The following is a 576,716-nucleotide window of genomic DNA, read 5'->3' as shown; positions in this document are numbered from 1 at the left end:
TTAGTAACTTTCAACTTACACGATGTCCTTCCTCTTTCGATGTGTAATTTCAAATCCTTTTTTCCCCTCTGATTTTAGGCAAGTTTTCTTGGATCATACTCCCTAGTATTTATTTTCCTCCTTGCTTGGTTTGAGTCTAAAGGTCTTCTATTACCCATATATTTGTCTTCATTGTTATCTTTAACTTTTGTTACTTTCTCCCAAATACTTTTTAATCCCTTCTTCCTTTCTTCATTTGAAAACTTTTTCTTTTTTTCAACTACTTTTTTTTTTTTTGCCAACTACTCTTCACTACTATTCCCATATTCTTTCCACTTTACTCTTCACTTCTGAAATGTTTTTCTTTTATTTTGAATTATTTCTTAATGATGTATGTCACCTTATTTCTAAAGTTTTTATACTTCTGGATGTATTTCCATGTCTTTTATTGTTTTCTGAAAATATTTAGCTTGTTTTGAAATAGGAGATTATGCTTTTATCTTGTGGGCATGCTTTTTTGTGTGTTTGTAATGTTTTTGTTCCTTTTTATTTTTAAACCCCAGCTTTGTAGAGATTTTTACTTCAGTGGCTTTTCTATTGCTACATTTTGGGTGAAATTCACTTTCCTGAGTTTAAAATGAAGCAGGGTGCCTTAGAATGAATGTCTGTGTCACCCCCCCTCCAAGTTTTGTGGGTTGAAATCCTAACCTCCAATGTGGTGGGGACTTTGGAGAATTAGGTCATGAGGCTTCTGCCCCCACAAATGAGATCAGTGGTCTTAGAAAAGACACCCCAGAGATCTCCCTCACCCCTTCTGCTGTTTGAGGAAATCTTCTGCTGGAGGAAGTCAGCAGTCTACTGGCGTCCTGCTCTGCAGAGCAGTGAGAAATAAATTTCTGTTTGTTATAAGCCACCCAGTTGATGGAATTTTGTTATAGCTAAGACACAGGGTTTGGGAAAAAATTTCAACATCATAAAGCCCCCTCTTCGGTTGTTTTTCTGTGATGTCAAACATCAGATGGCTTGCATTCTAAGATTTCCTGTCCCAGGTCCCCTCTCCTATTTCCATTCTGGACCTTCTCTTTTCCTCATCTATGTTGTCCTTACCTGGCTCAATTCCCCTCTGAGCACTTTCCCCTAGGTCTGGAGTGATGTCCTAGAAGAAAGCCCTGGAGGGCCAGTTTTAAGAGTTCAGGACTCTTGTACTTGCCCAGTAATGGCTCCTCCTACTTCAACTGCTGCCTTCAGTTGGCTTTCTGGGCGAAATCCTAGGTTGGCAGCCATTTTGTTTCTCCAGTTGAAGGTGTCATTCACCTTTTAAAAAAAATGTTTTCCAAAATTTATTTATTTATGAGAGAGAGAGAGAGATGGAGAGAGTTGGGGGGAAGGCCTGAGAGAGAGGGAGAGAATCTCGAGACTCCGTGGAACGTAGAGCCCGACATGGGCCTCCATCTCACGACCCTGAGATCATGACCTGAGCCGAAACCAAGAGTCGAACACTGAGAGGACTGAACCACCCAGGTGCTCCCAGTGTCACTCAACTATCATGCCTTCCCCTGTCACAGTTGATAAGCCAGCTCTGAGTCTGTGACCCCAGGCTATCTTTTTACTGTGGCTTCTTTTATAACTTTTTATTTGTTTTTCCTGTGTTGCAGTTTCACTAGGATGTATTCAGGCTTGCGTTTCTTTTATGCTTGAAATTCATCATTGACCTCATTATGGAATGATTCATTATTGAAATCTCAGCCATTCTGTGGTCAAATACCTGTCTCTAGTCTCTCCTTCAGGGACTCTGCTTAAAGGGATAATAGACTTTTTCAGTTTATCTTCCATATCTTGTAACCTCTATTCTGTATTTTCCATCTTTTTGTCTCTTGGGCTATATTCTGGAAAATGTCCTCAAACATATCTTAATTTAATTTAAAGAATTAAATTCTTTATTTGGCTATGTATACTCTGTTGTTACATGTATCCACTGAGTTCTTCATTTCAAATCTTATACTTTTCATTTGTAAAAACTTTATCTGGTTCTTTTTCAAATTTTCTCTGTCACTTTTTATAGTTTCCTGTTCCATATATGTGTATATGTATATGTGTGTATACCTATGTGTGTGTGTGTGTGTGTGTGTGTATACATATATATATATAAAATATATGTCCTTAATCTTTAAATATAGGAAGGATACTTGCTTTATGATCGGTGTTTGACAATGCCAATGTAGGAAGTCTTTGGATGTTTCCATTATATGTTGTTTCTGATTGTTCTCCTTCGCAGTGACTATTTTCCTACGTGCTAGATTATTTTTAGTTGGATGCTGCTTTTTGAGAGTCATTAAAAATTATTTGTAGGTGGGGCGCCTGGGTGGCTCTGTGGGTTAAGCCTCTGCCTTTGGCTCAGGTCATGATCTCAGGGTCCTGGGATCAAGCCCCACATGGGGCTCTCTGCTCAGCAGGGAGCCTGCTTCTCCCTCTCTGCCTGCCTCTCTGCCTACTTGTGATCTCTGTCTGTCAAATAAATAAATAAAATCTTTTAAAAAATTATTTGTAGGAATAATTTGAAATCTGGACAAAAGGGGCATTCCTTAGAAGAATATTTGCATTTGTTTCCACTGAGTACCTCAAAGCACTGTCATGTGAGGTTCTTTCAAATGAAATTCACAGCTATCAGGATTCCAGTCCTCCCACATGATGTTACTTTGGGCTGCAAATCCACACAAGGGTGGTTCTCTCCGGATCATGTATAACTTGAGAGAGCAACACTTTGGGGTCCCAATTTACTTGAGGAAGGGTCTACAATGGCTTGATTTCTGGTCTTCATGGCCCAAAGGACTAAAATCTAATACATCTTATGTGCCTAGATGAGCAAACACCCTAGGAACAAAGATTTTCAGGCTTCCGACTTTTCCATCAATTTTCAATTACCTTATAATTCCTAATTTTGCTGCCAATTCCTTGATATTTTAAGGAGGTTGTTTTAAAATCTATTTTTATCTAGCATTTTTAGGTGTGAAAATGACAGTAAAGAGCATTAGTCCAAATAGCTTATCACTAACACATCCAGAAGACCCCCTTGTCCTTTTTGACAGAATTAGTTTACCAACAACTAGGTACTGTCATGTGTCACACCACTTAATCTGGTAGTTGGAGGGCAGTCTGTTAGGATGGGGCTTCCCTCTCATCCCCCCGAAGTCCTGGTACTCTACACACTCAGAATATCTGGCCAAGAGAGAACAGTAGTGCTGTCCACTTATTAGATACTCATAAAAGTTAATTTATCCCTTACTTTTAAAAAAAGATTTATTTATTTCTCTGCAGGCAGGAGGGGCAAAGGGAGAGGGAGAGAGAGAATCCCAAGTAGGCACCATGCTCAGTGCACAGAGCCCAACAATCTCATGACCTCAAGAACACGACCTAAGCAGAAATCAAGAGTCACCCAGGTGCCCCTATTCCTCATTTTTAACATAAAAATAAAAGCAAAACATCACAATTTTTTCTATATCCCAAAAGATTGTATGATGCATCCCTTTCTGAATTTGGTTTCTGCCTATCCAGGGGTCCTATGATTCCTTCAAAACCCGTAAACAGATGTATAGTCAGAATCTTCAGTCCTGCCAACTCCCAGTCTTCCCATGGCTACAAGAGATCTTGGCTGGCACGCGTCCCCTTGCTTTCCTCCATGTCTGCACTTCTGCAGCTGGACTTTACTGGGGACAACCATGTCACTTCCATGTGCATAGAAAGCCCCTTATTTGTTGTGACATGAAGCAAAACCTTTACTCCTGATCTTCATGGGATTTGAATGTGTTCTTTGGGGGGCTTTGGCATGGAGATTTCTGAAAATCTTTCTCATGACCCCACTGGACATTTTTTGCAATGAGGCAGATGAAGGCTAACCCCGTATGCCACCATTTTTAGCCCCTTTTCCATTCTCACAGTGCGAACAAATTTCCCATCTTAAATTTTCTAAAATGCCAACCTGTGGTCTCAGGTCCCATTGAGTGGGCTTTTCAGTGAACCTGTGGGTAGTTTTCTTCTTCTGTGTTACAAGGGGGTAAGCAGGTCTTCCCCAAGGTAGGAAATGTGGGTTCTGCCCCACCACTCTGTCCCCAGCCAGCTGCTAACCTCCAGTGAGTTGTTCAACCTCTTTGAATGCAGTTTCTACATCTGTAAAGTGAAGGGATTGATTTGGCTTAATACTCTTTTAGATTCTAGCCCTAAAACAATGATATGATATGCTCCATATTCTAGGATTCTCTCCTATATTTGATTTCCTGCAATGATTTCTGTAATGACTTAAATATGTTAGACCTGGAAATTCTAGCAATTCTGCTAGAGTGGTTTAATTGGTACTAAGTGTTACCTGGTCAGCAACAAAATTGTCACTGAGGCTGAACGAGTCTCTGTCAGGACGAAGGTAATGTAGACATTACGTCTCAAGTTCAATAAAAGGGGAGAGAATGTGGCATAGTGTCTTGGATTATATCCCACAAATATTGCTCCCATTTATTTAAAAAAATCTGAAATCATTTGGCAGAAAAGCAAGTATATACACCTTACCAAGGTATGACTTAAACCCATCATTTTCCCTCAACCCCCAACCCTCCCCCAAAAGACATTCTTCGCTTAGATTTCTTTCTCTTATCCTATCAAGGAAACAGCAGAAAAAACCTCCTTGCTAGCTCTTCAGTGCTAAAGTGCAGATAATAGGTTTGTAGTAAGTTGTCCTCTCTCACGGGAAAAGTAGGCGCGCCATCTTGCCTTGCTCTCTCTTTCCTTCTCTTCACGTTTTCTCTGATCCAGTTTTTACAAGCTAAGCTTCCATGTAGAACCTGGATGAAATTCTGTTCTTTTAAGGCAAGCGTACACATTTGGAATGGTTCACTCCAGCTCGACTTCAGAATCTTTGGGGGAAGGAGTATCCCCTGGGAAGAGGCTTGGTCGGGATGCTATTTGAGCTCAGCCCCCTGACTGTAGCAGTAGGGTCCCATCTTGGAAAGAGAGAGAGCAGGCCCTCCCCTCTGCTCCCCTCACCCCAGCTCCCAAGCTCTCAAACTCCTGGCTTATGGCAGAGTGCGCCCCTCCAACACACCAGGCAGCATGGTCTCCTCTTGGGCTCATCCACTCCAGTCATTTTTCTCTCTACACCACATTTTTTTTTTTGGGTCCCTTTTTCTCTTTTTCATACCTCAGTGGATAGACTGGTGGGTTTCCAGGATTCCTGAGAAAGGTGTCAGCCACCATCTGTTCGACTGCTTTTCAACTCAGGAACATGAGAACTTAGCCTCTCATTGAGACTGAGGCGGGGCTCACGCACGGAGAGAGATGTTCACATCCTCTCTGGGAGCTGATTTCAACAGCAGTGAAATACCAGAGCGGGGCCTAATTGTTTTGTGCCGGGGCTCCTTTTGGGGAAATCGAAACTGCATAGAAATCCTGGAAAATAATGAAAAGCAGGCCTTCATTTCCTCTGCGGCGGATTCTCAAAGTTCATCGTTTCCTGCAAATCTGTCCTACCCTTTCCCATCACTTCCTCTCTTGCTCCAGGACCCCTTAGCCTAGAAGAGTGAAATGAGGTGGTCTTCTTCTCTGTCTGTTCCCGTGGATTCAGCACCTCAGCACCAATGGTCAGGGGTGCTTCAGGGAGTAGGGACAGAGCCCCTAGAGCTGGATGGTGTGGGCCTGGTGTACAAAAAGGCCAGATGCGGTCTGCAGTCGGCCCTGTGCCCTAGTCGCTGGGATGGCGTGTCCTCCGACAGGGGCCCTATCCTCCCCGAAATGTGCTACCGGTGGTATAGGGGTGGGGAATGTGATGTTTAATTTTATGTTTCAACTTGATCAGGTCATGGGGTGCCCAGACATTTGGTCAAGCATTATGCTGGGTCTTCCAGGGTGTTTCTGGGTAAGATGAACATTTGAATTGGTAAGGCCATAAAGCGCAGCACCTCCCTAAAGTGGGTGAGTCCCACCCACTTCAGTCCATTGAAGGCCTGAAGACAACGAAAAGGCTGACACTCCAGGAGCAAGAGGGACTTCCTCCTGCCCCACCGCCAGGAGCTGGGACAGTGGTGCTTTCCTCACTTCAGGCTCCAACTAAAACATCAGCTCTCACTGAGTCTTGAACCTGGCTGGCCTTCGGATTGGAGGTTACACCGTGGGCTCTCCTGGGCCTGCAACCTGCCAACTGTACCTCTCCATGATCACATGCCCCCCTTCCTTATTTTACATATGTTTTGAAAATACAAAAACACTGAAATATATTGGTATATTTATTTGTATGAGTATAGGTAGATATGTAAAAGAATTAAGTTACGCACACACGTATGTCCTATTGGTTCTGAAGAACACTGAGTAATGTAGGGGGCAAAAATTATTGCATATTTTAATGGTTTGCAACCCCTCCCCCAAAGGGCCACAGTACATCAACATATTTGCGATACACTTGTGGTATTAAAAGTTCACGGAGGTGCAAGCATTCAGGAAAATTTGCTTTAAAAGTCTCCTCAGGGGGCACCTGGGTGGCTCAGTTGGTTAAGCGACTGCCTTCGGCTCAGGTCATGATCCCAGGGTCCTGGGATTGAGTCCCGCATCAGGCTCCCTGCTCCATGGGGAGTCTGCTTCTCCCTCTGACCTTCTCCCCTCTCATGCTCTCTCTCAAATAAATAAATAAAATCTTGAAGAAAAAAAAAGTCTCCTCAGGGGTGGCAATGATTTTTTTTTTTAAGACTCAGAATCAGGGCACCTGGGTGGCTCTGTGGGTTAAGCCTCTGCCTTTGGCTCAGGTCATGGTCTCAGGGTCCTGGGATCGAGCCCTGCATTGGGCTCTCTGCTCAGCGGGGAGTCTGCTTCCCTCTCTCTCTCTCTCTGCCTGCCTCTCTGCCTACTTGTGATCTCTCTCTCTGTGTCAGATAAATAAATAATCTTAAAAAAATAAAGACTCAGAATCACTAGGTTGTATCCTAATTTTTCATGTGCCCCAGATGACTTCCAACCACCAAGATGTGCATCTCTAGCCCTGAAGGTTTTCCTACCTTTTGCCGGGGTCTGCGAACCACTGGGGCTGACCGCAGCTGGTGTGTCCACGTCCCTACTCCCTCGTCCCGGGGCACATGCGTTTTTCAGTTTTCCGACAGGAATGAGCTCCAGTCGCCCTTTGTGGCTACTGCTTAAGAACATACCCCTTAGAACCTTCTTGCACTGCTGGTGGGAATGCAAACTGCTGCAGCCACTCTGGAGAACAGTATGGAGGTTCCTCAAAACAATAGAACTACCTTACAATTCAACAATCACGCTGCTAGGTATTTACTCAAAGAAGACAAAGATATTAATTTTAAGGGATACATGCCTACCAGTGTTTATAGCAGCATTATCTACAATAGCCAAATTATGGAAAGAGCCCAAGTGTCCATTGATTGGTGACTGGATAAAGAAGATGTGACGTAGATATATATATATATAGATATCTATAGATAGATAGATAAATATCTATAGATAGATAGATATAAATATCTACTAGATATTTAGATATCTAATAGATATTATAAATATCTATCTATATCTATCTATATATTTTTATATATAAACAATGAAATATTACTGAGCCAAAAAAAGAATGAAATCTTGCCGTTTGCAATAACATGGATGGAGCTGGAAAGTATTAAGCAAAGTGAAATAAGTCAGTCAGAGAAAGAAAAATACCATATGATTTCACTCATATGTGGAATTTAAGAAACAAAACAAATGAGAAAATGGGAAAAAAAGAAAAAAGAGGGAGAGAAAGAGGCAAACCAAGACACAGACTCAACCCCAGAAAGCGAACGGATGGTTAGCAGAGGGGAGGTGGGTGAGGGGATGGGTGGAATTGGGTGATGGGGATCCAGGAGGCACTTGTGATGAGCAGTGGGTATTGTCTGGAAGTGTTCAGTCACTGTACTGCACACCTGAAGCCAATGTTATGCTGTATGTTAACTACCTGGAAGGTAATTAAATACAAACCTGGGGAGGGGGGAGGGGAGAGGAGAACCTCCCAGTCTCAGGGGCTGCTTCTGTTGGATCCCAAACTAAGACTACGTGTGTGTGTGTGTGTGTGTGTGTGTGTGTATTTTAAATGATTTATAATTTTATTAACTAAATAAGGAAAAGAGGACATGTGCATGAGAGAGTGTGTCATACCAACATCATAATGAACCCGATTCTGTGTACCTGAGGTCTGTTTGAAAATATTTTTTTAGAGCCTGGACTTGGAACTGGCTGCCTGGCTCCCCTACATTCTAGCTGTGTAACCATGGGCAAGTTACCTAGCCTCTCTGTGCCTCAGTTTCCTCATCTATAAAATGGGGATGACCCTAGAGCCTCCTCACGGGGTTGTGAGCACTCAAGGAAGGTGATGGTCTGTGAAAGGTCTCCAGGCAGGGCCTGACAAGGGTTAGCCACTACCCCTGTTGTGTTGTGGCTGAGCACGTGGTTCTGTGATCACCAGACTATGGGCACGGGCACCCTTCTCGGTGAGACTGCAGGAAAGGAAAGCAGCAGTAAAAGTTTTACTGGGACTGTTTGAACTAGAAGTCACCTTTTTGTCTGAGACAGCCCAGACGTTGGGTTATCCGGGCTAACGCGTTCTTACCGTATTATTTGTCACATTATGGAGTGTCTACCCAGAGCGATCCCACACCCCCACCTTTGGGATTCAAAGATCCCCATCACCCATAAATCTGTGGCCATCACCTGCTTTACGACCCACTGGGCTACTGAATCCAAACACAGAATTGTTAAACAGGTAGGTACTGGCCCTCCTCTAATGAATCCTATTGGGCAATCATTGCCTCCAGCCTGAGAAAAATGTTCCATGTTCCTTTTCTCTCCATTTGCAGCAACAGTACAAGCCTAGGGGATGGCCTTCACCCAAAGCCTTCGAAGTGAGAGAAGCCAAGTGCTTTAACCACCACCCCCCAACCCGTTGGCAAGGCAGGGAGTGGGAATCCTTCCCTCCCATGTTTGAGTCTCCAAAGCAATGTTTCCTTCTACTGAAGTTCTGATTCTGAGGCCATTTATTTGTGAGTCAGAGATCCCATGAGTTGATAAAATGTTTAATACCTCCATAAAAACCTACATGGTAATTTCTCTTTGTACCCAAGCAGTTCCATTTCAATTTATACTCCGAAAAGACTTCTCATCAAAGAACGGAATCACAACCCACAGAGCCCTCTCTTCCCCTCTTCACGTTGGAACCCACCTCCTTATTGAAAGCTCCAATTTCCCCTGTATATACTGTTTCTTCCTCCCCCTTATCTGGGAATACATTAATTTTTCTTTCTTTCCCCACGCCATCTGGTCATCACCACACCCACGGCCTGTGGATCTTCTCTGAAATGATTGTCTCCCACATCAGCCCCCCAGGGACAGCATGAAAGCAGTGACAGGCAGTACTCGAACACACAAATGTAACCTTTTCCCAATAAAGCTTTATTTACAAAAGCAGGCAGCGGGCCAGATTTGGCTCACGGGCTGGAGGCTGTGGAGCCCCACTACCAAACATCAAAACCCAAATTAGTCATCCACCCGATCTACCCAAGACAGCATTAAAAACTGCCTGGCTTTTGCAAATAATTTCTTAATGTAATGTCATGCGCACAAGAATTTCTGTACTTCTCTCTAAGGCTGCTTTGAGACACAGCCAGCGTCGGCTTGTCACCTTCTCTATATTCATCGTACTTTGTCGATGGAAAGCAATAATTAGGGCCCTCGCATTCATGCATTCATTTCATAAAAACCACAGACTGGCCACCAAGGTTACACCCATTGGTGCATTCCTCAATGCTGCTTATTTCACTTTTCTTCTCATTACCTACAGTGTAATTTTGTTTACCACATTAGGCCCGGTAACAAGGTTTTTCTCTACTACCGACACACAATCAAAAGCAAAGGAGAATATTAACGGTGCTAACTCTGGCCGAAGACATCTGTCTGGAAACTTTAGAACAGAAAGACAATTTCTCTGGTTATTTCTTCCACTCGTCTGGGTTCAACTGGGCACAAATGACTTGTCATTGTGATGGCACAAATAAGACTCCATTAACATCACCGTTCGGATCTTGGTAAACAAGTTTATTTACACTTGAGCACTGCTGAAGAATGAAGCCATAGAAGAAAGTTCATGGTAGGTGGGCCTGCCTTTCTCATTAAGGCGGGCTTTGACAAAATCCCCAGCACCTCAGCTACACAAGCTGCTATTCAATACCCCGGGGTTCCTGCAAGTGGGGGTGGGTGCCTGTTGACAAGGGATGGGCGACAGCCCTTGTAATTGAGGCTGGTCACATTTTTTTATTTAATGATACGTGTTGTGGCTGTTCCTTGCGTGGTTTCCTAACCCCCGGTTCCTTTGCGCTCCCAGTGCCTAGAACGAGGATGGGGGAACCTATCCACCAAACTGGATTTCTGACTTATAAGCAGCAATCAAGTAGTTCCCGAAGAGGAAAATCCTGAGAACGTGGGGCTCCAGGTGCTCATTGGAGACCATGAGCACGAACATGTTTCATCGTCATACCGAGAACACAATGTGGGGCTCCAGCCCTGTTTCCTTCTCTGAAAGCAGAATGCCCATAAAGCGGAAACACCATCTGAATGTGGGACTGGGGGGTGTGAGCCCTCACACAAGGAAAAGCAGGAGGCAGTCCCAGCTCCCGATGCTGTAGATGCTTGGAACATACGCGATGATGGATGCAAATGTGAATACAAGTCGCCTGCCTTGATGACCTTGCCCGTGCCCAGAGGAAACTGCAGCAGGAAAGGAGCCTAGCCACCTATCCTGGAGCCTCCTGGTCCAACGCTGGGCCCTTCTGCTGGGAAGGCCAAGCCGGGTCCTGCTCACATGCTCCCTGGCCAGTGGATGGCATCCTACCACTCGGCTGGACCAAGAGGAAGCTGTCTGTGACAGCTCGGAGCTGGATGCCAGAGTGGTCTTTCCCGGAAGTCAGCGGGGTGAGGGCGGGCTCCAGGCACGGGTAGGGGACCAGGGCAAGGAGACCTACCATCACGGAGCATCGACTATGCTGTGGGCGTAGAGATGAGCACCACAGGTCATCTGGTGTCACTGAGATCACCTGAGACTCTGACAATGGTATTATCTGAACCCCAAGGGGGATGGTTTCCTCCCTCCTTTTCCTAGGATGTTGGCTTGAGACAGAAGAGCCAGAAACTTGTATTACATACTCACACTGAAGCCTGCAATGCAAACAGTTGATGAGAAACATTTAAGAACAGACCATTCTCTATACTTGAAATAAGATTTCTTTCTGGTAACAAAATGGACCAGGGTTACAGGCATAGCTATAGGGCTCCATCCGCTTCAGAGATGGGATGTATGGCTCAGAGGCTGAGTGGGTGGCCAAAGGTTCACCATTCTGGAGACTCATCAGATCCTGCCCTTTCCCAGCATGAACAGCCAGCCAGTGAGTCCGCAGGAAGGGACTAAGCATCCAAAGGACTAGAGTTAACAGCAAATAGGTGTGGGTGGTTGGTAGAGAGACAAGCCTTCAAGCCCCAAAGAGCTTTCAGTCCCAAAGGGGAGACAACATGAGCCAATAAGTAATCCCTTCCTATAACAATAATTTAATGGATACTTCCATGTGCCCAGCTCTGCTCTACGTGCCTCACATATTTTAACTCCCTTAATTCTCACAACACTGCTATGAGGCTGGTACTATTACTATACCCATGCTAAAGACAAGCAAACAGTTCAAAGAGATTCAATTAATCAGCCAAGTCACATGACTCATTAAGTAGCAGGACTGGGACTCTAGGGGACCCATGCTTCCAGAGGGGGGAAGGAGAATGAAGACCAACCAGCATCAATACAGTCGGAACTCTGTGGCAAGAAGACTTCCATCATTCCCCAAAATAACCATATTTACAGAGGGTTTACATTTGAGATGTCTAGTCCTCTTAAGATAGGAACATGCCCCATTTCGCAGATGAAGAAACCAAGTGTCAGGGAAATGATACAACTTGGAAAAACTCCCATATCTAGTAGCTTCACAAAGTTGAGATTTAAACCTGGGTCAGCCTGAAACCTCTTCACGAACCCCCTAGTGGCTGACCTGGAGAACAAAGGGACACTCAGAGCCCTTCCAGGGTTCCATGATGTCTGGTTTCTGGGAGGTTTCTAGAGTCATACGCATTTATTCCCACTTATGCATGAGGAAAGACTTCTCAAGGGGTAAGGTCTAAACATGGCAGCAGTCCAGAAGACGGGAGATGGTTAACAGTTGTCTCCATGGCATGAAGTGTTAACTGCAGGGTTGTATCACCACTGGAATGCTCAGTCCAAGCTACTACCACCAAGGTCCTTTCTATACTCTTGGAAGCTGGGATTTTTAAGGCCTGGATGTAATCAATACCTTGGTTCATGCCAAGTGTCCTAGTCATGCTACAATTACCAAGACCACCTTTGAGCCATCTGGAACGCTGAAGACTTGGTGAAACAGATCAGTTGGTTTTTTTTTTTTTTTCCACATGTGCCAAGTGAGTTCTAAAAAGTTGCAGAGATCAAGTTCTTACAAAATCTACTGGGAAGAGCATAAGCTGAAAGGCTGCTATCATAGATACTGAATGTAAGTCATCACCCATTTGCTAATTGAGTCACCTGTCAGGTTAGTGTGGATTTTTTCATGTCCAGGTGCCCAGCCCTTCTAGGAAGAGGGCTGGTTACCTGAAGTAACCTTGGCTGGAGGCGCCAAAAGTCATCCTTGGGGTAAGTGGTATTTTGGAGGCTCTGAATTTCAAAGTTGGCAAAAATAAAATTATTGGAAACCTCAAGGGTCACAGTCAGACACACACTAGAACAAAGCAGGGGCACAAAGTAAACATAGGGAACATTTAGAGGGACCAAGGTAATGATCACACTCCCTTACAAAAGGTTAGATTGACCTCAATTAGCATACCAGGATTACAGAAATTATAGAAATCACATCAAGTGCAAGAGTGCAGTTTGTATCTTTCTCATATAGACCTTCCCATGTGGGCTGATATGGCCAATTTGTTTCACAACGGTCTTAAAGACTATCTTAGAGTCACTACTGGCTGCAGTGACAAGCAACACCCAGATGTGAATGTCTTAACACAATGAAAATGATTTCCCTGGTGATTTAACAATCCAATGAAAGTGTTCCTGATCACCAGGCATCCTTCCTCCATGTGGGTCTAGCCTCTTGTTGGCTCTAATAAATAAATAAATAAATAAATCTATTCAAGGAATGTATTCAGAGGATCGTTGATACGGGTTCCTTCCATCTTGTGGTTCTACCGTTCCTCTGCAGATGGCCAGATGATGGAGAAAGAGCACAGAGCAGGGAGCATGGACTCTAATGGGCCACATCCAGAATTCCATTCAAATTCCATTGGTTGGAAATTACTCTTTTAAAAAAAATTATTTTTGAGGCGGTAACAGGGAGAGGGAAAGAGAGAATCTCAAGCAGACTTCCCTTTGAGCATGGAGTGCAACATGGGGCTCAATCCCACGATCCTGAGATCATGACCTGAGCCAAAATCAAGAGTTGGATGCTTAACTGACTGAGCCACCCAGGTGCCCCTGGCTGGAAGCTATTCTAAGCTACAAGGGAGGTTGAGGAATCTAGTCTAGCTGTGTGCTCAAGAAGAAGAACAAGTAACTCTGGTAAGCAGTCCCTGCCACAGTGACCCAGGATCCTTGTGGTTCCTTCCAGCTGGGTGGTACATCACTTTTAGGGTCTGGCCCTTGATCAAAAAATGACCAGCTCTGAAGAGCCAGGGAGCTAAACCCTTAGTAGAAGTCATCACTCCCTAAGTAACTAATCTCTTGGGGAAGTTTGGATTTTTTTTTTTTTCATCTATCAGTCAAAGAAAGGAACAAAGTAAAAACAGAGAAATAAGGGCATGAGTGAGATGTGCGCCTTAATTTCCTCATCCGTAAAACAGAGAGGAGGAGAACACTGACTTCATAAGATGGTGAGAAACAAGGGAGTTGATACCTGTAAAATGCTTAAAGGCTCAAACTCAGGGCTTAATAATAGAGAGCTGTGGGAAGGGGAGGGGGGGAGGGAGAAGAGGGGAAGGAAGAGAAAGAGGAGAAAGGAAGGATTCCTGAAGCAAAAGGTTCACCAAAGCATAAAATTGCCCCGGAATCTCTGCTGGTTTCCCATTGGTCGGAAATTAGTCACATGGGACAAAGCTACAAGGGAGGCTGGAAAATGTAGTTTTTATTCCAGAGGCTCAGACACCTGGGTAAAAATCAGGGACTTTACTGCTATGGAGCAAAAGGAGAATGGACATTGGGGGACAATGCTCACCAAGAGCCTGGATAAAGATCCATTTTTCACAGCCACTAAGTTTCCAGGGAGCAAAGAGAACCCCCGGGGTTTCCACGACAGCAGGGACCCGAGACAAAGTCTTAGCCAGGACTGTGGAGTGAAGTGTGGCTGGGTCCCCAGTGGGGGGCAGCCCTGAGGGCTACTCTTCCCTGGCTGGGGCTACTCCTCCCTGGCCGGAGCTCTCTCCATGCAGATGAGCACCATCTGTCCTGGAGTATGCCTGAACCCTCAAGCCACCTCCGGGACTGAGGATAGGCTCTGCCTTCATCCATGCCTCAATCACTCTCTTTTGTTTCCTTGATCCTCCAGCCCCCAAAGACCCTCCATGTTCCTTATTCCTGCCTGAGACCCCCACCCAAGGCCCTATTCATGCTTGTTTCCCCCTCTACACCTAGTGCTACTGGTTGAACTGTGTCCTCTCCTCCCAGATTCATATGTTGAAGTCTTAACCTCAGTACCTATGAATGTGACCTTAATGGGAAATAGGGTCTTTGCAGATGTAATTAGTTAAGAGGAGGTCTTATTGGAGTAGGGTCCCACCTGGTACGGTCCAAGCCTTGGACCTTGGACCTTGGACCCTACTCCAATATGACTTGTGTCCTTAGAAAAAAGGGAAATTGAGACACAGGGAGAGTGCCACGTGAACGTGAAGGCAGAGATCAGGGGGATGTGTCTACAAGCCAAGGAACACCAAAGATGGCAGGAAAACCACCAGAGTTGGGGGCGGGGGCCGAGGCCTGGAACAGATGCCCTTCAAGGCCCTTAGGAAGAACCAAACCAGCCAACACCTCAGTCTAGGACTTCTAGCCTCCAGAACCATGCAACAATAATTGTCTGTTGGTCAAGCCCCGACCCCCAGCCCCTGGGCTATGGTACTGTGTCATGGTGGGCTGAGCAAGCAAACACACCTGCTCTGTGGCTCCAGCTTACCATCAGGTCTCAAAGTCAAGCTTTGCTCCAAGCCTCCAGACCCAGCCTCCTCAGCTGGTCCCTGCCCTCAGCTCCACCCCCACCTCTACTTTCCCGGTTCCAGGCTCACCCCTACTCCCCCCGCCCCCATCTGCCCATCTGCTTCCCCCTGCGGCCCCGGCTCTCTCCCTCTGAAACCCTGGTCATTGCTGCCAACACCCCTGGCGTGGATCACACATTCGCTTGAAGAATCCTCTACCCATAAGACTGTTTACAGCCAGTGAGTGAGCATTTTAGGGGAAGCTGGAAACTCTCGCCTCCCCTTTGGCTTTATTTGTGCCATAAAATGAAATTGAGTTGAGTACTTTCTGGATAACCTGATTAACGCTGACAGTCCCACTGCATAATTGGACCATTTCTCTTTGCGGGGAGGGGTGGTATATTTGCCAGAAACAGCACCCCTCCTCTTGAGGCTGTGTGCTTATGGCTTTTGCATCAGAACCGTCTGGTTAACTCAGAACTTCTGATGTATCTGGACCATCAGTGGAAGAAGGCTCCATCCTTATTTCCAAAATATTTTCTGCTAACTGAAATAAGAGAATCTCATGAGACAGAAACTTAGGAAACTAAACAGGATGACAAGCCGTATAACTAGTCTGACCCATATCCAAAAAGGAAGTCCATTGCTGGCAGGCTCCCGGGCCACCCAAGCATGGGGCACACAGCCACCAGCCTCCCGGGACAGCCCCAGTTTCAAACATTCACTTCCCTGAGCACCCCAAGAGTTCTCATACCCATGTGTGTTAGTTGGGGTTCAGAAGACATGGTCACCACAGACCCAGGGCTCATGAAGGAAGCTCCCTACTTCCAGGGGGGAGGGGAAGGTGCAGTATTTAGGGGTGCTGACAGAGATCTGAGGAAGGCAGAGGGCAGTTATACCACCTGGGGGAAAACACAGTCAAAAGTCTCCTCCCCCAAACTGGCTGGTAAATGCTATCTCGCTAAAATGAATGGCAAAGGCAACCTTGAAATGGAAGAAGTCCCAAATGGATAACCCAAGACAGGGCCTGCAGAGGACCATGGTGGGTCCCTAACTGTCCCACTCCCTGTGCTGTAGGAGTGAGCAGCCCAGGTGTAGAGGTTTCTCTCTCAGCCTCAGCCTCCAGGGAGAATGGAGGTCAAAGGCAGCAGAAAAGTCCTGCCGGGGAGCTCTCAGCTGGCAGGGAATTATACGCAAGCCCCAAGCTTTCCTCCTGGCCTCCTTCAGGGAGCAATGAGAGGCATTCTCTCTGAGCTAGCGCCTGCACCTCCCCGGTGTGCCCCTGTCTGGGCTCCCCATGCCCCCCAAGTTCCACAGGTCCAGGGTTCACAGCGACATGGGAGTCATCCTCGGTGACTGGGATCCATGTTCAGGCATCGCTCCCATGAGAGGACGAGAGAGACTATGCCCCCCTCCTTGGCACTGGCCACAGTGTGAAACCAGGACCCCAGCCTCATTTCAGAGGAAGGGGATGGCAAGGAGCAAAGGGCAAGGGGATCCAGCCTGTGTTGCGTCAAAGTTTTGATTTGTTTTTTTGTTTTTAATTTTCAGATGAATAATTCAGTGGCTATGCCAAGGTTGAAATATTTTTCTGTTTTCAGTAAGATGTGAGAAAAGGAAATGAATTTTAATGAAATGTTTTGGTTTACTTTATCAGAGGCTTCCAGTATAGTGGGATTCCCACGCCCTAAACAGATGTCAGCTGTTTCATCCTCTTGCCTGCAAAAGGCAAAAGAGAGCCATGTGGCTGGCCTCTTTACCTGTTTACCTTGTCCTGCTCACCCTCCCGCATCCCCCCATTTCCCAGAGGGGAAGAGCTACCGTGAGCACCAGGCTGGTGGGGCTTTGAAGCCATGTGAATTTCAGAACACTGAAATTACAAGCGGTGATTATGATGTCTTCCCTGCCACAGAACATCCGGTCTCCCTAGGTGAGAGCAAAACACCTGTCCCACGTTCCTGGGGCCCGTGGATCCCTGCCCCGTCAGGCAGAAAGGCTTTGGCAGCTGGCCCAAATTCTCGGAGCCGACCACTCCCAGGAAGGACTCAAGCATCACACAATTCTGAAAACAGGATTTGAGGGGAGGTGGAGGAATGTGGCAATCTCTCTAAAGAGAAGGCATTGCCGTCAGGTGGAGGTGATGTCACAGACATCGGAGAATCTGCCAGAACATGAGCTAATTGATAGCTGCAGGCACAGGACATGTTTTTAGCAGAAGTTTCTGAACTAAGTCAGCAAGTAACAGACCACAGGGACTCTCATAAACAGGATTACTGACGGGATTCTTCCTAATTCAAGCAAATGCCTGCCTAAAATGCATTGACGTCTACAGATCAATCAAAGGAGGGACTGGTTGAGCCCTGAGCGCTCTGCTAGTTTGGGGGGTGGAGAGGTGAAGGTAACCAGCTCCTGCCTGCAAGGGCTTATGAGAATTGCTTGTCGGGGCAGTGACTATGCATGACAAATCAAAGAAAACCCAAACAAAGTCTGCAATCAAGGGCTCCTTACCTGGATTTCCAGCTGCCACCATCCCTGGGGAGTCATCTTGTCCAGAGCCTAAGCAGGTATCTAAAAAGGGAAAAAGAAGAGTAGCATCGAAAAAACAGCTATCAGAGATTCCCGTTGTCATAAGAGCCTTATAATAATTCTGGTTTCACATATTCCCCATTTAAGTTTTTCCAATCATCCTGAAATCATATAACATCATTGCTCTATTAAGAAAAGGGGGAAACATCTTTTTCCTGGTCTTACTGGTGATGTGGAGGAGACACGGGCCTTCCCAACTTCCCAGGAGCATCTTTGTTCTGTTTTCCTGATTCAGGTGGAGGGTGGGTTTAGCAGACGGAAAAATCTGTGAATTAGAACCTTCTAGTCTAAGCCAATTAGGAAGCTCCCCTTTCTCATTTTCTTTCCCCGAGTCTGACTCCCCAACAGTGGAAAGGTCCAAATGTGGCCAGCGATGGAGGGGATGCCGGGAACACAGCAGGAACAGTGCCTATGTCCACAGGCTGTGCAGATATATTGGAACAGAATATGGAGGGCGGGGGGATGGTGCTCATATAGACCTGGCTCAAGGAATGGATTTGGTCTGGAAAAAAGGATCAACAGAGCAAACAAAGAGCCTCAGTGTGTAGACAGCTGCAGTTGGGGGGAGGGGAAATGAATCAATAAAAAACCAGTAGAAATTTAATATAAGCTGAAAAAGATAACTACTCCTTTACCCTGCCATTAGACAACCTGATTCTAACATTTAGATGGGAAAAGCAAATAAGTGAGCCTGTGCAGAACGGGGTGTGCGATGAGAACGGAAACCCTCCAGATCAAACATACTGCAAAGCCTCAATAATTAAAATAGTGTGGGAATGGCCCGATAGCCAGACATACTAATGGAAGCATAGAAAATCCAGAAACAGACCCAGAGACATACAGGAATTTGGTTTCTGATAACAGTCGCGTCTCATGGCAGTGGAGGTAATGTTAAGATTTTAATAAATGGTATTAAGATAAATGGATAAGCCTCCAAAAAAAGTTGTAGCAGGGTCCATACTTCCTATTGCATAGGATAAGCTCCAAGTGGATCAAAATTTAAATGTGAAAAATGAAATCATAAAAGTCTAAGAAGAAAATTAAAAAAATTTTTTCCTTTGAAACCTTGGTGTAGAAAAGGTCTGCCTGTGATTTAAAGAACCAGAGCTGTTACAAAATTATTATATAAGTATAAAAAGCACCTGGGGAGGAAAAAAATAGCACAGCAAAGAGATAAGTAACAAATGGGGGAAAAATATCTGCAACTCATACCTCCCTCTTAGGTACAGGGGTCCTAGAGATTGAGAATATGAAAAACCAAAAATCTAATAGAAAATAAGCAAAAGATTTAAAGAGAGCTCACCATGAACATGCACACACACAGACAAAAAATGGCCCTTAAAGCATTTATGAAAGATGATTAACGAAAAGGATGCGAATGGAAACTATACGGATGTAGGAGGTTTCACCCATCAGTGTGGGAAAATCCTGCGAGTTTGAGAACCTACCCTGCTGGCGAAGCTGTGGGTAAACCAAGCTGGTGGAAATGCAAAATGGGTCAACTCATAAGGGGGGTGATCTGGTACCCAAAAGCCTATCAAAATGCCTAGTGCTCTGCCACTGCCCAGCAATCCTAGCTCTGGGAACTTCCCCACAGTGGCACATCTTGTAAGTATGGGAGAACAAGGTTCATCACTGTAACAGCGTTTGCGAGGAAAAAAAAAAGGACAAACATCTCAGGGGTCCATCAATAGCAAAGGGGTTAAACCATGGATTATCATAGAGCTATTTAAAACAAAACAAAACAAAACAAAACAAACCGGGGGCACCTGGCTAGCTGTCAGTGAAGCGTGTGACTCTCTTGACCTTGGGGTTGTAGGTTCGAGTCCCACGTTGGGTGCAGAGATGGCTTAAAAATAGACTCTTTAAAAAAAATGAAGGGCTTTTTATATTCAATTCTCCATAGTATAGTAAGTGGAGAAAGCAACTTCTGGAACAATATGCTACCTTGCTTGAAAGAAAGGGGAAAAAGAAGATTGCATATATTTGCATAAGCAAGACTGGCAGTCTACATGGGAAACTAATAAAGGTGATCGTAGGGGACACAGGATGGAATAGTTAGAAACAGGAGGACTGAGACCTTTGGTTTGGGTCTGGCTCCCTAAATGAGGTCTATCCCAGCCCTTCCAGGAGAACCAAGTGGATTTACTACATTTCTTTCTTTCTTTCTTTTTTTTTTTTTTTTTTTGGTCAGAGAGAGCACAAGCAGGCAGAGTGGCAGGCAGAGGCAGAGAGAAGCAGGCTCCTTGCTCTGCAAGGAGCCCAATGTAGGACCAGATCCCAGGACCCCGGGATCATGACCTGAGCCGAAGGCAGCTTCTTAACCGACTGAGCCACCCAGGCATCCCTAGTACATTTCAGTTGAGGGAAATTTTTTTTTTCTTTTTTCAGTCAACAGAAAGAAATTCAAATGACAAAGAGTTTGTTCTGAATCTCCACCAACCCCAAATCCTTAGTCTGACTTCCATCCTCCATGCTGTCAAACCTCAACAAGAAATTCTAACAAGTCTGGGGTTAGTGTTTCCTGAGAAGATAAATTACAGCTGATTTCCAAGTTTAGTTCAGCTGTTTGCTTCATATGAAAGTCCAAACAGATTTCTGCAAAACAAACAGGAAGATTGCACCATAACTGTGGGAGCACACCTATATGTCTCTCGTATGTCTGACTTCATGCTATAAATATTTAAAGGAAGACAATCCTTTATGATGCTTTAAAAGGTAAGAGAGATGAATTTGCTCATTCCTTCACTCGGCGTCTTCTGACCGTGCACTAGGCGGAAATGACTGTGTCAGACCTACGGTCCCCTCCCTAATTGTTGCGTTCCAGAAATGCTCTGCTCCTCTCTCCTTGCTGCTGGACAAACCGACGTCTACTCATCTGTCAGGGCTCAGCTCAAGAGCTGGTCACACAGAGCAGGTCAGTGGTTGCCAGGAGCTGGGAGAGTAGGGAACCCAGAGGGATTGCTCATGACCACGGGGTTTCTTTTAGGGTTGATGAAAATGTTCCCAAATTAGAGATGATTGTTCTGAAACTCTGTGCAAATGCTAAAACCACCAAATCATACACTTTCAAGGGTGAATTTTGTGGTTTGTAGATTATACGCAAATATATATATATATATATATATATATATATATATATATATATAAAAGATCTCTTCTTCAGTGAAATCTTTTTGGAGCAGATACCCACTACTTCTGAGGACTTGTGATACCTGTTGTGGCAGGGATCATAATTATAAGGAGTAATTATATCACTGGCTATTAAACTCAGTGGTGTGCTGAGGGCAAGGTGGTGGGAAGGGTACATTGTAGAGAATTTAAAGGCAATAATAAAACCAACTAAAAGCTGATCTTCTCTTTACAATGCCATGTCCTGGCAGTTCTAAATGATGTCAGTGATAAAATACATTCCCCCTCAACAAAAGGCTTCTGGGTCTACATTCTAAAAGAATCGTAGAGATTACTGTTGAGTTTAGAGATAATGGGTGCAAGCTTCAAACGAACACATTCCTATTCCTTTAATAAACATTATATTCTACATGGAAGTTAATTCAGAGAATTCCCAATTACAGCCCGTCCCCTGCAGATGAACTCAGCTACAAGGGTTTCTTTTGAGATAAATTTGTCATTGTAACGTAACAGTGAGACGTGGCTCAGCTGGTGTTTCCAGCCCTTTGCTACTACAAACACCTGCCTTTCAACAGTAGATTCAAAATAAACACTGATAGCACACGGATTATAAAGACGGACACGGAACTGGAGGTCCTTACTTCTGCCAGTCTGTGTAACTACTCGAGTGTTTATTTGTTTTAAAATTTAAAACTGCGGAAACAAGGAGAAGGGAAATTTTCAGTGGTGACTGCAATAGTTCGTACATGAACTATTTTACTGAATTCAGTAGTGAAATGTGTTCTTTTCCAATGGTTGTTTGTTTCAAACTCAAGAACAAATCCATAAAATAAATTATGACGACAGTGGTCCCATAAGGTACTTGCCCAAATCGGACCTTTTACAGTTTGGTTTTATTAAAATTCACTTATTAGTTACTGAATAATTATTTACCCAAAATAATATTATAGGAGATGGTGACCAAAGGATCAAAGTTTAATCTTTATAAATAGATACAAAACGAATAATAGTCAGCACAATAATATGTTTTCTTTTTCTTTTTTACTTTTTCTTCTTTTTGCAAGATTGTACAAACAAATATTCAGTGTGAGGAGACTTTTTTTTATTTACTTATGTAATCTCTACACCCAATGTGGGACTCAGACTCATGACCCCGAGATTAAGAGTTGCACACTCTTCCAACTGAGCCAGCCAGGTGCCCTAAAGAAATTTTCAATATGAGGAAAGTATCCGCATTTCCTTTCTGGCCATTTTTGTTATTTGTTTCATTATATGATTTTTGCTGAAAATAGTCTTGTAGGGGAGGGGATTATTTTCTAATATGCCTTTCTCTATTTGGTTAAATTAAATAGTAATATTTATGAAGGATATATTGATGAGCTACATATGTTCTTGAATATATTCCTAAATATTTTGAATGTAGAATAAGGATATGTATTTTTGAATAATATTCATATTCATTTAAAATATTCAGAAAAAAATACTCTTCAATCCAAGGTATTCATAAATTGCTAAATTGGGTGAATTAACTCTTTAGCGTCTTAGCCAACACTGAGATGTAGAAAATGTGAAATAATTTTTCTGTGGTCAGAGCATCTCCAGGAGGAGCTGGGATCTGAACCAGAATCTTATAACAGGAGAGCCTACTCTCGTAACCATTACCCCGTATTGCTTCCGCACACTGGTACTACTGAAACTCAAGTCGCCCACGAAATGCCACCCAACTGTAACTTCACCAGCAATGAACAGCCAAGTCTACACAGCTGTGGGTCAAACTCACACTTCAACCCAATCACCAAGGACTAGGGACCACAAACAGGCAATTCTTCAAATGCCATGGACCGGCTTCCAGGGCAATTCATTGGGTTCCTCTCCTTGGCTAGCTCCTGGACCATATTACATCATTCCTTCCTCAGGGCCTTTGCACCCACTGTTCTTTTTTTTTTTTTTTTAAAGATTTTATTTATTTGACAGACAGAAATCACAAGTAAGCAGAAAGGCAGACAGAGAGAGAGGGGAAGCAGGCTCCCTGCTGAGCAGAGAGCCCGATGTGGGGCTCCATCCCAGGACCCTGAGACCATGACCTGAGCCGAAGGCAGTGGCTCAACCCACTGAGCCACCCAGGTGCCCCCCCACTGTTCTTTTGTCTAGCTTTCCCTCCTGCTCTTGAAATAACTAATTCTCATGTTACCTCCTCAAAGAAGCTCTCCCTGACTATCATATCTAAAGTTACCCCTCCCAATCACTAACCAGTCACTAACCACTGTCCCATTTATTTTATAGCATATAGCATTGCTTTTACTCTCCATCCATCTAGTTATCTATCTATCTACATCTGTCTTAGTTTTTAAATCAAATCAGTGGCTGGCATAATAGTTTCCTAATAAGTATTTATTAAGTTATTGAAAGAACGGCTAAGTGAAAGGATCGGCAATGCTGTGCTAAGAAGGATTCTGAGGTCACATCCAGGCTCAGTGGGACAGAGGACTGTGAGAAATTAGCCACAGCTGCTGTGCACAGGGGTAGAACACCTATACGTGTGGGTCCTGGACTGCATATTATCCAAAACAGAGGGACGAGCTAGGGCTCCCCCCACATCAGTACCCATCAACCAGCACACTGGCACAGGCTGCCTCACTGATGGGATCCCTCAGCTTTCTCTCCCTGATTTCCCTCCTTGAGGAGGGAAAGCGGGGGGTGCAGCCCAAGTAGGGTACTGCTCACAGTTGACAAGCCTGATCTCGGAGTCTAGAGGGTAAAGGCTTGGATCACAATTCTCACCTTCAAGCAGGGACTAGGGACTTGACTGGTGAGCAAAGCTTCCTTGACAGGGTTCAAAACTCATAAACCAAGCCTCTACCAGCTTCCCACCACCCCAAGTCTGAAAGAAAGGCATTCTTAGAGCCCAGGCAAGAGAATGAAGCCAGCCCCAGCTGTAGAGGATTCTCTCCTTCCCCTCCCAAGTCATTAACAAAGACTGACACTGTGTAGTCTTTATCAAAAAATCTTGTTCCCTAAGTGGTGATACAGAATAATTATCTCAGCATGCAATCAGCACAGCGATCTTCTTCAAAGCAATTTGTAAAATTTGTGGCAAGGATATGCATTTTTAAAATAGATTAAATTTTCAAGAGCTCGCCTCTTAAACCTGGTCAGAATGTATTTACAACTCACCTGGTGAGATGATGTGGCTCTCCAAGCTGGAATTCTCTTTCATTAGGCCTTGCTTAATTGAATCAGGCAAAGTCAGTTTGGGATTGTCCCAAAAGAAAACCTTTTATCTCAGGGCAAATGTGTCTTAACAAGGCCCTACAGGTAAACAAAGCTAGGTTTCCCCAAACCGAACTCTCTGCTCCTCCTTTCAAAAGCCTACCTACCACCAGGCTCTGTTTGTTTTTCTTTTAAGTGAGGAAATTGCTTTTGGAGTTAACTGTTGCCAGTGAAAGCAACAAGTTGGCCTTTCCCCGACTTTGTAACTGTTAAGAAACACCTTGTCTCCTTTCTTTTCTTTTCTTCTTTTTTTTTCTCCCCTTCCTTCTTCGCAATTAAGTTGTGCCTTTGCTGGAGTGAGCATGCTTGCAAAGCAAGGACTTGCTCAAGGTATGGTCAGCAGTCTGATTGAGCCCCCAGTTGATTTCTACTGGGATGACTCTAGAATTTAGGCTTTGGGCAAATCTTGACCGGATTTTCCAAAGGTCAAAGACCATGACTCTGCATTCCCCCAAACCTGGGGGAGTAGGAGCCCACCTAGTGTTGACCTTGGGATTCACCAGTCTGCAGCCAAGACACCTGTGTTCTCCCACATTCATGGGCATAACTGGGATTCTGAAGGCCTGGGTGGGAGAGAGGCAGGGCTGGCCCCCAGGGCCACCCTCCAAACGGGAGAAACTGTGAAGGGTAATTCCCGTGATAACTACATACTTGAAACCGGAAGGAGCACACTTCACCTCTAAAAGCAAATCCCCCAAATGCGAAGCGCGGTTCAATGGCCTGTGGCCTGCCAGTCACCCGCCGACCAGTCTCCCCTCCCCCTCCCTGGCCTCCCTGCTCCCAGCCCCAGGAATCTAAGATTTGCCTAGAAAAAGGGACTTGTCTTTCCTGGCACTTTTCTCGGTAGGTTTCCTTGACTCAGCATGAACTCGGGTTCCAGCAAGAATCGGAGGCGGCTGGAGCGGCCTTTCCTCCCCTCCATCATCAGCCACCACGCTGCCCTGTCCCCGGAGCGAGCCGCTGCGCATATATCAGATGTCACTCGGGGATGACTAATCGTGGATGCAGATTAGAAGCCTTGAGCCTGCCGGTAAATGAGCCCGTGCAAACTTAGAACGAGTCATCTGATGGGTCACGTGGGCGGGGCGCGGCGGGCCCTCTCCCCGCTCCCCTCGCCCGGCTGTCCGTGACTCAGTGCGGCACCCGGTCCCCGGTGCAGGGCAGCGGTTACGTAAGCGCCAGCGGGTTCTCACCGTGCCGCGGGGAGGCCGCGCGGAGGCCGCGACCCAGACACGTCCTCTTTTAGCTCGGGGGCCCCAGATGGGGGCGGACTCCGCCTCCCCGCCCTGCCCTCCTCCGATTCCCAGGAAGGTCCGCGAGGCCGCCGACGTTTCCAGAACACAAAAGCGGGCCCCGGGGAAGATTCTCACGCAGGGCCCGGGCCCCCCCAGTGGTAAACCCAGAAGAGACCTCCTCCATCCTGGATCCCTCCCCCATCCCCAGGCCGGCAGGGGCGGGGCGGAGGCCGGGAGGCCGGGGAGACTTATTCTATTATATAAACTTGTAATTGGCTCTGGCTCCTGCGGCTGGGGCACTGCGCGATGTTTCCAACCAGATGGAGTGTGAGGCCGGGCAGCTTCCAGTCCCCCTCCTCCCACGTCCCTCACTGCTCAAGCCCCACCCTTCTGCCTCCCCAAGTCTACCAGAATTTCCCCTCCTTTCCCGTCCTCCCCAAAGGGATGGCATCCAGAAAGGCACTATTATTTGAAAATGGTATTTAATTTTTTAACTAATGTATGCCCAGCCTGCAAATCAACACGCAGGAGCATCTCACCAACTCAAGTGGAACATGAGCGATCCTAGACCAGCCACCAGGCCTCCGACTTTTCTGCATCGGAAGATCCTGGGTGGGGAGGGGTTGTCGAAACTCAGCATCTGAGCCCCACTCCCAGAGTCCTGCTCAGTAGGTCTGGAGCCGCGGGTGGACAAATTTGCATTTCTACAAATTACGAAGAGATGCCCCTGCTTGTTGAACCACTCTTACAGACAAGGGCGGGGCTACAATTTATGGGGTTTTTTTTTCCTCCATTGAAAAAGGTTCGCCAACCGGATTAACAGTGTGAACAAGATGTCAGGAAGACCAGCCTCCTCTCAAGGACTCTGGCATCTCAGAAGCGTGTATTTACAAACAACAAATATGTTCGTTGTAAATCATAACATCTGAAACAACTTTTCAGGAGCCCCACAAATTAGCAACGGGAAGTTGCCTCATTCCAAGAATTTGGAAATCAAGTGTTTTACAGCAGGAGGTGACCTCAGAGACTGGCCAGGCCAAAACCTCACCTAACAGGTGAGAACCCAAGGTCAGCAAAGTTGGTGGACTGGTGTAGAGTGCTGGGAAGGCCTGCATTCCAGGCGCAGGTGTAACTATCCTGGTATATTCAGTCCCCCAACTCCACCACTGGTTAGCTGTGCAACCGCAGTTCTTTTTCCTAATCTGTGAAGAAAAAAAAAAAAAAGGCCAATTTCACAATGGCTGCAGCATTGTGAAAATTCTATATAATGTTTAAAACTTGCATAATTCGGATCAGGCCTGCACCTGTGTTATATTATGCTATTTTTTGTGGTCAAGGCCACTGTGCTAATTAGCTAATTAGCAGGTGAGCTAGGACTCAAACTCAAGACCCCTGACTTCTAATCCAAAATAATTTTTTCACTGTGTAGGGAATGTTTCTTTCTTTTTAAAGGTTTTATTTATCTGACAGAAAGAGTGAGAGAGCACAGCAGGGGTATGGAGGGAGAGGCAGAGGGAGAAGAAGACTCCCCACTGAGCAGGGTTCTGGGGGGGGGGTGCTCGACCCCCGGACCCTGGAGTCATGACCTGAGCCCAAGGCAGATGCTTTACTGACTGAGCCACCCAGATGCTCCTGTAGGGAATGTTTCTTTAAAAAAAAAAAAAATGTGCATATGGTACTTAACCTCAATCATTCCTCTGATGCTGAAGCATTTTTTCCTAATTAGTGCAAGTGGTTCAAGTGTGTTGGACTTTCTGGTTGTACATGAGCCTGGCGGTAGTAACAGTCACAGCCCAAGAATCGGGAGGATTCAAGACACCCCTCTAGAGCTTTTGTGAAATACATACCCTGATGTGGCTTCCTCCATCTCTCCCTGCTCTTTAAAACTGATGTCTTCAATTGTCGGGGACTGGAAGCAAGTGTTAGCTAAGTGACTCTTACCATTGTCCGACCCTAGGGAAATATCCCCAAGACTAAAGAATCTTTGAACCTTAAGGCCGGAGCTTAATACTGCCCACTCTGAATTCCTGAACACGTGAGATTAGTGCCTCAATCTCTTTCCTGTATTATTAGGAGACAGGCCTGCCAGTCACACCTTTGCACCTGCTTTTACCAAGCACTGGGAGAGACCCCCTGCCGCTCACAGTCACAGATCTGAAAGGGTTGGGGGAGGGAGGAAAAGCAGTCAATCAGGGTGACTAATTGGATACACAGAGCCCAATGTGGCCCAGAGTGCCATCGTGGGTACAGAAGTATGTGGCGTTCACATTCCCTCAAGAAATGAGATGTTAAATTGCTAATAGCCTCCCTGGGGTTCGGTTCCCTGCTGCAAAGCCTTCTAGATTTTGTAGGAGTTTAGGCGCATTAAAATATCACAGTGTATGCGTACATGTGAGGCATCCACTCGTGTCCTTGACATTGAGGCTGAGATTCTGTAACGAAGAAAAACCTCTTTCCCACGTAATCCGACTGCAAGTTGGTATCAACAGGCACTTCTGACTGAGATCGCTATTACCCGTGAGCACTGCTGGGACAGCTGAGACTTCCAAAGCTTTTATAGTGACACACAGAGCAAGTTCTGAGCCGGCGATTTTAATTCTTAGAATTGGTGCTTTTCCCACATTGTTTCCTTTCCTCCACTCTCCAGACTGACTCTGATTTGGCCTTCAGTATGATGTCATCATTGCTCTTATTTTTAATTCTTCTCGCTTTCCCATCCCCAGCTTGGGTTTCCTTGGCCTTTAAGATGGTGAGTTCCCACTTCGGTTCCCATAGTTGGTTGGGTTATGAAATCAACAAGTTGTTTTAAAACTCCTGCCGGGCACACCGAGATTTGTGTGCCTAGTGTGTCTCTTCGGGTAGGTGGTGTCTGTAACTAGACAGGGATCTATTTTAAATCCATAAGCTTGTCTGAATATCCATTCTGAGTTTTCTCAAGTTATTGTCCTAAAGCGGTCACTTCTTTTCTCTTTTCATCCTGATATTTTCCTCTTTGGTCTGTAACTTTTGCAGCCTGTCCTTAGGCTCTTTGACAGAAAGATTTTGATTTATCTAACCTTTTACAAATTCAAGAGCGCAATTCATATTTCTTAATATTTGCAAGTGAAGTTTGGATTGTTTTTGGTGACAATTATTAATACGTGTGCTCTTTCCAGACCTGTCATTTATGAATGCATCCAAGAGGGTGGAGTTGATATGAAACTACAGTAATCACTCACTTGGCTCCCTTTCAAAGTTGTAGCATTGTTGTTTCTCTTGGGTTAGTTACTTAGGTGTTAATTTTTTTTTTTTAATGCAGCAAGCTTACTGAGAACCCGTATGTCAGGCCCTGTGCTCCAGGGAATCTGGCAATGGTGGAAAAATGTAAACGGATTTGATCCGTAACAGTGCCACGGTGGGAAGCAATGCCAGGGGCTCTGGAAGCCTGAGGAAGGGCATCTGACCTGCATTTGGGAGGCTGGGATGGCTTCTCAGAGGAGGTGGCACCTTGTCTGAGTGTTACTAGAAAAAGAAGAGGTTGACAGACAGAAAAATGGGTCAATCAGTTAAGATGGTGCCTGAAAGCATCTGTTATATATGTTAAGATCTTGTTTGTCTGCAAATAACAAAGATTTAAAGAAAATCGCAGTTAGAATGGGTAGAAGTTCATCTCTCACCCATAAACAAAAGCCAGAGGTGGTATGGAGGCTCCACTGTCCTCAACCCAAGGTCCTTCTATCTTATTGCTGCTTATTATTATGGTCTCTTGGTCCAGAATGGCTGCAGGAGCTCCTGCCATGGCATCTTCATTCCAGGCAACAGCAAAAAGGTGGAAGGGAAGGAAGGAAGGACTTCTCCTTGAAGAGGATCAAAGTTTATCACAGTGTTCCACATAGCTGCAAGAGATGCTAGAGAATAAGGCCTTTAATTCTATGGCAGGATGCCCAAGTGAAGTCTGAGTTGTTGGTAAGGAAGAAGGGGAGGTATTCGGAAGCAACCAGCTGCCTCTGCCAGAGTGGTAATTGTGGGTGGAGAGAAGGCTGTGTGAGCAAAGGAGGGAAAGAAAGAAAGCTTATCTTGTTTCAGGGAATAGATAAAGATAAGTAGGTCAATTTGGCTTAGAGTTTGGTTTGCCAAGAGATAAGGCTGGAGAAATAAACAGATACTAGGTCGTGGGAGGTCTTCTAAGCTGTGCCCTACTGAGAAGTTGGAGCGTGATCCTGAGGACCAGGGGGAGCTATTGAAGGAATTCATCCTTGAGGTAGAGTGTGAGATGCACTGGGAGGTAAGGACAGTGGCATCATGAAGAGCTGATAGCCTTTCAGGAGAAACTATGACAGCCTGAACTAGGCAGTGGCATCAGGGACGGGGAGACACAAGCGGATTTAAAAGATACGAGGGAGGTAGAACAGGTCCGTTGTAGGTGGTAAGAGAAGTGGCCCAAGATGGTGGACACCCAGCAACCTGGTGGATGCAACACGGGGGATGCTGGAGAAGTTGGATGGAGAAGGTGAGCTTGGTTTGGGCCCTCCGTCCCAAATATTACATCTACACATTCCATTTGGATTGGCACATTTTCTAGCAGCTTTGTGGAAGGTTAATTTATATACCTGAAAACTCACCCATTTTAAGTGTACAGCTTGATAAGTTTTAGTAAATTTATATAATTGTGCAACTATTATTCAGTTTTGGAAGACTTCCACTGTACCAGTAAGTTCCCCTGTACCCATTTATAGTCCATTCCCTCCCACCCCTAGTACCAGGGAATGACCGATTTGCTTTCCGTCAGATCCACTTTTTCAAGTGTAAGTTCAATAAAACAACAAGTGTAGCGATTTCGAGGGGCTGCGTTGGGGGTGGGAGTCATGATTCCCCAGGTGGGTATACAAAAATCATCCAGGGTTTTTTTTTTTTTTTTGACTGCTCACCAGTCTCACACCCCCTCAAGGACTGTGCTCCCTTTGCATGTCCAACCCTCCCCCGTTCTGAGCCACTATGTTCCAAATACTGGAGGAGATGGTACTCGAATGCACACTTTCTATTATGTAACATATCACTTTTCAAGACCACCCCCTGGTTTTCCCACTGAGAGTGTCTCAACGGTATTGATGTACTAACCCCAATTGCCACTCCTTGGATGAAATTTTTCAAGTGCAGATCAGCAATTTACAAACCCAAGGGGTGCCCCAGCCTCCCTTGATACAATAACCATATTTCGGGGGTGGGGCTGTGAGTAATTCCAAACGTAAAAGCAGACAGATGATTCTTTTTAGAGGCCATACAACCCCATCGAATGGTTTCAGGACACTTTGTTTTGAATGTCTTGGTTTTCCTCAGGACGACCGTTCGATCAGGAAAATCTTTTCCTAGTACTTGATTTGAAGCTTATTATAGATATCTAAAGTCTCCGAGACTCCATTTCCATTATATCTATCTTGAGTAATGTCAAGATTTCTTAATTAGTTGCGAACACCATCAAAGCTAGGAATCCTAAGACTGCTGTTTTAAAAATGAGAATTATGTAGGCACTTTTTGCTCCCTTAATTGTCTCAAAGCATTAAGGATTCAAAGTGGGTTTTGGATGGGACTGTGGCTCTAACACATTTCCATCTCTCAAAAAGGCTTTTCCACTGTTCAAACCTCCCCCAATCTTTCTGTCACTTGCATAGATAGAAACCACAAGCTTTAAAAACCCATCATATCAAATATTCTTCAAATTCAACTTTTCTTCCAGCAAAGAGCGCTGATAGAGCAGATCATTGAAATCGAGATGCAACCTCTCTGGGAAAAATGGTCGAAAGGTGCTATCATACATTCCTTCATCCCACAAACATTGTTTGAGCACCTACTGTGTGCCGTGCCCTGCCAGGCTGGACACAAGGGATTCGGCAATGGACAAGACAAGAGAGGGCTCTGCTTTCAAGTGCTGACATTCTGGTGGGGCAAAAAAAAGACCAGCGACAGGATAACTTCAAAGTAGTAAGTGAAATAAATAAAACGGGGTGATGTGCTGGTGAGTGACTTGGAGAGGGTCATCAGGGGGGACTTTTGGAGGAGGTGAAATTTATGCTGAGCCCCAGATGAAGAGACAAGGGAAGCTTTGATCAGGAGGAGAATGATCCCAGATCCCAGAGAGAATGTCCACCCAAGAGTGGACATGGACTGGCATGCTCAAAGCACATCTAGGTGGCTAGAGGTCTGCAGAAGCCTGATCCAGGCAAAGAGTGGTGTGGATCATGGTGGTGACCGGGCAGGAGGCAGATGAGCACACTGGTAGCCCATGACAAGGCATCTGGACTCTACTGTGAGAGCCATGGAAAGTCACTGGAGGGCTCTGAAGCCATCGAGTGGCATGACACCCTTTGCTCTGCAGGAAAATCCCAACGGCTGCTGAGTCAAGTCCAGACTGGGGCTGGACAAGGGAGGAGGTAGGGAGAGAGGTTGGGAAGGTGTTGCCTGATACAGGTGAGAGATGACCATGACTCTGGACTGCATGGACATGAGGGCAGGTGGCAGCAATGGGAGGAATTGGGAACATATTTTGGAGTTCGAGCTCTGGGATGCAATGATGGGTGGGGTGGGGGTGGGCAAAGAGAGGGGAGCAAACATGATGCCAGGGTTCTTGACTTGGACAGCTGGATGGAGAGGGAGAAAGAGCAGGTGTGGAGAGTGTGGGGAATTGAGAGTTCTGTTTTGAACATGTGAAGTCTGAGATACGTGTTCATACCAACTCCTTTACTCCATTCACTCACTCACTCAACGCTTCCTCGAATGTTTCCTCTGTTCCCAAGACCAAGCATTTTCCCTTGCATGATAAAGATAAGCCAGAGTCCCTGCTTTTTAGATGAACCTAGTGTAGCAGAGAAGGTGGACCTATAAGAACAGGTTGTGATGTGGATCATGGGTGACATAATAGAAGTTACTGGTGGACTGGTCATGCCTGATTGAGCGTCTGACCAGCTCTCTTTGGGGGTGGGGAGGGGAGGGCAGTTAGTGATGCTTAGGAGAGCTGGGGGCTCGGGGAATTACAGAAGCTGCTGAGTTTACTGATGAGGGGATTTTCCTGGGGCACTGGAGATGGTAGCTGTGGGAGTCAGTAATCCAGCCCCGGGAGGGAAGATTGGGAAAGTATGGGACCCTCAAGAGGGGCCATAGAACCACAGTGACTGGCATCTCTTCTGAACCTGGGCCAAACTGAGACAGTAACATGTATTGGATAGCACAGATTTTTTAAAAAAACATCATACAAACAAACATGCAATCCTATATTTTTACCCCAAATAAGAATTCTGTAAAGGAACATGTAGTCTTTTTAGTAGTATTTCTGGAAGTATCTCTCCATTTATAGGGGGAGCACAGGGAAGTGAAGGAGCTTCCCAGGGTCACTTAAGAGGTAAGTGCCCAGCAGGGATTTCATCCCAGGACACCTGGCTCCAGAGCCCAGTCTGGCCCCTGCTCCCAAATGTGCCATCACAGACAGATTAGCAAGCGAAGATGAGGACATTACGCACGGTGTGTTCAGCATGATCGTGACTCCATTTGTATTTACAGTGGGAAAAGACCCTTAACCACAAACATTTATTCTATGGATAGACTTATTCTAGGAGGATTGGATTTTTTAAAAGTGGGATTGTGTAAACTTACAATGAAAATGTTGAAGATAGATAGTCTGGGGAGGAGCATGCCAGCCTCCGTAGTCCACTCTGCTTACTGCCCATTCTACCTTTGTGGAATTTTTAGGATGCTGGGTCATATTCCCTCCAGTTGCTGCCCAAGCCCACTTTGCCATTGTCCCTGAGAACACGTGCGTAGATAAGACAGTTTCACTTTTGGAAACTCATCTTTTGAAAATTTAGTTCCTGAACCTTCTTCCCTATACTTCACACCAGTCTTTGTTGCCCTCAGCTTGGAGCATGAGGCCCAGACGGAGGTCATTGAATTCTTTCACGATTGCCCTGGGAGGAATGGTCTCTATGGTCTTGGCCCCGAAGGATTACATTACAGGTCAGAGGTGTTTTAGGGGTAAAAACCCTAGGTAACCAGAAAATCCTGGATGGCTAAGGATGACAAAAGAGTACCGATAGCCCAAACAGGGCAACTTCAGGCAGCAATAAAGAGGGAAGGAGCGATTGAAGTTCAAACATTTCTACATCACTTGCCTGACACCATCTCAGAGGAATAAATGCCTTAATCACCAATGTGGCAAATAGGTTTTACCACAAGTGCCAAATCCATTCAGTGGCTGCTTCCTGCCAGGAACACAAAACTTCGAGAAAATAATAAGCTCTGCAGAAAAAAAAAAAAAAAAAAGGGAATTAGTGATTGATTAGTGATGTCTGTCACAGGCAAGGTATATATAACAAAGGTACGGATGCCCAGGTAGCTCTTATCCCTGCTCAACTCCAATCCTGCCTTTGGCTTTTTCTTCAAAGGAGATGAGTAATTCAGATTCTCCCAGCTGATACTTATCTCATTCTTTCCACTATACGCGGAGCACTTGGTTCATACTTCTGGAACTACGCATGCCACAGCCTGCCTCGTGCCTGGATCAGTCACGTGTGTGTAGCTCTCCCCTGGCTCCCTGTTCCTGAGGGCGGTGGTCATGTCCTTGTTTCCATTCCCACTGCATGGTCATAGCATTCTGCACACAGCACACAGAGGACATTTGCAGAATTGAGGTACATGGGACTGAATTTTGGTGGGGCCCCTGAGAGAGACATGAGCAACCTGAGGAGTCATAGCAAGGGAGGGGAGAAGCTGCAAGGTGGGGGGTAGGGGGGGTGAGTCGAAACAGCAGTGCATAAGAAATACCAGCTCCATTTATGGTCCTTTGTGTGTGTTTTCTACGGTTGTGATAACAAGTCACTACAAACCTAGTGGCTTAAAACAACAGATTCATTATCTTACAAGTTTATAGGTTAGAAATGCAAGCTGGGTCTCACTGGGCAACGATCGAGGTTTGGTGGAGCTGTGTTTCTTCTGGAGACCGTAGGACTAGAGTCCTCGCTTTGCCTTCTCCGGCTTCTAGAGGCTTCTAGAGGCTACTCGCATGCCTTAGCTTGCGGCCCTCTTCGTTCCGTGGAGCCATAACCCTTCAGATCTCCTGATGGTTCTCTTCTTCTGACTGCGTCTCCCACTTTGAAGGGCACTTAGGATTACACTGAGCCCACCACCGACAGATTCCAGGACCGTGTCCCTCTCTCAAGGTCAGCTGATGGACAATCTTATTTCCATCTGCCTCCTTCTTTCTCTTTCACCAGGGAAGGTAGCCTACCCCCCAGTTCTGAGGATCGGGCTCAGGACATCTTTGCAGGGGCCCCAGGGCTGCCTACCACATTCTTTAAATAAACGTACAGACAACTTTGAAGCCTCCACTGGTGCAACTGAAGGGACATATCACCCGGCTCAGAATTGGAGCTCCCTCCTGTCACCTTACATGGACCAGCAAGACCCACAAGGCCCCAGGGGCATGGCGGGAGGGCAACTCTCCTCTTGCCCCTTGCACTGACATCGTCTTGGCGTTGCTCAAGAGGCATGTTCCCTGTGGGGTACCTTTCACTTTGGAAGCCTTGGCCAGTCTAGGAACTCAGCCAAGGAGACCCAGCTGCCCTGAGGGTCCCAAGAACCTTTCCTTGACTTCACAGACGCTCTCCTCTCTCCCCCTCCTGCTTTGGGACCTCCAGCAAAATCTGTCCAGCGAGCCAAACGTGTCTCAAGACGGGCTCCCCTTCCCCCAGACACACACGCTTTGCGTTTTTAATGGAGCAAAAATCCCTGAGGTAAGACTTCCAGAGGCCCTGATTACTCGCTTGAAAATGGGGTGGAGGGAGAAAAACACAGCGCAGGAAACATACATTAATACCTCAGAAATGTCTCGGGCCACACCTTCTGCCCGGTTTTGCCTGGGGCCCCGTCTCTGCACCATAAACGCCTCATTACAAGCCTGCCTGGGGCACTCTTCCCATTTGGATGGTGCTCTCGGCTCCTCTCTCAGCCCTGGGCAGGAGACAGCCTCCCCCACGCCACCCCCGGTGGCTGGCTGCAGTGATCATAAATGCCCAGGCCAGGCCGGGCACGTCAGAGCCTCCCCCCGGGGAGCTGGAGGGTGTTTACCCGGCTGGTAAGGAGGGTAGGTAGGATGGCCCCAGCGTGAGAAGGGGCCTGTTTGGAGTAGAACGCCCGGAAGGATTTACGGAGGGCCGGTGGCTGAAATAGAGCAGTCATTAAGGAGAGGTGGGCAGCCGTTGGAAACGGGAATATTTAGTGATGGCATGGGCACAAACATCGGACAGGGAGGGCCTTCCTAGAATGTGCTGGTTTCTATTTGCTTTGTGGAGGAGGAGAGTCTGCTGCCTTTTTTGGGAAAAGGGGGATAAAAAGATGTGAATTTAGTGCTTGTGAGAGGCAGACGAAAGACCTGGAAGCCGAAGTCCTTAACTCGGCCCCAGAGGCAAAGGTGGGCCTGGCTGTGACCCCGTGCCCTACTGTGGAGCTGAGGCTCAGGGTGGGGGGAGATAGGGAGGGGGGAGTCTGCAGGGTGGACAGCCCCCAGAGACCCAACTGCATGAATCACGCCTCCCCAGAGCCAGGGAGCGAGACTTCTGATGTCTCCATCTAGTTTTTATTCTTTCCCTTTTAGGATTTATTTTAAAATTCTGAACACTCTTGAAAGGTCTTTACCTTAGAGTCTAAGGCTTAGATGGATAGATTCTGATAGTGCTCCTTGAGTGTATTTAAGAACTCTTTCTGAAGTTTTTGTTACTTATATGAATTGACTTGACTTGACCCGAGGCATGGGTAGCTGCCTCAGAGACGATTTCCCTCATAACCTCCTGAAATTGGGAGCTCTAAGTGTTGGGGTCACGTTGTTTGCGTCTACCGGGCATCCCTTTCTCGGGGGAAGAGCCCTCCTCCCTCATCCTTATGGTCCTGCTGGCCTGTCAGTCATGGGACTCTCATTTCCCTTCAGAGAGACGGGCATGACTCAGGGCAGACCCGCAGATTGGTCGGGAGTAGACATATGGCCCAGTCTTGGCCAAGCCTAGGACCACTTAGTCCAGATACAGTGATTTGGGTGAAAACGTGACTCAAACAAGGGCAAAGAGAATTCCTTTGGGGACCGGCTACACATTAATTTGAAAAGAGGTTGGGTTTCTACCAGAACTGTTAAGCTGGGCCATCTGGGCCATCAGGGCCATCCCTCCCGGCCACAGTAGGGAGCCCGTGTGGAGGAGGAGACAAGGGAGCTATGGCACCAGAAGGGAGAATGGGGACAGGGAGGCGGAAGGATCCAAAATCACCGTTTGTGCCCAGGGATGAAGCTGAGCTTGGCGTCAGTAACAGTCCTGGACGTTTTAGTTGAGGGAAATCCCCTGTCGGTGTTTAACCTCTTTTGAGTTGGATCTCCATCACTCACAACCGAAAGTTCCTAACACATTGAGCAAATACAGTTTATAAAACAAAGATATTTTGGATCTCCAAATGAGCATTTTGAATATTGTTTTCCTCACTTGGTTTCCTCAGTCACAATGACTCAGTCCTCCCTTTGCCATGTGCTTTCCTAACTCAGGTGCTACTAACCCTTTCTTGTGTGTCCTATACCATGGACCAGTGCTGTCCCGCCCACACCCCCAGGTCCTTGCCCCAGCTCTTTTGGCCAGCATATGCAGCCGAGGACCAGCTTGGCGGAGCCCGCCTGATGCCGACAGAGGAGTGCTCAGTATGAGAAGCTAAGTCTGTGCCAATGTGCTGTGCCCCAGTGCTCCCAAAGTCGGCCCAGAAGGGTGCCAAAGAAGGGAAGTTAGGCACCAGGAGGCAGTATGGTGTAGCGGTTAAAGAAGAGCATGGGTTGCGGGGGGCAGAAAATTGGTGGTCCAGCCCCAGATTTACCAGCTGTGCAGGGCTGGCCCTGTTCCCTGTTTCCTGGTCCTCAACAACCTTATCTGTTCAGTGGGACTGATAAGACTGTCTACCCGACAGGGCTGGGCTGCAGGCTCGGTGAGTTGTTACTGTTACTCACTGAACCCCAGAGCCCAGAAGCACGAAGCCTAGCCCAGAATTGTGCCAAAAGATGACGGTCCAGTTCAGCCCTTTCCCATCTGTGTAACTTTGGCAAATCACTGAATGTCTCTCCGGGAGGTTTTCCTGCCTGAGATGGGAGGGTGGTCACACCTTCCTTACGGGAATGTGTGAGCCCAGGATGGAACCATGCCGGAAGATGGACAGGCAGGGTAAGGACTCAGGACCCAACAGCTGTCAGCTCTCAGCATGGCTCCTTCCCAACAGACTAACATTGAGCCACCCCAGCCGTCTTTGCCAAGGGCAGGCTTCTCCCCAACACCAGGAGTGGCAAGGGGAGCTCCACCTGAGACGGGGCGCCAGAAGTTCTGCCCCTGGCACAGTCCCCAACCCTTGCAGGCAGTGGCACGCACACACGCATGGGGGTGCCTGTACCCGGGGCCTCTGCCTTTTCAGGGACAAGTGATTGCTCGGATGGCTCCTTCCAACATTTCCTACCTGCTAATTACTATTTTAACTCACACAAAATATCCTGATGCCTTGCTCAGAGGCTTTCTCTCATGGATAATATCATATAATGCTCTCTCCTTTTCTAAGTTAGAGAATACATTTCCTTGAAACTTTCCTGTTCTCAACAAAGGTATCTATTTTGAAGGGTTCAATGAACTTACAGTGTAGAAATAAATCAATATAATTAATTTTTATGTAACGGGCTTAAAAACAATCACATTTTACCTTTAACCAACTGTCTTTTGATTTGATATTTATTTGCTACTGTAGATGTTGCATGGTTTTCTTTTTTTTTTTTAAGATTTTATTTATTCATTTGTCAGAGAGATTAACAGAGAGAGAACAAGCTGGGGGAGCAGCAGGCAGAGCGAGAAGCAGGCTCCCTGCTGAGCAAGGAGTCTGATGTGGGGCTCGATCCCAGGACCCTGGGATCATGACCCGAGCTGAAGGCAGAGTCTTTAACCCACTGAGCCACCCAGGCACCCCCATTGCATGGTTTTCAATGTGCTACCATTATGGTAAGATGTTTTGGCACGGGGTACTTTATTCTGTCCCTCAGAGAAATGTTGTTCCTCTGGAAATAAATGATTACATTCATACTTTTTAAAGAAAACCAATAGGTTTTTTAGTAGCCATAAAGCTTAAAAAAATTGAAATATTTGGACATGCCTGTTAATGATTTCTTTTCAAGGATGAAAACTATGATGAATTGATAAAAGTAATGGGATTTCTAAACAATGTTAGTTGAGAGGGTAGGTAATCACAGCCTAAACATAGACTTGCGAAAGGAGGAAGAGAGGACTCAGTGGAGAAGGAAGGGGGTTTACATGCAGGGCGCTGGTGCTGGCCATGGCTCCCCTTGGCACAGAGGAGCCCTTTGCAGACATGCCCTCAGACTTGACGGGCAGGCAAACCCAGGAGTGAATGAAAGTTCCATTCAAATGGCTCCTTTCATCCTGGAATCAAAAAGAACTGCTCAGAGCCCAGGTCAATGAGCCGTGGTGTAACCGCAGACAGGCAGCCACCTCTGAGACGAAACACAAACCCAGGTTCTTGCCAGAATATTCCACGAAGGGGATGGGCAGCCACCGCACACGTTTCCAAGGAGCCATGTGCTGATTTCTAATGTTTCTATACCTATGCCAGATGTTTTGACCTCTTTGTGTTTGACTTTATCCCAATCTGCCTTGTGTTTGTGACTGTTTTGTATCTTTGTTTTCTCCCCCAGCCTGGCTGGGAGGTAGGGTAGGGCACTGTGGCCTGCTTGGGTTGTACAACCAAACAGACATGTCCAAAACTCCGCTGAGTGTGTTAGACACCAAGAAGAATTTAACACATCCTAACTATCTATATGTTTGAAAATTTTGCTTTTAACGTCCTTCCTGGGCCTCAATTTCCTTACCCATAAAGTCATACTAACACCTGTCTTAGACTTTTGTTATGAGGGTTTAAATGAAATAACCCAGAGAAGGCGCCCAGCACACAGGTTGGCACCTTGTAAGTTGTTAATATATGTCAGCTATTATTTTTTTTTAAAGATTTTATTTATTTATTTAACAGACAGATCACAAGTAGGCAGAGAGGCAGGCAGAGAGAGAAGGGAGGAAGCAGGCTCCCTGCTGAGCAGAGAGCCCGATGATGCGGGCTTGATCCCAGGACGCTGGGATCATGACCTGAGCTGAAGGCAGCGGCTTTAACCCACTGAGCCACCCAGACGCCCCTATGTCAGCTATTATTATTTGTATTTTTATTGTCATAGCTGGAATACATGGGTAGCCTTCGAAGGTATTAAAGGCCCTATTTTCAAGAACAGTAGTGGCTCAGTGACAAGCTTCTTGCATAATGTGAAAAAATGAGCCTCATTAAAAAATAATTCCCAGACTCCTTGGGAAGATGGCGGAGCAGGAAGTTCCTAAGCTCACCTCATCTTGCGGATACAGCAGGATCACACCCACATCAGTATAAATAACCCAGAAAATGACCCAAAAACTGGCAGAAGACTCCACAGCTAAATGTAGAGAAGAGGCCACATTGAAGAGGGTAAGAAATGTGGAGGCCTCATTGGGAATTAAATGGATACATAGGACTATCTGTGGGAGGGAGGGATGCCTTGGGTGCAGAGAGGGGCGAGAAACAGACCCTCACACCTGGGACCCCATGACATTTGGCTTTGAAAACCAGAGAGGCCAAATTTCATCAGTTCTTACAATCAGTGGGGCTTAATACCCAGAACTTTAAAAATTAGCGGGCTCAGCTCTGGGAGAGCCTGGAGGGCAAGAGGGAACTGAGTCACCACCCTTAAAGAGACAGCACAATAAATAGCCCCACAGAGGCACAGTATAGGAACAGCAGTTTGAAAAACACCTGGGACATACGGGAGGGAGACTGCTTACTAATCTCAGAGCATGTTCTGGAGGGGCAGGGATCTTTGGGAGACTTCTCCAAGGACAAAGGAACTGGCAGATGTCATGTCCCTCCTCCACCACCCAGCCTAGAGACACAGACACCTGCAGGAACCAGCGTGGCACCAACATTCTCTACCTAACTTGCTAACAGCACAGCCCACCTCATGATCCCCTGCAGATACACTGGAGGAACCCCTCCAGCCAGGCCTCTGTGGCAGGTTCTTTCCCATAGGAGACCTACACAGTTACTGCTAACACCAGGCACTCTGCCCTCACGTTCTCCTGCAGACTTGCAGCCTCCAATATGCCCATGGTTGGAGCCCATCCAAAGCAGTGCAACAAGGCTGGAAGTGTGCAAGCAGCACCCAAGAGGGAGCCAGGACCATTACAAACTGGCTCCTGACCTGGGAAGAGGGGAAGATAACCACACATACCATCAGACTTTGACCCCAGCGGTGGGCTGGGGACAGACATCTGGTTGACCACCAACAAAAGCTTCTCAGGAGACAAAATAAGGAAAATGCCCTGCAGTTCAGTGCTACTGCATCTCTGGAAAATGTGTAGTCTGACTCAGCTCAAGCCCAAGATAGACCCACACTGACCCATTAATAAACATACAGACCAAACTCTGCCCACAACAGGCAAAGAGAGCCACTGTAGATGACGGGACTGAAAGCAAGCACAGCTCAGCCACAATCACAGGGAAAATGCAACACACATAGGAGACACCCCTGCAGTGCTAGGTTCCAGTGAACAGGGGACACTGCACTGCAGAGCCCTATAGGACCTTCTGTCTATATAACCGCCACTTTGAAAGCAGATGTAGCTGACTTTCCTAACACATAGAAAAAGACAGAGAGTGGAGAAAATGAGGAGACAGACGAATATATCCCAAATGAAAGAATAGAGCAAAATCACCAAGTGAACAGAGATCAGTAATATGCCTGATAGAGAATACAAAGTACTGATCATAAAGACACTCACTGGACTTGAGAAAAGGGTGGAGGACCTCAGTGAGACCCTTAACAAAGAAGAAACCTAAAAAAAAAGAGAGAGAGAGAGAGAGAGAGATGAAAAACTCAGTAACTGAAATTAAAAATACACTGGGGGGGGGGTGAATAGTAGACTAAAGGAAGCAGAAGAATGGATCAGCACCTGGAGAACAGAATAATGGAAAGCAATCAAGCTGAGCAGGAGAGAGAAAAAAAATAATAAAAAAATAAAGATTTAGGGAACTAGGTAACTCCACCAAGCATAATAACATTTGCATCATAGGTTTCCAAGAAGAAGAGAGCAGGCGGAGGGAGGCAGAAAATTTGTTTGAAGAAATAATAGCTGAAAACTTCCCAAATCTGGGAAAGGAGACCTAAACCCAGATCCAGGAGGCACAGGGCGCCCCCAGTAAAATCAAGCCAAGGAGGTCCACACCACGACACATAATAACTAAAATGGCAAAAAGTAGTGATAAAGAGAGAATTTTAAAAGCAGCAAGGGGGTGCCTGGCTGGCTCAGTGGAGCATGCAACTCTTGATCTCGGGGTTGTGAGTTTGAGCTGCACGTTAGATGTAAAGATTACTTAAAAACAAAAAAAAAAACTATTAAAAAATAATAAAAGCAAAATAGAAAAGAAAACAGTTTCATACAAAGGAAACCCAAGAAGGATATCAGCTGATTTTTCAGTAGAAACTTTGCAGGCCAGAAGAGAGTAGCATGAAATATTCAAAGTACTGTAAGGGAAAAACAAAACAAACAAACCCCAAAAAACAAACAAACAAAAAAAGCAAAAAATTTTAGCCAAGAATGCTCTATCCAGCAAGGTTATCATTCAGAATAGACAAAAAGAGAAACAGTCTCCCAGAAAAACAAAAGTTAAGGGAATTCATGACCACTAAACCAGGCTTCTGAGATATGTTAAAGGGGACTCTGAGTGAAAGGGGAATACCATAAATAAAGAGTAAGAAAAATAGGAAGCCCAAAAGCAATAAAAATAAGTGTATCTATAAAAGCAGCAATGGATTCACAAAAGGATGTGAATTATGACACCATAAGCCGGAAACATAGGCAAAAGAGAAGTAAAAAATGGGTCCAAACTTAAGCAACCATCAACTTAATATAGACTGCTACATGCAGAAGATGTTATATACAAACCTACTGGTAGCCATAAATCAAAAACCAGTGATAGACAGTCAAAAAATTAAGAGAAAGGAATCTAAGCATATCATGAAAGAAAGCCAACAAACCAGGAGAGAAGAGAATGCGAGAAGAAAGGAACAGAGAAGAACTACAAAAGCAGCCATAAAACAAGTAACAAAATGGCAATAAGTACGTACCTATCAGTAATCACTTTGAAGGTGGGATGCCTGGGTGGTACAGTCAATTAAACATCAGACTCTTGGTTTTGGCTCAGGTTGTACTTTCAGGGTTGTGAGATCGAGCCCGACATCAGGCTCTGTGCTGAGCACAGAGTCTGCTTAAGGTTCTCTTTCCCTCTCCCTCTGCCACTCCCTACCTCACTCTCTCTCTCAAATAAATAAATAAATAAATAAATAAATAAATAAATCTTTAAAAATAAATAAATAAAATAAAATAATCACCTTGATTGTAAATGGACGAAATGCTCCAATCAAACAACATAGGGTGACAGAATGCTAAAACTCATCTATATGCTGCCTACAAAAGACTCATTTCAGACCTAAAGACACATGCAGACTGAAAGTGAAGGAATGGAAAAACTATCATGCAAATGGAAGTGAAAAGAAAGCTGGGGCAGCAATACTTATATAGGACAAAATAGACTTTAAAACAAAGACTAACAAGAAACAAAGAAGGACATACACAATCATAAAGGGAACAATCCAACCAGAAGATAAAGCAACTGTAAATATTTTTGCACCGAACATGGGAGTACCCAGATAAATAAAACAGCTAATAACAAACAGAAAAGATGTAATCCACAGTAATACAATAATAGTAGGGGACTTTGACACCCCACTTACATCAATAGATACATCATCCAAACAAAAAACTCAGCAAGGAAAGGGTGGCTTTGAATGACACATTGGACCAGATGGATCTAACAGATATATTCAGAACATTCCATCCTAAAAAAGCAGAATACACATTCTTGTCAAGTGCACATGGAACATCCTCCAGAATAGACCACATATTAAGCCACAAAACGAGTCTCAACAAATTCAAAAAGATCGAAGTCATGCCATACATCTTTTCCAACCACCACACTATGAAACTATACATCAACCACAAGAACAAATCTGAAAAGAACATAAATACATAGAGGTTAAATAACATGCTACTAAACAACGAATGGGTCAACCAAGAAATCAAAGAGGAGATTAAAAAAAAAATCCATGGAAACCAATGAAAATGAAAACACAATGGTCCAAAATCTTTGAGGTGCAGCTCTTCTAAGAGGGAAGTTTATAGCAATAACAAGTCTACCATAAGAAACAAGAAGAATCTCAAATAAGCAACCTAACCCTATACCTAATGGAGCTAGAAAATGAACAATGCCACCAAAACCCAAACCCAGCAGAAGGAAGGAAATAATAAAGATGAGAGCAGAAATAAATAATACAGAAAACAAAACAAAAAGCCCCAGTAGAACGGGTCAATGAAACCAGGAGCTGGTTCTTTGAAAAGATCAACAAAATTGGGGTGCCTGCATGGCTCAGTGGGTTCAGCCTCAGCTCAGGTCATGATCTCAGGGTTCTGGGATCGAGCCCTATATCAGGCTTTCTGATCAGTGGGGAGCCTGCTTCCCCCTCTCTCTCTGCCTCTCTGCCTACTTGTGATCTCTCTCTCCTCTGTCAAATAAATATATAAAATCTTTTTTTAAAAAAAAGATCAACAAAATTGATAAACCAGACTCATCAAACAAAAAAGAAAGAGGACTCAAACAAAATCAGAAATGAAAAAGGAGAAGTAACTGACATTACAGAAATACAAAGGATTATAAGAGAATATTATGAAAAATTATATGCCGATAAATTGGACAACCTAGAAGTAATGGATAAATCTTAGAAACATATAACCTCCAAAAATTGGATCAGGAAGAAATAGAAAATTTGAACAGATGATTACCAGCAATGAAACTGAATCAGTAATCAAAAAACTCCCAACCAACAAAAGTCCAGGACCAGATAACTTCACAGGAGAATTCTACCATAAGGAATTAATACCTATTCCTCTCAAACTATTCCAAAACATAAAAGAGGAAGGAAAACTTCCAAATTCATTTTGAGGCCAACACTACCCCAATACTAAAACCAGATAATACCTCCGATGAACATAAATGCAAGAATCCTCAACAAAGTATTATCAAACTGAATCCAACAATATGTTAAAAATATCATTCACCGTGATCAAATGGGATTTATTCTTGGACTGCAAGAGTTGTTCAATTATTTACAAATCAATCAATGTAGTGTATCACATCAATAAGAGAGAGGATAAAAACCATATGATCTTTACAATGGATGCAGAATAAGCATTTGACAAAGTACAACATCCATGCATGATTTAAAAAACCTTCAGAAAGGTAGGTCTAGAGGGAACATACTTCAACATAACTCAGCCATATATGAGAAACTCACAGCTAGCTTCATATTCAATGGTGAAAAAACAAGAGCTTTCCCCCTAAGCTCAAGAACAAGACGAGGATGTCAACTATCACCACTTTTATTCAACATAGTACTGGAAGTCCCAGCCACAGCAACCAGACAACAAAAAGAAATAAAAGACATTCGAATTGCTAAAGAAGAAGTAAAACTTTCACTTTTTGCAGATGACATGATACTATATATGGAAAACCCTAAAGACACCTTGAAAAAATAACCTGCTAGAACTGATAAGTGAATTCAGTAAGGTCACAGGCTGCAAAATCAATATACAGAAATCTGTTGCATTTCTATACACTAATAATGAAGTAGCAGAAAGAGAAATTAAGAAAACAATACCATTTTACAATGTACCAAAAAGAATAAAATACCTAGGAATAAACTTAACCAAGGAGGTAAAAGATGTGTACTCTGAAAATTAGAAAACCCTGATGAAAGAAACTGAAGACGATATTAACAAATAGAAAGATACTCCATGCTCATGGATTGGAAGAACCTATATTGTTAAAATGTCCATACTACCCGAAGCAATCTACAGATTAAATGTGATCCTTATCCAAATAGCAACAGCATTTTTTCACAGAACTGGAACAAATGATCCTAAAATTCGAATGGAACCACAAATGACCCCAAATAGTCAAAACAATCTTGAAAAAAGAAGAACAAAACTGGAGATATCACAATCCAGTTTTCACAATATTCTACAAAGAATACAGATTTCACAATATTCTACAAAGCTGTAGTAATCAAAACAGTATGGTACTGGCACCAAAACAGACAAACAGTTCAATAGAACAGAATAGAGAGCCCAGAAATTAGCACATAATTATATGGTCAATTAATCCCCAACAAAGAAGGGAAAAGTATGCAATGGGAAAAAGACAGTCTCCTCAACAAATGGCGTTGGGAAACCTGGACAGCTCCACGCAAAAAAATGAGACTGGACCACTCTCTTACACCATTCACAAAAGCAAATTCAAAATGGATTAAGGACATAAATGTGAGACTGGAAACCATAAAAATCCTAGAATAGAACACAGGCAGTAATTTCTCTGACATTGACTGTAGCAATATTTTATTAGATATGTCTCCTGAGGCAAGGGAAACAAAAGCAAAAATAAACTTCTGGGACTATCAAAATAAAAAGTTTCTGCATAGAAAGGGAAACAACCAACAAAACTAAGACAACCTATGGAATGGGAGATGATATTTGCAAATGACATATCTGATGAAGGGTTAGTATCTAAACTATATAAAGAATTTCTACAACTCAACACCCCACATACAAATCATTCAATTAAAAAATGGGCAGAAGACATGAACAGACATTTCTCCAAGGAAGACACGCAGATGGCCAACAGATGCATGGAAAGAAGCTCAACAGCCCTCATCACCAGGGAAATGCAAATCAAAACCACAATGAAATACCACCTAATACCTGTCAGAATGGTTAAAATCAAACACACAAGAAAGAGTAAGTGTTGGTGAGGATGTGGAGAAAAAGGAACCCTCTTGTCCTGTTGGTGGGAACGTAAACTGGTGCAGTCACTGTGAAAACCAATGTGGACATTCTTCAAAAAATTAAAAATAGAATTACCATATGACCCAGTAATTCCACTACAGATATTTACTCAAAGAATACAAAAACACTAATTCAAAAGGATATTTGCATTTCAGCGCTTACGGCAACATTAATTACAGTAGCCAAGTTGTGGAAGCAGCCTCAGTACCCATCGATAAATGAATGCATAAAGAAGATGTGATGTACATATACATTACATATATGTATAATATACACACACAATGAAATATTGCTCAGTGATAAAAAAGAATAGCAATGACATGGATGGAGCTAGAGAGTATAATGTTAGGTGAAATCAGTCAGTCAGAGATGAGTATCATGATTTTGCTCATATGTAGAATTTAACAAAATTCTAGAGAATAATAATATTAGTTAATTAATGATATTAATTATATTAATATTTTTGATTAATTAATTTACACTTATTTAAATTTGAATTTAATTATCAGTTAATAATATTAATTGATTGATTGATTGATAATAAAAGAATAACAAAACAAATGAACAAAGAAAAAATAAAGACAAGCCAAAAAACAGACTCTTAACTATATAGAATAAACTGGTGGTTACCAGAATGGTGGGAGGGTGGGGGTAGAAACAGGTGATAGCAATTAAGAATACACTTATCATGATAAGCACTGAGTAATGTATAGAATTATTGAATCACTACATGGTGGACCTGAAACTAACATAAAACTATATGGTAATTATACCAGAATTTAAAAATAGTAAGTCCTACATCATTACAATTCCACACCAAGAGGAGACAAGGATTTCTTTAAGTTTGAACACAATAGGGGTAAAACAATTGAAAATGTAGAAATAAACATCTGTCTGGCACTCCTGCCTAGCAAAATGAAAAAAGGGGGAAGGGGAGCATATGTGTGAGCAATTTTATTTAAGATAAATATAATCATTCTGATCCCATGTTCTCCCCTGTGTCATATGGGTGCTGGTCAGTTTCAGAAGCCCCTAGGGAAGGAAGTTCCTTTTGATTCCTTGGTCATTCACTGGACTTCCATTACAGGTGGGTAGTTGTTGGTGCCCTGCTCGGTTTTCTCTCAAGAACCCTTCCAGATTTCCCAGTGGCTGGCCCCATAACTTTCTGCCTACCCTTTAACAATAGATAAACCTAGAGTCACTTTAAGTTACAATCGGAAGCATCCAGGCCAGGACGTTAGTCACTATTCCAGTGCTCTTTCAAAGCTGAGACTTCTCCCCTTCAGGCAGCTAAGGGAGTGACCATACTTCAGGGGTTATCTAGAACAGTCCTGGTTCATGCCTATCATCCTGGCATCCTGTCTTTTTTAGTATTTGTCCTGGATTTCCCATTTTTAACAAAGTAGTGTTAAAAATAGCTGCATTTTAAAAAGCTGATATTGCTTTGATAGATCTCCATTTGCGACTTTTCCATTCTTCCAGGGTCCCTACTAGAAGCATGCAAACTCATGCACAGTGAGCAGAATTCTCACTTCAACACGATATGAAAACTGAAAGTTGAGTGAAACTTTCCCAGCCCTTACCAGACTCAGCATTAACTAACACCATTTTTTTCAGGGACAGCATGCAGGGTGGTGGCTAATGGAATAATGTGCACACACATAAGCCTCTGGGGTCAGGAGGCTCCTTTCATTCTCAAACAGTGATGGCAAAACAGTCAATGCTGTTGGGTCAACCAGCCACTTGGTATACCAGCAAGCTATACCATGGTAGGTGCTAAGTCACAAAGCTTCCAGTCTTCCCTGGGCAGAGTCTGCATAATGTGGGAAATAATAGGCTAGGTGTGAGAGAAGAAATATGTGCAGGAAATAGAAACTGTGATCCTGTTGGAGAGCATTCAGAGAATAATCTGGAAGTTTGTGCTATGGTGGTCTTGTTCCTTATTATACTGTATACATCTATAACTATTATTAACTGATAATGCTTTTTATGTGTGATAATGCTATAATATTATACTGTATACATCTATAACTATTATTAACTGATAATGCTTTTCAACAACAATGAACTCAACAATGTAAGTGAATGTTTAATGGAATGTAAGTATTGAATTTTCATTCCTTCAGAAATTAGATGATGAATATATAACTTGCACAAAATAGTTGTCGACATTTGTCATCCACTGGAGAGCTGCAGCAATATTATTGACCACAGGAAAACCCAAAGACACCAATCTGCCGAAAAAGCACTAATATCCTTTACATTCAATGCATGCAACTGCAGGCACAATTTTATGTATCATTCTATGAAGCATGAATTTTCATTTAGATCAATCATTTTTTCTTGTAAATTAATTTTGCATATTTTTGATTCTCCATTTTCTTGTGCATGTGTAAAAAGTGAAACCATGGCTGTTAATGTGTGTTTAGGAGCAGCAGAAGTTTTGCAAACAGTCGGGGATGCCTAATTTATACCAGTGATATCAGATGCTTCAAACAGAATGCCAGTTAACTCTAATAATAATTTAATTTTTTTGTCTAACTTATGGAATCAAAGTCTGGTCTTTGATGGTATATCCTGTCAACAGTGAAAGATCTGACATTACATGGATACTTCTATAAATCTTAGTAAGAAGTTCAACACTGAAGATAAAACTATTTGTCTTTACAGTGATAACAGAGTTACAAATTTTGATAGAGCATAGAACTGGGGTGAAAACATGAGTTTGAACTTGATGGAGAAGAAATGTATTGAAAATGATTGTGGTGCCCAGATAATTTATAACTCATCTAAACAGGCTGAAACATTTTATTTTCAAAACAGAAGTGTTGGATATCTATTTATCTAGCTAGCTAGCTCTCTCTCTCTTACAAATTGAACTACAAAATTTTTGCAACTGAGATGATGGCGAGTACAAAAGCAATTCAGTATGGTAGCATGTGTTTAGGGTTTGTTTGTTTCGTTCTTGCAATAGTCATGGGTAAAATTTTAGACATGTTAGAGCCTTTGAAGTAATATTTTATAATCAACCAAACCTACAATGAAATTAAACTTTCCCAAAGATGAATCATCCAAATGTTGGTTGCATTTCAGTTGCATTTTGTTCCAAACCAACGATGCCAACAAATCAGTTGGAAATATTCAACCAAGTATTCCAGGAATGGAGGGAAAAAAAATCAGCTTTTGAAAGCTTTTTAGTCAGCTGCAATGATCAAAAACAATGCTTGAAGCAGGAAAATATTACTTTTTTCTTCCACAAAAACAAGGGAGTCAAAATGAGATGTCACATCACACCCACTAAGATGGCTATAATTGTAATAAATAAATAAATGGAAAACAGCAAGTGTCAGGGAAGATGTGGAGAAATCAGAACCTTTGTACATTGCTGGTGACTGAAACAGTAGAGTCGCTGTGGAAAACAGTTTAGCAGTTCCTCAAACAATTAAATACAGAATTATCAGTTGACTCAGAAATTCCACTTCCTAAGTAAATACACAAAAGAACTGAAAACAAGTACTCAAACAAACAGTTGTACAGAAATATTCATAGCAGCACTATTCACAATAGCCGAAAGGTAGAAACAACCCAAGTGTCCATCAACAGATGAACGGACACACGAAATGTTGTATATCCGTACGGCGGAATACTATTCAGCCATAAGGAAAGAGCGAAGTGCCTACATGCTAGAAGGATGAACCCTGAAGACATTATACTCAGTGAAAGAAGCCAGAAACAAAGCTCACATATCGTATGATTCCATTCCAATACTTCGTATTCCAGAACCGGTAAATCTGTAGAGACCAGAAGTAGATCAATGGCTGCCAGGGGCTCGGGGAAGGGGGCCATGACTGCTTAAAGAGAATGAGTGTGCCTTTTTGAGGTAATTAAAAATGTTTTAGGATTAGATAGAGGTGATGGTTGCACAACACTGTAAAAGGATTAAATGTCACTGAATTGTATATTTTTAAATGGTGAATTTTTCCCCAATTTTTAAAAATCTTTTTTTTTTTTAAAGATTTTATTTATCTGACACAGAGAGAGATCACAAGCAGACAGAGAGGCAGGCAGAGAGAGAAAGGGAAGCAGGCTCCCCGCGGAGCAGAGAGCCCGATGCGGGGCTGGATCCCAGGACCCTGAGATCATGACCTGAGCTGAAGGCAGAGACTTTAACCCACTGAGCCACCCAGGTGCCCCTTTTCCCCCAATTTTTAAAAAGCAAAGAGGAACCAAGCACATTCAACATATAGATGTTGTGCATGATTTGGGGAGGGTTCCTATTTTCTAGCAGAAGTTTAGTATTGTGTTTGGTAACCAAATGGAGTAAAATCGAAAAGACCTAAAATTTGCAGCACCTAAAGTTGATAAAGCATTAAAAACAAACGTAAGTAAAAATAATTTATTTGATTATTTTTGTCTTGTGCAAATATTTGTCAAAGAAAGTTTCTCTGGATGAATGCAAAATGACAATAACTGTGAAAATATTTTGGCTAAAGTATTCACACATTTTGAATCCTGAAAAAATAGAATGCTTTGCAGAATTTGCTCTGAGGTTACCAGTTACCTGTGGAGAGAGTGTTTTATCATTAAAATTATTATGGTCTATTAGAGGAAGCCCAATTAAAGATGACACCAATTTCAAACTTATTATTTACAATAAATGGATACTACAGTGCCTGTTTGAGGATGGCTTCAGTCAGTTTTATGAAAAAAACTATATTAAAAATACATGCTATTAGAACAAGGCTGATAAAACTGATAAAATATGTGAATATGCACCAAGATGAATTATTCTGCCTATTTTTAATGTTCAGATAGTCAACATAAAAGAGTTTTGTGTTTTTCTTTAATGTACAAATATAGATATCTAATTTTATTTTAAAGTAATGATTGTATTTAAAATAGTTTTTAATGGAACTATTTTTATAAAATAATAAAACCAATTAAGTATTGCAGTTGGGATAGTCAATCAGAAGGTCACACTAGGGAAGACTTGGAAGACAAAGGAAGGGGACCTGTTTCACCTCTGCCTGTCTTCCCATCTTCCCTCTCATATAGGCTGAACAAGGTGGAGGGAAGAGAAATGAAGGGGTAAGAGTCTTTCCTTGATTGGATGGTTTGAGCTCTCTGGGTCTAGAAGATACTTGAAGCTAACTTTCTCATGGGCATTTTCAAGGGCTTTTAAAGAGTCCCTACATTGGGAACCTCCACTGAAGATCCCAATAAGTAGGCAATGCATATTCTTTGGTAACCACTTCCCACCTGGCTGTCCACCACCTCCATTTTCTCCCTCTCTCTCTGTCTTTAGGCATGATGCTATTCTCACAGGTTGTCCTGTTTGATTTAGAGCAACATTTAAAATGGCTCCATAAACAACAAAATGTCCATCAATGGGAACTAGTCAAATAAACTATGGTACACAATGATTTCCAAATACTAAGCAGTAGTATAGAGGAATGAGGGAGATCTCTGTATAAACATATAAGGTTCCCTTTAGGATATATTGTTAAGTGAAAAAGGCAAGGAGGAGAACAGTGTTTAAGGACTATTACCTTTTGTGTAATAAATGGGTAAGGGGATAAAAATGTATGTGTAATTGCATTAAAGTTCAAGAAGAAACAATAGAAAGCTAAAGTAAAAATTAAAATGGTTTCCTGTGGAAAAAAGAGAATAAAGATGGTCAAAGTGTAACTATGAAGGCACCCTGGCAGAGTTATGACTTCAGAGTCCTGTTTTTATTTTACATAATTCAAAAACAAACTTAAATCAAGATGGCGAAAATCAACCCCACAAAATTGAAAACAAGTGGAAATGACTTGTATAACTTTATTTGTGTTGGTGGCATAACCATCTAAAGACAAAAATTGGGGCGCCTGGTTGGCTCAATCAGTTGAGCATCTGCCTTCAGCTCAGGTCATGATCCCAGAGTCCTGGGATCATGTCCCACATCAGGCTCCCTGCTCAATGGGGAGCCTACTTCTCCTGCTTCCTCTGCCTGCCACACCCTCTGCCTGTGCTATCTCTCTCTTTCTGTCAAATAAATTTTTAAAAAATCTTTTTAAAAAGACAAAAATTACTTCAAGAGCCTTTAAAACACATCATATTGACTGTGTAGCTGGTTGCACATCAGTGTGAATGTACTAAATGCCACTGATCTGTACATTTCAAAATATGATGTTAAAATGGTAAGTTCTGCATTATGTATACTTTACCTGCATTTTAAAAAAGTACATATTTCTTTCTAGAATTGTAGAAAATACAAGAAACTAAAACAGGAAAAAATAAGCCATCAACGTTCCTATTATTTAGAAGGAAAAAAAATGTGTTTGCTATTGAAAAAGTCCGGGAAGCAATGACAAGCCCAGAAAAAGAGCACCCCTAGTGCCCATACCGTGGTCTCTAAAACCATTTCTCACTAAAAGGAGCTTGGGCTCCTAAGAGAAATGGCTGATTCTAGGTCTACTGCAATACTCAAAGACTGATGCAGTCATGTGAAAAGGACACAAAAGAAACTTGAATGAATTCCTGCTGGCCAAATTTAGGACACTTTTCACATCAAAATAATAATGACTTTGGTTAATTATAACATGTTGAATGACTACATAATCATTAGTAAAGAAGTCAATGAACATGGGAAAAAAAAAGAGGAAGCTCTTCTCTCAATAAAAATGTCAGCTAATATAGAGGTGTAAAATTAGAAAATCACCGTTGTACAAACCCCAATGTAGCAACTGATTCAGGCAAGGGTCTTCAATGGCTGGTAAAACCATAGGAGAAATGTTGCAGGGGATGGAATATTTGCATGATATTAAAGCATTACTCTATGGGATACTTGTTAACTCCAAAGGAAAAAAGATATCTTCATAATGAGAGTTCTGGAGGTGAGCATCTTAATGAATAACCAAGCTTGATATCACTACCAATGGAATAACCTGACATGACATGCCTGCCCTCTGGTATGATGCAATTTGAAAAAAGCAAATGCTTAAGAGTTTCTTACCAAAAAGTAAAAAAAAAAATTAAAAATCCCTAACCTAAATATGATCAAACCTCTAGACTTAACTTCCAGATGACAGAAAATACAGTAAATAGAGAAACAATTTCAAGTTCAGTGACAGCATGAGGAAGCAATCAGACAAATCAAGAATCTGAGATATTCTATTAGGAGAAGAAGAAGAAGGAGAAGGAGAAAAAGAAGAAGAAAAGAAGAAGGAAGAGAATGAGGAGGAGAGAAGAGGAGGAGGGGAAACCTGAATGCTTGAAAAACATCAGTGTCACCCAGCACCATATTTTGGTCTCTAAATACCACTGCCCACTAAAAGGAAACAAATCATTGGAGAATTGGTCAGTTCCAGGTCTAGGGCAGGAAAGTCATCAGAAGAACCTGGAATTCGTTCCAGAGAGTAGAGAAGCCATCAAAGTCTATTAGGATCATGTTAAAAGAGCTCAGGAATCATCTTGAAGAATCTCCCACTGGCCCATGTTGGGAAAATTTGAACAATCATAAGAATAAAGCTGCAATGCATGGGAAAACACCAAATAAGTGGTAATATTTTTAAAAATCACTGATCACCACTGGATTTTGCTGGAACCCAACTTATGACTCTGAAACATGATTAAGGCAAGGAATAATGCATTTTATACTACCTTTCTTTTATAAAATTCATTTCAAAGCTACTAAGTAGTCTGTGATGGTGCCTTGTTTGCAGATGTATTCTAGCTAATATTCAGAAAGACTGGTGGAACTATCGCCATTTTGAATCCCCTAGTGAAATTGTGGATCTAGGTAATGGATCAATGGCTTCTAAATCTACAAAGAAATGCTGATGAGGAACTTTGTAATGATAGATTGAGAGGGCAGTACCTGGCCCCACTGATCAATCTTAGTATCAAAAAGAGGTAACAAGACATAAGAGATGTGACAGGAAGTACACAGGAAGTATAATTGCCACAAATAAGTAGCCATTAAAAACAACAGAGAGAAGAGGAACTTCTAGATTAAAAGAGTCTGAGGAGACTCGGGCACCTCATGCAATGTGTGGATATTGCTTGGGTCCTGATTCAGACCAGGTCACTGGGGGAAAAATAATTCAGGACATTTGAATACTGACCCATGGTAAGGATGGAGGGAGGGAGTGAGGGAGGGAGGGAGGGAGAAAGGGAGGGAGAATGGGGGAGGTTAGTAACACTTTCTTCAAACACATTCTTCTGCAGAGATGGAATATACCCAGCTGATCTCCTTGAGCTACTCAAGACATAGTTTGAAACCTCAAAGGGTCTTTGGGAAGAACATGTCTAAATGGGCTTCAAGAATACCAGGACCTATCTTAAGCACATGAGGTCCTGTCTACCTCCGTGCCCCCTCAACCAGGCAACAAGAGTCATTCCATTGCCAAACCCTACCCATTACACCTCAGTCCCCAAATCATTTCCTCAGAAAATCTAAAACAGATGCCCTAAGCTTTAGTTTCAAGAGCTGTCAGTTGCAGGAGCCCCTTTCAAAGCTCTACCTTGTGGTCACATGGTCACATTATTTCTGTAAAGTTTACAAAACAAGAGTTAAACCACCACTGGTTAAGATCCCTGCCTCTCTCCACTCTGACTCTGCCTCCCTTCCACTTTTCCTGATGTTAGCATTGGAATGGGCAGGGCAAAGCAGAGGAGGGTAGCCCTTTGGTCTGGGTTTAGTGGGACATATGTGTATATCCAGTTTTCAGTTATTTCCATGCATAGAGGAGCTACCACTAGGTACAGCAAAGGCTTCCAGAAATACTTTGACTTCCCACTCTGCTGATTGACCCTCCAGACAGAGGCTGGAAGGAACAAAGCCAGAGGTCATACATGATATAAGGGTGTCCTATAGCACCTGACGTCTGTAGGAAGTCCAAGAGGAGCAAGGTCTGAAATGCACAGAAATTCTGAAGTGCACTGGAAGCTAGTCTGTGGAAAATTCTCCCAAATCTTACAGATCATACAAAAACCTAATGGAGCTTTCCACAGATCTACCACAATCCTCACGCTGCACATGACTTCAATGAAAATGAGTTGTAAAGCTGAGGGAAACATTGCACAACTAGCAAAAATAAAAAATAAAGTTTCACCAACCACTGTTGGAGTAATGACTGCATTATCTTTCTATAGTCTACATAGGAAACGTATCACAATCTATTACCATACGAAGGGGCGATTAAAGAGTATGCAGATGAAAGATGTCACCTAGGCATGTCAGAAAGTTAATTAATGAAAATATTATGAGTTCGGGGGAAGAGGAGGTTTTGTATTGTAGTATTCGCACCTTAAAAATTTTGTAATTTGTCATCATTTTTTTTCTTTCTAAGTAAATATTCTCCTTTAAACCCAATTTCATATTTATAATTGTGTGCTTTTTTTCATGAAGACGACTCTTCCTTATACAGCTTCAAGCCCTACAGAATCTGAATCCCTCCCACGATGTCTTTCTTGAACCCTGAAACTAGATGGGGTTATCCTAGTAATGTTGTCAAAGCACCGCAGATTTTTTCTTGGCAGCTCTGACTATGGTCTGTAGTTATACATTCACCATGGTGAAAATTTGACTGACACCTACCTCCCTCCAGACCTTAAGTTCTGTGAGGATAGGGACCACTTCTGGTATTGTTCCCAGTTATAGCCCCTGTTTTCCTGTGCTCTGCACAGTGCCTGGCACATAATAAATCCTGAGTACAAATCTGTAGAATGAATTCATAAATTAATATGTAAACATGCCTGCTCTCCTTATCAACATTAAGTAATCTGTTGCTTTATTACTTGGAGTCTCTGATTATTTATGCCAGTTTCTCAAGTTCAACAGGTGACCTACATTGTGAAGCTGGTGAGGTCTTGTCTTGACATGTTTTCTAGATATTAGTTGCTTCTACATATCTCTTTTTCAAAAGATGGTTTATCAAAAAACTTCATGTCATATCCATAGTGTTACACTGCAAAGTTTTTTCTACTTCGTTACTTTAAAAGAAATAATACTTCTTTGGGACTTTATTAAAAAATATATTTTCTCTTTCATGTACTAAGCTCTTGGTTTTCATAAATTTTACTGTAAGTGTTCCTGAAATACTATATTTTCATGTGTGAAAATTAGCTACATCAAAGGAATGTTTTTAAATAACCTGAATCTTTTAGGACCCAGAGTAGTTCCAGCAGTGTGTAAACAATGGGACTGCTCACTAAGATGAGGAGAGACAAGCAACTGGGTGGTTCAATCGGTTAAATGTCTGCCTCTGCTATAAACATTGGGGTACAGATGGCCCTTCTTTTCACTCCATCTGTATCTTTGGGGTAAATACCCAGCAGTGCAATTGCAGGGTCATAGGGAAGCTCTATTTTTAATTTCCTGAGGAATCTCCACACTGTTCTCCAAAGTGGCTGCACCAGTTTGCATTCCCACCAACAGTGTAAGAGGGTTCCCCTTTCTCCACATCCTCTCCAACACACGTTGTTTCCTGTCTTGCTAATTTTGGCCATTCTAACTGGTGTAAGGTGGTATCTCAATGTGGTTTTGATTTGAATCTCCCTGATGGCTAGTGATGATGAACATTTTTTCATGTGTCTGGTAGCCATTTGTATGTCTTCATTGGAGAAGTGTCTGTTCATATCTTCTGCCCATTTTTTAATATGATTATCTGTTTTGTGTGTGTTGAGTTTGAGGAGTTCTTTATAGATCCTGGATATCAACCTTTTATCTGTACTTTCATTTGCAAATATCTTCTCCCATTCCGTGGGTTGCCTCTTTGTTTTGATGACTGTTTCTTTTGCTGTGCAGAAGCTTTTTATCTTGATGAAGTCCCAGAAGTTCATCTTTGCCTTTATTTCCTTCACCTTTGGAGACATATCTTGAAAGAAGTTGCTATGGCTGATATCAAAGAGGTTACTCCCTATGTTCTCCTCGAGGATTCTGATGGATTCCTGTCTCACGTTGAGGTCTTTTATCCATTTCGAGTTTATCTTTGTGTACGGTGTAAGAGAATGGTCAAGTTTCATTCTTCTACATATAGCTGTCCAGTTTTCCCAGCACCATTTATTGAAGAGACTGTCTTTTTTCCACTGGATATTTTTTCCTGTTTTGTCAAAGATTATTTGACCATAGAGTTGAGGGTCCATATCTGGGCTCTCTACTCTGTTCCACTGGTCCATGTGTCTGTTTTTATGCCAGTACCATGCTGTCTTGGTGATCACAGCTTTGTAGTAAAGCTTGAAATCAGGTAACGTGATGCCACCAGTTTTATTTTTGTTTTTCAACATTTCCTTAGCAATTCGGGGTCTCTTCTGATTCCATACAAATTTTAGTATTATTTGCTCCAGCTCTTTGAAAAATACTGGTGGAATTTTGATTGGAATGGCATTAAAAGTATAGATTGCTCTGGGCAGTATAGACATTTTAACGATGTTTATTCTTCCCATCCAAGAGCATGGAATGGTCTTCCATCTTTTTGTGTCTTCTTCAATTTCTTTTAGGAGTGTTCTGTAGTTCCTCGAGTACAGATCTTTAACCTCTTTGGTTAGGTTTATTCCGAGGTATCTTATGGTTTTTGGTGCTATAGTAAATGGAATCGATTCTCTAATTTGCCTTTCTGAATTTTCATTGTTAGTGTATAAGAAAGCCACTGATTTCTGGACATTGACTTTGTAGCAGCAATGGCCACGGTCGCCAAACTGTGGAAAGAACCAAGATGCCCTTCAACGGATGAATGGATAAGGAAGATGTGGTCCATATACACTATGGAGTATTATGCCTCCATCAGAAAGGACGAATACCCAACTTTTGTAGCAACATGGACAGGACTGGAAGAGATTATGCTGAGTGAAATAAGTCAAACAGAGAAAGTCAAGTATCATATGGTTTCACTTATTGGTGGAGCATATCAAATAATATAGAGGACAAGGGTAGATGGAGAGGAGAAGGGAGTTGAGGGAAATTGGAAGGGGAGGTGAACCATGAGAGACTATGGACTCTGAAAAACAACCTGAGGGTTTTGAAGGGGCGGGGTGGGAGGGTGGGGGAACCAGGTGGTGGGTATTAGGGAGGGCACAGATTGCATGGAGCACTGGGTGTGGTGAAAAAACAATGAATACTGTTACGCTGAAAATAAATAAAAAATTAAAAAAAAAAAAAAATGTCTGCCTCTGGCTCAGGTCATGATCTCAGGGTCCTGGGATCAAGCCCTGCGTAAGGCTCCCTGCTCAGCAGTGAGTCTGTTTCTCCCTCTCTCTCTGCCTGTTTGTGTGCTCTCTCTGTCAAATAATTTAAAAAATCTTTTAAAATTTTTTCAAAAAGATCAAATGGGGAGAGAAATACTTCACAGGGTCGTTATTAGGATCAGTGCAGAAAGGGAAGTGATGCTGTGTCCAAAGGTGCTTTCAAAACTATGACATTTGTTATAAATATTAGGCATTCACCGTTGCCATTGTCATCACCATCATCATTATGACATGACTATCACAGCGTTTTACAGAGGCTTTGACATTATTAAATATATAACTTACATAAACTCAAGGTAGGGACAGGAAAAACCTTGGGAAAACATACTTCTATATATTTATTACTTTTATTATAACATTTTAATGAAAATCATATTTTTGTTTAAATGTAATTTTTTTCTTCTCTAGAACAAAGATATGGTAATTTTGGTCATTAGCAGCTCAATTTTTCAAAATTTAAAATCAAGAGTTCTTAGGAATAATTTTCTAGAAGCAATAATCTTCTTTTTTTTCAATTCATAGAATCCACTGTTGGTTTATTCTTTAGTAATTTTACATGAAAAGGAGGTTTGATTTCTTCCAATACCATCCCATCTTTCAATGTCTATTGCCAACTTATGAGCTAGAATATGGAATTATTTTCTGTATAAAAAAAGCCTCTTTTGGGGGTGCCTTGGTGGCTGAGTTGGTTAAGTGTCTGACTTCAGCTCAGGTCATGATTCCAGACCCCGGATGGAGGCTCACATCAGGCTCTCTGCTCAGCAGGGAGCCTGCTTCTCCCTCTCTCTCTCCCCCTGCTTGTGCTCTTTTTTGCTCACTCACTTTCTCAAATAAATAAATAAAATCTTTTTTTTTTAAGCCTCTTTTTGTTGAAATGCTAAAAATGGGGGCACCTGGGTGACTCAGTCCATTGAGCGTCTGCCTTCGGCTCAGGTCATTATCCCAGGACCCTGGGATCGAGTCCCACATAGGTCTCCAGTCCCACATCAGGCTCCCTGCTCATGGGGAGCCTGCTTCTCTCTCTCCCTCTGCCTGCAGCTCCCCCTGCTTGTGTGCTTTCTCTCTCTCTCTCTCTGTCAAATAAATAAACAAAAATCTTTAAAAAAATTAAAAAAGGAAAATGGTAACAATGGAATTTAAATTTCAGGGTTGTCCCACTATAAATAATCATAGGGCACAATGTATGCATGAACGCATGAAAGCAAAGGCGTTCCTATTAACCTCCTCACACAATGTGAACCAGAAAGGGTTTTGAAAATGTTCCTTTTTCATATTAAAAATAAATACAAAAACACAAATTTGACCCAAAATATTTCTGTCCAGCTCAGTTTGCTTACCCATCATTATTCATAAAATCCAGCCAGGATTGAGGTCATTGACAGGCATCCAACCGCTTCCAAGTTTCCCACCTCCCTTACTGGGAACTACTGCAGAAATACAAATATTTCACAGTTACTGTATTTTTGTCTGAAATAAGGACAAGCAGAGGATGACCTGGTGCTACTCCCTATTTACCCTTGATCTCTGTAATATGGCCTGCAGGTTGATCACAATCAACTCAACATCCACAAAGGTAAATTATGTAATTGAAGAATAGTTAGGAAAAAAACCAGAAAATTACAAATTATAAAATAAACGTGACCATAACCCCACCTCCCAGAGTAGCCTACTGTGAACATGTGCACGTAGGGCTTTTCAGTCTGTTTTCTAAGCGTATAGGATGATTTTCATTTTCATGGTTGTCATCAATCGGATTCGTAAACTGCTTTTCTCAGGGGCATTATGGGTGGTATTTCATATCATTAAATATACTCTAGGGGGTGTCCGGGTGGCAGTCTGTTAAGCATCCGACTCTTGGTTTTGGCTCCAGTTATGATCTCAGGGACATGAGATCAAGCCCCACATCAGGGTCTGTGCTCAGCATGGAGTCACCTTGAAATTCTCTCTCCCTCTGCCCCTCCCATTCATGCTCCCTCTCAAATAAATAAATAAACAAATCTTTAAAAAATATATATTCTAACCGTAATATTAAAATCTACATGGTAGACAATCCAACGACTGTGTCCTAGTTTACTTAATTCAGTATTTGGTTAAATTTGTGTAAACAACTTTGAGCAAATCTTTCCATATCCTCAGGATACATCCTGAAAGAGGGATTCCTAGAACAAAAGACAGCAGGGGAACAGCAGGCAGAGGGAGAGGAAGAAGCAGGCTCCTTGCTGAGCAGGGATCCCAATGCAGGGCTTAATCGCAGGACACTGGGATCATGATCTGGGCTGAAGGCAGATGCTAAACTGACTGAGCCACCCAGGTGCCCCATGTTTTTAAAAGCTTTCAGGAAGTAATTTATAAATACTTTCTAGAAGGCTTTCAGTAATCTAAAACCCCAAAGTCTTCACCAGCATTTGATGTTATTAAAGCAACACACTTGAAGAAAAAAAAAATTGACTCTGTTATTTTAACTTGCCTATTTGATTGCTAGTGTGTTTGAATTTTTAAAATATATCTTCATTGAAAATGTGTATGTATGTGTGTGTGTTTGGGTGTGTATGTGTGTGTGTATGTGGTGTTTGGGGGAAAGAGGAGCACCTCTCCATGATTGCTGCGGCCAAAGTTGTCCTTTTTTTATTGATTTATATGAATCAGCTTAGTTTTTACAAATGGCAGCAAAAGACAAATTTCCAGGACAACAGAACTAGCTGGTTGGTGATAGATGGTTTGTTTTACTTTATGAATACCATACTGGTCTTTTTTGATAAAATATTCACTGAGCACGCATGTGCACGCACGCGCACACACACACACACACACACACACACACCAAAATCTTTGCCATGCCAACTGTAGCTAAAACATTATAACTCCACCCCAGGCATTTCATTATGAAGTGGGGTCCAACGAGTGGAGGCCAGCCCGGACCTCGTCCCAGACAGAGCCCGTGTACGGTGCCCTGAGAGCCCTAAAAGACTTTGTGTTACATGCAACATACATTAAATGTTGAATCACCATTCCAACCACACAGAGGTGACGGACTTCTTCTTACCAAGTGATAAGAAAACCTTTATATGTAGCAACGAAAACTAACTTTCCAGGACGACTTAACTAGCTGGTAGGTTCCTGACGATCGAGTTATGGATTAAGAGGCAAATAGGACCATACTCCTTTCCTGGATGATGCACTCACTGGGCACCAAAAGGAGTACTCTTCGTATTATTATTATTATTATTATTATTATTATTATTATTATTATTTGCAAGACTGCCAGGTGGGGGATAACAAGAGAGAGGGAGAGAGGACAGGAAGGGGGAAAGTGAGACTAGGAGCCAGACCGAGCACTGTTCACCCCACTCAGTAACCCACGAACAGCCCCAGTCCCCTTTGCAGAGCAGGAAAATTCCCATAAGCTTGGTCACTAAGCACACACAGCTCTCTCCTCCTGAAAAGGTACAAAAGATACGAATTCCTTATCCGCAGGGCTTTCTGCGCTTCTGCTCCTATCTGATGTTGACCCAACGTGGCAGAGCGGAAGCCACATGGAAAGCATAAATGGAACCCACATCCCCTGCCAGAATGCTCCCTGCAGCCAGACAGCTGGCCAAGATGCTGTTGTTAGTGGAGGATATGCGTGTCACTGAGGATTCCAAGGAATTTGGCTTGTTCTGGGCTCTGCCTCTCCAGCAAAATGATTTCCACTTGTTCCCTGCATTACCGCCTCTCTCGATTATGTGGAGTGGTGGTATCCCTTCCCCGCACAATTGACAACACTAATAAAAATAGATAACGTATTTTTAAAACCTACGGCAGATTGTCATGGCAATAAATAATTGTATCATGTTGCTGTCATAGCAACGAAGTCTGTGTCACAGAGACAAATCAAGCCTATATGGAATTTTTCTAAATTTAGGCGTTTGAAAAGAGTTAAAATAGCCTATAGTCGGGGAGAGGTGCGTTAAAAAAAATTCTTAACCTTCATTGGAAGGAATATTTTTAGTCATATTTTAAAACAGAATTGCTTATTGTTACATTTCCTCATTCTCTTCAAATTATAAATAAAGTTCCTTTTTTGTTCATTGTATGTGTGTATATATATATATATATATTATATATCTATTCTCAAGGGCTTTAATGAATGGTGCAAAATTAGAGAGCATATTCTCTCTCTCTCTCTCTCTCTCTCATGCTTTCCCTCTCTCTTCTTCAAAAGTAATTTACAAGGCAGCACATCATAATTCCTGTACCTCTCCCTGGCAGCTAATGACACAATATTAATGGAATAACAAGTTACATTAGCTAAACCACGCCATAGCGGATTAATAGCTAGTTTCCCTATACTTGGCTCCGTTTTTTTAAAAAACCATTTATTACTGTGTGATATCTAGTGTGTCATTAAGGACTATGGACTACCAGAGCTAACTGTGATTATTCTGACACAGTAAACTTTCCCTCCTGACTTCAACTAAACGCTACTAGAGTGACAAATTAGTGACATTGCCCAAAAAGAGGAAAGTGATATTTTTCCCCAGCTCTGGAATTATTGTGCCATTAAGAGAAATCTCGAAGTCCAAAATAATTACGTGGAAAAAAATACTGCAGTTTCCCACATGACAAAACAAGACCTCTCCCGTTTGATTTTTTTTTCTTCTTCTTTCATTTGGTTTTGATGAAATGAAAATGTGTCTTTTTTTTTTCTTCTGTAAAGATTTCTTCTGTCCAAGTCCCCGCTGGGGAGAAGCTGTTGTATCATAGAAACTGTTCCGTTTCAAGCTCAGCTACTTACACGCTGTGTGCACAGGCGACACCGTTAGTCAGTATTAAACTTTAAAAAGCCATTATTATTTTGGAAAAACTAAAACCGAAGTCACCCATTTTTAAAGATAAAATAATTAAATGAAATAGTATATGTGGCATATTTAACCGTAGTAAGTGCTCGGAAATATGTGAGCTGCTATTTTTAATTCAAATCAAGGATTGAATTATATATTTAACTTTGATAGGAGTCTAAAATGAGATCCTCAAACACCCATGATGTAGGAAAACTCCAACATAAGCATCATAGGCGATGCATTATAAATCAATGCCTCTAATGATACTATTTTTTTCTTTATTATGTCCCTGTCTATAATTTTCATGATATATATTTTTCTCAGATGAATTTTTTTCAAAAGTGACTGCCAGAAAGTGGGGAGAGTCTTAGGGAAAGGGGGAGAGAGGGTCGCCCACATTCTGGCATTCACCCCCACTGATGGCTACCAGTTCGCTTGTGTGGCTTTTGGGCGCAAGTGCGGCTTCCCAAAAGTCCGGCTGCAAACCTGATCCCTGGGCAGCCCCCCTTTCTACCCAGAGAGCCGGATGGCTAATAATAAATGTCTGTGGACAAAACCTGTGAAGGAATTAGACAGATTAGAACTTGCCCAAGAAACCAGAAAGGAGTCTATGTGAATGGATAAAGCGTGCAGGTGCCTGGGAAGGAAGGTCCTGCCTCCTTCCTGACGATGCTTCGCCGAGAGCTCGTCAGAGGTGCGCCATTCTCCCGGCTGCCATATGCATGCACAAGCATTAAAGCAACGTGTTTGCAGAGAGAAAACTTATTTTGGTGTGGCAGCTTCTTTTTTCCGTCTCGGAGGATTCCCTCTGGCCTTTACTCTCCGGGGTTTTGTTTTATTTATTTCGTTTTGTGTTGTGTTTCAGAGTCTTTAAATGCTAGCCAAGGACAGACCAACTTTTCAATAATACGTGACAAGCAAATCATGCCTTGTAAAGTTAGACACCTATGGGAAGCTCTTACAAGTGAGAAAAATTCTTCACCAAACACATAAAGATGTACGGGTTTGTCACGTTTCTCACTGCAAAACCTAACTTCATAGATTTCCCACCCCATGTGTTTAGAGCATCAATTTCAAAATACACTCCTTTTTTAAATTTAAGTTCAATTAGACCACATGTAGTATATCATTAGTTGCAGATGGAGAGGTCAGGAATTCATCAGTCTTATATGATACCCAGTGCTCATCACATCAGGTGTTCTCCTTAATGCCCATCGCCCAGTTACCCCATCCCCCACCCACCTCCCCTCCAGCAACCCTTAGTTTATTTCTTGTAGTTAAGAGTCTCTCATGGTTGGTCTCCCTTTCTATTCTGTTTTCCCTCCCTTCCCCTATGATCTTCTAGCCTGTTTCTTATATTCCACATATGAGTGAAACCATATGATAATTATCTTTCTCTGATTGACTTATTTCGCTCAGCATGATGCCCTCCATGGTTCCATCCACGTCGATATAAATGGGAAGATTTCATCCTTTCTGATGTTTGAGTAATATTCCATTATATGTGTGTGTGTGTGTGTGTGTGTGTGTGTGTGTGTGTGTATATATATTCCACATCTTTTTAATCCATTTATCTGTCAAGGGACATCTGGTCTCTTTCCATAGTTTGGCTACTGTGGACTTTGCTGTTCTAAACATCGGGGTGCAGGTGCCCCTTCCGATCACTACCTTTGTATCTTAGAGGTAAATACCCAGTAGTGCAATTGCTGGGTTGTAGGGTAGCTCTATTTTTAACTTCTTGAGGAACCTCCATATTATTTTCCAGAATGGCCGCACCAGTTTGCATTCCCACCAACAGCATAAAAGGGTTCCACTTTCTCCACATCCTTGCCAATATTTGTTGTTTCTTGTGAATTTTACCTTCTAAAGAAGGAAGGAAAAGGAAAAAGAAGTAAGTAGATGCTATATTTAAGTGATAATACCTATTTTCCTTATCTACATCTTACGCTGTTCCCACAACTAATATTTTTCATCTGAAAAAAAATGGACATTCTGTACGGGAAATTGAATTCTTCTTCATGTGTATCTATTGTCCTGACTGTAATCAAAATTAAATCAGAATGATGAGACTGGGCCAGATGAAGTCTGTGAGCCCTTCAGCTCACTGACGCTATGCACTGGCTTTCTAGAAGCATGTCTTGCCCACTGAGAAGAGCTGGCAGTATCACTCATGTCATTGCTTTCCGTGTCACATTTTGAGACATCTTCAAACTGTTTCCCAATTAGTTATTTTCTCCTGAGACCACAACTCCACCCATTCTACAGAAAAGAAGACTGAACCACCTCACACTCAGTCTTCAGAACATCTTCTCATCCTGTCTCTCTCGAGGAAATCCAAAAGTCATTCAGAGTTGACATTAACTCACAAGTGGCATGTGATGTGTGTGTGTGTGTGTGTGTGTGTGTGTGTGTTAGAGGTGGCAGCAGATTTATCTTCCTAATTACGTTTTGGTTAGGCTAACATAACAATTGGCTTGCATTTTCTGAGCATTCACCTGCTGGGAAGTAGAGAATGTTTTGTGATGAGGGGAAGCTGCCTGGAGATTCAAACTTGGCCACTTTTTAAAACAAACAAATAAACCGGGCGGGGGGGGGGGGACATTTGGAGCATGGGACCAAGCAGTGTGGCAAGAGTTAATACCGTCACTGTATAATGAGCATAGACAAATTGTTAACAGCGGCATGAATCCCCAACAGGTAAAATGGCACTACTTTATGTATTTTCTTTGACAAAGAAAAGATACATTTCTAGTCGAAAATATAGAAATGTCTGTGCAAACATTGCATTTTTGATCATCCCTCTAATAACCAAAGAAATTTGGTTTAAACCAAGTTGGAGTGGGGCACTTTCCAGAACAAACATTTCAAAATACAAAATCCGTATACTTAACTTTGGAAAGGATCCATTTCGAAAATCAACCTGTCAGTACGTATGAAGAGCCCTCAAATTGTTGCATCATTTCAGGTTTAGGGCAACAATGACATATATGGAAAACATAAGAAGACATCTGCAAAGTGTAAAAGGACTCTTAGCAGCATAGAAAAATACTCCTGATAAAGTCAGTGGGAGAAGGGAAACAAAATTGCACGTACCCTGGGATTATAATGACTTCAAAATAAATACGGGAAAATGATGGGAGAAAAGAAAAAAAACCACACCCTGAAAACTGATTGTGGGCTTTTTATTCTTTTTACTCTCTTTTTACAAATAGTGACCGTGGGGATTTTTTTTTTCTTTTTCGATTTTTGTTATTTCCATCCTTTTGTCTTCTCCACGCTTTCATGAAAAAAAAAATGGTGCCATGGACCATCCCTCTGGAACACAGAGCGTGGGGCAGCTACACCTGAAATACGATGGAAGGCAAATCAGTATCTCTCTCAGGGTTTAAAATTGTATAAATTCCAGCTGTATGAAAAACAAGGACTTGCAATGGTTTTATACAGATCGACGCCTTTTTTTCTGTGTCCTTATCATCATGACCATAGAATCTCATTCATGGTGCCTGGGTAGCTCAGTGCGTTAAACATCCGACTCTGGATTTTGGCTCAGGTCATGTTCTCAGGGTCCTGGGATTAAGACCCGAGTCAGGCTCTGTGCTCAGTGGGGAGTCTGCAAGTCCATTTAAGATTCTCTCTCCCTGGGTGCCTGGGTGGCTCAGTGGGTTAAAGCCTCTGCCTTCAGCTCAGGTCGTGATCCCGGGGTCCTGGGATCGAGTCCCACATCGGGCTCCCTGCTCAGCAGCGAGCCTGCTTCCCTTCCTCTCTATCCGCCTGCCTCTCTCCCTACCTGTGATCTCTGTCTGTCAAATTAAATAAAATCTTAAAAAAAAAAAAAGATTCTCTCTCCCTCTGCCCTGCTCATGCTCTCTCTCAAATAAATAAATCTCAAAAAGAGAGAGAGAGAGAAAGAAATACCTTTATTCAATTACCATTTAAAGATTTCCATAGAAGGAGATTCTGAGAATGATCTATTTGAACACAATTTCTCTCATAAAATGATACACAAAAATATTCTCTGGACCACCCACTCACCCTTTCGCCAATACCCAAGTGATCAACTCCTGCTTGAATTTAGTTCTAGGAAAAATTTTTTTATAGAAGTGGATTAATGTGTAAACTCTCTTCTTGAAAAAAAACAAAACACAACACAACAAAACAAAAAAACACCATTCTGTAGTCCCACAGCACGGACATGAACTCCTTTTTCTGTTATCTTGGAGTTCTCCTGGAGCTCCTAGCCAGTCATTGCCTATTTGACTATAATCAGCATTGAACATCTCAACCTTCTGTTTCCTTCAGGTTATCTGTGTCCTGTGGTTTTAATGCTTTGATGTTTCATCTTGAAGCTTTCTCAGAAGCAGGTTGGTACAGAAATGGAAAATAAACAAAGAAAGAAAAGGATTTTGTTATAAAAACAGAACACACTAATGTTTTTTAATATAGATGCAAATCATCTTAAATGAGTAGAAAATGAGAAAATCAAAGTTTCCCTCCACCCAGTTCTGTTCCCCCCGATGTAACCCAGTTTGGAGTATATTTTTTCATATCTCTAGACAAACTTATTTGTTTCTGAAAAAATTAACATTGAAACACTTGTTTTTGTTTTTGTTTTAAGATTTTACTTATTTATTTGACAGAGATCACAAGTAGGCAGAGAAGCAGGCAGAGAGAGAGGAGGAAGCAGGCTCCCCGGTGAGCAGAGAGCCCGATGTGGGGCTCGATCCCAGGACCCTGGGATCATGACCTGAGCCGAAGGCAGAGGCTTTAACCCACTGAGCCACCCAGGTGCCCCTGTTTTGTTTTTTTTTTTAACTCAGAGTTCAATGTAGTCCGGATATGTTAAACTTGAAGTTAATACTTTTTAAAAATTGACTGTGACACCCAGGAATGTGTGATTGCCAACCACTCCATACAGGTAGGGCAGACTAAGGTTCAGGTGGGTTCCCTGAAGATAGAAGAATTATGTTCTGTGTAGCAGATGAAATATTTTACGTATACATTAAGAAATTACCCACATCCAGATACTTAATCAAACTCTTCTCAAAGATTCTGAGCTGCTTTGATTTGCAAATTCAGATGAAACCCTTGCAGAAACATAAGGGGGTAGCATTCAATTGTCCCTGTGTCTGGTTGTTGTGCGTTTATGTTTTGTATTGATTTTGTCTTTTCGTCTGGGAGGATGGATTTTCTGTCCTGATATTCAGACGTGTGATGAGAAACAGTGCTTTCCAAAGGCTGCTTTGGATAAGTTTTACCATTGACCTTCTTTTCTCAACAGGAAGTTCTAATTGGCTCCTGGAAGACAGTGGACACAGCCTCTAAAAACTTAACTCCTGAACTTTCTGCTTCAAAAAACAAAAGTGATAGAATTCCTAGCAATTTTTAACTATAGAAGATATTAAGACAGCTGGAATGTATACCACATTTCACATTATGAAACAGTTCAGTCACGTTTGAAAACTTAAAGAAAAATTTTAAAATTAATCTCTGAAGAATAATAAAAGAAGTTACCAAAGGGCTATATAAAATGTTCTGAATTTTTAAGAATTCTGTCCAGAAGTATTAAGAGAAATTTAAAATCAGAATTTTATTTCCATAGCCTCTCTTTTAGATCTAGTACAAAAAATATGGTTGCAATTGTCCAAAAATGGATAATTATGTCATTTCAGATTAGTGAAAATAGGAAAACTTGAGGTAGGATTATATTATGTAAATAACTCTTGATTATTTAGAATTCTTTTTAATGAAAGGAAAGGATGTTGTGTCCATTAAAACAAATTATTTAGTTCATTTATTCCATCTGCATACAAGCTGAAAAAGCCTACACCACTTAAAAAAAGAGGTATTCTGTTTATTTAAAAAGCTATATTCTTTTAGGATAGTTATTAAGCATAATCATTTAAAACTGTTGGAAGGCTGAGTGGACACATTGCACAGGGTGACTAAAGAATTGGGATTAGGATATCCTACTTCCTGACCGGAAAGAAACCTCCAAAATCGAGAGTACATATAAAATATAAAATCTTTTCAAAGGCAAAAAAAAAAATGTTCATGTTAAGTACCCATGTGAATACTGCACAATATTCATCTGGCACAAAGACAATCTCTTTTTCACATCATATCTGATACTAGTTTTAGTTTGTGATCAGGAAGAGTACCACCCAGCCACAATTCAGAAAATCTTCCTCCAAATCATAAATCTGAAAACACACACACACACACATAAATCTTAAAAGCAAAGTTTTGTTTTAAAGATCTATTTATTTACTTTTAGAGAGAGGGAGAGACAGGGACAGAGGGAGAGCCAGGGGGTGAGGCGGCAGGGGCAGAGGGAGAAGGAGAGAGAATCACAAGCAGATTCCTCGCTGAGCGTGGAGCCCAAAGCGGGACTCATTCTCTCCACCACGAGATCACGACCTGAGCTGAAACTAAGAGCTGGATGCTCAACTGAGTTTGTCACCCAGGTGCCCCACAAAATTTTCTTTTACATTCAATTGCTCAACTTATGTATAAGTGGAATTTCAAACCAGGACATATCTATGGCATGTACTCAGAAGTAAAAAGGAAGGAACTATGGGTACATACAATAACGTGGTTGGAGCTCAAGGAAATTGCGCTTCATGGGAAAGCCAATCTCAAAAGCGTATACTTTATCTCATTCCATTCCTGTCATATTCTTGAAATGGCAAAATTATGGAGATGGAGAAGAGATGGGTAGTTCCCAGGGGTTGAGCAGAAGGGAAGGGCAGGAGAGAAATGAATACAGCTATAGGAGGGCAATTGAGAGATCCTTAGAGGGATGGAAATGTTCTGTATCTTGACTGAGGTGATGGATACTTGAACCTATGCGTGTGATAAAATTGTATAGAATTAAACACACACACGCAGGTGAGTCCAAGTAAAACGGGGGAAATCTGCACAAGATGTGTGCATTCAATCAATGTCAATATCTTGGTTGCAAATTGCACTAGAAGTTTGCAAGATGTTACCATGGGAGGAACAGGGCAAAGGGTACCTTAAATTTCTCCATACTATTTCTTGCAAATGCATATAAGTCTACAATTATTTCAAAATAAAAACTTTAATTTAAAATCGTGCCTTCTCACCTGGACGAAAACAATGTGCCGCCTCCCTGTATAAAAATATCTGCAAGATGTGGGGCGCCTGGGTGGCTCAGTCAGTAAGCGTCTGCTTTCAGCTCCGGTCATGATCCCAGGGTCCTGGGATCGAGTCCTGCATCAGGCTCCCTGCTCAGTGGGAGGCTTTCTTTTCCTCTCCCGCTCCGCCTGCTTGTGCTCTCTCGCTCTCTCTGTCTTTCTCCCCGTCAAATAAAGAAGTAAAATCGTTTTTAAAAAAATAAAATAAAATATCTGCAGGACATTTGTGCTGGGAGGATACACAATTCCCACATGTCCTGCACTTTTCATTTGTCTGGAGGACACACTTGTTGGGGTCGAATAAGCCTTTAACTTAGGGAACAGAACAAGTCCAATAAACCCAAACTCTGAAAACCTACCAAATATTCAGAAGCCTCAGGGGATGCTACACTTCCCCTGGTCCCAATCAATGTTCAGAGAAACCTTTTCAGATGCTCCAGAATGGAGTTCTCACTTTCGCATCACCACGTACAAAAAGATAAAACTTTGAAAAATACACATTATCTAAAATATTTGTCTCCCCTGTGGACTTTCCTCTCTCCACAGCAGGTGTTTTGTGTTTCGATAGGACCAGAAGAAACGTTCCCCCCGCCCTCCGTCGCATGCGTGGCGCTCTCTTCCCATCCTTGGGGGATTGTGAGTGCCGGAAATTTGTGTTCCAGCTCGGGGTCCTTCTAGTATGGTCCATGAATGGCTGTGCACTTCTGTGCCCAACTTAAGTAGCTCTTGCCTCTTGCTTTTGTCCCAAGCCGTGGAATGGGTGCAAGGGAACAATTATTTGGAAGGGCTCTGGGCAGCCTTAGCTGTGAAGCCCTTCGTTCCCTCTTGCTACGCTTTACAACAATGTTGGGATTCTCCAAGCCAGCTGTTCTCACAAGGGAAGCTGTTAACTACTGCTCTAGAAAGAAAGAACTCTTGCCGTTTCTAAACTCAAATACTTTGGCCATTAACACACGGAATAGTTCTTCTAATTCATCTCTTCTTATGCCAGAACCTGTCCTACTCTTGGCTCCGGATTGGTTTTCCCTGTCATTTACTCATGTTTGTTCCTACTTTCCCCTGCTTGGATCTCACAGAAGGCACGCCGGCTTCCCTTTATCTTTTTCCCTTCAAATCTGTTTAGCCCACGCATCTCCATAGCCACTAATGCAACAGGTTTCTTCAGGGAGGATGCCACCTCCTCTACCTTGTCAGAGATGAAGCCTAGGAAACAGGACTGCCTTTTGTTGTCGGGGATGAGCTACTGAGTGAGAGAGTCGCCACGATCCTGCGGACGGGTTGATACAAAAAATAATAATGCCCTTATCTGTTGAGAGAAGGCACTGTATACACCTTGATAGGGAGACTTAGCAGAGTGGCCCCCCCGAGAAAGCCAGGGTGAATCAGGATCTTCAAGCTACTGGATAGTTCCAGGGGGAATTGGGCACGCATTATATAAAATAACTCTGAAGCTTTCCCTTATTCGGCTTGCCTGCAATCAGAGTTTGGGGGAGGTAAAAAAGAACTGTTTAAAAGAAACTCTTCCTGGGGCACCTGGGTGGCTCAGTGGGTTAAAGCCTCTGCCTTCAGCTCAGGTCGTGATCTCAGGGTCCTGGGATCGGGCCCCGCATCGGGCTCTCTGCCCGGCGGGGAGCCTGCTTCCTCCCCACCCCTCTCTGCCTACTTGTGATCTCTCTCTCTCTCTCTGTCAGATAAAAAAATAAAATCTAAAAAAAAAGAAAAAAAGAAAAGAAAGAAACTCTTCCTGATGCTATTTAAAATGGGGTGGGGGGAGGTTCACGCTCTACTCTGTTGGTGATTCCCACCCGGCACTGCCTAGAGATCAGAGCTGAAGCCGTTTTCTATTCCCCAAGCTCTGTTACCTCCTGGCACGTTTGTAGGTCCCCAGGTTCCATGAGAAATGCGGCGGTTGGGGCGCCTGTGTGGCTCAGTGGGTTAAGCCTCTGCCTTCAGCTCAAGTCATGATCTCAGGGTTCTGGGATCAAAGCCCGCGTCAGGCTCTCTGCTCAGCAGGGATCCTGCTTCCCTCCCCTGCTGCCTGCCTCTCTGCCTACTTGTAATCTCTCTCTCTGTCAAATAAATAAATAAAATCTTGAAAAAAAAATGTGGTAGTCATTGTGGGTCAACCAGTAGTAATAGGCACACCTCACTGTGGGGCTAGACCCACCACTGGTTCCCCTATTTCGTTAAAAAGTCTCTTCCCCTTTCCCTCGCTTGCCCACCCCTCCTGTGTGTGGCAGATGCAGAGAGACGCAGGTCCAATGAGCTAGACAGCAGAGGAGTTTTCCATAACCAGCTGCATCCAGCGTGGACTTTCCAATCCAACACCAGATCAAGGCTCTGCCCTCCCCAGCCTCAGATTCCACCCCAGCCTTCTTATTGTCAGCTTCTCCTTGAAGTCACTCTGATTTGATTATCCCCCTCCTCCCCTACCCCAGGTCTCCCTGCCAACCCCCTTGAGCTTCACAAGAAAGGGGCCAGACCATTGAAAGTTATGTTTTATTTCCCCGTCCTGTTTTCAGTTCTTCATATTCACAAAATTGTGCAAGAAAACAGAACAAAGAGAGACAGAGAGAGAGAGAGAAGTTAATTCCAATAAGATTTTGGGCATTTGGGGCTAAGCATTTTGGTGACACAGAAAACACAAACATTCAGTCATCTCAGGCTGTGGAGACCTAATTAAATCCATCCATCCATGTGGAACAAAACATTGGCTTCTGGTCATGTCAATCCAGTGGTCTTGGGAAAGTGTCCCCCTCTCCAGGTCTTACTTCTTCCTTTTTGGAACATAAGGAAATTGAAACACATGATGTTCAAGGTTGCCTTCAGAGCGAACATTCTTAGAAAATATAAATGAATTCTTTGGAAGGAGGTGAAGGTGACGTTTCTGAGAAATGCAATGTCATTTTAAAAGATTTAGCAAATTTGGATATTAAAAAAACTCAGATTCAGAGATTAAGGGTCCTTCTATCTGAATATTTATATCCAAGGACTAACCGTTACAAGGTTGCACGGAGAAGTAAAAGTCGTCACAACACGGAAGACTGACTCATGAGTCAATCACTTGCAATATTTTTTCTCAATTGAACATCCTTCCAGGTGTAAGAAGAGGGCTGACCCACGCCTATCACATCAATTTTGTTTCAGGTTAGTCTCTCTGCAGCGATGACAATGCTGCAAATACCTAACAATACAAGGCACACAAAAACAAATTGGCCACGGAGTGAAAAGTATGAATTGTGAGGGGGAAGAAAATCGCATTAACCTCTCATTTTGGAACAGTGTTGGCAAACCCCAACCACTGAAAAATGATAGCTGAGTCATGTTTTGTTCTGAAAATCTGCCCTTGATTGTCAATATTACCTAGCTGATTAATCTGGGTTACATTTCGGTTCGTGTCCTTGATATTAAGTTCCAATTGAACTTGTTCCTCCCATTATTTGCTATAAAATTTGGGTCCTTTTTAAGTGGATTTATTTTAAGAAGTGTATCCCTGGCATCAGCCATCAGGCAATCAGAATTCCCTGAGCTTACCAAGGAAGACTTAGAGATAGTGGCTGGTAAGCTCAAGGAAATCTGCAAATCCAGTGAATCACCTAAAACTTCTGTAGCCTCCACATGGAAAGGGTTGAGGCCAGCACTAGGGGGGCGGAGGGAAGGGGGGGAGAGGGCTCCAGGGAATTTGTCTGAAATCCTGTTCCGATCACAATAGGTATTGTTTATTGAGGACTCATTGTAATTCACAGTCTACGAACACCACCTCTTCTAATTGTCATAATAATCTCATGAAATAGCTACAATTATAATTACCCCAATTTCACAGACCAAGAAGCCAGCACAGAGCTGTCCTAAATCTCACACATCTAGGAAGAGGCTTGGGGAAGTATAACGGAGGCAATCTTTCTCCAGAACCCTTACCTGTCTGAATCAATGGTTTGTAAACTATAAGGAGACACCAGAGCTGGGCAGGGGTCCCGGACCTTCTGAAAAGTTCCCAGGTGATACATACATGCGGCCAAGGGACAAAACTTGACTCAGAGGACCACTTCTCTGATTTTCATGGGCACATGCATGCCTGGGGGGTCTTGTTAGAATGCCAGTTCTGGTCTGGCACTGAAGATTCTGTATAAAGGTTCTAATAGACTTCCAGGAGAAGCCGATGCCGGTGGTCATGGACCACACTTTGAGGGGCAGATAAGGTGACTCTATTTGGGGATCGTTTTGAAGGGGCTGATACTGCAGGGGATCCTTGAAAATTCGCTCATAGGCAGAGTGCCATACTGGCTGCCTCCCTCCCTCGTGCATCAGGGAAAGAAAAGCAAATCTTTCATCATTTTGAGCCATGGAGATGCTAGCCCGACAGAGGTAGGAATGAAAACGAAAATCACCTCCAGACACCCTCCTTAGTCCTTCTCCATGCTGTTGGAGCGTCCATCACCAACCCAAGAGCTTGCCCAGCAGTACCCAGCACTGAAGAAACTCCGTCTTTTCTGGCACTTCAATGACAAATCTCTGTTTCCAAAAAGGAGCCCGAGGTCATTTTGTTTTCTTCTGGAGCTCCAGGATCAGTACCACTGGCAAAGGCATAGATATCCTCCACGCTGGTGCCTGGAAGACACCCAAAGCCCTTTGAGAACTGTTCCAACCTTCTTCCTTCCAGCTCCCACTGCCCTCAAATTAGTCCTGCATCCCGGAGGCACACACATTGCTGTTATTAAATAACTATTATTGTTTAACAGTAACTGAATACATTGTGTACAGAAAAGATACAGTCATTACCAGATGGACCTAAAATCTAAATGATACAAACAGACACATTGAGAAAGCCTGTGTGCCAGTGGATTACATAAGGCTGGGGTAGAGGAGGCGTGGCAGGGAACGCAAGATGTTTATCACAACGGTATCTGGGTAAAGAAGGGAGCTGTGCAATTAAACTTCAAAGAGGATGTGAAGAGCTGTGTATCTGTTTGAGGGCGAGTGAGACCCAGCTCAAATGCTGGAGAACTTGAAGTTTTTGTCTCCTGCCACTTCCAGAGGGATGCGTGTGTGTGTGTGTGTGTGTGTGCACATGCACAGGTGCAAGTGTGCATTGGGCATATCTGAAAGGGAGTTTTGATGGTGAGAGGGAGATATTTAAAGGCAATAAAGACAATACAGTATTTCTTTTCACTTTGTTGAATTCTGTCCGGAGCTGGTTCACACACTTAGGGCATTTTTTTGCCATGATGCTTGGGCTGTTAAACTTAGTAAAAGCGAACACTGACGTTTCCTTGGAATGCGTCACAGAGGGACCCCAGGACACAAGGCACTGCATACCCCTTTCGCCCCAAAACTTTCTCTAGGTCTTCAAAAAGTCCAGACCTGGGTAAGAAGGAGTCTTCCCTCTCCAGAGGTTAAGTGGTAAGTTATCTGTTTGTTCCTTTGTCTGTCTGTTGTTTCTGCTGTTTTGTTCCTGTTACTTGGAACGTTCTTGAAGTCTTTGTTGTTAGCAAGATATTAGGGATGCACCTGCTGTTTGATGCCTCTGGCACTGCTGTCACCTGGCTCATGGTCTCCTGTCCCACGTCTTTCCCCTAAGCAAACCGTCACCCCTCTTCTGGACAAGGGATCCTTCCTTTCGGGAGCTGTCAGCCCAAGTCCTGAGCCACTGTGCTTGGCTGAGGAGCCCCTTAGCCACACCCAGTTTGATCAGTTTCATTTTCTTAGCAGCCCTCATCCCCAAAAAAGTATCCTGGAGACTAGCACCCCTGACTCATGTGGACCAAGAGCCCACTGTTCTGAGCCTTCTAGGGTCAAATCATGAAGGACAGAGAGACCATAAGTGTCCAGAGAAATGCTCCAGGATGCCTTCTAGGAATCTAATGGCATCCCAAAGGAGAAGTTAGGGCCTTCTGGACTCTCTAAGAGCCATATTAAAAACCAAACAAACATTTAAAGAAAATCCTAACATCTTCTATCCCCTGCTATGTTCTACCTTCTCACAAAGATGACATTTTTCTCCAACAAGATTCCATTTGGCATTTTAAGATATTTCTTTTTAAAAACTACTTAAATATCTGATGTGTGAAAAATACTGAATTGAATTTACCATTTGTAACTGGAACTAACATTAGGCAGGATTTGTCAACAAGGTTTTTGTAGAAATGTATGGAAACATACAGGTTTTTAGCATACGTGTAAATAGTATGGTTTGGAGGAAGAGATTTATTAAAATATGCAACATCATGCCATAAAGCATGAATTTCTCAGGTAAAAGAGAAACCACACTTCAGGGTAAATTTTAGACTTTAAAAAAACTTTAGACAAGATTGGTTTTATGGGGGTGCCTGGGTGGCTCAGTGGGTTAAAGCCTCTGCCTTCGGCTCAGGTCATCATCTCAGGGTCCTGGGATTGAGCCCTGCATCAGGCCCTCTGCTCAGCAGGGAGCCTGCTTCCCTTCCTCTCCCTCTGCTTGCCTCTCTGCCTACTTATATCTCTGTCTGTCAAATAAATAAATAAATAAATCTTTAAAAAAAAAGAGATTGGTTTTATGAGAAAACATTGACTTCTGTTGCATTGCCCAGAGTCCCCTGCATGTCCCCAACATGGTTGCGCCTTCCATAATTAGTCTTTCCCACCAGAATATGAGTTCCACAGTATGAAAAGTGGGGGAGTGTGCCTGTTCTCTTCACCATTATACTCTTTTTTTTAAAAAAAGATTTATTTATTTGACAGAGAGAGATCACAAGTAGGCAGGGGCGGGGGGAATAGGCTCCCTGCTCAGCAGAAAGCCCGATCCAGGATTTGATCCCAGGACCCTGAGATCATGACCTGAGCCGAAGGCAGAGATTCAACCCACTGAGCCACCCAGGCGCCCACCATTATACTCTTTTCTTAAGATTTTAGTCATTTATTTGTTTGAGAGAGAATGAGCATGAGGGGGGAGGGGCAGAGGGAGATTGACAAGCAGACTCCCTGCTGACCAGGGAGCCAGATATAGGGCTTGATCCCAGAACCCTGGGATCATGACCTGAGCCAAAAACAGATGCTTAACTGACTGTACCACCCAGGTGTCCCTGTTCTGTTCACTATTAAATCTCCAGAATCCAGTTCAGAACTTGGAACCACAGTAGGGTTCTAGAATCATTTATTGATGCCGACTGCTGTTCCTGACTGCAGGATAAGTCCACCCATTACATTAAAAAATGTGTGTGTGTGGGGGGGGGGATTGCTTTCCAAATTGATTTATTTTATTCTGCTCCAGTAGAAGCATTCCTTTAACTTGACTTCCCAGCTATGGTTGAATATACAAATCTTAGGGATAGTGGCTAATATTAATTAAGGGCTTACTGTGCTTATTTTATTGGATCCTGGCAACCACACTTTGTGTCTTCATCATCACCATGACCATTTTACAGATGGGGACAGTGAGGTTAAATCGTTGCCCAAGGTCACAGAACCAGGAAGTAGAACCAAAGTTCAAGCCCAGCGTATCTGGTTCTACATCCCTGCAAACCCATCCCTGGGAAAGAAGACTTTGGCTTTGAATGACAAAGACAAATCATCTGCTTCCCAGAATTGTATACTTTTAATTTAAAACCAAAAGCTACTTGGCTTCTGAATCAGGATCTACTAGCTTCAAACCCCAGCTCAGAACATGTAAAGCAAATAGCTTCACTCTTTGAAAAACCACCTGCCTTCTAAAGGGGATGTGTGGAAACTCTTGGGCCGATGACAGCATTGGGCAAAGCTGGTGGCTTCTGGTAGGGCCTCTCTCTTCATCCACACTGGGAGAGGAGTACGGATTTTATGTCCATGTCATTGAGATCAAAGACATTTATAATAATAATTAATTAAAATGATTGCACTTACCAGCAGGCTATCAAGAGAAGAGTGTGAGGTACATGATTGGCGTAAATGCAGATCGCATAGACGCTGGCAAATCTTTTGTGCCTAGCAGCTAGAGCACCGTAAAACAAACCATTCCTATTTATAGCTAGGGATGGACAGCCCGCAGGCATTGCAACTGCATTTTCCTCTTGCTGCTCCGCGGGAATGGGGCTTTCCGACCAAGTCCCGAGTTTTTAATGACAATCCACACCAAGTTTTAGATTTAACATTTTGAGGGCCCCTATGTCATGAACTAAATATGTGAAGTTCAAAAAACTGGAATGGAATTTAATTTCCAGAGGGATCAGGACCTTTTACAAGTAACTGAGTACCTAGGGTGCATACAGTTCACACACATGTGCAGGAGAGAGCTTTAAGTAGGAGGGCAGAGCTGAGGCCTCCTGTTTAAAAAAAAAAAAAATGTTAAATACAATTCCGAGAACAAGCGGGGCCCTATATTCCTTGAGCTGGAAAGAACTGGGCATACAGGTATGTTTACAAAGACTAGGCTCACTGAAGAGATTTTAAAAGGCTGCAAAATTTTTTCAGTGGGGAATAACACCTCCTCTTCTTCTCTTTGCCTTCCGTTTCCTCCTCCTCTTTCTCTCCCTCTCCTCTCTCGCCCCTTTCTCTGCTCATCCGTGCGCATGCGTGCGCGCAAACACATGCACGCGCGCGCGCGCACACGCGCACCGTATCATCAAGGATTCCATCCTCAAGGCTGCTGACTTGCTCCTGTGGGTGGTCACTTCCCAAAGAATGTGCTCTTTGGGCTCCCCTGGAAGGAGGCCTCCAGTCTTCTCTCCTGGCCTCCAGCCTGCTTTCGGTTCATCGGTTAATCGTTCTCACTCTCACTTTCTCTCCATTGAAGCCCTTTCCTGATATGCCCATAGCCTGAAATCCTGCATATGGCAAGGCTCCACGGTGTGTCTACAGTAAACATATAACCCATTATTTAATTTCTTTTCAAACTGCAACAAGATTTCCTTGAAAACAATTGTCTCAGGAACATGGCTACATTTTGCAATGGGAAATAGCACAGGGGCCAAGGAAAACCTCAGTAAACACTCAGGGGAGCATACAAATTAGTCCTTTCATATATATTTTAGTTTCCTTACAAAAACCTTTGCCTTCATAACTATCACAGCAGCACACTGAAAACAGCAGACAGAAATTGCCCTGAAGTAGCAAGTGAGCCATGCAGAAATTACAGGCAGGTCTAGATAATCTGAATGGTTTCAGTCTTGTGTTTCCCTTCATTTCAAATACTGTGTTGTTAAGAAAGTTGAAAGACAGCTAACAGAATGGGAGAAAATATTTGCAAATTTGCAAATTTGCAAAATTGCAAATTTGCAAATCCTGTGTTTTCTATGGGACTGATAGCCAGAATACATAAAGAATTCTTATAACGTAATAACAAAAAGACATATCACCCAATTTTATTTATTTATATCTTATTTTATTTTTAGAGAGAGTGTACATGTGTGCCAATGAGTGATTGGGGGAGGGGCAAAGAGGGAGAGAGAATCCCAAGCTGACTCCACAGTCAGCTCGGTTCATCTCAAGACCCTAAGATTATGACCGGAGCTGAAATCAAGAGTCAGACACTTAGCTGACTGAGCCATCCAGGTGCCCTAACCCAGTTTTAAAATGGGCAGAGGATTTGAGGAGATAGTTCTGCAAAGAACCAAGGAGATGCAATGGTTGATAAGTGCGTGACAAGATGATCAACATAATTAGCTGTCAGGGAAAAGCAAATCAAAACCACCCCGAGGTACCCTGTCATATTCTCCTGGATGGCTATAATAAAAAAGACAGTAGCAACTCACAGTGAGGGGGTAGAGAAATTGGAGCAATCATACATGGATGGTGGGAGTGTAGAATGGTCCAGCCATTTTGCGAAACAGTTTGGCAATTCCTCAAAATGTCAAACACAGATCTACCAAACGACTTGGCAATTCCACTCCTAGGTATCTACTCAAGAGAGTTGAAAATGACATCCACGCAAAAAGTTTACACATGAATGTTCATGGTAGTATTATTCATAAAAGCCAAAAAAGATGTTTTACGAACTCATGAATGGATAATTAAATGCAGTATATCCATACAATGGAATATTATTCAGCCATAAAAGGAATGAAAGACTGATCTACGCTACAACATGGATAAACCTTGAAAACATTTTGCCAAGTGAAAGGAGCCATTCACAAAAGAACATTTGTTATATGATTCCATTTATATAGAATGTCTGGAACAGGCAAATCTAAAAAGATGGACAGTAGGTTAATGTATAACTAGGGCTAGGGGAAAGGATGTGGGAGTGACTGCTAAGGGGTGCAAGATGTCTTTGATGGTGATGGTCATGTTTGAAATTAGATGATGGTGTATGCTTACTCAACTCTGTCAACATGCTGACCCCATTGAAATGCACACTTAAAATGGGTGAATTTGACAGCATGTGAATTATAGTTCAAAAAATACATTTAACATATAAAATTCCATGGTCACATTCTGTAACTCTGTGCTGAACACCTTAATTTGTCATTTTGTTTATAACACATCTTAGTACACCTGTGGGCTATTTCTATCCCTATTAAAAATATATGCGTGTTTTGATGTTAACATGTGAAAGAAAATGACAATAGTTAGGAATGAAACCTTTATACTTCCCTCAATGTTAGTATCAGGAAATGCCACCATCCCACCCTGGAGCAGAAGGGTGAGCTAGCTGGGGTGGGGGAGGACCTCCTTTGATGTGCGAAAGCTTTCAAGAGGAGAATCTTTCTTCTTCCTCATTCATTCATCGCCAGAGGAAAGAATTGCTTCCTTCTGTAATTGAGGGAACTCTCTGGATTTTCAGAGTGGTGGCCTAAGGGTTTTCTCATCACCACTGAGAGAAAGTTGAATGAAGAGGTGGAGGCAGAATGAGACTGAAAACATGGGAGGCATGTCTCTGACCTCCATTCCTATGCCCTGTTTAAATCTCTTCTCCTCTAGAGACTTCCCTGACCTCTTCCCCCTCTTTGCCTTCTCTGGGATCTACCTCGGCAGAAGAGCCTGGTCCCTGACCATGGGCCTGACCTCTTGGTGCAGCCTTTGAGATGAGCACAGAATAAAAATGTGCTAGGACTTAGGGGATCCAGAGATCATCTGATCTAACCTAATTCTGTGAATGAGAAAACAGGACTCTCCCAAAGTGACCCCGATTTAACCCATGGCCTGATTCCTGCCCAATGCTCTTAGTGAGATCCTATTATGTACTGGAGAAGGTAAGATGCTAGATTGGGAAGGATTCCTACAACCACCCAAGGATCAGCTCTGGAGGCAGGAGAGCTTTGGGCCAGTCAAGTAAATTTCCAGCCCCAACATACTCATCCAAAAAAGGGACAGAAATTATTATCATTTTTTTTCCATCGCAGGGCTATGTGAAACATTCTGTTGAAGGCTTTTTGAAATATGTACACATCTTATAAATGTTAGTTATTGGTGTTATTGTTCTTATTTGTAATAAGCCCAAGGCTCTCTGAGAAGGGAGAATATATCTTATGGTTTGGCAGTGACTTTTATAAATGCTGAAAAATTATGTGGATGGGAAAGCTGAGGATATCTAGGATATTTGATTTGTAAAGACCTCCTAGGAGTGTGTCTGGTGTCACATGCACTTGGAAGTTGCCAGGTGTTGGCTGATCTGGTTGCATAAGAGCCCAAAGCAAGGATTCTGAAATATGGGGGCCACCCTGTGTGATCCAGAGCACAACCCTCTCGGCCTGGGTTCAGACTCTGCCTCGCCCAGGAGAGGAGAATGTATCCATGCCTCCACGTCTGCCCACAAGGATGTAACTTGGGGGTGTTTATATCCTCAGAGAGCATAGGACATCATTTTCCTAGGTTCTCGACTACTTGCAGAAGCGTTCCAGGAATAAATTCTACAAGCCAGGATTGCCTGCAAGAAAGTCAAGCAAGTTTAGAGTGCCTCAGAAGCCTGCACAAGTGACTCTTTCCAGGAATGTCAGGCCCTTGGGGTGAATCTTCGATCTAGTCCCGCTCTTCTCTCCAGGACAAGCACAGGCTAGGTCAAGTGTCTGGGGCTCGGGTCATTCATGTCTCCCCTTCACACCCGGTTGACCCACATTTTCTACTCTGCTGGAAAGATCACCCCTCTGTTGTCACCATGGGTGACAAACAGGTGAGCAAACAGAAGTGATTTTGAGGCCACCGCCCCAGGAGGGCTTTCTTCCCCCACCCTTCCCCCTGTTTGTAGAATATGTAAACCCACAGAACCCAGCCCCTGCCCCTTGGCGTTAGGTTTTCTATTCTCCGTCATGAATCAGCTGCATGTTATTTCCAAGTACGCATCATTTGTAAATTAAGAGGTGCAATGGTGGAGATGCATGGTGCTTTGTCTGGGTTTATCACCTATCCTTCAAGTGTTCTTACAGTTTCCTTTTTTTGACTCATTTGCTCTTTAATTTTACATCATGGAAAAAATTAGACATGACCACAGAGAATACTGGTTGTCATTTCGTCCCTCGCTCGGCATCCCACCGGCAGAACAAAAGGAGGACACTGTTCTCCATGAATCTATTTTTATATAACCATTTATAACAGTTCCCCCCACCCCCAACCCCAAAGCGCGCCTGTTCAGTTCATACGTCTACTCAGGGTAGCTTCAGCTGTGTCCACTGTGTGCCAAACACCGTTCCAGGCCCCGGGGAAGCAGCAGAGAGCTACACGGACAGAAATCCCTGCTTTTGCCGAGCTTTCATTCTAGAAGTCTCTAGATATGGAAGATAAAATTCAGGGGGGAAACGGAAACATCACCCTTAATTTCCGTCACTAATGGTTTAGAAATACCCTACTGGCACCTTTTAAAAACTGTCTTCGGTTTAAAATCTTAATTATTTAAAAAAAGCAATATGTTCCATTCTTGTTTTCTGTTTATTTGAAAATTTTAAAGATAACATTTTTTTTTTAAAATTAGGAAATATGGTCACGGTGCCCTCTCCACCTGCGTCTGCCCTCCTGAGGAAAACGGATTTCCCATCCAGTCTCCCTCCGGTTCTTCCAGACTGTATCTGTGGATGGACAAGCCTATTTCTGTGCCTCCTTGGATTCCTATCTGTGAATCTTAAGAAGTTGGGCCTCCTGGACATGACCTGACCCGTCAGCTGAGCCCCTCTCCATTCCAGATGACTTGGGGTAAGGGGGCAAGGGGGACACTTCCTCAGGGCTGGGACAGCCCCTGCTCCGTGAGAACTTAGCTCATGCCCGTGACCTGGGCTCTATCCAGCCTGAGCACCTTCTGCCCCTCTCATGCAATCTGGGCACAGAACCTCTTTGAACCCCAGTCTACTTCTTCTTTTTAAGGTTTTATTTATTTATTTATTTGAGAGATAGAGAGAGCATGAGCATGGATGGAAGGAGCAGAGGGAGAAGCAGATTCCCTGCAGAGCAGGGAGCCCGAAGCGGGGCTCGATCCCTGGACATTGAGATCACAACCCAAGCTGAAGATAGATGCCCAACCGACTGAGCCGCCCGGGTGCCCCCAGTCTTCCTATTGGCAATGGAGGCATGACACTCTCTGGTCTCACAAAGGCCAGTGGGGTCAGGTGGGTTGGGACAGTCCCACAGAGTCCTACTTGCTGTGCACAGTATGGTGAAAGGGGGTCCTAAAACAGAGGTCCTCCCTTTGGTGGCACGTTAGGATCACCTGGGGAGATAAAATAAATACATGTATATTTCCCAATGCCCAGGCACCACCTGGACCAATTAAATCAACCTCACCAGAGCAGGAGTCCAGGTGTCCCCTCTTAATAAAGCTGCCCAGCTGCCAAGAGGCCGCCAGACCGCGGGCCGGCACTCAGGAGCCCGTGGGCTTGGGCGAGTTTGCAGAATGCATCAGCACAGATGGGGGATGTCAATTAAGTCGTGGTATGCGGAGCTGTTTTTGCAATTCGGATCTAGGGGGATATGGTAGTCCTAAGGTTTGTGTTTAGGATCAGCGCTCTTTAATAAAAGGCTGCAAGGGTATCAGTCAAAGTGTTCTCAGAGGTGGGAAATCAGGCAGCCCTCCTGCGTGGGGGTGAGTATGGCTGGAAGGGGGACCAGCGCGCTGCTAGTTACCCAGGGGTGTTCAGTTTGCCGTACCCCGAGGATCTTTGCACTTTACTCCAAGTGCAATACTCGATACTCCGATGAAAGCCTTAGAAATCTCTCTCTCACACACATCGCTACAAAAAGGTTAACAGTTAAAACCTCTCAGGTGGTTACATTTTGAACACTTCAAGGTTGTTGTTTTTTTTTCTTTGCACTTTAATGCGTTGTTTGAATATTTTACTGTGAGCCAGTATCATTTTACAAAAATAAAAAGTTTTTAAAAGCAAATCAGTGGAGAAGAAAGGGCACAGCAAGAGAGAGGAAGGGGGAGAGACATTTTGTTGTTTATCAGGATAGTTCTGCGGGTATGTCATATTGATTACAGAGCAAACAGAAATTATTTGATTGTTTCTTATGGCAACTCAGTTCCCTAGCAAGGAGTCCTGCCCAGTTCCTGGTAATCTTTGTCTTCAGTGTCCCTTCCAAGTCCTGGGACCCTAAGCTCAGCTCCCAGCCTGCTCAGGCTGCTTACCTGGACCTTTTTTGAACCTGGGTGAGACCAGACCCTTGGTCCAGGCTAAGTGGAAACATAAGTATGCTCGAATGGGCCTCTCTCCAGGGGTCTCTCCAGGGCATAAGAGAGGGGCAGGGGATGTCAGGGGACATGCTCCTCTTTGCTGGACAGAGGTTTCTACTGGACGTATGCTTGAATTTCCCAAAATTCACCTGGCCGGACTCAGAAATCCAAAATTCACTTTCCCTTTCATACTTTATGCCTCTTCAAAAATTTCCCCTGCTAGACCAGGAGGTGTGGGGGAAGGAGTAAGGGCCAAAACCACACCCATTTAATCTGATAGCATGAAAAATTTAGCAATGATCCTTGAGTTATAGAGAAAGTGGCCTGAAATCACTATATTGACTACTATCATCGACTCTTTTGTTATTGATTGATTGATGAAGGAGAAAGAAAGTGTGGGAGCTTTTTATCTGTCAATATTTCCTATAGACTAAAAAAACATTTGTTTTAAGTACCCCCTTGACTGTTGCCCTGTTAACAATGACCAAGTCCCCATTTCAAGGAGAATTACTCCTAGCTGGGTCAATAGAAGTTAACATGCTCCCTGCCCACCAGTGTGACTGCCCAAGGCATCTTGAGACATGAATGGAAAAATCTCCGCTGTCCATTCTGAGAATGGCTGTGGCTCTGTCTTGACTCCTGCAGAGTCACAATCAGATCAGGGGGTCTGAGCACCCATTTTTACTGAGAACCTACTCTAAAGGTCGTACACGGTGGGCCGAGTGCAGAGCCTATAGGGTGAGATCCCCAGCTCCCACCCCAGCAAAAAGCACTTCAGGAAAATGAATTATGTGCAGAAGCGTTTTCTTTTGATGTAGGCATTTAGTTCCTGTGGCTGAGTCTCTCAATCCCACCAGGATCGTGCCATCTCTTTCCTTTTCACCAAATGCGGTGAGGATAGCACCAAATTAAAAGAGGACCCAAGTTCAGGTGCAAGTTCTGTGTAATGTGGAGCAAGCTTTGGCCTTGAGTCTTCACCTGTGAAATGGGGATAACACATAGGGGTGTAGTTTTCTCTCGGGGTCAGTGGGAGGGTTCCATGAGCTGGGACAAAATGGAAGTGCTTTGTAGCCCAGAAATGCAGAAGCTGCCGTCCCAGCTTCTGTTCTCCCTGGTTGCCACGTTCATGGTACTCCTCCTGGCTCAGGGGGATCTAGAATGAGGATTTATTGGGCTTGGGGGAGGAGGAGGAAGAAGGTGCCATATTGTTTATTTATATGGTTGCTGTTGGTCTGTCATTTTCACATGTCAGCTTCACAAAGACAGGAATTCACTGTCTGCTGCTATAACTCTGGATGGTGCCTGGACCCTTTTGCCAATATTATAAATTATCAGTATTGTATCAATATCATCACTGAGATGTATAATTGACATATTATTGGTTATAGACTATGTAAAATAATTTCAATGATATAATAGTATCAACGCCTTAAGAATATGTCAGCATGACAAGTTATAAGCCCCTCATTAAGGAGGAGCTTGCAAACGCAAGAGGAATTTACATCAGCTATGCTGAAAGGGTCGCACCCCTTTGAGACCTGTCACTGGAACATTTGGACTTCAGGCTTCAAGCTGGAATGCCACCCTTTACAGAAATCTCCATAGCACCCCAAGGAGACTTTCTTTCCTTCTTAATAAGTCTTTGATGAACTTCACAGAAACTTTTGATTCCACGTGGAATGTCCAAAGCCTTATTTTGAAAAATTCTACAGCTCTTGATCCCAGTTATGTTGTCAGATGAATTCTCCTGCTGGTGAAGCTTGTGAGGCCTGGGGGTTCCAGAAAGAATTCCTTTAGTTCAGGCTCATGAAGAAAGCGTAAACTCAGGGTTTCTTTCCTTCTTTCTTTCTTTCTTTTTTTTTTTAAAGATTTTATTTATTTATTTGACAGACAGATTACAAGTAGGCAAGAGAGGCAGGCAGGGAGAGAGAGGAGGAAGCAGGCTCTCCACGGAGCAGAGAGCCCGATGTGGGGCTCGATCCCAGGACCCTGGGATCATGACCTGAGCCGAAGGCAGAGGCTTTAACCCACTGAGCCACCCAGGCGCCCCAGGGTTTCCTTCTTTCTGTAGGAAGGTCTGGAAGCCAGGTTCGGGGCACCAGGTGTGAAACTGGGGAGTCACTTTGCCTGCCTGACACACAGTCCGTGCCAGTCACATTTTAGCGGGATGACTGAAAACACAGAAAATGAGATTTCTTCTTTCCAGAACCTGGAGTGGAGGTTCTTCTATAGGAAGACTATACAGAGTGTCAGAAACTTAAAATAGGAAAAATGAAGGTGAGGCTGGGCATGGGACAGAAAAAGCCAGGAGGCTACCTGCTGGAAATCACCAGTGACTGCAAGCATCTGGGGACAGGGCCACATGAGAGTCAATGAACTAGGGGCCAGTGCTTTGTGAACCAGCTTTTTTTGTGTCTCTTGTCTGCGCTGCCTTTGCTTTCTTTTAATTTCTAAGAAAGTTCTTTGTGAAATGCCTCCATCTTGCCCTGCTTTTCGAAGGGAAAAGACAGTTCTGGAAGCTGTCATGACCCAGAGACAAAGGAGAATGGAAACCCTGCACGAGGAGCCATGACCTTTCCATGTTCAGAAAATGCTCTTTTTCCTTGACAACACACTTGATACCCAGGCAAGGTCAGCTGGAGAGAGTTTCCAGAACTTCACCAGGGAGGGAAAATTCGGAAAGAACCCACCAGGACTGCAATCCCCTCTTTTGCAAACTCGACCAGCATTTCTCCTCAGTGGGTTCTGATGAGCAGGGTTCTCTGGGGTGTGGCAGGTGTCTCTCAAAGGGTTTCACGGTCACGGCAGAAAATCTGTTATTACCATAGGATATCTCAGAGCTGTCTGTACATGCGGTAGGCTGAATAATGCCCCCCCCCCCAAGCTATCCGATCCTAACGGCTGGAAACCTGTATAGTAAAAAGGTCTTTGTAGATGCAACTAAACCGAGGATTTTTGAAATGGGAGATTTTCTGGGTGGGTCCTAAAAGCAATCACAAGAGTCCTTAGACACAGCAGGCTGAGGGAGATGTGACACAGATGAAAGAGGAGGAAGCAATGTGACCCGGGAGGCAGGGACTGGGGGGTGCGGCCACAGGTTCAGGACGGCCAGCGGTCACCAGAAGCCGGGAGAGGCAAGGAACAGTTGCCTCCAATGAATCCCCAGAGAGAGCGCTGCCCTGTGGACATCTTGGTCGTGACCCAGAGATCCTGGCTTCAGACTCGGTGCTTCCGGAACTGTAAGAGAATACATTTTTGTTGTTTGAAGTCACCAAGTGTAGTGATTTGTGACAGCAGCCCTAGGAAACTCGTATTGTGTGTTCAATTAAGACGAAAAACTACAAGTTTCCTTAAGGTTTGGGGCTCTCTCTGATTTGTTCCCTGTTGAACGCCCAGCCCCCAACTCATGCTGTGCCTTGGTCACACTCAATGAACTTATTTACTGAAAAAACCGCTTTTTTAATGAAACATCTTTTGGTACAAAGGCCATCCGCTTGGGGCAACACCGATTTGTTTTTTGCTGAATCTTTGGGAAGATACGGAGGGAGATGTTTAGACGGTGTGTTGTGCCTTCCTGTCTTCTTAACTAGTAACCGTGTTTCCACCCAGAATATCCAGCATTTTACAAAGTATCTTACATTCAGTGGGTGATGGGAAAAGTGTGTGGCTGTTGATGCTCAGATTGTGTGGAAAAATATTTATGGGAGCGAATGGCTCTGATCACACATTTGTATTAACAAAAACGTGATGCTTTGAAATGTTTAAATGCTACACAGGCACTATTTATAGATTCTCCATTTAAAAGGAGAGGCAGTCAGAAATGTCATGCTTGCTCAGCTTTACAGTAATAACACTATTTATTGCCGGGATACAAATAGTAATGCTAGCAATATTTAGCCGTGGCATCCAGCTTCTCGTTTCCAGCGCGAGCTAACGCGGTGTTTTGTGTGTCAACTGCAAATTATCAATTACAGTTCTGAAGGGGGCCAGCTTCCTTTCTGTGTGTAAGAATGAGAGAAGCCCTTCCTCTCCATGCCTGCCCCAGCAGTTTCATCTTAGGCTTTTACAAGAAAAATGCACAAAGATAAATTACTCAGATTTGTGGGCACTCTGGGGGTTGGGGCGATGATGGGTGTGGTTCTGTAAGAGCACAAGGTAACACAAAGCGCTGGCATCTGGTGCACACGGTGTGCGTGTTAAGAGTTGACTTCAAGATGTGCTCCTGGGAAGTTTGAGCAGCTGAAGGTCAAACAGGTGAAAGGTCTGGGCAAGAGGTGGTCGTGGTGGTGGTGTTGAAGCCGTTCCAATCTCTATTTAAGAACAATCTTTCCAGGGCTACCTGTGTGGCTCAGTCGGTGAAGCGTCTACCTTTAGCTCAGGTCATGATCCCAGGGTCCTGGTGATCGAGTCCTGCCTCCGGCTTCCTGCTCAGCAGGGAGTCTGCTTCTCCCTCTGCCTGTGGCAACCTTTGCTCATGATCTCTCTCTGTCAAATGAATAAATAATATATATTTTTTAAAGAATGATCTCCCCTGCCCCCATAGAAAACATACCTGTATTGCCAAATTCCAAGAAGCTCTGTAAGAGAGGGAATTATATACCCAGATGGCAGGAGGTCGTTGAGAAGCAGGCTTGTATTTAAGCGATTAGCAATAAAAGGTCAAACTGCAGGAATCAAAAGATGTCTAAGACAAGAAAGCTTTTTAACTGTGAGATCACAGGAGTCAAAGAATGAGATAAGTTCTCATGTTTGTCTCCTTTTCCAATAGTTAAGAATAGTTAGTTCTGTTTTGTTATTAAAGCCAATTATGGTAGTGGACAGTATGTTTGTTTGTTTGTTTGTTTGTCTGTTTCACAAGGTAACTTGTATTCCCCCCCCAGGTTGTTTGGTAAAGTCAAGTCACCGGGAAAGAACGATGCTCTGAATAAATGATGGAGAGAGGGTTTCTGCAAAGTAACTCCTCTCTGTTAAGACTATGGAGATACCCATGAAAACATCAGAAATCTAGAACCTTTTTAGCGAATATGTGAAAGCTTGAGAGAGAAAGAAATGAGCCTTCTTAGAAATTACATAAAAGAGGGGCACCACGGTTGCTCAGTCGGTGAAGTGCCTGCCTTCAGGTCACGTCATGATCCCAGGGTCCTGGGATGGAGCCCTGTACCCCGCTTAGTGGGGAGCCTGCTTTTCCGTCTCCCTCTGCCCCTCTCTCCACTCCTGCTCTCTCTCTGTCAAAGAAAGAAAGAAAGAAAGAAAGAAAGTCTTTATAAAAAAAAAAAGAAGAAGAAGCTAGGTAAAAAGAAAGAAGAATAAATGTTTTTAAAAGTAAAAACCATATTCACTATACACCACTTATAGCAAGAAAACCATTAAAACTCCTGTGCCTTCTCCTAAAAAGAACAAGTCCAAGAATCAGAATTGGAATATAGATAATATTTCTCTCTCAAATAAAGAAGGATGGGAGAGAACAACCACCTAATCTGTTGCAGCTTTAAAAACAGACATCTAGTGACTTATTTTAAACAGAACAATCTAGAACAAACTAGAAGCAGGTGAGGGGGACGGGAGAGACAACACTCCAGAATCTTGAGTCCTTAAGATAAAGGATAAACTGGAAAGTCAAGTGTAAAATTAAAAAAGGAAAAAAGATTCAGTCCTCCCGGGGACTCCCCGGGAAATGAGGGTTTTCTAAAATGGACAGCGAGGCAGCTTGTGTGGCAAAAGGTCGATAAACATTAGCCATTGCTGATAGTATTCCTCCTTGGGAAAAAAATTAGTGAGTGCCCCCAGACGCTCATCTAAACTGTGAGCAAATAGAATTTCCAGAACTGATTGAAGAACTCATGCTGGAAACGGAAACAGTGCTGAGTATACACTTGATTTCATAGGTATTTAAACTATTCCACATCTCACTCCAAAAAAGAATCTCAGCTGTGTGGGGCAGTTACATAACAGAGAAGCTATAAATAAAGAAAGAATTAGTTCAATCGATATATAAATAAATGAACGGGGCTCTGGGACAACAGAGCGATCGCCAGAGAGCCAGAGCCTGGGCCCTTTGACTATCTCAGGAATCTTTAGAGCATCTCAATTTTTAGAAGATGTTGCAACTCGGGAGCAGAGCTAAATTTTGAATTCTAAACTCCACGCTCCTCCCAGCAAGGGCCCACGGAGTCTGACAAGCCCAGCAAGGCAGCCAGCTAGTGACTCGAACATTCCCCAGTCAAGAACAGAGAATGCAACCACGTTTTCTCAGTGTCCAGTGTGAGGCGGATCCAAGACACGGACGTGACTTTGTCTGTTCTATTCATGTTCTCATTTAGGATATAATGAAGAATGGTGTTTTTTCTGCTTTTAAAAAGGGCTTTAGATTAGGATCAAATGAAGCAGTTGAGACTGGAAGCCTCCCAAAGGCAGTGGAAAACTGTCTAAAGTATTCTTAAAAAGAAGGAAGAAAGAAAAAGGAGAGCCTCAGAGATGATCCACCAGATTCAATAGCAGAAAACCCTACATAAACTCCTTGAGTGAACACTTGGCTTCCAATCAGTACTTCTGGAGGTATGGCAATAAACAATCGGATCGGTGACGGAAAAATACCATAAAAAATTAGACATGATTTCTCTCAAACATACGAGCTATGAAGAATGGGAGAAGGAAAAGAGGGAGAGCAAAGGTTTTTAAAATCTAGGGCACAAAATTCTAAGTATCACATTGTTCTCAATAGTTACTACTGTATCTTTATAAAAATACAAATATTTATTTTCTGTTTCTTTTTAGGATCAAGTGAGGTAAAAGCAGTTTAAATGTGACTCCCAAGTGAAGAAACAAACAAACGATAAAGAACTATAACACAAACTGGAGAGTAATAAAAATAAAATAATGGTCACAGTGGTCTAAATATGACCATTGTAAGAGTATACACCAATGGATTTACATCTCCCCACGCAGAAAAAAAAGTTTCAGGTTGTACTTAAAAAAAAATATATTCAAGAAGATTCTCCTTAAAAGAGAAGACGAAGAAAGAGTAAAAATAATTGATTGGGTCAGAAAATATCAATCAAACATATTATGATATTAGAGCAGAAAACAAAAAGCGTGAAGCAATAAAAGTGGGTTTATAATGTGAGAATCAAAGGCAAAATGACCATTGAAACCAAAAGTGTTAGATGTATATGAACTAAAATGCATTGCAACAAAGTACATGAAAGAAATTTAGAATTATAAGAAGAAATTGGGAGAAACAAATTCTTATTCCACTACAACAATGAAATGAAGTAGGAAAAAGAAATAAGAACTTACAAAATCGCAATTAATAAAGTTGAATGAGCAATTTTATGGTGTGACTTTAAAGGGAAAACATCAACTATAGAAAGCTTTCATGGAAAAACATTAACAAAAATTTCAATAAAAATTAACAGAAAATTTCATAAAAGAAAAACAACCAAATACCAATGAAACAAAGAGTCTATCACCTCATTGGGGAAGAAATTTGAAATGTAATAACAAATCATTCTAAAATATGGAAAACAAATGAAATGCTCATCACATTCTTGAGCTTAAAGCAAAGATATGTTTCAAGAAAACTTACTGTTTCGTATGTTTTTATTAAAAAGAAAAGCAATTTTTCAAAAACTAGAATACATTTCTAGAAAAACAACTGAGAAAAACCTCCCAGAAAAAGAAAAAAATACATGCAGAATTAAACAAATAAGACAAGAAGTATTCTCTGAAATGCTAAAGCCAAGATCTCTTACTTTGAAAAGACAGAAAAACAATAAATTCGCTAGTAAATTCAGTGAAAACAATTTTTAGAAATCAGAAAAAAAATTTTAAACACTAAAAAGAGGGTAATATTCATTAGGGAATATGTTGCCCACTTATGATAATGATGCATTTGGACAGTCAAGTAAAATGAATGATTTCACCAAAGTTAAAGCATTTTAAATGTTATAATAAAAGGCTGAGAATGTGAATAGATCAATAACTAAGGACTAAATTAAGGTTAGCCAAGAAACTGCTTTTCTTGCTACAAAGACACAATGAGTTAACTGAAAAAAATTTCAAAAATTTCAAATAAAAACTAATTACAACGCATACATTTTTTTGGTTAAATATTTCTTAGTTTCTTTTAGCAGACAGAAACAAAACAAAAACAAAAACAAAAAACCGATTCTGTTCTTCAACCTGGTAACATCTACAAAGGAATTCTATTTCTAAACAAAGCTCTTATAAATGTGAGAATATCTGTAAATAGAACCTGACCCTATTTCTAGAGTAGTTTTACTAGGAACAGATAGGCTGTGTTATAGAAATATGTCTAGTTTAAAACAGTAAAGTTATGAATAAAATACACAATTTTTAAAACTTCAGGAATAAAACATATATGGCCTTAATACAAGATTAAAATATTCAATAAAATTCAATGCTCTTTTCTGGTAAAAACTTAAAAACAAAAATAGAAAATACTTCTTTAACATGACAAAACCTACCAGTCTGTAACAGAGAAACTTTTAAAGCATTCTATTTAAAAACAAAGAACAAAGATGATTTTTGTTAAAATTTTTTAGCAAATCTTTGGAGACTCTTGTCCTCCTAACGATGCTTCAAAAATGCACTAGATAATCCATATTATAAAATTTCAAAAAATATTATTATTTTAAATTGAACCTGAAGAAATTAAGGATTCCAACTAAAAGTTTAGAAATAAAAATAAAATTCATGAAAGTGTCCAGCTAAGGCTAAATCCACACTAGAAGTGCCAGAGCACTTCTAGTAAAAATCAGCAAATAGTGAGTAGTTTGAGAGAGTTCCATGTGCAATACTAACAAAAATATATAATATTCCAAAATTACTTTAATTCAGAATGTGCAAAGAAAACTAGAAAACGCTTAATATTTAAAAGGTTATGTGAAAAGATAACTGTACTACATCAGGTGATTGAATATAAAAAATGCATTTTAATTGTTGTGTCTGATTTACTTTCAATTAAAACTCTAAAAATACTTATAAAAATCTGAGAAAAATTGTTCCAATGCTGTGACTAAAAAATAAATATGTGTGAATGGTAAATATAATTGTTAGAGCTGTTTCATCATCAAAAAATACCTAATGCAAGTAAAATAAAATACATGCTTATTAAAAATTTCAGAAAACACAGAATAGTGTAAATAAGAAAATAAAGATCATTACAGTTGTGGTTAAAAAACAGAAACAAATTTAAACACAAGAGCAAATGCAGGAGTAGACCATCATATGTATGAACCTGGTAAATGAAAAATATTAACAAAACAAATGAAGAGGTAGTAATTATTTAATGAATACCTTGGGGATAATTAGAAATCAAAATGAAGAAAAAGTTAAGTTAGACCCAGACCTCAAATCTACTACCATAATAAATAGTGAGTGCATTCAATGGTAAATTAATAATAATAATTATTATTACAGGAAAAGTAGGAGAAAGCAGAATAGAATTATGTATGAAAATAATTTTGATTATTTAAGCAACCGAAAAAGTAGATTCTTTTTAAAATCTTTTTTTTTTAATTTATTTATTTGTTAGAGAGAGAGAGCGAGCGAGCACAGGCAGACAGAGTGGTAGGCAGAGGCAGAGGGAGAAGCAGGCTCCCCGCGGAGCAAGGAGCCTGATGTGGGACTCGATCCCGGGACGCTGGGATCATGACCTGAGCTGAAGGCAGCTGCTTAACCAACTGAGCCACCCAGGCATCCCAAAAAAGTAGATTCTTAAAATTCAATTTCTAAAAGTCATACGTGATGATGAAAAATATTTGAACCGAATGATAGGCAAATGCTTATTACCTAAAATAAATGTAGGATTTATATAAACTCCTTAGAACAGAACCAAATGCCAGTGCTCAAGAGACAAATGCTAAAAGGAAGTGGTCTAAACAAAATAAAACATGTGATGAACAAACCACCTATTCTAAAATTTAAAGAAATTCAAGTTGAATCAATGTGTTATCATTTCACACCCAGTAAATTAAGTGAAAGTAAAGCAAATGACAATATCCATTGCTAGCTACACTTTGGGGAGACAGAGGACATTTGTTTGTCAATGGCAATAAAAATTGGTTAGCTTCTTCTGGAAAGTAATTGGAGAAGGCACATCACAAACAAAAGAATGTTTCACTCAGAAAAATGTGCCTCCTAGAAGTTTTCCTAATACAATGAATTTTTAAAGACATTATATATGAAGATACTTACCATAGCTTTGTTTAAATTTTCAAACACTGGAGACAATTTAATTGCATAGGAAAGGGGATTGTTCATTTCAACATTTACAATCCCCTTTCCTATGCAAGCGGTTAGTCGTAGGTTAGGAGGGTATCCCACCAAACCATAAAGGATTTTCTTCGATAGGAGAATTATTTCACTAAAGAATATTTGAAGGCTATTCCTTTGCAGGAAAAAAAAAAGAAAAAAAAGAAGTGTAATGGTGACTGCTGATACATTGAGAAATGTGTAGAAGATAATGAAAAGTGAAAAAAGTGAGAGGGATGCCTGAGTGGCTCAGTGGGTTAAAGCCCCTGCCTTCAGTTCAGGTTGTGATCCCAGGGTCCTGGGATTGAGCCCCGCATTGGGCTCTCAGCCTACTTCCCCCTCTGTCTCTGCCTATCTGCCTACTTGTGATCTCTGTCAAATAAATAAATAAAATCTTTTTTTTTAAAGTGGAATATAAAAGTATATGAAAATGTATAAAACTATGAATGAAGGTGATGTGAAATCCATTAACATACAGATAAAAATCAAAGAAAAGCTTAACATAACATAAATAGTGAAATGATTTAACCGAAGAATGTGAATATTGTTTTTAAGTTGTTTCATTAATAAATAAAAGTAAAATCCAGGTGGAAATTAGAAAAGGTAAGGATGTCTCCTTAAACTCTAACTAGTGTAGGAATCATGTGCTTCTGGTATGCATTTCTCAAATCATACCTTAGCAAGACCACCTACTGAACTCAAAAGTACATTCACCCCATTTGGTGGGGGGACAGAGCAAAAGAAAATTATTTCAGATCTGGGATCTCTGCCACTTTTCTCACTCATTTCCTGAGGATCTTTTTCCCTGAGCAAGAATGCTCAAAGAAGAATTGTGGGTTATTCGAGCAATCGGAAACCAAGTCTCTTTCAACTGGTGTTTACAGTGTGCCCGTAACTCTATTGTTGCTTCTGGCATCAGTTAATATGATTTTTAGTTAAATATCTTTATGATACTTTGTTTAAGAAGTAAAACAAATGGAAGTATTTCAGTCAAAACCAGCACCATTCCTCCTTCTTTTACTGGTAGTGTGTGTGTGTGTGTGTGTGTGTGTGTGTGTGTGTGTGTTTCATTTCAGGAACACGTGGGAGAGGGTGGGGGTCTTCGGTCTGTAATTCTTGCTTGCTCAAAGGAGTTTTTGAGGAAAAAGACTGTGTGAATTTCATTTCTCTATGACGTGTTGTTCCCGTATAAACCTCTATTGATGAAAATAATCAAACCAAACAAAAATACCAAGATAACTAGAAAGCAATGGAATTAATTGCTTATTAATTAATAAGGTAAGATAAAAAATAGGGAAGATAAAAAATAAAGGAATGCATATAAATGAAGTATATGTACTCTTTAGGAAAATTTATCCTAAACCTTTGCTATTCAAATATCTCTTAAGCCATTTATTATTAAGATTGCCATTCACACTTTTCATCCAGCATCTCTGTGCTTTTTAACCCCTTACTTTCAGAAGGGGAAAACAAAGTCCTTTCTTACATTCCTTTTGAAAGGGTCATTTGAATGTACGCCCTCTTGTAGTCAGGACTTTGGAAACTTTGCAATCTGACATGACATTTTTACATTAGAAAAGTTGCAGAATGACAGAAGATGGTCATATTTTTGAAAGAGCAGCTTGGGGTGTCTTGGAGAGTGCTCAAGGCGTGGGGCCACAAGTCTTGGGTGTATGTTGCTGCTTTGTCCAGCTTTCCCGAACCTCAGAGTCGGCACATAAATAACCAGCTACGAACGATGACAGTGAATGCACTACCAATGCGACACGTTTGTTCTGAGACTCAACCCAGTTTTTAAAACTACGTAACATATGTGAAGGTTATGGTGCTACACAAATTCAAGTTATTACTTTCCCATACCCGAAGGCAATATTTCTTATATTTTAGAATCTGAGTGCTGTTCAAGAATTGAACTCTCAGTATAAAAGGTACCATGTTCCAGGCAGCGGGGTTGTCTGTCCATCCTGCCCTGCCTCTCGTGCCCCCACTCCCAAGAGAGAAGGCACAAAATGCCAACTTGCAGCAGCCCTCTCCCCCTTTGCTCCCTGCTTGCTTCCCACCCAGATCCCAGAATCCTGCCCCCTCGCGCGCCACCATTTGTTTCTGCTGGTGTTCAGTGGCATTCCCCTCAACGCCTCCTCACCACATCCTGTCTTTCTGTGGGTTGCGTTTGCTCCTATGGTTTTCCCCCTTCCTCATTCCTCAGTCTGGAGACCGTTCTACCTCTGGCCCTTGGAGGTTTGTTAGAGATGGGTCTCAAAAAATGAGTGGGTCTGTTCTCAAGGAAATGGGTGAGAGAAGTCTTTCCTGATAAAGGTAATGGCAGCAGCAAAGACAAGTAGCTAGACCCTGAGCTCCTAGGCATGATTGGAGGGGCCTGAGAAGGGGGCAGGCAGGAAGATCTAAGTCCCCGGGCGAGGAGAACCCTAAGGATGTCTCCGGCCACCTCCAAGTGGCAGAGAATGGCCAATCATTCTAATGTGCAGTCCTCTATTGGTTGCTTCCGTCCCTGTTTAATCTATAGAAATTCTACACCAATCCCACCATTACAGCCATATCATTACATTTCTATGGAAGGTATTCTCATTCATTTTGAAGAGACTTTCATTAAAATGTAGCACTCAGTGTTGGTGACCATGTGACAAAATCTTCTCCTACTTGGGCTGCGGCAGATATAAATCCCCCAAACCTCCTGCAAGGCAAGTTAAGAATACAAGTGCCATAAGGACGGTTTTTTAAAAGTGCATATTCTCGGACCCAGTCGTTGTGCTTTGAGGAATGTATCCTAAGAAATAATGAAATGTCTGCAAAAGGTAGATAGGAGGAGGCCCAGGACAAAGTTATTGAAAATTGTGAGAATATTGAAAACAGTTTAGGTATCCAACCATTGTTGATTGGTTTAGCTAGGTTAAGGTTCACAGATGAAGCTGGATTCTACCAATTGTTAGAACATTCGGTGAGAAGAGTGGGCTACCCTACAGGATGATCCTGGGTGTGTATCTGCATACTTACGGACCCATGACCAGAAAGAAAGAAAAAGCACAGCTCGTTAGTTACCTATCATCACTGCACGGTGAGATAAAGGGTGACTTTAGTTATATTTTACCTTATAGGTTTTCCGAGCCTTCATTATTAAGCATTGGTTGCTTTAGTGGGGGAAGGGCTTGAAGAAACTTCCTTTTTGAAGTTTTTTTTTTTTAAATTATGATTAAAATATGTATAACATAAATTTTGCCATTTTAACCATTTTAAGTGTATAATTCAAGGATGTCAATTACATCCACAATGTTGTGCAACCATGACCACTATTCTCAAAACTTTTTCATCTTCCCCAAACAGGAACTCAGCATCCACAAGGCAATAACTTCCCACCCCCATCTCCTCCCATCCCCTGGTTACCTCTGATTTATTTTCTGTCTCTACGAATTTGTCTATTCTAGATATTTTGTATAAGTGAAATTATACAGTATGTTTCCTTTTGTGTCTGATTTATTTCATTTAACTCAGCGTTTCCAAGGGTCATCCATATTGTAGTCCATGTCAGACTTTGTTTGCCTTTAAAGGTTAAAAATTGTATGAATATACCACATTTTGCTTATCCATTCATCTGTTGATGGACTCTTGGATTGTTTTTACCTTTTGGATGTTGATGATAGTGCTTCTATGAGTACTGGGGCACAAATATCTGTTTTAAGTCCCTGTTCTCAATTCTTTGGGTGTATATATCCAGGAATGAAGTTGCTAGGTCATTTGGTAACCCTCTGATTAATTTTTGAGGACTCTGCTGATTTTTTTTGTTGTTGTTAGAAAATAATGACATGTTTTCAACCTCGGTGTGATTCAGCTTTAAGGAATATAGAACATGAAGGGACGCTGTGATATTGATAGGGACCTGCTATAAAATTGAACACCTCTAAATGTTCCATGTTTGACATGTGCCCACACCAGCTAGAAACCTAGGCCAACTCTTAGAAAATGTCAATATAAATTTAATTTATCCAAATATCCGTAAGAGCTCCATGTATGCCAAGTATTTCGAGGCTAGAAGCTAAAAGAAACTTTGTGATCAGTAACTCTTTTTGGAATGTTTCAAGTTGCAAAATCACCCCTGAGAAAACCACATCATTTACTTTATTGCAATCTTTTGCCAACACTTAGATCTTTTCCTCACATTTCCACACACTGAATTTTCAATTCCAGGCAAACTCCCTGTATTTTTTTTTTAGGAGTTAGGTATCTTTCTTTCTTTCTTCTTTTTTTTTAATCAGAATGTCACTTTTAAAAATTTAGTCTAAAATTCAGTTCTATTTAGTTTAAGGAAAATTTTTCTTAGGTAACTTGTCAGAAAAGTGTAATTGATTGTGTATGACTTGAATATTTTGAAAAATAGAATCATGGGACTTAATAAAGCATATTGTTTTCTCATGGGCTTAAGACATCTACAAAGGATCCAATTCAAATATGAAGTTTAACCTTTCTGAGTTTTTTTCCACAAAAATCTTTTCGTATTAACCTGGCAAAAGAAAGAAATCTCACCAACAGTTTTCAGGAGAGTGGATATCTCTTCTGGTCTGCTTTGAAAACTCATTCATGCAAAGAACAGGGATAGGAGAAGGGATAAAGTATGGACAGGAAAACAAACATCTTTATAAACATTTGAGTTTCCAACATTTCCGGCTGTACAACCTGATTGTATAATCCAAAACCACAGGTACCTAGGATATATACCAGAAAAAAAATCCAATCCAGTGTATTTTATAGTGGATCAGACGTATAAAAAAGACTTATACAGAGAATGGGGACATCAGGAGCAGAACTTAAAAGTAGAAACTTAATAGGCAAAGGATTTATGTCAAGAATGCATAAAGAATTCCTGTAAATCAATAAGAAAAAGACAAACAATTTGCTTCAGAATTGACAAAGTGTTGAACTGGTAATGCCCAGAAGAGGAAACTGGGATGGTCCATAAGCAAATAAAAATATGCTCAGTTCCACTAGCAGCTGGGGGGATGCAAATGAAAACCGTGAAAAGGCATTTTACACTCATGATATCGATAAAAATAAAGTCTAACAACATCAGGTAATAATAGCGTGGAGGCAAAGAAAATAAGGACTCTCCTGACGGGAGTGTAAATTGGTGAAGCCACTTTGAAAAGTAATTTGGAAAAATCTAGAATAGTTTGAAAATGTACTGTGACCTAGCAATTCCGCTGCTAGGTTATTACTCTAGAGAAACTCTTAAACATGCACTGAAGGAAATAAATGCAAATCCCTCCAACTAAAAATAGCCAGTCTTATGGGGAAAATAGAGCTGGGAAAGATCGCTCAAAACCTGTGGAATTTTTGTCACCCAAGAAGTAACAATAGCAAAAATGTTTTTAAAATCATGACAAAAACCCAGTACAGTGAATCCACTGTTGACTTTCGACCCGAAAGCCCCAAAGGCCTATTTTTGGGGGCTCCTTCCTGGACAGGTAGATGTGGACTTTCGTATAAATTTTCATAAAATTAAAAATATGTCCCTCAGGATAGTTGTCTACTTTTCCCATTGTTTTAATACAGGGGGAAGGAATCTAATTTCTTCCTTTTCTTCATCCGCACTCTCAAGCGTTACCTGGCTATGTGTAGCCGTGGAAAGCATAATGATCTTTTAAACCATTTAAACCAGTTGCTGTTTGCTCTGAAGAAAGATGCTTTTGTAGATTTTCAGCTCAGGTTTGTATTCATTGCTAAGACTTTCTCTTTTAATTGCTTCAAAACAGTAACATATTGGGAAAAATCACACATGAGCCAAAATGACTTCCATTGTTCTTGCAACATTGTTCCCCCATCTACCAATGGTGTATTAGGCCATTTGTACAAAAAGTTACCCAGGTTGCAAAAAAGATACTCATTACAGCATTGTTTGTCATAGTGAAGAGTTGGATAGGAAGCCTCTGAAAACTTCTCACTTGGGAATGCGTAGGTAAAACACGGTATATTCAAATTATGGAATATTACATAATGAAGAAATAAACAAGATCTATAGTATCCACATGAATAGATCTCGAAAACACATATTAACTTTAACCAGTGAGGTTCAGAATATGTAAAGTTGTTAAGTCATGTCAACTAATACTAAGAAGTATGTGCAGTAAAAGTATAAAAATATAGATCGGGATATGGATACATGCCAAAATAATGATCATGGTTTTCTCTGCAGTGGGCTGGAGGCAAATGAAACCAGAGTAAAACCATCTGTAAATTTTATTTCTTTAAAGCAAACAAAGATCTAAAGCAAAAATGAGAAAATGTTATTATTTGCTGCAAACTCTGGCACAGGGATAATGTGTCTCTTCCAAACCTTTCTTCTTTCTTCTCTGGATTAAAAATGTTCCCAATTAGGGATGCCTGGGTGGCTCAGTCGGTTAAGTGTCTGCCTCCAGCTCAGGTCATGATCTCAGGGTCCTGAGATCAAGTTCTGCATCGGGCTCCCTGCTCAGTGAGGAACTGCTTCTCCCTCTACCCCTCGTCTTGCTCATGCTCTGTCTCTTTCACTCTCTCACTCTCAAATAAATTTTAAAAAAATCTTTAAATAAAAACAAAAAGGTTCCCAATGAAAAAGGTAGGAGTTTAACTCAGTTTAGCAGACATGTACTGAATGTTTCCTGTGTGCATACATACCCCTAAGTAACACTGGTTTAAAAAAAAAAAAAAAGTGACACAAACTGCCTACAAATCATTTGCAATGGCGCAGATGGCAAAGAAAGGGTGGGAGGGCATGGAGAAGGAAAAGCTGATTCCACGTCTGGGAACCAGGGCGGCTCCTTCCTGAGAAATGCAGGTTTTGTGGAGTGAATGAGCGAGTAGTGTTCAAGGCGTGGGGGTGGGGGGTGCTCCTTTAAGGTATGACATGTTGTAGATACACTAGGACTTTTACCTTTCCAGATGAAAACCCAAGAAAATGAGACAAAGGAACCCAATGGTATAATCAGATGTGGCACAGGAAGCACTCATTCCACTGATTTTAAATGTTACTTTAGTAAGACAGAATTTGAGTTCCTCTGTGGAAAAAACATTAATTCCATTTTGCTCAACAAATTCATTTTTGTAAATAGTGTATTTGGCTTTTTAAAAAAAGATGTACTTGTTTATTTATTTGAAGGGGGATGGGGAGGGGCAGAGGAAGAGAGAATTTCAAGCAGATTCCGAGATAAGCGCGGAGCCCATTGTGGGGTTCCATCTCACGACCCCCAAGATCATGACCTGAGCCAAAACCAAGAGTCAGACACTTCACTGACTTTTTTAGAGAGAAAAAGAGAGAAAGAGAAAAAGAGAGGGAGCAGGATGGGAAGAGGGGTGGGGGAGGGAGAGAGGGAAAATCTTAAGCAGGCTGTACACTCAGTGCAGAGCCCCAGGTGGGGCTTGGTCCCATGATGGTGAGACCATGACCTGAGTTGAAATCAAGAGTTGGTCACCCAGGGGTGCCTCAGTGGCTCAGTCATTAAGCGTCTGCCTTCGGCTCAGGTCAAGATCCCAGGGTCCTAGGTTTGAACCCCGCACTGGGCTCCCTGCTTGGTGGGAAGCCCGCTTCTCCCTCTCCCAGTCCCCCTGCTGGTGTTCCCTCTCTCACCGTGTCTCTCTGTGTCAAATAAATAAATAAAATCTTTAAAAAAAAGAGTTGGTCACCCAACTGACTGAGTCATCCAGGCGCCCCTGTAAGTAGTGTATTTTAAAAAATGTTCTCTGTGTCTGTATTTAAGGCAGAATTTTTAACACTTAACATTACAAGTTGTACCACATTGTCCCCTCCTTTGTCCTCTCCTTACACTTCAAGTTTCTCCAACTGTGAAAATGACCCTGAAAACTATGACTGCCTCTGTGGGTTAGGGGAAGGAATTAGTACATCAGACACAACACCCGACTAAAAGTAAGCACCCAACAAAGGTAAGTTCTTTTCTTCCTGTTCCAGAAGAATCTATATCCAAGCAATAGTTATGTTGCTTGGAACATAAAAAGAAATAAACATTGTTCGTTTGTTAACATAGCGTTTCTATTTTATTGCATTTTTTTATCCCACTACAACTTATTTCTATAATTTTGAAAATAATAAAAGGTACAGTCTAGTGTAAAGGGTCTGCATTCCAGGTACTTTGTTCTTTCTCACGATGTTCTTATAACACAAGGGTAATAAACTTGGGGTTCAAAGAATATCCATGGAGGGCCTCAGGGGTCCCTGAACCCTAGAAGTTGCAAAAGTTATATGTTTGAATAGAGGCAGATTTTTTCCAGGAGAGGGGCCACAACTTTCAACAGATGACCCCCCCAAATGGGGCTGTACCCTTATATTGTTGTGTGTCTTTTCTCTGTAATTTGGCTTTTATATTACATACAAAATTTAAAACTACCTGCCCTCCTTTATGATAATAGTGAGGTTAAGGAGGGGGTCAGGAGTGGGGGATGGGGATAAAAGAGAACAAATTAGTAAAATAAGAGAAGAGCCTGACATACATCCGTAAAAGTGAGTTGAACACAGCCCTCTGTGTCTATGCCCCGCTGAAAAGCGAAAAGCCAGCAGCAGCCCAGTGGCAGCTGATCCATGATAAGCAGGTGAATGGGATGATATTTGTAAGAATATTCAACATATCATCTTTTGTTGGAGAAATTTTTGCTACTGTCTTAGTTGTGAACCAGAGGAAATGTGCAATGAAAATTTAATACCTCTGTTGCAAATGTCAAATTTTGGAGAGCAAGGAAACATCTCTATTTTTAATGTTCCAAGTGCTGCAGATTTGGGGGAAGAGCTCTGGTTCCTTTGGGAAATGTCCAAACCCCTTTATCTTTCCTCACCCTCACACCCATCCTCCAGTGACCTCATGGCAAAGGAAAGTACCATGCACTCTTCCCTTTGGTGCCTTTGACCTTGGTGCCTTTTTCTTGGCTGTGGTCTTTGGAGATTCTTCAGGAGTTCCTCCTAGTCCCTCCTCCTGAGGTCAGGGGGAGGTGTGGTGATGTGGTGATCCTGTCACCCCAGCACCCCCTTTTTCTTCTCATAAGTGGACACTGTCCATCTTCCCATGGGCGGGGGAGGACAATTTTGAGAGATGTCTAAAATTTCTCCTACACAGGTTGTGGGACTTAGCACCTACCAGTAATTTTTTTTTTACTTCTGAAATGGGGGCCTTGGCTGCTCTGCCTTTAGGGAGACTTACAGACCCCAGGACTCCCTCAGGCTCCTACCTCCTTTGCCCTCACTCTCAGCCTCTTTGCTGTCTGCACCATACCATCTCCTATCAGGCAGTGGTTTCCAAACTTTTTTTTTTTTAAGTAGTAGAATTACTCCTTCCAAATGAACTATTGAGCCAAAATCCAATCTGCAAAACAGCTTGAAGCAGAACAGAGCTTGGATGGGGGAACTGGTCATATCTTTACCTACTTAACTTCTGCACCAGGGAGGGGCACTAGGACACTCTTCCCAAATCCCAGGAATTCTACTGAGGAACCCTCCCTGATGGAAGGAAACTTATCAGTCATTGGTCACTCACCCTGTCAAGTGTCTTGATTGCAAAAAACAAAATCCAATTCCAGGCCCACTGATCAGTGAAGGAATTCACTGGAAGGCTGCTGTGTAGCTGAGGATTATAAGGATGGCTGGGAGAACAGGCTCAAAAATGGACAAAGAACCAAGAGCATCTAGATCAGCTGAGCTCATTCGAAGAAGGAGGGCATGTATGACCATGCAGTTTTTGCTCCGCACAATTCCAAGGTGCTGATCACTAGAACTTGTGTGCAGTGTACAACTTGCACAGCCATCCATGACAATCCTAGGCAGGACCCTTGGAACTCCCTTCTAAAAGAGATGATGTTCAGATGCTGGGCTCTCCAAAGCAAAAGTGTCCTTCCTGTTCCGGAGAACCAACAGCTATAAAACCTATTTTAGTTCATTTTACCCTCTCCAAAGCCCCCAAACATCATAAAAATCATGGGGGAGCCCTTGTTAAAATGCAGATTTCTAGGCTTTCACCCCCTTAAGATTGCATGTGATAAAAAAGTTCAAGGTGGCAGCCTGGAAAGTTCTGTTTTACAAGCACCTCCCCTGATTGTGATATGAGTAGTACAAGAAATCGCTTGGCATGCCAAATTTATTATTGCCATTCTTTTTTTTTAAAGATTATTTATTTATTTGTTCATTGAGAGAAAGAAAGAACAAGGGTGCAGAGGGACAGAGGAAGAGGGAGAGAGAGAGAATCCCAAGCAGACTCCCCAGTCGGCATGGAGCATGATACGGGGCTCGAACCTACAACCCTGAGATCACGGCCCAGGCTGAAAGCAAGAGTCAGACACTCAGTCTGCACCACCCAGGAGCTCCTGTCATTGCCATTCTACAGATAGGAAAAGTTTCACTTACCTGAGATCATGGAGCTGGCAGTTGGTTTGTTGAATCCAGACCCTTTGGGCTCCAAAGCACGTGAACTTTTCATTATACTCAAGACAGCTCTCTTTGCACTTATTTTCAGGACCTCAGCTCCCTACTGTCCCAAAACATCACTTCATATATTTCTTTAACCTGATTTAAAGAAAGAAACACTTAGATGGACTTTAAAAGAAACAAGTATTTGTTATTTCCATAAATAGAAAACCAGGGTCGCTTGCTACTCGCTGTAAGTGGGAGGTAATTATAAAAGTGAGCTGGCAGCTGTCAGTGACAGATTCTGGGGCCACACCTGGAAGGCAGGAGCTTTGCCCATCCTGAAAACAGCCACCCTCTAACAGCGCAGCCTTCACCCTGAGCCTACTTGCTCCCTCCATAGCCCCCCACTGACAGACAAGCAAACAAACGACCTTGACCTTCATATTATATACACGACGTTTTCCTAACCTGCGGTCCAAGAACGGGCTTAGAGGTGAGGTTTCCCCCACCATGGGATGCTTCTTTTCATGCTGCTTGATCTATGTGAACACTTTCCCAGGTTGAGGGTCCAAGGCCCTCTTTTGAGTCTTGAAAGGGTCCAATACTCAAAGGAGATTAGGAACTGCTGTTGAGACTGAATGTTTCCAGTCTTGATTTTCTCCTTATTTTGTATCCCCTGACTCTCCTTTTTGGCTAATTTCTCCAAAAACCCCTTCAGGTGTGGTTTGGTGGTATTCATTTTTCCCATACGGGCTTCAGGAGTTATTTTGAAAGGACATTTTGCCTGTGTTTCCATGAGAGCCCCCTGGAAGGGTACAAGGTGCCAAAGGGAGGTCTGGGCTATAAATGGATCACGGCATGAAATATCCTCTCCTGGCAAACGGCTGCTCTGTGAATAGTCTGTACGTTTGGTCTGCATCATGTAATCAGTTGGAGCATTTCCCTATAGTTTCCCTTTTTCTTTAAAAAAAAATTATAAATGGCTCAATAAGTCAATGGATGGCAGATAGTGAGAGTAGGGTTTCTCACTGTTGGTGTGGGAACAAGAGGAGAAGGTTAGAATGACCCATGTGCTAATGGGTTAGAGCTGGGGGCTGGGTATGAGCCTCTGGCCTGAGTTTATATTTACTTTAATGTAGATACTGATATGTGTAAATACACATTAGTATACACACGTTTCCTTGTTCTGCCAGCTAAGAGGTCTTAGAGGCAACAAGCATGTCTAGCACCCAGATTTTGGTTTCTAATAGGATTCTCTATTAGAAGGAATGAGAGCTCTTGGGAAAATGACTGATTCTAGGGTTGGGGCAGGAGATACATAAGATAAACCTGGAATATCTTACAATGCCAGAAAATAAGGAAGACTGGGGGGAAAGACCCTTGAGAACCAAAAAAACTGAATGATGGGGATATGTCAAAGGGACCGAGGGGATATATCAAAGGAGTTCCCAACAGCCAAAGCTGGAACAAGTTGAACAAAACCAAGTAGTATCGGATTATAACCCCAAATATGAAAAACATATATGAGTCTATACTGATAGAAATAATGATTCAAGAAATAAATAAATGGGGAGAACAGACAAAGCCTCCCATGCAGTAGAACTCCCAACAACTTATGCAGATACTTCACCCTGAAGGGGGAGGGTAACTCCTTCCTCCTTAAGCATAGTGACTTTCTTTCAAAGAGGATAGTATGGAGCTAGTATCCAAAATCTATAAAGAACTTATCAAACTCAACACCCAAAGAACAAAGAATCCAATCAAGAAATGGGCAGAAGACATGAACAGACATTTCTGCAAAGAAGACATCCAGATGTCCAACAGACCCATGAAAAAGTGCTCCACATCACTGGGCATCAGGGAAATACAAATCAAAACCACAATGAGATACCTCACACCAGTCAGAATGGCTGAAATTAACAAGTCAGGAAACAACAGATGTTGGCGAGGGTGCGAAGAAAGGGGGACCCTCCTACACTGTTGGTGGGAATGCAAGCTGGTGCAGCCACTCTGGAAAACAGTATGAAGTTTCCTAAAAACGTTGAAAATAGAGCTACCCTATGACCCAGCATCACACCACTGGGTATTTATCTAAAGATACAAATATAGTGATCCAAAGGGGTACGTGCGCCCGAATATTTATAGCAGCAATCTCCACAATAGCCAAACTATGGAAAGAGCCAAGACGTCCATCGACGGATGAATGGATAAAGAAGATATGGTATATATGCAGCCACCAAAAACTGAAATCTTGCCATTTGTAATGACATGGATGGAACTGGAGGGTATTATGCTGAGCAAAATAAGTCAATCAGAGAAAGACAATTATCATATGATCTCTCTGATGTGAGGAATTTGAGAGGCAGGGCGGGGAGTTGTGGAGGGTAGGGAAGGAAAAAAAATGAAACAAGATGGGATTGGGAGGGAGACAACCAGAAGAGACTCTTAATCTTATGAAACAAATTGAGGGCTGCTGGGGCGGGGAGGGATAGGGTGGTGGGGTGATGGACATTTGGGAGGGTATGTGCTATGGTGAGTGCTGTGAAGTGTGTAAAGCCTGATGATTCACAGACCTGTACTGCTGGGGCTAATAATACATTATATGTTACTTTAAAAATATATGATGTTTTGATAATATAAAGGATGGATACATGAATAACCTGATGAAACAAGTACACTAAAAGTATTAATTGTAGAATCTAGGTTGTATATTGTTGCATGTGAGATCACTACAATTTCTTTCAACTTTTTCTATATTTGAACATTTTCATAACAAAATGTTAGAAAAAGAAAAAAACAGAGGATAGTATGGAAAGAGAGGGGGGATGTAGAAAATCTGTATTAGTAGAAAATCAGTAGAAAAATCTGATAAACATGACCACAGCCAGGTGGTCATGGTCAATATCATCAGTGATAAGTCAGTATGTATCCTTGATAAGATATGAGAACAGCTCTTTCCCTACATGGTTTTCCTCCCCAGAACACATGAGTCCAGTCTAATCATGAGAAAAAAACCACCAAATCCAGTTGAGAGACATTCTACAGAATACCTGACAGTACTTCTCAAAGCTATCAAGGTCATCAGAAACAAGGGAAGTCTAAGAAGTTATCAAGGCCAAGAGAAGTCCAAGGACATATGATACCTAAATGTGATGTGGGACCCTTGATGGAATGCCGAACAGGAAATAGACATTAGGGGAAAACTGAGAAAATCTAAATAAAGTATAGACTTCAGTGAATCATAATAATATGTCAATATTGACTCATTAATTGTGACAAATGTGTCTTATTAACATAAGACATCAATAATAGAGGAAACTGGGCTTGGGGTATACAGGAAATCTCTGTGCTATCCATTAATCTGTATATCTAAAACTGTTCTAAAAATAATTATTTTAAAAAAAGACAAAAAATTATAAAATAGCTCAAACATACAGAAAAGTACAGAAAAGAATTGAACAGACACACATGTACCCATTTTCCAAGTTGAAAAGATACTAATATTTTGCTCCATTTGTTTCAAATTTCTTTAATCTTTTCAAGAAACAAAGTATTACTAATACAGTTAAAATAATTATATTCCTTTCTTCTCCTCTCATTCTCAGAGATACTGTCTAAAGTTGTTGTTTATTAATTCCATGCATATTTTATATTTATACTCCCTATTTATATTTCTATTAACAGTGTATACTATTTTTTGTATTAATAGTTACATAAACAGTAACATGGGGTTATGTAACTTTTGTAAATTGCTCCTTTACACAATATTAGTTGTTAAATTTATCTCTGTTGATTCACTTAGTTTTAGATTATTGATCTTAACCTCTGTATAGTATCCTATTGTATGAATAATACACCATTATTCATCCTTCCACTGAGGGACAATTAGATCGTTTCTAGTTTTTTATGATTGAAAACAATGTTCCAATTAGCATTCTCATATGTGTCTTCCGGTGTAAATGTCAAGAGATTTTAGGGTCTACATCTTATCAGTAGAATTGTTGGGTTGTGGGATAGGTACATCTTTAACTTTATGGATATTGCCACATTGCTCTCCAAAATAGATTCACTAATTTATTTTCCAAGGAGCAGTGAATAAGAATCCAACTCCCCCATTCATCCCTGTGAACAGTTGGTATTGTTCAATTCTTAATTCAGCCAACCAGGTTACGGAATATATTTTTCATGCTTATTGGCTGTTCTGGTTTATTCTGTGAATTTCCTGTTTATAGCTATTGCCATTTTTGTATTGTGTTGCTTATAAGTTTCTTACTGAACACATAGTTAACTTGTTACAAAGGTAACACAAGGTTCTCAGGTATCTTAACCCAGTGATTACTGGAGCAGGATCATAGAGTCTCACAAAATCCAGGTGCACATGTCCTCCCAGCTCTGCATTCAGTGATCTCATATCTGTAGCTTAAATCAGCCAGGGGGAAAGAATTGCACAAAGAAAATTGACAAGCTCTACAAAACAGGCTCCCCCTCCCCCAGCCTTATGTCAAACATCTGACAATAGCACGCTAGCACACCACTATCTTAACCTCCTTGTGGGTCATACCTGGCTTGGCCATCTCTCACAATCTGGCTGGTTTGAAAGCAGTCCCCAACCTCCTAACTTGACTTTTCAGGGTGTTGAACCTGGGCCTTGGACCTCTTTCGGGAGCTATTGCAACAGGGTTTCTGTAATATAAGATAAATTCAGTGTCATATTAAATTATTACATCTTCAACTTTGAAGCTCAACCCTATTCATTTAAAGCAAAGCTAGGCTCCTTCAGTGGTCGTCAGACACAGTGATCCAAGCATAGAAACATAATTTAAATATCCAGAGACCTCAGAGGTCACCTGTCATCCTCATCTAGTACTTCTTCGGACAATTTCCCCAGTAGGCGTGGATCCAGTCTCTATATGAACATCTTGATAATACAGAGTTCTTTCCCATACAAGGCAGTGCTCCAAGCAGAGGGACGTTGTAAGAAAATGCTGGTTGTTTGTTTCTATTGAAAAGGAAGAAACATTCTCCAAAAGAACTGAAATCTGTTTTCCTTCCCAGTAGTCTAGGTCTGCACATTGGATTTACCTGGGTCAAGTCTAATAATCATTTTCCCATTATATAAAACCAGAAGTCATATAAGACTTCTCTTAATGTCTATATGTCTTAATCATCTCTCGTGGGATAGAGCAACTAGCCCTTTCTTACTCCTGCCCCTGTATCAGTCTTCAGGTCTATTGTTGATCAGTGGTCCTCCAAAGACAAATATAAACAACGTGATTTCTCCTGAGGTGGTCCCCACACTGCAGAGCACAGACATCTGCATAACTTTAAGATCTTACTTATTTGCAGTGTGTCCTTGAGGCCAGAAACAAGAGTTTGCTGCTAGTAAGGAGGCAGATAACATTGATGTTGCTTACAAAAACAAAAACAAAAACAAAAAAAACAACAAAAAACCAAAACACACAGATAAAAAACAGAACAACAATAACAACAACAAAACGCACCAAAACCCCCCAAACAAATGAAAAACAAAACCAAAACAAAACAAAAACCTGAAGAAATGTACAAATATATCCTATAGAATAAGGTTTCCACCGGAACTTAATATCCCAAAAAGGGCATTCTGCAGGAACATTTCCTGTTATCATCTGGGACATACTCCTTTTGTGAATCACCTGTGGCCTCTTGTACCTGCCGTGGTGATGTATCTGTCTCTCCATACCATATTCTTAGAAGAATATTTATGAGAATTTTGAAGTGCTAAAAAATGTGTTCTACTCTAAGAAACTCTAATGTGTGTGTGGGCACCTGGATGGGGCTCAGAACAGAGGACTCTTGATTTCAGCTCAGGTCATGATCTCAGGGTCCTGACATCCTTGGCACCAGGCTCTGTGCTCAGTTTATGGATTCTGCTTGAGATTCTTTCTCCCTCTGCTCCCCACTCCTCTTATAAATAAATGAATAAAATCTGTACCCCCCCAAAAGAAAGAAACTCTAATGTGTGAAGAATCTGCATTAATAAAACAAATTAGGAAGCAATTATTCCCCGAGTCTGGCTTCTCTTGCCTATGCATTGATTTATCGACTATTCATTACTTTGCAGAGAAAGCAAGGGTAGCAGACACGCAGGTAAAGTATGAGATACCATGCAGTTAAAGTAGAGTGATACCAAGACACACTCTCAATTAAAAGCCAAAGGGAGATATCATGGCACTGCAGAAGCAAAAGATCTACTCCAACATGATCATTTCACAAAGGAGAAAAAACAGAGGCTAAGCGATAGGCACAGTCACAGAGCACTAGAGAGTAGGGCCGGGCAGACAGAGAAGCTTTTCTCCTCCTGGTGTGCTACTGATAAAACATCTCAGAGCTTGTGGCATTAATCAGAAGGAGCAGAAATTTTGATGTAGTCCTACTTTTCAGGTACTTCTATGATGCGTTTCAAAACCAAAGAAGCATCTTTTATGTTCTCTGCCAGGCAGAGAGTCTTACTATTGGTATGTGTTAATTACCTGGAGGAGTAAAGATGGTGCATCCATTTCAGAGACAAATCACAGCAAATGACAGGTGAAAAAGATGGGGCCATTACAGTGCTCCTGGTGCTGCTGGAAAATATTTCCGAGACTACCACGTGGGGAATTGAACATGACTACCGTCAGCTTGGAGGTAGGTCAGTGCCAGTCTGTAGAAGGGTATGCTTGGGGTGCTGGTGCAGGGAAAGAAACCTTCCAGCCTCTACCTTGAATCTATGGTGATTCCAAGGGTGCCTATCACTCCTGGCATAGGAACTTCCCTTATTGATATTCTACCAAAATGTGTTTCTGGATGTTGTCAGAAAAAGATGTCCCAGCTGTCTCTGTCCAAATTCTCTCCAAAACCTCCAAATTGCTTTTAAAGTATCACGGAGGAGTGTAGCATTTATGGCCCTGTGAGCTGACTATCTGTGCAAATCTAAAATAGAAAACCTCAAGTTGAGTGTAGACAGATTTCAAAGGGACTGGGACTCACATTGCCTTGGCCGTGCAGGAACTCGAAGCAAGTAGAGATCATTAGTATCTTTCCTGACCCCGAATTGCTTTATGGAGACCCTTTTCTTGCCTACATAGGGACCTTACGCAGATGGACCTCTGAAAAGTGTATTTCTGTAGAGACAGCTGTGGGCATGAAGGCTGGAGATGAGCATCTCTGCTAACTCACATAATAGCAAAAATGGAAATCATTGTGCAAAATTTTTTTAGAACAGCTACAAAATTTCTAAATTATACAATATACTCCTTAGAACTTTTAAAATTCTGATATAATTGCACACAATGAAATGCAACCATCTTAAGTGTATAGTCTGGTGTCTTTTTGATGAATGCATGCTCTATCATGGCCAATACTCCAATCAAGACACAGAACATTGCCAGAACCTTCAAAAGTTCTTTATGCATCTTCCTTATCATCTGCAACCCAGCTGCCTCCCACCAAAGGCAACTACAATTCTGATTTTTTATCTCATAGATCAGTTTTGCCTGCTGTTGAACTTCATCTGAACTAATGCAGTATGTAGTTTTCTGTGCCTGGCTTATGAATTATGCTTTTGAAACTCATCCGTGTTTTTGTATGTATTAAGAATTTGTTCCTTTTTATTGTTAAGCAATATCGGATTGAATGGATGTATCATGATATGTTTATCCATTCTCCTTTGATGTACATTTGGGTTGTTTCCAGTTTGTTGCTATTATGAATAAAGCAGCCACCAACATTCCCATAGAGGTCTCTTGAGGATCTATTTTCACATCTCTTGGTTAAATAGCTAAGGGTAAAATTGCTGGATCATAAGTTAGGTGTGTGTTTAACCCTACAGGAAACTGCTGGACAGTTTACGTAATGCACTAATGCACTCTTAATTAATAAACCTAGTTACCTGTGAGTTCTTCTACATTTTTTATTTCATGACTTGTTTTGTCCTGAATTGCACTGATAGGTTATAGGTAAACATTCTTTTGAAAAATATACTTAAGGACAAGACCTTGATTAACTAGATCATTTTAATGGTTCTTTAATTCTTCTGAGTTGTTTATATAAACAACTTGGAATTTGAAAGAGTCATATTGGAAAACTGGGATGATCTCTTTTGTGACTCCTATGTTTTTACCAACTTCTTTTGTATTTTATACATACAAAAATATGTGTAATATATGTGTTAGTTATAAAGCATAAAGTGGAAATTTTTAAATTCACCACCCAACCTGAGAATGAACATAGTTCTGAGAACATTGCATGTGCCTATGAGGTTCCCCCCACTCTGTCCCAGAGGTAACCAGGATCCTATGTTTTGTGTTCTTTATTAATCCTCTTGCCAAAATAAAAGTAAAACAAAACAAAAATACTTTATTGTGTAATTATCCTCTTTAAAAAATTACCTCATGTTTTTTGTTGTCCTTTTAAGAGCTTTATCAAAATGGTGTCATGTGCTTTTTTCAAAACTTGCATTTTTTTTTTTAAATTAAAAATTGTGTTTCCAAGTTTTGCCCATGTGTGTGTGGCTGTGGTTTATACACTTTTGCTTTGAATGACTTTCCTTTCTGGAAATATACCACACTGTATTGTATACTTAGAATACTTATCAATTGTCATCTGTGCTGCTTCTCACATTTTCACTTGGTACATATTACATTTTGGGGGAATCTGGTACATTGAGCAGAATATTTTGAAATAAAACTTTTCAAGTAAACAGTTTTTAAAAAGTGAAAGTGAGCAACCAGTTTCATTTCCAAATGAAGGGAAATTTATAAGACACCTGGGGAAAATTGCATAAAACAAAATGTGTGATGCATTGTTGGTGCTATTATAAAGCAAAGACTCCAATTAATGTTTTACAACATGATTTTATTTCCAAGTTTGAAAAAATAAGTTTGACTTTGATATGTAGGATGTAATCCTTGAAGAAAACACAAATCACCTTCTTTGTCTAGGTGAGCAAGTTAGAGCTGAAAAGCAATCTAAATTTTCATTCTCTTTTCAATATTAAGCTCTATAATAGTAAGCATCTAACGTCACTGTCTAAAATAACTTAATCTTATTTATTTCCTATTACTTTAGGAAAACACAAACATTTAAAAAATTCACAAATGAAAAATCATTTTGGTTAAAAAATCTACAATATAAATAACTATACATTTCTCTTTATTCCATAAACCTCCTTATGTTCTCAGGGACAACTCAATGGGCATTTTTATTACTAACCTTGGAATATATTCTGTAGTAAAGCTGCTTATATTAGCATTCATCTTTTAAAAATCGGCTCTAAACTTTTGTCTTAATTTACAAGTATGTATTAAAAATTCTGAACACTAAATATGATGAGAATGTAATTTTGATATTCCTTTACATTTAGCTGCAGAAGGGATCTGTAGGCATCAAGATCAAGCTCATGCAGGGAACTCTCTGAAGAAATATTTTAAAAATTAGTAACCTAAATTTTAATTATTCATATAAAGTGCCTTATTTTTAAATGATACATGCTAAATTGAGTTTCTTTTCAAAGATTCTAATATGTTTCTTCCTTTGCTAATGTCCAGAAACATCTACAACTGGAACATTGTATTTGAAAATTAAGCTGAATTCCAGTTAAACACAAACAAATCCCATATGAATGACTCTCTTAACTAAAAAAGAAAAAAAAAAGATTTATTTCCCTTCTATACACTGACTCACTGAATTGAGCTAAAAATTTCCAAGGGGAAAAATGATCTAGGAAATAAATATAGGGGGGGAAAGGGCTGGGTTTCCATCGTGATAGCTTCTGACTTGTTTTCAGTTCTTAATTAAAAAAATTATTTACGAAAGATGGGATGCATAATGTAACGCGGAAATCTTTTACAATTAGAGTAAAAAAAGAAACCTACCTTTCCTTTAGAACAGTTCCCCTCTTACCAGACAGCCTGATTGTTTATGAGACAAACACTTGCACTCGATCTAGACATTCACAACTCTTTTATTAGCCATCTTCTTTTTTATTTATTATTGACATCAATTAGCCTGAGTCATGAAACCGGACCACATTACAGACGACACGTGGTCCAATCACTATTTTTAAAAGTCCACGTATTTAAAACTCCTTTCTCCAGCCATTGCTGGGCTGTTTCTCCTTTGAGAACCTGGTCTCCGCAGCATTTACTCATTAGATGGCAGTCCTAGGGCAGTCTCGCTTTGGGGAAACCGCTCCTCGGTCACATTCAAGAAAACCACCAAGGAGACCTGGAATTGGTGCTGGTTTCTAGTCACTTACGTAGCAAACGAAACTAGAGAGACGTGCTCGGGAGGACACCGGGCAGGTGCGGATGGGTTTCCGCAGTGACCACTGGTCGCGGGTGCGTGCGGCACGTTCCGGGATGCAGACACCAGCCCGCAGACCCGTACGAGACCGGGCCCCGGCCCCCCACCCAATCCTAAGGAGCCCTTCGGACACGCCCCCCCAACCCCCCCAGCCTCCCGTGCCCCGCAGCCCAGCACTGTGCACGCGCTTCGGCCGCTCCCCGCAGCCGCCCACGTGGTGGGGCCCCGAGCCTCGTGAGGCCGCGAGGAGCGCCCAGGGCGGGCCGCGGGTCGTGGAGGCCCGGCCAGAGCGACCCAGCCTGGCAAGCCCCCTGCCCGGGCCCCCACATTTCCTCTCCCGGAGGGAGGCGACACTCCGTCGGCCGGCCTTCCCCGGCGCCAGCCGCGCCCCCTGGCGGCCGCCGCGGGGACGCGCCCTGGGCACGCGGGGCAGCCTGTCTGGGCCCCCCTTCCCCGGCTCGGGGCCCGCGGCGGGCGGCGGGCGGTCTCCCCCTCGCGCCCCTGAGCCAAACCACGCGGGCCGCACCCTTCCCCTTCAGCTCCCCGCAAGCCCCAGAACTCGGGGCTCCCTGGTGGCGAGGCCGCGGCCGTCCCAGCCTTGCGTGAAAGTGCCTGCCTTAGTAGCTTGGGGGTCTCCTTTCTCCCAGGTGTGCCCCTCCCGCCACATTCGGGTTTTCCAGCACGCTGAGAAAAAAATGCCGCATGCACGCACTTATTTATTTGTTTTGCAACAGCTGCAAGAAACAATGAAGCTTTTCAAGAACCGAGGAAACGCGCTTTCCAGCCGTGCTGTTGTTTTTCAATGAACCTCTCCGGCCCCGCACTGCCCGCTCACCCCGCCCCCTCCGCCCTCACCCCCTCCTCCCCGCTCTTCCCCTCTCCTCCCCTCTCTTCCCCTCTCCTCCCCAGCCTGCCCCTCCGCCGAGCCCCGGGCCGGCGCCGGGGGCATTGTTTTTGGAGTCTTGCGGGAGGGGAGGGCGCGTGCAGGGTGGCCGGCGCAGTGCGGGTGGGGGCGAGAGCGTGTGGGCGCGCGCGCGCGTGTGCCGGCGCGGGCGGGGGGCGGGGGCGGTGCCTCGCAGCCTCGCACCCCACGCCCGGGCTCCGCTCCGCACGTCCCTGGAATCCCGGGCTCCGTCTCTTGGCGCGCGCCGGCCTGGGCCGGGCCCTCGGCGCGCCGCGGCTGCGGCTGTGGCCGCTCCAGTGTGCGCGCGGGCGCGTGTGCGCGGCTCCGAGAGCTCGCGCGCGCGCGAGCCCCCAGTGTGTGGCAGCGGCGGCGGCAGCGGCGCGGCGAGGCTGAGGCTCTTGTTTACCAGCATTAACTCTGCTGAGCGGAAAAAAAAAAAAAAAAAAAAAAAGGGAAAAAACCCGAGGAGGAGCGAGCGCACCAGGCGAACTCAAGAGAGGCGAGCGAGCGAGAGGGACGCCGCCAGCGAGCCTGCCCCCGGCGCGCCCGTGCCCGGCGCTTGCAGACCCTCGGCCCCGCTCCCCGGGCCCTCCACGCCCCTCCCGCGCGAGGGGAGCTCCACGGCGCGTTGCGCGCCTCGGCTTTGACCTTCAGCGAGCCGGAGCCCCCGCGCGCGGAGCCGGCGGCGGCGGGCGGGGGCCGGGCGGGGGCCGGCGCGGAGCCCGGGCGGCGCGGCGGGAGTGCTGAGCGCGGCGCGGCCGGCCCGCCGCTTTGTGTGTGTTCTGGATTTGGGAAGGAGCTCGCGGCGGCGGCGGCGGCGGCGGCGCTGAGGGAGGAGGCGGCGGCGAGCGGAGCCCGGAGGAGGAGGAGGGGGAGCCGCTCATTCATTTTTACTCCGCATTTCTGCCCCTGGCCGGCCTCGCCCGCGACCCGGACTTCGGGGCAATCTTGCGAACTGCGTCGCGCCCTCCGGCCGCGGAGGCTCGGGTGTCGGACAGCCTCCCCCTCTGCCTGGGGTCGCGTTTGTTTTTCTTCGCCGAGACGAATTTGGGCTTTGCCCCCTTTCTGTGCAGTTTTCCCCCCCTCCTGCCTCTCTGGGTTTGAAAATGGAGGCCGACGACGCCGACAGCCCGCCCCGGCGCGCCTCGGGTTCCCGACTCCGCCGAGCCCTGGGCCGAGGCTGCCGGCGCTGAGGGGCCGCCCCGCGCCGCCGCCCGCCTGCCCCGCGCACCCGGAGGGTCCCCGGCCGGCGCCGCCTTTGGAGTATTGTTTCCGTCGCCCTGTTTTCGGAGGGGGCGAAGACTGAGTTTGAGACTTTTTCTTTCCCGTTTTCTTTTTCTTTCTTGTTTCCTTTTTTTTTCTTTTTTCTTTTTCCTTTTTTTTTTTTTTTTTGAGAGAAAGGAATTTCGTCCCAAATAAAAGGAATGAAGTCTGGCTCCGGAGGAGGGTCCCCGACCTCGCTGTGGGGGCTCCTGTTTTTCTCCGCCGCGCTCTCGCTCTGGCCGACGAGTGGAGAAAGTGAGTATGTGCCCGCCGCCCGCGGCCACTGCGGGAACTTTTCCTCCGAGGGGCTGCGCCCTGTTTGCGAAACCCGAGTTGCCATCGCCGCAGCTGTCGGGCCCCCGGGCTCGGGAGCGGCGGGGCGGGGTGCGGAGGGGCTCGGCCGGAAGGCTGCAGCGGCCCCGGGGCTCCGGCTCGGCGCACCCTCGTGCGGGAAGGGCCCCGGGGGCTTTCTCTTTCGCTGTCCCGAAAGTCCCGGTTGTCTCGGGCAGCGCTCGTTTCCCCGCGGCCGTGCCCGCGCTGGGATCCGTCGGGGAAGTTCGCGCCGGGCCGGGCCCCGCCACCCACACCTCACCCCCCTCCCGGCGCGCGGGCCACTCCGCACAGAGAGCTGGCCCCCGCGCGGCGCGCAGACGGCGGTGACAGCTCCCGCGGCCGCGCGGGGCCCTGACTGCTGGGACAGATACGGTGCCCGGGGGCGGGGATCGGGGAGCCCACCGGCCGTGGCGTTCCAGGGCGAGGCGCCCGGGGAGAGGCCCCGTAGCCCCAGGACACGTTTCCAAACCTCCCGGCGCGGCCTCGTGTCGTCAACGCGCTTGGCCCCTCGGGCGTTTTGGGATCCTGGCCTTTCCCTTCCCGTCACTTTCGCCCGATCTTCGGCGGGTTGCCTGCCCCCCTCCACCTCCCAGCTTGGGCTTCCCGCGGCTGCTCTGCTCTGGGGTTAGGGGAGCGTTCCCGCTTAGCAGCCCCCGCCCCTGGAAAACTGCAAGGTCGGGGGCTCTACAGCAGTCAGGCTTTGCCCGGGAACGCGTCTGGGCCACTAGTTTAGAGGGTTCTGGGACTTTCTTCAACCCAGTTGCAATCCGCCTGTAGACGCCTCTCCTCCTGACGGGGCTAGGGGGTGGTCGGGCAGCGTCCGACTGTGCAGGAGTAGGTGTGTGGTCCGAGTCGACGTGCATGTCCACACACGTGCTCGCAACGCGGGCTCTAGCTGTCGCCACACGGCCGCTGGGGGACACCTAGGCGCCTGGCCCTGGCGAGAGGTGTCGTGCGCCGCGGTTTGAGGAGCGCCAGGGTCTGCGGCAGCGGGGGCGGTGGGCGGGAGGGTGTTTTGTTTTGCGAGCGCAGAGCCCTCGCCTTGGGTTTGTGGCCTGAGTTGTGTGACTCTACCTCCCCCACACCCCGCACTCCCTTTGTACAAAGTTAATAAGCAATATCGCTCCGCGCTCGCTATCGCTTGCAATCTGATAGCTTTTGTTTTGGTAGCGTCGGGTAGGGGTAGGGAAGCGCGAGGAGGGAGGGAGGGAGGATTTAGGGCCCCGCGGTGTTTGGAGGGAGGCGAGGGAGGGGGTTCACATCCTCAAAAAGCCGAAGCATGCTTTACTGGCACATTCGCGATGGTAGGATAATTTGAACACGATTAAAGTTTAAATGCAGTTGGAGAACTGGGGCTGGGAACGGTGAGGGCGTGTTGGTGAGTAATGTTTGCCGAGGGTATGCAGGTGGTGCCAATTAACTTTGAAAAAAAAAATCAGGACTGAGCCTTGAGGAGTCGGGGGGGGGGGGGAGAATCGGGAGGTGGCGCGGGGGGGGGGCGCTCTGGCCCCAGCACAGGGGCGATTCGGAAAGACTGTTTGTGTAAACAAACCCTTCTTAAGTGTCTTGTAAGAAATGAGTTCATGATGGAGTAAGAGCAGATTTTTAAAGAATTAGTGTTTACTACACGGAGTAAGTCGCAGATTGAGGCCGGACCTTCCACAAATCTGAGCTCTCCTGCTCTTTGTTTTCTAAACTTCCAGCTCACTGGATTGGACGAAAGGTTTTCGGCTCCCTTCTAAGGATTACAGATGGTATTGGGGGGGGGGGGGAACGACAGAAGAGGGTTTCCTAGCCTCCAAAAATTAAAATGTAGTTTAGAAGACACAGGAGAGCCAATCCATTTTTTATGGCATGCTACTGAAGTGTGTTATGCCTCTAGTTTTATTATTTAACGTTAGTAAGTTCTGAAATTCACCACGGCAGTGATGGCCTTGCTTCTTGAGGAAGGAGTCGGGCATTTTAAAATAGGATGGCTTGTTGTTTGGAGCGATCTTCATGAAAAATACTCTTTCTGAAAGGCAGCTCTTTCTTGAGAAAACAGGAGGAGAAGGGACATTTTTCATGATACCGAGAGACCAAAGTTTTTCTCAGGGATCCCTCCAAAATTGTTGGTTCCTGAAAAACTGACGGATGGCCAGGAGGCACCCTGACTCCTGATTTGGTTTGTGGAAGTCCTCACTCCCTGTACGCTCCTTCCCACAGCTCTGAAGTTTTCAGGAGAAAATGATAAACTCAGTGTTAACATGTGTTCTTTTTCTTTGTTAGAAAAGTGCTAGAAGACTTAATTCTGATGGAAATAAACTACTGAATCCAATCAGAGATGGGTAATTCTTTTGGCTCTCTAGTCTAGCGATAAAAATTGGGATGGGGTTGGTTCCTATCGTGTTGGCATATTTAAGGATTAGTGTTTACTCTTCGAACACTGAAACCTACAGCAGTAGGGTGATTTTCTTTTAAATCTTAGACTATTTAGAAGCTGTTGAGGCAGATGAACTCCACATGTGGTTGTATCAGTAGGTGAACAGAGCATTTAAATAAGGGGTTCATGGAAGTTATGGGTGATAGATCATCTGAGGGCTTCTCCATTCTCCTCTTCTTTTTCAAAATCCATACACACTTCAAACATACCGTGGCCATCTCATTAAAAGGACTCAGTCATCTTTCTGCCCCAGGCACAGCCATATCCTATCGTCAGAGAAATATAGGTATGTGAAAGGTTGGTGTTTAAAGAAGTTGGCGTTTTATTACCAGAGGAAGAGCCCAGAATAAGAAGTTGGGAAAGAACCTAAATAGCAAATTATAGTTTAGACTCTCTAGAGGGAACTAGCAAGTAAATGGTACTTTTGAGGAGGGATGGGGTGTGGGTCAGGATTTGAAGTTTAAAAGGTTATATGTTTGATTTGTCAGAAGGATTAGAAAAATCCAGCCTTAAGAAGTATGCTAAGGTTGACTGGAAGAACCTTAAAAACAAAGTTCTGAGTGAAAAGGAGTCAGTCACAAAAGACCACATATTGTATGATTCCATTTATACGAAGTCCAGAATAAGCAAATCCATAGAGACTGAAAGCAGATTAGTGGTTGTGAAGGGGGGTGGGGAGGAGGGAACAGGGAGTGACTGTTAATGGGTATGGGGTTTCTTTTGGGGGTAATGAAAATGTTCTAAAATTAGATTGTAGTGATGGCTGTACAACTCTGAAGGTACTAAAAACCATTGAATTGTACACTTTAAATTAGTGACTTCTATGGCATGCAAATTACATCCCAGTAAACCTGTTGTGTTTTTTGGTAAGAGCTATATGAAGGTTGACAAGAATGCATTCTGTTCCTTTGAACGTAGAGATTAGATTCAAATTAGTAAATTTGTCCGGCAGGTTGGTGTCTGTCTCTTTTTCATTTGTGGAGTTCTTCAGATCCATGCCTATAAGCAAGAAGTACAACAAATTCAAGGTTGAGGTTCTTTGTTGAGCAGCAGGGATTCAAGGTCGCAGGAGAAATGGACAAGGGAAAAAAAAAAATCTTGGTTCCACATAGCTCAAGTTAAGGATTAGGGGGTTGGATTAAAACGAAAAAACAAGAACACCAATGCTAGTGAAAGACAGATTTGTGACAGTAAAATCTTTCACTGCATCTGAAGCGAAGTTGGTTTTTCCAAGATTAAAGTTTAGGAGCCGAGTCTGGATGGCTTTTTTGTTATTTCCAGTTTTCTTACATATGTTTTCTAACAAAGAAATAATGTATGTTTTAAGGTGGGAAAGACTTTCCACTTTCTATTTTGGACATCCCAGATTAACTACTCTGGTAGTAAAGACTGAGGCTGAATGTGGTGGTTTTTTTCTTTGATGCTCATTTTTTTAAAGAGCTCTAGAATCTGAGCAGGATAACACCATCTTTGTAAGAGATAGTGGTGATTGCAGGCATACAGCAATTTTTTTAAATTTCAAATTTCTCATGGAACAAAAGGTTTACAAATACAGCAGAGGCATTTTTGTTTTTAAACTGTTATGCCTTTTTCCAGGTTTACCTTGGCCTTTTAACAGTAAAAGGCATAGAGAATAATTGTTGTTTACATTTGTTTTTGGTCTTTGTCTAAGGCTTAGTTTACTAATAAAAATGTTTCCTGTCCTTATTGTTGCAAGATCAGGGCCCTAATGAAAATCAGCTGTATCATTTTCACTTGTTGCCTTAGAGTTTTGCCAAGGGGAGACCCCAAGGGACAGTAGCTTCCTTTTAAGTCTGGCTTCATTTGTTTCGTGAGAATGTGCTGCGAGAAGCAGCCGAATCCAGCCAGCACTTATTGGGCACCTTCTGTATGAAAGCTGGACCCTGTGCTAGGCAGTGTGTAAGCAGAGAAGACTTTGCTTTTGTCCTTGGGGCATTTTATAAGCTCCTGCATGAAACGAAGTTGCTTGGATATTCAGATCTTTTTTAGACACGACACAGGATAGGCTGTTTTCAAATCAAACGGAGAGCAAACAGCATTTTAAAGGCTCTTTAAAAACATTTCTATAGACTTAAAATATGAAGTGAACCAGTGTTGCTGAATCTTCTCAAGGCCTGTATTGTACCATTTTTGCCACCTTACCATACTACCCCCTACTGCAGTGGTATAGCGGGCTGTGACACATAGGACACATTCACCCATCTTTGCTCAGCCTCTCTGCTTTTTGAGAACATTGGTTATGACAATTGTGATTAAAAGTATGGAGTGTTGCCTTTACCTTTTGCCAAAACTTTAGGAGTTATAGGTGTGTACATGAATGTTGCACAGCATGTTTTGAGTTGTAAGGAAGATGAAACTTATTTCAAAACCATTCTGGATTTACACATTGCTTAGCTTTCTGGAAATTATCAGGACACTTTCTAAATTGTAAGGCTTTATAATTTAAAAGAACTCGCTGTTTTTAAGGGTGCGAAGGGGTGAGAAGAAGATTGAGGAGGCAATTAAATCTTGAAAAAAAATTTTTTTTTAATCCTAAAAAGTAGAAGCCATGTTTCTCTCTCGGTTGTGATTTATTGCGATTTGTTTTCAAAACTTATTAAAAAAAAAAATCCACGAAGGGGTGTCTGTGCCTGCTGGCCAACTTGCTTTGAACAGCTTTTCTTAGCCAACCTGTGACTGGTGCTGAGTCCAAGAGATGCCCTCCTCTCGATTGTGCTTAATAAATAATGGTTGCGCACATGCTTGGGATATGGTTTCTAGATTTCTCTGAGATGTTTGGCAGGAAAATTTTGAACACCCTAAAGACAACAAACTAAATAATGAATGAAGCCCTCTGACCCCCCTTCCCCTGGCCAACCCTTGAAAATACGGTGTTTGGCTTCAGATTATCAAGAGGAGGTTTTCCTGTTACTTGTAAAGATATGATCTGGCTTAAACTTGAGGTGGGCGGGGTGTGGTACATGCAACAGTCCTGATGTTTGTGCACATTGAGACTTGTTGACATTTGGGGAGCATAACTAATTTTCAGTATTTGGAACGATTGAAACTCTGAGATATGTATTACCCTCCCCCTCCCACCTCCAAGGACCGCTAAAAAACTGATTTGTTCTGAGAAAAGGGCATATGTTTGGTATAAAATGATTAGTAAACAAAGGATCTTGAAAAACAAGTTAAGTTGTTATGGCGATAGATGCATATTCCCTTGGCAAGATGAAGTTTGTTTCTTTTGTTAAATTGTGATGGCCTTTTCTGGACTCAAAATAGTAACAATACCTTTGATTTTGAGACTTTTGAGCTTCCGAAGACTAGATTGTTTTCAACTTTGAAAGCGTCCGTTTTACTCATGTTGTGAAATCCCAGTTATCAGTTTTGAAGATTTCCTTACTTTTTAAATTTTTTTTCAGTTATGCCAATTTCACTTATGGCTTATGAAATTGATTCATTTCAAAATCTTAAGGAAATATTGATATTTCTTGAACTGAGAAATAGTTTTTATTTCCCTCCCTCAGCTTTTTCAGTAAAAACACACAACACTTATGGGACTCAGGTCTTTAAGTTTAGAAATTCATTCTGATACCATAAAATATTTTACCTACGCTTTTCAAGGTAGAGTCAAACCATAGAAATCACTCGCTGTGTTTATTTAGAACCCTAAAGAAACTAGTAAGCAAAACTTTCATTTGTTTTCTTTTTCTTTCTTTTTTTTTTTTTTTTTTTTTGCCCTGACTAAAAGAATTTTTAAACTTACAGGTTGCTATTCAGATCTTACTGGAACATAACAAAGTAATTTCTTTTATGATGAGGGATGGATGCCTATGATTATAGTAACTTTTAAAGTGTACTGTTGCTGTTATTTATGCCTGGGAAAAGTAAGTAGGGACGTGGGGACTGACTTTATCCTCTATCCTCTCTTTGGGTAGTGCTGGTGCTGGCTTACTGTGTAAGTGGCTGTGGATACGTCCATGGAGCTGAATGACTTTGCCCACGTAGGGTGGCTGACAGTCTTGCTGCTCTTACTTTCTTATTTGAAATAGTTTGGTGGCTTAGCCTCATGGGGATGCATGTGACTGGTGCCACCAAATACTGCTCTGAGAGCCATGCCTTCCTTAAATTGCTTACATTATAATAGTCTGGATTTTTAAAAAAAAATTTATATTTAAAGACTTTAGAAGTATTCTATTCCTGGTCCAGAGGGTTCTTGGTGGTGGCAGGGGTGGGGGGGATGGTTGAAACTTTATTCTTTTTTTTTTTTTAAAGATTTTATTTATTTATTTGACAGAGAGAGCACAAGTAGGCAGAGAGGCAGGCAGAGGGGGAGGGAGAAACAGGCCCCCTGCTGAGCAGAGAGCCCACTGCGGGCTCCATCCCAGGACCCTGAGATCATGACCTGAGCTGAAGGCAGAGGCTTAACCCACTGAGCCACCCAGGTGCCCCAAAACTTTATTCTTTTATCTCATTCCTCACTCTCTTAGCCCCCTTAACAAGACAGGTATCTACTTCAGTAATAATTATATAATAAAAATGCTGTTCAAAATTGTGTGTGTGCGTGTGTTTCCATCCATCCATTCAAATTCTGACAGCTTTAAATATGTTATTGTTTCTGTCTTGTATACTTTGTATGCCTACTATCATTTTAACCTGGCACTAACTTTCTATAAACCGGCTTTGGGATTATTTGTCAGTTTGGTAATTCAGGTGTATGCATACTGCTGTTTAAATTACTCTTGACATGGAAGCACAAATATATTTTGACAGTCTTAAAGCATAAATGTTTTATAGAGCAGAACTTTTAAATTTTCCTGAGATATTTCAGATGCATACTTTCAGCTTGTCCTCTCCTGTAAAAATACAGTCAGTGGGTGGTGTGTCTCTCTAAAACTGATCATTGGAAATACATATTTGACTAAGTAAATGAGACAGCACCAATTTGGGTTAGGCAAATTTTAGTTAATAGCTCTAGTGAATAGTTAAGGAACAGAAGTCTGATGGTAATTAGGGAGAGATGAGTTTCTGCACAACAGTTTCCCCCAAATTTGAAGTATCTGAGTGACTTTTAATAACTTCCTAGAAAAAAAGTAGGAAGCTAGAGAAAGCCAAGGTGTGAGGTCCATAAGCCACCTGGCTGTGTCAGGTGGCAAACATGTCCTAAATCATTAGCTTTATTTAGATTGTAAAATCATCAGATGGGCTCAGATTTATCTGTGTTGTCTTGAATTTATTCTCTGCCTCTTTTTTTCCTGGGTCTCATAATTGTGGGATAATACACAAGCTCACACATGCAGGATTTGAAAGAGAAGCACAGAGTGCAATGAAAACAAATGAACAAAGAGACCAGTGACAGAGGAAGAGCCGCTGTTCAGCGTTCCTTTGCTCTGCTGTCTGATTTCTGTGGATAATGAGTTCACGGCATATGTTAGGTCGCAACATGGTATCGTTTGGTTACAGGAAATTCATTTGATATCATCGCTTTACATGGTTGGGAGATAGATTTGGGATTTGCTTTCTAACATGCACCTCAGTAAGACTTCCAACAACGGATGTCGGATCGGGATGGAATGTCTAGTTAAATTTTGGTTCAACAACCCATTCTTTTCTGGGGAGACTGGTTAATTGACTGTTTCCTTTCTGCCTCACTGAGTCCCTTGAAGTCATTCAGATTTGCTCCTGATTCTGGCTCCACCCTGGTCCAGGCCAGGCCTGCGTCATCTCTCTGAGGAGATGCTCAGGGGGCCTCTGAGCTGCTTTGGCCACTTTGACTCCTGGGCTCTCTCCCTGGTTTGATGGATTGGCCAGCCTCAAATTTCTGCATGTGCCTTTTGTGGTGCTGCATTGTAGTTCAAGAATCAAGTGCAGGGCTCCTCATACTGGGCTGTGATACATCCTTAGTCAGACTCTGCTGTAGGGATCCTATGTTAATTCCCAGCACTCCCCAGCACCCACGCTTCAGCTCTGTGGTTAATGAAGAGTGCCATTCCCATCTCCGTTGTTTTGTTCCTGCTGTGTTCATGGTCTGGAATGTTTTTCCTTTTTTGCTGCTCTGCTATCCCCCCTCCTCCCCATACTGAAGAGTGGGAGGGGTGACTCTAGAGCACAGCGGAGTCACCTGGTCCTGGTTTCTCCTTTGCTGCCCGTTAGGTATTTGGCCCTGAAAAGTTATTTAAGTTTTTTCTGAGTCTCGACAGAAATGTAGACACTTAAAATAATTGGGGAGGTTTTCTCCTTTTCTCATTAAACAACAACATAAAAACATTTTCTAATACATATGGAAACCTAAAGTCAGAAAAATTGGGGGGATGGAGTTTTTTATTTTTAGAAACCTCTAGGTTTCAGATCTCTAAAGTAGGGACAGGATGGTAGCTATCTAAAGAGCTTGCGAGCATGCGGGGGGGGTGGTGTAGGGAGAGGGAGAAGCAGACTGCCCACGGAGCAGGGAGCCCAACATGGGGCTTGATCCCAGGACCCCGGGATCATGATTTGAGCTGAAGGCAGACACTTAACCAACTGAGCCACCCAGGCACCCCATGGGTGTTAGCTATCTAAAGGTGGAATTAATTTCCCCTAATACCTTTCTATGGTTTTGATAGATCTCAGATGACATCTTTTCATTTCTAACTCAGAGTCCTCTTTCATGAAGCTTTCCAGATTACTGTCACTTCTATAGACCTAATTCTCCCCTTACTCCTTTGAGTTCGTAACCACTACCGTGCTGGTTAACAGTGGCAATTTGTTTTGTCTTGTACCTGAGCTGTGGTCATTGTATGAGGCTGTAGGGAGCCGGGGAACCAATGAACCTGCATGAAATCTCAGCTCCTCAGTAGCTAAGATCCTAGGCCAATTCCTTAATTTTCCTGTGTCTCAGTTTCCTTATCTGTGAAACGTCATTTTAGTAGAACCTACTTACTTCATTTTTTATAAAAATTATAAAATTTTATAAAAATTATAAAAATTATATAAAAATTATATAAAAATTTTATAAAAATTAAGTGACCTGCGTCAAGGACTTAGAACAGAGGCTGACATGTACTCAGCCCCTCAAACTTCAGCTTGTTACTGCTTTTTTGGATGGGACATTCTTAAACACAGGTGTTGTTTGGATAGTGCCGGAAAAATAGGACACACTAGATACTGGACTGCCCTTGTCATTTATATGTGATGGATATAAAGCCTGACCTAGAGTAGGGGCTTAATAAATGTTCTACAATAAAACTTAATTTTGTTAAAGTGCTTGACAAGATGCATTTGGCTCATTAAAGCTCAGTGGTACTATTTTACCTTTTTTCAGCAAACGGTGCTAAACCGCTGTAGTTCACCTTTGACTTCAAGGATCTTTTCATTATGCTTCCCCCTCCCCCCAATTCTTCCAGTTGTCCATTTCTACCAGTGCCTTTGAAGTGTCCTGTGTGTGTTTTGCCCACCTCACTAATGCGTAGGCGACACCTAGTGGTCAGAAAGGAAATTCAGCCTGTTCGGTGACTGATTTAAGCGAGCTGGGGCCCCAAGGATGGAGATAGCAATCTCCTCCTCCCTCCAGACACCACCCCCATCCTCCCCCATCCTTTAGATTTCGCCTTCTGGCTTGGTTCCTGGGAACTGATTGCAGGAAAATGTGGGGACTGCAGGCTTCTCTAGAAACCACTGGGATCTGGTTTTGGACTAAGATTGCTGAATGGTGTCAGCTGACTCCTTTAAGAATTAGCTACAATTAGGGTCTTCCTAAGTGATGCAAACAGTTTTGGCAGAATTGTTGTATCTAGCGTATGTTTCACAATTCAGGATTGAAGACGTTTCTACAGGACTTTAATAAATAAAAAGTTCTAAAATATTTTTTTCGAGATTAGGAGGTTAAAAAAAAACCCCTACCAATGCGTTTTGAAAAATAAAGCAAGATTTACTTCCCAGTGCGCTATTGAGATGTGGTAACACATTCAAGGTAACAGGTGTTGCCTTGAGCAATTTTATGTCTGTTAGGATGTTCACCAGTCAGAATTCCTGATGGAGAACAGACACTTGGTCACTGGTGTTAGGTCTTACATCATATATAGTTTGTTAGGTATTTTTCTGTATTTGGTTTCATGCCTTTTGGGGTATTTTGAGAATCTACTTTCTCACTTCTTTTGTTGAGACGACACTTAGTGTATATGTGGTTATTCCCCTTTACACCTTGAATGTTTTAGATGTGTTTCCCCATGATTGCTTTTTATTATTTTTAATTTGGAGATCATTTCTTCAGCTCTCAGAGAGGACTGCCATGTGCCATTGACTCAGATGTTTCATGTTTCCAGCCACTCCTTCAGCTCTTTTTCAAACCGGCTGTACACATTGAGGTCTCTTCGCCTTGGCAGGTGGAATCCCCTTTGCTTGAAACAACTATGTTACCGATTTGCCCTCTGGAAAACTTTGTGAAGCACTAGCTACAATTTCACCCTCTCTGATGGCCTGGATTTTGCATGCCAGGGGGTCCCGTGAGACTGTAGCTCTGTTAGCACATGGCCCCCATACTGTTTCTCCCAGTGGCTGGGGATGGGAAAGATGGTACCTCGGTCATCTTTGAATTCCTGGAAATGGCCCAGTGCCTGGCACATAGGAAGACCTCAGATAGAAGACTTCTTAGGAGGGTAAACCCCCGTGCACCTGCCCCTCTCATTCACTTGGAAGTACCCTTTTACAACAAATTCATTGTCATCTTTTCATTATAGCTCTGCCAGCAGAAACATTTTATCGTGCTAGTTACTACTATGTAGAACTTGAAAGCAATGAAATTATCTTTAAAATCATTCTTTCAGGGCACCTGGGTGCCCTGGTGCTCAATCAGTTGAGCATCCAACTCTTGGTTTTGGCTCAGGTCATGATCTCGGGGGTGAGATCGAGCCCCACATCAGGCTCGATCTCGATCAGGCTCTGCACTCAGCACAGAGTCTGCTTGAGATTGGCTCTCCCTCTCCCTCCTGCTTGCTCACTTTCTCTCTCAAATAAAAATAACTAAATCTCAAAAAAAAAATCATTCTTTCATCAGGCTTTTTACACACTGAGGTGAACAAAAACCTTAAAACTCCTGGAAAGGCTATTTGCGAGTCCAGCCCTGTGGCAAGGCTGCCCCATCCCTGTGGAGGGAGACCTTGTTCCCTGAGTTCCCTGCACATAGGATTTAGTGAGTGAGTCACCGCCACCAGTTGCTGGTAGTGGGCCACCCTGGTGGTGCCGGGTGCCCGACTGAAGGCAGGCAGTCCAGCTGGGCTTGGCGGTGTTGTGGTCCGGGCCTGGCCTGATGTGGAGGACCTGGGTGGAGTCTTGGGCCGCCTCTGCAGCTGCTTACTCTCGCTCTCCTGAATCACAGGGCAGGCCCGGGGCAATTCTCATGACCTTTCTAGCCTTCAGATCCCAAGACACAAGGGAGAAAGAGCTGGAGGTCTTTGGAAGGTCTGGTTGGAACCAGCAGAAATACTGCGAACAGGTATTTGCTTCTGTTTCTTGCTTCGATTTCTTGGTGAGGCCAGTAAGATTTGCCTTGGATCCTGATAGGGATGGCAGCTGATCGTAAAGGCCCCTCATCCCTCGAGGGCCCCCTCTCCTTTTGGGCTTTTGGCCAAGGCCATTGATTGGCTCCACTGTGGGACCAGTGAAGGTGCAGTCAGCTCCCTGACCCCCGGCCCCGGAAGTTTCCTTGTCTAGGATGGCGTGAAGAGGACTCCTGAAACTAATTAACACCTAAGAAATTATCCTTAACAGCTTCATGCTCCTGAGGAGACTGGTGAGGCGGGATATTTCTTACGGAAAATGTAAACATAATCATTTGAACCTGGCATATTAATTTCAAGCATACCTTGTAAAAAAAAAAAAGTGTCTTGTAAAATTGCCATGTGAACGTTCAACAGGGTGAATGTGAACTCAGCAGGACAAGCTGGTACAGCGCCTGCCTTTCATCTGCCCGTGTCAGTGGGGTTTGTGTGTCCAGAGCACTGCCTTTGAAGCCCCGTCTCCTGACACACCTCTCTGCTTCGCTCTCTCTGATGCAGGGAGGCATCTGGGGAAGGGAGCTACGGGCGTCTGTCTGCCTCTGTAGCTTGGGACATTCGGGATGCTATGAGGATTAGCACTAACGTAGCTGAGATGCCCAGCAGAACCAGCAGGTTGAAAACATCCAACAAAGGCATGTTTTTATCTGTCATTTCCGTACGCCATGGCGGCCCCCGCTGGTCTTTCTCCGGGGCTCCCGAGTGCCCCAGGCACCATTACTCAAGGCCGGACCTCCTTTCCCTTCTGTCCCGTCAGTTTTTTTTTTTTTTAAGATTTTATTTATTTATTTGACAGAGAGAAACAGATTGCAAGTTGGCAGAGAGGCAGGCAGAGAGAGAAGGGGAAGCAGACTCCCTGCTGAGCAGAGAGCCCGATGCAGGGCTCGATCCCAGAACCCTAAGATCATGACCTGAGCTGAAGGCAGAGGCTTAACCCACTGAGCTACCCAGGCGCCCCCTGTGCAGTTTTTAACTCATTAAGTTTGAGCCTCAGCTCAGCCTCTGGAACCGCTAACAGGCTGCATCTCTGAGCAAGAGAAGTTGTCTTTTAAGCCAACCCAACTGACTCCCATGGATCCTTACATTCAAGGTTATGTTCCATCTAAAGAGGAGGGCGGCAGGGGGGGGAGGCGCACTGAGATGGCTCAGTGGGTTAAGCACGTGGTTCTTGGCTTCAGCTCAGGTCATGATCTCAGGGTTGTGGGACTGAGCCCTGCACTGGGCTCCACTCTCAGTGTGGACTCTGTCCCTCTCCCTCTGTTCCTCCCCCTGCACCCGCTTACGTGTGTTCTCAAATAAATCTTTAAAAAAGAAAAAATAAAGAGGAGAGGTACAAGGTGGGCTGTGGGGAGGCTACAAAGCCCTGTTTTTTTTACATCAAGGCCTCCAATGACCTCAGCTCCTCTGAGAGCATATGGAAAACATGTGTACTACTTTCTCTCTCCTCAAGGGCTTACTCTCTAGTTAGGGACCATCAGATTCTGGTGAATGGTCCCAGGCACGTATGTTCACTGCTTAATTATGGCAGCTGACGAAGGCCGTGGAGAAGTGTGTGAGCTGTTGGGGTGGGGTTGTTGAGCTGCTGAGGAACCTGAGAAGGCTTCAGGGATTCTGACTCAGGGTTCCAGGGGATAGCACCCTAGGAGGGCAGGGCCTGTGGGGGCTGTGGTGGCTGTGCATGCCGAGGGGGTGGACCCGGTCCTTAGAACCATGGGCACCTGAGAAGGGATTCAGTGATGGGTAGAGAGTGGGGAACTTTGAAACCTTTTGAGCAGTGGAGCGGACTGGTGGAAGAGTGCTGGGGAGGCTGTTCTGGCCTCTTGATGGGGTCAGGGTTGGTGGGGACCAGTGAAGGTGTAGATGAGGGAGACCCCAGGAGGAACAGCCTCCAGTGAGGGAGACCTCCGGAGGAGCAGCCTCCAGTGAGGGAGGCCCCCGGAGGAGCAGTCTCCAGTGAGGGAGACCCCCAGAGGAGCAGCCTCCAGTGAGGGAGGCCCCCGGAGGAGCAGCCTCCAGTGAGGGAGGCCCCCGGAGGAGCAGCCTCCAGTGAGGGAGGCCCCCGGAGGAGCACCCTCCAGTGAGGGAGACTCCCGGAGGAGCAGTCTCCACTGAGGGAGACCCCCGGAGGAGTAGCCTCCAGTGAGGGAGACCCCCCCCCAGGAGCATCCTCCAGTGAGGGGAGACCCCTGGAGGAGCAGCCTCCAGCAAGGGAGACCCTGAGAGGAGCAGCCTCCAGTGAGGGGAGACCCCTGGAGGAGCAGCCTCCAGCGAGGCAGCTGACACAGCTGAGCCGTTTGGAAACTGCCTCCCTGGACTTGAGAAAAGCTCCCGTGGAGGAGCCCTTACCTTCATCAGGGGCCGCAGGGGTACCTGGTAAGGTCAAGGACCAGTGCTACAACTGTGAGAGTCCTACCAGATTCCTCTCAAAGGGAAACCTTTCCAGGTTAGCCCTCTTACGTTCACCACCAAGGGCCCTGCTTTCTGACTTTCTAAGGGAAGCCAGGTGAGAGAGGGCCCTCGTCCCCATCTGTGCTGGGTCGGGTGGACCTGAGACGGGGAGGGGCCTCTACCCCCCCTTCCCCGCCCACCTGCCCTCACTCCGACCCCCCGCAGTGCTGGCAGATCTTGCGCGGCAGTTTCCAACCCCTACCGCGCAGGCTGAGAGGAATGAGGAATGATTTGTTGATATGTTTGAAGGAGGATGCCAACTTTGCGTCCAGGTCTGGGCTTTGCTACTGGTGCTTTTTAACTCCTATTGATTTATGTTTTTAACTCGACTGGGCACATTGTAGTTCTCAATGAGAAGCAATCGCCGGCCCTTAGCCCACACTTGGTGCGTGGAGATTCGTGCTGCTTGTTCTACGGCCGAAACTGTTTCTACCGGACAAATAACATGGCAAAACGCAGTAAAGCAAGAGGCTTCCTGGGAGGGTGACATCATGTGGCCTGGGGGATTATGCATTATTTTTCTGCTATCAGGATAGTGAATTCTGAATTTTAAATCATCTTCTGCCTGTTTGAGCAAGTAGAGCCAAGGATCTCAACTGGTCTGTGTTTTCTTCATCTGGAAAGCGGGCCTTCTGCCATCTCCCAGATGTTGTCTGCCCCAGTCGTGGTGGATAGTCCAGGTTCCATTTTGAGTTTTGAATTAGAGCCCGGAACCTCTCCAAAGGAGTCTACAGCTGTGCTGTTCCTGGGACACCTGGTTTGCCACCTCTGCCGCAGCTTTCTCGTCTGTAAAATGGGAGATGATAAGGACGCCCATCTCAGAGGATGGTTACAAGTGTTCATAAATGAATACACACCAGTCCCTTAGCATGGCGTGTCTACCATGACCATTAGGAGTTACTGTCATTAAGGATGGAGGATTTACACATTAGATGTTGTTTCCTCAAAATGATGCCCTCCTGGGTGTGTCGGATTTCTGTGTTTTGCTCTTACTACGTTTGCCTTTTCTGACCTTCACATTAGTTTTGTTACACCTAGAGGCGTTTCAGAAGTATGCTGTCCAGCCTCTCTGTCTCTGGGAAATGTGCCTCCCTCCCCTGAGTTTCTCTCCCTTCCTGGTACCCCTCTGCTTCTGTGGAGGGGCACGAAACATTCTCCTCCAGGAGAGGGATAATTTGGATCCCCAAAAAGCCCATGTGTTGGGCCTGATGACAGAAACGAGTCATTCACATGGTAGTGTGAATGGTGTACTTCCTAGCACTCTTCCTGCTCAGGGACAGCCAGGTAACCAGGGGGCCAGTGGCCTTCTAGGAAAGAACCAGATCTGCCTGGTCAAGGGCATGAGTAGTTGGGGCCAAGAGTGCCATCCCCAGGCAAAATTTAGGACACGGGGTCTGAAAAGCATGATTGTACATATCCAGAAAAATGAATTAAAATATTTTAGATTGAAAGTGGAGAAAATTGAGAATCCGTGTTCCTTATTGGTCAAAGGCTGCTTGCAGAGATGGGAGTCCCCAGAGTCTGGGGCTGGGGACTTCCAGAGGAAGCTTTAGTCAGGGGGTAGGAAGCAGCTGCAGAAATGGCACCTGGTGGGGCGCCTGGGTGGCTCAGTCGGTTAAGCATCTGGCTCTTGATTTCAGCTCAGGTCATAATCTCAGGGTCGTGAGATCGAGCCCTGTGACGGGCTCCATGTTGGGGATGGAGTCTGCTTAAGATTCTCTCTCTCCCTTTGCCCCTCCTCCTGCTCACTTGCTCATGTGCTATCTCTCTCTTAAAAAAAAAAAAAAAAAAAAAAAAGAAAGAAAGAAAGAAAAAAGAGAAGAAATGGCCCCCGGTTAGTAAATGTTTTGCTGGAGAACCTTCCTCTGGGACAGTGAGAAGGGACTGCCCCCTTGCTCCACAACCTTGGGTCATACAGGGTCTCCACTTCCCAGGATTGGGATTCAGGCATCGTCTTCTTTCAAGAGTTCATTAGGTGGGTGGTCTTGGGTGGTCTTGGTAGGGGGGCATCACCTAATGGTGATGTTTCCAAGGGAAATGTATTGTGAATCCAAGCCACTTAATCAACCTTTTGAACTCAAAGTAAGTGACTGTGCTTTTGTTTTGTGAGAAGAGCTCTCTGGGGAGGAGCAGTTAATTCCTTTGGTTTAAAACTTACTTCTTATAAGCGCATGAAAAGATGCTCAACATTACTCCGTCATTAGGGAAATGCAAATCAAAGCCGCAATGAGAGACCACTTCACACTCGTTAGGGCAACGATTCCCAAAAAATTGAAAATAGCAAGTGTTGGCAGGGATGTGAAGAAATGGGAACCCTTGTGCCTTGCTACTGGGCATGGAAAGGCTGTAGTCACTGGAAAACCTTATGGCGGTTCCTCAAAAAATGAAATGTGGAATTGTAGTCGTATCTAGCAACCTTACTTTAGTATATACCCCGAAGAATTGAAAGCATAGAGCTGAACAGATGGTTGCATATCCATGTTCACAGCAGCATATAACAATTTGCAGTGGCCAAAAGGTGGAAGGTACCCGAGTGTCCGTCAGTGCTTGAATGGTTAAACAGAATGTGGTGTGTACATGCAATGGAATATTATGCAGCCTGAAAAAGGAAGGAGATTCAGACACAGGCTATAGCTTGGATGAAGTTTGAGGACATCCTGCTAAGTGAAATGAGCTAGTCACGAAAAATCGAATACTATATTACTCCACTCATATGAGGTGCTTAGGGTCATGGGATTTATAGAGACAGACAGTAGAATGGCCGTTGTCAGGGACTGAGAGGGGCGGCAAATGGGAACTTCGTTTCTGATGGGTTTAGAGTTTTTTTTTTTTTAACTTTTTAAAAAAGATTATTTATTTATTTGATAAAGATCACAAGTAGGCAGAGAGGCAGGCAGAGAGAGGAGGAAGCAGGCTCCCCACTGAGCAGAGAACCCAATGCAGGGCCCGATCCCAGGACCCTGAGACCATGACCTGAGCTGAAGGCAGAGGCTTGAACCCACTGAGCCACCCAGGTACCCTGAGAGTTTTAATTTTGATAAAGAGTTCTGTGGTGGATGGGGGTGGTTGTAGTTGTCATGCAACGGTGTGAATGTACTTTTAGGCACTGACTCGTGCATTTAAAAATGGTCAAAATGGTAAATTTTATGTTGCATTTATTTTACTACAATAGAAAAAACGCCTTATTTCTTGATTGATTCAGTTGTGGGCATATACCATGTGGGACAGTGTGTTTGGGGCAGAGGGGACAGATTTGAGAAGACCAGCTCTTGCCTGGGATGGCCCTGGGGGAGGGGGCAAGCCGGGGCTGTTGCAGGTGTTATGGGGAGCACAGTGGAGGATGTGTGAGGTCAGGGAAGTCTTCATAAAAAAAAAAAAAAAAGTCTACTTGGGCTGAGTCACCGGGGATGGGTTTGTTTTTCATGATGAGAAGAGTATCGCAGATAATGTTTTCCTTTCAGGGAAAGTAAGTCAGGAGTCAGACTTTCGTGCCGTCAAGTCACAAGTGAAATTTATTGCTAATCAGCCATGTGATGCGTAATTGCTTTTCATTTCCTTATTTTTTCCAGAAGAGAGATTTGTTTAGATATTTGGTTCCCTCACTGATTACACTGGAAGTTTTTCATTTGTTTTGACAGCTCCATTTTTTAATTGGGCACTGACTCCCCCATTCCATAGGAAGCCCCCAAGAAAAGGGATTGACCTCCTTGGGCAAAAATGGGAGCATCTCAAAAGAAGAGAAGAGCCAGAGCCTTCGCCTTGCGGAGGGAGAAACTGAGGCTCCAAGGGGGTTGCTGAATGGCACAGAGCGTGTGGTGCGTGTCGAAGGTGAGGTCTGTCTGGCCGCCCGCCATTCCAGCAGATGCTCTTGGGGCTGGTTCTTTGGACTGAGTTATCACCCTCTGCTTTAACCAGGAGTCAGGGCTCAGGCCTGGACCTGCTCCATTCCAGCAAGACTGGGAGGTCGCTGAGCTTGTGTGGCTACAAGAGGAGTTCTCTCCCTCCACTCAGTGGAGCAGCCTCTTGGTCTGGGCCCTGTGGGAGGGAGGGTGCTGGCCGCCACGGCTCATCCGGGTCTGGACACTGGACTGGCATTTTCCCTGCATCTTGGAAACAAGCCTGAGAAGCCTGTGTGACCACTCTTTCCCTCAATGGGCAGTGCCTTCACATGCCGGGGTGGGGGGGTTGCCTTTACCCCAGGTTGGCGACACATCCCCCTCTAGAGCTGTGGGGAGGTCTGTATCAGCTTAAGCTGCTGTAATAAATTACCATGGACTAGATGGCTTAAAGAACAGACATTCATTTCTCCCAGGTCTGGAGGCTGGAAGTCCGAGACCAAGGTGTTGGTAGATGCTGTGTCTGATGAGGGCCCCCTTCCTGGTGTACAGATGGCTGTTTCATTGTAGTGTCATGTGGTAGAGGGGGAGAGAGGTAGAGGTGGTGGGGGGAGGGAGGTGGAAAGTTCTGGTGTCTTTCTCTTCTTCTAAGGACACTCACCTCATCATGGGGTCCCATCCGCAGGACCTCATCTAATCCTAATCACCTCACCAAGACCCCACCTTCTACTCCCATCCCATTGGGGGTTGGGGCTTTGGTATAATGGCGGAGGAATGAGCTGTGGCTGAGACTTCTCAAGACCAGGACTCTGTTTACCTATAAATTCTCGGCCAATTTTGAGCATTGGTTACAGATCAATTTTGAACAGTTCTGCGGAGTCTGGTACCTGAGAGGGCATGTTTTCGGAATGGCACTAAACACAGTAGCCTTCAGAGGCTCCGGTCAAGCGCTTGAAATGTGTGGTTTGTCTTCTGTGTAGCCTGGTGCTTTTCTTCAAGTGAATACCGCTGGAGAGGAATACAATTACTGAGAAATCTCACAGGAAATGACCCCATTTCCCCCACTTTTGGACAAAGAAGTTGCTGCTTTTAAACTCCGCAATAGCCGCACCGAGGAGAACGATACTGCAGGAGAGCTTAGCTTTGGGTTTTGGAAAGCTCCATTCCTCAGTGCGCACACGCCTGTTGGATGTATGGAATCCAGCTCAGAGGCTCTCCTCTCGACGCCCCCAGGGTCTGTGGGTTGTGGGGGGCGGGAGGGGGTCCGCGGAGGACAGTCGCCCACTTCAGCGAGCTTGGTGGGAGCTTCCTTTGGTGGCAAATGCAGAAGGCCAGGGAGGTGATTGTTAATTGTTTATAAGCATTAACTGTTTACAAGTCATACTTGCTATTTTAAATCAGACCCTGCTATTATGTTGTTTTGTTTCTGTTCACAGCTGAGTTTTAAGCTGGGTAGGATTTAATGGTGAGTCACTCCCATGACAGTAAAATCAGTATCGATCGAGCCTTCTTGTTAATCCCGCAAGCAGTTTAGAGACGGATAAAGACCGTCTTAAGGTTTCTACCCACGAGGATCCCTGCATGTGGGTTGCCGCCGACAGCTGGGTTTCCTTAGGGCGGCGTTAGCCCCTTTTACCTGCAGGCCTGGGACCTGCAAGGAGCGTTTTGAATGCGCTTCTGGGAGCCTCCTCTGCCTGAAAACGGGGCGGGATCAAGTAAAGGGGACCTAAGCCCACGGGACATTTCCCCTGCTTCTTTCCTCCCTGAACTTCACCTCCACTACCGTCTGAATATTCGGTGAACGTGTGTCAATTAACTGCGAGGAAGTCATGATCCTTTATTTACGCATTTATTTTTTTTATCGCCCTGGGCTCTGAATAGAGTGTCTGATTTGCCATCTTTTCCTAGTCTGGGTCCCCAAGTTGTTCTGAGGGTCACGTGTGCGCGGCTGGTCCTGTGGATTCTTCTCAGCTGAGAAAGTTTGAGGGGGAGGTGTGTGGGTGGAGTGTGATGGCGCCGGACAGCAGCGGGAACTCTGGGACTCCCTCCTTTTTCTTGGGTCCGGGAACTCCACCGCGACTCTCTGGAGGGCAGTGGGAAGGCTCTCACACCCACCTTTCCTCAGCCCCCTCAGCAGCCTTGCCAGGTAGGCGTGCAGATTGCAGGGGACAACCATGGGGGTGTCCGTGGCCGTGGAGGTTGGCGGCCTGGGGAGGAAGCTGCCCTGGGCAGAGAGGGGTACTCTGGATCCCGGCAGGGGTGGTGGGTCATGTCCACTGGTACTGCCCAGGGTGCCCATGGGAGCATGGGCTGATGATACCACTGGGACTCGGCTGCCATGAGCAAGAGAGGAGAAGGATTTGGTGTTGCTTGTGCCGCAGAGCAGACGAGGTAGAGGGGCAGGTCAGGGGCCCGAGGGAGGCCGAGCTGAGCTAGGTAGGGAGAATCTGGTTTTGTAGGAGCTGAAGAGAGAGACAGGTTGGAGAGCCTGGATGTTCAAGGACCTGCTTGAGGTAGCCATGGGCATACAGTGCAGCCCCGGCCTTAAAAAGAGCTGGTTTAGTTGGGAAGGTAAGGAGCGCATGCCTGCTGGGGTGAAGACCCTTTTATGAATGAGAACAGAATGAGCGCGCTGGGGAAGGGCTGTGGAAGGTGGAGAAGAGATCCCAACGCCGCCGAGGGGATCCTGGGGGCTTCACGGAAGAGGTGGTTGGAGGACCAGAAGGATTTTCCTGCCTGTGGGGGTGGGCTGAGGTCAGGACTTGAGGTCAGGGCTTGAAGAAGGCAGAAGAGGAAAAGGAAGGTTTATCGAGCTAGTAGTGGGGAAGGGGGTGGGGCTGGTAAATTGGGAGCGATTTGGGGGGTCCTCAGGGACCAGATTAAGGGATATGGTTGTTCCCTGAGGGCAAAAACAGTTTATTAAAGATTGGTTCTCTTATTGATGCTATATTAAAATCCTATAAACTGGAGCCTAGTGGTCTTCATGAAATAACCCAGAGTCTTTTTGGGGAGGTTGTGGTGAACGTCGGGTGGGGGACATGAGGGGTCCAGGGATCCTCCGTGGTCCCTTCCTGGTGTATCCGTGCAGGTCTTCATTCTGCGCTTTCCAGTTTGTATTTTCTTGCTTGATTGTGTCACGTTTACTTATGGGGATGTCTGGGAGAAAAAAAAAATAAGCCCTCCCAAATGATAGTATCTGACAGGAGTAAGTGGAAACGACTTTATTTCCTTCTTTTTTCCCCATTCCTTTCCACCTAGATGAACATTTTTAAAAACCTGTCATCTAATATAATTTGCTAGTAGAGGTGCTATGTTTGATATCTATAGAAAATAATTGGGAATATTTTACAAGCTCTGGTAGCTTTCTGCTGTTCAGATTGTTAGGACTTTGGAACAGGAATGAGTTTCTGATTGAGTTGTTATTACTTTTGGAAGGAGGACGGCGGTGCTCGCTTCTCCCTTGATCAGCATAATAAAACTCCCGCGCGGACATTCGAGGAGTGTCTCAGGTTGATGCAAATGCAGCCTTTGTAGAAAGCGAGCTCCACGCTGTTCCTCGAGCTCCCGTTAGAGACAGGTGATCTAAAACGAGAGCAGCATCCCCTCCAATCTTCAGGGCTGAACGCATTCATGTAGTTTTGTTCCATGGACCTTTGGATTTTACTGAGATGTAGCAGGATCCATCCGGTGGTGTCTCTCCCCCGAAAACAAAAGTGACCATTATTTTTAATCATCCGGCGGCTGTTTTGAGATGAGAGCCATTTACCGTCCCGAGCCTTCCAAAGGTTCACCACGGGGCAAGAATGAGGAGGCTGAAGCGTGGGGGCAGGCTCTGTCTGTGCAAAACCATGAGTCTCTCACCCCCCACCCCTTAGCAGCATCTTAAACAAAACCCCATTTATAGACAGCGCGTTCCCACTGAGCCTTTAATTATGGGGGCAAGGTATGCGTGGTGGTTGGGGCATGAAGCCAGAGGCTAGGGGCTTACTTACTGGTTAATTTTCTCTGGCATTTCTCTCTCAAGTCTCAGCTCTTTTAAGATTCAGAAAATAATGCAAAAATGCCTAAGATTTCTGAAATTCCTGGCCTTGGAGACTTGACTACATAAAAGAGCCAGGATTTTCAGACTGGCCATTTTAGCATCAACCAGTTCCCACTTCCTGATTCATAGCTTCCAGGATTTGTAATGCCTTGTAGACTTTCTCTCTCTCGGCTAAAAGCAGCCATTGAAAGAAAAAATAAATAGCAAAATCCCCATCCCAGAAGTTCTACTTCCTGTTGTTGTACTATCGAGCTCTGAAAAATAGCTTTGCAAGTTTAAGCTCTTGTTTGGGCTCTTTTCAAAAGAATTCTTGAGATCTTTTGTTTGGATAGGGCTGTATCTGTATGAAGGCGATAAGTTAAAAGAACTTCAGTTTAATCAGCACAGGAGGGCATAGGCTAAATTTTGGGTTCTTTCTTAGCTTCCTGGCATGTCTATGAATGTAATCCACGGAACAGTGACTTAGCCTGGGCCCATACACATTTTCAACAACACCGATTGTTTCCTTCACGGTAATGTTTGTTTGTTTGTTTATTTATTTATTTAAAAAACCTACTCAGGTACAGATTACATCTTGTGACTCTAAAAGAAGCGGGACCATTTAGGGTTCCTGCAACAAGGGAGAAAGATCCAAAGTCATCAAGAAAATGATGGGTTGTCAGACTTCACGTTTCCCCAACAAACCCTTCCCGTTAGATAAAAATGTAGATCAGCAAAAGTGTCTCAAGTCCAAATGCTCCTGGGCTCTGACTTTTATTCCTCCTTTGAATAAATATGAAAATTTGAAATATCTGGTCTATTTTGTCATAAACGTCAAAACATTTTCAGAAATCCAAAAACCTTTCAGCTTTAAGGGATGGTGTTTTGGCCACTGACGTGGTCCTGATTGAGTTGACTAATTCTGGTCTCAGAATCATTTCATCTGTGGTGAACAGATTCTCTCTGCCTCCCTCGGCCCCCCTCCCCAATCCAGGTGCCTAAGAAGTTGCAGCAGGACATCTAGTGATACTTGGTCTGGGGCTTCATGAGGATTAACACAAATATTTCTGGGTGGAAATCCTGATGTCCAGCTTCTACCATATAACCCAGTAGTTGATCTTTGGAGATGCTGGGCTGTGTTGTCAGCTAGGGGTGCATTAAGGCACTATTGCCTACCTTCTCCTGGGTTCTTTTTGGGTCCATTTGGAGGACACATGGTTTTACCCAGTGTGGTTCATTGATATACTGGTGGAACAGCCTGTCTTCCAGGGACCTTCTTTCTAGGAGTCATAAATAGGAAATACAGCTTTTTGTTTTGTCTTCCCTTAACTGCCCATCCAGTTGGGGAACGACAGCTCTCTTAGCTATAGTTTTGTGGGGGTTCTCTTAACAGTAAAAATTGGGGGGAACCCTCAAATTCCTGGGTGTAACTTTTTAGATTTTTTTTCTTTTCTTTCCCCTTCCTTCCTTCCTCCCTCCCTCCCTCCCTCCTCTTTTTCTTTCTTTCTCTCTCTCTCTTTCCTTCCTTCCTTCCCTCCCTCTCTCCCTCCTTCCCTCCCTCCCTTCCTTCCTTCCTTCCTAGCGGAAGGACCTTACATATCATCTTTGGGAACACCTGTGTTTGTAACAAACTAGATGGTGACCACTGGATTCTTCCAGGCAGGGTTCACGGCTCTGCAATCACAGTCGGACCCTGCTGCCCCACGTTGGGCTGTTGAAGAAATCTTTCCAATTGCTGCTGATGGTGCAGAGCACTTGGGAGCTGGGTGCTCTAAATTAGCAAATGGGCAACTGCTGTTTGAGGCCCCTGTTCATTCTGCGAAATAGGTGATGTGCACATTCCTGATAAGCACCCCCTTTGCTTCGGGCTCTGCTGATTGGTTTTGAATTTTGTGTGTTTGAAGCCACCATCTTTTCCTCTCCGGTAGTCAGCGAGCTCCCTTTTCTCCTCATGCAGTGAGTGTTCCATTGTGGTTGCCGTTCCTCCAAAAATATTTGTGGAAACTGTGGAGCATGTTTCTCTTGTCTCATGAAGGCTACCTTGGGAGCTTTGACAGGTTTAATTGGCAGAACAAGTCGGTGGTGGTCCCTGAAGTGTCAAAATATTAATGCTTTTGATAGGTTCTAGCAAGTTTGTATGTTTAAAAGTCATAATGGTAAGTTCTCAGATTTTGGGGAGAGTGGATTTTAGACACACTTTAAAAAAATTGCTGTAAAATGAAACTGATTCTTGTACTGGGAACAGAATTGGTTATCAAATCATACTCACCCATTCCAAAAGGGCAAAGCAGGGGTCGTTCTTGCTTTAATGTAAAATTTTGGAAAGGGAAGCCATAAATTCCATGACTGCAAGAGCCATGTTCCTGTAGGTCCATGGTACCTGGCACATAATGGGTTTTCTATATATGTACATTAAAGAAATGAAAGTCCAGAGAGTTTTAAGGTCTTGGTCAAGATTCCAATCCAAGCAAGGCTTTCCTGCCTCCTTCGAGTGACTATGCTCCCAGGAGAGCCTACTGCCTCCCACATATGGGTCCTCTAAGAGAGGGTTCAGGAGTTCTGAGAATTTGATTCAACTATCATGTGTCTATATGGCGATGCAACCATTTCACATTATTTGACCTGTTCAGAGATAACCTGCACTTTGATGAAAAATGAACCTTTAATTAGGGGCAAATTTGCCTGCTACCTTATCCTATAATTATTGCCCTCATTGCTTTCTTCAAATTATAATAGAAATACATGGTTATTAGGGGAAAATCTGAAACTATCTTGAGGTAAAGAGGAAAATAAAAATCATCTTTAGTCGATCAATCCAGAGGTAATCGTTAATATTTTGTTGTAATTTCCCGAAGTCTTTTACCTTAAACTTACTTGTATATCTGTATATTTTTAAAAATAAAATGGATATTATACTATATACACAGTTTTTTGTCTTCATTTTCCCCACGTTATACTTTTATCATCTGGAATATGGTCTTTAATATATAACGGCTGAATTTAAGCATTTTTACAATTTTTTTGCCATTAAAAGTGATGTGATGAAATCATTGTGTACTGTTGCTATTCTATTTCTTTGGGTTAATTTCTTAAAAGTTGAAAGTATGGAATACTAGGAATTTTTAAAGTGTGCATACGTTCGATCCTAAGTAAATATTGCCAAATCGCTTTCCAGAAAACTCCAGTTTAAGCTCCTGGCAGGAATGTCTGCCGCCCATACTCTTCACCAATGTTGGATGCTAAATTGAGTCTTGCAGATTTAGCATTTAAAAATTTTTGTCTCACTGTTTTAATTTCCTTTTTTAGAAAATTATTGATGGGCTCTTCATTTTGCTTTTTTCCCCATTTTTTTTCCCACTTGGGTTAATTATCAATGTATTTGTCTAGATTTGTGTAGACCCTTCTGTTATAAAGATGTGTGTCCCCCCGCCTCCCGCCACCCATATGCTCTTCTGTGGTGGATAGTCCCCCTGGTTTATTGTTTATTTACTTGTTGAGATGCCCAGTGTTTCGTTTTAATATGGAATAGCAGCCTCTTCATTATGGTCTTTAACCCTTTTGTTGTGATAGTTAACATTCATGTCAAAAACAGTCAGATTTAATCATGCCTATTCTACTTTATGTTCAAAAAAAAAAGAAAAATTTTTTCTTTTAATTTTTTTTTCATTTAATTGTTTAATACTTCGAGGACTTATTTTGTATTTAAATGAAGTGAACTACCTTCCCCTGTTGATTATTCAGTTTTCCCAACATTTTATTTTTTCCTCATTGGACTGTATTTTATGTTACGGGATCTGTTTTAAAGCTGTCTTTCCCCAGTAATCTGTCTGCTGGTTGTGGTCATCTTATATGTGACAGCTTAATTACACATATCTTCCAGGAAGAATACTCAGTAACTAAAAAATTTTTGAAGATGCTTTCCTCCAGATGAAGCGTTGTGTGTGTGTGTGTGTGTGTTGCTTTGTTTTGTTTTTGCAAGCATCGTCTCCACACCCTCCTAAAAAAGGAGAAATCCGTTAGATTTGGTTGTGATGATAAATCAGTTTGGGGAAAATAACATTTCCAAATATTTGGACTTCTCATTCAAGGACATTTCATGGCTCTCCATTTACTCAACTCCTATTTATAAAATTAAGAAATTATTGAAGGTCATAGAAGACTTCTACTTTTCCTTTTGGGTTATCCTAGGTAATTAACACTTTTGTTCCTAATGTGGAAGGAATCTTTTTTTTTTTTTTTTTGATTTTATTTATTTATTTGACAGACAGAGATCACAAGTAGGCAGAGAGGCAGGCAGAGAGAGAGAGAAGGAAGCAGGCTCCCTGCTGAGCAGAGAGGCCCATGTGGGGCTCGATCCCAGGACCCCGGGATCATGACCTGAACTGAAGGCAGAGGCTTTAACCCACTGAGCCATCCAGGCGCCCTGGAAGGAATCATTACTCACCGTTATACCTTTCAACTGATTAATGCTTGCGTTTGAGGAAATCTTTGCTATTTTGTATATTTATCTTGTATCTACACAATTCATTGATTGCTCTTACTAGTTATTTTTTTCAGTTAATTCTCCTGATTTTTCCATGCAGAGAATGGCTGATACCCAATGAGGATAATTTTGTTTCCATTTTCCCAGTACTTATGCCTTGTAACTCTGTTTCAGATATGAGTCCTCTAGGAATACAAATGAATGCAAATAACAGGAAACCTGCCTAATAAAAATGTAAGCAGTCAGGGCTGGACCTATTTTCCTCCAGTTCAGGAACTTTACAGGGAAGCAATTTGTGGCCATTGCAGTGTGCTCAAAGAGAGCATGGAAGACCAGACTCCTGGCTTCTGTTTCTCCATCCATCCACATGGATTTGTCTTCATGTCACAAGATGGCCCCAGTGCCTCAAGGCATCACATCCTGTTTCAGACAGGAAGAAAGAGGAAGGTGAAAGACAAAGGGCAAAGGGCCAGAATGACTTGTCAGCAAGCCCTGCTGAGCCAGCCGCCCCTCCCTCTCATGGCCAGGACTGAGTCAGCTGGTTGCCCCCTGAGGAGAAGGTGGGAGGTGGCTGGTGGGCCTGGCATGGGGCTTGGGTCAGCCAGGCAGCACTGACTGCAGGGTCCTGTTTTGGCTGGTACATCCAGAATAGTATTAAATGCTGATTAGGGGGTGTATTTGTCTGTTTTGGCTTATAGGAATGGTAATGCCTCTGATACTCCCCAATATGTATGATCTCTTCTGGTTTAAGAGAGGGTTTCATCATGTTGAAGAATTATCTGTCTGGTTTGCATGGGGGACGTCTTAGGGACGGGTGTTGCATGTCATTAGATGTCATTTTAGCATCCATTCAGGTTCAGATGTTGGTGTTATACTTAGTCATGTGATGCGGGAATAGATTACCTGGAGGTAATTCCTCAGTTTCTGGGATAGATCGTTTTTTGGTGGTTGTGGGCGACCGTTTAGATTCCTAATTATATTTGGTTTGCTAACATTACATTTAGAATTTTTCATCTCTAAATTTAAGTGAGATAATTTTATGGTTCTCTTTATATATTATCTTTTCCTGATTTTGCTATCAGGTTTATGTTAACTTGGTGAAACGAATTAATGACTTAACTTTCTTCTCTGTAACAGATTATATAGTGTGGCAATACGCTGTCTTTGAAGGTTTGAAAGAGCTCACTTGCTAAGCAGTTGGAGGCTGACGCTTTTAAAAATGGATAGTTCCGTGAGAATTAAAAAAAAAAAAATTCTCCCATGGGGATCGGCATTTCTCGGGTTTCTGGTTTTTTGAGTCAGTTTTGGGAAGTTACACGTTTCCAACAAATCACTTTCATCACATTTAAAAATTGTATCTCACTTATCTGGAGTTTTCTTGATGGTGTTATTTCCTCCTATGTTTTCCTCTTGTATTTGTTTCCTTATTTCTATTTTTAGTTGCTTTCCCCTTTTATTCTTGATTAGACCTGCCAGAATTTTCTTTGTTTTGTGCTTCCCACCTCCCTTCCCCACCAAAGAACCAGAATTAATTACTTCCTTCTTTAAGCTTTACTGGCACTTTGCTTCTGTTAGGATTCTGTCTCCTGACCCGTGGGCTTTGCTGATAGCTCAGGAGTTCCTCAAGGGCAGGTGCTGAGCCTCTCTTGTTTTCACGTACCTACCCGGCACATGAACCCAGCACATGACGCACACCCAGTTCTTTACTTTTTGCTTCTCTGCCTGTGACTTTGCACACTTAACAGAGTTACAGGGAGGTTTCCATTGATGGCAGTCTGTGCAGTGGGTATCGCATGGACTTTCAGGGCTTTGCAGAGAGGAAGATGCTTGCTGTCTTGGGTTCATCCCAAAGGGTAGCCCCTGCATCGACCTCCACGTCGAGGTAGTATTGTAATTGGCTGGCTATTTGGAGGACCCCGGAAGGTGGCTTTGGACGGCCTTTAGGGGGTTCCTGGCTGCAGAGGGGGAAGCAGAGTTGGGAGAGCTTCAGCAGGGTGATGTCCCATGGGAGGGGTAGCTTGGGTCTCCTCAAGATCTCTTGCTCCAACCTTAAGGCTCTTCTTGGAGATGCTGTGACACAGCCTTTGGCTCAGTGGAGTCTCACCCTGTGTATCGGTAAAGCTCAGACTGGCTCGGTTCAATTTGAAATTCTGTTCGTGTCTCTCTCTTTTTCTTTGTGTGTGTGTGTTCGTGTCTCTTGATTTAGACCTCTGTCAAGCCAATCCTTGAATTTAGGGTCTTTCTCTGATATCATCTGAATTAGTGGTTGGCATACGTGACCACGAGGAGATTGTCATTATTCAGCAGGAGTGGAGGGAGGGAGGAGAAATGCCACGATTTTTATTGCATCGTGTGAAATCATTTCAGAATTCTGATGGCATCCTTGTATTTTTTCCTTGGAGCTGGGTGATTTTCCACGTAAGGTGGAGAGTGACGAGGAAGGAGTTGGCTGCCCGTAAGGAGGTCCTTGGGCCCAGAGTCTTTGTCCGGGGACAGGGGGAGCCACAGGGTGGACACGGGACCAGGCCTGCACCTGGAAACCTGTGAGGCCTTGCCACTGTCATTTGGTTCTAGAAAGTGTTTGTGGTGATCTGATGTGGCATACTTTTGAGGAAACTTCATCTCCCAAATAGTAATAGTGCTAGGGCTCTTTCCTCTACAAAGGTGATCTGAACTGTTTTCTAGAAGGGACTGGGAGCATTCCAGGAGAAGTGCCTCCCTTAGGTTTGCCCAGGGTCCTCCTGTTGGGTGAGCTAGGGTTCCCTTCAGGGCCCAGAAAGACCAGCCTTCACAGTGCTCTTCATGGGGAAAAGTGTCCAATGTAATTGTAAGAGAAGTCCTTTTCTATAAACAGTTGATTCTGAGATGTCGGAAGTTTAACTGGAGACCTTGTCTACATTTTTACATTTTCCTTAGGGACACAGAAACTAATATCTTTCTCTGGATTGCTTTTAAAATTTATGTTCCATGTCTTATTTGGGTCTCAGATGGAGTAAGTGGTTATACTTAACTTTTCTTCCTATGCATTTTACTCAGAGTAGCCTCTGGGCAGCACTTCTGTCCCAAGAGCTGGTCACTCTTTCATCTTAGTGATCTCCTTACCCACCAGTATACCTAGTATGCATTGCAAGCTATACTGACCTCTTGGTACTGGGATGACTGGTTTATCTTTCTCTTCCCCCACCGTTACAGGGATCCTATATAGGGATATGTTTTCTGTCTCCCTAGAGTCTGATGAAGTACTTGGCACACAGTAGGTGTTCATTAAAACAGGTGGAATTAGGTTGACATTCCAAGGGTTTTAGGGGACATCTGACTAGTTTGGGTGCTCCAAGGAGACGAAGTGTCTTTTCAAGGCTGCACCTTGGTGATTCTTCAAGCAATCAGGCTGTTTATTTTAAGATTCAGAAAGTAAAGTGTTCATTTAGGAGACCACGCCTTTCACAATCCGATGTTACCCACTTCTGTTGACTCTCCCCCAGAGTCCCAGATTTGGGGGCTGTTCCTGCTCAGAAAGCAAAGAGATTGCTGGCAAGTCCCCTGGGCTCTGCAAAGGATGTGTCCTCGTGTGGGCACTGCCCAGCTGGGTTACAACTTGTTTACTGCCGTTGGTTTTCAAGGGATGAGGTAATCTTAGCTCAGCTTAGTTTTATACACAACAGTTTTGTTTGTGGAGGAAATCGTTGTCTCTTGAAGTTTTTAGGATGTTAGGGACGTTATGAATTGCAGTCTAGTGGGTAGCCTCATACAGAAGTGCATGTGACAAGCCCATTTCACAAGCACATTTCCTCAGTCACAGTTGGATGGCAAGGTTTATTGTTTAACGTGTGTGTGTGCGTGTGTGTGTTTAAAGTAAGGAAAGGAAGCCTCTGTGTAGACACCAAATGGTTTCAGAGGCCAAGAATGGCACGAAGGCATCGATATTTAGGAATCTGGACATAATTCCCATTTCCTCTTACTCTGTTACTTCTGATCTCTGGGACTTGAAATAGCTGTTCATTGAACTGCTTGTTCCAAATACTGAGATGTAATGAAATGCGAGTGTTGTGACCACCAGGCCGGTGTGGGTCCCTGGGACCGGTCCTGAGGCAGATGCGGCCACTCCGAGCCGCGTCTTTAGTTGTTAAATCACTTTGGATGTGTTAACAACCTTAGAAAGTCACAACTTAGGGGGAAAAATAAAAGTTCAAATTTGGGGAAAAAAAAAAGGTAAGGGAATGATCTCCTAGTGAGACAAGTTCTGCCTAAAACATAAAAGCTTTGAAGACATAAATTCTGTGTTATAAACAACTTGTAATTTTGATCATTTTCAGTTGTAACTCCAGCAGCCTCTATGATAGATCTTAAATATGTTTATCACAGCTGGAAAAATGCTTTATTGTCATCCTTGTTTATCATAATATACCACCTACTCTGGTCGTATCCACTGTAAGTCTGCTGTTTTGTTTTATGCTTTTTAATGGGGGAGAGGGGGTTGCAGATGAACATAAACGATACCTAGAAATTTAAACCGGAAAAAAAAAAAAAGATGTATTCAGCCAGTGTTCTTTCCAGGTTATAGCTAGACGTCAGCTGGCAGCCTCCAAGCTGTGGTTTATTGAATAATACTTAATACTTAGCACAGCTCTTGGTGAAGATCTTTTTATGGCCTTTTCTGAATGTTTTACAAACATAACTAAAGCTTATCCAGATGAGAGCAGGGAGCTTGCTTTCTTTTTTTTTTTTTAAAGGAGCAAAATTCGGCCCTTTGGATGCTGCATTTTAGAGAGCAGAGAGAGACTTGTGCCTATGGGGAGACCCTCTGTGTTCTGGGAGGGCTTGCATAGGGTTTGGGCTTGGTAAATCTGGGCTTGCATTTTCCCCCACATTAATATTTAGTGATCAGTTTCAGGTAAATTATGGAGTTTCCCTGGGCTTCACGATGTTTGGGAAACCTCATAAAGAGTTGGGTCCCCTCCTATACGCTCTACACTTTTTCTTCCTCTTCTTAGCCTCTACACCGGAGATTGTCCCTGCTTTCATCGTTCCTAGCTTTGATTTTGCCCTGCCACTCTGCCCATAATTGGGTGCCATTTGTTAACATAATCTGGAAATTGAAAATTCATTTTAATACTATCTTAGGCCAAGTGTAATGAGGAAAGTCAGTTATACAGTCCCAAATCATATTACAAAGTTAAAAGGAAACCAGTTTAGGTTATTTTAATTTATCTGTTTCTTTGCCATTCCATCCGATGGATACTGGACGGTCGAATTTCACTAGATTGAAAATCCGAAGATTGGTTCCTAGCCATTTCAAAATTCCATTTAACTTTGCAGTTGGAGCTCTCTGCTTTTCAGAAGAATGATGCTGTGTTTGGATTCATCGTCAACATCACTGTGATTTCTGGGAACTGAATGGAAATGGTGGATGGCGGGAATAAGAGAGCCCAACAGTGGTGTGTTGTGCTCCGCGGATCCCTGGGAACAGCCCACTGTGGGTCCTCACTGGGGCCGCAGCTTACAAGAGCACAGACCCTGTAATTCCTGCTTGGGTTGGTTAACGCAGGGGGCTGAGGCATATGGGGCACCAGCTTTGCCGGGGTTTCCCATCTGCAGCTTCCTGCAGTGTTCTCCTCCTGCATGCCCTGCTGGGAAGGTCGTCTTCTTACAGCTCTTTGCCCTTTGGCATCGTTCCAGTGGCTGCCTCTCTCCTGGACCTCCGGAGGCAGCCCTGACTGCCTCAGACCTCATGTATATTTGCCGATTGCCTGCTCGGGATCTCTGTGAGATGACTCTTGAGAGCTGAGCCCCCAAGGGATACCCTCAAATGACTGTTGAAGGTGGGAAAAGGGGGTGCAAAAGACCAGTGTGCTCCTGGTGTTGCAGATCTGGTTCGGGGCTGGCAAGCAGGGTCCCTTTCCTGTACCCTGTGCAGCCTCATCACTGAGCCTTTGGGCTATAGCTTCTTCGGATGTTGGATCAGCATTCAGTACCTGAAGCTACTTTGAACTTCGCTTGGAACAGTGTCAGACGGGAGCAAATGCACTCCCCCCATCCCCAGTTTTGATTGTGCACGTAACGTAAAATTTATATATACATAACAAAATATACATAAAATTGGCCATCGTAACTATTTTTAAGTGTACAGTTCAGAGACATTCAATATTTTCACCCTGTTGTGCACCCATCCCTGCTATTTCCAGAACTCTTTTAATATTGGAAAACTAAAACCGTCCCAGTTTAACAAACAGCATCTTCCCATCTCTGCACCCTTTTCCGGCTCCCAGTCCTTGCTAACCACCATTTGACCCTCCGTCTCTACGAATTTGACTGCTCTGGGAACCTGATAGAAGTGGGATCGAACACCATTTGTCCTTTTGTATCTGGCTCATTCACTTAGACGATGTTTGCAAGGCCCACCCACGTTGTAGCCTATGTCAGATTTTCCTTTCTTTTCAAGGCTGAGTCATATTCCGTTATTTGGATAAACAGCACTTTGTATATCCATTCATCTGTCCATGGGCACGTGGTCGCTTCCATCTTTTGGCGACTGTGCAGAATGCTGGTATGCACACCAGGGTGTGCCGGTATCTTTGTGAGTCCCTGCTCTCGGTTCTTTGGGTGCGTACCCAGATGGGGAATTGCTGTGTCATGTGGTAATTCTGTGTAGGATTTTCGAGGAACCACGATACTGTTTCCTACCACTGCGGCGCTGTTTTACGTTCCCACCAGCATTGTGCACGGGGTCCAGCTTCACCACATCCTCGTCGATGTTTGTTCTGTTTGTGCGGTGGATTGGTAGTAGCCATCCTAATGGGTATGAGAAGGGAGCTTATTTTCGATGGAGGGCATTTTAGAGTTTAAGCCAATTTCAGTGAAGTGTTGGACTTTTCATGGGCACTCGTGGACTGAAAACCTGAAGGTTTTCGGTGGAGGAAAGGAGCGAGAAGGTATGAATGACTGTTAGTAGCTGATTTGGTACCGGTCATTCATTTGCCCTGTTTTACTAGGCACCTGCTATTCTGCAGGCCTGTGCTGGGGAGGCCTTGTGAAAGACCAAAAACAGATGCAAGGCGGTCCTTGCTGCCCAGGGGCTCACAGTCCAGTAGGTTAGTTAGTGAGCGCCCAGACACAAGGGGGAAGATAAGTGCCGCCTGGTGCAGAGCAGAGAGTAGAGGATGGAGTTGGCACCAAGGTGATTTTTTTAAAGGTTTTATTTAGTTATGGGGCGGGGGGAGGGGCAGAGGGAGAGGGAAAAGCAGACTCCCCGCTGAGCAGGAGGCCTGACGCAGGGCTCAATCCCAGAACCCTGAGATCACAACCTGAGCCGAAGGCTGACTGGCATAGAGAAGATGGTGTTTTGGTAGAAGGAGCTACTGAGAAGCCTGTACGCCTGGTGTCTTAGATACTGGGAAACTAAGGTGGGTTCATACCAGAAACTGAGACTGGTGGTGTTGGCATGGGTCAGATCACAAAGGGTCTTACAGGCCATTCTAAGGAGGTTTGATTTTATCTGGAAGGTGCAGGGAGCCTTTGGAGAACTTGAAGTGAGGAGATGGGCACCATCAGATTTGTATTTTAGGAAGACTGCCTTGGAATCAGGGTAGAGAGTAGATTATAAAGGGTTAGACTTGGGGGTCGAGCCCCCAGCCAGGTGTGTGCTGTGTAGTAACCAAGGAAGAAGTGGTGGCAGTGGCAGTGAGGGCTTGGTATAGATGCCACCGCATCCCAAAGTGGCCATTGCATAATGGTTAAATTCAGACAAAGAAAAGTTCAAAGAACAGCTCTGACAGCTCTCAGTCTTGTTTGGCTTTCAGGCTTTAGCTTTGCCAACTGTGGCCTCCAGCAGAAGGTGGAAGTCACTGATCGCTCAGCTGAAAGTAAAACTCAAGACCGCCGGCCCCTGTGCAGTGACAGGAGTGTCTGTAGAGACGGATGACGCAGGGCCACCCACCTGGGGGTTTTTGCTCGTGGGACTGCTGCAGAGGCCACGTGTCCTGCAGCTTGTGGCGAGAGACAGAGGCTATTAGGGAGGGCACAGGACCCCGTGGTTGAGGGTCTCTGCCTGCCTGCTTGCTTGATATTTAAAGGAGTAGGTTGCTGCCCACCAGGCTTCTCTGGGTGTTCTCCAGCAAGCCGAACCTGGACTCGTGTTTCGGGCATGAGTGCAGGGGTTGGGCTTGCGGATTCCGGCCCTGACCTGTGTTCGTCACGACGCTCTTGCTCACTACGCACACTCACTACACACCTGGGTGCCTTAGGACCGTATTGTGCCTTCTGTGTCCCATTGTGCGGCATCGGTAAGTGTGGGAATGATGTTATCATCTCTCTGCTGGGGAAGGGGGGATCCAGGCCGACTTCTGCCGGGTGTGCTGCATATTTTGATTGACTGGTTGATTTTATTTGAAACAGAGAGAGCAGGGGGAGGGACAGAGGGAGAGGGAGAGAGAGAGAGTCTTAGTTAGACTCCACGCTGAGTGGAGAGCTCGATACAGGGCTTAACCTCATGACCCTGAGATCACAACTCGAGTCAAAATCAAGAGCTGGGTGGGTGCTTCACCGACTGAGCCACCCAGGCACTCCTGTGCGGCGTGTCTTTGGAAACATCTCTGCTCTGTAGCATGAGACCAGGGCTTCATTTCCATCCTGCTGCCAACGAGTGGGGGAATTTGGGGAAAGCTACCGACTCTCTGTAGAGTTCCGTTTATCCATCTGTAAAATGGCATTATAGAGGTTTAAGGCTCAAGAGTTCCTGATTAGTGATCTGTAACTCGGGAGGCCTGCAGATGGGGTTCAGAAGACCTCTTGCAACTGCACACAAACTCTTTGTAAGTATAGGTCTTTGGAGAAAGGGCCCAGCCTTTATCCGACCTCCTGAGAGATGCAGAGAGATGCAGATGAAAAACACTGTGATCAATGTCAGAGGCTCCACACTTGCATTAATCAGCGCGGGCATCTGGACCGCCCCTCCTGGCCTAACACTCCCCTCCCCTCCTCTGAGTGGTGGTGGCTGACTTGGTCCTGCCCAGAGGTTCCAATCGAGGAAGCAGAAACTCAGCAAGGGTTAACGAAATTAAATCATGCCGAGAAAAATCGATGTTAGTGAAATTAAGTCACTTGATCTTTAAAAGCATCATAGAATGTCAGTTTCTCATATTCATCGTGCCGTGCCCTCCCTCTAGGTAGCTTCCAGTTCTTGCCATTGGTTTGTTTTTGAGGTCCTTTTCGAGGAGAAGCAGCTTTGGGCATTAGTAGGAGGTAGTTAGATGCCCGGCTGGGGACCCAGGGGTTTGTCATAGAAAGTATTAATCCAAAGTGTGACAGGCTGCTGACTGCTGGAGGAGACCTTGCATAGTTTAAAGATGGTTCAGAAGACACATTAGGATCCTGCCGTACTTGCCTGCCATCGTGGGTATCCGTTCCCACGTTCCTGGAGCTCTGCCGGGTGCTGCAGTGGAGAGAAGCATCGGTACCCTGCAGACCCTGTTGGAGAGAAGGATTCTGTTTCCAGTGGTCTAGCGAACCTGTGAGGGGGAGGAGGAGCTGTGGGCCGGGGGCAGGGAGGGGCACATGGCCCTGGAAGCAGGAGGACAAAACGCTTGTCCGCTTCCTTTGGGTGTGGTTTAGGGCCAAGAATATGCAGCAGGGAAGGAATAAACTGCGAGCGTTTATTGTCATTTTGATGATGATTATAACAAAAATGACATGCTTTCCGTAAAACCCTTAACCAGAAGGGAAGGTGCAAGCGCCCCGAGCCCCCTCCTGCTCCTCTCTCTTCAGACTCTTGTTCCTTCCATCTGCTTCCCACAGGTGAGCTTTGCAGATACTCACCACGCACAGCAAAATGTCGTGTCCTCGGTCCTTTTAACACATCAACGTGCAATTTGTGGTTTTTCGATCTACTGTGTCTTGGACGTCTTCCTGTAGCGGAATGATCTTTGTTTTTAAAATGGCTTTGGGTGTGGAAGTAATCCATGAATATATGCTCCTTGCAAAAATGAAAATGGCACATCGCAGAGGGGAAGGTGACGACTGTAACCTGTCCGTCCTCTCCCTGCCCCCGGAGGTAACCACCCCTGACCACTCAGTGAGTGGTCCTCCAGGTGTTTTCTCCTGCGTGTGTATGTAGACACCGGTATAAACTGGGGAGGGGGTTGGTGGGTGAGAACGGGAAGCACCTGCAGAGTGATACAGACAGCTGTGGTTTTTGGGGCAAGGGGGAAGGTGCAGAGGGAGAGGGAGAGAGAGAGAATCCCAAGCAGACTCTGTGCTCAGTGTAGAGCCGGATGTGGGGCTTGATCTCACAACTTTGAGATCATGACCTGAGACGTTTAACAGACTCAGCCACCCAGGTGCCCCTAGATAATTAAAAAAAACAAAAACATAAGTATAATTCCTATTGTCCTGAGTCTTGTCCCTTTTAAATACCCTTTTCTGCTAGAATAGTTTTAGATTTACAGACGAGCTGCCGCGACAGTACGGAGTTCGTGCCTGCCCCTTCACAGCTTCCCCTCCAATGTCCCGTGTGGCCTGGTCCCCTTGCCAGCGTCACTGTGTTACTATTCATTACCTACACTCAGTACTAGACTTGGATCTCACCAGGGTTTGCCCAGTAATTCTTCTTTTGTCCCGACATCCCACACAGGATCCTGCATTGCATTTAGTCTCTGTGTCTCCATCAGCATCTCTGATCTGTGATGGTTTCTCAGACTTTCCTCGTCCTTGGTGGCTGTGACCACTCTGAGGAGCACTGGTGTATGGGGAGTGTCCCTTCATTTGGGTTTGTCCGATGGTTTTCCTGTGGTGAGACTGAGATCATGGGTTTGGGGTGGGAAGACCCTGGAAGTAAAGGGCTTTTCTGCTCCAGCCTGTCCAGGGAACACCCTGTCAGCGTGTCTGATCCCCAGGAATGTTATCTCTGACACCCTCCCCGCCCCTTGGCTGATGTGGCATTTACCGGGCTTCTCTCCTGGAAAGGGCTTTTTAAAAATCAGCTACGTATCTATACTCTCTGTTCTTTCCGCTTGCTCTGTATTGATCGATGTAAGGGGGACTTGTAGTTTCTGTGAAAGATGGACAACACAGGTTGTGTCCCAGTTTTTGATTTTATAAACAAAATTCCAGGGAATACTTTCTGTCCATTTGCCCCAGCTATGGGAGGGGTGGTCCCAAGAAGCTAGGGACTGGGTCCCAGGCTTTGGGCATTCGGATTTTTGTGTTGACATTGCCTTCCCGGAATGGTCGTAAGTGTGCCATTGACACGTTGCCTCACATCTCCCCCAAGCTTGGTGTTATTAGATTTGCAACTTTTTGCTAATCTGAGAATTTAAAAATGTTTTAGTTCACATTAATCACAGGAAGCATGTTGATGATGCCCTGGAAAACCAGAATGTCGGTGAGCACAAGGACTAGACTCCGCAGTAACATTTGGTAAGCATTTATTTAGTACAAAACTCTGAGAGGAAAAAAAATCATGATCTCTTCTCGAGGAATCAGAGCCTTCATTTAAAAATCTCTTTTCCCCACGACATCCACCTAAGATAGTCTCCTAGGGGCTCTGGGTGTTAGTTGGTTAAGCGTCTGCCTTTGGTGCAGGTCATGATTTCCAGGTCCTGGGATTGAGCCCTGTGGTGGGCTCCTGGCTCAGCAGGGAGTCTGCTTCTCCCTCTCCCTTCACCTCTCCCCCTGCTCAAGCTTTCTCTCTCTCTCTGTATGTCTCTGTCTCAAATAAATAAAATCTTTAAAAAAAAATTCTCCTTGGGCATAGGCGCCAGGATTTAAATACAGAAAGCACTCAGTAGATGCTAGCCTGGGTGGGATGCAGGGGTGGTCAAGCTGCATGGGAACCTGGGGTCCTTCATCTCCAGGGTCCTTACACTTTGCCAGGGGTTTGGCTCCTGTCTCCTTTGCCCAAGGCACTGACCTCCATAGCGAGCAGGGAGGGGCAGTGGATCATGTGCAAGCACACTCCTTCCCCTCCAGCCGTGTCGCTTGATGCCACGTGAACACCTGCTCCTTAGTGCCCCTCGATCGGCTGTCCAGCAGCAGGGCTGGGACTGGGAGCCCCATGAGGTCGGGTTCAGGAGGAACGGAAGGCAGCTGGTGTGAGAGGTGCTGGGCCTGGGCTGGAGAGCATTATCCCTGCCTGTTAGTAGTATCACCCTGCATGTGGGGGGCACAGGCTTTATCACTCTTCTGCAGGGACTTGAGGCTTTGGTTCAGATTTTTTTTCTCCTTTGCAAACAGCTCCACTGGAATAGTGTACTTGGCAGGGCCCCGGGAAGGCTGGTCTGCCCAGCTCCCGAGCGCAGCTACTGTCCAGTGGCTCTTGCCTCCACCTGCAGAACATGAAGGATGCTGCCGACCTGGTCGGGGGCCCCTCTGGGGTCGGCTTCTCCCCCCATGCACGGACTGCAGAGGCCGGCCTGTCCGAGCGCCATGCATGGTGCTGGCTCTGCCTCCCCAGGGTCTGTTTGTTCCTACAAGAATGGTCATCTGTTTTCTGTGTTTCCCGGCTGTCTGTGGTAGAAATCATAAAGGCTGCACCCCGTGTTACCCTAAAGAGGGAAGATGGGAGAAACTCTGGACTCTCTAAGGGAAGGTGCCAGGGGCGGGGCTTCTTCACCGCACCTGTCTTCTCTCCGGCTCCCATCTGAATTGTGTCTGCTACCCTGTACCGAGGAGTGCTGGCATTTACCCCGTCGCGCTGAACTGCCACACTTCTACTAGTTTAATTCTGCAAGCTAAAATTCATAATTGTTCTTGTCTCCATGGATGTACCTTTTAAGCAAATTAACCCAGTAACAGGCTGGGGTGTAAGGGTGCAGGGAAACCGAACTGGGTATCAGGGGGCTACTCAGAGGAGTGTCATTCCATGCCAGGCTCATTCATCCTCTATGACAGTCTGTCAAGTGGGCGTGTGTGTCACCCCTTCACTAATGAGAAGGAGCCTTGGGCAGGCTCCAGGGCCCTGGCTGTACCACTGGGCGGCTTCGCGAGCACCTGCCACCTTGCTGGAGTGAGTGGGGACGGCTGCATGGCTTCACCTCCTTGCCTCAGGGCCTCCGGCTACAGGGCCCTGGCCCCGGCACCCCTGAGCCTGCTTGAATGGAAGGCTGGGAGGAGAGGGGGATGCTGATGCTGATGCTGATGGAGGGAGACGTTGCCTCTCACCGCTCACTGCGTGGTTTAAAGGCAAGAGTTGCTCATGCTTGTCCAAGTTCTCCATAGAGTCGAGAGTTGCATTGTTCCCTACCTGAATGTGTAAAGAAAAAAAAAAAAAAACTTCTCAATGGCTCTGGAAGAACAGAGATTTTTTGGTTGGGCTGGTAGCTCTCTTAACGTTGTGTGGTCTGAATTTCAGCATCAAATAAAGAACGGGTGTGCTAAGGTCGAGGGGGCTGGCTTCTCTGTGACTTGCGGAGGAAAGTTTGACCCGTTTCTAAGTGGAATTGTTACAAAGAGCAATGCGTGGAAGGAAAACTATTTGAGTGTCGAGATAAAGGTGGGTCTGTGATTTCGTGGGGGCACAGAGAGCGACGAGGGGCAATTGTCTGGCCGAGTTGAAATCCCGTGTTCCAGATTTGCGAGCTCCGTCTCCATCCACTGAGGACACTATCACATGGACAGGAAGAGTTCTTGTACTTGGGTGAGATTGTGTCTTTGGTCAATTTTTTCCCCGTGGTTTGTGAACAACAACAACAAAAGAATTTGACATTCTGCAGTGGGGTTACCTTATGGTGATAGTCTATGCTTTTTGGTGGAACATGAGGTCGGAAACACGAACAGTTAACCTCCTCGGTCACCGTCATGTTCCTTGGTATGTGGATGGGGATACTTGTAAGGCTCTTTTCCTGTGACGGGTCAGAGCTTCGGGCTTGACAGGAGTGTCTACCCTGAGAGCTGTTAAAGGGGTGCCGATGATGGTCAGAGGGTCCTGGGGTGCGTGCGTGTGGAGAGGGGCTCTCCCATACCCATGCACATGGCCGTGGCGTCCTTGCCACCTCGTAGGACCTCCGAAGAGGAATTCTCTGCTCCAGGGTGGTGGGAGGAAATCAAGATTTAAGCCCCAGCTCTGTCCCGCTCCTCCCGTAACAGAGTGACCTTTGTGGGTCATTTGGTTGTTTAGTCTTGGTGTCCTCAGCTGTAAACAGGGCAGACGATACAGCTGTAGAGTTAGCGGTAAATGCAGTCAGGCTTGTGAGATCTCCATAGACCTTTATTACCTCTTTAGGCAGCCCTGCCTGACTTCGAGTAAATCCCACTGTGTGTTCTCCTGTGGAGCCCACATCTGTTCCCCTGTGGGGGTCCGAGTTCTGTGTTCCCCTCCCCCATCAGGGTCACATAGGACCCTGCAGCCAGGAGAGGGATTTCTGGTGCCTGCTCCTTCCTGGCTGTCATGCGGATATTCTCCCCTTTGGTCTCATCTCTTTTCAACTACGGAGACAGAGACCCAGTTTGGGGGAGCTCTCCTCTGGCCCCTTACTCTTGCTAAGTCTCCCTTAGTACAGTCTAAGACCACCTGACTTTTTCTTTCTTTCTTTTTTTTGGCAGCCACAACGCCCCATCATCACATGCAGAAATTATATCCAATTAAATCTCCCGAGTCTTTTTCACACCTCCTACATTTGTGCATTTCTTTTTTTTGCACCCAAGTGTCCAAATAACATTATTTCCTCTCGATTGCAATTCCAATCTGTTGATCTTTTTAGCTCTTGACTCTGTCATCCAATGTATTTGCCATCTCTCCTAGAAACTTGGCATCCTTGAATTAGATAAACATTTTATCTGTGCTGTCGTTCAAGTAATTGATAAAAATGTTGAAACATAGAGGACGCAGAAAGAGCCCTGTGACCTTCCACTAGAGACCTTCTTTGGGCCATTCATTCATCAGCACTTTGGAGGGTGAATTGCATGTTTACCCAGCTTGTCTAATGTAGCTCATCAAGGATGTGATGAGATTTTAACAAGGCACTATAGATCAAGTCTAGTGTCCCCACAATCTACCAATTAAAAAATCCTAAAGAAAAAAAAATCCAAAAAAATCACAAGTCCTTGTGGGTTAGGATGGCTTAAGGCTTATGACCCATGGCTTCGCGCTACAGCAGTGTTGTTTCTTTTATTCTGAAGTCGGTTGATAAGACTGTGGAAGTGCAGTGGGGAATGTTGCTACTGGGTCGCTTGGGTTTTGGGCTATTAGCTAGAGCAGGGTGGGATTGAGCGAGAGGTGTTTAACTGATCTTTTTCGGGGAGGTCTGGGAGGGCATAGTTCAGGATATCCTCTCCTGCCAGGACAGCGAGAGTGGCCTCAGTGGGCCACTGACCAGGCTGGTGGGTGGACGCCCCCGAGGCATGGCTGGAGAAATCCCAAATGCAGAGGGTACATGGTCTTGGTAGAAATTGCAGCATACCTCAGTGAAGGAGTCAGGGATGCATCGGCCTCCAGATGCCTGGGGAAGAACAGAGTGGAAAAAATACCTCTCTGGAGGTGTTGGAGCCGAATAATAAATGCAGATATGATAGAGGGTACAAAGACCTTCACAAGAGTGGGAGTGATAATGGGAGGGGGTGGCATGGACAGGCTGGAGTGTGATTCCCCCTTGTCATGCTTCCTCTACCGCGTCTTACAAGGCAAAGAGCTGCGTGGAGCTACAGCTGTATCTGGCCATAAGATACAATTTGCCGACACCCAGAGCTAGAAGATTGAGCAAATGGAGCAAGGAGGATTCTGCCTTTGGGTTGTATCAGATCATGAGGGTTAGCCACAGGCTCATTTGCAGAGGTGGTGACTTGCATGGGGGTTTTAGCTTCTGCCCACTCGCTAGGGAAGGGCACGCAGGCGCCCATCTGTGTGACCGCTTACACCTGCCACGCATGCTCAGAGCCCTTTTCCCTGGGGAGTCTGTGCAGGACTCTTGCTGAGACCTGCTCTTTGTGCCCCGAGGTCTGGCTGTGCTGGGTGCCACCCCACAGCCATGCCTGGCCTGGAGGCAGAGTTCTGAATGCCCCGCCTGTCGGGGAGCCTGCTTTCCTTCCTGCTGAGCTCTCCTTGGGTCTCGCTGCTCGATGGGCAGCACAGCCTGTCTTTAGCTGTCCGTTTACAGTTGTGTGACCCGCACGAGGGGCAGAATAAAATGCAGTGAAAGTTTTCCCTTCTTCTTGAAGGAAAAAAAAAGTGTGGTCAAGTACACATAACTTGAAATTCACCATCTTAACCAGTTTTTAGTATACAGTCCTATTAAGTACATTCGCATTGTGGCACAGCCAATCTCCAGAACTGTCTTCATCTGGAAAAGATGAGACCCTGCACCCGTTAACCAACAACTCCCCCTCCCTGCTTCTCACACCCTGCACGTGCCATTCTGCTTTCCATCTGTGTGAATCGGACCACTGTAGCTAGTGGAATCGTACAGTATTTGTACTTCTGTCCTGGCTAATTTCACTCAGCAGGGGGTCCTCAAGGTTCCTTTGTGCTGTAGCAGGTGTCTGAAGTTCCTTCCTTTTTAAGGCCAAATAATATTCCAGGGTATGAATAGACCACATTTTGTGTGTCCATCTGTCCATCAGTGGACACTTGAGTTGCTTCCTCCTTTCGGCCCTCGGGAATGATGCCGCTATGGACATGGGTGTGCGATCCTCTCTATTTTTGTTTAGTTACTGACCACTGCCGGGATGACCCCTCCCAAAGTCCTTATTTTTATGGTATTCATGCCCAGGCTCCTCCATGGTTGTTCTGTCCCTTTGTGAGGGCTGAGGCCGTGCATCTGTCTGGGGTTTTCCCTGTTGGTTTCTTTAGCACCTTCTGTTCCAGGCGCTGTTCCCTTTGCCCTTCTCCAGTGGCCATGCTTTGCTTCTCTTCCTGCTCTCCTCCGACCTCTCCCTCCCCTTTCTTCTCCGCTGCTTCAGTCCCTGCCGCCCCCTCCCCCAGCTCCACGTGGCCCCGGCTGCCATCAGCAGCTCCTGGTGTGTGTTCCTTTTGGTGAGACTTGCTTGTCCCAGGACAGCTGTCTCTGGGCATCAGAGATCCGGTGTCCTGTCATGTTTCGTGTGACAGCTCTTTGCTGTAGGTACGTGTTGACTCTTGGTACATGCAGCCGGGGCGGCTGAGTGTGCATCAGGCCCGTGGTGCTGGCTCCATTCGGGTGGCGGCAGGTGAACCTGGGAGTCTGCATTAGAGACACGGGGTGTGCTGGTTTTAGGGCCCCGCCAGGACAGGCTGCTCCAGGACGGCAGGAATAATATGTTGATTTTGTTCCCTGCTGACTTCCGAGCCCCGGGGAAGTATATATCTGCACGCTGTAGGTGTTTTCTCAGTATTTGTGGGAGGACTAAATAAATGTAGTCCCAAACCTGGATCTGAATTGTGGGGAAACTGAGGCACAGAACAGGGAAGCAGCTGACCTCAGGCCAAGTGGCAGGGCTTCGTCCCCTCCCCTCTGACAAAGGCCCCAAATCAACTAAAAGGCCCCAACAGTTCCAGAGACTGACCTTTCACACCAGATCCGCGAAGACGTGCAGCCTGGTGCGGGGGGAGCAGAGGAGGGGGACTCGTACCCCGGTAATGAGTTTGTGTAGATAACGGGCTAATTGCAAGAGTACAGGTCACTCGAGGTAACTGGAACATTTTATAATATTTTTGAAATGAGGATGTGAACTGGAATGATGTAACACGTTCTTTAAAAGCCGGTGAGATAGGATGGGGGCCACAGGGCTGACTTTTATTTGGAAGGTTAGCCTGGTTCTGAACAGAAAACCCAAAGTCAAGAGAGAGGGGAGAAGGCGGCAGGAGGAGCCTGTATTTTCCAGGTCAGGCGCCTGCAGCTTCTGGGCTTGCCTCCTCCTGGCTCTGTAGCTCCCCTCCTCCAGCCCCTGGGGGCCCACAGCGCCATCCGCTGGCTGCACAGATTCCCTGTTAGGTGGTTCAGGGTGCTGTCTAGCCTGCACTTGCCTGCCTGGTGGTGGTGCTCCCCTGGGAGGCCTGGCAGCGAAGCCTGATGCAGGCTCCCACTGGGCCCATGGGGGGCTGAGTGTCTGGTAGTGGGTGGGGGGTATAACCAAGGGAGTCTAGTCCTCGCGTGCCCTTTCATCAAAAAGGCAACCAGCTGGGGCGCCTGGGGGGCTCAGTTGGTTAAGCATCTGCCTTCTGCTCAGATCATGATCTCAGAGTCCTGGGATCGAGCCCCGTGTCAGGCTCCAGGCTCCCTGCTCAGCGGGTAGTCTGCTTCTCCCTCTCCCTACACCCCTTCAACCCTCCACTCTCTCTCTCTCTATCTCAAATAAATAAATATATTTTTTAAAGATTTTATTTATTTGACACAGAGAGAGAGATCACAAGCAGGTAGAGAGGCAGGCAGGGTTGGGGCCGGGAGTTGGGGGGGGGGTGGGGAAGCAGGCCCTCTGGTGAGTAGAGAGCCCGATGCGGGGCTTGATTCCAGGACCCTGAGATCATGACCTGAGCTGAAGGCAGAGGCTTAACCCTCTGAGCCACCCAGGTGCCCCTAAGTAAAATATTTTTTAAAAAGGAACCAACCATTGGGACTGGGAATAGTTTCAAAGGATTCGGGGCTCTTATAAAGATGATTTAAAATATAGGGACTTAGAATATTGGACTTTCGATATTTTAAGATCAGAAAGGAGTTTGGAATCACCATGAGAGCAGGCAAAGTTGTTTTCATGAAGACCCAGGAAAATAGGTGTTGTTCTTCCATCGGAGCAAAGACGGCTTCGTTCTGTATGCATCTCTGAAGTTCCAGATGCTTTATGTGATGGGGACACTGGGGCTTATGTTCCCTCCAGTCCTTGAAGTATTTCCCAGTGAAGTTTCCATTTCTTCATTGGAGAGGCAGGATGTAAACATCTCAGCCCACTTTATGAATTCTTTGCCACATTGTAGCGCGCTCTATTAACGCTCTGGAGCCTTCAGGGCTACATCTTACGTGTGAATGGGTTTTTAGATGATGTTTATATGTGTGATAGAGATGGCTCTTCTGCGGGCCAGTGGAGGACAATTTGCACCTTGAAAAATACACTTAATTTTTAATTTCTGTTTGGAAAGTCACCTGCACCATGCAATCCCTTGCATTCTTAGGACTGTCCTTAGCTGTGGAGCGTTTGTCAGGTGGTAGGGACTGCTTGCCTGGCTAGTAACGTATCAATTACATATACAATGTAAACACATTCTCCTTGACGCATGAAGATAAAAAAGGCTTAACATGAATTGTGTCTATTTACACTTACATAGAAAATTCTACTCTAACAAACTCTGGAATATCCATAGTGTTTGTTATCACAATATTGTCTCCCCCCCCCCCCCCATTTCTGATTTTTTGGTTCCTTGCAGGCTGGAAGGAGTGGGCAGGGACAAAGCCATGCCTCCCCTTCCCTGCATGCCCAGGGTCTAGGGGCTGGGGATCCAGCAGCCAGAGGTGGACAGCCCCTCCCTCTGCCTGACACCCTGCCTCCTTGCCTTTCCTGGCAAGACTCTGCTTGTTTTTCAGACTGTCCTCAGGGATCCCCTCATCTGAGACGGCTTCTTGACCTCCCTAGAGATGGGGAGTCATGGGCCCCTGTCTTCGTGGTCCCGCAGCCCTGCTCATCGACCTGTTAAAACTTTTACCTCACTTAATTTGGCCCTGGCTGAGGAGAGAGGTGGTTGCTCTGTCTGCTTGTCCAAAATTCACATGAATTTTGGATTCACATGAATACACATGAATCCTCTCCTAACCTCTTAAACGAGTGTGGCTTTCACAGAGTCCAGAGTTTCTAGAGTACTAACTTACTAGGTCCAAAGAATTCATTTTATGGGACGTAAAGAACTTGTATAGAGGGCCAGTGTCGGGATGGGGGTAGGGAATGGTTATGTTGTATTGAACTTTACCACCAAGAACCAGAGGTGACAACTGGTTGACTATTGTTTTACTCATTCTGCCTACAGACCTGTAGTAAAATGCTAATGATGCTTCCCGATGTCTTTTATTCCCATCTGTGAGTTAAGACTGCCCCATATTTTCAAGAAGAGTTGATTAGATTTAAAAGCATTTTTATTAGATAACTACCTCTGATCATCTTTCATGGAATTGGGTGTCAGAAGGCTAATCAACAAATTTTGTTCATTTCCCCCTTTGTTGTGTGTTGTTAATATTTAGTTTGGGGCAACGGAATGGTTGAATGTTTTTAAGGAATGTTTAATTTATGTAGTAACATTGCTTAAAGCCCAGTGCTGGCCACAGGAACACAAAAGCACGCCTCTGATCTTTAGGACAGCTTCCTTAGGGTACCTGTGTGAACAGCCCATTTTTCAGGCTTTGGAAGGGTACCTCACTTCCTAGGGGCAGGAGCCCATAAATGGCACTGAGGACTCGGACCCATCCCATTTCTCCTTCTCAGGACACAAGACTGTGTTTAGCGTGGAGCATATACTAAAGCCGTTACTGAATTCCTCCTATAGCTTTTCCATATCCTTAGATACGCAGCTTTTCTTTTGGGGGTTTTCTCAGGCAACTGCTTGTTATTAACCCTTCTCATAGTAGCAGATCTTAGGAATTTATTTCCCAAATATGTGTAGTTTGTTTATTCCATTCACTTAAGTCCCTAGAGCAGAAATTCTATCTTTTGATGTTTTAAAAAATATGTAGGAATTTATTGGAAGCAGTGTCCTTTCAACTGAAAGACTTAATTTAAAAAATCTTATTTTAGGGGCGCCTGGGTGGCTCAGGGGGTTAAAGCCTCTGCTTCGGCTCGGGACATGATCTCAGGGTCCTGGGATCGAGCCCTGCATTGGGCTCTCTGCTCGGCAGGGAGCGGCCTTCCCCCTCTCTCTCTGCCTGCCTCTCTGCCTACTTGTGGTCTCTGTCTGTCAAATAAATTTAAAAAATCTTTAAAAAAAAATCTTATTTTGGGGCAAGTGATTTCTACTTCCCAGGCCCTCACCTGCCTGCCTGCCTGCCTCCAAGGGGGCCTGGCTTGGGTACCAGGCCACCCTGCGCCTCCCATCCTCACCCCTTCCCGGGCCCTCTGCTCCCGCACTGGCGGTCCTCCATCTGTTTCGTTCTGCCGTTCCTGTTCACTGGCTTTGGGCCTGCTGCCCAGGCCCGCTGGCCCTACCTTCCAGTGTGTTCTTTCCCTCTGCTTCCTGTTTGCCCTCATCTCCATAAGCTTCGATGATTTTTTGAGGGCCGGCTTGAGAGCTCCCATTCCAGTGCCTTCCTTCAAGTCGGGTTTTGGGATATCGGTTGCTTTGAAAAGGGAGAAACAGTATTTTGCAATTTCCTTTTAATCATCAGTGAGTAGTAGCAAGGGTGTGTCTCTCTCTCACGCGCTGCGTGGAATATTTACTCCCTCGGTGCTTGTATCATTTCACGGCACCAATGAAGCATGTTGTATTCTCTTTCCTGTTTGTGGCTTGTGCCTTTTGAATGCTGTGTTATCATTCCTGGTCCAGCTGGGTTTTCCTTTTTCTGCTCCTATCACAAAATACCCCAAAGGCCAACAGTATCACGAACAGAATCCAAAACAGCTGGTGGCCGGGTCCTGCTTCGCACATTGTGGCTTGGGCTTGTCTTCTCTTCGGGAGTAAGTGGTTAGTTTCTCTCTCTCTCTTTTTTTTTTATTTTCTTCTGCAAATGGGGTGAGAGTGTCCCACGGGGAGACAGTTCTTTCACTTGAAGAATCCGTCCATTCCAGCTCTGCCGTGCGGCTTGTTAACTGAGGGCTCTACACAGGCGGGGAACGGGAGGCAGAGGGAAGCCAATTCTTTCCTAGGGTCTGTTTCGATGACAGTATGAAAGGTTGGCAAACTTTGGTTAGGAGTCTTCATGGTCTTTCACTGGGTACTGAATTTTCTGGTCCGTGGGAAAGGATAGCAAGCAAACGGTTGCCTAACACTTTACAGTACGATCAGACACACACTGGAGGCAATGCTAGATGCCCTCCAAGCACTCCTCTACACGTATGTACGTTCCTCATTTAAGAGCTAACTAATACACTTAATTGATGATGACACAGAAGGACTACAGAACTTTCAGTTGGGCTTAGGAAAACACAAATAGTACAAAAGCAAAAAAAAAAAGACTTCCATGATGAGTCCCTGACCTGAAGCTATTGTTGGGTGGTATTCCCTGGTTTTGAGAGTACTCTGGTGGCAAATACCCAAGAGGCTTTGTTCTCTCTGTTCCACTTTAGGTTCCCCACGGCCTGGGTCGGGCAGCCCGTCTTCCTGGAAGCTGCTGTATGCCCGGATGTTAGGAGACAGGGAGACAGGCAGAATGCAAACAATACAGAGCCTCTAATTTCAGTGAGGTTCATAGACAGTGATCACTCAACTAATATGTCCTTTCAGGTCCCAACCCTTGTCACACATGAAAAGTGCTATAAAAATGGTAAAAATAGGGAAATGGGGTAATTGAGGGGGACCCTTAAATCTCACATCATGAGATGATGTGAGAATGGAGAGCCACAGGATGAGAATGGGGTGGGGGGCATCCGTGTGACCGGGGAAGCACCCCAGTCAGCAGGGGAAGAGGAGGAAGGAGCTTGGTGCCGCAGCGTGTGAAGCAAGAACATTCTAGTTGCTGAGGTAGAAGTCGACAGGGATGAGCCCCTGTGGAGTGGTGCTGGGTCAGCGACGGACTGGGGGATGGAGGCTGGACCGTGGGGAAGGTACTGTTCTAGACGAGGCTGGAGATGACAGTGGCTCGGATCAAGGTTAGAACAGTGGGGAGAGGCAGATGTGGAACAATCCATTCATTCCACATGTGAATTAATGGTGCGAACACCAGGCACCAAGTACTGCTTCAGGCCCTGGGGGCATCACTGGGGGGGAGATGGACAGTAATTCCCCCTCCTCCTGGAGCCGCCACGGCAGGGGGAGAGATCAGAGGGAGAGACCCCGGGGTGAGAAGAGGGCCCGAGGAGGGCAGACATGCACTAGGAGGGAAGTGAACAGGGTGGTCGAGGAACAGTGGCCTGAAGAAGTGGGGCGTCATGGTGGGCAGAACGCCCCAGTTCCTCATAGGCTTGGGAACTGGTGCCAAGAGGACTGTTTTTTTCAGCTTCTCTGAGATATTACTGGCATTAATGTATGTAAGTTTAAGGTGTACAATGTGATAATTAGATACGTGTATACATTGCAAAATGATTACCACGATAAAGTTAGTAAACACCTCCATCCTCTTACATCAGTGTAATTGGTGTGTGCATGTGGAGATAACATTTAATATCGACTCCTCTAACAACTTCCAAGAGTACCGTATTGTCAATTCTAGTTTCCACACTGTGCCGGCGATCCCTAGATCTTATTTATCTTCGAGCTAAGAGTCTGTACCCTTTGACCAACAGCTCCCCATTCCCCCTCACCTCCCAGCCCCTGACAACTACCATTCTAGCTCATCTTTGCTATGCATTTGGCTTTTTTCGATTCTACGTGTATGTGAGAACATAAAGTGTGTGTCTCTGTGTCTGACACTGCAGTTAGCACAAGGCCCAAGAGGACTGGGCATGTGCAGCGTAAGGGGAGACAAGAATCAGGAATGACCCTTTGATTTTCGACACGTGCAATTCAGAGAATGGGAATGCCACCCACTGAGCTATGGGAGCGCCGGAGGCGGATTTTGTGGGGGGAAGGGAATGAGTTATTAGACACCTAAATGGAGACATTGAGTAGGCAGATGGGTGTGAACTCTGGAGGTGCCCCAAGGATTTGCAGTTGACAATCATGCAGTGTGTGGGTGGCACAGGAGGCCACTTGTCCACGTGAGAGGACAGAGGGGGGAGGCTGAGGCCAGAGGGCAGCATTTAGAGGTCAGGTGGGAGAAGAGGGGTAAAGGGGTGAGTGGAATCAGAGAGGCCTTGGGAAGGAGGCGATGTCAAATGGCTTAAAGGGTCAAGTCACAGGAGGACAGGGACCAGTCATTGGCATTGATAACGTCATCAGGGGCTCCGCAGAGAGTGCTTCGGTATCATGATTGGGGCAGAAGCTTCATCAGAGTGGTCTGGGGGTGACCCGTTGGTGAGGATGCTGAGAGCTGGCACAATCCAGAAACCATGTGTCAAGTTCCACTTCTCCAGATCTGCTTCCTCACCTTCAAAGTGGCGATGATAATACATAGTGTGAGATACTTTGAAGTATTTGAAAGTATTTGAAAGGCTCACATGAGGTGAAACAAAGCTTCCTTCACAGCCTTTGTCCGGCATGGAATGTTCTCAGACGTTCTCAGAGCGCTGGTTTCTCCCATTCTCTTCTTTGTTGTAGAGGCTTCATTTTCTCATCAGTGAAAGAAGGCAGTTGGACCAAGTGAGGTGTCAGGTTCTAGGTTCTCAAGCCTCGTCCGCTGCTCAGCTCTTGGGTCCCCGAGACACCATCCCCTGCCTGCCATTCTCTGTCCAGTTTGTGTCTGTGGCTCTGAGGCCCGCTGGACCTCTCTCCCCTTTTCCGTCACCTGCTCCACTTTGATTCTGTCTTATACTGTCTTATACCAGAATATTCTTCCCACAAAAGGCCTCCTTTGGACTTCTCTTTCACTCAGGAGTCTTGAGAGGGGCCTCATTCCTGAGATGAAAGTTTCCATCCCCACCTGTGACCTTTTATGACTTGGACTCTACCAAACTCATTTCCTCTGCTCTTCTCTACATCCCTAGCCATCAGCATCGCTGGCCTTTGAGTGTATCTTGTTCTCCCTTTTCTCTGGCCTCTGGAATGTTGATACCCAGTTTTATTTTTTTAATGGTTTTTATTTATTTATTTGAGAGAGAGAGCAAGCAGGAGATGGGGGAGGGTCTGAGGGAGAAGGAGACTCCCCACCAACCACGGAACCCGATGTGGGGCTCGATCCTAGGACCCTGGGATCATGACCTGAGCTGAAGGCAGAGGCTTAACTGACTGAGCCACCCAGGCATCCCTTAATACTCAGTTTTAAATCCTATAGGAGCCAGAGCTTTCCTGGGCGCTCCAGTAGAAAGGAACTTCCCTGCAGGAAGCTCCAAGGCTACCCCATCTGTCCTGCTTAGTTCCATTCCCATCCACAGTAGATTTACACTGTGTACACCACTGACCACCTTCTGCCTCATATGACTATTGTTTGTCGTGGGTCTTAGCTTGTGGCCTTCACCGTGAGCCTCCTCAGAGGGCAGACACGGCTTCTCTGACGCTCTTACAGCATCCTACATGTTGAGTGCGCCAAAAATTAATGAATTACATCCATCAGAAAACTTGACTCCGTCTGAGAAGCTTTAATGGAAGGCATGGGATTATTAAATCATAAGAAAGGATATTAACCAAGGTTTGTGTCTGTGAGTCTGTGTACATGTCTAGTATTTTAAAAATAAAGTCTCCAGTATTGAGGCTGTTGTATCAAAAGCCCTTCAGATCTGCAGATGTCTTGGTCCAGCAATTCTATGCCTAGGGATTTATCCCAAGAAAATAGTCTTGGACATTTGCTGAGAATATTCACTGGAGTGGTGTTTATGATGTGAAGAACTGGAGATAAACTAAATATCCAAAGATAGGGGATTGGTTTAAGAAAAATAAAAGAACCAGGGGTGCCTGGGTGGCTCAGTTGTTGAGCGTCTGACTCTTGTCTCGGCTTGGGTCATGATCTTGGGGTCTTGGGATCGAGCCCCACATCAGACTCTAGGCTCAGTGTGAAATCAGCTGGAGATGATCTGCTTTCCCCTCTCCCTCTGCTTCTCCCTCTGCTCATGCTCTTTCTCTCTCTCTCAGATGAATAAATAAAAAAATAAAATAACTCATGGTGCATATTCGTACCCTAGAATTACTGTCTTCTTCAAGTGGTAACATAGAAGGACATCTGTTGACTTGGTGAAATGTTCATATTAAGTGCAGGAAGGAAATCTTTTCTGATTTCTTTTACCTTAATTAAATTACTTCTGGAGAAATGATCACTGGTATAGGCACTGGTAATAGTGATTATCTTTGGATGTGGAGATATGGATGATTTTTACTGTCTTTTACCAAACCTTTCTATAGGAAGCTTGTTTTCTTGCTTAATAAAACAATTTTTTTGAAACTGGTTGGCATACCTCTTTTATCCATAGAAATCACATGTTCTTGCCTCTCTGTTGAATTAGGCTTTGTTTCTATATTCATACAGTATTGGGGAAGAACACAAGGCCACCTGACCCATGTCAGATGGTAGCAAGAAATGTGAGAACTTGCTTCTTTCGGTCCTTGCTTTGTAGGTCACGGTGACTGTTCTCCCGTGCAGACTTCATTGCTTGGGGTCCTTGTGGCTGGCTGCAGTAGTAGGTTGTTGTTTTGTGGCTGCTGAGCTGTTTGTTCAGACTTTGGGCACTGGGGCCATGCAGGAGGCACGAGGGGTGGGGGTGTGCAGCCTGGCAGGTGCAGAGCTTTGACTGTGCGACCTTGACTCTCATCTGTGCTCCTGTGTGACCCTGGGCTCTAAGCTGTGGTTTGTACATAAGCAGGGTGGGAATGACCCTCCCCACGGTCCCTGAGGATGTTGCACGACACCTGGCCCAGTGCAGACACTCCATGAATGGCCGCGGACAGCCCATACCTAACGTTAGTCCCCAGCAAAGAATGGGTCTTCTCGCCTTAATCGTCATAATATAGGTGTCCTGAAAAACGGGCCATATCGTGGGTTGGGAAATAGTTCCGAAAACGATTTCCTTGTAACTCAGACGTGTCCCGCCCTTGCCCTCTTGTCTCCCCTCAGTCTGCGGGCCGGGCATCGACATCCGCAATGACTATCAGCAGCTAAAGCGCCTGGAGAACTGCACGGTGATCGAAGGCTACCTCCACATCCTGCTCATCTCCAAGGCAGAGGACTACCGCAGCTACCGCTTCCCCAAGCTCACGGTCATCACCGAGTACCTGCTGCTGTTCCGTGTGGCCGGCCTCGAGAGCCTCGGGGACCTCTTCCCCAACCTCACGGTCATCCGCGGCTGGAAACTCTTCTACAACTATGCCCTGGTCATCTTTGAGATGACCAATCTCAAGGATATCGGGCTTTATAATCTGAGGAACATCACCCGGGGGGCCATCAGGATTGAGAAGAATGCCGACCTCTGTTACCTCTCCACGGTGGACTGGTCCCTGATCCTGGATGCGGTGTCCAATAACTACATCGTGGGGAACAAGCCCCCGAAGGAATGCGGGGACCTGTGTCCGGGGACGATGGAGGAGAAGCCCTTGTGCGAGAAGACGACCATCAACAACGAGTACAACTATCGCTGCTGGACCACCAACCGCTGCCAGAAAAGTAAGGAGACGCTGTTGCGGCTTTCCCTCTGCTTCTCTTTCCCCCTCCTGCTCTCCCTCGCCTCCCTCCTCTTCTGAGCGCGCAGTGCCTTCCGCTGGGGGTTCTGCGGGGAGGGCGTGGTTGTGTCACACTGAGGAGGAGGCCGCCTGCTGGGCGCAGGCAGGGGTCTCGGCTGGCTTCCTTTTGCATCCGAGATCTCGGGGAACGCAGGACCCCGTCATGGCTGCCGTCAAGAGCATCCCAGTCGTGTCCTAGAAATAATTCAGCACCTTCCGGGCCAGAAGCGTGCTGACCTTGAGCTTTGGATTCTAGTGAGAAAGGTGACCCGGTGTCCTTCGGAGGTCCCCCAGGCCCCAGCAGTCGGGGACTGCTTATGCATCGACTGGGTTCGTCCTTTGTGGGAAAAGGCAGATTTGGCTGTGGCGGGACTTCCTTAGGAGGACTGTACTTGGAATAATGGTTGAATAAAGGGGAAGTCAAAATTCAATTCACGTCTTGTGAAAGTGGGGACTTGCGCCCCATGCTTGGTCCCCAGGGACAGTCACGAGACTTAGGTGTGCCTGTTTGTGGTGGAGCACCTCGCCGAGGTGGGAGAGCCCTGGACCGGTTCCCGGGAATCCCAGATTCAGGTCGTACTTGCAAGGAGCTCTGTAGTGGGCGTACTCCTACGCCCTGGGCTTCCATTTCCTTTTTTCCCTACCTTTTCCCCCCAAAGAGTTGTGCAGATCTTCTGAAATCGCCTAGTGAAAGAATTTTGAAATGTGTTCATGGTGCTCCGGGTTCCGGGGGTGGTATTTTGAAGCTGCTTCTTTATCAGGAACATGCTTATTCTTCTCTTGAGTATAACCGGACTCTTGAGTTATTGTGATCAATTACCTGGAGACCCAGGTTGTTTGCTATTAGAAGGCAAGTCTGGGCCTTTGCCGCGTTGCTTTCAGCAATGTTCAGGTATGTTGGCTGGGAAGGTTCCTCTCCCTGGTGTGGAAGTCAGTGTGGTAGCTATAAATAGCTATTATTTAATGGTTGGCCCAGTTAAAGACCAAGGAGCTCATGTATTCTAGCTGGTCATGAAGAGCCAAGGAATCCCAAACTGGTAGTCTTGCCTAAACCGTGAAGTGTATAAAATAAACAAATCAAAGGCCAGACCCCACAGGTAGCTGTTCTTTTTGTTCCTGGTCCAGCCAGGGCGGAAGCCGGGAAAGGGAAGGTTTCTTTGGCCCAGCACACATGTTTACGCTATCAATCCACCCGTGTGTCTGTGAACATCTGATTCATAAGGGAAGGGGTCTCGGCTATAACCAGGATGTTGGATGGCCGAGAACACCATCAGGCCTCTTGAAGAGTCCCTGTCGGCTCGGGTTGGAGGAAGATACGGCGCTGACGTCCCATTTGTGATTGATTAAAACTGTACCCTACCCTTAGGTTACCCACTGGTTTTGAGAAAACAGCAAAAACACCTTTTTAAGTAGTCTTGACATTTTAAAATTTTGTTTTAAAAGAAAACGGTGTCATCAGGGGAGGCATCCTGTGTGGTGGGAAAGGGTTGGATGCCGTCTAAGTGGCCCAGGTGACCTTGGACAAGCCAGTCCTTCTGGGCTGTATAGTTGGGCATCTTCAGAACATTTCTTAGGGCCGTCCCATGTTATTCCTTAGTGACAACCAAACGTGTACAAAACTGCTTTGAAAACTCATCAGCTCTGTACAAAAGGGAGATGTTATTTAAAAAGTCATTAGGTGGGCCATTTGGTATCTACTCTGGGGTTGCTGTGGACTTTGGCTGTTTCTGACCAGCAAGTTGTTGGAGAAGCCGGGAGCAGGGGTGGGTTCTGAGTCCAGGTCTGGTAGCAAGTAATTTAAGTGGTTTGGCCGTCCGTTTTTTTTTTGTTTTTTGTTTTTTGTTTTTTCAATCTGGAGAGATCCGGCCTTTCATAGGGATTATTAAAAAAAAAAAAAAAGTATAAAAAAAAAGGAAAAATACCAAAAAAAAACCAATGGGGTTAGAAACTGGGCCTTGGTGCTGGTACGGCTGATGCTGACAGGCCTGTTGGCTGGACCCCTGCTTGCCCAAGGCCATACCCTGCAGCCTTCTCCCCTGCCAGTTGTCTCAGTCCGGCTGACGTCTTTCTGAGATTTTAGGAGGGCGTATTTATTGAAAATCATGAACAGCATTCGAGGAAACTGTCTTCCCTCCATCTTGGGCTTTGAGGAAAACTCCAGCATCGGCAGGTTTCCCTGAGATTTTCCCATTGAACTGGAACTCTCCCTTTGCATAGAGTCCCTTGAGACCTGTGCTGTGCGGGGTGACAGCCACTAGCCACATGTGGCTGATCGCATGCTTGAATGTCCTCTGGTGCGAACAGAGACTCACTTGAAGTATAAAATATACTGGATTTCAAAGACGTAGTATGAGGGGAGAAGTAGTAAGGTTATCGCCTTAGTAGTTCGTAATGTATTGACTCTGTGTCGAAATGATAGTATTTTGGACCTGTAGGTTAAGTAAACTATGTTATTAAATTAATTTCACCTGTTTCTGTAGTTTTTCACGTGGTTACTAGAGCATTTGAAATGACAGGTGGGGCTCCCTATGGCCATGCGTTCTCCACCCCTCCCCGCCCCCCCCCCCACCCCCATCGTGTCTGTGGCTGAGCACTGCGGTGCTGTGGTATTCCTACCCCTCTCCAGCAGGATGCCGACGAACCGTTCAAGGAGCCAGGTGAAGGGCATTGAGTCTGGACAGCGCGTCATCTACCGGGAAGTCAACATGAGCGTTAAGGTGGCCATTGAAAACGATGAAGTGTGGCAGAATCCCATTGAGTTGTTCTCCACAGGGCTGCCTACGGAGGGAGGGAGAGCATCTGGAGAGCTCCGTCGGATCAAGGATGTGTGTGAAATTTTTGACATCACAGAGAAACTCTCAATTATGGAGTGCCGATGCGCAGTTTCTACTTGACGCTCTCCCTTAAACTCCTTCTTTTCTCTCATTACTGTGGCAGCTTCATGGATCGCCCCATTAAGGAAATGGCGACTTTATGGGTTCCCTGCACACTTCTGTATTTCTCTGTTGTCTTATGATTTGGAGGGGTATTTTATTTATTTCTTTGAGAGAGAGCATGAGCAGGGCGGAGGGACAGAGGGAGAGGGAGAAGCAGACTCCCTCCGGAGCCAGGACCCTGACTCGGGGCTCGATCCCAGGACTCTGGGGTTATGATGTGAGCCAAAGGTAGATGGTTCACCTACTGAGCCACCCAGGGGCCCCTGGAGGGGTGGTTTTATTGAGGCTTGAGTTACTCCTAAAAAGTGACTGACCCTTAAAAAAGTTACGTACGGCATTTTCCCTTCAGTAGAAATGGGACTGGTGCCCTTGACATTCGGCACTGGTGAGTCCTCCTCCCCTGCCTTCTGACAGGACTTCTCTTCCGTCTCTACAGCTGTTTCTTGGTGGGCTCCTTTCCCTTGGTTGAGGCTCTGATGCCTGGCGGTCTCCAGACTTCCATCCTAGGCCTCTTTTCACTGTCCTTGTTCCCCCAGGATGTCCCATCTGAGGCTTCAGCACCCTTCCGTCTGCACCTTGTCTGCAAATACCATCTGTAGCCTAGACCTCTTTGTGAGCCCCGGACCCACAGATCCATTCCTGTCCAGACAACTGCGGGCGACTCCGTGTCTGCTGGGCTTCTCTGTCTCCTCACCTCTACCCGTTGTCTTTCTTGGATTCTCCCTTCTGCATAGGCAGCATTCTTGGGCTCCCTGCTCCCATGTCAGAAACATGGGTGTCCTCTGGATGCTCCCTCCTCCAGTTGAATGACAAGCCCTTTCCATCATACATGTTTCCCGAATCTGCTATGCCCTGCGGTCCCCTCTGCCCTTCCGTGACCCGGCCTCTCTCAAGCCTCCCCGTGCCGGTGCCTGGGCCCAGTGAGCTCCCTAACCTACACTCTGACCGATAGCCCCCCCCAACCTGAAATCCTGTAGTGGGAGCCCGTGAGTGCTCGTGAAACTGGGCCATGGCCCTGACAAGCCACCTCCCTGCCTTCTGCCGGCGGTATCCTCGGCCCGTGACGGTGTGCTCCTGGCAGACTCCGTGCCCGTTGGCGGAGGACTTTGGGACTCTGCAGACTCTGGTGGGCTGTCTCGCCACAGAGAAGCCTGGCAGTAGCCCTTTCTGCATCGCCGAGTAAATACTGGGCGTGTCCTCCCAGTCTTGGAGAGCATGGCTGTCACCCCAGGGGCGAGCGTGGCACCTGCTTTGTGAAAGATTTATGCTCGGAAAGATCTGTTTCCCACCTTGAGCAGACATCAGTGTGTGATGACAGTCCCCGGCGAGCCAAAAGATTCAAGGATTGCGAAATGCGGATGTTTCTTGTGTCATTTTCCCGGTCCGTCCTTGCTCCCCAGGAGTGAGGTCACCAAAACTCTTCTCCAGCTCATCACGAGCGGGGAGGGTCAGCCATGGACGGTCACAGCTCCTTTCTCTCCAGCCCTTGTCAGAATGATTCAAGGCCAAAGATGGTGGAGAAATACGGGAATCATCTTCAAAGTCAAGGCTTGGCCCTGCGGCGCTGTTCGTTACTTTGGACGGCAGTCATACGCTGAAAGCCGACCTGTACAAGGAGGGAAGAGGGAGCGGATCCTCTTGTAAGACGTGGTTCTCTTTCTGCCCAGTGGTGTCCGCTGTTCGCTTGCCCTCGGGGCTTTCTGGTACGGGATTGCAGATCTAGAGACCCCCTCACCAAAACAAACACAAAAATCTAAAACTTCCTACTAAACTTAACGTCTCCAAGTACTTCTTAACCCAACAGAACGGACAGTTTCGGGTCTGCTCAGATCACTGTGTTGCCCACGGGCAGGCCTTGTCTTTGGCAGAAAATGCATGAAGGTGGCGAGCCTGGCTGTGGTCCAGACTGGCTTTGCTGGTGGTGCAGCCTTATTTCAGTTAAAAGGGCATTGACCGGCAACAGCGGTCCTGGAGTGTGGCTGCATTTCCCACCGCCTTCCAGAGGACAAACCAGGAAAATAGCAGATCGGAGCCCTTGCATGAGAAGGCAGTAAGTGGCTGCCTTCATTGACAAAAGGAAAACATTTCCTGGCCATCTCACTGATGAGATCGGGGACTTCAAATGAAGTCAGGGAGCATAAAAAAGACAGTTCTACGTTTTCCCCCCTCTTTACGGGTTCTCGTGTTCCTGCCTATCAAATACATCTCACAGGGCGGTATTGGTGCGTGCAGTGGAAGGGTTCCCCTTCTTCATTTTCTTCTGGATTTCTTCCTCGTTTTCTTATAGATGGGTACCTCTGGCCTGCCAGGTCCAAGTGGGGGGCTGGTTTAAGTGTAAATCACCTGCTGGATTGGGGTGAGGTGAGGGGCACAATGTCTCTGCCCTGAGCCCTCATGCATGCGATGTGCATTATTTCTTCTTAATTGTTCCTCCTCCTCTCCCCCCACCCCCCTTCAAGTTTTAAGCTTCCCGTGAGGGGTATTTCTGTGAAATGTGGTCGGCCACCGGGTTCTTGCATGCTGCGGCCCTCCAGACTGCCCCCTGTGAATGAGGAAGGGGCCTGCATTGCCCGCTGGAGCCGAGACAGCCCCGTGGATCGTGGACGGGAAGGCAGTCCGTTGAGCAGGCTCTGGGGTTGTGTTGTCTGCAGGAGCGTGTCTGTCTTCCCCTGGAAGGCCTCTGCTCTGGTCAGCTGCTCCCAGTGTGGGGGTGATCTTTATTTAGAAGGGGGTCACATGCCCCTGGGCCTCATTTCTCTGCCTTTTATAGTCAGGCATGGAGATCACATTCTGTTCTCCCTGTCGACCCTTTTTACCAAGATGGTGAAGCAGTTTGTGTCCATGGCTCTCTGCAACCCCTCGTAGCCCATCCCCATCTCCTAGTTCTGGGGCCTGGTTATGGAAAGGCTTTGCTCTTGGCTAACTGTCCCCTAATTAAGGTATCACTTTCCTGGGCTCCCTTCAGAAGTTTGTTTTTTGTTTGTTTTTTTTTTTTTTTTAATAAAGATCTCAGCTTCGAGAGCAAAAGGCTTTTCGGGATAACTCTCCTTGGGTGATTTTTGCAATTCTATATATCGGGAACTATCTGGAGTCTCTTCAGATCTCACCGGTTGAGCTCACTTTTAAGATTGTCCTGATTTCTTCCTACTCCTAAAACACCTCTTCTGTTACATTAATATTTCTACATTGCTTTTCTTGTGTATTTTCTTTTTTATTTTTTTAAAAGATTTTATTTATTTATTTGACAGACAGAGATCACAAGCAGGCAGAGAGGCAGGCAGAGAGAGAGGAAGGGAAGCAGGCTCCCCACTGAGCAGAGAGCCCGATGCGGGGCTTGATCCCAGGACCCTGAGATCATGACCTGAGCTGAAGGCAGAGGCTTTAACCCACTGAGCCACCCAGGCGCCCCTGTATTTTCTTTTTAAAAAATATTTTATTTGTTTATTTGACAGAGAGAGAGAGAGAGCGAGCACACAAGCAGGGGGAGCAGCAGGGAGAGGGAGAAGCAGGCTCCCCACTGAGTAAGGAGCCCGGTGCGGGGCTCGATCCCAGGACCCTGGGATCATGACCTGAGCCGAAGGCAGATGCCTAACTGACTGAGCCACCCAGGCGCCCCGTCTTGTGAGTGGGAATGATGTGGATTGTGTGGGCTGTGGCTAACCTTGTCCTAGATTGCGTTGCTCAACTCGAGCGCACGGGGTGGTTCAAAAGTTAGGTTTGGCACCCGGTGAGTGGGAAGCCATGAATTGGAAACATACCTCCTTTTAGTCTATAGTGTGACTCCTGGGACTCAGGCTGTAGGAAGCGGGGTCCCCGAGCACCATCCCATGATAGAATGCTCCCCTGACAAGGAGCAAGTAAGAGATGGCCACGGTGTTCTAGGAATGCTGGTAGCAGGAGATGTAATCTTCCCAACGGTCATGGTGAGGATATTAAGCAGAGGAGACATCTGTTTATCACTGTGCATAACTTGGGAATCTGAGTTGAAGCAATTTAGAAATCTTCCTTGTGGAAGAAGGAGCCAGCCCCTGGTCAAAATCCAAAATCTAGACCATTCTGGGTTCTATTCTGTGTCTGGCCTGTCTTCTCTGTCTTTGGAAATGTAGCTCCCCTCCGAGCCCTGAAACCGCCTGAACCACACAGGAGCGGGCACGGGAGCCCAGCAGGTCCCAGAGCTTGGTGGAGACGGTTGTCATCTCGGGCCAGGGAGTGATGAGGGCTTCTGGGGCCGGTGGTGTAGGGAGAGTCACAGGAAGCATGGCTCTCCAGGGAAGAGTGTGCTCCTGCAGGATCCTCTTGGCCAAGGTTCCTCAGTTCTTAGGATGTCACGGGGCTGGTTAGAGCCTCACTCCTGAGAGTCCCAGGGTATCCACCCTTGACAGTGGTGTGGATTCCGTGGAGACCGCAGCTGCCGTCACATGCCTGCCACCCTCTGTCTGACTCGTCTTCGGGCACGGTTCGTGAGCCTTGCACCAGTGATTGTCCCCCCGTGGACCACTGTGGCATACGAACGTTGATATTTGCAAGAAGATCTAATTTTGTACAAAATGGAATCTATTTATTTTATTTTATTTTTGTAAAGATTTTTATTTATTTGTGTGTATGAGAGAGAGAACACAAGCAGGGGGAGCGGCAGGCAGAGGGAGAAGCAGGCTTCTTGCTGAGCAAGGAGGCTGATGTGGGACTCGATCCCAGGACCCCAGGATCATGACCTGAGCTGAAGGCAGACGCTTAACCGACTGAGCCACCCAGGCATACTTATCTTATTTATATGTATACATACATAGATACACGCACACATGTGCATACACACTACACATATAGACAAGTGCCATCACATGACAAAGGTTTAAGAACAGTCAATGAATCAAGAGGATTCCATTCATCAGCCTCCTGCATTCCCAGGTGCTGGAATGGGGCCGCCAGACCTCATCTTCCATCTGTGAAACAGGGACGGGCAGATACAGAACTTGACAGACCGCCCCAGACAGACTGCCTAGCACATAGTAGTTTTTTGGGAAATGATAGCCATTGCTGGTCTTTCGAAAATTAAAGTATCTCAGAGCTGCCTTCGGAGACCATCTAGAATTCTGAGTGTTAAACTGGATTGACCACGTATGTTTACTGCCATATCTTATATGGTCTTTCTCTATTGCTTTTTCTAAATTGCAAAAATTCAATTATCATAAATAGCATGGCATAGCGTAGGAGTGGTTCTTGCTAATTTAATCCAAATTGTTCAAATTCTTGTGTCTGTCCAGATAAGCCGTATCTTTAAAGAACATTCAGTGAGGTCCATATGTCTCTATCAGGATGCCTGTGGGGCCTCTGTAGTTACATGTAAACGCTATTTATTCGGTTATCAAACCCTGTGAATTGATTCTGCTTGCAAGCTTGGTGTTGGGAAGAATTTAAGAAATGTCAACAATAAGATTCTTGTTTGATATTACCGTTAAATATTATCTTATTTTTTAAAGATTTTATTTATCAGAGAGAATGGGAGCGCGCGCTCACATGCAGGCAGAGTGGCAGGCAGAAGCAGAGAGAGAAGCAGGCTCCCTGCTGAGCAAGGAGCCCTATGTGGGACTCGATCCCACGACCCTGGAATCATAACCCGAGCCGAAGGTACGGCTTAACCAACTGAGCCACCCAGACGTCCCTTATCTTTTTTTTTTTTTTTTTTTAATGTGTTTTTTTGCGGAGAGCAGTAAGGTGGTTATACAGTGGGCACAGTTTTTGGTAACGATAACAAGGATGTGCATTTTTATTTGGGACATCTTCCGGGCTCACATAGTAAAGGTAGCCAAGCATCTGCTCCAGGCTGAAGCACGTGCCTGTTTATCGTCTTCTGGTGGGTAATGCTAGCCGAGGGTGTGTGTGTGTGTACTTGCGTGTGCGTACCACTTTATGCTCCCACCCAGCCTCCCAGCCTCTCCCCCGTTTCGGCTGTTTTGTTTTGTTTCGTTTCCCTGCTCTCGCCCCCGGTGCAGGAAACAAACACTGGCTCTCTCTGTCCTCCCTTAGATCTTCCTTCCGTTCGAGGGGATCAGGTGGGTGGGAAAATGCTGTGCAGGAATGTCAGGCCCTCTCCCGGAAGCCCGGCTTCTGTTTCATCTCATTATTGGACAGAAGTCACTTTTTGTTTCTTTGCCTCGGTCACAAACAACCACCCGGTCCTCTCTCCTTTCTCCGTGCCATTTTTCGCGGAATCCACGTGGGATGGGAACAGAGGCGGCATGTTTGGGGACTTTGTGTTGTTTGCTACTCGTAGCCTTGTGTACAAAGGCTGTGCAGACTGACCCAGTGTGTAGCTGCCTCCACTTTTGTTTTTGCAAGTTCTAAAGAGGACACTTGGGTGAAGCGTGTGAGCTTGTTGCTGCCGGAGCCCATGCAGGCAGGCCCTGCCATCCGGCGTGCAAGACCGGCTCTGCAGCCCCTGGGCCCAAGCCCGCTGTGCCCAGGGGCCCGTGGGGAGGACGGTCCAGCTGCGTGACGTGCGTGCATCTGCCCTTGGCAGCAGATCTATGAACTGAGGCTGCCATTCTGGATTTCCGGGTGGATGCAAAGTGCTTGGATGGTTTTTAGCAGCTGCCGAGACCAGGGAGTTGGGCTTAGTTGCAAAAAGGAATGGGAAAACAATAAAGGAAGATTGGAGAGCAAATAGCCTATGATACAAAAAAGGGCAAGATGAAGCCTGATATTATTAGAAACACTTCCTGGGGAGCCGTAGTGTTCGAGTTAGGAACCCCCATGGCCCCCACAGAAGGTATTAGTGGTAATGATGGAGACAAATGGAAACTAGGCAGATCCCTAGGTCCAGAAGAGATGAGTATTGTTCCTGGAGTTGTATGACGATTCTGTTCTGATTCCTTAACCTCTAAATGGCCCCTTAGGCTTTACGGAGTAGATGATATTAGTAGGTTCCTAGACTATCCCTCAAATAGGATGTAGGGATAAGTTTTCTTATTCTCTTCCCCAGTGAACTTGACATGTTTGGATTCTTTGATAATACATAGGTCCTTCCATTAAAGGGTTTTAAGTAACTGTGTCAAAGAAGCTTTGGAATGTTGTTGTTGTTGTTTTTTAAGATTTTATTTATTTACTTAACAGACAGAGATCACAAGCAGGCAGAGAGGCAGGGAGAGAGGGGGAAGCAGGCTCGCCGCCGAGCAGAGAGCCCGATGCGGGGCTCGATCCCAGGACCCTGAGATCATGACCTGAGCTGAAGGCAGAGGCTTTAATCCACTGAGCCACCCAGGTGCCCCTGGAATGGGTTTTATGCAAGGTCATGGAAAATGTACCTTGTCTTCTCTCCCACCTACAAGGAAAGACAGAGAGAAGCCCGGATGCAGCATTGAATACCCTTTACTTCCTCTTTGTAATTTCATGCATGGTCCTGATCACACCAGCAAGGTGGTGTGGCCCAGGTGGCATGGTATCGTCCTCTGAGATCATTGGGTTTCTTGCCCCCTTCTTCCCTAACTGCCATCTCCTCTCTGGCCCTCTTTTTAGGCTCACAGGCAGTCAAGGCTTGAAGGATCTTGTCATTGTAGTCGTTTATGAATGGAATTCTGAGAATGTATAATTTTCTTGGAAGAATGCTTCTTTAGCTCAAAAATACTTCTTGTTTGTTGGGGGGAAAAAAAAAAAACTCTCCTTGGAAAAATCACTGGATGCCAGAGATGGTGGTTAGTAGGGTGAACATCTTGGGGGTGCTTAAGTCAGGAGGATTTTATTGCTGGACAGTTGCTAAAACAGGCAAAGCCAACTTAACACACTACTGTTTCAAGAGAAGGTTGTTGCATGAGATTGATGTGGAGGTGGATTTACGGATGGCCACACTGTGATCGCTCTCCATGCCTCGCTGTACCTTCTGCCCATTCCCGTGCCCCAGGAAGATGCCCTGAATTTCAGGTTAGCACTGCAGGGTTGGGGGACTTTAGACCCTCAACTTGATCTGGTCCCACAGGGAGGTTTCTGCCGTTCATCCGGATCTTGCCAGGCAGCTTTATCTGGCCAGCCACCACGTTCATGGAAAGCCTCAGAATATGCATGAAGAGCCTCCAAGGAAGGCATTTAAGTGGTTATTAGAGAGAAATGGTGATCGCGATGGTGTTCAGACCCCACTTCAGCTGAGATAAAAGGTGCGTGGTTTTTGTGACTCGTTGCGTATGGTATGAGCTAGCTCAGACTCTGTGTGGGTAAACAAGCCCCGGTACGTTATGCATTTTCCAAAGGTGTGAGGCATGAAGTCTCTCTCCTACATCAGCTCTTCATACTCCTGTAACTCTGGTCTCCGATGCCGCCACCATATCAGAGTAAATGCAAAGCTCTGGTCAGTGCCTTCTCTCTGAAGTCAGGCTGGAGAGGCAGGTGACTGGCCAATTGAGTGGCGAGAAGGTGAAGAGGACAGCCCAGCCTCACGATCAAGCAGAGTTTGCAGGAAAATTGTGTACATACGAGCATCACCATTTATTGCAGAAAGCATGGATTTGCAGAAAGCCTGCAGAAAGCACTACACCTTGGCCCAGAGGCTGGAAGCCAGGCACTTAGCCTCCCTGTTCCTTGGTCTCCTCATCTGTTGAACCAAGTGCGCCCTGAGTTTCCTTCCAGCTCTGAGATTCATTGTTGCAGAGTAGGGTGTTGGGAACCTAGGGTGGGTCCATTGGCCCTGGTTGTCACTCATCACTGCTAGAGAGATGGAAACAGACAGTCTTGACTTGCAAAGGCTTAAAGCAGTTGACCTGGTCTTTGAATGGGCCCCACCCCTAGAGACAGGACCGGAGAGTGGTAGGCTGTGGGGTCCCAGGAGGTGGCTGTGATTCATGAGCTCTGATGAGCTGGTAGCAGATGTAGGATAGGAGGCTGGCGAAGCATCTCCGCGATAGGGTAGAAAGAAATAAAAGTGGTTAGAGAAGGCGTTGAGGGTAGGAAAATCAGTAGGATTTATGTTAAGTCTTGTATCTTTGAAGTGACTTATTCTGGTCTGGCTTTTGCTGTTACCAAAGTGAATTATTCATAAGTACTTTGAGAAATACCGATGTAACACGATTAAGTTGAATGAATTTAAATTCATCTAAATCATTCTTTTCAACTAAAGTAAGCTTTCCCTCTTCCAGAATCTGAGCAAACTGATAGCCCAGCAAGAGTTTCCTGCTATCATGGCAAGTGACTGATGTCTGCCATGATACTGCTGACTTGCTTTGGACTCACAAGCTCTTCTGGAATGATCCAAGTGAAATTAAAATACTTTCTCAGTAGTTGGAGAGTTGGGTGTATCTTGCTGAGCATTTTGGTTCTGGGCGCTCTGGCTTTGGTGCGTCTACGCGGCGAGTTTCAGCTGGAGCAAACGTTGCCATGCTCTTCGTGGTTTCTCCCTAACCATTGTCCTCCTGCTCCTCAAAGCTCTGCTCAAGACCGCTCTTCCATGAGACCTCCCCATAACTCCCTTCTGGAGGGCTCAGGTACCTGCAAGTTCATTCATGGGCTGGTATCACACCATTGCCGTGTTCTTTGGTCAGCGATCGCTTCCCTCTGTATTCTAACCGTTGTTTTAGAAAACCTTGCTTACTTGCCATTTGTGTCTTTCTGCAAATAGATGATAAACAACTTGTAGGTTAGGACTTGAGCCCTGTTCATAAGTTTCGGTTCGCTACCCTCATAGCCAGAGGGAGTCTCATGGAAAAGATATTCTGTACGAGTCCATCTCCCGCGGAGTCTTGACCCTGGGTGGCACCGGAGTAGTTTGGCTCTCGTGAAGATGGGGAGGCTGGGTTGTGAGGGCAGCATAGACTGGGGAGTCTGCTTGGGGCAGTGCAGGTGTGAGAGCGAGCGTCTGTTCCGTCTTGCACTTTGGCCACTGAGCTTGTATCACTCTAGTCCAGGAATTTTATAAAGGGGTCGATAAAATAATTTTGGATGGCCAAAGCAGTTCTGTCTGGAATGAAAAAACCAACTATCCATAGAGTTCAAGAGCAATCGGGGAGTCGGGGTGGGAGAGTGTGTGTACCCGCAAATGGTTTGCATGAGTCCGTGACCTCTGCTGAGCTGTGAATTACCTGGGGTCTCCCGCTCCTCCTTCACTGTTCTCGTTAATAGAAATCTGGGGTCCTTAATGAAGGGAAAGAGAATATATTACGTACATATCATTCCCGTGATGAGGGATGGTGGCAAAGAGGCTTGACCTGTGAGTGACATCTGAGTTAGGTCTTGATGTGTCTGTGCAGGTTTCGGTTGTTCCTTGGCCAAAATTTCCATTGTTTCTGTTGATGGGTCTATTTAGTGCAAGTTCCGTGCTAGGCAGTATGAAAGAAACTTGTGATTTTGTTATGAGATAAGATAAAGCACATGACATTCCCCAGGAAGGAGACGATTTATGCTGTGTAATGAGGTACTCCAGAATTTTGGCCAAAAGAGGAGGAGAGGCAAAGAGTGCTAAGAGCAGAGAAGGGGGAGAGTTCCATATTTGGGGCTTTGCGTGGAAAGAATATTTGCCTCACGTGAAGTCGAGACTTTTCCTTAAGGTGTCTACACTTGCTCAATACTATTTGCTTGGCATTGTATATACAGCCCTCACCTTGCGAATGGGTTGCACTCCAAAACTTTGCAAGGCATTTGGAATGTAGAGCATATTATTTCATAAAAACAGAAATTAGAGTGGTAGTTGAGGTCCCAGCCAGGAGCCCCACTTCTGTACCCCCAACCTGCCCAAAGCTTGTTTGTTTTAGGTATCCTTTCTATCCAGTGAGTGCCCATAGCTATGGTTCTGGGGGTGAGGGAGACCTATGGAGCTCTATCCAAAAACTCTATCTCTTTAAGTGTCTGATGGGTGAGGCAGGGGTGGTGGTGGGAAGCTGGTGGTTTCCACTTTATATCTGATTTTTTGGAAAGGGGGTGGGGGAAGGATTCTCTCTTTGAGGGCTTAGCATTTCCCAGATGTTCAGGCTTGGGGGAACAGGATAGGAGCTGGGAGTCAGCACTCCTGGGTTTCTGCCTGCCTGTCTGGGTGGGAAGATTCTAAGGTGAAATTTGGAACACGTCTACCAAGTGCCACAGGAGGTAACAAGTAGAAGATGGGATTCTTGCCCTCAAAGGACTTGAGTTGGTTTCTGCGTGGTGGACTTTTGGTTCGTTACTCATGTCATGAGTTCTATGAAATATGGTCTTGGGGTTGTGTCTGGTTTAGACCCCCTGCTCCACCACAGGGCCCCCGAGCAAGTTTTATGATATAAAGTCAGGAAAGGGACTGACAGTGTCTGAAACCAGGATGGGCTCGGTACATTTTTTGGTGGCTTCTCCTGTCCTCCCCACCACTTTGGATCTGAAATGTAGGGGATGCTGATCCAAGCTTTTGACAATTTATTGAGAATCGTTCTCTGGGTCTGTCCGTGAGAATGAAGGGATTTCAGACATCCTCCCTCTCTCCATGTCTCTTCTGTCTTCCAGTCAAAGAAGAACTCAGTGTATGATCTTTGGCCTAAAGAAATATTAGATCTATGTTAAGTATGCAGACATGAATGGGCAAAGGAAGGATTTGCGGCGAAGAGGAATTGCTGCAACGAATCGGCAATGTAAATGGGCAGAAAGAAGTATTAAATTGATTGCATCTTTCAGCTCCTGGTACTTAATGCAAAGACAGTAGTGGGGAAGGGTTGTCATTTGGAGTAATGGAAAGATGAGGGAGTTTTGACGCTAGCCAGGATTCTTCTGTCTGCTAATAGAGCGGCTTGGATTACAGACTGTAAAGGGGAAGATGTTTAAGTGTGCAGCTCCGTTTAGCACGGATTGTGATGCTTATTGCTTTTTGCACAACCTCCGTAGGAGGGGGAGAAGCTAAACTCACCAGGCCCAGAAGATAGCGGTTAACAGCTCATTAAACTCTTGTCTGAAGCCTTCGTTGTGCATTCTGGGGAGACTCGCAATGTCTACCTTAGGAAGCCACTTAGATTTTTTTTAATGTATGTTGTTAACGTTTTTTTGTTTATTAAACGGAGTGGGCGATTGGAACTCAGTGGCCGCGATTCTCTCATCCTCTGTAGTTTGCTCAGAAGCCCAAGGTTTCCAAGACTTTTTATGATGGTAGCGAGGGCAAATTTAATTAGCAGGTCGAAAGAGCTTTGGAGCAGTTGAGGCCAATCCACAGTTAATTGTAGCGATGATTAATATTTCAAGAAAATGGAAAGAAACAAATTTCCATTTCTTCTAGGATTTTATTTAGTTATTTATGGCTATCGCAAATGAGTTAACATTTGAACTAACAGACCAAAGCAGACCACAGCAGGTAACCGTTAACTTTTTGTGTCCTGGGTCATCTCCCCCCTTCCTCAAACAAATGATTCCATTTGCAACACCTGTGAGCCAAAACCTATGAGCTTATAAGACCAATTTTTTTTTTTTTAAAGGAGACTCAGCTCTCTGGATTTCTGTGCTAAGGCCATTTTCTGTGTGGGCCCCAGACATGAGTTTCCTGGAGGAGAGGGGTCCTCTGTCCAGGTGGGACAGTGAGGGGCGATCATGCGCTTGGCTTGCCCTCCACATATGGCTTCCAGGGACTGCTCCTGGGGGATGAGGAAGCCAGATCAAGGAAACGCTCTGTGTCCGTGGCTCTTGGAAAGGGAAGGAAAATCATTGAGTTGGCTCCCTGACTGAGTTCAGGAATCCCTTCTTCCAGGATCTCCAGCAGGTGCTTTCATGCACCTGCTATTTTTACCGAAGTTACAGGAATCACCGTGAACTACTCCCGGGCCCACATATTTCAGTTACTAGTCCCTGTATTTGTATCCCAGTTAAGCCGAGACCTCTGTAATCGACACAGCCTTGCCATGGTCTTGTGTATCGAAAGGTATCCTTGACTGAGGGTGGGTCTTCTAGGTGGGAGGAGGGGGCCGGCAGGGAGAGCAGACAGGACTGCGATGACCCTGGGGTGCTTTGCCCCCTCCGTGGAAGAGGCTCCGGCTTAGCAGGTGAGAAGAGGGGTTTTCCTGCAGCAGACAAAGAAAGTTGCAGGAGGCTGAGTGACCTGGTCTCATGCCTTGTCACTCACAGCAGAGTCCTTCGGAGCTGTCCCGTATCTACGGATTTGGTTATCCAGGAGTGCACTGCCATTAAAACATAAGAGAAGGCTTAGGCCCTGGAATGAATACAAGTTCGATTAGAATTTTTCATTCCATGAGCACTTTCTAGAAAATAACTTCACACGCTCTGTTAACCGCCTCCCCCCACCACACCCCGAAAAGTCACAGTGAGTTAGAGGGAAGCTAACTTGGAAAAGGATGGGAACATTGAGCCAAGGCCACGCCCAAGACTCTGAGGGTCCAGCCAGATCAGAACCTGGGACATGTCCCATCCATGTCTCCACCTAGGCACACTCTCTCCTTCCCCTGCCACCATCCCCTTTGTTCTGCTCCCTCTCCTACCCTCCAGGGCTCTTGGAGAGAGGGGGTGAGTGTCACTGGTGACACCGTGAACCACGCCAAAACAAACCTATTCATCTGACGGTAGAAACGGGGTTACAGCATCTTATTAGGCCAGAATCTTTGTCTTCTTGTCCGATGTCTTTACGTGACTCAGTGTTCTCTGAATAGCAATCCTAGGCCATAGTAACCATGTTGACAAAAGGGCGTTTTTGCTAATCGGTGTTAAAGCTCTTCAGAATCTTTTAGAAGATTCCCGTGCATTTGGAGGTTTCGCAGAGGAGAGCCCGTTTCCCTGACGGTGCTTTGGTACCACCCCCATCAGCCGGACTTCTGAGGTTGCTGTTAAGCTAACCCGTGCATGCGAGGCCCCTTTTGGACATCAGGATGTGGGCTCTGTGTGGAGAGGAGTCAGGTATGAGATCTCTACGTGGAGGAATGGACTTTGGTTGCCCTCTGGATCCCTGTGGCAATTAACAGTCTCTTAGGAAGCAGTGTGTTTGCCGTCATGACTGGCATTCATAATGAGCAATTAGCATGTCCCAGACACCTTATGAGTATTCTCATTTAATCTGTGTCTGCCCGTAGGGTGGGTACTGCCATTCCTTGTTTTGTGGGTAAAGAAACTGAGGCCACCAGCATACCCAATATAACATGTGTTAAGATGTCGTGCAAAGCTAAGCAGCCAACCTGAATCCATATTTGCTTTTCTTTGATTCCGTAGCTCCTTCCTGACTCTCCCCGTTGCCCACTGCCCCTCTGCCATTTCCCAGGGAGCACCCCCGCCCTCCAAGCCCCCTATTCCTGAACCATCCAGTGAATACTCCCCCAACAATGACTGGATGGCCTGCCATGCACGGGCCAAGGCCAGGCACAATGTGTGATGAGTTCTTGATAGCCCAGGGGGCTTTAGTGACTGTCTGCCTAGTGACTAGGTTTCTGTAGCTTGGCCCCCGCCCCCGCTCTTCCCCTCTTCCTCCCTAGACCACCCCCCTTCTTTACATGATCAGAAAATTTGGGTGGCTCAGTCGGTTGAGCATCTGCCTTGGCTCAGGGTCCTGGGATCGCGTCCTGCATGGGGCTGTCTGTTCAGCGGGGAGCCTGCTTCTCCCTCTCCCTCTACTGGCTGCTCCCCTATCTCATGCTCTCTCTCTCTCTCAAATACATGATCAGAAAATTTACAACTCCTCTGATAAAGGAAAGATGAAAATGGAGTGACATAATGGTGGTCAAATTACAGATGCTTAATTATGAAACAACTTGCTTCTGAGTTGTAGTGCCTTGCCTTTGTCTCTGTCTGTAAGATGCTCTCTTAGGCAGGATTCATTTTTACGTTGATGGATTATTTTCATGTGGGGAACCCAACCTGGATGCTGATCAGTGATCAAGCACCTTTTTTAAAAACTGATTTTTAACCAGATTTTTTTTTTCTTTTTAAAATCCTTCTTTAAACTTACAAAAATATCTTTAAATGGTGGGGGAGGGGTGAGCGGTGCTTCAGCTCTGATGAATGGCAGATTGTGGTAAAGGAAGAAAGGGATGTGGTTTACAGGAAACTTTTTATTCTATACACACACACACACACACACACACACAAAATAACAGTCATATAGGGAGTAAAATATAAAGTGTCAGCAAATGATTTATCGAAATCAGATCTCAGAATGCTGATTTGACCATGAATGAGGCGCCTGAAAAATCAGTTGGCCATGTAACCTTACATTTATTATTTTTTCTTGTTTTCTTTTATTTATTGGGCAAACTGAACTTGTGGTTGCCTGCCCAGAGTTTAATGCTGCTTCCCTCAGGCAAACAACCAGCATTTACGTGGAGTTTTTCTCGGAGAGAAAGGTGTAGCCTGCTGCTTGGCTTTGCCGTCCCTTAGCTAAGTCAGGCCTGCGTCTGGGCTGCTCTGCAAGGCCTGTGGAGGGCAGAGGGCTGTCACCTGTGCTCAGGTGGCCTCTTTTCCTTCCGCAGTAGCAGCAGAAGTGACCCTCCAAGCCCTCCAAGTTGCACCTGGGGCTTAAGGGCAGAGCTGGGGTTTTCTTTCCCCGGAGGGGCCCCGGGCAGCCACGGGGCTTCCTCCGGCTGCCTGTCCTCGCTGTCCTCTGGGTGGGTCGGGCACGGGCCAGATTCCTGTGGGCTTAGTCACCGCGCTTGCGGGGCTGCGGGAGGATGGGGAAACCGCAGCCGGGCACTCTGTCACCCCAAAGGAATGCCGGCTGGGCCGGAAAAGGTCTCCTGGAGGCCCTGCTGAGGCAAAATAAAGCCCCCTCTTCTTTTCCCGTCATAGAAGAAAGGAACAGGAGGTAGCCACTGCACTCACTGAAGATGACTGTTTCTACTCACTTTTTAAATACTTCTTAAGTATTTTTGTTTTTGCACATTCCCGGATCTGTAGACATACCCACAGTTATTCAAGATAGACATTTTAGTGAAAAGTGACGTTTCCGGGGAGAAAGCTTGCCTATGGTTGCCTCTGTTGATAACCAGTCCTTTTGTCTGTCTGGGAAAGGCTGGCTGGACTTGGTGGGGTCGGGAGTAAAGGGTGAGGTCGGCTGGCTTCAGCCTGGGCAGTCTTCCTTCTCCTGGAGAGGCCGGAGCAGTTCCTTCGCTCCTTTGCTCCAGACCCCTGTTAGGGGACAACAGAGCAGAGGTGAGCCGTAGCTCCTAGCTCCTCCCATGCTAACTTGGTTGAGCCCATTCTGCCCTCTCTCCCAAAGCCAACTGCTGGCTGAAACCCCAGGGAGTGGGTAGTGGCCCTTTCTTTGTACAGTTTTTTAGGTGGCTTCCTTTTCTCTGGTGGGGAAGCCAGCACCTTCACCCTATGTCAAGAAAGCCCCTTCTAGTAGGAGATCTGAGAATCAGACAGATCTGGCTTAAAGTCTTGGCTCTGTCACTTCCTGCCTCTGACACCTTGCTCAGGAGCTTATCTAAGGCACTTCTTCTGTAAGACCGAGCTAGCTCCCTTCCAAGGCTGTCCTGAGGAGGAAAGGAAAGGACTCAACACAGGGCCGGATGCAGGACAGCTCTTCAGGTGAGAGACTAACTGAGGCATTTTAAGATTTTTGTTCCCGAGGGTATAATTGTTGAACAGTCCTTTTAGGATGGCAGAGTAGGCCCAAAGAATATCGCACATCGAACTGGCTTCTGATTCATACGTTTCTAAAGAGTAGAATTCTCACTTTCAGAACAGCTGTTCTGAAAAAAGTCAGATCTACAGAAGAGTTCCGGTCCAAGATGGCGCTGGAGGAAGACCCTGAACTCACCTCGTCCTTGAACCCGCCCAATCTACGCCGACTCACAGAGCAGTTCCTCCTGGAGAAGAAAATTAAATCTACATATGCTTATATAAATTAAGTGGAAAAACACGCAGACCCCTGTGCGTCGCGTAATCCTTCAGGTCTGACTTTAAAAAGTGCGTTGTTTTTTTTGTTTTGTTTTGGGTTTTTTTGGTGGTAAATATATTCTGGTAAATGCTGGTACAGTCATTAAAAAGTTTTCCAGAAGGGAATCCCAGAATGTGAGAAACACGTATTTTTCCGTGGAAAGTGACTGGAGATTCTGGGTGACCCTCACTGCTCGTCTTGTACATTTTTTGCCCTGTTTGGATTTTCTGACCACGTGCTTGCTTTGCTTTTATTCTTTACGGAGATCAACTGGTATTATATAGACAATAGGGTAGGGTCCATCCTCTATATTCTTTATTACACTCCTTTGTGTTAAAAGCAAACAAACAAACCTCTAATGTGTTTTCATAAGACAGACTTTTCTACATCTGATTGTCCTTCTGTGAAAACAGGCTCTGTGTGAGGTCTCGGTGAACTCCCCAGCTCCCTAGAGACATTAGCTGGGAGCCTCCTTGCCTTTCCCAGTGAGAACTGGGCTTTCTTAGGGATTGAAGCCTAGGATTCTCCATCTCCATGAAAGCTCAAACAGTAGGCCCTGGCAAGGGCCTTGGTTTAGAATGCCCTTGGGACTGTGTGTGTGTGTGTGTGTGTGTGTGTGTCCTTGGTAAATGGCCTTGGAAGTGTCCTGTGTGCTTCTGGCAAACTTGGATAAGGTTTTCCCTGCGTAACCCTTGGAAAGAACAGTTCTCACTTGTAACACCCTGTTTCTGCAGGTCCATGATTTTGTAATTAGAAGTTTATGGGATCACAGGGCCCATTTAAAGGGTATCTGGTCTGAACAGCCCAGTTAAAAGCAGAATTTCTGTCAGCGGCTCCCTTAATTTCTCAAATATGGTTATTTGTAAATTCATCCTACTGGCTTCTTATGTTGAATGTTTTATTGATGAAAAGAGGCAAGATTACATAAGGGAGAGAATGTTTAAAAACGAGGACTCCAATTCTAATGTCAGCATACCACTGCTTCCTAGGCATTAACCTGGGGCAGGTTAACTCGTCTCTCTTGGAAATAAAGGTACATACACCGCATCAGGGGTTTCCGAATGCTTTGACCAGACCCACAGTAAGACATAGATCTACATCAGGACCCCAGGACAAAATAAGTGTATCACTAAAATAAATGTTCTTAGGATACTTTTTGTATGACCTGTAACATAGTGCTCACTCCTTGCTACCCTTCCTTCTTAGTACCCTCAGACTGTCTACTGTTCAAACGCTAAGAGATGCATTCAAACAGATTTTGAGAACTGATGGAGGGCAACTAGTAGTTTTAAAAGCACATTATTAAGGTCTTTTCTGGTTCTGGCTTTGAGTTTGTTCACTGTGAGTGGAGAAGCTTGCAGCCAGTACAGGTGGAATGGGACCTTTGAGGTCAGCCTTCTGTTTTCTTATGAAAATGAGAAGTAAAGGGCATTACTTGTTTCTTTTAAGGCTACCCCTTGAGGATGGGAGGATTTTGAGAATTTAAGTCTATGTTCCTAATCGTAGGATGTATTTTGTTGTCTAACCACAAGCACTTTTGAATATTTGGAATCTATTTTATCTTGTATAATTTATGTCAGTTCCTTTTTCTGTAAAATAATTTAAGGCCGGTGATTAAAGTAACAGAAACAATGGCAAATTTTCTACCTCCCTGTTCCTCCTCATACTTTGATCCACACAAAAAAATTTAAAGAGTTTGATCACATCGGCGTAATCACCGGTGAATTATTTTGTACGAAAGGCGTCAGACGGAGTGACAGCAGATAATATTTGAGTGCTTATTATCTACGGGGCATTCTTCCTATTAAGTCACACTCATAAATAACCCCATTAGCCAAGTTCTAGGCAGGCATTGTTGGGCGTGCGGAATCATTAGATGAATTTTGAAAACAACTTGGTCTGTTCTAAACACCCTACTAGATCCAAACTGTTGTGGACCGGTGCCTGGTAACTTTGATAGCCATTTTGAAATGTTACCATAGTGATAATTCTTCTAGAATCTCAAGTCATTAAAAGTGATATGGCTAACTCTGGGCTGCGTGTTGTAAAAATAGATGTCATGGGATGTGTGAATCCTTTCCTCCACATTATAGTTTATACCAACTGAAGGAATATTTTAGTCGAGGCCTGAATACTTATTAGGGGCTAGCTGCTTGGCCGCCTCTTTGTTTTCTACACAAGTCATGTATCTGCGTAATCATTAACCCTTAAGAATGAATGGCATTTAAAAAGGTTCGATTTTTTTTTTCTCCCCTCATTTGACTTGTTATTTTGCCTATTGTTTGTTGCTCCCAGTGAATTTTTCAAAAGCTGGGTCATGACGAACAATTAATCATCACTGATAACTGTTTCCATAGATTTGTTTGTTTAAGCTGCATCCAGTGACCTTGGGTTCTGGGGCTGGAATTTCGTGCCTCTCCTTCCCCGGGGTCGGGGTTGGGGGGAGGGCGCCTCTTCAGGGAGTGGGGACTGGGAGTCGGCACAAATCATGTCCCATTTCCCGTAAGGTACTGTGGACCGTTCAGTTTTGTGCCTCCCCTTTATCTTCTGAGCACCAGGGTAGTAATGAAAAGAGTCTGTGTTGGTTCCTTCTCTCCTTAGGGGCATACAGGTCGGAGACTCACGAATAGCCATTAACCATTTGGGCAGGGATGCGGAGCAGCCGGTTGGAAAACGTGGTCAGCAGCGACAGTGGACGGCATGTTTCTGCACGGTTGTGTTGTTTGGTTCTACTTGTTGACTGGGGTCACTGGCATCGGGGGAGGTCCAGCTTCCCTTGGCCAAGTGTGTAGCGTTAGACCCACTGTGTTTATCTCGTAGGCACAGTGTTCCTCTCGGAGCTCCCTCTCAGTTCTGGGCCCAGTCAGCCAGGCTCAGCAGATGTTTGCAGGTTGCCGCCCTCCGCCAGGCGCCATACTCAGCTCCGGTGGGGGGATCTGAAGACAAGGGAGCCGCAGCAGCTGCCTAGGAGGAGCCTTGCCTGGGTTGGGTTTGGGGGACATTAACAGGTGAATAAGCCACACAGGAGCGTGGAGCGGGTTGTATTCGGGCTGTGGTTACAGCGTCATGGGTGTCTGGAAGGGGGCATGTTGGTGTGGACGGTGTCAGGGAAAGGCTTACTGTGGGGCAGGACCTCAGCCGATGCAGAGAAGCTCTCCAGGCAGCAGAGCTTGGGGTCTGGGGTGAATAAAGGCCGTATAAGAATCAATCAGGATGAGCAGATTGCCTCAACAAGTAAGGGAGAGAGGCTGGCAAAACCCGGTTGTGTGGGGCTGGTGGGGCTGCCTGGCTCTGGAGATTGGACCTGACTTCACAGGCAGGCGGTGGCTGTGAAGCAGCGCCTAGCTATAAGCAGATCTGGGCTCCGTAAAGATTCTCCGACAGTCATTTGGAGAGGGAGAGAGAGGAGCTGACGGCGCCGGTAGGTGGAGAGTGAGTGTAGAAAGAGGTGTCAGAGACCTTTCGGAGATAGGGTTAGTAGGGTACGGTGACGGAAGAGGGTGAGGGTGGAGGTAGAAGAGAAGCAAAGGCGTTAAGGATCACTGGGGACCCGTTGGAGAGGCTGATCGATCATCGATGCCATTAACTAGGATGGGGGAAAAAAAAACAGGATAGGAATTTGGTGGGGGGAGGAAAGAGAATGTTTATAGATTCAACATGTTGAACTTGAGTTGCTTGTGGCCTGAGCACGTGGAGCTGGTCTAGGAGGTTTCTGGAAACACCGACCCAGCTGGAAACAGCACTGGATACCTCTTTTGGGAGTCCTCCCAGTACTTTGGAGGGGTTGTGGGGGGTGGGAAGAAGAGAGCTTCTGGGGCCCGGTTTTTTGGATAAATCTTGGTCTTTTTGAACACTTTAGATAAGGAGTAGCTGCCCAACGGAAGGGTATGTGTGTCATCGAGCACCTGGCGTATTGTGTGGAGGAGAGCTTTCCGTGTGAACCTCCCTTGCACAGAGGACTGGGTCCAAGGGCACCTCTGAGGCCCCAGGGAAGAGGTTGTCTTGAGAGGCTCAGAATCTTCCTCAGAGAAGGTCTGTTTCACCGGTGTGTGGTCTAGAGGAGGCCAGAGGATCGCGAGTAAGCAAAATGGCCCAAGGCCACCCGGCCCTTGGAGAAGTCAGGCCTCCACTGCCATTGCCTTCCTCCAGCACTATCGTTTGAAAGAAAAATTCACCAAAATCTCTACCCTTATTCTCAGTACAAGCCATTTGCAGCATAAACACCTGATAAAGAGGAGAAGTGATGGACACCCCCCTCCGCCCCACATCATCACATCTTAATAAAATCGGATGGATCATCGTAATAAAATCCTCGCAAGCTATTTGTTTCCCAAGTCACCATGATAGGGGCCTCGACAGGTACCTGGGGGAGGCAAAGCCTAGGGATTTGTCTAGTTTACCTCTAATCATCTCTTCCTTTGCCATTCTTGCAAGTCTTATGCCTAGATAATTTAGTACACTTGACCTGCTAACAGGCAAGACCATAATGGGGGCTGATATTACATATCTCGAAAGTCCTTTACAAACACGGCACAATGGTGGTAGAATAGTTTCCCTGAGCAGCAGGGAACATCAGCCCGCCTCATGGGACCCTCAGATGCTGGCTGTGCATGTTGCAATCCTTAGGCGCAAAGGCATGTACGTCCAATTCCTATAAACTGTGCTACTATTTCCAAGTTTTTGTTGTCCTGTAATTTCTTTGGAAATTCTCCATAATGGCCTTACTTGATGTGAAGATCATGCAGGCTTGGCAACTGGGCATAATAACAGGTGTTCTCCCCTAGTCTTTGCACTCAGATGCATTAACCTGAAGTTATAGGACATGCCTTTTTTGTATTCAACCTTTTTTTTTTATTTTTAAAATACTCAGCTATAAATGCATCCTTTTTTTATTTCCAAGTAGGTCAGCCTCAATCAAATCTCAATATTTCTCATCATGCTTTTTTTCCCCCCCTTGAAATGGAAACACGTGGAGAAAAAAGTAGCATGTTTCGAGTTCTCTCACTGTACCCGGAATGGCTTGTGGAATTTGCATCCGGGGAGCCTTCATAAGAGTGGCATTAACTTTGCAGTAAAGTAACTGATCCCAGACCTGTGTCACTTCCAGCTTAGTCAGGCGCTAACAAAGCAACTTAAAACTTAAACGGAGGTGTGAGCTTGATAAATCAGTGCATGTTTTGGACTAATTGGTGATTACCCTTCTAAATATTAACTGCACTTTGTACTTTAATGATGCCAGGAGGCTGATTGTGTAACCTTTGAATGCCTCCCTGAGTTTGGAGAAGAACTAAGTGAAGATGGTGCCTTCCCACTTAAAAAGGACTTTTGGGACACTATGGATGACTTTCTTTGAAATACAATTTTTGTATTGTTTTCTTTTTATGATGTTGTTCCAAATTTGGTATTTCCCATCTATGTGGGGATGCATTTGTAGGTTAAACTTTAAAAAAAAAAAAATTCTGTACAGCTTAAATGTAGAACCTGGCCCTGAGGAAGGGCTGTTAAATTCTACTTTCAATTTCCTGCATTAAAAAAAAAAGAAAAGTATCGGTAGCAATATCCTTTCTTCTCGTCTCTGCTTCCTAGTGATGCATGAGACCTTGGAATGTTCTAGTGACAGTGCTGATTGGATTATAGCTGTAGGCACTGTGGGTTCCCAACTTTGGGAGCTCGGAGGGGCTGTTCCCTGCAGTGCTGACACCCAGCATGCAGGGAGATGACCACTCCAGCCCAGCAATATCCCATTCCTTCAAATCCAGGAGGGGCCTTGTGGGCCTTACGGGAAATGAGTTGTGTGCTGTATCTTCACTTACATTTCCAAAGGCCGGGGGTGGGATTGGGGGTAGGGTTGGAGGTAGGGAACCATTTCAACTGGTTTAATGCAAAACAAGACAAAGTAAGCGAAACAACAACCCATCTTACTTAATGGAAAAGTCTTGGACTGGGGCAGGCTTCGAGAGTCCCACTGGTGGGGGGGTGCTTTTCACAACTCAGCTGTCAGCTCGTGGGCCTCATTCTTGGGGTCCTTGGGGGCAGCGGAAGGGTTATCAGCAGCTTCAACCCTGCATCCCCCAGCTTTGGATTCAGACCGGAAGAGAGAGCGTCTGGTCTAATGCCACAGCTTTGTTTCCTTATGTCTTTGTGCTCTATAAACCATGCCTGCCCTCCACCAGTGGCTTCCAAAGAAAGGATGCTTTTATGAGCCGGCGTGGGCCATGGGTCCCCGAACCTCAAGGAGGAAGAGGACAGGGCGGTCCACCCGAGGAAAATGAGGATATTCTGCTCAGAAGAAGGAGGGTTGGGAGATAGCACTCGCTGACCATGGATGGTCAGTAGGATGTTTGCAGACATACATTTCAGCGTGTGAATAGTGTGGAAGTGCTTCAGAGGGCAAACACACCGCTTCTGGGTTTTTTTCTCAGAGAGTTACTTATCTCTGCCCGGAAAAAGAGCCCTGCGCCAGTGCTCTGTTGTCACAATTGTATCGAACAGGGACATCAAATTAAAAACTTTTGGGATCGCTCACCAAAATGGTTTCCTGTACAGCACTTCCCTGAGGGGGGATTGCAAGTAGTTACTCATCCATTTCATTGATCTATCGTTTTTATTAAAAAGAAAAAAAAATGCAACAGAGGAAGTGCAGCCAGCTGCCTAACGAGTGGAGATGATAGGAGATGATATTTTGATTGCATTAATCTATATCCTGTTAGTTCACTTTGCTCCTGTCACTGCCACTGGTGAAGTTACTAATGTGAACTAATTACATTTGCTCTGAAAAGCCAGCATTTTTAATGCGTCTCAGCAAGAAAGGTTAATATTATCCATTTAACAGCATGAATGAAACATTGTGTGTGTTGAACTCAAACTGTCCCGAAAGCTTGGATAATAAAAACCCCGTGGGTTCTTTTACACCCCCCCAGATAAATAGCTTTTGGTGAGAAACACTTAATACTTTCTTCTCTTTACATCTGACCGGGTGGTGGGCAGTCAGTGTTGGGTGCTGTCTGTTCGTGGGGCAGTCTGGTCACTGTACGTGACATAGAGCACACTACAAAAGGTGCTCCCTCTTTTTAAAATCTGCAAGGGGGCTGCATATGTTTTCCTAATCAGTGGGGGCTAGTTTTAAAGAGAAAAACAAGTCACCTCACCTTCCTAAATAGTAAAGCCTTCCCTCCTGTTGTAAAAGCATCTAGGAATTACCAAGACCTATAGCACCAGACACTTTGAAGTTCAGTCACTTTGCTGGAACCAACCAGCTGCTGCTGAAGACAGCATTTTGGAGAGGGGGTGTTCTGGGAGGGGTACCTTGTCTACGGTGACGTGGTTGGCCCAGCCACTTGCCCACATGCGTGATACCTGCCGTGATCCCTTCTCTTTAATTGTCTGTGGCTTTCCGTGACTTGCTCAGTGGTCAGCGGTGGGAGTGGGCACAGCCCGCAAGCCGCCCGGGCCTGTCCATCATCTTGGGAGCCGCCATGTGGCATTCTCTCTGGGACACGGTGTTGCAGCTTTGGGCTGGTGACATTTGGCCACCAGTTGGTTCCTTAGTGTCTTTCAGCACAGAGATTAGGAACCCAGAGAGAATCTGTCCTGCCAAGAACATGACCTGTCTGTCTCTTTCTCTCTCTCTCGCCTGGGAGGAGTAGGGAGTGAGTGATAGGACCTAGAAATACTCTTTCGGGAGGGACTCATCCAAAAGGGTGGGCTGAGGCACAGAACTTCTGACGTTGCGATCTGGCAAATTCCAGATTGTCCTCTGGTAAATTTTTCAACAGGAATTTTCCAAAAACAAGTCATTTAAAAGAAGAATTTGAAGGGTTCATCTTGTATCCTCTTCTCCCGTCCTCACCAGTATCCTAGGAGGAAGAAAAGTAGGTTTTAGAAAAACTTTTTGCCATCATATATATATATATATATATATATATATATATATATATATATATCTTAAGATTTTATTTATTTATTTTAGAGAACAAGAGAGAACAAGAGAGAGCGAGCATGAGGAAGAGTGAAGGGGGAGAAGCAGACTCCTCCCTGAGTGCAGATCCCAACGTGGGGCTTGATCCCACAACCCTGAGATCATGACGTGAGCTGAAATCCAGAGTCGGCACTTTACTACTGACTGAGCCACGCAGGCGCCCCTGTCATCATATACTTTTAAAGCAGTCTGAGCCTGTCAAGGCTCAGGTCGATCACTGTTGATCCAAGAGCGGCAGGATGGAGTCGGAGGAGGAGAGGGAGAGTGTGGGTGGGGCAAGAGTGGGAAGTTCTGGAACCTTCTCTAGCCTTTTCTCTGGCCCTCAGTCAGCCCTTGAGGATTTGTGCTCTTTGTGCTGCATCACCAAGGAAAGACCCACTCAGGCTCTGGATGGCTGTTGCAGGAGCACAAGTGTTTCCCCGTCCTGAGCTACGTTCCTGCGGCCTTGTTTACGGAGGTCTGTCACTCCGATTTGGATGACACCTCCAGGCAGGCTGTTTCCTCTGGCTGCAGTTGTCCCTGTGGGTTTTCCCGTGCTGGCTGGTCATGCTCGTGGCGCGCCTGGATTAAAATCCTGGGACGGTCCCCCAGCGCATATCTGCATTTGTTCACAGGGGCCCTACGATGAAAAATGAGAGGCAGCCGATAGCCTTTACTTGAGTAAAACATGATTTATTCCTCAGTTTGGTCCTGTTGGGAAGCCAGCTGAGGAAGAGCTTTCTTCTAAATGAGTAGGATTTAGAATGACCGGTGGGATGTGGTATCCTATTCAGAATTAGGCTTTTGTACTGCTCACACCCAAGCCCTTGTCTCAGATGCTGTGTGTCTAGGGTGGGTGTCCTTGCTCGATGTGGGTGAGGGCCCACCTTTGCTCCTGGACACCATAAGGCTGAGCCTCCTTGCCTTGTACAGGACTCAGGCCTGATCAATACCAGAGAGGAGGTATTGATGAATGTGTACAGTCATTGGCTTTAGGTTCCAGTATTGATATCTGGGCTAGAATGCCATGCCATAGCATTTCAGTCCTGACTTGCATATTACCAGGCACTTGTGTCCTTTTGAGACCAAGCCATCCCCCTGCCCAACCCCCAATGCTTTTGAAGATTTGGGTGGATAATCCTCAGTTGTATTTTCAGGTGAATTTCCCTATTAAGGTTATAAATGACCAGAATTACTGGAAATTCGGACTTGTACTTGAATACCTAATGACGCCTACCATCCCATGTTACAATTTGCCAGGCATACTCCTTTGAACCACCCAACTGCCACTTAGGTCAGCATAATGAACTCTGGTTTACATTCCAGACAACCGAACATCAAGTGCTTTTGCTGAAGCTTCTTAAGTTGATAAAAAAATACCCATGGTTAAGTGGATAAATGGTGGTTAAATGTGAACCCTCACACCTTCTCCCCCACCCAGGATGTATACTCTTACATCCTGAAACACAAAACAAAATAAGAACAAGGTTCGGATGACCTTTTGTCCTACTTAAAAACTTCAAAGTTTACATTGCTTGGGAAAAAAAAAAAAGTAGTTCTAACTTTGTGGGAACAACGTGCTCACTGTTTGCGTGTGGTCACTGTACATCGGGGATTTGTACTCTTTGTGCATTTTAGACAAAATCGACCTGATTCATGCTTGACTCAGGAACTGCAGAACAGCCAGGAAAGGGTGGTGGCTGATCTTGGCCGTTCTTGGTTTTGTGAAAGGATGGCTCGTGCGCCGAGTGTCTGGGAACCCGAGGAAGGTCTAGTGGGAGAGAGAATCTTCTGCCTTTGAATCTTCTGCTCCTCTCGTCCTTTCCAGCAGCTCTCGTGGTATTTTTTCACCCCTTTCCTCAAAGTGGCACTTTGGCGCTTTTTCTGCATCAGAGTATAACCGTGGATATTTTATTATCAACAGAATTACACATTGATTTGTGACCTTCTGTCTTCTGATACCAAGTGGCACTTTTTTGGCTTCATCAGAGCCTCCCTTAAAAATTTGCCTTTGAACTTATGCTACCTGCATGAACTTGCTATGAAAGTAGAAAAATAGTCTGTGAAAAATGGCCCCTTTGCTCAAAGAAAATATTAAGCTTTCGGCTGGAGACTTGCTCTGAAGGAGAGGATGGGAATCTCGTGACTGGGTCCAGCATGTGTCCTGGTCCCCCCTGCCATGTGTGTTTATAAGGGATAAGGTTTAAGGGCTCTATGAGATACTCAAGCCTACGGAAGGAACCTCGCATAGAGTCACTTTCAACTTAAAATATTTTGCCTCCATTCTTTGCTTTGGAAAGTGAAAGCATGAGGGCTAAATGTTCTGTTAAGTTTTGATTAGTTAAGTTTTGATTAGTTCTTGATGCTCCAAATGTCTTCCCATTCCTCCGTTTGTTGCACGCGTGATGTTTGGCCCTGATTGACCACACCTGGTGCATGCCGTTAATTCACCATGGGATGCCTGTGGCTTTTTGAACTCCCCTTTCCGGGTTTTTTCACCCCCCTCAGAGAACACCATTGCTGTGGTTGGCGAGATGATAAATGGGGCCGAGACTAAATGAAGGCTAAAAAAGCATTTAACAGGTCAAGAATCTGAAGCTTTTAAGAAGAAGAAACAAAAGGGGTGCCTGGGTGGCTCAGTGGGTTAAATAAGCCTCTGCCTTCGGCTCAGGTCATGATCCCAGGGTCCTGGGATCGAGCCCCACATCGGGCTCTCTGCTCAGCAGGGAGCCTGCTTCCTCCTCTCTCTCTCTGCCTGCCTCTCTGCCTACTTGTGATCTCTGTCTGTCAAATAGACAAATTTAAAAAAAAATCTTAAAAAAAAAAGAAGAAACAAAAAACAAGAAAGCCACACAAAGCCAAAACACAGTCTTGAAGCACACCCATCAAAACCCAAGTTTCAGAATTCCCTGCAGCCTTGCTTGCCAAATCACACTATAAACTCAAAAAGACTTTTATGGTTGGTCATATGTGACATAAGAAATTGATATGTCCAAGAGAAGCAAAATTTCTCTTTTTGAGGAGAAAAGTACAACAAAGGGAAATAACTTATTTTGAGATATTTTAGTTACAATAAATATGTGGCTTGCCATCTCTGTAAGGGCAAAGATTTGGCTGGTAGGGTCTTGAACACAGGATGAAAGAGGGCATTAAAACTCCCAGCTCTATTCTATGCATTATGGCTGCACATGTGAGAACACTATAAAATGCACACCGTTTAAAAAGTGGTTGAGGGGCCCCTGGGTGCCTCAGTGGGTTAAGCCTCTGCCTTGGGCTCAGATCATGATCCCAGGGTCCTGGGATCGAGCCCTGCATCGGGCTCCCTGCTCAGTGGGGAGCCTGATTCCTCCTCTCTCTCTGCCTGCCTCTCTGCCTACTTGTGATCTCTGTCTGTCAAATAAATAAATAAAATCTTTTAAAAGAAAAAAAATAAAATAAAAAGTGGTTGATTTAGGAAGTCCTCTCTCCATCCCTTGGCATCCCCACGTGCCTCTTTCTCCCCTCTGCCCCACCATTCCCTGGTATGAATCCGGATTGGCTCTTTAAAGCGATTGAGTGAAATTTAATGGTCTCGGGAAACCCCACTTCGTAGCCCACAAGAAGAGGTCTTTCTGGTCAGCAGATCTCAGTCGAATGTATCTGTGGTCCAAAAAAATCCTTCAACTGAGTAGAAATAGCGAAGAATGGTGTTTAACAATGCTTTGAGATTTTTTTTTTCTGAAGAGTTTTATGTTCTGTATATTTCAACCAGACTTCACATTTCTGAATTTCCTATTGGAGAATAAATCTCGGGAAGGTTGTTTGTAGAAACTCCCATGTTGACATGTCCGTATCCCTTTCCTTCAAGGCTGTCTCTCCTGGAAGTCTTTTGATATGGCTCAAATGTGTTCTTTTTCCTGAGCGTTTGGGGGTCAACAGAAATCGGTGCACTATGGCAAACTATTGGCTTTTCAGTTTATATCATTTCCTAAAACTTGTAGATGCTACGTGGAGATGGGACTTTCCTCCAGGATTAGGTAAAATCCTTCCTTCCTGGGTGAGGTGCGCACTCCAGTCTTGCTCATTTCCTTCTGCATCAGAGGGAGACTCTGCATTGCCTTTCACCAGGCACCCAGAGGGTCATGTCAGAAAACAGCAGACTCTTAGCAAAAACCTCCCCGCATGAGAATAAATTGCCAAGTCCTTTCCAGGCCAATGAAGGGGGCTTCACGGGTCGCATTTCCACATGTTGGAGAGCAGACGTGTGCTTGCATACCTGCTGGCCGCTGCTAGCCCCTCACTGCCTTCTGGTACTCTCTCTCTCCCCTTTTTGGAGAGTCGCTCTGCTTAATCGAGAGGATCCCTCTGGATTGTTGGATTTTCCCAGGAGATGCTGTGAAGGGTTGTCTTAAAGAAATAAAACCAGGTCTTGGTGTAAAACTTTCAAAAAGTATGTTTAAAGGCATCTCTCTGGGGCACCTGGGTGGCTCCATCGGTTTGGCATCTGCCTTTAGCTCAGTCATGATCTCGGGGTCCTAGGATCGAGCCCTGCATCGGGCTCTCTGCTCAGCGGGGAGCCTGCTTCTCCCTCTCCTTCTGCCCCTCCCTCTGCTCCTGTGCTCGCTTTCTCTCAAATAAATAAGATCTTTAAAAGAAAAAAAAGGTGTATCTCTCTTGTTCTCTCCCTACATGTGAATTTTTATGTGGTTAATAATATAATTGTATATATTTATTCATTTAATTTCCATTGCTTATGTTTATAATATATATGTTATATATGCACATATATGTACGTGTGTGTGCGCGCGCATATTCACGAAAGACTTCTAGTACCTTTGAAAGGATTGAGAGGCTTAGTTTATGGTAGGCTCTGAGGAGTATCCGCGACAGTGGCGGGGACGGGGGAGACAAAAGCTGAGCCGGCGTGAGGGAGGGAACTCCGACGTTTCAGAATCATTCTGTTCCTGGTAAGCCAGGCTACAGCACCTCCTTCCTTAGCTGGTTCCTGAAATGGTTTACCCCCCATTCAGCTGGGTGGGAAAAAGTCTCTTTCAAGATCAGAGTTTCTTCCGAGGAGTGTATCCAGCCCTCCCACATGCATATCCTGTTAAATATCAGTTTAAAATTAGCCCGGGCCTGGAGAATGGACATCAGGGAGCCAGGTCTAAAAACAGATCCGTTTGTGGATAAATGAGGAATTCGGTGAAATTTTGAAAATAAACCCAACAGAGCTCGTGCTGCTCTTGGTCACCGTGAAAGCAGGCAGGAGTGGTGAATAGTTTGGTCTGGCTGAGCTGTAAAAATGCTTGAGGGAACACGTGGGACCAGCTCATGGGAATCTGTGTGGGCTGGGGAGTTCTGACACCGTGAAGGTGTTTGCAACAATTTCTGAAGGGATTCAAATAATTTTCTAGAGTTAACTCCAGGCTGACGTGGCTTGATCTGAGCTACTCCCAGCCAGAACTCCTGCGTTGTAATATTAGCATCAAGTTTTCTGAAGTTCAAATTGAAAAAAAAAAAAGTATTTTTTTTCCTTATTTTAAAATAACAGACACTGATCATTTGGGTTGTTTCTAAATAATATTATTTTCACTTGTTATAAAAATTGGCTCACCGGTATAATAATTGCCCTCATAACAAATCCCTTAAGGAGACATGTGTTAAGTTAATCACGATTTCATAGTAAATAGGTCATTTTCAGATTTTTTTTATTGCCCCTTCTTTCAAGAGACTAGCGCTTCTGTGTCTGCCTTTTGAAAATAAAGTACTAATTAGATGGATGTTAACATAAAGGAGGTAAGATGGAAATGCATTGCTGTTTTTATAATTTGTTGTTGATAAGATTTAGAAGCACAAACACAGTAAACTGTGTTTCCATGACACAGATACATCAAGTTCTTGCAAGATACCTTTGAGGTAAGTGGGATTTTCATGTCATCTGGAGGAGGGCAGGCCAGTGACTCATTCATGTCTTCTTTCATTAGGTTCATTCATTATATAAATACATATTAAATGCTCACCGGGCACCAAGGAGTCGTTTGCATACACTGGCGCTTGCCCCCGTGGATGGACTATCAGGAGACACGTGAATCACACCAGCCACAAACAAACGGAACATTGCATCCGTGATGCCTGCCACAAGGGCCAGGCGTAATGCTATGAGACCAGGAGGGAAAGGAAATGATGTGTAAAGGGCCTGTGGTGGGAGTAAGGGGGAAGCGAGGAGTGAGCGGCCAGGCCATGGCAGGGCCCAGGAGCCATCTTGAGGGTTGGGTTTTAATAAGAGCAATGGAAAATCAGTGTAGAATATTGAACGGATAGGATGTGTGTGTGTGTGTGTGTGTGTGAGTGAGAGAGAGAGAGAGAGAGAGAGAAAATGTCATGTTGGCATAAAAAAAAAATCACTGTGGCCACAACGTGAAGATAGATAAGAAAGGAGGCTGATTACACTTCTGTCGAAGTGAGCAAGGTCAGGCATGAAGCCCACTTGGACTAGTGGACGTACTGAGAAGTTGACTGGAGAGAGACGAGGAGGTGACATTGCCCAGATTTGTGTTGAGGAGCAAGTAGGCGAGATGTCCAGGGTCATATCTGGACTTCTCATGCTGGGGTGAGGGAATGCTGGAGGGAGACCAGAGACAAAGATGGTGAGCCCGAATGTGTTTTTTTAGAGGTGGTGAGTCTGAGTGCCTCTGAGTCATAGAGGCCGTTGGAAGTGGGGACTGGTGCTCAGAGGGAGGTCTGGGCAGACAGTTGACTTGGGAGGTTGTCTGTGTGGAGGTGGTCCTTGAAGGCAGAAACAGTCCAGCACCCCAGGGGGTTCGGGGCAAGAAGGTTAGGCCAGGGACAGATCCTGGAATGGCAGCGTCCAGGGGTCTCTAGGAATGCAGGGGTCTCCAAAGACACAAGTGGTCCGAGTGCAAGGAGGAAAGCCAGGGAGTGTGGCGTTCAGGATTCCAGGGGGTCGGGTTTTAGGAGAAGGTGGCTGGTCAGGGGAGCCAGTGGACACTAAGGAGCAAATGAGGAAGGGATACGAAGACGTCTACCGGGTCTTAGAACCGGGAGGCCCTTGAGGACCGCACCTGAGAGCTGAGTCAGTGCAGGGGTGAGGCCAGCCGCAGCTTGGGAGAGCGGGCAGGACTGTGGGGGAGGACTGTGAGGACACAGAGAAGTGTGGCTGTGCCTGGGAGGAGAGGATGGCAGCTGGGGAGGGGGAGGCTTCCAGTGCAGACTGTTTTCTGTCACAGACAATAGGGGCCCTCGGAGGGACTCTGCCAGGAGGGGAGGGTGGAGTGGGGAGCGGAGGGGGAAAGCCCAGTACTGCTCCAGAGACCTGCGGTGGCTCCCAAGCTCAGATGAAGGTGTTCCCTGTAATTAAGAGAAAGGACAGAGGGTCCCTTAAAGGGGATGATAATGTAAACTGCTCCCTGTTTTATGTCCTATTATGGTATTCACTACGGGCTTTGTATATGTTTCCTCATTTCATCCTTGCAAAATCCTGTGTGTAGACGCTGCCATTACCTTCTTGTAGAGGAGGACACGAAACCCTGGAGGGGTAAGAAACAGCCCTCAAGCCCCCAGCGGAGACGGCTAGCACGGCTAGCACGGCTAGCAAGGGGTGATGGCCCAGGCAGTCCCCTTCCCTGAGCCCAGCTGGTGTGGAATGGTGGCTTGTACTCTGACCCAGAGGCCGGGGTGTAGTTGTGTAAGGACTTTTTTACCCAGTAAAATTTAACATGAACACACTGCTTTCGGGGATGGTTGCATTTATTTTAATGATTAGCTCTTTTTCTAGAAATATTAACTAGTGTAGGGAGGGGAAAGCTGAGCACTCTTCAAGTAAAACAGATTCTGGGTATTGATTCAGTGCATTGAGCTTTCTGCTAAATTACAGGGTTAATTTACACCTCGTTACACTCTGGGCATCATGAAATGATGGCCACACATTTGTTCTAAAATGGTACTGCTTATTCTTTTTTGAAGGGCCACTTGTGGCACTAAGCTTTTGCGCCTCTCCCCCCCCCCCCAGTTGGCTGCCCTAGGGGTCCCTGGAATGACCAGTGACATGTCCAGTTACCGGGGAGGGAGCTGGGAGAGGCAGAGACCCCCAGGCAGGGGCCTTTGGGAAACTAAGTGGCAGAGCTAGACCTGTCCTTCCCTCCTGGGTCCCCACTGCCCTCTCTCTCATCTCACTTGAAATGAGAGCAGACTTTGGAAACTGGCCTGCATGGGGGCCCTTGGTAGGGCAGGAGCGCCGTGCTCCTCTCTGGTTTTGTGACGATATCTTGAGGATAAACGAGGGGGAGAAAAAGAAACATCTTCGAGGAATCGCAGATGCTTCTGAGGAAGATGTCGGGCTGCAACTCCTGGCGCCTGCTCAAATTCCTCTTCGGAGAAACTTTTGTTTTCTCTTTCTTTCCCGGTTTGAGGGTGAACGCTGTTCTGAAATTGACAAGTGAGTCCAGCCATCTCCATTGTCAAGGCTGTGGAGAAACTAGAACTCTTCAGGCATCGCTGTGGAGAGGGCAAAATGGCGCCGCCTTTGTGGAAGGCAGCTTGGGGGTATCCGTGAGAGTCGTGTAAAGGCGAGTAACCTTTGCCCTGGAAGTCACTTCTGGGAATTTGTCGCTGGAGGACACCTGTGCTCGCACTAACTGCAGCACTGTTTGTGATAGTGATAGACGGGAACAACCCTGGTGTCCTTCAGTGGGGGGACTGGTTGGTAAAGGAAGAGTTACGCACAAAATGGAGTACCCTAGCTTCCTGAGGTGTGAGGGTGCTCCATGTTCTGTGTGAAGGTCTCCAGGATAGAAGTGAAGAAGGCAAGAAATGCTTCTTTTTTGTGAAATTGAGAAAAGTAAACAAGACTGTATCTTTGCATTCATTGATGTCTGTGTAGAGAAGGAAAACCAAGAAACTGGTTAGCGTGATGACATTCGGGGGCAGGTGGAGAACAAACTGGGTGGGGACGGGGATAGGAGGGCCCTGCCTATGGTTTACATTTTTGCATCATTTTTTATCTTAAGTCTTGTGCTTATATTACAGGTCAAAACTTTTAAAGATTTTATTTATTTATTTGACACAGAGAGAGAGACGGTGAGAGAGGGAACACAAGCAGGGGGAGTGGGAGAGGAGAAGCAGGCTTTCCGCAGAGCGGGGAGCCAGACACGGGGTTCGATCCCAGGACCCTGGGACCATGACCTGAGCCGAGGGCCGATGCTTAATGACTGAACCACCCAGGCGCCCCTACAGATTAAAACTTGGAAAGCAAAAAGCAGCACTGCTGGGCTCTCTCCCGTTGTGCTTTGGATCTCCCTCTAGGTTGATCTAGGATGGCATTCCCTCTTGCAGGAAGACCAAGTGACAGGTGCAAGTCCATCCCCCTTGGGTAGATCTTTTTATGTAACATGCAGGCCATTCAGGCAGCTGCCCTAGGATGCTTCACAGAAATCACCCTGGCAGTTGCATGGATTTCTTCCACAGTCTCTATCTTTCTAACCTCCCACTCATCAGTAGAGGAGATGCCTGTGTATTGTCTTGGTCTGTAGAAAGGGCTATCTCCACACAACATGCCTGTCTTTTTCTTTTGGTCTCCTCGTCCTTGTCATTATTAAGTCACAGGTTCTGCTGATTAGATACTCTCCCTTATTTTAAAGAACTTATTTCTCTTCTGTTTTGTTTTTGAGAACAGAGGCCCCTAGGTGCATGCAGTAATGAATTCAAAGGGCCAAATGGGTGTGTCTTGTTAGTTCTTTGAACCTCTTTTGGCACTTGAATGGTTTTGATTTTTCCCTAATTAGGACTGGTGAGGAAACCCTTTGAACATGCCTTTGGAGTGGCAGTGTTCTTACCTGCTGTCTTATCCACTCGTGCATTGATCCTACGCTGTCTTGATATATGAACTTGTAATTCACCAGGGTTCTGGATCACTCTGATTAATTTCTCAAGCTATCTGCTATTTAACTGTCTAAAGCCGAATGTTGAGGAAATAAAGTAAATTCATGCTGGTGACTCAGGCAATCTACCTTTCAAATTATAGCTGTTTATAATTGGATATAATCCCATTTATTGGCACCCTTTTCCTATTCGGTTGTAAACAGAGTAAGCAATTTTGGGTGCTATGTCAATTAGTTGAGTATGGGTGATTTTCAATCTCAGATTCTTTCTGACGACGAAATATTAGAAGAAGAGACATGTGAGCATGAGAGCTGTGTTGTGTAGTCCTGGAGGGGGGTTGGTAGTGATTAGAAGAGGTTTCAAAATTTTAAAAAAGAAAAAGCTACCCCAAACTGTACCTTTTGGATAGTGAATTGACTGGTGGATTATCACTCTGTGGTTGGGACTTTTGGGAAAGTCTGTAAGGTTCTGTTGTCTCTCTCAAAAGCAAGGGAGAGACAGTAATTTCAAATTTGGGTCAGCTGTGTTGAAGCACACACGAGTGAGTATCTCTAGATTGTTGGCAAAATGGCTTGTTAGGGACTCTTAAAAATATGACCCCTAATACTAGCTTTAGTAACAGAATGGTTCACTGTGTGTGTGTGTGTGTGTGTGTGTGTATGTGTATGCACGTGTGTGCCTGTATATGTATTCCTGTGTGGGGTGGAGAGGGGATTAGTTAGGTCAAAGATTTTTGAAATCCCTCCGGAGGAGATAAATGTTTGTCTGTTGAATGGTTCTAAAACTAAAAATACCCCCTCCCTTGTTCTTTTATTTCTGATTTTGCTTACTGCTGACAGGGAATAATTCCTATATGGCCAGAGTATGCTTTTACATTTATACTTCTGCATGTATAATTTGTCCTTTCTTTACCCATTAGGTACACACCTCAGGATTATTGTAAAAGGAAAATGTGTGGGCAAATCGCCTTTTTCTATTGACTTTCATTGTAAAACCTGAAAAAGCTGTGGGATCTAAAACAAATCCCATTTATGACTCCTAATACTCACTTGTAGGACTTGCTTGCCTTTTTTCAGCATTCAGAGTGTTTTAAAACTTTTTGCTGTGTAAGTAGATTAGTCCATTGGCAATCCGTATTTTGGCCTCTTTACTGCAGACATTTCGTTAATTGCTTTTATTCTTGAAGCCCTCCTTGCTTTACTCCTAAGACTTGATTTTCAGCAGCTACAACAGCTATTCCAGGAGTTATTAGAATTAAAAGCCAGAGAGAGATGCTGTTTATGTCACATTTTAGGCTGGGCCGGTGCACTCACATATTGCGTGTGGTGGGGGGTCGGGTTGTCTAGAAGGGCTCTCTGCTGCCAGGTGGGGTGGGAGAAAACCTTTTGGATGCATCTCTTTCTTTTTTTCCCCCGGTGAGACCCCAAATGTGCATTCGTTAAGTGGTTCCGGTTGGTCCATTATTCAACCAGTATTTGTTGTTTCTGAAGATACCATTGCTTATTTCTCTCTCTCTCTCTCTCTCTCTCTTAGCTTTAAAAGATTGAGTTTAGGTAAGATTAGGGTCGAGGCAGTATAATTTAATGGATTATTTACCCCCTCTCTGAAACTCTCCTTCACCCATGAGATGGAACTGATACCACCTATCTAACTGGCTCAGATACTCCAGGCTCACATTTTTTTGAGTAACAAGTGATTCACCCTGGGAGCCAGCAACCTCAAAGCTGATTTCAGAGATGCTTCTGTTTGATTTTTAGGTTGCTTTACAACCCACCCACGTGAGGTCCTGACCCTTGAAAGTAAGGGTCTTTCTTCTTGCGACCACTCCCCTTGTTCAAGCTTTATAAGCTTCTACTAGTACCTACTAGTGGGAGCCACAGAATAAGTCCTTTTATTATGTAAATACTGTTTAATTCACCTATTTTTTAAAACTCCGGGCTTTTGTACTTGCCTTGTTGTAGTTAGCCAGTGAGGACTGCTGTCTTTCAGTGTGTGCAGAGGCAGAAGTTTAAACTGTATCTTTAATATTTGTATTTCTGTTTGTTCTTGGTGACACAAAGTGATTTGGGTCACTCTGACATTTAATCAAATTAAACAATGTAGCTCTTGGAAAATATGTCTAGCAGGTAATCTGAGAGCAAGATTCCTAGTAAAACAAGGGAGAAATTTCATCAGGATTAATTTATTAATTTTTAAGCACCTCTTTCCCAGTTTGGCTTGGTCTTCTCAGTTTTCGAAGTTCCTTCCCATCAGCAACTGTGGCCTCTCTCGTTATTTAATAATGAACGGTTACAAATTGTTTGTGTGTTTTTGTAATTAGAATGTGATCGCAATCATCTACCAGATGAGCTGACACTGTAATGACATAAAGTCAGTAACAATTATGCCTAACAGGAAAATTAATTATGTAATCCTATCATACCGTATTTTGCCTATGAGATTAGATTTGGCTGTTACTAGCCTGGCCCAGGCAAGTGACAGCGTGGGGTAACTCTTCTCATTTTTCTGGATAGACTGGTTCACCGTAATGTTCACTGTGTCACCTGGGAAAAATCATTTTGATTATTTTAGATTTTTAAAATAGATATTTTTAGGGGCGCCTGGGTGGCTCAGTGGGTTAAGCGTCTGCCTTCAGCTCAGGTCATGATCTCAGGGTCCTGGGATCGAGCCCCGCATCGGGCTCTCTGCCTAGCAGGGAGGCTCTTTCCCCCTCCTCTTCTGCCTGCCTCTATGTCTACTTGTGATCTCTCTCTCTCTTTGTCAAATAAATAAATAAAATCTTCAAAAAGTAAATAGATATTTTCAAGCTTTTGATTTTGTGCTTAAAAGAGAGAGAAAAACTCTTCTCATTTGGATATTTTATTCTTCTAGTTTCTTAGTGAATAAAGATATTTGCTGGATATCAACCAAGAGGGGCCATCCTTTCTCCTCCCCCTTCCTTACCCTTAAGAGATGTGAAGCTGTGAAAATGAATTGCTCGCCTACAGTAATACCACTTGAACTCCAGCAGAAGTCTTCATCCTTCCCTTTTGGCATTCCTCAACCTTTGACCTGAGGCACCCGTCTTCCTGCGATGCAGGCTGGGACTGGGCAGGCTGGGACTGGGCAGGCTGGGGAGAGGAAGCCTCATCTGGGGATGCTGGAGCACCCGTGCCTCCCCTGGGAGGCCGGCTCTACAGGTCTCACTGTGTCCCTGTGCGCTAAGGCTTTGAGGGTTGCCGGCAGGGGGCTGGCCTCCCTGACCAGTCACACTTTGCTTGAGAAGGACGCTGGAACTATCTAATCCAATCATCTTCCAGGTATAAAAGCTTGGTGCTCCGAGGTGTTGAACAGTTTGTCCAAGGGTAGAGCTGGGACTACAATCCAAGTCTTTTTGAGCTTAGTCTGGTACTCTTTCTAGCATATCTTGTTTTTATTTTGTTCTGTTTTTTTTTTTTTTTTTTTTTTTAATTGCCTAAAGCTACTCAGACTCTAGGAACAAAAGTTTGTCCCTGAGCTAAAGAGTTTGGAAAAAAAAAAAAAAACAAACCCAAACTCAGAAAAGTCAAGTCTCCTATAAGTCCATCACTGAGAGTAGCTGAGTGTACTTTATGCTAGGGTTTTTTTTTTTTAAGATTTTATTTATTTTTGAGAGAGAGCGAGCTAGCATGAGCGGGTTGCGGGGTGTGGGGTGGAGGTGGAGAGGCAGAGGGAGAGGGAGAAGCAGACTCCCTGCTGAGCAGGGAGCCTGATGCAGGACTCGATCCCAGGACCCTGAGATCATGACCTGAGCTGAAGGCAGACGCTTAACTTCCTTAGCTACCCCAGAACCCCTTTTCTGCTAGATTTTTAAGTATATATTAGTGTAATCCAGCCTCTTACAGTAATATGTTTATTTCCTGGCATTTTGAATGGCCACAAACCCATTCTCAGCCTTATTTTTAAAGGTTACATAAAGTTACATGGGATGGAGGTGCTATGGTGCACATTCCCCCATGTTGGGCATTTGCATTGGTTCCAATTCTTCATAATTTTTCAAGATTGTAGGTAAGGCTGCAATGAATGTTGTTGTGCCTTAAGTTTTGTCCTTTACTTCAAATTAATTCTTAGGATGTATTCCCCTGAAATAGGATTTCTGAGGAAAGGTATGAATTTGAGGCTCTTGACCCATATGGCCAAATTGCTTCCTGGGCAACTTATTCCCATTCATACTTGGGCTGGAGCTCCTAAGTCCTGTGTGCGAGATCTTCATGATCACTTTGTGAGAAATTATCCACGAATAAGAAAACCATAAAGAGAGAGAATAACGCTACTGTTTTGATATATGCTGTGATTTGGGTGGGCATCTCTTATCCCCATCCACTCCCCAGCCCAAGTCAATCCTCTTGATAATCAATGTGTGTAATATAAACTCCTTAATACTTATATTATACATTTATTTTGTCAGCCCATGTTAGTGTTTGTTTACATGGGAATTAGAGCATCAGGCTAGGTCTTCTCAGGAGTCCAACATACACAATTTGTACAGACTTAGTTCTTTGGGTCCTGAATTGAGGTGGTCTCGAAACCCATTGAGACAACTGTCCAGACACGTGGCCTGAGTATTTGCCCTTCCAGATCTCCCTCCCCTCTATATTAGCCCGTAACAAGAAGATGCTCTCAACAAAATACTCACCTGTGGACTTTTGACATTTGTAACTATTTTTTTCCAAAGATTTTATTTATTTGACAGACAGAGATCACAAGTAGGCAGAGAGGCAGGCACAGAGAGTGGGGGAAGCAGGTTCCCTGCTGAGCAGAGAGCCCGATGCGGGGCTCGATCCCAGGACCCTGGGATCATGACCTGAGCCGAAGGCAGAGGCTTTAACCCACTGAGCCACCTAGGCGCCCCCACTTATGACTGTTTTCTGAACCCCAAACCAGGTCATTTTTAATAAAAATCAGGATATGCAACTGAAAACTCAGGACATATGGCCATCATAGCTAATGGGTCCTGCCGCCTGTGGAGTCATTTTGATGTAAACCCATTTTTAAGGAATGGAGTATTTACTAATTTAATGATATCTAAGTTTTATCCTCTAGCTGTATTTTATATGTGAGTGATATAGCTCAACCTCGTGATATATGTAATACTAAAGGTACTTTGAATTATTATAAATAATACATAATTAACTTTTAATGAAAATGTATCATTTCAATTAGAAACAAATAAGAAGAAAAACCTAAAACAGTAGTAAAACAGTTACTCAGATGAGATGAGGACTATGTTTGGGGCTCGAGAGTCAGATAAAGTCTTAAAGGGACATGGAGACTTTTTTGTGAAGCGTATTTCTAAAGTTAATGAGATTGTGTCTTTTGCATCATTTTGTTTAGTTTTTAACTTATCATCTGGGAGGAGGTTGTGGAGAATTCCCCGTTAGTAAAACCATGTTGAATTGATGTTTCTTACAGATGGTTTTATTTCCTTTTCATATTACTTGGATCATGGAACAAGTGTCTCGGAGAATCTGAGATACAAAGATGTGAGTTTCTCTCTGTAATAGAGAACGGATACTTTCAGTTTTAGCCGAGATGTTTTTCCTTTTCACTCTTGGCTGTGACTGTGTTGCAAAAAGCTTCTGTGCCGTTCTCGGTTCTGTGTTGGGACCCTATCTGCTCCTTGACTGTGTAGTGCTCCTGCCACCCTCCCGGCCACCTTATTTCTCAGAGAAGCCCCGTCTTTCTTTTTTAGAAAACCTAAATGTATTTTCAACACACTGTTTAACTCCCTGCCTTGTTGCCCTTTTTTCTGTATTTTGTACTTAACCAGGACTGTCTTACAAAAAGGGATCCGTGTCAGCACAGGGAGGTGACCAGGTCTCCAAATGCCCTTTTTCTGTTTTGTTCTTTTCTGCCTTGCATGGCCCTTCATTAATCCAGGCAGCTTGGAAGCCATAGCTTTGACCCTCCTTGATGTTTTTCTTCTCCGTGTCCCCCTGGAATTTGTAAGGCAGCTCCGCTCACCACTCTCCCAGCCAACGGCAGCACCCTCTGCAAGTTGGAAGGAGAGGGTTCGACCGCTGCCTCCTTTGTCCTTTCTTATTGTCCAGAAGAGTCTTAACGTGCTCTTCTCCAGGAAATCCCTGGCCTCTGCCAGCAGTCTGCCTGTGAATATTGGAGAGAAGTTGCCGCTTTTTAAATACCAGTTGAGAAGTTCAAGGCTGATGTCGTGGTTGTTACCGACTCCCAGTGTGACAGGTGAGGACTGCCGACATTTTCAGTCACCTTGGACTCACTTACGCTGGCAGCACTTGTAACACTGGAAAGGAATCCACACATGTTTGGCTGTAGTTGGAAGTAGCAAAAGCCATGGACTTAGAGACTGCCGGGCAGCCCTGGGAAACCCACGGGGAGGCAAGCTTTGTTCCTTCTTTCTGTCTTCGTTTTTGAGAGGATAGAAGTAATAAAAGGACACTAGTAATGACTAGCTTTGCAGGTCATGTACCTACAGTTTAATCCTCTTGACAAGCCAATGAAGGGTGGGGGAAACTGTACCCATTTTACAGATGATGAAGTAGAGACTCAAACTTAGAAATTTGCTACTAAGTGAAGCTGGGACTCAAACCTAGCTTGATCTGAGGCCACCTGCTGAAACGTACGCCCTTCTGACCTTCCAGGAAGCTGCGATATGCAGATCTCTTTTCTAAATTCTGTGTGCCTGTCAGGTGCTTTGTACTGTCAAAATGGATATATATTTCTGGACCCCTTTGAAAGTTTCTCTCACAAAATGTAAGCAATTAAACAGTGATGCAGATAAAAAAAAAGATACATATAGAAAAATCTCTACTGTCTTCTTTCTCTTAGAGCATAAACCTCTGTATATAGATATAATATAATTTGGGGTGTTCCTAAAAATGGGATCATGCTGTTAACATGGAATATTCTGTATGGAGTGTTCTGTATGTAGCCTTTTGTTCAAGTATGGATATCATTTTATTGCATATATATATGCATTTATTGCATATATGGCAATAAGAGTTAAGATTTTAACAGTTTACAATATGGATGTGTCGTGATTGAGCCAGTCATCTTGTGTCCACGAACAGTCTTGTTGCTTTGGGTTTGTTTGTTTTCCTGTGCTTTGTTTTGCTACTAAAACAGGATTACAGTAAATTCACTTGTATATATATAGAGATATCCATCCTTGTTTGTTTGCCGGTACGTTTGTTTCTGTGGAAAAGAACATTGCTATCTTTCTTCCGACTTTAATAAAAATATTACAGTGTTGTAAGTATTGAATATGCTTGTTAGGTTTTGGAAAATATAATTCATCTTTTTTAAGTTGTGTGTATCCGTTCATGTTTTAATTTTTATTGAAAGAGGCTGACGGATTTTATTAAATGCCTTTGGGGCATGATGTAATTGAAAGCTTTTGCCTTTATTTTGTGGTGTAATAAATTATATTGATTAGATTTCCCAATACTGAATCATCTTTGCATTCCTGGAAGAAACCCGAATTTGTTACAGTGTGGTATTCTTTTGATATGTTGCTAAATTTGATTTGCTAATATTTTATTTAATTTTTATGACTACAGCTTTGAGATGGGTCTGGATGTTTTTCCTTATTTGAGTTCTATCCCATATTGATATTACGATTATGTTTTGAAAATGATTTAAGAGATACCTCATCATTTTCTAGAGTCTGGAAGCATTTAACACAATATAAGAAATAACTATTTCTTAAATATTAATGAAAAATCAACTGGAAAACCACCTGGGTTTGGTATCTTCCCCCATTCTACCCTGAAATCTTTTAAAGCACATTCTTTAGTTTTCCAGGGTAAATTAAAATTGTTCTGTTCAGTTCTTTTACCTTTTCTCTGGATTTTGATATTTTCTAATTGCTGGGGGAATTAGTTTACCTCAAATAGAAGTTTAGTGCATAGAGTTATACATAATATTGTTATAAATTTTTTTGGTATTCCTTGTAATAACTTCTTTCTCGTTACTCGTGCATATTTTTGCTTTTGTCCCTTTTTTCCTTAATCAAGCTTGTTAGAAGCTTATATATTTTATTTTCTCGAAAGAACTGGGTGTATCAATTTCATATTCATCTTTTAACTTTAATTTCAATATTAATCTTCATTAATTCACTTTTACTGTTCTTTTTGACTTAGTTTTTATTAAGTTGAATGCCTATCTCATTTTCCTCTTAGTCTTAAAGTAAGGGCATTTCAGGCTATCACTTTCCTCTTTAGCTATGTACCTTTGGTTTTGGAGAATTAATCATTTTGTTCTTTTCTAGATGGCTTGTAATTAAAATATTTATTCACCTTTTGATTCTGAGATTATTTTGAAGCATGTTCCTAAATCTTGTGCTTCTTTTGATATTTTGCTATGATCTGTGATGTAGCTCTGAAATCTCTGTCTGAAGGGATTCATTAAAGTTTACTTGTGTCTAAGTACATGATCAATTTTTAATTGTTCCGTGGACATTGAAAAACCATATCCTCCGTAGAGCACAGAGCTCCATTTTTTTTAATATTGAGTGAATCAAACTTCCTGATTCTATTCTATTCAACTAGAGCCTCCAAATCCTTGTTTATCATTAACTGTCAACTTGAATGGTAGGTTCGACTATCTTTTATAATTTTTTAACTTGACTGTTTCTTACAGCTTTTGCTTAATGTGTCCACCTGCCATTTTGTTTGATGCATAAAGATCTATAATTCTTACATTTTCCTCAGGTTGCATATTTGTCCTTATATAATATCTCTCTGGCTGATGGCCTTGAATTTTCCTTTGATTTCAGTATTGCCACCCTTATTGGCTTTTTATTTATACTTGCTTGATACACCTTTGTTCAGCTCTTCATCTGTAAACCTTGTCACTTTGTTTTGGGTAGGTCCCTTTTTGTTGTTGTCATTAAACAGAGCTGGACTTTTCAAATCCAGTATTACAGTTTTGTCTTTTTATGGGGACATGTTGCCTTGTCCGTTTCGATTGTAATCACTGAGACATGTTGCTTGATTGCTTTCACCTTACTCAGTGGTTTTTCCTTATATTTGTTTTGGGTCTCTCAATCCCTGTGTTAATTGAACAGTTCCCTTGTTAACTTGAAAGTTACGTTCTTTTCAGTTCCAACAGTGACTAAGTGTTGCAAGTAACACTTTCTCTTCTAGCACACCAGTATCCAATCACTGGCTCATCCACCAGGATACCCATTTGCTCAGCTCCTGTACTGTGTGTAGCTCTCTGTATCTCCTTGATCTGTCCTCCAAGCTTCGTATCTTCGGACTCATGAATTCCATGTTCCTATTCCTTACTCTTGAGTTACGTGCATTTCTTCTTCTTCTCCTTTTCCTTCTTCTTCAGATTTTATAGTTAATAATCTCTACATCCAACGTGAGGCTCGAACTCACGACCCTTAAATCAAGAGTCACATGCTGGGGCACCTGGGTGGCTCAGTGGGTTAAAGCCTCTGCCTTCGGCTCAGGTCATGATCTCAGGGTCCTGGGATCGAGCCCCGCATTGGGCTCTCTGCTCAGTGGGGAGCCTGCTTCCTCCCTCTCTCTGCCTGCCTCTCTGTCTACTTGTGATCTCTGTCAAATAAATAAATAAAATTAAAAAAAAAAAAGAGTCACGTGCTCTTCCAGCTGAGCCACCCAGGCACCCGTGCATTTCTTCTCCTTCATCCTCCAAAATATTAATTTCATACTCTAGAGCAATAGATACTTTCTGTGAATTTTATTTTTTATTTTAAAATTTTTATTTTGTTGTGCTAACACTTTCTGTGAGATCTACCCTCTTAGCGAATTTTTAAGTGTATCCTACAGTGTGGTTGACTATAAGGACAGAGTTACATAGCAGATCTTCACAATTTATTCACCTCGCTTAACGGAGACTTCATGCTTTCCTGTTATTTTTTTAGGTTTTTTAAATTGTTTTTTTATTTTGAATCACAAAGTTGTCATGCTTCGTTTGCATCTCCACGTATGTTCTCATTACTTTTCCGTTAAAATTCTCCTCTGTCTGATTGGTTTTACTTCTGTAGGTGCTCCTTGAAGTTCGGCTTGGTCACCCTCCCTGGGGCTCCTGTGTCCTTCTCAGTGGGTTGTGGTTTTTCTTCGCTTGCTTATGGCTGCCCTCAGGAGACGTACAGCTTCCAGCTTGGTGTCTCAAAGGTAGTGGCAGGTGGGAGATGACAGCAGTGAGAAAAGAGATCCCCCGCTGTTACGGTGCTCTGTCCCCAGCCAGCCCTGACCACCAGCTCGGAACAGCGCCACCTTCCCTTGAAGCCCCCTCCCTTGGGTTTCCGCTGGGTCAGTGGCATGAGCAGGATCGCCAGGCTTCTTTTCCTTTGGGCCCTCAGCTGCAAAGACCACGGAGAACCATGCCTGCTGTCTCTCCTGTAGTTACTAGGGATCCCAGGGCCTTCGAAGCCCCTAACACCTGCAAGCTTTTTAGATAGTTGTCCTGCTCCTTCCAGGAGCGGACTGGGAAGGGAGGTAGGGTCAGGAGCGTTCACTCAGGCCACCATTGCCCCACAAAGAATGTTAGAGTAGATTTTTACTTGCTGTGTTTTGGGATGGAAGTAGGAAAGAGATGTGCACTCGGAAACACCTCCGAGAACAAGGATGCATCCGTGGAGTGGGATTGACTTTAATTTAATTGTGGAAATTAGGATAATTCCTTAAAGGAAACACAATGCAGAGTATGGTTCTGTTACCGGAAGGACTCTACTTCTTACCCTTCTTCCCCACCCCCAGCATCTTCTCCCCTGCATCACTCGATTCAGAGAATAATACATCCTAGCAATGGAATAATCTTTGTTAATAACATTAATTACATGGCTGAAGTGTGTAGACACACACACACACACACACACACACACACACATGCAGGGAAAGGTGGCATTGCTTCTCTTCACGGCTAAAAACCTTGAGGCAAAATGCCTAACCAGCTTGGCCTGAATTTGAGAGTGTTAGTATCGGCATCTCTGTGCAGGTGTTTATGGCTTATATTCACAGGCTATTTATAGAAAGTGGCATTGGGCGCCCCAGAAAGGACTGCAGCATTAGGTTAAAACTACGTGTGCTCATTCTTCATCTTCATGCCAGTCTTGTCTTTGGAATTAAGTATGTTTCCCCATTTTTCAGTATCTTAGAATTTAAGCGCCCAAGTACCGGCACGGTTTGGTCCGATGTTGGTGGGATGCCGTGGGAAATACCTTCCCTCGCATCCCAGAAGAAGGGCCTCCTCTGTGGTCTGTTGGATGAACTCCTGTTATTGCAGAGGTGCTACAGAAAGAGTTACACGTCCTTGCAAAATTGGCAACACAAGCAAGAACCTGGAAATTGTTGCTGTGCACATAGCTCAGATTACTTAACCCCTTCCATACTGAATTTTTTTTTTAACTTTTTGTTATCTTTGTCTGGTAGGGGTCTGGGGCAATATGTCAGGTCAACTTGAATATTTTCAAGGTATCTTTTTTTGCATTCCTCGGGTACGTATTCTGTTTAGAATATTCTTGCATATCAGGCCTATGCATTCAAGTTTGTGAACATGGGTGTCTGCGCTTGCCGTGTGAGGCTCAACCATGGTGTCACTTGTGAGGTTCCTTAAAGCTGCTAAGCTTTTCACATCTCAGATGGGTCAGCTGCCTGTCGCAAGGCCCCTCGAGACTCGCTTCCTACCTCCATCCACCAGTGTTTGCCGACGGGTCCGCTGCCTTTGCTGCCACTTTTGCCTGGTTAGTGCAAGGGAACACCATCATTTTTCTCTTTTTTAATGAAGCAGTAAGGTCCGTTTACATAGTGATAAATAAAGTAATTACCGCAGCAATGGCATTCTGCCTAAGTCATCTTGAAAACTGAATGCAATATCTTTTTAATAGCCCCATAATGGTCTCTTGAAGTGTTACAGATTTTTGTAACGATAGCTGTAATACAAGTGCCATTATTTACTGTGAGACGCGAACACTTTGACCATTTACACGGGTCCTTGTGCGCCTCCAGCCGAGCTGAGCGCGCGTCTGCGTGGATGTGTGCAAGCTGGCTTCTGCAGTGGGCGTCTGCTGGGTCGCCCTTGGACAAGCGGGGAGGCCAGCCCGTCTCCAGCTTGTGATGCCTGCAGTGTGTCTTCTCCAGCTCTCCACTGCCATGCAGGAGGTTTTAGGATCTCTTCTTTTTTTGGCAAGATGGGAGAATCTGTTTTTGGGAACTCCCAGTCTCTGCCCGGCTTGGAGGGTGTTATGTAAGAAGTTGTGTTTCTTTGGTTTCCCAGTGATGACCCACCATTTGAGACAGGCCAAACAGAGCACCGAAAGTGATGAAAAGCGGGAAGAGACTGTTGCTCAACTCTTCTCTTGGCTGATATCATTGGCTTTTTGATTTCTAATTAATTAAAACACTTTAAAGTGACTTATACTCTGAACAGCCTCTTCATGCCAAACGTCAAATAAACTAGAGACAAGTTTAGCATAGAGTCAAGCTATCCTCTTGGTGAAGTCGAGGTCCAGGTGCCATCTGGCCAGCGGCTGGGGGACCAGCTCTGCTGGGGGATCCGGAAGCTCTGTGTTCAAGGCAGCCCTAGCTCTGAGTTCCAGAATGTTCTCCCACGGGCATGTCTGCAAGGGCGCAGCAGAACACTTGGGTGTTTGCACATCTGTTATGGACTGTCCTTGGATCAGATGGCTTGAGGTCTCATGGAGACATGCCACTGTCACCCACGGGAATCAGGGTGCTCTGTCACTGCATGGCTTTCCAGTTTCTGCTGGGTCCCAGATCAGTTTCAGGGAAAGAGTCAGGAGGGAGGAAGAGCACATTCCAGAGCCATGGTGGGGGGGAGGGGCTATGAAGTCTTAAAGAGGCAGGAAGGGGAATGGATATGGAGGGAAGAACATCCAGAGCAGGTAAGGAAATGACTTCCTCTACCATTTCACAGAGAGGGACTCAGCCAGGGGTGAAGCCCCCAGGACTTGATTCCAGAGCTTGTCTGAGACCAGCCAGGGTGCGTTGGCCAGAGCCAAGGGTACGGAGGCCAGACATGCCCTTGTCCTGCATACAGCTTTGTGGGGACTTGTCCTTTTTGCTGGGCTTTGAGGCAGACGCTCGAGTGGCCTTTCCACCCAAGAGTCCCTCACCCGTCTGACCCAAGCATGAGCCATTGTTCTTGCCAGAAAAGCCTTCTGTGGGTCTCTCCATATCCTTCCTTTCTTTCGGATCCCCTTCAATCCCTAACTCCTTAGGATGGAATATATATTGGTAGATCCACTCCTGTAACATTTATTGGACACCTGTCATACGCCAGTCCCCATGCTCTGCGTGGGCAGGGGTGGGGAGGGTGGTACCGTGATGAACTCACCCGTGTTCCTGCTTTCAGGGAGCTCATTGTCTAGGGGGAGAAACAGACAACACTTAACGCCTTCACTGCACACAGTTTTATTCTTTACCTGTTTTATCAGCCAGTCTCGCCTTCCTGACATTTATTCCCAGTTTCGGAGCATGGGTGATGTGTACGGCCGACTTTCCATATGGGGACCGCAGTGCATTTCCCCACCCCTAGCGATGATGCGGCTGGCTTGGTCCGATGACAGCAGTCACTCTTGCACATGTGCAGTGGCTATGACACTGGTGTCAAGAAATGGAAGCACATATAAGAAACTACTGAAAAGGATTACTTCCTAAATATGTACCTATTGATAGCATTTTGGTTTTCAAACTGTGTGAATACCTAGTCAAAAAAAAAAAGTTATAAATTTAAAAAAAAATGCATCTTTCAAAAATGCATTCCCATCCAAAGGTTAATTTCTCTGTTTGGGAGATCACATGCATTCAGACATTTTTAAGTTTAAAGTTTAAATTTAAAGCTAAATTTAAAAGAAAAAGTAAACACTTGTGAGGAAATGAAAACCACTGTAGTGTGCAAAATGGGGTGTGGAGACGCTTTTCTTATTTACTGTGGACATCTTCTATGGTGTTCAGCTTACATAGTCTAGCCAGGGAGATATTTTTTCATTCTAACTTCATTTTTCTCGATGCATTTAGATTCTTCCCTCTGCTGTTTTGTTAATTTGGAGTGTTGTGCTCTAGCCTGTGAATTAGGGGTCACAAACAAATCTTGGAAAGCAAGGAAACCATCCCCAGGCCATGTTCGTTTTCTTGTTTTTAGCACAGTTGACATTGTGTAACTAACATGGTTGGGATTCTTGTTTGGGATTTTTTTTTTTTTTTTTTTTAAGAACAAAGCCTTATGTCCATTGTCATCCTGGTGTGAAGCAGGTGGCCTACCCCTGACACCCACCCACCTTTCCCCTATGTGTGAAGCATTCTAAAGCTTGTTAATGGTCCTGACCCTGGGACCTGTATGGGTTCCCTTTAGAAACCTCTGGGTCTCAGTCTCATCCAAGTTGTAACCTTAAATCCTGGCACGGATTCTCTTGTTAAAACTGGGGTGAGTGGTTTAACCTCTTTTATGCCTTTGTTCTGAATGCTTGGGCCAAAGAGTCCCTTAGAGGCCACCTGACTAGGTGAGGACCATTGACCTTCCTCTGCAGGTGGTTGGTCCGGCCTGTGTACCTGTAAATGGCATACGGTGCCTTTATTATTATTATTTTTTTGGTAATAGCGTTATCAGGATACTATTCACATACCATACAATTCACCCATTTAAAATGTACAATTCAGTGGCCGTTAGTATATTCAGAATCATGCAACTGTCAGCACAACCAAGTTTTTTTAGGGTGCCCAATGCGATGATTTGATACACGTATACATGGTGACATGATGGCCACGGTTGAATTAATGAATGCATCCATCACCGCACATTGTTGCCGTTCCTGTGTGTATATTGAGAACACTTCCCATCTACCTTTTAAGCAAATTTCAAGTATATGACAGAGTATTAACTATAGTCACCATGCCGTACATTAGGCCCTAATAGTGTGTTCACCTTATAATTGAAAGTTTGTACCTTTTGAGCAGAATTTCCCCTTTTCCTAACTCCCAGCCCCTGGCAACCACCTTTCTACCCTCTGGTTGTACAGGTTCGACTTTTTAGATTCCACATATAAGGGAGTTCACGGGGCGCCTGGGTGGCTCAGTCAGTGAGCCTCTGCCTTTGACTCTGGTCAAGATCCCAGAGTCCTGGGATCGAGCTCCGCATTGGGCTCCTTGCTCAGCGAGGAGCCTGCTTCTCCCTCTCCTTCTGCCTCCCCTCTCCCCGCTGCTGTGCTGTCTTCCTCTCTCTCTCTCAAATAAATAAATAAAATCTTTAATTTAAAAAAAAATAAGTGAGATCATGCAGTATTTATCTTTTTCTGGCTTATTTCACTTAGCCTAATGTTTTCCAGGTTCATCCAGGTTGTCATAAATGGCAGGATTTCCTTCTTTTTTATGACTGAATAATATTTTGGGGTGTGTGTGTGTGTGTGTGTGTGTTTGTGTGTGCACGTGCGCGTGGCATTCATCCATCAACAGACATTTCAGTTGTCCACATCTTGTGAATAACGTTACAGCAAACGTGGGATATGCTTTCAGTAATGGGATGCATATGGGATGGCCATACCCTTCTATCAGGGCCCTGCAGCTGTGATGCTGAGTATGACCCTGTTAAGGTGAGTATATCTTGTTTTAGAGCATTCGTTCCCATCCTGGGTGCTCAGGAGCGGGCCTGGCCTTGTGTGTGTGCTGGGTAGGTTGCGTGTTTCAGCTTTTCGATTATCCTGGGGAAAATACTGTTTTGTTTTTGTTTTTAGGATTATTTATTTATTTGTTTATTAGAGAGTGAGGGAGGGAGGGAGAGAGCATGTGATCTGAGGGAGGGACAAGCAGACTCCACACTGAGCACGAGCCTGAAGACATACGGGGTTCAATCCCCCGACTCCCAGACTGTGTGTGACCTGAGTCAAAATCAACTTGGCCACCCAGCTGACTGAGCCACCCAGGCGCCCATGGAGAAAATATTGTTGATGAGAACCCTTGGCATTGCATCTGATTTGTTCTCGTGGCTGCTGTATTAGCAATAAATAGATGCTCAGTTTGCATATTTAACAAATTTTCTTCCTTCGGTCTGCTTCACTACAGAATCAGCTTTTTGTGGCGTAGTAGAGCTTTTAATCGCATGAGGCTTTTGTGTCTGAACTGGTATGTAACTTTTCTCCTTATTAATCAGAAAAAGCCACCAAGAGTGTTATAATTTATAACAGAATGGAGGAATAGTCACAAATAAGCTTTTTCTCTTTGAAAAAAATTTTTGTTGCACTACCTTTATCATCACAGAAGAAAAAAGGGAAATTTTACAAGCAAAAAATAAATTATTCGGATGCTGAAATCATCAGCCTTTATGAGTAACACATAGAATGTTGGTGTGGCATTTGCTGCAAAGGCATTACATACAGGAGAATTCCGGGGACTTTTACCGAATAAGGGAAATTAGATCTCTTTCCAAATAGAGGCTTTCAGCACAGGAAAGGGGGCACTTTATAAATATTGTGAAGAGTTTTTAGAGATAATAGAATAACAGAGGATACTAAACTTAATTGAAACAATTTCCAGTATATGTTTTTAATGACACTGTTTGAATGATAATTTCTTATGCTGTTTACAAATCCATAGCCCCACCGAGGAGGTGCCTGTGTGTTTTCACAGCCACTGAGAATATGTTGGATGACTTTTTTTCTGATGTATATGATGAAAGATTTGCTTTTTTTAAAAAAGCAAGTTTATTATTTTTTTATTGAGATAAAATTCACATAACATATTGTTAATGACATAAAGTGAACAATGCAGCAACATTTGGTGCATTCACAGTGCTGTGCAGCCGACATTTCTTTCTAAAACATTGTCATCACTCCAAAAGGAAACCCTGTTTCCATTCAGTAGTTGCTCCCCCCGCCCCTTTGCCCATTATTCCCAGCCCCTGCAACCATCATTCTGCTTTTGTCTCTATGGATATACTCATTCCAGACACTTCATACGAATTAATTCATTCATGGTGAAGCACGTATCAGCCCTTCGTTCTTTTCTACGGTCAAATAATATTCCATTGTATGGATATACCACGTTTATGTTTATCCACAAGAGTTACTCTTTATTGCATAATCCCAGGACTCAACATCTCAGTCTTTATCCTGGGCTGGACACACAGTGAGTGCATTATCTCTCTCTCTCTTTCTTCCTCTCAGAAACCAAACAGTCATGCCAACACTTCTTAGAGATGGCTAGTTAGAATGCATCTGAACAGTAGAAGTGAGAGCACTTTAAACACATGATCTCTAACAGTTACGAGGTAACTTGTATTTCTATAGTTCAAGCTAACCTACGTTAATTTAGAATGGCTACATTCTTTACAATAGTGTAGCATTGCAGAAAAATTTCCCCAGGATCTCACAGCTCAGTTCTCAGCCAACACGTATTGGGGACCAGCCATACACCTGGCATCACCCCCAGAGACCATCTTCCAGTTCACAGTCCAGTGGGGGGAGATGACTTTTGGGACAAGTCTGTCAGACTTGGGACAGACTTCTGGGCTGGTGCTGAGCTGCTCATAGTGGATGTCCTGGTGGCGTGCACACGGAGAAGGTTTCCAGTTCTCTGGGGTGGCATTGGCAGAGCTGGGGGACCGGGCTGGGGCAGGGGGAAGAGCAGAGCCCCGGGTAGGGTACAGGTCTGGGAGCTGCACGTGGAGGGAGTGAGGCTGGACCACAGGTGGGCACAGGGTCATGCAAGCATCCTTCATTCCTCAGTCATATGGATACCCCAGAAGCATTTTCCACTGAACCAGAATTTCTCCAGTTCATTACTTCTGAGGCTTAAATAAATTCAGTACTATTGGGGCGCCTGGGTGGCTCGGTAGGTTAAAGCCTCTGCCTTCAGCTCAGATCATGATCCCAGGGTCCTAGGATCGAGCCCCGCATCGGGCTCTCTGCTCAGCGGGGAGCCTGCTTCCCTTCCTCTCTCTCTCTGCCTGCCTCTCTGCCTGCTTGTGATCTCTGTATGTCAAATAAATAAATTAAAAAAAAATCAGTACTATTAAACTGACCGGCACCCAAGTGAGGAGCTGAATTCCACCAGGCTCTCCAAATCCCTGGAAATCTTTGTACCCTCCCACCAAACTGTGCAGATTGTGAAACCACACTTCTTTCGATTCCCACACCCACTTTTCCTCACTTTTCTGCATAGTGCGCTTATGTACTTCAGCAAAATAAGGACAAAGTGGGTGTTCTGAAAATTTCAGTATTCTGAATTGTTAATATGGGATCTTTAATCTGTTGAAAGATAATTAATCATTATATTCTGTACTTCAAGGATCATTCTTTTTGTGGTGGTGGTTTTTTTTTTTTTAAGGGTCATTCTTAATATAGCTTAAGGTGTATTTTTTTTTTAAGTTTTATTTATTTATGTGATCTCTATACCTAATGTGGGACTCGAACTCACAACCCTGAGATCAGGTTAGATGCTCTACCAACTGAGCCAGGCAGACACCCTATCTTAAGATATACTCTTAATATGTCTGTAGGATTTGAGTAGTTGGTGACTGAATTACTCATTTCTTGATCATATAACTCTCTGTGTGTCCTCAAGGACCCATCTTGATATGCCTGTGTCCACTTTTTAGTCCACTTTTTAAAAATTTCACAATGTGGGATGCCTGGGTGGCTCAGTTGGTTAGGCCGCTGCCTTCGGCTCAGGTCATGATCCCAGGGTTCTGGGATCGAGTCCCACATTGGGCTCCTTGCTCGTCAGGGAGCCTGCTTCTCTCGCTGCCTCTGCCTGCCTCTCGGCCTGCTTGTATGTACTCTCCCTCTCTCTCTCTCGCTGGCAAATAAATAAAATCTTAAAAAAAAAAAATTTCACAATGTCAACCTTTGCTGAAGTTGATGCAGTTCCTGTGGGTGGTAGGAAACAAGCCTACTGATTTATTCTAAATTATTTTGTCATGATCATCTCATACCTATAATTCTGTATTGAATTAATTAGTTTATTAAAATTTCTGTGAAAATAGCAATAAGAGATTACTTAAGTAACAAATGGATAATTCTGTTTGTAGAAGAACTCTAACACATCCAGCCAGCCACATCATCTGGCACTGTGTGATGTTGGAATGGGCTTCCCCCAGGGATGCCCTCAACCCTGAACCCTCCCCGCTTAGTTGGCTACCCTCCCAGTGGTGCTCTGAGCTCTTAGAAACCCAGATAGGTGTTTTGGAGTGGTCACTGGGGATCATTAATTTTCCCATCTGTATTTGTTTTGTGTTCTCTGGATCATTCTTTGGAAATAGCTCATTTTTACATGCATGCATTAGGTGCTTCATGTAATCTCTTGATAAGCATACTGGGGGTGAATGATCTTAATAGTGTTATTTTGAATAGCTCCGATGGATGGAATCTTTGCTGAGCATGGATTTTTCTGTTCCATTTTTCTCTTCCAGGTAGGCTGTAATTCTGTGCCGTGGCTCTGTCTAGGAGTGCCTCTCTTGCCAGGATTGCTATAGTCATGCAGTAGGAAAGGGTGCCTTGGTCCATGAGACAGAACCACCATTATCTAGTTGGATGGGTTTGTGTTGTCTCCTACCTCTCCACAAAATTTAGAAAAATTGGGACCAAAAGTGAGGTCATTTTTCTCCTCTAAATGCTGTTTGAAGATAAAGGTGTAGTGGAAAAGTTTTATAAATGTTTCACATAACCCAGGAAATAGTGTTTGTTGTCGGTATTCAACAGTTTGCAAGTGCAAGGATCTTGGAGGTAGGTTTTTACCAAGATAAATGTTTTTAGACATGATGGAATTTAATGGATTAAAACATATGGTTCTTACTTAAAATAGGATGAAGAGGGGTAGTGAACGCGAACGGAACTTTCCATCTGAAACCATTTGGTTTCGCATAGGCAGCCGGCATCCCTGGCTGGTTGGGGAAGCCACCTCCAGGCGGGCACGGTTGATCGGGAAGAGGCAAGCACTGTGCCCGTCCTATCTCCCAAGTCAGATCCTTAGCATTGTTTGAATATTTGTGTGTTTGTGTGGGGGTGATGTTTTCCTGAGAATGTTGCTAAATCATAGAAATTCCCGGAGTTCCTCTGTCTGCAGACTGTAGCCGAGTGGCGTGTGCCTTTTAGCAATGAGGTAGAAATTCAGGTTGACGGAAAAGACAAACTTTTGTTAGAGAAACGAAACTGCTGAAGGAGATGGTGGCCTCTTTGTCCCCCTGGTTGCCCAGTGAAAACCCACAGCTTCTCTTCTCATACTTACCTACCTTGGGGCCTACGATGTCTCCTGATACCTTCAGCTGCACTGAGATGATGAATTTTTTTTTTTTTCCAGTAACTGATTTCAGTCAATAGGGAGTCTCTCCAAAGAAAATATTCATCAGATGCCCTTTCTACATTGTGGTATTGTTCCAGAGGTATCAGGCTTTTTTTTTTTTTTTTAAGTAGGCTACATGTCCAGCGTGGAGCCCAACGTGGGGCTTGAACTCATGACCCTGAGATCAAGACCTGAGCTGAGATTTGAGAGTTGGATGCTCAACCAACTGAGCCCCCCAGGCACCCTCAGAGGTCTCAGGTTTAAAAGGAAAGAGTGCCAGAACTCTGGCCCCTCAGAGCTTACCTATTAATAAATTTAGTGGAAAATGTGAATCTGCTTTGATATCTGTTGCAAAAAATAGTTTATTTGATGTCACCCGTTGTTTTAGGTCCTTTGACACAGATTTCTGTATCAAAAGAATCAGCCACAGTTTTAAGTGTGTAAATACATATTCCGCTTAGTTTTGTGAAAAATGTGAAACAAAGAATTCCTATTTTCGTTGGGAGCGAGCAGTGTCCAGAAGTAGCCCATCTCTGCGCTCACAGTGCACGTCTCCTGACTGGTCCGTGAAGGGACGCGCTGTGCGTCGTGTTGTTTAAATCACTTCAAGCTTTTAAAAGTGTTGCCAGATCTGCCTATTTTTGCTCTGACAAGTACAAGGTGTCAGAAAATGAATGGAAGCGAACTCTTATTCTCACCTTTTCTGCTGACTTCCTACTGTTCTTTTTCTGGGAAGAGTCCGGGAGCCGTATGCCCAGACGCACTCCTGGGAGCCTTTGAAGCCCTCCCTCTAGCAACAGGTGCTGCGTGAGCGAGCGGGGAGGGTAGGAAGACGTCCTGGCATCAGCCTTTCCTTCTGTACTTGGAAGAAACAGATCAGAACCCCTCAGATGCTCTCAGGATCCCAGAGTGTTGCGCTACTAGGAATTAATACTGAAGTCCAAATTGAATAAGAAATAATTCTTTATTGATTGCTGGCATTTGTGGAAAAGGTTTAATTAGATCAGGAGGCGAAGGGGGCTTATTGGCACTTTCATTAGACATTGTCGACATGGCTATTTTCTCGGTCTTATTTTGCTTGGGAGTTTATGATTCTCTCCCACGTTCCTGCAAGTAGCCAGCAACACAACTTTGATGCTCAGAAGCCATTGCTGTGTGTTTTTGTTGTTGTTGTTGTTGTTGTTGTTTTGTTTGTTTTTAACTTACATGTCATGGCACATAAGCCAGGGGGTTTCCAGGCAAAATTTCCGTACCTTGGCAGCTGAGGTTGTCCTTCTCCTTCTGTCGCAGGTTATGCCTGTGTGTTGTCTCAGCTTTGCTGGGGTCTTTGGGTTCATTCCTTGTTCCCTGGAGATCTCTGGATGTTAAGTGGCCATTAGATGCCTCTTAAGTCCCTTGCCTCCAAGAGCTACCCTGGTTCTGCACCCTGGTGAGCATCTAAATTGGAATTCGTCTATGATGTGGAATCTGGATCACCACCATGTCACTGTGACTTCCAGATCTGGAGGTGGTAATGAGAGCCCTCAGGCTGACCTAGTGACCCTCTGTTAGGAGTCACAAGTTGGGTAAGAGATGGGTTGGGCATTCATTTTTACCCTGAGGACCTTTGAACTGGGAAATGAGGCACAGCTTCAGAGTATGGGGAGCCCATGAGCCCCTCAATAGGGATCAAAACTGATATGCATTTTTGTGGGCAAGAGGGTCTCTAAATCATCACTAAACTCTCAAAGAGCTTTCTGCCCCCTAAACGTGTAGAAATCCCCAGTCAACAAGAGGGTCCTGGTGCTGTCTTACTAGTCTGCATGGCAGTGTGTTTGAGCGGCTCAAGTTGGAGAATAATGAAGCTCTGAGTGGGGACCTTTGGTAGGGGTTGGGCTTGGACCTGGTGGGACCCTCTGAGTTGGGGAGTTGGTCATCACCTTGCTGTTTCTGTGTGCTCCAACCATCTATACATCCTTAATCCACGTGCCCGGGATGGAGACTGGAAAGCTCACTGGCATCTAGACCCTGTTTTTCTCTTTCTAGCACATGGTGGGGCAGCCGACATGCAGTTTTCTGAAGAACAATGCGAATTAGGATTTGTGGATTCCTTTTCCCGCACGTGGCTTCCAATCCCCCCCTCCCTTTTTGTCCATCTTTCCCTCCTTTTCCTTTCCCTTACTATCTGGTGTTTCCTGGGGGTTCCCTGATTCCTCGGAAGGGAGTGAACTCTTGTGCAGGTGTATGTGCTTACACAGGCATGTGTGTTCGCCAAGGAGGAGGGACAAGGCCATGGCTTTGACCAGTAAGCTACGTTTCCTATGGAGGGATAACCAGGAGACAGTGTTGTGGAAGGTGAGGCCGTCGATGACGCCAGAATCTGCCCGCAGAGCCGAGATCTCCCGTGAGCCCCACAGGCATCTTGGAGAGAACAGATCTCCCCGTGGGGCTTAGGGTTCCCTGCAGCAGCTTATCTGTGAGCAGGCAATGTGCAAGAGGTAAGGTTTTTGTTTCAGAGTGAACATTTTCAGTGATAAGGGAGAGGAAGAAATTTAAGGGCAGGCTTAAGTTGGCATTATTTGGTTATTGGCAATTGTTTACAAAGCCTGAAATATCCTTTGTTTACCATTTACCAGTAGCCTGCTTATGAGGTTACTGAGACTCAAGCTTACTTTCCCTTCCTTCCTTCCTCTCTCCCTTCCTCCTCCTTTTCCCCCCACCCTGCCTACAATTTTAAATTTAATTTACTTTTTTAAAGTAAACTCCACCCCCACTGTGGGGCTCGAACTCACCACCCTGAGATCAAGAGTCACATGCGCCACCAACTAAGCCCGCCAGGTCCCCTTGCAATTTTTTGGTTAAGTAGGCAGGAAGGCTTTTAGTATTTCAACAGCCTGGGAATAACTGAAATGTCTCCCCTCTAGTGGTGCGTTCATAGCCACTTAGGTGAAGAAAGACCTTTGCACAGCTGAGTTCTTAAAATGAGTACGTTGCGGGGCACCTGGGTGGCTCAGTGGATTAAAGCCTCTGCCTTCAGCTCAGGTCATGATCCCAGGTTCCTGGGATCGAGCCCCACATCGGGCTCTCTGCTCAGTGGGAAGCCTGTTTCCTCCTCTCTCTCTCTCTGCCTGACTCTCTGCCTACTTGTGATCTCTATCTGTCAAATAAATAAATAAAATCTTTAAAAAAAAGAGTACGTTGCTTATGTTCTTTATACACACGCACTGAGGGCTTCTCCAGTGAGATCCCCAAAGTGTGAATAAACAGAATTTCCATTGAACTGCAAGCACGATTTTTTTCCTTTAAGGTAGGACCCCATGACATCTGTGGAATAATTTGAAAATTTCTGAAAACATGAAACAGGTGTTGGATGATAAGTTTTCTGACTTAAAAAATGTATGAGATAAATATTAAACCCATTGCATTAAAAATTCCTAATGTGGATTTGTGAATATTCGTTGATTTATTAATACTTTCTTGTCCCGGGAAAAAGGAACTTTTTGAAAGTGACTGATATTTTTGTTATACTTTTTTTTTTTTCTTTAAACTTTGGTCCAAAGGGGAAGAGGAGTGTGGAACGGGAGTAGCAGCCATGATCTGTAGTCACTTCTCCAGGGCAGATAAGTAAAGATCTTACCTATACTACCTTTCAATCACAGGACGGTGTTTGCTTTTGAGCTGGGGGGATATGGAAGGCCAGTGGGGAGAGTCATTCCCCTTCTCCTAGGGTGAGGTCATCATTACTACTCCCTGAAGCAAATCACTGGTTAACATTTCTAAAAAATTTATTTATTTATTTTAGAGAAAGAGAGAGAGAGAGCAAGAGTAGGAAGGGCAGATGGAGAGGGAGAGAGAGAATCTCCAGCGGACTCCATGCTGAACACAGAGCCCCATGTGGGACTTGATCCCAGGACCTTGAGATCAAGACCTGAGCCAGAACCAAGAGTTAGACATTCAACCGATTGCACCACCCAGGTGCCCCAAACATTGAAGTTATAGAGACCATTTACATGTGTCTTTCTGAAGTTGAATCCTGGTTATGATCCTTACCTCAGGCCACTGCTGGCCGAGTATAGATAAGAGAGTTAGAAAATCATTTCCAGTGGGGAATTTTGAGCATCTTCTTCCCTGGCTACAGTGGCCAAATACTTCTTCTCATTGTTGTCATTGCCGTGCTAGAGAAGCAGTTTCTGTTTCAAAATGTCTCCACGCCCTCCCCCCAGATGCATTCCCATCCAGAGAATGTTGGGGACTGTACAAAACTCGGGGCTCAGACTGAATGTCATTTGTTAAAAGATAAATGTGGCTGCTATTGGCTTGGAAGTTCAGTGTTATAAAAATACACATAGTTAGGGAAGATCAAAGCACCTGTGAACTGTTACTTGATCATAAGGGATAAAGTCAGTACCCTAAGAGAAGTTCTGAAAGAGAGTGTAAGGTTGTACATCACTCCAGTTGGTGTGAAAGCCATCGTATGATCATGAGGGATGCCAGCCTGAAGACAAAGCCAGTGTGGAGACAGGACAAAGAGAATAATGGAAACAGAGTAGAAACCCAGAGCAAACTGTGCCTGAAACCCACGCTGTTTCTTTATGTTTCAATTTTGAGCAAATCCCCTTTATTTTATAATCAGTTTTAATCAATTCTTTTTATTTTTTTGGAGTTGATTGCTGGTCAATTGCCACAATTTGGAAATAGGTGAGGAACAAGGCTATGGGTTAGATGTAATACTATGATAAAAAGGGGAGGATCTTGAAAGTGGAGGGCCACTCACTCCAGTTTTCTGAGCCCTTCTTCAGCCCTCTCAAATCAGATTAAGTTCTTCTGTGCTTAGAAATGTTGCATATTAAGTGTGATTGGCTACAATACCATCTTGAATCCTTCATGATTCAGGCTGCAAAAGTGCATTCCCCTGGTCCAAGATACAATGCAGTGATTGAAAATTGAGAACATCTTGCACATTTCCCCACAAAGGGTTGAGGGATTCTTTTACCACAGATCACAGAACTGGTGCATATAGTCCCAGGAATGGGAATTGGAGAGCTTGATGATAGACTTTAGTTTTTAAATTGATAATTGTTTCTTTAAGAAGAAACATAGGCTATTTTTCAGCCTAAAACAGGAAGAGAATTCCAACACCTGCCAGGACATAGGTGAACCTGGAAGACATTATGCTAAGGGAAGTAAGCAAGTCAACAAAGGACAAATAGTGTTTGATTCCATTTATATGAGGCACCTAGGGTAATCAGATTCATAGACAGAAAGGAGAGTGGTGATTGCCAGGGGCTGGGGGAGGGGAACGGAGAGCTCCTGTGTAATAGACACAGAGGTTCGGTTTTACAAGGTGATGAAAAGAGTTCTGGAGATGAATGAATGATGATTGATGATGGTTGCTCAACTATGTGAATGCACTTAATGCTGGTAAACTGTACACTTAAAAATAGTTGAGATGGTAAATTTTGTGTATATTTCATCACAATTAACCCAAGTTAATTTTTTTTTTAAACAGGAAGAAATGTACTAGCTGGTCATTGGCTCTTAGATCAGGGGGTAGGAAGTGGGGGCTCACTTGCTTACTTTGTAGCTCAGGGAACTTGGGGCCAAGCTCGCACACCAGCCAGGCAGCCCTGGGTGTGAGTCCTGGCTCCATTTGGGGGCTGTATGACTCTGAGTGCAATACTAACCTGTCTTAGCCCCAGATTCCTTATAAGGAAAATAGACCATTCTACTGTTTCTTGAGTTTGACATTTTACTTGAGATTCCATATGTAAGTGACAACGTGCAGTCTTTGTCTGGCTTACTTAACATGATGACCTCCAATTCATCCATGTTGCCATAAATGGTAGGATTTCCTTCTTTTTATGGCTGAATAATATTCCATTATTGTGTGTGTGTGTGTGTGCATGCACACGTGTGTGTGTGCGTATACACACACATATCATATTTTCTTTATCCATTCATTCATTAGTGGACACTTAGGTTGTTCCTGCCACTTGTCTATTGCGGACAATGCTGCAGCGAACACAAGAGTGCAGCTATCTCTTCCTGATAATGATTTCATTTCTTTTGGGTGTATACCCAGAAGTGGGATTGCTGAAGCAGAGGGTGGTTCTGTTGTTAATTTTTGAGGAGTCTGGGTACTGTTTTCCAGGTGGCTGCACCGATTTGCATTCCCACCCACTGTGCATGTGGTATTCCTTTTCCCCACATCCTCACAACACTTACCATCCTCTCTCCTTTGGAGCCGAGCCATTTGGACAGGTGTGAGGTGATGATGTCTCCTTGTGGCTTTGATTTTCATGGCCCTGACGGTCAGCCAGCAGGGAGGGCATCCGTATTTTTAAAGCTCCCAGGAGAGTACCACATGCAAACAAGTTCAGAGACCGCTGACCTCAACAGGTGTGGGACTGCTGTCATGGCTGCCATCACGGTCACGCCACGTATGGCCTGTCCCAAGGCCCCACTTGTGGACGAGCCCTTGGGGTAGGGTCTTCTGCCCTGGCTCTGAGGCTGTGAGTGGAGGCTGGGCCTGGGATCAGCAGCTGAAGGATCCTTGCCCTACGCGTGGTTGTGGGACCGGAACCCCCGGGGGGCTTGTTAAAACTCACCTGACTGGCCCTACCTTCACGGCTTCTGACTCAGCAGGTCTTCTAACAAGTTCTCCCATGACCCCTCCGCCACGGGTCCTGGAGCGCACTTTGAGAATCGCTGGCCTGTTGAGCAGATCTGCAAATTAGGGAGGTGTGTTGTGGAGGGAAGGATGCCCCGGAGGGTTGAGAGAGTATTTGCTTAAATACATCGCCAACCATTTGCCAAGTACACAGCCTTCTTTCTGGCTTTAATCATACGTAGGCTTTCTCAATCACACGTAATTGCACTTCCTTTAAGCAACTTTTGACCGACTTGGGTTTTCTTTGCGGTGATTTTCCTTAAACTCCTGAAGGGAGGGCGGGAGGGGCAGAAGAGATTATATTTCTTTCTTTCTTTCTTTTTAAGGCTTATTAGTTATTAGCAAAGCTGCCTTCTAACTACTTGACTCCATAAGCGTGACTGTAAATGCCTCTTTAGCTGCCCGCCCCCACCCCCGAGCCGCTTGCCCTGGGTTGGGTTGAGTCCGGGGCTCTGAACAGGTGTGGTCTGGTCACCTGTTATCAGGGCTCCTCGGCCCTGACCTCCCTCCCCTCACCTGAGGCCACATTCATGAGCCAGGACCCCGTCTGTCTCCTCACAGGCAACTTTTCCAAGCAGTGGTTTGTTCAGTTCCTGGAGGTCACCCCACAGATAACCCTGCAACGGGAAGCACACCTCCATCGCCCGTGACCTTGAATGGTCTTTCTGGTGGGGTGGCTGGACTTGTGCTCGTGTCACCTCAGGTATGTGTCAAGCCTGCCGTCGGTTCCACACTGGATACAGGTGCTTAGGAAAATTCCTTACCGAAGGGCTTTTGGGATTTACAAGTTCTTGCTGTTTCTGTGACCTTGTGTGGTTTCTGGTTTCACAGAAGGCTTTGTTTCTCGGTTCTTGCCGCTGCGTTCAGCCCTGCCCTGTAATCCCCGGGCGCCAGGGAGGGCTGCGGTCTGCTTCCCGGGGTATGCTTAGATGCCGTGTCAGCCCACGTGTGTCACCGCAGCGGGCGGGGGGCAAGGGGGGGTAAGGGGGTTTCGGAAGCAAACTCAATGCTTAATCACGGCCTGCGTTTGAATTTTGCACTTGTCCCAAGTGTGGCCGTTCCTTCGAGCTGCTTGGTGTGGTTTGTTTTCAGTGGGCCGTCCCTTAATTCACATGACCCTGGCACTTGGTAGAGGAGATGCGTGTGCTTTGCAGGTTTAAAGTGTAGGCACTGTTAGGTATAACCTCCCTAAGTGGGAAGAACTTGCCTTGAATTCATTTCAGGGTCTGGGAGTTTGGGGGAGTGGCGGGAAGGTGGGGAACAGGGGACAGCCTTAAGAAATAAAGTGTTGGCCCAGGACCTAGCCTTCTGGCCTATATCAGGAAGCTAGTGTCCTGTCCGAGGAAGGAATGGTGATGAAAGGGGAATCTCAAGGGTACAGGTTGCTCTGGCCTCCCAGACTGACGTCAGTGGTAGAGCAGCTAAGGAGTGATACCCACTGAGGGGGTTGGCCAAAGTCATGGCGGACACCGTGGCCGTCCCAGCGGTGAGGCAAGGGCAAGCACATCCTGACAGCTCATGGAGAGACTGGCATTTTAGCCTAGCGAAAAGAGAACAACATAGATGGGAGACAGAGCTGCAGGAAGTCTCCCTGAAGGTGGAGAGACGTCACTTGGAGCCACCGCATTATTTTTCTGAAAAGTAGCATAAGTTCGCTGTTAGGGTCCCATGTGGAGGTTGTTACAGTAGGGTCTAGATGGACGGACTGGGAAGTAGGGGAGAGGAGAACAGACCCTTGTACTATAAAGACCTGTAGATGCTATTATCCTCATTTTGGTCTGTGCGCGGGCTGGGGATGGGAGGGCTGTTTTCGTTTATTGAGCACCTGCTACGTGGCAGGTGGGGTATTCTGCAGAGACAAAGCAGAGCTTAAGAAGATCGGGTTCTAGACTGGTTTGCGGGAGGCAGATGGAGCAGAAACGAGTGATTATACCCCTGAACTGTGCATACAAGCGCGGACCAGGGGCCAGCATGACCAGCTCTGCCTGCAGGCCCCTGAAGAGAGGCGTCCGCCAGTGGCCCTTGTTCCCCCAGCCGTGCTGCATGGCCTCCAGTTATCTTAGCTCCCGTGGGAAACAGAGAAGCCGTAAGACTTGGTGATGTTGATTTGATTTCAGTTTTATTATTTGGAAGGCCGAGAGTGGCTGGATACCTTCTGCTCCTTTCTCACAATCCTTGACACTCAGCTATGGACTTGGTTTCTTAATCTACAGTCCCTTGTTTTATTATGCATGATTTGTGACCCGCATTCCTATTGGCAGTCATCGGGTCCCACCCCTCCACTTCACAGGTGAGAAGACTGAGACCCAGACAGGCTGGGATTTATGCTGAGCCAAACAGTGCAGAAGCCCAGTGGGCACAGAGGCTTTCAGACTCTCTAGTCCGTAGGCTCCTTGACAACAAGAAGGACACCTTCCAAGGGAGGAGAGTGGGGATAGCCCTGGGCTGGGTGGACACGCACTGGTCTCTGGCCGTGTGACTCTGGCCAGCTCCCCTGGACCCCTGAATCTGCTCCTTTCAGCAGAGTAAGCAAGTGAGGCTGTTCCCTTCTGAATAACTACTTCCTTGCACATCTGTCCTGCATGGAGCCACCTTCCCGGGACCGAGCAATAGCCTTGTAGTGGCCCCACAGTGGGTGCTCCCAGAGCTCTGTGTTAGATCCCTGGTGGTGACCTTTTCTGTGTGATTTCCAGTGACTGATCATCTAGTGACTAGCATCTCTCTAAGCTACCACGTGGGCAGCTCTCTGTCTTTCGAAAACAATGGAAAAACCCACCAGCATCCCCAAACCAGCTGTCTTTCTGCTGATGAATAGATAGCGAACCATGAGGAGCAGAAGAGTAGTGTCGTGTAAGTGCTCCGGGAGTGCATAATACATTTCAAATAAGATTAAAAATTATGTATTATTCTTACGTACTGGCATCACTGTCAGATAATTGAGCACGACAGCGTTCAGCACCGTGTGCTAGGTACGAAGTAGTAACATCAATTCAGTGTTCAGTACATCCACTTTGTTCAAGAACAATGTATTCAAGGTCAGTGTATTTTGGCTGTGCTACAGGGTTCTGGAAATTCCCAGGAGAATAAGTTTTTTGTCTGTTATGTAATCCAGCACAAGTGAATGTGTGGAAGCACCCCGCGTTTAGTAATGACTTGTAAAACGCAATTGATTCTAAAATTTCACTTTTTAGAATTTGGACTGATTTAAAAAAAAAAAACAAACCTCTTAAGGTTTAGGGTAGACTTTTGCTTATTTTATTTCAGCCCCTCAAGAAGTAGTTACAAAGGACTGCTGTATGCTAGGTCCCATCGCTTCCAAAATACTAGTTTATTTAATCCTCAACCTCATTAGGTAAATTACCTCTGTGCCCATTTTACAGGTGAGGAAACCGAGCCACAGAGAGGTTAAAGTAAGTTGCTCAAGGGGCACAGCTCGTTAGAGGTCTTGACTGCTTTTTAAGCTCGGGATAACCAGTGTGAAGTTCTGTCCTCTCCAGTGACACATCTCGGAATCTTTCCTGAGGCAGAACTCTCATTAAAAAACACCAGCTCTTTCTGTGGGAGTCAGTCGTGGTGATAACATAGCCACAAATGAGGTGGCCTTGTTTATGGACGAGGACGACCTTCACGGGAGTGTGGGCTAGGGCTGCAGCAACTCTGGGACCACAGCCTTCCCTCCAGTAGAGGGAACACGTGAGCGGCTCCCTGTCCTGGATGTGCGGGCAGAACAGAGGTGAAGACGGACAGAGCGAACCCAAGCAAAGAAAGGAAGGTCGGAGATGAGTTAATGAGCAGTGGAATTTTCCTGCCAGGCCTCTGTGGTCAAGTCTGCGTGGGGACCTGGAGTTCCCTGTTCTGTTGTGATCATTAAAACCCTCACCGAGCTCTCTGGCTTGGGAAGGTCCTGGTGTTGTAGGGACCTGCAGGCAGCTTTATGGAGCTGTCATCTGGGGAGTCCTGTGCCAGAGGACAGCCTCTAGACGGGAGGTAAGGAGGGCTCGATGCAAAAGACACACCTCATCCACTTCAATACCATCTGTTCAAAGTTAGTGTCCAAGAATGGAGCCAGTGGATGTTTTTCTCGGTGTAACAACAACAAGCATTCGTGTTCATTGAATATCTATCTCTGTGTGTCAGATGCTATTCTAGGTGTTTGCAATGTATTCTCTTGATTTAATAATTCTGGACAATGTAAATTAATACAATAAATAAGACTATAAGGCGAATATGTAACCTACTTGATAGAACTCTTAAGTACCTTGAAGAGTTTCATAATTTCCTATTTACAGGTGAAATTAACATGCTAATTACAAATCATCCCTCACTATTCACTCAGGAGCAGGTTAGCTCCTGAAGGATCCCCTTAAGGTTTAGATGGATGACTTAATTGAATTGCTTAATACATTTGAAATTAATAACAGTGCGTTTCTTTTTAATTATATAATCTAGATAACAAGGAATAACTCTAATATGAAATGTGCAGGACGTATTTATGGAAAATCTGCGTAATCTTACTGAGAAACACAGAAAAAGTAGATTGAAATAAAACGAAATGTCTTTTTTCCTAGATGGGAAGCTAGACTATTACCAATGTCACTCTTTCCCAATTGGATTTGTAATTTAAAAACCACTTTCTTGCTTCTGCAATTTGTTGGACCTTGATAAAGTGATTCTAAAGTTTATCTTGAAGCTTCAGTAGGTGAGGCACATTTTTAAAATTTTGGGGAAAAAGGAGAAAATGGGGGTTGGGGCATGGAGGGGGTTTGCCTGATGGCTTTTGTTAGAATTAAATGTCCCCTCAAAATTACTAATGTTGCACCCCAGGTTACATTTAAAGCCATTAGAAGATTTTTAGCTTAAAAAAAAATATTTATTTACTTGAGAAAGGGAGAGCCCATGAGCAGGGGGGAGGGCCAAGGGGGAGAGAGAGAGAGAATCCCAAGCAGACACCGAGCTCAGTCCCAGGACCCTGAGATCATGACCTGAGCCAAAATCAAAAGTTAGATGCTTAACCGACTGAGCCACCCGGGCACCCCAGATTTTACCTTTTAAGGAGCGCTACCGAAAAACTGGTGAAGACTCTGGTTAGGACATGTAGAACCCAGTTTCTCTGTTTTCAGCTTAGATTACTTAACCGGACTTTTGTAAAGGATACTTGGCTGTATTTTTACTGTTTATCAACTCCTTTTTGAAGAGAAATGATGATTTATCCCATTTAATCTGCCTCGGTAAATTAATAGAATAAACCAGATGGTAGAGCAAATATTTAAACCGCTTGGAACTTTGCATACCTTGCAGATTTTAACTCTTACTATTTGCATACGCACATCATATGTGCCTTGTACGTGGGAGAGCGCCCCGCGCTATCATTGTGTCACTGTATTGGGTCCATTTCTTGTCTTTGTCAACTTGATGGATAATACGGACGACTTTGTGATATGGCAAAGGCATGGGAGACAAGGTCAGCATTTCTCAAACTCTGAGATTCACAGAGCATCTTTTCCTGCACTGGCCAAGTCAAAGGCTGTTTACTATATTCCCTTCCTATGTCTGTTTTAACCAGCATTTTTCAAACCTCATTTAATAAATACCTTTCTTGTTACTATACACGATTCCTTGAAAGACTTGAGTTTTCAGAGTCCCTGATCTACTCACCTTTTAAAGAAGAAACAATTCAGTGACAGATTTGGATAAAAACTGGAATCTGTGAATTTGGGGAGGATATTAGAGGAAGTAACTATTTTTTTTTAACCCTGTTGAATTATGTGGAAAACACATCCCATTTTAATCACAGTTGATAGAAATCTAAATTTGTGTGTTGTGATTGATTGATTTTTTTTATAATGGGAATACATTTTTTTAAAAAAATATTTATTTGACAGAGAGACACAGCGAGAAAGGGAACATAAGCAGCAAGAGTGGGGGAAAGAGAAGGAGGCCCCCTGCTGAGCAGGGAGCTCGATGCGGGGCTCGAACCCAGGACCCTGGGATCATGACCTGACCCGAAGGCAGACACTTAATGACTGAGCCACCCAGGCGCCCCAAGAATACATTTTTAAATGTGTAGCGTAAAGCCCTTCCTCCTTCACCCACCCGGTTCACCATCCCTCTCCCCCTCAAGTCTTTATTCACAAATAACTTTTAAAATATTCTCTCATTTACATCATATACAACATATTCTATTGTCTTAAATTATAATATACAGTTTTAATGGGGACATTCTTTGCATTAATCTTTACCTTTTTTCAGCTTAATAATGTACCTTGATTATTACTCACTGTCAGTGGGTATGGATCTATCCTTTATTTTTTTTTTAAATCCATCCTCCTTTTTTTTTTTTTTTTAAAGATTTTATTTATTTATTTGACAGGCAAAGATCACAAGTAGGCAGAGAGGCAGACAGAGAGAGAGGAAGGGAAGCAGGCTCCCTGCCGAGCAGAGAGCCCGATGCGGGACTTGATCCCAGGACCCTGAGATCATGACCTGAGCCGAAGGCAGTGGCTTAACCCACTGAGCCACCCAGGCACCCTCCTCCTTTTTTTTTTTGTAAGATTTTATTTATTTATTTGACAGAGATCACAAGCAGGCAGAGAGGCAGACAGAGAGAGAGGAAGGGAAGCAGGCTCCCGCTGAGCAGAGAGCCCGATGTGAGGCTCGATCCCAGGACCCTGGGAGCATGACCTGAGCTGAAGGCAGAGGCTTGACCCACTGAGCCACCCAGGCACCCCTCTACCCTTTATTTTTAACCATTGCATCATGCTAGAATGATGGGCAGAATTTCTTTAATCACTCGAAATTAGGCACCTAGGTTGTTCCCAGTTTTTTAGCATTACAAATAACCCTGCCATGTCTTGGGTATGCATTCTTTTAGTTTAAAACAGTCTTGTTTCTTCATAGAGTTGCTCAGTAATCGGCTTAGAAATTCTTCGGTGCTAATTGCTATGATTGCTTATTTTTTAAGTTCTTCCTTTAGTTTATTGTTTTCACAGCATATAATCCCAAGTTACTGTAACAGAAACAGACCTTTTGCTACAAATGCAGTTTTGCTTAAAGATGGGATTTCTAAATAGAGACTTAAAAATTCACCTCCTTGGAGCTGTGACTTCTTGATGAAGTGGTAAGGCACGGGCAGAGTATGTTCTGCATCTGGATGGCCGACATCGGGATTTTCGAGAAGCTATTTGTCCGCCTAGGCTGCTGGAGAAGGGCGAGTTAACTTATTTGCTGTTGAAAGGCCTTTTTCCATCAAACCTTTTTTAAAAATTTGAGATAATTATAGATTCACGTGTGGTTAGAAGAAATAATAGATCACTGTGCACATTTCCCCCAATAGTAACATTTTGTGAAACCGTGTTACAGTATCAAAAGTAGGATATTGACATGGTTACAGTCAAGATATGGAACATTTTCATCACACAAGGGACTCTCCTATTGCCGTTTTATAGCCATACCTACTTCCCTTCTCCTCTGCCCCCTCCTTAATCCTAGTTACAAATAATCTCTCCATCTCTAAAACATTGTCATTTTAAGAATGTTCTTTAAATGGAATTATCCAGTATGTAACCTTTGGGGATTGGCTTTTTTCCCCTCAGACTCATTCCCCATAGATTCCTCTAAGTTCCCTCTGGATTCATCCCATGTTCCTTTTTATTCCTGAGTAATATCCCATGGTGGGGATGTACCACTGTTTATTTAACCATTTGCCGCACGAAGAACGTCTGGATCGTTTCCAGTTTTTGGCTATTAGAAAGTTGCTATAAATATTCACATATAGGTTTTTGTGCGACTGTGTTTTTATTTCTCTGGGAAAACTGTTCAGGAGTGCAGTTGCTAGGTAAAATACTAGATACATGCTTCATTTTTTGAGAAACTGCCAAACTTTTTCAGATTGGCTGTTCTATTTTATATAACCCCCAGCAATGTATGAATGACCCAGCTTCTCCACATCCTTGCCAGCATTTGGTGTCATCACTATGTTTTATTTTAGCCTATTTTGATAGATATAAATGATACCTCATTGTGGTTTTAATTTGCCTTTCTGTGGTGGCTGATGATGTGGAACGCCTTTGCATGTGTTTATTTGCTATCTGTGTATCTATATATCCTCATTGGTGAAGCATGTGTTCATGTCTTTTGCTGATTTTCTAGATGGATTTTTTTTTAAATGTTGAGTTTTCAGTGTTCTTTCAGTATTCCAGAGACTAGTCCCTTGTTGGATACATGGTTTATAAGCATCTTCTCCCAGGCTGTAGCTTGTCTTTTCATCTTCTTAACGAGGTCTTTTGCTGAGCAGAAGTTTTAAATTTTTTATTGAATTTTATTTAAATTGTATTTATTTAAGTCAGAAAATTTACCAATTTTCCTTTTATGGTTTCACTTCCAATGTCTAGTCGAACAACTCGGCCTAGCACTAGATTCCAAGATTTTCCTGTTTTGTTTTTTTTTTCCTAAAAGATTTATAATGTTATGTTTTACATTTAAGTCCATGATCCATTTTGAGTTAATTTTTTTTATAAGGTATGAGATTTAGGTTGAAGTTTTTTTGTTTTTGTTTTTTGCCTGGGGATGTCTACTTACTCCAGCATCATCTTTAGTAAAAGCTACCATTCCTCCCTTGAATTGCTTTTGCACCTTTGTCAAAAATCAGTCATGCATATGTGTGTGGGTCTACTCCATTGATCTGCCATATCACACAGTTTTGATTAATGTAGCTGTATAGTAAATTTTGAGAACAGGTAAACTGATTCCTCCCACTTCATTCTTCTTTTTCAAAATTGTTTTTTAACTATTATAGTCCTTTTTCCTTTCAATAATGGAATAAACATGTCTACATATTAAAATATCATACTGGCATCTTGCTAGGAATGGCAATAAATCTGTAGATCAATTGGGGGAGGAGAATTGATATCTTTACGACGTTGAGTCTTTTATTCTTTGAATATGGTGTCTCTCCATTTATTTTAGTTTCCTTTTTTTATTTCTTTCATGATCATTTTGTAGCTCTCATTTTTTTTTTTGCTTTCATTTTTTAAAAAAGATTTTATTTTATTTATTTGTCAGAGAGAGAGAGAGAGAGTACAAGCAGGCAGAATGGCAGGCAGAGACAAAGAGAGAAGCAGGCTCCCCACTCAGCAAGGAGCCTGATGCAGTACTCGATTCCAGGTCCCTGGGACCATGACCTGAGCTGAAGGCAGCCACTCAACTGACTGAGCCACCCAGGTGCCCCTCATTTTGTAGTTTTCAAAATGCAAGCCCTGGAGTTGTATCTAAGTATTTAATTTTTTTGTTCATTGCTGGCATATGAAGATGCAGCTTGTTGAACTCATTGATTAGTTTTAAGAGGGTTTTTTTTTGGGGGGGGGTAGAATTTCTTAAGATTTTCTGCACAAACAATATGCCCTCTGCAAATAAAGACAGTTTCACTTCTTTTTTTTCCAATCTGTATGCCTTTTAATCCCTTTTCTTGCCTTATTGCAGTGGCTGAATAAGGGTGGTGATAGGAGACTTGCTTGCTTTGCTCATGATGTTAGAAGGGTTTTCATGTGTGGTGGTGGTGGTGGTGGTTGTTTTAACTTAAAGCTGAAATACAATCTTCTATTTCTTAAAGATAAAGTAAAATACTTTTCTTTTTCAAAACTTTTTCCTGTACTGGGTAGTACTGGATAGTACTAACATCTGTCTTACCACCATGCGATGGCATTTCATTTTAATCTAGTCTAGAGGCGTTAGTCTATATTCGGTATATGTAAACTCCTATAGTTTTTATTAGGGACCACTTGATAAACTTTGGGGAGCATACTGCTGCTATTTCCCAGAAAGCACTTTTTGTCACAAAGTGAGTTTATATATATTTAAAACCTCTCTCTGTATAAAACTCCTACGTAGAAGTTATTTATATACTGCATGCACATATAGTTTCTGATTGGTCTGTCACAGATAATATGGCAGTTAAATTCAATTTTTAAACTGTAGGAAGTTTTTCTCTACCTTGGGGATTAGTTTATACATGGTACAGAGATCTGGCATTCTTCTCAGGGCAGTAAACAGAGGAGACTAGGGGAATCCTGCCCCATGTAGAAGTACAGAGTATGTGACAGCCTTTTTTTCTCTTACTGTGTCAGGATGAGGTGGCAGCCTAGGTGTCAGAGTTGGCTCAAATACAGAGGATCCTGCTCAGCAGTTTAGGCGGGAGTAACTCATACTTGATCACATGCCCCAGTTAAGGCATGTGATTAGACATGTCCTGTGTCTAATTTATGGACATCCCTTACCCGAGTTCTTAAAATTCTAATCGTTTATCATTTCAAACTGCAAATTTATAACACGTCTAATTTTTTGACGACGTGGGTCCAACTGGAACAATATGAACGCACAAGTGCGTGTGCGTGTTTAGAAGGGGGCAAACGGTTAAACGTGGAAAGTAATGTCTGGTTCCTACTAGCTTGTAATTTTATGATTACAGTTTTAAAGCCCAGTTTTACAACTGAAATTTGCCTTGATTGGTTAGTGTCTTCTGGTAATCTCTAGCTCATGGGCATGACATCTTGTTACAAGGAACTGAATCTAATTTTCTTATATCCAGGCTGTTTTTAGAAACAGTACACTGTATATCTACTTTGTAGCAAGAATCAAATGTACCCAGGCAGGTACTTGGAGATTCTTTTTGAAGTGTGAGTTTCTTCTTTCTTTCTGTCAGATGTTAAGCCACCATAGCACATGAAAGGTGTGTGTGTGTGTGTGTGTGTATGTGTGTGTTTGCACTGAATTTGGGAACATCAGGTAATATCACCACTAGACTATATCACCACTAGACTAAATAATGTTCTCATAGGGGCAGGGTGGTGAATTTTACGTTTGAATACTGATTATAGGAGGGAGTGTTGATCAGCCCGTTAGGGGAATGGGCTTTGGGATCCAAGAGACCTTGTAACTCTGAGGAGTTTTATAGAACTTACACAGTGTCCTGATGCAGTGGAAATAAATAAGTGCCTTTAGAGGTATTTTGAGTCATGAATTAGATAATGCAGGTAAAGCAGCCTGCTACATTATACTATTAATGTTAATCAGTAACCCATGTTGATTTCCCTTGGAGCTCTTTCTGGCACAATTTGTGCCCCAGGCACGAGGGGGAAAGAGGTGGAAGGTCTGACCATGTGAGATGCCCAATAATGGGTCTTTTCTTTTTTTTTAACGGTTTGATTTATTTGACAGAGAGCACAAGCAGGGGCAGTGAGAGAGAGAAGCAGGCTCCCCGCTGAGCAGGGAGCCTGATGAGGGGCTCGATCCCAGCACCCTGGGATCGTGACCTAAGCCGAAGGCAGACGCTTAACCGACTGAGCCTCCCAGATGCCCCCCAGTAATGGATCTTTATTGTAAATCTGGAATGTGGGATGTTGAGGGTCCCTAAAATAAAGTATACCTACATGACCACTAGCTGGGCTGGGTGTACTGAAAGTGTGGGTTGGCAGTGGCTGCCTTATCTAATTATGGGTGGTTTCTCAGTGTCCCCAGCCTTCCAGCTGCGGCCACCTCCCCTGCAGACCCGGCTTCCCTCACTCTTCCCTTTCTGTCTGTGCCTGGTCTGTGGTTGCCCTGGAAATCCCAAGCGTTTGTAGGCTTTGGCTGCATGTGCCTGAGCAAGCTGCAGAGGACTGTGGCTGAGTGTTAGACTTTTCAGACCCTCCCAGTATAGGTTGTGCTCATCGCAGCCACCTGGGGGTCGCACCTATTGAAGGCCAGGAGAAGTAAAACACCATGAAGGAATCTTGAAGGTGTCCCCAGGATTTCTTTGGCTCATCCGATGAGGCCGAGGATCATTATCATTGTTGCAAAGAGTTCTCACTCTGTGGTTTGTTAGCCATAGAGTTATTTTTTTTTTTCCTTTTACAATGAAAAAGGAAAAAAAAAAACCTGTCAACCATTCTGAACAGATCATCCACGTGAAAGAAAGTGACCTCAGTGCAGGAAAGGACCCGGGTGTTAGCTTGTGGGACCTGTGAACATGGGTGATCTCCATGCTGACTCTTGAATACAGTGAGAAACCCTCTCTTTTATTTGTGTTGGGGCAAAAAAAAAATTCAGGTTTTCTGTGTGTTATATTGTCCCTCATAGGGCTTATTTAGAATGGTCTGGGGAGGACATTGTTCTCAGGCCATGTCCCCAGTCCCAAGACCATCAAGCAAGTGCCTGCACCATCAGAGGTTAGAGAGCTGGGCAGTTTGAGTCACTTTTGAAATGAGAACACTCTGCCTTGCTATGTTGCCATCCTAATCTTTTCCTAAGTCATGGGTAGCTGATCCAGACTTGGGCATTCCTTCCCTCTCTCACCCACTTGAGAACTGCTCAGAAACCAGGTTCCGGATTGAAATGACACTATTTCTGGCTGTTGATGACATCCCCTAAGCCTGCAGTGTAGTTGAAATACCCGCCGGAGTGCCCGGGTTCCATCAGCACCCATTCGGACTTGGTCATGGGACCTGGGGGTGGAGGTTGCTGGGGAAGGCATCCCTGTCCTGGGAGGCTCAGCGGTGGGACTCCTGCATGATGTGGGTACACGGGTCTCCCTGTTTTCTGCCGCCTCCTGAGTCTGTCTGGCCTACAGAGCAGAATAAGTCACCATCCTCACATCTCCTTGCTAACCTGAGTTTTCAGGGTGGCTGTCTTCAGGGCTTGGGTAGAAAGAGCCCCCATGGCTCTCCCCAATAAAACACGTTCAGACAAATACAAACACTGTGACTCTCCAAACCACCCATCTCGAGATGGTGAGACTTTCAGGTTGGCTAAATCCAGGAGAAGGCACAGGAGTATAAGCCAGTGCAACATGTAGCTAGAGTGGTTTGCCTTTCCCAATCCAAATGAAAAGTTATGTAGCTCTCCCCCCAACATGCACACCTTTACTAGAGCCCTTGAACCCTTAGAAAGAATATAGCAAGGATCCTTTACTGATTGATCCTGAGAAAGATGACCACACACACTCACTCCAGGTACTTCTGACTAGAATAATTCTGCATTAGAAGCACTCTGAGGAAACTCCCAGAAGCCTCAGCTCTGAAGGAAGGAATTGGAATACCCAGCTGGTAGTTTCTGGTCAGGGTCTATCTCTGGTTTTTGAATGGGGTTGGGGGGGTAGTTCTTTTTTGCAAGTGCCCAAAGGCCATCTGTGGCTTGAGAATGTGTCACTTGAGGAGGCCTAAAGGAGGCAAAGGAGAAATGGGAATGATTCTCAGGCCTGCATCTTTCCGGGGGTGGGGGGGGCGGGGTCTCAGTTTGCACACCGGGCTTCGTGACAGATTTGCCTCTGGGTCCTCAGTCCAGCTATGGCCAGGGGATTTTCCCCCCCTTCTCTGGTGTTTTCCTTTTGGTAACTAGATTAAGGATTGATCTGTGTCAGTGAAGAATACTGGGGTGACCTGCACCTGCCCGTGCTGTCCCGAGGGGCTTCAGGCAGAGCAAATGTCTGATCCGCCTTCCCAACGGGCAGACATTCATCTGAAAGCATCAGATTGGGCACCACTTGTAGATTTATTTGTTTTAAAGATTTTATTTATTTGAGAGAGAGAGGGAGAGAGAGAGCAGGAGGAAAGGGTGGAATGAGAAGCAGACTCGATCCCAAGACCCTGGGATCATGACCCGAGCTACAGTGAGACGCTTAACAAACAAGCCACCCAGGCACCCAGAGTTATTTATTTTATTATGATTTTCTTTATTTCAGAGAGAGAGAGAGAGAGAGAGACGGAGGGAGAAAGAAAGAGTACGCTTGGGGGCAGAGGCAGAGGGGGCAGCACAACCTCGCTGACAGGGAACCCAACATGGGGCTCGATCCCAGGACCCTGGTTCATAACCTGAGCCGAAGGCAGATGCTTAACCCACTGAGCCACCCAGGTGCCCCGTGCCACTTACCTGCTCATGGGCACGGATGCTGTGGTTGCCCTGATCCCAGAGCTCCGAGGAGAGGAGTTTCTGGGACGTGGAAGATGTTAGACTGGGAAATGCAGGCATTTCTCTGGGGCGGGGGAGGAAGGAGACAGTCCCAGCGTCAGGAGCTGGAGGGAAGTTCTTTTGTCTTCTACATCATGAACCCTCTTCCTGTCCTCTGGGCCCCATCACACCCTACGTGCTCCCACTGAGAGATGCCAGTGTCTGTTTACATATAACGAACATCCCTTCCGTGAAAGGATTTCTCAGGTGCTTCTCACATACAGGTCTCCCTATGCAGGGGCGTCTATTGCCTGCCTGCACGTACAGAGTGATGGCAGCTTTGCGGTTTGGGTAATTCTTCCAACTGTGTGTTTACCGCTCTGCCTTGCTCGGGCTCCCTGAGGATGCCCCCGGTTGGCACTGAGCTCTGAACAGCTCGGGGAGGGGAGTGGGGGACTGTCCTCTCTCCTGCACTCCAGTGGGTGATTCAGCTCTGGGTGGAGGCTGTGCAGGACCAGCTCCCGTAATCTTTGCATAAGACACATTTTCTCTCTCTTCTCCCTTTTCAGCCTGATAGCTTCATGGTTTGGGGCAAGGCGCTGGGCTTCCTGCTTATTCTCTGTGGTTTCTCAGCTGGGACTTCTAGCGTCTATTTCAGTTAATGAAAGCAGTTGAAGAATTTTTGTGCTCGGTAATCAGTTACATGTTATTTTTTTCTAACTTTTAACTTAGAAACTAGTTTTACCATGGATTCTTGCCTGCTTGCTTGCTTGCTTGCTCTCCAAGTCTCTGAAGGTAGACCACGGTGATAACAGAAGAGAACACGTGAGCTCATGGCTTACTTTTTCCAGCTCCCTTTCCTGTTCATTTACCTTTCTGTAAAATGGAAAGACAAACAAGCAAACCCTTAAGGCTAACTCAGATCACGACTGCCAACTTCTTTCTTTGTGCGTAAGTAGTTATATTATTTCTAGGTTATGCCTTCTTTATTTATCTTTGAAAGGAAAAAAAAGCTCTCTCAGTGTTTACAGGAACGCATTGTTCTAGGCCTGTACGATTGCGTCTGTGACGCTTTCTTCCACTTGGAACCATGGGGGCGATAAGGTTGATGTCAGCTGGCTAGCCTTTTTTTTTTTTTTTTTAAAGGCAAAAAACCATAGTCTTAATTTATACCATGATCATTTTCATTGCATATATAGTGTGTTTTTCAGAAAACTCAAATGTCACAATTCCAGATTTTGTGATTGATGTCTCATGTTCTCCCTTCCTCTGCCCACCACGTCCCTACTCCTGACTTCTGGTCCTTTCCTTGGAGGAGGTGGTTTTCTTCCATTTGAATACTAAAAATTCCATGCCTTACAGAGAAGGCGACATGCCATTTCTTAAATGTAATTACATACATCTGTGGCTTTTGAAGTGGACCTTTAAAATGAGGCCATTAAACTTTTTCTTGCGGGAGGGGCCTCACAAATTAGATGATGATCTTACAGTTTAATAAGGAAAAAATAAACCAGGCTGTACAGGGCATGTGTTCTTAGATCCTATGACCAGGGTGGGTAACCCTGGGGGGATCTTTCATGGCCTTAAGGGGTTGTCTACTTTATGAGGTGGAATTTCCGGAGGGAGATGGTCAGAGAAGGGGCTCCTGGGGCTCAGAGGGAAAAAAGAAAGTTCAGACACTGAAAATAGACCAGATTTGCTTTGGGTATACTCCATCTGCCAACATTTAATATCTGTGACTTAGCCAGAGGAGAAATCACATTAACCGTTGAGTTTCGGTGGCTTGTATTCTAAGGCTTTGGCCCCCCCACCCCAACCCGAGGCTACTTCGTGAAGGAACCAGTGGCTCTGTTCCACTCGGGTTGGGGAAGGGGCTGGAACAGGGAGTAGTGGGAATTCTGCGGGCATGGTGCAACAGAATGCAAAGAGGGCACTTGGGTGACCTGTGTCCTTGCCTAGAAAGGTCATCGGTTTTTTTGTTAAAGAAGCAGGTGAGGGGAGGCCTGAGTGGCTCAGTCGTTTAAGCGACTGACTCTTGATTTCAGCTCAGGCCATGATCGTATCGGTCATAAGGTTGAGCCCTGTGTTGGGCTCACACTCGGCCTGAGCTTGTCAAGCCCGAAGCCTGTCCCTCTCCCTCTGTTCCTGCCCCCACTAGATCTCTCAAATAAATAAGTAAAGTCTTAAAAAAAATAACTGAATAAAAGAAGCATGTGAAGGAGGCTCAGGGATCATTTCTCCCTTCCTGTCCTTCCAGGTGACACCCCTCCATAGAGGTGTGACAGACCAGGACAGAAGACATCAGAACTGCCATGTGGAGGCACGTCTGAGGAAGCTTATCTCAAATTCATTTTGCACCTCACAAAGGGGCTGGGGTGCCGTGGGTGGAGGGAGCCCCAGAGCCCAGGGACCTGGGAAGAAGGCAACTCCTTGCTGTTTTTATGGGCCCAGCAAAGCCTCTGGCCTCCCTGGTCTCTTCCTACTAAAGACCTTTTAGTCTGTCCTGAGGGCATATATAGAAGGAGGGAAGGGGTTAACTTCTTCCCCTAGCAGAGATAAGAAGAAAAAATAGTTATCAGCATTAAAATCAAGTTTAAAACTTCTGCCACCTTATAAAACCCATTTTTTTTCCATTTCTTGTTGAATCATGTAGTCAAGCTAAATCAAATGATGGAGTTCTCACTTACTACCCTAAGTATGGGTATTCAACTCACTTACTTTATAATGCTTAAAACAAAAACAGAAAATGATACTGGTAAATGTGAAGCAAGATCATGTTCTTTGTCTTCTTCTTTTTTTTTTGTTACAACTTTAAAAAAATTATTTTTTAACTAGGCTTCATGTGCTGATGTGGGGCTTGAACTTGAACTCATGGCCCTGAGATTAAGAGTCACACGTGGTCTACCGACTGAGCCAGCCAGGCACCCCTCATTTTCTTTTTAATCTTCTTGATGCTCCCTAGCCAGATAAACTCTCATCTTGTACAAACTAAAACCATTCCTAAGCCTTCATTAGGCTGAAGCTTGTCCCAAAACTTTTGTGAAAGTTTTGTAGCAGCGAGTTCATGTTCAAATGGTTCAGTGATGATGGATTCATGATTAGAAATTACTTAACGATGCCCAACGAACTATTGACTAATAAATGTTACAGCACATTCTTTTCGTCCCTAAATCATATTCTTAGGGTGCCAGGAAGGCCTTGTGGGTGTGGTTGCTTTTGTTTTAAGCTGTTATGCTATTCATCAAATGCAACAAATATTACTTCGGTATCTTGAAAGACTTACAGAAGCAACAACTAACTTGTTTTGCATCTTTTTCTATAATAATTTATTTCAATTTTTTATTTTTTACTTACTATTAAACATACTAGGGGGTTCACCTTTTTTGTTAGTATTGAATTGTACTTGTAAAAGGATAAAGCCTAGAAGATTGGTGACTGTTCGAACAGGTTAACATCCCCGTCCCTGACCACCTACCTACTGTGTAACCACTTGTCTGAAACAAGGACAGTTTTCCAACCAAAAGCCTTGATATCACAGATGGGCAAATCCTTTCACCATCTGATGAAGGGTAAAACGTATGGATGCATCTTGGAAACAGTATGCCAGGCCAAAGAAGCCAAGTCACAAAAGACCATGTACTATATCTGATTCCATTTTAATTTGTAAGTTGGTGAAAACACTGTGTGACCAGTAACGGTTGGGGGTATTTTAGTAAATAGAGTTACAGTGCTAGAATGAGTTCGGATTCAAGGCACCTGTGATGCACTTGATGCTAGGCACATTTATGGTGTTGCGTGGCAGTGATGCACAAAGAGAGGGTAGCACAGTGAAGGTCCTTGTTACTTTACACAAACACAAATGGAGAGTTTCAGTGGTATGGTTTGGAGGAGGAGAAGCGGAAGACAGGAAGAGGGAAGTTGGCAGAGTGAAAATTCTGCTCTAATTACTTCCAGTACATGACGGAGACATAGATCCTCGTCTAGCAGGGGGTGAAGTAGAAGGTGTTAGATAGGGCAACTCAGGGTTTATACAGTTTTTTGTCCCCTTTATAGGGCCAACCAACCAGTTATGAGAAAAATCTCTCTTTTTCCTCCCTATTACCTTAAAACCCCCCACACGCTCTTCCTGTGGACAACTTGAATCAGATTCCCTTCCTAACATTAAGGTTTAAGGTACAATCGGCTGGCCGCTCTCTTCGCTCAGTGCCTGACCCCCATTTGTCTGCTGATTCAAATGAGTGTTTAACTGGCAGACTCCAGAAAGTCTGAATGTGGGGCGCCTGGGTGGCTCAGTGGGTTAAAGCCTCTGACTTCAGCTCAGGTCATGGTCTCAGGGTCCTGGGATCGAGCCCCACATCGGGCTCTCTGCTCGGCAGGGAGCCTGCTTCTTCCTCTCTCTCTGCCTGCTTGTGATCTCTGTCAAATAAATAAATAAAATCTTAAAAAAAAAAAGAAAGAAAGTCTAAATGTATTGGAGGTGAAATCAAAGCCTTCAAATGGTAGCCGTTCAACGTCAGGAAGGAGCAAAGACGCCTGGCACCCACACAGATACCCATCGTCATATGAACTTAGCATTTATGAGACATTTTTATGTATCTTGAGAGACAGGAGCACCCACAAGTGAGATTTCTGAGCGAGAGTCAATCTTTGGAAACATGGAAGACAAATTGGCAAAATCTTCCTAATTTCAGAATGTGTCTTCTGATTTGAGTTCTGTTTGGAAAGAGGCTTTTAAAGTAAAAGCTATCAGTGTGTGGCCATTTTCATCAGAGGCTAAATTCTGGTGGGTGCTTAGTATGCAGGTTACCGTATTAAGACCATTATGGCTGGTGCAAATCCTAGGCTCTTTCATATTCATTCATATGTGTGTGTGTGTGTATACATATGAAAAAATAAATATATTTTAACCTCCTTAGGTGGAGACAGGTATGAGGACAAACTCTGAAGGCCCAAATTTTAAACAATCATCATTCCTCTTAACAATTGGATATTTTTCCTTGGATTTACTGTGTTTTTCTTTAAGAAAAGTTTGCTTTAGTTTCTGGATGTTTTGAACCGATATTCTGTGTCTAAACAAAAGAATTTGTTGTTGTTCAATAGGAGTTGATATTTTGTTGGGGGTTGCTTCCTGTGAGAGTCCCTTTACAGATTTAAGTCCAACAGGCTTTTGAACCGGATGTTTCTATGTGCTCAAACTCTGTAAACACGTGTAGCTTTGTCTACCATTGTATATCGCCGTATTGATTTTTTTTTTCTCCTTTTCTTCCTGAAAAGCTCTGGCCTTTCTGTTCTGTGCTGATACAAAGGCTGGCCTGTTCCCCAGGGACCACTGCAAGAGAACCTCTAAGGTGTGCACACTCTTAGTTACTACTGTTTACGAAGTCGCTCCAAATTCTCTTACCCTCGATCCTAAAATTCCATTAAGAGCTACATGTTATGTGAAGTTTCTTTGTCAAAAAAAGAATCAATGTTTACCCAGCAGATCTGGTTGTCAGTCACTGACAGATGTGAAAATCAACATGGCCGAACGTCTTCCTTTTAGGAGGGGAAAACAAGTACTTAAAAAAAAAAAAAATCTTGTATTGTCAATAAACGAATCCACCTTAAAAGCATTTTCAAACATTCGTCATGAGAATGGAGGCCTCATCATTTTTCAGGGCTTATGGAAAGCCAGCTTATGTGTAATCAAATGCTTCTGTTACTCTTATCACCGTAGGCATAAGGCTTAGCTCTACAGACTTAAGCTACTCCTGATTTCGGTGCCATCACGATACATTTCTCTTTAGAAAGAAAAGAGGCTGTATCCTGTGCTCCTCTGTGCTGAAACCCAAGAAGCTAGACTGTTAAAATGACAGTTTAGATGTGGTTATTTTGATGGAAGTATTAGTAAATATGTCATATTGTCCTTCGGTAAATATTTATAGCCTAGATTGTATGTCCTGATCCATGAGATTCTTATGAAAGAAATGTCCTTGGCCTTAAATCTCTTCCACTGTGTTAATAACAATCTGTAATTTACATCCAGAGGTCTGTAGGCAAAAGACTATATTAAGACCTTTTTCTTTAAAAAAAAAAAAAAAGTTATTTATTTATTTATTTGACAGAGAGAGAGAGAGAGAGAGAGAGAGCACAAGCAGGGGAAACTGCAGTGGGAGAGGGAGAAGCAGGCTCCCCACTGAGCAGGGATCCCGATGTGGTACTCAATCCCATGACCCTGGTATCATGACCTGAGCTGAAGGCAGATGCTTAACTAACTGAGCCATCCAGGAGCCCCTGACTATATTAAGACCGTTTATTGCAACAAAGATAGAGCTCTATTCTAAGAGGAAACACCCTTGAATCTTTGGGACGCTTCAGGTGGAGTCTCCCTGACATACATGCGTTTATTTTTTTGCTAGGACTTTAATAGCTTTGCTTTTGCAAAAAGGCAAAAAAGGAAGGGGATTTCAGGTGTGAAATTTTGGTTTTCAAAATTTCAAAAACCGAGCGAGGTGGACGACGGTCAGTTAGCTGCCTGATCTCAGTGTTTACGAAATGGCCGAGAGTACCACCGAAAATGGTGCGTTCTGGTCCAGAAAGGAAATGCTGTTGTGAGAATGAGTCTCCTCTGGGTTCAGCTCTGTTGAGACATTGTTCAACAGCTGTGGGTTTACCAGATGTCGCATACTGAATGCTTCTCTCTGGCATATTTAGAGAAAACAGCCTGGACTTCTGATGTTTGGGCATCATGGCCGTGGTTTTGGATGTTATTAGATGGCTCTTGGAGGTACTTTTCAGGTGGGCGTTGTCCGAGATGATTTTCCCTAAAAGTGGATGGGTCTGTAGGATACATTCGGAATCAGAGAGGCGATGTTAGCCACGCCGGTGTTCAGATGGATTATGTGTGAGAAGGAAAGAAGCAGAGACAGAGGACCAAGGCCATACCTCCCCCTCACAGCTCTGTGAAGAGCCTCGTGCTTCTCCAGGATGGGCCTGTTCTTGTTTTTATTTGCCAAATGGCCTTGGAAATCAGTCCGTAAACAGACGGTCTCCGTTAGGCAAGCGGCACTCTGAGGTGTCTGTGAGAGATTCCATCTCCCAAGGGATGTCCTCCACAGTGCTTTACGTACAATGACCGCAAACTTCTGTAGTGATGTTGGCTGCTGTTGGGTTGTGACAAAATCGGTAACGAGTTTCCAAATGGAAAAATTTCAGAGCCCTTCATTTATAGTAGTTGGGGGGAGACACTTAAAATACCAAGCGGTCTTGATCGATTACAGACTCTCTAACTGTGAGATGTTCTCAGTATCTCCTCAAAGCAAGACTCCCCTGTCTCTTGACCCTCATCGTCTTTGGCCAGAGTCTTCACCCTTTTTTGGTGAACGTCAGCATTTGTACTATGTAACCTTTGACCTTCTCCCTTCACTTCCAAGCCATGACCTGATTGTTTATATGTTAGTGTTGCTCTCAGTTTGGGCCAGAAGTCAGGAGACTTTCCTTGACCTTAACCTCACCGGGGGTCACCTTAAGGAGGAAGCTGGGTCTGCTGATGGGTCAGCACTGAATTATGTGAAAAGTACTAACACTGAGCCCTCAAGTCCACAGATAAAGTTAAGTGGGAAAAGAATTGAATATGATAGCAGTTGTAAATTATTTAGGAAATAGCTAAAAGGTAAATTTATGTTTAAAGGGGGAGAAAAAGAATCATAGAAACTCCCTTTAACTCATATGCTGCCATAGTCTTCCTTTGCCCTCTAAGCCTGGTTAAATAGTCATGTATTTTATGTCTTAAAAAAGCATAACCACGTGTATTAATAAGTTAAACATTTAATGATACACAGATTACTGTGTTAGAATCGATCTAACATAATATGAAGGAAAGACCTCACTTCAAGAAGCCCATTTTACCTGTGCCATCTCTTGTAATCGTTGCTTTAGCTGGAGTGTGCCAAATATTTGGGGCAACCCCTTTGTGTTCTCCATGTTTTCTTCCCAGTAACATGAAGCAGCTATTTCAATTACCTCTGACAAGTAAAATAACCAGATCAGCATTGAGGTTTATAAAGTCCCTTTAGAATACCGATGATACTGGCGATGCTGTGCCTGTCACGTGTGGTTTGCACGCTTCTCTGCCCCGTGGACAGACGACTGTGCTCTGTTGCCTGTCCCAGCAGGTGGCCCGGTGCTCAGGCATGGCTCTGCTCCACAAGCAGAGGAAGAGGCATCTCTGTTGGAGGAGAGTGGCTGACAAGAGGTGTGACCTCTGTGGGCCAGGCGTCGTGGTGGGTCCTATGCTTGTGAGCATGGGCATTCCCCAGTGTAGACCTCTGTGTGCCACAGGGGAGTCCGGAGGAGGGCCTAGCAGAGGTGCCTGCGGGAGCATATATGTGGGCTGGGGGGAGAGATTTATCTAGGGTTTGCTGTTCAAGCCCACCTCCTCACCTTTGGAAAAATTCCAGTGCCATTGAGAGAGTCACCTGCCGGGGGTGGTGCAGAAGTGAGAGCTTGGTGGGCAAGCATTTCGTTTCTCAAGAAATGCCTGCTGAACGTCTGCCCTGTGCCAGGCACCCTTGTTGAGCTGAGAATCCTTCAGAGAGCAAAAGCGATGAGGATAGTATGGTCCTGCCGTTTGCATTCTGATGGGAACACTTTGGTCCACCCAATACCAGAAACTTCTCTAGTTTCTCCAACTCCACGAACATGGTCTCAGCTTCTGGGATCTCATGACTGGTAAAATCCAGATTTTTTTTTTTTAAAGATTTTATTTATTTATTTGACAGAGATCACAAGTAGACAGAGAGGCAGGCAGAGAGAGAGGAAGGGAAGCAGGCTCCCCGCTGAGCAGAGAGCTGGATGTGGGGCTCGATCCCAGGACCCTGGGATCATGACCTGAGCCAAAGGCAGAGGCTTTAACCCACTGAGCCACCCAGGCCCCCCTAAAATCCAGACTTTAATCTGGATTTCTCCACTTGTGTTCTACCATATGATTTAACTTGCTTAATTTTTTAAAATTTTTTGTTTGACAGAGAGAGAGAGTGAGAGAGAGATCATAAGTAGGCAGAGAGGCAGGCACAGAGAGAGAGGGAAGCAGGGCTCCCTGCTGAGCAGAGAGCTGGATGCGGGGCTTGATCCGAGGACCCTGAGATCATGATCTGAGCCAAAGGCAGAGGCTTTAACCCACTGAGCCACCCAGGTGCCCAACTTGCTTAATAATTTAAGTCTTTTGTATATTTTCTCTGTCTCCCCTTCCTCCCCCCCCTCCCTCCTACTGATGAGCTTTGTAAAGGCAGGTATCTTATCTTTTTTGTTTTCCTTACGCCTGTCTCCTAAGCACCTAGACAGAGCCTGAGTCACCAAAGCTTCAGTCAATGTTTGCTGAATGTGCGATCACACTGGATTTGTTTGAACACTCACACTTACGAGTCCCTAAGAGGGTATCTGTCTCTCAGAGCCACAGTCCCGGGGTGTCTTGGGGGTGGGTGAACTTGCTTCCACCTTTTCTCCCGGCTGATTGAGTTGGTCCCTGGCATTCCTCCCAGCGCTGTCCTCTCCCCTGTGCTGGGGCAGAGCCCTGTGCCCACAGTCACGTTTTGCGGTTCCCGGCTTCCCCGCAGTCACGACAGCAGCACCATTAAGCCTCACACCTGCATTCTCAGTGGCCATGAGGGTAATTTTTCCTCTTCAGGGAAGTCACCTGACATCCCAACTGCGTAAGAAACGCATCTGAGGCTTTAGGAGCGTGGTGCGGGGCCCCTCGGGGCTGTGATTGTCGCCTGTTTCTGAGTGGCTGTCTCCCAGGCAGCTGTGAGGACCGCTGTAAAGCCCACTCAGCGAGAAGGTACACCTGTCACCCGGTATTTGGACAGGTAACACCACGCAGCTGCTGGTAGCTGTGCACAGAGTCGCGCATCTGCGGTGACAGATGTCGGGCTGTTATTTAGTAACTTTGATTTGTTTACCATGTGCAGAAGCCGCCTCGAGGTCCTGAGTGCTCCCACCAGCCACCACGGAAAGCGGATCGGGGTGCAGGGGGTGTTTTCAGGGGCCCAGGGTGCTTCACTGAAGGAGAAGCTACAGCATGGATATCCCCCAGCCCCTTTCCTGCATCTGTGCTTTTCGTTTTCGAAGACTGTGGGTATACACACCACCATCCATTCAGAAAGACAGATCGAGGGCACCGTGGCACTGAGGTAGCCGCAGATCCCTGCCTGGCTAGAAGCATCCTTGTGGCAGAAACAGACAGCAAACAAGCATACAAGTGACGACATCGGACAGCGAGGGAATAAGGGGTGGGGGCAGGGACTATGGTTCGGGCTCTTAGAGAAGGCATCCCAGAAGAGGGGGCAGGTGCTCTGAGACCAGGAGTGAGCCAGAAGATGTGGGGAAGCGAAGCCGTAGAAGATGAGCGTGAGATAGAAGGGTCCCAAGGTGGGAAAGATCTTGGGGTTCGGGGAGCAAAAGCCATTTATTCACTCCACAAGTATGCTTCCCGAGCACTCGCCTATGCCAGTGCTGGTGTGGGACTGGAGTGGTGGACACAACAGGGCCTCTCCTTCATGGCACTTTTGTTAAAGCGAAGATGGTGGATGCGGGGTGGGGGGGGCGTGCTCTTCTGGGGCTGGAGTGCTCCTTTATATAGTGTGCTCGGAGGTGATGGCATTCGGACAGAGACCTAAAACTGGGAACGCAGGAAAGCAAGGAGGCCAGAAGGCCATAGTGCAGCAGGTCAGTTGGGGCCGGAGGCCAAGCATGGTAAGGAATTTGGCTTTGACTCTGGCAGGAGCTGGCCGGGTCCTGAGCAGAGGAGCGACCTGAGCCATGGCATGCTAGCTGCTGAGTTGAGAATAGACCACGAGGCTCAGATAGAAGTAGACTAGTAGGAGGAGACGGTGGCCACAGTCCAGGGCAGAGAAGATGCATCTTAGACCAGGGCGGTGGTGGGGGAGGCAGTCAGAATCTGGAAGTGCCAACAGAACGGGCAGCGATCTGTGGGGTAGCAGGGAAGGAGGAAGAGACGGGTCGGGGGGCAAGGCAGAGCACGGGCCCAGCCAGATCACACGGGCAGTGGAGTCACGGTGAGGAATTCAGATTCTGTTCTGTGTGTTGGGAAGGCAGTAGAGGCGTGAGACAGGTCGTGGAATGGCCGAGTGAACCATATTAGGAACAACGACTAACATTTACTGGGTGCTTATTGTGGACTAGTCCTTTGCAACAACACTGCAAGGGCCAGTTTTGTTAAACACCCATTCCGTAAATGAGAACACAGAGGTACGTCGAGATTAGATAACTTGCCCAATATCACACATTTAGTTAGGTATAAACTTCATTAAATGAGGGTGTCCTAGTATGTATTTTAATGTTCCTCTCGGGAAGTTATGCATCTTTGGATAGCCCTAAGGGTGTAAGAAGCATTTGGGGCCAGAGGCAATTTAGGTATTAAAATCTCAGTAAATCTGTTTCTCTTCTATGACTCAAGTACCCACCCCCTCCTGCGGACCCCCCCCCCAAAACAATCATGGGTACACGTAAATAAAGCATGTTCGTGGTCACAGAAAACCTGCAGAGAACCACAGACTTGTCGGTCTCTACTAGAAGTTCTAACATAGTGGCCAGAAGGTCTGAGACCAATTAAAAAAAAAAAAAAAACGAAGATTATTGTGGATTCTGGGCTGTAGCCTCCAGAAGGTGTGGGTAATCTCTTTATAAAGCTTGGCATAATTTCTCTAAGACTTGTTTATTTTGCTCTCAGCTTGTTATCTTGACATTTTTGCCTTTGAAGAGGTTATAGAATTATTGTGATTTAATCACAGACCAGGTATTTCACAAGATTCATTTGCTATCTCCAAATTATTTTCTTGTTTTTTCTGGCTGTCGGTCCCTGGGCGAAGGTTGGGGGAGGGGTTGCCTTGCAGGGAGAGACTTTGGTGGAAATGAATGTTTACCTAAGGAGAGCGCCCATGGCTTCTGTTACACTCCCGGCGTCTGGCTGGAGAGCGTGTAGGAACACGAAATCCTGGTCCCCAGGCCTGAGGAGCAGGGTGGGATTAGGGAGGGATGGCGATATTAGCATTCGTATTTTCTGGAAATGTAACAGACTCCCCGGATCCCTGGCCATAGGAGATTCCGAAGCCCTATTTGTTTTTGCCAGAGTTGGGAGGGGACCAGATAATAGCTCAGATCATCTTGTCTGGAGTGAATTTCTCTCTCAATTCACCAGAAGACAGCTCTGGTATTAGGGCAGCAAGAATGGTCTGATCTCTGTCTTCCCTTCCTGTACTCTGTTACTATTTAGTTCTTTGCATTAAAACCATTCCTAGTAAATTAGATCCTGCTCTTGTGTCTGGCCTTGTTTTTAAGAAGGGCGTTGAGTCTAAACTGATTGCTAGCCTCTCGTTTTTCATGGTGGGGTCTGACTTTCCTAAGGGAGGGTGTGCTTGAGCAAAGCTGGTTCATTTGCCAGCACTGGCCTCCGTGGGCCTGGGAGGTGCGAGGTGACGCTGTGCGGGGTGGGGGGAGGGCACAGAAAAGGGACCGGACTCGTGGGGGTACTCTTAGCCGTGGATGCAGCATCATGGTCGTTGGCTTGTTTGCGAAGTAATATTAAGAATCAATATTGTGGGGCACCTGGGGGGCTCAGTGGGTTAAAGCCTCTGCTTTCGGCTCAGGTCATGATCCCAGGGTCCTGGGATCGAGCCCCGCATCGCATCGGGCTCTCTGCTCAGCAGGGAGTCTGCTTCCTCCTCTCTCTCTGCCTGCCTCTCTGCCTACTTGTGATCTCTGTCTGTCAAATAAATAAGTAAAATCCTTTAAAAAAAAAAAAAAAGAATCAAAGTTGTGTCTTCCCTCCTAGGGTTCCTAGTGTGGCTGTAAAAAGTTTGAGGCTGGTGGTACCAAATTAAAAGAGGACAATCGAGAAACGCCCACTCTGTAAGAAACTGGTTGCCACCTCCGCCTGAATTTGGCGATCTTTAGATAAACCAGCAGCCCCCATTTTACCCACAAGGAAGAACTTCTGATTCTCACTTTTTATCATTTTTTAAAAAATGATAGGGAGGTGAAAAATGCAGAGTCTGACTCAGCAGATGGGAATTCTTTAATAACACGCTGGGTGTGTTAGCATTAGAGCGGCTACCGACAGAGCTGCGCAGAATGCCCTCTGCCTGTCTGGGTAGCAGATCTGGAGACGGAGAGAAGCAGCAGCCGTCTTCCCAAGAGAAGGCAAACTCCGTGGTCTTATCCGAGGGATTCTCTTTGTCTCTGTTGTTTTGCCTCTGTCTTGGAAAACACAGACGCAGATCCAGTCCCGATTCCTGCAGCTGCTGGGGCAAAGCAGGCTTTTTATGAATGAGGTCCAAGAGGGGGAGGAGAGGGCTTGAGTTACACCAGCAGTTGGGTAATGATTTCATTCACTCCCAGCCATCTAGTCCGGGCTGTATTTTAAAGGATATTGTTCACTTTGGGTGATTCAAATTAGACTGTTTCCCCCCGCTGTGCAACTGTCTGTAAATTAGAACATTAAGCATGTGTGTGTGTTTGTGTATGTGTGTGTTTTTTGTTTCTTGGGTTTTTTATTGTTTTTGGTTTTTTGGTTTTTGGTTTTTTGTTTTTTTTTTTGAGTGTTCGCTCGTTTAGTTGGGGGAAATGGCAGTAGAGGTGAACGGAGAGAAGGGTAGAGAAGGCGTTGTCATCCCTGCGAGCCTTAGTTCGGTCTCTGTGCCTGTATCCTGCTACGAGGAGGCCAGTGGGGTCCCTCTGTTCAGCCTTGGGAGCCGTCATAGTGTAGTGCTGATTGATCGATCGATTGATTGATTGATGGGGTTACTTTCACCTGGGGTCTGCCCAGGTCTCCCTGTGCCTGCCCGCCTGTCCCGCTCCCAGCCGGTGGCTCTTGGGGCCCCATTGTCCATGTACCAAAACCTGAATTGGAAGCTGTGTGACAGCCCTGCCTGCCTCCCCCCCCACCACTGCTTCCTGCTGGGGGCAGAACCAAGAGAGTTGGCATTGTCTTGGGCATAAACAAAGTTCTATCAAAACAAACACCCAGCGAGGGGGCGGCATGGTTACAGCTGCCTGTGTGAGCCCAGTCAGAGGGCCTTATTCCTCACAAAGAGGGCTTTAAGGGCTGGGTGAGGCCTTCCTTGGTGACCATCCTCTGCCCAGAGAGCAAACCACCCCCCACTTAAACCCCAAAGCCACCCTCAGAATGACTCCCCAAATCAGAAATGCTGAGTGTATGTTCCTGAGCACGTTTGGGGGAAGAGAATTACCCCAGAGGCCTCAGAGCTGTGTAGAGAGAGCATAATTCTGTTTGAAAGCTGTACTGTCGATGGGGTTAAACACTCCTCCAGGGTGGACCCTGAGAATAGACTCCGAGAGGATTAAACTGTTTTTATTTTGTTTTGTTTTGTTTTTTGCTCCAGCTTTTACATAGGACCCCTCCCTTTGTTGCTAGTAGCAACCAGGTACCTTAAGACACCTCCACAAACACACACTGTCCAGATGCACTGAACATCTTTCTTTTGCTCTCGATGTGTGGATGTTGTAGAAACACAACCAGCCATGACCCCAAAGCACCATTTCCCGGTGCTGGTGTCATTTCCCAGTGCTGGTGGGTATGCACCTCTGCAAACCAAAATCACCTTCCCGGTCCCTTGGTTTCCCTCCTGTGTGGGTGTTGCGTGTCCTGTGAGCACCACATAGCTTCTCCCCAAACCGCGTGCCCGCCTGGGCTATATTAGGCGTGGGCAATGGGAGCTTGGTGTTCTCACTGTGAAGGGAAAGGCAGGGTGGATTGTTGGTCATTTCATTGCAATTACACCAAAGGAAGGTTTGAGAGGGACTGTGTTGAGGACTGGATATAAAGAGCTAGTCTTGGGTTCTTAATTGTCAGGTTTCTTGTTTTAGCAAGTAGCCACCATGAAATCACTGTGCCCAGCATTCTCAGGGTCCGAAGTAAAAGCACACTGCCTGTGCCAACACCAAGGGCAGAGATGGACTCTGCCTTGGAGTCCCGCTGGGACCCTAGTTAGAAAAAAGTCCTCCTGAGCTGCAGCTGGGTGGGGCTGGCAGGTTCCAAGATGGGATTCTGGCCCTGGTCTGATTGCTCATGATGGCCGGTCCCTTAAGCCCATAGTCTAGTCCCATGGAGATCTTCAAGACTTAAGGAGGGAAAAGGAATGGAGAAGATCACGGTAAGAAACAAGAGAAGGAACAGGAGAGAACTGCTCTAGAAGAGGGAGCAAATCAATTCTCAAAGAGTTATTTCCTTATGTTAGGCAGTTGAAATGTTGTTGGGTGATTGGGTCCAAAACCATTTCCGTAGAAGGAGCTGGGAGCCCAAGGGTCAAGCTTTCAGCAGCGGCAGGAGGGCTGGACGCCTCTTTCTGAAAGATGGCTAGAAGATGGAAGAGGGAAGATGCAGCAGGGCTGAAGGTGTTGGCTTTGTTTTGTTTGGCTTGGCTGCAAGAGTGAGGTCAAGAGAGCCAGCACTGTCAAGGTCAAGGAGAGTTTCAGAGGTGCTTTGACTAACAGCAACTCTGTGGAGCAAGGTATGCAGGCTTTGACCTTGGCTCCTAAACAGAGGAGTTATAGGTATGTGCAAATGCATATTTAAAGAATGCATCCCATCATAGCTGCAGTCTTTCTGTACATGCAGACATCTACGTGTGCGTTTTGTACGGCTAGCATCCTCGAAACAGAAGTTTTTAGCCTGAGTTGATTTCCCAAGTAACTGAAGCTCCCTTTCTCAGAGTGCAAGATATTTACATTGTTCTCTGAGTTATTATTGGTTAACAGCCCTTTGCTGGCTTTAATGGTGGATCATTTTCTTGGTAACCCAGGCAGTATTATGAAACCTGTTACCGCAGAATCCGTTGCCACGTGGGGCTCTGATTTTCCTTAAACTAAATGGCCTTGGACATCTCTGCAGGTTTATATTTGATTCATTTTGTGTATTCTCCCTGTATTCAGGGACTGTGAATTCTGATCTTCGGTTAACTATCTTTCAGTAAAATAGATAACTCTGAATTTTTGTAAATGATTTTCCATGAAGCTCAAAGGGCTTTTTGAGATTGCTTTTATGTTGATATCAGGTTCTAAGTATTTCATGCTTGAGATGCTAGATTCCTGTCCGTCAGAGACATAGCTTTACTCTAAACACAAACTCGGACGTGAATTCCAAATGGGAAAGATTTCTCCGTAATGCTTTTAAATTTTGAGCCACTTTTGTTTATATCATCATATTTTTCTCCCTCATATTTGTGGTCAGACCCCCTAAGAATTTTGATTTCTTTTTCTTACTTTTCTTACACATGATTCTTTCTGTTTCCTAGACAAGAACTGTGCTACCTAGAAGTGAAATGTAAATGTAATATGTAACATTTTATTGGTAATTGTTTCCATTTTGGGTTGACACTGAACTAATGATTTTTTAATTGTAGCTGACTTGAGACAGTGAAAAAAAGTGGTTTCCTGCTGTTTTGTTTTGTTACTGTTAAAGCTGGATTCAGTAACTTGAAATTAATTAGAAGTGTCTAGATCTCAGTATCGTATTTATATTCCATAGCCGTGGGTTAACCAAGCAGTGCTCTTGTGTAATAGCTAGATGGGACGGAAGAACTAATGAATAGTCTGTTTTATATATTCATTACATTATTATTTATTTAGAGGGCTTAAAAAAATCTTTTCTCTGTAGGGGCAGTCTGGGTGGCTCAGTGGGTTGAGCCTCTGCCTTCAGCCCAGGTCATGATCTCAGGGTCCTGGGATCGAGCCCCACATCGGGCTCTCTGCTCAGCGGGGAGCCTGCTTCCCCCTCTCTCTCTGCCTGCCTCTCTGCCTACTTGTGATCTCTCTCTCTCTCTGTCAAATAAATAAAAAATCTTAAAAAAAAAACTTTTCTCTGTAATTCTAAAATGCTGTGAAATGTCTAGGTGAGGCATTATCATGCCATTTTGCAAGGTAATCTTCCATTTTTGGAATAACGTTACATGTAGCCAGTTTTCTGAGGGCTGGTCAGGACTGAATTTAAGGGACACTAGTGAAAGGGAAGAAGTAAACACATGCTTCTTCTTTTTAAAGGAAGGATAGTAGTTCGCTTGTTGATTTAACTTGAAGAGTATGGAGAGCGAGGGATACAGTCCAGGGTCAGTAGAAGGGGAATGACCCTGAAAAAGCGAAGTGCGTTTGTGTCGGGGGAGGGGGTGGTGTGGTGTGCAGTGTGTGCAGATGTGATAGTGAGTTAGGAGAAGCGTAGTAAGACCATCTAGATACTCCAAAAATTTTTACGAATCTGTTTGTTGGAAGACAAGGGAACTGGAGAGGATTTTTACAAGAAATGGTAAATACAGGGAATATAGGATAATTATTCACCAGAATTTGATAGTTTCTTTTTCTTTTTTTTTAAAAGATTTTGTTTATTTATTTGACAGAGATCACAAGTAGGCAGAGAGGCAGGCAGAGAGAGAGAGGAAGGGAAGCAGGCTCCCCGATGAGCAGAGAGCCCGATGTGCGGCTCGATCCCAGGATCCTGGGATCATGACCCGAGGCGAAGGCAGAGGCTTTAACCTACTGAGCCACCCAGGCGCCCCTCACCAGAATTTGAAATAATCATTATATTCAAGGATGTTTTCTTTCTGGATGGTTTTTTGTTTATGGTTTGAATTGAGATGATTCCTGATTTTAAATCTTGACATATTTGTGGAGCCTCATCGGGACAGGCCTCTCATAGACAGATTAAATTTTAATTCGAAGATATCCCCGCATTTTAACTTAATGCTGCCAGAGTTGGCAAGCAAAGTGAAAAGTTAAAAGAAATTCAGATAAGGCTTGCTCCCCGCCCCCCACTCCTTCCAAAAGCAGGTTTTCACTTTGGATGAAATGTTCCTCATTTTTTACAGAGCTAATGTTTCTCTAGGATTGTTTCCCCTGAAGCGTGTACTCATTCACCCCTGCGACTGGGCATCACAGCAAGACGGGACTTCCAAATGGCATGCTGCATTTTAATGTGCTGTTACACTTGTCCTTTCCAGAAGGTGCTGTTGTATGTATATGGTATGTTGGTGTGTGTGTGTGTGTGTGTGATTCAAGGCACTCTGTATCTGCCCCCATCACCTCCAGCAGCCTTGAGATACAGCTTTTCTTGTTTGTTTTAGTTGTCCTGTTAGGTAGCAACCTATGATAATTCCAGGAGAGTCAGAAGGAAGTGTTTATTTTGGTTGACTTGTTTAAACCAATTAAACCTTTAATCTTAGTCCTTAAAAGAAACTCTAAAATACTAAAGTAGCTCTGATACGTAGTTACTATAAATTATTATTTTTTGTGTGTGAATTAACATGAAGGACTCACCATACCCTTTTCTTTCTGCTGGGTGGGCTTTGTCACCGAAACCATTTCTAAGAGTCATGTTGTCTTAGTAGGAAAGACAAATGGATTTTGTTCCTTTAAACCAGAAGAGCACCCAACATGGGCTTCCCGCAGCCCTTCTGCCAGTAGATGTGGGACAGAATTTGTTAGATGTGGAGACCACGCAGGGGGCCCAGGCGAGATGCAGGGCATGTGTGGGCGTCTTTCAGGAGCTGGCATGAACATGGACCCACACATGTTCCCACCCAGCCTCTGCCTCCTATCTGTTTCAAGTTTCTATGCGAGTCTTTGTCTTAAACGTTCCCTGCTTCTGGTGAACTAATTGGGAACATCGTAGGGGAAGCTGGGATGGGTTAGCCTGGCGGTTTAGTGGGGCCAACTGTCTAGATGTGTCTCGTGTGTCAGAGGAAGGTGCAGAAAGAGTCCTGTGTCCTCCATTGGCCCTTCCCACCCCACTGCCCCCAGACCCCCGGGTTCCAGGGAAGCATGCCTTTCCTCTGACTCCGACCAGCGTTCCTGGTGTGGGGCACATGGTTCAGGGAACTCCCCAAGGAGACTCCTTTCCTGTCGCAGCCACACCGCATTTCTAGCTAGTACCAGAGCACTGCAGGATAGAACACAGTCTCTCTCCTTCCTCTGCCTTCTTATATTGAGAAAGTTGGAGGCTAGCTTGGGACGACAGTAGGAGAAGGGGAGGCAGCAGGAAGAGCGAGAAGCAAAAAATGAAGTTTTCCAGCCACGGTGTACAGAAGTGTCTAAGAAGCTGAGAACTTAGCCGCAATACCTTGTCCATCTGCTAACCTGCTTGGGGTGGGCTAAGGTCTGTGCGACGTCCAGGCCCACTCAGGGACACCAGCCTGGGGCCAGCACCCCACCCCTGCCCCCAGCCTTGTTCACCGTGTGCCCCCTGTGCTGGTGCCTTTGGCTTGAAGCGCCTTGCCTCCTCCCTCTTCAACTGTTTCTTGAGAGGAGCTTCCAAAAAAATGAAAAGTTCTGGATAAGTGAAAGGAGCCTTTCTATATAATTGGCATGTATGGGGAGAAACACCTGCTAGTAGGTGTTCCCAGAACTCCTAGGGATGTTCTCTCACAGTGATTCAGCACTGTGAACAGAAATCTGACTCCCAGGGATGTCCCTTTTCCTGGTCCTTGTTCTGGACATGAAAGTCAGGAATGGTACTTCGCCCAGAAAAAGCCATTCTCTGGCACTAGTAAGAGATAGGCACACATGTATATTTACCTGCATAGCCCAGACATCCGCAGGATACTGACCTAAGTGTTTTAGAGCACAACCAACCCTAGACCTGACATTGTAGTTAATATTGCGCAGGTTGCAGATTATATGACATCTAGTGTTCTGTGTCCTCTAGGACTGATGTCAGACCTGCCTTATTCGTTACCATCCCCAACCCGGCCTTCCTCTGCTCACTGCCCTGTGCCTGGCTCACCATTGCTCAGTAAATGCTCTGTTCATTGTAGCATTGATGGGATTTTTATAAATCTAAGTAACTTGGAGATAGTTGTCACATTTTTTTTTCAAAGGTTTTATTTACTTATTTGACAGAGAGAGAGACAGTGAGAGAGAGCATGAGAGGGGAGAAGGTCAGAGGGAGAAGCAGACACCTTGCTGAGCAGGGAGCCCAATGCGGGACTCGATCCCAGGACTCCGGGATCATGACCTGAGCCGAAGGCAGTCGCTTAACCAACTGAGCCACCCAGGTGCCCTAGTTGTCACATTTTTAGCAGCAGAACACATACTAATCATAAAGCATAGATTCTTCAAAGTAGGGCAATGAGTGTAGGACGTATTAACAGATGAACAACATCATGTGATTTATTTATTTATTTATTTATCAGGTATTTATTTATTTATTTATTTATTTATTTATTTATTTTGTCTCAGAAAACTTTCCTTTGGCTGCGTGAACTGTCCAAGACCCGGGCATACTTTCTGGAGACTTTCTTTGCACAGCATCGTGCAATAAATGTACTCCTTTGTGATATCTGAGGCGTAGTGGTTATATGAAGTTTGTTTGAGTTAAATTTAGATTCCCAGCATAGTTTCAGTTGTGAATGCATTCTCTGAGATCAGGTAGGGGCGGAAAGCATCAGCCTGCTGCCAGATCGGATCCTGCCGGATTCAACCACTTACTGGCTCAGATTTGTGCCTCTGTTTCCCCTTGTGTAAGATGGCATCAGTACTGGGGGCCCACCTTGAGGGATGGTTTGTCTGACTGAACTAATTCACACGAGGGGTTTCATGGTGCCGGGACTATCGCAAAATGCCACATGGGTACATGTAAACCATCTTTGCTTTTGTCAGCATTATCAGTAATTAATGCATGCACTCTCCTTGCTTTTTTCTTTCTTCTTTTTTTTCCTTTCATCCTAGCAGTGGAACTTCCTGTGAAACAAAAGAAAGCCCCTATGTTTCACACACTGTTTTTCTAGAGGAAACAGTAGCAGCTGTAGGGAAACAGTAACTTTCCTTGCAAACTGATATTTGTAAATTTCGTCAGTGTATTTGATTCACAATCTCTCACTATAGCCATTACCTTCTAATTGGAAAACTCTTTACAAACAGCTCCCATGGACACTACTTTTGGATAGTTGAGGTATCATGTCTGCGTGGTAAAGAAACTGTGATACAAAGATACCAGATATCTGTTGTTCAGTAATTGAGTAAAAATTATTCAGGGCAGGGATGCCTGGGTGGCACAGTCAGTTAAGTGTCTGCCTTCAGCTCAGGTCCTGATCCCAGGGTCCTGGGATGAGTCCCACATCGGGCTCCCTGCTTGGAGGAAGCCTGCTTCTCCCTCTGCCTGCTGCTCCTTCTGCTTGTTCTCTCTCTCTCTCTCTCTTTCAAATAAATAAATAAAATCTTAAAAGTATTCAGGGCAGGTTGGCATGACGGGAAAGAAAGAATGACGTTGGAGTATTCCTTTGAGGAGCTTAAAAGGTAAATTCGCATTTGGTAGTATTAGATCTATTAATATTAAAAATGATTTTAAATTGATAATAAGATATCAGGCTATTGGGTAGCTACCAAAATAAATGCCTACAAGTAAATAGCCTTTCACTGATTCTGAAACCTGGAGTTGAAAGACTTCCACTTTTCTTGTCAATAGGTTTACCTCCCTCAAAAATATGTTTCTACCTCTGGAGTAAATTGTGAGTAATCATTGCATTTTGATTTTTAATATTGCCAATATAGCAATCTTGCATCAAAAGATCAGTGACTATAAGAATGATTAAAGAAGGGGCGGCTGCTTGGGGTGGCTCAGTTGGTTAAGCATCTGCCTTCGGCTCACATCATGATCCCAGGATCCTGGGATCAAGCCCCGCATCAGACTCCTTGCTCAGCGGGGAGCCTGCTTCTCCCTCTCCCTCTGCTGCTCCCCTGCTTGTGCACACACTCTCTCTGCCAAATAAATAAATAAATAAAAACTTAAAAAAAAAAAAAAGAATGATTAAAGAAGCCCCCTGGGATTGCTGTATATACCTGTGTCACCAAGAACATATGGGCGCCTAGAAAGCAGATGAGTTTAATATCCATCCATTGAGAACACACCATAGGCCATGATGGTTTTTGGTGCTGGAGATCATGGTGACACCTATGACATGAATTTCACCTACAGTCTGTGCAGGGATAGGGGAGATAGAATCTTGAACGATTCCTTTTAGGCAGTTAAGGGAAGAGGCTGTCCGGATGTTCACCTGTGTTGCATGTTGCCGTTCCTTTAGGTGCTGGGTGGCTTCAGTGCTGTTCTATTGTGGGAAATAAAACTCGGAAGAGGACACGTGTTCTGGAACTCTGGCTGAGGCCCTTTGATATTCCACGGCACCCTCACCCTGACTCCCCATCACGTATTGGGGGTGGAACAGGGTTCAGGGTGGCACGGGGATCTGTGGCCTGGCCAGCAGCACGTCAGGGTGCTGGGAGGCCTGGGGACCTCCTGTTGTAAGCTTGGATTCACCTTTTCCAGGGCAATTGAGATTAGACTCTATTAGCTCAGGGTCTTAAGCGCTGGAAGGAATAGCTTCTGCTAAGGTAAATCTGGGAGAGGAGCCATTAGGTCAGTGTGAGCTCTGCTACTTCCCCACTCCTGCCGGCTGGAGAGGCTTGCCTGGTGCCAAGGCTTTGGGCATTGGGAGCATTGCCTGGCCTGCCGGGCAAGAAACGTGAACCACCGCAGTGAACTGGCAGTGAATTAGCAGACTCTTTAACTGACATTTTTTCCCCCATTCCGTGTTTTTATAACACCACTGAGTAGACACCAGATTATAAATCCTGTGCAAATAGTCTTAGAGTTTCTGGATTCGACCCCAGAGGAGACCAGTTTGGGTTTTGAGGAATACTTAAAGAAAATGTTTGTTTGGTTCCATTCTCCAACGTAAAGTGCTACCCAAGATGTAGGAGTGTCCGCACGGCCCCAGTGAGCGCCTGCAGTGGGCACTACTGCTTTGGAGGGAAGTGGTTCCAGTGGGTTTCCTGCTCTCCATCCTAGTTGCTAAAATCATGTTCCCCGTGTGTTTTGTTAACTTAATGAAAACCCACCACCCCTACCATGGCACCTAGGCGGGAGAAGGACAGCCGCACAGGGCTTGGCGTGAGCTTGGTAGGTGTGCTCCATCCTGAGGGACAACAAACTGACCCAAAACACAGCCTTGCTTTGGGGCATTTTGGATGAACTAAGTGAAGAGAGGTCACAAGAGCCACTTTTATGGTTTTAGTAAAGGCTAATGCACATCCCAGCCTTGGAAGATGGGGTCCAGGATATCCAACCTTAGACGCCGTGGGTGGAGGGCAGTTGTTTTCTTTGCATCTCTGGGGAACCTGACTGGGGCACTGCTCTCTGCATTCTGGGATTAGTAACATGCTGGTGGTTTGCTTAATGTCTGCATTAATATCAATCCCATGTTAGAACCTGACTATTTACACAATTACTGTGCCTTGTTTGTAAGCTAGTACTGACATGTTTTTGGTGAGGTTCCTCATCCCACCCCAAAGCAAAACCTTGCTATTTTAAGGTGAAAACACAAAAATTTTTATTTTAGCCTCTGGCTAAATTCATCTTGGGGAAAGCAATACATTTCCAAGTATGTCCAGTTATCTATATAGGCATCCCTTTATATCCTACTTATAGGTGAGCAACTCTTGCAAAATCAAAGATTAAAAATGATTTTCTGAAATGTAATTAAAGGGTTGGCAAACTTTGGCCCACGCTGCTAAATCTGGCCCAACACACCTGTTTTTCTGAATAAAGTTTTATTGAAACACGATCGCATTCATTAGCTTACATATTGTCTGTCTCTGGCTGCTGTTTTCACATTATAATAGCAGAGCTGAATAGTTTGACGGAGACAGCATGGTTTGCAAATCTTTTTACTGAAGAAGTTTGCTGAACACCAGTGTATTTGGCAAAAGAAAAGTTAGATTCTCCTCATACACCTCTACACCCAAGAAACTCATCATCTTACAAGGGAGCTCATTCCATTTTCAGACAACTTAAGTGGGTTGGAAAATTCTTCCCTTACAGAAACAAACAAAATCTTACTCCTTTAAAACTTCATATATGTTGGTTCTATTTGTATTTTATGAGCCATAAAAAAATAAGTTACATATATTTTCAAGATAATTGCGCTTTTGAATATGAGGACATCTTTCCAGTACTCTCTGAATTAAGCCCTCTAGATTAAACGTTTCTCGTTATTTTATCTTTTTTTTTTTAAATTTCAGAATTTGTAGTCTCCATTGGATAAATTCTAGTTTCACAACTCTCTAAACCATGTCTGTGAGAATTTAAAAAGTCACTTTTGAGGGTCCTAACCAGTAGAAATCAGACTAGGACCGCATACGGCCCTTATTTTGGATGCCGTGGCCCTTGGGATGTAGCTGGAGACTGTGTCATCTTCCTTGGAGGCCTCCTGCGCTGCTGAGTTGTCGACATGAGCCAGCGGAGCATTCTGGACTCTCTGACCCTTTCAGCTGTTAGCCCTGTCACCACCGCTCATCACGCTTACATTGTTGTTGTTCTTACTAAAGTGTTTCAAAACTTGGTTGTGTAAGATTTGGACCCTCTTTCCAAATTTCATCTTTTTATATCCTATTTTTTTCTAAATAACTTGTCTTCGAATTTCATATGTATATTGTCTAGGTCCCTCTTGGCCTTTCCACTGCTTAACTCCAGGTTGACCCCAGATGAGCTGCCTTCCCATGTTATCATGGGATGGACTCTTGTTGACAAGTGACCATCATTCCATTACCTAGACCCACTTTGCTTCTTTTAGGCTGCTCTAACCTTCAGCTGAAAAGCAGTGGTTTAAGTGGCATTTCTAGCCATGCTGGTGAATTGAGAGCTTCTATTGAGATGATCTCATCGGGCCCTTTGACTTGAGTGAGGGTTACTACTTGGGGCCGTGGACATTTTGACCTGATAGATGTGTGCTACCTTTGTGTATTAATCATGCCTTTTTACTTTTGTAATTCTGGTGCTTTGACATCTTGGGGGCCATACTGATTCTGGACCCTCCCAGGAATAGCCCACTTCTAGAGTTAGTAAATGAGTATACCTGTTGTATATAAACACACGGTCCCACCACCTCTGGGATGGGGCTCTCACACTCAGGGGTTCACACTGAGGGACCAAGCAATAAGAGCTAGCTCCCATTGCCCATGGAAAATACTCAACCCTGCCCAGTCCTAAGCCTGCTTACCCTGTTTCTTCCTGCAGAACCTACAACAAATCTCTTGCTCCGTTTTCCTCCATTCCCTCTGCCTCCTCATGGACCCTGCTTCTTCTCCATGGGTCCTGCGTAGTGCGTGGCCTGGCCCAAACACTCCATCTGGGAATGGTAACAAACTGTCTTTCCAGTGGCCATCATCCCCTGATCTGTTGGCCTCCTCCTACCTAAATAACAATAAACCCTACATCATAAAACACTTTGAGATTGTCACACAATGAGAAATGTAGGGGGGTCAGGGCAATCTTACTGGGTGCAGAGTGGCCCCAACTCTTTTCTTTTTGTCTGAGCTCTGAGATTTTAGAAAAGGTACAGAGGAGCCTGAGTACCACTCTTTGCCTTGTGTGATGAACTGGGTCGAAGATACCTGAAACCCCTCCATCATCATGGGTCCACATGCTGAAAATCATGGTGACTTTTGACAGCGTAACTTAGTCCATTGGAAAAAAAGATCCGGAACAGATTTTGGTCAACCATAATTGATGTTTTTTACTTCTAGTGCTGAAGCCCGAGCAGATACGAAAGCACCTCTTGGGTATTTGAGGTAACTGAGGTGTATGAGATGGTGAGAAAGCCAGGGACCCCTGCTGGGGCTTCAGAACACATGAAACACATGATGGTGGACTGCTTGCCTCACTAGATCCTGTCGAGAAACCAAGATTAAACTTTAAGACACATTTTAGTTTGAGTTACTCCTACTGGCATGAATGAAATTCATATAAGAAGCTCACTTTTCCCGGGCAGCTAAAGGTCCCTTTTATGCCCTGACGTGGCATTGATCTCTCCGGGCTCATAGGGTCTGTTTACCTGGTTGGAAAAACAAAAATGTGTATGCTCTCCAGGTGCCTTTGGAGAGTTTATTAGTGTCTTAGCCATTTGGAAGTCCCATTTCATTTAAACTTAAAAGAGTACAAGAGAAGTAACCCTCTTGTGTCCAAAGTCTGTGGCTCACACTCAGAGAGTGGTCAATCTGAATTACTGGAAATACAAAGAAGATCTTTACATTTCCTTCGTGGAAATGTTGTAACTGGCAAATATGGGCATTTATGACTCAGAGGCTTCCTTGTACCTGAGGGGCAAAAATCAAACTTAAACTCTGAAAGGATACATATGTTTTGTATTTTTAAAGACAAAGGATGCATTTTTCAAGCGGCAACTAGGAATCTGTATGTTTTATTCTTTATTTCCCACTTAAAAAAAAAAACAAAACCAAAAACAGGAAAAGTACTCAGGAGTACAAAAATACAGGCACTCGCTCAAACTCTGTTTAATTCCAAAACTGGTAACTGGTAAAATACAAAAAAACCCCACAAAAACAGGAACATTTTAAAGTTGAAACTTACTACAATGTAAAATCGTAGTTGACATTTCATAAAAAGTGGAAAGGAAATTGCCAGCCTAAAACGGTGGCATTTGGATTTTAGAACAAACAGCCCTCTTCTGGTGAAAGGAGAACTTTCTGGGTAAGGTTAAAGGCAACAGAAAATGTGGGGAACAATGGCTTTTCTCTTTCATGGGTGGTGTTCCTTTTTCCTGTGGTAACAGCCTCTTCCTGTAGGTCCTTTCCTAATGGAATCAGTGAAGTTGTTGAAGAAATGGGGAGGGGAGAATCCTATCCGTCCTTCTGTAACAGAGAACGGGTCCGGCTTCTGAAAGCAGGCCTTTGTCTGTGCTGGGCTGGGCCCCTGGCAAACAGGGCACAATCAGGCTATTGTTTGTTTGGGAAAAGCTACGGCATCCTATTGCAATTATTTATGGAAGAAAATATTTGATGTTTTTGGAAGAGGTTGGGTGTGGGGGACTGTAGGAGGGAGGGCAGGAGGCTCACCTCTTGTCCCATCCACTCCAGATCCCATAGGGTGTAGGGGACAGTGTTATGTGACTCTGTGTGTCTGGGTGTTCAGGGCAGAGAAATTTGAAACATCCCCAGCATTGGTCCCAGGAATGGGAGAAGGGATGGCCTTACTTGGCCCAAGGCTGATAGGAGGCAGCTTGTCCTGGGTTTGAGCCTTCCTGTCCCCTCTTACTTCTGGATGCTTTCCTTGTACTTTTGCCCACACCCTGCCTCCACTCTGATTGAAGTCTGGACCTGCTATGTTGACTCTTAATTAATTATTAGGGGAAAATGAGAAAATACTTGCAGCCACCCCTCTCCCTGTGGATGTCCACTTTTAACATTGTGTGCTCTTCCAGACTTCAGGCACACTTCCCCCCACCCCTTGCACACCGAGCAGTTTGAGGTCTGCTCGTCCTGCAGTCCAGCCTCACTCCTCCCTGGGGGGCTTCACACTCTAACAATTACAGCCCCCTCGCCTGTGCCCACTGCATCTCCTTTAAAATGGCTTTCATCCCATTCTCTTCTTCCTAGTCTTCTCTGGTGGCCCTAATCAGGGCTATCACCCTGCCTGTCTGTGATTTGAGCAACTCGTCCCGCCTTAAGACTCTGCACGAAATTCCCATCAGTTAGTCCGGGAGCTGCTCAATCCTTGCACACAGTCGGCCTTCGGGAATCTGTGAATTTACTGTTTCCACTTTACATTTTCCTTCACAGAATCATTCCTCACCCTGCCCTTTGTGTCCCGACCTCCCTTTTCAATGATCTGATAATTCAGAAGCACCTGCCTGCATGAGATAGTGGTAGCAAAAAAGCCCCTTCAGTCCCAGCTGGCAGGGCTCTCCCCATGGACCCACCCTTCCTTCCCTTCTCTTCTCCCATGACTTGCTTTTCGTCTCTTTAGGCTGTTCAAAGTTGGGCCCTTGAGAAGTTGTCTAATTGACGTGACAACCTCTCTCTAGCTGCAGATACCATCAGGGTCTACCCTCATGCTTCTTCTGTGCCTGGATGATTTTTTTCCCCCAGGCCCATGTTTCAACATGACATTGAGACCCGATGCTCCGTGGAGTGAGAGAGTATGAATAACTACTCACTGTGGGTATTGTAGTTAATTATTCTCTCCTGTCCCACTTGGTCCCCAGAGGAATCTGAGATGGTCACATACATGATGACTTTCTTTGGAGAGGTGGTGGGGGAGGGGGGTGGCACGGAGATGAGTCATGGGGCAAGGCCCATTCGCTGGGCCTCATGGCTCCTGAAAGCGGACTAGCTCAGAGAGTGGCTGGAAAGCCCCATGCTTTACACTGAAGACCAGCAAAGACACATTCATTCACTCACTTATTGATTTGGCAAATAGGAAGCCTTTCCTCTGTGTCCTGTCTCGGTATAGCAGTGAACAAGACAGAAAAGGTTTCTGCCTTCCCTACCGGAAGCGGGGGGCGGGGGGGGGGGTCAGACAATAAACAAAGGGAATAATAGGCTAGTGATGGTTAGCCATCACTATTGTAATTGAAACGCAGGAGTGCTGGGCAGGGGTGTGCATGGTTGGGGATTCTGTGTTAGGCTGAGCAGTCAGGGAGGTCTCCCTGAGGAGGTGGCCTTTGAACTAAGGATGGTTGGTGAGGGGTCAGCTAGGGGAAGTTCAGGGAGAAGAACAAGGACAAAACACTGTGAGGTCAGCACGGACTGACGCCCAGGAGGCTGGGATTCAGCAGGTTAGGGAAATTGGGTGTATCCATCAGCTGGGGCTTTCATAACAAAATACCACGGCCTGGGTGGCTTTAAACAGCATACATGTATCTTCTTACAGGTCTGGAGGCTGAGTCTACAATCAGGTGCCAGCAAGGTTGGGTTCTGATAAGGACTCTGTTTCTGACTTGTGGACGGCCACCTTCTTACTGTGTTCACATGTGGCAGAGTGAGCTGGCAAGCTTGGGCAATGCTTATAAGGACACAAATCCTAGTGCATCAGGGCCTTACCCTTATGCCCCCATTTGATCCTGATAACCTTCTTAAAGGCCCTGTCTCCAATACGGGTTAGGTCTTCAACATAAGAAGTTGAGGGGACAATGCCCAATTCAGTCCACAGCACTGAATTATAAGACAGATCTGGAACCAGAGCGGGGAGAGCCTCTAGGCCATGGCAAGAGTGAGAATTTACTCAGTGTGAACCAGAAGAGTGGTGGGCTCTGATTTTTATGTTTTATAACAGTTACTCTGGCTGCTATGTGGAGAATGGAGCAGAGTTGGGAAGGGATACTAATAGAAGAGCAGGGAGACCGTTGGGATGCTGTTGGGATAATTCAGTGGAGAGAGAGATCAGTGGCTTGGGCCAGAGCTGGGTCCTCAATGTTAGGACTATTGACATTTGGACTCAGATAAGCCCTGGGTGTGTTTTTGGGGTAGGGGGTGGGGTTTGAGGCTGTCCCATGCAACATGGCTAGCTTTCCTTTACTTACTAGACAACAGTAGCCCACCTGCCCTACCCCCCCAGTCATGCCAATCAAAAATTTATCCAGAAGTTGCCAGATGTTCCCTTGCCAGATGTGTCCCTTGTGGAGAACCTTAGAATATGAGTGATTGGTAGTGGATAGATCTAGGGATACTTAGGGACTTGCAAAACCCACTACACATATCCTTGTGAGACAATGAGAGTGAAAAGGCAAATAGTATCTTCGTAGTGGGATGAAAATAATTTGCTCTCGGAGACCCACCCAACGGGCCGCACAGACCACGCTACGAGAACCATTGAGCTGGAGAGTCAGTCCCCTGATTTTTATGCTGTTTGGAGTGTGTCTGAAGCTCTTCACGGATAACGAGTTCCATACCCCAAGTTGATATTTCAGAGTCTGGCCCTCTTCAACTAAAGCCGCTTGCATCTATGTGTAATTTTAACTTTCCTCTCTGGTCAGTAGAAGACATACATAAGTGCTTTCGCATCACAGAAGTAAGTCCAAAACAGCAGAACATTCTAAGAATACGAGGAAGAACTTTAATTATGTAAATGACAACCAAGCTACCTGGCTGCTCTAGGAGTCAGCTTTTTTAAGCACAATTAAAATCATTTTTAAAGGAAATATTTCTAAAGGACCTTTCACATTGTTTGCATTAAAGACAATATAGGGAACATAATCTCTTTTTCTGAATACCCAAGGTCAGCATTCTGAAAGTAGCTTTATTCTATGACGAGATAATACAGTGACGCCTCCAGAGCAGTGTTTTTCTTTGTGGTAATTGAGACCCCTTTTAAAGGACAGAGATAATCACTGCCCCTCAGTGCCATTGGTATAAAGATACTTAAATACCTACAACTATAACACTATACATAAACTTCTTACGATTCTAGATATTTTTATTAACTCTTAATTAAATAAATGTACAGGGGCACCTGGGTGGGTGAGCTGGTTGAACATCCGACTCTTGGTTTTGGCTCAGGCCGTGATCTTAGGAACCTGGGATAAAGCCCTGCTTAGCAGGGAGTCTGGAGATAGGAGTGGGGCTCAGAGGGTGGCTTCGGTGGGGGGGTGGGGGGAGAGTGGTGTTGAGGATTCTCTCCCTCTTCCCCTGCTTGCGTGCTCTCCCTCTCAAGTGAATAAATGAATCTTTTTAAAAAATAAATAAAACGTACATATTAAATGCAGATAAAAAAAATTCAGACCCAGAAGCGCCTGGGTGGGTCAGTGGGTTAAGCCTCTGCCTTTGGTTCAAGTCATGATCTCATGGTCCTGGGATCGAGCCCCGCGTCGGGCCCTCTGCTCAGCAGGGAGCCTGCTTCCTCCTCTCTCTCTCTGCCTGCCTCTCTGCCTACTTGTGATCTCCCTCTCTGTCAAATAAATAAATAAAATCTTTAAAAAAATAATTCAGACCCAAACATCAATTTAATGACCTGGGTGATATTTTGCTGACACTAGATCTCCACTCAAAATGTGAATAAATTACAGACCTCAAAGACATGAGTACCTTTGAGTTATGGAATGCTTATTTTTGACACGTCACTTGGCTTTTCTCTTTAAGTATTGTAAAGCCTCCATTCACACAGAGCACCACAACCTAGTTTGGTCTTTACCTGATATGTAAACACATGTTTAGATGTTCAGTGCACCTTTTCCCTTCTTTTTGGGGTACAACAGCTAGAGTAATAGTTTGTTTCCAGTGTTTTCTGATATAATGGCTGATGCTAAAATCACTTGGTGCATGAAATTCTAAGGTTAAATAGATGAACTGGAAGATAGAAAATTAGATAATACCTTAATAAAATTTTTTTTAAATAAAAAGAAAAGTAGATAATACTTACAATGAAAACAAACAAAATAAAAATTATTAAGAACTCTTGAGCCCTCAAGAGCGTGCAGAAGAGCTTTTGGTATGAGCAGCAATATGCAAAATGGCTGTTGAGTGCCTGATTTTTAAGATATTGTTGGCTTTTTATAGTTGTTGTTGGTTGTTGTTTTTTTTCTTTGTTTGTTTGTTTTGTTTTGTTTGCATTCCTCATGGTTTTTGTTTTGTTTTGTTTTTACCGCTTTTATAATCACTGTTTCTAGCCCTACTCTCTAGAGTTGGCTGTTTCTGATCTACTTTGGGCTTAGAACTTAAATATTTAATCTTGCTACAAGTATACACAAGTTAATATTCAGTAGACTATAAATGAATTTAGATGACTAAGACAGAATCATGAATCTGTAGTCACTGCAGTCCCTTCCTTGCAAGATGTTGGGTTTGTAACCATGTTGGGAGGGAGTGGAAGGGGAAAGGGTGACTTGCTAACTAGTTGAGTTATGGGTAAGAGAGGTGTTGAATGTGCCTAATACTCTAAAATGTTTCAGATCTTTTTATATCCACTATGGTTTCTTTTTCACAGATAATAAAACCAAGGCAGGGAAATGAGATGTCGTTCTCTGACCTTGGTTAGTGGTGGGAGTACAACTGATTTATTCATGAAACTAGACCTGAAACTACTTGGAATAACCAAATTTGCTTGGTTTGATCTCTGCAAGGAACTTCAAGAGTAGGATGCCTGGGGCCAAGGGGCCAAGATTTTTTTTTTTTAATTGAAACACAGTAAACATACAATATCATATTAGTTTTAGAAGTACAGCCCAGTGATTGGCAGTGATTCTCTATGCAGTGTTTGTCACAGTAAGTGTAGTCATTATCTGTCACCATACAATGTTATCACAACATTATTTCTTAATTTTAATTCTGGTATAGTTAACATTATAATACTATTTTTTAAAGGTGAGCCCTTGATTATTTTAATTTTTAAGGTTTTATTTATGAGAGAGAGAGAAAGCGAGAGAGAAGGCACAAAAAGGGAAGAGAGTGAGAAGCAGGTTTCCTGTGAGCAGGGAGCCTGATGTGGGGCTCAGTCCCAGGACCCTGAGATCATGGTCTGAGCCAAAGGCAGACTCTTAACTGACTGAGCCACCCAGATGCCCCAGCATTACAGTATCATTGACTATATCCCCTATACTGTACGTTTCATCTTTGTGACTTATTTCTTTTATAACTGAAAGTTTATACCTCTTCATCCCCTTTATCTATTTTATCTATCCCCCCCCAACCACCTACCTTTTCCTTGGCAACCACCAGTTTATTCTCTGTATTTAAGAGTCTGTTGGTTTTGTTTGTTCATTTGCTTTGGTTTTTTAGATTCCACATATTGTGAAATCGTATGGTACTTGCCTTTCTCTGACTTACTTCAGTTAGCATTATAGCCTCTGGGTCCATTCATATTGTCACAAATGTCAAGAGCTCATCCGTTTTTATGGCCAAGTAACACCCTGTTGTATATATACCACATCTTTATCCATTCTTCTGTTGATGGACGCTTGGGTTCCTTCCATATCTTGGCTATTGTAAATAATGCTGCATTAAACATAGGGGTGCATGTATCTTTCCCAGTTAGTGTTTTCATTTTGTTTGGATAAATACCCAGTAGTGGAATGACTGGATTGTGTGGTATTTTTATTTTTAATTTTTAAAGGAAACTCCTTCCTGTTTTCCACAGTGATTGCACCAATTTACATTCCCAAGGGGCCAAGATTTCAAATATCATAGGTCGGGAGGGAATTAGTGACTGGCCCAGCAGCATGTGGAGAGACACACATGTATACAACATGACATGAATACAACATGAATACAAACATGTATACATGTGGATTCTGAATTCCAGCCAAGTTCCCTTCCCCTCAACAGGTCATTATGTACTTACAAAGGGCTTATGAAGTGCTAAAAATACTTACAAAGTATGTTGCAAATAAGAATTACTCTGTAAATGATAAATAATAATTGACCGGCAAGTTTGGGCAGGGAAGAATCGGTGAAAATTCAAGAAAAAAAGATGTTAGGCCTTCAGAAAGTAGAGATTCCCTTCATCCCTGCAAGGACTGTTTTAAAACATTTAGGCCCCCTTTAGTAGTTATCTACTAAATGTTCCAAGAAAAGGCAGCCGAGAGAGAGAGAGAGAGAGAGAGAGAGAGCGAGCCCCTTCCTGAGATTTTCACCAAGAGCAGTGATTGTGTGTGGTTCTCGGTCCTGTACTTGGCCCAGAGGCCAAGGTGGAGTTCTCCGGAGTGTGTTCACCTGTCTCGGTTATGTTTCTGGCAAGGAGCAAGTAAGTACAAGATTGGAGTCAGAGGCATGTTTTAGCTCTAAGATGGCTTTGTATGCCTGGTTACTGTTACTTCCTTTCCTGTGAGATAGTAAAGTTCTGGAGTGATAGAAATTCCTGTCTTACAAATCCCAGTAAGCCTTACTTAGAATTTAAAATGCATTTAACCAGGGGTGGCGCAGTTGGTTGAGCAGCCAATTCTTGGTTTTGGCTTGGGTTGTGATCTCCCCGGGGTCGTGGGATCAAGCCCCATGTTGGGGTCCACGCCCAGAGAGCTCCGCGCTCAGAGCAGAGTCCACTTAGGACTCCCTCTCCCACTGCCCCTCCCCTCTGCTCACTCGTGCACACACTCTTCCTCTTTTTTTTTTTCTCTCTCTCTCTGGAATAAATAAATCAATCTTTAAAAGCAAATAAATAAAATGCATTTAGCCCATTGGTGTTGGAAGCTGGTGTAACCGGTGAATCACCGAGCTTCTCATTGGTATTGGGATGGATTTGTAAAGCCCATTAATTGTTTAAACACATTATCCTACAAGGAAGCTTTTTTGCGTGGGACACAAAAAGTTAATAATTTTACGCTGGGGTGCTTGAACTTTCTCTGCCGCTTGGTGACTTCTTTGGTAACTCACTGTATGGAGGATGGGAAAAATTCAGAGTAAAGTGCTTTAATTTGCAGAATCAGAAAGGAGTCGCTCCAACTTCTGGTGGTCACATTGTTAATGTAAAAATAACAGGGTTAGGTGAAATAAATTAAGAGGACCCGTAGAAAAAGAGAGGTAGTAGTTTACTAAATTAGGAATGTTCTCTGAATTTCCGAAGTGTGAATGATTTAAATGAGGTTCTGGCGTAGAATTGAGTGTGGTTTCCATTTTATAGCTCTCCTGCTTGAAAACAAACTGTCAGGATTTTTATTTAAGCCGATCAGATTTAACATACTCCGAGATCAGCAGCAACCTTTACTCCTCTGCCCGTCTCCCTCCTCGTGCTTTGAAGAAAGTTTCACACTGTTGTGGTGTTGATTGAAACCTTTATTTCACCAGTTCTGTTATAAACTGGGTGAAGGAAAACAAAGGTCGTCTGGCACTTGATGCCTACCAAAGACGTGCTGCTTCTCTCTCTCTCTCTCTCTCTTCGAAATGACTTGGCTTCGTGAGGTCTTGAGGTCCCCCGCAAGGGGGGAAGCTGAAATGCAAACAAAGTTGAATAACAAAGTGATGTCACCCAGAACAATGGGAACAGTTGGTATCACGTGGCTGGCAACTATTTCAAATGCCCACAGAACAAAATTAATGGCTGAAGCCCCCTCCACCACCCCCGCCACCCCTGTTCCCATCACCCACAGCAGACTTCCAGAGAACAGAGGCAGCGAACGGCCAGCAGTCCCGGGGTGTTCGTGGAGGACGCATCTTAAGTTAGTAGGTTTTTGCAGAGCATCCAGGCTGAGTCAGACCTTATTTTCTGTTTTTGCCCTACCGAGATGGCCAGAAACATTCCTTTTGTGTGAGAAATTGGGGTAGGGTCAGGTTTGATGCCAGTCAGGGTTGTGAGGCCATGAGCCCTATGGCACTTTTCCGGGGCGGGGGGACAGACATGTGGTTTTGAAGCTTAATGTTATGTTTCCTGAATTTTAGTGGCAATAACTGTTTGGTTTGATTATCATGGAGGTCTTTGCATAGCCTCCCCACGTTTTCGGTTTGGGATCTAATAGTTGAAACTCTCCCAGCGAATGCTTCTCGCTCTGGACCACCCTGGTTTTAAAAACAAAAAACCAGCCACTGCAAAAAAACAAACAAACAAAAACAACTTGGTTAACACGATTACTCTTGGGCATGTTCTGAGAGAGAGAGAGAGAGAGAGAAGAGACGAGACATCCTAAAACCGAGCACCAGGACTGTGGTGATCTTTTATCACTCAAGTCATTTGTGAAGGATACGGTTCCAACAGAACTCAAGTGGGAAGAGTCTTTCTCATCAGAAACGTGTGTGTGCCACATTCCGAACCAGCGACGGTCGCAGGAGAGTGTGGTGGCGATGCCCGGGGCTGACTCAGCCCATGCAGGAGAGGACAGGCTGGGTAGTTAGCCCCAGGTAGCCCCGCGTCTCCGCTGTAGAAGAGAACAAATGCACGGGCCCGTGTGCACGCCCACCTGCTTCTATTCTCACTTCCCCACGCGTGTCATGTGGCTCGTCGTCTTCAGGCAGAGTGTGGAAGAAATCTTCCTCCCAGCCCGCATCCTTCACATCCTTCTCTCTTCCACGCAGGTGCTTCCCATTCCCCTTCCTCTTTCAGTCCCCACGCCGAGACCCTAACCTGGGCTGGGCTCCCTAGTTAGAGTCCTCACTTACCACCCCCACCCCCCACCCCTCCAGTCCCTCCTGTAACAGACGGCCAGACTGTTCTATCTGAACTGCTGCTCTGGTTAAGATACTCCCCTGTGCAGAATAATTCACCAGGGCTCGCTATTGTCTATGATGTGAAGTCCTGTTAGACCTAGCTCCCCTGTCCATACCTAGGCTTGTCTTTGGCTGCTCCCCAGAGGCATGAGCCACTGAACTAGCTTCCCTGAAGCTTCTGCTAAGATGCTGTCTCCCCCTCATGCCTTCACTCATGCTCTCTAACACTGGATCAGAATTTCTCCCTTCCCTCTTTTCTTAACCATCACTCCCTTGCTAAGGTATATTTTTTGTTTGTTTGTTTGTTTGTTTGTTTGTTTCTAAGCCCTTTATTGTCATTGTAGTCTTCAGTTTCTCCACCAAGACGTGATCATGCACTGGGTTGCTCTGTTCTTTAATTTCACAAGCTTGGCGTAGCCCGGAAGGCATTGTCTAGTGCCCTAGTTGGGTCAGCTCTGTGGGTTTGGGAGTTGGACGGCTCTTTCAGTATTACCAGCCCTTTATGGCCCTTTATGGCCCTCGGCGTCACCTTCCATATCTTTCCAATGGGATGAGTTCCCTCCAGGAATGTGGTGGGGTGAAGTAGGATGGCCTGTGTGTGCCAGGCATGCCCTCAGTGCCCACAGAGCAGCTGGCCATGGTGGTTGTACTTGACTCCTTGAAATCACAGAGGTCCCCAAATCCCTTCCCCAAGTCTGGACACCTGCATGTTGCAGAAGTTCAGTAAATAGTCAGTAAATATTAGCTCAAGCATGTGGAGTGCTGAATTTCCAGGTGATGCGTCTCCCAGCTGCCTTTTATTTTTTTTCCCCTCCGATCACATCTCCAACCCTCATCCCCTACCTTGAATGCCGGAAGCTAGTTTCTTACCAATAGGGAAAAATCAATACCTGACTGGTCATTCAGCTTTTAGCAGGTAAGAGGAAAGTAGGAGAGAAAAATGTCTGTGCAGCCCCCCATCCCCGTTGCAGAATACCACAATGGGAATGTATTCCCTTCTGATTGTTACTAGCAGCTTAAATGACCACATTTAAATCAGCTAAGTTAGAGTTGGCTTAAAAGCCCATTTACCAAAGAAGGGGCAAATGGCCTTTTAAACTAATTCACACTGTCTGCAAGTGCCTCAGTGCGCCAAGTCGGTGGGTTCCCTCAGACTCTCCTTATAAACATTAGAAGGAAATCTAGCCCAGGCTCTTCTTCCATAACTGCTTCCTTTTTGGTTCATTAAGAATGTTAACATCACTTAAATGCAACAAAGCGATCCGGACTAAGGGGGGTCTTAATGGATTGTGTCTTGAGGTATATATATTCAAATCCCATGTGCACAGCAGCCACGGGGCACAGATTCTGAAGGTGCCCACAAACGCCGTTACATTGTATTCTGCATTTTTTCCAAGAGCTGTTCACTCTGAAACTCCGGAACACAGGTACGACAATGCCAACAGTAAGACCCTCTCTGTCATGTTCATTCATTATTTCCTCTCTGATTTTGGCCGGGGGTGGGCGGAAGGTTAGATTAAAAATGTTCAACCAGTCCATTTCTCTAACGGATAATGGTTTATTCTCAGTACTAAATTCAAATCTCAGTAACCCAGCGATTGCATTTTAAAATAAACTATCTCTTTGTTCTTTTTTTCTAAGAAGAGTGTTGAGTGTGATGGGAAGAGAGTGTGAGCCTAGGCAGGCGTATGGCCCTTCTGATTATAAACCCCTCAGACGTGTCACATAGAGGAAGTCGCTCCAGGAGCAGCTCTCGGTATTTTACTGCCTATCCAAGTACTCTGGCACTTTCAAGCTATCCTTGTCAGCAACAAAATACAGCACTTCCTTCTGTCTTTATCACACTGGTTGCCAGACAGGTGCACAGAGCTAAAGTGGGTACTGTTACAACGCACACTTCCCTAAAACATTTATGTATGTCATTGATAAACAATAGAAAATTTAAAAGAGATACAAATGTATTCCTGGAACCTTAAATCTTCCTTCCACTGAGGTCTAAGAACTTAAAATCTCCTTACACCTGGGAGAGAAGAAGGAAGACAGATTCCAGAGGAGTCTATGGATTTATAGCCTAACTATGTCTTCCTCTAGAATATTTAATACATTTAAGCTGTTGTCATTCCATATACTTTGAAAATGCTCCTCGACGATAACCTAGAGAAGTTGTATCTTTCATTGCAGCTCACATAAATATCTTTTTGCTTTCAGGAAACCAATTATAGAAAAGTAAATCATTTTTATGTTGCTTTCCAAAAATCTTTAATTATAAGTTGCAACATGGACAGTGTGTGGAATCCCAAGAAAAATACAGTGTACATGTTCTATCATTCAGTCTTCTACATTTAGCAAGTTAAATCCCTGGAGGGAGTGCTATGGTTTGGTTGTTTTTAAAATTTTCAGGTGTATGAAACATGCGCTTGCACCAACTGAACTTTTTACCATCAGACCTTTAGCCTCAGGAGAGGCTGTTGGGAACCTTTCTTTGACTCCCGAGGTTGTTCTGCCCTGGCCAGAATGCTAACAGGAGCCTCCCAGAGCCCTCTGACATGGCCATGGGAGATGCAGCACCTTGGTCGGGTCACTAGCACTGATCACAGGGCAGGCTGGCAGTTGGCCACCCGGGCAGGCAGGCAGCAGCGAAATGACTCATTTATGCATCTGATGTCTTATCCTTCTGACTAATTGGATTCAAACGGGGTGATGAGGTGGCCTCTGGAAACCGTGGGGAGAGAAGGGGGAGTTGGTAAGTTTTGAAAAGAGGATGCACACTTTTCAAAACCCCTTTGAGCTTCACTTCCTGTGCTCTGGCCATGCAGGCTCTGCACCCCATTGGCTGCACCAAGTAATTAACGATCTGTGAAGAAATACTTACAGGCATGGCTAGGACTGACTAGTTAAAGGAATCCTGAATTGAATATTTTTCTAATTCATATTTATCCTAATATATTGACTCAGCGTGTGTTTGGTTGGTTGTTTGTTTGTTTTTTTTTTTTTTTCAGCTTTTTCCTCCCTATTTTTGTAGTTTGTTTTTCTTTTTTAACCCTGGGAGTGCCTGACATGTACTCCTTATGGCATTTCTTCTTGTTAATATCCCACCGCGTGACAGAGTTGACCGATTCAGTTAAATGCCATAGAATCTTTTATATGAACTTGATGATATTTGAACTACTTGAGAACAACTACTTTCCAGCCCTCAGAAACACTTAGTTACAATTGTTGGCCTAATTGCACATTATTCTTATTCATTAAAACAAATCCCTGAGGGCTTCTTAGGATACTGCTCCTTGTTATTATAAGTCCTTCTTGTTATTGTAAGTCCTTACCAGTAGAGAAACTTCATTAATTTAAAAATAATCTCCCGTTCAGACTTCATTCAAACAAGCCATTTTTACCAATAAGCCCTCCTCAAAGAGCTGCTTTTTTTTTTTCCGCCACATTTGATGTGCTTCGTGAGAGAAGAACATTTTTGCAAGACTCCCCGTTGTTACTGTGATCAGTCCTGATGCCCCTTTCCCTGCGCGCCTTTACCATTATCCATGTCTGAGATAACGCGATGCTAAGTAACCAAAGTACTGATTTGACAGAATTGCTCTGTGATTTTCCTGCAGTAATAGTGGCTATTACTTTAAAAAATAACTTGAGGGTTTTTTTTTTCCCCCTCCCTGTACACAAATATGTAATTAGGCAGTTTGGGGGCTATAGCTGGCAAACAAGGAGTCCACTTTTAAGCATAAATTCACAAGCCAACATTGAGTGGCGAACCGCTTCAGGGTATGGGTCTACGGGGGGATGATGTCTGCTTTGCTTTGTTTTGTGGAATAAATTTTTTAATATTTCCATTTAGCATTCATGATGCTCTAAATAGAACAGGAGAACACTGTACCTCTTGGATCCTGGGAGAGGCAGGCCACAAGGGCTCCTGCTGTTTGCGGACAGTCTGTGACTCTACATCTTTTTATATGCAGCAATTATGACCTTGAATAATGGGCCACTCTAATATTAGCATTCGTCGACTTGAAAAAATTTTTAATGCACAAATGCCAGAGACCAGATTGTCTCAGATGGACCAGAATTGACCACTGCTGTGTTTGGAGCACAGTGTTTTGGTGAAATCCAATGCCCTCGCTTTTTCTCCATGTACCTTGTTTTTTATTGGAAAATAATTTATTTTTGAAAATAACTAAGAGAGAAAAAAGCAAAGTAAAATTGAGTGTAAGGGGGGCAGTTCCATATAGTTGTAACTAATTGACTGCTTATCAAATAACCAAATATGTTAAACGTGGGTTTCTGATGTGGAGACAACAGGAGGAGGGTAGCCTGTCCTTTGAAGTCTTGTTCCATTTTCCCCACTGTGTCCTGGCCTGGAATGCCCTTTTCCCATCCCTTCAGCAAAGCTGAAGGACTCTGAGTTCAGCCCCAGCCTTGCTTCTGTAGAGACTCTTTCCTGTGCACCTGGGTCTTCTTCCAAGTTCCTGGAGCAGGGTTCTTGCCTTCCGTGCTCCTTGTTGCATGTGGCAGGAGCTTATCACCTTCATGGCTGTGTCATGGCCGTACAGATGGGTTCTTGAACCTTCTCTTTTTGTTCTCCCCATGTCTCTATGGTCCACCAGACTCATGTGTTTGGAAGCCTTCCCCCCCCTCCCCACCATTGTTTCTAACTCATCCTGTGAAACACCAAATGCATTGGTTTTTCAAAGCCAACCTGCCTCCTGGACTCTACTACGGATGTATTGGCCCAAGCTCAAAACCTTGAACTCTGCCATCAATGATCAGCTTCTACCAGTTCTTTCGAAGCTCCGTTTTCCATTTGTCCCACCCTTATCCTATCCCAGGATGTCTAGTATCCCACATGAATTTCTTGCGTCCACTTTCTCCCCACCTAAATCCGTCTTGCCTTGCCACCTGCCAGCTTAATACTCCTTTGCATGGACCTTGCTCAGGCATGAATGAGTGTAGCTCACCATGACCAGCTGTAGAACCCCACACCCCGCTTCCTATCTTGCATGAAATCTTTACCCGTTTGTCCTGACCGTGTATGCCATCCACGTTCCTATCTGGGCATCTCATTGTCTTTTATATGCCAGAAATAGTGTTCACCCTCTTTTCCATGTTTCTGGGTCCTTGATTCTTTTCTTCCCCCAGGGAATACTTCTTCCTCTCCACCCCCCAGAAGTCACATTTCTTTTGCTTTCCAGTACTCTACTTTTATTTAATTTTATCATTATGTGCCGCTTCTGTACACTCAAGGTAATTGTAAACTCCTAGAGGGCAGGGATTATGTCCTAAAATACTAGAGTGTGGTCAGATATCTTAAAACACTCCAACCCCAGCTTCATTTGTGGGTCAGCAATCAGGCATGGCACATGGCACAGGCCCAAGCTCATTCTAGAAGCTCATTACATATTTAAATACATGCCTGAATGAGGGAGAGAAGAGAGGAAGGTAAGTTTATAAAAGTTTGTATTATTGGGTTATCTCTGAGATATTTAACCTCGTCACAAGTTAGATTTCCTTAAGCCATGGTCTGGGCATTTTATTCCTATTCAAAGAACCTGAAAGATTAAGCATAATCCTTTTACAGATATATGTTGACCCATCTCCGTGAATGTGAATTAACTATGTAAATCTTGGTTGCCTTTCCTGGCCGCACAATTTTCTTTAGAAAAGCAAACTCGAGTTAGGTGGGACGCCTCCTAAAGCATCTTGAGGCACCTTTCTCTTCTCTTTTTTTTAAGACACAGTTAATTACCTTATGCTAAATGGAAACTGGCTTCCTAAACTCTATTTACTTGCTTTGTCTACACTATATATATATATTTTGCTTGTTGTGCCTACTATATATACATACAGTATATGTGTGTGTATATATATTACATATATATGCTATAAAACGTAAGCCATGGTTTATAAAATTTTAGGCACATTCACCTGGTCCCTGTGACTCACAGATTTGTGAAACCAATTTCTTATTGCAAGTAGTTCTGTTATCAGTTTAATTGCTTCACATCCTAAGCAGTCCGCATCTGTAGTAATGACTTCATTCATTTGTGGCCTTGACTTGGGGACCTCAATGTTGAACCCATGCTGTAGGTTTGGGTTGGGTCTGATGCTAGCCATTTTTTTTTTTTTTTAGATTTATTTATTTATTTATTTATTTGACACAGAGAGAGAGAGTGCACACAAGTAAGCAGAGCAGCAGGCAGAGGGAGAGAGAGAAGCAGGCTCTCTGCTAAGCAGGGAGCCCGATGCAGGGCTCGATCCCAGGACCCTGGAATCATGACCTGAGCTGAAGGCAGCTGCTTAACCAACTGAGCCACCCAGGCGCCCCTGATGCTAGCCGTTTTTGATAGGAGATGCCAGGAACCACTTCTAGACCTTCTCTCTAATTCAGAACTGTCAAAGAGAAGTCACTTTGGGTTGAGGTGTCCACTGGTCCCCTCTCCCGAAACTCAGTAGAGTATCAGGATGTGGTGGACCATCCTGGAAAAACAGACAGACCCAGGCTCTTACATTAACTCATTTAATCTACATCAACATCACTTTCTTCATCTGTCAAACAAAGAGTTTTGAACAGTTAGCCCCTCTGCTCCCCATCTGGAAAATTTAAGAAACACCATCTTTGGAGAGTATCTGATTGTACGATGCTCCCTGTTCTAGACTCTTGCCTGTAGTCTCTCAAAGAATCCCATACCATGATGAAAACAACAGTTCTGAGTGTTATGTTGACTTGACTGCTTGATTCAGTCCTACTTTCTGACCTGGTCAACCTGATTTGGTCTAGCCCCAGAATGGGTTCAAAGACAGCTTTGTAGTGTTACTTCCAAGTGTCCAGCTGAAGTACAATGTTTGTATCAGCCATTTTATGGAGGTGGATTATTCTCTTGAAGGTAATACCTTCAGAGTTTCATGTGAATGACTTGACAATACGTACCATTTTTGAATGGCCCATTGATAGTGGTAGTCTAAAATTTTCCAGAAATTACACAAGCATTTTTTTTTTTCAAAGGAGGTAGGAGTGGGGAGGGGGCGTATCAGTTCCAGAAGACCCTTTGGGCAATTATACAGTGTTAGGAAATGCATGTAACAGGAACACAGATATGCAGGCTTATATCATATAAATCATTAATCATGCATGCTCTTGACAGGGAGATTATTTTCCAGTTTTTAAAAAAGAAAATCTTAAAAGCTTCGGCTTTTTTTTTGTTGTTGTTTGCTTTTTTCATTAAAAAGTAATTTGGAGCCAGTAACTTAACCTGTTTTTCATAAACGTGCTAGCTAAAGGCAGCCAAAAACTATTCAGGCTTACATAGTTGGGGTCCTCAAGTGAACTTATGTGTTGGATCATGATAACTCTAGTAATTGCATGAATTATCCTTGTTGAGTAATCGTGTGGACCCTGAGTGCAGGGGTTTGATTTATTATGGCCAGATGTCTACTCTGCTGGGTTTATGAAGTCTTGCTAAATGCCACCTCCTAATTAAAACCCTTCTTTACCCTTATGATCCTTCTCTACCACCCCCCAGAGATTGATCATTTTATCTCTGTAGCATGTAACAATTTATGTTGTAGTTATATGTTTACAGCTTGATCTTTGACTAGACTGAGGTTTTTTAAAGGATTTTTAAGACTTTGAAGTTTCATTCTGACTTATCTTGGTATCCCTGGCATTACTGTGGTGCCTGGTGCACAGTAGGAATTACATTTATGATAGAAACATACTATGTTTATGGTAGAAACATCAGGAGCAATCAGTTCCTCTAGCCATGGGTCGTTGTCATCTGTTTGGAGAGAAGATATTCTTAAGAAAGTGGAAGGCGTTAAACACTCCAGTTTCCACAGTATATTCTGTGCTTTTATTGTGTGAGTTATGTCACTAAAGACCAGATTCCCATGAAAACCCTTGCCTTCAAACTTAATTCTGCCTCATTCTTTCTTATTCACTATTTAGCTCCACCAGAATTGATACCTGGGTCAGTAAGGCTCCAGTTGGGACAAACTGAGCTGAAAAGACTGAATTGGAACTGGGGGTTATCAGACATACCTGAAAGTAGCAGGTACTGATAAGTGGGTATTTCTAAGCATCCTTACTTTTGTAGATCCTTATAACAGCTCTGAAAGGCAGAGTTTCACTAGAAGAGCCAGGGAAAGCCATTCTGGATGGTTCCGCTGGCTCAAGCATTAGATCAAGGACATTCTTGGACTTGGAAGGGTTTTAATTGAGAAAGACATTCTGGGCATTGTCAAAAAGTAGCAGATACAGGGGTGCCTGGGTGGCTCAATGGGTTAAGCCTCTGCCTTCGGCTCAGGTCATGATCTCAGGGTCCTGGGATCGAGCCCCACATCGGGCTCTCTGCTCAGCAGGGAGCCTGCTTCCTCCTTTCTCTCTCTCTCTCTCTCTCTCTCTCTCTCTCTCTCTGCCTGCCTCTCTGCCTACTTGTGATCTCTGTCTGTCAAACAAGTAAATAAATCCTTTAAAAAAAAAGGTAGCAGATATAAGCCTAGTAGTACAAATCAAACCTCTGTGTCTAGGATGCATACTCTTTTTTTTTTTTTTTTTTTTTTTGCAGGTGAGATTTCTTTCTTTCTTTCTTTTTAAAGATTTTTACATAGTTATTTTTTTTAAAGATTTATTTATTTATTTATTTGTCAGAGAGAGAGAGAGAGAGAGAGAGGAGCGAGAGTGAGCACAAGCAGACAGAGTGGCCCGCAGAGGGAGAAGCAGGCTCCCTGCCGAGCAAGGAGCCCGATGTGGGACTCGATCCCAGGACGCTGGGATCATGACCTGAGCCGAAGGCAGCTGCTTAACCAACTGAGCCACCCAGGCGTCCCTACTTAGTTATTTGACAGACAGAGATTACAAGTAAGCAGAGAGGCAGGCAGAAGGAGAGAGGAAGGGAAGCAGGCTTCCCACTGAGCAGAGAGCCCGATGCGGGGCTCGATCCCAGGAGCCTGGGATCATGACCTGAGCTGAAGGCAGAGGCTTTAACCCACTGAGCCACCCAGGCACCCCTAGGATGCATACTCTTACTTGCACTTAGACTGTTGTCACTGTTATCAACAGTTTTGGCTGGGAATTTTGGGGGGAACCAGTGGGGACCACATCAATGTTTGCCTGTGTTCTTAAGGGAGAGAGTGTTGGGGCCCGTCGGTGGCTCAGTCAATTAAGTATCCACTCTTGACTTCGGCTTAGGTCGTGATCTCAGGGTCGTGAGATGAAGCCCGCATCAGGCTCTGCACTCAGTGTGGAGTCTGCTTGTCCCTCTCCTGCTCCTCCCTCTGCTCATGCTCTCTCTCTCTCTCTCTCTCTCTCGCTCTCTCTCAAATAAATAAGTAAAATATTTGAAAGAGAGAGAGAGAGAACATGTTGAGCTCTGGCTTATGGGCTTATATTGAAGCAAAAGTAATGTTTACCTATGTTAGAAGTAACTCAGCGTTTTTAGGTGGCCAGGGCAAGAGATAAAGGAACACAACAACGCCACACGCACACACACACACACATACACACACATGATTTAAAGGCTTCACTGAGAGGAACTATACAGGTACAACTGTACAGGTAGGGCCACCTGCCATTAACTCTTATCAGCAAAGTGGCAGCACTTGTCTTCCATCATCATTTTTCATTTTATGCCTTCAGAAACAGTTGTGGTATGGAGTGATTGTAACCATGGCTTTAAAGTGGAGATTTCCTTCAGGTGTAATTGTTCCTCTCCACAATGATAGGTTTTTCCATAGTTGTTTAAAGCTGTTTTTCTTCATGCTTTTAGTTAAGCTTAATGTTAGTTAAATTTTAGGTACACTAGGTTGAGTTGGGCAAAATTGAAGTTCCTGGTAACAAGTGATATTGACTTAGTCTGTAAGGAAGTCAAGAAGGAGTGAAAAACAAGAGCCATCCCAGCAGCCTTCTATGCTGGTGAGGTCTGGGAAGAACACTGGCTCCCAGTTCTTTCTGTTTAATGGAGCCTCTGCATCTTTCAGTAATACACAGAAGTTTGTCAGAACTGTATTTCCTACAAAACCAAGCTCTGAATAAGGAGTGTTTGTTTTGGACACTTGCCAAATTACTACACTGTTGTTGAGGGATATTTGCCCATGGAAAGGGTGGCTGAGGGTTATGTGATTTGTGAGGGTGATGTAGAGTACTCAGAATTTTTAAATTTCTCAGTTATTCCTCTTTCCTTAATGTCAGTGTGACTTCTTTGTTCATGTTCTTCCTTCATTCTCCTCAATTTGAATTTCAGCTGTGTAATATTACTGCTACCAAAGATTATAAAATCCATCAAGTGAGGAAAATCTGGAGAGCTAGAACCAAAACCAGAGGATGACCCCATTCTCCAGGGGAAAACTCAACAGCTCCTCTTTCCTTTTTTTTTTTTTTAACTTTTTATTAGTTTTAGACTTACACAAAAGTTGCACAACAGCAGAGTGTATCTGAAACATCGCCCAGTTATCCCTAATGTTAACACCATACATAACCATAATCCAATTGTCAAAACCAAGAAATTAATATTGGCACAATATTATTAACTACAGAGTGTATTCAGATCTCGCCAGTTTGGGTACAAGTATCCTTTTCCAGCCCCAGAATCCTTCATTTATTTCATTTATTTACTATATCTGCGTGGTCTCTTCCAGTTGTGACAGTTTCTCTATCTTGCCTTGTTTTTCATGACCTTGACACTTTTGAAGATTTTTGATCAGTTATTTTATAGAATGATCTTCAACTTGAGCTTCTCTGATGTTTTCTTCTAATTAGATTCAATGTCTGTGTTTGGGGGAAGGATACCACAGGAGTGATGTTGTGTCCTCCTCAGTGCCTCGTATCAGGGTGATGTTAATATGTTTCCTACTAGTGATGGTAACCTTGATCACTTGGTTAAGGTGGTGTCTGCCTTAACAAGTTTGTCCACTGTAGTCACTACTTTCCCCTCTGTAACTAAAACCTCAGGTAGGGGATGATACTTGGAGACTATGCAAATGTCCTGTTTCTCATCCCTCACTAATTTTGGCATCTATTGGTGTTGCTTACTGTGGATAATTATTGCTATGATATTCTCATGGCAATTTTCTATTTCCTTCTATTTATTCATTGGAATTTTTCTATAAGAAAGAGTTGCCCTTCTCCCCTGAATAGACTCTTTAACCATAGTTTTCCTCTTGAGAACTTTCTGGGTGGCTGAAGGTGATTTACAAAGAATGGGTGGTGCTATCTTTTAAATGTTGAAAAGATACCAATGAAATGGGTGCAAAGAGTACTTTTTTCACCTGACACTGAGACTCTACAAACTGCCTTGACCACAGTTCTGATTTAAATCCACTGGATTGTCACACCTATTAGACCATTTACAAAATAGTTCTCAGAGCTTGAGAGTCTTTCTGATACTGATTTTTAAAAACTATTTCTTTACAAACAGGCTTTATTTCATAGGATATTGTAGAACATGTTTTGGGTCCACCTTTATTAGAATTTGGATTTTTTTTAAAAGATTTATTTATTTGAGAGAGAGAGAGAAAGAAAGAGAGGGGTGGAGAGGCAGAGGGAAAGAGAATCCCAAGCAGACTCTGTGCTGAACATGGGGCCCAGCATGGAGCTCAGGCTCATTACCTCGAGATCACGATCTGAGCCGAAACCAAGACTGAGACACTTAACCAACTGTGCCACCCAGACGTCCCAAGAATTTAGATTTTCTGATTTCAGCCTTTTCGCTTTCTATCACTACCAACTTAGGCAATCATCCAGACCTCTTTCTTTCCCGTCTGTCCACATTTGACCATCTCAGTTCATGTCAGCGTCTTCACCAAAGGTTTTAAGATCAGTGAATGGAATGAAATATACCTCTGGAGTTGTATCAGAAGTCTATGGTAAAGATTAGAAGAAGAGAGGAAATTGACATTATTGGCTAAAAGGAATTTCCAAGATTATCTGTAGATTTCAATTAACCATGCTCTTCGGCCACGCTTACCGCAGATGATCAAAAGCTGGATATCCTGCAAGGAGATCAGAGAGATAGGTTGGCTTCAGTTCTACCAAGTGATGATAATGATGTATTATTGATGCACAGCTACTAAAATCGTGGGATCAAAATAGAGTCCTCAAAAGGGATGGTGGCCAAACCATATTTAAAAGGATGGACGTTCAAATGCCCCATGCATCTTGCCTGTAAAGCAATGCAAACTCGTACATGACCCTGAAAATTCTCTGCCTCTCACTCCGGGTTTTGCAGTTGAAAATGGAGTGTTAAGAACTAAATCTATTCTAAGACTTATTGGAATATGCATATTTAGGGGAAGGGAATGGTAAGGATGCCTAAGTTTGCTTTCTTGAATTCCAAACTTGCTATTTAGAAGGTAGATGGCAGCCTGTGTGCAGCTGGGCAGGGCTCCTGACTGGCTGTTTGAAGCCTGTGCTTTTGTGGTCTTCTTCTGCGCTTGCCCATCAAGACCTTTCCAGCACTCTGAGGCCAAAGGGCAGTGGACCATGCTGATCTGAACATGGTGTTACCCTTGCCTCACTCAGCTCTTTTCATCTGTAGGCCTCAGTGCCCAGAGTATCCCTTTAAAATGGGACTTAGGACAACTCGAATAAGCCTCTGGCTGGCTGCAGTCCTGGGGGAGAAGTTCAGTCTCCCTTGTCCTTGCCCGAGGCTCTGTTCTCCTGCCCCTCCGCTTTCCTCTTGTGACCACTCAGCTGATCTTGAAAAAATACAAGAATCTGTTCCGTAGCATCTTTTGGAGAGATGAGGCTCCTGCTTTTGCTGGGCGAGTTTCAGGTGTCTCGATCCCCACCCAACCTCAAACTCCTGCCAAGGCCACCAGGGGCAGGAGGACTAGAGGACGATTCAGGGGTGAAAAGGCCAGTGGGCTTCACAGATAGCACTGCCAGCCAAGCTGTAGCTTGCTAGCCTTCCCAGATTCTCATCCCTGCTGCTGGCAAGCTTACACTTTAATGGCAACAATAGCTCACACTTATACAGCACGCCCTGTGTGCCTGGTACTATTCTAAGCACTTTACACATGCCCACTCTGTCTTCACATAGCTACACTTATTATCCCCACTTTAGAGGTGAGAAAACAGAGGCACAGAGAAGGTAAGGAACTTGAGCAAGGAAGCACAGCCACTAAGTAGCTGACCGGGGATTTGAACCCAAGCAGTCTGGGTTCCAGAGTCTATACTCTTAGATCCCATTCTCTACTGCCTCTTATTACAAGTTCTCCACCCCCAACCCCTACACTGAATCTGGCTGGATGGCTCAGATGGCTGGAAGTGGTTTCACAGCTCTGAGATGCCTCAGACAGGAAAATGTGAGGGTCAGACGCTACTCAGACTTCAGATAACCTACTGGCTTTCTGTTGAGGAAGGAGGAGAAATGTTCGGCGACACAAGCAGCCCTTTTTGGTCATGAGACTGCGTCCCCTCCTCTTTCTAGATTGACAGCTGTACCCTGGATGGCGGGGATGGTGGGGGCAGGTGGGCTGCAACAGCCCCTGGGTCTCCTTTGCCCCCATCGGTGACAGGTGGGAGGACCCCCAGCCTCCTCCATTCTCTAAATAAATAGCTGTCTCTCCACCAGCCTCGTGGTGCTGCTGGGTGGCCAGGAGAAGCATTCAGAAGAATATCTCCACAAATCCCTGCTCCTGCAGAGCCGTTCTCTGCCCTGCGGGGTGGTGCTCCCCTCTCTCACCGTTCTTCTCGCTCCTCCTTGGCTGGGCTGTTTGTCGCATCCTCACGTGAGTGGATGTCTTGGCTCAAAGGGTCCCCGGGTCATTTCACGTTGGACGGAAAATCTTTGGCCTGTTGTCGTTTTGTCTGTATTATTTCTTAAAAGGCATAACCCAGACTTTTTACCATGTTATTTGTCTTGCAGGTAAGTCTTTTTCAGGTCCCTCCTGAAAACGCAGTTTTTCCGCCCCGCTTCGACGTGGCCCTTGTCATTAACTCTCCCCGCATAAATCATTCCCCTTGGAGTTTTAATTGCACGTTGCCTCCTTTTCTGTCCTTCCTGGACATTTTCGCTAGCGCGGTTGGGGCAGGCAGGCTGTTGGGAATCCCCTGCAGCCCCCTGAGCCGGGGCATTCCAGAAGGGAGTGTCCAGGGAGCCCAAAGCACACTGTGAGAGCCACCGTTGATGGAAGACACAGTGTGTGCTGTTAGGAAGCCTGAATGCCTTCAGATGTTGCTTTAATGCCTTAAGATGCAGCAAAATAAGCTTTTTATAGTGTCCTATTTCTTCTGGTATTATCTAAACCAGTGAAAAAAGTGAGTAACTCATAACCTTTAGGAAAAAAAAAGGGGAAGAAGAAGAAGGTAGAAAGAGAAGATATACTGAAGGGGCCTGGCTTTACCAGTAGGCTTTTTTTTTTTTTTTTAAGAGAGAGAGAGTTTGTGCCCGTGTGTATGTGTGTGTGTGTGTAAAATCAGTCTTACCATCACAATGAAGTTACCACGTGCATTTCTGCAGGCCACCAAGAAAGGCCATTTCTCTAGTCTTGTCTTGCGTTTACCCACGTCACCATCCAGGGGGGAGTTCGGGTTGGGAGGTCGTGACTGGTCGCACGGCCTGTGTTAGCCAATCCTCTGCACGTCGAGAGTCTTTGAAATAGAGACACACACAAACCTGTGGAAGACTTTGAGAGGTGCATTTGGGAAACAGACTGCCTGGTTCGTTCTGGTCACCTGCTGCAGGGCTGGGGTGCCGGCTGCTTCTCTTCCTCAACACATGGGACCACTCGTCTGCTGGGCTTGTACATTTAAAAAGAAGTTCAGGGGTGCCTGGGTGGCTCCGTGGGTTAAGCCTCTGCCTTCGGCTCAGGTCCTGATCTCAGGGTCCTGGGATTGAGCCCCTCATCATGCTCTCTGCTCAGCAGGGAGCCTACTCCCCCCTCCCCCCACACCTCTCTGTCTACTTGTGATCTCTGTCAAATAAATAAAATCTTAAAAAAAAAAAAGTTCATCCACTCCTCCCAAGGTTCTGTTAAAGCGGCTTCTCCACTGACTTCCTAGCTTATTTGCTTCTATACTACTGTTGGCTCTCTGAGAAGAACTTTTGTCCTTTCTGTCTTCCTAAAAAGGGGTGACTCTGGGCATCTTCTTTCTAGATAAACTCCTTCCTGTGACTCCTTTAGAAACAATTTTCTGTGTGTTTGGTTTTGCTTTTGGTGTTTTCTTTTCTTTTTTTTTTTTCCCCTGGCTAGAAAGTTCCCTGTTATGATACCCAAAATGGCCTCCTTGGAAAATTCCAGAACAGACCCCTTAATCTCTATCCCTAGAGAGAAGCAGAAGCAGGTGACGTGCTTTCCTGGCAACCCGAGTACCCACCGTTTTTGAACAATCTAAGCTTAGAAATCTATGCTATTATGTATGTTCATTTTTTAAATTTGTTTTTACTCTTTTGCGTACTTTAATAAGGAAGAGGCTTCCTTAAAACTAATTTCTCTCTGAGTGGGCTAAGAGAAAAAACAATCTATTGTCCTGTAGAGGTCAAGGCCATGCTCAACAATAGGGCCATTGTGCTGCTGGAGTTTGGTTTGGGGGACAAGGGGAATGTTTATAAAAACAAACTTTGGAAGCAGGGACAGTGAAAGGTTTTGTTTACCTGGTGCTCTAAACTTAAGGTACTCGTTTTGCCTGGAGAATAATGAAATGCAGAGTTGTAATTTAGAAAGGTTGATGTAATTGATATGTTAACATTGTTTGTTTGAGGTTTTTCTCTCTCCAGTTCAGGGCAGTCCTGTACTTATTTCTCTGAAGCCAAAATCAGAGCTGTCCATCGAAGGCAAAAACAGGCCTCAAGAAACACTGTCTTTTGGCAAAGAAAGACAAAGAACCTTGTTCCGTAGGCCTGTGTGTGTGTGTGTGTGTGTGTGTGTGTGTGTGTGTGTAATGCTTTAAAGAACAATTTTGAAATGAACTCTTACAATAAAACCCTGTAACAGTCATTTTTATGGAGGTGTGATAGGATTTGTGCAAGCATTCAAGTGGGAGCCCAAGATTTCCAAAGCTGAAATACAGTCATAAAGTGATTTGTTCGCCTTACTGGTTATCTCTCTTCATCTGGGAGTAAACATTTGTAGAAAACCTACAGACACTCAGTTGTGCTCTTTTGTCTACATCCTACCGACAAAGAGCAGTATGTTGTATACATAGCATGGCAAATAGGATTTAAAATTTTCTTCTCATTGCCAGATTTAGGATTCAGTTGGGAAAGTTGCGAGTTGGATTTCTCCTTCTTGCGGAAGGTGTATCTTCCAAGGGCTCCCCGCGTTTATGTGTTCTTGTGTCATTTTGTTTGCTCAAAAAGCTCCTAGCCAACCCTTCATCCTTTAACTGGCTGAGCCACATTTCCAGACACGTACCTGCTCTTCATTTGAGTTCAAAATTTAATCACTAGAGTCTTTTTAGTCTTTTTTGCACATCTTCCCCCTCCCCCAAAAGTCTGAATATTGGAATTTCATCGGTATTTGCGGAACTCCCACCCAGTGTGGCAGGAAGTAGGGTAAATTCCAAGTGGAGTAGAGCTCCCCATCAACCCATTCTTTGGCATGCTGTGCTCTGTGCCAGCGTGCCCTGGAGATTCCAGAAATAAAGAGGATGGAGGCTTTTTCTTCTTGTTTTTCTTTATTTCTCGGTTTTAGAGGCTTGCCAATTCTGGGCTGCATTGAAAAGGAAATTTCATATACCCAGTCAACAGTTTAAAATATTTTTAAGTCTTCCTCCTCCGGCCCTCGCTTTCCCTGTGTAGACAGGATACCTCGCTCATCTTCATTCTCAACTTGACCATGGAGAGCAGCCCCTAACAGAAGAGAAATGGATTTGCGTGAGATTTCCTTTGCTCCCACTGAGTGGTCCAGAAGACATTCACTGCTGGTTACAGGTCTTCTGGGCTTTTCTGCAGAGTGGGATTGGTTTTTATTTTACCATAAGTAATAGTCTATTAAATGAACAGTTGCTAGAGGAGAAACTACATCTAGATATAGAATTATATTCTTGTCAGCAGTACATTTTCATAATAGCGATGGGGGAGGAAATAAAGATTCTCACCAGCAGCTGAAACATACTAATATCGAAGAAATTCCTGTGAACTGTGTTCTCTGATGCTTCCTTTTGTTTGTTTGTTTTCAGAACAGATGGGCTTGTTTGCTTTTTGCTTAAACATTAATCAAAAATCAATTTATGGCTATGTAAGTGGCATTAGATGATTCTCATACTGACTACAGTAAATAATATCTATTTGTTCATGTTAGATAAGTCTGGGTGGCGGTGAAATGTAGAATAGAATTACATGAGATATGACATATGGCTATGTGTTTTATAAATTAATGCTTTTATGCATGTGGGAGGAGAAGTAATTTAGTTTACTGACAAAAGAAAAAGCAAAGGAAATTCCAGAGATAGAGCAGGATAGCAAGTCTAAATAAATTTGGAAGATGAAGAGAATATGATAATTTAGTTACATCTTTTTAACAAATCATCCCAATTTGTATGTTGGGATAAGGGGCAGAAGAAAAGGGATATTCTAAGTGCTGAACATTTTAATGTTCTCCAAAGGTACTCTTATAACTCTTCTGCTGACCAAAAGAGTAATTGGGGTGGGAGGACAAGGCATTATAGACGAACACATTTTTTTTTTTCTTTACCAAATCTTCCAGCAGGCATGCCTCTCTGTAAATATGTTGCCTCCATCTACTCACACCTGCGCACATGTAACTAACATTTCCTTGATATTAGAAAATAAAAAATTAAGTTTTGCTGAGCTATACACACACACACACACACACATATTCTACAAAGAGGTATACACTCTTTTTCGAGTATCTAGAGAAAGTGAGAGATTATTGAAATTACTATTAAATGCTCCCCTTTTCATAGATCTAGATCTGTTAATTGCAAGAAATCTGCTTTTAAATCAATCAATGGGAACTTTTTATTTCTTCCCTAAGATTCATTTAGCCTTGAAAAGGCCAAAAGTTTAATGAAGCTTCTAAATGTCAATCTTTTCTTCCTTCTGTAGAGAATGTACTCCTGCTATAATTACATTTGCATTGTTTAAAATATTAGTAATTCTACAGCCAGCCCTTTGAGATAAGCAGAGAAACTTGAGGGCATCAGCCGGCCCCCTGCCAACCCGCTCCGCATACCACACGCTCATTCATCAAAGGATTTCACAGGAGGGCTGGGCCCCCCCCCCCAGCTTTATTGAGGTATAATTGACAAATGAAAATAATTGACCACCTTCCCAAGGGGTACAAGTTGATGTTTGGATGTGCGTATACATTGGGAAGGGATCCACAATTAAGCTCATTAACATATCCATCACCTCTTTGAAGATGAAGTTACCATGAATATTTTTGCCTAGTTCACCTGGGAAATATCTGAGCCGTGCCCAACACTTTGCAAATTCTCCTGGTATCTTCTGTATGGAAGGGGCTCTGAGAGTAGGAAGAGGCATCGTACAAGCCCTTCTAATGCTTTGTCAACGTGTGTTATGAACAGAGTGTCCATTCTGACTTTCCCTGTGAACTGTGCCTCGGACTTGACTTTTCATTCACCCAAATTCAGGATCAGGTCTGGCACGATAAGCCTTAAGGACCTTTGTGTATTTGTGCAACATGGAAATTGAGTCAGTCTGTCTGTCCACCTCCCCATCCCTATATATTCTCTCTCCCTATTTCCCTTTTCCGTCTTTCTGATGTGCAGCCTTTCCTGCCAGTTGAGATAAGCCTGTGAAGCACTCTATTCGCAATTGATTGGCAGCTCACTGTTCTTCTACTGCAGCTGAATCATCACTTACCTCCATCAGTTTTTGAACACCTCACCTAGTGATCTTGGTGGGGAAATTACAGTGATTAATGCTCCAACTCTTGTTTGCCCATAAGTGTTCCAAAGTAGTATTTTTAAAAGCTCTCCTAAGATATTTTTTTTCTCTCCTGCTAGATACAGTGAATATTAAATGTCCCCTAGAAATTTCTGTACTATAAAATGGAGTTGGCAGCTTTACAAAATAAAAGTTTAGAGGTATGAGCTAGATTAAGGCTCACAATTGCACAACGTCATTGGGTTGCCTTTGCTGTTTCTCTTTTTGCCTGCCTGCCTGCCTTCCTTCCTTCCTCTCTCCCTCCTTCCCCCACTTCCTTCCTTCTTTCTTCCTGTTATTTTTCTTCTGTTGTCATGGGACTATCATCAGTGGCTGTTGCCTTTTCATCTTGTTTTTTTCTGAAAGATGTGTTGCTAATTTTTCTGTAGCTTCTCTGATATCAACCAAAGAAACTTCCTTTGGTGATGTATATCCCCCCTCCACCACCATCTCATTGCCATTAATATCAAAGTGTGCTCTTTCCAGTGGCTTATAAAAATTTAATATCACACCAGTCCCCTAAGCCATGCGTACAAAGCAGCACGAGCCCACGTGCTGACGATCCGTTTGTAATTTGTGTTGTTCAGCATCTTTAACGTCCTCCGCTGACTCCTTGGTGCTTCTGCGAGCTGATAAAGTTGTCAAGGCATCACTGATGCGTTCATGCTTCCCTGGGCAGTGGCCAGTGTGGAGGTACAACTGTGCCGCTTGGCTAAGTAATAAATGAAGTTGGAGAGAATTGAAGGGTAATGTAGTTAAGCATAATCTTTACCTTTGTGCTTATAACAAACCACAGTAGGAGGAACTCCAGGACACGAAAATTAGGATCTGTTCCCAGTAGCGCCTCTAACAAGTTGGCCGACTTTAGGCTGACCTGCTGGTTGGTTTCTTCAGCGCTACTACTGGGGAACACCAGAGGTGCTGTCTAGTCTCTGGGTCACACAGCCAGGGTTTCTAGAAGTCCCTGTGCAGAGAAGAAGGCGGTCTTGACTGCTGCACTCAGAGACCCAGTCCAGCAAAAGCAGCACTGCTCTGCTCCTCTCCTGCTGCCTGAAAACAGGGTCCGAAAGCCACTGGAGAACCACCTTGGCTCCCGCCATCCAAGCTTAATTTTAACAGTTTAATCCATCAGTGCAATCCAAGGAAATGATACCAACACTTTCTCAGGAGATGTTTAACTAAATGTGTGAATGCTCTGGCTTTGGCTTGGCAGAAACGAAGGGCAGCCTTGACCCAGGAGTATGCCCCTAGACTACCCGTTATTATATCTGCCCATAAAACAAGGATGCAACAGCCCGTTGTGTGCAGGGAGTATCTGAGGATAGGCACAGAAGCACCCGGGGTGCCATGCTAGCCCCAGACTTCATCAGCTCCATGACGCTGTGCTGATAAACTAGGAGTGTAGGACAGCAGACCACCATCAGGAAGAGAGAAGCATTGGAACCAAACAGTCTGCATTGGAACCAAACAGTCTGCACTTGAACCCAAGTTCTACCAATTATTTGCATCAGGTGCTCTTTGTCTGTAAAATAGAAGTGATCATACCTGCTGCCCTAGATGGATGCAAGGATGAATTAGGCCAGACAAACTCGGTAACTGCCCAGCATGCAGTAAATGCTGACATATAGCCATGGAAGTTTGGAGGGTTTCTCAAATTTGATGATGCTAACCTTGGAGGTGCATTTATTTGAGACATGGGATCGGAGGCCTTACTATTTCTGGGCCTAGAATTATCTGGTCCTACATCATGTGGGGATTTTTATTCCCTCCTCCCCCTCCCTGCCCCTGACACACTAAGTACCGCCATTACAGGTTGGATTTTCCTGCAGACTTGGAGGTGAAGTTAGGAATACAAAGGATTTACTAAAGAGCAACACTTGCAGAAAGAAGATAGGAGGAGGAGGTGGTGGGTGTGCGCCGGAGGTAAGGGGGCATCTGTCCAGGATTCTGATCTGACAGAAGTTCTGCCAGCCCTCAAGGAGCTCAGAGCAAAGAGGACCCATTGAGGAGACCATTGTTGGATGGATATAACTGGGCCCCAGGACCATCATCATGCTCAGTGACTGGCCAGGGGCTGCCCTGAGAAGAGTGTGACCCCGGCCAAAAGCTGAAGTGGACCCTGAAAGAGTCAACAGCTGGAGGCTGTTAGCTAGGGACCCAGCACAGCTGGACAGTAGATCGTGTCTGAAAGGGAGCCAAGCCATGCACCTCCGTGCCCACACAGCCCCGACGTTTCCAGTTGGGACTCCTAGATTTGAAAAGTAGATGTTCTGGTTATTTTGAAAGGGACATCTCTTTAAACAGGAAACTATTTCTTGATTTGGAAAATACCAATGGCCTTGCGGTAATCACCTTACGGGAGGTAGAGCCCCTTACCCACAATTTTCCTCCTTCCACCCAGGTGCCAATCTCCTTGGCTTTTAGTTTCAATACACGCACTGCTACTGTATGACGGTCTAGCCAAGGTATCATCACGCCTTCAGGAAGGCATGGAATCAGCTATTTGTGATTGTGAGGTCAGCCCTTAATTTGTTTTTTCTGTATTTTCCCTAACCCCTCTGAATCTGCGGGGTCCACAGCTTAAAGAATACCATCTTCTTGCCAGTGCATCGACCATTCCAATAACATGCCCCACACCAGTTGACTTTCTCATTGTTGTCAATGCCAACTCAAAATGGGTTACTTTGATGGTTGATTAAGAATTTATCCTCTGTTTATTGTTAAGAATGTTCAACCTTTGATTTTTTGTTTCCCATCCCATTGTATTTTTCTAAAGGCACAGAATAGAATGTCCTCTGCTAGAAACAAATCGTTTGGCCATAATACAATCCTACGGTATGCAAGTAACTTGTTCGAAGATATAGAAGAAAAGACTTTATTTCCATTGAAAACAAAAAGAGACGATATCTAAGAATTAACAAGAAAACATACTGCTATTAAAAAAATACAAAGGATGACTTGAGTAAATGGAAAGAGATACCATATTTTTAAACAGAAATAGTCAACATTATCAAGATGTCGGTTCTTCATAAGTTAATTTATAAATTTAATGTGATCCAAATGCCATCAGGATTTTCTTTTTTTCCAATTAGACCAATTCTAAAGTTATTATGTAAAAGACAAGGTAGGCAAGAAAACTGTAGAAGAACAATGGGGAGCCCTAGCCTTATCAGATATTAAACTAGTCCATAGAGTCTTAATTAAAATAGTGAGGTAGGTGCATGAAGAGACAGGCCAGTGGAACAGAGCACACAGTCCAAATACAGACATAAGTATGTTTGGAAATTTAGTATTTGATAAAGGTAACCTCTGAAAGCAGCGGAATAAAGATGAATGCTTCATTTACTGGCATTGGGGCATGGGTAATCATTTGGAAAAGAAATCAAGGTGGGTCCATCCATCATACCATACACCGGGTTAAACTCCAAATGGATCCAAGGTAAAAATGTAAACAATAAAACCATTAAAATCCTAAAAGAACATATGAGGGAATTCCTTTATAACCCTGGGGTGGGGCAGGCCTTTTTGGTTGCAGCATATAATCCAGAAACCAAAAAAGAGAATATTCATAAGAATTGAATACATTATTTAAAAAACAAAAAATTTCTGCATAGCAAAAAATCATAAACAAAGATAAATGCCAAACTGGGAACACATATGCAACTTCTGTCACTGACAAAGAGCAAATCTTCCTCCTTTAAAAACACACACACACACACACACACACACACACTATAGCTCCTAGAAATTGATAAGGAAAGGACTCACAGTTCCAACAGATTTGGGGGTGAAGCATTGAACAGATAATTCACAGAGAAGGAAATACACATACATATTAAACATGTGGAAAAATGTTTAATCTCACTTGTAAAAGAAATGGAAATTAAAACTACACTGAGATACATTTTTTTTAACCTCTCATATTGCGGGGGGCGGGCAGTGAAATGTTTGATAACACATTCGGATGACAAACCCCTGGGAAAACAACCCCATGGTGCTGAAAGGGCTACAAAATGGTAGCACATCGTGGAGGGGAATTTGACAGTATCTCTCAAGATACACACACACACACACACACACACGCACGCACGCACCCCCATCCTCAGACTCAGCAACTTTAGGGAAAGCATTTACCCAACACATATCCTTGCACACATACAAAATGGCAATTGTGTGAAATAATTCATGGTAGCATTGTTTGATATGGCAAAAGATGGGAAATAACCCAACTTTCCATAATTAAGAAAACAGATCACTGAGGGCAAGGGCTCTCAAGCTCAGGTGCTCACGATAATCATCTGGAGTTTTTTTTGTTTTTTGCTTTTTTTTAAATTTCGAAGTTCAGGTCACACCCCAGACCAATTAAATCAGTCATGGGAAGGTGCAACACAGATTTCTTCTTCTCCTTCTCTTCCTTCTTCTTCTTTTTTTAGGTTCCCCAAGTGATTCCAACATACAGACAAGTTTGGGAACCACTAAATTAGGGTGGAATATTATTTAGCCGTTAAAACAGAGATCTCCATGGTGTAGTAAGTGAACAAAATAGCAAGCAGAACAGTGTGTACAAAAGGTTATTATTTGTGTAAAATAGAGAAATAAAAATACTCGTATTTGGCAAATACTGAAAGCAAAGAATCCCAAGAAGGACGAGCCTTGCTCTGTCTTGTAGCTACACTTCTTTTTCCATTTCTGAGCCATGTAGTTATTACTTATACCAAAAAATTTTAATAGATGTAAGAGGCTTAGTGCAGGGCTAGTTCTTATTATTGAAAGTACTAAGTTTGTCAGTACCAGTGTACCCTTTCCCACCATTAATCTGTATCCATTCGGGAGTATATAAGGGATGGTGCACATAACGTGTTACGCTGGGCACAGACAGGGTCCTGGAGTCCCAGGTCGGGGACCCTGGGGTGCTCAGAGCACCTGGAACTTATTGGGTCAAGTGAGGCCACAGAGCTTCATCCTGTCTTTCTCTTGGCTGTTTACAGACTGTCAGCCTTAGGATATTTACCAAAGCAAGCCTTCCCGCAAAGCTTGTCTTCCCTTTACCTGGTTATAGAGCTGAGTGATTTGTTCTCAGTTGACCTTTATTGTGCTGAAAGTTAATTTGGAACTTCTGGTATGGGTCAGGCATTTCCGTAGGGGTACTGAAGACATGGTGAGCACAGCAGATGAAAATGTCCTGTCCTAACCGGAGCTCATGCGCCGGGGACGGGAGACGACCGACTACAAAGCCAACAAGTGGATAATCACATAAGAAGGATGATAGTTAAATCTCATGAAGAAATTAAACAGATCTGTGTGATAGTGGTCAGCAGGTGGGCATGGTGGGGTGACATCTGAGCGGGGACCTGAAGGTTGAGAAGCAGCCAGCCACTCTCGGACACAGAGGAACCTTCAGGAAGAAAGAGCAGGGAGGGGCCCTGTGGCGGAGACAAGCCTGAAACACGGCACGTGTCCTGTCTGGAGACCAGAGCGCACTACACTGGCTCTGCAGCTGCCTTGGGGGACCAATTTGTGAATCTGCTTTTCTGCTCCTGGATATTGCCAGTTGTAGTCCCCTAGTTAGGGAGGAGAGGATGCCCAGAGGCCTCACCCTGCAAAATGCTCTGGGGACACAGGGAGTGGGGTGGAGCTTGTGGAAGGTCTGCCCAAGGTAGGAGGTGATTTTTAGGCAGGCGAGGAATTTGCTGAGCAGAAAAGGCAGAAAAGGATCTAACTGGCAAGGCAAGCAGCCTGAGCTAAGAGCAGCTGTGTCTGCAGAAGGAGCTTCTGAGGGGTGGGCAGGGGCAGAGCCAGGGTCTCTGATCCGCGGATTTGGGGGAGCATGTTAGCAAGGAGCCAGTGGGAGAACATGAGGAACTGGCCAGGGATGGGGGCTGGAGGGAGGGAGGAGACAGGGAGAGGATGGAGACCGCATGCAAATGTTTGGCATGTCTGGGGTGTGTTGATGGTGGGCCTGTATCTCCAATAGAGACATGAGTCAAAATATGACACAGACAGCCCTTGACCTCAGGAAGTTCAGGGTCTACTGACGTGGACAGGGCCACAAGCAGAGTCCGGACAGAGAGCTGGAAGCTCAGTGGTGTTGACAGGCGTGCCGCAGAGTTCAGAGGAGCTCTGCAGGGACAGGGGAAGTAATGGAGAACAGTGGCCTCTCCCGGGCAGGCAGGGGTAAGGCCTAGAAAGCAGAGGGAACAGAGTGAAGGGTGTGTGTGTGTGTGTGTGTGTGTGTGTGTGTGTGTGTGTGTGTGTTGGTGCAGGGACCTGGGACAGGAACAGATTGGCTGGAGGGAGGGGTGCTTGGAAGGAAGGAGGCTGCACATATGGGGTTGGGGGCCAGGCTGGAAGGTCCAAAGGGGACTAACTCCATTCTGTAGGCTTTTTACAGGAGTGGTGACTGAAGGGCTGAGAGGTTTCCCTGGGGACTGTTGGGGGTGAGGCATGATTCGAGCACAGAGACACCATAGCCTGGAGAAGAGGGTGGGTTTTGGGGTGAAGAAAAGGACCCCCTCTCCCCTGCCGTCAGTTTGCCCTAAGCTCCGTTCTACAAGGATTCTGTTGTACCTTTCTTTAATGTTTTAAACTTGGCTCATCTGGGTATCTGGCCAGCAATGACAGCATGGCTTATCATCAGTGTAGAGTCACTGGGGAAAACAAGGGATGTGGAGATCCCTCCTGGGTCCAGCTCCCTGGTGCCCTTCTCTGGCCTTCCCTGTCCGCCACCGGCACAGGGAGGGGCCTCTCTAGAATCTCTCTGGGGGAGGCTGTTTGTGTGGACCTCGGAGGCCACGAGGCACCTCCTGGAGGCAGCCCCAGGAGCTGCCACACTTGAGAGCAGTGCCTCCATGCTGGGCGCCGCAGATTTTCACGCTATGGTCCCGAGGATGGTGAGACCGGAATGAGGAGTGGATTGTGATTCAAGTCAGACCAGATGGGGAATTACCTTCCATTGCAGTATCCTGGGTGAACTACACCCTCTATGGAAAATGCAAGTTAACCGCTTATTTCTTGTCAAGTGAGCTTAATACCGTCGTCTCAAGTTTCTTTTTATACATGCTGCAGAACACAGGCACCTTCCGGTGAGCCAGCTCCAGAAACTTGCGATGACTCGGTCTAACAGGGCATCTGATTGACCTCTGTGCCATTAACCCCGTCGTACTGAGTGAGGAAACAATTTTTAGTGCAGGTATTTAAATCAACTTCTAAAAAGCCAGAATGAAAAATCTAAGGTGGGGGGGGGGGGAGGCGGGGGAGGAGGAGACTGGCAGGAAGGAGGGTCAACTAAATTGGCTCTCGCTCTCTTCCGATGAGAGTTTCCAACCCAAAGAAGAAGGGGAGTAAGAATCACGGCAACAGACCCTTAACGGTTTTGCACAGAACAAAAATGATGCGAAGCTGCAAGTCAGCAGTTCTCGCCCAGGGGCTCTAAAGGACGCCCACTCGCGTTTGCTTTTCTGGGCGGCCCTTCGTCGTCCGCCTCCCCACTGCGGGTTCCTTTTGTCTCGAGTGCTGCCCGCAGCTCGGGCTGAGGGCGAGGGAGCTGGCATCCCGCGCCCTCCCAGCCGCGGTGGACCAAGGTTGTTTACTACTTTCTACTCCGAGTAGCACGCCAATCACGAGGGCCCGCCCTCCCCGCCACCCAATCGGCTCGTTGGGAAAGTCCACCTTTCTGCGGGGCCTGGGCGGCGACTGGCTGGGGCAGCTGTCAGTCAAGCGGGCATCCCGCAAGGATGCAGCAGGAGTATTAGGGACGCGATCACCAGAGCGGAGGAGGAGTAACCTTCCCCATAAACAAGCGGTGCCCCCCCCCCCCAATAAAGCGAGGCAGGGGGGGCTTCGAAGCACTACCCAGCCCTGGGGCCCCACTGGAGCGGAGCGGGCTGAGCGCAGAGTCGGGGAATCCCTCCCTCCCTCCGCCTCCCTCCCGCCGCCGCTGCAGTTGTAAACACGTTTCCCTCCATGTCTGTTTTCCCTTCTCTCTAACAGTGGCCATTACAGGCTGCTGTTTACCAAAATCCCGTAGGGCAGAAGCATCTTCCTGGACCCCGTCCTCCATTGCTCGCGCCTCGCTGCCCTTATTCCGGCCTTTTTCTTTCCCACCCTCTGGTCCACAGAGTAAAGGAGGCTGGGTTGTGGTCAGACTTGTTTTCCTTTTATTCTCGTCCATGTGGGACAAGTCATGCTTTGTCAACATGCACCATTTTCTGCGGAGATCCTGCTGCCTTTTTAAATTGCGTGCATGGGCTGCATTGATTGTGGTTAGGAACGCTGCAGCCGAAACAGGCGCAGCTCTGGAAGCACTGGGTGGTTTTTTGTTGTTGTTGCTGTTTTTGGACACATGATACGCTATTTTAATTCTGTTTTCTTCCAAGATGGGTCTTGAATCCTTTACCCACTGGTAAATTTGAGATATGTACACACACACACACACACACACACACACAAACACTGCAAAAAAAAAAAAACAGCATTGTGTTGGACTAAATGTTTTTGTACCTTCTTCTGTGATCTGAATCAGGTTTCCCATTTCCAGCTGCACAATGTGGTTGTATTCAGTGTGATAGGGGCGTAGTGGACATGAATTATTTGCGACAGGGCTGCCTGGAAGATGCGGAGCGGAGTTTGCGTGGCCTGGAGCAGCTCCAGTGTCTGAGGCTCTTCTGTTATGTTGCACAGGCTCCAAGCAGGAAGCGCAGGCAAAATGGCAAAATACGGCATGTGGCATTCGGTTCGAAAATGCCCTTTTCTAGGAGCTGCTAGTCCATGTGACATCCAGTCTTCTTTAGCTTTTCTTTTTAAAAGAAGGGAAAAGTTAGCTATGAAGGTGGCTTGTTTGCGGTATTTTGTGAGAAGCCTGGTCAACAAAAAAATGATGATTTTGAGGTTTGGGTTCGCTGAGCGGAGGTTAGACCTCCTTCGTGTTCTGCATCACAGAGAGAGAGAGAGAGAGAGAACCATTTCTTGATTTATAGGAATTACAGGAATATTCCCGGGAGCTGCAGCTATGGGGAGGAGAGGGAGTGTGGGCCCATCTCAGCCCTGCAGCCTGTGTACTTTTTCAGCCCTGGGGCTTTGGAGATGCTTCTGGGGAATGAAAAGGAGAAAAGATCCATTGCAAGCATAAATGTAAGGAATGGCACGTGGTGGCCAGGATTTGCAAGAGCAGCTTCTAGACCTACTTAAGCCCCAGGAAACATGTCCTATTTCAAGTTAGCTACCACATGTGATTTGGGTTTCTCTCTCCCTGTCTCTTCCTCTTTCTCTTTCTCTCTCCCTTTCCATCTCTCCTTTTCCTCCTCCAGTTGTCCATTTGTATTCCCTCCCTGGCTAGGAATATTTTTTCCAAGATGATCAGATCAATGTAAATCATGGTGTTATTTGAATGGGTTCCACTGTCGCTGCTTGAGTCGAGAGAAATGGCTCTTCTGAGTCAAGAGGTGACAGCAGGTGAGGGAGAGGGCCCCAGGGCCGTCAAGTTCCCTGCAGCATCATAATAACAGCTTATAAAGTTATCAACTAAGCACTTGATTGCAGGCAGAACCACACTACAAGGAAGTGTGCTAGACCGACCTCCGCTCTGGCTCCCGCACCCCACCCCCCAGTTAGCTCAGTGGGAGGGTAGGGGTGGGGGTTTCACCTCTGTGAGCCTCAGTGCCCCCTGCACAAGATAGGAACAGTGGTGTCTATGTGATATTGTAAGGACACAAGGAGAAAACCTTAAGAAGTGTGCCTGCCTCTGTGCTGGGCCCCGGCTTGCCCTCTGTCTCCCAGCTTGCTCTACGGTGGCCCTTCACAGACGCCTCCTCCTTCTCAGCACGGCATGTTGAGCTCATCTTTTGCTGGGTTTCTGCGTCACCTGCTCCTTTCTGGCCAGGTCAGCCGGCTCATTTTTCCATGCCAACAGCCTCTCTGTGCCAGTAAGTCACGTCTGAATAACCAAAGCATGTTTCCCTGCTGGAGAATGCCAGGGCAGGCCGGTCCAGGAGCCAAGTGGCTTTCTCTGGTTCAACTACGTGGGGGGAGCAGAAGAGCCCCGCCTGCTCAGCTCCTCGATGCCTCGAGACACGTTTTTGAATCACCCGGTGAATCTCCTGAAATCACACCTCTCATCCCCCCACCCTCACGTCGGGTTCCCCTCTTTCGGCCCCGTAGGACTGAGCTTTGAGCTCTTGGCATCTGACTTCCGCCTGCCTTTGCCTCCAGCCCCCACCTTGCCCCCAGCATGTGCCTGTGAGTCTGCCATCTACCAGACTACTCTGTGCTCCTGTGACTATGTGGGGTCCTCACATGGCCTTAACTTACCTGGCCTCCCCAGTGCCAGATGGGCCCTATCTTCTGGAACCAACTTCAGACCGGCCCTCCTGAGCCCACGCCCTGCCGACCGCCCCCTGACCAGCGCTGCTCCTCCTTTTCTCCTGAGCCCTGTTCTCCCCACCAGGTGGGAAACATGCATTCTTGGGGTGTATCCTCCGTGGTCCTAGGTTCACCCTTTACTTCCCACGTGTGCCCCGGCCCCAGGGAGAAGCTGTGTTGTATAATGGCAGCTCGGACGACAGAGCCAGACACACTGGCACCTCAGACACATGACTGACCCTCGGAGCCCGTCTTTCCTCATCGGTAGGAGGGGGTGATAATACCTCTCCCTTGGGGGAGCTGGGAGGCTTAACTGTGCTTGGCGCTGAGTCCGCCCAAGTCTGCGCCTAGCAGGCGCTCAGTAAGCGTGAGTTTTTGTAACGGTTGTTTTTTTTTAATCAGCCATAGATTGACATTTTACCCACTTCACAGGACCAGTGAGAGGATAACTGAGAATAATGCATAGTCCCTTAGTAGGGAATCCCATTAATGTCCATTTACTTTTCTTCCATAAGGACAGGCACGTCTTACTCTACTTGGGCCCTTTTGGGCCCCATTCGGCAAACCCTCTGTAAATACTAAAAATAAAATTGCTCTTTCTATGTGTAAATTTCAGAACCTGCTCTTCATTGATAGTGACTTTTTTTTTTTTAATGAAAATGAACGCTTACAGGTCAGATTTCTAGAACCTCTAACCTGAGGAAATCGGGGCCAAACAAGGAAGTCTGAGCCCCTGAGTTATGGGACCAACACCTGGGGCCCAGTGGATCCTTACTGAATCTTCCTCAAGTGTGTTTTTAAAGTACTGGGGTTCGGGTGCAGAAGTTCTGAGTAGCGAGAAAAATGGTAACATTTGAAGTGCTGCCAACTTCTCCCGGGGCCATGCAGCTGGTCCATGTGCAGAAGCAAGCACGAAGGGGCCAAAGCATGGCGCTGCTGTGTGGGAGGCAGGGTCACCTGCCACTGCCACTGTGGGAGAGAGATGGGGTGGGCAGAGCTCTGCCCCCCCTCCTGTGACCCTAGTACACACCTTCCCTGGTGCTGGGTCCCCCAGAACCATTAGGACTACTGAGCTTTGGCAGCAAGTATTCGTGGTTGCCTACAGAGCAGATGTTCGGCTAAACTCTGGGGGTCCAAAGATACAGAGTACCCCACTTCCTTTGAAAGAGTGCCCGGGACCCTTGTAGATCTCCTGACCCAAGCAGGAGCTGATTGTACAGCCAGGCATGACAATGGGGGCAATCCACAATGGTTACCAGGGGAGCTGTTCCAACTCTATGTCTATAGCTCTTGTGACCTTGGACAGGTCACTTAATTTCCCGAAGCCCGGATTTCCTCCTTCTCACAGCAGAGAAGATGCCAGAGTGAGGGGCCGGTGAGATAGATGGCGTATGTGAAATGCTTAGTGCTGTGCCTTTTGCTGTGCCTTTTAGAAGGAGCCATGGCTGAGTATGGAAGATATTGAACCGTAGCTCGCATGCTTGCATGAATCAGTCTGCTGAGTTATTTTAAGTTTGCATCTGAAAATAAAGGGTGGATTGCTGTCCAAATATAAAAGAATTGGATCCAGGCTCTAAAAGGATGTTTGCTGTTCTTTAGCAAAATACCATTCTTCTTAAGTTTCATTCAATCATTCCACAAAAATCTGAGCATCTGTTTTGTCCCAGGCACTGTGCTTGTAATGGGTGTACAACAGCAAACAGAACACTTGCTTTCTGCTCATATCAGGCTGACACTTGGACAGGGAATGTAGACGTTAAATAAATAGAAGTGTGATGATGGCCATATAGGGGGAAGCCTGCTGTGTGTTTTAATGTTTAACACCTGCTATGTGTGTTAATATTTAAATGTATCTTGGGAAGGTCTTTCCATCTAAAAATAATGATTTGTCCTTTTGCCTGCAAATAACTCTTTTCTCTATAGGCAGTAGGAATCCTGTTCATGTTTTGAGTGAGAGCTTCTGTTATTTGGGAAGAGAGCCGTTTTACAATCGAAAGTAAGCTTTCAATTACTTGGAGGGGGTGCCTGGCTGGCTCAGTTGGTGGAGGGGTGGTAGAGAGGGTTGGTGGAGCTTGCCCACTCTTGATCTCAGGGTCATGAGTTCAAGCCCCCCTCTGGGCATGGAGCCTACTTAAAAGAAAAATCAAGCTGGAGATGATGGAGAAGAGGCACTATGAACTGGGTTTTCCTTGGCTGGTTTGCATTGAGGTGATTTAGGGAAAGTGGTTGTGTGCCTTTGGAAAAGTGTTTTAAAGACGCTGTCCCAAAGTGACCCCCAAGTTCAGGTAAACCATGTTGTGTACATCTTTAAAACTCAGTGTAAATACCCAAAGCTCACAGATCTGTCCTTTCATCTAAACCAGAGCTGTCCTATAGAACTTTATGCAATGGTGGAAATGTTCTGTATCTTCCCTGCCCAGGAAAGTAGTTGCTTAGCCGCGTGTGGCAGGGGAGCACCTGAAATGTGGCTAGTGGGACAAGGAGGTGAATTTCAGGTTTTATTTCATTTTCAATTAGTTTACATTTGAATAGCCACTTGCGGCTTGTGGTTACTAGACACTACAGATCTAGACAGAAGATTAACCGACAAAACTCTTTCCTCCTGAAGGATGTGTTTATTTTGATAAGGGTAACTAAGACCTGTGCATTTCATTTTCCCTGTCCTATTTACAGCTAATAAAGGGGGCGTGCAAATTTTAAAAGAGGCAACACAATCAGACCAGCTATGTAATTGCACACATCATCTGAGCTGTTAGCCTTGATAACTGGCCAGTACTGACTACTCCCAATAACCTAGGAACTATAAAACAAGCAAGTCATCTTCTATGACTGAATACCAGTGGGTTTCTTGGTCGAGAGAAAATAGTCAAGGAGGTCTTTATGGTTCTATCAAGTGACTGTTGATTCATGGACATTCAAAAAGCTTTTGTAAAAATAAGCTAGATTTTAGAAATTTTGAAACAAAACTGAAACTCTCCTCTGAGTTTAAAATTTTAGTGGAGTTTATTTTTATTTCTTCTTTTGGTTCCTCCATGGTCCTCTCCCCTCCCCCTCCCTACCCACCCAGCCTTATTGTCTCCTCAGGTTGGGAGAATACAACCCCGCTGGTCGGTTTCAATTTTATTTAAATTCATTTTGTCTCCATTCCTTCTAGTCTAGCACAGTCCTGTGTTATACTGAGATCAGAGTGCTTCGGGGAAATGTTGAAATATAAAAACATTTTCATGAAAACATTTCCACTTACATTTAATTTTTCTTCTCAATAGAAAAATATTTCCAACTTAATCCTCCCTCTCCCCCTTGAAATGAACTGCATACTTTAGAAATAACATCAATCCGCCCAAGTACGCAGCCATTTAATGGCGATATAAAGACTCTGCGCATGGTGAGGTTCCGAGGCCCAGACTGCCGTGCAGGATGCTCATAAACACGGGCGAGGCCCTCTCGGGGCCCTGGCTTCCCCACACCGCCACGCGGCCGACCAGTGCAGCAAGTACTCGGGAATCGCTCACTCCATCTTAACCCATCCTCCTCGTAGAGCTTTATTTTGAACAACTCGTGAGTGTCTGCCAAGGCCATAGATGTTGAAACCTCCTCTTTCCAAACCCCATCTGACATCTGGGACCAGCTATTCTAGAAGGTGTTTGAATACGCCATGGAGCGGCTCACCTCCTTCTTCAGGAAAAAATGGCAAGCCGGCCCCTGGTCTCCGGAGCAGACTCCTGCCTTAGCGCTGCCCTTTTATTTTGTTGCTGTTCCTTAGTAACTTCAGCTTACTAGGAAGCCCAGCCTCAGGGGAAGGTGAGCCTCTCTTCCAAGGAGAAAGGAAAGCTCATGGCTGATACAGAAACACATCCGGTTTGAGCTCCCTTGTGCGATCATTCTGGTTACAAAGCGCAGGGATATTGGAGTCCGTTTGAAAATTCAGCACGTTCACCTATTAAGAATTTACTACACGCTGGCATTTCATTTCGTTTCGGCCATAGCCGGTGGGGTCGATTCTACCAGCGTCGTTTTACTGTTGAGCCAGTGGAAGCCTGGAGAAAATAAACTGTGCGTTGACACACACCTGGGAGGTACGAGAGACAGGAATCGAGATACCCGCAATTCTAAAAATGTGTGCTTTCTCTCTAGTGCATCTACAACCTTTGCACCCAGACATTAGAGAAAAATTCCAGTCTCATGTTTTCCTCCAAGAAAGAGCTCATTAAGACAAAAACTTCCAGGGGCACCTGGCTGGTCCATTAGGCGTCCAACTCCAGGTTTTGGCTTGGGTCATCATCTCAAGGTCGTGAGATCCAGCCCTGTGTCCGTCTCCCCGCTGAGTGCAGAGTCTGCTTGGGACTGTCTCTCCCTCTCCCTCTCTCCTCGGCACTCTCTCTCTCCCTCTCTCTCTCTCTCTCTCAGATAAATAAAAATCTCTAAACAGATCAACAAACAAAAGTTTTCCAGTTTTTAAGATTTGCCCTCAAAAGGGGAAAGAAACTCATGGGTCCCTAAAACAATAAGAAAATGAAAAGTAATTTTATTGTATCTAGGTTATCCGATTCAGTTACGGTTTTTGTGACCCTGTAAATTTTTCAAACAGTATCAAGCTATCTAGGAATTTTCTTAAAAAAAAAAAAAATGAATCCCTACTTAAAACATGCGTGTCCCATTCTCAAATGCATTAACTGTAGAGTGATTCAGGTATAAGATATGACAGCCTACATATAAGAGGGCATGTGTGTCCAGATTAATTGCCTCAACAAGGAGAAAGAGCTGACCAACTCAGGATTGTAGTTCTGTTGGCCTTCGGTATTGTTAGATTTTTGTGCAAGCAAAGCTGCCTGCCTTGGTCGTGGGTCTTGTTTCTTCAAGTAGTGACTGCTGTTCGATTGCTGCCTGATCCAAGACTTTGGCCAGGTTCGGTCGCTCAGATCCAAAAATAAATTAAAACTTCTTCGAGACTCAGTATGTAGCACTGACCACAAGAAGTCCAAACACTTGTGCAAGCTTTCCTGGTAGGAATGTGCGTGTGAGCATGAAATGTACAACCTAGATGGTGAACCGCATGAGAGTCGGAACCTTGCCACTCACAGCGCTCTCTCCAGTGTGTTCAGTCAATAATCTGTCAAATGAAAGCATGAATAGACAAGAAGTACCGTAACAGCCATAGGGATGGCTGAGACTCCCACAGTCACGCACACTGTCATGCTGGAAATCTTTCCAAAATAAATTATGTACTTCTTGGCTTCTTACTTTGGTGAAGATAATTTAATCATTTCTGGCCAACTTGGGGACATCAGTGAACATATATTGTTGTATTATGCATAATATGGTGATAGCCTCAAGGCGTAGTGGGAGACAGTTTGCCCTATACTGAAGATTTCTTGTGTTTATTGTGTTCTGATGGTTTAGTTTTATCATTTTTATGTCCCCATTTCTGTATAATAGACTTACTGCAGTAAGACAGGAAAGCTCTATCAGCCCTTCTGTAGGTGGTCATTTGCTGCTTCCTCTTTGCTGTGGGCCCTTTGAAAATGGATTTCCAAGCTTGTTGGGATGGTATGTAAGAGTAAGTAGGCTGTGAGATCTAGCTTCTCTCCGGTCCTCAGCCGTGTTCCCCCAGAAACATGTATCACTGGACAGTTGAGTTCTGGAAGGGTGCAGTGTCCATCTGTGAGAAGTGTTTCTCCTTCTCGTGATCATTTTTTTTTCTTTTACCTCTCTCTCTCTGTGCATCCATGTCTCTGTTTCTCTCTCTCTCACAGCAGGACAGTTGCTGGAAGAATTAAAATGAGTAGAACCCATTTATCCACGTGGGAGCTTCTTGTCGTGGTCAAAAAAACATTTTCAAAGGGCACCTGGGTGGCTCAGTGGGTTAAAACTTCTGCCTTGGGCTCAGGTCATGATCCCAGGGTCCTGGGATTGAGCCCCGCATCGGGCTCTCTGCTCAACGGGGAGCCTGCTTCCCCCAGCCCTCTTCTGCCTGCCTCTCTGCCTACTTGTGATCTCTCTCTCTGTCAAATAAATAAATAAAATCTTAAAAAAAAAAAAATTTTTTTTTCAAAAGGCATGCAATCCCCCCTTCCGTGTCCTAGGCCAGTCGTCAGCAACTAGTATAATGACGTGGAATTTTAGAAGGGTCCCCTGTTTTGAGATAAATATGCTCAAAGAGGCTTTCGCAGTCAGCTTGGTAGGGTTCTTCTGTCCCCCGTTGTTAGCTCCCACTGCGGTCTTTCTCCTTGGCCCACGCTGACCCTGATGGTAAGACTCCTCCTTGCCTTCTACCTCCAGTGCTTCTGTACCTCTCTGTTGTCCCTTTAAGAGTTTTCTTGGGCCTTTCCAGCAGTCCTTCTAGGGGATACCAGCTTTCCACCGTCCACTCCCCTGGACACCTCTCCATTGTCACAGGCTCTGCAAGCCAACTTTAATTTGATTTGGGAGGCCACGAGGTAAAACAGAACCTGGATCTTGGAATGAAGCCCACTGGCATCCAAGTGTTCCCTTGGCCGCCTGACCTTGGCCGAGTCAGACCCAACACGGAGCCTAAATCCCCTGTCTGCGGAAAGGAGTTTGTACGGATTCAGTCCCCCGATTCTCAGTGCAAAGTCGGCAGCGGGGGGCGTGGGGGGGGGTGGTTGTTACTCCACGACAGCTTCTTCCCTGCCTTTCAGTATTTTCAGTATTATTACTTCTGTGTGGCCCAGGTCGTTACAAAGGGCTGACAGCAAATTTCTCATCTTCTCTTGCACACCCTGCAATACTGGAAATACCCGAGCAAAAATGGTGGCTTTCACACATTCATTTTTGGCCTCAATTTTCTATTATTCCCCAGTGAGGATCCTTTCATTTGAGACCAGTATCTGGGGGGAAAAAAAAAAGTAGATCAAGCTTTTCCGATGAGATTTTAGTGCAATCCTGACAAACTCTTTCTATTGCCTTCGCTACCACATAGTGGCGGTTCGGGAAACTGTACCTTGCAGTGCTGGGAAGTTGCGGCCAATGGAGTGAAGCTTTTGCTCTTGAAGGAATTTGATCCCTTTTCTGCATAACACAAAGAAAGCCGAAGCCCGTATTATCTGTAGCAGATGACAGAGTATAGGTCCAGTCCAGAAAAAGACATTTCTCACTCCAGTTCCAAGCAACAAGGCAGAGTTGTTACAAGGCTCTAGGAGAGTCGTACGTAGTGTCCTGGTGTCCATTTTGTTGTTTCTCTTTGCATTTCTCAACCATCTTCCTTTCTCCTTCCATGCCTTTGGAGGATATTTCAAAGATAAATGAAACATTAGGCGGTGTGTCAGAATGGATAGGGCCCTCAGCATGCACGCCCGGTCCTCCACCAGCCTCATTTACCCTCTGGCAACAGCACTGCTCTGGGAATCAGCTATAGAAAATAGAGACTTGCCTTGCCTCCAAATTAGGGGTTTACCTTATTTATGAAATTCTGTCAGGGACAACGTCCTGGAGGACAGGGTGGATAGTAACTGGTTCAGGTGGGAAGCACACAAAGTTAAGTCCCTCATTCAGAGTGAGATTTGGGAATTAGCAATGATTGATTGGCATGTATCCTGGCAGTTTAGGAGTCCATTCACTGGATGGCTATGCTATGCTTCCTTTCTTTTCCTTTATGAACTTTCTAGTGACTTTCAGTTTTTACCTTTACATTTTGAAATCATTTCAGACTTAAAAAGAAAAAAGTTACAGAAAATACCACGAGTTTCTGAACACCCCAAATGTCAACAGCTTATGTAACCATCATAGGTCTATCAAAACAGTCACGTTAACACTGACGCGGTACTATGAATTTCCAGAGTAGATGCAGACTCCACTGATATCCTTTTTCTGGTCCTAGGTCCAGGAGGGGATCCCATCTCACATTTGTTGTTCGATCTCCTCAGTTCCCTTTAATCTAGGACGTTTTCTTCTGTCTTCCTTGGTAGCTTTTACCACCTTCACATTTTTGAAGAGCATGGACCAGTTATTTTGTAGAACGTCCCTTCGCTTTGTGTTTGCTTGTGATTAATTATAGCAAGACTTACAGTTTTAGCAAGAGCATCACAGAAGTGCCCCCCTACCCTTCTCAGGGCATCCCATCAGGAGACACATGATGCCCAGGTGTTTCGCTTCTGATCATGTGAATTTTGATCACTTGGTTAAGGTGGTCTCTGCAAATGCCTCTGTTGTTACAGCTCTTAACCTTGGTAATTAGGAAGCATCTTTCAGGGGTAGACGCTTGAGACTATACTGTTCATACTGTTCCTTATTATTCTTTCACCTCCTAATTTTAACATCCATTACTGTGGTGTTTGCCAAATGGCGATTTTGCTATTTCTGTTTTCTACACTTAGTAATTGGAATTCTACTCGGAGAACTCTGTGTATTTTTAAAATGAGGGACATAAAACTTTTTTAAATAGCAGTGGCAGCTCCACTTTTTCTGGGAGGACAATTATGAATGACATGAAGCAGAAAAATATGTAGAAGCCTGAGAAATCTCAAATATGAATGTTATTCAAGATGTCGTGCCATATTTCCCTTCAGAGGAGGTGAAGTAGAGGGAAGGAGATCTCAAACCACCCCCACCCCCCCACCCCCCGTAAAAAAGTTCCATTAGTTTTGGTCCTGGCTGCAAATGTCCCTTGCTTTTGAAGATTTGAGAGAGAGAACACAGTTGGAAGACTCTCTGGAGCACAGCCCTGAATGTCTTGGATAGGCTAAGAAGGCTTACACCACCATAAGAACTTTAATTAAGAGTATGAAATTTTATCTCTGAGCTTTTTAAGCTGTAATTGAAAGGAGTGCTCAAGATACTGTTTCCTTCTTTTAGAATATTCACTGTTACCGACATGGCAAACAGTTTGGAGGACCCCCCCCCATTTAATTAAATTTCAGCAGCCCCAAATCAGAGTCTTGTGAAGAAATCATTATTTTGAATTCTTTATCACCAAAAGATTAAACTTACTCTTTACTGCTAGAGGTTTGTTTTTTTTTTTTAGTTGAGCTATTTTATTCTTTGTGATCCTACCAATGTGATTTAAAAAAAAAAAATCCTTTATACTTATACCTTAAAAGGATGAAAAAGTATTTACATTCCTCAACTATAATATTTTATCAAAGCTCACACATCTTTTTGTAAGAACTGTGAATGGTTACGTTTTTAAGTATCCCACAGTTCATCCCAGTTTGTAATTTTATCCTCACACTCAGGCAAGATCGCACTCCACCCGGTACGCGAAATTCCTGCGGCCCTCTTGTCTGCCTCATGGCCGTTTGTAACTCCCCACGAATCACATTTTAGGAGCCTGCAATGTAACTGTTACATTAGGAAAAGCAAAAAGAACCTCACACACTCCAAACGCTATGTCGATGCTCATGAGAGGTGGCCAGGACACGGACATTTACCAGACCACGTAGGAATTCTGGCGGTAGAACTGATGGTTCTGAAGTAGGTCGGATGCGCGATACTAACGGCTTTTAAAAGGTGTGGCTGCCCAGAACTCAGGATTCCGAGTTCCGAGCTGCTTTCGTGTTGGCAGTGCCTTGGGGAACGTTTAAAGGCTGGCGGCAGAGCCAAGCGAGCTAGGTAACGTTTCTTTGAGTGTTATTTCTAGCCCCCAAGCCCAGTGCTGGAAAAAGTTCCAGCGCATCCGTTAAAGTTAGAGCACGTGCTCGCGCGGACCGGGTTCCGGAGCGGCGCCGCCGCCGCTGCCGCCGCCGCCGCCGCCGCCGCCGAGCCTCGTGGCGCCCGCTCCAGCCCAGCCTGGCGGAAGGCGGGGCTCGGCAGGCGCGTGCCCGCGCGGGGAGGGCTGGCCGGCCACGTGACCGCGCTCCGGCCACGCCCGCCGCCACCTCACGTGGTCTCCGGACACCATGTGCGAGAGTGGATGGAAAAGGGAGCGGCCGGGTGTGGCGTTCGGGTTTTGGAAGACATGAGCTTCCTGGTTTGGTGGTGGTTTTTTTTTTTTTTTTACCCCCTTTCTAATTCTTTAATCTGGATACGTAAAAATGCAAAAAGCGGTTCTCATGTATTTCCGATCATGTCATCTACTCCCCCCTGGGTGGCTCAAGTTTCTTTATGAGAACGTGGTTTCCATCTCGGGGAGTCGATCCCACAGTGCCGGAGCCACGCTGCCTCCCTCGGGACGCGGACGGCTTGCGTTTCCCGAATGTCGATGATCCGTTTCACGGCAGGAAAGGAAACCGTCCTAAACCGTTTCGCTACGAGCCCTCGTTTCTTCTTAGCGATCACTCAGTTCCGATGGAAAACCAGCTGTCCTAAAGTTGTAGGACGAGGGGGCTCCAGCCGCCCACGTCCGCGGCATTGTTGCCGCTTTGCCGCGGCGGGAGGCCCCCGGAGTAGACAACTTGCGCGGGTCCCTCCCGGTTCGTTGCTCCTGTACTTGGGAGCCGTGCGTAATGGAAGAGGAAAAGGAAAAGAAAAGATCGAAATAGGTTCGCAAGAAAGAAAAACTAACATGGAAGAAAGGCGTGCGTTCTCAAATTGGACTTGGGTCTTATTGTTCCCAGCTAACGCCCGATTACGTGCTCCTGTCGATCCCGGACCACATGGAAACCGCCCAGGATGCTCGCGCCTTCCGCGGGAAGGTGCCGCCGTCCCCCGCCGCCACCCCGCAGGCACACGCACCCTCTTAATTTCCTGGCACCTGATAAATGCGGATCCTAATTTAAATCCTCGGCGCTCTCATTGCTTCCCATTTCGCGTGAGAAGTTAAGGTTCTCCTCGGTTTCCTTTCTGGTCACCTTCATTAAAATGCGGTAAAGCGAAAGGAGTTTATGGCTGGAGATCCCAGGGTATAGAGAGAATTTATTGAAAAGAAGGAGGGCTGGAAAGATAAAACCTCATGTTAAAGCTCAGAAACAGACCTTCGTTATGATGAATAACTTTGAAAAATGGAAATCCAACTTTCGATAAATTATTTCAGCGTAGTTTTGGGGACCAGACACTGGGTAGGTAACTCTGTGTCTGGTCATCAATTATAGTGATTTCCTTGCATCAGCTCCAGAAAATCAGAATATTCATGAGCTTTCTGGTCTGACTCAGACCTTCAGGAGCCATGAAATTTTCCTGTTGGGATGAGAGGAAGTGCTGTTTGGTTTTGGCAGCTGAATGAAGCCAGAAATAGATAAGCAAGACCAAGGGGTGATGTCCATTTGTTCGATCCTATTATCCTGCTTTTAATTTGTGAAAGTTAAGGTTTTAAAAACCATATTAAACCTGCGATCCTTTTTAGAATTCACGGAGTATGTTGAGGAAGTGGTTTTGTTTTTGTGAGTTTGTTTAAACAAATGACTGAGGTTTTTGTGTTTCGCTGTGTCTGGCCAAGCAGCATTGCTACACTTTTTTAAATTCATGAAAAACTGACCAGTGAGTCTGTTCTTTAGCACTCCTCTCCTTTTGTGATGGGAAGACAAGGAGGCACTCACCAATGGCGCCTCTCACAATAGAGGTTTGTTTGTTTATTTTTTTAATTTAATGGAGGGATTGTAGATGGCTTAAAATTTCCTTGTGCCAGGACAGAGAAGGGAGGCAGGGGTGGGAGAATAGCCCATTCTAAGCAACTTTAGCAATAGATGATCCATAGGCATTAACTTTCGACAGCAACAGAAGCCTCTTTCTGGACCTCATCCTGTGATGTTTTAAACAAATTTGATCTTGTTTAATTAAAATCTTCCTTAAAGGCAAAAATGCACGGAGGTCATTTTTTTTTAAATTTCAGTTATGTGCTAATAAAGATGGGAATTTATAGTCTTCTGTTGAAATATGTGGCAAACCCATCCCTCACCCCCTAGTCCCTGAGACACCAGGGCTCCCTTACCTATTCTAAGAGTCCCTTTTCAGGCAGTCCTGCCTTGCACACGTCCTCCCATTCCATGGTCCACTCAGTATTCTTGTCTTCCTGTTGTGTGTCTCTTAGGGCATGAATCTTTCCCTTGAATTATTATCTGTATGTACAGTACCTGACGTGTCTTCCAGACAGGTGCCACCTAGGTGTTAAATAAACAACTATTTAATCCAGAAGAATTTACAAAAAGAGGAGCTCTTTGTGTTTTTTTAAAAAGCCATTGTTATTAAACACTCTGTTTGGAGCAGAACGAATTTTGTGCTCTCTGAATTCGTGTGAATTATGCCATTTAAAGTAGAAATAATTGAGAAATATTTTAGTGTTAGGTTAAGCACAGGACTGAAGTTCCCACTTTTCTACATAGTCAAATTCATTGCTTTTTGGTCCTTTGGGATGGCGCCAAATGACCCTAACCAGTCTTTAAGGCACAGAAATGAGCCTCATGCAGGGTCTTAGAATCGAGCTACCGGCCTCCAGTGCTTGTCTTCTGTTTGTCCTCTGTCTCCCTGGTGAGTCACAGCCTCTTTGGTCCTCTATCTCTTTATCAGTGAAATACTGCTGATTCCTTTCTCTGACTTACGAGGGTAGGTTATGAGAATTACAGTAGAAAAGTTTGTGGCAGATGCATAGGCATGGTACAATACTGGATGGAAACATGGACCCTGGAGTCCTCTCGCTTGGTTTCAATTTCTACCTCTGCCTCCTTCAAGCCCTGTGACTCAGGGCAAGCCCCTGTCTCTGTACCTCAGGCTCTGGTTCAGAGGATGGGAAAATAGGCTCTCCTCCTTGGAGTTGTGGAGATTAAATCAGACAGTGCATGCCAACTACACATAGCAGTAAGTGCCCCATATATGGTGGATGCCTTAATATAGCGATAACACACATTCATTGTTTTTCTTCCCATCTAGTACCTTCAGCTTTTACTTCTTTCCAAGCCTTGAGAGAGAGAGAATTGTTACATTAAAAAAGTTTTAGTCTCCCCAAAAGTAAGTATGACCTGAAAGAAAGCTGGGGCTTGACATTAGGGTCAGATGATTTCTTTGGGTATTCTTGGGGAAAACCAGCCACACAATGAAGTCAGAGGACTATGGTTCATTTCATTCCATATCACCCAAAAGTAGCTTCTCTGATTTTTCTCTTTTTTTTTTTTCCTCCTTTTTTAGGACGGGGCAAGGAGAGTAGTTTTTCATATTACTCTTGTCATCGTTGTCATTTATCTAATAACAATTCACTATCGGAACATAGAAAATATACTTATCATACAGGAAACTCCCTTCTGTTACTCACTTATTTGCTTTCAATTTATACTTTGTCTACTGCCAAAGAGAATCTGAGGCAGAGTCCAATTAAAAACAAAAGAACAAAACAAAACAAAAAAACTCTGGATGACATGGGACCTGAAGAGCCAAGTCAGCAAGATAACCACACCATGCTAGAAGGATGATTAGTCTTGGAATCTGGTCCCTCTGGCATTCTTGGCAGCAAGAATTTCCTCAAGGCAAAGAGGAAAGACAGTAAAATCTGCCTATGTAGATATGCAAAGCCCCCATACAAGGTCTTGGGTTTTGGAAAGTTTGCAGAAGTAGTAGTATGGGGTTAAAGTAGCATCTGATGCCACCGGAATTCGTAAGATGTTCTGGAAGGAGCTGTGAAGAAAACGAAAATAAGGAATGGAACCCCTGTCCTTGAAGAGTTTACAGTTGTGTAGGAAACCATGAGTCGTGGAACCATAATGGACCAGGTTCTGGGCATGGCCCTGGGAACACAGTGAGGGAAAGAACAGAGGAGTCCTGCCTTGGTGCATTGTGCACCAGTGGAAGAAAGAGAAAGAGGCATTAAGTTATTTTTTGGGGGGAGCCCAACGCAGGGCTTGAACTCACAATCCTGAGATCAAGACCTGAGCTGAGATCAAGAGTCAGACACTTAACTGACTGAGCCACTCGGGCTTCCCAAGTCTTACTTTTTAAAATTGTGGTACAATACGTATATCATAAAATTTACATCTTAACCATTTTTATATGGTTTAGTGGCACTACGTACATTCCCATTGTTGCGCAACCTCACCAACATCATCTCCCGAACTCTTTTCATGTTGCACAACTGAAACTTTGTATCCGTGAAACAGTAACTCCCCTAAACCCCTCTTCCCTCCAGCAAAAAAAAAAAAAAAGTCTGTGAATGTGGTCAGTGCTTTGAGGGAGATGAAGAGGACGCTGTGACATAAAATGATGGGACAGCAGGTAGGGCTCCCACCCAAAGACGGTGGTGAGGAGAGGCCTTTGGGGGGTGAAGACAATCACCCAGCCCTAAGAGCTAGGGAGACAGATCGAGAGCGGGAAGGAGCATAAGCCAGGCAGAAGGAACAGCATGTGTGATGGCTCGGCGTCACGGCAGGGTCCACCTTCTTCCAGAAAGAAAAAGGAGCCAGTGTGGTTGGCTCGGGGGCCAGGAGGATGAAAAGTTTCAGTTTAGCATGTGTACGGATGTTTGTGTTATCCTCATGATGATTCAGGAAAATTGTCCTCAGCGTGTCCTAAACTAACACGGTCCGTCTGAAGCTTTTTAGTAACCTGGCATACAAACTCACAGCGGCTTCTCCGAACTCCGGGCAGTGCCTGCCGCAGGAATTCACAAAAATCCTTCCTGGCTGGCTGAACAAGTGCATCTTCCTTGATACAGGCTCAGAGCAGGGAGGTCTGAGAGGAGCAGGTGGTCAGCATCCTCCTCGCAGCCCTCTTCCCATCCCAGGGGGCCTGGAGTGGTGGGGCCAGGGTGAGGGACCGTCCCTGTGGCCCCGGCACCCAGGCTCATTGTTTGGTGAAGCAAGAGCAGTGGGTTCTAGATAGGGAGGTGCAGGCGGCGTGGGAACTGGAAAGTCTGACGGCCGCTCTAGCCAGCTGGCTGTCCTTCCCCTCTCTATGAGGAGGAGCCAGCCTGGGGTGCCTGTGCACAAAGCCAATGTCTTTTTCAAACAGCTTTGCGCATGTTCTTGGTTGCAGCTCAGAGGTCTAACCCATGGATCCTACAAGAGCTTTCTTTGACCTGAAAAATCATAATGGCAATTAGTTTTCCTTCACTCACAAGCCGGCCTCTGAGTGGTTCCTGTAAACTCCTAAATTTGAGTAGCCTATGAACTTGACAGCAGACTCTAGTGGCAGAGCCCTTGGGAATTGTTGGAGCACTGTCCATTTATCTGAACATTGATGACAGCTGGTGATACCTGTCCCAAATGTTGGCGGCACCATGTTGGTCTCCCCGACCCCTTAGCCCAGTAATGAACAAGGGAGGTGCTTCTTTACCTCTCTGTGGTTTGCAGGGAGTTGGTTCAGTACCGTAGAGGAAGGAGACTTGTGTCTATCTTTGCTGCAGAGGATCTTCATCTCACCCATGTAAAAGGTGAATAAAGCTATTTAGGAGAAAATTGTATTGGGAATTTTTACGCCTTTTTGAAGAGCCAAGTGAAGTCTTTTGAAACATAGAAAATTCTTTTTCTTGTAAGGTTTAACTTCCATGCCATGAAGCCTTTCTTGGCAGGCTTTAGAAAGTAATCTGCCTCTTGCTGTCTCCAAACCTCCCCAGCCCCCGACCGGTAGCTTGAGGGCCCTTCCATAGTAACCAAAACTACAACCAATCTTCAGCTGATGATGTCTTGGGTAAGTTACTGTCCACCTTGCACTAAGTGAGGATCATTTTGGAGCAAATGTATTTATGAACAGCACTAAAAAATGGGAATTAGAATGCCATGCCAAGGTGCATCTGGGTAGCTCAGTCATTAAGCATCTGCTTTCAGCTCAGGTCATGATCCCAGGGTCCCAAGATGGAGCCTCGCACCCAGCTCCCTGCTCAGCAGGAAACCTGCTTCTCCTTCCCACTCTCTCTCCCCTGGCTTGTGTTCCCTCTCTCGCTGTCTCTCTGTCAAATAAATAAATAAATAAAATTTAAAAAAAAAAAAAAAAAGGCCAAGCCAGTCTGAAATTTATAGTATTTTTATTTGTTTAGGCAGAGAGGAAATCTGAAATATTTTAGAATCCCGTCTGTTGGTTTTCTTTTCTTTTTGTTTCTTAGCCACGTTATCTCCCCCTGAAATGAAGTCTTGTGTGTGTCTCAGTATCCAAAACCAATCAGGAACATGGCGCTTGGTCTCTCCCATTGCCCTTCCCAGCATGTGATGGCCCACAGGGCACCTCCAGGGGCATTAGATAGAGGCCACTGGGTCACAGAGTGAGACTAGTTATCTCTCTTACCCCACACACGTCTGCTGAGCAGGCAGACAGTTGGCAGAAGCAGGACTGGAGCCCTAAGACCTTAAAATCCAGTCTAAAGATCAAATAATAATAATAATAATAGTAATTTTTTAAGACTTTATTCATTTATTTGACAGAGAGAGAGAGATCAGAAGTAGGCAGAGAGGCAGGCAGAGAGAGAAGGGGAAGCAGGCTCCCCACTGGGCAGAGGGCCTCCATCCCAGGACCCTGAGATCATGACCTGAGCCCAAGGCAGAGGCTTAACCCACTGAGCCATCCAGGCACCCCTGTAATAGCTAATATTTACAGAGGGTCCATGACATGCCAGGAAAAATATTCTGTATAGTTACATGGTTGATCACATTTAATCTTGCGCTGATAGCGGGAGATGGTTTTATCTTTCTTAGACGTACACAGAAGAAACCGAGTCCCTTTGTTGCACAGCAGTCAATAAACAGCAGAGCTGGGACTTCAACTCACTTCTGTCTCTCCCCGGAGTCTCCTCTAATGTGAACACTGCCTGCTCTCTCATGTCATGTCTCCAAAACAGAGGATGAACTTAAGTAGCTCAAGATTTTGAACACTTGATTCTCCCTAAAACCACTTTTTTTTTTTTTTTTTTTTTTTAAGTAGACAGGCAGACATGACTTGGGCCCTTAAAAATGTGGCCAAGCTGGTGCATAAATGGGCATAGGCTATTTCTAAAATGTTGCTTTAAATTTTGCCAGCATAACTTCTAGGCTAGTCCTTTTGTTTGCTTGTGAATGTAGTTTTGAGACTATTTATGTGCGGAGGAATGCCGCTGCTTTGCATTGAATCCCTCCTCCTTGACTGTAAGCCAGGGGTGTCCTGGGGCCGCATCAGGGAACGTACACCCAGAAGGCAGTGGGAGGGATGGAGGTAAATGATAGGCTTGGAGGGCTTGTTGATTTTTTGCATATCTCAAAACATGTATTCCTGTGTTCGCCGGGAAACTAAAACGCATTAGCGTTTTCCACATTTTCCTGTTGATTCTGTTTCTTTATTCTCCTTGATACTACTTCCAAAATGATCTCTAGTAAAGCCTAAGACCCAATTAAAGACTTATCTCTAGATAAATCGATCCCTATGCATGATGTCCATCGTTGTCCCACGTAAAGATGTGGAGGACAATCCCAGATAAAGGAAATGGGATCCCTGTCTTCTTTCCCTGGCTTGTTTAACATGGGTGCCAAATTGCAGATTGTTTGGATTAATCAAAAAAGCAAAACATGCCCCTCACAAAGGGACACAGACACGTGTCTGCTGCACCTCTGCTCCTGAATGCACTGTGAGACTTGAAAGTGAGCCAAGATTTGAAAATATTGGGTTGGGATAATGTTATATTTTTTTAGACACCTGGCTAATTTGATATAGAGTGTTTATACTTCATTTTGCTGGCAGTGGATGAAATCTGTAGGTGGTGGAAGATTTCCTGTAAGTTTTGCAAGTCCCAAGGGAGGAGAGTTACAATATGTACCCTCTGTGGTCACAGCCTCGTGAAGGGCGATTTCTTAATCCCCTATTGTTACATGTGTAGGTGAACGGTGGGTATTGCGGGAGGTGTTCTGTTCAACCCCTGGCCTGTTGTGAGTTCGCAGGCACACTAGTGAAAAGAAGTCGGAGTGGTCTTTTCAGGAATTCTAAATCTTGAGTCTTGCAGAAAGATCATCTTTTCCCTAAATGTGTACCCCGGTCAGAATTGCCAGCTACAATGCCTCGTGGGTGAAGCGGATATTTTGAGCATGACTGAGCTTATTAAGAGCCGGAGGCACTTCCTCTACTGGGGTTTAGAAATTTCAAAGGATGGGGGTTGGGGAGGAGGAATTATGGCAGGCACTCTGGAGAGGGCAGGAGGAGGGAAGCAACAGGTCCCAAACGTGTCTGCTGTGCGCCTGCGGAGCTTGGGGTGGGCTGGGAATGGAAATTTAGGAAGCTCAGGTCTGCCCATCTGTGGCAGGAAAAAGTAGACTCTGGGGGAGATGTAGGCACCTTTCTTTAGATGAGGGGCAGAGGGGTACAATTGAGGCAGATGTGCATTTAATAGGCTTTACTTAGACCCGGAGAGGTAAGTTTGTGGAGTGGGGGACAGGTGCACTTGGAAGGAACATACCTTATGAATAGGCAGATTCAGAATTGGAAAATGGGGGGAAATAATCCATCCCAAAATTTACAACTGCTGTGCATCCGCCTGGCTCAGTAGGTGAAGGGTGTGCCTCTTGGTCTCAGGGTTGTGATTTCGAGCCCCACATTGGGTGTAGATATGACCTTAAAAAAATGTCTAAAACAAGCAAACAAACAAAAATTGCCAGCTATGTCAAAGAGGATGTGTAAGTGAATTGTCCTGAAAGGGGTCATATGGTTTTTAGAGGTCCGGGAGATGCCTCTCTTTGCAAATGCGTAGGGGGCCTGGGGACAGCACATCACTGTGTGGTGGGGGCCCTGGGCTTGGGGCTCCAGAGACCTAGGTACCGGGCCCAGCTCTCCTGTGTCCTGTGACTGACAGAGCTTCAGCTGTCTGCATTTCCTTTTCTGCCGGGGCCAAGTGAAGACAAGACTAGATGCTCCGTTGTGGTTTGCTTTCAGCTCCAGACCAGGGAGGACTCTCTCCTTGGGGCATTCACCTCCCTTTAGAGATGCTCCCAGCCAGGCAGTGAAGCAAAACAAAGGCAGGCAGCTCCGCCTGGGGGTGCGGCGTGGCCTTAGGTGAGAGGTCCTCCCGGGTGAATGGGAAACCAAGAAGCCTTTTCCTCCCGCAGGGCACTCCACTTAGCAAGCATTGCACAGAGCCTGGCTCGAGCTGCAGCAAACGAATGCTTACTTCAGTCTTTACCCTGGGCTTCAGGTCACTCACTCTGATTGTTTGCAAAACATGTTCTTTTTTTTTTTTTTTTTTTTGTCCCTTGCCAGTACTTGTTCTCTCTGTGAGTAAGCCACAAACAGGTCCTGAGGGATCCCGTGAGGAGGGATCCAGATCCAGTTAGCGGCAGGGCGCTGGGGCCTCCCCATCCTAGTCTCCCAGGCCGTCTGCTGGGGATGAGGATGCCCTGAACGAGGATGCTCAGGGAATTCAATAGACAGCAGTTGTTGGCACGTCAAGTTCATGGAAGTTGCCGCAGCGCTCATTCCTTTGAAGGACAAAGACGAGGGACCTCTTTAACATTTTCAGATCCCTGTCTTCAGTTTATTCAAGTCCGGGGTTTTTTTGTTGTTGTTTGTTTTTTTTTTTTTTTAAAGATTTTATTTGTCAGAGAGAGAGAATACACACAAGCAGGCAGAGAGAGAGGAGAGAGAGGAGGAAGCAGGCTCCCTGCCGAGCAAGGAGCCCGATGTGGGACTCGATCCCAGAACCCCAGGATCATGACCTGAGCCGAAGGCAACAGCTTAACCAACTGAGCCACCCAGGCGCCCCCAAGTCCAGGGTTTGGGATAGATTTTTGAAGAAGAGCTCTGTGCTTGAGAAAGTTCCTTTTCTTTCCTCTCTTTCTCTCTCTCTTTTTTTAAAGCAACTTAGCCAGTTTGGGGTTTTCAGTGTTTCGGGAAAGGGTTAAAAAGTTGACTTGTGCAGCACAGTCACGTGTTCTAAATCCTTCCCGATCTCCTGGATCCCTTCATTTTCACGAGTAAACCTTATACCCTCTCGGGGTATGCCGAACGTGTGGCCTCGTGGGCACAGTCATCCTGGCCGGGGCTGGAGAGCAATTGGACCCCTTTATGTTTATGAACTTCTTGTGCAAATCGCCTCAGTCTTAAGGCCAAGGATGGAAAGAAAGAATGATTCTTGGATGTGGTTTCCAAGTTTGGGGCCTCATTTCTATTTTACATGATAGAGCTGCCCTGCTTGTTTTTTGTTGTTGTTGTTTTGTTTCGTTTTTAAATAAAATTAGCCCTAAGTGTTAAGTTCTTCCATCTCCCAAAGAAAATTCCTTTGAAGCCTGAAAAGTCAGACTGTGGTATATAACAGATAGTGTTTGGGAGGCAGTGGAAAGATAAAAGAGGTGGGGTCGGGGGAAGGTTGCTCAGACCAGAAGGGGAGAGAGACCCACCTGTCCCCCAGCACTCGCTGGGTTTGCTGCCCATCATCCCTTCAGCCTGGCCTGCAGTGGTCAGGTCATTTCCTGTGCTTCAAGGCCCACGATGGGCAGTGTCGGAAAGGGAAAGCCCCTGAACTTTGCTCCCTGCTTTACAGAGTGAACGGTAGGCCTTGCCGTATTTTGCTTCACATTCCAGTTTTCTTAGAACCCTAAGTGATGTTAGGCCTGCAGTGCTACAATTCACTTTATAATTTGGATAGTACTCTGGGAAAAAGCTGAATATCTAAAATCCGAAATGATACTAGATATGCAATGGTTCAGAGATCAAATAAAAATATGCTCTCTGAGGTTTCCTATTTAATTGGAAAAAGCAGAAGGTACCTGGGAGCCCTTCTCCATGGGGTAGTTACAACTGAAACACGCTCTTTCAACTAGCTTTTTACACATGAGATGCCTATGTGGGCAGTTCAATTCAACCCAATTTTATTGACCACTTATTAAAAAACCATAGACCAAGAAATTCAACTACAAGGGTTAAAAAAAAAAATTTTTTTTACATTGGGGGAAGGGGAGTCTTAAACTTGGAATCAACCTTCCCAAAGTACAGAGTCAAGATTCTTTTCCTCCACATTAGGGGGGCCTGGGTGGCTCAGTCGGTTAAGCATCTGCCTTTGGCTCAGGTTGTGGTCTCGGGGTCCTGGGATGGAGCCCCACATTCAGGCTCTGAGCTCAGTGGGGAATCTGCCTCTCCCTCTCCCTCTATCCACCCTCCCTCCCTTGCTCCTGCTCTCTCTCCCTGTCTCTTTCAAATAAATACGTAAAACCTTTTTTTTTTTTTTTTCCTTTCAAAGAAGGGCACCTGGGTGGCTTGGTTGTTAACCATCTGCCTTTGGCTCAGGTCATGACTAGGATCAAGCCGCACATCGCATCAGGCTCCCTGCTGGGCGGGAAGCCTGTTTCTCCCATTCCCACTCCCCCTGCTTGTGTTCCCTCTCTCACTGTCAAATAAATAAATAAAATCTTAAAAAAAAGAAAAAGATTTTTCCCCACAGGAAACTGACAAAATGATAATTTCCAACAAGACTGGATTTGTATCGCTAAGATGGGATTGTAGCACTTTTAACGCTTTCCGGGAAGGCCAATAACGTCTTTATTTTTAAGATTTTATTTATTTATTTGAGAGAGAGAATGAGAGAGAGAGAGAGAGCATGAGATGTGGCTGGGTCAGAGGGAAGAGCCGAGCAGGGAGCCCAATGGGGGATTCGATCCTGAGACTCCAGGATCATGACTTGAGCTGAAGGCAGTGGCTTAACCAAGTGAGCCACCCAAGGGCCAAAGGGCAATGCCATTTTGATCAATACTGCTGCCTCCGCCAACCACCACCACCTCCACCACCCACAACCATAAAAAAAACTAAACAAAATCAAATATAAACCAACAGAATTCTGTGGGAATGACAAGGTATTTTTGGTTTGGGTGTTTTTGTTTTTATTTTTGTTTTTTGTTTTTTTAGATTTTGTGTGTGTGTGTGTGTAATAATCTTTGCAAGGACGTGCCAACATTCTACATTTGTGTGTTTTTCCAAGGCACTTCTGAATCGTCGACTAGATGAAATAAAAGTTGGGTGGATTTTTGTGGATGTAGGTGTTCTGTGGGCCAGCTCTCCAGGACTGGTCCTCAGAAGGTTTGTGTGGTAATTCTGTGAACCAGAATGTATGCTCATCTGGGACACCCTGTTCCCTTTCTATCCCGATAACAGAGCTTACTGTACTTGGGCAGTCTAGTGAATCTTTTGTGGTTTTTCCACAGTAGTAAAAGTACTTTAACTTTGGGAAGCGGGGCCAGCAATCAGATTAGATAATGGAAAAGAATGACGTGGTTGTAGCATAACATATGGTCTGAAAGAGATGTTTATAAGTCCGAAAGTGTGCGAAAGTGTGCCGTCAGGAAGTAAAAGGATCAAAGGAGAAAGGAGCAGAGAAGGTGGAGAGGTAGAAAGATTAAAAGCCTACTGTTACTACTCATGCTCCTCAGGTAGATTCCGTTCCAGAAGGAGGGAGCATTTTTCTCTCAAGCCCCCCCAGTTTTGTTTTTTTTTTTTTAAAGATTTTATTTATTTATTTGACAGAGAGATAGAGAGCAGAGCAGCAGGCAGAGAGAGAGAGGGAGAAGCAGGCTCTCTGCCCAGCAGGGAGCCTGACACAGGGCTCCATTCCAGGACCCTGGGATTACAGCCCAAGCCAAAGGCAGACACTTAACCAACTGAGCCACCCAGGCACCCCTAAAAATTTTTTTCAAGGCACAATACTGTGTTTAAAAAAACATATACAGGGATGCTTCAGTGGCTCAGTCATTAGGCATCTGCCTTCGGCTCAGGTCATGATCCCTGAGTCCTAGGATCGAGCCCCATGTCGGGTTTCCTGCTGGCGGGAAGACTGCTTCTCCCTCTCCCACTCCCTCTGCTTGTGTTCCCTCTCTCGCTGTCTCTCTGTCAAATAAATGAATAAAATTTTAAAAATAAATAAATAAAAAGCCTATACATCTTTGGGGCGCCTGGATGGCTTAGTCGGTTAGGTATCCAACTCTTGATTCCAGCTCAGCTCATGGTCTCAGGCTTGTGGGATCCAGTCGGGCATCAGACCTGCTTGGGATTCTCTCTCTCTCTCTCTCTCTCTCTCTCTCTCTCTCTCTGTGTCCCTTTCCTCCTATCCCTGCCCCCTGCACTCTCTCAAAAAAGTAAAAATTAAAAAAAAAAAAAGCATATACATCTTAATGGGCTCAAATTCAAATAATTAGTAAAAACTTAATATCCCAAGAAAATGGACCAAAGACATTGAAAGTTAACTCAAGAGGTTGTACAAATGATCACGAAATGGGATGGGAGAGGAGGGAGGGAAAAAAAAAAAACATAAAACCCCAACCTCAGTGACAGCCACAGACCTGAGATGAGAAACCTATTACCCCTTCTGACATGAGGAAAGAAAGAAAAATGGGTTTAGGGGCTGTTCTCCCTTTCCTTTTACAAAGTGGGGCACTTTCGAGGCTGTCTCAGAGAATGTGCTAGGGTCTCTAGAAGCATTTTCCAAAAGAGGACCCTGAGAGGGCTTTGCAAAACTCTGAGGTCATCAACTAGGTGCTTGTCCCCCCAAGGGGGCAGCTTGGGAGGAGCCATTCATATTTATTTGCTCCACACCCGTGAGGAGTCTACACCGTGATGCACACGTGTGTGTGTGTGTGCAGGTGTGCATTGCACACATGTCAATTCCATACATACTGGAAACATCTACCTCCACAGGTGCGTTTATCACTGTGTCCTGATTAAACGGTTCACTTGTTGATGAGTTTTACCCAAAACATGGCCTGTTGGTCTCAGCAGTGTTGTTCCCTGCAAGTGGTTGAACTCAGTGAATTCATTTAAATGATGTTGATGTAAATGGTTATGTATGTGGAAAGGGGCTTTTGTATGGGGGGTTGGAGCAGTGTACCTTGTGGACCGACAGTGTCCACCAAAATAAGTAGGAAGGAGTGGTATGTGTAGCCATAGCTGTTAGCACGGAGATCCTCATGGGTTTGTGCAACAAACAGTCTATCGGGAGCATTGATACTTGGTCAACACGAGTGAGGCGCACCATTGCCCAGAAATGGGCCCTCACACCGGTTTTAAGAGCTGTAGCCAAAACCACAGAGCTGGAGGCCTCTCCCTCCGAGCTCGGCCTCCACTTGGACAAAACAGCCCCCAATTTGTCCCTACGGGACACAGGCCTGCCTTGTTAGGAAATCAGCAAAGTTTAGGAGCCCACAATACCTCACATAACTCTGTGTACAGTAACACAGAGTGGAAATAGGGCTGTAAGCACGAGCAACCAGACAAGTTATAAATATAGAATACTCGCTCAATTCCACTTTAGTTAGTCATGGAGGGACAGTGTGAGTTTTATAAACTTATAAGGAATATACAAACAGTTCCAAATTTAAAATAACTTGGAGTAATTTTTAAGTGTGTGAAAAGAATTTTTTTTCCACCCTGTCCATTTAAGCATCTGTGACAGGCAGTAGTAAGTGACGGGTGTCTTTATGGGCTCACGCCTGGCGGTTGCAGCACTGGGGCGAGTCTCCAAGGAATCACCCATTTGACAGTGAAAGACTCAAAAAAAAAGATGGAGGTTGAGGGTGTGGGTTGTGTATGAGGCAGACGCTCGGTGTTCTCACGGGAAGAAGCAGGTACTGGCTGCCCTCGCCACAGACTTTCTGGCCCCCCCTGAAGTCTATCCCCTTTTTCCTCAAATTTTCCCCCATTGGAACTTACCTGTGTCTCCCAAATTTGTATGTAGGCTTTGAATAGGAGTTTATCTTTTTAAAGATTTATTTATTTATTGGAGGGGGGGGGCAGAGAGAATCTCCAGCAGATTCCCCAGTGAGCACAGAGCCTGCTGCTGGGCCTCGAGCTCATGACCCTGAGATCACGACCTGAGCCAAAGTCAAGAGTCAGACACTTAGTGGACTGAGCCATCCAGGCACCCCTCAATTTGTGAATTGGGTGTAAATTCTATCTCAATAAAGCTGTTACAAAAAATGTGTAAAGGGAGAGAAAAGTCACATAGCCCACCCACAGTCACCAAACCAGCTCAGCCAGAGGAGGGTTCCTGATCTGCCTTCCGCTTCTCGCTTAGCTTTGCTATCCCTTGTGATTCCACATTGTGTCTTTCAACCGATGGCTGCCCTTTCTTTACTCTTACTATTTAGCGCGTGAAATTTTTACTTAATAATGCTGTCTGTAACTTTTCTCCTTTTGGGTTTCTTGCTTGCTTCCCCCCGCCCCCCATTTTCCCCCATGCTCTGCCCAGCACTACTTCTTGGATCTTGGAGACTTTAGTGATTCAATGAGCACTGTCTGTAGATTATTATTTCTTTTGCTTATTAATGAAATATTCACAGATACTTTCAGTCGCTGGTGTGAAATGTTTTCCCAGACCTCTTGGCTTACCTTGTGTACTAGACAGGTGAGGTCTAGTCTCAGAGCTCGACTATTTCTTATTTCTGTAAGCCTTGATTTTGTGTGTTTATGTGCCTGACTGAGAGAAAGGCACAGAACTGGGTTTTTTGTTTTGTTTTTTCCTCCTCCCTGACCAAATTTTCTTTTTTTTTTAATCTTTTTTTTAATAATTTTTTTATTTTTTTATAAACATATAATGTATTATTAGCCCCAGGGGTACAGGTCTGTGAATCGCCAGGTTTACACACTTCACAGCACTCACCATAGCACATACCCTCCCCAATGTCCATAACCCCACCACCCTCTCCCTACCCGCCTCCCCCCAGCAACCCTCAGTTTGTTTTGTGAGATTAAGAGTCTCCTATGGTTTGTCTCCCTCCCGATCCCATCTTGTTACATTTAGTCCCCCCCAAGCCCCTCATGTTGCATCTCCACTTCCTCATATCAGGGAGATCATATGATGGTTTTCTTTCTCCGATTGACTTCTTTCGCTAAGCATAATACTCTCTAGTTCCATCCACGTCATCTCAAATGTCAAGATTTCATTTCTTTTGATGGCTGCATAGTATTCCATTGTATATATATATACCACATCTTCTTTATCTGTTCATCTGTTTATGGACATCTATGTTCTTTCCATAGTTTAGCTATGGTGGACATTACTGCTATAAACATGCCCGTGCCCCTTCGGATCACTACACCAAATTTTCCGTCTTGCTGAGACAGATGAATTGGTGAAGAATATAAACTCTGGTTATCTACTCTCATGAGTAAGACTTACTCGGATGACATGGGTTCTGCAAGCCACGGAGTCTCCCTGGGTCTTGCTGGTCTGGCCTCCTGATAGCACGGTCGTGTATATGGAATTGCATTGGCCCCACAGAATGTGTGCTAATGCCGTGCCTTCCACGATGGGAGCTGCAGTGCGACTTGAGCAGTGACATTTAATGATAAACCCGACAGGGCTCAGCCTTACAAATTTGTGCTAGGAGAAATGCCCTTGAAGGTTCTACTTGCTATGACTCAGTAAACAAAGAAGGGGCACACGTTATCTCCTTAATATCACCTGGACACTTGCCTCCTTGCCACCGTGTCATGTTTCACGGGTTTTGTCCTTCCTTCTGACTGTTACACCTCAGGGAGGAGAAAAGGGCACTAGGACTTGAGATTGATTTTTTTTTTTTTTCCTGATGGGTACATGCTCAAAAAGAAAAGGGGCATAAGAAGGACACCTTAGCCCTTTCCTTTGAGACCACACAGACCAGCTGAAACATTGTGCCACCGCGGGACAGAGCGGGTGAAGAGGCTGCCCGCCCCCGTCTGGCAGATCTAGCCCACATTTGTAGCTTAACAATGATTAAACTAGACTGTTAATAGCCCTGGACAGTGATTAAATCTCTGTGTCTCCGTTCGGTCACTTACAAATGAGAATGGTGATACCCTGTGTGATCGTTAGGAAGATTGCATTAACATCTATAAGGTACTGAATAGGCTGTCGGGCACGTGTAAAATGTCCCCAGAAACGTTTGACTTTATGTTAACAGGGAGACCTGTATTCAGATCAGAGTTGTATCCAGACAGGAGAGACTAAAACCGTTATTGTGAAAAAGAAGAGAGGATTCTTCGACAATGAGAAGCTCAGAATGAGCCTCCTTGGTGTGATGATGATAGCTCTTTTAAAGACCATGCAGAGATCACTCCAAGCATACTACCTTGGTCATGGACAGCCACCAAGGGTCTCCTAGTCCTCTTGTATGCCACACTGTCCCAACTTTCTGCTGTGTTAAGAGCAGGCTTGGGGGCAGGTGTTAAGAAGCGATGGTATTCATGGGTATTGCATGAGCCATGACTGAGTAAGGCCCTCGGAGGGAGGCCAGGATAACTGTCTCGGAATTTTGAGCCCGTGTGTTTGAAAGTCTGACCTATAAAGAAGAAAGCCTCTGCTTCCCCTGAGTATCAGACAAGCTGAATGAGGCCTGGGGAGCATGTCAGGGAGGAAAATGCATTCTTGTTGGGTGGAAGGAACAACTTGGTCACATTTGGTGCTGCCTAACAGTTGGAGTAGCACTTTCTCTAAGGTAACCAACCCCCTAGACATTGCTTGAAGGCCCACCTAGGTTTTTGCAGAGAAATATCCGAGACAGGCATGAGATATGCATGACCTGGAAACTACCTTTCCGCTCTAAGACCCTGTGCTTGGATGATAGGGATGAACATGACTGTGTAAGTGCTTGTTGCTTCTAAACTGAGGACAGATCTACTGGCCCTCGGAACTTCTGCTGGCACACATTCTGACTTGGGAGAGAGTGGAAGGTTAAAGAAGACAGTTGACTGGGGAGCTGCCGGCGTGGGAGGGGGGAGTGGTGAGGAGCAGAAGGACGTAACTTCTTGCCCCCCCCTCTGCAAACCTCAGTGTTTCAGAATGGTCAGATGTGAGTCAACTCAAGGATGCTTTGTCCAGGGGCCTTCCTGTTAGGAAAGAAGCAGACTGGGAACTTGGGTCTTGAAAACCACTTCACGTTGCAAAAAAGGAACTCCTTCGTACACGCTTGGGAGAAAATGAGAGCTTCCAGGTACCTTATGTTCAAAAAATTGTGGCCCACCTCTTTTGCCCACCAGCCTTTCTGTGCTCGCTCCCAGTTCTGTTCCCCAGGCCTCTCTCTGTCTGCAAATTCCCGGAGCCCCAGTTCTCACTATAACCTCCCAGTGGGCGCACTGAATACTTTTGGTTCCAAAAAGAGAAGGCGAAGGATCTTCAGTATTCTAACCATGAAAATGTCTCTCTGGCTTGCCCCGACTATGGTGGGATTTTCTCCAGCACAAGGAGGAGGTTTCTTTTGGCTTGGAGAGGAGAAACATTGTTGCAAATGTGACTTTCTCTTGTGACCATTTAAGACACCCGGATTCCCACTTGAACTTCCTTTTGCCGTGGGTAGCTAACAGATTCGGTTTACCAGCCTACAGTGTCTCAGGCAGAAGCTTGTCTGGGAGTTGTTTCAAGCTCCACCTGGGATTTCTAGGTAGTGGTTCTCTGGAGTTTTCCATTAGCCAGTTCTCAGGGTGTCAGGAGACTTGACAGTTGATTCTTCTCAAAGGAAGGCCGTCGTCTTCCCTTTGAGAAAATTGTGCTTTGCTATATATACATATACTTCACATGTGCACACACACGCACGAAAGCATGTAGCTCACACGTGGTTGTACGAGGATCATTTTAGCTTTATTTCATGGCTTCTAAGCATTTTCACATAAGCCTGCTTTTCCAGGCTAGCTGACTTGTTTAGGGAACTACAGACAAATGTGCTAGGATAAAATATTGCTGTTCTCCCTGAGCCGGAGAAACCTTGATAGTCCCCGCCACTCCGCTCCCATTGATAGAGGTCTTTGCTGGGGTGGGGGTGGGGGGACGTATGGGGAGGAGGATGTGCATGGATAAAAGGGAGGACAGACCGAAGACAATTTCAGAGGGTGAGAGCATCCGCTGTCCACCAAGCAGCACATCTCAAACTAAGCTAATCTCTGTCCCTCCGAAAACAAAAGCTGGCCACTCTTCCCATGTTCTCCAGATAGATCATTCATCTCCTGCATCTCTGATCTCTAGATCTCCCTGATCTAGACCAGCATCGTGGCTCATGGAAACAGCTGCCATGACTCCGTGGGTCACCCTTCCATTCTGTGTTCCACTCAGCAGCCAGAGTGATCCTTCTAAAATGTATATGTGCTCAGGGGACGCCCTGCTTATAATCCTTCAATAGCAGCATTTCCTCTTTAAGAGTGGTCCAAACTCCCACTCGTGGCTTAAAAGGCCCTTCTCACCTCTCTCTGCCTCTGGTCTCACCATCTTTCCTGTCTCCCACTCCTCTTCCAGCCCAGTCGGTCACCCATTCATTCTGAGTCTGGTTCGCTTGGCCCGTGCTCCCCATCAGCCCTGCCAATAGCCCCATGCACCTGCTAGCTCCTGCTGGCTTTTCACGCTTGGGCCTGGTTGTCCCTTCTCCTGGAAAGCCCTCCTCACTGGTCCCTTGCTTGCCTCTCTTGGTACTCCATTTGCCTTCCTTCAGGGTGGGGAGTCCCCCGGGGGGAGGAGTGCTGCCTATCTTATGCTTGCCTGTCTGTAGGACCTAGCCTGGGGCCTGGCTCATAAGGCTGATATTTTAACAGTCAAAAGGAGCCTTTCTCATCCCCTCACCGGGGGCTAAGTACTCCCTGCAGGACAGTGCCTACAGCTTTGAGTGGACCTGGGCATTCAGCTGACCCAGCTGGGGTCCCCCCTCCATGGTATCTAATGGAGTCACTGCCTGCCTTGGCAGGACAAGAAAACTATAAAATTCCTCTGCCCCTCTACGTCCCCGATGCACTTTGGAGCTGAAGTACACTTTTCTGAAGTTAGTAGCGGCTCACCTTCATGCATAACGATGCGTGTCAAATAGGAAAGACGTCCCTTTCTTTATATGGAACAGTGCTGTGTCACTTAGGGTAGCCCAGAAATAACTAAGATGTCTCTAAACCAGCCTGTGTTTGAGTCAGAAGCTTGACCTCATTCGAACATCCATGAACTTATTTCCATTCTTTTGAAATTATTTGGGATACAATGGTGACTTAAGTGGCCCCCTTTCCATTTTCTGTTTCTTGAGAAGAGGTTGAGTTCTCCACCTTCTCTTCCAGTGAGAACACTTTATAATTGTATGCTTTTAAAAATGGTTGCTCTTGAGTAAAGATGGCTAAGGAACTCCCTGGGAAGAACAAAAATAAATGTAAAAAAACCCAGAAAAAACTTAGTGAATATAAGGACACTGGGGAGGGAGGGAGTTCAAGGCTGATGTGCGACTTATTTCCTATCCCCCAAAATAAAGAGAATGAGCCTTTACATCCAGCACCTTCATTTTTTATGTGACGGTGACCCCAAATCTATCCTTTTAGCAGTAGATAAGGGACATGCCGTTAGCTTTTCCAACAGCTTAGATCAGGTTTGATTTTTATTGTTGGTCGTTCTAAGAATTCCAATGAGGAGAAAGCTCTCATGGGTACAGTAAATTTGCTTTTCCCCCTTTATGTTTGTAGTTCATAGCAGCCTCCATTTTCCCTTTATTTTGAAAAGTACAAATGCCTTTAATCACATTAGGTGTGTTCCTTCTCCACGGAAGCCGGGAAAGAGGCTCCCTTCCTTTCTCCCATAGCTCCGTAATTGGAAATTTGGTAACTGTACTAAATTTTAAATTTTGGCATTTGTATGGAACAGCTATCCATCTGCTGGCGAGACGCACTGCCCGGGGCTTTTTGAGAAATCCCTTAATAGTCCTAAACACTAATAATATTTATATACATTGAGATGAGACAAAATTTACAGCAGGCTTCTGGGGCTGACTCCGGGACTCTCTAACCCTGAATTTCCTGCGTGTTCTCCCGCCTCCCAGAATCCTCGGGTTCTGCTGTGGCCAGGGGATCTTCTGTCCCTGGAGCAGTCTCTTATTTACAGAGTTTGTCCTCCAGCAAACCAGTCACCTCTCCTTTCTCCCCACTCCCCATCACACCCCATTCTTACTCCCCTCGAGTCGTCGATACGTGTCATGCCGTTTGAATCCCATACCATAAAGGAACCCCTTGATTTGTGATCCCTTTAAGAGGAATTGTTCTGCTTATAAATAACAAGATTTCACCTAATTTAAGCTTTGCTGAAATTCCTTCTGAAGGAGCTCTCCTTGCTGAAACAAAACCCTAATTCCCCAGCCTGTGTGCTGCTTGTGGCAAGAACTGACGGACCGTGTTTTCCACGTAACACACGCCTTTGAAAGGACCTCGGGGGGACCACTGCCCAGAGATGCCGTTGCCATCGGAATGGGAAAATACTTTGTCAGGTTTGGGGGATTTCTTTTTCTTTCTCCTACTAGAGATGCCCAACATTTGCACGTGGGCATAGCCGATTCCCAGCAAGAGCACAGGGATGTTTTCTTTTCTATGCTTTTAAATGCTCTCGAGTTTTTAGTACACTTTAATATTAATGCCTGCCACTTAACGATTTTATATAGTGTGTTATTTAAATTATAAGTGAGGGAAAGGGGGCTTGGCAAGCAGATAGTGGCCCCTGTTCATTTCTGTTGATGATCGTGAGATTTCTCATCAATTTTCCCTTCCTCCAATCACAAAGCTTGGTGGTGGCTGATGATGGCGACTTCAGGGCTCTGAGTGAGGGGGTGCTCGTGCCAGCACTCAAGACTGTGAACACAGGCTTCTTCAGCCAGTTTCATGTTAACCACATGAACCTATGGGTCTGTTAATATTACAGAAACCTTGTCGGGGCCACATAACAAGGATGTGTCTCTCCTCTCCCCTCACCTGATCCCTCTTCGGTCAGCTCAGCCCCCTCAGGTCATGGTGCCCTCTGTGCAGCTCCCAGACGACCTTTCCAATATAAAAAGCTGCCTTTTTTGCTCTTCCCCTTCCTAAAATCTCCAGTGATGCCCATCACCCACCAGTTGGCGACTAGCCTCCTGCTATCTTCACGGGCACCCAGTCCTCCCGCCACAGCGACAGAATTGCCTTTACGCACATTGACGTGTGATTTCCTCCGTGTCCTTCTTTATTCTTCTCCTCCTCGTCTTTCATCTTGCATCTCCAGCCTGAGCATCTCTTCAAAACCATCCCTGATGCCCAGGGCGTGCCATGAACGTGCACTCGACCCTGTACTTCCCTGGCATATCGCCCATTCCTCGAGGGCGGGGTCTGGCACGCAAGTGCGGGGACGTTGCTGAATAAACACTTGCTAAATGCATCGACAACCGGCGGGTAAATGGACTTCTGTTCCCGTTACTACTTTAAAAACCTGAACTAAAAGACACACAATGTATTTGTTTCCTTAGATCTTGAGCCTTGAAGTTAACCTCCATACAGGATAGATTTGAAATTAAATTGTCACTGAATCTATTTGATAGTTAGATGTCTTCAGGTATGAGATCTGATGGGAGAGAATGTGCTCGTGTGTGTGTGTGTGTGTGTGTGTGTGTGTGTGTGTGTGTTTGTATACCTTTACTACAAATACGCTAGACTTGTAAATTCAAATTAGTGTCACCCTCCTCAAGATGATCACCCAGGTGGACAATATATGTATCACCACATTTTTGCAACTCCTATCTATAACACCTACTTTTTCGGGGTGCTTAGAGATACTTACTCCTTGTTATTTATTGGGTAGCTTAGTTTCTGGAAATAGCCATAAGTCATTGAGGCAGTTCTGGTAAACAGAAGTGATACAAACCAACGGGAATGGTTTTCTTCTTTGCTTGTAAGTAGCTCTGAAAGTGTGTCTCAGTTGGGTGTAATGAACAGCAGGCACATATAGAGGACAAAAATTTATTTCTCTCTCTAGAGAAAGCCAGGTCTAGAGGTAAGCAGTACAGGGTTAGCCTTTTGGCAGACCAAGATCCTTTTATCTTACTCCACCTTCTTAGTGGGCTACCTCATGACCAAGATGGCTGCCGGAGCATGATGCGTTGCTCCTGCATTCCAGCCGGCAAGGAGGAAGGGCACACTCAATGTTTTTAAGGCATCTTCCATTAACTACCAACCAAAAAAGTTTTCTTATATCTCACTGGTTAGGACATACGTCACTTCTAGCTACAAGAGAGGCTAGGAGATAGAATATCTAGCTGGGTGGCCAAATGCCCAATTAAAAATCAAGGTTCTATTATCAAAGTAGATAAAAAGAATAAATAATGGAAAGCAACTTACGGTCTCTGCAAAAGGATAATTTCAAAGGAGAAACTTGGAAAATTATTTTAAGGAGCTTGACAGTATCATGAGAATGTATCTGTTTTCTTCAGAGGTGACAGTGTTCATTTGAATGGCCAAGTTCTGATGTTCGTTTTTAAATTCACCTTTCCACAGTAAAATAGGAACTTTTGGGTGCAGTTAGTGGGGTGTAAATTGGTAAAAACTTTCCAGAAGATAGTTTGACCTGGTGAGGTCAATTCTGGAAATTGATCCTAAGGAAATAGTTAAGATTTCTCATGAAGATCGCAGTGTTCATTGTAATAATAAAATGTCAGGAGTAAACAAAATGTTTCATAGTAGGAGACAGGTTATAACTTACACTATACTGTGAGATGCAATGTAGCTGTTAAGTGATTATGGAATTCACGATATATTATACCAAAAAAGAAAAAATGGTTTCAGGATAGTTTGTTCCTTTTTTGAAGATATTTATATGTACATACTCATGCATAGAAAGGGACCTGGGGCCGGGTGCCTGGGCAGTTCAGTGGGTTAAGCCTCTGCCTTCGACTCAGGTCATGATCTCAGGGTTCTGGGATCGAGCCCCGCGTCAGGCTCTCTGCTTGGTGGGGAGCCTGCTTCCTCCTCTCTCTCTGCCTGCCTCTCTGCCCACTTGTGATCTCTGTCAAATAAATAAATAAAATCTTAAAAAAAAGGGGGGGGACCTAGGGGGATCCACATGAAGGTATTGATAAAGGGGGTATTTGGGGCAGATGGACTAGACGTCCTATATATTTTCATTTATCTGTGATCTCTGATTTTTTTTTAGCACATATTTTGTTTATAAGGAAAACAGTAATAGAATCTTCACTAAATAATATATGTCAGATTCAATAATATACATATTTAAATAATTTTGTGTTGTTTCCCAGCTCAAGAAAAAGTAGGAAACATTTAATATAAACCAGATTTCGTATTTGGTTGATTTATACTTTATTTGCTAGTGAGGCTAACAGCCCCACAGAGTGTGATCATTACATTGTTGTTATGGAAATAAATGCCAGCTCATCTACTTGGGACATGAATTGTGGATCTCTGCTTTTTAGACACTGCTTCCACTAAAGTTTGGCAGAGTGGCTCAAAGGAGATGGTTTCTAATATGCTATGAGTGACTCCTCTGGGCTCAGAGACACTCTCCACCGCCCCCCTTTTTTTCTTATTTGAGAATAACAATCAGACACAGGGACTTGGTGTTATAATAGGTTAGGCTCTGTGAATAAGTTAATACCATCATTTTTGGGGAGCAAGAACTTTGACATAGAAACGGACACAAACTTTTTCTAAAGCCATTTTGTAAACCCAAATAGTATCACCTTTAATATTCCAGTTTCATCATTTTTTAAATAAACGATTTTTGAATGATTTAAAAATACTTGTAATAATATATGTAATAAAATAATTTTTTAAATAATCATTTCTTCACACTAAAGCTTTTCAAGGTATTTCATGGAACATGGTCATACTGCAGAGGAACAATACATCATGCCTTTAAAAGGAATAATACGCCTCATTGTTCCCATTGGGCTGTTGCATTATCATGTTGGCCTCCAGCAAAGCTCTCATATGGATATTACTACCCCCATTGTATAGATGTAAAAAGAGAGGGTCAAAGTCAGAGAAGCTAATGACTCCTCAGGAGTACACAGAGAGTAAATAAGAGAGGCCGAACTCAAAACACAAGAGTATTTTCTCCCCGCCTTAATGAAACTGTGACTAGGGTCTGTAATACTGTCATTGCAAGTCTGCCGCGGGCTACAGAGCCCTGGGAAGCTCCGTTTGGGGATATCGTGGGTGCGTCTCTGGGCGGCGAGTGGGTGGTTGACTGTCACTGGGGTGATCTGGTCCAGGGTGGCCAGTGACCCAGGACAAAGCAGGCCAGGCCTGGACGAGGCAGTCCAAACCCGACCCCCCAGTCTCACCTGCTGTCCCCTCTGCCCCCACAGTGTGCCCGAGCGCGTGCGGGAAGCGCGCGTGCACCGAGAACAACGAGTGCTGTCACCCCGAGTGTCTGGGCAGCTGCAGCGCGCCCGACAACGACACGGCCTGCGTGGCCTGCAGGCATTACTACTACGCCGGCGTGTGCGTGCCCACCTGCCCGCCCAACACCTACCGCTTCGAGGGCTGGCGCTGCGTAGACCGCGACTTCTGCGCCAACATCCCCAATGCCGAGAGCAGCGACTCCGAGGGGTTCGTCATCCACGACGGCGAGTGCATGCAGGAGTGCCCCTCTGGCTTCATCCGGAACGGCAGTCAGAGGTCAGTCATGCAGCTCCCCTCCATGCCCCTCAATACCCCCAGCCCCGCCCAACAACTCCCCCCTTCACCCACAACCACAAAATAAAATGCGTTTGTTTTATATTGTGTCTTAGAAGTGTACTGCCAAGCCACTTGAAGTTAAGTACGTGGCTTGCTGTGCTGGCCTGGGTACGTGGAGGTCACAGTCTCCCCTCCCTGCACTCGCCAGGCTGCCTGCTAAGCAGGTGTGGGGTAAACCCGGGAGGACCATACATTTAGGTTGTCCTATCCCTGGTGCCACCCAGCACCAGCTCTGTGAAGTCTTGGGGAGTGGCGGAGAGAAGACAAGCCGAGCCCTGAACAGCGTCCTTGAGGCAGCCGGCAGGCGGGACGGTCCGTTAGCACAAACTCCATCCTGTGCCTGCCCTAGCTGCCATGAAGAGTAACCAGGAGCTTACAGTAACCTGTTTTCCATTAGCACCTGTTCCTCTCTCTCTCTCTCTCTTTTCCTTCGACCGTGCCCTTCTCTCCAGTTTTCTCTGCCTCTCTCGTTTTCTTTCCTGAACATTGAGACTTTGCTTGGGAAGCAAAGGCGTTCTTTACAGCAAAAAGCATCCCTCTGGTGTATGTGGGCTGGGCTTCTGTAAATTTGTTGTTGTTTATGTTTTTGAGAAAGGCAATAGTGGCATTGTTATAAAATACAGAACTGTAGCCCTGGAATTCGAAAGACCAGAGGTTTGGGGTCGTTCTTCCCTCCTCTAGGTAGAGCAGAGAACTTTAGGAAAGAACAGTTTAGTTGCCATGGGCCAAATGCTTCCTTCATCTTCAAACCAAAGATAAAACTCCCATTCTTTCTTAACATTAGAGCAACTTTCCATCTGTTGTCTCGTCTTTACTATTATAATAGTAAAAATTATTCTGAATACTTTTTTAAAAGCGAAGTGTCCAAGGACTCCCAAAGGACTGTAAAGTATGCAAATGCCACCCAGAATAAGTCTACCGCATTTTACTCACAGTTTATTGGTAGCCTTAGAACTTACGAGGGCTTTCCCGGTACCTTGGGCCATGCCTGGAACCCAGATGAGGCTCAGCCACGGCTCCTCCTGGGGGCGGAGCAGAGATGGGACAGCTGGTGCATGAAAGGGGCCAGGGGGTGCGGGGGGGGGGGGAGGATGGTACCATCTTTGTCCTGGGGATACACTGTCCTGTGACATAGTGGGGGCCAGCAAGAGGGGACTGCTGTGCATTTCAGCAGTGTTTCTCCCATGGTGGAGCATTTTCAAAGAACTGAGCTGTTTTTTTTTTTCCCTACCCATTCTTATAGTCTGTTCAGAGCTACAGATCTAACTCTTCTGTTTTAAAATAAAACACCGTGAAGAAAGAATAAATACCACTCTCAACCTTTAAGACCTATTTGACACTGAGTTTAAAATATTTATTAATACTGTTTGTACCCTCTCTGTACCCGAATGGATTCAAGGAAGCTTGCTCCATAAAAGTGTAATCAGAGCACTTCCTTAGAAAAACATTTCTAAAGGGCTAGATGATTCCTAGACATTTTAGCAAAGGTGTTTGGTTCAGAAATTGCTGTTTGAATAAAACGTCGGGGAAAGCTAAACAAACACTTGACATTACAACCTATAAGTCACACTCGTGGACACTCCTCCCAGAGAAATGAAAATGTACGTCCGTGTAACAACACGTACACAAGTGTTCACGGCAGCTCCGTGCGTAATAGCCAAAGACAAAAGACAACTCAGATGTTCTACCGTAGGGAAATGGTTAAACAGACTGTGGTACATCCATGCCATGGACTATTATTCAGCCAGAAAAAAAGAGCAAGCTGTTGAAATACGCGACGACTGGGGACAGATCTCAAGGACATTATGCTGTGTGGGGGGGGAAAAAAGAAGGTGATCTCAAAAGATCCCGTACTATAGAACTCCATTTATATAACAGGCTCAAAATGACAACATTGCCATGATGAAGAATAGATTAATAGTCAGGAGGACGGAGTTAGGGATGTGAGGATTGGAGGTAGCTCTTTGGGAGATCTTCCCGAAGTACTTCTGTATCTTGACGGGGTGAAGATCACAAAAGGGATATAAGGTGACACGGAATTATGCATTCATTGTACCAGTGTAAATTTCCTGGTTTTGATATTCCATTTATAGTAATATAAGATGTTGCCATCTGGGATGCAGGGGGAAAGTACTTTTTGTAACTTTTTGAGAGTCTGTTTCAGGATAGAAAGTTTTTTTTAAAGAAGGAGGGTGGAGGCATTACATGGTATGTAGATAAATTAGAATAAAAGACCAAAAAAACAACAAAAAAAGTGGAGACAGGAAGCTGTTACCCATAGTGGAAATAAGAAGGTTACGTATGATGTTCTAGAAAAGAGAAATCTCCCCTTCTGTGCTTGGCCCAGTTCCTTGGGAAACCTTGCCTAGCATTCTCCCCATACGAAATAGGAAAAGAGTAGGGAAATTTTGTTTACCTGTAAGTTTGTAAACAAAACAAATCCCTGCATCTTTGCCTTAGATAGGCAGTAAGATTTCGTTAAAACAAAACAACACAAAAGCTTTCATGTAAGCTAACACTTACACTTTATTTATCTTCACGAAGTTTAAGAGATCATTTAAGAACAATAACGACAATATACCTGGCTCTCCAGTTCTCCGTCCTATTTATTTTACACGCACATGCGCACGCAAACACACACACACACACACACACACACACAAAATAAGGTGGTAGCCTTTGTTTGGAAATCAACCCAACTTTGATCCTCTGTGGTTCAGCAGCCAGATTAGCGTTGTGTCCACAATTTCGTAAATGAATGGTCGATAAGCAGGAGAATGCCAATCTTGCTCCCTGATCCCTGACTCATGGCGGTCCTGTAGCATGTGTGGGATAGCACTGGAAACGGGAGTTTATTACAAAGTAACGGAAGTTCCTTGCTTTCAGCGCACATGCCGCGAAAACAACATTCCGATCAATTTACGAGTTTCTGCAAAACACTGTCAAGAAATAATTTCAGTTGTACATTAGCAAGAAAATAAGGGCTGTGTGTTCTTCCCCACGCATTTTGGAACTCCTTGCTGGGTTTTGCTGGGATGCCTTGACTGCGAGAGTGAGACTCCCGTTAGTGGCAGAGACATCACGGTCATCACGGTCCCTTTCCTGGTCCTTGTCCAGTCTCCCAGCTTCTCCCCCAGGGTGTGCCGGGCAAGGCCGCATAGAGAGCGGCCCCGTTTTTCCTCGGGAGCCACCACTGTGTCCTTTCTTCAAGGCTGTTTCTCCCACATGGAACCAGCTGGCTCCCCAGCCGACAGCCTCTGATACACACATGCCTCAAGGATGCATCACATATTTTGTCTGGAAACAAGAGGCACGCTTTTCCTTTGTAGGCACTTTCTTCTTGTGGTTGCAGTTTGAATGGCTGATCCTGGCTGGGTGGCTTCGGGATGAGATACAGTGTGCCCACTTGAACCCTTCCCAACAGTTGTTTTTGGTAATGTGTACCGCACAAACAACTTAGAATAAAAGCGTGTCTTCATGTTTTTTTTTTCCTTAACTCAAGAAGCCTGACTCAGTTCTCCGTGTTTTGGGTTGATTTTTTATCTTCACCAGCATGTACTGCATACCTTGTGAAGGTCCTTGCCCCAAGGTCTGCGAGGAAGAAAAGAAAACAAAAACCATTGATTCTGTTACCTCTGCTCAGATGCTCCAAGGATGCACCATCTTCAAGGGCAATTTGCTCATTAATATCCGCCGAGGCAGTAAGTATCCTGTCCCATCCCCCCGCCCCCCAACTGAAAAAGGTGGCCGGACCACCTGGTTTTCTTTTGTTGACTTGCTGTCCCTTCCCCTCCATGACTCACACCTGAAACCTGGGCCTGGAAAAAACAGCATGGGGCATAAGCCTCGTGCTCAATGTGTCTTTTTTCGAGTTTCCCTCAAAGATTAAAAAAAGAAAAAAAGAGAAAACCAGATTGAAAGGCAGTCTATTTTGCAGCTCTTGGCTCGGCATTTATTCACGCCCAGGATCATGGCTCATCTTTCTGTGAGGCCCGTCTCACGCAGGAGACGCACATCCCAGCACACACCAGCCCCAGAAGAGGCTGGGGGATCAAAAGTGTCATTCAGCAGCCTCCAGCTGGAGCCAGAGCCATACGGCTTCAAGCCCAAAGAGGTCTGGTTCCCTGGGAGGTGTTGAGGAGACTGTGCAAAGGGAAGAAGTTAATGATACCCCTTTAAAACTTTATTAAGTCCAAAGAGTGGTTAATCTCCAAATTTACTTTGGAGAGCAAAAATAAAATAAAATAAAAATAAAATACTAGGGTGTGTCATCCCGTATTTAAAGCTTCGATCCTCACCCCTGTAGGATCGCCGGCGTTTGTAGTAGATGGCGTTCCTGGTGATTGCGTGTGTGCAAAAACTACTCATGGACTTATTCCGTGATCTTTTCACTTCTGATCTTTAATTGACGATGGCTTCCTAGCCTTAAATTCTCCACCACTGGGACCACTCGGTCAAGGTATTTCTGATAGTTTCATAATCTAGAATAAAAATCATAAAAAGACCTTGAGGTTGAAAGGATTTTTTTTTTTCCCTTAAATCCTTTTGTGGAGAAATTTTTGCAGGTTGATTCGGGTGGGGTGGGAAATGGCTGATTGATTTATTCTGTGGATTTACTTCTCCTTAATACCGTTTGTTCGGTGAGCGAGCCAAGCTCTTACGGCTTAGAGATGGTAGAAACACGTTTGCGCTCAGTCCTTTTGGATCATTTGGTTCTCCTCATTTTCCAGAACCCCTTCCACCCCTCCACCACAGAAATAACTTTGCTTCCACATGGCTAGAATTCTCTTACCCTCATGGTGCTTCTAAAGTTTTGTTCCTGGGGCACCTGGGTGGCTCAGTGGGTTAAGCGTCCCGACTCTCGATCCCAGCTCATGTCTTGATCTCAAGGTCATGAGTTTGAGCCTAGCGTTAGGCTCCACACTGGGTGTGGGGCCTACTTAATAAATACGTAAATAACTAAATAAATGATGAGGTTTTATTCCTTTTGTTCTTACTAAATTACTTAATTTTTGAAAAGATGCCCTTATTCCTAGAACATACCCTTTAAGCACCTAAATCTCCTTTTTTTTTCTTTCAAATGTTCATATCCTGAAGGTAAGAATTTAATCCATGAATTAAATCCGTGGAGGAGTAGAATTTAAGAAGGAATAAGTACATATTCATGCACGGTGGTGAAATGTGTCTTCCGGTGTATGTCCAGTGGAAGAAATCACTTGGATACGAGGGAATAAGACATCTCACTGGAAAGGGCATCCCCAGCCTCGACTCAAGACAGGCATCCATCCTACCCTGAGTTTAAAGTTCAGGGTCTTTTTCTTGAAATATCCACCACAGGCAACTTCTGGTGTTTGTAACTTGAATTTCTCCTAGAAAACCATTAAACTCTACAGTAAGCATAGCCCCCAGCCCTCCAAGACAAGATCCTTATTCTTTTATTTTTATCCATTCAAAGCAAAATAGAACCTCTCATTAAGTAAGCCTTCAACAAATCATGTGCAATAAAATCCCATTAGGTTGGACCATACCCAACTGATTATAGTATTTATTGTAATTTTGGCATAAGTTGAACCGAAGTTGATGTTCCTTTTTTTTTTTTTTAAACTATGAGGAAAAGACAGGCCGAACAGGATGATGGGAAATACAGTGTGTATAGATTACATTGTTTTCACATACTTAGTAGTAGCAACTATTTCTCAAACTGTCCTCTCATTACGAGAATCAGATGTGCACATTATAGAAAACTCAGAAGCCCAGAAACGAATTTTGAAAAATCACCAGCAGATAACCTGGTATGTTAATATTTTGGTGTGTTTTCTCCCAGTCTTAGTAAGACGGACTCTTTAAATATAGATCCCTGTATCTTAGGAACTGGAAATGCAGCAAAGGCAGTTCCTAATGAGACCGAGAAAATGTTGTTTATTCAGTCATGCCCTTGTACTGTGGAGGCAGTGCTGTCTGTTGACAGAGGGTATTAAAAGACGTTCCCTAGATTTGTCAGCCTTAGCTAATTGGCAGTCTGGTATTTATGATTTTACATTCGGTTAATCAGCCTGGGAGCTAGAGTACCCAGCCTTCTAAAAAGTCTCCTTGCCCTGCCTCGGAGGGGGGCCCTGTCCCAGGAGAGGTCGTTGAAAGTCAAGGCCAGGGAGGTACATTTTTGACAAGGATGGCAGGCCCTGTGCCAGCAACCTGAGTCTCTCAGAGGCGCCGAGACCCGCCACGGAATCGTTCTCCTGACATGTTGGCGAGCAACCGAGTGGGTCATCCCCGCACTACACGAAGGCTCACTAACATGGCCCCCTCCTCTCACAGATAACATTGCCTCAGAACTGGAGAACTTCATGGGGCTCATCGAGGTGGTGACCGGCTACGTGAAGATCCGCCATTCTCACGCCTTGGTCTCCTTGTCCTTCCTAAAAAACCTTCGCCAGATCTTAGGAGAGGAGCAGCTCGAGGGGTAAGTGCTCCAGATTTCATGGGCTGACGTGCTCCTATTACAAACTAAGTCGCATGCTTTCGAAACTCCACGTTACTAAGGTGAGGACTCTTTCTTATTACAAAGATGAAAGGAGGAAGCCAAGGGAAGGCCGGTGTCCCCTGCGTGATGGCCCATCCCCTCGGACAGAGTCCCGTGCAGCCATGATTCTCCATCCTGGGGATATTGCTGTTCTGGAAAATGGCATTGTGACCTGTCAGTCAAGCACCGTGTATCTGATGTGACTGTGGAAAGAGCAGAAAGGGGTGCTTTGGGGGACCCTCTGAGCCAAGAACAACAGAAATGGGTATCAGGTGCTTAGCCCTCTATGAGATCATCACTGACGTGACTCTTATCCCCAGAATGCTGTACTATGTAAAATCATTCCATCTTTTATAAACACAGGAGCACCTGGGTGACTCAGACAGTTGAGCGTCTGATTCTTAATTTCAGCTTGGGTCGTGATCTCAGGGTCATAGGATCGAGCCCCGCATCAGGCTCCGCACTGAACATGAGGTCTGCTTGTCCCTCTCCCTCTGCTCCCTATCCCTCTTCTCTCTCAAATAAGTAAAAAAATAAAATCTTTTTTAAAAAAAGAAAAGAGAAGAAAATCCAGTTGACCCTTGAACAACATGGTTTGAATTGTGTGGGTCTACTTAGACTCAATTTGGTTTAGTTTGGTTTGGATAAATACAGTACAGGACTGTAAATGTATTTTCCTTATTTTTAAAGAAAAATTTTTTTTCTAGCTGACTTCATTGTAAGAATTTGGTATATCATGCATATAATATACAAAACATACGTTAGTCAACTGTTACCGTAAGACTTCTGGTCAGCAGTAGACTCTTAGTAGTTAAGTCTGGAGGATGTCAACAATTCTATGTCAGTTGGCGACTGTGCAGAGTGTCCCCGCCCAAACCCCCACGTTATTGGGTAAACTATATTAGCACATAAGAGATTTGGAGGAGTATGGATAGTTCGTTTTGTTATAAAAGAAATCCTAATGGACAAAACTGTTTAATTGATGAGCCTGTTGGATTTGCACACTGGTAGAATTTTCGCCTTCTGCAGAGATGAGCTTCATGATAACCAGAGGCTTTTCAGCACAAGATAGATAAGAGCTGGTGCTTGTTGCTATAGTTTCTGTCCAGCAGTTGTCCTCTGGGTACCTCACGTATACACCTTTCTCTTCATGCTCCCTTTAAATACAGCTCTTGCCTGGCTTTAAGCTTTGAAATAAAAGGAGACATCCATTAATGAGCGAATTCCTTCCAAAGAGAATTTGGGGAAATAATTTAGGAAAGAAACAGGTGGGAAGGTCATGGGAAAGGTTGTCCTTGCTGATTTATCTTCCCTGACTGGGTAAAGTTACCCCATAAGGGTTTCTTTACAGTCTCCCTACTTTTCTCAGACTAACTCTTGGTCAGTCTCAAATTCTTAAAATTTCATCCTCTGACACAGCTAAAGAGTAAGGGCAGCTCTTCATTCCATCCTTGAAAAACACACTGTCCTCCCCACTGGGAACACTGATTCTCTAGGGAAAAAATTTCCTTCTCCTTGCAAATCCGGGGAGGCTGCCACCATGCCCAGCCCCCGAGTGTCACAAGTCACTTAACATGGCATGCTGGGGCTCTGCCGTTTTGAGGTCCTGGTTCTTGTTTGTTGTATTAAATTTTAAAGTGGATGTTAGCATGGTTTTTCCCCCCCTTTTCAGGTAGGTTTGTTTCTGGAATCCCTCATGTTGGAAAACACTTTTGGGGGGGGGTGGTGGGCGGGGGCAGATCAGGATCTGCAACTTTTCCTGCTGCTTAACGATACACTTTTTCTTTTTTCAGGCTGAACAAGTGATAGACATAGAGGGGAAAACTAGAAGGAGAATTTAAAATTTTTTTAAAATATTTTATTTATTTATTTATTTGAGAGAAATAAAGGGGAAGGGAGGAGCAGAGGGGGAGGGAGAGCAAAGGGGAGAGAATCTCCAGCAGACCCCGCACTGAGCCCCGAGCCTACATCGGGGCTCGATCTCGCAACCCTGAGATCATGACCTGAGCTGGAACCAAGAATCCCATGCTTCGACTGGGCCACCCAGACACCCCAAGAATTTAATTTCTATGAAGAATTATTACATGATGGGATTACCTTTTAGCCATGTGTTAACTGAAAGTATTACACCCTTCTATGGAGCTGAGAACTGAGACTGGACTTTTATTTGCACGGATATTTAAGGTACATTTCTCATCATCTGAAACTTGTATAAAACCGGATGTCCCAATTGGGAACACTTTAAGGATGCCTGCCATTGCTCAGGTGTTTGGAACTTCTCAAAGTTCAAGTACACTCCAGGCCCCTCCCCTGCTGTGAACATTTTAGATGACCAGGGAGGGCAAATTGGCCTTGGGTTTTCATACCCTGCTGCTGATCAGGGGCCCTGCAGCTCTGAGGATACTGTCCTGCCAGCCTATCCCTCCTACATGCTCTATGTTTAGCTGGGGTGCTGGAGGATCTTGCTTGTCTGGATGGGAGTTGGGTTCTCTCACCTCCCTTCCTTACCCAGGATTAAAAGAGGTAAAGGCCATCCTCGCTTGTGACGAATGCCCCCGCAGTTCTTTGGATCAGAGGTGACTGGTAGCAACAACTCCGTTCTTTATTGTGCATCCTCAGACTCAGGAAAGACACTAAGTCCCAGCCCTTGACCAGCTCTCCTCACTCCTGCAAGGAGGGAAGAGTCAGAAAGAGGCAGAGAAGAAAGGAATATGATAGATTCATGCCAACAACAGTGCAAAGCAGAACTTGCAAGGAGCTACGAGGGAAAGAAAAGGAATGTGCCATGGGCATGAAGAAGAGGCAGAGAATCTGATTAAGAAGATCCCACAGGGGGCATCTGGGGTGTCTCAGTGGGTTAAGCATCTGCCATCGGCTCAGGTCATGATCTCAGGGTCCCAGGATCGAGCCCCGCATCGGGCTCTCTGCTCAGGGGGAAGCCTCCTTCCTCCTCTCTCTCTCTGCCTGCCTCTCTGCCTACTTGTGATCTCTCCCTCTCTCTCTCTGTCAAATAAATAAATAAAATCTTAAAAACAAAAACAAAAAAAGATCTCACAGGCTTTCAAGAAGAGGTAGCATTGGAGATGGGCCTTGAAGGGTTTCCAAAAACATTCAGAAAGTGGAGGGTGAAGGAGGCAGTTCAGGATAGGGCAGTAAGAGCAGAGGCAGCGAGTTGGGGCATCCTGGGACCTGTTTGGCAAATAATGCTGGAGAGGTAAGTGGTATTAGAATTACGTAAGGTGTTACGCACCCGGGTGTGGAGGTTATAATTTAGGTAGGTGATGGAATGCAGTCAAGGCTTTTGAGCTGCAGGAGTGTTAGCAAAGCCACCTGGATGTTTCATTTCTGTGCGTCTTTGGTTTAAGCCAAGATAACTTTTATCCCAGTGGTTCCCAGACTTCGACGTTAAGAACTGTCTTGGGTGGGGCCAGGCTAAAAAAAAAAAAAAAGTCCCAATAACCCAAAATGCACTCCCCGTTCAGTCAGAATGTCTGGGGGTGGGATCCAGGCATCAATGATTTTTCTTAAAAATCCAAAGTAATTTCACTGTGTAGCCAAGATTAAATACCACTGCCGTGTCCCATTATTTCTTCTTCTCATATGTGAATCCGCAAAGCGCTTTGCCTTTTTTCCTAAATATTTAATTGTCACACCATTGCCTGTAAGTACTATTTTTCTTGACCTTCTACAGCCAAAGAAAATGTTTAAGTGCCTCCATTTGGTTCAGTAGGATGGGAGCCTTACAGCATTTTGTTTTGATGGGGAGTTCGAAGTGCTGGGTTCCTCAGCATCTGACCACCTTGGCTTTCCAAACTGGAACTGGGACCTGCCTCCAAGTCCCCTGAGCAGCCCAGACCACTGAGTCACATCCAGAACATGACATTCAAGCACTATAGCTAGAGGAGAACTCTAGGCTATCTCCAGAGCCTGCCGACTTTGTAATCGAATTTCCAGGGTGGTGAAAGAGGGAGGCAGAATCACGTTCCAGTGTTCTGGTGGCTGGAGAGCGGGCCCCAGACGGCATCAGGCGGGCATCAGTTTGTCCATAAGAACTAAGACATCCGGGTTCCCTAGAGGATGTCACTCAGTCTGTGCAATGTGATGTGTTTCTAGAATAATAAACTTAGGTTTTTCTGCTGCTTAAGAAGGAAGTGGATTTTGTAATACACATGTATAAGATTTCTAGAAAATGACTCATTTTTAAGCCCTTGAATAGAAAACCGGATATTTCTGTTATCTGGACAGTTCCTTGAGGTGAATAACCTTGAAGTGAACCCTTCTTAGGGCATCAGACAAAGAAAGAGGTAAAATTTCATATTCTTTGGTACCACCAAAGATCATCGCCCCAAAAAGCCTAAAAGCAGATAGAGGTAATAGGGTTCTAAGACTAGAAATTCTTGGGTACATTTGGGCATCTCTACGCTCATGACCCCAGCCCTTGACTTTGCAACACTTGGTGCTTCATGCTACCTTCCTGCAATTCTAAGATTAGGTTGCAACAGAGCTGCGTATTAATACTTCCTGGGACTTTAAAAAAGACTCAACCATGTGACTCAGCATTTCCAGGCTCTACCCAATATCTTCCCAAGAGAAATGAAAACATGCCCACACAAGACTTCAACGTGAATGTTCGTAACAATATTATTCACTCGAGCCCCCTCCTGCCCTCCCCTCAAAACCCACAGGAAACAATCCAGATATCCATCAACAGATGAATGGATAAACGAAATGTGGTACAATGGAATAGTGATATGATATAACAATGATATAACAACACGGGTGAACCTCAGAAACGTTAAGCTAAGTGAAAAAAAGCCAACACAAAGGGCTGCACATAGTATGATTCCATTAGTTTCTAGCGAAAGCAGGACTACGGAGACAGCAGATCGGCGAGGGCTGGGGGTAGGAGTACAGCCTGACCACCATTGGCAGCGGGAGAACCTTTAGATCGTGGAAATGTTCAGAAACTGCATAGTGGTGCTGGTGGGACAGCTGGATGTATTTACTGAAGCTCATGGCTCTGTATCCTTAGGGTGGGTACAATTTTTGGTATGTAAATTATACCTCGGTTAAGCTATTTGGAAAACCCTCAAAGAGGAAACATTTTCTGAGTTTCTCCTTTGGTACCCAGTGCCACTTGAATATAAATCCCCAGCCTTGCCGACCCCCCAAGGTTGGTGTAAATATTGGATTTGAAGGAGATTGAACGTGGTGTGAGCATCTGCGAAAAAGCCAAATCCTGGGTCTGTTGCAGATTGCTAGGATGCTGGAGACAGCCCTGTGTGCTGGGTTCTGATGCCCCCTAGAGACAGCCGGAAAGAGTCCATGCTTTCTCCTCGGAGAAGCGAAAGGGAATCATCAGTTATTTGCAGATTTTTTTTTTTCTGGTTTGTCAGTAAGGACTGAAGGGGAGTGAGGTGAGGGGGTTGGGATATCCCTTCCTACCCCCATCTCCCCATCTTCTGGACTCCCAGCCTTCCAATCCCACTGCCCCTGGGCTGGGAGAAGCCAAATAAATATGTTATCTCGTGTTGTTGCTTTAGTAAGTGGTAGAGATGTCGCTCAGACCCTGATCTTTGGACTCGCAAAAAACGATGCTCCAAATCCCGGCCCCGGGCTCGTCTTCTGTGCACTGTGCAAATCCCCAGCGCTTTCGCTTTCCTCTGCTTCCACATCCTTCCTGCCCTTCATCAGAGCAGGTAGGGAGGTGGGTGGTTGTTGATAAATCAGAGGTAAGACAACCCCAAGTCTGGAGCCATCCGTAAAGCACCTCTGCGTATAGTGTACAGTAGGCATCTAGAAGATCGACACAGATAACATACAGATATCCTCACGGAAAGGACCGACCACTTTCAACCCACCTCAGTCGGTCTACATCCCATCAGACGGGCCCCCCTGCCCCGCCAAGTACAGAAACAAACAACTTTTGCCGCACTAAGAAGGCTGGGAGTCAGAATACCAAGATCTGTAAAACCCAGGCATCTGTGTAAGCTACAGAAAAAAATAAAGTTAATTTTTAAAAAATATTTTCTGAATGTAAAGGCAGTAAGTTTGGGAACAATTAGGAAATCACATTTACTGAGCAACTGACTTGTATAGTCATTTCCTTTAGGAGACAATGAGAAGGGGGGTGTGTGTGTGCGTAAAATGTTCAGACAGGTCTCTGCCTTTTGCCATCTCTTAATTGTCACCTGATCACGGAAGGGGAGTTGGGGGGGAGCTAGGCCCCAACCCAGGGTTAGAAAAGCAAAAGCAGTATTGACAGGCAGCTCATGAATGGCTTGCTTATTATTCTGATGAGAGTTTTATTTTTGTTTTTTCGTCGCTCACAGAGGCTCCATAACGCCTGGGTTTTATTGATACTGGTATCCTGGCTCCAGGCCTTCTCAGTGTTGTAAAAAAAAATGTTTGTGTTTACTGTAAAAAGATAATCTTCCTTTTCAAAGTGATTAATCACACACACAGAATTTCAGTGGGCCTGCCATTCATTTGTCAAATTCCTGATTTATAATTCATGCTTCCTCCCATGGGAAGAAGCATGTTTTGTTCAGGAGGTATTTTCAGCGCGGTTTCTGTTCCCTGCCGGCGAGATCCGTCTACTAAAAAGAAGCCTCGTTCTGTGTTGAGACAGAGGTTTGACCAGGTTAATGCCTTTCCTTCCGGCCTGAGGTTTCTGCACTGACAAGGAGGTTTCATCCCATGGGAGCCAGCGGAGGAAGCTGGGAGCAGCCAGACCTTGGTACTGGCACTACAGAGTGTCCTTGAGAGCTGGACGTATTCGTGGACGAGAATGGGCCTGTCTAGGAGGCCTCTGGTTTCTACCTGCAAACCCCACCTTCGGTCGTCTGACGACCCAATCACCCAGCATCAGCTTCAGCCTGGCACTGGGGGAGCAAGGAGATGTGGGTGGCGACCGTCCCCAAGGGACAGCAGGTCTCACCTTGCCATGTCCCAGTGCTTCCCACCTGCATACCTGGGCTTGTGTTGCATATCCCAAGTAGATTCATGTGGACAGTGTCTGAGGCTCCTTTTCCAGTGGATGGATGTGTCAGGGAGTGAGCTCTTCCTGAGAGTGAGCTCTTCCTGTCAACTCAAGTTTTTGCTGCCTGCTTTGGTGGCCTTGAATGTGTCCAGCCAGGGTGGGTCAGTGAGAAGGCTCATGCGGTTGCAGAGGCACTGCCCTTGGACTCCCTCTGCCCACTGAACCATGTGCAGGCAGGGCTCCCACTCCCACCCCCTGCATGTCTGTGCATGGGTCCAGTGCCTCTGGAGGGCTTGGGCTCAGGCTGATGGGACAGAATCCCCCTCAGCTCTGTGACTCCTCTCAGGCATTAGGGTTTTAGACTCGTAAGACAAACAGGGAGCTCAGATGTTTATAACCCTTGTTGTCCTCTGAGTGTGTGTTCGTGCCCCTGTCCCTGGTCCTTCAAGAAAACTGGCTGGATGGCTACAGAGAGCACTAAGGGAACCGCCTATGGCTACGTGGCTCTGACCCTTGTCTCTGAACTCCCTGATGAGTTCCCAGGCAGGTGTCACGAGTCTGCTAGGCCTTATTAGAACCATAACATTCTTCTTAATGAGACTCAGGCTGGGGTTGACTGAGCGGGTAAAGGTGCTGGTGTGATATGTGCAAGGAAACCCATCAGGCCCCATGAACACAGCCTCTGGGACAGAGGAGTGCCCTGGACTTCTGTCCTGGCTTTGGAAAGCGGGTCATCCTCTCTTCTCTGCAGCTTGTGTGTTGGATCGTTCAGTGGATGTTAACAGTAGCTCAGAGTGCTACACCCATTCCTAGACTCCGTTCTGCATGAAGTGCTTGAGTGAGCTCCGGAAAGCCTGAGGCTGGGGACCGGGAGGGGGACAGGAAGGATTCGAGGTCCATGGGGAGTAGACCTTTCATCACAGAGGACTTGGATGGGCAGGATGGTCCTGCCTACCTAGAGAAAGAGGTATACAGCCTGGATCTTTCTCCAGAACCCCCAGCTGTAGCTGTCTATGCTGCCACCCCGCAGAGGATGCATTTTTCTCTGGGCAGCTGGAGATCGTGTTGCAGATTCTGGCCATCCTTCCGTCTTTCCTTCAGTCGACAGGTGGAACTTCTGTTTCTGCTTCTGTGTCCTCCCCGCCTAGGGGCAGGACCCATATCTCACTTGGTCAGCTTGTTGCTAACCAACAGCCCCTTGTTGGTGCCCAGCACCTGTTAGCCCAGTGCCCCTCCAAGTGCGATCATCACCTGGGTGCAGGTTAGCGACGCATATTCCTGGCCCAGCCAGCCCTACTAATGAGAAACTCTGGGAAGGGGCCCCAGCCATCCAAAAACAAGCCTTGTGCACACTAACCTGGGAGTGTTGGTCACTGAGTCACTGCTGCCTGGATTGGGCGGGGGTGGGGGAGCACAAGGGCACTGCCCAAAGGGGGCTCTCTTCCCCCACCTTCTCTAGGGACTGTGGTTGAAGATTTTTAGGATGGGGTGAATCTGGAGGAGAGAGCTGGCCCAGGGCTGGTCCACCACCGGGTCTGTATCCCTGCCCCGTTCTCTCTCCTAGCCCACCATAGGCCACGGATGGCACGGATGGGATTTACCCCCAAGGATAACAGCAGACTCTCCAGCAAATATGTAAGCCGTTCCGGTTGAGTAGCCGAGCATATCTGTTCTCCCATGGACTGATTTCAAGTTCGTTATACATACTCTGCTCCGAGAGAAATACCCAAAGGCATTTCTCCGGAATGATTCCAGTAATATCCTCTGGTGTGAGAGGCATTATTTGTTGGTAATAGAGGTCCTAAAATTAATTAGTGTCTTATCGATTTCAATATGCTGTCCTTGAGTCATGCTGTTCTATTGTTAACAGTAACTGTCCACTCTCACACACTGTTAATATCTAAATCTCTTTTTGGCAAAGGCAGCGTGTTCCAGAGCCCCGTGCCGAGGAGGACTGGCGTGGGGTGGCCGGCGGGCAGGAGGGGGCACTGGGAAAGGGCCGGAGCACTCACGAGGATTTCTGTGCTTCCAGGAACTACTCCTTCTATGTCCTCGACAACCAGAACTTGCAGCAGCTATGGGACTGGGACCATCGCAACCTGACCATCAAAGCTGGGAAGATGTACTTTGCTTTCAATCCCAAATTGTGTGTGTCCGAGATTTACCGCATGGAGGAGGTGACGGGGACGAAAGGACGCCAGAGCAAAGGGGACATAAACACCAGGAACAACGGAGAGCGAGCCTCCTGTGAGTGACCCCAGCAACCGTGATAAAGTGCAGCCCCTCTGCTGATGGCTGGCTCCGTGGGTGGCGCCCTCCATGCCTCACTCTGTGGGGGAGTTGGGGGGGGGGGAACACAGGGCCTCCTGAGCCAGCACTTTGCTCCAATGTGTGTGTATCTTCAAAGTCAGTAGTGGGGCCAATTCATGAGAGATTCTTATTTGTCAGTGTCCCTTAGCATCTCTAGGAGTGTGCTGAACATTTAGAAATGGGCTCCTGCTCAAAGGGAGTATTTTACGGAAGTGCCTTACATGGACCCCTGGGTGGCTCCGTTGGTTTAGCGGCTGCCTTTGGCTCAGGTCATGATCCCAGGGTCCTGGCATCAAATCCCACATCAGGCTCCCTGCTCAACGGGGAGCCTGCTTCTCCCTCTGCCTCTGCCCCTTCCCCTACTCATGCGCACTCTCTCTGATTTAAAAAAAAAAAATCTTAAAAAAAAAAAAAACAAGAAGTGCTTACAGAATGTAGGGTTAAATGTATTTTAAGGCATAGGTAGACAGTGAGATCATTTTTCAAGGAAGAGCTAGTCCTCTCCATTGCTGGGCGCACACTCGGCTCAGTCTCCCCCAGTGTAGAGGAAGCCTCAGGGCAGAGGGGACTGAGCTCCAAGCCCAGCACGGTGGCCATGGGTTCCCTCTCTCTCCCTTGGCCTCCTCCTCATTCCCACCCCAACACGGAAAGGATAGAGAGCCCACCTCGATGAACGGATGCCGCTTTTTAAATTGAGAACCACATAATTATAACCTTGCCATGGTTATATATACATTCAGGTCTTGTATCTGAGATCTAACAGCACGTCTCTCCTCTAACCCTGTTTATCAAGCCGCTTTGTAAAATGTTGTGGTACTGTTCAGCTGGAGAGGGTTATAAAAGTAAATTGTCTCTCCGCCATCAGCTTTTAATAAAGGGAGGGTACTAGGAAAAAAAAAAAATAGAGTAATTTACATGATCAGAGGCGATTTGCTCACATGCGCGTGCACACACACACACACACACACACACGGGAGGGGAGCATTGAGAAACCATTAGCATTTGACTGATTCCTTTTGCTGGTGTCTAGATTTACCTGGTAGACACGCAGATTGCTCTGGAAGAGGGAAGAGGCCTGACACGAAGCTGCCTGGTGTGTTGGCAGTTGGCACCTTCTCCCTCACCCGCCCAGTGCAGCCCTTACCAGTCCCCCTGTTCCGACCAGGGCAGGACTGATGTGACTGAGCATTTCCCAAGCGTTTTCTCGGCCCGGTCAGCCAGTCTGATCTGTAGGACAGTGAATACAGTAGCCGTGTACTTTCCTTTGAAAACAAAATCATGTTTTCTCCTTAAATAACACATTAGCAGGAGCTACAGCTTAGTTCTACTCTCAGACCGGCATGTTTTGCCCCGCTGACTTCTTAGTTTTAACCGCGTTTAGCCTCTGCTTCACCCGCTGAGTGCGTGTTCAGGCAAATAGAGGCAGACAAGGACAGTCGGTCAGGGAGCTTCTGGTGCCCGTGAGGGGAAGCAGTCAGCAACTCTGCCCTGGTTCTTGGGGGTCATTTGAATCTGGACGGAAGAACAAGTCGTGGCTCAGGGCAAGATCCCCGCTGTAGCTCTCCAGCAACTTCCCATGGCACACGGGCAGCTTGGCCAATGACATTGTTCTTGTCAGTGTGTCAGCCCCAGCCGGAGACCTTCCAGGGGGGTCCGTATCCTTCCAGGTCAATGCCAAGTTTGGACACAGGAAAGTGTCGTCCTCCCCCCCCTCGATGGCACACCTGGGCCATTGGCCTGACTTTGCCAGTTGAACAGAACAAGGGGGATCACAGAACCCCTGGATGGGCACCAGCGTATCACAGAAGATTGAGCCCAGCCTAGAGGTTTATCCTCACCTTCCCTGGTCCCCCTGGGAGCCCGAGGCCTTAGGGGTCCGCTGAAAGACCAGGTGCCTTGCTCAGTCAAGCAGTTCCTCCCTGTCAGGTTAGGAATCACAGACTCGGGTCCAGGTGCGACCAATTGTGCTAAAATAAAGGCGTGAACTTTGTTGCAGCTCCGTGTGGTAAAATGTCTGGGTTCTCAGTAGAAATGGGAGCCACTGAGAAGTCCAGGACAGGGCTTGGCCTGTGCAGCCAGTTTTGGAGAAGGGGGAGATAGGGCGGGGCAGGTGACTTGTCCAACCAGTGGAGGGCAGGGGTGTTGATCTCTGTCACTCACAGATGTACCTTTGTGCCCCAGGTGAAAGCGACGTCCTGCATTTCACCTCTACCACCACGTGGAAGAACCGCATCATCATAACGTGGCACCGTTACCGGCCCCCTGACTACAGGGACCTCATCAGCTTCACTGTCTACTACAAGGAGGCGTGAGTTTCTGTGCTCCTTGGGGTCCTGTGGGCGTGGCTGTGGGTGTGGCTGTGGGCGTGGCTGTGGGCGGGAAAGGCAGAGCTTCATCCTCATGGTCCCTCTCAGCTGTCACAGGATATCCATCACCATGGTGACGACCACAACATCACAGTGTTAGCCTGAGGCCTCTCATTTTTCAGTGGGTAATTTAGAGGGGTTTGAATAAAATAATTGCAAAGAGAAAAGCTTGTGTTTTAGAGAATTAGGTTAAGTCCCAACGTTCATGAAGTGGGATAGAGGATGTGTCTGTCCACTGACCCATACTCCAGGAACACACGATGGGATGCTTAGCTCCCCTGGGGGGGACCCCCAGACAGATATATCACGTTATTCCATGAGCCCTTCCCAAGACCTGGTCCTCTGCTCTAGGTCATGAACTAGGGAAGGAAAATGGAGAGAGACTGACCTCTGTGTTCTGAACATTTCATGATTTATCCCAAAATCTGCTGGGGGCTTTTCTCTTGCCTTCTGGTTATATTCGCGTGCCTCGGCAGCTGTGACTTGTTCCTCCAGATGGCAGCTCTTTTGGTCTCCCTCTTCCTTCCTTTGCCTCCTTATCCAGGTGGTACCACCAGCCTGCTTAGTCACCCTCCTTAATCCAGCCCCCACTGTGATACCGTAGGTCTCCTTCCCCAGTGACTGGCTTCCTCAGCGCTAGAACCAGAGCCACCAAGGACAGTATCTGGTCCCCTTTCCCCTGGGGTCATAGCTGTGAAAAAATCGGGTTTCCGGATTATTAGGCGTTCAGTGTGTTTATGGATGGGAGTCATTCATGGTCTTCCATCGTGAGGACGGGGAGGGGTAGGTTAACCTCTCTTTCAGAAGCCAGGGGCAAGGGGCTGTCCAGCCCTTTCATCTGATAGCTGGAGAACCCCTCCCCACCCAAGCATGTGTGCAAAGTACTCTCTTCTCTTTGATAGTTCCCCCAGTGCTGGTAATCCCACCAAGGAGCTGGTGCTAGTTTCTGAGACAATCCGGAAACCAAATATTTGAATATTATCAGATACAAAACAATCACAATTGTTTGTAAGCAAATGGGATTTTGGAATCTCTACTTTAGAAGCTCTTTTTCTGTAGCAAAAGTCCTTTTCCCCCCAAAGTTTTATTCTTCATCGGTAGCTGATGTTTGCATGAAATGATTATGCTTGTTTTCTCTTAATGGTGAAAAATGCCATGACTGGAAGAGAGAAAATGAGCCTTTGCCTGCATGCTTAAGGAGCAGTGTTTTCCGTCCCAGTAACAATCAGAATTTACTCTTCCTGGGGCAGGGTACACCGTTCTACGGTGTGTTTGTAAATGTGGAACCTGGGGTCCATTTTATTTTATTCTTCGAAACAAATCCAGTGGACTTTCTGCTTTATTTAGAATTCCCGTTATAAAAAGTGTGACATGCCCCTGGGAAAGATTTCAGTGAGCTTTGATGTCAGAGACCTAAACCTTCCTCTGAGCTTCATCTGCTGTCTTTCTAGACCTTTTAAAAACGTCACGGAGTATGACGGGCAGGATGCCTGTGGCTCCAACAGCTGGAACATGGTAGATGTGGACCTCCCTCCCAACAAGGATGTCGAGCCTGGCATTTTACTGCAAGGACTAAAGCCCTGGACGCAGTACGCGGTGTATGTCAAGGCGGTGACCCTCACCATGGTGGAGAACGACCACATCCGTGGGGCCAAGAGTGAAATCTTGTACATTCGCACCAATGCTTCAGGTAGCCACACAGCACGCATCCCGTATTTTTCATGAGCTCACCGTGCTTACTACAAGATGTCTCGATCCTGGACGAGTCTGTGTCTTGTATGTGTTTCTTATCAATATCTAGTGCTATATCATATTATTTTTTTCCCCAGTCCCAATCCCCTGGGCTCTTCCGGGCCATCTTTCTGGCCCATATTCCATTATCTGCCTGCTCTGTGCCAGTGAGCCCAGGTCCTCCTACGGGGCTGGGGTGGTTTGCTTGGAGGACCCAGCCAGGATTCAACCCACTGTTTTATTTTCATAGTTGAACCTCCAGGAACTGAACACATGCTGATTGGGTGTTCCAGTTACCTCACGCGGCTCGTGGGTTTTCCATCTACATTCTGTAGGGGCAAGGGTTCCAAGGAGGTAGACGGAATTTGGAAAGCGTCAGACAGAGTATACCGTGGACATTCCAGAAATTCGCTGGTGAAAATGTTCCTCCTTCTGTCTCTGTCTTCATTTTCTAAACCACCTCATTTTTCTGAACTCCAGAATCTGGAACTAATGAAAGCAAACGTTTGTGTCTATTAGCCAAGTATATGAAAACCAGCTTAGAGGTAGGAAAATGGACATCATTTCTAAACGCAATGATAAATATCCTTGGATGGTTGTTTTATAAAACACCCATAAGGTAGCACGAAATAAATTTAAATAGCAGAGAGGGTGAGGAAGAAGTGTTGATGGGGAAAACCTTTGGCTCACACGCGCCTCATTCCCCCTCCCTCCTCCCCTGCCCCATCTGAAGGATCCCATAAGTGGTCACAATCATGTCACGGGCCCTGAAGTGTTTATAGAAATAAATCTGGCACGGATTTCTGATTCTGGGTGTGGGATGCTGTAACAGAGGCTCAAAGGCAACAAAACAAGTTATTCTTCTAGGCTTGGAAGTAATTTATTGTACCCAGCTCAGGAAAAACAACATTTTTTCTTATGACAAATTCTTCTTTTTTTTTTAATCCATTCACTTACTTTAGAGAGAGTGAGTAGAGGAAGGGACAGAGAGAGAGAAGGAGAGAGAAGATCCTCAAGCAGACTCCCCACCAAACACAGAACCCAATGTGGGGTTCGATCCCAGGACCCCAAGACCATGACCTGAGCTGAAATTAAGAGTCAGCCACCCAACCAACTAAGCCACCCATACGCCCCTTATTATATGACAAATTCTTAAGAAACCGATTTCCTTTCCCCAAAGATGGGGAACTGGGCGGGTTCCCTACATCTTGACCCCTGTCCTTACAAGTGGTAGAGACAGAGGAAGACTTGGTCCTCTGCCTCTGCTTTTTTTGTGACACTTACAGTTGAAACATCTGGGATGTGCTGTTTATTCTTGAAATACTTGACTTTGGAAACCTGAAAGTGGTCGAGCATCCAGTGGTTATGTTTTTCCTGAAAAAGCTGGCGTTAGTTACAACTTTTCCCTAAAGCACCCACTCCGTATAGGTGTTCAGAACCTTGTCTATGATATTATGGGCCTTAAAGTACCCTTAAGCTCCTCGCCCCTTTGACATTTTAAAAAGTGGCTTGGATGACCATGTTGTTTAAGTGACAGACAGTAAAGAGATCTCTTGCACTTTGGAAAACCCCCGAAAATCAGTGTTTTCTTGGGAACCCAAGGAAAATAAGATTTCAGCGGTCCTGGGATGTGTTTGCCCTTTATACATAAGGCAGCTCTGGGTTTCAGTTTGAGAGGCAGTAGCAAATAAAGCTTGACCAGACTATTATGCTTTGCCTGTAAATGAATATTCTTTGGCTGGCAACAGAGGCCATTGCCTGCAGTTGGGGCTCTCTATGTCTTTGGGTTTTGGATGGCATTCCCTTGTCCTATCTCATTTATCCCACAGAAGTGAGGTTATTGAACCGAGAGACTCTGGGGCACCTGGGTGGCTAGTGGGTTAAAGCCTCTATCTTCGGCTTAGGTCATGATCTTGGGGTCCTGGGATCGATCCCCGCATCGGGCTCTCTGCTCAGCGGGGAGCCTGCTTCCTCCTCTCTGTTTCTGCCTGCCTCTCTGCCTACTCATGATCTCTGTCAAATGAATAAATTTTAAAAAAAAATCTTAAAAAAAACCGAGAGACTCGCAGGTCCTCTCGTCTTCCACGCCTCTTACACACCCCATGCACACACGCACATGTGCACACACACTCTGGCCCTTTCTCACTCCCCCTTTTCATTTTGGCATCTTGCCACTTTTATAAGAGCTCCAGAACCTCAAATGAAACCCAAATCAGTCCTTTTCGCCCCTTGCTAGAACTGCTGGAGTCTGGCAATTTGGAGACTGGTGGTTGGACTGGTGTTGGAATCAGCTGTAGGTTTTTAGGTCACCCACCTGTAACCCTGGCGGGTCCCCCACCCCCGACCTTTCTCCACGGGCCTCTCTGTTCTGTTTTCACAGAGATGATCTGAGAGTAGATAGTACAAAGAGAAATGTGGGCGTTTAAATTAATGCGATTTCAAAAGAAGGTTCCCTTCTCGGTTTGCGTGTCTGCGTTGACCACCGTTTCCGTGTCCGTGTCAAATCTGTGGCTTCTCGTAGGCTTGCAGTGATTCAGTGATCCAGTGACCGCCTGGATTCAGGGTGCGTTCCATTTTCTGAAATGGCCTGTGTTCCCCTTTCCAGTTCCTTCCATTCCCCTGGATGTTCTCTCCGCGTCCAACTCCTCTTCCCAGCTCATCGTGAAGTGGAACCCGCCGTCCCTGCCCAACGGCAACCTCAGTTACTACATCGTGAGATGGCAACGGCAGCCCCAGGACAGCTACCTTTACCGGCACAATTACTGCTCCAAAGGTAAGGTGGGGGTTGCCCATGGTGGGGAGGGTGTGGACCTGGAACCGAACTCCCGCCATCTGGAGTATCCGTGCTCCGACGTACCACGTAGCCCCTGACAGTTCGAGCCCGTCGTCGGAGACTGGCCACGTTCTCGGTTAAGCGTGCTGACTTCTGCCCACCCGCCCACTGGCCCACCCGACTTAGCCTTCATGTCTGCTCTTGTCGGGCTTCTCTTTCCCGAACAGACAAAATCCCCATCAGGAAGTACGCCGACGGCACCATCGACGTCGAGGAGGTGACGGAGAATCCCAAGACCGAGGTGTGCGGCGGAGAGAAGGGGCCTTGCTGCGCCTGCCCCAAAACGGAGGCCGAGAAGCAGGCCGAGAAGGAGGAAGCCGAGTACCGCAAAGTCTTTGAGAACTTCCTGCACAACTCCATCTTTGTGCCCAGGTACCTGGTGTCATTTGAAAACGTCTCCAGGCTGGCGCCCCTCTGGCAGGCTCTGTGGCGCGCTCCCCACGCAGGGGGTCTTGTGAGGTCAGCAGCCTCGGGGCAGAACCCCGTAGCCATTGAGAGGGGGACAACAGAACAACAAGAACAGTCCATCAGCTTGGGAGAGTGGGTGTCTGGGGAAGGCAGTTAGCGCCAAAGGAAAGGGGGACCGGGGGATCGTGCCCCGGGGGGCCACAGGCACGTCAATGCCCCTGCCTCAGCCACAAGGCCTCCCGTGGAGGGCAGGTGGGTTCTCAGCTGCGGGGACGGGAAGTGAAGCTCAGAGAGGCCCCTACCCATGGAGACCCATGCGGGCCTTTCTTGCCCATCCCACTTCTCCCTGCGGCCTCTCAAAGCCCGGCGGAGGGAGAAAACCAGAATGAGTTTTGAAAGTGGCCCAACTCCCAGACACAACCAGGTGCCACAGACATCCGCGACAAGCAGGTTTGCAAAGCAGCGGAGAGGACGGCCTTTCAAGGCAGTGCAGCCCCGTCCCCAGGAATCTCTGCTCCCCTGCTTCAGTCCCGGGTCTGCCAAGTGGGGACAAAAATGGAAGGAGGCAAAGGTACAAAGCTGCACTTGTCACAGCAGCCAAAGCTGGTAACAACCCACGTGCCCAGGAGTGGGTGAAGAGATACGCAAAATACGGTCTAGCCTCTCGATGGCATATTATCCAGCCATAAAAAGGAATGCGGGGGCGCCTGGGTGGCTCAGTGGGTTAAAGCCTCTGCCTTCGGCTCAGGTCATGATCCTGGGGTCCTGAGATCGAGCCCCGCATCGGGCTCTCTGCTCAGTGGGGAGCCTGCTTCCCCCTCTCTCTCTGCCTGCCTCTCTGCCTACTTCTGATCTCTCTCTGTCCAATAAATAAATTAAAAAAAAAAAAAAAAAGGAATGTGATTCTGACGAAGGGCACCGCTGGGATTGACCTTGAAAACATTACACTAAGTGAAAGAAGCCAGATGTGAAAGGAACAGATATGGTAGAATTCCTTACCTGTGAAGCCTCACCAGAGGCAAATTCATGGTGACAGAAAGTGCATTCAGGTTTTCAGGGCTCTGGGGCGGGGGCGGGGAGGAGAGGGAGATGGGGAGTTGGGCCTTAATGGGTCTAAGAGCTTCTGTTTGAGGTGATGGAAACTTCTGGAAACAGTGGTAATAATGATTGTACAGAATCATGAATGCAATCAGTGTCTGGAACTCTATGCTTAAAAATGGCTAAAACGGCAAGATTTGGGTATTTTTTTTGTTCAAAAATTTGATCTTACCACAATAAGAAATGATTTAAAAAACAAAAACATGCGGGGCACCTGGGTAGCTCAGTGGGTTAAGTCTCTGCCTTCTGCTTGGGTCATGATCTTAGGGTCCTGGGATCAAGTCCCACATCGGACTCTCTGCTTGGCGGGGAGCCTGCTTCTCCCTCTTCCTCTGTCTGCCTCTCTGCCTACTTGTGATCTCTCTCTCTCTCTCTGTCAAATAAATAAATCCAGTCTTAAAACACACACACACACACACACACACACACACACACACACACACAAAACAAAAACATGAAGGGGAGCCCAGCAGGGTAGACCTGCCGTGTCTGGGGAAGGAGATGGAAACAGAGTGGTGGTCCTCGTCTCCCTTTGCCTCCTGAGAGATCACAGCGCGGTGTTTACAAACCGCCCCTTGCCTGAGATGTGAGCAGAGGACCTGGATCCACTTTGCACCTATGCAGTCCTGGTCCCCACGGCACTTCCGCTACCAGCCCACCGCCCGGCGTGTTCTGTGATCGCCGTGCCTTGTGCCCCCGACCGTGAGAGGCACCAGAAGCCCGTAACTTCAGTTTATTCTGTAATGACTTGGCCCTTAAAGGCTTACTTGGGTTGTAACAACAAATGGCTTTTAAAGTGATTTTTTTTTCCCCCGTCGAGTGACTTTCCTGATATTTGTGTAATATTCCAAGATACCCATTTGACTTTGAAAAATCGTAAAGAAAGATGACTTAGAGTGGCAGGCGTTCTTTTCAGAACGAAGTTTCTCATTGCTTCATGCCTTTCCGCCCCTCCTCTCCTCTCTAGTTGTTGAAACCCCTGGGCTGTGAAGGTAGGAGAGCCTTCTGTGGGTCCCCCTGACCTGCTCCGCCCGAGACCTCTCCTCCCACGGCTGCATTCAAGTGCAGTCCCAATTGTCTGCAGGTCATGTGTATTTCCAAGAAAAAGAGCGTTTAAGGAGCTCAAAGAGGTTTAAAAACTAGAAGTCAGGCTTAGTGACTTCTCCAACAGCCTAATTACTGAACAATTCATTTGGCACTTAGCCTTACATTTTGACACATTAGGGCCCTTGTCCTTTGGTGGCGTGGCTGCTCGATGTGGGCCGCCGCAACCCCCCCCCCCATCCCGGCAGAAGCACAGCTACTGGCCCTTCCTGTGGACGCAAAGCAGATGGGCAGTTGTCTGTTTATTGCCAGCGGAAGCGGTCGGCCCCCTTGCTGTCTCATCCCACTGGCCCGCTAGAAGTTCAGGTCGTGAGCCCCAGCTTTGGAGAAGTTTTGCCAAAGGGCCCCGAGCTTTCAGTTTGCAGTCACAAAGCAGTGACTTTCTTTCTCATCAGTGGGGAACGCAAGATCGGGCAACGTGAAGGTGGAGCTGTGGTCGACACAGATATTAGTAATGCCCTGTGTTCGCGTTGTCGAATTCAAAATAAGTTTCTTCTATGCCAAACTCCCCCTGACGGATGCTCACCTCCGCCCATTTGGCCCTGACACTGTCTCTCCTAAGACAAGTCTAACCTGCTATTTTGTCTTTTCATAGGATGACTCTAAATACTGTATTTGCCCACAGTGAGAGGCTACGATTTATATACACTTTGAATTGTTTTTTTTTAATGCCTCCTACCGAGGATATAAATCTCATGTCCACACAATTTGCAAAAATTTTGATAGGAGGAATGTCTAGTTGGCAGAATGATTGAATCATAAAGGAAGGTTTTCTGTTTTACAACTAAACTTTCCAAAGACGGCTTTTCTTTCTTTCAATTCATTCTTTTTTTTTTTTCTTTAAGAATTTAATTTATCTCAGAGAGAGAAAGAGAGTGACAGAGATTGTAAGAGAGAGAACATGAGTGGGGAGGAGAGGGAGAAGCAGGCTCCCCGCCAAGCAGGGAGCCCGATGCAGGGCTCAGTCCCAGGACCCTGAGATCATGACCTGAACCGAAAGCAGACGCTTAACTGACTGAGCCACCCAGGTGCCCCTCTTTCCGTTGATTCTAAGAACAAGCCAATCAAGTCAGGTTTGGTATGTTACATGTTGTCCAGCGTGTCCCATGTGGTTTGAAGTAGATTGCAAGCTAGAGTTTGTTAAGTTGCTTTCTGGAGTCCATATCTGGTGGTGAATGTCTTTTGTTTGACCATGGCTTTTATTTTTTAAATCACATTGTTGGATTTAAGTAACTGAAATGTTGACAGATGTTGAAGACCGCAGGGTTTTCCGATAGAGTAAGTTGGGTCATGGAATGGGAATGGGGAAAGCTGACAGTGATCCTTGCTGTCGGTCACACCATTTGAAAATGTGGCTGTTTACAAAGAATCGTGGGTGTGCCATTCTGCTTGCCTCATACCTTGTCTTCCCGATAATGTCCTGTATGGCCTCCCTCCCCCCAGCCCCTAACTTGGTGTCGCTAGAAACAGCTATAATCCCAGGTAAATGAGGATGGGCTGTGGGAGGGGTTTGGGCAGAGTATTAATTTGCAGTGGATTAAACCCAAGCCACTTCTCTCTCATAGACATGAGGATGTGTTGTGTTGGTTTTATGGGTGGCATTGGTTTTGAAGAGAAGGCAGGACATTCGTTCTGGTAGATGTCAGAAAAGGGTTCCCTAGCGATAAATGTAGTTCTTTGTGTCCTTCCCTTTTGGGAAGATTGGTTGGTGTGTAGAGTGTGAAGATGGGAAATGGTCAGTCTCCTCTCCTAATCTTTCCTTCCCCAATATCATGAAAGCGAACGCAGTGGAGCCGTCAGCGCACGGCCTGACCCTGCGGCTCCCTATCTGGTGGGATGAGCATTTCTGGGTTGATGTTTTAGGTTAGGACCCACTGGGTCACTGCACAAAAGCGGTGATGGCATTTTCTGCAGGGGAATCCATGGACCAGGCAGACTGGGGAGCCAGAGGCCCTTTCCTTAAGCTCCCGCTTTTCCCTTCCAAGTTTTTCAATCCAGGCAGATAAGGACCCACAGGAAACCTGCTGAGTGTCACTTGAGCCCTAAGTGGCTTCTCAGGTGCCCCGAATCCCCATGGGACTTCTCCCTCTCCCCTGCATGAGAGCTGAGGAGCATTCCCACTTAATGATCTTTCTCCTTGCCTTGGGCCCTTGGTTTTCTTTCCCAGATGAGCTTTGTTCTGGGACCCTTCGCTTATGCACGGGAGGAGTGAGGCCCACAGACAGCCTCCGCGTGGAACCGACAGCAGCCTGCTGCCCGCTGTTGCCGGCGGTTGGCCTGCGGGTGACTGTCCCTTGTCTGGGTACTTACTCTCATGTTCTGTTGCTATTGCTTCCTATAAATGCGAGGGGCTTATTTTTAAGGTTTCTGAGGGGAGCCCAAAGCCTTTGTTTCCATATCCCACAACAGCAGCCATTGGAAGAGTCACCCTCACCAGCTGCGTGGATCACCTCTTCTGCCCTTTGGGTGCGAACGTTCTCTTTTGATTTCTCTTTTGCTGTCCTATTGCTTTTATAGCTGTTGTTCTGAGCCCTAGTGCAGGCCGTGAGCAGCCTCTACCCCTGTCAACAGCAGGGCCTGGGAGAGGCCACAGGAGGTCGCTGCTGAGTGGGAGGCAGGCCAGACTGGAAAGACCTCCAGGAGTGTGAAAAATCCAGACACTGGGGTCTCAGAAGACAGGGGCAGAGGGAGCCCCAAAGGGAAGGGTGTGGGGGTCCACGCAAGTACTTGCTACTTGGTATCTTTCTTTCCACAAAAGGGGGTCAGCGAAGCCATCCTCTGGGGCTTGTACCACACAGCTCAGCTCTCTCCTCACCCCCTAATAAATCCTTGTGTGGCCAGCAGGTTGGTCACGTTCAATGCTCAACCATAAGGCCGGTGGACCGGGTAGCACGGACATTCTGACCAAAGGGCCAGGAGGCTGCAGAGCCAGGAGTGACTGAGGCATTTCTCTGCCTCTAGATACAACTGAGTCACCACTCTGGGGGCCAGGGGGCAGTTTGTGTGCCGATTCTGAGGTTTGCAGAGTAGAGAAAGCAAAATAACGAAAAAGGAAATCCCCATATTATTTGTTGGTTCTTATCCAAAAGGGCTGAATAGCTCCTTTCATCCAAACTTAGGATTTTTTCTTTTCTTTCCGTTACTCTCACCCAAGTCATAGAAGGGACAAAAGAGGTAGAGGCACTTACAAGCCAAGTTTTTCTCTTCCTTGCAGACCTGAAAGGAAGCGGAGAGATGTCACCCAAGTCACCAACACTACCATGTCCAGCCGAGGCAGGAACACCACAGTGGTGGACACCTATAATATCACAGACCCAGAAGAGCTCGAGACAGAATACCCTTTCTTTGAGAGCAGAGTGGATAACAAGGAGAGAACTGTAATCTCCAACCTGCGGCCTTTCACTCTGTACCGCATTGACATCCACAGCTGTAACCACGAGGCTGAGAAGCTGGGCTGCAGCGCCTCCAACTTTGTTTTTGCAAGAACCATGCCTGCAGGTAGGGTGTGATCCAGCGAACCCCACTCCCGACTCACTCACAGTCCAGTGGAGAAGCTTGTGTTTTATGGACACAGAATCTGTCATCCAGGGCAATGACCCTTAGTCTCCGTCCTGCTTATTAGAGAATGCGTGGTTATTTGTAGGCAGCATGGTAGACCAGCAGCCCAGGGAATGGAGTCCCTTCGTAGTGACATCATTTCCAACCCAGTCTTTGCACAGAGTCCTACAAGAGCAGGGACTGCCCTTCAGGGTCAACTCCCTCCTCCCACTTCATTCACATTGTATATTCCCATGGCCCTAGTCCCCATTTGTGCACACAGAAATTTGCCCGGTCCCTCCTGAGTCGTCAGGTTCCGTGGAATCCGTTAGCTGCCTTGATTCAGGATGACCTTTGCTCCTCAAGGTCTACTCCTGGAGTAGCCGTTGGTCCTGCCTCTTGGGTCTTCACCTTCCCCTTGGAAGTTAAAAGCTGTCTGTTGTTCACATGGCCAACCATCCATGTTTAAGGATGGGGGAACTGCCCATTCCTGCCCGGGGTTAGCGGCTAGCAGAGAAGGAGCCCAGAAGTGGAGTCTAGGAGGGGGGCCCTCCAGGACGCCATTCTGGCAGTGATGCACGGCATGTCTCAGGGCTGCTCTCAGCTGCCTGGCCTCAGTTTCCCCACCTTCTGGGAGAGACAGAAGAGCCTTCCCTGGCTGTAACTTGCAGAAACTCCAGCTCACCGCCCAGCTTACTGCTTTAAGCAGCAGCAAGAGCGTGAGCCCCCGGCCTCAGCTAGCCGTGGCTCGAGGAAGGGTGGACGGAGGCCCAGCTTGGGGGCCGTCCTTCATGCCCACATCAAGGTTGCGTTTGCTGCACGCAGATACAGACCTGGAAGGCTCTGTGTTGCCGCCTGGAGGCTTGTGGCCACCGCCTCCACTCACAAGGAGCCTTTTCGATGCTGTTTGTGCTTGAGGGCATCACACAGTTTCCCTTCTCGAGGGGTAGAAGCCAAAAACCAGAAATAAGTTAGGCAGGCTGCCGGGGTTTTCCAACTGTACTTGACAGAGCAGGCTTTTTTGCAGGGGAGGATGGGTTGCCGAGGGGAAGCAAGGTTGTCCTGAGACCCATCATTAGGCTGCCTGGCTTCCAAACCCTGTGCTACATGTGAGCAGCCAACTGTGGGGGAGTCTGTGCGGTCCCTGTCCTCAGCCCTGCACACACGGACTGGGGGAGGGTGTGCTCAGGGTAGCCCACCCCACTGGGGGAGGACCCGAATCCGACTTTCTCACTTGTTTAAATTGTCACGCAGAAGGGGCAGATGACATTCCTGGGCCGGTGACCTGGGAGTCGAGGCCTGAAAATTCCATCTTTCTCAAGTGGCCAGAACCTGAGAATCCCAACGGATTGATTCTCATGTATGAAATAAAATACGGATCACAAGTCGAGGTAAGACTGGCTCAGTGTCCGTATCTGGGTCCCCATTCCAACTGATGGCACGCGCTGGCGGGACAGGACAGACCGCCTCCCGGTTAGTGGAGGACTTAACCCCGGAAAATGAGGAACTGAGCAGTAAGGACTTAAGTCTTTCCACGAGCCCCACAGTCTCTGAGGACAGTACTCAGAGTATATGAGGAGGGGTGCTGGTTCTCCCCTGTAAGAAACGACTTTGTTACAGAAAATGATCTTTCCGCATAAGCTAGATTGTCCTTCAGAACTTTTTACCTTTGTGGGGCTCTTTTTGATTACCAAAAAAAGAGATCTGTTTGGTTAGAACTTGGGTGTGTTTACAGTTACTGGAAGACGGCCATTCAACATGCGCTTCCTTCCCTGTATTAATGCAAATCGGGATCAGTGTCAGGTGGGGCGCGAGATGGAGGGGGGGCAGCAAGAGGCACCCATTTCTCACAGGCTTGCGGGGAATTGGCACTTGTGTTCTGTTTCCCCCAGGACCAGCGGGAGTGCGTATCAAGACAGGAGTACAGGAAGTATGGGGGCGCCAAGCTTAACCGGCTCAACCCTGGGAACTACACAGCCCGGATCCAGGCCACCTCTCTCTCCGGGAATGGGTCCTGGACAGATCCGGTGTTCTTCTACGTCCCAGCCAAAAGTAAGTCTTGGAGAAGCAGTAACTGGAAAACATGAAAGCAGGTTGGGCCGGGATTGGGAAAGCCTGGGCTGTCGGGGCGCTCTCTGCCTTTCTGATTTTCCACTGGAATGGAGTTGGCCGGATTTCAGAAGGGTCACACTTCTGCCAGCTCCTCCTTTGGGAGCTCGAGCACGGGGAGCTGCTGCTTGGAGTTCCCACCTCATTTGATGGGCGGGGAGAGGGTCTGAGCCCCTTTTGAGGGTCAGGGGCTCAGCAAGAGGCCTTTGTTCTCAACTTGTTTTCCGTGGGAAGCATTTTACAAAGCCCTGAATTGACCAGTCCAACTCTTGTCCAATTGGGCTGCTGGTTAGGACTCAGACTTAGGGCTTAGAATCCCAAGGGGTGACCGAAACCTGGGGGCCATCGTGTCCAGCCTGTTCCAGGGTAAGAGTCTTTGTGACAGCGTCTCAGACTAAGGCCTTATCCCCTTCACTGCCTGTGGGTAAAAATACAGATGTATTTTTAAAGCACCTGCACGCTTGGAAAGCACACAGCGTGATTTTATGCTCAAGCCGTTGACAAGACAGAATTTTTAGAAGGCCATACTAGGCAAGGCTTTCCGATTTGAAAACTGAGTTTTGTAACATGCGTAAGTGCACCACGGTCTTGTGCTTGTTGGGCCGAGAAAACACAGTAGTTTATTTGGTGACACAAATATTCCTCGTTATTTCCACGTTGAGTTTCCATTTCTTATTAGGAACCCAGTTTTTCGGATGATTTCCTGTTCCGATTATGGGATCTGGTTTGGCCGGACACTGTTCCTCACTACCCCACATGAAAGAGCAGCCCACCGTGCGGACGGGTGCTACTTTTGGGTTCGGTGGGTGGTCCTCACGTCTCTGGTCCCTCCCAGTGTCCGCATCTGGGCTGCCCTGATCTAGCGTCTCAGTTTTTAAATTCAGGATTCAACCAATCCAGCTGTCCACCTGGTTAGTACCTAAGAGTCAAAGACAGGTGTTTGAAAATCCTAATAGTACAGATATCAAAAGAAGAACGGCGTGCATAGGACCGCAGACCTTGAAGTGGCATTTGATGAGCCTGGCACTGTGCCTGAGTTCCGGTTTTAGGGGTAAACAGACAACTTCGGCAGATAATTCCATCGGCTCTAAGAGTCTGAATTCTCCATAGGGCCCACTAACCTGCTCTCCCCAGCAAGCCTCTGCCACCCGGTCCAGGGCTAGAACCTTCCCAGCGATGCCTAGAACCCTCTCCAGAGCCGTGGCTCTCTTTCTCTTCTCCCCTTTTCTCTTTTCTCTGCATCGATCCCTTAGGAACAGAGCCTAGGCTTAGGGGCGTAGCATCAGGCCGCAGTCTTTGAAATAGCTGACTTGGCTTCTCTTCGGAGAGGACACGTTCCCCTCCGCCATTGCTACCCGTCTTTAACCCCGGCAGTGCTGGGATGCCACTGGGAACCCCGAGAGCCCCTCTGATGGACTCCTTCCAGCAGAAGTTGGCGCGTACCGCAGGAAAATGAAATCTGCATGCCTGCTTTGCTGTTTGTCCTTATGTCAGACAAGACTCTCCTGCTACCGCACAGTCTCTTTTCCTCTTGTTTAATCCTCAGAGGAGACAGAAGCTTTGCAAGCTTTCTGGCAACCACTGTCCTTTTAGGAACCCTTCATGTGCTTGAATGCTATTAAATGGCTCTTCAGACTTTCCTTCTCCAGACTAAATAATCCCCAGTCTCTTGGCCTTTTCTTGTTGCCCAGTCACACAGACCAATTTTCTAGCCATTTCATCGTTGTGCTCCTCTCCGGCTACGTTCCAGTTTCTCTGTGTCCCCTACTGAAATGGGAAACTCAGAACACGGTACAACCTGACCAGTAGGCTAAGTGATACGAATGTAAGAAGTCGTCCTCAGGAGGAAGAACTAAAACTTGGCTGGTTTCCCAACAGCAGTGATAATTTGAGAGTGTTTTCGAGAATGAGAAAGTGCAGGAGATCCATCCATGTTGAGAGCAATCTGATGAAAATGTCCTTAATTTAAAAAATCAAAATAGCATTAATAATCCATAAAGAGTCATAATGGTGATGATGATTTTTAGTGGCAAAATAATCACTGATAGGGGCGCCTGGGTGGCTCAGTGCGTTAAGCCTCTGCCTTCGGCTCAGGTCATGATCTCAGGGTCCTGGGATCGAGCCCCGCATCGGGCTCTCTGCTCAGCAGGGAGCCTGCTTCCCTCCCCCCTCTCTGCCTGCCTCTCTGCCTACTTGGGATCTCTTTCTCTGTCAAATAAATAAATAAAATCTTAAAAAAAAAAAATCACTGATATGTGACTTTTACCAGGTGTCCCTGGGTCCCAGTGAGTTCCATCGTTTCCACATAGACATCTCTACTTGGGTGGTCCCATGAGTGCCTCCCACTCCCATGAGTACCAAAACCGAAATCATGGTTGCTGTCCTCCGAGTATCTCTCTGTCCTTTTGTTCCCAAGGTCAGTTAGTGGCGCCATGATCCACGCCTCATGCAAGCCTGAAACCTTACATCCTCCTCTCTCTCTCCCCCCCCCCACCTCCAGCCACCCATTTCCCATTCAACCCCCAGTCTCATTGATTCTGCTTCTTCTGTGTCCCTGAAATCCAGCCCCTTCTACCACCACCACGGCCTCCTCTCATAGCCTGCGGAGTGCTTGCCGTGGGGGGCAGGTCTGAGCTGTGGGGGCAGGAGCAGTCCCGGGACCATGCTTCCCAGCTGCCTGTGTAACCCTGGGGAGGACCATCCATCTCTGTGAGTCTTCTTCCTTTGTAGCCAAGGAGCACTGGTCTCTTTGTGAGGTCTGGGCTGGATAATGCAGAACACAGCCAGGTCCCCTCCTGCCCTCTGGCACCCTCCGAGATGTGGCCGTGCCTCCTCCATACTAGCCCCGCCGCAGACTGTCCTCCAGCACCGCCGTCCCAACATACACAAATGTGCTCAGTTTACTGTGGGGCCCGAGAGCTCACACTGGCTCCCTTTCATCTGCAGAATGAGGTTCAAACTGCTTGGGTTGAACAGGCCCATTGGGAGCCAACCCTGCTTCTCCCCAGTATCATCTCCAACCATTCCTCTGCGCTTGGAAAGCTTCCCCGACTCCCTTCTCTCCTCTGCCTTGCTCTCCATGTCCTTGCAACCGTGGGCATCCTTGCAAAATGTGGGCAGTCTACCTTTTCGGTGTTGGTGCTCCCTGGGAACACAGTGACTTCCCGCATCCAGCAGAGTCTTCAAGGGTGCGCAGCAGCATCCCAGGTGCCCACCTGTCACCTGAGTGCTGGTGACAGGGATGAGCAGGTGTGGCGGTCAGGCTTGTAACTATACCTGAATGTTTGGGGGGAATTCAGAACAACTTTGGCCAGGGGTGCCATACGGTGAGGTGTTTTTAAATCATCTCTGGAACTTTCTTAAGACAGATAAAGGTCAACAGAGCTTCCTAGGACACCAGTTTCATACCAAACAGATTAAATAATACATTTATGATCTAAATACAAGGATCAGTATCACTTGGGCTCTAAATATGTAAGAATCCATTCCTTTTATTTTTGCAAATGTGTGTGTGTGTGTGTGCGCGCGCGCGCGCGCGCGCGTATCCACTAGTAGTCATTAAATTGCACACAAAGATGACTTTACCTGAGCCCACCACGTGAACTATTATGTCAGGGTACACTGTACTTTAAAAATGAGTTACTCCTCTGTGTGTATTCATTTTATCTTTTTTTTTTCTTTCCCCCGAATAACTCAGAGTGTTTTGCTGTGCTATCTGATACTGTTTACCTTCGGAATTCCTAGTTTGCGATAGGGCAGTAAAGGAATTTTCGGGGATTTTTTTTTCTCATACTTGCTGCTAAAACAAAAGAAAGCAAACAAAAAATGACCAGCCTGTGCATCTCGTGATATTTTTGTCATTTCCCTTGTTTCTGCAGTAACGTACGAAAATTTCATCCACCTGATCATCGCTCTGCCCGTCGCTGTCCTGTTGATAGTGGGGGGGCTTGTTATAATGCTGTACGTCTTCCACAGGAAAAGGTGAGTGGCCCCGGGGGAAGCTCGGACACCTTAGGTGGCTGCGCGGTCTGGTGATGGGGCCCCGAGGGCAGGGAAACGTCCTAAGGATCTCGAGGGAATATTTTACGGAATGGGTGACCCGATTTTCCCATCAAAGATTCCTCACAGGAAAAAGAGAATATTTTCTAAGGATTCAGCAACAACAGAAGATGTATTTGGGGCCGGTATGGTTCATCCCTTCGCTCACGTATCCCGCTGCTCACATATGCAGAGATTTTTCCAAACACAGTGTCCAGCCTCTTCTGGCCAGTAGGCCGTCCCGTTTCTGATGAAGTAAAGAAACCAGTGTTTCCTTAAAAGCTTTAACCCGAGTCCCCTGAAGAAGCCCAAGAACGTGTTAGCAAGATGGCTTTGGGGCCCGATGGCAAAGCGTAGGCGAGAGCGGCAGGCTGGAATTACCCGCACTCCCTTCCCCTGGATGCCCCTTCACGAAACAGGACAGAGAGAACTGAGAGCACCAAGATGACACGCGCGGAGATGCGTTTTTTTAACCTGAATTTTATCCCTTTGACAGGAATAACAGCAGGCTGGGCAATGGAGTGCTGTATGCTTCTGTGAACCCAGAGTACTTCAGCGCCGCCGACGGTAAGTGGCTAAGCCGGGGTCCCTGCCTGGGGACATCCCAGATCGGGGAGCTTTCGGGAGTGTGGCTAACGTAGGGCAAAGAGGTTCGCATTATTTTAAGGTAACTTTGGCCTCAGAATACATCTTGGTTAACACCTTTTTTTTTTTTTTTTTAAATCAAAGTTTCTAGCAAGTTCACTGAGTATGTCAAAAATTCTAGGACCGTGCAGAATGCCCCAAAGGAAAACAGGCTTCAGAGATGACTGGTCAGCGAGGTAGTCCATTTACTTAATTGCCTGAAATTTTATGCTAGAATGACAAAAGCCGCTTTAATTGTTGACATCTAGTCGGTGAGTATGCCGCAGCTGACCAAACAGTCCTCTTAAACTGGTTTCAGCTTGAGTTTCATATTGCTGGGACTGTCTTTGATCACTCACGGCCTCCCTGCATTTTTCTGTCTCAGAGTTTTTCTGTTCACCCCCTCCTGACCGGGATCACAGGATTTCTATCCTCACGGCCCCTTCACAGACCCCTGGGTCATAACTCATGAGGGCCATTTAGTCCAGCAAGTGAGAAGGTTTGACTTGGAAGCTGGGTTGTACCCCATCGGTATTTCTCTTCCTTGTTTGCTGTCTCTTCTCCCTCAGGGGCTTGAACCCAGACCTTTCAAAGTCAGTCAGTGCAGGGCATTGGTCCTGGAGTCCAGCAACACTAGCACCATGACCTGGCACTTTCCTGGGGGCTTTTATGAATGCTGCCCCATTTGGTCCCTACATCTGCGTTAGGTCACTGTTCTTGGGCCCACCTGTGCGGAGGTGAGGCAGGGAGGTTCGGGGCAGAGGCTTGCCCAGGTCACGTAGCGAGGCAGTTGAGAAGTCAGGGTGACGCAGCCCCTGAGGTCTTGTCAACAGCGTGATGCAGTCACCATGGAAAAGGACAGTGAGGTCCTCGGGGCGGGCGGGGAAGCTGACCGGCAGGAGGAGCCAGGTTGGGTTTATCAAGTGAATAAGTGCATGAAACCGGGTAGATGCATTTCGAAAAACCATTTGCCTCTTGGCTTCAGGTGAAGTGAAAGCAGATGTAGATGTGGGGGAGATAGGACACAGATTCATGGTTATGCTGATTGATTATCCTGGTCAAATGGAAAACATAAGAAAAACACTTAGACACTCTAAAGCACTATATAAAGTCTCACTGTGATTTCTTTAATAACTTCTAATTCAGTTCTGCTTATAGTAAAGCCAGTCAAAAACTGCCTCCCTGGGGGCACCTGGATGGCTCAGTGGACTATAAGCCTCTGCCTTCGGCTCAGGTCATGATCTCAGGGTCCTGGGAAGGGTCCCGGGATCAACCCCGAATCGGGCTCTCTGCTCAGCAGGGAGCCTGCTTCCCCCTCTCTCTCTGCCTGCCTCTCTGCCCACTTGTGATCTCTGTCTGTCAAATAAATGAATAAATAAAATCTTAAAAAAAAACAAAAAACAAAAAAACAAGCAGCCTGCCGGAGTAGGAATCAAGTGCTGAATAATTCCTCGATCTATAAAGATCTCACAAAGTTTTATTTTTAATAGGCATGTATATGTATATTTGTGTGTACATATTCATACACATACCTCTGTATTTCTATATATAATGTGTGTATGTATATAATGCATACATAATGCATTATGTATATAATGCATTCTGGAAGGATACACACCAAACTTAAAATAGTAGTTACTTGTGGAGAGGATCTTTTTCTTCATTAAAAAAAACAAAGGATTTTTATGCATTGTTTGTATGAATGATAGCTTTTTAAAAAAATACAAGATAAGGAGTCATCACACCCTTAATGGAATTGATGGGGGAAGCCACTTTCCCTCTCTGTAAAGGTGGACTAAGACTCTCCCAGAGACTTTGCTCTGCTTTGAAATAAAGCTCAGGAGACTGGCATTTGTAGCTTTGACTACGAAGCATCCGGGAAGTTTGGAAAGAGCATTAATACAACAATATCAGACAGTACCGGTGATTGGAATTCAAAATGTGTATCTTTCCACAACTGCTTTCATAATGGGCCTTGATTCTTCTTTAAAAATAAACAAAACCCAAACTCCCTGTTGCCCTGGCCAACAGGTAGGAACACCGTCACCTCATTTGAACTTAATTTCTTTGGCCTTTCACAAGCACCTCATAGCTCCTTTCCTCAAGGGGTGACAAAAGGACATTGCCCTTCGCAAGGGCTTTCAAAACTCCTTTCTCCAAAAGCTAATCTGCATGTCACCGTTCTCCTGAGGACACCGAAAATCCCCTCGAGGGAAGTGCTGATTACTTTGTGCACAGAACCAGCAGCGGGCTGGGGGGCTTGGCGGGGCTTAGGACAAAGTGTCTCTTTATACTTTCGGAGGGATGTTGTGAAGAGTCTTCCCTACCTGCTCGTCTGGCGGACTTACTCTCGTAAGCAGGCATCAGCCCCTTCTGGGGGCTGTGTGGCACCGAAGCCGTACAGAGGGTAGACTTCCGCTTCTGAAATTCCAAAACACACATGCAGTATAATATTCACCAGAAGTGTGTATGAGAGAAAATTCTAGATTAACATAGGCTCAGTTGGACCCTCCTCCGAGGTGTCTAATGTAGTTTTTATCCTGCCCATTCCAGTTGTGGGAAGGAGCTTCTGTTTTGTTTTCTTTTCTGTCTTACCTCCCTTCTCCCTTTTCCTCTTTCTTTCTCGTTCCTGTCTGCCTGGAATTACTTATTTCACTCCTTAAACCAGACTGACCGAAAGACTGGGCTGGAGAAGTCCTAGTTGGGCTCAGTCTTAGCATGTCCCACCTCCCAGCCCCTCACCACCCCCCTCCCCCGGTTATGGGAGGTCCCTGAGTTCACGGAGCTCAGACCAGAGCCTTGGTGAGACCCCACTGCTCATCAGCTGCCCCCTCAACTCACCACTGCCCCCCCCCAACTCACCACTCACAACTCCCTGGTGCCAGAGCTCAGCCAGTTCTGTACCCCTATAGACAGACCCCGCAGAATCTTTGGTGAGGCTGGACACACTTGTCTAGATGAGGACACTGCTACCAGTGGAAATATAATGCCAGTCCCATAGGTAACCTCAAGTTTTTCTAGTGGCCATTTAAAAAAAAATGTAAAAGAAGCAGGTGAAATAAGTATTAACAATAGGCTTTCTTTAACCCAATGTATGCAAAATATTATCAATTTTAATATGTAATCGCCCAAAAACTATTGAAATATTTACATGATTATTTGTGCTAAGTCTTTGTGGGCTTTTTTGGTTTTTTCAAGTTTTACTTATTTAAGTCATCTCTCCACCCAACGCGGGGCTCAAATTCACGACCCCGAGATCAGGAGTCACACGCTCCCCCCACTGAGCCCGCTGGGCACCCCCAAGTCTATGTACTTGTTGTGAATCCCGCAGTTGTCACATCTCAAATTGGACTCCTCTGTGGTTCTTCTGGGCTCCTTGAAGACTTGAAATACCTGTATTTGACCGTATAGCTGCCTCACAGAGATCTCAGGACGAGCCGCGTCATGGTTCCCTGATGTCCTCTGTGGGCTTTAGGGAGTGGCATCTCGCGTCCTTCAGTTTCCACCCAAAAGCACGTTCTGCTCAGGGGCCCCTCGCCTGACCTGGCTCGGTTCTGGTTTCTTCTCTAGTATACGTACCTGACGAGTGGGAGGTCGCTCGAGAGAAGATCACCATGAGCCGCGAGCTGGGGCAGGGCTCCTTTGGGATGGTGTACGAAGGAGTCGCCAAAGGCGTGGTTAAGGATGAGCCCGAAACCAGGGTGGCCATTAAAACAGTGAACGAGGCCGCCAGCATGCGCGAAAGGATTGAATTTCTCAATGAGGCTTCGGTGATGAAGGAGTTCAACTGTCACCACGTGGTAAGAGACAACCCTGAGGAGCCAGAACCTGACACAGGGAAAACCTCCCCCGGAGTCCCCTGCCCCTGGACTCCCTTAGGGTGCCTCCTCCCCCACCACCTTCCAGAGTCCCCCATCACCTCACGGTGGCCCTTAGACGTCCGTGCATGGGAGGCAGACCCCGGGGCAGCGTGGCTGGGGACCGCGGTGGGCCACCCTCACCCTCTGAGCCCTTCTCTTTTGTCCTTCCTCGCAGGTGCGGTTGCTGGGCGTGGTGTCCCAGGGCCAGCCGACGCTGGTCATCATGGAACTGATGACGCGGGGGGATCTCAAAAGCTATCTCAGGTCTCTGAGGCCAGAAATAGAGGTCAGTTTTGGTTTTAACCGACGTCGCATGTTACCCATCCTCTCTTGAGCGCCTTCCCCCAGGAGACACGGTGTCTTTGAATCTACTGACTTTCAGCATCGAATGTTTCTTGCTGCACACTTGGTCCTTCACGCGAACCATTTCCCTGACTAGAGGGAGACCGTGAGCTTTGGCGGGAGGCACTTGGCCTTCCTCAGGTACCACCTTACCTAACCCCTCCGTGTGTCTGCTCCTGCAGTCCCTCTACCGCTCGTCACCCCCTGCACCGCCGGTGCCCCCTGATCCCCACCTGCAGACCCGGGTCAGGGCTGCTGCCTCCCTGAAGCCTTTCCTGCCCCCCTGACCTTGGCCAGGAGGAACCATCTCCTCCCCTGACCTCTCTGCTCACCGGTCCTCTGGGTGGATCCCCCTTCCACCCCGGGCCCAGCCACGCCCGGTTCAGGGTCAGTGTTGGTGGCAAGTGTTTGAGTCAACGCTTGTCAGAGTTCTGTGTCAGGTGGACACGATTCTCCTGCCAGGGTGGTTTCCCACTCAGCTCCCATGCCCAAGAGGTTCGGCTCATTCACAAGACCCCCAACGCCAGCCTGGTCTGCGCCTTCCAGGCTGGGAAGCCCTGTTTCTCAAACTGCATCCGCACGTCAGGCCGGATCCTGAGGCAGAGTGCTAATCGCCTCAGCGGGACCGTCTCTTCGTCTAGGCAAAAAGATCCATTTGCATTACGAGCTTCACAGTCTACACTGGCAGAAACCCTGGGCAGTTTTTCATTAGTCCCCTCTTCTGTGGCAGGAACCCACAGGCCATCTTTTTAGCATATAGAAGCATGACCTGTAAAGGAAGGAATTCTGAGAATAACCCGGTAGATAAACACTTACAAATAATACCGACAACATCCGCCTTTCATTGGGCTGCCTCCGTGGGTTTAAAGTCCTAACCTTCACCCTGACTTTGCTCGGCGTCGAGTAGGCTTTGCGCCTGCTTGCCTCTGCCAGGGTCCTTCTCTTTCTCTCCCCCTTTTGAATGCCTACATCCTTTCTCTGCCTGAGTTTAATCTTCTGTTTTCTTTTAATCTGCAGCTTCCTTATCCCCCACGTCGTAGTAGTTCCTTAATTTGAGCTCTGAACACCTGTTCACATGTGGCCTCCTTTATCCACAAAAGATGATGCTTGTGGTTCTGGGAGAGTCACGAGGCTGAGTGTGGCCCGGGGCCCCGCGGGCAGAGTGATGGACAGCACACCCCATCCTGCCCCGCTCTGCTGGCGTGGGTCCCCAGCTCCCCGGATCTTAATGCCTTTTCCCGGCTCACTTTGCTCATTCACAAGCCAGCGTGAATGAGAACCACCTCCTGGGATGGGGACGGGCGGCTAGAGAGGCACGGCACCAGAGAGAGTTCTTACCAGATTCATTTCGAGGCACCTCTGAAAAGTGCAGAAGCCTCACTCCCTGTCTCCCCGGCTTCAGGCCCAGAATCAACATTTGGAACACGTTGTCTCAGTCCTGGCTCGGCTGCTTAGCTGTCTGCCGTCCTCAGGCAGCCGCTCCGGGCCCCTGCACCGCGGCGCCTGCACGTGTAAAATAAGAGGGTTGGACAAGATGATTACCCAAGTCCTTTTCAGATCTAGAATTCACTCTAAGATTTGTCAGATTTAAACTCGTTCTTCCTAACTCATGTCAAGTATAAAAATACGTCTGCTTGTCCTGCAGATTCATTATATTCTACTTGGCATCTTCTCCCCAAGTGAAGATTTGCTCATTTACTTGGCTAAATGTGGGTGTTTGTGTATACATGTCTCCAGTAGCTCTAAGCAAATGAAAGATTTCCGCTCTCTAAAATGTCTGAACGAACGGCGCTGCGGCTCCATGAGCCGACCAAGTGTCAGCTCTCTCTTCTGACACTTACAACCAGGTTCCTTTCATTGAGTCTGTTTTTCATATTAATTATGAATGACCACGTCTAGTAAACACACGTACTTAATATTCCACAGCTTAAGGATCGTGAGCATAAACTTCACATTTTCTAGCATACCGTGCATTTCTAGAGCCCTGGAAAGGTTAAAAAGGCACTGGTGGGTCCAGGGGGAACAACAGCTTGTCTAAACAAGGTTCCTGTGTAAAAGAAAGTGGTGGCTCGGGGTTACCCTTGGGGACATCATGTCACTTCCCCGGGAAACTCAGTGATAAGTATTTTAAATCACCAGAGACCATGTTGATAGTCTCTTCAGGAGGTAAATGTACGTCAAGCGTAGGGAACTAACTGGGAAGTACTTGGAGGGTTGTTACCCTGCTTCTAGAAGGCAGCTTTCAACAGAAACTAGCACGTCCCTGGACAAAGCCAACTGCCGCCAAGCGTGGACCCTGTCCAGGCTCCAGGCACTGCCAGGCACTTTCCATGCATGGTCCCAGCTCGTCCTCCCAGCAGTGACCCCACCCAAGCATGCTGTGCCCACGCTCCACAGGGTTTGAGCTGAGGAGGTGGCGTGTGGGACCTGTCGGAGCAATGTGGCTTTGCGGTGTTGTAACAGATTCTCTGTAGTCAGGGAAACCGAGGTAAAATCTACTGTACCAGCATGAGCAAGAGGTAGTTAGCATCTAAACTGTCGCAAGCTGATTGGCTTTGTATTTTGTTTTTGAGGATGGAGAGATTTGGCCACATGGCTTATATAAACTTTTTTTTTCCAAATGGATTTATTATTATTATTATTTGCTCTTTAGTTCTAAAGCCAGTGTTCCCCTCCTCTGCAAAAAGGAAATTCTTATGCATGTTACTTGTCACTGTTTTGTATTCATCTGCCTCTGAAATAAGCTTCACCTGGACTTAAATGAATTGGCAAGTGCCCGTTTTCCTTGGTGCCCACGGAAAACGATAATCCAAGGAATGCCACATTGTAAGGTGAAAACATTAATCTCGATATTTTTGTACTTTAGAAGAAAGTTGAAGAGAAAGAAAAAGATCAAGTAATTTATAACAGTGCTTATGTGGGAAATAAAGCATATGGTGTCCATTTGGGTAACACACCTGCTTATTTCTGCATAGCCTTTGTAATATCTTCTCCATCCTTTTACTTGGACTTTCATTATAGAAATAAAGCAACACAGGAACTGATAAAAGTTGAGTAACCAAGGGGCGCCTGGGTGGCTCAGTCATTAAGCGTCTGCCTTCCGCTCAGGTCATGATCCCAGGGTCCTGGGGTCAAGCCCCGCTTCGGGCTATTTGCTCAGCAGGAAGCCTGCTTCTCCCTTCTCCCTCTCCCCCTGCTTGTGTTCTCTCTCTCGCTGTGTCTCTCTCTGTCACATAAATAAAAAAAAAATCTTAAAAAAAAAAAAAAGATTTAAAAAAATTGAATAACCAAGAATTCATAATATCAGAAATTGTTAGTTTCACTTTAAATAATTTTTGTGCTACCCAAAATAGAAAATGCTGGTCCCAAGTTGTGCTAATTGGTGTTTCTCTCTGCAGCTTTGTGTGATGTGGTCAGTGAGCAAGCGCATGACTTTACCACGAAGCAGATGCTCTGGTCTCCATAATAATATGTTCCTTCTGAGCAAGTCCTGTTTCTTAGCAGAATGACCTGTGGCGCTCAGATTGAACCAAGATGGATTTGCACACCCTGAAAGAATGTAGGGTGGGAAGAACTCCTAAATTCTCATGTGAATTTTTTTTGTTTTTCCTAATCTCCAACAGAATAATCCAGTCCTAGCACCTCCAAGCCTAAGCAAGATGATCCAGATGGCTGGGGAGATTGCAGATGGCATGGCATACCTCAACGCCAACAAGTTTGTCCACAGAGACCTGGCTGCCCGGAACTGCATGGTGGCCGAAGATTTCACGGTCAAAATCGGAGGTGTGTTCTTAGCCCTCCAGAGCCGAGCAAGAACTAAACTCACACATGTTTCAGGGACTGAGCTGGCATTAGCCTACGTGCAAAGAGGTTTTCCAGTGCATCCCATGAGTACAGAGTCTTGCTCTTGGGATTAATGTGGTTGTTTCCAGTTGATAGTCGATTGCAAATCTGGCCGGGTTGGCTCAGATCCCTACCGCACATGTGGACACAGCGGAACAAGTAGTGGGCGAGGACGGACTGAGGCCGTGTCCCCTGAGGTAGCCTCTCCTGGCACTTGAGGCATTTCTTGGCAGAACAGTTCTAAGCATTAGTTACAGAAATAATTGAGGCGACATCCTCAGGTGATTTTGACTTGGGAATAAAAGTTGCTATCCAAACTATCAGTATTTCCCCTAATATTCCGAGCTTGAAAGGAACTTTGTCTTCCAGTGGTCCATGGAGTTTTCTAAGAGGTGAGGTCGCCTGACGGTGAAGGCCCTACATAGAGTAGGAACAGTGACAGGGCAGTGGCAATCCCTCGGGTAAGGAAAGATCACTGCTAATTGGGGTTCATGCCCAGGTTGATCAACTTCTAAACTCGTGACCTGTCTGTTGTAATACGTAGCTAACCAACCTGCTGATTAGACCTCTTGTTGCCACCACCCACTCAAACACCCCTCTACCAAAAAAAAAAAAAAAAAAAAGAGGGTTGGATTGCATTTCTAGTGTAAGTTAGAAATTTATTTCAACCTTTAGTTGTAGGTTTTGCCTTGATCTCTTAATCCTGATCTAAACAAAACAAAACAAAACAAAAACCACATACAACCTTAGGGCTGCCCAGGAAGACACCTGCTCTTACCAGGACCCTTATCTTCCTACTATGAGATGATGATGGTTCAGAAAAACATCAAATATTTATCCTGAGAAACTGCAGGGGACACTTTACATCCGAAATCTACTTAAAATTAACCTCTTTGATTTTGCTGACTGTCCCAATACATAAAAACAGACACAGAGAGTGAGGGGACAGAGGAATATGTCCCAAATGAAAGAACAGGGCAAAATCACAACAACAGAGCTAAACAAATCAGTGATAAGTGATATGCCTGATAGAGAATGCAAAGTAATGGTCATAACAATACTCACTGGACTTGAGAAAAGAGTGGAGGACCTCATTTGAGACCTTCAACAAAGTGATAGAAAGTATACCAAAGAACCAATCAGAGATGAAAAACTCAGTAACTGAAATTAAAAATACACTAGAGGGAGTATGTAGTAGAGGAGACAGAAGAACAGATCCATGAGCTGGAAGGGAGAGTCATGGAAAGCAACCAAAGGGAACAGGAACAAAAGATAGGTTAAAGGAAGTTAGAGGATAAGTTAAAGGAAGTCACTGACACCATCAAACATAATAGCATTCACATTTTAGGGATGCCAGAAAGAGAAGAGAAAGAAAATTTATAAAATAAAGAAATAATAGCTGAAAACTTCCCCAATCTGGGGAAGGAAACAGACCCCGGAAGCAGAGAGAGCCCCCAGTAAAATCAACCCAATGTTGATTTTAGGTCCACGCCAAGATACATAATAATTAAAATGGCTAAAAGTAGTGATAAAGAGAATTTTAAAAGCAGCAAGAGAAAAGAAAACAGTTATATACAAGGGAAACCCCATAAAACTATAAGCTGATTTTTCAGCAGAAACTTTGCAGGCCCAAAGGGAATGGCATGATGCATTCAAAGTACCGAAAAGATAATAAAGTGAAATAAAACTAACCTCTTTGTCTAGCTCTTGAACTGTCTATTCTGGAAGTGCACTCTTAGCAATAATTTTTTTCTTTAGCAATGATTTTGAATGAACTGTGTGGGCCCTTCAATTGTGCACAGTGAGTATCACCTCTAGAATAGTTACCAAATGAGATTTTCCATCTGTAGGAGACAGAGGTGATGAGTGGAACGGTATCATAGAATAAACATCCCTTGGTCCTCAGAATTACTCATTCAGGAGCCACCGGTCCCAGATTTGGCCCTTTGAAGCTTCCACACATATGGTGCCCCTTGAAGCCTGAGAGGCCGTCATGCTCCCGGGTTTCCAAGGAAGAGCCTCTCTGGCTGCTGTCTGGGCTTTCTTTGTGCTTCCTGCTCACTTGCCCTTGCTTTTGTGTTGCCCTCCCTTCTCGATGAAGACTCAGATTGTTCCCACAGAGATGCCAAACAGCTCCCCTTCCGCAACCAGAAGGCCTGAGCTTAAATCCTGGTTCTGCCAATAACAGATAAGACTTGGGGCAAGTGCCTTAAGTTCTGTGAGCCTCAGTCTCTGTCCTTCTGAAATGGGCATGCTGATACAGCAGATGAGACGGTGGGAAGAAGTGGGTGCAGGGAGGCTATAAGCACATGCCTTGCCCTCTATAGATGTTATGTCCTCCAACCATTGGCATCATGCTTCCCACCCTCTTCCTGGCACATGCAGGAGCTCAGTTCACACTCCTTTCTTCCTGGCTTCACATCACGGTGGGAGAGCTAGTATTGTGCCTCTTGCCGTTGGAAGTCCAAATCAGCAAGGACCATATTTGCCGTTTAACTAGGTGGCACATTTATAGTGACATTTTCTTGGTACTTGTGGTTTTTCTCACTAAAATTTGAAATTTTTCTTTTGTGTTAAAAAATAGCTTGTGTCCTTTTTCTGGGATTTCCTTTTTTTTTTTTCCCCTTTCTGTGCAAATAAAGGCAAATCCTCTCATTTGCATGTCACTGGATTAATTCCAAGATAAGACTTCAGTATTCATTTTTATTCTTCACTAGGGTTCAAAACCCCTATTTTTCCTATGCCCAGTGTCTCCTGGATTACAAACATGACAAGTAATTTCACCAGAGGCAGTTTGATGGCCCTCAGCTCAGTACAAGTAAATCGTGTTGGTTAACGTCCCAGGAACTTTATTCCCCATGTTGTTTGCTTTGTAGCCTGATGGCTTTGTGGCATAGTTAGAGACATGAATGAACATTTTAGAAAGGAGAGCAGCCCTTTCTCCTGGGAAGGAGAACGGAAGAGTCCCTGTAAAAAAAGGTTGTACGATTGAGTGGAAAATCAAAATCTGACAAAGAAGCAATAATTTAGGATTATAAAGCAAGCCTGCCATCAAACGTAATTAGGTGACATCTTCTGGAGACTGGAAAATGGAAGAAGTTTTCAAAAATGAGTGGGAGTATTATGTTGAAAAACATTATTGAGTAATAGCTCCAGGGGCCTAGTAAATAGCCTCTCCCAGGCATCTTAGGGTACTTTTTTCCCCCGTGGATTTGTACTTTCAATATTTTCCCCCATATTAAGCAGCAAAACTACCTTATTTCCTCTGGCAGTGGGCAGTGCTACCAAGGCAATAAGAGTCAACATGCCCTTGTTTATTTCACCAGGTTTTAAAACCACATAAAAGTGACTTTTGGGTCTACACAGTATGTATTTTCTTAATAAACTGTATGGCTCGATAATTTGTAAATGCTTCTCATTTTTAAGTAAAGAAATTAACTATTTATTTATTTATTTGGAATTAGCTTTTTAAAAATGATTATTTGAAAGAGAGAGGGAGAGAGAGCAGAGGGAGGGGCAAAAGGAGAGAGAGAGAGAGAGAGAGAGAGAGAGAGAGAATCTCAAGCAGACTCCTGGCTGAGTGTGGAGCCCAACTCGGGGCTCGATCTCACCAACCTGAGATCATGACCTGAGCTGAAATCAAAAGTTGGTCGCTTAACCAACTAAGCCACCACGGCACTTCTGGAATTAACTTTTTTGGAGACTCAAATTAGAAACCTATTTGAAAGCCGAGATTTCTTGGTATTTCCTTGTCATGTGATTAATCAATTATCCCTTGCCGAGTCTGCCTTATACAATTGCAAACACTGAGGTCCAGCCTCCTTAAAATACACTCCCCCTTGGATGTGCGTATGGGACCCTCACCTGCAGCAGGGATGGGACATCTTTGCTTCTGCCCCGAGAGCTGCTCAAAGCGCATCACTCTGGCACCTTCTCTCCACCTTACAGATTTCGGTATGACGAGAGACATCTACGAGACAGACTATTACCGGAAAGGAGGAAAGGGGCTGCTGCCTGTGCGCTGGATGTCCCCCGAGTCTCTCAAGGATGGAGTCTTCACCACTCACTCTGACGTCTGGTATGAGAGACTTTTCCTATAATACAAGCCCAGCACCCTCCAGCCTCCATAGATCCCATTGGCTCAGTCTCGGGGGCTTTATTTTTTTCCTGTTTTCTGCTCACTCTTACCCATTTCCAGCTTCAGTCCAGAAGTGTCATGTGGGCCACACTCCTGCATTGTCTAAGGTTCCTGTTGTGGGCAGCCTCGCTAAGGGCATTTGTGGGATCTGAAAAATTTATAGAACCAACCTTTCTTCCGATCCTTAGCTGCTGGCTAAGTGGCCAGGAGCCCTAGAGACAGAACACCAGGAGTCAGAGAACTTCACCTTCTCCCCTATCTGCCTGCTCTCATTTTATCTTTCCCAACAGATACTTTGCATGTGCGTGGCTGCCTTATTTGATTCAAATTTGAATTGCAGACATTACTTTATTTAGACAAAAAGCTTATGAGTCTGGATGTGTTTTCTTGTTGGTCCTGTCTGCTATCCGTCCTTTTTCCATGGGCACCATCATCGTTGACCCAGGGATGGTATGGAAAGCAGAATGCCTCCCTTAAAGATAAATGTGTCTCGGGGTAGAAAGCTTACCAGCTGCGGAGTGCGAAGGACTCTTAGTAGTACTGTTGTGATTCATCAAGAACCTTATAGAGAGGAGGTCAGGTTCTAAAATACAACTGGGGTCCTTGGCAGGCTGAGGTCCTGGCACATCTGCCTTCTAGCACGTCAGCTAGTTTCTTGGCTGTCCCCTCCGGAGATCCCAATGCTGATGTATTATAGAAATGGTAGTTGTTCACTCCTCTTGTCTGGACGACCACACACAGGAGCTATTTAAATAGTGACCGACATCATTTTTTTTTTTTTTTTTAACCTCATGAACCTTTCACAGTTCAAGGGCCTTGGATCTTCCTTTGAAGACAGGTGCAAATTGAAAATAGCATTTGAATATGACCCGGCAAAGCACAGTTGCTTCTCGAGTTCATCTATGAGATCTGTTTTGCAATCAGCCTGTCCAGGGTAGTTATCTCTTTGCTGTCAAATCAAAGTGCTCACCGTCATTTTTAGATATAGAGATGATGGGGAGGGGACAGGCCTGGGTCTGTTCACGCATCTCATTATTCTAGCCCCTGTACCTCCAAAAGCTCCAAGGTCAGCTTATAGTACAATAAAATAGAGAAAACTGTGAGAGCCAGGGAAAACAAGGGGCAGAATAGGACAATAAAACTGAAGTTATTATTATCTCCAGGCTAATTTTGCCCAAACTCAGGTTAGCAACGATTGAGACAAGCGGCAACAGAGGGACATAGAGAGTGTTCGATGCCAGTGTTCTCCCGCTTGATGGCATCGATCATGAACCAATAATATATTTATATAAACAAGAGTGGGTATTTGGTATTCGTTCCATTCAATGTCCAGGCATTAGATTTTTTTTTTTTTTAACACAGCCTTCGAGGGTAACACAGGTAGGTAGGGTAGGCCAGCCAAGATGTTGGTGAAGAGCGCCTAGGATTTAAAGCTTTCCATGTCGAAGGAATGGAAATCATTTTTTTAAGGTTTTTATTCTTATTTTTTTTATTTTTTTAAGATTTTATTTATTTATTTGACACAGAGAGACACAGTGAGAGAGGGAACACAAGCAGGGGGAGTGGGTGAGGGAGAAGCAGGCTTCCCACCAAGCAGAGAGCCTGATGCAAGGCTCGACCCCAGGACCCTGGGATAATGACCTGAGCCGACGAAGGCACATGCTTCATGACTGAGCTGCCCAGGCACCCCTATTCTTTTTTTTTTTTTAAGATTTTATTTATTTGACAGAGAGAGAGAAAGAGCACAAGCAGGGGGAGTAGCAGAAGGAGAGGGAGAAGCAGACTCCCCGCTGAGCAGGGAGCCCGATGTGGGACTCGATCTCAGGACCCTGGGATCGTGACCTGACCCAGAGACAGACGCTTAGCCGACTGAGCCACCCACGCGCCCCAGTCATTTTAGAATATAGTCAACAGCATAGTCATTCCTAAACAGTCAAAAATCTAGAAAGAGAGACAAAGAATTTTATTTGACTTTGGAAAGGAGACCCCAGAATCTCAGGCCTGGGGGGTATCCGTGTGGTCACGTCCAGCCCCCAGGTCCCATCCACGGTCTCCGACAGCTAGTAGTTGAGTAGATTCTGCTCATGTCTCCAGGGACGGCTTACTCCCTCCCTCACAAAAACAGACCACCCGACTTCTTAAGACGTCCCTGCTCTTTGCTGGTCTTACTCATATTAGGCTCACATCAGTCTCTTGGTGATACCTCTTGGCCCTTCTCTGAGGCAGAGTTGCACACCGTGCTGTGTTTCTGATAAGACGGGCCTCGAAGTCACAAGGAAGGCATCTCTTGTCTCCAGTTTGGACATTTCCACGTTTTTCTGTGCCCCTTTGAGATTTTATTCCCAGGCCCTTGGACCCGGTGTTGGCTCCTCTCTAGCCCTGTGTCTCTGCCAGCAGTTCCTTCAGGTCAGGAGACACAAGTGTGTTCCCTTCCTGGACACGTGGACTGGTCTCCAGTGGTCTTCATTTCTTGACTCACTAAGGTTTCCAAACAGCCACAAATATCCAGGGCCGGTTGTACCCATTTACAATCATCTGCTTCTCTAGTGGCTCAAATATGAGAGAGGGGAACATGGATCTCTCTGTAGGTCTTGAGCTGCTGGCGTGTGGGACAGTGACACGATCCGGTCTTGGTGTGTGGAGGCGCGGTCCCTGAACGCTGACCCCAGGCAGTGCCGGCACTGACCTGCGAGATTCACAGCAAGCTGCTCTGTCTCTGGGGAAAGCAATGCTCGTAATTCGAAAAGACGGCACATGAAGGCATTTGTCCGATGTTTCAGGAAGAGCCGTGTCCACGGAATTCGTGACTTGGTTTTATGTTCACATAAAATGTGCCACATTGCTAAGTAGCTGCTTTGAGAAACACATGGGTTTTGCCTCTTTCTCAGCATCCCTGACTGGCTGTGGGGCCTCGGTCAAACTGTGGGACATCTCGGGGCTTTGGTTGCTCCGTCTGCGGGTGAGGTCTGTTTGGGAATGTCAGCACGCCCTGTGAGGCCTGCAAGAGCTTGACTGATGTTTAAATGGCTCCTGTGACAACCCGGGATGCCAGGGGGGCGTCTCGGTATTGGGTACAGTCGGTTCAGCCTCCATCCATAGACTCCCTGCAGCTGGTCACGTCCCGTGAAGGATGACCAGGCTCCAGCAGTAAGTGGCCCTCCCTGATGAGCGACACTGACATCACACAGGAGTCACTCGGGGGAGGCCTCCGGGGGAGAGCCGGGCCTCTTACCTGCCGTGTCACTTCACGGGTGTGATCACGAGGGCCTGGTGAGGCCCAGGAAAGGCTCGGTGGCAGGGAGGACTCCTGTCCTTGAGGGGTGAAGTCTTGTGGAGAAGAGGAAACAATCCCGAGGGACTAGAGTCACGGAAGCCTGGCCAGGAGAGATGGGGTCGTGTGGCACCCTAAAGTGTGAATTGTCCCCGCCAGAGCCGTGAGGGTGCGGGTTCCTGGCAGCGGGAACGCAGGGGAAGCCATGGTGGCAGGATGCGCCTGCTGCTTCTGGAGGACGGTGGGACTCCCCTGAGGGGTTAGGAGAGAGAAAGACCAGCGCTGTGTCAGGGGCTTGGGCCTGACCCTTCAGGTTCTGCAAAGACCCACAGAGCCACTGAAGGCAGAGGGACCCAGGAGTGGGACCTGGCGCTGTGGTTTAAGATGTTTCCATCAGCTGGAGGCCAAGGCTGCGTGGAGTCAGGTGCTGGCGCTCCAACGGGACCCTGGGGCGCGGTGCTGTGCTCCGAGGAGGCAGAGGGACAGGTCACCTGGGGTGGACTGCCCCAGTGAGGCCAGAAGAGCAGGGCTATGGGACAGACTGCAGTTGTGACCTGTGAGGTTTACGGACGGCCAGGGGACCGTGACCGGGAGCTTGAGCCAGAGCGGCTGGAAGGGTCCAGGCGGGAGCCGGTGAGTGAGCCCGGCTGCTGCGGCCTGCAGAGCACAGGTGACTCGGGAGGGAGCCTCGCTCCCAGATGCTCCCCCGGCCTGCAGTCAGTAAACACGGCAAGCTGGCCGTTTCTTGGGCTGCCCTGTGTGGCAGCGGTGGCCTCCAGGACATGTGCCGCTGGGACCAGGTGCCCTGCGGTAGGAGATCGCACCGCCGAAGCTGATGGAGAAGCTGGCCCCAGCCCGAGCCTCTGAACACGCACGGGGGCCTCTGCGGTCTCTGGCTTTTCTACGTCTCTTGTGCAACATTAAAGACTCTTTCTTGGTCACTGGAAATTAAAAAGGACCTTGGGTGGGTGCGTCCTCTGCTGAGATTCTGTCTTTGTGTCCCAAATCGGCTCTCAGCAACAATTTGCCCAGAAGCCTTCCACTCACGATTGTGGTAGAGTCCGAGCCCCTCCTGGCTCAGGATCCCGAGAGGTCTCGGTGGGAAGCACCAAGCCCCAGAATGTTCCGTGCGGCTCTGCCAGCACCCCTGGCCTCGCAGAGTCCCATCGGAAGCCCCTCGGGCCATGGGCTGCTGGCGAGCCTACTTTATTCCACTGAATGTAAAGGCAGACAGACAGAGGAGACGGCCGTGTGCGTCGGGAAGGCACCTTTACTCTGCAGATTACAGCATCGCCTCTTTAAACACTACCCGTCTGACCTTTCAGTGTGCGTATATATGTATTTTAATTTGTTTTCCGGTCATTGGATCTTCTAAACCAGCAGACAGACTGCACGCTTGGCAGAGTCGCTCTCTGCTCCCCTTGCTGAATTGACTTCTTGGCCCCTTTGCCACTTGGCTGAACTCTGCCTAAGGACACCCGGCTGCCAGGGAACCCCCAAACCAGCCAGTCCCACCCTCCTTGCTCCCTCCCCCCCATCCCCGCCATGAGACTGAGCCCCCCACAGGCCGGCAGCTCCCACAGCCCCCGGGGGCTTCTCTCCGCACTGCCCCCACTGGCCCTGGGAGATCCCCGGTGAGTTTTCCAACACTCCAGACCGATGGGATCCGAACTGTGGCCAGGGACCGCAGGCATCCGTGTGTTTTAAAAACTTGCCAGGAGACTCTACTCTGCAGGCAGCCTTGAGAGCTACTTGGGTACAGCTTCCCAAATCGGGGGAGCTCGTTCACCGGCTTGGCTGTCCTAGGCTGCGTTCGAGCCCACTGCACCGTGGTCTGGGCAGGGCCTGGGGATCTGCCTTTGATTACAGGATACAGCGCGTTTGGGAGACTGTCCTGCCCGCTGCGCAGCTGGGGCCCTGACCTCGGGTTGTCCGGGCTTCACAGGAGCGCTCAGGCGCTTCCTAGTCCTTCAGGGGACCCTGCAAACCCCCTCCACCTTGGCTTCCTCCACTGTGCCCCAGGGCTGTGTCTCCTGTGCAGGGGACATGAGCAGCAACCGAGGGAGACAGACATGCACAGCCCGCCAGTGCCGGGCCTGCGGCAGGACACGCGGGCGGCTGCCCCCGGGGCGGGCAGGTGCTGGGCGGACAGGGCCAGCGCGGTCTGCCCTCCCCTTTCTGAGCCCTCACGTTGTCCCCTCTCTCCCACAGGTCCTTCGGGGTCGTGCTCTGGGAGATCGCCACGCTGGCCGAGCAGCCCTACCAGGGCTTGTCCAACGAGCAGGTCCTTCGCTTCGTTATGGAGGGCGGCCTTCTGGACAAGCCAGACAACTGTCCCGACATGCTGTACGTCCTCCCTGGGCCCCCGCCGCACCCCCTCCGTGTTTCCTGACCCGTGACCTGGGGTGGGGGGCACGGTTCTGGGAGCCAGTCTCTCAGGCCGGTGGGATGCCATGATGGCCGGTGGGGGACAGTTTCGAAGAGGGTCTTCTTGATGGCGGGAACCTGTGCCTTCGTGGGGCTGCCTCAGTTTCACTCTGTCTCCCTTAGGGTTCTGATGGACCAGCTGGCACTGGTCCTCTCAGGCCACACGTCTCTGTGGAGTATTTGCCCAAAGCAATCCTTACCCGTCTTCTCCCTGCAAAGTTTCAAAAAAGGGGGGTCATGGGGGACACCTGCATGACACTGAGAGCTCTTGACCCCGCAGCCATGGGCAGGCCTGTGAGAACTGGCGTCCGCCCTTGCCTCCGCCGTGGCGCTGCCCTCAGGTTTCCTCCTTGCTGAGCGTGGACAGAAGTCGTAAACCATGCAAGGGACATGCTCCCTGGAGCTTCAGGCAGGGACACCTGGGGAGCCTAATGCAGAGTGTCCGCGTGCCTCCTGGGCCTCGCTGCTCAGCACTTAGGAGAAGCTGCCGGAGGCCAGGGCTGCGGGAGGTGGTTGGGCCTCACTGTCTGGCGGAGGAGGAATAAGTCAGAGGAGGGTGTGAAGGTGGCCTGGGGCAGGGTCGTTGGGTGCAGGACAGGGACGGGTAGAGAGTGGTGCACTTGGTTTTAACACGCCCGTGAAGGTGGGGCCCAGAGATTCTTCTGGATCCCAATGGGTGGAAGGTGGGCTACCACCACTAGTACCTCGGACCTGGGGGCCAATTCAGGAATTTTCCAGAAGGGCTTTTCAGGGCCTGTTTGGCTTCACGTGAGGAAAGATCCCAGAGGGACTGTGGGGCTGCGTCTGTGTCTATGTGGAAGACCCCCTAGATCTGCCTCACGTGAGCACTGCCTCAGGCCGCCTCCGAGCGGCGGGATGGCTTGCAAACGTGAGGCAGATACCCTGTCGGGCGGACACCAGGGAAACTGGCCTCAATAGCCATGAGAGTGAGGCTTGTGAGTCTCCCAGCAGTTTCCTTGGGGCAGGAATCCAGACGCAGGTGGGCTGGCCCCTCTGCTCAGTCTCAGCAGACTGAAATCTGGGGCCACCATCGTCCCAGGCCCTGGGCCTCCCTCTTCCACGCCCCTCAGGTTGTCCGCAGGATTCAGTCCTGTGGCTGCGGGACTGTCGCCCTCCCGGAGACTGGGTCTTCTCCCACCCGAGCAGCTTACTTCTTCAGACCCAGGAAGACCCTCTCTCCGCTGCTTTTACCTTTTGTTTTACCTGATTAAGCCACATCTACCCCAGATAATCTCCCTTGTGGTTAACTCAGAGTCAGCTGATGAGAAAACCGAAATAGCCGAGGGAAATCCCGTCATCTTCCTCAGTCCAACCCGCATTCAGGTGAGGGGTTACAGGGGCAGGAATCTCGGGGAGCGTCTTAGGGTCCGGCTGCCATGGCTTGGGAAGCAGAAACCATTGTCCGTCAATAAACCAGGCTTTTGTGTTTTTTTCTGAAGGACTGGGTTGCTACCAAGACTGACTCCCCAGCTCCATGGAGATGTGGGAAGCCTTGTTCCCATGGCCCTGACTGCGCAGCTGCGGGGCCTGCGGGCTGGGGGTGACTCAGTGTGGCACCCCTGTGCTGGGGAGCACATTAGCTGGGCCCTGGGCCCTGTAGCTGCTGCTTGTGAATGTTTGTTCAGCTGAAGCCCATTCTAGCCCATGGACAGTTTGCGTGGAAGTATGAGAGCGGACCTACCACTACCATAGGGAAAGCAGCAACCTTGCATTGCTCTTGTGTGTGTGTGTGTGGTGTGGGACCGGGGAACCCACTGATCATCTGAGCCTGGGCCCAGCGTGGGAACTTTGCATGGTCCTCCACGTGGGGCACAGAGTAGGCCCACCAGTGACGGGAGGCTCCTCTTCTCAGTGGGCAGTGTGAATGCTGGGGGGTGGGGAAAGGGTGGCGGAGACAGAGTGGGAGGCAGCAGGGTTTCCCAGGTCCCTCAAGAACCTTCCCAATTAGCCTCTTAGACTTCAGGACCCAAAGTTAGAAGAGACTCAAAGGTCACTTAGTTTAAAAAAAAAGTCACTTAGTGCATTTCTTGCTAGCGTGGAAACGCTCCCTCTCCCGACCTGTACCTATACCAGTTTTCCATTGCAGGACATTATCCCAAACTTAAGAGTTGAAAACAACAATCAGCATTTGCCATCCCACAGAGTGTCTGAAGGCGGAAGCCAGCCAGCTGCAGCCTGAGTCTCCCGCCCAGGGCCGCTGTCCGCAGTGGGCTTGACCAGGGCTGGGACCCACTTGCAAGGTGGCATGCCCATGGGGCCAGGTGCCAGGCAGTTGGCTTCTCCCCGAGCAGGTTCAGCAAACGCTTCCTCTGGAAGGACAGAGAGGAAATATTTTCCAGCTCCAGGGACCCACACGGTCGCAGTGACAGCCACTCACCTCTGTCACAGAGCCAAAGCCGTCACACATACCACGTGACTGGGCACGGCTGTGCTCCTGGACAGCTTGGTTTGGGGATACTGAAGTTTGAATTTCCCGTACTCCTCACGTCACAAAATATTATTCTTATTTTGATATTTTTTAACCACTTAAAAGTGTAAAAAACCATTTTTAGCTCCTAGGCCTTACAAAACCAGCCAGTAGGCCACAAGCGCCTGTAGCTTGCCTCCCTTGCCCCAGAGCAGATGATTCCAGAGCAGAGCAGAAACCATGGTGGCCTTTCCCGCCTAACATCGGGGGGCAGCCCTCCGTGACGTGGCTGGAGATTCCGGGGGGCCTCCCCGGGGTGGGCTGTCACTGGGGGCTATTCTCTCCAAACAGTGCGGCTGCCGTATTCTTGTCAGCGCATTATAACAAAGGTCTTCCTTCAGAGCGGAAATCTGTCATGGAGCACGAGGAATGATGTGCACTGAATTCGCATCCAAGTGTCTGGTGCAGAGCAGAGGCGGTGGCTAGAACCCGCAGTGTGGTAGCAAGCTTGGAGACAGTCCAAGAAAGCACGTGTGCATTGCGTTCACGTGGTTTGGGGGTGGTGGGAGGAGAGGTATTGTTTTCGAGCTTCCTCTTTGGGATAAATGTTGGCCGCTGAGAAACTTGTAGGACTCCTAGAGTTGAGCTACCTCCCGGTGACTGGAGTTTTGATACTAATTTAATAGGCCTGGGAAGCAGCCCACCTGCCATGGGAAACGCAGCTCACTTCCTGTTCCCAGCACAGAGTGACCAGGAAGCCTGCACGGAGAGGTTACTGTTGGGTATTAGATGTCTAACTCACGAGGCATTTCCGGCTTTGCCATCCAGAACCCCCATCTTGGCCGATTGTTCTCCCTTCTAAGAAAATAACAAAATGAAAGGAGGCGAGTTGCTTGTATAGGGAACGGCTGGGTTGGCTTGAACGTGTCGATGAGCCTGGGTGAAGAAGGGTTCTGGGAGTGTACATCTTTGGTCACCGGCGCGGCAAGAACGGACTCCCATTTCTCCCAGAGGAGAGGAGAGTCGAGTCACTGAGCTCTTGGGAATTGCCCCAAAGCCCCAGTGGGCCTCCATGTGGGAGAGAGACCCTTCGATGGTGTGGTTCCAGGGGTCTGAATGGGCCCCAGTGTGATAACGTGGGGGCGGGGGGGAGGAGCAGAGGCTGCCGGGGGCCCTCAGCTCAGCGTCCACGCAGGCAGGTGCGGCGGACTGCTCTGCAGTGGCCGGTACGCCCGTCCCCCAGTGGCCAGGTGCACCGCGGCTTCGAGGAAAGGCAGAGTGGTCCAAGCCACACACAGTCCCATCCAGGCTTGGGAGTCTTAACGCTAAGACTCGGTTTGAATTAATTTAACAAGGGGCACGAGATCAGCTTTGGCTTGTGGTTCGCCGGTGGTTTGCATTTTAAATTGATGAGCCCATCTCACGGCTCTGTACTTACACCAGGAATTGCGTCCCTCTGGCTACATGCTGAATGCTGACACCCCAGAGACGGTGGCAAGGCCGGGTCCTAGCTCTCGGAAGCGGGGCGGCAGGACAGGGTTCTCACGCCGCAGGCTAGAGCTCGAGCAGAGGGGCGCTTGGAGTCGTAAGCCCTGGGCCAAGAAGCTGTTTGGTCTTCGGTAAAACTTCCACAGTGTCACATGTCCGGACAGTTGCCAGAGGCGGTCTTCAGGACACAGTACGTGGGACAGAATTTGAACTTCTGAGCCCATCTGAAACAGATTCAGTAGGCTCTGCTGATGAAGGCTCCCTTGGCACTGGTGATCCATGCTGGTTTGGTGGGACTTGGGTGCTGGAGTAGAATCCAGACAGTCAGGAATGGCCGTCCTCGCCTGCTTAGCCTTGCGACCATGGGCTGTCTCGTGGTACCTGGGCCCTGCATTTGATCTCGGCCCAAAGACAGAGTGGTGTGGGGTGGGGGGTCCAGCAGTCCTGCTGTCCCACTGCTGGCCCCAGCTGAGAAGAGGCTCACGAGACAATCCTGGCTGTTCCAGGCTGCCAGGAGGAGGTGGAGGAGGGGCCCACCAAGCCCTTCCAGGCCTTTCTGGAATCTGGTCTTTGTTGCGACAGTGGCCACGTGGACGGAGGCTGCGCTGCATCTCACTTCCTGGCTTGTGCTCACAACCTGCGTGCGTGCACGGCAGGGCTGAGGGTAGGGTGACGATCCAGGGCCCTCAGTGTGCAGGATGGGAGGGAGCGAGCCGGCGTCGCTCTTACCTCGCGCTGCCCCCCGGGGCCACACTGGACTCCCTTAAGCGGCTTCACCCTTCACTGCCAGCAGCCCCGTTTGATCTCCTCCTACCCCTCGCCGGCCCCCAGAAGAGGGCATTCGGGAAAGGATGGCTGGGCCGCACCAGAGCCAACTAGTTGTAAAACATGTGCTTTTTTAAAGAAGAGGTTTATCAGCCCATAAATCCTTCTAGAGCCTACTGGAAAGTTTTCTTGTGGAGATAGTGTAAACAAGGTCTTGGATCCTACAGAGTGAAAAAGACTTCCTTTTATGGGCAGCCCTGGAAGGGCTGTGACTCGGGGATGGGTTAAGAGAGGCATCACATGGCTTGTTTGTGCTGATGTCACTCCAGTCACTCCCCTGCCAGTGGCACCTCCTCGCACCCCCCCCAGCCCCCACCCCAGCAGCCCTGAGCCAGCGCTCATCACGTGTTCCTGGCCGGCCGCACTTCTATTCAGGGACAAGTCAGTCAGCCAGAGAGGAAATTGCAGCCGAGCCACAGAGAGGGGTCCTGTGTATTTATGGCCTGACTTATTTGGGGGGCCGGGGGGAGGGGAGCCCTTTTCCTCTGGTCAGGGAAGGTGGGCGTGCTTGCCACGGGACCCAAGGCAGGAGCTCCCTGTTTATCAGTGCAAATCCCCCACAGCACTTGTGACCAGAGGAAAGGCACCCGGTCTCCTCGGAGGACCAGGGTTGCTTTTGTTGAGGCTGAGAAAATGCCCCTGTTCCTGAGGTAGATGTTGCTCAAAGCCCAGCGCTCCTCTCCAGGGGAGCGCCCCACCCCGCTCACCCTCACTGCTCGCACAGATCATGGAAGCTCTTGGTGCCTCTACTTCTTCAGCTACAAAATGGGCACATATTCTAAGGCGCCTTCTTCCCAGGCTTGGGAGGAGGAAGGCGGCTCACGTGTGTCAAACCCTGCCTGCCACCCCGTGTGTGTCACTGAGCGCGTTAACTGGGGGGTCAGTCCTGCCACGTGGTGAGTGGCGTGGCCAAGGGGTCGGGGGTAGTGTGGGGAGGGGAGCAATCAGATCAGGCTTCACATTTTGTCCAGATCTTTTTCTGCCCAAGGATGGGTGGCAGATGTTTTCTGTATAGGGCCACACGGCGAATATTTTGGGCTTCTAGGCCAGTCTCTCTTCCAACTACTCAACTAGAAGTTGTCCCTTGAAAGCAGCCACAGACATATGTAAACAAATGGGTGTGGCTGGTCCAATAAAACACGGTTTACAGAAACAGGTAGCAACATGGGCGGAAAGCCTCTCTCCTATGTCCACCCTCAAAGTCACATCCTTTTCCCTCCAAACGACTTGACACCTTTTCCCCAGTTCTTTCAAGGTAGCTGGGGCCATTAGCTTAGGAGCCTAAGCTAAGCCTAACCTAGTCTCTTTGCAGACTAGGTTCTGGGTCCCACGGGCTTCTCCCCTGGCTTCTTCCCTGGGGCCAGACACAAGCAGGTGCTCTGTCCGTCAAATGGTCAGCCCGAAGGAAGGCTAGAAGCCAATCTGGGAGGCTCTGTGCTTCCCAAATATGGGGAGTTCCATGGAGCCATCTTTATCGAAAAGCATCTCTTTAGCTAGAAGTTTTATAGAGAATAGAATTTTCTGGCAAGAACAACAGTGGGAAGGGAAGGTTCTTTTGTTTCAGGCTCACGCGAGAAAGGGCCACTGGCCAATCCCTTCTCGGAACCGTGGCCTCCTCCGGCTCTGGGGCCGGCCTGGTTGTTTGCTCCGTCACCCTCCTTTCCACTCCCAAGGTCTACTAAGCTGGGTCTGTCTGGGTTGTGGGTTAATCAGAGGCATCCCTCCTCCCCCGGCCATCCTGAACTGTCAAAGCCCAGGCCTCCCCTAGGTCGGCTGGCCCCACCACCCCATACCTCCTGTCTCCTTCCGGGCGCAGGCTCTGCCTCTCCGGGGGGCCCCGTCCCATTGCCAGGAAGATTCTCGGTGGTCACGTGGCGCTGATGGTTTTGCAGAGGTTTGCAACCCAAATGCCGTTGTGGTCCAGCTGGTGAGGGTCCCCACACAGGCATCACACTGTGTCTGCCGCCTGCCTCCACCAGCGCCTCCTGCCTTGTTGGGCTCTGGATGCAGGTCTTCGCTGGGACTGTCACTCAGTTCGGAGCAGCCTGGATCCGAGAGCAGGCTCTGCATGGTGGGGCGCGCAGCAGGCAGCCTGGGCGGCACTGGACAGGACCCCGGGGCGACTTGGAACACATGCTCCTTCCGTCTTGTCGCCGCACCGCCCCACTGCCTATTCTGCAGGTCCCCTGCTGGCTGTCCCCAGCCCCTGCGGGAAACCTAGAAATAGCAGAGGTGGGATTAAGAGAGAGGTCACTGTCGGGATAGTTGCGCTTGCTTCTAACCCTTGTTACCAAGGCACCAGAGGTTTGCTGCACCCTGATTCCAGAAATAATGTTCCATCCGTGGCTATAAGAGATGCTTTAAGCAGAATCCTGTATAGGTTTTTTTATTTTTATTTCTTTCTTAAATATTTATTTATTTTAGAGAGAGAGTGGGGGAGGGCTAGAGGGAGAGAGAATCTGAGGCAGACTCGCTGCTAACCGTAGAGCCCGACTCGGGGCTCGAGCCCATGGCCCTGAGATCACGACCTGAGCTGAAACCGAGTCTCAGACACTTCACCCACTGTGCCACCCAGGCGCTCCTGTTTTTGTCTCAGCACTGTCACCATAGCACCTAGATCTGTCCTCCTCGGGGAACGAGCGCTTAGGTTTTGCCCCGAGAAGGGTCCTGGGTGCTGGGTGAAGCGAAAGCCGCGGTAGGACACGGGACAGGGGAGGCTGAAGGCTCCTCGGGCCATCGAGAGAGAAAGGCGGAGGCTCAGAGAAGCGGCAGCGCCCCCGGGGGTCTCTGCGTGTGGCCAGGGGAGGCGGCGGGGCCCATGTGCCGTGTGTCCTCACCTCAGGTTCGAGCTGATGCGCATGTGCTGGCAGTACAACCCCAAGATGAGGCCCTCCTTCCTGGAGATCATCGGCAGCGTCAAGGACGAGATGGAGCCCGGCTTCCGGGAGGTGTCCTTCTACTACAGCGAGGAGAACAAGCCGCCCGAGCCGGAGGAGCTGGACCTGGAGCCCGAGAACATGGAGAGCGTCCCCCTGGACCCCTCCGCCTCCTCGTCCTCCCTGCCGCTGCCCGACAGACACTCAGGACACAAGGCCGAGAACGGCCCAGGCCCTGGCGTGCTGGTGCTCCGAGCCAGCTTCGATGAGAGACAGCCGTACGCGCACATGAACGGGGGACGCAAGAACGAGAGGGCCTTGCCTCTGCCCCAGTCTTCGACCTGCTGATCCTGGGATCCCGGATCCCGTGCAAACAGTAACGTGTGCGCACGCCGGGCGGCGGGTGGGGGGAGAGAGTTTGAACAATCTATTCACAGCCTCTTGTACCTCAGTGGATCTTCAGAACTGCCAGTGCTGCCCACGGGAGACGGCTTCTCTGCAGTAAACACGTTTGGGATGTTCCTTTTTTCAATATGCAAGCAGCTTTTTATTTCCCTACCCAAACCCTTAACTGACATGGGCCTTTAAGAACCTTAATGACAACACTTAATAGCAACAGAACACTCGAGAATCGAGCCTCCTCACGCTCTCCCTGCCACTCCTCACTTCTCTCAGACCTGTCTCCCGCCCTCACTCCCTCCCTCTCTCCCCTTTCTCTTTTTCTCTGCTTCATAATGGAAAAACCTTTGCCGCAAGCCCAGCTGGGACACCCTTTCGATCAGATTGAGGAACTGGCTGTCCCTCCCTGTGGCCCCACATTGCCCCCCTCCGTACACACCTGCCTGTCACCGTAGGTCTTTATAAAAAAACAAAAACAAAAAACACGTTGAGACGGAATTTTTTTAACTGTATCTTTCACCTTTTTAGGGACATACGAAATTGAAAAAGGGCCATCATGCATTCAAGGTTGTTACCATTTTAATGCTGCCAAATTCTGCCAAAACCCTCGACTTCCTCCCTCCCGATCCCAGCACCTGTTTCCTTGTTTCCAGAGGCATGGGGCGAGCACGGTAGCTAGTCACACCATGTAGGAGCCCCGTTGAGGACACACTCCATCCGATCGCCCCTGGTGTTCTTTTCCAGTCCTACGTTCACACAGGTCCAGTTGCTTTTTGACTAGGTTATTATTTGGGGGAAGTGGACAGAATGGGATTTTTCTCTCAGTGGAGACTGGGAGAGGCTGAAACCCCTCTTCCCCACCCCCCACCTGCTAGCCCCCAGGAATTCTGGAGAAAGTAGGCCCTGTCGAGAGCCTGGCAGACAGGCTTTGAGGAAAGGTCGTCCACATGCCAGCCTCCTGTCCCCCCACCTCGGCCGCCCCCCCCCCACCGGTTCCCGGCCCCCCAGGACGCAGATGGGAAGGGGTTTCCAGGGACTCAGCCCAACTGTTTATGCAGGTTTGCAAGGAAAGGAATTCAAACACCACCACAACAGTAAGAAGAAAAGCAGTAAATGGATTCAAGCATTCTAAGCTTTGTTGACATTTTCTCTGTTACTAGGACTTCTTCATGGGTCTTACAGTTCTATGTTAGACCATGAAACATTTGCATACACATCGTCTTTAATGTCACTTTTATAACTTTTTTACGGTTCAGATATTCATCTATACGTCTGTACAGAAAAAAAAAAAAAGCTGCTATTTTTTTTGTCCTTTATCTTTGTGGATTTAATCTATGAAAACCTTCAGGTCTACCCCTCTTCCCTTTCTGCTCACTCCAAGAAACTTCTTATGCTTTGTACTAGCGTGCGTGACTTTCTTCCTCTCTTCCCAGTAACTGATACTTCTATAACATAATTTGCCATGAACTGTTTGATGCCTTTTTATAAACACACCCTCCCCTCCCCGCTCCCCCCCACCCGTTAGTTATGTTCTAACCCGGAGGCTCTGTGGGCACGAGGCTGGTGAGGGACGCAGGCAGGCAGCGGGCGGCACCCCACTCCTCGGCCTGCTCCCACACAGCGCTGGGGTCTGTTACAGTGCAAGACACGATACAAACTCAGGTCAGAAAAAAAAAAAAAAAAAAAGGTTAAATACTTCACACATCCTTGTTCAGTGTTTCTAGTCGCCCTTGTTGGAAAGTCTCACCTTCTCTTTCCCGCACCTTTGTTTTGATTGTGACACACATATATCTATTTTTTTAATTCTTGGGTACAACAGCAGTTTTAACTGCACACACTAGGCATTTGGATTACTATTTTTTTTAATGGATATTTAATCCTTCCATCCCACGAGAAACAGCTGCTGAGTCCCAGGGTGCAGCGGGCGTGGTCCAGTGGGCCCCTCTGTGGCTCCCGCCACCACCCTCCAGACCGACCTGCCTGTCTCTAGAACCCGAAAATCCCCAGGCCCCTCCTTGGCACCAGCGGGGAAGGGGCCACAGGGGCAGCCTCCTCGGGTTGGCGGCGAGCCCTCCACCAGGTCTGGCGGCTGGAGGGCCTGGTCGGGGCGAGCACCGCCGCCGTGGCCGGGGAGCCCCATGCTCGCTCCCAGGGGACCGGAGCCCTGGCACTGGCATGCTTTTCCTGGCCAGGAATCCAAGTCCTTGGGGCCTGGGGTCTTGTTTTGTTTAGTTTTTAGCACTTCTCACCAGAGTGATGACAGCACACGAGTTGCTTCTGGGATGGAAATGTTTAAATTATGAGTAGGAACAAAGCTCGAATATGATGATTGCTAGTTGTGACTGGAGATTAAACACGAGAAAGCAAGTGTGTAGTGCTTTCCTGCTTGTCGGTAGCTTCAGTCCTACAATTTTCTCTAGCCTCTGTCCCATAGTTTTTTCCCTTAAAAAAAAAAAAGAGAAAAAAGAAAAAATTAATTAAGAAGGTATTATATGTAGGAGTTTTCTTTTAATTTATTTTGTGATACCAGTTTCAATCACTGTAGAGAAGCCCCGTTATGAATTTAAATACTGAGAAAAGGGTTTTGTGTGTGTGTGTGTGTGTGTGTGTGTGTGTGTGTAAGACAGGACAGTTTTTGGGTTTTTTTTTCTTTCGTTTTTTTTTTTCTTGGTTTTGGTTTTCAAACATTTATCTACCTCACTCTTATTTTTTATATGTGTATATATACAAAACAATACATCTCACATTTCTCAGCACCTGACAATATGCCGTTGATACCAGTAACCTCTATCCACACCACAGGCCGCACACGCCAGGTGAGGCAGGGGGAGGCCAGGCTGTATCCGGGGGTCAAAGCAACACTAATACACCTCTCCTCCCGTGTCAGATAGCTTGCCTTTTCCTGAAATGTCTCATTTTGTGTTGCTTTCATTCTTCTTCTCCCAACTTGGTTACCTAAGAGGTTGTGAGGTGTTAGGATTTCCTTCCTCCCGGCCCGGGGCGCCCGCACTTGGCTGAGAGGCACGCAGACCGAGCCGCGGGGAGGCCACTTGGCTGCCCCTGGCTCTCTGGCTTTGAAAGGGTCTTCGCGCAGCTCGAACAACAGACAGATTCTGTCATTGGGAGAGCGCTCATCTTCTAGGTTTGAAGGGCAGGCAGGCCCCGGGGAGTGGGGTGGTGGGGAGGGCAGGCCGGCAGTCTTTGGGTTAGAGTCCCACCCGGAAAGGTGCGATATTTGGATTTGGGTCACTGCTCCGGCCGCCGTGGGCAGGCCTGCCCGAGGTGGGGACGTGCTCTCACGGCACTGGGTCAAGTTCAGTGGTGCAGCCACAACAGCCCTTTTGAGAGCTCGGTCTGCCAGGCCTCCTGTGGGGGATGCAGAGGTTCCTGACCGACCTGCCAGCCGGTCCCATTCAGGATGTACAGAGGACATGATTCCCCCCCCACCCACCCCAGACTGTTCTTCAGCTTCACCCTCATCTCCTCTTCCCCCAGGGGAAAACAGAGACCAAACCTTCGGGCTGGAAAGGGCCGGTGGTCAGCGCCCAGCCTCCTCCTAGGGTGGCGCGCCTCCTGCCAGGGCTGCGCCTTCATCCCGTCGTCCTGCTGCTCACACGGGTGGAGGGCGCACGTCCCGATTCCAGCAGCTGCTCTCACAGGCACTGGTGACTCAATCTGGGAAAGGTGGTGGGGGTTTTCCCGAAGCAGGGATGGCTCCTTTCAGTTCTAGCGCTGCGGCTAGGCTCGGGAGCGCTCTTTCCCCTGCGAGAACACTACCCTCTTTTCCCAAGGCCCCTGGCATCGAAAGGTCACTGAGAAATACCGTTGGATCAGGGTTTTCTTCTTCCACACTGTAGGTGACCCCTTGGAATAGTGGCCGCTCCTCTTTTGCACATACCTACCGGTTTCCACAACTGGATTTCTACAGATCATTCAGCTGGTTATAAGGGTTTTGTTTCAACTGTCCGAGTTGTTGGTGTCCTTTTGTTTTTGTTTTACGTAGGTGGTTTTTCTTTAAGTGAAAAGAAAACACTAATAGTGTAGTGCCCATCATAACAAATGCTTCAGAAACACTTAAATAAAAGAAAATTTTGCTTGTGTGATGGTGCAGTCATTTTACTGGACCAAACCACCCACCTTGACTATCCCAAGGCATCATCTATCCACAGTTCTCGCCTAATTTTATGCTGATTTTCCCACCTCTTCTTGATTTTTCTCTTTTGTATGCTCCAAATAATCTAATCAAGCTGAGTTGTGGCATTTTCCATGCAACCTCCTTCTGACAGCAGCTCACACTGCTTGAAGTGACGTGAACCACTGAGGCACATCATTGAGTTGATGTGAGCATTAAAACATTAGCACACACAGCCCTTCCCCGAGGCAGCAGGAGCTGGTGCATTCTGGAGACACTGTCGAACTTCAGCTGTGCGAGACCCAGACCACCCAGCTCTCCTTTATGGGATGTCATGACGTTTGACACACAATTGGAATGCGCTTCCTCCGTGGAAGACGGAAGACCGTGTTCGTGGCCAACACTGGCCTCTCCTTCCAGCCTGTTCCTTAGGACTTGGGACAACATTTCGATGGGAGGAAACGTGGCTTGGTAAAATCTGAAAAAAAATTTAAAAAGTGCTTATTGTGGAACTACCCAACGGCAAAATGCTTGGCAGGAGGTGATGAGCTTCGGTTGGGATAACAGATGTACGAGCCAAGTATGATGCCGAACTCTAGGCCAGTTTGTTCCACCAAAGCCTCTTGTCAGCAGCTCACCTCTGCTGGCAGGTGGCGGGGCGTGATGCAGGCTGCTGTCGTGGCAAGGTCACGCTAGCTCAGATGGGTGAGGAGCCTAGGGTGCTTGGTCCAAGGTCCGCGGCTGTCACTGCTGGGTCCCCCTAGGGTGGCCTGTGTCAAAAGCAACTCCCTTCCAAAACATAGGCACCCTCCAGTTGGCAGTAATGCTCCGCAGTATGCCCTGGCCCATTCCAGTAGTCCCACTAATACATTTAAGGTTTGGGGTTTGTTCTTTTGTTACTGTTACTTTTGTGTTTGTCGGCTGTTGTCTTTTTTTTTTTTTTTTTTTAATTTTCTGGGCTAAGCAGCGTTGGGAGATATGGACCAGATCCAACCTCTAAGCACCTGTGATGAAAGTCAACCTTTTTTACTCCCCTCTGACTAGTCGGTGGTACAAATGAGAATTTCAAGAGAGGATGTTGTCTAGATTGAACCTCTGTTGCCAGAGATGCTGAAGATACAGACCTTGGACAGGCCAGAGGGTTTCATCCCAGGCCTCCAGCTTAGATGACTCGTTGATCACTTAGAGAAAAAGCAGACTGGACAATCCTTGACGGTGGGATGATGAGGCAGTAAGAAACCACTGTATTGGGGACGTGATGTGATGCCAAGCAAAGACTGGCGAGCAGAAGGGTACGGGGCTGGGAAGAAGTATGGGCCATGTTTTGAACCTGATGGTTTCTGAAGGTATCAGACCACATCAAGGCTCGACAGTCACCCGTGGGCATTGGGTTTCGGCAAAGAAACCGAACATCCTCCTTTGGACATTGTTGTTGCAGAGTTCAGTGAAATCGGTCAAGAACGGAACTGCACCGCACCCGTCAGTTGTCAGTTCTGGGGCATGACTTTAGGGTTTGTTTTATTTTGTTTATGCAAGAACATAATGATCACTCATCTGTATGTCCACGTTTGTGTGTGTCCACATCTTTCTGGGAAACATTGTTCTAATTAGTCACTCATTAGCGTTCTCAATAGGGCTCTCAAGTCCAGTAGATTACGGGTAGTCAGTTGACGAAGATCTGGTTTACAAGAACTAATTAAATGTTTCATTGCATTTTTGTAAGAACATAGAATAATTTTATAAAATGTTTGTAGTTTATAATTGCCGAAAATAATTTAAAGACACTTTTTTCCTCTGTGTGTGCAAATGTGTGTCTGTGATCCATTATTTTTAGGACACCTGTTCCTAGCTAGCTTTACAATATGCCAAAAAAAAAAAAAAAAAAAAAAAAAAAAGATTCTCCCTGACCCAGGCCATGGTTCACCCTCTTTTCCTCCATGCTTTGTGCCCTAGCTTATAACAAAGGAAAGATGATGATTTAAGAAGTAGTTCTGTATCTTCAGTATCTTGGTCTTCCAGAACCCTCTGGTTGGGAAGGGGATCATCTTCTACTGGTCATTTCCCTTTGGAGTGTAGCTACTTTAACAGACTGAAAGAACCTCATTGGCCAAGGACACAGCAGAGGTGTTACAGCCCAGCAGCAGCCATGGCACTCGTGAGCATCTGGCGGGTTGGGCTGGTTGTCACCATTGTCGTGCAATGCCTGGGGAGGGAAAGCCTGGATGGCACAGCTGATGGTTTCACAGTGATCACAGCATACAGACTTATCTTGCGAACGATGATAACTCTGGTGCACACGGGCCGTTTGCTTACATGCCTCATACCGTGATTTGTGCTTTGTTATAACAAGGAAGAGACCCTATTTATTTTATTTAAGGCAGAACACTGAAGACACATTTTTCCAGTCCAAACCAAGTCCGTTTAAGTAAAAACGACACACACACATACAAATGTGTTTCAGTCGGGCTCCATTTCCTCTAGCCTCCAATGGATTATTGGCCATGTCTACACTTCTCCACAAAGTCTCCATCAGTAGAAACATCTGGGTGTTTTGCACTACATGGGAGAAAGGTCCAGAAACAATTAGGGTTTTTTTGGTTCAACTGTTCATTGAGATGTTTGGCGTTGCATATACACATCCACAGGTGAAACAGATGCTTGGCAAAAACACCTGTCTGCTTTCTAAGCCAGTGAGGTTGAGGTGAGAGGTTTGCCAGAGTATGTCTACCTCTGGGACAAAAAAAGAGAATTAAACCAGAAGGCGCAATGGAATGGATGCATCACAAATAATGCATTTTCTGAGTTTCCTTGTTTAAAAAAAAGTTTTTTAAAAAAGTAAAAAAAAAAAAAAAGGTAATAACATGGCCAATTTGTTACATAAATGACTTTCTGTGTACAAATTATTCCTAAAAAAAAAAAAATTCTTCTGTTTATAAAAAAAAATCAGTAGATGAAAAAAATTTCAAAATGTTTTTGTATATTCTGTTGTAAGAATTTATTCCTGTTACTGCGATATACTCTGGACTCTTTACATTATGAAAAAAAAAAACTTTGTCTATTTTGAATGGCTGAAGCTAAGGCAACTTTAGTTTCTCTTACTCTGCTTTTTTCTAGTAGTTAAAGTACTACATGGTTTAAGTTAAATAAAAGAATTCTGTATGCATTTTTGGTGTCTGATTTGGTTCCCCTCCCTTTCTGGAAGAATCTGAGGTTTCCGAGGCAGGGAAGCCGAGCCACGTGTGGCCCGTGTGTTCACACATGTCGCTCGGAGGTGTTCTGCGGAAAGGCTTTGCTTGCTTTCTGACAGCTGAAACTTCTCAGCATGCAAATTGCTGGTGAAGACAGGGAAGCTATTCGCTTTCTCACTCCATTAAATCAGCTCGAAGAAAATTTGAATACATAAGATACAGAAATCTGTACTTCATTTTTGACTGATCTGTAGACTTCTGCTGTATCTTCCACTGACACAAGTCAGGCCCGGGCAGGTTTGCTGTAGGTGACTCTGGGACAAAGGACTCACACTTCCCATTTCCCTGTACCTTGTTGGTACCTTGCAACCAGCACACATGCTCGGGATGCAGGTCAGGAGCAAGCAAGCGTGCACAGGCTGTGGCTCGCGGGAGGTGTTCAGAACGTTCCTTTCTAACCGAGGATCTTGGCCTGTCCCAAGGCCTCTACAATCCAGGCATTGTTTTACTGCTGGGGGAAATGGCCACAGTAAGAAGTATGAATGTATGTTCAAAGGAAACAAGCTGGAAGTGTTCTGGAATCAGACCAGAGACACGCAGGCACATGGGGGAGGGGGGAGGATGCAAGCTGACCATTTCACTGAACTTCGATCGCAGGAAACTCTACTCCAGAAACAAAGTCAGGCCACCATATAAAGGGCTAAACAACAAGGTATAGGCAGTAGAAGTAAATCAAAGGCCATAGTTATTTCAGATCTGGTCAGTCTCACATATATTTGGACCTAAAAACAAAAGGCCTAAGAGCAAGGACTCTCTCAAGTTCTTGGGGTGGCCCCGGGGTTTCTGCTTACCATTGTCACAGAGTGGCTGGCCCTCGCCCTCAACCGACTGGCCCTAGATGACAGGTGGCTCCAGGCAGTCTCCAGGCTCCTTTTTGAGGCTCGGATGGGCACGTGGGCTGCCGGGGAGGTGGGTACTAGGAGTGTCCTGTGTGGGTACACGCTGTGCTTCCTGCCAGCCGAGGTGCACTCCACACCCATGCTCTGCCGGGAGCAGCACAGTTTCTTCCCAGGCTGAAGGTGCCGAGTCCTTACAAACGCCAGCGCCTCCCCCCAGCATGCCGCGCCGAGACCACGGAGCCAGCGGGGCCGTTTCCGTATCTGGCCTCCACGGTCCAGCTAGGAGCCCATACTCGGTATGGCATGTGTGTGTAGAGCGTGCGCTCATCGCTGGCCGCCTCGTACATCCCTTCTCTCAGCAGATGCTCACAACTCGGCAAAGAGAGGGTTTTTATTTTTTTTATAGATGAGCAAACACACAGACCTGCCCAAGACCCACCAACTAGTATGTGACCAACCCAGAGTTCAACCTGTTTACACGGGGTCAGCTTTCAAAGGGACTCTGAACCACCGCATCCCAGCCACAGGTGAACAGGCCCCAGGACATATCCACAGGGGTGGATGGACGGCTGCTGAGCCTGGGAGGGACCCGGGCCCTCTGGGAATCTTCCTCATGAACCCTGGAGGTCACACAGGAAGAGACGATAGAGACATGCATCAAGAGGGAGCTCTGGGCCTCCTCACCAGATGACATCTAAAAGTCTGCAAAATGTGTATGGTTTGGTGCCAAGCAATCTGAAATAACTCTGAAGCAGGGTCCTGATGCCCCCTGCTTGCCCCTGGCCTGAGAGGGAAGCTACAGTGGGGAAGGGGGACAGGACTCTGGGCAGCAGGTGTTTGCCTCCAAATACAGAAGGATCTCGTCATTTATAACTGTGCAGCCGGAACCTGCACGTGCTGGCCATACCATCCCAGCCCGCTTGGCTGGCTCTGATCTGCTCCAGGGGACTCTGATCTGTTTCATGTCAACTAAGCCAGTTTCATTTGCCAAAGGGGTCCTGTATAGTCTGTACCAAAGGCTCAAGTATGCTAGAGAGCTAATGATAAAACAAGCAAAGCCTGCCTGGTTCCTTTGTTGTTAACCGGCAAATGCTTTTCCTTATAGTGAAAAAATCTGGACACAGAATAAACAATGTTTTAAAAAAAAAAAAAAAGTAACTAAGTGAAAGTGATAGCTGTGAGCACAACACAGTAAGAAATTTCCCAGAGCTTAGCCACTGCCACCTTCCTCCAAAAGGTGGCATCAACCTCATCATCAACCCCTTCCTCCAAAAACCAGTGTATCTCAATGGATATTTGCCCCCAGAACACCCTAGACAAGCGAAACGTTGCTTTCAGCAGCTTGGCACTCAGAGCCAGGGCAGTGTTGCCCAAAGGCAACATATGGTGGCTGGAAAGGGGAGATTCTGGTTTTAAAAGGTAAGGATAACACCCAACCTGGCAGAGAAGCCAAACCTGGCTATTATCCTTTGTTTTAAGACCAAGCATGACCGCTAGGAATATAAAATAGTGCAGCCACCATGGAAAACAACATGGCGGACCCTCAACACCATAAATGTACGAATACCTTATGATCCAACAATTCCCCTTTTAGGTATATAAACAAAACAACTGAAATTAGGGACTCTAACATAATTTTTCTTTTGCACACCAGTAGTAGTACTCATAATAACCAAAAGGTGGAAGCAACCCAGTGTCCACCAAAGGATGACTGGATAAACAAAATGTGGTCTGTGCAAAAATGAAATATTACTCAGTCTAAAAAAGGAAATTCTGACACATGCTACAACATGGATGAACCTCGAAGACGTTGTGCTCCGTGAACTAAACCAGTCACAAAAGGACAAAGAGTATGGTTCATTTATACGAGGTCCTTAGAGTAGCCAAATTCAGAGTTGGAGGGTGGAATAATGGTTGCCAACGGCTAGGGGGAGTGGGAAAGATGTTGTTTAATGGAGACAGAGTTTCAGTTTGGGATGCTGAGAAAGTTCTAGAGAGAGAGACAGTGATGATGACTGCGCAAGTGAATGTCCATAAACACTGAAAAATGGTTAAAAGGGTAAATTTTATGTTGTATATTAAATACAATTTTACTACTAAAAAGAGTAGAAAAAGAAAAACCAAACCGTAGAGATTCAAGGGTTAGAAGCAGCACATGGCACTTGATGCATGAGGGTGGAAGCCAGGGAGGGGTGCCAAGCGGCTGCTCCCCCCCTCCCCCATGTTTCCCCCTGGCCAGCTGGTCACAGATCAACCCACCACATGCAGCTCTGCCCAACAGGTCTGCGGTCTTAGCAATTTGGGCAGGATTCCACAGGCCCCTGCGCAGTCTTTTTAAGAGAAAAAAAAAAAATTACTAGGATTTCATTTTATTGTCATGAAAACCATAACTGAAGCTAGTTAATCCCTTGTGAAATGTCTGCCTTTCAGAGTGTTCTTCTTTCTTCTGACAATAAAATAACCCTTTGTGATTTCGTTGGGCTAATTCAGAGCTTTTTTTCCTCGTGTAAACTGTTTTACAAGCCATTTTTTAAAAGTCTCTCAAAGCACAGCTGAACTCTGCACACAGGATTGAAACATTTAATTTTCTCTAAAGGAGCAGTCCCCCAATTGGTTCCCCTGGGCTGGAATCACCACGGTTGAGTTTTCTGCGAACGAGGCTTCAAGCTCAGGCTTTCTCAGCTCCTCCAGCATGTCCTGGATGATGACTTGCAGGGCTTTGCCCAGCAGCCTGGCTGGGAGCCAACGGGATAATCGAGGCACGTGGATGAGTGCCGCGTACCCATTTCCATGATGCAAAGACAGGTAGTAGGTGTAATCACAGACGTATCTGCAACCACACGAAATGCTGTGTTACTACTCCCTGAGCCAGCCTCTAATCCCAGGGAAGTGGAAGCATAAGGGACAATGCAGCATCCCCAAAGCACAAAGACTTCGGACTGCCACCAAGAGAGAATTAGGTTTTGTTCTTCTGCCTTACAAAGAAGAACTGCTGGGAATGAACCAGGGAGAGACTGATTCTTGGTCTCACGGTCCGACAATCAGCAAGCAGCAGAGCCTGGGAAGGGACCAGATTTTCAAGCAACTAGTTCAAAACACTTTTACACCCGAACCCCTCTCATTCATGTCTACTGAGTCACTTGTTTATTCATTCTTGGGGAGTGGGGGGAGGAGGGGGGCCGTAGTGGAGAAACTATCTACCGGGGGGTCAGAGTTTGGAGGAACCAAGGTAAATTCATCTCTATGTGGGGCTAAATCACAATAGTTAACTCACAACCTGGGCTGCCATAAAGAAAAACAAAGCATCCACAAGCGTCATTGGCTCTCAAAACATGCCTTCCCATCTCTTCTCTATCCAAGCACCAAAGGCCGGGGTTGGGGTCGGGGGCCTTGGACCCGAGATCCGGGGAGGGGATGACAACTCGGTGGTCTGCAGGAGCCCCCCCTGGGGTGGCACCGCGTGAACAAATGCCCAGCCGGAACCCGCAGGATGGCCTCCCCATGGGGAAGGGGACATCCGGGGAGAGACCCTGGTCGGAGGACGCGCTGCGGTCGTTTCCCCTCCTCTACCCCTTCAGGGACCCAACACCCACGGGAGTTACCTGCCGGCATCTCGAGAAAAGGTCACTTCCACACCCTCCACCGCGACGCGCTTGCCCACAGCCTTCATGCTGACCTCCGACGCGATCACTTCCGGGCCATCCGGAAGACACTCGCCACGCGCCGGCCGGAAGCCCCGGATGTCGGCGTCCCGGTAGCTCCGGTTCTTGGCGCACTGCTCCAGAATGATGGCCTTGGCGGAGGCGTCCATGCCGATGTGCACAACGAGCTGCATGCATACACGCGGCGGCCAAGAGATTAGGGAAACTGAGGCCTGATATGCTCCCTGGTTATGGCTGAAGGTCCAAGTCCAGCAAGAGCACAAGGTGCAAAGCATCGCAAAGCCCAGATCTGGCACACAACCTCCGGGCTTCCCCATCGACTCTCCCCCCCGCCAACCCTCCAACCATGAATGTGCGGGAATGCAAAACAACTGGATAGAAACCCATGTGACATTTAATTTAACTACTATTATAGGGGCAAATATTCTTGATGGGTGATGTATTTCCCCTTCTTTTCACGGCGGGGGGGGGTCCCCCTGTAGCTAAGACTAGCACAGGAGCAGCTTACCATTTCCGGGGAAACTCCCCTCTCTTTTATGAAACTCTAATAAAGGAAGTAACAGTGTGATAAAACACTGTTGGGGTTTTTTGAGCTGATTATTTTTCCTCTTTGAAAAAATAGCCGTGTTGCATTTTATCCAAACACCTGGGGCAGTTGTCTTAATAGTTTGATGCTGTGTGTTGTGTTAACCTCATCATCAGGACTTTCTATTTTTTGGACATTTGTGCCAATTTTTTTATATAGTGACTCTGTTCGGATAAAAAAAGGCTGGGTGTGATGAAGATGGGACCTCCCCAAATGAGCCACCTGCCAACCTCCCTTCCAGGCGCAAAAGGTCCTTGTCTCTCCCTTCACCTCACAGCCAACCTGCCCTGCATGGCCATGGCTGGGACCTAACCCAAGGGCTTATTGGTTGGGTGGAAACTATCTCTGAGTCCGGGCAAAGAATAAAGATTCCATTTATTTTCCTCCTTCCCTGTCTCCAGAATCTTCTTCCAAGATCCACTCTGTATTTCAGCTTAAACTTTTATGAACAGACCCAGAACCTTAGAAAATTGGCTGGGACCTTACTGGTGGGACAACCCTAGAACCAGGGTCCATGTGTTTACAGGCTCTGGGACTCCACCACGTCATCATCCCCGACCCCATCCCCTCCAGCTTCACTGCCTCCCCAGCCATCGTTTACTTGCGGTTTAAGATCTTCCCAGATTCTGGTGACCTTCTGCTTCACCTCCCTGTAATCTACGGGCAGCTGGAGAATCCGCAGCTCTACGTCCCCGTCACCGTTCAGGCCCAGCTTGGACAGCTCCTGCAGAAAGAAGCAGGTAGACTCACCCTAATGGGAGGACCCTGAAAAGCTAACACTTGGGTCACTCACTCTATTTCCAGGGTCTTCTGTGGGCCTGGACCCTGCCCTCAAGGAGCTCATGTGCTGGTGAGGGGCCAGCAGGAGAGTCACAGTTCCTGCCCCTCAAGGCCCCAAAAGAGGGGTACCCCCACGGCATATCTGACCCAGCCTGCCGGTTAGAATGATAGTCCGCCAAAGGGATGCAGGGTAGATGTAGAGAAGAAATGGGTGTGAGCCAAATGGGAGCGACCCAGCCAGAAGCTGGGGAAGAGCGTGCCAGGGAGGGGGCTCCAAGGGCACGGGGGAGGATGAGGACCAGAGCCGCTGGGAAACCTAGTGGGACCTGGCGCTGGGCAGTGGGTGTGAGGCAGGGAAAGCCTTCTTTCGGGTGTCCTGCATCTCCAAGGACAGGATGTTTAGCACCCCTGGACTCTGAGCCGAGCATTAACTGCCTGTGGCACCCCTGGGCATTGTGACAAGGAAGCCACCACCATCAATGGTGTAACAGGAGGCACTGCACGTGGGTAAGGGTGGGAATAGAAGCTAGGAAAGTCTATGGAATCCAGACTGGGGGATCCACTAGAGTTTGGACTTTAGCTAGAGCAAGAGGGAGCCATCCAAGGATTGTGTGCAAGGAGCTAATGGGTCAGAGCTTCTTCCTAAGAGGATGGCAGTGGAAGGGGGCTGGGGGTGGGGGTGTGGATCATGAGGTTGGCTTTGGACCTGCTGAGTTTGAAGGGGAGGGACCTGGCTTCTTGGCTCTGTGCGTTTGGAGCTCACAGAGAGGATTCTGGGAAGACAGTAGCATGTCAAGGCTGCAAAAACATGGGTTTAGGTGAGATCTGGATGGGATGGGGTGGGGGGCAGAGATAGGAAAGAAGTCCTGTGGAGAAAAACCCAAGGTCAGGGAGCACCCTCCTTCACGGGCGGAAGTTTGGAAGGAAGAAAGCCAGGGAGTGAGATCTTAGGCCTGTGCAATGCGCTGTTGGGAAACGTTAAATCAGAAACCTGGAGGCCGTATCCTTTCCCCACTCCAGGAGCTGGGCTTGTCACCAGGATGGTTTCGGATTAGCACCTCTCTTTTTCCCTGCCTCCCTTCGCTGGCAATTTAGGATATCCAGGAGTGTGTCTCCTTGGAGAGAGGTTGCTGTAGGGCTTGTCAGGCCTGCCCAAAGGTCACACATGGGACATTCTGGGGCCCTGCCCTGGGCTTCAGAGGAAACAGGCAGGGATGATGGGTCCCAGTGCGGATCGGCCTCTGCTGCTCTCATGGAGGAGAGCACTTCTGGCTGACTTTCGATGTCTCAGGTCTGGCCTCGACAAGCTCGGCGGTCCTGAAAGGCTCAGCTCGGCCCACAGGACACCCACTCAGAAGCCCAGTTCCTCCACCCGGCTCAAGCTTTGTCCTCTTCCAAAAGTAAGTGCCAAGATCGCATCCCCATTTGGGGCCTGAAGGGGAGACTTCATTTGCCTGACTCCGGTGGCGGGGGGAGGCAGGAAGGAGGGCCAGGTGACCTGGGACGGGAGCCTGGAGGCCGAGCTTCCAGACAGACATTCCAGGGGCCAGACAGACCAAGGGATTTCCAGCTCCTGTGTCCCTGCCTTGACCTATCCTGTGGGGCATGAGTGAGACAGGACCAGGGAGGCTGGACCCCTCTAGAAGCTCCCATGGGAGACAGGCATCACTCAGGCCTTTGCCTTTGACGTGAGGACAGTGAGGAGGCCGTGGCTTGGCTCCCGGCTGCTTCTCAGACCCTAGTCATCTGCGAAGAACTAGTTTCTTCTACTTGGTGGCATTCTCATGGGGTCTGGCTCTGAGCAAAGCCTGCAGGGGAGCCCCAGAACCAAAGAGAATTATCAGGGAATCTGCCTTCAGAGCTGTCCCCGCCGAGAAGCTGCTGTAGCCCAGCCGTCAGCGGAAATGTCGAGTGATTACGCTTACTAAGCCTGTAAAGACGCGGTGCCCCAGGAGGAACGAGGCTCCTGTTCTGGGTTGGCACACAGAAGCCCAGACCAAAACAGGCTGCGGAAGGGGCCTCCCTCTTTTTTTTTTTTCCCTACCTCAGCTTTTTCTTGCCATCCCACGCCATGCCAGCTGAGGGGAGAGGAGAGAGGAAGCAAGCCCCTGGCATCTCGCGGGTCCCACAGCCGCAGCTGGGGTTCCGGGGGCCGGCTTTGGGGAGCTCTTTGCATGAGTTTCCTATGGTGTCATGACAAAGTGGGTGGCTCAGCTGCAAATTTTATCACCCAAGCCTGTAGGAAAAAGGAGCCCAAAATGCAGGTGTCGGCAGGGCCATGAACCTGTAGGAGGGGGACCCCGCCTGCTTCTTCCAACTTCCAGGAGTCCCGGGCAGCCCTGGGCCTCCGCGGTGTCTCTGCGGGCTTCCCCTTGTCTTCCCTCTGCACACAGCTGCCTCGAGTCCAGGTCCCCCCGTTTTATAAGGACACTCAGCCCCTGACACTGTCCCAGAAGGCGATGGCATCACCCTCACCAAAGTAGGAAGTGCCAGGATGCTGAACTGTCACCGTCCTGGGAATCCACAGAGCCGCTGTGGGATGGATGGTGTTCGACATCCGACTTGACCGCTTTGTGGTTTTTTCTGTATCTGGAAAATAATTCCCAGGAGATTAAAGCACCCCGCTTCTGCACATCACATGTTTCCTTTTATCGGCCAATCTGATGCCCAGATGCACTTGACCGCAGGCTGGTGCTCGCATGCCCCCCTCCCATGGGTTCCAGCGGACGTCCGCGGCCACGGCCCAGCCCCATGGCCAGCCCCACGGAAACCGCGGCACGGGTCATGCGGTCACGGACTCCGGGTCGGATAAGGACAGGTGCCACGCACTGCGTCCCATCAGGTCGGCCATGTGTGGCCAACCAGTCAATGAAGAAAAGCTTCGTGTCTAGAGACCTTTGGATATGAGAGTTGCACATAAGGGCTTCTGGACCTGTGTCGACTTGAACTTGTTCAGGCGGTGCCTTCAGTGTCTTCCTGGTGTATGCTCTCTTTCTAATGAGAATGTCATCCTCTCCTCTCTCTCTCCACTGTTGTCCTGACAAGGGAAGAGCCTGCAGCTTGGCGGGTCTGCCCAGTCACCAGACTCTTCTCAAGCTGCAGAGCCTCCCCAGGGAGGAGGTGACCGCGGCCACCCACTCGGTACGGCTGCAAGTCCGGAGGCCTGAGCTGGGTCCCCTGGAGCCTTTCGACCTGGGGCCGGGGGCGGGGGTTGTGGACGACAACGCAAGCTGACAGAGGAGGGAGGACAGCCGGGAGAGCGTCCATACCTTCACAGGCTGCAGGCCTCGCCTGGGCCCTGGCCAAGCCGCCTGGGCGACCGTGGGAAGTCTGCAGCCATCCCAAGGTCACCAGGACAGGTAGGGGACCGTAGAAGTGTAAGAGAGGGTCCTCTGGACTGAAATGTGTCCCCCCCAACATTTATAGACTGAGGCCCTACCCCTCCCAGTGTGATGGTATTTGCAGACGAGGCCCTTGGGAGGTGACAGATGAGGTCAGGAGGGTGGGGGGCCCAGGACGGGATTAGAGTCTGATAAGAAGAGGAGGAGACACCAGAGCCTTTCTTTCCCTGCCGCGTGAGGACACAGCCAGAAGGTGGCTCTCTGGCAGCCAGGGAGAGGGTTCTCACCAGAAAGGAATCTGCGGGGACCTTGGTCTCCCACGCGGCCAGCGACTGTAGTCCTGACTCGGGATATTGAGGAAACTTTTCTAACTCGACATTATGAAGAGAGTCTCTAGGCACTACCTCATGGGGACAGTCTGGTCGTTCTCTCATTCTCTCTCTCTCTCTCTCACACACACACACACCTTGGTGTCCTGGGCCACCTACCAGGGCCCATGGCAGACAAAGGCATTTTACAAAAAAGAAGGGCAAGCTAGTTCTCCTCATCAGCCTTAGTCTTATCGAGGAGGGCGCAGGGCAGAAGGCGAACACAGACAGAGTCAGATCCCAGCTACAGGGCCACAGCGAAAGGCGTGGGCTTTGGGGTCAGGAAGACCCTGGTTTGAGACTTGGCTCTGCCACCTTCCAGCAGGTGAACTCGGGCATGTTACTAGCTGGGTGCGACTCCGTTTTCTCATCTGTGAAATGGGGAGAATGAAAAGTCTGAACAGTTTTCACGAATATTAAGTAAGAGGATTCGCCAAAAAAAGTGCCTAGCACAGTGCCTGGCACACAGGGATCTATATGAGGGATCAGTGCTTATAATTAATAATTATAATTGGGAAAGTCATGCAAGGATTTATTGAAAGTGACATTTAGTAGAATTTGATGAGCCTGGGGCCTGTCAGAAGCAGTGAGTCGAACATTCTGCCTAAGCAGAAGGCAGGCCTTCTCTCTGCCGAGCAGGGCTGGTTGTTTTAGCAAAGAGAATGTAGGTTCTGTGCAGACCTGGAGGGAGCCAGGGGTTTGTGCTTCCCGGATTGGCACAATGCTTTGTGCTCAAGGAGGGGAGAGAGATTGAGCCTGGCATAAGCACGCGTACCACAGCGGAATCCCGAGGGCTGTGCCAGCCAGAGGAATGACAAGGCCCAGCAGGACGCCGAGTGCCCACGCAGGGCCCATAGTCCCTCAAAGAAGCCCAAACCCCACCAGGTGCTAAGGTCCTGGGGAAGCAGGGAGCCCGCCTTCTGCCTCCTCCTCCCACTTCTTCCTGTCTCCGCGTCGCCTGAAATCTGGTCACCAAGAACACATGGCAGTTTAACAAAGGGAACCGAAGAGAGGGAAAAAGACACCAGTTGCTCTCTGAATTTTTTCAAATCCACCGAGGCTGGGACACCAACTGGTGTTGGAAAAACAGTTGCTGTTTTTTCCAAAATGTGATTGCTTCCCCTATCAGATGAGAGTTCCCGGCTAGGACCGGCAAGCAAGGATGCATATCTTCCTTCAGTCGTTTGAGCAAAACTCCCGGGAGCCTCCAGGGCTGTCCTCAGCTCCAGGCTTAGTGTGTCCTGGTGGGTCACATTCTTAGAGGAGACACAGACTAGAAACAGGAGGTGATGACAGGATCCTGGCAGGAACGGCTGGGTTGGGCCCTCCTTGGGCTGCGGAAGCTGGTGGGGGGGGGGGGCGGATAAGAGAGAAGGAGCCCAAACCTTGCCTCTCCCATTCCCAATTGTGTGAGTTTGGGCAAGTCATTGAAACTTGATGAGCCTCAGTTTCCCCATCTGTAAACCACAGTAAAACGGGACCAACCTCATATGGGTTGCTGTAAAGTTTAAGCTGTACACGCGGAGTTGCAGTCTGAGAGGGCTGCAGGGAGGAGGGGGCTCTGACCAGGACTTGGAGGATTAGCAAGATATTGCTAGGGAAAGCAAGAGTGAGGCTTGGAGGTGTATGCAGACACTCCTCTCTCTCTCTCTCTCTCTCTGTCCCCCTCCCTTTCTTCTTCCCTCTTTCCCTCCCTTTACAATGAATTTACTGACACTGGAAAACCCCTGAGAAGAAATAAGTTAAAAAAAACAAAACAGGGGCACCTGGGTGGCTCAGTGGGTTAAAGCCTCTGCCTTCAGCTCAGGTCATGATCCCAGGGTTCTGGGATCGAGCCCCGCATCGGGCTCTCTGCTTGGCCGGGAGCCTGCTTCCCTTCCTTTCTCTCTGCCTGTCTCTCTGCCTACTTGTGATCTCTGTCTGTCAAATAAATAAATAAAATTTAAAAAAAAACAAAAACAAAGCCAGATCTCGGGCTATTTCCTGTAGCCATTCATGGAAATGGAAACATACTGAAATGAGTATCCCTTGAGATACTCCCTTGAGGGGAGAGTTAGACTGATTCTCTTTTTATTATTATTATTGTAGTATAATTGACATCTGTAGGGGCAATTCTTACCTCTTTGTATAGTCTTCATAGGACTTTTACAATGGGTATGCACATACTATTTTTCTGGTTCTAAAATCTTGAAAACAAAAATGGCTCGCTAATCAGCCTGGCTGCTCCTGGAGAATGCTTGCTGTGTAGTGTACCATGCCCACCTCTTCAGAACCTTCCTGATGAAATGCTAACAATGCACCCATTTTTCAGATGAAGAAACTGAGGCCCAGAGAGGATCCGATTACAAGGCGATGTTAGCACAACAGCAGGGTCAACTGTTCAAGTAATTTGGGAAATCATAAGTGATTTGGGAAATCTTGGGATTCTGTTTAAAGGTCACTCTCCGGGCACCAGCGTGGCTCAGTGGGTTAAGCAGTTAAATGTCTGTGTTCAGCTCAGGTCATAATTTCAGGGTCCTGGGCTGAAGCCCCGTGTCCCGCTCCCTGCTGAGCAGGGAGCCTGATTCTCCCTCTCCCTCTGCCGCTCCCCCATGCTCCTACACTCTCTCTTTCAAAAAAATTTTTTAAAAATCTTTAAACATAAAAAAAGTTCACTCTCAGGACGCCTGGGTGGCTCAGTTGGTTGAGCCGCTGCCTTCAGCTCAGGTCATGATCCTAGGGTCCTGGGATCGAGTCCCACATCCGTCTCCTTGCTCAGCGGGGAGCCTGCTTCTCTCTCTGCCTCTGCCTGCCACTCTGCCTGCTTGTGTTCTCCCTCTCTCTCTCTGTCTCTCTGACAAATACATAAATAAATAAAATCTTTAAAAAAAAAAGTTCACTCTCTCTTAACAATGCCACATTCCCTTCTCCATATATGACGACTGTCCTAGCATACTCCTCCAACTCATTCCTCCACACTTGCGGGTCTTGGTCTGAAAGAGCCAGTAATAAAAAACAGAGACCCCTGTAATTCCCAAACCTCTCTATGGAGCAGTTGTTTCCAAACATTTTGATCATGTGCCCCTATTAATAAAAGATTTTAGTGTGTACACAGATGTGTGCATGCACGGACACACACACACACACACACACACTCCCATTAGCTAATGTCTTAATGTCCCAAGAGATGATACACCTTTCAATAGGCTTCATTATTCCTAAGCAGATATAAATCTCTAATTTCAATGGTTTTCTTAATTCCTCCTCTTTTGGGGGAAGGGGCAACTTCTTATCAGCTGGTCATTGTTTTAATGTAAACACCTTGGCAGGCACAGAGCTCCTTGGAGAAGGGGGTACAGCGCTCCTTGGAGAAGCAGGAGTACCCGTTACTTTCACATGTTTGCTCGGGTTCGCATGAATCATGTTATCTTTTATCTGTGGGTTTTTGCAGATTATATTTGTGAGGGTTCTTTGATCATAATTTAAAGATTAGTGTAATTAAAGCTGGGTAATATCATCCTGAAACCTATTAACTTGGCTGAAATAATTGTAATAAATTAAAGTGAATCAGAAGGAGGGCTTCTCCAGCACCAAAAGCATCCCTCACCCCAAGGGTGACACGTTCCTTTGGCCCTCTGAAAAATGTGTTGTTTTACATTTTACACAGTGTCGTGCAGTGTTACAATTCATGTCCCTGCGCACATACCCACCAAGGCCAACAGTAGTCCAACTATGAGATATCGGTCAAGGCTAATTTCTTGATTATTTTCATAGACTAAAAACATAAAAATTCACACCTGTTAGGATGGAAACTGGGGGGGGGGTAAAAAAAGAAAGGGAAGAAAAAAACAGGTGTTGGTGAATGTGTGCAGAAACAGTAACCCTTTGCACTGTTGGTTGGCATGCAAAATGGCGCGGCCGCTGTGGACAACAGTATGGCGGTCCCTCCATGTTTGAAAAATAGAGTCAGCATTATGACCCGCAATCCTATTTCTGGGTATACATCCAAAAGAACGGAAAGTGTGATCTCAAAGAGATATTGGCACACCCAGGTTCAATGCAGCTTTTTCACCAGGGCTGAGAGGCGGAAGTAACTCAGATGTCCATCAGTGGGTGAACGGATGAACAAAAGTGTGGCCTATACCAGCAATGGAATATTAATTGGCCTTAAGAAGGAAGAAACTTCTGACACGTGCCACAAACCTAGAGAACCTTGAAGGCACGATGCTCCGTGAAATAAACCGGTCCCCAAAAGATAAATCTCGGGGCACCTGGGTGGCTCAGTGGGTTGGGCCTCTGCCTTCAGCTCAGGTCATGATCTCAGGGTCCTGGGATCAAGCCGCACATCGGGCTCTCTGCTCAGCGGGGAGCCTGCTTCCCCCTCTCTCTCTACCTACTGCTCTGCCTACTTGTGATCTCTCTCAGCGTCAAATATATTTTAAAAATCTCTTAAAAAAAAGAAAAGACAAATCTTGTGTGACTCCACTTATACATGGGACCCAAAGTAGCCAAACTGGTAGAGACAGAAAGGAAGATGGTGGTCCCCTGGGGCGGGGGGCAGGGGACAATGGGAAGTTGTTTTCATCAGGTATTGAGTTTCACTCTTGCAAGAAGACTTGAGCTCTGTTGCAGAACAATATGAATATACTTAAAACTATTGAACTATACACTTAAAAATGGTGCAGATGGTAAATTTTATGTTTTCCATCACAGTTTTTAAAATAACGTAGAAATGGAGAGCCTAACGTCTTCATCCTATAGCCCAGTGAACCCCACTATGGAAATGAGATTGGATCCTCAAGTTGGTGCTGATGTAGGAAGTATTGGAAAGACCTCGGGGTGAGGGGTGGGGGGCCACACACCTCTGGTTAGGGACTGGAAAGGAAGGGGTGGTTGCCTCAGGAGGTCCGGACTGCTCAAACCCTGCATATTCCCAAGAAAGACCTGTCCTCGGGATTGGCCCTTGGCTAGCTCCTGGGAGAAGAGCTCTGAGCCCTTGATTGTTCTCCCCAGTCAGAGTGGTTTTGTATCCTTGAAGCATTGGGTCACATCATATTAACTTGATTAGTTTCTGCTAACAGTGTGATTTGTTTCTGCTCTGGAGTCTGAGTAGCTGAGGTCCACCAGGAGGGCACTGCCTGCTTATAGGACTGACCCTCAATAAAAACCAAGACTCAGATGTTTCCCGGATTGAAAACACCACACATTTGTTGTCATAGGTCATGGCTGGGAGAGTAACGTGGACCCCCAGAACTCCCCTGGGAGATGATGTTCAGAAGCTCGTGCCTGATCTCTCCTGGTCTTTGCTCATGCCCTTTTCCCTTTGCCAATTTTAATCTTTTAACAGATTTTCGGAGTCCTGAGTCAGGTGTATTATAGAGCCTGAGAATCACCTTGGGAGCACCTTACACAGGCCTCTCAGCGTTTCTTGGGTCCTGGTTCTTCCTTTAGAATCATTTCTCCCAGGGCATCTGGGGGCTCAGTCGGTTAAACGTCTGCTTTCAGCTCAGGTCTTGGTCCCAGGGTCCGGGGATCGAGCCCCACATCAGGCTCTCTGCTCAGTGCGGAGCCTGATTCTCCCTCTGCCTCTGCCACAACCCCTGTTTGTGCTCTCTCATTCTCTCTGTCAAATAAATTTTTAAAAATCTTGAAAAAAAAATCATTTCTCTTTTCTTTTTTCCTCCTAGCTTTTGGTTCAAGTAGGAAAGAAGACGATTTTCTCTGTATTCATTCATTCATTCGTTCAGTATTTTTTGAGCCCTTCCTTCCACTAACCATTGTGCTGCCCTGTTTCTACCGTGAATGGGAAATGCCCACAGAGGGTAAATGTCCTCAGATCAAGTAGAGGGTGGGCCAGGAGAGACCAGGTAGGTACAAATTGGAGGACATTGTACATTGTAGGATTTGAGAGAAGCGGCTTGGAGCCTGGTGGAGGCAGGTTCAATTCCAGACGTGCCCCCTAGGGTACCAGCTCAGGCTCTTGGCCTTGGACAAATGACTTGGGCTCTAGGAGCTTCACAGGCCTTACCTGTAAACCTGAGACATGACTTCTGTCTTTGTATTGGCTCTTCATAGTGATGCTGTCCCTGAGGGGGTATTTGACCTATGTGGGGTATTTTCAGTATTTTGGGGAAACCTACTGGCTGGCCATGTCTAGGAGGTTAACAGCTTGAATATCCCCGAGTGCATATTTTACTTTATCCCACCCTCTATCTACAGTGATCTCAGAGTAATAATACTAACTCCACTTCCAACAATATAGTTACTGATTAAGATGAAGATATTTTTGTTTTGTTTTATTTATTTTTAAAATATTTTATTTATTTATTTGTCAGAGAGAGAAAGCACAAGCAGGCAGAGTGGCAGGCAGAGGCAGAGAGAGAAGCAGGCTCCCCACTGAGCAAGGAACCTGATGAGGGACTCGATCCCAGGATCCCGGGATCATGACCTGAGCCAAAGGCAGCAGCTTAACTAACTGAGCCACCCAGGTGTCCTTGTTTTGTTTTTGTTTCTATCCTTAAAGGAATTGCTGTGTTTCAAAACCATCTGTGATCGTGTCACAAACTAGATACGCTTTGAGGCTTATTAACTCAATTTACTTTTAATTTCTATGGATTGCTTTTTTAAAAAAAATATAATTTTGTTTTATTAGTATGCAAAATACCCCACATGGGTCCAAAGTTAAATCCACAAAACAAGCTTGACTCAGAGAAATCTAGTCTCTTCCCTTCCCCCCCATAGGAAATCATTTTTCAGTTTTATGATTTATCCTTCCACCTTTTTATTATCATAAACAAATATGGAACATTTATTCAGTACCCCTCCATTCTTATTATATAATTTTTCTCCATCATTGTGCATATGTCTTTTCTTATATTTGCCAGAGTATCTTTGGGAGAGCTTCCTAGGAATTTGCTCGATTCTAGGCTATAAGCATATGTCCCTTTGTCTTGTATTGCCAAATTCCCTTCCATTGAGATTGTACCATGTTGCATTCCCACTGGCAAGGCTTGACAATACCCATCAGCCTCACAGCCTCCCAGAGAAGTTGTCACACATTTGGATTGTTGCCAATCTGATCTTAGTATAGTTTTAATTTGCTTTTCTCATAGGAACAAGTTGGAACATAATATCACATGGGGGAAGGCATTTGTATTCCTTTCTCTATAAAGCATCCTTTCACATCTCTGGCCCATTTTTCTAGAACGTTATTCACCAATTTTTTTTTTCTATTCATAGAAGCTCTTTACATATTAGGGATCTTGCATTTTAACTTACAAGTTTCTCAGCTACATTTGGCCCATGATGACCAGACAGGACTGAATGGGGAAGAAAAAGGACAAGAGGCAATCAGCCCCTCCGTCTAGCCAAAGAATAGCAGTGGGGAGTCGGCCAGAAGGGAAGGTCAGTGGAGACTGCCATTAGACTTGGCTGAATGCATCTCCACTGGTTTGGCCCCAAGAATAACGCCACACCCTCCTGGTCTGTCAACCGTGCCCCTCAGCTCCTGGGAGGTCCCAGTCCCCATCAGGGAGTCTGGGCAGATTGAGGCTTCGGGGTACCCCCTCTCCGGGGACATGGAGACTCTAGGTGTTCTCAGCAACCAGGAGGCAAGGCTTACCCAGACCATCAACATGCCTCATAATGGTAAAGTCAAGGCTGTTCAGGCTGGAAGGGCAGCAGTCCCCACTCTAGATGCCCGTGCGGGGCACTGTGGGGGCCAGAGCCGGGAGCGGGGTACTTCTTCACTCGCATAGTCCTGGCAAGAGAGCCATTTTACAGAACGAATTTCTCCCTGAGTATCAGTCGGTTTTCAGACTCCCTGAGGCTGCTCAATGGGCACTTTGTTTCAGCAAGAGGATGGAAACGCACCCTCATTTAACAATTAACCCCAAGTAATCTCATCTCAGAAGAACATTCCTCTGGCACGTCTAGTTTCTACTTAGCTGGAAGCTCGTAGTCAAAGGAACTTAGGTCTGCGAAGAGAAGGCTGCCTCGACTTCCCCTCTGCCTCTCTTCTCGGCTCTGGCACTGTGGTCCCACAATGATGCCCCTTGGATTTCCAGCAGGTGCCCCTCTGCCTGGAACATTGTCCCCGAGTGGCTTCTCCTCGTCACTCAGGATGCAGCTGAAATGTCACCTACTCAGAGAGGTCTTCTGGCTCATGTCTGTGAGAGGAGCTCACTGGCCACCACCCACCGGGTCACCCTGGGTTCATGCTTGGTGGCCCTTCACATTCACTGACGTCGTGTTGCTTAGATCTGAGTTCTTTCTAGTCTTTTTCCTGCTGCAGAAGGCCAGCGCCACAGGGACGGAGGCTGAGGCTCTAAACACCTGGCATGCAGGTGTGTCCCACATGTCCTGGAATCAAGCAGGGAGTGACCGGCCTGTCCCTGAACGGTGTCCCCACAGATCCATGGTGGGGCTCTTCACTGGAATTCTAGGATTAATCCAAAAAAACACGATAATAATTCTGCCTACTTACGCTTCCAGAATTTTATCAAACAATGTTTCTAATCACGGAAATTTGAAGGTTTGAATGACCAGCCCTTTGTGGGAACACCCTGAAGAAGGAACCAGAAGTTTCTGTCATCTCGATGAGCAAGGAGGGTGTTTACATTTAATTTTATTTTCAGTTTATTTTCCTAAATCCAATGTGGGCGATATTTTGGCCCGTGCCCATCTACTGCTCATGACGAGCGACAAACCATACCACTTGAGATCCACAACTGTAAAAAACTTGGGACAATTTTCCAAACATACAGACGCTATCTATTATTATCGGGATTATTTTCAGCGTCTACAAACTGACCAGTCAAGAAACTCATAGGGATTGAGTTCATGACACCTCTCCACTTCTTTCACTGACCTTGGTCCTTGACTCTTCATTTAAGAGTGCTGGTTTAATAGGATTTATATGAACAATGGAACACTAATCAGACTAGCAAAAGTTTTAAAATCTCCCCCCTCTCTGTCCCCGGGTTGGGGTGCATGTGAAACGACCACATTCACATTCCCTGCTGCTGGAAGGGGAAACTGGTACATCTCTTCTGAGGGGGAATATTGTTTCATGTGACACAGTAGCTCTAGGAAGGCCCCCACTATGGACTGAATGTTTGTGTCCCTCAAAATGCAGATGTTGAAACCCTAATCCCCAATGTGACAATATTTAGAGGTGGGGCCTGTGGGAGACAATTAGGTTTAGATGAGGTCATGATGGTGGGGCCCCTGTGATGGGACGAGTGGCCCTTAAAAAAGCAGGATGAAACTAGAACTCTCTGAGAGCAAGAAAGAAAGTCTGTGTGAGGTCATAACCAGGAAGCAGGGCTCCATCAAAAACCTAACCTTGCTGGCACCCTGATCTCACACTTCCAGCCTCCAGAACTGTGACGAATAAATGTGTATTGTTTAAGCTCCCAGTCTATGGTATCCCATATAGTAGCCTAAGCCAACTAAAACAGTTTCTAATGAAGCACATTTTCTAATATTCACACCCTGGTGGAATTCTGTATCCCGCCCCCTGCCCCGCCGCTGAGTCTGAACTGACCTGTGACTCATTTTAACTGAGAATTCAGCTGGGTCAGGGCCTGACCTACACCTTCAGAGTCTGGCTACCCTATTGAGGAGACCTCGTGTGGGGAGGACAAAGGCCTTGCTGTCCCAGCACCCCAGTCACACTTCCATGATCCTGCCCTAGCCTCTCTCTTTTTTTTTTTTTTTAAGATTTTAAAAATTTATTTATTTGACAGACAGAGATCACAAGTAGGCAGAGAGGCAGGCAGAGAGAGAGGAGGAAGCAGGCTCCCTGCTTCGAGCTGGGATGCTCGATCCCAGGACTCTGGGATCATGACCCAAGCCAAAGGCAGAGGCTTTAACCCACTGAGCCACCCAGGTGCCCCCCTAGCCTCCATATTAACGCAACCAATGAGAGACTCAAGCAAGATCAGCAGAAGAACTGCCCAGTTCAGCCCAGTGGCCCCACAGTGCTGGGAGAGATCACAGGGCTGGTTGTTTGACACCAGTAAGTCCTAGGGTGGTGTCAAAGCCCAGCAATAAGTACCCAACACAGAGCATAACGATAAAGATTAGGAGGGCACACACTATACTAGTTTGTTAGGTGGTGTTGGTGTGTTACAATCTGTTTTCCTTCGTGCTTCCCTGTGGTCTTTGGAGGTCTTACCTAACCACTCATTTGGAATTGGAAAAAAGAACAACATGTGTTAAAAGTAACGTGTATGTTTCTTGCTTCCTTGAGGAAGTAGCATTTCTTTAAAAATGATATTCCTCCAAATATAGTAATTTTGCTTCTACCATGTTCTAGGCCTGTGCTAGGTACTCATGACGAACTGGAGACCAAGATGGACAAGGGAGAAGACAGGCAAATACCAAGAACAGTGTAATGGGGGTGGGGGGAGTGGCCAAGTTTAGTAGCAAATGTAAGCAGAAATAAAGATTCATAGAGAAAGAAGCCAGACACAAATGAACAGATACTGTATGATTCTACTTATATGAGGTAAACTAGAATAGTCAAATTCATAGAGAAGGGAAATGGAATGACGGTTACCAGGGGGAGATGGGGAGTTACGGTTTAATGGTGACAGAGTTTCTGTTTAGGATGATGGAAAGTTCTGGAGAGGGATGCTGGTGATGGTTGCATAATGATGTGAATTATTTAATGCCATCAACCTGTACACTTCAAAGGAGTAAATGATAAATCTACTATTATGTATATTTTGTCATAGTTTAAAAAAAATTTATGGACTTCACCATCATGCTTGGCCACCAACATTGTTTAGCCTGGATAGAAGTGCGATCTGAAGAAAGACTGAATGGCCAGTGACTAGGCTCAGGCTGATGCCACCATCTTTTAGACAGGGCTAATAATTATGTGGGGCTTTTAAAAAATATTTACTTATCTGAGAGAGAGAGTGTGTGAGCAAGTGGGATGAAGGGTAGAAGGAGAGAGAGAGAGAATCCTCAAGCAGACTCCCAGCTGAGCATTGAGCCCAACATGGGGCTCGATCCCAGGACCCTGAGATCATGACCTAAGCCCAAGTCAAGAGACAGCCACTCAGCCGACTGAGCCACACAGGTGCCCCTGTTATGTGGGGATTTTAACAAAGCCTACTCTTTTCCATATCTGAAAGTCTTCTAGGGTTTTATGGCATCAAGATCTAGAAGTCCTCTTCTCAGATGAGGGCAGGAGAGCCTGAAAGGGAACAGTGTCTGAGCTGTTTGCTTACGGAAAGTGTCTCAGAATTTGAGGGATCCTAAAGAGAAGTCTTTATGGATGGCAATTATTCCCATATAAAGGCTGTATTGCAAACCCAGGGCCATCAAAATCTGGATGTCTCCCCAGGAATAAGGGAAGAGGCAGGGATAAGGGTGACTCCTGGGTTTATCTGGAGGTGGGGCTCGGAGGATGGCGAGCCAGTTGGAAGAGGGTCTTGCTAAGGGAAGCTCATGATTCAGTGTTTATTTGATGTATGTGGGCTGAACTAAGACTTTTCAGGTTATTATTGTATTTGGTTGAACGCTCACAGCTGCCTTTCAAGCCAAGACAGGGAGACAAAGGGACCTGGTCAATCTGGGCCTCAGTCTTCGACCTGTACAATGGGAATAATAACCATATGGTATCCACCACAAAGATTATTAGGATCCCAGAGAGCTCAAGCAAACTGGGGGGGGGGGGGGAAGGCCTTGGTGACTGATGGGAACAGTTCGAGTGTGGAACCAGGACGGGAAGCCCGGCAGTGGTAAATGAACTTGAAAATTAATATAGAAATCATTGTCTATCTCTTCCTCCCTCCTTCTCTCTTTTCTCTCTTTTTCCGTGATCAGTCTCACTACAGATTTATCAGTTTTATTGATTTTTCTCGAAGAACCAGTTTTCGGTTTCTTTGATTTTCATTGTTAGGATTCTGTTCTCTGTTTCACTGATTTCTGCTCTGATCTTATTATTTCCTTTCTTCTCTTTAGTTCGGGTTTAACTTGCTCTTCTTTTTCTAGTTTCTTACAGTAGAAACTGTGGTCACTGATTTGAGACCTTTCTTCTTTACTAGTATTGTTCAGTGCTACACATTTCCTCCTGAGTTCTGCGTCAGCAGCACGCCTCGCATTTTAATATGCTCTCTTTTAATTCTCATTCATTTCCAAAGACTTTCTAACATCGCTTTTGATTTATTTGGGCCATGGCTTATTTAGATATGCATTTAGTTTCCAAATATTTGGGGATTTTCCAGACATCACTCTTTTGTTGATTTCTAATTTAAATCCACTGTGCCCAGGGAACATACTTTGCATGACTTGGATCCTTTTGAATTTGTTTAGACTTGTTTTGTGGCCCAGGATACGGTCTATCTTAAACATATGAAAAATGTTCCATACACACTTGAAAGAGTGTGTATTCTGTGGATCCTGGTGGAGTGTTCTATAAATGTCACTTAGGTCAAGTTGGCTGATGGTCTGTTCAAGTCTTATGTACATTTGATGATTTTCTGTCTGTGTTCTATCACTTATTGAGAGAGGGGTAATAAAATCTCTGACAAAGGGGCACCTGGGTGGCTCAGTCGGTTAAGTGTCTGCCTTTAGCTCAGGTCATGAGCCCAGGGTCCTGGGATCAAGCCCCGCATCAGGTGTCCTGATCTCCCTCTCCCTCTGCCTGTCGTTTCCCCTGTTTTTGCTCTCTCTCTCAGTCAAGTAAATAAATAGAATCTTTAAAATAAATAAAAGCACTGACAAAATTGTGGGGTTTTCTATTTTCCTTATACGTTCATTCCTTTTTGCTTCATATATTTCGGAAGTGCTGTCATTAGGGACATAAATGTTTAGGGCTGTTATGTCTTCTGGATTACCTGACCTCCGTTAAATGGCTGCGTCTTCCATAATTGCGAACCGGCTCTCTGACTCCAAATTTGACATCTTGGAACACAGTTACCAAGACAGCTAAAGGATAGGAATAATTTTACAAGTGGCAAAAAAGAACGTGATCCCAGCAGCCTGAGGACCGATACCCGAAATGCATCTTGTGGCTCCCCAAACATTGCCCCGCCGTTGGGGGACCCAGTGCCTGAAATTTGACCGCCATAGAGCCTTTGGATTCATTAGTCCCTGTCTGGTTTGCAAGTGCCTGCAAGAGAAGAAAGACGGTCTGAGCACAGCTTCCTGCCCAGAGAGAAGGTGCAGTGTGCACGTGAGCACCCGGGCCAAGGGTGGGAGAGCGGGGAGCACCCTGGAGACGTATAAGCCTTACTGAGGCTGGAAGGGGAGGGGCATATTCCTGCATGATTACGGACGTCAGCGCAGAAGCTGGGACCTGTCTAAGGGCGTCTCAAACGGCCTCTCAGCCTGCAAGCCCACAAAGTCTGGATGGGTTTTGGAATCCCGGGTAATGCTGACATTACTTTTAAGATTTGGAGTCTGCTGGAGCGCCTGGGTGGCTCAGGTGCTGAGCCTCTGCCTTTGGTTCAGGTCAAGATTCCGGAGTCCCGGGATCGAGCCCCACATCGGGCTCCCTGCGCAGGGAGGAGGCTGTTTCTCCCTATTACCCCTCGTGCCCTCTCTTTTTCTCTCAAATAAATAAATGCAATATTTGAAAAAAAAAATTGTAATGGCCTTTCTAATGTGACTGGCTGTGAGGATGGAGAAGAAGAAAAGTAGGTCCAAGAACTTTTTGTTAGTTTTTCCCCAAATTCTGTCCCTCCCCAGAATGAAAAGGCGCCTCAAATCTGAGGCCGGGGGTGGGGTGAGGGGGGTTGCGGGAGTCGGGGGGGGGGAGTGCTGAGTAAGCGGCATGATTCCAAGGTCAGGCTTGTTTGCGCACTTTCCGCTGGTGTTGGACTGTGTGTGTTGCAGGGTACAGTTTCATCGTATCTAGGGCAGCACAAATACAACGTTAATCCCCTCAAAGTTCTGGTCTAGACTCTACGAAGCAAGATAAACAGGCCAGAGTGCTTTCCATGCCGACAGAATGTGTAATCCAGAAAGGACATGATGAATTTCATCCAATCTCAGACTCAGAGATGGAACGCCAAGCATTATTGGATGAACCACCACGAAAGCAAAAAGTTCTGCTCAACTATGGCAAAGCGTGAGATGCAAATGACTGGAAGATTCATCTAATTTGAGGATGCCCCCGTGCTTTTTTTTTTTTTTAAGTGGCTTTTTGCATCCATAAAAGATGATGGGTGCATGTGAAGGAGGACAGGAGAACACGCTCAGACTTCTACAGAAAACGAGCGCAGTTATTTCAAAAGTGTCCACCTGAGAGGAACCCAGTACAGCCAAGCGCACGGTGGAAAACGAAATATGGAGCCATGCGTTTCCTTTGGAGGAAAGGGGCCTCTGTGACCAGGGATTGTAAGGGAGGTGAATACAGGCCATAATCCAAAGTATAAAATAAATATCCAGGAGTCCGTACCGATGTGAAGACGCGATGAAGTAAATACGTACATCGGTGGGGGGATGGAAGAACCAACGCTTGTGTGCAGGTGCCTTCCGAGTAATTTCCGCAGATACTCTGCCCTCAAGGGGCGTCACTCCCTACTCCCCATTGGTGGGTGGGGCTTAGTGCTGTCCTTCCTAAGAGCCTGATAGGGAAAGGGGGTGATGGGGCGGGGAGCAACTTTACAGTGAGAAACCTGTCAAGCCAGGTCATCAGTGGTGATCCGCCATATCGATGGGCCCTTGGTATGTTATTAATGTTGGTTCATTCATTGTGACAAAAGTACCATATAGATGTAAGACGTTAATAAGAGGGGAAAGTAGGGGATGCCTGGGTGGCTCAGTGGGTTAAGCCTCTGCCTTCGGCTCAGGTCATGGTCTCAGGGTCCTGGGGTCGAGCCCCGCATCGGGCTCTCTGCTTGGCGCGGAGCCTGCTTCCTCCTCTCTGCCTCTCTGCCTGCTTCTCTGCCTGCTTGTGATCTCTGTCTGTCAAATAAATAAATTAAAAAAAAAAAAAAAGGAGGGAAGAGTAGGTGTGGAATATATGGAAACTGTTTTTTCTTCTCTCTTATTTTATTTTTTAAGATTGTATTTACTTATTTGGAATAGAGAGCAAGAGAGAGAGCACGAGCAGGAGGCAGAGGGAGAGGAAGAAACAGGCTCCCCACTAAGAAGGGAGCCCAAGAGGGCACTCAATCCCGGGACCCTGGGATCATGACCTGAGCAGGAGGCAGACGCTTAACCTACTGAGCCACCCAGGCGGCCTTTTTTTTTTTTTTTTTTTTTTAAATCATCTCCATGCTTAGCATGGAGCTCATCTCTGGGCTTCAACTCAGGATCCTGAGATCAAGACCTGAGCTGAGATCAAGTCAGACGCTTAACTGATGGAGCCACCCGGGCACCCCTCATCTCAATGTGTTTTTAAGTAAAAAGTTTATTTAAACAGGCAGGTGAGAAGTCGGACAATCTGCCCTGCTTTGGTCCTGGGAGACAGTTGAAGACTCTGCATTGGCTAGAGGGCACGGGGCAGGCATCCCTCAGATGGGCCCTGGGAAAATGCTGCTGTGATTTGGAAAGATCTTACTCTGGTTCCTCGGGTTTGTCTTCCTGTCCACGTGGGAAGAGATTTAGGGTTTAGCAAGAACTAAACCTTTGACTCACTTGCCTGCAAATGGCAAGTTCTCCCCCAAGTAAGCCGACTAAATGCATTTCCCTGGCTGTTTAATAAAAGCTGGTGTTTATGGAGGGGGGAGGTATGTGTGAAACCACAGAAGACACTCTTCATGAACATGGAAAACCCACCAACGGGTGGGGTTTCTCTCTGCTCGCCTTTATCTAGCCGATTCTCGGCGGCCCAGCTTCCTGTGAAGGCTCTCACTGCCATAAGCCTTCTGTCCAGGACCCAGGCTCCTTGCCATGTGCTCACATATGCCTCCTATTCTGGTGACTTCTTGTGCCACCGCAAAATGGGATCGTGGGGACAACCTGTTCCATGAGGTCCTGGGGCCAGCGCATGGAGGAACATAGCTACTTCTCTTCCTACCAAAAAAATGGGCTCACACTCTAGTCATCAGACTGGAGAGAGGAGGTGTAAGAAATCATGAGAAAAGGGACACCTGGGTGGCTCGGTCGGTTAAGCAGCTGCCTTTGGCTCAGGTCATGATCCCAGGATCCCGGGATCGAGCCCCACATCGGGCTCCTGGGATGGAGCCCCGCACTAGGCTCCCTGCTCAGCGGGGAGCCTGCTTCTTCCTCTCCTTCTGCCCCTCCCCCTCACTTGCACACTTGCTCTCTCTCAAATAAAAAAATAAAATCTTTAAAAATAATAATAATAATAATCCATGAAGCAGCAGTCTAACAAATGAATCGAGGCCTTCCTACAAGAGAAGATACAGATGAATCAAAGAAACAATTGACTTCTACTCGGAAAGGCAGACAGTCCCTTGCTTGTCCCCAAGACTCACCCTTCTCTGTAAAGTGCCCTTAGGCAAGGTGCTTTTTGCGATCTTCTGATGCGCTGCCCTTTACTCTTTATTATGATGATTTTTTAAAGCAACATGTAATAAAGCCACGATGCCCCTTCATCTTTGGAGTAAAGAGAAATTATTCTGTATCAAGTTTATGAAATCTGGCAAGAGCCTTGACCCTCTGGCCACCCAGGCTGGGTTTATCTTCTGTGCGGTTACATAATGTCTTGGCCCAACTGATCCATGGTGTGATTTACAAACTTTTGTTTTATTTGCTGCCTTTCCAGGCTCAGGCACTTGTAGAAGAGCTAAGGACATCATTCCTTTTGAAAGAATGTGAAGTGGTTCTGGCTCCAAAATTAAAGTGTCCAAAGCCCAGGAGATAATGGTGCAGCCGTTGCATTCATAAGTCACTAGATAAAACTTATGGGCAGGGAGGGAGGGGCGCCCACCAAGGGCCAGCGCGATGTTAAATACTTTGGCACATGCTAGTGGTAAACAGCATTAAATCACCCTTCTGGGAGCTTGTAGCAAACGCCTCTTTTCATTTGGACTTCTAGCATTTATATTATTCTTCTATATTTTCCTTCTTTTTAAAAACAGTCTTCTGGCTGGCTCTGTCCGAGGAGCGTGCGACCCTTGACCTCATGAGCTCAAGCCCCATGTAGGGTGTAGAGATTACGGGAATAAAAACTTTTAAGGGCAACTCCACCAAAACCGCATTCAAGTTACTATTTGTTAATAGCTCACCTCTCTTAGAGGTGAGATGCTGTAAGTGTAAAATAAGACTTTTTTCCTCCTTTTGATTCCTTAATGCCCACTTAGGAGGCCTGCCAAAGAGTAAGTGCTCATTAAACATTGCCCATGATATTGACAAGACTGACGTCGCTAGGAGAGAGCGTGGGGATAGAAAAGCATGACACTGGGGCGCCTGGGTGGCTTAGTTGGTTAAGCGTCTGCCTTTGGCTCAGGTCATGATCCCAGGGTCCTGGGATCAAGCCCTGCATCAGACTCCCTGCTCTGTGGGAAGCCTGCTTCTCCTTCTCCCTCTGCCTCTTCCCCTGGCTTGTACTCTCTCGCTCTCTCTCAACTATATAAATGAAATATTTTTTAAAAGAAAGGAAGGAAGGAAAGAAGAAAGGAAGGGAGGGAGAGAAGGAGGAAGGAAGAAAAGAAAGGAAAAGAAGAAAAGAAAGGAAGGAAGAAAGAAAGAGAAAGAAAGCAAAGCATTCATTCATGCATCTAGCCATTGGAATACCTGCTTCGGGCTAGGCCCTCTGTGGGGTTCTTTTTGCATTATTTTGCCCGTCTGAGTCTCCATCTCTGGATAATGGGTCAAACGTATATACATGAACTAGGCTGGACCTTTGCCTTAGGATGGCCGCTTAGACGATTAGCTCTGCAAAGGATGTTCTGTCGATGGTCTGCTGGTAACTTTCAGTGGATGCTACCAGCGTGGTCCCAAACCCGAAGGGGGAAGTCTAACACTGAGTAGAGTCTGCAGACATGTTAGTGGAGGACATAGAATGACCCAGGGAGGCCCAGGAAGTGAGAACGGCCCTGCAGATTAAAAGTGAAAAGAGCCTCTAAATTCATCACAGGCGACTCCGCCCTGGAGAAAAAAGCCGGAAAGAAGAGCAGAGCAGAAACCAGAGACCCAGAGCAGGGACCAGTGGAGGAGGCAAATGGGGGTGGCAGGACTTGGGCTCCCTTCTTCACTGGCTATTAGGGTGGCTTCTGTTCTGGTCATCACCACTGTGGTTCCTCGTGAGCTAGGAGACTGAGCAGGCTGTTGCCTTGTCTGTGTCTCAGATGCTGGTGGGAGAGCTGGGAAGGGCGTGGAGATCAGATCACAGCGGACAGTCAGCCATGTTGACATGGCCATAGGGCTAAGGCATTTGGGTGAGTCTCCTCACTTTGCTCACCTGAGGGTCATTGGGTAGTGCGGTTTTGGATGTTTCTTGAGTTCTAGGAAGTTTATAAGCCATTATTGATGTTATTTTCCTGCAAGGGAAGACAGAAGCAAGTGGGATGAACCTGGACTTCACTCACCAGGACCATCTACGACTGAAATCTAGACGGCATATGTCCTTGGGCCAGATACTCAACCTCCCCGCCCATCCATTTCCCCACCTCCACAATGGGAATAAATATCAATTTCTCTGGACTGCAGGAAGAACTCCATAAGCTCTTCTGCCTGAAGTGTCCCGTGTGGTACCCAGCACACAGTGGTTTGAGAATTTGTTCCCACTTGGCAGAAATCAGCCTGTGCTTCATCCTGCATCCACTAGATGGCCATCCCAGTGGACCTCTGGAGTGCGGGTGGGGAGCAGTTTCCTCTCATTTTGCTTTAGGTTCCTTTCCTCCATATGTTCTCCGGAATGAAGTGAATCTCTTCCTCTTCAGAGTATCTCACAGTGTTGAGCTTCTCAGAATCTGCTTTGAGTTATAATGATTTTACTTAAAGGTCACCTCCTCTTTCCAGACTGGAAACCCCTGGAAGGAACCATGGTATAAGAAAGAGTCGATCTGGTTTTTGTCCCTAGTTCCAGGCACAGAGCTTCAAAACTCCTAGAATTTCCTGAGGGACTGGAGTGTCTTTGTTATGCTAATGAGGTGGCCAGGTGGGGTAGGGCTCCTACTGGTGCTTATTTTTATAAAATGTCTTCATTTCATTCTTGCTCTTGAAAAATAATTTCTTGAAAAACAGTTTCAGGTTGACATTTTCTGCCCCCAGCCCTTTGAAGATATTACTCCACTGTTCTCTGGCTTTTACTATTGTTTTAGAGAAATTTACTCTCGGTCTCATTGTATGACCAATTTCTGCAACTGGCTATCTTTTCTCTCGGGCAAGTTTTTAGATCTCTTTGTCTTTGGTTTTGTGTGGTTTTACTGTGTGTGTAAGTGTGGATTTTGTTAGTTTTTGCTTGGTACATTTTGTACCTCTTTTCTCTGTGGATTCATGTCTTTCGTCACTTCTGGAATTGTCTCAATCATTGTCTTCGAATATTACTTCTCTTCCATTCTCATTAGTCTCTCCTTGTGGAATGCCTATTAGCCATATGTTAGAATATCTCATTTTATTATCCATACCTTTTAATTTCCTTTTTCGCTTCTTTGTCCACCTTTTTTTAATCTGCCCTTAAAAATATCTTCAGATCCATCTTCTAGTTCACTAATTTTCTCTTCATCACTCTCTAAACTGCCATATGTATGTAAATTTATGTGTATATTCCACAATTCACCCATTTAAGGTCTATACTTTAAAAAAATGAAGTCTATAATTCAGTGATTTTTAGTATATTCACAGAGTTGTGCAATGATCAAGTTTAGAATCTTTTCATCACCTCTAAAGTAACACTGTACCCATCAACAGTCTTTTCCTCTTTCCTCCAATTTCCCCTCCCCTGCCTTTGGCAACTGCAAGCCTACTTTTGTCTCAACAGATTTGCCTCATCTGGACATTCATCTAAATGGAATCCTACCCTGTCATCTTTTGTGACTGGTATCTTTCACTTAACATAACTCTAAACTGCCTTATAAGCCATCTGTTGAATTCCTCACCTCAACAATTTTTTAAAATTTCTGTAAGTTCTTTTACTCCCTTTTTCAACTTACCTGATCTTTTAATAGTCTTCCCCCCCCATAGTCTCATTTCTGTCATCCCATCTTTACTTCTCTAAATATTTCACACGTATGCTATTTTATGATGATGTCTAGGAGAATGATTAAGCATCTCACATTCTTGAGATTCTAAGTCTGCTGGTTTTTCCTCAAAGCTGTTTGTTTCTTTAGGTATTTGGTGATATCTGAATGGAAACTACTGTTTAGTTGGTCTTGGTTTGTGGCGAATCTGGGGTTTCAAACCTTCCAGAGAATTTGCATAGGCTTCTGCTGGGAGCTGGGGTTCTAGAAACCACAGGACCCCCTTCCAAGGGTCTAATTTATAGTTCAAGTCTTGGTTTCATCTCAAATCTCTTTGCTGCTGACTACTGATAATGGTATTTGCCCACACCTGCCTCTTGTGTCTCTCCTTCAGGTGACAGCCCTTCCAAAGTGTGATGGGTACAGGCACACAATGCCAGGTACGCAAGCTTTCCTGGAAAGCATCATACATCGTGTCCAACAATACACAGAAGTTCTGTCCCCTCTAGTTTATCTACAGTGGAAGGGCCCCTCAGAGCACCTAATTTGCCATCCTATTCCACTGCCGGAAGCCCCTAGCCTGCTTCTGTTTCTGCCCCGCTTCTCTGGCTTTATCGGTCAATCTTGAGTCTCTCAAAGAATCCTCTCCATCCTTCCATTTCCTGTGTGACTCTCCAAACTCAGAATCTGTTGACCCGCAGCTGAGAAGACCGACCAATAGAATAGCTTCCTGGTAATAAGGATAATATCTGTGAACACCAGCAGTGCGCCCTGCCCCATTCCGAGGGTTTGGTTTTTGGTTTTGTTTTGTTTTTTGTTTTGTTTTTTTAAGATTTTATTTATTTGAGAAACAGAGCATGAGTGGAGGAGAGGCGCAGAGGGAGAAAGAGAGAGTAGCAGACTCCCCACTGAGTGGGGAGCTCGATGTGGGGCTCTATCCCAGGACCCCGAGATCAGGACCTGAGATGAAGGCAGATGCTTAACCGACTGAGCCACCCAGCTACCCCTGTTCCAAGGGTTTTACATGTGTTAACTCCCATAGTCATGACAACCATCCGACTTTGCAGATAAGGAAACTGAGGCAGAGAAAAGCTGGGGGACTTATTTTGGGTCCCAGAGATTGCAGTTGTTGGAGCTGGGGGGGGGGGCAAACGCAGGCAGCTTGTCTCTTTTCTTTTTTCATGATGGCAAAAAGAAATGCCAGGGCTCAGGGCCTTCCAGCGTTCAGCAGAAAAAGCCCTGTTTTTTGAGTAAAAGGCTACAGACACCCGGTTGCTCATGAAAGCCGTGACCTGGCCTTTCTGGTACAATGTGAATAGCAGTGAGGTTTGGCGGTGGGTCTGGGGTTCTCTGGGCTTTTTTTCTGGCTGGGAAAAACAACAACAACAACAAACAACCCAGCAAAAATAAAACAACTCACTCAAGAGCTCTGTGACTGCATCTGTGTGGATAGTCTAGAAAAGCAATGGTATAGTGGCTGAAAACTCGTGATGCAAGTAGCTTTGTGACATTTTCAGCTCCACTGGGAAGCCCTGAAAATAGACTCAAGCCCATACCTTTGACTTGATCCAACAGAGGCATGAAATTGACGGTCAAGTATGAATCAACAGCCAGCTGTGTTCCAAGTCTCTAAGTGACACCCACATGGGACTGATAGGAGGCATTTGCTTCAAGGAGGGCAGGTGGTCCCCTCTAGTGATGAGACCCTGACCCCTCCTCACCCTGTCCCAGGACGTGCTTTCTACTGGTCGGCTACCTCCTTCAAAATAAAGGTGTGTCCTCATATGAGTGAAATCATACGCTATTAGGACACACCTTTATTACTCATATGTAGACTTTAAGAAACAAAACAAATGAACATAGGGGAAGGGAAGGAAAAATAAAATAAGATGAAAACAGAGAGGGAGACAAACCATAAGAGACTCTTAACTCTAGGGAACACAGGGAGGGTTCGAGGAGGGGGAGGTGGGTGGGGGGATGGGGTAACAGGGGGACGGGCATTAAGGAGGGCCCTTGATGGAATGAGCACTGGAAGTTATACGCAACTGATGAATCACTGGATTCCACCTCTGAAGCTAATAATACACGATATGTTAATTAAATTGAATTTAAATAATAAAAAATGTGTGTCCTTTCTAATAAGGACAACTGTTAAGCACTTACTTACCTTGTGCCAGGCACTATAAAAAGCTGTTTTTACAGACTTCCATGCTTACTTGCTTTACGTGCTTGTCCCTTTTCCTCCGCCTCTGTAAGACCTGCACTATTACCCACTCATTTCATGCATAAGGAAACTAAGCCCAGGGGAAGTGATTTTCCCGAGGCCCCAGGGCCAAAAGGGGGCAGGGGTCATGAGAATCTAGCTCTCGGGGCAGCAGAGCCTGCTTTCGGGCACTCCCTGTCCTTCCCAGGAGTGTCCCCACCGTCTCTTCTTTACCACATAGCTGGAAGGGCCAGCTGGGGGCAGGTGAATCTCAACCCAAGGACCAAAGGTTAGTCCTTCTGTCAGGGTCCTGAGAATTTGTCTTCTCCCCTCCGATGGGAACCTGGCTACCAAGGGGCCTTGTACACAGGGTTTCTCAGCCACAAAAGGAATCGGTGGAGCCCTGAGCTGTGAGGTCTGGGCCTGGCGGGCGTTTGTTTACCTTCACTGCTTCCCAGCTGGAATTCACCAGGTGCTGCCGGAAGGGCCCAAAACCTGAAGCCAAAGAGACCCTGGTTAGCTCAGTTCGGGGCTATTGGGCCTCTACACCTGGGCTGCTTCCCAAATTCCCAGGGGAGCTTCCTGCTGCTCCCGGGGCCGTGGTGGGCCTGGGGTACTCCATGCACCCCCCCCTTCTTCAGGAGACCTGCCACCTTGCCAGTCTGGGAGCATTTTCAGAGTTCTCTGTGTCAGGCATTGTGGGGGAGCCAAAAAGGAACGTGCTGCCGGCCCACCCCCAAGCTAGCAAGGCTTGAGAAAGTGCACAAATGTCCGGTTAAAATGCATGCTTTGTTAAGAGCCTAGAAGTACACCCGTGGGAACATGCCCCGTTGTTTGCTAGGAGAGGTGTGGAGTCAGTTCGGGGAAGTGGGGGAGGATGGCCTTCCCAACAAACCGGGCTGGAACAACAGGATACCCGGAGGCAAAAACACGAATCCCCAACCTCAGTCCGGCACCTTGCACAAAAATGAACTCGAAGTGGACCATGGCCTTCAACAAAAAAGGGAAAACGATAAAACTTTTATGGGGGAAAAAGGGAGAAAATCTTGAGACCTAGGCTTAGGCAAATTCTTGATGCCAAGAGCACACCATGATCTATGAAAGTAAATGTTAATAAACTGAACCCCAACCAAATGAAAACTGCTGTACGAAACGCCTTTTGAGAGAATGAAAAGAAAGGCATGGACAGGAAAACAAAAACAAAAACAAAAACAGCTGCAGATCACACATCTGAGGAAGGCCTTGTAGGTAGACTCTATAAAGAACTCTCAAAACGCAAAGTTAAAGAAACAACCCGATTAAAAAGTTGGCAAAATACACAAAGGGATATTTCACTGAAGAAGATCTACGTACAGACAGCAAACAAGCAGAGTGGGGACTGTCTGACCCGCTTGCCAGCAGGGAGACACGAATTAAAACCACAATGAGATATTATCACATTTCTAGAAGAGCGGCTAAAATAGAAATGCTGATAACACCAAAAGCTGACAGAGATGAGGAGAAACTGGCTCATACACCTTGCTTAGTGGGAACGCAACATGGTACTGCCACTCTGGGAAATAGTTTGCTAGATTCTTTTAAAACTGAAAGCGGACTTCCCAGCGTATGCACTCCCGGATGTTTATCCCAGAGATGTGAAGACCTGTTTTCACACAGAAACTTGTACACACATGTTCACAGCAGTTTTATCGGTAATAACCCAAAGCTGGAAACTACTCAAATGTCCCTCAAGAGGTGAACAGTAAAGCAAGAATTCCGGATCATGGAATATGACTCAGCAGTGAAAAGAAAAAAGTCGAAACCACACAAATGTGTGCATCCACTGACGAATGGGTAAACAAAATGTGCGATTCATAGAAAAGGAAATGAAGTACTAATACATGGTACAGCATGGCTTAGCCTTGAAAATATTATGCCAAGTAAAAGAAGCCAGCCGCAAAGGACCACACAGCGTATGGCCGCATTTATACGATACATCCAGAATTGGCAATCTAGAGAGACAGAAAATAGGTTAGTGGTTCGTAGATTTGGAGTGGGGGGCGGGCTGGGGGGCGGTGCGGGGAAAAAAAGACAAAAGAAAAATTAAAATTTCTCTCTACTTACAGCCCACTGACCAGTCCTTAAAACAGGCAGAGTGATATTCCTCTAGGAACTCAGCTGCCTCACTGTTAACGCTTTGCTAAGGGTGAAAGGCAATCTTAGCCCGTAAGTCTTTAACATATAAAAATTCCTTTAGAAATTTCATTTATCTCTGCTCCCCAAGATACATGTTGGCAGTCGTCCCCCAAGCATATGGCCCACTGATATACATCGGAAGGGTTTCGTGACTAAGATTTTCTTGGACAGTAATAAAACGACCTTTTCCCAACTAGCTAGCTCCCTCAAGGTCCTGGAAACCTTGCTACCAAAATTCCTTAGAGAATTATGTTATCCCTAAGCCTCTCTCAACTTGAAAGTATATGATGGGCCACTCCTCGTGCCCCATTCCAGCGCTTTCTGCCCACAGATCCCATGCTTTAATAAAACCAACCACCTTTTTGCACCAAAGATGTCTCAAGAATTCTTTCTTGGCCTTCAGCTCTGAACCCTAACACCTTTCCTACATCAGGGTGGATTAGGGAGTGATAGCTAAGGGGCTTGGGATTTGCTTTCGGGGTAATTCAAATGTTCTAAAATTGGTTGTGTGAGGAATGCATAACTATGAATATACTAAAAACCATCGAACTGTCCATTTTATTTTTTTTAAGATTTTATTTTTTTATTATATTTTTATTATTGTTTTTTAAATATTTTATTTATTTATTTGACAGACAGAGATCACAAGTAGGCAGAGAGGCAGGCAGAGAGAGAGGGGGGGAAACAGGCTCACTGCTGAGCAGAGAACCTGCTGTGGGGCTCGATCCCGGGACCCTGAGATCATGACCTGAGCCGGAAGCGGAGGCTTTAACCCACTGAGCCATCCAGGTGCCCCGAAAGATTTTATTTTTAAATAATCTCTGTACCCAACATGCAGCTCAAGCTCACAAACCCGAGATCAAGAGTCACACACTCCACTGACTGAGCCGCACATGACAACTGTCCATCTTAAGTGAATTGTATAGCATGTGAATTTCATCTCCATAAAGCCATTAAAAAAAAAAAAAAAAAGGAACCACTGATACAGACAACAGCTTGGATGAACCTCAAAGGAAATATGCTGAGTGAAAACAAGCCAATCTCAAAAGGATACATACTTCACGATGCCATTTATGCAATATTTGTAAAATAACATAATTGTACAGATGCAAAACAGCTTAATGGCAGTGAGGAGTTAGAGGTGGGGGAAGCGGCTTGTTTTCAGCCCGTATCTAGATACCCTGCGGCCAAGTCAAGTTGAGACCTAAAATTAACCATCACAGTGCCTAAAAGATGGTGCAGGAGTGACCACACCCAGGAGACTGCTTATTTTCTCTCTCCTTGAGAGAGTGGCCCTTGCACAGAGCTCCTGGGTCACCCCCCCCCCCCGCCCCTGCAGAGGAGGCCAGTGGCTGCACAGAACTCAGGCTTTCAGAATAGGCACCAGTCCTGGAGAGGATGGTGCCTTTGAAGTTCCCGAGCCTCTGAGTCTGGAATGGCTAACAAGCGTGGCTCACAAGGCATCCATCCCTCTTTCTCGGGCAATGCAGAAATTCTGGACAGGATGTCTTGACCCCAGGAAGCCCATGGTGCGTCCTCTTGACACTGACTGACTCCTAGACAATAAATAAGACTGTGGCTGCCACTGGAGGCAGTCTGGGGAAAAAAAAAAAAAAAAAAAAAGTTTTAGAAAATACTGAGATTTAGAAAAGATCACTGAGAAACCAGGTAACTCCTGGGATGATTGCAGACATTATAAAAATGCAGAGCCATTAAAAAAAAAATCACATTCGGCTTTAGAATCATATTCAGATCAGCACGGTCAGATCATCTCTTCTCTGTTTCTAATTGGGAAAAACAACTCAGCAAGTACAGGTTTGAAGTTCTTGTTCTATAGGGTCAAACCTTACACTTTAAACTTGGCAGGCCCTCGGGGATGAAATTTGCATAAGGCTGGGGAATCTTCTCTTGAAATCATGGGAGGCCCTCTGGAGGGAGGGATGCAGGTTTTCTCAGCCTCTCACTGTTCTTACTGGTGCCAGTCAGAATGCCTTGAACCTGAGGCCCGTTTGTCAGAGCCCCGTCCTCCCCCACCCGCATCAGTCTCTGTGCCAACTGTCTTGGCCAGATTTCCACGCAAATCCAATTACAAGAAGAGACTACCCTTGGCAGTCCAAAGCATTTTTAATAAAGGCAGGCCACACTCTTAGAAGCCAGTGGGCATTCCCACATCGTGGAGGATAATCAGGTATTTCATCAAAAAACCTAGTGTTTGCCAGCAAACCACAAGCTGACAGGCCAGAGGCAGGGGTCAGTGTGAGTCAAAGACATGCCAACTGGGCTTCAATATTCATAATTCATTTGTGACAAGCATTGCATTTATCAGGGATACAGTTTCCTTAACAATTCAAGAATAGTTTGAAACACTCAGTCTCTCTACCTCCAAATAACACAAATGAGAACAGGGGAGATAAAAGGTTTTCCTAAGAATTTTCTTTGCCTCAGAAGGTTAACAGGAATTTGATTATAGTCTGAAAATATTAAGATAGTTAAGTTTCGGTTTTCCATGTCCATAGGAATCCTTGTGTCCTGTTTCCTTCATCACACACAATTTGAAAAACTTTAAATATGTCAGTGTCTAACTAGAAAGAAGGAACTTTGTAAAGAAATCAAGCCCTTCAGGGACCAGTTTTGACAATGACTGAGGGCAGCTGTGGGGGGATTTGGGATGAGCTGTTGGAAGGTAGGAGTACGTGGCTACTGTTCCCTCCAAGTTGATCTTTTGGGGTTCAGAGTCTCGCCTTGGAGGTTCTCAGGTGGTGCTTAGGGTTTTCTCAGTGGCTGAAAGCTCTTCAGTCTGGGTGTTGGGGGCTGTGTGCTCCTTTGGGGGAGGTTCTTGTAGAAGGACCGCTGTCCCAGCCTTATAAGGTCCCACCCTTTCTGGATCCCCAACTCCCACTGCTTTGCTATGGAGCTGACTCCCGAGTGGGTGCTATAGGGTTCAGGGACAGCAGGTGCCCACCTCGATTCCTCCCTGGTGGGCGAATGGACAAGGTCTGAGCCTGAGCCACCTGTAGGCACCTTTGAAGTGAAGGATAGGACCCGAGCCGAATGCCGCTCTGTCTCCTGGACTGTTTTTCAATTAGGGCATGGCAAGACACGAGCTTCCATCTGGAATTATTGGCACCACCGGTGGCCACTCTTCTTTCCCCGAGAGGGAGCTGTTTATGAGCAGATCAGGCTAAAAGCAGCAGCAAATGGGAAAGCAGAAAAACAGTCTTACCAGTCACCACCACGCAGCTGGGCTGGGAATCCATGAAACCCAAGTGGGGAGCGTGTCTCTGTGTCTCTGGGGGTCAGGCGGCCAAGGCTCCGCCCAGGGCACTGGGCACTCGGAACACCGGGCACCCCTCCCGCCTGCCCGGCTGCTGGCAGCCTCAGGCTCCTGGGGGGGATGGGTGTTCAGCCTTGTCTGGCCGGGAGGCAGCCCCCTGAAAGGCTGAGGACTCTGGGGTGGGGGTAGGGTGGTAAAATGACGCCCCTTGAAAGCAGAAGCTACCAGTTCGGGGCTCAGAGGCTTTGGATAACAGACAAATAGAGGGTCGGAGCACCATCAGGGACTTTCTGGACCCTTGGGGTCTGGATCAGCTTGTTTCCGTTTGTTGCTGGGTATGAGTCAAAGGTGAGCCACGAGTTTGGTGACCAACTGTCCCTGTTTGCCTGCGACTGAGGGGTTTCTGGGACTGGGGAGGTTGGTGGGGGCTGGCGGGTGGGGGGAGGTACTGAAATGTGCTGTAACCCGTGGAGTCCCAGGCAAATCAGGTTGGTGGGTGCCCCCCGACCTGTTTGTTTAGATCTTGTTTCCTCTCTTCAGTAATCTTCCCCCCTTCCCTCCCCTGCAGTCCCTTGTTGTGTTCGGCCATGACTTTTGTGAAATTTGGTTGCTCTTGAAACTGATGATGCAAAACATGTTAAAAAAAAAAAGGAAAAAGAAAACCAAACCCAGGGATGAAGCTTATGGTAAAAGTGTTGGTTGAGGGCCGCCTGGGTGACTCAGTGGGTTAAGGCCTCTGCGTTCGGCTCGGGTCGTGGTGTCGGGGTCCTGGGATGGGGCTCTCTGCTCGGCGGGGGGCCTGCCTCCCCCTCTCTCTGCCTGCCTCTCTGCCTACTTGTGATCTCTGTCTGTCAAATAAATAAATAAGATCTTAAAAAAAAAAAAAAGTGTTAGTTGAAAGCACCGGTCACCTATAAAGCTGTGGGTCCCCAGACAAGTTCTCCTCTCTGTGCCCTGTCTCCCCTTTCTATGAAATGGGGAGGATCACAACAGCCCCTTCCTGAATGGAGCCCCCCTGAGCCCTGGGGACATTGTCCTCAGTCCCTAAAACCCAGCCCTGGCAGGGGCAGAGGCTCACCCCGCCAGCAAAGTCTTCGCTGGCTTCTCAGACTGTGCCCTCCCCACGCTGCATCCCGCCTGCCACCAGCCGGTAACGCGGTGCTGGACTAACTACACGGAATGTTAGCTGCCGCCCCGTGGTGACCTCCCACCTGGCTCTGTACACATTCCTCCGCCTTCTTAATTGTGTCAGAGTCACTGAAGCTCACATTCGGGGCTAGTTTTCTATGGAAGAAGCCATGTTATACAACATCTTGACCTTTCAGAATATATTATATATATTATAGCTATACAGTTTTTTATATATATGTTTATATAGCTTCATATATAAAAGTTTTATGTCATTTTTATATTTAAACTTTTATATATATAAAACTTCTATATTTTATGTAACTTTTGTAGCTTTTATATATCTATGACTATATAAAAGTTTTATATATATTTGTATATGTTATACAGTTCTTTAGCTAAAAATATTTTTTTTTAGAAAGCCGGCTATTAGGAGGTGGGGAGCCTGGGTGGCTCCATTGTTAAGCATTCGACTCCTTTTTCGTTTTTTAATTAATTTATTTGAGAGAGAGAGAGAGAGGGAGAGTGCACACAAGCAGTGGGGAGGGGTAGAGGGAGAAGCAGATGGCCCGCTGAGCAGGGAACACGGTACAGGGCTCGATCCCAGGATCCCAGGATCCTGATCTGAGCGGAAGGCAGACTGAGTTCACCTAGGCATCCCTAAGCATCCGACTCTTAATTTTGGCTCAGGTCATGATCTCACGGTCCTGGAATCGAGCCCCCATGTGGGGTTCCCCATTCAGTGGGGAGTCTGCTTGAGATTCTCTCTCTCCCTCTCTACCTCTCCTGCTGCTCTCTCTCTCAAATAAGTAAATAAAATCTTTAAAAAAAAAAATAAAAGACAGAAAGCTGTCTAGTAGGAGATACAAAAAAACATTCTCTTTCCCCATCTAGGCATGGCCATGAGAAGCTCCATCCCAGGGAGACTGGCAGAGCTCCTCTCGGGTCACAGTGCTTTCCCAAGTTCAGAGTGCCCTGTATTAGAGGGTGTGACCATGTGGTTCCATCTTCTTAATTGGGCCCCTGGTAGAAAAAACTATACCACCCCCTTTAACTGGGATCACTGCCAAGGACTCGATTTCACCTGATGCCTTCCTGGGATGCTGAACCAAAGGCCATTCCTTTTAATTGGCCCCTGGTGTGGGCTGCAGGCTTATTTATAGCAGAGAGCAGGTGGGAAGTGGTATTTTTCCCCCAGTGGCCTTTCCCTACCTGCTCTGGGAGGCTGGGGCCACCTTGTTTTTTCAGGGACACAGAAGGCGTTGCATTATACTTTCTTTTGAGATTAGAGTAGACAATACAGAAATCCAAGTTTGAAAGCAATTACCCAGTTTCTCATACTCCCTCGGGCATTGTGGATATAATGTCAACTCCCTACCTTGGTGAATGGCTCCCCTGGTTCAAGTTCTTGTCACTTACCTACTTCTTGTGTCCGGAGGGTTTTGCTTGCCCATCACAGTCATAAACAAATTAGGCCACTGGAAATGCCAGAATTTGTAAAGCTGGCTGCTGCCAAGGTCAAACTCTGATATCAACACTAATGAGATCTGGGTAGCTTATAGTGTTTACTGTTGTTAACCCATCATATCTCAAAACAGACTCAACTGTTGTTAAGACTGCCAGTAGTTAATGATGCTACTTTTCTGATAACGACATTGCAATTTTTATTTTTATTTGTTTCAGGGTTTGAAGTAAACTTTTCTTATTTTAACTTAAACTGGAATGTGTCCTGGAATTTTCACGTTCCCATAATTCACTATTTTTTCTTATGTTCTAAACTTTCCCTTCACTTTGCAATTAATAAGAAAGGGAGAGATGTAAAACATTTTTACTTAGCAACAGTGACATGTCTCTGATTGCATCCATCCCCACCCAGGAAAAAAAACACATTCTCATTCTCTAAAATGAAAACAATTCAGAGAAGTATGGATTTTGAAGTCTGACATCTGCACTTTCATTTCTTTTTCCATTGTAAAAACAAATGGTCTCTAACAATTGTTGATGTCAAACACAGTCTTTAGGCCCGTGAAACATAGTAAGCCTGAGAATGAATAAGGCAACTAAAGAGAGATGTTTTATTTAACAAATAAGCACAGTGATCTTCCTTATGAGTTAGTTTCCCGAGAGGAAAATATTTGTAATTGTGTTTGACTCTAGGATTAAGAGGGCAAGGTGCGACCCTCTCCCAGTGAACTGAAAAGCAAGCAACAGGACACACGTGTTCTCACCAGGGACGACAGATGCTGGCTGCCAAGACTGTGATATCCCAAGACCTAAATATTTCGAGTTTTGAACCAAACATACGACTTTGTGGGATTTGTTTTAAATTTCTCATTGGCAAGTTGTGACTTCCTGCTTAAGCAAGAAAAAGGATTAAAAGGGTTTGTTTATTTGTCTCTGACCATGAACAGCTCTTACAACACATTTTGTACACTTGACATAAATGAAATTTAATCAACCTGGTCAAATTCCTCTTGGGAGGTGGGGAGAATAAATCAATCATCAAGATGCACTTGCAATTAAATAATAATAATAATAGTAATAGGTCTCTCCTACTTCACACGTCTCTGCTTCCAGCTCAGCTACTAATGTCTATAATAAAATACAAAACTCTCTCTCTATATATATAGAAACTCACACCCAAACTGCCTCTTGTCAAAGCCTTGACTGAATCTTGAAAAATGTCACTCTTCCAAGATAGCCTTTGGGACTCACTCACCCCATTCCTTTGCTTTCCCAGCTTAATAGCTCAAAAGGGGCCAAAACACAGTCTCTGTAAAGACCCTGGGCCACCGGCTCTCTGCTCAACTGTTCCACTCCATCCTTGTAGCTTTCAAAGCAGCGCAGATGATATGCAAACGAGGGGGCGTGGCTGTGTTCGAACAACTATGAATTTTGAGTACATACAATGCCCACGTGTCACAAACCATTATTCCTCTTTTGATTTTTTTTGAACTATTTACAAACGTAAAAACTGTTTTTAGCTCACAGGCTGTACCAAAAATAGACGGAGGGCTGGGCAGGGGCAGTGGACGGTCGTTTGCCAGACCCTGCGCGCTAGAATACAATGTTTCTTCCGTAAGGAAGGGGATATGGTTGATGATATAGTGACCTTATGGGATACACTAACAAATTTGCAGTTAAAGGAGTAACTAGATTTAGTTAAAATCAAAATGAGGTTTGAGCGATTCAGAATATTCCATATTCCACACACCCGCCCCCGCTTTTTTTTTTTTTTTTTTTTTTTTGGCTTTCCCTTTTGTGTTAGATTGGGCTGGTGTTCCAGGATTTTGTGTTCCCTTAGCGCCCATGGTTCTTGGTGACGCTGCTTTGAAGAAAGAGACCAGACGAAGAGTGGAGGACAGCAGAGCAAAGTTTATTGAGCAAGAGTATAAAGCTCCTGGAGAGGGAGGAGGGTACCCAAATGGGTTGCCCCCCCCTTTCTAAGTTGGGGGTTTTTATGAGCTCTTTTGCAGAACTTTCTTAAGCAATCAGGGTGTGCTGTGTCGTGCCAATCAGGGCTTTGGTCATGTATCTGTCTACCTATTAGGTTAATGTCCATATGCTGATGGTCTTTTTTTCTTTTTTGGCTGACATCTGGAGGCTTAGGTCTTCACTGCCCCTTGCCCCCGATATTGACAAACATTTTGTGGTTCATTGTTTTATTTTGGGACATTTTGCAGAAGTCATTTCTGCAAAGGCTGCAAAGCAGAATGTCAGGGCGGTCCCGTCTGAGCTGCAAAACAGGATGGCAGGGCCGTTGTATCTTAGCTGTCCTGGCTCCATATTTTCTTATTGGGGACCGTGGTCCTGACTCCCTCACTACCTAACAGTCCAACTAATTCCTAACCGTGTTAAATTGGAAGAGCATTCTGAATAAATGTTGCAAACAGTTTTGTGTTCAAAATTATAGTATTTATGGTTTTTACTACTGTGGAATTGCTCACTGAAGCAATTAGCAACAGATATTTTTTTCTCATGCTATTGCTGGTTTCCTAGGCGAGATTTGGCTCCAACACCCATGTGAGGAAGGACCTAAAGCTGTACTTCACCTTTTTGCCGATTTCTGACACCACGTGTTCATGCTTTTAACTTTACCACTAAAGAAGAGCTTTCGAGGGTGCCTGGGTGGCTCAGTTGGTTAAGCGTCTGCCTTCGGCTCAGGTCACGATCCCAGCCTCCTGAGATCGAGCCCCGCATCGGGCTCCCTGCTCACTGGGGAGCCTGCTTCCTCCTCTCTCTCTGCCTGCTGCTCTGCCTACTTGTGTGCTCTCCCTCCCTGTCAAGTAAATAAATAAAATCTTTTAAAAAAAGAATAGCTTTCAAATGCTCACGGCATTCACTGATTTAAAAGTAGAAAATTTTAGGGGTACCTGGGTGGCTCAGTCATTTAAGTGCCTTTGGTTCAGGTCATGATTCCGGGGTCCTGGGATGGAGCCCCACATTGGGCTCCCTGATCAGTGGGAAGTCTTTCTCCCTCTCTCTGCCACTCTCCCTGCTTGTGTTCTCTCTCAAATAAATAAATAAAATCATTTTTTAAAAAAGGAAAACTTTAGGGGTGCCTGGGTGGCTCAGTGGGTTAAAGTCTTTGCCTTTGGCTTGGGTCATGATCCCAGGGTCCTGGGATCGAGCCCCACGTCGGACTCTCTGCTGTGTGGGGAACCTGCTTCCTCCTCTCTCTGCCTGCTTCTCTGCCTACTTGTGATCTCTGTCTGTTAAATAAATAAATAAAATATTAAAAAATCATTTAAAAAAGGAAAGCTTTAGACTTACAGTATTCAGAAACAACCATTTGAAACTGTTTTAAAACAATCAGAGAACTGATATGTTAGAAACCATACAACAATGTTGAGATTATGTTCCATAATCCATGGGAAGCTGGTATAGAAAGATACTAGTCTGTATAATGTCACTGAAGAATTGTGAATTAATAGAAGATTTGTGTTTTAAAATTTCTAGCAATTTGCTCTGATACATCACAAAGTACTATTTCCCCTGCATTTTATAGGAGAAAGGTTTGTCTATATTTTTCTTCTGTCTTATATATCTTTCCTCCCATTTTTGCTAAGCCTTGATCTGGCTTTTTCTTTCTCCTTTTTTCAGGACTACAGCTCCTTGACCAAAAAGTAACAACAGCTACAAGAGGAATTTGTTTACGTATTAAATAAAATCTAGTAGCTTGCTAGCCCTTTTGTTTAAATACTGGATTTTTCTTTCAAATTTCACAAATACCTTGGGAATGGCTAGAACACTTGTGTGTGTGTGTGTGTGTGTGTGTGTGTGTGTGGTGGTTTTTTTAATGTAAAGATTTTTATTTATTGGAGAGATAGAGAAGGGGAAGAGGCAGAGGAAGAGGGACAGGCAGACACCCTGCTGAGCAGGGAGCCCAATGTGGGGCTCGATCCCAGGACTCTGGGATCATGACCAGAGCCAAAGGCAGAGGCTTAACAGACTGAGCCACCCCAGAATAGTTGGATTCTTAACACTGAAGAAATTCCCACGGAGATAAATGAGGGAGGACAAGACTACCTCCCGGATATTAGACAGAGCCATACTGAAAACATGTTCTAGGACTTTATGGGGCCCCTATTTTCTGGTGTATGTATATAAATAATATTTTCCTCTGTTCTTGGTTAGGATTAAGGGCAATTTTAGTGTCAGTAGTGAGTGCGGAGTCACTGAGGTTTGAGGAAGGTTTAGACACCCAACAACTTAATTTATAGACAATCTGAGGGGCTATTAGACCTCAAAAGAGTGGCAGGATACGACACTGACATATATCCAAGCCAATAGTTTTCTTATGTACCCTCAATACCCAATTAGCAAGTATAACCGGAAAAAAGAGAAAGCCCATTCATAATGGCCAACAAGTATCAGAAATGTATAGAAATAAACCCAGAATAAGAAATATCTAAGATCCGGGGGCGCCGCGATGGCTCAGTGGGTTAAGCCTCTGCCTTCAGCTCAGGTCATGATCTCAGGGTCCCTGGATCAAGCTCTCTACTCAGCGGGGAGCCTGCTTCCCCCTCTCTCTCTGCGTGACTCTCTGCCTGCTTGTGATCTCTCTCTCTGTCACATAAATAAATAAAATCTTAAAAAAAAAAAAAAGAAAAAAGAAATGTCTGAGGTCCATCTGTAAGAATGGAGCTTCAGCAATCCCCTGCCCCCCCAAAACACCCAAATAAACCTAGGTGTGCTTCTGTTCTTTGATTGGAACACTCAAAACTTTAAAGATATGAATGCTATGCAGATTAATGTTCAAGGTAAGAAGTAATCTATGCCAACTCTCAGTATCTTGAACTACCTCGTTTGAATATTTGACTAAGAAGGGCTTGTCCTCCTGGATGTCCAAACACATGATAAAGCTGTGGTCATTAAGATGGTGTGGTATTGTAGTAGAAATAGGAAGAATGGTCAATTAAAAAAAGAGCCATAATGGGGGCGCTTGGGTGGCTCAGTGGGTTAAGCCTCTGCCTTTGGCTCGGGTCACGGTCTCAGGGTCCTGGGATCAAGGCCCACATTGGGCTCTCTGCTCAGCAGGGAGCCTGCTTTTTCCTCTCTCTCTCTTTCTCTCTCTGCCTGCCTCTCTGCCTACTTGTGATCTCTATCTGTCAAATAAATAAATAAAATCTTAAAAAAAAAAAAGAAGAGCCATAATATATATAGGAATTTAATATATGATTTAGGAAGTAATTTATAATAATGGGGCAAAGAATGAGCCATTTGATGGTGTGGGATCTAAAGACCAAAACAATAAAAATATTGGAAGCAAATGTAGAAGAATTTGTTTTCTAATTTTGGGGTAGTTTTAGCCTACCCAAGTGAGACAGAAAACCCGGAAACTATTACGGAAAAGAGGGATTATTTGACTAAATACCAACTTCGGGAACAGGTGTTTAATGAGAAACAGGGAACTTTTCCATCTAAAAAAAAATTTTTTTTTTTTCCTGAAGGAACATGTATTCATGTAACTGAGTAACGGTAACTGAGTAAGGGACAGGCCAAGCTAGTTAGGCAGGGATAGGTAGGGGGCTATGGATCAGGCTCAAGGAAATCCCAGAAATTCTGAGGTATAAGGACATCAGCGACAAGGGAAAAAACCAGACCACCCTGCCCTGGGGAGCAGAGCGGGGTGGGGGATGGGGGGGTAGGGAGAGTAGGAGGGTAGGAGGTGGGGTTGTTTTTGGTGGTGGTAGTGGTGGTTTTTTGGTTTTTCTTTGTTTTTTTTTAAAGATTTTATTTATTTATTTGTCAGAGAGAGAGTACACACAAGCAGGCAGAGAGGCAGGCAGAGGCAGCGAGAGAAGCAGGCTCCCTGCTGAGCAAGGAGCCCGATGTGGGACTCGATCCCAGGACCCTGGGATCACGACCCGAGCCGAAGGCAGCGGCTCAACCAACTGAGCCACCCAGGCGTCCCGGTTTTTCTTTTTTTAATGGCAGTCATATGGTGCCCAACAAACAATAACCACACCCCAAAGAAGAAGTAAGGCATTAAAGATGTTATCACCAGGCCTTACTCAAACCAAGATATCACAAGAATGATAAGGCCACAGGCTCCCCTGTTACTTCTAAATAAAAGACTGTCGGTGGAGGTCCCCACTGGCCACCCTATTGGGAGCCCTCTCACTCGTGAGAGCTTTTTCTGGATCCTTTTTCAATAAAACTCTATGGCTTTACTCACTTTCCTTTGTCCTCGAGATTCTTTCTTGGACTCCATGAGATGAGAACCTCACTCTCCAGCCCTGGAACTCTGAGTAACTGAAAAAAAACAATGCAAAAACTTTAAAGAAATGTAACAAGGCCTTGAAGAAGTATACTTTAGAGAAGAGATTAATAAGCCTTTAGCTGTGTGTGTCAATAGCTTAAGTAACACCCACAAATATGAGGGGTTCAACAAAGATGCGTGGCTCCCAAAAAGAGACTTGTTCCTAACCCTAACCTCAGGGCCTTTGTTTGCACTTGTTGCCACTTTCGCCATTTCCTCTTCTCACATACTTAACCTCCCTCCCTTCATGTTTTTGCTTCCCTTTCTCTGTTATATTAATTTTTTCCCCTAGCCCTTATTTACCATACTATGATGTTCTATCTCCTGCTCACTTTTACCCACTAGAAATAAGCCTCAAAGGTAAAGTTTTATTAGTTTTGTTCACTGCTGAATCACTAGAATCTGGAACAGGATAGGGCACATAGTAGGAGCCTAATAAACCCGTGTTTAATGAGGACAGGTGATTGGAGAAGTTAAAGCTATTGCCCAGGGAGCTCTGCATTTTATTGCTGTAGAAAAATGAAATCTCAGACTTCGGGAAGTGACTCAGGCTGGATCTAAGGAGGGTCTCCAGCTCTGGTCTCCATTAACCTGCATACTGCTACAATGAGCAGTGGAAGTGGAACTGGGGTCATTTTTCATGCCACGCATGAAGATACCCTGGGCTATGGCAAGTCCATTGTTCTGAAGTTGGGGGTGCACAGTGGGGAGCGGTTGGGGGGATTCTCTGAGCAGCTGGTTGCTGGGGCAGAGGGTAGGCAGGCAGATGAACGCTAGACCCTTGAGTCCATAAGGACCCAGGATGCAGCTTGCGTGGCTGTCTACAAGGGCCAATTTCAGAGCTGCCAACAGGAGAACAAGCACTAGTTGACTGACCACAGACCTTGGGTTCCAAGGCCATCAGCATTTCCAAAAGCAGCCCAGCTCCACACCTTTCCTGTAAAAAACACTTTGAAATACTGGAGAAACAGCTGGCTGTCATTGAATCACGCTAGTTCAAGTTGCTCACAAGCCTGAACATTTAATCGATGCAAGTATTAGTTATCAGCAAAAACAGGCACATTACAGTCATCAGAAAAAATTTGGAAAGGGGCAGAACAGGTCATTGGCTGTTCTGCCCTAAGTGTGCCATTCATGGTCTTTCTGTTATTTTTAAACTGTGTACATTTCTTAAAAGGGATAATGTAAATGATTCTTGTCCCTGTAAACAGAAATAGCCGAAGGAACTGAAAAGGAGCTCAGAAGCGGGGCACTGGCTATGGATTGCGCTGCTAATAGTTTTCTCGTCCAAAGAATTAAGAAACTCCTCGGAGGTGTAGGACTGGCTTTGCAAACTGGGGAGTCAAGGTCGCTGGCTGGCTGTGAAGGCCCCAGGCAGGGGGTGGGGGCCGGGGGCAGGGCCAGCTCGCGGGTAGGGAGCCAGGAGCCGAGAGCCTGGAGCCAGGGCAGCCCCGGGGGAGGGGGGGCGGGGGCAGCCCTCGAGCGGGGAGGGGCGGAGGCGGAGAGGGGAAATGGGGCAGCCCCCGGGGAGGGACGCAGCGCAGCCGGAGCCGAGCATGGAGGCCGAGGCCGCTCGCAGAGTCGCAGGTAAGGGGAGCCGCGGCCGGCCGGGCCCCGAGCCCGCTCGCCTCCCCCGCTGGCCGCCGCGATGGCCCCTCCCCGCGTGTCGGGTTTCAATGGCTGGGCTGGCCCGAGAGCTCGGGGCCCCAGAGCTGCAAAACGAGACCGTAAACAGCGCGCGGCGGCCAGGAAACTTTCCCCGGAGTCGGCGCCAGGGCGCCACAGGCCGCGCACCTGTCGCCGCCGGGGAACGAGGAGGACGCGGAGACCCGGGACGTCGGCTGCGGGGTGCTGCGGCGCTCACCCCCAGGAGGGGCCGTCCGGGAAGGGTCACGGCCACGGCTCTCCAGCGCGTCTCCGGGGCCACCCGGCGTCCTGACCGCTGACCCGGGCTTGGCGAGCTCCCCGCCTTCCCATAGCCTTGGTGGCCTTGTCTGTGAAATGGGAACCGCTCGGTGGGGGAGAAAACAGTACAGCAGCTCGGGTTACAGCGGGCGCCTCTGCCCCCGCGCCACCCCCTTCCGGGCCTCTGGGACAGCCTGTTTGGCCCCCAGGCACCTTGGGCGAAGGGCGCGCGGCCCCCAGCCCAGCAGGCCAGCTGGAGACTCTGGATTTGAGGGCGCGCCCCTTCCTTTCCCCCAAACTCCTCCTCTCGCTAGCCCCTGCCCGTTTTGTCTCCGGAGAATCAGGCAAAAACGGTGCCACTTCTGACTTTGAAAGCACGTGGAACAAATCCCTAGCGGGGTGGCTGCCAGTTCCGCAAAAGGAGTGTTTGCAAGGGAGCTGGCGTCCTGGTACTGGATGCTGAGGAAATGCCTCCCTGCCCCCCGCATCATCTTCTTTCTGCGGGGACAGGCGGCTGGAAGGGCTCCTGGGGCCAGTACCTCTCGACCTCTGGTCCCCTACACGTCCAGGCCAGCCAGGAGGCACGCGGCCACGGTTGACCAGCCCTGCCCCCCAAGTGCACTCCAACCCCAGACTGGGCGCTTTCTCCCGCCACACATTTGTGTAAGGAAAAAAATAACCAATCTTATGGAAGCTCCTCTGCCTTTTATTGGAAGCCAACAGCGACAGATAACTGGTTTTTATGGCCTGCCTTTAAAAGCTGTGACTTTGAGTTGTTTTCCCCAGATTTCCAGTGAGTTAAGACGAGAAAGTGGCCGCTAGCCAATTGTATGAATTTTCCATTCCTTGGGAAAGTTTTCATTGGTCTAGAGATTGAGAAATGGTTTCTCTCTGTTTTTAAAGAGGGAGAGGATACTGTTTCGTTTTTTTAATCCCCCCCCCACTCCCCCGTCCTTTCTGGAAAGTTGGTCGCCATAGTTGTGGGAGTGGTGCTGCCAGTTTGCTTGAGAACGGAGTCAAGAAACACAATTGACTGGCTGTTCTGATCTCATCCAATACCTCTGCTAGATGGAGAGGATTTGGCCACTTAGGGACTTACTGTTCAGAGCTATGTCCCTTACCCTCAGCACTTGGTGGGCACAGAGTTGCTCGATCCATATCTTCTCCCTTCTCTTCCTCCTCTCAAGTAGTCCCGTGGGTCAGAGAGTTCTCCCAGCTATGGCCTTGGCGCTGTGCTTATCCTACCCAGTCTTTCTACGTTTCATGGGAAAAGTCATGGTAACTTCACCTTCTGGAAAAGTGGAATTTGGCCTAACTGGTTTAAGGGTTTTCGTGTATTTCTTTCAGCGTTGGCTCTGGCTTTCATGGTTGCTGATGGACCAGAGGACCCATGGCCGTTCCACGTTAATCATTTCCGTGTGTGTTAGAGCTTCATGGGTTGGACTTTTGACGTTAGCCGAACCAATGCCTGAGCATTGATAGCCTGTTTCCAAAAAGGGCCTGAACAAATCGTGTCTGTGTCGGAGTCCATATTCCTTTCACAAGGAAGCATTAAACTAAGACGTGCTTTCGGACAAGGCTGTGTCTCGGTCACTACTTTAGCCCTAACATATAGGGAAAGGGCAGGTGACATTTCCGTGGGAGTCATGTTCTATATCTAGATGAATCTCCTCAATATTGGGATGTCCAGTTGGGGGGCACTATCTAGTGGGGCTCTGGAGCTACCCCCAGTAATTCAAGACATGCCCCAGGGACACACACACACACACACACACACACTCTCTCTCTCTCTCTCAGAGTTTGTATGTGTTTTTTATTTCTCTGATGCTGAAGAACTTCTTAGGTTTCAGCAGCCCTTCTGCTGCTGTCATTTTAGCTTGGAGCATCCTGGAGAAGAAAACGAAAGTCACACGTGTCCTAGTTCTGGACTCTCCTCATCCTTCACCTTGAATTTCCCTCCTCGGTGAGATAAGGACTTGACCTACCTCAGAAGGGTTCCATGAGACCCTGTGCTCATCACAGCCGAGGGCTGGGCCCAGAGTAAAATTTGGGGTCCCTTCTGAGAGGGCCGTTTGGTTTGCCCTCATCCCTTCTGTTTATACCCAAATTGAAGCATTTGTGAGACTTGCCGGTTTGATGATCTCCATTTAGAAAGTCAGCTTAGTGTTCCGGTTAAGAAAAGTTCGGTGTTGGAAAGTTTGCACGAGTAATCAAGCCGAGCTTTATAGGAAAGCTAGCGAGCTAGGAAGACTGTAAAAGATGGGTTGACTCCGAAGCTTGGGTCAGGGGAACAGGGAGAGTGGTGATACCAGGGAAGGAACCAACTTTTGGAGGGGGCAAACATGAAGCAATCTAGACACAGTGATTTCAGAATGTTCCAGAACATGCCTCTCGTTGGAGATAACTGAAGAGTTAGTCAGGAACACTAACGCCGGTGTGTGGGAAGAATCTAGAAAGGCCAGTAGTGCCTGCCGTGAGCCCTGTTGGGGACCCTGGAAGGCCTGCTGAGGTGTGCCCTGGGATGTGGGAGGAGGAGAGGAGCTGAGGGCACAGCCCGAGGGCTCAGAGAGGGTGGAGTTCTGAGATTATGAGACCTGGACCCAGAGGAGGAGAGACCAGGAATCAAAGAAGCCCTTGGCAGGGCCTGGTGCCGGGAGAGGCTGAGGTGGGTACAGAGTGGCGTCTGCTTGAAAGTGGGTCAGGGCAAGGGAGAAGTAACTTACCTAAGGTCACTTGCTAGGAAGTGGCAGGTTTGGGAGTCACATGGGGGTGGTGGTAATGGTCTGATCCCCAGAGAAAGGAGCCTGTTGTTATGGTGATGTTTGATGGGGGAACCGCCATGGCCTCTCACCCCACCCCAAAAGAGTGTAGGCTCTGGAAGGAAATACTCCATGAGCCAGTCCCGAAGGGGCCTCCCTCCTCAGGGAGGACCTCTTATGATCATAAAACTTAAAAAAAAAAAAATCAAATATCAATCAGGTGTTTTGGATCTTCTCTAGTTCAAGGTATAGAAGCCTTCCCATAGACGCATGTGGCCAAGTGAGTTTCTGGAAGCAGGGTCTCACTGGGGGCAGTGGGCTGGACTGGCCACTGGGACTCGTGTCATGGCCACAAAGAGCGTTCATGACCCTTGGCGAGTCTCTGTCCCTTCATCAGGGAGGAAGGGAGAGGCTGGGTGGGAGGGTCTCTAAAAATCCTTTTGGCTGTGAGGTTTGTCAGTTACTTCCCACCCAACCAGACTGAGGGTAGGACCTCCAGTGATCTTTCTTCTTGAGTACCTTGCCCTTACCTGGCACATAGCAGGAGCTACCTGAGCTTTGAACGGAGAAATCATTTCCCCTAGGAGCTGGTGAAAGCTTTTGTGGGTTGTGTGGTTGTAGGATTACTGGGGAATTTTCTGCAGATTGGGGGTATCAGGATATGGGGTGATGATACAGGCTGGCCTGCCATCCCTGGGGCAGACGCGCCCCTGAACAGTGCTGTGGTCTGTGCATCCCTTGGAATATCTTTCCAGGGTCCCACTTGTCCTGGGAGACCCGGTCCTGAGCAGGCCCCCCTACAGGCTTGGGCATTTCATGTTACCTCCCCCACCCCTTGGCTGTGATTCCCTGCCCTAGAATGCTCTCCATGCTAGAGATGGTTCTCGCTCGCCTCCAATTCTAAACAAGGGCTGTATTATGTCCGTGTTCAGTGGTGATCTCCACTGCATGAAGCCAGACCAGAAATGGCTGGGGTTCTGACCTCCTGACATGTCTTGGCAGGATGGAGTGAATGATCGAGGGGCCGAGACTCAGACTGGATGGTAGGAGGGCAGTGGGTACTGAGGTGTTGTCTTTCTGACCTTTGAAACCCTAGTCTGCTGACCTGCTGACTGGCCTTCGCTGGGATCCTGACAGCAATTGGCTCCGGGCTCTTCTGATGACATTCTTATTTGTAGAATTGGGAAATTCCAAACAGAGGATTGTAGAAAAAGACCATGTTTTCTGCTGTGTCGTGTGATACAGAAAGATAAGTCAGGACAAAATTCAGGTACATTTGTTGGTCAGATGCCCCCGGTGTCCTGTGACTTTTAAAGTCAGGGTTGCTGGGTTGCCGGGGGTGGGTGGGGGGGAGTTGGGGGGGGTGGCAGTTAAGACTGTCAGTAGCAGCAGAGGGTTGGGGCTTTTGAATAAGGTTCATTAGGATGTAACAGCTTTGGCTTGGAAATTCCATGCCTTTTAGTTCACCCTCTGTTGTAGGTTTTCTTTTCCAAGCTTGGGTCGGAGGGTGGGACACAGCGTGTGTGTCCCCAAAGGCATGTCTGTTGACATCCAGGCATGCTGTTCCCACCCGACTCTGGCCCCCTGGGAGCTCTCTCCCATCAGACCCTTTGCATTCCCCATGCCTGGGCTGTGGCCTCATTTCCTACTTAACCCAGTACCTATTGTCTGTCCAGGCATAGAAACCTTTCCCTGTGCTTCTTTGCTCCTCCAAACCGGGGCAGCTACAGGGCCACTGGGACCCAGCTGAGGTGAGGGCTGGGGGGCCAAAGGGAGGGCCGAGGGGGAGCTCCCATCCCTGCATGTTTTGGGGGCTCCCAAGGCCCCAAATCTCTTCTAGACCGCTCGGTTTCCTAGACTTGTAGAAATTAAGATAAATGTGTTTTTCTTGGAAACCAAGTTTCTAACCACTACTCTTGAATTCCATTAAGAGAGGGAGAAAGCTGTGTTCATGCCTTCGTTGCATTTTGCTGAAATAAACCCTAATCAGAGTCCCTGAATATTTCACTCAGTGGTAAGAGCTTGAGAAGTCAATGTTATGGAGACTTCCCCATTGTATAAACCTTCTTCTGGTGGTACTGTCCCTGTCCAGATCTCTTCTCTTAGACTGCTACTTCGTGGACTATTATTATTATTATTATTTTAAAAGATTTTCTTTAAGTACTAGAGAGAGGGAGAGAGAGATCACACAAGCAGAAGGGGGGTTGGAGAGAAGGAGAGGGAGAAGAAGACTCCCTCTTGAGTCGGGAGCCTGACATGGGGCTCCATGCCAGGACCCTGGGCTCACGACCTGAGCCGAAGGCAGACGCTTAGCCGACTGAGCCATCCAGGTGCCCCAACTTCGTGAATTATTTTTACCCAGTGTATGTAGCAGATAGAGCGGTATAATACCCAAACAGTGAATTATAATTGGCATTCGTTTTGACCTTTATTTTTTCCAACAAGTGATTTCTGTAAAGTGTGTGTATTGCCTACATTTGGGCTGTTAGAACATCTTGGGAAAAAAATTATTTTAAGCTATCCAGAAAGAAAGGTATGGCTTTGTGTTTTTCCTTACTACACGAACACTGATAGAAATACTAAAATACTTAGAAATATTTGGGGTAAAATATATTCTCCTGCTAAAGGATCGTCTAGTTACTTGTTGAGGAATAGCTGTTGTTAATCATAAAAATGAAATGTGAATAATCAACAAATCATCTTGTTTTTATGTCTTTTATATTGAGATCCCCCACCCCAACCCTTGCCTTAATTCTATTTTTTGTCTCTCCTACTTTGAAATAGGCTACCTATGTTTCTGTTCTTTGGGGGGCTAACTTAGAAATTTTAATATGCATGTTAATTCTAATTCTGAAATTAATGAATTTTAAACCTTCTCTGGAGTCATCTAAAAGCCTTATAGTACTTTCATTCCACAGATCCCCTTCCCAGTTTTTGTGCTGTTGTTACATAGCAACCTGTTCTATGATGATTTCTAATTTCTTCCAGTTAGATGTTTTGTTTCATATGGTCAGCACTGGCTTGGATTTTATCATGTGTTTATTATTTTCTTTTCTCCCGTTCTTCCCCCCCCCCCCTTTAAGATTTTATTTATTTGAGAGAGAGAAAGAGAGCAAGCATGAGGTGGGGGGGTGGGGGGAAGGGACAGAGGGAGAGGGAGAAGCAGACTTCCTGATGAGCAAGGAGCCCCACAGAGGCTTGATCTCAGGACAGCAAGATCATGACCTGAGCTGAAGGCAGATGCTCAATCTACTGAGCCAGCCAGGGGCCCATGATCCCATGCCTTCTTAATTAACTTTCTCTTGAAGTTATTTTCCTGTCTCCTGATGTGTATCCTTTAGAAATAACTTTAGTGAGGATTTTCTTTATTAGCCCATGTTCTTGGAAGTTACTTTTGCTAGGGAGAGGATGAAAAGTCCTTTAAAAATGTTCTTCTATTGTCATCTGGCTGCCATAGTTGCGGTGGAGAAGGCCGCTGTCAGTCTACTTGGCCTTGGAGGCTCTGTCTTTGTCTTCTGGCTGCTTTTACGGTCCTATTTTTGTGTTTTTTTTGTTTTGCAGATTGACCACAGTGTGTCTAGGTGAGGATTTCTCTTTTTCTTTTTCCTGCTTTGGGGACTGGTTGGGATTCTAATATCTGAGGACAGGTATCTTTCATCAATTATGGAAAACAATCATTTCTTCAAATCCTGACTCTTGTTCATCCTATTTTCTCCTTCTAGAACCTCCGTTAAGATTGTTACTGGACCTGGTTATCCTACTTACCCTCTTTCTTAACCTGCCTACCATATCTGACATCAGTGTCTTTCTGGGCTGCATTCTGGGTAATTTCTCCAGATATATTTTCCAGTTCATCGGCTACTTAAGACATTCGTATCTAGATCTACTTCTTTTCCCCTAGAATTTTACTGCTCAAACAATAATTTTGGCTCTTTACATACCCTAAATTTAAATTTAAATTTCTTTAGCTGTATTTACTCTTCTTATCTTATATACTGGATAATTTCAACATCTATAGTCTCTGTGGGTCGGATTTGTGCTGCTCCTATTGTGGCTGTTTATTTCATCATATGTTCAGAGATTTTTTTTTTTTTTTTTTTGAGCGACAATGAAGTTTTTTGAGCGATAGCACAAAGCTCCCAAAGAGGGAGGGGATCTGAGAGTGTTGCCCATGTTCAGAGGTTTTTGAAATCAGGTCTGAATGACCCCAGTGCTGGTGCTCAAATGTCATGACCTGTGTGGCTCAGTACTGGGGAGCTCCTTTTATGGCTGCTTCATCTATCTTTCAAGATGGGCTCATTTCATAATACCTTAAGGAAAATTCGTAATATTTTAGAATAATGTACATCTTACTCTTTCTGTTGGCAGGTTCATCGATTTTCCTCTTCGGAAAGAACTAGGATCTTAGCAGACTGAGACTGCTTCCAATGTTAGTTTATAAATCTGTCACAAGTTGAAAGCTCCCCGTAGAATTTCATTGACTTATGTGGAGGGGATGGGTTAGAGTAGAAGGTCACCTTGGCCCCTCACCCCACACATCTAAGTAGCAGTGAGTTCTGCCATGTCTACCGCACATCTGGCTCATGCCTGTCATCTCTTTCTTGTCATCTCCACTGCCATCACATGCCTGTCATCTCTTTCTTGTCATCTCCACTGCCATCACAATGGTTCCAAACCATTGTTGTTGGCTGCCTTAACCTGTATCGTCTCTTTGGTTTCCTGCTGCGCTGTGTTCTGGAAGAAGCAGTAAACACGCCTTCCAGCTATCACGCCCTGTTAGGGACATTTCAGCAGCCTCCTCTTACATTGTCCTTGAACCCTGAAGTCAGGAACAAGGCCAAGGTCCTGTAACTTTGGCTTCTGCCCACCTGCTTTCCGTGATTCCTGCCCTTCTTCCCTTGGCCAGTCTTGCTGCAGCCACACTGGCTGACCTATAGCTCTTGGAATCCTTCCGTTCCTTTCTTCCTCCTGTATGTCTGGGGGGCCCTTGCCTCTGCTCTGCACAGGGCTGACATTTTATTCTTCGGTCCTCTGCTGAATGGTTGCCTCCACATCGAACTTCCCAAGTCATCCTGTCTCCCCTTCCCTTCCCCTGCCATACCATGGGGGTGTTCAACTGTTTTTGTGTCTCCCCGACCAGCCTCTAAGTCCTATAAGTGGAGAGACTGTTTCTGCTTTTTTCGCCAGTGTAATGTCTGGCACCCTAAATGATGGCCATGATGTTTTATGTTGCACATTTTAACATAGCCTTATAGAAGAAAATTTTGCAAACCTTGGCTGTGGGGTTAGTATTGAATGTGACCAGGGTCTGATTAGAACTCTTCCTAGGACCCTGGGGTAACACGAAGACCTTGGTCTAAGCTGGTGTCACCCTTGGATAGGGACCCTAGGAGCAGGTGTCATAGAAGCTTTAGGGCATTACTATATTACTATTATTATTATTTAAACTGGTGGAGGTTTTTTTTTTTTTAATTTAAATTTCATTTATTGAGAGAGAGAGAGTGAGCGAGCATGAGCAGGGAGAGTGGGAGAGGGAGAAGCAGACTCGCCGCTGAGCAGGGAGTCCCAGGGCTTGATCCCGGGACTCTGGGATCATGACCCAAACCAAAGGCAGACGCCTAACTGACTGAGCCACCCAGGCGCTCCCCCCTTCCAAGCTTTAAAATGACTTACCAAATGACAGTGCACACTCAGTCTGTACACTCGACTTTAGCCACCTCCCAGCCACTGCTATCTTTGTTTGGAGTGCGTCTGAGCTGGACAGGGGGCAGAGGTGGGCATCATTGACTTGTGATGCAGGTCGTGTGAACGTATCCTCTGCAGGTAGCCCACTTAGGCCACATCAGCCTTGTCATTTAACCCCTTGCAAATTCATGTCCCTTTACTTTTCACAAGGTTTTCAAAGCACATGTTAAAAGTATGACCATAATTTTCGAAAGACTCAAATAGGCCTTTTTCCAAAAAAGACATACAGATGCCAGCAAGCCCTTAAAAAGATGCTAAACATCACTAATCATTAGGGAAATGCAAATTAAAACCATAACAAATACCACTTTGCACCCATTAGAATGGCTGTTATAGGGAAAAAAAAAAACAACCCAAACCCCCACAAAACCCAAAAAATAACAAGTGTTGGCGAGAATGCGGGGAAATTGGAACTCATGCAAACTTTTGGTGGGGATGTAAAATGGTGCAGCCATTGTGGAAAACAGTATGGTAGTTCCTTAAACAATTAAGCATAGAATTACCCTATGATCCAACAATTCTAGTTCCCAAAAGAAGGGAAAGCGGGGACTGAAGGAAATATTTTAAATCCACGTTCATTGCAGCGTTCTTTGCAATAGCCAAAAGATGATAGCAGCCCAAGTGTCCAACAACAGGCGAATGGGTAAACAAAATGGTATTTTTATACCATTTTGCATACCCACACACACATACACGTATTACATAATGTAATATTATTCAGCCTTAAAAAGGTATTTTAAGCGGTGCTGTGCTGAGGACTAGCTGTCATTTGGTGCTGGTAGATAATGTGTGGCTCTTGACATGATATAAATTAGTAAGCAGGGGCGTTGGTAAAGGCTGTGCTGGAAATCTTCAGATCTGAGTTTGAGTCCAACCCTACTACTGATTTTCTGTTTTTGAACTTCGGCCTCCACAGCTGAAAAATGGGGGTGAGCACTTTGTTGACTTCCAGGAGTTGATGTAAGTTTCAAACCAGCAAGGACTTGTGTGGGAGCCCTTTGTCAATTGCAAGAGCCCTTTGTAAATTGCAAAAACACTCTGCGAATATAAGATGTAAAAGGGTTCATTTTTTTTTTACTTTTAATTTTTAATTTTTTTATAAACAAAAAGGGTTCATTCTAACGTGAGAACTTATCATCAATATCCTAATACTTTTTCTCCCTGCTAATACTTTTTAAAAAAAATCTATTTTTTATTCCTTTAAGTATCTCTACGCCCAATGTGGGGCTTGAACTCACGATCCCTAGGTCAAAGAGTTGCATGTCCTTGTGAATGAGCCAGCCAGGTGCCCCACTTTGCCAGTACTTTAGAAACTTTATCCACAGAAGGCAGAATATTCTTTTTATTATTATTTTTTAAATTTCTTCCATTTAAAACTGTGCTGGTACTAACTTTGATGCAAGTAATCGTTACGTGGCGTGTATTTCTTCATCTACTTTTTAGTTTTACACAAGAGTCCAGTGCCCTTATAAAAAAGTAGCTACCTCAATACATTTCCAGTTACTGGAGAGTAATGGCCTTCTTCCTAAGTAAGTAACTTTTGAGGTTTAATGTAAACCAATTCTTTTCCATCCATTCTCCTTGCATGGTACTCTGGGTGATGATTGTAAGTACTATTACATGTGCACAACTTCGTCTAGGACTGGGTTCCGGAGACTAAGCACTGATCTATTTTCAGCTCCCTTTGTTTCTTTGCACGGGGCTGGGCATGCCAAATAGAAGTGATTTTTTTTTTTTTTTTTGTTCCTCTTCAGAGTTGCTATCATTTGCAGTGTAATAGATGAACATATAGAGAGATGATTTCTGGATGAAGGTTTGTGAAATCCATTAATAGCCATGATTTTGGGGTAAGTTCTGAGAAATGTTATTCTGTGAGTAGTGGGTAAAAGCATTAGGTTGGCGAAGAGTTATTTTTTCTTCCTCTTCATCGCAGTGCTGTGTGGGTTAGGGCTCTGGTTCCACTCTGAATGGTGGCTCCCCACATCATTTCCCCACCAGCTCTAGAGCCAGCATGTGTTAATGGTGGTGTTATTGACACTGGGGCTGGATATGTTTTTTGCTTTTCTTCAAGTTCTTGGTCAATTACATGCAGGATACAAAGAGTCAGGCTTTCAGTGTTCTCCTGGGTATGTGCAAAAGGCTTCTTCCTTCTCAGTAAAGGTTAAACAAATCTGGCACCATGCTGATGACCACATGGCATAGAGCGGCTTGGTTCGGGGGTGAGGGAAGGCTGAGCTTCCTGCAGTTGTGGGAGCAAGGGCCCCTCTTTTGTTACCATTCATCAGGAAGCATATATGTGAGATGCTGTTTCGTCCCGTCTACCCCAAACAGGGCTTCACGTTTGTCCCCCTCTCTGTTTGCAAAGGGAAGAGTCCTTTCGTTCCCACCTCAAATCCTTTTGAATGATGCAGGGGGAAAAGATAGTTTTATCTTTGTATCCTTTGCCTAAAAAGTAAGACGCACCAATGCTCAGATTTCGAGACCTTCGTATTAGAAGCAATTAGGATTACATAAACCTTTGTGTGGGAGGCACATAAAATCATCTGCATATTTTACTCTCTTAGATTTGGGACAAGTGATTTATTCTCAGCCAAGGCAATGACAAGCTGCAAGTGGGCCAGTACTAAATATGTGATAACACAGCGACAGGCACCCTGTCAATTACTGGGGAACGAAACCTTCCCGCCACCACCTGCAGACCTTTCCCCAGCGTGCCTCCGTTCCCTGACAATTTTGCTCATCTGCTCGAAAAATTCTAACAGATTCTACATTCTGTCTTCCAACTTTTTTTTGTTTTTTCAATTCTTTGCTAAGACTATTTTGGCAATCAGATGCTCTTCAAAACCAACAAAAATATCCAAGTGTGTGTTTGCTTCACCTTCTGTTTTCTGCTCCTTTCTGTAGACAGTCGCTCTGCTGGCAGGGTGGCCCCCTGCCGGGCGGGCCGTTGGCCCCAGGCATTTGCACCTTTGCTGCCTGTCTGAGAGTGATGCTTGCTTCTGCCCTGGTGTTACTTCAAAACACGGTTCTTGGGTGCCCGGGAGGCTCAGTCCCGGGCACCCAAGAACCGTGTGCATCTGCCTTCGGCTCAGGTCATGATCCCAGGGTCCCGGGATGGAGCCCCCGCATCAGGCTCCCTGCTCAGCAGGAAGCCTGCTTCTCCCTTTCCCACTCCTCTTGCTTGTGTTCCCTTTCTCTCTGTGTCTCTCTCTGTCAAATAAATAAAATCACAACAACAACAACAAAACACTCTTCTCCAAGGTATGCTTGTCATCTGTCAGTGTTTTGGGACAAGAGGTCCTTGGTTTAATAAGTCTGGGAAATAAATGCTGGATTAAGCAAATTCCACTACTTTAGAATTTCTTTCTTTTCTTTTTTTTGCTTTAGGATTTCTAAATGTTCCATTTGCTGATAGGCCTGTGGAACTCCCAGAAGTGAGTTCTAGGTGCCACAACAGACCTCCTTTTTTCTTTTTCCTTTGTTTTTAAGGTTTTATTTATTTTAGAGAGAGAATGTGAATGTGCGGGGTGGGAGTGGGGCAGAGAGAGAGGGAGACAGTCTCAAGCAGCCTCCCTGCTTGACTGTGGAGCCTGATGTGGGGCTCAATCCCAAAACCCTGAGATCATGACCTGAGGCAGAATCAAAGAGTCAGGTGCTTAACCGACAGAGCCACCCAGGCACCCCTAAGTGCCACAGCAGACCTCCTTTTTGAAACGTGCTGGCCGTAGGAGCCCCATTCAAAGCCTCTTAGGGAGCTCGTGTTCCGCAGGATATGCCTGGGAATGGCACGAGGAGAGTCATCGTGCTGGCTGTACCGACTGGGATTCTTTGATAGAAAGTAAAAGGCCACGTTTTGCACAACGGTGGGTTTTCTCAGCACCGGTTTCCCTGACTGTTTGGAAGTAGAACGTTCCCATGAAACCTCTTGTAAGCTGGAACTGGCTAAAGAGAAGAATCAGTTACCATTAACGTATATGCAAAAGGTTTTGAGCATGCCTAGACCCACAACTGACCTGTCTGGGATTTTTCTGATTCCTTAGGACATGTCTTGCTAAGGGATACATAAAATAAATCGAGATAAAGGACAGAGGCACACGGACACTGTGCAGAGTTCTGGGAGCTTAGCTTGATGCGTGATGTCGTTTCTGGGGAAGGAGCTTGTCAGGACCATGGTCTCAGCTCAGCTGTGTGGTGTGTCTGTAAGGGCTCACTGCAGAATGGATGCTGAACACTATTTTTGCTTTTCATCTTTGATCATCAAAGCAAAAGTCTCAGTTTGAAGGCATCCTGTGGTGAAAGCTTTGGAGACCCAAGATGAAGTTTGTGAATATGGATTTTTTAAAATAGATTTTATTTATTGGTGCACCTGGGTGGCTCAGTGGGTTAAAACTCTACCTTTGGCTCAGGTCATGGTCTCATGGCTCAGTGGGATTGAGCTCCACATCAGGCTCTCTGCTCAGCAGGGAGGCTGCTTCCCCCTCTCTCTCTGCCTGCCTCTCTGCCTATTGTGATCTCTCTCTCTCTGTCAAATAAATACATAAAATCTTTATTTTTAATGATTTTATTTATTTATTTGAAAGAGAGGGGGAGGGCACACAAAAGGGGGTGGGAGGGGCAGAAGGAGAGGGAGAAGCAGACTCCTCACCGAGCAGGGAGTCCGACTCGGGGCTCCATCCCAGGACCCCAAAATCATGACCTGAGCTGAAGGCAGATGTCCAACCACCTGAGCCACCCAGGTGCCCCGTGACTATGGAGATTTAAAGCATAGAGTTCGAAGACACATAGCTCTGGGATTGCGCTGTGTGGTAACACACGTTTCACTAGAAATTGGGGAAACTGATGAATTCCTGGTCCTGAATTCTGAGCTCCTGAGGTAGCATTGGGGAACCTTCTCCCTTAGGTGCTGCCCTCACAGGCTTGGGTGTGCAGAACACCTGCATTCAGAACTCCACAGTGCCTTCTTGCAACATGCCTTGGTATCTCCTGGTGCCCTCCTCTCTCTGGTTACAAACTAGTCTCCATATTTCCTGCTAAGTCCCAAATTAGTCGTTTAATCCCCATTGGCAGTTTCTTCTATAATAAAGATTCCTTCTTATAAGTTCTTTTCAGAAGAAAATTGATTTGTGAGGGAAAAGGAGGCCACTGGTGAGAAAAATAAAGAAAGGGAAAAAAAATTCTATATTAGGAATATCCACACTTAAACCATTTTTGAAAAATAAAAGTAGAATACTACCTTATAATTTTGTGTCCCTGAAATTTTTTTCACATGGTATGAGCAAGAGTTGTTCTTAACTATAATTCAAGAATGACAACCCACATGACTACGAAAAAATCAAGTGATTACAGTCAGCTTTTCCAGTGACATAATGCCTTGTAGTTAAATGATGGATGGATAGAGGCTTTCACTGAGGTCAAAATTCTCAAGAGCAGGGCTAGTAAAACTTAAAATATCTGTTAATGTTTCTCATAATAATAGTCCCATATGAGAAAAATCTCACTTTGCTAAAATGAAAGAACTTTTCTCATCGTTGTGGTGAGGTAGTACTTGGAAAGAATATTCTGCAAGTGATACTGAATAAATGGTTAAGTGCAGAGCATTGACTTCTTTCAGATTTTTCATTAATAGGCATTGCTGTTTATATCAGGAGGACCCAAAAGTGCTGGGAATGCCCTAGAGCATTAGGCTTTGCTGGACTGAGCAGCAGTGCTGACCCAGTAGTGGCTGTGGCTGATGGGCAGTGGGTGACAGGTAGTGGCTCAGTGGGACACCATTCATCCACCCTGGGAACTGGAGCTTTGGGACAAAGATCCTGAATGATTCAAGTATTTTCCCCAGAAGTATGCTTTAAGAGGTACCACTTTGTTGTTGTTCTGGTGACTACAGCAAACATATGCTTAAAGTGAATTCTTAAATTGGGGGCTTGTTTGGGGATTTCATTTTCTTTACAGTCTGCAGTGAATTATTATTTCAACTGTGTGCCTTTTTCATAAAAGCATTTTACGTTGTACTGAAAAGATTACATTCTTTTGGCTTTGGAAAAATATTTCCTGTTCAGTTCAAGCCATTAAAGCCTGTTAGCATTTCACATCTGGAAGCCCCTGCCCAGAGTCAGCCTTCCATCACCAGGGAGGGGAGTGTGGCCGCCCAGCTCGGTTCCAGAGCGCATGTGTGAAACACCCCAGACTTGTTTACTTCCTGGAGGCCCCTGGGCACTGCCCAAGTGTGCCCTTGCGGTTTGGGTGGGTGGGAGGCTTCCTTCCTCTGGGGGTCGTGTGTGTGTGTGTGTGCGCGCGCGCGCGCGCGCACATGCGTGCGTGCGTGCACATGTGCCTCCTGGGCTGCGGAGGGAGTCTGTCTTCCCACCCATTTGGGGAGGGGTCTTTCTTCCTCCAGAAGGGCAGGGGTTCCCTTTCCCATTGAGCACTGAGTGCTTCCCCTCCTGCTGTAAGCATCGCCTTTTTTCATTCCTACCCAGATTTCCAGAAAACAAACCCAAACATTTTGTGTGTCAGAGCTAAGCTGCTGGAGCTTTTCTAATGGGGGATTTCCACCCCTCCACCCCCCACACCCAGACGGAGGAGAACTAATTAAAACCCAAAGGGCTGAACATTGAGCTTCCCTCCCCTAGGCTGGTTTGCCTGCCCCAGGACACTTCTTAGGAGTTTTGGGGTCTGTGCCCAGCTTGGAGGATTTAAAGGGGGGAACAGAGCACGGGTGCTGGGTTGTTCTGTGAGTGTTGAGGTGTTTGCAGCTGCCCTCCACTTCCCGGAGGGTTCATCTCTGCCCTTCAGGGCCTGCTCCCCACAGGCAGGCCTGATTCTTCTTGTGAGCAACACCCCCCCACAACACTCCCCCCCAACAAGGAGAGCCAAGGGTGGCCTGAGGTTACTGTCCAAGGAGTTCTCTGAGGGGGGTCTCACAGCGTCAGCCGGCAGAGCCAGCAGGGGAAATGATTTCATGGTGTGTGAGGAGCACAACACATTCATTGCATTTCTCCTGACCACAGGCGACCAGAACTGAGGCCAGGTAACCCTTGGCAGCCTGTGAGGGAGCGAGGCAGGAGGCTCCCCAGGCCCTCCTGGGAGCACCCAGGCTTTTCCGGGCCTTGTGGCCATGGTGCGGCGCCCCCCTCCCAGAGCCTGGAGGACCGCAGTGTCCCAAGGGGCCCAGTTGGCTTCTCAGTGGAGCTGGGGGATGCCACTGTCCTGGGAGCCTCAGACCTCACTGGAGGGCTCTCGAGGCCTGGGGCTGACAAGCGTCTCTCCTGAGAAGCCCCAGGCAGCAGGGAGGTGGAGGGAGGCGGATCTTTACTCCCTCCTGGGGGCAGTTAGGGAAACGTGGTTGTTCAAGCTGCTTTCATGGGGCCGACGTGCCCTGGCTACTTCAGGGTCGAAGCAACCCTCTCTCCCGTTTGGTCTTCTTGGTTATTTCAATGTGCACAGTCTTTTCTCATACCTGTGGGAAGCCACCTGACTTTCTAGAAGGATGACCAGCAGTTTGAAGGAAGAGCCCAGCTGACTGCCTACCCGAATTTCCCAAGTGCTCAGTGGGAGAAAGACCTTGGGGGATGGGGGTGTCTTCTGTGCAGGGCGGGGGGCTTTGGGGCTCATGGTGGGGAGTCTGGGCTCCCTTGGCTTTTTGCACGTATATGTGTGTCCACAAGCATGTGCCTTTCACAGCAGAATATGTTGGCTGGGGGTACAGCCCTTTTTAGAGAGGGAGAGATCCCAGAGTTCCTCATTGACTTACTCATTGTCACCAAGAGGACTGTTAATTCTTTGTCTTTATTTGAAACATTTGTATCCGTGCATTTATAGTTGTAATTTCTTGGGACCCATGTTTCCCTCAAATATTAAAAAAAAAATTGAATAGTGGGAGAACGTATTTGCTCAGTGACTTGTCACTCTCTGCGTGTGCCCAGGACACGTTCAGCATGTCAAGCCCGGGGCAGGAGGTGGGCTAACGCATAGGTGGGGGTCTGGTCCACAGGTGCTCTGGACATCCTCCCCTCCACATAGGATGCCCAGAGCCGAATCAGAGGCAAGATCCACAGAAGAGAGGGGACCACAGAGCTCCTTCCCACTTGGGGACATGCCCAGCTGAGGCTGGCCAGCATCCCAGGAAAACTGACCACTGCTTCCGAGCTGAATCGGATGCTATCAATTTGGATGATTCTTCGAGGGTATAACTTTCCTTGCAAGTGTGAGGACAAGAAAGAGATGCCGAGGAGGAGCCCGCGGGAAACTTGCACAGGAATGTGTGCAGGAGTCTCCCTGTGTATGGACACGTTTGCAGTTCCCGCCAATTTGTACATTTCAGCTCTCTACGTAACAGTGGCCGAGTGCAAGGAGACGGGCTGGCAAATCTCATCAACCGCACAGCGAGTACGGAGGCTGGCAAAATAGTAACTGGATCTCAATTTTGTCCGTTATCAAGGTTCTCACCAGCTAGTGTGGGCTCTCGATGTCCCTGCCTGTGCATGTGACTGCTGTGGCTTCCCTCCTTGGGAAACAGTTTGGTGGTTTGGGTGTATGCAAGGAAGTTTCTGTAGCATTCTAAGGCGGGGGTCAGTTGCAGCTTCCTTTTTTTTTTTTTTTTTTAAGATTTTATTTATTTGTTTGACAGAGAGAGACACTGCAAGAGAGGGAACACAAGCAGGGGGAGTGGGAGAGGGAGAAGCAGGCTTCCCGCCAAACAGGGAGCCTGATGGGGGGCTCGATCCCAGGACCCTGGGATCATGACCTGAGCCGAAGGCAGCTGCCTAAGGACTGAGCCACCCAGACTCCCCCAGGTGGAATTTCCTATCTCCCCCGTGTCCCTGCCAACCCTGCCATTGGGAATGTCTTCTATTTTCTTTCAGCGCCTGATGCGGAACTATTTTTTCATTAAAAGAAAAAATAGGGAAACGGGGTGGCTGGGTAGCTCAGTTGGTGAAGTGTCTGCCTTCGGCTCAAGTCATGATCCCAGAGACCTGGGGTGGAGACCCACATGGGGCTCCCTGCTCGGCAGGGGAGTCTTCGTCTCCCTCTCTTTCTACCCCCCCTCCCCGGGCTCGTCTCTCACTCACTCTCTCTCTTCCCCAAATAAATAATTAAAATCTTTTAAAAAAAACTTAAAAAAATAGGCGAACATAATTTTTATGGCAAATGTTACTTGTGTGCTTACAAAAAAAAATCTTCGAGAAATAAGGGACCTCCCCTTTAACAACAGAATAAAACTAATGTCATTTCTTACTGTTTTTTTTTCCTCCTGGCAGGTGTTTACCCTGTGGATATTTTGGAAGATGACCCTGAAAGGCATCGGGAAGCAGCCCTGGCTTACTATGCTACGCTTAGGGAAGGGATACAGCCCTCAGTAGAGCTTTTCTCTCTTCCCACGGGGGAGCAGGTACGTGTGATCGTAAAATCTAACTTACTAGAGAGTAGCAAGTTAGTACTAAAAAGAGTATTACAGATTTAAAAACAACAACAACTTCTGGAGTGAAGACTAGAATAATTCCACTTTGAGAAGCAGAAGGAATTCTAGAATGGGATTCTGGAGTCTTGAGGATAAGTCCGGTTATGCAAGGCAGTGAGCAAAATAGCCTGCTGTGAATCCCACACCTACCGCTTACTAGCTATGTGACCTTGAGCAAGTGTCTTAACTTTTCTGGTGTTGATGTTCTCATATCTAAAATTGGGACAATAAAAATCTTTAAAAAGAAAAGGGGGCGCCTGGGTGATCAGTCAGTTAAGCATCTGCCTTCAGCTCAGGTCATGATGCCAGGGTCCTGGGATCGAGCCCCACATCAGGCTCCCTGCTCGGCGGGAAGCCTGCTTCTCCCTCTCTCACTGCCCCTGCTTGTGTTCCCTCTCTTGCAGTGTCTCTCTCTGTCAAATAAATAAATAAAATCTTTAAAAAAAATAAAATTGGGACAATAACAGAGCTTATTGGGGTGCCTGGTGGCTTCCTTGGTAGAGCATCAGACTCTTGACCTTAGGGTCCTGTGTTCAAGCCCCACATTGGGCGTGGAGCCTATTTGGGAAACAAAAGCAAAAGCAAAAAAACCCCACCCACTTCCCCTGTTGGAACGTACCTTGGATTGTCCTTAAGGAGGACTAAAGGAGACACTGTGTTTACGTAATGCCTGGTTGGGCCTCAGTTTCCCCATATGTCAAATGAGGGGCTTGGTTGCTCTTTGGTCTCTCTGGTTTGGCTCAGCTTTAAAATTTCGTGATTTGGAATGAAGTTTTGTCAATAGGACTTTGGTTATATCCATATGATTTTAGGCTCTGATAAGATAGCCTTTCAGATTAGGGCTGGGAGAGAACAGAGAAAAATGAAAACCCTTTGTTTGTTAGGATGGAGGGACCGTGGGTAAATTTTTTTTTTTTTAAGACTTTATTTATTTATTTGACAGAGAGAGAGAGAGAGAGATCACAAGTTGGCAGAGAAGCAGGCAGAGAGAGAGGGGGAAGCAGGCTCCCTGCTGAGCAGAGAGCCCGATGTGGGGCTCGATCCCAGGACCCTGAGATCATGACCTGAGCCTAAGGCAGAGGCTTAACCCACTGAGCCACCCAGGCGCCCCTAAAATTTTTAAATTGCATTACTGTGAAGAACATTTTTTTCCTATGCAGTAAGTTGAAAAAAGAAATCTGAATCTTGGGCTGTACCTCAATCTGTAACACTTCTTTCAGATTTACGACCGATCTGTTCCAAGAGACAAGATTTTCTTGGTTATCGTAGACTTTGTTCGTACCTACTGATACCATGGCTGTGTATCCAGCACTGCAGAGTTTTAGTTCACTGTACTGAAGCTGTTCCAGAGTTCATTAGAACAGTGGCTTGTGCAGCTTATACAGTTGTGGCTTTCTTGAGATCTTGGAGATCACGCTAGTTCAAGATCAAGTGCTACAAGAATCCCCTGGGTGATTCTACGATGTTGAGCTGCAGACCGAGGTCCCTGCACTCACACTCTTTCAGCGCCCCCTAGTGGCAGTTAAGCCGAAGACGGAAGCAAGCTCTCCGTTGGGGTTAGGGCTGCTAATTCTCTGGGGGAGGCACGGGCTGTGGGCTGCAGGGTGGGCTGGAGTGTGGGGAGGGCAACCTGAGAAGCGGGTGAAATCTGAAAGCTAGCTCTGAAAGGCTCTACGAAGCAGTTTCAGTCCTCAGCTTTCATTTCACCCTTGCTTACGAGATTGCATTACATAAACCTATTATGTGAGTCTGTGCAGTGAGTGAATAATTTTAGTGTGATTAGCAAAAACATAATAAAATAAGACAGCGCTTAAAATTAAGTTGTTTTTATGTGATAGAAATGCCGAAAGGACTTTATAGCTATCTGCTTCTCCCCCCCTTAGAAGAAAATAAATTTTCATGAGAAGATTTTCAATTGTTTTCCTACCATTTTAACAGTTACTTAAGAAATGGCAGGCATTCCCTATCACTTAGCAGTTGAAATAGTCTCATTTGGGGTGGTATCAGACTTCCTCATGGCTTTTAGCAAATTTAGTTTTTCTTTTGGAGTCCAGAGAAATTTTTCCAAATGGAGAGAAAGATGAGAAAGTGGTTTGAGGATACATCATGCCACATTGCTCCGGAAAGTCCCGGTTAACTGTTTCCAATCTTGAAACTGCCCTATCACATTTAAAATACAATTAAAAAAATACAATACAGTAACACTTGTATGATATTTGGGAACTATCGCCAGAGACAGAGAAAATGAAAAAAACATCACAGTTGATGCTGTGAACATTTTGATATGTTTCCATTTGACTTTTATTTCTGCATATACTTTTTAAATATTTAGGTCACTCTCAGAATACACTCTCAGGTGTAATAAATGCCATGTCGATATAATGGAAATAAATTTCCATGTCGATATAATGCTTTGTACATTTTTTTAAAGGATTTTATTTTTTAGGAATCTCTGTCTGTACCCAACATGGGGCTCGAACTCACAACCCTGAGATGAAGCGTTCTATGCTTCCACCACCTCTGAGCCAGCCAGGCACTCCTGTGCATATTTTTAATGGCCTCTAACAGCCCCCTCGTGGGTGAACTGTGCTTCGCATAACCACCGCGGGACAGCCAGCTCGGGGACTCTCCCCACAGGGGACTTGAAGACAGGGAGCCACCCAGATGTTCGCGGCTCTCAGCATTTGTTAGGAAACATTTCTCTCAAACCGCGGAGGCCTGCTATAAACTTATATGGGCGACCTGCCCGCCTAGCTCAGCCGACACATTCTCTTTCCATTTTCTTCTGCTCTCCTCCGTTTTCCAAACAGACTTGGCAATGGAACGTGTTGACCTTTTGCTTTGGAGCCGGGAACATGACGTCTGATGGCCACAGAGAGGCTACCAGCCCTTGCGAGAAGGCTCTGGGTGGGAGGGTCCCAGTGTTGGAGGCCCCCAGACGCTGCTTGGTGTTCCCCTCGTTCATAAGCAAACAGGCACGAGCACTGTTCTCTGTCTCACAGCAGAGGTTCTCTGCCCTTGGGCTGCCTCAAAGTCAGAGCCGAGCCTGCAGGGCCCAGAAGGGGTAAGGATTTGCTGAGACTCCTTGCCGAGATCCGAGGCTGGGCAGCCGGCAGCCTGAGTGGCAGCGGGGGTGGTGGACACAGGCTTGTTCGGGCTGTTTCTGTGGATTGGCCCCGGGAGGAACGTTGAGGCCGGCATGGCAGGTGAAAGCCTGAGGGGGGGGTGTGGTCACCAGCTTTTGTGGGCTGGCGCCGGAAGGGGATCAGGGTGGGGGAGGCATTGGGGCCCGAAGCATTTGGAAGGGGGAGGCTGGAGGGTATCCGCTGAGTGGGTGTTTAATCAGTACTTGGGCGGATGGACAGGTACAGGAGGGATGGGGAGGGCTGGCTGGTGGGAGTCGGAGGAAAGGCCTTTGTCACATCCCACTTGTGTTTAGCTCAGAGTGCGTAAGGTTTCCATTTTTACCTTGCTTCCATCCTGTCAAATTAACCTCTGTGCAACAGTGTTCTTTCAGTGAATATGGTGCTAATTAATTGGTAAGTAATTTCCCGTGCCCTTACTTTGATGACAGAACAAAATGGCGATTTTGTTTTTTTTTTTCAGGTTAAACTTGAAGCCTCGGCTGTTTGCTTTTGCACTGTGCACCGTGACGAACCTCAACATAAAATATTAGTCTTGGTTAATCCCCAGGACACGAAGACAGGTTGGTAGTTACTAATGGATTTAAAACACGGGGATTCTGGGGCGCCCAGGGGGCTCAGTGGGTTAAGCCTCTGCCTTCGGCTCAGGTCATGATCTCAGGGTCCTGGGATCGAGTCCCGCATCGGGCTTTCTGCTCAGCAGGGGGCCTGCTTCCCCCCCACCCCCCGCCTTCCCCTCTGTCTGTCTCTCTGCCTACTTGTGATCTCTCTCTGTCAAATAAATAAATAAAATCTTAAAAAAACAAAACCAAACACGGGGATTCTGATTTTATTGTTTATAACCGACGGAGGGAACTATGTTGGAAATGAGGGCTGGACTCTGAGGCTGGACCTAGAGGAGTATCAAAGCCCGAGGGCTGTGTTCTCGGCGTTTAGACTGCTGACAGCTGGCGCATTATTTGTGTTTACTGACGCTCCTGTGGATTTTTGTATTGACACTGGACTCCCTCTCAGCCACGATGACTATATTCCGAGCTGCTTTGGAGGGGAGCCCTTGCTGGTCTCCTTAATAACATGCAGGGGTGCATGCACAGGGTGGAGCCCGTTTGTGCGACTGTCTCACCGCCCTGGGCCACGCTGATGGTCTAGTGAGTTGCCCGCAGCCACGCAGCCGGGGCCTGGGAGGGAATTTTTGCCAGGTGATGGTCGGGTGGGGTTGTATTTCTGGTGGGGAAGTTTATGGAATCTGTAACTCATTTATTCTTACTCCGCATCATGAAGAGACCATTGGTGACTGGTTTCAGCTCCTTGGAGTGAGTGCTGAGTTGGGTATGGGGCAGGGAGCAGGGGCTGTGGGCTGTGGGCAGCAGGAGGTGGGGAGGGGAGAAGTGTGACAGCCCATCCTTTCCACCTGGGCACTTCCAGGGCCCCCAGGAGCTGTAAGCAAAGCATCTTTGAGGTCTCTGAATTGGAGGGGGTCCCAACTGAAGTTTGATTCTATTTTCGAAATTTTCTCTTTGTTTCTATTTTTCTGCATTTTACGTATTTCTTTCCATGACCGTATATGTATTGCTTTCCTCACAAGAAGTGGCAAGACCAAACCAACCCTTCAACAGCCAGCCGTCCTTAAAGGATGTGGGATCTGGTGAAAGTTTGGGGTTAGAGGTCTTTCACTACAGTTTGCAAAGGGGGCTTCTTCCGGCTCTCCTGCTCCCCAAGAGACGGACCTTTGCCTTTAACCCCTGCATGCCTATCTGGGCTTTGTGCTCAGAGGACGGCCTGCCTGAGTGGTGTCGCAAAGCCCAAGGTGACATCCTTGATGGGATAAAGTTATTCAGCACAAAGACTCCTGTTCATGCTTCTTTTCTTGTTAATCTGGAGACGCAAGTGCGCTCAGCTAGCTGTCTGGGAGTTTTTGAATGTTGTCAAAGCCTCTTCATTGCTCCGAGGCTGAGGGTTGGCTGAGCTGTGTGTGAGAGCTTTCGTGTTGAGGTTCGGGACCACTTTCTGTCCCCCGAAGCCTTGCCTGCCGTGAACAAGGGGGGCTGTGAAAACCCCAGGCCTGCGTCTTTGCTTTGAATTTGGGACTCCCCCACCAGGTTAGCGAAAGTGACAAGATGTGCCCATAGGCACTCGTCGGTGAACAGATTGTCAAAAAACTCAAAATATCATTTGTCGATTCTAAGAAAATGTCCAAATAGCAGCAGCCCCCCCCCCCTTTTCCGGCATTTAACAACATCCTGGTTGTAGGTCTTTAACTATCATTTGCATAATGTAAACCTATGACTGACTCCTAAATCTGTTTTCTATTTATACTGTACTTAATTTTTTGGTTGTTCTCAAGAATGCATTGTAATAAATATTCATAAGCTCCGAGCAATCTCACTCTGGACCTTTCCTTATATATCATAGCATTTGAAACAACGTTTTCAAATGTCTTCCCACTGGCTGGGACTCTATGGGGCTCGCTGAAATTTTGCACGGGTTCCAAAAATCGCACAGGTGTAATCCATACCTCGTGCCCTTCAATCTAATATTGAGAAGCCGACACGATTGCATAAATGCGCTTCCCGTAGCTTGAAGCAAACAGACTCGGAAGCAGCCGATGGTATCCCTAGACTCTTTTCCCAGCTTTGACCCGTTTGCCACTTCCCTCCTGGGCTCAGTGGTGACCGTTGATCCTATGGTCCCAGGTTCCTTTGTAATTCTGTTGGAAGGGTTGTGTCTGGGAAGACTGAGGGTGTGTTTGTGTGTGCGTGTGGTTAGATGGATCTGGCACTGTTTGATAAGCGCTCTCCATGCATGCGTCAACTATGGAGAAGTTGGTTGAAGCCATCACAGCCATTTGGGACAAGCCCGCAAGCAAAGGAAAACCACCCTGGAGTTCTAATTCCTGGGGGTGGGGGGGAGGCAAGCAGTTAATGCTCATGACCTGTTAGGATGTAAGTAATAAGTCTGTAGCTCCCCCGTTGAAGAAGCTGGGGAGGCATGTTCCAGAAAGGTGGTTTGGGAAGCGCGTGCCTTCGTCCCCGTGGGGTTCAGTCTGGACTGTTTCTCTGGTCAGAGGCTGGTCTGTCACCAAGACTGCTGAGGACCTCCCGTATTTTTTAGTTACCTTTGTACCTCTCAAGGGCCTTTTCTTTCATTTCTTCCCCCTCGTTTTGTTATTCCTCCTATTTTTAAATTATTAACTGATGTCAACTGTTTACAGAGATGAAAAAAAAAAAGACTCCTTATCAAAAAAAGCTGTGGTCTTTTTCCTATTTCCTGCATTAAATCAAAACTGCTTACCCCTGCATGCCAGAGTCCCATCAGCTGATGGCCTTTTGCCTTTCTCATATCCTGCGATTTGCAGAATAGAATCGGATGAGCCTGGATGGGCGGTGTCAGAGACAACGAACTTGGTGTCCTGGCTCTGCCACCTGACGGGGGACCCAGAGGAGTGATTTGGTCCGAGCCAATTTGGTCATTTGCAAAATGGGACATCCCGCTCATAGGGTGCTTGGGGGAATGAAGTGATGTGTGATCATCGGGACCTCCCCCCGCCCCAGCCCCAGGCAGAGAGCAGGCATGACCCTAGCAGAATTCTTCCATCATGGCGTGCCTCTGCTTGCTTTTCCTCCATCTTCCAGTGTTGTGTGATAGAAGCCTGGGATTTTAGTGTGCGAGGCCTTCTTGTCCACTGTGGGCCAAACGTTGGCCGCTGAATTCCCTCCCTGATGAATTCTGCTTGCATACCTTATGGATAGGAAGAGAGTACCATGATAGGCCAGGTTAGTCTGTTTTTGAACAACCCTAACTGTAAAAGAGTTGTTCCTTCTACTGATCCCAGACTGCCTCATCGGATGAAGGTCATGCAGTCCATCCACAAACAACCAATGATCAAGGAGGCTGTGTCTCTACACAGAGAAAGGCACTGATGGCAGTTCTCATTCTCAGAAAGCACAGTGAGCCCCGGCATTGAAGGGGGGCTGCTGGAAATCAGTTGTGACCTGGGACTGCATTGATGGAAGGATGAACCCCCAGTGCAATTACAGCTCCGTTCTCTTTGGTGCCGGTCAGGCCCCCCAGGAAGCAAACTGGTTCTTATCCGTGGAGAAGACCCGGGTGATGAGAGGGCTTGAAGACCATTTGAACAAGGTTTGCGGAACCCAGGGCTGTTTGGCTTTGGAGGAGGGATGCGGGGGTCTGGAGGCTCACGATCAAAGGGCAGTTTCGATCATTAGGTTCAGTATTTTCCAAGATGATTTTCGGTGGTGCGATTGAATTCCAGAAGGAGAAAAAGGATAGGTGATCTTTTGAGTTTCAGTTCAATCCTAAATGTATCAAGGAAAAAGTTTCCTTTCCCACGAACATGCCTTTGATGCTTCTCTAACCCTTGTTCATCTTAAAAACAAAGGCAGAAAAGAAAATAGGTCTCCCAGCTGAGAGCCCGTGGCTAGAATTGAAAGATTTGTCTAAGATTTATTTTTGTCACAGCCAATGATGCCTCCTTTGTGGTAGGGCTAATAAGGTTGGTGTATGATTCTGTCGGAACGAGGAAGGTGGTGTCTGGGGAGCGCTGGCTTCTAGTCTGGGATGGCTCGTTCTATTCTGGGACAGCTCTAGTAGAACATTCTTAAGGAGTCCAAACTGATATGCCCGTATGTCTCCTCCCTGGCCTGGGGCCCCCACTGGGGCCATCCCAGCCTTTAGGTATGACTCCTCTCCAGGACAGACCTTCCCAGGCTTGGGCCAACTGCCGAATCTGTCACACATTTCTCATTCTTCCATCACGTGGGCTCCAGAGCTCATTTCATCCTGGATTCTTCCTTCACTCAGATCTGAGCTTCTCCCGGAACATGGCGTCCAGGACCCACATCATGGGTGCTGCTGTGGAAAGAGCCTGGGTTTTTGGAGTCAGTTAGACTGGACTTCAAGTCCTCTGTGCTTGGTGAGACAGGTGGCCCTGGGTTCAGTTACTGAGCATCTCTGAGCTTCAGTTTCCTGTCTTTTTACTCGGTGGTCCGGCCCGTGGCCCAGCAGCAAGGCATCACCAGGAAGCCTGTTAGAAATGCAGGAGCTTGGGGCGCCTGGGTGGCTCAGTGGGTTAAAGCTTCTGCCTTCAGCTCAGGTCTTGATCCCAGGGTCCTGGGATTGAGCCCCACACGGGCTCTCTGCTCAGCGGGGAGCCTGCTTTCTCCTCTCTCTCTGCCTGCCTCTCTGCCTCCTTGTGCTTTCTGTCTGACAAATAAATAAATAAAATCTTAAAAAACAAAAAAAAAAAAAAAAGAAAGAAATGGAGGAGCTTCGGTCCCACTCAGACCTGCTGAGTTAGAATCTATACTTTAACAAGATCCCCGGGTAACTGGTACACATTATTACCACCTAAGAAATGCTTGCTCAGGAACAGCAAGATGCTCGTGGTGGCGGAAAGCTTTTCCCACTCTCTTTGGATGTTCTTCTGCCAACTTAGCCTCAGTGTGCCTTGGCATTTCAGTAGAACCAACCCAAGGCTGACTTGCATCTTGCTTGCAGTTAGTTCATAGTAATGCACGTCTGGTTTCTGGGCTTTTTATTTTTTATTTCTTCTATTTTTAATTTTTTTAAAAGATTTTTAAAATTTATTTGACAGAGAGAGACACATCGAGAGAGGGCACACAAACGGGCAGTGGGGGGTGGGGGCGGAGAGAGGAGAAGCAGGTTTCCTGTGAGCAGGGAGCCTGATATGGGGCTCGATCCCAGACCCTGGGATCACGACCTGAGCCGAAACAGACGTTTAGTGACTGAGCCACCCAGGCAACCCCCCTCCACCTTTTTTTTTTTTTTTTTAAGATTTTATTTAGCTTCTGGGCTTTTTAAACACAAACTCATTATTTAAGACCTGGCCCCATCCTCCCATTTGGGGAGTTGATGTTTTGAACTTTCAGTAAAGACTACTTTTATTCCCATTATATATATAAACAGATTTATTATGACATAATTCCCATACCGTACAATTACCCATTGAAAGCATACAGTTCAATGGTCGTTAGTATATTTCACAGAATTGCACATTTATCACCACATGTCATTTTCACTATCCCTAAAGGAAACCAACCTGCCTCCCCTTTGTATAACTTCCTTCTGCCCACCTCCCCTCCTCATCCTCAGGCAATCCATTCGGTTTCTATGAATTTGCCTGTTTTGGAGATTGTGTATGAATGGAATCCTGCAATGGTTGTGTCTGATTTCCTTCACTTAGCATAATGTCTTCAAGGGTCTTCCTGTTATAGATGTTTGAATACTTGATGTATTTTTATGGCTCAGTACTATTCCATTGTATGGATATACTGCATTTTGTCTCTCCATTCATCAGTTGATGGGCATTTGGGTCATTTCTGCCTTTTGGCTCTTACGAATGAGACTGCTGTGGAAATTCATATGCAAGGTTTTGTGTGGGTAGATGTGCCTGTCTCTTTTCTAGTTAGTGTTTCTATTTCCTTCAGACAGTGGAGCTGCTGGATGACATGACAGTTTTATTTTAAATTTCGTGAGGACCCTTCGGTGTTTTCCACAGTGGCTGTCTCAATGTATGTTCCCACCAATTGGGCACAAGGGTTCCCTCACCAGTAGCTGATGCTTATTGTCTTTTTGACACTAGCCATTCTAACAGATAAGGAGGTGATGTCTCATTATTTTGGTTTGCAGTGCCCTGATGGTTGGTGATACTGAACACTTTGTCATGTACCTGTTGGCCGTGTGTGTGTCTTCTTTGGAAAAATGTCTATTTGTGTTACTTGTATTCTGAGACTCCATTTCCAATGGGTGGAGCGGGTGTTTTCCCACATAACACCAAGTAATTCTCCTTAAACCGGCTGGGTGTTACACCATTCAGCTCAATTCTGACACTATCAACCCATTCAGAATTGAGTTGAATGGTTACACCACTCAATTCTGACGCTATCTACCCAGAGGTAGATGGGACAGGGTAGAGGTTGATGTGTCCGTAGAAGCATAAAAGTTTAAAATTTTTATTTTGCTCAGTTTATCTATGTTTGGTTGTTTATGCTTTTGGTGTCATATCTAAGAAAACTTTGCTTGTTGGGAGAGTAAGTCTTTCTATCCAGTTCGATGAACTCTTCCTTGCATCAGATCCCATGGGGTAAGGGTTTAGTCCTACAAGACTTTCCCACCCCCTTCAGACACCAGTTGCAAACCCAGATTGCTCCATTGACTTCTGACCAACTGGCTACAAATTGGAGGTTCCCACAACCTTTTCTCTTTGAACTTCAGATCCCAATTGAACAACTAGGTTGTTAGCTGTGCTTCAGAAATCAGAGTTTCCCACTTCTTTAGTTTGATTTGTTTGCTAGGGAAGCTCACAGAACTCAGAGAAACATTTGACGTACTACATTACTGGTTTATACCAAGGGATACAACTCAGAACAGCCAGATGGAAGAATTGTGTAGGGCAAAGTATGGAGAAAGGGCGAGGGGCTCCTCATTTTCACCAGCCTGGAGGCTCTCTGAACCCTCTCCTTCATGGTATGGACATGAGAGATGAAATCATTGGCTACTGGCAGTTGATTTGACCTCTAGCCCCCTCTTCTCAGAGGTCAAGGTGATGGAACTGAAAGTCCCCATGACAAATCACATGTTTGGTTCTCCTGACAACCAGCCTCTAGCCTTAGGAGCTCCATAAGTCGCCTTGTTAACATAACAACAGAGACCTTTGTACCTTAAGAAATTACAATAGTTTTAGGAGCTCTGCCAGGATGAAGATCAACTATGTATATAAATTGTAAATTACGGTATTACACAGATCCTCTGCCCATTTTGTAATTGGATTGTTTTCTTTTTTTTTCTGTGGAGTTGTAGGAGTTCTTTATATATTTTGAATGCTAACCCTTGATCACATACATGATTTGCAAATGTTTTCTCCTATTTGGTGGGTTGCCTTTTCATTTTGTTGATGGTTTTCTTTGCTGTGTAGAGGTTTTTCAGTATGATGTAGTCCCACTTGTTTATTTTGCTTTTGTTGCCTTTGCTTTTGGTGTCAGATCCAAAAAAGTCATTGCCAAGATCAATGTCAAGGAGTCATTGTGGTTTTTAAAAAATTTTATTTATTTTATGTTTATTTTTATTTTTTAGAGTCACTGTGGTTTTGATTTGCATTTCCCTGATGACTAGTGATGTTGAACATCTTTTCAAGTGTTTACTGAACATTTTTATATCTTCTCTGGAGAACTATCTATTCAGACTCTGTGCCCGTTTTGCTTTTTTTTTTTTTTCAAGATTTTATTTATTTATTTGACAGTGAGAGAGACACAGCGAGAGAGGGAACACAAGCAGGGGGAGTGGGTGAGGGAGAAGTAGGCTTCCCTTTGAGCAGGGAGCTCGATGCGGGGCTCGATCCCAGGACCCTGGGATCATGACCTGAGCCGAAGGCAGAGGCTTAACGACTGAGCCATCCAGGTGCCCCTCTTTGCCTCTTTTTACATTGGATTATTTGTGTTCTTGTTTTTGAGTTGTAGGAGTTCTTTACATATTCTGGATATAAGATCCTTACTATATATATGATTTGCAAAAATTTTCTCCTGTTCTGTGGGTTTTCTTTTTACTTTCTTGATAGTGTCCTTAGAATCACAAAAGTTTAAAATTTTTATTAGGCTCAGTTTATCTGTGTTTGGTGGCTTGTACTTTTGGTGTCATATCTAAGAAAACTTTGCTTGTTAGAAGAGTAAGTCTCTCTATCCAGTTAGATGAACTCCTCCTTCTAGCCATTTAGTTAACGTCATTTAACCTTCTGAAGGTGTGTGTTCTTTTTTTTTGAATTTTAGGTTTATTTATTTATTTTATTTTTTGAGTAATTTCTACACCCCACATGGGGCTCGAAATCATGATCCTGAGATCCAGAATCTTGTGGTCCACTGCCTGAGCCGGCCAGGTGCCCCTGAAGGTGTGCATTCTTTATTTCTAAATCCAAGTAATTTTTTTAAAATGCTGGTTTTTATTTTATTTTATTTTTTTAAGTAGGCTTCACACCCAGTGTAGAACCCCTCATAGGGCTTGAACTCAAAATCTTGAGATCAAGACAGGAGTTGAGATTGAGAGTCGGCGGCTTAACGACTGAGCCATCCAGGCACTCCCCGAAAATATTTTTTTTTTTTAAATTCATGCAGTTATTACACATACAAGCCATTATTTAACTTACATCTCTCGTTCATCCACAAGGAGATTTAAGGAGCCTTTATGAAATGTATGTCTGAAGTTAAGAATGGCGGGAAATCTGGCCAGTGAAATTAAGATTACTTATGTTTAATTATTTTCCTAACGCTAGCCTGGAACGCTTGTCAGAAGAGGGAGTGAGGCCAGTGTGTCTTCTTTGGTCGTGGTGAATTCCTGCTGGTTTTAAATCCTGTCTTCCTTTTTCTGGGGTCGTTACGGACCATCTTTTATCATTCACTCTAGACTGTCATCAGGAGGAGATGTTCGGGAAACCAGGCATTGGTTCCAAGATCGACATCTTCCCCTGACACACTAGGATAAGCACTGGTTCATTCTGGGGTTCTCTGGCCTCCCATGCTCCCTGAGATTGGGGGTTACAGCTCTAGGATCACATTTGTAGGAATTTTTGGCCCCTGGGACATCAGTTCACTGTGTCTAGAGACTTGAGCTTCTCTGAAAGCAGCCAATGCAGCCCTCTTGCCTTTCCACTATTTCCAGTTGCCAACCTTGCTCCACATTTGGAGACCCTCCACCTTCCCAGTGAAGCTGGTCCTCTGTGATCATTAACGCATCTGGCTAGGGTGCATTCCTCCCTCCGCGTTCTCCGCTCGGACTCGAGCCAGCCTCCTCAGGCTGCGCACTCTATTTTCCTAGCCCGCCTAGATTTACTCAGTGCTCCAGCCTTTCCCATGTGATCTCAAAGGATTGTGCCGGGCCCGGGGACCTGTCCTTGGTTATGAGGGGCCGCCCGTCCTCTATACTTACTCTTTTAACCTCTGACCCTTTCTGTTGGAAGGTCTTTCTGCAAGGTTCTGGGCCACATGTATCATTTTCCTAGATGATCCCTACCTGTTTTCCTTGTTAAGAAACTTGCCAGATTTTTTCCCCCCCAGCATGTTTCTGACAAGTATCTGTTCAGCGTTTTGTGTGTGTGTGTGTGTGTTTGTTTGTTTGTTTTTCATATAAAACCTAGTGGTCAGATGATCAGAGAGGATGACGAAGAATGTCCAGACGCTGATTAAAAATGGCAATTTAGGGGCACCTGGGTGGCTCAGTGGGTTAAAGCCTCTGCCTTCGGCTCAGGTCATGATCCCAGGGTCCTGGGATCGAGTCCTGCATCAGGCTCTCTGCTCAGCAGGAAACCTGCTTCCCCCTCTCCCTTTGCCTGCGTCTCTGCCTGCTATGATCTCTCTCTGCCAAATAAATAAACAAAGTCTTAAAAAATTATAATTTATAATTAAGCCAAATGAAGGAGAACTAATGCCACAGTGCTACAGAAGTTTCCAGAATAAAGGGCCATTTGGGTTTTGCTGGGTGTAGGGAGGGGCCAGCCCTAGTTCTTGGTAGGGAAGTGGCGATCTGGTCAAAATCGGGCGCAGGAATTGTCCACTGTCTATTTCCTGGGACCTCTGGTTCTCTCTCCGGACATTTAAGCTCACCGGTGGTCACATGATGATCACAGAGGCTTTTCCTCTGTCAGGGCTGGGGGTTCGGGACCTGAAGGAGTGCATGCAGAGGCACAGGGAACCCGGAAGGTGCCCCCCCCCCCACTCCCAGCATCTCTTCATCTTGGAGGGTCTGTTCCTTCTTTGAATATTTTGAAGTTTCCTTTCACAGAACCTTCTCATTATGTTCCCAGCCCTTGGCTGGAGGGAGGCCATGCTGAGGGCAGGGAAAGCGACGCTGAGTGATGCTCTGGAGGATGGGGGGCTTCTGGGGCTTGAGACATGGGTCCTGTTTGGATCTTCAGCCCTGAGCAGAATGCGCCATGCATGACCAGATGGGAGGAGAAGCCAGTAGATCCTCTGGAGGTGCTTAGCGTCCAGGAGAGGGATGCTGAGGACTTTCCTGGCGGGCAGGGCCCGGGTTGGAGAAAGAGTGGGGATGACAGGATTGGAGGTGGATGGCAGGTGCGGGGATGAAGGGCTGGGAGTAGCTTGGATTGCAGCTGGGCTTGGCGGTACTGTCAACAGTGCTAGGTGATTTGGAAGGAAAAATTTGGGGTGACGGTAAATTGAGCTCAGTCCGAAGGGTCTGTGGGACCTCAGATTGGAGGGAGGGCTCTGGCTGGGGCCCTGCACCCTGGGTGCACCGTCGGGGTGGGACCCATCACTTCGGAGTTGGTCCTTGGCGGCTGTTCATGTCTCTGGTCATTTCCTGTCGCTGATCTTCTTAGGTGGACGGTCAGTTCTTTGAGGGGGGTTGCTCTTCCCAGAGGGTGTTGGCTAAATTCTCATCAGTCCCCGCGCAGGACAGACAGACGTGAGCCGGGGAGGCGGCGAGGCTGACAAACAGAAAGCAGGATCCTTCTGGAGAAGGCAGCCGGGGGAGCAACTGTTTGCTGTCTTTACCGCATGTTGACTTCTCTGATTAGAACATCTCTCCCCCTAGCTTGCTTCCAGGACGTTTTGTGACCAAGCATAACACTCATCCTTCAAATTGCTGCTAATTTATTTACAGTTTTTGGTGATTGCATGTCATGCGCACCCTGAGAAAAACAAGCAGGGAATCAAAAAATGATGATTTTTTCCTGGAAAAGCATGCCCAGGCTAGGCCTTCAGTGACAGCAAGAGCCAAGGCAAACATTCAGATGAAACTGGAAACGCTGTGGAGCCCGCCTTCCCAGTGGCTGTCATGCCTGGTGGGATTGCGACACGCTGGGCCCGGGTCCAGGCCGACTTGGGGCTGCGTTCGGGGCAGGTGGGTGGTGGGTCGGGGGTGAGGGGTCGGGAATGGGAGGTGTGCCCCTGAGCTGCCCAGGGGCCTTCAGAATTGGGGAACCCTGCCTGGGACGCTCCTCACTTTTGAGCATGCTATCCAGACTTTGGGGGACGGGGCAAGGATGGGAGGTCCAAAGGTGGTGGTAGAAGGGTTCTGTTGAACTTCTGATGCCCAGAAGGGGAACCACTAGGGCAGCTCCTTGTCCTGAGTGTGCCTTTAAGAGAGGGCCTGGCTGCCTGGCGGGGGCACGGATGGGGCTTAAACACAGCTCTGCTTAGCAGGGTGGGCGTGTCAATCTGACCCAGTGAAATGGGGGCTTCTGTCTGTGCGGTAAGAAGCAAGCTACTATGGGGGTTGGGTGGAGGCGAGGCTTGCAAGCCTGGCGAAATCTGATATTCAGCATGAGAAGTGATTGCACTTTTTCTGCTTTGAAGCATGAGGACCCCACACATTCACGAATCCTAGTGTCCAGGAACCACCTGGTTATTTGACACTCCACTGGGGTAGCTTCCCATGATCGTGTGGACAGTGGATCTTGTTTTTGTTTTTTTTTTAAGGTTTTAGTTATTTATTTGACACACACAAAGAGAGAGAGAGAGAGTACAAATAGGGCGAGCAGCAGAGGGAGAGGAAGAAGCAGACTCCCCTCTGAGCAGGGAACCTGACATGGGGCTCGATCCCAGGACCTTGGGATCATGACCTGAGCCAAAGGCAGACGCTTAACCAACTGAGCCACCCAGGGGCCCTGGATCGGGGTGTTTGGAGTCTGTGCCTGCCTTTTGGGTAAAGCAAAGACCAACGTCAGCCCAGGACGGGCCCCTCGTCCCACCTTCCACACTGGTAGAGTCCCACTTAAGTTAAGAAACCCACTTAAGTGGGTTTGACAGTTAGGGGGAAAAGAGTTCTGGCCAGGGAAGCAGCTTCAGTTTAGAAACCTGCTCTTTTTTGCCGCGAAGGCGACCCCCAGGTTCGGAAGGACCTGAGTTCACTTAAGCCAGAGGAGCTCCGTGCCTGAAATGGAGGGTTCTGTTTTCCTTGGGCAGCGACGGACGCAGATTGAAGAACTATTCGCAGTGACAGCATCGTGTTTTGGGAACACATGTTGGCTATTGTTTGGGATTTTCTTCTTGGTTCCCTGTTAATTTATGGCACTTACTGTGAGTTGGATTTCAGCGTAGGGGAAAACAGCATCCCGCAAACAAAGACATGTCATTCTTACCAAGGGACTAATGGTATTTGCAAAACAGGGAAGGTCCAAGGAAAATATTTCTAGTGCCAGGGATGGAGCCATTGTCTGGGGCCGGGGGTGCGTCTGGGAGGCATCTGACGGTTTTACCAGTGCACTTTGGGCTGTTTGCACTCTCTCTGTGCCTCCCTTGCCTCGGTCCCGCTTGGTGATTTTAAGATTTCTTTCCTCGATGCGCTAGCATTGGCGCGGGCTTCTCTCTGCTCCAACACCTTGCAGCCTCGCTGACGCTCAGGGTCCAGGCACCCCTTCTTGCCTCTCTTCCCTGAGTTAAAATCTAGACTCATGAAAACAAAAATTGCTTGAGGCAAGAAAGGCCCGAGAACCACAGGGAAGCCTGTTGCAAACATACCGCAAACCAGATGTTTCTTCCTCCGTGGCAGAGAGGCGCCCGAGTTCACGGGGCATCTGGGGAAGTGTTTTCCTTTAAGGAAGACATCTGTATGGAAACGGTCGCCCGAGTAATGCGATGTGACAGTTGCTATGTCAACTTGCGTATTTTTCCCCTCCCCTTAAATTATTGACCTGCTCGCTCAATGTTGCATAAAAGTCATGCAATGCCTTGGAATGTGTTTATGTGCTGTCCTCTGCCAGAACTTTTCAGCGTTTTTTTTTTTTTCCCCCCTACGTGTATTTTGCTTTTGAGAAGATGGCCTGTCACTTTGGTTTAACTGTGCTTTTTTTTTTTTTTTTTTTTTTGGTCCAACTACATATTTCTTCGATTTGTAATGAGGCAATCAACGGCAGCTAAGACTCCAGGGGAGCCCTCAAGGTGGGGTGAGGGGTGGGCAGCAGGGGACTTAAAGGCCTTTCGGTTGTGATCGAACACATATAGACGAGGGACCAGTACGTGAACTTGAAGTCAGTGTGAGGAGGGGAGATATATTTTGTGTCAACCCTTCCGTCTTTGGTTCCCAGGATGGTACGGGGGCAGGGACATTCTCTGTGGCCCTGCTCAGCTCCGGGCTGTGTATCCAGCTGCCTCCTGGCTGCCCTGACCTCTCTCTAACAGGAATTTCAAACCTGAAACGTTCATGTCTCCATCTTTGTATCTTGCCTTTTTCCTGGTCAAGGCACCTGTGTCTTTCACTCAGGCTCCAGAGACACCTGCCACCCCAGCCTCCCCTGCCACCCCGGCCTTCCTCTTTTCTACCTTAGACCAGTCCAATTCCCAGGGAATGTGTACTCTCCCCTGGCAACCCTGGCAGAGGCCTTAACCCACTGAGCCACCCAGGCACCCCCCTCTTTTTTTTTTAAACTTCAAAAGGGCTACTTTGGGGATGGCTGGGTGGCTCAGTCGTTAAGCGTCTGCCTTCTGCTCAAGTCATGACCCCAGCGTCCTAGGATCGAGTCCCGCATCGGGCTCGTTGTTCAGCAGGGATCCTCCTTCTCCCTCTGCCTGCCTATGCTCTCTGTCTCTCTCTCACTGACAAATGAATAAATAAAATCTTAAAAAAAAAACACAAAAAAACCCCAAAGGGCTAATTCCTCTGACCAGGGCATAATCCAAGTCTTCTTTTTCTAAAACATCACTCTGATTATGTCTCTCATTGGTCAGACCCTTCCAGAGGCTTCCTGTGAAGGTCCTCCCTCCACCTGGTCCCCGCAGCCCCCAGCTGTGAAGCCCATTCTGGCTCTGGCCCATACTGGCTGTCTTCCCCCGCCCTCCAGAAAGACTGCTGTGGTCCCAAGGTTTGCGTCTCCCCATAAATTCATATGTTGAAATCCAAACCTTGGTGATGGCATTAGGATGAGGGGTTTTGGGGAGGCGCCCCACCCTCATGAATGGGAATCATGTCCTTATGCAGGAGACCCCAGAGGACTCCCCTTCCCCTTCCGCCATGCGAGAACCCTGCCAGAGGTTAGAGCCTGGAACGTGGAGGAGGGAGGGTCCCAGCCAGAACCTGCTCATGCTGGCGCCCCGATCTCAGACTTCCAGAAATGTGACAACTATGTTTCTGCTGTTGATAAACCTATAAATGTCTATGGTATTTTGCCGTGGCAGCCCAAAGGGATGAACATACAGCTCTTAGGAGGGGGCGTGACTGCCGCTTATGTCTCGGAGGTCATGGTGTGTGTGTGGTCATGGCCTGGTCACCTGTCTTACCCCCGCTGGTGCCAAGTACAGTGCCTGACGCTTGTTAGTGCTAAGTAAATGGCAGATCCTGTCCCCTCCCGAAGTGCAAAATGAAATCCTCAGGCATCCATCGCAGTAAGGTCTTTCCGTGCTGATCTCTCCTTTCTCGTCACAGTGTCTTGGCTTGTCCCTTCCTCAGCCTTCATTTCTCTCTTTCTGACTCTGTGAGCTTTCATGGGGGCCTGGCCCCCAGCTCTGTCCTCTTGGCTGTCTGTCCATTCCTTCACCTGGAGCACAGGGCCTCTGGAACCAGCAGACCCCGTTTGCATCCGGTCCTAGTGCTGCTGTTTGTAGGCACATGACCTTGAGCCGGGGTCCTAGGCCCTCTGAGCCTCACCTGGAACACAAGAATCAGCTGTGGCAAGCAGGAACTGAGATTCCCACCCTTGGCATCGTGCCAGACATGTGGTGAGGACCTGCACCTGTGGTTGTGGGACGCATGACTGTTTTAAACCTGCAGCTGGGTCCTGTCCCTTTATTTCCTCCGCCGGCGGCAGTGGTCTCTAGAGTAGGGTCCTGGAGTCTTCCCTGACCGGCCTCCTCCCTGCTCCCTGCGCCTTCCTGTCCTTGCCTGGCATGCTGTGTGCCTCACATGTCTGAGGCTTTCTCCCCTACCCCAGCCGGAGTCCCCTTTCCTGCCTCCTTCTTGAGGCCTGCTGCAGGCGCCTCGGTGGGGATGCCTGCTTCTTCCTCTCCGAGGTCTTGAGCTGATTTTGGTTTCTTTCGGCTTCATGTCCCAGGCACTGCCTCTTCCTCTGAGCTGTCAGTGTCTTTAGCCTGAGTCTGAATTTAATTCCTTGAGTGGGTTTATTATGTCTTTTGCACATCCTAGTGACTCAACATGTGGGTTCAATGGGGAACAAATGCTTCAGAGTTGTGACCTTCGCAGGGTCCGTGTACAACTGGGGTGCCACCTACCGCTGTCCCCTGTGCTGGAGCAGATGAGGAGGGATGACACCCATAACCACAGGGTGCCTCAGTTGTCCTCCCGGACGTTGCTAATCCGTCCCAGTGCTCCTTCCTCCTTGCCGACTTGGAATGTGGCCTCAGAATCCTCCTCAGGAAAGCTCCCCTCTGTCATGGCCCATCCTTCCGAGGTGACAGGTGACAATCAGCTCTCCTTGCCCCGTGCTATGGAAACATCATATCAGCCTCCCAACAATGATTTCTTTGTTTATTGATTCATTATGAAGAGCATGTTTAAGTAAAAAAAGGAGTTAGCTCTTTTTTTAAAATTTATTTAATTTCTTTTCAGTGTTCCAGAATTCATTGTTTATGCACCACACCCAGTGCTCTATGCAATCCGTGCCCTCCCTAATACCCACCACCAGGCTCCCCAAACCTCCCACCCCCCGCCCCTTCAAAACCCTCAGATTGTTTTTCAGAGTCCATAGTCTCTCATGGTTCACCTCCCCTTCCAATTTCCCTCAACTCCCTTCTCCTATCCATCTCCCCATGTCCTCTGTGTGATTTCTTATGCTCCACAAATAAGTGAAACCATATGATAATTGACTCTCTCTGCTTGACTTATTTCACTCAGCATCATCTCCTCCAGTCCCGTCCATGTTGCTACAGAAGTTGGGTACTCATCCTTTCTGATGCAGGCATAATACTCCATAGGTTATATGAACCACATCGTCCTTATCCATTCGTCCACTGAAGGGCATCTTTGTTTTTTCCACAGTTTGGCGACTGTGGCCATTGCTGTTATGAACATTGGGGTACAGATGGCCCTTCTTTTCACTACATCTGTATCTTTGGGGTAAATACCCAGTAGTGCAATTGCAGGGTCATAGGGAAGCTCTATTTTTAATTTCTTAAGGAATCTCCACACTGTTCTCCGAATTGGTTGCACCAACTTGCATTCCCAACAACAGTGGAAGAGGGTTCCCCTTTCTCTACATCCTCTCCAACACTTGTTGTTTACTGTCTTGCGAATTTTGGCCATTCTAACTGGTGTAAGGTGGTATCTCAATGTGGTTTTAATTTGAATCTCCCTGATCACTAGTGATGATGAACATTTGTATGTCTTCATTGGGGAAGTGTCTGTCCATGTCTTCTGCCCATTTTTTGATATGATTATCTGTTTTGTGTGTGTTGAGTTTGAGAAGTTCTTTATAGATCCTGGATATCAGCCTTGTGTCTGTACTATCATTTGCAAATATCTTCGCCCATTCTGTGGGTTGCCTCTTTGTTTTGTTGACTGTTTCCTTTGCTGTGCAGAAGCTTTTGATCTTGATGAAGTCCCAAAAGTTCATTTTCACTTTTGTTTCTTTTGACTTTGGAGACATATCTTGAAAGAAGTTGCTGTGGCTGATATCTATGTTCTCCTCTAGGATTCTGATGGATTCCTGTGTCATGTTGAGGTCTTTTATGCATTTCGAATTTATCTTTGTGTACGGTGTAAGAGAATGTTCGAGTTTCATTCTTCTACATATAGCTGTCCAGTTTTCCCAGCACCATTTATTGAAGAGACGGTCTTTTTTCCACTGTATATTTTTTCCTGCTTTGTGGAAGATTATTTGACCATAGAGTTGAGGGTCCATATCTGGGCTCTCTACTCTGTTCCACTGGTCTATGTGTCTGTTTTCATGCCAGTACCATGCTGTCTTAGTGATCACAGCTTTGTAGTAAAGCTTGAAATCAGGCAATGTGATGCCGCCAGTTTTGTTTCTCTTTTCCAACATTTCCCTAGCAATTCGGGGTCTCTTCTGATAGCTCTTTTAAGAATTCTTAGTAGGCAAGATGAAAGGTTTAAAAGTTTTGTTGAGAGGTACCCAGTGGGGTCAAGTGTATGTCTTAAGCATCATGGAAGGAGAAGGATGCGGTAGTCAGCTTCACACTCCCTGACAGAAAAAGGAGCTGGCATGAGAAGATGTGGTGGGTAGAAACCTATAACCTCTTTTTTTTTTTTTTTTGAGAGGTTTTTCAAATTTTATTTGCAACTGAATACGAACATGGAAAACAGGGAAAATAATATCTGTAATATAGATAATGCTTATTAAATATTCTTAAACTAAAATAAAAATGGTAATATGCAAATTATTTATAAATGCCATTATTTAGAGGAACTTCCTCATTATGATGTAGGAATAAACTGAATATATACATTTACAAAGCAATTTACAGAGGAGGTAATAAAGAGAAGGTTGATCTTTGTAAGCAAAACCACCTAGGGCAACTTTGGTATGGGGGCAGGACATGGGTTAGAGTTCATTGAGAGGATCTGGAAGTGATGTGTGTATTCTCTACACTGTTGATTAAAAATCGATGGTTGCAAGAACAAGAGAAAATATGATTAAGACTGAAAATGAGAGGAAACAAGAAATATCTTGAAATGACAATATAGAAGCACTACCCAATTTACTTAGGCTTAAATAATGTGCATGTATTCTTGACGCGGTTTCATTAATAGTGCATTTTTAATCAATAGCTTTAAAATTTTTCTTTTAATTTCTATTTAGTATTGAGTAGTTAAAAATAACCATTTGTTATTTCCTAATTGTTGCCTAAAATATTTAGTGTTAAGATAAGATTCTTTTTATTTTTTTTATTTTTATTTATTTATTTTTTAATTTTTATTTTTTAAAAGTTTTGTTTTTTCATTTATTTGACACAGAGAGAGAGAGAGAGCACAAGTAGGCAGAGAGGCAGGCAGAGAGAGAGAGGAGGAAGCAGGCTTCCTGCTGAGCGGAGAGCCTGATGTGGGGCTCGATCCCAGGACCCTGAGATCATGACCTGAGCTGAAGGCAGAGGCTTAACCCACTGAGCCACCCAGGTGCCCCAAGATAAGATTCTTTTTAAATAGAAATTTCATATAGAAGTATCTGCATCTGTTTACCATCTATGTTAATACAAGAAATCCAAAGAATTACCTTAAATCTCTGAAACTTGTTTTATCAACAGCAACTATCTGCATTCATATTGATGGTAGTCTCAACCTCAAGAGACTTTGCTCAGGATTAAATAAAATTAACTCCTGGCACCAATCTTGACATGGTCAATGGAAGTGTATAGTCCTATCTTCTCTGCCATGTATGAACCTTCTTCAGGTTCAAGCCTTAGTTCTCCAACTCACTAAGAAACCATCTCTTTCCCTTTTTCTCCACTGTCTATTGTCAGTAATGCTGATGCCAGACCCAAAAGTTCTAGAGAAGTTTAAAAGATTGAAGCGGGTGCAAATCTTTTGCAAAGTAAACAGAATGGTTTTCTTTTCTTTTCTTTTTTTTTTTTTTTTGTTATGAGCTTTTTTTTCCCTTTATAAATCAGTGTTTTATTTTATTTTTTTTTAAATTTCTTTTCAGCATAACAGAATTCATTGTTTATGCACTACACCCAGTGCTCCATGCAATACGTGCCCTCCATAATGCCCACCACCTGGCTCCCCCAACCTCCCACCCCCCCCGCCCCTTCAAAACCCTGTTTTTCAGAGTCCATAGTATCTCATGGTTCATCTCCCCCTCCAATTTCCCTCAACTCCCTTCTCCTCTCCATCTCCCCATGTCCTCCATGTTATTTCTTATGCTCCACAAATAAGTGAAACCATATGATACTTGACTCTCTCTGCTTGACTTATTTCACTCAGCATAATCTCTTCCAGTCCCGTCCATGTTGCTACAGAAGTTGGGTATTCATCCTTTCTGATGGAGGCATAATACTCCATAGTGTATATGGACCACATCTTCCTTATCCATTCATCCGTTGAAGGGCATCTTGGTTCTTTCCACAGTTTGGCGACCGTGGCCATTGCTGCTATAAACATTGGGGTACAGATGGCCCTTCTTTTCACTACATCTGTATCTTTGGGGTAAATACCCAGTAGTGCAATTGCAGGGTTATAGGGAAATCTATTTTTAATTTCTTAAGGAATCTCCACACTGTTCTCCAAAGTGGCTGCACCAACTTGCATTCCCACCAACAGTGGAAGAGGGTTCCCCTTTCTCCACATCCTCTCCAACACTTGTTGTTTCCTGTCTTGCTAATTTTGGCCATTTTAACTGGTGTAAAGTGGTATCTCAATGTGGAAACTTATATCCTCTTGAAGGAGGAGACAGGACTGCAGTAGTCAAGCTGCGGGGGAGAAAGACAGACATTTCTGTGCAAACCAGAACAGAAAGTTTGGAATGGGAGTTCCCAGGAGGAGATGGGAATGTTATGAAGCAGTTTCCATTGTCTCGCTGACAAAAGCCAACAAATAACAAAGGGCTTTTCATCCTTCTTCCAAACCCCAGAGCACCACTTGAAGCAAGTGGAGGAAGTTTCTGGAAACCACTGACAAGCTTCAGACATGTTAGGAAAAGCAGTTTGAGGAAGTGAGCTCTTTCACCTAACCTGCATAATGACCAGGTGAGAGGATGTTCTGGTCTCCACTTGACAGGTGGGGGACTTTAGGCTTGGGGAGGGGGTCAAGGTCACATAATCAGTAGTGGGAGAAGCCGGAATTTGAGCCCCATCTGGTTCTGAAGTCTGTAATCTTTTCCCTACACAGGTGGATGGGGCCACATCTAAATGCTTTGTGTCATTTTATTTGTAGGCAGTGAAGTCCGTTAGAGATCAGGGAATGCATGATGCTTACATTTTTTTGAGGTGGTGTTTGTGAAGGGTAAGAGGTCTATATCTAGCTTCATTTTTATGTGTGTGGATGTCCAGTTGTTCTAGCACCGTAGGTTGGAAAGACTTTCTTTGTTCCATTGTATTGCCTTTGCTCCTTTGTCAAAAGTCAGTTGACTATATTTACTATATAAAAGTGACTATATAAAAGTCAGTTTTCTATATTTATTTTTTATTAATATACAATGTATTATTAGCCCCAGGGGTACAGGTCTGTGAATCGCCAGGTTTATACTTCACAGCACTCACCATAGCACATACCTTCCCTAATGTCCATAACCAATCACCCTCTCCCTACCTCCCTCCCCGTGGCAACCCTCAGTTTGTTTTGTGAGATTAAGAGTCTCTTATGGTTTGTCTCCCTCCTGATCCCATCGTGTTTCGTTTATTCCTTTCCTACCCCCCAAATCCCCCACATTGCCTCTCAACTTCCTCATATCAGGGAGATCATATGATAATTGTCTTTCCCTGATTTCGCTTATTTCACTTATTTCGCTCAGCATAATACCCTCTAGTTCCATCCACGTCGTCGCAAATGGCAAGATTTCATTTCTTTTGATGGCTGCATAGTATTCCATTGCATATATATACCACATCTTCTTTATCCATTCATCTGTTGATGGACATCTAGGTTCTTTCCATAGTTTGGCTATTGTGGACATTGCTGCTATAAACATTCGGGTGCACGTGCCCCTTCAGATCACTACATTTGCATCTTTAGAGTAAATACTCAGTAGTGCGATTGCTGGGTCATAGGGTAACTCTATTTTCAACTTTTTGAGGATCCTCCATGCTGTTTTCCAGAGTGGTTGCACCAGCTCGCATTCCCACCAACAGTGTAGGAGGGTTCCCCTTTCTCCACATCCTCGCCGGCATCTGTCATTCCCTAACTTGTTAATTTTAGCCATTCTGACTGGTGTGAGGTGGTATCTCATTGTGGTTTTGATTTGTATTTCCCTGATGCTGAGTGATGTGGAGCACTTTTTCATGTGTCTGTTGGCCATCTGGATGTCTTCTTTGCAGAAATGTCTGTTCATGTCCTCTGCCCATTTCTTGATTGGATTATTTGTTCTTTGGGTGATGAGTTTGATAAGTTCTTTATAGATTTTGGATACTAGCCCTTTATCTGATATGTCAATTGCAAATATCTTCTCCCATTCTGTCAGTTTTCTTTTGGTTTTGTTAACTGTTTCCTTTGCTGTGCAAAAGCTTTTGATCTTGATGAAGTCCCAATAGTTCATTTTTGTGGGATCTTCATTCTGTTCCATTGATCTTTTTGTCTCTTCTTTCACCAAACCACACTGTCTTGATTATTGTAGCTTTATAGTAAGTCTTGAAGTTGGGTAGTGTCATTCCTCCAAATTTGTTCTCTTTCAACCTCATGTTGGCTATCCTGGGTCTTTTGCCTCTCTGTATAAACTTTAGGATCAGTGTGTTGATATCCACAAAATAACTTGTTGGGATTTTGATTGGGATGGCATTGAATCCATCGAACCAACTGGAAAGAACTAACATCTTGACAATATTGAGTCATCATATCCATGAACATAGGATATCTCTTTATTTGTTCTTTGACTTTGTTTTTCAGTGTTTTGTAATTTTTCTTGTAGATCTTGTACAAATTTTGTTAGATTTATACTGAAGTATTTCATTTTTGGGAGTGTTGATGTGAATACTGTTGTGTTTTTTAATTTCAAATTCCACTTGTTCATGACTGGTATTTAGGAAAGCAGTTGGCTTTTGTATATTAGCTTTGTATTCTGAAACTTCCTTGTAATCAAAGTTTGCAGCCCCGTCTTTCCATTGTGTAGGCCTCATTCTAGCTATCCCTGTTGTTGCGATGCCCTCAGTGTGGCCTTGGACTTGTAGGGCTCTGTGCCTCTGCTCACGGGTTACCCTGCCTGTATTGCCCTTGTCTGCTGTCTCTGCCTGTTGAAAGCTTACCCATTGATCCAGAACCCGAGCTGTGTGAAATCCCCAGGAATGCTTTTCTAATACCCTTCCACAGAATTGCCTCTCCTCTGGTGACACGTTGGTTCCCATCTCGAGTTCAGCACCTTTCATGTCCCCAGCCTATACTGGAGCAACTTGATTATTGCTCATTCTCTTCCTCTGCAGCCTGCCACCCCCCAGGGGCAAGGATGGGGACTGATTCATCTGCTGCTGGGGCCTTGGGACGGACAGCACTGTTCACACATTCAGGGACTCGGCCATGGGTAGCTGAATAGAGTTGATCACGCTGAGCTTCAGAGAAGCAAGGCCACTGGGACTTAGCCTTAGGCAACCTCACAGTCTTAAGTTGTTTGGGAAACTTTGGAATGTCACAGAAGAGACTCCATTACTGACATTTCTCCGTCATCCACATCGCCTTTCACTCAGGGGGGGTAGGTAAATTAAATAAATGCAGCGAGGCTGGCTTTTAACTCTTAGTGCCCTGTTGACTGTTGTCACCACTGGACAGCCTTCTGTGAGTGTCCGGTCTCTGCTCTGGCCCTGGATGGGAGAAAGCCTAGAGGAGACTGATCATTTTTTTTTTTTCCTTTTAAAACCACAGATGGCGTGGCTTCTACTTTCTAACTCTTGGAACTAGCTGGCTTCAGGGTCTCAGTGGTGCCCTGAGGCTGGCCCTATAGTGCCTGTCAAAGTCCCCAGAATCTGTCCTTTGTCCTCACTGAGCTGGATACAGCCTCTCTCCCAGGCCTCTGCCACCGTTCTTTCCTACTGTTTCCTCTTGACTGGGTATTATGCTTCTCTGATCAAAAGCTACTGGTTTCCAGAAGGCTGATTCTGGCTTTTTTTTCAAGACTTGGTTTGGAGGACAATTTATTTTAGGCCTGTTAAATTTGATTTGACTTCCCCTTCGTTGTTATATATCCTTACCAGCTTCAGATACGTTTTGAAAAAAAAAAACAAAAAAAAACCCAAAAAAAAACAGTTCAATCTATTTTGTGACAACTTGTGTGACTAATTAATGCTCTGCAGAACACCGTGAAACTTGCAAGGCACCACACAAATGCCAAATCGTAACACGTGTCCTGTTTGAAACTGTCTTAGCAAATTGAACATCTGTATTATAGCAATAGACTGTATTAGTAAATGGAACATCTTTTATCGATTCACCTTGTTAAGCAGGAAAATAATCCTTATGGCTTTATAAACCTCCTGTAAGTTCTAGTAGGTGCCATTTCGAACATGAATTGAATGGAATAAATGAAGGCAGGTGTCAAGCATTTAATTGGCCCTTCTCTCTCAGCCAGCTCAATCAACTTTGGAACTATTGTTGATGATATAATTTACCAGTGAGATGAAACTGACATGTCTTTGGGGAAGAGAGGCTGGCTGGGCAGAGATCACGCTTAATCACTGACTGATGTCGTTGTAACCTGGTCTTCACAGAATTTTCTACTAAAGTTCCTCAAGGAGCAGACAGAAATAGGGAAGAAAGTGGTAGCAAACTTAACCTCATTGGCCCACAAAATGAGTTGAAAAGTCTTGAGCCTTATATAAGTATTCAAGTAACTCTTGTTTCCTGTTCCATGATATTTTCCTACACATCTTCAGCTAAAATGATTTGACTGGGAATGTGCATCTTTTTATCATGTGGCTCAGGCTCAGACACGTGGCTTGAGAAGTTGGTGTAAAAATGGCAATTTTTATGAGAGCGGGTGGAAAAAAGATACCAGAAGAGAAATTGTGGTACATCCAGACAATGGAATATTTTTCAGTGCTAAAAAGACTTTTGAGATCTCTAGCCAGGCAAAGACAGGGAGGAAACTTAACAGTATATTACTAAGCGAAAGAAGGCAATCTGAAAAGGGCTACAGACCGTATGATTCCAATTAAATGACATTCTGGAAAAGGCAAAAGTATAGAGACCAAAAATAAAAAAAGTCAGTCGTTCCCAGGGGTGGAGTGGGGGGTGAGAGCAGGGGTTTAATAGATGGAGACCAGAGGACTTTTAGGGCAGTGAAAATTATGATGTATATGATAATCTATCCATAATGGTAGATGCATGTCATTACATATTTGCCCAAACCCATAGAATGTAGAACAAGAGTGGACTGTAATGCAGATTATGGGCTTTGACTCTGATGTGTCCGTGTAGGTTCATCTCGTAACAAATGTTACAAATGTAACAAATGCCCCAGTTACTCTGGGGCAGATGCTGACACTGGGGGACGTGATATGTACGGGCATGTGGGAAGTCTCTGTACCTTCTTTTCAGTTTTGCTGTGCACCTAAAACTGCTGTAAAAAATGATCTTAATTAAATAAAAACAAACATACAAGAAAACAACCAAAGTAACTTTGCTGTTTAAATGGAGTCCCTAAGCAAGGAAAGGAGGGCTGCCCGGCTGAGAGACAAGAGGCAGAGGCTATGACTGGATGTGCCTTTGGAGCGGCCACTCGGTTAGGATGGATCAGAGGGGGAGACTGAGGCAGGGGACCAGGTGAGGTACCATCCCAGTCTTCTGTGGATGGTGGCAGGACCCTGCTGGCATCTGGGGCTGGGGAGGAGGGGACAGAGCTCATCACGAGGCAGCAGGTGGAGCTCGTTGATTTGGTGGCAGCGGCGTGGGTGGGGCTGGGGGAAAGAGGGGAGAGGTGACATTTATCAGCTGTCACCGAGCGCGTTTGGCACACCGGGCTCTGTGGTGGGTGTTTCACACCCCATCTTCATCGGAACTTGTCAGCCACCTCGGGGGATCAGTTTGGGCAACACTGATGAGGAGCTTGGGGCTTTGTGAGGTTGTGGTTGTTCCAAGGTTACCTCTACCATAGCAGGACTGATGCCCAAACGTGGAATGGGCAGAATCCAGAAGCTTCAGGGACTATCTAGACTGGGATGGGGGCAGGAGTGGGGGGAGGAGGTGTCTCTCTTCCTTTTGCAAGAGAGCCTCCTTATTCAAAGGCACCCCCCACCCCTGCAGGGTTCACCCATTTCCTAACCCGTGACTCATTTCTGGCCTCTGCAAGAGAGCACTGCACTTGGAGTCCATGGCTCGGGGGTGGACCTACCTCAGGCCCCCCTTGCTGGCTGCCTTCAAGCTACTTACTGCTCAGGGTGTCAGTGTCCTCCTCAGAAAAACACAGGTGGCAGTTTCACTGTGAGAAGGGAAAAAAAAATCATGGAAAAGGAGACAGTTCCAGGCCTGGTGCAGAGAGCCATAAGAAGATTCTGTGCTCATGGGGCGCCTGGGTGGCTCAGTTGGTTAAGAGTCTGCCTTCAGCTCCTCTTACGATTTCCGGGTCATGGGATCGAGCCCCATGTCAGGCTCCCTGCTCAGCAGGGGAGTCTACTTCTCTCTCTCCCTCTGCCCCTCCCCCTGCTCATGCTTTCTCTCAATCAAATAAATAAAATCTTTAAAAAAAAATTAGAAGATTCTGTGCTCAATGCCCTTTGATAATGTCGGATTTGACTGCATGGGGAGTTCTGAGTTGTGGCACGTAACCAGACTTTGAAAAACAAATGTGATTCTTTTCCATCGATTTAAAAAAAAAAAAGATTTTGTTTATTTATTTGATAGAGAGAGAGATAGCAAGGGCAGGAACACAAGTGGGGGGAGTGGGAGAGAGAGAAGCAAGCTTCCCGCGGAGCAAGGAGCCTGATGGGGGTGCTTAATCCCAGGACCCTGGGACCAGGATCCAAGCCAAAGGCAGACACTTAACGACTGAGGCCCCCAGGCGCCCCTCTTTTCCATTGAATTTGTCCGTGTTGTTGTGTAGCACTTTTTGCCCAGTCTCATCGGGAGACGCACTTGTAGTTTTGGAGGCGGCAGCAGGCCATCTGTGAAGACCTCAGTGAAGTCCTCTTTGGGTGAGAGTGGCCACTCCGTCCTGGTCAGTGCTCTCAGAGAACTAAGCTCTAGAAAAATCACCTGCCTTGCCCACACGTACTTGTCCTTTGCACCTTGACAATGGCCACGCTCTGTTGAACCGGCCCCCGGGGTGGCTGTGGCCGGCTGGCTTAATTTTTTCTTGGTTTTCTCTCTAGTGGTGGCTGTTTACATAAAGGAGTCCTGGTGGCCCACTGAAGATGTCCTACGAACCTCTGATCCTGCCAGAGAAGGTCTGATGAAGGTGAGGAACAGATACTGCAAAACAGGTTTTAAAGTCAGTGTGTTGATTATCATGTTAATGATCGAAAGTACTTGGCCTCTGTGGACTCATCTTCCCTGGCTGCAAGAAACAAAGTTTCACAGATGGGGGCGGGGGGAGTGCTGAAACAGCAGAAAGGAGTTGTCTCCCAGCATCTGAGACTATAAGCCCGAAATCAGGGTTCCTTCTGAGGGCCACGAGGGAGACTGTGTTCCAGGACTCTGTCCTGGCTGCTGGTGGCCTCAGGCGTTCCTTGGCCTGGAGATGGCCTTCTCCGCATGTCTTCACATCATCTTCCCTCAGTGTGGATCTCCCTCTGTCCAGATCCCCCCCGTTTCTATATGGACACCAGTCATTTTGGATTAGGACCCCCCCCCCCCCCAATGACCTCATGTTCACTTGATCATCTGTAGAGACTATTTCTAAATAAGTCACATCCCCAAGTACTGGATATTAGGTCTTGGAACATCTTTCCAGGGGATGCGATTCAATCTAGAATGCCCTGCCAGTAAGGAAAATAGCAATAAAAGGCTGTATGCCGCAGACATCTGGCTATTGGCAGATCTCTCTTACCTTCCTGAGTGGCCTCTCGTGTCTTCATTTTAAAACTTAAATCCCCGTCGTCGCTCTAGTGTGTAGGAAAATTTTTGCTTATTGCGTCCAAGTATTATTTTTTTGGTACTCACTCTGAGTCAGACATTGTGTTAGGTACTCGCCTGTGTTCTCAGACTCTTTACAGGGATTATCTAATTTTAGAATCCTCAAGGTACTGTTTTGCAGATGAAGAAATTGAGGCCGAGCCACACAGCTAGTGAGTGAGTGGGTTGGACACAAACTCCAGTTTCTGTGATGTCAGGCCTGAAGGTCTTGGATGGGCTGTGGCTTTATGGAGCAGTTGTAAAGCCAAAACCTAGGATGGTAGGGGTGAGGGCAGGTGCCACAGCAGCTCCTCAGGGTCCCTGTGGCATCTGCTCCACTGCAGATCTGACGAGAAAGGTAGTAACTAGTGTAGAATTTAGACTATTTGCTTCATGTCTGCCCATTTTCATTTGATTGGCATATTTATCTTAATTCTATAGGTGCTTCTTGGCAGTCTTAAAATGGTGGATCTGTCTGTAGTGGTCTGGAATTCCACTTGACCTCCCTCATTGGGACCTACAAATACTGAGTGAATGACCAGTATTCTTTTGGGTCTGGTTTAGAGAAGGAATTGATAATATGTCCCCCCCCCCCCTCGCTTGAATGAATAAAAAAAAAACAAAACCAAATTCAGTTTTATTTTCCTTCAAACAACAACTTCATTGAGATACAATTCATGTCCTATAAATTTCACCCTTTCAAAGTGTACGGTTCAGTGATTTTCAGTATTTGCACAGAGTTGTGCCCCAGTCACTGCTCTTGAATTCTAGAATGTTTTCATCGCCCCCAAAAGAAACCCCTTACCCATCAGCAGTCACACCTCATTTCTCTCTTTCCCCAGCCCCTGGCAAGGAGTCTGCCTCTGTGGATTTGTTTCTCCTGGACATTGCGATTCCTAGAATCATATAATATATAGCCTTTTGTGTCCAGCTTCTCTCACTGAGCGTAATGTCTTCATCGTTCACCCACACTGTAGTGTGTGTTAGAGCCGCATTCCTTTTTATGGCTGGGTCATTTCCCACTGCATGGCTCGAACATGTGTGTTTATCCATGGATGTGTTGATTGACACGTGTTGTTTCCACCTTTTGGCCATTACAAATAACGGCACCATGAACATTTATGTACAAGTTTTTGGGAGCACATGTATTTTCAATTCTCTTGGGTATATACCCAGGAGTGGAGTTGCTGGTCACATGGTAATTCTCTATATAACTTGTTGAGGAACCACTGAACTATTTTCCACGGCAGGTGTACCACGAATAGTCCCACTGGTAATCTCTGATGGCTTCCGTCTCTCCATGTCCATCCTGTCACTTGTTTATTGTCTGGTTTTGTATGCTCTCCATCTGACTGGGTGGGAAGTGGTATCTCACTGTGGTCTTGAGCCGCATTGCTCTGATGGCCAAAGCTGTGACGCATTTTTTCATGTACTTATTGGCCATTCATATATCCCCTTTGGGAAAATATCTATTAAAATCCTTGGCCCACTTTTTAATTGGGTTACTTGACGTCTGACCGTTGAGTTACAAACATTTTTCATATATTCTGGATGCAACTCCTTATTGCACACATTGCCTTTTTGGATTGACAGATATTGTTTTCCTGTCTGTGGGTTGTCTTTTGCATGCCTGTTCCCCTCCCCAGCTTTACTGAGATATATCTGACATAAACATTGTGTGAATTTGAGGCACAGGAGGTGTTGATCTGGTATACTTACGTATCGCCAAATGATGGACACCGTGGTGTTGGCTGACACCAGCTTTGTATTACATAATTACCATTTTTTTGTGTGTGATGAGAACATTTAAGATCTACTGTCTTAGCAACTTTAATATAATACAGTATTATTAGCTATAATTACCCTGCTGTATATTAGATTCCCAGAACTTATTCATCTTATAATTGGAAGTTTGTACCTTTTGACCGACATCTCTCTTCTCCCACCCACAGCCCCTGGTAACCACCATTCTGTTCTCTGTTGTGATGAGTTGGGCTTTGTTAAGATTTCATGTGCACATGAGATCATGCAGGATTTGTCTTTGTCTGACTTACTTCACTTTGTATAATGCCCTCTAGTTACATCCATATTGTTGCAAACAGCAGGATACTTTCAGGTCTGGTTTTAATTGACTGGGTAGATACTGTTTTGAAAAGTTTCCCCCTCCCCACCCCCACGCCAGCAGATTTAACTGTGGCTTGAGATTCAGTCAATGAGTGTGAGGTACCCAGTGGGGTGGCCTGGCCCATTTGCCTCGCTGTTCTGGACCCTTCCCACAGGTGGGCCAGAGATATTTACTGGTTGGGTGTTTTGAATGGCCAGGAGGAGTCTAACATGCTCTTTAAATAATTCTTTCATATTTTATTTTATTTATTTTATTTTTTTCAGAACAAGAGCATTCACTTGTTCCATGTGTCAATTCCTCTGTGTTTAGATGAGGGAAACCCCATATTTTCTGAAAAATGTGGCCTATGTTGTGAACAGAAAGAAACTTGGATGTTACTTGCTTTTAATGAACCATGTTGTAAAGATCGATCTACCCCAACCATCCCCCAAGAATTTGGGGTCTTGACTTTTTTTTTCCCTTTTAATTATATTTTGTTTCTTAGCCAACTATTCTTCATAAATTACAAAAAAAAATGCTTAATGTTCTTTCTATTAACATAATTAGTGGTCCTAATTGAGGGATTAGAACTGCATCTCGGCTTTGTGTTTCCAGAAATGTTTCTAAGTCAGAATCACACACATTTCTCCCCCCGCCCCCCGTAATGAAATTGGATAAATTCAGTGCATTTTCTTTTCTCCTTTTTCTCCTGCCAGTTTTTGATTGGATATTTCCCTTCTGCCAGATGCAATCTGCTTTTCTCTTCTGGCTTTCCTCTGAACTTTTTGGTTTTGTAAGTTGAAAAATATAACCTCCCACATCACCCCACTCAGGTTTTGTCACCAGCTAGTGATTCTTCAAAGTCTGAACTGGGTTTGGCTGCTACTGTCTGAGATACAAAATTGCGGCAGCTTCTCAGAGCTGAGCTGGTGTGGTTTTCACAAAGCTTTTCCTCATTTAAGATTTGGCTCCAGATGAAGGTGAACTATTTTACATTCTGGACCAATTAATAGATTTATTGGCACTGAACACTTTGTGCCATTTGTAAGGGGGGCAGCAAGCTGCCTTATTTTTTGTTATCGGAGCATTTGAAAACAAATGTATTTTTTTTTTTTTTTTTACCCATCCTTCCCCAAAACAAGTGTTTTAAGGATGCCTCAGACAATCTTCTCCCTTGATCAGTGGGAGAAAGAGAGGCTCAGAAAGTTGGGCATTGCTCAAGATCTCCCAGCAAAGCTAGGCTGAGAAGTCACGGTCACAAATGATTGATGATGATGATGATGATAAAAATATAAGGATTAAGTATTCAATATAAAACGAAGTGTATATATTTATATTAAAGTTCCCTTTTCCAAAGCCTTAGTTGTAATGGGTGAAGATGCTGGCGGCAACCATGGGTTGGGACCAGCCTGAGACCCGGAAGGCCCTGGTCTGTTGTTTTGAGCCTGATGCCTCGGACAGAGCCCTCGTCCAGATGTCATAAGTCCTCTTTGGAATGAGACGGGGAAATCAATAAATGGATCACTTACCCTCCTTGGGTTTCTGTTTCCTTACCCATAAATCAGGACCTCCCCAGCGGGTGGGAGAATCAAATGCTAGCTTGTGGGTGGGAGTCACAGCTCATTCAATGGCATTGCTGATCCCATGGTGCTGCATAGGATGGGGGACAAACACCCCCACACGTAGGCTGTCGCATAGTCTTGTCAGGGTAAAATCTTGTCATGTCACACATGTCTTGCCAGAGTAAAATCTAATAAAACAGTGCTGTCCCTTGATCAATAGCTGATTTGGTTCATGTCAAGAATCACATTTAGTGCTGGCTTGTGGTTGTCCACAGGAGTGCATGTAGAAGGACTCTGACGTTATCCAGGCTGAGCCACATAGAGTGGGATTGATTAGTTATGTCTGCTTTGGGTGCAGAAGCCGGAGGCCTCCGTTTTTGCTATGTATTTGTCCCCCCCCCCCCCCCCCGGCGGCTCTCCAAATGCAGAAAATTTTAACAGACAGGACCATGAAGTCATTTGGATGTTTTTTTTTTTTTTAAGATTATTTATTTATTTATTTGACAGATAAAGATCACAAGCAGGCAGAGAGGCAGGCAGAGAGAGACAGAGGAGGAAGCAGGCTCCCTGCTAAGCAGGGAGCCTGATTCGGGGCTTGATCCCAGGACTTTGGGATCATGACTGGAGCTGAAGGTAGAGGCTTTAACCCACTGAGCCACCCAGGCGCCCCTCATTTTGACTTGTTAATGCTAAAACTCTGTGTGGGCCTGACCTTGACCACATACTTTCTTCACCTGCCATGACATTGTGGTGGGCAAGAAGTGGTTTCATTTGATAGCCTTAGAACAAGATGGCCCTTGATTCCTGGTAATTCTCTGGGATTGGGACTGTAGCATGTGCTCCAAATCTACTATGTCACAAGCCATTGAAAAATCACGTTTCTGATGTAGCTATTGATCCTCCCAGTTCTTTTTTTTTTTTTTTAATTCCCCCCAATTCTTTGCCCTCCTTCTGAGGGCCAGAATTCTGGGGCTGTTATTAAAAATGGTGGGGGTGCCTGGGTGGCTCACTGGGTTAAGCCTCTGCCTTCGGCTCAGGTCATGATCCCAGGGTCCTGGGATCGAGCCCCTCATGGGGCTCTCTGCTCAGGAGGGAGCCTGCTTCCTCCTCTCTCTCTGCCTGCCTCTCTGCCTACTTGTGATCTCTGTCTCTCAAATAAATGAATAAAATCTTCAAAAAAAAAATGGTGGATTGGGTATATTTCTAGACACATCCAGGGGATCTGCTGAAATGTCTTGCCTGACCCCCCTGGAGGTAACTTCCTGTTTTGTTGACCTGCAATGGACTTTTTTCTGTCTACTTATATTCATTACACATAGGTAGCCTTGGGGACCAGGGAGGCCCCTCTGGGACTGCCCCTCACTCCTGGAGGCCGATGAGTGTGAAAGGTCAGGGGTGTGAAAACCTTGGTGAGAAACTGTGAGTCACATTTTGGCTCTTGAGCACGAGGGGAATCGTGTGATGGTGGCGCACACACCTGGCCCTGATGTGTGGGTTGATTCCAAGTGCAAAATTTATCGTGTGTGATTTTCCGCTCTCACTTGCTTGTTCTTCCTTTGTTTCTTCTTCTTCTTCTTCTTCTTTTTTTTTTTTTTTCCCCTTCAAAGGTTCAGTCATTTGGGGAAAGGATTGTGCTTTTCATTCTAAATGTCGTTATTTTTGGAAGACTGGAGAGAAATTTGGATGACCGAGACATGTTTTTTTTACCTCACTCTGTGAAGGAGCAAGCAAAGATTCTGTGGCGGGATGGGTCAGCTGTTGGATTTTACACGACCAAAAGGAAAGGTAAGGGACCCACGGCCCTGGGGAGGGGGGAGGGGATGGGATGGGGAGGCCCCCTAGATGTCTGCCTGCGACCGAGGACTCCCTCAGCACATGTATTCCTTGGAGAGAGTCTTCTGGCACAGAAAGTGTCACTAACTCAGCCATCCTGTAAATAAACCCAAGTAAACCCAAGGTATGGATTTCATTTTCTCATTTCTCATTGTACTGGCAAATAGGGTGAAAAACGTGTCCTTTTGATTCCCAGGCAGTACCATGTCCCGCATAAATGCTTATTGCTGCTAATGGTGTAAAATGACTCTGCAAAGCACGACACTCTTCATTTCTTTTCTTTAAGGCTACCCATTAGCTGTCAGGAAAAATACCATCGCTAATAGCTGACATGTGGCGCAAAAGCACACGGGATGCCAAGATTTATAGACATTACCTCAGAGGAGGGGGAGGTCGGCCATGATAACAAGGTCGGGGTGAAACACTGGGACTTATTTTTAGGGGCTCTGACGAGAAGTGAGTGTGATCCTAGGACCATTTTGCCTTGGGGATTGGTCTGTTTCTTTAAAGTCGTTTTCTTTAATACTTTATTGAATTTTTTAAAGGCTGTCAACATCTCTACTCCAAGCGGTCCCAGCCCTGTCCTTCAGTTCTTATGAAGTCCTAAATTTTAGCAAGAATAGTCTCCCGGTGAACCACCATGGACATGCTGTTCTCCTGGGTTACGTGTTTTTCTCGGGGCTCAGAAGGCTGATTGTGCTGTTGAACGTTGTGCATACTGTGTGTTTGTTCCACCTGTCCAGGATGGAACAAATCCACTTCTCTCCCTCCCCACTCCTGGTCAACCCTATTCCCCCCCACCCCCCCACCCCCGCCTGTGTAAGATGACCGGTTTCCCATGCAAGTAACTCTGTTAGTTAACTACTTGTCAAGGTCAGTCCGGACACTCAAGTAGAGAGGTTGGTTGTGGCCGCCTCCTTTTTCCCGAGGCTGACCCAGAACTCAAAGTGGAAGGAGGACCTTAAGATTGTCAAGCTAAGGTAGACCAGACTAGGTGCTTGGATTTCTGCTGCTTCTTCATTTTGGATGAATTCCATGAATGTGGTGGAAAGTTCTCTGAAGCCGCTTATTGGGTCTCGTCGTTTCATCCATGAACTGATTGTTTTTTTTAAGTGGCAATTGACTTTTAGTTACTCAACAATTTATTTCATTTAAGAAGTACCAAACCAGTATAAAATTAATGAAAATATATGCTTCAGGTATATGTTGCCAATTAAAACATTTTTTTTTACTGCCTTTTGCTGGATTAGCTTATTTTTGGAGAGACAGAATAAAAATATTTCTGTTAGAATAATTGCATACATATTACCACCAGGAAAGTATGAGAGTTGCAGCCATTCTGCAACCTTGCCAGTACTTGGTATTGTGAGTCTTTTTAATTTTACCTATTCTACATGATGGGAAGTAGTATTTAATTTTGGTTGTAATTTGCATTTCCTTAATTGCAAATGATATTGATAATGTTTTTGTGTGCTTTGTTGATGGTTGCTTATCTTCTTTAAGTGTCTGTTAAATATTTTGGCCCATATTTTATTGGGTTTTTGCTTATTGTAGTTTCTTCATATGTTAATAGGTGTCAGTTCTTTTTTTTTTTTTAAGATTTTATTTATTTATTTGACAGACAGAGATCACAAGTAGGCAGAGAAGCAGGCGGTGGGGGGGGGCGGAAACATGCTCCCTGCTGAGCAGAGAAACGTATGTGATGCAGGGCTTCATCCCAGGACCCTGGGATCATGACCTGAGCCAAAGGCAGAGGATTTAACCCACTGAGCCACCCAGGTACCCCTAGGTGTCAGTTCTTTATCAGATATATATTTGGAAAACATTTTCATTTTGGCATGACAGTATTTCTCAGAGAACAAACATTTGAAATTTTGATGGACTCTATTTTATCAGTTTACCAATTTTCATTATTATTTTGTTCAAAATATTTTCTAAATTTACTTTGTGATTTTTATGAATATTTTAAAATGAGTTTTAAATTTCCAGATATTCCAAATGTTTTACTTATTGATTTACCTTTGATTTCTTTTTTTTTTTAAGATTGTATTTATTTATTTGACAGAGAGAGATCACAAGTAGGCAGAGAGGCAGGCAGAGAGAGAGGGGGAAGCAGGATCCCTGTTGAGCAGAAAGCCTGATGTGGGGCTTGACCCCAGGACCCTAGGATCATGACCTGAGCTGAAGGCAGAGGCTTAACCCAGTGAGCCACCCAGGCGCCCCTTAGTTTTGATTTCTAACTTAATTCCTTTGCAGTAAAAGAATGTAGTCTATTTTACTATTTTAAATATTAATATTTAAATTTTTAAATATTCTAAACATTAATTTTATTAATATAAGGTTAATTTATATGTATTTATAATATAAATAATTATTTCATATATAAATAGATATTATAATTTATAATATAAATTTATATTTATATAAATGTAATTAATATAAATATAAATTTAACAATTTAAAAATATTTTGAATTTTTTAATATTTTAAGAATTATTGAGAATTGTTAATGGCCCATTATATGGTCTGTATTGGTAGACATTCCCTGTAGACTTGAAGGAATGTGTATATTCTGCAGGTATTGGGTTTAGTGTTCTGGAAATATCATTTGGGATAAGGTAATTAATAATGTTTAGATTTTCTACATTCTTACTGATTATTTTTGTCTAGTTCTATCAATTTCTGAGAGTTTGTGAAAGTCTATGATTGTGCATTCATCTCTCATTTTAGTTTTGTTAGTTTTTACTTTATGTGTTTTGAAGCTTTGTTATCAGTCACGTCAATATTTATGATTGTTATACCTACCCGATATATTGGTCATTTTATCATTATGAAGTCCCCAGTTGTCTTTAGTAATATTTCTTATTATGAGGTCTGTTTTGTTTGATATTAATATATATAGACCCATCATCTTTCTTATGATTTGTATGGAATACAGTCTTGTATTGTAGCTTGTAGCCTTTTACTTTTAGTCTGTTCATGTCTTTATTATCTGAAACATGTATTTTGTTGACAGCATACAGCTGGGTATGGGATCCCATTTATTTATTTATTTATTTATTTATTTATTTACTTTTAGATTTTATTTATTTATTTGTCAGAGAGAAAGAGAGAGTATGCACACAAGCAGGGGGTGTGGCAGGGAGTGAGAAAATCAGGCTCCCCACTGAACAAGGAGCCCAATGCAGGACTCAATCCCAGGAAACTGGGACCTGAGCCAAAGACAGACACTTAACTGACTGAACCACACAAGCATCCCTGGATCTTTGGATTTTAAACCTAGTCTTAAAAATGTCTGTCTTTTGAATGGAGTGTTAGTCCACTTACATTTAATTATTGATATGATTATACTGAGGTCTTCTTATTTGCAATTTATTTTGTGTCTTCTGTTTTTTTGGTTCTTCTCTCCCTCCTTTATATCTTCTTTTATTTTAATCAGATATTTTTTAGTATTTCATTTTAATTTCTCTATTTGCTTTCTAGTTCTGTATTGTTGCATTTTTAGTTTTTGCTCTGGGGATCACGTATGCATCTTAAACTTTTCCCGATTTACTTACAGTTAATACTGAATTACCTCAGGTGAAATATAGAAATCTTTTAACAGTGTATTTTTGTTTATCCCTTATTTACATAGTGCTATTGTTACATATTAGATCTGTTCATGTTATACACCTATGTGTATTGATTTATAATTTTTAATTTAGTAGTCATATCTTTTAAAAGAAATAAAATAAATATAGCTAAAATCTTTCTCACATACTTACCTTTAAAAAAATTTTAATATAGGTCCCACTTGCCATCCAGTGTCATTTTTCCTTTAGGCTAAAATACTTCCTTTAGAATTTGCTGTAGTGTGGTTCTGTTGGCGACAAATATCTCAGGTTTTGTTTACTGAAATATATTTTATTTTACAGTCATATTTGAAGGATAGTTTAGCTGGCTATAGAATTATGACTGATAATTCCCCCACTCCCTTCAGTGATTTGAATATGTTTTTCCAGGCTTCTGTCTTTCATAGTTTCTGGTGAGAAGTTAGCCAGTTATTTATTGTTATTCCCTCATACATAACACATAGGTTTCTCTGATTGCTTTCAAAGTTTTCCCTTTAACTTTAGCTTTTTTTGTGTTCGACTATAGTGTGTCTAGAAATGATTTTAGTTCTGTTTATCTTTCTTGGGCTTTGGTGAGCTTGTTGAATCTTTATGTTTTCTGTCATATTTTGGAAGTTTTGGGCCATTATTTCTTCAGTTTTTAAAAAATGCTGCTTTCAGGGCACCCGAGTGGCTCAGTTGCTTAAGCCATTGTTTCGGCTCAGGTCATGATCCCGGAGTCCTGGGATTGAGTCTTGCATTGGGTTCCAAGCTCTGTGGGGAGTCTGCTTTTCCCTCTGACCTTCTTCCCTCTCATATTCTCTCCCACTCTCTCTCTCTCAAATAAATAAATAAAATCTTAAAAAAAAATACTGCCTTCATTGTTCCAGTTGTGTGTGTGCTGGGGTGCTTCATAATGTCTTTAAGTTTTGTCTCGGAGGTTTTATTCATTTTTCTTCAAACGTTTTTCTCTCTTTGTTGGGTAATTTCTACTGGCACCTATTCAAGTTCATCTGCCATCTCCAATCTGTTGTTGAGCTCGTTGAAAATTGTTAGTTATTGTACTTTTTAGCTCTAGAATTTATATTATTTTTTGTAGTTGCTATTTCTCTGCTGAGATTTTCCATATATTTCCCTTTAATTTTTTGAATTATTTTATTTTCATATTTCAAATATATTTATAAAGTTGTTTTGAGGCCTTTGCAAAGTCCAACATCTGGGTCTGTTTAAAATCAGTTATATTGACAACTTTTTTTTTTTCCCCCTGAGTATGGGTCACACATTCTTGGCTGTGTGTGTGTGTGTGTGTGTGTGTGTGTGTGTTGAATAATTTTTGGTCGAAAATTAGATATTGCAGGTATAGTGTAACAGCTCAATTTTTTTTTGGTGTGTGTTTTCTGAGGATTTTTAGATTTTTGATCTAGTAGCTGTTCAACCTGCCTAGCTTCAAAGGGTAGACTTTGTCACCTTTGTGATTTATAGCTGCTGACATCTGTTTGTGTGACTTCCCGTGGCTGTTTCTTTAGGCTGGCCCTGTAGAGGTCTTCAGTGTGCCTGCAGATTTGGTGACCAAAGATTTTCATATGGATTTGATTACTTTTCCTGAGGGTTTTTTTGTGTGTGTGGCTTTGTGTTTTTGTTTTGCTTTTCTTTTTTTTTTTTTTTTTTGTTTGTTTGTTTTTGTTTTTTGTTGGCTTGTTTTGTTTTGTTGTTATTTGTTTTTGGTTCCTGCTGTTTTGGGGTTCTGTACTTTCACTGTTTAAGCCCATTTGGCTTCAACTCTCTCCCACTTGAACTGTCTCAGTTGAGGAAGGTCTATTTTTGAGAAAAGCATCAAACTGTCACATCTGATCCTGTGTGGTGCCATTTTTCAAATTGTCTCTCTGGTCTTTGACTTTTTTCTTGTTGGGTTTCATGGGGGCTCCTTCACTCATGTGTTGGCTAGCTGTGGCAGTTGCTTTGAATTTGAGTTTGGTTCATTCTGTGGATCTCATGCTGCTTTACATTTCCAGCTGCTTTCCTAATTGTAAATCTGATCTGTGACACATTTAATGGGTAATGTTTCAGTTTTTCCCATGAGTGTTTTCTGTAGCTTTGGGGGTTGAATTATACCCCATGGCCAGTAAGCTGCAAACTCATAGGTTTTACCTAGTCCACTTGCAACTTTATTTTCTTTCTCTCTCTCTCTTTCTTTCTTTCCTCCCTTCCTCCTTTCCTCCCTCCCTCCCTCCCACCCTTCCTTCCTTCCCTCCTTGTAGGCTCCATGCCCAGTATGGAGACCACTTCCAGGCTTCAACTCATGATGAGATCAAGACCTGGGCTGAGATCAAGAGTTGGATGCTTAACCAACTGGACCACTGAGGCACCATTTCTAGTTGCAAATTCCTGAAATTAAATTTTCCTCTACCCAGTGGTAACTTTAAATGATTTCTCACCTTTATTTATTTATTAAGTAGTTATTATATGTGGGATTTGCACAATATGATTTGCATAATGAAAGTACAGAACCCCAAAACAGCAGGAACCAAAAACAAACATTTCCTTCCACCACCATTTTCTGATAGGGATCCTATTAGGTATGGATCAGGGAATTTTATTCCTTTCCTTCTCATCTTTTTCTATAATCAGAGAAAGAGATTTATGTTGATGAATTAAGAAATGGTTGATATAGCAGGGCACATGGGTGGCTCAGTTGTTAGATGTCTGCCTTCAGCTTGGGTCATGATCCTGGGATCTTGGGGTTGAGTCCCACATGGGGCTCCCTGCTTGGTGGGAGGCCTGTTTCTCCCTCTCCCTCTGCCTGAAGCTTCCCCCACTTGTGCTCTCTCTTTGTGTCAAATAAATAAATGAAATCTAAAAATAAAAAAAAGGAAATGGTTGATAGAGCAGCATATAAGTAGATTAAACAAAACATAATTTAGTGGATAAATATATTTTATGTTTTATTATTTGCACACACGATTTACAAAAAAAATCACTGGTGAATACATATAATTTAATGGCCTACAGGAGGAGTTTGTAGTTCACAAGTTCAGAACAGTTAACATTTCTTTAGTCTCGGCTCTGTCCTCAGTGTTTGTCATGACATTATGTAGTGTTTTTGTGTTGATGCTGAGGATACTGGTGTAGCACATGACATGCTTCTCAGCTTTGCAGCATTACGATTTTTCTTCATGAGATTGGGTCCTTTTGATTTAGAATATCTTAATTTAGCTTAAGCTGGGCTGCAGTGTATAATTTCATTCTGAGAGGAAAAGAAAATGTGCAGATTCATTGCATAAATTGGATGGCAGGGGTCAGGGGCCACCTATTTAAGAGTAGACATTGTTTCTAAACACTTCCTTGGCACATACTTTTAAGTATTTTAAAAACTTATCAGACAGTAAAATTGACCTTTTTTTTTTTTTTTTGCTTTACACTTCTGTGGACTTTGACCTATGTATAGATTCATATAACTATCACCATAATTAAAATAATGAATAAAATCCACCACCCCCAAAACCTCCTTCATGTTATCCCTTGTCATTCCTTGCCCCCTAACTGGCACCTGAAAGCCCTGGAAAACAACGATTTGTTCTCCATCACTATCGTTTTGTCTTTTCTAAAGTGTTGTGTAATGGAATCATACAGTTTATAACCCTTTGAGACTGACTCTTTTCTTTCTTTCTTTTTTTCTTTTTTAAAGATTTTATATATTTATGTTATATATATTGAGAGGGCATGAGCAGAGGGCGGGGGCAGAGGGACAGAGAAAGACTCTCAAGCGATTCCATGCTGAGTGTGGAGCCTGATCGGGGCTCGATCCCAGGACTCCAAGATCATGACATGCGCCGAAATTGAGACTCGGCCGCTCAAACAACTGAGCCACCCAGGCGCCCCAAGAGACTGACTCTTTTCACTCAGTATAATGCCTTTATTCATCCAAGTCAATGTGTAGATCAGTAGTTTGTGCCTCTTTATTGCTGACGGGCACATTCAGTTTACAACAAGTGGGTGCTTTTGTGTGGACTGAATGAGATCTTTTCAGGTAGACCTCTCTTTGGGGACATATTCTTAATAGGCTGGTTTGAATTTCTGCCTTCATTTGACTGTTCAGTAATATTGACACTTCAGCCAGTTCACTATTTTATGTTGAAATTCTCCCTAGATAATCAAAACTAATGAGGTTTTACTTGACCTTTTGTTCTCAGAGCACTAGTCCACTGACTGTTAGCTTTCAAGGGAAGAAAATACTGGACTGGTAAGTGGCGAGTTTGGCCAATTTGAGGCAGAGCTAAGACGTGTGTTGCTTTTGTATAAAAATCTAAAAAGAACAGCTTTCCGTTTCAGCTGCCTGAAAGCTCCAACACTAATGCGAATCATAAAAACAGGAGTGGCACTGAAAAGTATTAAATTAGGTGACTTGCCATCCAGACAAGCACGTGACCTTCGGGACAGCAGTGAGGTTTTGAAGTGGCCTTGGCTGCCCTGCTCTTTGTAGTGGGGGGTGGGGAGGGTTTTCTGCTCTCCCCTCCCCCAGAAGCCCAATGCCACAGGTCCCTCCTGCTGGGCTGTCTCATCAGGAAGGCCTGCCTCAGGCCATCTTCTGGACTTATGCAGAAACATCAGTAGCAAAGGTGGCATGAGTGGGGAGTGTGCTCTTGTGAGTGGGGAGTGCTGCCTGATGAGAAAGTGGTTGCTGTTGACGAGGAATGGAGGTCCCCGTGGAGATGGGGCATTGGAGGGTGTGGGGGCGGGGGGGATGCACGGGATGCAGCCTGGCTTCTTCTGCTGGAATGTGCACCAGCAGCTGTTACATTCTCAGCCTTGCAAAGCTGCTAACATTACCCACTTTTATCTCCTGCTTCCTTGTAACCTTGACTTTCATTTGCCGTCATGCCCCCTGGCCTCTCCTTGTACCTACCTTAAAGGGCCAAGATCATTTGTGATCTCTTTTTCACATCATTTTAAGTCTCTTGAAAGAATCGGATTGGTCTAGCTGGCCCGTGGATTGGTTTTCTTCTGCATCATGGGTTCACCTTTAGCTCAACTGACTGTGGATTGGGGGTGGGGGGCTGGCTTTCGTGGTCCAGGTATGGCCACCTAGCCTTCGTTCTTGGCTGTGGTAGGGGCAATTTTAAAGGACTGTGGGCTGGATAGACAGCCCATAATAATCCATGGAAGAATCCTGTTCATAAAGTAATCTCAGTCTGGCCTGGAATACTTGTGGTCACCACCACCAGGCAGCCCTTCCTTGCTTGCACAGTGGCTGGTGTATAACGGATGGAGTGCTCAGCTGGCAGTTCGTGCTGCTCACATATTATGGGCTAAAGGAGTTCTCAGGCTCCATCCAAGACCTGCTGCCTCTGAAATCCTGGCGGTGGATTGGACCCCTGTGATCTGTCTTAGCAAGCCCTCCAGGTGACTCCCAAGAACTCTGAAGTTGGAGACCCACTCACCCAAGGCATGCATTCTCAGTGGGGTGGCATTGCCCTCAACAGTCAAACCTTTGGGGAGCAAAGGAATCATGGATAATACAATGGTCTGTGGCCCTCCAAACCTCAGCCCTGTCCAACAAAGCCTTATTCCTTAGTATCTAGTCGGGGGCGGGGGTGCGCTATTAGGAAGAAATGGCTCCTTAGGTTGGTGATAATGAGAAAACATTTGGGCAACACCACTTGAGAGTGTATACTTAGAAGAGGAACTGCTAGGGGCACCTGCTGACTCAGTCTGCGAAGCGTCTGCCTTCTGCTCAAGTCATGATCCCAGAGTCGTGGGACTGAGTCCCGCATTGGGCTCTCTGTTCAGCGGGGAGCCTGACTCTCCCTCTGCCCTTCCCCTTGCTCTTGTTTTTTCTCTCTCTCTCAAATAAATAAATAAAATCTTAAAAAAAAAAAGAAAAAAAAGGAGGAACTGGTAGTTTTTTGGGGTTTTATAATTTTCCTTTGTTCTATGCCACATGGACTGGATTTCATCCAGGGTCCTCTAGCACAGAGTTGAACTGGGACAGTTCTTTCTCTTGTAATCTGAAAAGGAGGTGACTTATTGATACAGATTTTCATCTAAAATCTGAGATAAAGTCAACTTGGCCAAAGTTATTTCTTTAAGCAGATAAACTTTCTTCCCCCAATATTTAAGAGAGAATTTCATGGCATCTTATAAATAAATAAATTCCTCTTATAATAGTAGAATACATACAAAGAAATGTTAGAAGAAAAAAAATGATATAATTCTTATCTCTAAATGTATCTTGTTTTGGGGCGCCTGGGTGGCTTAATCATTAAGTGTTTGCCTTTGGCTCAGGTCATGTTCCTCGGGTCCTGGGATGGAGCCCCACATTGGGCTCCCTGTTCGTCGAGAACCCTGCTTCTCCCTCTCCCACTCCCCCTGCTTGTGTTCCTGCTCTTGCTGTCTCTCTCTCTGTGTCAAATAAATAAATAAAATTTTAGGAAAAAATTAAAAATAAATGTATCTTGTTTTGGAGTGGTTGACATTAATGCATTGTTTTCAGTTGCTCTTGAGAAAAGATGATTATTACAAATAGATATTATAAACACTTAGTCCTACCTGTAAAAGTGATGTTTTTTCTGGAGCAGGCATTAGCAACTATGGCCTGATGGCCAAATTCTGCTCATCGCCTGTTTTTGTAAATAGAAATCGATTGGAACATAGCCGTGCCCGTTCATAATGTCCACAGCTGATTTTGCACAACTGCAGAGATGAACGGTTTCCCCTAAAGCCTAAAAGTATTTTCTGTTTGGAATTTACAGAAAAAGTTTGCCAGTGCCTAGTCCAGCAAATACAACTTAAATGTCTCATACTCAAAAAGAAAAAAAAAAAAAGATTTTATGCAGATAGGTGTTAGCAATGCTCCTTGGTGGGAAGAATTCAGAAACATCCAGGTCATTCACTAGAATCGTCAGTACATGCTCAACTGCCCCAGGTTTCAAGGCAGTCTGGCTCTGACCTTGTGCAGTGGGTACCCAGGAAGTCTGGCTCTGACCCCGGTTCCGAGGGATGTCTGACTCTGACCTTGTGCAGTGGGTTCACCACCCACATCTAGTATGATTGTAACAAAAGGATAGTGCTAATGGCTAGTGAAAGTTAACGATTTTAGCTATTTCTATGTCCATGGGTTAGGAGTATCCCAAATATCTTTGTGGTCTGCACTGAATCTCTTGGACTAGCAACTGTGGCCTGAATTTGGATTTTTAGAGTGGTTATGCTTAAAATGCTTCGCAAGGCCAAGTTTCTAAGCAGCCACGGACAGCAAACTGTCTTTGGGATCAGCTGGACAAACCTGGACAGGTGCTTCCCAGCCCACACAAATGCTACTTTGCAAAAGGAAACGCACCAAGAGCCGGGCTGCGTTTGGCCAGGCGCTTGGCTGTTTTGTGCCTTGGGGCCTCCCACGATAAACTTCCCCGGTGCCCAGGTCTTAGTTCTCAAAAGCAGCCAATGGGGGGAATACACTGTGACCATCGTCTCGCCCCCTGCCTGTTTTATCTTCCTCCCAGCAAATCTCTCTCTTTGAAGCCGATTTCATTTCTTCCCTTACTTTCTGGCTGCCTGTTGCTATCATTTCCCCCGTGGTGCACCATCTGTGAATGCTGTCTTAGGTATTCCAAGAATTCACTCAATGTCTTCGTGAAGTAACCCTCCTTGTCTTTTTCTGTGTTTTGTTGGGGTGCCTATTTTTAATGGACAGCCTGTTGGTACCATGTTGTCTGCCTACTCTTCGGTAAGTTTTGTTTCCTTCTTTCAGAAGTTCCTTCTTCAGGTCCTCCCAGGCTGTTGAAGGCAAAGCCTTCATTATGTGTAGTCTTAGCTCATGCCCCTTACTGGTTCTGCATCTCCCCCAGAATAGCCAGAGTGGTGAGCAGAAAACCAGCCCCTTACCGTGATCTAAGTTAACTTTGTACACCCCGTTGAATGCAGTTTGTTAATATGGGTGTAAGTTTTTTGTCTTATGCTTATGAATTACTGTTATTTACCTATTTTTCTGATCCTTGGCTGTTTCTTTTCTTTTTTTTTTTTTTAAGATTTTATTTATTTGACAGACAGATCACAAGTAGGCAGAGGCAGGCAGAGAGAGAGGGGGAAGCAGGCTCCCCGCTGAGCAGAGAGCCCGACTCGGGGCTCGATCCCAGGACCCTGGGATCATGACCTGAGCCGAAGGCAGAGGCCTTAACCCACTGAGCCACCCAGGTGCCCCTCCTTGGCTATTTCTTTTTCTTTTTCCTTAAAAGGTGAGACTCAGAGACTAAGTTGGAGAATATTCTCCCTTTTTCTGTTCTCTGGAAGGCTTTCCTTGGAAGGTTCGTAGAACTTAGACCCACCTGGCCTGATGTGTTCAGTGTGGGAGAAGTTTAAACTACTGAGTTCATGTTTTGATGCTCATAGGACAGGTTGGTCTGTTTTTTTTTATAAGTCAGTTTTGGTGGTTTGTATTGTCCTAGGAATTTGTCCTTTTCATCTTTTTTTCCAGTTTATTGGTGTAGAGATATTTATTATATTCTCTTACCTTTGAAATTTCTGCCATGTCTATAGTGATATCTTTATTTTAATTCCCAATGTGCTTTATGTATGATATATTCAATCTTCCTTTAATAACTCTTAAAATTAAAAAAAAATCCTTTATGTTTATATTTTTGTTTTCTATTTTATTAAGTTTTTAAAAAAAAAAAAGATTTTATTTATTTATTTGACAGAGATCACATGTAGGCAGAGAGGCAGGCAGAGAGAGGGGAAGCAGGCCCCCTTCTGAGCAGAGAGCCAGATGCGGAGCTTGATCCCAGGACCCTGAGACCATGACCTGAGCCCAAGGCAGAGGCTTTAACCCACTGAGCCACCCAGGTGCCCCTATTTTATTAATTTCTATCATCCTTGTCTCCTTCCCTTTATTTTCTTCGGATCTCTCTTCTGTTCTTTTTCAGTCTTTTAAATTCTGATGCTTGGTTTGTTAATTTTCGGTTTTACTTGTTTATTTCCTACCAGCATTTATGGTAAAAAATGATCTCATCCTGCTGCTCATTTAACCAGTTCTGACTGGTTTGTGCTTTACCAGACTTTTCTTTGTTTGTTTGTTTTTATTTTGTTTTATCCCCACCATTTACTATGAATTATGGTCTCCATGGATCTGTTCCCATGAACTTTCTTTCCATGATCCATTGTCCTCAGGTAAAAGACCTTTTTGGATATGTAAATTTGCCCGAGAGACAGCATCTTTGTTCTGATTTTGAACAGTGCCCATCTGGAATATGCTTTAATCTTCTAAGTGTTGTTAGGTAGAGGCAACCTATGTAATCACTGAAGGTAATTTTGGACATGAAGCAGCCAGAAAGAAGAAAGGGCACCAGGTGGTCTTGGTTCTTGGCTTAGTTCCTCCCCCAGCTACCTTGGTGGCGTGGCTGGTCTGAGTTTGCTCTGGGTTCACCAGACTCTCTGTGAGCTGAGAGGACCCAGTTGGGCAGATGTTACTGACAGAAGAGAGCCAAGCCTTTTATTCTCTGTGTGTTTTGTTTTGTTTGTTTGTTTGTTCTTGAAACTTTCTTGACCCTGTCAGCTGCCATGTCTGTAAAATGGGCAGAATGAATGAGATCATCGCTGAGGTCCTTCCCAACCATTCCATGCTATGTGATATGAATTCCTTGAACTTGACGTTCTGATTATGAGTGGAGAGTCCATTGGCATGCAGCCAGCTCATTATCTCTGCCCCTGTTCATAATCACATAATATTCTTATTACAGTTAATTAGTATCCTTCATAAAAAGGCAATTCTTTGGTTTTGGGAATTGATTTTAAAGTTTTTTTTTTTTTTTTTTTTTTTTTTTTTTGAGAGAGAGAAAGAGAGAAAGCAAGAGCTGGGGGTGGGATAGAGGGAGAGGGAGAAGCAGACTCCCCACTGAGCAGGGGATCAGTGGATCCCCCATTGATCAGTGGATCAATTCTAGGACCCTGGGATGATGACCTGAGCCAAAGGCAGATGCTTAATCCATTGAGTCACGCAGGTGCCCCAGGAACTGATTTTAGAAGACAGATTTTATTTGACCAACCTGATGGTATGATTAGCGGTTAGAAAGGGCTGGTGGAGTGCTTTTGTTTCTTCTGCCTCTCCCCCTTCCCCAGCTTTTTATTTTGAAATAATTTTAGATTTACAGAACAGCTGCAAAATAGTTCAGAGTTCCCGTTATACCCTTCCTCTACCTCCCCCACTGGTAACATAAGACAGGACCACAGTGCGGGGATCAAACCTAAGAAATTAACATTGGTTAATTTTTCAGCAATGTCCTTTTTCTCTTATAGGGTTTGATCCAGGATACCACCTTGCACGCAGTTCAGATCTTTTTAGTTCCCTTGCCTGATCTGTGACCATTTCTTCGTTCTCCTTGTCTTTCATGACCTGGACACTTTTGAAGCGTACTGGTCAGGAGATTTGCGGACTGTCCCTTAATTTAGGTCTGTCTGATATTTTCTTATGATTAGACTGGGATATGGGTTTGGCAGAACGTGAAGTAAGTGTCCTTGTCCTCACATGCTTCCATCCCACGTGAAAGCCCATGATCCCAGCATTACTATTAGCCATGCTCACTCTGATCACTCACAGGGGTGTCTGACAGGTTTCTTCACCCTAAAGATACTGTTTTCCCTCTTTCACTCTTGATTGTATCTTTTTCATGTAATTTCAATATAATAATTTTATTTTTATTATTTATTTAAAGATGTTATTTATTTATTAGAGAGAGAGAGAGAGAACATGTGAGTAGAAAGGGGCAAAAGGGGAGAGAGAGGGAGAAAGAACATGAAGCAGAACATGAGTGGGGGGCTGGACATGGGGCTCAGTCTCATGACTGAAAGATCTCATATGACCTGAGCTGAAGCCAAAGTTGGATGCCTAACCCATTGAGTCACCCAGGCACCCCAATACAATAATTTTAATACAATTCATTGAATCTTTTAACGATTTTATTTATTTATTTATTTGACAGACAGAGATCACAAGTAGGCAGAGAGGCAGGCAGAGAGAGAGAGAGAAGCAGGCTCCCTGCTGAGCAGAGAGCCAGATGTGGAGCTTGATCCCAGGACCCTGAGACCATGACCTGAGCTGAAGGCAGAGGCTTAACCCACTGAGCCACCTAGGCACCCCCACTGAATCTTTTAAAAATCGATTTTGTTGAGGTATAATTTTACACTGCATAAAATTTGCCAAGGGTAAGTGATTTCTGAAAAATTTAGAGTTGTGTAACCATCACCACTATCTAGATTTTGGATATTTCCATCACCCGAAAAAGTTGCCTGTTGGCTATCAATCTGTTTCCACCCCAGCTCTAGGCAACCCCAGTCTGCTCTCTGTCCCTATCAATTTGCCTTTCTGGGGCAGCTCATCTAAATGGAATGATACAGTATGTGGCCTTTTGTGCCTGAATTGTTTTTCTTAATGTTTTTGAGGTTCATCCAAATTGTAGCAAATATTAGCTTCCTAGGAATAGAATTGGTGGGTCATTGGATAAACACATGTTTAACTTTAAGAAACTGTCAAATTATTTGACAAAGTGGCTTTACCATTACAAATTCCCATCAGCACTATGTGACGGTTTCAATTTCTCCATATCTTGTCAACACTTATGACTGCTGGTTGCCTTGACTATAGCCATTTTTTAGTAGGTCAAAAGTAGCTTTGCACTATGGTTTTGATTTTCATTTTCCTAATGATGTTGAGTATCTTTTCATTGATTAACTATTTGTATGTCTTCTTTTTTTTTTAAGATTTTATTAATTTATTTGACAGACAGAGATCATCAGTAGACAGAGAGGTAGGCAGAGAGAGAGGGGAAAGCAGGTTCTCCACTGAGCAGAGACCCCAGTGTGGGGCTCGATCCCAGGACCCTGAAATCATGACCCAAGCTGAAGGCAGAGGCTTTAACCCAGTGAGCCACCCAGGCGTCCCTGTATGTCTTCTTTGAAGAAGTTTCTATTTAGATCATCTGTCCATTTTTAATTGGTTGTTTGTTTTCTTTTTATTATATTATAAGAGTTCTTTATATAGTCTGGATATGTCCTTTATCAGAAATGTGATTCATAAACATTTTCTTATAGTCTAACTTCAAAGTACAGAAGTTAACTTTAATGAAGTCAGATTTGTCAATTGATTATGCTTCTGGTATTGAATTTAAGAACTCTGTGACTAATCCAAGGTTGTGAAGATTTTCCTCTATGTTTTCTCCCCAAAGCTTTGTAGTTTTAGCTTGTATTTATGCCTAGATCCATCTTTGAATTAATTTTTTATATATGATGTGAGGTGAGTGTTCAACTTAATTTTTAAAAACACCTAGTACATTAAAAAATTAATAGGCTTTGTTTTTTACAGCAGTTTTAGGTTATAGAAAAATTGAGGACAAAGTACAGAGAGTTCCCAACATCCCTCCATCCTCCTCCATGCATACACACTTTCCTCTATTATTAATGCATTACATTAGTGTGACACATTTATTACTATTTGTAAACCAAAACTGATACACCTATTAATCAGTTGGGACTGCCATGACAAAATACCACAGACTGAGTGGCTCAAACAACAGAAATTAATTTTCTCACAGTTCCTGAGGCCGGAATTCCAAGATCAAGGTGTTGGCAGGTTTGGTTTCTCCCGAGGTCTCTCTCCTTAACTTGTAGATGGCCGCTTCTCACTGTGTCCTTATACAGTCTTTCTTCTGTGTGTCCAAATTTCCTTTTCTCATAAAGACACCCATCAGATTGGATGAGAACTTATTCAAAAGACTTCTCTTTAACGCCATCACCACTGAAAGTGCCTGTCTCCAAATATAGTCACATTCCAAGGTACCGGCAGTTGGGCTTCAATGTAGGACTTTGGGGAGACACAATTCATTCTAGAAGGATACATTATTATTAACTAAAGCCCATAGTTTACCTGAGGGTTTATTCTTTGTGTTGTATAGTCTATGGGTTTTAACAAATGTATAATGACATGTAGCTACCCTTGTAGCATCATACAGAATAGCTTCACTGCCCTAAAAATTCCTGGGCCCAACCCATTCGTCCCTCCCTCCACATGACCCCTTGACAACCACTGATCTTTTCACTGCCTTCCTAGTTTTGCCTTTTCCAGAATGTTCTATCATTGGTGCAATTGTAGCCTTTTCAGATTGACTTTTTTCACTAAGTAATATGCCTTAACATTTCTCTATGTCTTTGTGGCTTGATAGCTTATTTCCTTTTGGCACTAAATAGTCTGTTATCTGGGTGTACTGTAGTTTATTCATCTGTTCAGGTATGGAAGGATATCTTGGTTACTTCTAGGTTGTAACAATTATCAATACAGGTGCCATGAACATTTGCGTGGACATAAGTTCTCAACTCCTTTTGATAAATATCAAGGAGCACAATTGATGAATCATATAGTATGGGTATGTTTACTTTTGTAAAACCTACCAAGCTGTCATCCAGAGTTGCTGTACCATTTTGCATTCCCCCCAACAAGGAATGTTGCTCCACATCCTTACCAGCATTTGGTGTTGACGGTGTTCTGGAATTTGGCCACTGTTTTAGGTGGGCAGTGATATCTTCTTGGTTTAATTGGCATTTCCCTGATGACATATGATGTGGAGCATCTTTTGATATGCTCATCTGTTGTATGTATAGCTTCTTGGATAAGGTCTCTATTAAAATCTTTGGTCCGCTTTTTTTTTTTTAAAGATTTTTATTTATTTATTTGACAGAGAGAGAGATCACAAGTAGGCAGAGAGGCAGGCAGAGAGAGAGGGGAAGAAGGCTCCCCGCTGAGCAGAGAGCCCAATGTGGGCCTTGATCTCAGGACCCTGAGATCATGATGGGAACCGAAGGCAGAGGCTTAACCCACTGAGCCACCCAGACGCCCCTTTTGGTCCCCTTTTTAATCAAGTTGTTTGTTTTCTTACCATTGAGTTTTAAATTTCTTTGCATATTTCAGATAACAGTCCTTTATCAGACAAATGTGTCTTTTTCAACTGTTTTTCCCCAGTTCATGCCTTGCCTTTTCATTCTTTTGACATGGTCTTTCACAGAGCAGCAAATTTTAATTTTAATGAAATTCAGCTTGTCATTTTTTCCCTCCATGGGTCATGCCTTTGGTATTGTATGTAAAAAAATTATCGCTAAACCCAAGGTCATCTAGATATTCTCTCATGCTATTTTCTAGGAGTTTTGTAGTTTTGCATTTTACATTATGCCTGTGACTCATTTTAAGGTAAAGTTTTTGAAGGGTTTAAGGTCTAGATTATTATTTTTTTTTCATGTGGATATCTAGTTGTCCAGTATTACTTATGGGGACGGTCCTTTCTCCACTGACCTGACTTTGCTCCTTTGTCAAAGATCATTTGACTGTATTGGTGCGGGTCTAATTCTGGGCTTTCTGTTCTGTTCCAGCTTCTTCTTCCCTTAAAAAAAAATTTTTTTTTTTGATTTTTCAATATCTAGTCATCCTACCACCATTTCTTTTTTTTTTAAATATATATTTTAAACTTCTTTTCAGTGTAACAATATTCATTGTTTTTGCACCACACCCAGTGCTCCATGCAATACGTGCCCTCCCCAATACTCTACCACCATTTCTTGAAAAGATTGTCTTTTCCTCATTTGAAAAGGGCGCTGTTTTGAAGTTCAAAGTATAAGTTTATTTCTGGACTCATTTCTATTTCACTGATATGCATGCCTATCCTTGCACCAGTATCCCACTGACTTGCCTGCCTTGATTTTATAAGAAACCTTGAAATTGGGTAGTGTAAAACTTCCAGTTGTACTCTTCTTTTTCAGAACTGGGTTGCTTATTATAAGGACTTTGCATTTCATATCAATTTTAGTATCCGCTTCTCATTGTCCACAAAAATGCCTGCTGGTGGGGTGCCTGGGTGGCTCAGTTGGTTGTGTCTGACTCTTGATTTCAGCTCAGGTCATGATCTCAGGGTGTTGAGATCAAGTCCCATGTTGGGCTCTTGCTGGGCATGGAGCCTGCTTAAGGTTCTCTCCCCCACCTCCACCTGCCCCCATTCTGTCCTCTCTCTCACTCTCTTTTAAAAAAAGAAAATACCTGCGAGGATTTGGTAGGGCTGGCATTGAAATTACAGACCAGTTTGAGAAGAATTGCCATCTTAACAGTATTGAGCCATCCAATCCATGAACATGGAATGTCTCCATTTATTTAGATTTTCTTTAATTTCTCTCAACATTGTTTTGTAGTTTTTCAGTATTCACAGCTTGTGTTTCTTTTGTTAACTGTATTCCTAAATACTGACTCTTTTTAAAGATTATTGTGAGTGGAATTGTATTTTTATTTAATTTTAAACCTTTTCAGCTTTGGAAGACTTTATCATTTGGGGAATGTTGTTGTCATCATCTATAAAAGTTGGTAGTTACAGAATTCCAGCCCAAGTTTGTACTATCATTTCAAGAACACTGAAGGTGAAATTCAAGTACTCTGTTGTTACCATGTTAAGTGAATTAGGTGGTATTGATCGCTGGCCACAGATTATTTATTTATTCATTCATTTTTCCACAAAACCAACCATTCAGCTCCCCATTCTTTTGATTGACAGTTTCCATGGGGTTTTAAACCATTTAGTAGGTGGCTCTGCTATTTGGGGGTGGCTTGATGTTTGCTGAGACCACAGGGGTGCCCAGGTCATGTTTCTGTCATGGTGACAGGCTAGTCCAGGTTTGTTCTTGGGGCGAGTGGCAGAGATATGAGATGGAACAGATGGGCACTGGACCCTGTGAGGCCAGACCCCATCTCTTGATGGCAGGTGCTTCAGAACCGCATGTGAAGGGATGTGGATATAGGAAGGGAGATAACTGTGGCCATTTAACTACAGCAGCGTATGTCTCTACAACTCAGTCTGGCCAATTAGAATTGGAATCATTTTTGTTTGGGAAATTACCCACCTTCTGAATCTTGGTGGGGACGAATGCCTCTTTTTCCGATAGGAACTGAATATACTACATACTTCTTTTCCTGGACTCTAGTGCATTTAGGGCACAGGCACCTGTGCAGTTTGGAAGTGAGAAAGATGCTGTAGTAGGCTCCATGCAGCATTGATTTTCTGGTTAGGGTGATGACAAAGGTGACTGGTTGTCACTCTAAGTTCCCACTGCAGAAACAGCAACCGTGCTGGTAATTGGGGCTGGTTGCAGTGAAGTGAAGTTCAGTTCAGGGTGGAAAAGTGGGAAGCTGTTGCTTCTCCTGCTCTGCTATAGCAAGGTCATTGATGATGTAGGAGAAATACAACTTAGTCTATTCAGGGTAAATGTACTTCACCTTAGTAAGACGCGATGACTGCTTGCTAGAGTTACCAAAACAAGTCCATGCCCTAGAGATGTGTTGGGTGGGTCTCCCAGCCCGGATTCCCTGGGTTCATGGGGAACTTTGATGTCACCCAGATGCTCATCATGGACTTCGAGTGTCTCCGTGACCTGTGTGCAGAGAGGGCAGCATCTGAGGGTCTTGGGTGCGTGAATGGTGCATTCATCTGGGTTTGTTTTTCATTTCAGTACAATAGTCTGGTGGCTGTACTCCCAGTGCTCAATCACATGTGGACTGATCGGCCAGCTGGAGCACTGGTGGTTTGGGAGGAACTGCTGTTTTGTCATAGGTTGTTTAGTTAGTGATGTGAGCCCTTCCTCCAGCTGGTACCAATGACCTGGCTGTGCAAGCATTCCTTAGGGTCCTGGTGGCTTGGCGCAAGTTTGTGGCCAGTGCATATCACTTCCTTTCCCTACAGGCAGCCTGTGTGGTGATGGCACAGGTGCGTGCTACCTGCTACCTGTCTTCGACACCGTGTTTGTCAGGAGGATGTACCGTCGTCAAGGCCTGGGCATGGCCATGCTGCAGGACTTCTGTGAGACGTTCCGAGAGGATGAAGCCCTGGGCGTCAGTTGGCCGATTTCTCCTGCTATGTACCAAGGTAAACCCACCTTGTATCAGGAGGAAGTGTTGAGGTAATGGTGATGGATAATGCATGTGTGTTCTAGGTGACTGTGGGGGAGGGAGGTTCCTTGGCATTCTCGGTGTCTGGGTTTTCTCTTCTTCCTTAGAACTCTCCCATTGCTTCTGCACAGATGAGGCTTTATGCTGCATTACAGGGGGCGAGCCCCTCCCAGCCTGAGAAATAATTGGATTTAGAGATAATAAAAAAGAAGTTGCATGACCTCAGAGAGAGGCAGAATCCAGAGAAGTGCACCTGTGCTGCTAATTGCTGCTGGTGCTCAGAGGGCCTTTGCTCCTTCACTTGAAGCTTAGAGCCCATGACTTTGTCCTTTCCACTAGAAGCTGCCAGGGATCCCCAGGAGCTTCAGCTGGGAGGGCAGCTGGCGTGCAAAAAGCAAGCTCTGGCAGCGTGAGCCCCCAGGTGACTGTAGCTCCTATTGCAGAAGACAGTCCGCTCTTGCATTCTTGACCTACTGAGTCCCTCTATTGGTCAGGGTTCTCCAGAGAAACAGAACCAGTAGGATGTAGATATATAGAGAGAAGAGATTTATTATGAGGAATTGACTTGCATGGTGTAGAGACTGAGACTCCCAAGATCTGTAGCCGTTAGCAAACTGGAGACTCAGGAGAGCCAATGGTGCCTTAAGGGTCCAAATGCCCACAGGTGCCAGACCCAAGAAAAGCAAACAACAAGATTTTGGTTCAAATCCAAAGGCAATAAAAGATCAATGTCCTTGGGGTGCCTGGGTGGCTCAGTTGGTTAAGCCACTGCTTTCGGCTTGGGTCATGGTCCCGGAGTCCCAGGATCGAGTCCCGCATTGGGCTCCCAGCTCCACGGGGAGTCTGCTTCTCCCTCTGAACTTTTCCCTTCTCATGTTCTCTCTCTCTCTTAAATAAATAAATAAATAAATAAATAAAAATCTACATTAAAAAAATTGATGTCTCAGCTCAACAGACAGGAGGAGTTCCCTCTTACTTGTGGGATGTCAGCCTTTTTTGTTCCATACGCAGGCCTTCAACTGATTGGGTGAGGCCCACCCACAGGAGGGACAGCAATCTGTTTTACACAGTCTACTGATTCAAATGCTGATCTCATCCAAAACACCTTTACAGACACACCCAGAATAATGTTAGACCAAATATCTGGGCACTCTTGGCTCAGTCAAGTTGAGACTTAAAATGAACTGTCTCAGTTCCTTTCCACATTCTGGAAGAGAAAGCTTTATGTGTATTTGTCAGAGGAAATGAAAAAAGCTCTGATGCTAAACATCACATTCCAAGTCAGTAAGGGCAGCAGATTCTGATGGGTATTTCCCCAGGGTCCCTTTGCACCCCACACACCCCACATTGGGTTCTGTTTCACTTATTGTCAAAACCATAGGTGATTTTGAGCCCTTAGTATTGAGTTTCCAGTGCCACTATCATATGGGGACAACAGATAAGAGAGAAAAGGCAGGAAAGATAAGGACATTTCCGTTGCTCTGAAGTCCTAAGAAAAGCAGGTGAAACATATTTCAAGTAGGTTTAGTCATTTCTTTGTATTTCCAAAGTCTTTGTCTATAATTAAACTCTGAAGATCCTTAAATTTCTGCAAAGAGCATTCCAGGCTTCCTGTACCGTGTTGCTCACTTTGAGGTGCTGGAAAGTTTCAGAACCTAGGCAGCTGGTTCTCTGTCCACATACCTGTCCTTTTTGTCCCTCTCCTTATTTATTTATTTATTAAGATTTTATTTATTTGAGAGAGAGAGCACAAGTAGGAGGAGTGGCAGGCAGAGGGAGAGGGAGAAGTGGACTTGCTGAGCAGGGAGTCAGACGTGGGACTTGATCTCAGGACCCTGAGATCATGACCTGAGCTGAAGGTGTCTGCTTAACTGATGGAGCCACCCAGGGGCCCCTCCCCCAGCCCTAATTTTGCTATGCCTCTGAGACTTTTGTTTGAGTACACTGGCCTCCCAGGGCGGCCACCTCAGGTTTCCCAGGGTAATAGAAGCTTCCAGGGGGGAGGCTGCCCCAGGGACAGTGCTGCTAAGACCCTTGCAGGGTTCTGGGGATCTCTGTTCTCCCTTCTCTGTCTCTGCCTTGCAGAGAAAGAAGATATGAAGGCTCTTATTCTGAAGCTTGCTACTTGTCTTAGGAGTTTCAGCTGCCTAGCCAAGGATGCTGGGGCCTCAGTCTTTTACAGCACCCCTGGCTGTATCTGGGCATGTAGGTAAACCATGGAGGTAGAATGTGGAGAAAGAAGCTGCTGGATGCTCAAGACTGGGTCCAGGTGCACTGACCACATCTTTCACTGACTGGCCTTTATTGAGTACAGTCCTGCCCTTTGAATGGACAAGAGGGACTCCTGTCCACAGCCCTATGCTTTAGAGCCCCTTGGCAGCTCTGTCTCTCTCCATGGTGTGAGGAATCTGTGGGCCCAAGAGAATATTCCTACCTGGGGCTAGATCACTCCTTATAAGCCAGCTCAAGGTACTAGGACCCTAGGATTCCTACCAGTGGTGCTCAGGGCCCGAGTAGACTCCATCCCTGGATATGTGCATCTCAGGGTGGACCATGCCACCAGTTTGCATATCTTTAGATCCCAGGGGCAGCCATTGGTGGGATGTGGATGGAGTGTGGGCGTGATGTCCACATTTGTATGCACAGGCCCCCTGTGGTGTATGTGTGAGGGGCAGGGGTAGGAGGAGAAGCAAGTGGGCTGCCTGCTGGGGGCCATCTCTCTTGGTATTGCCACATTCTGGTGCAAAACTCCAAGGAGTCCAAGAAATTCTAAATTTGAAACTGGCTTTCCCTGTTGTTATGAAGTTATATTTGTCAAGATAGGAGAGCAGAACATTCTATCTAGCACTCTGCTAGCTCGGCTTACACTTTTTGAATACTTAGTGTCAGGTTCTGGAGGTTTCCATCTGTGCTGTTGCCCTGGGCTGGGAAATATTAGGAGAGGGCCTGATGGTGTCCCCATGGGCACCTGAAGGACCAGGAGCAGCTTCCCATTTGGCAGGATTTGGGGCATTGCCCCGTGGAAAGTGCTCACCCTGTGAACGTGTACATAGAAGCCTTGAGGTGACTCTGGAATCAAGGCATCCGTGGAGGATGCACTGGAAGGTTCTGTGGGAGAGGAGAGCTGGGGAGGTTCGAGCGGAGGAAGGACAGTGCCTAAGGAGAGGACAGTGTGGGGTGATGTTATGGGCTCAACTGGGTACCCCCAAGTCTTATGTTGAAGCTTTAGCTCCCCATGTGACTGTTTTAGGAGGAGGGGCCATTAAAGAGGTGATTAAGTGAGGTCATGTGCGTGAGGCCCTGATTCAGTAGAGTGGTAGGAAGAGGTTCATATTTATGAGCAGGGCCTGGGCCACAGGTACAGAGGGAAGACCACGTGAAGGCACAGCGACATGGAGGCCCACTGCAAGCGTCTTCCCACCTCCGGATGTGGGACTTCCCTCCCCGACTAGGAGACAGCCAGTCTGTTGTTGAAGCCCCCCACTCAGTGTGCGACCCTTTGTTATGGCGGCCCCAAGCTAAGATAGGGTGGGTGAAAGTGGGAGCACGAGATGAGATGGTAAAGCGGTAGCTTGCGCAGAGTGGGATCAGAGCACAGAGCCAGAGCAAGGTGGGCGGGGCCTCAACAGGAACCGGAAGTGTCTTCCCCTGAGGACAGAGGGGGCGGGCCTTCCTGGCTCACACGTGCGCATCCTCAGTCTGCAGGAAGTTCCTGTTGGCCCATCCGGAGGAGCGCGGACGCCTGTGGGAGGTGGAACCCCCAGGAGCCTGGGGCCAGCGAGGCAGCATCTGGCTGAAGGTTCGACTACAGCAGTCAAGACCTCCAGACTGTGAGTCGCAGTGAGCGCTGTGCGCTTGGAAGCCCAGGTTAATGCTACCCATGAAGTCAGGCCCGTCCAGGTTGCAGGAACAGAGGAGGGATCGAGACCAGAGTGGTGGCTTCTTGCCCTTGGCCCACCTTCCTTTCCCGAATGAATGATAGCTTCTAAACCTTGTGCGAGAACTCCCCCAATTTAGCTAAACCAGAAGCTCCCTGGGACGGAGGGGATCCCCGTTTATGACTAGAAAGGATCTCAGAAACCTAGAAGATTAGTGTGCGCACCAGGTTCAACCAGCTGGAAAGCCACACGAGGGTTTGCTGTGAGGAGCCAGGCTTCCAGGCCCCCTCCCCTTCCCCCTTGTGGGAGATGACATGCATATGTAAGTGGTGGTGTTGCATAGACAGCATTCTGCAAAGGAGTCCCTTATTCTTCCTGTCCTTCTTACTGGCAGCATAGTAGGGTGCTGGGTGGCGATATCGTTTATTTGGGCAGCCACGTTACAGACAGACACTGCCCTCCGTTTGGTGTGTTAGAGCTCCACGGTGTGTTGCCGGCGGGGTTTTGATGGAGGGTATTTTCCAGCAATGAGAATAGGCAAAGGGAGGCAGCGGGTGGGAAGACCAGACATACTGGTGTCTGGTTCTCCAAGGTGCTTTTCAACAGTGCGTCTAACACCTCTCCCACGTCGAGCATGGGTTGCACACTGCTGGTGGTTCTTAGCTCAGTGCTCAAGGTGAGGGTCCCTGGGGGCAGGGCTGGATCTGGCAGAGCGCGTTAGGCTGCAGGTGCAACGTATGGGTGGGAGTTGCTGGAGGTTCTCACAGTTTAAGTTCACTGGCCAAAGTGAAAGCACTGGCTTTTCTTCCCTCCTGGGAAAGAAAGCTCTTGTCAGTATCAAATGCCATATACCAGGCTGCAGGTAACTCATTAGGGGGCAGTGGGTAACTGATTTACCTTAGGTGGTGACAGGGAAGAGTGCCTTGGAGTTTATTGATGATAACAGTGATAGGTTTTGCTTTTGTGGTGCCTTTCAGCTAGAAGGCTTAATGGATCTTTACAGATATTAATGGGGTGACCAGGCACCTGGGAAGGAGGCCATGGCAGGACTGTGACTGTGATCCTAATGAGGCGGTTAAGTGACTTGCCCTGTGGCATCCATAGCTAGAAATGAAGGAGGAGCTGGCCCGGATCCCCATGCACTAAGCTGAACAGCTGAGCGGGTTTATTGAGGAGCTTCACAAATGAGCCTGCAGCTCCCACGTGGACGAGGCCTTTGTGTCTTGGACGTTGCAGTTCCTTGGCTGGGAATGAAAAAAAAAAAAAAGTTTGCATATCAGAATGTGGAAATAATGTGGAAATTGCACAGGCCAGAGGGAGCTAGGCAGGGGGAGGGCGTTTTCTCATAATTGGGGAGATTGCTTTCCTCCGAAGAGAATTCCTCTGGGGGTTATTTCCAGAGCTGAGAGTTGGTGTGGTCTGGTCACAGGAAACTGAGCTGGAAGTCAGATGCCAGACTTGTCACTTTAACTCACTGTGAGATTTGCCAACTCTCTCTTTAAAACAGCAAATGAGGGAACTTTCACAGAGAATGTTCCAGAAGCATGCTTTGAGTCCTTTGAAGGAAGAAGGGTCATCATTATAATTAGGATATAATTAGATTACTTAAAACTATAATTTTTATAAAATTCAAAATTACAATCTTTTCATTGGCTGTATAAATCATGGCTAGTTCCCAGTTTCACCCACAACTTCTGTCTCCCCCAGGGCCAGCAGTCAGGATTTTAATTCACTCAGGAAGGTTTTCAGCCAGCCAGCTTCATCTTGTAACAATTTTGTCAGCACTGACATTTCAGGTTTTTTTCCGGGTTGGTGAGTGGGGGCTGCATATGCAATCACAGACTAGCCCAGATGCTCTGCAGTTTCTCAGTTTCTAGTCTGTCTGCCTTCATGGAACTCTGTGAGTGTTAGCCCATTAGGTTTTCCCACAGGTCACCAAACAATGCAGGTTCTGGAATCTTCTCTTGCCTTGGAAATCTCACAGAGCCATTTAATTTAATTTTAGTTTTTAATCAGTGATTCTCAGAGTTGCTTTCTTAAATTGTTCTGTTTTTCAAGTTCTATCTTCCTTTATTTCTGGCTGTTATTTTGGAGGTTTCCTACAATTTCATGTGGTGTAGAGATAGAACTGTAAGCAAAAAGCCCAGTGGAGCCAATTGCTTTTTACCTTCTAAGTAAGGCATGGACATTTTACATGGTTCCAAAGGGAAGTTAACTTGTGCTCCTTTCAAATGTTTCAAAATCTATTTTTGAAGCAACGACCTTTATGGACTAGGTCTTTTAAAGTTTGCATGGATCTTGCCTGTTGATAACATCTGTGGCTTTTAATGGCCCCGAAAATATTTACAGGGTTTTCAGAACTTTTGAGAGAAGGCGTTTGTGGGAAATGTTTTTCTTCCGACACTCAGTTACATATGAAGCCTTTGAAACTTGACCAATAGGATCATAATTCTATCTGGTATGACTTCTCAGCTTGCACATGCCTTAAGTTTCTTTACTGGAGGAGATGAAATTGAATGCTCCAGCAGTTCAAAGTTCCTTTACAAAAATGTGGCTGGAGACAGGAAGTAATTGCACACAGCTTTAAAAATAAATTTTTTCATTCTTTAGGTTATAGTTTTGCCTTCTTTCCAGGTGCATTTTTTAATAGATTCAATTGTCATCCACAGGGGAAATAGTTTTCCTCTATTTATGTTTAATTTTTAATGCTAGAGTGTACACAAAAGGATGTGAAATATTTGAGCTGGGGGGTGGGGTCATTTTTCTAAAAGTCTGAATCCTAGCAAACTGCAACTCTAACTTTATCTCAGCTTGTTCTGGTGAGTTGGACATTATATAGTGCAATTTTATGGCGGTGAGCTATGGTGGGAAGTGCTGAGAGCAGAACCACCATACTGGATGGGTTTTTCCTAATGCTGCTCTTTGAAAGGTCATGTCGCTCCCTCTAGTGGCCATTTTCATCTATTGCGTCCTGTATGGTCACTCAGGGATGGTACCTTACCTTGACCTACCTGTGTGGTTGCTTCTCAGATTCTCGTCCTGATGCTTCCAAATTAAAGCATTCATTTTTAAAGATTATCGGACCTTTATTGGTTAGGGATAAAATACAAGTTAACATTTGGTAGTTTCTAGCATGCTTTAGTCCCTACCACATAAAAATGTAGTTTCACACACCAGAAAGTGTAGAAAATAATGGATTGTCTACTTCATTGCCTCATTCATTCGTTCATGTATTTTCTCATTCATTCAGTGGATTACTATGATGGAGGATCTATCAATGACAGGCCACTGGTAGAGGTAATAAGGATACAGTGGTGAATAAGGCTGACTGAGTCTCTGAACTCATTTATGAACTTACATTTTTGCAAAGAGAAGTACGTGGGCATCCATTACTGCATTATATAGAAACTCCAAGACAGCACTAAAGTATGTGGGTATTTTTAAATACTTCTTACTCAGTTTTGCCAAACCAAAGTTGGCTAATTCATAAAGTCTGTAAATAAACTTTATAATTTATGTATATAGGTAACAACTAAATAATATATTCTTATTTGAAAAGAAAGTGTTTTTTTTTTAATTTAAAGATTTTATTTATTTATTTAATTGACAGAGTGAGAGAGACAGTGAGAGAGGGAGAAGCAGGTTTCCTGCCAAGCAGGATGTGGGGCTGGATCCCAGGACCCTGGGATCATGACCTGAACTGAAGGCGGACGCTTAATGACTGACCCACCCAGGCACCCCGCCTTTTTTTTTTTTTTTTTTAAGTCAGTTCCTTGCCCATCGTGGAGCCCAGTGTGAGGCTTGAACTCTCAATCCTGAGATCAAGTCCTGAGCTGAGATCAAGAGTCAGATGCCTAACTGACTGATCCCCCCAGGCACCCTGCAAAATGTGTTTCATTTGCATTTTCAGCTCAAATGGGGAACCGATTATTATTATTTTTTTCTAAAGGATCTGAATGCCGTCTTAACACACACATACCTCCACATAGGGATTATGGGGTATAGGAAAGTACACAGTGGGATAAGAAAGTCATCCCTTTATAAGTTGGGACTGATTTGGTTAGAGGGTTAGGGGAGCTGAATTAAAAAGTGTGATTATGGGCTCTCTTGTGAGTAAAAATTCCAGTGAGCATAGAGAAGGACCATGAGTAGCACTGGAAACGGACTCCATTTAATGTCTGAATAATGGAAGAAAAGATCTTATTCCAGCTCAGAAATGATTGAGTAGAACCATCCATTCCTGTCTCCCCAAACCTGGCAGGTTTCCCTGTCCTCTGGAGGGCACCGTAGCAGGTATCATATTGTAAGTCAAGAGGATGAAATTGGGTCGTGGTGATCAGTGCTTTTAGAGGGGTCCCCGGTGTATTATTAATCTTTTGATTGTCCTCTCCCTTGGAACCACCCCCATTTGCTCATCCCGCTCTCTTGCTTGGGGAGGGCAGCTCAGCCAGGAGATGCCAAGGACGATGTGAGCAGTCAAGGGCAGACTACTCCAGATGAGGGACCTGGACAGTCCAAAGAAGGCAAGAAGGTATGGTCGTGAATGTGTCATTCTAGGAACGGTTTTCCCAGCAATCATGTCATGCTTGTTTAGGGGTGCTCTAAACCTGCAAGGCATCTTCCTAATCACCTTGGCTTTGGGCTTCTCCATGGCAGTGAGTCATTGATTCATACTCAGGGCTCTGTCCTGCGGTAGGAGGAGAGGCCTTTGTAATTAGACTTTTCACGGTCCTCTTCCCTAAGCTTGACAAGCTCTCATGAAGCCAGAGCTTAACAGAGCACATGGGAATCAGCTGTAACCTTGCATTGGTAAGGAAATATTGAAAAATCTGAATTTCACATTCTGCCACGGACCAGCATCTTTGAAGCAGAGCAAATGTGTGGACAAATGTCTTTCTTTCCTCCTCTGTCCCTCGAGCCCCGATGCTAGAAAATGGAATATGGCGTTAGATTATTGTAGAACTCAGAGTGGTGGGAGAAGAGAACTGGGAATAAGGACGGAGACTAAGTATTAATTCGGGGCCCATTATCTGTTGTTCAGTGTTTTATAAGACTTTGAAGCGATGTGATTCCGTTAAGTATTTTCCTGAAGCCAAGACAGACCCTCGCCCATACAGGGCAATTCTGGTAACATCCGTTTTCTGCTACAGAAGGGTCTTTGCTCTTGAAGTCCGAAAAAGTTGTTAATAATTTTAAACCCCAGAACTTCCAGTTGCAACTTGTGAGCAATACTGCTTATTTGGAAAGTAGATGGTACAGGGATAGAAGACTCAATTTCAAAGGCATAAGCTATCCCAGTAAGTGCTGGATTGCTTTAGAAAAGCTGGCAGAGGAGGGCTCTCCTTTTCCTTGGTTTGCAATGGAGAAAGGGGCTCATTGACAGCCTTTCCAGGCCACTGAAGCGAGAGTATTGTGCTTTGCCTCTTTGTTGGTCCCCAACTTCGCTCGTAAGACTTGAAGGCCATTAGAGGAAGCAGGAGGTGTTCGTGTGATGTCACGGCCACGGCCGGGGGTCCGGGGAGGTCCACAGACTCAGGCGTAAGAGTGCCACCTTTTAAAGTAGTGCTTCCTGGCTTTGCTCTTTCTCTGATCTCCATGCATGGGCTCTTCAGTTCCTGCCAGGAAATACATTCCCACCAGTAAAAAGGTCCTCAGAGCATCTGATGAACAAATTACAGGGTCCCTGTGGCTGGCTGCGGCGCTGGAGCCCGGCTCATCTGGCCCGAATCTGAGCACGCAGCGTGCGCAAGGGCCCAGCCAGGACACCGGCAGGTCCCTTACGGCAGCATCGGAAAGCTGTGTTGATTGTTTTCTGATTCAGGAGAGGACCTGTGGAGAACGGGAAGAGAGAGAGAGCGATCAAGACCGCGGAGTAGAAGAAACAGCAGCGGGGTGGCTTGGAGGAGCCTGTGGGGCCCAGCCGGAGGGGAAGGAGGCCAAGAGGACAGCGGTGGAGGCGGGGCTGGCCTGGGAGTCCCAACAGAAGCACCTGCGGCCCAGCTCCTGACTGCTGGGGGCAAACCCGAGCCTCTTCGAGGGGCCTGTCTGGGCTCTGGGGGACATGGGCGTGAGCACTGCCTCCGTCACTCTGTGCTCGCACACCCAGCAGCTGGCCTCTGCCCTTGCTGTGTTGTCCTTTGAGGAGAAAGGGACGGCACAGACCCTGCCCACCTCGGGCTTGTTTTGTGGACTCAGGTGATAGGAAGCCTAAAAAAGTGCTTTATCCCTCAAGCACAGAGATCTAATAAGCAGGTACAAGCAGCCATTTTCCTGGGCTCAGATCTCAGAAGTGTGTTTGTTAAACCCAATACGGTTTCTGTTACCTGGGGTGAACTGGTAGAGACTGTACTAGAACCACGCGGATATGCCTCTTTCTTAAGCGCAGGGAAGCTCTGAGAAGGGCTGTGCCTGTTCTGGTCTGCGCTGCAGAAATCTGTCTCAGGTTTACCCACCCCCCCACCCCGCCCTACCCCAGACGTCACTGTGAGACCACAGACACCAGACGGGTTTCTAGGGAGACTCGTTTCTTTTCCAGAGAAGCTTCAGCCAGAGCAGAAGCTCCCCGAGGACGGTGGCAGGGACTGCCTGGTGCACACCATTTCTTAGCGCCTCGCCCTTGTCTGGCCTAGTATACAGGAGGTGCTCACAGTGGGCTCCAGGCGGGCGTCAGGATCTTAGCCGTGACCTCATTCAGAGGGGAAGCCACTGGAGCAGATACTGTGCTGCTGGCCTTTATACAGCGTTCGGTGCCGTGAGGTCAAGGTGACTGTGCAGCTAGTGGCCGCCCCCGCTGTGACATTGGCCTCAGCTGCCTGCGCCCCCTGCTCGAGGCATGCACTTGGGGATTCAAAGCTGAGCCAAGGACCCTGCCCGTAAGGCCCTGGTGAGGACAGGCCAGGCAGGCCTTCCACGGGGTCAGGGCTGCTTCCTGAGCCCTGGGGCCTGCTCCCCGGAAGTTGCTGTTCTCTGCAGTTGGCCGAGTCTCACTGATGCTCAGTAGGATTCTTAACCTTCTAACCAGCTGGGTCTTCTGGCAGGCAGGCAGCCCAGTCCCAGCCCCTACTTGCGGGTGAATGGAAGTCTGATCTCCTCACTGGACACAACCGTCTGAGGCTTGATCACTGTCTGGAGCACCTGGGGCCCTGACGACTGCTCCCGTCTCTCGGCGTGCCTGCCTCGCCTTCTGTATCCTGGCTGCCTGGGCTTTCAGTCTCAGACACACCTGTGCTCTTGCTTCGGGGTCAGCACTCACACACTTGCTGTGCCCTGAGCATGTGCCTTTCCCTCCCTCCCTCCTCCTGTCCTCCTGTCTTTCTTTCCGTCCTCCTTTTCCTCTGTCTCTCCCTCCTTCCCCCACCCCAACTTCGCGTGCGTGTGTGAGCGTGCGCGCACACACACACACAGACACAGCTCGTCAGTCAGGCTGACATCTAGTCTCAGCTTAGATGTCCCTTCCTGACCACCTCCTCCTCCCCTTCCCATGTGACCTCAAAGAACTGGGCACTCAGCTCTGATTTCCATGAGCCACCCACAGGGTCAACCCTGGGCCGCCTCAGTTGCACCTTGTGTCCTCAGTGCCAGTGTAGAGCCGGTCCTCAGTAACTGTGGGGAATGAATGGTAACAGATCACCCCGGGGGTCAGGGGTGACACCTTCCTTCTGTTCCTCTGTGGTTCGACCCTAGAGATGGATGGAGAACAGTTTCAGCTCTTTGAGGGTTTAGTAAAGCCCATCCTGGAGCCTGGGGATGGAGAGAAGACCACCAGCACCCTGTGCTGACAAGGTACTGATGTTTCCCTGAGTGGTCAGAGGGCACATTGGATGGGACCTGTTACTTATTCACTTCTCCATCTTATCTGTCCACCCAGCCATCTGTCCATCCACCCATCTACCCAGCTGTCAGGCCATCCCTCCATCTATCTACCCACTTGTCTCTCCATCCATCAGTCCACATTCGTCTATTCACCTGCCCATCCATTCATCCGATGGACTCAACTGTCCATCTCTCCACATCTGTCCATCCACCCCTCTGATCATCTGTTCGTTCTTCCATTCACTTGTCCATCTACCCACCTGTCTTTCCATCTGTCCTGACGTCTATCCATCCATCTGTCTGTCCGTCCATCCATCCATCCATCCATCCATCACATCCACCTACCTACATGTCTGTCCATCCATCTGCCCACATCGGCCCGTTTATTTCTCCATCCTTCCATCCCTCTCTCTATCCATCCATCCTGATGTACAATAAATATTCAGCATGCTTGCTCAGGATTGATCTCTGTGCTGGGCACGGGGCTTATATAGATAAGTGAAAGGTGTTTACTGGACTCAAACTCTTCTCTCTGAAAGGGTCTCTTCTAGAGTGTTCTCCTGGAGTTGTTGTCTGTCTTTCACCCATTAGAAAGAGGGAAGAGTCCAATAGAAAGAAGTAGAGTTTAGAGCTCCATAGGGAGACCTCATGAAGTCCCCCAGTGCATGTGAGCCCCTTGTGAAGGAGGCACAGACCATAAAAGTGGACTCTGCAACCAGGGGGCGCTCTGCGGCAGACAAGATCTTCAATGTGTGACTCAGTGTCTGCTGTGAACTTGGTACTGTTCAGGGTGAATGACTGGTGCTTTGTGTTTATATGGAAATGAACTGATGAATATGTCTCAGGGGTTTGATGAAGTCACTGTTCAATAAAAGCACCCTCCCAAGGGAGAAGAACTGATGGCGTTGGTGTAGTTCATTTAAAGATGTAAAGACAAACCCTGCAGAGTTAGAAGGAAACACTGGAGCTCCAAGTAACCCCCTCTCCAGCCAGTGACAAAGTTGGGTTGGGTCTGGGGCCATGTGCAGCGTTCTTTTCCATGTAGTTTGTGTGGGAAATGCCCATAAAGCGTGTGTGTGCATGTATGTTGTGTTGTTTTTGTTAAATCAGTAATTTACAAACCATCAAGTTAATTTTATTTGAAGAATAAAATTCCATTGTTTTTAGTATATTGACAGAGTTGTACAATCAACACCATAATCCGTACCCCCAAAAGAAACCCTGTACCTATTAGTAGTCTCTCCCTTTCCACCCACCCTCAGCCCAAGGCAACCACAAACCTACTTTCTCTCTATATAGATTTGTCTGTTCTGGACATGTCCTACAAGTAGAATTATACTATGTGTGGTTATTTCCATCTGGGTTCTTTCACTTGGCATAATGTTTTTTAAGGATGTATTTATTTATTTATTTATTTAATTTATTCATTCATTCATTCATTTGAGAGAGAGACACAGAAATAGAGCACAAGCAGGAGGAGAGGGAGAAGCAGACTCCCTGCTGAGCTGGGAGCCAAACACGGGGCTTGATCCCAAGACCTGGAGGTCATGACCTGAGCCAAAGGCAGACTTTGACCATCTGAGCCACCCAGGTGCCCCTTTTAAGGATTTTTTTTTTAAAGATTTTATTTATTTATTTGACAGACAAGAGATCACAAGTAGGCAGAGAGGCAGGCAGAGAGAGAGGAGGAAGCAGGCTCCCTGCTGAGCAGAAAGCCCGATGCGGGGCTCGATCCCAGGACCGTGAGATCATGACCTGAGCCGAAGGCAGAGGCTTTAACCCACTGAGCCACCCAGGCACCCCAAGGATTTTTTTTTTAAAACTTTTTTTTATTCATGAGAGAAAGAAAATGGGGGAGGAGCAGAGGGACAGGTCAACTCTGTGCTGAGCATGGAGCTCGACATGGGGCTTGATCTCGGGACCCTGAGATGATGACCTGAGCTGAAACCAAGAGTTGGATGCTTAACCGACCGAGCCACCCAGGCACCCCTGGTGTCATGTTTTTAAAGTTCATTCACATTGTAGCTTGTATCAGTTCTTTGTTCGTTTTTTAAAATTTAAATTCAATTAATTGACATACAGGCTCTTATTAGTTTCCGTGGTGCAGTTTAGTGATTCATCAGTTGTGTGTAACTCCCAGTGCTCATTCCATCATGTGCCCTCCTTAACGCCCATCACCCAGTTACCCTATCCCCTCCCCCACCTCCCCTCCAGCAACCCTGGGTTTGTTTCCTGTAGTTAAGAGTCTCTTATGGTGGGGCGCCTGGGTGGCTCAGTGGGTTAAAGCCTCTGTCTTTGGCTCAGGTCATGATCCCAGGGTCCTGGGATCGAGCCCTGCGTTGGGCGCTCTGCTCAGCAGGGAGCCTGCTTCCTCCTCTCTCTCTGCCTGCCTCTCTGCCTACTTGTGATCTTTGTGTGTCCAATAAATAAATAAAATCTTTAAAAAAAAAGTCTCTTATGGTTTGTTTCCATCTCTGATTTCATCTTATTTTATTTTCCCCTCCCTCTTTTTATAGCTGAATAATACTCCATTGTAGGGATATATACTGCATTTTGCTCACTTACCTTTTTATTAATTAATGGGCTTTAATTTTTTAAATAAACTTTTTAATTTAATTTAAATGGTGGAGCACCTTTCCCTGTGCTTCCTGGCTCTTTTCATGTCTACTCGGGTCCTTTTACCCATTTCTTCATTGGATTGTTGTATTATTGAGTTTTAACAGTTCTTTGTATATTTCAGAACCAAGTCTCTTATCGTATATATCGTTCGCAGATAATTTCTCCTATCCTGCGGGTTGTGTCTTCGCATTCTTGATGGTGTCCTTTGAGGTGCAGCATTTTGAATTCTTGGTGATGCACAGTTTATCTACTTTCTTTGGTGGCTTGTGCGTTTGGTGTGGAAGTAATAATGATTGTGTCTTATAAATGCCGTCCATCTAAAGGGCATTACTGGGGAGAAAGTCGTTTGATTATACAATGATAACAGAAAAATCTACAAAGCAGTCAGTACTTAGAAGAAAGCCATCTCTGGATCCCAATCCTGTGTCCTGTGAGAGGTGTGGTGCCTTGTGCGTCGCTGCACCCCAAACTTACCATATGATCCAGAAATTTACTTCTGGGTACATAACCAAGAGAACCGAAGAACTGTGGCCACAGAAACTCACACACGGGTGTTTAAAGCAGCATAATTGGTAATAGCCAAACTGAAATCAGACCCAAAGCCTGATAAAGGGATAAACAAAATGTACTATATCCGTACAACGGAATAGTATTTAGCTATAAAAATGAATGAAGTACTGATACGCGCTACACCATGGAAAACCCTTAAACACATTATGCGAAGTGGGAAAAACCAGCTACAAGGCGGGCAGAGGATGTTGGGAGTTCATGGTCCTGCAGAAGCTTGCCTTACGGATTCGGGATCTGGCAGTGGTGATGGACTTCACTGTTGCCTACTGGGGCCTCAGACAGATTTCCTTTTGGGGACTGGGGTTTTAGGCATTCTTAGCATCAGATATTTTGTTCAGGAAGGCTTTCAGAACATGCCCTTTGGGAAGAGGAAGAAAGAAATCCAGTTGGTCAGCTACTTGCAGAAACCTTAGGGACCCAACAGATTATGAAACAATTTCTAAAACCCCCATTTTCTGCAAGAAACATTCTAAAAGTTGATTTTGATTTAGTTCTCTTTCTAGGGAGAGATGGTCAGCATCTGGAAGTTTTGATGTTAGGTGTCTGGGTTTCCATGTTGAGAAGCCATGAGATTCCTTGGCCACCTTCCTCTTCCCCCTCCCGCTCCACCATTTTACACAGGGCACAATATGTCACCCTGGCCAAGCAAGAGAAAAGAGCTGGAAACCACAGCAATGCCCACGGAGGGTCTGCAAGTCCAGCACCCAACCAAACATCCAGGCAACGGGCCTTTCTGTCATTGGCAGCATCAGATGAGACCTTCTCAGAAAGCAGAATTTCCTGTAAGAAAAATCCTACAAATGGCCCAGCAACTGAAAGACTCCCCTAAATGTGTTCCTCAGGCTGTCTAGAAGGTCACTTCTCCAGCAGTGACCCTTGGCAGTGTGCAGATGAGCTCTAGAGCTTGCAGACTCTCGGGGCCGTCATTGCCCCTGACTTGTGGCACCTGCTCACTTGTGGGCACCTCACAGAGGTTGTGTGAGGTGTGCACTGAGCAGATGGCTCCTTTGGTCTTAGCGGACTCTGTTCAAACTTCGTGGGATTAGAAGGCATGTCCTTGGGTGGAGTGTGGTACAGTCTTCCTGGCTCAGTGTGATTTGCAGGAATAGGCTTGGTTGGTTATTATTCCTTCTTGGTTCTACACTTGCTTGATTTGGGGAATGTTTGCTGGATTCTCGGGGTACCAACAGAGTGGGTAAAAAGCATGTCATTGAATACACACACACACACACACCCCCCCTCACACACACACCTATAAATGTGTATATTATATTTGTAAAGTAACTTTAGAAAATTTGTATAAATTAGGGCACCGGGGTGGCTCCGTTGGTTAAGAGTCTTGCCTTTGACTCAGGTCATGATCCCAGGGTTCTGGGATTCAGCCCCGCATCGGGCTCCCTGCTCAGCGGGGACTCTGCTTCTCCCTCCCCTCCTGCCCTTCCTCCTGCTTGTGCTCTCTTTCTCTCTAAAATAAATAAGATCTTTTTTATAAAAAGAAAAAGTTTGGCGGTTCCTGGGTAGCTCAGTTGTTAAGCGTCTGCCTTTGGCTCAGGTCATAATCCCAGGGTCCTGGGATCAAGCCCCGCATCGGGCTCCCTGCTCACTGGCGAGTCTGCTTCTCCCTCTCCCACTCCCCTTGCTTGTGTTCCCTCTCTCGCCGTGTCTCTCTCTGTTGAATAAATCAAATCTTAAAAAAAAAAAATCTGTATAAATTAAATCCACATAAACTACGCAAGGAAACGCTTTAAGGAACGTACTTAAGCGTAACCCAGTAGGTGGAACTCGGGCCGTTGGCGGCCTCCCTCAGTGAGCATTCATTTCTGGGGCTGCCTGGGACAGGGGCCTTGGCGAGGAGGGGACATCACCTCTTGGCCTGGATCTGTCCTGCCTACACTGGCACCAGCTCACAGGTACAGTTGTCCTGTCAGTGTCTCTGGTCTCAGGGACCCAACCACGTGATACAGTGCTGGTGGCCCTCGACTCCTGGACTCCGGCCCTGCAGCCCCACTGGCATCCACTGGTGCTTCACCTGGTCCCCCCCGGGAGGTGATGCCGACACCTGCGATGGCCTCACCACCCGTGTCTTGCTGCTCCTGGCCACGAGGGAAATCATTTGCTTTCCACTGGGGATGTAGTGGCTTTGACGTGGGGTAGGCTCAGGCATCCCCACGACGCCTGCATAACCCGGGACTCAGGCTGCCCTTTGGGGCCTTTCCTTCTCTGGGAACTCCAGGCTGGGATGGGGCTTCGGAGCGAGCCGAGAGGTCAGGCCTTGAGGAGACCAGGGTGAAGACCTTGAAGTGCTATTGACCGAGCGCTTGTTTTGTACTGGCCCAGTTCCTGCACAAGGAACGTTCAAGGAGCCCCCGGGAGGGTGTGCAGCTTCAAGGCTGGGTTGGGGCTCGCAGGACGACCCAGCGGAGACCACACCAGTGCTTGGGGCTGCTTCACATCTTGGTCCTCCCTACTGCCCTGACTGGTGAGGCCATTCTTCCGCATTTACTGGAGAAATCACCATGTGCCTAGAGCTGAGGTCCATCATAGGGCCCGGGAAGTGCCCTGGGGAAGACTCAGCTGTGGGTGGCAACATTAGGACTTGATTTTCCTCTTTTTTTTTTTTTTTTTATTAAATTTTTTATTTATTTTCAGCGTAACAGTATTCATTGTTTTTTCACCACACCCAGTGCTCCATGCAATCTGTGCCCTCCCTAATACCCACCACCTGGTTCCCCCAACCTCCCACCCCCCGCCCCTTCAAAACCCTCAGGTTGTTTTTCAGAGTCCATAGTCTCTCATGGTTCACCTCCCCTTCCAATTTCCCTCAACTCCCTTCTCCTTTCCATCTACCCTTGTCCTCTATATTATTTGTTATGCTCCACAAATAAGTGAAACCATATTGATTTTCCTCTTAATCTATGTCTGCAGCCCCCATTCCAGCTAGTGGCAGAACGAGGGTGATCTCAATCTCCGTTTGCAGAGAGCACGCCCCGTCTTCCTCTGGGCAGTTTTCGGAGAATACCCGCGGCGGCCACACGATGGCAGCCTTGCACAAACCAAAGCCTGCTTCGCCAACCGCCGCAGCCCCAAGTGGAGTGTCCCTGGGCAGTGGACACCCGCTGGCAGAAACCAAAGAGGCCCAGCCTGGCTGTTGGTGGGGAGGGGTGTCTTTAGTTGTCATTGGGAACACTGAGCTTTAAAGTGAAAGAAATGGGAGTGCAGACTGCACATACCTGCCTCTCTGAATCTGTTTCGTTGATGTGCTTTAAAGGAAAAGATGTTTAGCTTCCATTGGGAGTCCAGGCGTTGCAGACAGGTTCCAGATTTCCCCATTTCCTCATTAACCCTGTGGGCTTTCCAATGCAAAAATAAAGACGCAGTGCAGTGCACCCTGCCTCCCTTTGCTGCTGGGGAAAGTGGGAGCCATTGCTTCCTCCCCAGACCCCCCACGGGTTGAGAGCTTTGAAGATGCGGTCTCGAAAGGGAAGCGGGTGTGCTGCTGGTCAAGGGAACCCTGCCTTCTTGGTTTTCGTCCACCCGTTCGTGTTGCCCACATCGTTCCCATGCAGGGAAGTGGGGAGGTCATTCCCTTTGGTTCTCCCTCTCTCTCTCTTATTAAAGACTTTATATGCGAGAGAGACAGCAGGAAGGGTGGGGAGGGGGAGAGGAAGAGGGAGAAGCAGACGCTCTCCTGAGCAGGGAGCCCGATGTGGGTCTCGATTCCAGGACCCCGGGATCATGACCTGAGCCGAAGGGAGACGCTTAACCCACTGAGCCACCCAGGCGCCCCAGTTCTCTTTTAAAAACAGCTTCATTGAGGTGTAACTGACACACACGAAACTACACATATTTAGTGCGTACAGTTGGATGCGTTTGTCCATATGCACACACCTGTGCAGCCGTCACCATGTTATCAGGGTAATGGTCTGGTGTGTCACCTCCAGGAGTTTCCTGTGCCCCTTCTATTGGTGTAAAAACACCTAACATGAGATCCACCCCCTTCGCCAGTTTCAGGTGTATAATACCTGGTGTGGCTGGCTGGAGGCACTCTGCTGTACCTTAGATCTCTAGAACTCACTCACGGACTGTCACCGGCCCCCTCCCCCAGCCCCTGGTAAACAGCATTCAGCTCTTTGCTTCTAGGGGTCTGATTATTTTAGGTGCCGCATATACGTGGAATCCTGCGGTATTTATCCTTCTGTGTCCAGCTTCTTTCACTCAGCAGAATGTTTTCCCGTTTCGTCCATGCTGCTGGTCACAGGATTTCCCTTTTTAAGGCTGAATAATATTCCATGGCATGTATATTCCCTGTGTCCTTTCCCTGTTCATCTGTGGACAGGCTCTTTGTTTCCGTGTCATTGTTCTTATCAATGACGCTGCAGTGAACAAGGGGGTGCAGATGCCTCTTCAGGATCCTGATTTCAATTCTGTCTCTTTAAAGGTGCTCCCCCCCCCCACTCCAGGGCAGGACTCTTTCAGCCTGACTCATTTTTGACATTTGATGGCATTTTATTTTTCTTACTCAGCACATTTCCTCCCTTCTGCACTCCACTGCAAGGGGTCCCAGGAGGCCTCAACCCAGCTTCCCAAGGGAGGGTGCATTGACTGACTGACTAAGGAGCAAATCTTGCAGGGGAGGAGCACAGGTCCCAGGCCCCTTGCTGTTTCCTCCATCCATGCCCCAGACCCCATGCTCCCTCTCAGCATTGCCAGCCTTTCCGTAATCTCCCCTGGGAGAGGGGATTCAGGAAACCCTGGGGACCATGTACCTAGAGACAGGTCACCATGCGGCTGTGATTTGGGTTCACTTCTCCCCTTCTTTTTCATCACTCTGGCCCATTTTCTAGGTTGTTCCTCTGGGGGATTTGGAGCTAGGAACCTTAGCTGACCCAGTTTAATTTGGGAGTGGGAATATTCTTGATCGAGTAAGAGAAAATTGTATCAAGAGTCAGGGGACTGTGACCTAGCCCATCTCTGCCCCGTAACCCCGGGGTGGGGGGAGGTGGGAAGCCACAGACCCCTGGGCAGTTTTCCATCTCCATACAGTAAGGTGCTCCTTGTGGGTGCTTTGAAGGCTCTCTCCAACTCCGCAGAGACTTACACTACCATACATCTGGCTAGCTGGTCCGAGCGACTGTAGGCGAAGATGTGGGTATGGCCACGGCTCACCCCAGGGCTGCCTTGGTCTCCTCCGCCCAGAGCATCACGGAAATAATCATGGAGGAAGTAAGCTGGGGACCTGAGATGACTAACTGGCCAGCCAAGAGTGTTCCTGAAGCCACCGAGGGTCTTGTGGCTCCTGATTAACGTCTTACCTTAGGGTAGGAGGTCAAGGGTGCTGTTTTAGTCAGGGCTCTCCAGAGACAGAACTACTAAAGTGTTCATCTACCTCTTCATCCACCTACCTGCCAACCTGTCCATCTCCAACAAGAGCTTGATTATAAGGAATTGGCTCCTGTAATGATGGAGGCCGAGAAGTCCCAGGGCCTGCCATGTTCAAGCTGGAGGTCCAGGAAAGTTGGTGTGAATTCCAGTCTGGGTCTGAAGGGTTGAGAACCAGGGGTGATGAGGATATCGGTCCCCGTCTAAGGGGAAAAGACTGATGTCTCAGCTCATGCAGTCAGGCAGGGAGGGAGGGAAGGAGAGAGAGAGAGAGAGAGTGAATGAATGAGAGCTCTTTCTCCATCTTTTTGTTCTATTCAGGCCCTCGGTGGATTGGAATGATGCACAACAATTAGGGAGGGCCATCGTCCATCTTCTTTACTCACTCTACTGATTCGATCGCTGATCTCATCTGGAAACACCCTCACAAACACACCCCAAAATAATAGCCAAATATCTGGGCACCCTGTGAGCCAGTCAAGTTGACACATAAAATTAGCTATCACGGATGCCGCAGCACACCCAGCTGCCTTATGAGGGAGGAAGGGGACTGAGCCCTAAGCTAGTGGTGCTTTGGCCACACTTGGGGCCTACCATCCATGCCTCCTGCCCCAGAGGGCTCTGACTTTCCTCCCCTGGACCCCAGTGTTCATGGGATGTGGTGGGCACACCGGAGAGGACCTTAGCGGAACAGCACAGTGATTGCCTGTGTTCTGGTGTGACCAGCTAGCTCTGATTCCCCAAACAGAGCCCATGGACCCTACCCTGCCTGGGATGAGGGGTGATGTTGAGTAGGGTACAGGTGACCACTTTGAATCATTCTGGGTTGATTTTGAAAGGAGTCTTCGTTTGAGGAAAGAGGCTACTGTTGTGATTTACTGTTATGACAGGATGTTTAAAGCCCATTTTTGTAAGTAGAATAGGCAAGTTGACTTAAGGAAAACAAGTAATAGTACTTGGCAACGTTACAGTTGTGTACGTGGCAACATTACAGGAGTGATGTGGGTATGACAGAGGTTGGAAAACAACACAAGGACTTGACCTGGAAGGCTCTCTCTTAGACTTACAGCAGTGAACTGACCAGCAAGGGTGTTGGTAAAAGTTTGTTCACATTTTCTTGTTTTCTTCCCCCTGTACCTCTTTGGGGTCTGTGATACTTTTCTCTCCTTGATTCTTAGACTGCGAGGAGATAGTAGTGAAGTGGCCAAGTGCATATTCAGAGTCTGGAGATTTGGCTTAGTGTTCTGGTTCTGCCACTTTCTGGGCAGGTGATCTTGGATGAGCTGTTTAACCTGTCAGGGCCTCAGTCTCCTCATCTTTGAAATGGGGATAATAAGATCCTGGCCCCCCAGGATTGTTGGGTGATCCTGTACCCTGAGATATGCAGAGACTTCTCACCTGTTAGGCATGTACCATTGGGTTGTCATGGTGGCTCTTCTGCCTTGAGGTCTGAGCAGGGCAGGTGACCCTGACCGAGGCCAGTCAGAAGATGTGTTAGTCAAGACAGAATGAATCTAAGCTGCCTAAGAAGAAGCTGGTGGGAAGTGAGTATGGCGAGACTGCTGTCATCCTGCGGCTACAGGGGAGGGCCTGAAAATGGAACTGGAGTGGAGAGATGGGGACGTGCCAAATCCTAGTGGCTTTGATGGAGTCCCTGGATCCAGTTGCACCTGAAGCCAGCATCCCCCTAGATTTTCCAAGAGACAGCAGTCTCTCTTTTGCTTAAGCCAGTTTGAATTTTTTTGGTTTGTTTTTTACTTGCAACCAAGAGTCCAGACTGATATGCTTTTTACTCCAGTTTACGCTGTCTTTGTAGAAGAGAAAGAAGGCAAGGGTTATAGAAGGCAAAGCAGTTATACACAACTCCAGATGGTTAGAGCTGTTACTGGCTTTCAGGACAATCTAATTCTGCCCATTTGCTTGATGTGTGACTTCCATGGGCATTTGTGCTTTTGCCTCTGTGGGCCCCTTCCTCCATTAAAAAAAAAAAAATCACATTTTGCTATTCTGTTAGTATAAAGATGAATCTAACCCAGGACAGAGTGTATTCTTTTCTTTTTTTCTTTCTTATTTTAAAATAAAATAATTTCCTTGAGCCCTAGGCAGAGTGCCTGCTGTGCTAAGGGTTAAGTCAACTCTGAGGGGGTTAGCTTTTCTCCAGCTTTTATACATTTTTGTCACAGGCAAACATTTGTAATGAATCCGTAGTTCCCAGTCAAAAGCAAATCACCTTTTCAATTGATCTTTGATGCAATTAAGAGCCATATCAACTGAGAAACAGTTCTTAACAGAACAGGTATAAACGGTGTTGTAGATTTCTGTGGGCACAGTGCAGCCTATTGATCACTTCTGATTGGGTGAATTTATCTGTGGTCTGACTGGCTATGATGGCGGGTGCAGAGCATTGCTCCTACTTCTGATTGGTTGGAAACATTTATCGTGTGATTGGCTTGTACACAATGGGGATGGGGCGCTGGACAATGCTTACTTCTGATTGGCTAAATACCCTTGCAGTCTGATTGGACAGGATGTGATAGGTTAGTATTTATAGCATGGCACACTTCTGATTGGCTGAACACATGTGCTGGCTTGCTGGCCGGGGTGTCAGGCAAAGCCTGCAAACTCAAAATTGTAGGCTGAGAATACCATCCTGTCAAGGAATCATGCTGGTTGTACCAGTGCAAAAGTTTCCCGTTTGTATTCATAAATCTCAAGCATGGAATGACCTCAGTACGGGTCTTTGTGGGAAGGTTGTGGAAAGCACACAGACATTAACTTTGCAGAGAAGATGTATAGCTGTCCCCTTGTGAATGTGGATGGTAGGTATCCTGAGCCCATTGTCCGGCTCGATGCTGTGGTTGGAACCAAGGGTCTTTGCAGTGTCAGCAGGCCTGGCACTGGGTCTGACTTTGTCTCCTGGTGGAGTCCAACCTGTGATGGCGTGAAAATGGGAGAGACCCGTCCTCCCAGGTTCCTCCCCGGCTTTTCCTAAGAGAGTTGCCAGACCGAGGTACTGGAATTCTGCCATTCTGAATTCTGGAATTCAGTGTAACTGAAGTAAGGTAAGTGTCGACCACGGGAGCTTTCCAAATGTTTAGGGAGAAGCGGTCCAGCCTAAATAACTATGAGGCTTTTTTTTTTTTTTAATAACTATTAGGCTTAAGCCTAATAGTTTTTAGGTCTCAGAGTGGTGCCCTAGATGAGCACCATCAATGTAACCAAGAGTGTGATAGAAATGCAGATTCTCAGGCCCCACCCCAGACACACAAGTCAGAGAACCTTGACTGTGGCTCAGGAATCCTTATTTTAACAAAGCCTCTAGGTGACACGGATGCAAACTCAGGTCTGAGAACCTGTGCCCCTTTGAGGTCTCTCTTTTCCAAAGAACACAGTCTTCCTCCCTTTGGAGGAGCCCTTTCCGTGACAGCTTTGCTAACAGGCAGGCCAGGCAGATAGGCACTCTGGACTGGCTGGCTTTCACCGTGGCAAGAGGCCCTGAGACCCCAGAGGCCCCGCACCAGGTTTCATGCACTGGGAGTGCCAGGAATCCTGTGCTGTTTCCCTTTTGGGTCCCTCATCAACGCCCAAGCCGAATAGGTCAGCCTCCTGTACACGTTTTGGCTATTACGTCTCTTAATGATGTGGCCGCGTAGCCAATCTTGCTGTCTTCGCAGCTCGGGAGGCCTTGTCGCCACGCTGGGAGCCTGGATGGGGCGGGATCACGTTTTCCCTAGAATGAAAGCTGGGTCTCTGCGCTCGGACCTCGCAGCTGCCAGACGCGACCACTAGATGGCGCTGTTGCACTTTCCTGCGGGCCGTGCGTGGCGCGGCACCGCCTCCCAGCTTCCCTGGGTTCCACCAGCCTCCCAAGTGAAATAACAACGTGCCATTGTGAGCCGAGGCCTGTTTCACTAAGATGTTCAGGAAGTGATATCCAGCCAGGAGGCTTTGGCCAGGGGGGACGCTGACTGCGGGACTGTAGCTGGAAAGCTCTTTGGGACTTTACAAGTCTCCCTCCCCAGACACTGCATGCCTTCCTCCTGCTCCCTGCCCTATCCCCGTGGGGTGGCATAGGTCAGGTCACAGGCCCTAATATCGGTCGGTGGAGGAGTGCTCATGAAAGTGGCCACAGGCTCTTTTCTTCCCCGGAAAAGCCTCTAATGTGGTTGCATCCCCCTTGTTCTTTCGTGTATCTGTGCATCAATTTAGCGGCGACAGGAGTAAAAGAAAAAGCAGCACCGATTGGCAGGGGACATGCAGAAGGCCTCCAGAGGGTCAGAGCTTTCTGCTGGGTTTGAGGCTTTCAGGCCAGGGCACGTGAAGGAGGGGGCCGGTGGGTGTTGGAGGCCACAGGACAGCAGGCGGCACAGGGCGGGCCCTGGGTTTAGGGCGAGCCGAAGGTCGAGGCAGGGCCAATCCAAGAGCCTCCCCGTGTGCTAGACACCATGGCGTGGCGACTCTATGGAGTTCTGGGTGGCACAGGGCCACGTCTAGGAACACCCCCGGACTTGGCTGTCTCTTGGACGATGAGGCTGGCCCAGCCCTAAGCACAACAGCAGCAGCGACAATAAGATGCCTTCTGTGTGCTGGGCACTGTTCTAGAAGAAGGAGCTGGTGGGATCCTCCCACACCCCACAAGGGACGGCCTGTGGTGTACCAGTCTACAGGTGAGGAAACAGAGGCACAGAAGGTCTGAGGGCGGCCACACCTGAAGAAGGGTGGCCTCTAGGAGCCATCCCTGGAAGCCGTGTCTGGACTGAGGGGGCTGCCCCTGCTGGGACGTCTTGAGATCTGTCTCTTCTCATGGGCATTAGAGGAGGCGGGGGGGGCCCCGCTGCTCTGGGGACACATTGCTCCACTGGCACCCCTGCCTCCTCCTCCCCAGATCAGCTCCCCCAAGCCTCAGGGCTGCCTGAGAAAACCAGGGCAGCCCCCACAGGGCACAGTTCTGAGTCCATCGGAGAGGCCGACAAGAAAGTGCTCAGTCTGTGAAGGCCACCTGGAGGCATGGGCGAGGCTCTGGTTTTAGAATGAGGCTTCTTCTAGAGAAGAGAAGCCGGGCCCCAGGTGCAGGGACAAGACCAGGTGAGGGCGAGCAGCCAGCCAGAGCCAGGTGCGTCCAAGAGAGCCTAAGAGAGATGAACTTGGAGGGAGCAAGATGTCCAAGTGCAAGAAACAGCGGAGTGAATGGGGCCCTTGAGGTGGTCTCGTGTCAGGGAGGGGGCCCCTTCTCCTCACTGCTCTGCCCGGCCCCTCCTTTGCTTCCTGTTCTGGGCTAACTCCTCTGTAATTTTGCGTTACCATTTTACTACTTTTGATACCTTTTCAAACTTCTCCCTTAGAGTTTCCAGCAGTTTCTGGGGAGGAGTTTACTTGTGTGGTTTCCAGCTTGTCTGATCTATAAACTCCGTGAGACTGTCAGTTTCAGTTTCAATCCCTACTATATACCTAGGCCTAGGGAAGCTTCTGGAACATAGCAGGTACTGGAGAAGATCAGGACAGTTCTCTCCCGGACCCGTGCTGGTGCCGCCCCTGTCCGATCTTGCTTTGTCAACGGCTAATGCTCTGATGGTGGAACGTTCTCCCCCTCTGCCAGTAGCCACTCAAGATCAGATTTAAAAACCAAGTTTTTATTTGGAATTAATTTTAAATGGACAGGAGCTGCAGAATTGCAGCTAGGACGAGGGACATCGTCACACCCCTGACCCGGATTTGCTCTGTGTGTGATATTTTCTTCTGCTCCTTTTCAGGTCTTTATGTCTGTCATGGCCTAACAAACTTGAATATTTTGTAATTTTTTTTTTTTTATTTTTTTTTATTTTTTTTTTTTGAATATTTTGTAATTTTTAAAAAAGATTTTATTTATTTATTTGACAGAGATACACACACACACATAGAGGGAACTCAAGCAGGCAGAGTGGGAAAGGGAGAAACAGGCTTCCTGCTGAGCAGGGAGCCCAGTGCGGGGCTCGATCCCAGCACCCCGAGATCATGACCTGAGCTGAAGGCAGATGCTTAATGACTGAGCCACCCAGGTGCTCCCAAACCTGAATATTTCATGCATATTTCTCTCTCTCTTTTTTTTTAAATTTAATGTAGTCTCCATTTCCTAAGAACAGAGATGCTCACTTGTGGGATCACAGTGATTATCAATTTTTATCGATATGGTAGTTTCATTTTTTTTTTTAAAGATTTTATTTATTTATTTGTCAGAGAGAGAGAGAGTGAGCACAGGCAGACAGAGTGGCAGAGGGAGAAGCAGGCTCCCCGCGGAGCAAGGAGCCCGATGCGGGACTCGATCCCAGGACGCCGGGATCATGACCTGAGCCGAAGGCAGCCGCTTAACCAACTGAGCCACCCAGGCATCCCTGGTAGTTTCATTTAATCTATCTGTACTCTAGTTCTGTCGCTTGGTCTAAAATGTCCTTTTTCACATGCCCCCCCCCCCACCCAAGTACTATGAGATCCCGTTGAGGAGCAGAGACTACATTTGTTAGTCATGTCTCTTTAGACCCCTTCATCTGAGTGTTGCCCCAACAGTTGTTTTTTGTATGACATTGACATTTCTAAAGCATACAGTACCTCTGCTTTTTTTTTTTTTTTTTAAGTGGGACATTCCTTGTTTTGCCCATGTCTGGTGTTACTGTATGATCGTGCTGGGGGACACAGTGCAGGGGATGTTGTTCCTTCTTGAGTGTGACATCTGGAGGCAGATTTAAAGTCAGAACCTTCCCCGAGTGCCTCCTCCTAGCTCGAACTGGTTCTGTTTCTCTTTGCTTCTGCAGGATCTGTGCACACGCTGTCATGTCAAAAGGTGGCTCTTTTTCAATGTGGGTTCTGGAAAAAAAAAAGTCTTTCTTCTCTGCTGTGGTTGCAAGAGCTGAGTGGGCCTCCTGGCTTCTGGCAGGAAGTCCCGACTTCAGGCATGAGCGATGCTGGAGGTTCCCACGCTTTGCAGACGTCCCGTTCTCTGGACTTACTGGCAGGGCTGCTCCGTTCAGTCCTCCCCAAGGAGCAGCTCCGGCCTGGGAACAATCTACCTTTTACCTTTTTGGCAGTGTTGCTGCATAGTTTTTAAAACGCTTCAGCATATGTTATGGGTACAAACAGCAGGGGTTTGGAGAAAACACTTAGAAGGCTTCCTCCCCCTTGGAGCTTTAAAATGCTACTGTCCCAAGAAGAAGGGACCCTGGAAGTGGTGATTGGCCATGGGCTACCGGACAACCGATTGTCACCAGGGAGAGGACGGTGGAGAACCAGACTGCAGGGGACAGGCTATGACCATAGCAAGGACACCCTGTAGGTGGCTTTGTCTGCATGATCCTTGCCAGTCCCAGCAAAAAAAAAAGGACACATTGTTTCTGATGCTTTAAAGTGTCCATGGGGATGGGGTGTCCGAATTTGAGTCTCAGGTTCAATTCTTGGTTCCAGATCTGATGAGTGCGAGGCCAAGTGCCTCAGGGTTCCTCCTGTGTTCAGAGTTTGTAACCATGAGAAAAGGCAGAATGTCCCTAATGGGCATCATATTTGCACACAGTTGGTGCTTCCAAAACGAGGTGTCCTTTCTCCCCCTCTCACATCCTGGCTGCCTTTTCCCTTCACTCCTCCAGCACTGAGACTGGAGAAGGTGTTGGACAGGCTGCCACGACCCAGGCCTGGGTGGGCCCCGGCATCTAGAAATGCTGACGGCATTGGCATTCCGGACGACTGCTGGTTTGGCATTGTTTTGAGGGCCCCTGGGATTTGTTTTGTTTTAACCAGAAGCAAAAAAGATGATTGTCCTAAAGAAGTTTATCATATTCATAGTTCTCTAGGGCCAGGGGCCCAGGACTCCCCCTTGGGCCGCAGGGGGCCTGCCCCAGTCAATCAGGAGGCACAGGGAGCAAGGGAAAATGGGGGTTAAGAGTGTCTTTGTGGTTTCCGTGGGAGGGATGAGTGAGGCAGGTTGCACAGCTCGGGACTGGCTGGGTTAAATAGCTTCAGGGCTCCGGGGCATAGGGTCTGTCCCTAGTTGTCTGGTGCCTTAGTCCTGGGTGATTGGGGCAGAGGCTTAGCTGCTCTGAGTGTACCAGCCTGATAGAGGAGGCACTGGGGGGTGGTGCGCTGGAGGGGCGGGTTTGCTTATGAAACTCCGCATCATGGAATTGTTTAGGAGTTGGCTAGCCCTGGAGGGGGCAGTCCCTCCAGGGTCCGCCAGGCCTCAGATGTCAAAGCATCAGCATACAGTCAGGATCAGTAGAGACACCTTCAGTCCCCGCTAAGGAGGAAGGTCAAACTTCAGGGACTCCACCCATCGAGGCTGTGCCCTGGTCCCTTAAGGTCTTGGCTTATGTTTCTGGTATTCTAGACTGCGTGGTTCCCTGTTGCAGATGAGGTCTTCCCAGGTGGCTGCAGAAAGGCTGGGCTTGTCATTCGAATGGAGCTGCCACCAGTATTATGTAAAACTCCACGGGCGGGCCAGGTGCGGACACCGTGTCAGCAGCTTCTCTTTACTTTGTTTCTTGCTTGGTCAGCCAGGGCAGTCACCAGGGACGCTGGCCTGGGGTGGGCTGGAGGGGCCCAGGAGAGCAGTGACCCTTCTGGAAGAGGCTGGCACGCTGACTTGGCGTCCGTGTCGTGTCTCACTGGGGTTCCTGCTCTTTCAGGGGGCAGCTTGGAAGGGGAGGGGAAACGTTGTCCAGACCACTCTGCAATGGCGGAGTTTAGAACTCAGGGTCTTGTTTGCAGTGGGAGCGGGAACGTCTTTGGGCACTGGGCAAAGAGCTCCAGCACTGGGCAAGAGAGTCACATGGCCCCGCATGTTACTTCCCATGTGTGCATACCCATGTGTGCATGTGTGTGCGCGCAGGCTCAGACTTTGTGGGTTCTAGGGATGAGGGTGAAGGACGATGCGTAAGGCCACATGTGGGTCCCAGAGTGTGCACAGTAAGTGTGCTGACCAAGAGTGACACTGCCCGATGGGCCAGGAGGGGCATCTGGCTTGACATCGACAGCTGGGCTTGGATGGGTACGGTTTTGGAGGGTGTTAAAACTCTGATACATAGGTGAAGCCAAGATTAGTAATGCTCCTTCATCCAGCCTTTAGTTTTTTCCAGACAGTGTGCCTCCGCTCCCAACTTCCCCACCCCCGGACCTCCTGTGAGCCAGTCTCGGTGTCCTAGGCACTGGGGACAAAGCAGTGAACAAGAAAAGACCCCATACCTGCCTGGGTGGAGTTGACCCTCCAGACCAGGGCTTCTCACCACGGGCAGTACTAGCCTTTGGGCTGGAGGACTGTGTGCTGTGGGTGCTGTCCTGGGCTCTGTAAGGACCTTAGCTGCATCCCTCCACATGCTTGAGGCCAGGAGCATCTCCCTTCCCCCCAGAGTTGGGACAATCAAACAGCGTCTCCAGACATCACTCAGCTCCCTCTGGGTGACACAGAGCACATAGTGGTTGAAAACCGCTGATCCAATGGCAGAGACAGAGCACTCCCTGAGCCTCTGTGGAGGCAGGCAGGGCCTCTGCCGGGGCTCTTTCTAGAGGCCTGGCAGTGGAACTAGCAGTCAGTTCGAAGTACCTGCCTGTAGAGCAGGTGACCGAGCACAGGCCCCTAAAACCCCAGCCTGGAGGGTCAGCCTGTCTGGCCATCGTGGGAGGATCACGATGGGTGCCCGAAAGAAGGAGGTGGAGGTGCCTCTGAATAAGATAAAGAATGAAACGACCTTCCCTGTTACTCTGCTTTGACCTTCCCTTCACCTTGGCATGACCTTGGGGGAGGAGCGTGAGTTCATTTGGTGGCAGGCGGGCACCTGCGCTGCTTCTCCCTTCCCCCTTCAACCTTGAATCCCTGCAGCGTGTCCGGGGCCCCTTCAGGGAGCCGCGGCGAGGAGCGTGCAAATGTGCCAGCTTCCAGGGGGCCAGCCTCGGCTTTTGCCAAATGTTTGGCTGTATCTGGCACTTGGCAGAGGTGTATCTACATCTGTTCCCTGCGCTGTCCAACAGAAGAGTACCGTCTGATTCACGAATCCTCTGCAGAAGACGCTGTCGACGCTCCGCCTGGGGCCAGCTGAGCGCTTTGCTCCCCGCTCGGCTCCGGAGTGTTGATGGGTCAGTCAGTGTGGTGCCTGCGATGTTCTCTCCACTGGGGACTCTGATGGGGTGGTGGTGAGCCCGTGTGCACGCTTGCATGCGAGCCAGCTCCGTGGTCAACACGCACGTGTTCCAAGTGCTCCGAGATGCTACTGGAAAGGGTTTTTCTCTTGCTCACTTGACCGCTGAAAGAGGCCAGGCCGGCTCCCAAGTTCCTCAAATACTGAAGGACAATCACAAACATTTCAGAAAACACGACACCAACATGGGGATTCTTTTGTGGAAGAGGACCTGCGTTGGTCATTTCAGGAACTGAGTTGGTGTGTTTGGAAACTCCTCTAAGTGAAATAGTTTTCAAAGAAGCCATCTTTGGGAATGTATTCTTTAAAAGGCAACCTGTTCTTGGGGCGCCTGTGTGGCTCAGTTGGCTGAGTGTCCGAATCTTGGTTTCGGCTCAGGTCATGATCTCAGGGTTGTGAGATCGAGACCCCTGCCTGGGGCTCCTCGATCAGCAGGGGATCTGCTTGCAGATTCTCTCCCTCTACCCCTCCCCCACTCTAAAATAAATACGTACATAAGTCTTTCAAAAAAAAGGGGGAAACTGTTCTAAGCACTCAAACTAACAATGGTGGGAATGATGTTTATGACAAGGACATATGCACGCAATTTCCATTTCCAAAAGGCTTTTAGGTCCCTCTCAACCTCTCAGCCTCTAAACCTTTTGGTAATCTTTGCGATCTGCCTGTCCTACACCTCTCGTGGCCAGCCAGTTACTGAGATCCCTAGCGTTTCTGTCTTTCGTCAGTCCTGGGTGGTCCAGTCCTTTTTGTTTCCATCACTCTCCTTCAGCCCCTCACGTGTCTTTTCTAAACTTTGTCAAGAGCTGTCTAACGGGTCTCCTTTCTCCCTTTACTTTATCACTCAACTTCCAGTGATATTCTGAACAGCCCACTATAGCTGTCTACTGCTGTGTAATAAATCACTCCGCCCCCACATGTAGTGGTTAAAACCAACAAATATTTATCATCTCACACACTTCTGAGAGTCAGGAGTTTGCCAGCGTCTTAGCCAGGTGGTTCTGGCTCGGGGCCTGTGGTGAGGCAGCACCAAGACGCTGGAGTCCCTGTTATCTGACCGGTTGACTGGGGCCAGAGGATGGACTTCCAAGACGGTGTGCTCCCATGACCGTTGGCGGGAGGCCTCAGTTTCTCACCATGTGGCCTCTCCACTGTGCTGCTTGAGTGTTCTCACCACATGGCCGCTGGCTTCTCCCAGAGCACAGGGTCCATGAGAGAGAGCAATGGGTAGGATGCAGTGTGTCTTAAGACCTAGTCTTGGAGGCAGATCCCGTTTCTTCCCACAAATTCTATTTGTCAGAAGCCACCCCAACTTTCAGGGAGGGGACTTAGGTCCCACCTTTGAAGGGAGCAGTTCCGAAGAATTTGGGGACCTATTTTAGAATCACCATATCCCTCATAGAAAGGTTGCTTTCTATTTTCCTAAGGAAGTGAGTCTCTAAGGCTCTTCCATGTTGGTTTATCCCAGCCGAGACAGACAAGCTGCCAGCAAAGGTAGCCAGACCTGCTAGTTCTTTGCTTAGCACTCTCCAGGGGCTGCCTTTTCCCTACAGGATTCAGCATAAAGTCGCCCCCCATTCCGGGCTTCAAAGCCCCCCACCATATCTTGTTCCTAAGAACATCACACCTGCCAGCCCGGCTGGATGCCTTGCTCTTTTCTGGACACATTCTGGCTTCCCCATCCTCTTCCTCCACTGATTCCCATCACCCTCCGAACCCCTGTTTCTCCCTCATCCCTGTTTTCAGTTACTAAGCCCTGCCGACTTTGCCTTCTCAATCTATTTCAAAATCCGGTCCCTGCCTCACTCACTCCCTCCCCTCCCTGACCCCAGCTCAGACACCTGGCCTTGCACCAGCAGTCCTGTGGGAGCCTCCCCTCTGCCCTCTCTCCGCTTCTGTTGACTTGCTCACCAATAGCCAGAGATCCATCCAAAGTGTGTCTCTGACTCTGTTCACTCCTTGCTTAAAATCCTTCCCTGCCTTTCTACCTAGGGCTGGCTAGAGTCCAGCTTCTGTCCGTGATACCCAAGACCCCCTGTGCCCCATCTGCCAGCCCGCTGTCATGTCCTCGTTTTGTTCACGCAGCACCAGAGCCCTCGCTGGTAGAGTCGCACAAGACAGTTCCCCATGTCTGCGTCTTGCTCATGGTTCCCTTCCGCAGGTGGGATGACGGACAGGGGTAAAAGGGAAGCAGCACCATAGGAGCCCTGTGAATGTAAGCCCCAAGAGTCCAAAGATATCTTAGGGAGCACTGAACTTTCCATCTGGCAAGGAATGGGGATCCCCAGTCGATTTTATATAAGCCTCAGAGGATGGGCTTACATAAAGATTCTGAAGCCAAGGTGCTAATTAAACTCCCTAATGATCTTGACCTGGAAAATGAGGTCCTTTCCTGAGTCCCCTGTAAGCCTTGGCAGAGCCAGGGGGAGCCGCTGCTAATAACTCACAGCCGTACCTGGCAGAGTAATGTGCCCAGAGGAATTTCTGCTGCTTTGCACATTTTAAAACTCACTTCCAAATTAGGGAAAGAAGCCCTTTCTCACCCCCGTGCAAGAATCTGAACTCTTGGAGGCGTTCTGTCTTGTTCTTGCCCAACACAGGCAGTATTGTGAGAGGATGTGTGTGCTCAGTTGGTAGGAACACAGCTCACTTTTTTTTTTTTTTTTTTAAGAGAGCAGCGAGGAAATTCTGAGTCCCCCCACCTTTTGCTAAAGGCAAAGTAAAGCCATTGTCTGCAACGACCCCCTTCTCTGAGTTGCTGGATTCCTGGAGCAGTTTGATGCCTTTTCCTTCTTGTCATCCTCATGGCACCGCTGTCCGGGGCTGGTTTGGATGGGGCTTACTGGATGTTCCTTCTCTTGTGGTGTGTGGGGCTCGGGAGTGCTCTTCACCAACTGTGTCCCTTTACCTCCACTCTAGGCACATCTCTGGGATTATATTTCCTGGTTCCTTTGTGGTTGGGTGGGCCCCAGGGATTGTGT

The 576,716-nt window shown here is 45.9% G+C and overlaps 3 protein-coding genes across 7 annotated transcripts; 2 read left to right on the top strand and 1 right to left on the bottom strand.

Moving 5' to 3' along the window:
* The first annotated feature begins 118,598 nt into the window (after positions 1–118,598).
* IGF1R (insulin like growth factor 1 receptor) lies at positions 118,599–414,771 on the top strand. The gene is made up of 21 exons (XM_080808720.1): positions 118,599–118,718; positions 172,209–172,754; positions 351,175–351,487; positions 355,100–355,248; positions 357,863–358,007; positions 367,082–367,296; positions 369,541–369,667; positions 371,177–371,415; positions 374,062–374,229; positions 374,457–374,661; positions 380,114–380,397; positions 381,691–381,827; positions 382,329–382,488; positions 386,424–386,526; positions 387,080–387,150; positions 390,778–391,007; positions 391,243–391,353; positions 395,033–395,192; positions 399,201–399,330; positions 404,873–405,007; positions 412,672–414,771. The coding sequence occupies exons 1-21, from the start codon at positions 118,625–118,627 to the stop codon at positions 413,051–413,053; spliced, it is 4,104 nt and encodes a 1,367-aa protein (XP_080664846.1). The 5' UTR covers positions 118,599–118,624; the 3' UTR covers positions 413,054–414,771.
* An 8,598-nt stretch (positions 414,772–423,369) lies between these two features.
* PGPEP1L (pyroglutamyl-peptidase I like) lies at positions 423,370–457,782 on the bottom strand. 5 transcript variants are annotated; one of them, XM_080808985.1, is made up of 7 exons: positions 457,695–457,746; positions 452,739–452,791; positions 428,827–428,940; positions 428,396–428,587; positions 426,173–426,295; positions 424,926–425,152; positions 423,370–424,153 (listed from the first exon to the last, which is right to left on the bottom strand). In XM_080808985.1, exons 4-7 carry the CDS (start codon positions 428,525–428,527, stop codon positions 423,904–423,906), a joined length of 732 nt encoding a protein of 243 aa, XP_080665111.1. In that variant the 5' UTR covers positions 428,528–428,587; positions 428,827–428,940; positions 452,739–452,791; positions 457,695–457,746; the 3' UTR covers positions 423,370–423,903. The 5 variants fall into 5 exon arrangements, with proteins under 5 accessions (XP_080665111.1, XP_080665115.1, XP_080665114.1 ...); XM_080808989.1 differs by lacking the exon at positions 428,396–428,587; XM_080808988.1 differs by lacking the exons at positions 428,396–428,587; positions 428,827–428,940 and adding an exon at positions 448,374–448,452 and having other exon boundaries at positions 457,695–457,742.
* Positions 457,783–468,139: 10,357 nt separating this feature from the next.
* LOC308345351 (protein FAM169B-like) lies at positions 468,140–555,912 on the top strand. Its single transcript, XM_080807413.1, has 9 exons — positions 468,140–468,225; positions 486,305–486,435; positions 490,111–490,210; positions 516,545–516,630; positions 522,560–522,737; positions 543,124–543,306; positions 547,028–547,159; positions 551,650–551,738; positions 553,029–555,912. The coding sequence occupies exons 1-9, from the start codon at positions 468,150–468,152 to the stop codon at positions 553,212–553,214; spliced, it is 1,161 nt and encodes a 386-aa protein (XP_080663539.1). The 5' UTR covers positions 468,140–468,149; the 3' UTR covers positions 553,215–555,912.
* The last annotated feature ends 20,804 nt before the right edge of the window (positions 555,913–576,716 follow it).

Source organism: Martes martes (genome assembly GCF_963455335.1).
Source record: "Martes martes genome assembly, chromosome: 7".
In the NCBI taxonomy this organism is placed as follows: Eukaryota; Metazoa; Chordata; class Mammalia; order Carnivora; family Mustelidae; genus Martes; species Martes martes.
Note: the sequence above shows the minus strand (reverse complement) of the source record. Positions and strands in the feature narration are given on the sequence as shown.

Coding starts and splice junctions, on each gene's coding strand:
- PGPEP1L (XM_080808985.1), bottom strand. CDS start 428,527: ATGCAAAGAGCTCCCCAAAGCCGGCCCCCGGAACCCCAGCTGCGGCTG. Junction 426,296..428,395: donor GATGGCAAGAAAAAGCTGAG/GTAGGGAAAAAA, acceptor TTCTTTCTGCAG/GAGCTGTCCAAGCTGGGCCT. Junction 425,153..426,172: donor GGGAAGATCTTAAACCGCAA/GTAAACGATGGC, acceptor GTATGCATGCAG/CTCGTTGTGCACATCGGCAT.
- LOC308345351 (XM_080807413.1), top strand. CDS start 468,150: ATGGGGCAGCCCCCGGGGAGGGACGCAGCGCAGCCGGAGCCGAGCATG. Junction 486,436..490,110: donor CTCTTCCCACGGGGGAGCAG/GTACGTGTGATC, acceptor TTTTTTTTTCAG/GTTAAACTTGAAGCCTCGGC. Junction 522,738..543,123: donor TTACACGACCAAAAGGAAAG/GTAAGGGACCCA, acceptor CTTTCCCTACAG/GCAGCCTGTGTGGTGATGGC.
- IGF1R (XM_080808720.1), top strand. CDS start 118,625: ATGAAGTCTGGCTCCGGAGGAGGGTCCCCGACCTCGCTGTGGGGGCTC. Junction 371,416..374,061: donor CATTCGCACCAATGCTTCAG/GTAGCCACACAG, acceptor TCCCCTTTCCAG/TTCCTTCCATTCCCCTGGAT. Junction 391,354..395,032: donor CTCTGAGGCCAGAAATAGAG/GTCAGTTTTGGT, acceptor AATCTCCAACAG/AATAATCCAGTCCTAGCACC.